The sequence below is a fragment of the Triturus cristatus genome, chromosome 6 (genome assembly GCF_964204655.1).
Source record: "Triturus cristatus chromosome 6, aTriCri1.1, whole genome shotgun sequence".
Classification (NCBI taxonomy): Eukaryota; Metazoa; Chordata; class Amphibia; order Caudata; family Salamandridae; genus Triturus; species Triturus cristatus.
This window is the reverse complement of record NC_140589.1, coordinates 960,223,292-960,800,007: the sequence shown is the minus strand read 5'-3', so window position 1 is coordinate 960,800,007 and position 576,716 is coordinate 960,223,292. Positions and strand designations below refer to the sequence as shown.

Sequence of the window (576,716 nt, the reverse complement as noted above, 5' to 3'; positions counted from 1 at the left end):
CAAAAACAGTCTCTGCCACTCACTCATTGAGCCTTAATTTTGGCATTCGGCAGGGATCAGACCAAGACAGTCGCAGCAACACCACTCTCTGTGGACTTTGGACGAAGCCCACCCAAGCCTGAGAGAGGAACCCAGGTTTAATAATATCCTTGCACCCAGCATCACATAAAACTTTCAAAGCCTCCCTCACTGCTTTTGCCTTATCAGCCATATTCTCTACCTATTATTAACACCAACCTGCCAACTGACCTTGGCCTAAATAGACTGTCAAAACCTAAGCAGCCCACCTCCAGGACCACATAGACTAACTGGGGACACTCCCAAGGTGACAAAGGACCCTAACTGACACTAAACCCCACTCGGAGCCTAAACTAACTTGTTTGGTGGCCTGGAACGCGCCTCCTGCCCGAAGAACTCCCGGGTGGACATCCTTTAGATGCCACCACTAGGACCCCCAGTGGCACAACAATAGCCCCCGTAGCCCCCATAGTGTGGGGGGCCCCAATCTCCAGGGTGCCCCCTCAGGCACTGTGCTCGGGAATGCCTGAGAGTTCCTGACTGGGTCATGGGACATGGGGGGAGGCTCTCCATGTATTTTGCAGAGAGTCCCCCTCGGGTTTTGTTACACCACTGCCTAAGAAGCGATCATCAGGTCAGGCGGCCTTGCCGAGTGAGCTGTGGTGCAGGAGGTGAGCATATCTACACTCCACTCAACACTGAAATGCTTAAGCAGGTCATTTTGGAGTAAACAAGTCACTGCATGAGCTCTTAGCTACACATAATACAGCACAATGTTGTTGAACAAAACCCAAATATTTTTTGAAGAATGGCCATTTTGAAGTGCCAAAATCAGGACTCACCAGTGAGTTCCATTTTTGTAACAAATCCATTGCATAAGCTACTTCTGCCAGACACATCAGAGATGCCACGTGTGAAATGCTGTCTCTTTCTACAAAATGACAACTGTTGTGATTTATTTACTGCTGTCTGCTACTTCTGGTCTACTGTACACCTTTATTATTATGCACTGAAGGCGCCCTCCTTGAGTGTACATCCCTGTGGTTCAAAACTATAACCATTAGACAGGTGTTAGGGGAATAAGAGAGACTAAAACACATACTGGCAGATTTATTAAATCTCCATGCAGTGCAGCAAGCCACCTTGCTGCGCTGCATGAAAGGGTCAGGGCAGGAATGCACCTCATTTACCATTATACAATGCATTTCTGTCCTTTCTTTGCGCAGGTGCCCTTTTGGCTGCCTAGCACCAATGCAGGTACCCTTGCACCATGGTGCAAGGGTGCCTGCATTGTAGGCAGGATTTCTTTGTGCAGGAAGAGGCACCATCCTGCACAAAAACAATCCTCAGAGGCATTTTCCTCTTTCTAAGCGTGCTGCATAATGCAGCACACTAAGAAAGAGAAAACAATGAGGAGAAATAAAGGTATTTCTCCAAGTTGCCATTCCCCTGGGGAGGCGTAGCATTTTGACACATTCCCAGGTTTACTAGGGTTGGGAAGTTTGGGAATGCGCCAAAAACCATGGGTGAATGCGTGGAAACACCCACGCTCCACCCATGGAATGCCTCCCTGGGGCAGAGTAATGCAACACATTGATATGCGCTGCTTGTGTTACTTCAAATTTGCTGGACTTGCGTGGCTTGATAAATCTTACTTTAGTGGTTCGTCGTTCTTGCACCTCCCCTTGCTTGGTCAAGGGAGATGCAACACATTGATAAATATGGCCCATAGTATCCCTTGAGAACACAACCCCAGTTCTAAATCTATTACTGGTTCAGCTCGGACACTTTGCATATGTTGCCTTTTGAATAGGCTAGTGATGCAGAAGGCCATACAAAGAAAGATACACAGCTATATAAAGTGTATTGTTGTTATGGAGTGCTTTAAAATGTCTACTGGTTAAATGTGTGCATTTGTAAGCCCTACTGTGAGGGAATAGTAACAAATACCAATGAACTTCAAAACCAAATTATCAGTGTTCTTTAATTGTCTTCAGTTGGCTTCATGACATGGCAAAAGGTCCAGAAACCACTGCATTTTATTAAGATAGCACTGTTACAATCTCCGTATCTCGTTTCTAACTCACACAGCAGCTGTAGAATTTCAGCCATATACAGACCATAATAAACTCTTAAGAACAACTTTGCAGCTTTCTAGTTAGGTATTATATCTCTGTCTGTGTCTTAACTCTGGAGTTAAAGTACTGCAGCATTTCCCAAACTGTGGGTTGGACCCACTGGTGGGTCAAAAAGAGATTCTTGGTAGGTTGAGAAAGTTCTGGTCTATATGTATGTAATATGTAGTGATTAGTTCTCTTTGTGCACTGGTGCAAAGATGCTGAAGAATAGACCCAAGTCCAGTTTTAAAACAAACCCTTGCAAGTATTCCCAAGCAAGACACCGGTGAACCTTCTACTATTTGTTCCTGCTGCTTTTTTACTTCCATTTCAACATAGAATGTGCTCCCTATGCATTATCATACACAACCATATGATCTGGTAATGACTTTCACATACAAACTAAGAAATCTGGATGCAGCCTAATTGCCAGAGCAGCCAACTTTGGATCTGGGGAACCAGGTTGGAGTCCAAACGTTGGCTCATCATTCTTTGATTCTGAGCAAACCATCTTCCTCTCATGTGCTTATAATAATATGAATCTGACTTTGTGGAATGCAATCTGGTGATCATGTTTGTACTCTAAAGCCCCTGGGTCATGTTTGTGCTATATAAAACTGTAAGATATATATATGGTGTCCAAAATGAACCACTAGGCCTCCCTCTAACACAAAAATGGATATGAGGCCGTATCCTCTGTTGCAGAAGGGGGTTTCTAAAACTGCTGGTATCAAAATCAAGATTTTTCAGAAGTCTTGTGATTTTAGTGAACAGATGTCACAGGCCAGCACCCCACTCTGAAAAGCGTTCTAGCTCCAGACTCCAGGTGAGTTCACCATCTTCCACTTTTATGGGCAGGGCAATATGTTTGCCACTGTCCAATTTGGAAGATTTTGGTTATTGTAGGCTTTATTTTATTCTCCAGTTCAGTACAGTTCAAGAAAGGAGGGGTCTTTGTGCCAAACTGTAATTGTCAAATCCTTCAGATTTTTCAAATACTGCACTTAAAGTACAGCTCATAAATTTATTTACAACTTCCCTCTTTTTTCTTATTGGAATTCTTCTGGAAAAGTGTAGCCTGAATGTTGTGATCTTCGCTACATTTTTAACCTCCTTCTTAAGGGACAACTTGATTGTCTTTTATAAAGAAGAATGCCCGTTTGGAGACAGTAATGGGCATTGATTACACCTTGGTCAAGGCAACCAGAATATAAAGCTGTGACACCCCTCTGACAGGAACCTGAATTCAGATCATGCTGCAGCATGAAGAAAGCTATGCTACAAATCATAGACTACACCATCATGACCACAAATTAATGGTCCCTCGCTCCAGATGTTGTGGTCCTGTCAGGCACCTTAGATACTGTTGAACATTCCACTCTCATCCACACTGAAACCTTAAATGGGATTTATTAGCAACATACTTTACTCATTCTCCTTCTACCTATCCAACTGACACCAGTTTGGTCACACGGGCACTGGCACTTCCAGGTCCCAGATCCCAATCACCTGCTGGGTCCTCCAGGGTTCTTTTGTGTACCACACCATCTTCAATCTCTATATGGAGTTCCGAGGAGCTCTACTCAACATTAATGATGATGATGATGAAATAAGATTTGTAAAGCGCACAGATACTCCACGGAGTGTCCTGGCGCTGGATTCAAGCCTACCTACAAGCAGACAGTAGTCTTACTCTTGTTTAAACAGCCAGGTTTTACATTTTTTTCTTCAAAACCGATGTCTCAGCTATTGTTCGTATCTGCAAAGGAAGTTTTTTCCAGGCTCCCGGTCTGAGATCGGAGAAAGACTTGCCTCCAATTCTCACTCAATGTATCTTGGGGATTCTGGCCAGCCGAGCAGTGGAAGATCGGAGATTTCTCGAGTGGGCATACTCTTTAATCCTTTCCCTGAGATAACCTGTCCAAGTTGAATTCAGTGCTTTATGGACAAGGACTAGTGTTTTAAAAATACTATTTTTTCATTGAAAGCCAATGCAGAGCCTTTAAGTGAGGAAGTATGAGATCTTGAGGGGAGGTTACGGAGAGTTTTGGCTGCCGAATTCTGGACTACTTGAAGTCTGTTAAGGAGGTCATCTGGGAGAACCAAGTATAAGGCATTTCTATAGTCCATTCTGGACGTTATCAACGCCTGAATAACCATTTTCTTGCGGTAAACGATATTAGAACATTGGAATGTTGGTAACTCCATTGAAAACAATGGAGTGCTCCGGGCTTATAATGGCTGGTATAAGCCCGGAGCTCCAACATTCCAATTTGTCTTTGCTCACAGCTCTGGCTGTGAACAAAGGCTTCAGGGAGCAGGAGGGGATTTCAATCCCCTCGCGCTCCCTGAAGGCTTTGTTTTATTTGTTTGAACATTCTGCCCTCTAGTGGCAGAATGTTCTAATAGCCTTATAGCCCTTCGTAGCAGGGCTATACCGGCAATTAAAGTCCCGCTGCTTTGTTAAAGTCCCTCGCCTTCGGCTCGGGCCTTTAACGCTGCAGCGGGCCTTTAATAGCCGTATAGCCCGCTACGGTGGGCTATAAGGCTATAGTAAAGGAAGAAACGTTTTCAAAGTACGTAGCACCCCAAAACAAGAGCCAACCACTGATTGAATTTGTGGTTGAAAAGAAAGGACCCTATCAAATGTAATGCACAAGTTTTTAACTGTATCCTGTTGAGGACCAGGGAGTTTGGCTGTGCTTTGGCCAGAGGGTCTGCCATAGATCTGGCGAAATAGAATCAAAATACACCAATAAGAGGATAATGCACAACTTTACTTGAACGTCTTGTTGCATCCTAATATTTTACGCTTCAAACACTGTCTGCATGTCATCTAGTCATGGATGGATTCAAACCCCAACTTCCACCCAATGCAAAGTCACTTGCATTCACCCAGGACACCAACCAGACCCTCAATTAACATACTGCCAAGAAAACTAAGATGGCCTTGGTAGAAATGTCCTGCTCCATGACCTCGCAGATTGCAGATTGGCCCTCATGAAGAGCATCCTACATGCTGCAGTACATCTCAGTCAGGACCTTAACAAATAATACCACATCACTCTCATCCTGATGGAACTCTACTGGTGCCCTTTGCTGGCCCACACCATGTTCAAAATTTCGTAATATCTATCTGGCAAGCTCACCATCTCCAGAGGCCCTAAGCACACCTGCAGCCAAAACACCATCAAACTGGAGGCAAAGAATTGTAAAAAACAAAACAAAAAATACAAGGCAATATGTTTGGCACTCAGGTATGGAACTCATGCAAACTGTTAGTTTTCCTTCAAATTGTTACATGCCACATTTTGCTCATCTCTCATGATTGGTCCCTCAGACTTTGCTCCCTCAGTTTTGAAAACACAAAACAAATTATTCCAGCAATCTGGAATTCCAGTCATCCGTTCAATGGTGGGGCTGTGATAATTCTCACAATGTAAACTCGGACATCTTTTCATAGCAGGGATGCTTGACAATGAGTACTGAATTCCAGCATAATATTAGTAATCTTGCTTATCATAATGGCTAGTTATTGTGTAGATCTTCATATGGCACCTCTGCTGTTCCTAAGCAGTGACCATTACATATGTTGCTAGTACTCAATGTATGGTGCTCAATTTACTGGCCTCTGACAGGTGGAAGACTGAGTCAGCTTTGACAGGATTTGAACTGGAATGGACATAGAAGAGAGATATTAACTAATTCACATAGACTAGGCGCCAGAAACAGGAAATGAAGGCCACGGTTGCTGCAATGGGTCCTTTAGAGCCCATCAAGAAAATGGGAAGTGGCAGACATGATAGCTCAAGAAGGTGCTCGAGATACAAGAACATGGGGAACACGGTGGCGCAGAGATCATCCCTTGGTTTAGATGCTGAAGTCAGGATTGAGATTGGAACTGATGACCTGATAATCTGGGTCGCACTAAAGTATTTTTCTATTTGGTTTAGATTGGCCTCTTATTTCAGCAGACAAAAAAGCTCATAAGAATGAATTATGGGGATAGAAGGTCAGGGGTGAGGTGTGGAGGCCAGGTAAGTAAATCAAGTTCAGTGAAGGAGAGAAAGGAATGATGAAAACATTGAAAGAAAATGATTGAGCATCATAAAAAGAGAGTGGGAGAGAGAAATGTAAGGAAGACAAAATAAGGAGAGGAAAGAGTAATGAGAAGGTAAAACTGGAAGGGAGGAATGCGAGGATGAATAACGAAATTACTAAAGGCAACATGAAAGGATGGTAGTAGAGTTAAAAGGAAGGGTGAAAAGGACACAGGAAAAAGGGTGCAGGGTTTATGGATACAATGATGAAGTGTTGGATAGACGAGTGACAGATTTAATTGGTGAGAAGATGGAAGGATGGATGGATGAATAGGTGGAAGGATGAATAGGTTTATAGAATGGATAGAACGGTGGATCGGTGCTTAGATGGATCAGTTTGTGCACAGAATATTCATTGGATGGATGGAATGCTGGAAAAATGGACGGATAGGAGGAAGGATCGAAAGGGTGAAATATGGATCTGTGAAAGCGGGAACAGATAGATGATGGAATGGTTATTGGATGGATGGAATGGTTAAAGAGTGGATAATGGGATGAAAGTATGGATGGGTGAATTGACAGAAGGGTGGAAAGGTAAAAGTGGAAGTTGGACGGGAGAATAAATGAATAGATGAGTGGATTTAAAGGTCAAGGAAACTATTCTATGAATAAACAGGCACACTTGCTTTACTCCCTCAGTGTAAAGAGAGGTATGATCCAAAGTGGGGGGAGGGGTGTAGTTTCATTTTCTGGCTACTCCTTTTTTAAAAAGGTCACATGTAGCAGTCAACTCAATCGTGTGGCCTGACAGAAGGTTGCCAGGCTGTCATAGCAGACAGAACCAGACACCAAAGTGAAAATAAAAGAGTGCGGCATTGGAAGGTGCGGCCAGAGCCACAAAGAGGACAGCCAACAAGTTTGAGATTGCGAACACTGGCAGCTGCAGAAATGGACACAAAGTGTGTGGGCCCATGGATCGAAACAGGGTCACTGGCAACAGCAGACATGCTTGCATGCGTGAATGTGCCGAGACATCATGATGCGGGGAAGAGGGCGCCTGGAGCAGCAAACAGAATAGTGCTAGTGGGCCGAGAGGCTAGACAAGGGTAAAGAAACATGAGAGGAGACTTTACCAATTCTGTTGGAAGCAGACATGCTGCACAAAGTCTATGTCAAATTACTATGTAACCGTCTACATTCGTGGAGATCCTGTGAAGTCTACTTGAACACTGTTACATCAGTGTCATTAGTCAGGGTCCTTCTAAGGCTGTGGAAACTATCAATTTCTAGAAAGACAGCAATACATTTAAAAGGAACACCAAACTACACAACCCATAGCTCCCATTTATGAATTATGTAGAACTTTAGGGCTCTGACAAGTTTATTTAAATTTTGATATAGACCTCACTGAGGTCAACAAATACAAAACTTAATGTTAAAACATTTATCATGGTACCCGTAGCATCAGCTTTAAGCATTTATAATGTAAACACATTGTTATCATGGCTTTTAAAACAGCTTCAAGAAAAGAAAACTTGTTTAAGAATTATACATCTAATAACAGATAAATTCATCCAGTGGGGATTTTTCAGAGCTTAGTTAGATCTTACGGAGAAGTGGTGGTGTATCTGAGCTTCAAGTGTTTATAATTTTAAAACATTATCATCATAGACTTTAAAACAACTTAAAAAAACTCTTTAGAAATTTATACAGTTGATAACAGGCAAATTCATCCGGTGGTCATTTACAAAGCTTTATTAGACTTTGTGTAGACGAGACGTTATATCTAATACTAATAGGCCTTAAATACCTCAGCCGGGCTTCAACTAAGGTCGGATTAGGGCAGACAGATAATACCTGAATTAGATCTTGTATTCCTCCCTTACACAGGTCACAGAGCCCTGCTGTGTTTTCAGAGTTATGCCACTTTGCTATGTAAACTTTCAAAGTGAGGATTTCTAACCTCAGTAAAAGAATACAGCGCCGTACCCTATGATCTAATGAGAGATAAGTGTATTTCTCAGGTGATTTATAGTCTATGGTTTTTGCATATTTTGTAAAGTGTTTTAAATGGAGGCAGTGTTCTATGTCTAGGTCAAAGCTTCATTTTGGGGTCAGATTCTTTAAAAAGAGCTTTAAAAGTGCCGGTGTCCAAGTTTGTAAAAGTGCTACCTTGCAGAGAGACAGGTTGAAAGCTGTATTAAGATTTATATTAAAAGTGTACCGAGACGACTCACCTCTGAAAGTTTCCAGTTTTAAAATGTTCCTTAAAGAACCAGTCAGCATGCAAACGATGATATGCCCATCTTTATATATTCGAGATAACTCTTGCATTTATACTAGCTAAGGAGAGTTTGAGGCGTAATACTTGGGCCGGAAAGATTGGTTTACTCTTACCAGTTTCCACAGAGAATTCCCTTCTCTCGTTTTTACAAATTACCAAGTTTTATTGTGTGTATACTCTAGACCATACGTTAGAATGGGAGGGATTTTTATACGGTAGACCTCTAACAAAGGTTGGAAGTGTCTGTTTCCGGAGGATGATTATAGCCTCAACAGTGCTCCTACGTGGGGATCTGCCTTTCAACCTATGTGATGTAGGTGGGAGGAGTTTTGTAAAGTTTGGGCAAAAATCGGACCTAAGAAGTGTATTCTTTGACGGTCTCTAGTGGTTTTCCCCCCAATGTCCAATGGAAAGGTCGGTATCGCTTTTTTTCCCTAAAAGGTAAAATTTTGTTTTTCGAGATGTTTGGGATTAAAAAGTTGTCTTCTGCATAGGCACTCAGTGCGTTTAAGTTTCTTTGCAGTCCTATCGGTGTAAGATCTAATATCATAATGTCATCAGCGTACATTAAGATATGTATGTTAGTCAGTGCCAATTTCGGTGGACATTTTTTTACTTGATCGAAGTACTCTGGTAGGTCGCTTAAATAAAGAGAGAATAACAAGGGGGCAAGGAGACAGCCTTGTTTTAGACCGTTTGACGTGGAAATTGGTCTAGTTAAACCCTTTTCTCCCCCCATTTGGACTCTGCACCAGGTTTCTGTATGAAGGGATATCATTATTGTAAATAAATTTTGTGGGATCCCTAGCCTCACCAGTTTTTTCTAGAGTGTTGGCCTGTCCACCCTATCAAAAGCCGTGGTAAAATCAATTAAAGCACAGTATGCAATTTGTAATTCCGACACAACATATTTGTCCAGTATCGTTTTTAAAATAGCGATATTGTCTGTTACTGAGTGCTTTGGGCGAAATCCTGCCTGGGACATAGGAATTGCTCCACTGGAAAAGGCCCAGTCCTTAAGATTGTCCAGGCAGGACACAGGCTACAAAGACCTTTCTCGTTGCGTCGAGCAGGGCAATTTGTCGATAGTTCTTTGGGTCTGCTCTAGATCCTTTTTTTGAGATAGGGACCACAATATTCCCCCGCCATGACTTTGGGATATCTCCTGTTGCAAAACAGTAGAGAAATAGGGGGGATAGAAATTTGCTCCACTCGTCCGGATTTGCTTGAAGAGCCTTAATCAAGATCTTGTCCGGTCCAATTGCTGCTGTAGATCTTGCGGCCTTTATAAAGTGAGCTATTCGTTTAGTTGTTGAGGCTACTGCGACAGCATTTAACTGATCCTTCCCTTGAGTCTGCTGATCCCATTTTTCCACCTTCTGTGAGTTTAGTTTATACAAATTATGGATATATTTTTCCCAGGCCAATGCTGACACTGGGAGTGCTTATATTGTTTTCCTGATACACATTTGTTTGGCAGCTAGGCTCCAAAATGCTTTACTTTTTTTTTACTTTTTAGAGCCAATTGAATGTTTATCCAGGTTTTGTCTTTTTCCTCTTGCTGCTTTTTTGCCTTTTTCCATTGACAGAATTTTTTCAGCTTTTTTATTTCTTCCTGTCTTATCCCCGAGTAGTTTAGAAATTGCAATCTAATCAGACTATTTCATTTTACTGATTCCTAATCTTTGTTCATTCCTTTAGAGTGGCTCCTTCTCTTTTCATGCCTGTTTGAGTGTTCCTGAAAAGATGCGACAACCAAGGACACTGTTTTTCATAATTTGTTATCGGTTTACTTCTCTACTGAGCGGGTCTGAAAGCATAGCAGAGATTACGTTGTTCATTCTCTCAATTTCTTTAGAATTGCAGATGATCCTACCGTTTTTATGATCTGCAATAGCATGACCATTCAGAGAACCTAATGTCCATGAGGTAGTAGATTGCAGTGTGAGTTCTGTTTTCAGAGACAAAGGGGCGTGATCGCTTTCATGTATATCCTGTACATTCAATGATTGCACTTTCTGAAAAAAGTCCATGCCACAGATTACATAGTCTAAGATAGATAGACTGTTAGTACCCGATCCGGTATATGCGGCCGGCATGTCCTCTTCTACTCTGCCATTTAAAATTACTCCATTCATTGCGGTAACATGAGAGAGCAGTAGTTTCCCTCGTTTATTAGCTTTTATCTCTGTTGGAAATAGTGACTTTGGAATAAAACAGGCTTCCTCTTTTTTACATTTTCCATCTTTATCCAATGAAGTATTAGAGATTTTCCCATTAAAGTCTCCAACAATTAACCTTCCCCCGGGGCAATTTCTATTACATAGACAATCTATAGCTAGCAGCCGCCCATATTGGGACCCAGCCGAAGGGGAACCACCGACGCATCCAGTAATACACACAATACTGCACATGGGAGCGGGCAGACACTTTGTCACTTGGCTGTACAAAGCCATCCGGGAACTTATGCTCAAACCATTAACCTCACTAAGACAGACATGGGGGGAGGATATAGGCCAGCCGCTGCATGACAAAGAATGGGAGCAGGCCATAGAAGATCCCCAAAAAGTATCTAGAAATGCACGATTCAAAAACATACACAACATTTTACACAGGGCGTATCTGACGCCGGAGCGTTTGCAATGCTTCTACCAAGACACGCAGTTTCTATGCCCCGATGTCAGACTCCCGATGTGGACTTTAGACACATGTTCTGGGGGTGCCCCACAATTCGGTACAAAAGGGGGTGGTGATGGACGGAGCATCAGAACCAATCAAACACTCACACCCAGTCAACAGATCTGGGTTTAATCCATCACCGTTCTTCAGCCCACTCTGCCACCCCAGTTCAGACATGGCCATATGCAAATCAGTCTGACCCTGTGCCTCATGGGAACAGTCCAGCCCGAACTGCCAAGCCATGCCTTCGACAGTACTGGGATCGCATACATGAGGTGCTTTGCGAAACAACGAATATAACAGGAGTGAACTCATGGGAAGCATTGCACTGGGTGTGTGCCGAAGACGAAAAACATGAAGGTACAGATCCGGTTCGTGTCCCTTTCTATTCTACTGGCTAAGAGAGGAATAGCCATGTACTGGAGAGACCCGCAGGGACCCCTGCTGGATGCCTGGGTGGGTGCGGTTAAAAAGGGGGCGTATGGAGGAAGTAGGGCTACGAGCCGAAGAGGTGAAAGGCACACGTAAGCACCACATCTCCATGGAATGGACACAACTGTTACATCACTTCAAACACCAAACCACACAAGAGCAACTTCCCATGGCACCCCCTCCTCAGATAGATCTCACTATTTAACTACAGCGGGCCGAGCCAAACACATATCAGAGAGAACATCACACAAGCAGGGCACTTGTCACAACCCCACGATAATTCTGGTGCAACTGTCATGTCCCCCTACACGCACAGCCAGGAACTGTCAAATGGCCATAAACCGTCAAATAGGGAATTCCCTCCTGCCTGTACACACCCCTGTTAACCCCCTAATTCTCACCCTAGTTAAATGCCAAGTTATGAGTTAAGGATACAACCCGACAGCTTTGACATCGGTTTCATCTGGTAGGAAGTGTACCGTATATCTGGGACATTACACTACGACCACAACGATAGCGGAGGCAGATATGGCTCCCAAAGCAGGGGCACATGCTCACAGGTGTACTGCAGGAAGAATATGATCAATACGGACTGAATTAATGGACATGTAACATTAGGATTGTAATATAGATTCGGAACAATGATGTACAAAGTCCAATGCTAATGCTAATCTACTAGTTGAAACAGTGCAACTATACAATTGCATGTAATTCGAAACAAGAAATACTGTTTTAATGTACCTGAAATGTCAATACTCAACAAACAAATTCAAACAAAAAAAAAAATCTCCAACAATTAATATTGGTGGGTAGCATTTATAGGCCATTGCTGTTTCAATCTTCTGAAATATTTTTGCTAGCAGACAGTCATTGCAGGGTCCCGGCGGTATGTAAACATTGAAAATTAGCAAATCCTGGATGGTATTCAAACTTTTGTTTTGATGCTTAATCTTAATGCACTGAGCATTTTTGAGATGCAAGTCAATGATTTCTTCTTTTAAGAGAATTGCAAGGCGTCCTTTTGCGTGACCCCTTTTTGTGGCCTCAGCTGCGATGTCGAACGCAAAGTAATTTTTTTGAGGGAAAGTGCCTACGGACCAGGTTTCTTGTAATAAGAGAATCGATGGGGACTTTTCTAGGATATGGGCTAGTTTTCTCGGCTTTTACCAGCGATGTTCCAGGAGATAATTATTATCAAGTTATCAAGTGTTAGTGTGTTTCCCTGTTTATTGCTGTTCAAATTTTTAGAGATCCAAGACCAGGAGTTTTCTTTAAGTTGCGGATCGATTTTTGGAGGAGCCTGGTTCCAGATTTGCTGCTCGCCTTTGCTGATCGATATTTTTAAGGAACCTTCTGGTATGCTTATTTGAGTTTTTGGAGACCAATTTGAGTGGTTATGCTGGGAGTAGATCTTACTCTCATCGTTATCTTTTAACCTGTTGTACTGTTTTGCCTTTACTTTGACTTCAGTCATGTCAAAACCATTTTTGTGAATAATGTCTCTCTCTTTTACAATGATAGATGGAATAACGTTGGACCAAAACTCCACCTTTGCCATCGTTAGATTCGATTTATTCGGGAACGCTACTAATTTTATTTCTAGTGTTGTGAGTGTGTGAAGTTGAGGAATCTTATGAAGTAAGTTTAATATTCTCCTGTGATTTAGAGCAATTATGTCACAGGGGAATATGTCTATTAATTCCAAAGTACAAGAGTCAGTTTAGTCTCCCTTTCCTTGTGTGTTTTTATTGATTTCTTTCTCTCCTGAATATATTGTCCTGACATTACTTTCTCTGTTTTGCTGAAAGATTTGGCACCAATGGGTTTAATTTTTTTCCCTGTGCCCAATTGCTTTCATTGACAGGGAATATATATCTATGTTTTGGGTTGTCTCTAGATTTTTTATGATTGGGTCATTGCTCTGAACTATTTGTTCTGGTGTTTGTGGAAGTTTTACTTTCCTAGTCGATCATCTTGAGATTTTTTGCTTTGCTCTTTTTTTTTGCTTTTCTCCCCTTTATGATGTATCTCTTTTCCTTTGTCTTTGATGTAAGTTTGGATTCTTCCATTATTGGGGATCTGTTCCTGATTCTTTTGCATTTGAGTTAGCATTCCTTGCTGATTCTTCTGTTTAAAAATGGGAAGCAAAGATATCACGGGTTGAGGGGTGCTTTCTATCTTGATTTCCTCAAATAATTTGCGAAGAGAGAAAACTTCTCCATCATTTATGAGCTTATTTTTCACTTTTTTTTAGGTGAATCCCTCTGTTTTTGTTGCCTTTTGCGTTTTCCTGGGAGATGGTCAGCGGATAGTGTATTTCGGCATTCTTCTTCCAGAGCCGCAGATTTTCCTGGGCCACTTAGCATAGTTTTGGAATTTTGATTAAATCGTTTTTTCCTTTTTTTGTCCACTAGATATTGTAAAATTCCAGATTGCGTTTCGAGAATCATGTCAGAGTTTTCTATGTTTTTTTCAAGGAGGGCCAATATAGATTCCAGAATTCTTTGTAGTGAGAAGAAGGCGTTCGATATAAGTTCTCGCCTGTTTGGGGATTGCGATACGTTAAAGAAGGGGAGTTCTGGTGGCCGTGCACAGTTTTCCGTGTAAACTGTGGCATTAGTTGGAGTACTGTTGAGTGGTTGTGGTGTCTCTTTAGGTACTGTAGGAGACAATCAATGTAGACCTAGTGAAAATTTTATATCCGGCAAAGTATAGTCGGTTTCTAGGATTGCAGGAGGAACCTCCAGGGCTATGTATGGTTTTTGATGGGGTTGTTCCTGATCCCCCCCATTGACTGCATCTTTTTCGTAGTACGTTGGCTGTTTACTTTCTAGTTTAATTGCCATTTGCTGGTCATTGCTAGCCATTGATTGCACTTGAGCACAGTCCCTTTCCTTTGCCTTGGATATTTCTTCCTGTGGCATTCCCTGCTCAACAGGGGCTGTTTGATCGTCCATTCTAGAGATGGCAGTGAAAACATTTGTAATATCTGCTGTTCCTGGGACCACTCCGATATGAGATGCTTTGTGTATACTCTTTCTCGTAGACTGGGCCGTAGCCAGTCTTTTCATATGTACTGTTCAAGATATACGTTTTTTGTAAGCCATGAAAGTATATTGATGGAATGAGCAAAGGGGTCGCCTGGTTAGATGAGCGGTGCTCTTGCTCGCTATCTTGCTTTCTTGCTCTGCTCCCAGCTTCAACTGTGACGATTTCAATGTGTTTTCCTGCTCAGTAGTGGTTTAGCCTATGCTTAACACGTGTTTTTCTGGAGGCCAGACAGCCCTGGAAACTATAGAGGATGGCCTTAAGAACAGTTTCCTCTGTATTATTACCCACCAATTTCCTGGTGTCGTGAGTAACTGCAGTTCTGGCCTCTTATGCTCAGAAAGTCATAGAGGAACACCTACATGTGTCAAATATGTCCTAGCAATGGTTTGTCTCGGAAGTGCAGATAGTCGATCACAGTGACATGGTCTCCTTATTGTGCAATCTTTGGGTCACCTCATGTCACACAGCAATGAAACAAACTGAGCAAGTGGACGAGGACATTTCAGAATGTGATGGAAGGTGAACCTTTGTGAAGTTGCACTCATATAGTGTATGACATCTCAAAGCTGATTGGTCAATGGAGCCAGCCACAGAGTTTGTATCTGTAAAGAGGTCCCTCTGACATATGTCTTTTTGTCACTTATGAAAGGAAGGTGTATGAATGTGTTCTGTAAACCGACTAAATAAGCAATTGTGCCACACCCCATACTGGATGTAGTGCCCGCTTTACACCCACTCCCCTCTATACCCACTCCCCAATCACTTAGAGAGTAAGCCTGCAAATTCATACAACTCTTCCAGCAATTGAAGTCTGATGCTTGAAAAAAAACTGCAAGATCCTGGAAGCAGAAACACATAAACCTGAGCAACACATCATAAATAAATTGTTATTTACAACACAACAACATTTAATTTCCGAATTTGGTACATCTTAGGATCTAAGTCAAGACTGTTAAATGGGAGCCGCAAGTGTGACTCTACTACGCAAATGTAATGAACTTTATATTTTTGGATGTTTTGCGATTGTTTTGGTGATAATTTATCAAATCTTCCTCATCAGGTCAGACTATACTTGTTGTGTATTTTTTATTAAACTACCCACTCACCTGGTTTGAATGGTTGACTCAGACCTGAGACTTGAGCAGCGACCTTTCACCAACTTGAAGTTTTCTGTGTGCTTCTAGAAAGGAAAGAAAGACTCATCAGACCAAAAAGTATCACATCAAGTAGCCGAGTTTAGTAATAGCAATGATATGTACTGGTTCAGAACAAAAAAGAGTAGAGGGAGAGAAATGAAGAAATGTCAAATTGAAGAGACGAAGTAGTCGACTCATTACACTGCAAGTTACTAAAATACTCTAGCAGGACATCTAGTTTTGACTTGTGGTTTAGGGAAGGCCCTCACTACAGAAATAATTCAATTTGTCAGAAAAAAGACTTGTTACAAAAATTCACAGGTAATGTCCACTCACAGTACTGATTGTGTTGCCACCATTCTTATGTTACACATTCAGGAGCCCTACTGGAAATAGAAACACAGGATATTCCAGTAGAGACAGAGGGCTTGAAGTGTGGATGTGACGTTGTGGGAGATCTGAGCCAGCAGCACAGAGCGAACTTACACTAGCATGTTTCTGCAATGTAGATATTTTGGTCCTTATTTATGAGCCCTTTGCGATGTTGTTGAGTCCCTTTTTGTGATACTGAGACGGTATAAAATATGCGCCAATCTGCGCCATATTTACAAAGTGACACATCTAGGCAGAAGCAACACTTTGTAAATACCTAGCGCTACATTATATCTGCAACAGGTATAATGTATGCAGAGTGAGCGTTCCGGCACAGAAAAGTCTCGTAGAAAGTGAAATCTATGAGATTTCACTGCAACACTTCTAGGACACCACTGTGTAAAATACTTACACGTGCCTCACAGCAGGCGTAAAGAGTTACGCAGGGCCTTCCACATGGGGCTTGCCCCATGTGAAAGGACACATTGCTGGAGTTGTCTGTTTTCTGACACTCCCCAGCAATGCACCACTTTTGAGCCTGCAGATACGTCAGGAATACTGACGTATATGTAAATCCTTGCAACATGGAGTGCCGTACAGTAAATACGAAGCATCCATGGTGTCGCAAGGTGGGGGCACTGAAAAGTGTTGCATTGCTGTTTTCACACAGCGATGCGCCACTTTTCATAAATAAGGCCCCCTGCATTTCAGTGCCAGACCTAGAACATTCAGGGTCCTGATTGTGGTGCAGAACCACAGCATGGAGCTTGATGCACAAAACACGCATCATCTACTTCAACACGGTGAGAAGGTTGCTCAAGAAGAAGGAACATAAATACAATTGGATATGAGTTAGATCTGCAAGGATAAATCCACACTATTAACTTTTACTTCATCTGGTTGGTATTAAATTAGTCGATGCTTAACAGAACAAGGGTAACAGCTAGGCATCACCACCACATATACCTGAAAAGAAAATGTGAAAGAGTGTGAAAGGACATCCATGCCCCCGCTACATATATATATGTTGGCACTGGGTAGTTAGGACCATGTTTCTATTTAAATGTTTTTTTTGTTTTCTAATACCTTTGACACTGTTTGATGACTCATCACCAAACTTTCACCCAAAAAAAGTCTCCTCTACTAAAGCTCTTCTCTGGGAATTTCGGAGGTGACCCATCATGCGAGGGCTGAGAAAAAGAAGGGCATCACAAAACCCGTTTCCCCCTGCAATATTTCATAGGAAAATTAAACAGCGATTCAGAAAAAAACAGCTTAATGGAATTACACCTAATTTGGAAGAAAGCTAAATCTATACCCAGAAGGCATGCTTTTTGTGATGTGGTGTAATTTTGCTAAGTAGTTTTTGAGAAATTAAGGTTCAAAATGTATATATATACCGGGGTATGGCCAAGCGATTTGATTAACAGGCAGAAACTTGTTTTGCTAATAACTTTGGTGCAATTTGACGAATCTTCACAAAACTTTCCAAAAAACGTTCATCCACCTCAGCTCCATCCTGGAAAGGTTTGGGGTGATCTATCAGGTGGGGGGGGCAAGAAAAAGGGGTGGACCCAAAATGCAATTCCCCGTGCAATTTCCATACGGAATTTTAGACACCCTACACCCAAAACGGCTGAACAGAATTGCACCAAAGGTGGCAGATAGCTAGCTGTTTATCCCGAAAGTATGTATTTTGTGACTTAGTGTATATCTGTCAGTGGTTATTGAGAAATTAAGGTTCAAAATCCATAGATATCTGAACAGATGGGTACGGGAGATTACCACAGGCACAAAACATTTCTTTCAGTCAGCCATCTCGCTCTTGCGGGAGCAAAGGGCTCCTGTGTGTCCTGGGAGAGTGCCCACTCTGACTGGCCGCAACAAATACAGAAATGTTGGGCCACCATTACAGGACTCAAGGTCCCTGTGTCCTGAAAATTAAAAATAATTAAGGTATAATGGGTTAGGGTAGGGATAGTCTCGCCGGGGTCCAATTTGAAAAAAATGCTTTTTAGGGTGCCAAGATCCTGCGGGAGTGCCCCTGTATCCTGCACAGCCCCTTGTGCTCCCAAGAGAGTCTCGATGGAGAACAGGCAGATGTGCTGGCTCCAGAGAGTCTCTCAAGAGAGTTCTGTGGAATTGAGAATATAATTTTTTTTAAAACAACCATGCGCAATGACACGTAGCTGTACTTGAAAATATCCTCCCGGTATGACATTATCCAGCTCATCACTATCCTGGCAAAGGTCCAAGCCTGACTAGGCCAGAACCACCTCAAACTGAACTTCCTCAAGACTGAATTCCTCATAATATCTCCCACGCATAGCTCCCCACCAGTATAGACATGGCTCAACCACTTGGACAACCTCAAATGAAAAGCTGTAAACATCTAATGTACTAAATCCTTAGGGATCATCCTGAACAAAATCTTGAGCATTCAAGCTCACATCAGCACTTGCAGTGCCCTCTTCTAACTCAGTCTCTTCAAGAAGGTCAAACCGTTTATCACTTGTCCAGATATCAAGACTGCAGCACGCGCCATCGCCTCATCTAGACAGGACTATGATATTACAACTTGAATTGTTAAAACGAAAGCTCACCTTACTCCTCTCAAGGCAACCTTCAATGCAGCAACTGATACTTGATACTTTGATCACATTACTCCCTTCCTCTTATCTCTTCGGTGGCTTCCTTTCAAAGCTAGAAGCATTCTCAGGCTAGCCTGTCTGATGCATAAAGCTCCACACCTCGACAGAGCTAAAACCAAGCATGTAGTCACGTCATCTCTGGAGACAGGTGCTCCCTACACAGTGCCAGCTCCCTTCTATTGGAACCTCAAATATTCAAGGAAAGTAGAACCTAAGCTCAAATCTTCTCCAGCTCATCCGTAGAATCTGGGACACCCTTCCAACCACAATTTGCACTAACCCATCGGCCCATTTAAGAAGGAAGCAATTTTGATTAACAGATTCTTCCCACTTTGAACATCTGTCCCCTGTGAAGTCACCCCGGTCTACTGGTCACCTGAGTAACGCAGTATTCACAAGGAAAATACTGGAAGATACTATTGATTCATTAACTGCATCCCTTCTTGCAATCTACACAACAGAAGTTTGCATGGCAATTTACACCAGCCCACTGTTATTAATCTAGATATAGATTTCTTTTTTATTCATCCTTGCTCCTACATCGACTTTTGTTTCTGAACTTACGTCTCTGTCAGCATTACACTGTAGGCAGTTGAGTATGAAATTATTAACTTTACTTTACTGTATTATTGTATTACCAACTCTATTGTTTGCAGACGACACCCTGCTGGTGTCCAAGACCCCGGCGGGACTCCAGCTTCTGCTCAATAAATTCCAATCCTTTTGCGACACCAGGGGTTTTGTCACAAATACCGCCAACACCAAATGTATGGCCTTTAACCCCCACAAGCCATTCAAAGGCAGCTTAGTGTTAGGAGGGACTTCCCTGGAAAGAGTCGGCACCTTCGACTATCTAGGCGTCCGCCTCTCAGATAGAATGTCTTGGAATCCCCACATAACCAAGATGCTACTGGACCACAAGCGTGTCACGGGGGCGCTAGGGAAGGAACACCTCGCTTCGCACAGTAGGCCTGTTGCTGCCGGCCTGCAGGTCTACGATCTGAAGGGGTTAGCGCAGCTCTGTATGGAGCTCGATATGGGTAGATGCCCTATTAGCGACAGAGTGAAGCGCCACCCCCTGCTTTATTGGGCCCGAATAACAAGGACACAGGAGCTATTGCCCTACGGGGAAGCCCTGGCAGAGGTTACCTGTCTTGATACGTGCTACAAGGTAGGGTGGATTGGTAACGTCAGGAAATTGGTGTCGGGCTTATGGGACAAGCCAGACCCCACCCTGCTTCGTAAAGAGGCATTGAAGCAATACTATTGGAAATGGGTGGAGCAACACGAGCTTATTAAGCCTAACCAGGGGAAACTCACTGAGGAATTTCTGCTCCATAAACAGGTCAGATCGCTGGAACCCTACTTAGACATTATTCAGATCCCCCAGAATAGCATATTATACATTCAATTTAGGTTCGGCACCCTTCCGGTGGGTGAGGTAACAGCCCAGTGGCACCCTAACACCCAAAGTCTGAGCAACTGCCCGGGTTGCAATGCCCCAGTGGAGTCCGTAGCCCATGTGCTGTTTGCATGCCTTGCTTATGCGCAGCCCAGGGACAAATGGCTTAAACCGATCTGTCGACAATTGGGCACACGGAACCACTGTGAAGCCTTGCGTATACTGAAGTTGGACTCCAGGCCCCTCTTTGCCTGTGTAGTGGCCAAGTTTCTAAGCCACATGTGTGGTGTTAGGAGGAAGGCACACGCGGGAGCGCTCCGGCTCCAGCAATGGCTAGGCTGATCCTCAGACCAAGTTGTTTTTGGGCCCCAGTTCTTAGACTCTTGATACTCTCAATTGCACTAGATGTACTGCACAAGCACTTTATTGTAGATTAATTGAACAACTGTATTGTCATGGGAGGGCCCCAAGGTTAATAGCCGATTGCTGTGTCTGAAGCTCTATTTCATATACCTAAATGGCTGTAAGTTGGCGCTAGCTCCTCCTGTTTATTACCACCGCTCCAAACCTTTGTTTTTAACTTATGATACTGTCTGATAGATATATTATTTTTTTTATTAGATATTTTGTATCTCAAATCAGTTTTTAACTAATGAGTTTATTTTTTAAATGCATGAACCTTTCCGTATGATGCATACCTCCTAATTGGTTGACGGTAAATGGGCATGGCGTGCCTCTATCGCCCCACATATGGACCTGTTCACAATTTCAGAAGTTGTGTGTAGTTGAATTGAGTACCTTATGTAATTTCTACACATTGGGCCAACATGTTTTAACCTTGCAGACACTTTTCCGCCAGATAATAATTTTGAGATCCGATGATCCTGCATGCCCATTGTGAGATGCACTGTAGGGACTTTTTATTTTTCTTACATTCTTATCTGTGTTTTATCGTGTATGTGCCTGTAGCTTTGATGACTAGAACAGGCGAAATAAAGCTTAATGTTGATGATGATTATTGTATTCTGTGTATACACAGTGTAATTGATTTTGCCTCGTACAGTGCTCTGATAGACTGTGTCATGTTCATACTTTAGAAAACTCTTTAAACAAATAAATAAACAAAAACCAGAGACTTTGCTCTGCATCATCTATTACTGCCACGTTGGGAAAATATTGAACCGTACAGAAGTCTAGTGAAAAGGGTGTAGGCTATCACAACTATACCATTTTGGTTGCCTGCTTTAAGACTGAAGTTGTGTTTGGCACTATTCAATGTTCCCAAGTCAGTGGGAAATATTACAGTGTTACATTGCAAGTTGTAGTTCTTGGTGCCTTTGCAGTATTTAATGCCACTGTCCCTAAGTTGGCTCTGTCGTTGCCCATTTTTGTAACTATAGAGTGTGCGCATCTGACGAAGGGAAAATGGTGCTCTCTACTTTGGTCCTAAAGGGCCCACTTCACTTTTATGCTCTGAGGGCCCAATTCTGATCTGCCTATTTGTTTTAAGTATGGTCTTAACCTTTTGATTTTGTTGAAATTGTATGCATAGAATACTTACTTATAAGGGCTTTTAGCTAGAGCTCATCATACATTGGTCTGTTATTGTGTGATTCACATTTTTCTCCCACCCTCTGCAGCTCACAGAATGGGGCAATGAGTCAGCACACTTCAGCTATTTGCTAACTTTACTGTGAATAGCGGTACAATGCCCTTTCACAAGGAGCACATCCACAAACAATGCAGTTCCCTTACGTGCCAGTGACTACCATGGCAATGTATGCTTTTTGAGACCAAAATACATTATTACATTTAGCCAATGACATTTTTAGGTCTCGCCTACGTTGCAGCGCATGCAATGCTTCGCCTTGGTGAGAACTATTGTCGTTGCTTTTGTGTCCGGCTTCTGTGGAAGCGGGGTTGGTGTCCGCCCTGTCGGCATTAGGCGCCACCCACCCGGACTGGAGATTTCGCTCGCGCACAGCGTCTCTTCCAGACACGCGTACCGGAGGCTGCTTCTCTATGTTCACTTCTGTCATTGAACAAAAGGTGAACTCTGCAGTGCACTGTGCTCCAAACGAAAGTGTATATGATCAATTTATTTCCATTTTGTTAACTGAAGTTGGAAGAAAGTGTAATAAGTCTCATGTGGTGTCTACATTATGTTTTTTAGCTATTTTTCTAAGGCTTCCCCAGTGTCTGGTGTTTTTCGATATTGACTTCATTATTTTCTAGTATATATCTACTTTAGCCTTTAATCTCACTTTCTGTATAACGTTCTTATTGCCTTTCTCACGTCCTACCACCGCTTTTCCCTATCGCTGCTTCCGCCACCGTTGTTTCCATGATTTATTTCATTTTATTTGTTGTGTTTGAATAACAGTGTCTAAGCAATAGAAGATGGTGCTATAGGGCGGGGGTGGAGGAGTCAGCTGAGGATCCGCTGAGATAGAGGCAGTGCTGATCAAATAATAGGATTTCAGGGCTGACTGTTAGCAGGACTGATAAAGTAAGTGCCTTTTCAGAGCTTTGAAGGGTGTGACCTCATGCATGAAATGCACAGCCAGTTTTGTTGTATGAGCTGGATATGAACGGTTGTCCTTAAGTGTCTGGTGGGTCAGTAAAACAGTAACCACTCAATGAGGCCGGGTCAGGCTCAGCCATGGAGGGCCTTGTGATCAGGACCAGAAGCAAGTGATGTCATCGGTGTACTGCAGGCCAAGAATGACGTCAGCGGGGCAGTTGATGATCTTTTGCACGTTGACCAATGTTTTCTTCAGGAGACACAAATCTAGTTTGTCTGCCTAATGCTATTCCTCCTTCTGGGTTCGTCTGTCTTCCTCTCGACCAGGTGTTTCCCAGATTCTTGCTTCTCGCTCCTTCTTTCTTAGTTTATTCTCCCTTCATATGTGTTGTGGCTACTTTCTCTGTCTCGCCTCTGCCTTTCTCTCCTTGTCGCCCTTCTCTGCTCCTCCTTTTCATTTCTCATGCTTTGTTGCTTCCCCTCTTTTAGTGCACTTTGGCCTGCATCGCTCTCATAGCCGCTACTGTTTCTCTGTCCATGATGTGCTCTAGTAGCCTGTACAGGCATTGCTTTTCATATTCCTCATGTCTCAATGGCTCTTTTTCCAGTGGTCATGACACTTTGTGCTTGTCACTCTGCCTATCCCAATAACACTTTAGCTATTCCATCCCAGTTGTGTTCTTGACCCTACAACGGCGTGCCGTACTCACTGTTCCTTTTAACCCCTGCAATCTAGTGCATGCAAAGGTTCTAATTTCCAGGTTTAGATCTCTTTACTGCATGTGATCACCTGAACTCGGTGCTGGGCAGGCAGCCTACACTAGGTCTCCACTTCGTGCCGTGGATGCACACGGTTGCCCAGCTCTGTACTCACCACGGAAAACATATATTCAGAGATGCACATGCACTCGGCACCGCCCTACATTTAAGCGCTGCTTCCGTCCCAGTTCCTTTTTCAATCTTCTCTCATACTTCCCCACCTTCACAGTATTGCTCTGACTTCCGCCACTCATTCTCTCACCCTCATCTCTCTGGTTCTCCACCTGCACCACTCATTCTTCCACCCACTCCAGCTTCACTAGTTCACTTTCTCACCACAAACTTTACCCCTCTCTTCCTTAACCTCGCTCTCCCCTATAGTTCCTTCTCATGCACATTTCTCAGTGACTTACTCCGCGCACAGACAACAGGGACAACAAATTGCCCATAAAATAATATAAACAGTTAACCTCCACTGCTCGCTCTCACTTTCACTCTGGCCATTACCCCTATTTCCCAGTTTCTCTCTGCTCCACTTTTATTCCCTGGTTCTCTCCCACCGCCAGTCTTCCACCGTTGCCTGCATATTTTCCACATTCCCTCATTCTCGCGCCTGGGTCTCTGCCTTCTACTTCTACATATTTCTTAACTGTTTCTCTGTCTCCCAGTTCCATTGTCCTCTCTTCCTCCTCGTCCTCCTTCGGTCACCCTTCCATGTCCACGTCCTACAGGGTCTCTCCATCATCTCCCACCTTTCTCTTACCTTCGCCTCTCCCACTCCCTTCCCCTCTAGCTACACCAGGCTCCTTACAGATTCCACCTTCCTTCTATTTTTTTGACCCCACCTTCTGCAATCGGCATCATTTCTATTTCTCACCGCTGCACCATCACCCTTCCCTTTTCCCTCTCATCTCTAGCGCTTATTCCCTCACCACTACGTGCTCCATCCCCCTTCTCTTCCCTATACAATCAGCATAATTTCACTCAATGCTCCACACTTCCACACCACACAATTCAACTCTTCACATTTCCATTCCTCACCACATAATTGAACAGCAAACCACATCATTCAACTCAACACAATTACACAATACACCACATACATTCGATCCATACTACAGAATTCCACATCATGCCACAAAAAACAACAGCACACCACATACTTAAACTCCTCTACACACCACTCCCGAACACAAAATACCATTCCAAATAATTACACTCCATAATGCACAATGCCACTCCACATAATTCCAGTGCACTCAATACCACATCTTTACTATCCACAAAAAAACACTGCACACAATACTACATAATTCCACTACACTAATCCACTCCCTACCACCCAATTCTACCTCATAGAATTCCACAACTTAGAATACCAATTCAACCCACACAATTCCATTCCACACCACCTACATCCGCTACACTCCAAACCAAAGCACATGGGTAAAAATATTATCATGTACAACGCCAATAGCTCTAACTCTCACAAATGCGAGACCTATTGCATTGCAAATGCTTGTTTTAGATTGTAGAGGCCCTAACATCGTCAAAGCAATAAAGTTTCACAAAAACCATGACAAAACACCAGACCTTTTGGCTATACCAACTATTGTATTTTCCCTGCAATTAGAAAAGTGCATGTCAACAGTGTGCAACAAATTCCATTGTCTCATGTGTAACAAGCATTTGCAAAAACAATAATTCTCACCTATTGGAGCTATTGGCAATGTTTTATAGCCATGCTGTACTGCAGCGAAGATGCTTTGTAGAGTGGCTAAAACTCATTTTAAAAAGCTCTAGGACGCATCCAAGGCGATTGTGTTTTTTTTTTCTAAAAGTGCATTACTGCTGGATGTATCATAGTCCTTTTATATTCTTTTTTTAGCCATGGTACAGAGGCCACATATATATAATACTGGCAAAGCCTCTTAAAGCCTTAGACCATGCACTGATACTTTGAATCCTCCATGGACATTGTTGACGCACTTTATTCCCCAAGAATCGCACCCAATGTGTTTATAAATGCACTCTAAGGCTATGTAAAGTAATTTAAGAACTTGTGCATACATCCAATCATTATTGAATGTACCTTTCTTCTTTTGAGGCTTTAATTTGATATGAACATTCTTAACACACTTTAAATCGCTAAGAATTGCACCAGACGTGGTTTTAAAATGCAATCTAAGGTGACGCACAGTCATTTAAGAACTTTGCATACATCCACCGTTTAATAAATGTACCTTTCTCCTTTTGGGTGTTTTTTTATTTGAAATGAATAAACAAAGATACTGTTTTAATCATGAATATTTTTACGGAACTGTAGCTTTTATCGCTTTTTCCATTATGCTTTGGTGTAACGGTTTTAATTAATTATGCACTTTGATAATAAACGAGACTTTGAATAGCCATAGTATGCAGCAGTTATGCTGCTTACAGCATGGCTACAAATCATTGCCAAAGTCGGCAATGTCCATGCTATACAACATGAAACAAAGGCAATATCAGAGCCAGTAGTCTCAAAGTCGAGGCCTATTACCTTTGCCAATGCTTGTTAGGTCTAGGCACAACTCCCCTGTGATTCTGAGCAAATCAGTTAATCTCCCCATGCATTAAAAAGATAAAATATATAATATTTTGCAAAAAAATCTATCACATATAGGAAGCAAATGCGCCTGTATGCATGTCTTATTGAAAATACATTTAGAAGGAGATAACATCTGTTGCCACAATAAAAATCCATTTCCAAGGAGAAAAGGTAATTTTTTGAAGTTCATGTGACGTAGTAAAACATAGCTACAAATGGCAACAGGTTCAACAAGGATGACAGGAAAGAAAAAAATAAAAGTAGTGCCTCAATCACAGTGCAATCAGCGGAAAGACAGCAATCCAGCTGAAGCAATCAGTACTTGGTCGATGCTCCAACCGAAAGAAGAGAAAGTGAAGCCAGCACAGGCTAGTAAATAAAAGGCAGGAAATAGGCATAACAATAAAGGTAATGAATGGTAAGCAATGATCGGGCAGCAAGCCCCTTATGTATACAATATCTCTGGTAGGCGAGAGCGCAAACAGCATTTGCGATGTCGCAGGTGAGACCTAAAAGATCTAAACCGGCAAAGGATGCTTGCAGTGATTAGACTTTATTGTTAATGTTGATCCAAGATGACAGGTAAACTTGCACTTTACAAAATGCTAAAAGTACCGTGGTTTAGACCCGAGAAGACTAGTTTTCGATTCAGCTTTCAGTGTGCGCTGAAAATATTTTCTAACGGAATTCAGTCAGAACTCATAGCATATTCAAATGGTAAAAAGGGGGAACAGCCATTACAACGCGGTTTTTACCACGCGCAGCTTTTACATCGCATGCGTTACAACGCATGCGATGTTACAACGCTATGCCATTACAACGCAAGTCTTTACATCGACTTGCGCTAGATGGCGTGCTAACATTACAAATAGTGTAGTTTACTATCCCAACACCTTCCCTACTGTTAAGTGGACTGGAGTTGGAATAGTAAATTACTCTTTTCTAATGTTAGCACGCCATCTAGCGCAAGTCGATGTAAAGACTTGCGTTGTAATGGCATAGCGTTGTAACATCGCATGCGTTGTAACGCATGTGATGTAACTGCATGCGTTGTAATAACACGCGTTGTAATGTCATACATCCAGTAAAAAGCATTCATCAATATATATTTTGAGTAATAAAGAGAATCTGTTATAAAAGTAAGTCAAATTAATTAGCCTTTCCAGATGAGGATGCAAACCACTGTAACCTTTGACCCCCCGAACCTTACCCCAATCAACAGTTTCAGACTGTAGTGACATTCCCTCTCTCCCTCTCTTTTCCCCAATCTTTCCTGCTCTCCCACACTCCCTCTTATCTGCTCTGTAAGAAAAGAAATAAAGAGCAAGCTTCATTGCTGGCTAGACAGCAAAAAAGCAGTGCCATGCCATCTGGTGCGCGACGTGCTATTCCACCACCAGGCAGCTAAGAGCTATTTTAAATGGAAGAAATTTGTGAATTTTTGGTCCTGGTTCTAGAGATGCATCACTAACTGCCTTGGCAATAGAATTTAATATGTTTTAAGGTATATTTTAGAAGTGCATGACACAACCCTGTATGAAGAAGGCCAGCACATACAAAATATAGTATGACAGCCTTTATTTTCTTTTATTCTATTTATTGTTTTTATAGTGCACTGATTTGGCAAAGCACTCTTCAGAGCGCAAGACATGCAGTAGAATTAAGGGGGAGCAAACACTTGGTGAGAGAAGTGGGCGAAGAGAAGATCTGATGTTACATTCAAGGTGAAGAGGCAGTGGAAAAGAGTTCGAGGGAGGAGCCCTGGTGATGCAGAGCCCTGCCCCAAATCATTTGAATCTAAGCAGGAACAATGTGAGAGAGTGTCGGGAGGCCACGCATGGCCCTCAGTTCTATTTTCCATAAAATATTGCCCCTGTTTTAATTATTTCCAAATGCCTAAGCGTTGCAGTATTTTCCAGACCAGTTAACAGCCCGATAGGGGGCCAAATGGCTGGGCAGACAAGTTCGACGGTGGTACTGTTAAAGACAGTGCTTAATTTGAGTCAGTAGGTTCAGGTGCTGGGCACTGGCAACACCAGCACTTATGACACTCTGCCATGTGGTGGCGCTGTTTATCTAATTTAGAGGTGGGCACAACAACAGTTATTAATTAATTCAATGAACATTAAAAATGACTAATACCTGCCGCCGAGCTGTTCTTATAGATTTGGGGGCCTGGAATAGTCTGAACTGGACACTTGTAGCAGTGTGGTGGTTAGTAGTTGTATTGGTATTGTCATTGGCAGCGCTGGCAGGGGCAATGGGCGGTGCAAGCAGGAGTGGCCTCATGACAAGGGCCCTGGCACTAATTTTGTTAAAAATTAAGCACTGGGTAAAGCCAAAGCAGAGGGTGAAACTGAAGTCTGTGGAAGAATCCTTTGCAAAGAAAATTAGTGTAGAGGAATTGATGTACAAAAGATTATAGCTGAACATAATACTGGGTGGGAACTAATTTCCGCCAGTGGGGTACGCAACGGGTAATAAAGTGGAGTACGAATGCAGTGGAAAGGTGGGAGGAGAAGACCGACTGGAAGAGGCTGCTAAGAAAGTGGAATGACCAGAGGGACGGTGTTACAGAAGTTCACAGAGGTTGGAAGAGGGCAGTCTTAGGTGTAGTCAATAGTGAAAGTGACACCATAACAATGAGAGAATAAGGACTGCTTTAGTCAACTGCCAGGGTTGGAGCTTGGAAAGTCGGGGATGTTCAATAGAAAGAATTGTGTGATAAATAAACCATGTGATAAGAGCTCCTTTAAATCTTCCCCAGAAACCTGGAGGTGAGACAATCTGTTTGTGGTTCACCCTCTCCTCCTATTGAAAGAACATGCTATTGTGGGAGAACAGGGTGTTTTTTAACACCTGATGTCTTGCACTTACTACCCGGATCACTTTTCATCCTCAGATCTAATAGCCTCCTCCATAGTTTAATATTGCTGCCTTGTTTTTAACACGTGACAGTGTTTCTGATTGGATGTATTAGTTTTGGAATACCTATAGGTCAATAATAACAAGCCATAATTGAGGAATACAGGTAGGGAACTTTCTTCAGCTGTACAGTTGGAATGGAAGGATATGGAAAAGTAATTTTGTTATTCTGCCTGAGATGGTTTATTGAATACTTCTAAGAGCTTTTGGCAACCTGATGAACCTTTTAGGCAATGATTTTAATTTTTGGATGTTGGTCCACTAACATTTTACTTTCGAAATATTGAACTCTAGGACCAGGCAAACTAGCCTATATTAACTTAATGCCCATGCAGAGCTCAGAGAGATGGCTTATTCCTTGCTCCTTTACAAAAGCCCCACTCCTGACCTCACGCCATGCATGGTAACTCACTATTATTAACTATGGGCAAATGTGGAAGGATGTGCTACCAGACCCAGGACACTGAAAGACAACTGACAAAAAAGGGGTACATTATGGCGTCTATAGTGGCTCCAAAAAGAGTCCTTATCTGGTTTGTCTCTGTCATGGGGTTTTATTTTATTTATTTGGGGGTTGTGTAAACTGCTAGATGATATCTTGCAGTAAGCTCTGAGTACTTTGGGGTTAAAGATTCATGAAGGAGGAAGGATATTCAATAGAACTGGAGCTGATGAACTGAACAACCACTCAGCGAAAGGATGGATGGACTCCCCTTATCCTTATGATTCCCAAAAATGGTGACAAATATTTGGAAAGAGAACAACAAAGTCCTGGGGAACTAGAGAGGAATCAGCAATGAGGGTCTTAGGCATCTTACCAGCTGTACAGAAGGATTTGTACACTAGAGGTACATGCGAAATGTGTCAGGGTCAACTCAGTAGAATCACTGTAGAATAGAGCAGTGATAAGAATAAAGTCAAAGGCAGAAAAAAATGTATCTTTCCTAAAGTGGAATAAAGGTAATACAGTGTGGCAATTCCATTTTAATGCAAAAACAACAGTTGATGGACAGAATGCAGAACAATGTCATACATTCACCCCAGTACAGAGATCTGGGCCTAAATCCATCGTTTTTTTGCTCACCATGCCATTCCAGTTTGAACCCAGCCATTTGTCACCCCGAGTGGGACGGGTATGCTCAGACGTGAGTCCCGTGCTCTCCATGCCACTGGAATCAAGCTATCCTGGCTGAAGAGGGGTGAAACCCCGAAACCGGTCTTAGGATGCTTGTTTCCAGTCCAGGGAGGACCTGGCTTGGCAGTTCGGGCTGGACTGTACCCATGAGGCAAAGGGTCAAGAACCATTTGCATATGGCTGGGTTCAAACTGGAACGGCGTGGTGAGCAAAAAAACGATGGATTTAGGCCCAGATCTCTGTACTGGGGTGAATGTATGACATTGTTCTGCATTCTGTCCATCAACTGTTGTTTCAGCATTTGTCACGCCGAGTGGGAAGGGTATGCCCAGACGTGGGTCCCGTGCTCTCCATGCCACTGGAATCAAGCTATCCTGGCTGAAGAGGGGTGAAACCCCGAAACCGGTCCTAGGATGCTTGTTTCCAGTCCAGGGAGGACCTGGCTTGGCAGTTTGGGCTGGACTGTACCCATGAGGCACAGGGTCAAGACTGATTTGCGTATGGCTGGGTTCAAAATGGAATGGCATGGTGAGCAAAAAACACGATGGATTTAGGCCCAGATCTCTGTACTGGGGTGACTGTATGACTGCATTCTGTCCATCAACTGTTGTTTTTGCAATTCCATTTTAAGACATGTTTGCACTACCCTTCAAAGACAGGACAGTCTATTTCCCAAACAAGGCTTTCAATTCCACTGAGACAGCCTCAAACTGAAGGTATGCTGTGTACACTGAAGTACCACAGGAGGTTACAGCACAATGACGAGGGGTATTCTTAGGCTCCGTCCTACTAATGCGCTTTTGGTACTCATGTGGGGAAGTCATATGCCAAATTCTTTTGGGACCAGAAGGATAAGGAACACAGGTGTGCCAGCTGGAATAATAAGACTTTGTGATTGGTTAAGGTGCCAGAGTGATGCTTTGAATAGTGTTTAGTTTTGATCCCTACTCTTCAAATAGAATCTGCTATTTTTATTGATTTGGTGCTGACTGCCTCGCGTGTGTTTTTTCGTGACTCCCATTCTCCGTTGTGAATGTAAACAGGCACAGGTTACTGAAAATGTTTCAAGCCCAAAACGGTAAAAGAGTGTAATACTTCATGCAATGTGCAACACAATTAGCCCAAGTATGTTTACTTGTACGAAAAACGGCAAACGAGATAAATTGAGAGGTTTACTTTACAGTAAATGTTAAATGATAGTTTGCCTTAAAAAATGAAACTTGGCAAACATTGCAAAGTGCACTTGGGGTTTCCAGATCTATCCATGTTGCTAAAGACCATGGGGCATATCAGCAACAACCGGCGATAATTATCGCTAAGCGCACTTAGCGCTAGGATAATTATCGCCGGCTAGTGTGGATTTTTATCACTGAGATAGCGCGCTATTAGCAACGCTTATCTCAAAAGCGATAAACATCCTAGTACTAACTGCCAAACTTGAGATTATCGCTGGAAACCCAACGATAATCTCACGCAATGTGGCGTTAGCTTGATGATAGGGCCTCACATACTTAGCCATGATATCCACCTTCCATAGGATATCATGGCTAAAAGTCAGTCCTGAAGCAGGCGTAAGGAAAGTAGCGATAACAGGGAAAGTAGCGATAACAGGGTTTATCGCTACTTTTTTTGCCGCTATGCTTCATAGCGTGGGGCTTGATGATAGGAGAAATGTCGCTTACCGACATTTCTCCAGTCATGTCAGGTCAGGAACGCCCACTTTGCATTTCATTAGGGATGCAAAGCTGGGCGTTAAGAATCCGGGCGCTAATGCAAGGTTTCACGCGATAGCGTCACCTTGCTAATTAGGCGATAAAATTATCGCCGCTTTTTGCCCAAAACATCCTGCAGGCCTGAGGAATTAGTAATGGCATAGAGAGACTACCAGACTCTTTTGCTCTTGACTCTTGCTGAACCCGAGCGATATCCTTTGCTTTCTCAGAACTATTCATCCCATGTGACTTTATATAGGCACTTTCTGAAATAACTTAATTGACTGTTTTTCTACAATTCCATGTGGACGGCTATAAAACGTAGTTCACTATTTATACGAAAACACTTTACAATTTTCCTCTTAAAACATTCATTTTCTGTTCCAAATTGTGTCATCCTGTTCTAGAAGTGGACAGCAAGTAATTATGACCCCTCTGATACTCTGCAAATCGCTCAATAATAAATACCATTACATGGCCTGATGTGTGCGCTTTAACTCTCAAATCCTGAGAAACTGCTTTCATCGGGCACTCATGACAGTAATCCTCCAGGCAAGCTGACATTTGCCACTACTCAATTGGTTATCCCACCGGATGTGAGCTGACTGGAGACAGGTGACACTCTAACTGTTGGGTAGCGCACTTAAGTCCCCCAGGACCTTTTTAGGTCTCATGTTCCAGACATCTTCTAGCTTTATTATAACTCTAATTTGCATGCTTGTTATTACATGGCATTTTTTGCTCTTCCTTCCCCTTTTGTTTGTTACTCCCCTGAAGCAGACCCTCTTTACCCTCCTTCTGACAATCTGATTTGTATCCTTTCACTGCTCACGTTTATGGAACTACTTTTTTCGTTTTTTATATGAATGTTAGCTCTCCATTTGAGTGCATTTGTTTTCCAGCACTCTCCTTCGTGTGCTTCTCCCGCTGTTAAATACCCGCCCCTCATGCTCCATTGCTCTCTCTTTCGGGTGCTATTTACTCTGTGTTATGTGCTTCTCCCCCACCAACTGCTGTTGCCCCACTCAGAGGATGGGATGCTCTCTCACTCGTGTGCTGCTTATCCCCCTTCTGACTTTACCTTTATTTTTATTTTTCTGCTTCATCACACCTGTTCCTCTGTTGCAGGTCTACTTCTTGCGGTCCTTTCTATTTAATACTTTCTTTAACATTTTGTGAAGGGCCAAGTAGCTCCCCTTGGCTGCGGAGCCGCTCTGCTTGTTTAAGTGGACTTTAGCACAATGCAAAGTTTGTTGTTTTTATTTACTGCGCCAATTGGCATCCACCATTGGAAAATATAAAAAAATGGCGCCCATGTCTTTCAGTAGGTGGGTGAATATGTGGTGATGAGTTCACATGCATACGTCATTACACATGCGCGTGCCTACTAAATGACATGGGCGGCAGTATCGTCATGATGCATACGTGATGAGAGCTTATCAAATCACGACAATTTTTTTAATTTTATTTTTAAGCAGTTTACTTTCCACCAATGTTGTATGGCATGACAAAAAAGCATTGGCAAAGCCAATGTGTCCCAAAGTTTGCCTTCATTTTGCTCATGTTCCCACCTTTTTTTGATAACTTTGCCTGTTGTATAAGAGGCGAGACTACCATACTCAATCACCTAACAATTAAGGAGAGACCAAGGACTGAATTGGCATTTTCATTTATTGAATTTTTCCAATCCAAATTGTATTTCCTCTTTATAAGAGCTAATGAAGTGTATATGAAACCTGCAATTCTTTGTCTGTCCATCTCCATGTCTACCCACCCGTAACCACAGTCGTCTATGTAAGCATTCTAGCATGCTCTCTTACTGTATGTGTGTATGAGAGAATGTATGTGATACAGAGATCTACCTAACATCAGAAACACAGGTCTTATTCAGTCGCGGCTTCTAGTGGGAGTGCTGCGGGGCAGTGGCGCGGGGCAGGGCAGGGTGGTGGGTAGTAAACTCCAGCATACGGCCGACCGGAGTTAAATACATAAATAAATAAATAAAACAAATTACATTGCACGCGCTGCAACGCAAATGGCGTTGCAGCGCGCGCAATGTAATTCGTTTTATTTATTTGCGTTGCAGCACGCGTAATGTAATTCGTTTTATTTATTTGTGTGCTTAACTCCAGTCGGCCGTATGCCGGAGTTTACTATCCACCACCCTGCCCCTCCCCTGCCCCGCCCCACTGCCCCGCAGCACTCCTACTAGGAGCCGCGACTCTGATTCCTGGTGGAGTAATTCAACCTTTCATCCTTCAGCCATGTTCATGAGTCTTGTCTTCTAATTCTCCTTGTCCTTTCTGCAGCCTTTGACACTGTCAATCACAACACTCTCCTTAACACTCTTCAACAGAGAATGGGCATGGAGGGCACTGTGCTTAAATGGTTTGCTTCCTTCCTCTCCGATAGAACCCAAATGATCAAAATAGCGAACAGTCTTTCATCTCCTTTGGCGGAAGGTCAAGGTGTTCCTCAAGGCTCTATACTTGCACCCACATTGTTCAATCTCTATTTAGAACCATTAGGAAATCTCCTAAGTAACTCCGTAATCCACTATCATCTCTATGCGGACGACACCCAAATCTACCTTAAAGTGGCCTCCACTCACGATCTCTCCATCCTAAGCTCTACTCTTGACTCCATTCAAAACTGGATGTTAACTCATCAACTGATTCTGAATCCCTCCAAAACTGAATTCCTCCTCCTCTCCTCCTCACTTTTTCGTCCCCCGGTTCAATCATGGATGGATCAGATGAATCTACTTAACAATAAACCCATCATTGTCGACAGCGCAAAATCCCTTGGTGTCATACTCGACAAAGAACTCAATCTACTCTCCCACATAAATTCCATTGCAAAGTCTGCTCGATACCAACTGCGCCTTCTTTGGGGGATTCGTCGCTTCTTCCCGGAGCAAGACCTTAAAACCCTGATCCAATCGCTGGTTCTCTCCAGACTGGACTACTGCAATTCTCTTCTTACTGGCCTCCCCAAATCCCACCTGTCCACCCTTAAATCTGTTCTCCATTCAGCAGCTCGCTTCATATATGGGGCCAAAAGAAGCGACCACATCACACCCATTTTATCCACCCTCCATTGGCTTCCCATCGAGGCAAGATCTATCTACAAGACTGCCTGTATCACCCACAAAGCCTTGCACTCCTCCTCACCTCGCTACCTGCCGAATAAACTGAAACTCTCTGGAGGCTCTAGACCATCACGTAATGCGGAAAATGTATTGCTTGAACCTCCAACTTTCAAGAAGGAAAGACCAATGGCCCAATCTTTTTCAGGCAACGCGGTGAGAATCTGGAACTCACTTCCGCCTTAGCTCCGGACCACCACCTCTTCCCAGGCCTTCAAAACTGACCTCAAAGTTCTCCTCCTTCAAAGACACTTCCAAATTTAATTCACACTCTCTCTATTATCTGAAGGAAGTCCTTCCATTATGGGAAGTTCTGTTCTCCATAACTATAGAAGTGCCTTCCCAGTGTGTTCTTGTGGTTTGTGTGTCTGCCATTTATTGCAGTATTATACTTCTACTTGTATTTTGTACTCTTTTGTAACATGCACACGTCACTTTTCGTCTTATAACTAATTCTTGTATTTTGTTTGCTTTTGATACATGCACAATTGCCACCATTGCCTCATGTAATGTAACGTTTGTTCTTGTGTTTTGAGTGTCTGTCATTTATATGCTCACTTGTAATTTTCTCCTCATGTAGCATTACTGTTCCTATTGTGAAGCGCTCTGACACCTTCGGGTAAAGTCCGCGCTATATAAAAACACATAAAATAAATAAATAAGTGATTAATGCTGTTGCTTTGAGTAATAGGGAGGCCTCTTGTTTACAGCAGGCCTGTAATTTCCCAAATTAACAAAACCCCATAAGTTAAAGAATAACATAATGTGTACCTGTAAATGTCATGTTCTCCCCTTGGAGTACTTTGGCGCTAAATATAAGATGTTTATTGTTACCCGACTCAATGATACTCATTTGTTCGACTTTGGAAGGATGAAAAGCTGAGTGGGCCCGTGAGATTGAAACCTGTGACCATGACGTCAACTACAAATCCCTGGAGGCGATGCATTAATCTACTAGCAACCAGACCTTGCTGGAGGCGATTAGTGTCAGGGCTAGTGATTTTACAATTTGAGTTTGGAGAAAGAAGACCTGTGCATACAGAACCTTTGTGAACAGGATTAACTTTTATTCTGTTTTAAAGTGAGACAGACCACACCTACCAAGATGGAAATGTGCAGTTACCTGCATGGACATAAAAGCATACTTTAATATTACAATCAATCAATCAATCAATAAAAAGCTTTATTCGGAATGCTTAGCAAAACCATAAAAGCATGGTACAAATACTCTGTAAAAAGTTGTCACGATTTACATAATATGGGTATAACACTCAAAATGTTAAAAAGAGACCAAAAGTTTTTCGAGAGGACTTGTTTGTTCTGTATAAGGGTGAATAAGTGCAAAAATGGCAAAAACGTTTCAGGTGCAAAATAGCAAAACTGGAATACGTAGTTCATTTGGAGTTTTGAATTTAGGTAAATGGTTATTAAAACAGATTATTGTGAAATTAATTTGCGATACAGCTAACAGTCACAGGAACAAGGTTTATAATTATAAGTTTGTTTGATGCCTAATGCAAAATTTTAAAAATTTAGCAATATTAAAAGATACCAAAAGGGAGTCCAGCATTTGCAGTGACAACAATGCCGGGCGGCATTCACGTAGAGCCATTTGTAACAGAAGAGGTTTCAGCCACCGTTTTCTGGCTCAAGATAAAATTTGCAGAAAAAAGTGACGTGTAGAAGGGATTGCGTGGAGGTATCATCACACGGACAGCAAGAGAGCTCCTTTGACCAGTCATTAGTATTTTGAAAGGTAATAAGACGGTGAAAGTTATTAAGTCTGAATCTGGTAAGTAAAAAGACGTCATAAATTGGCAAGTTTGAAATTAGATAAGGCTCGATTTTGTATGAAGTTTGAATTTGTAAAGAATGCTGCACCGCGGGTTTGTTAACTTCAGCAGCCAGGCGAAGGTCGCCTACATGTTTTAGGCACTCATCTTTTAGTAGCTTTTACAAACATAACTAGCACATTTAAACTCCCTAAAGACACATCAATGATTAACAACACTCATTCTCAGTCACATTGGAAGAAGAATTGATCCATCACTGGAACAAGAATCAATACAACAAATTAAAAAGCAGCACTAACTACAAGAGAAGATTTTTTGACAACATTTTCTTTATTAATGGTTTCTCCAGTTTGACAAAAAACGAGCTGGAGAAAAATATTTTTTGAAGAAACATTTGTTACTCCATGTTTTTTAACTGTTTAGAAAGGGTTTCATCCCTCTTTTTTAAGGTTCCCGTTAAACTTCCTTTAATACCCATACGTCTTATACCCTTCCGTTTTACTCCTTTTTAGGTCAAGTCTAGACAGTGCTTGCGCTGTTGCATAGCAACCTGTTGTATATGGTTTGTGGAGTTCAATTCCGCCTTCTGCTTGCCATTCCTTTTAATTTGTTTATGTTACTGTCCTTTAAAAATCCTTGCTTGCTAGTAGTCAATCCTGCCTCTTTGTCCCTCCTTTTTTCTTCCGTTCCTCCCACGGAGCAGGGATTAAGCACTGTATCATTTCCTTACGGTTGTTTATATGATCTCTGGGGGACTATTCTTTTTTGTTGGTTTCCTGCTCTGTTACTGTTTGTTTAAGTTCAGCTTCGGTGCCATAGCTGCTTACATTTTAATTTAGCATTCCACCCCTCCCACCTCCTCTTAATGCCACAGTTGCTTGTATTTTTTTAGCCTTTTTTTGCAATTTTCGATGTCGCCTCTCAGTTGGGCTCCCTTTGGTAAGATAGTTATTGGGTTTCGGGCTTCCTTTTAAGGGGGATTGGGGTTGTTTTAGTCTTTTTTCACCTTTGGATGTCAACTTTGTTTCTTTTTCCCGTCCCAACATCATAGTCCCATTTCTATGGGCACAGTCAAAGAGGATATTTAAGGCAAAGCAATCAATCAATCAATCAAAGCATTTGTATAGCGCGCTACTCACCCGTAGGGTCTCAAGGCGCTTGGGGGGGGGGGGGGGGTCCGCTACTGCTCGAACAGCCAGGTCTTAAGTTGCTTCCTGAAGGAGAGGTGGTCTTGGGTCAGGCGGAGGTGGATGGGGAGGGAGTTCCACGTCTTGGCAGCCAGGTAGGAGAAGGATCTTCCTCCTGTTGTGGCTCTTCGGATGCGGGGGACGGCGGCGAGGGCGTGGCTGGTTGATCGAAGCTGGCGGGTGGGGGTGTAGAAGGTCAAGCGGTCGTTGAGGTATCTTGGGCCTTGGTTGTGGAGAGCTTTGTGTGCGTGGGTGAGGAGTCTGAACGTGATTCTCTTGCTGACGGGGAGCCAGTGCAGGTCTCTCAGATGTGCGGAGATGTGGCTGTGTCGGCGGATGTCCAGGATGAGGCGTGCTGAGGCGTTCTGGATGCGCTGGAGTCGTTTCTGGAGTTTGGCTGTGGTTCCGGCGTAGAGGGAGTTGCCGTAGTCTAGTCGGCTGGTGACGAGGGCCTGGGTGACCGTCTTCCTGGTTTCGGTGGGTATCCACCAGAAGATCTTCCGTAGCATGCGTAGGATGTTGAAACATGATGCGGAGACGGCGTTGACTTGTCTGGTCATGGAGAGGGAGGAGAACAGGACGAAGCCCAGGTTGCGTGCGTGGTCTGTTGGTTTGGGTGCGCTGCCAAGGGCAGGGGGCCACCAGGAGTCGTCCCAGGCGGAGGGTGACGATCCCAGGATGAGGACTTCCGTCTTGTCTGAGTTCAGTTTCAGGCGGCTGTTCGTCATCCACTCAGCTACGTCTTTCATCCCTTCGTGTAGGTTGGTTCTGGCGGTGGCGGGGTCGTTGGTGAGGGAGAGGATCAGCTGGGTGTCGTCGGCGTAGGAGATGATGTTGAGGTTGTGTCGGCGTGCGATGGCTGCGAGGGGGCTCATGTAGACGTTGAAGAGGGTGGGGCTGAGCGATGATCCCTGTGGTACGCCGCAGATGACTTTGGTGGCCTCGGATCTGAACGGGGGAGGCGGACTCTCTGTGTTCTTCCGGCAAGGAAGGAGATGATCCATTCCAGTGCCTTCTCCTGGATGCCGATGTTGTTGAGGCGCTGCACTAGTGTGCGGTGGCAGACCGTGTCGAACGCCGCGGAGAGGTCCAGGAGGATGAGGGCCGCGGTTTCTCCGTTGTCGAGTAGAGCTCGGATGTCGTCGGTGGCTGCGATGAGGGCGGTCTCGGTGCTGTGGTTGGGCCGGAAGCCTGACTGCGAGTGGTCGAGGGATCCGTTCGTCTCGAGGAAGGCGGCCAGTTGTCTGTTGACGGTCTTCTCGATGACTTTGGCCGGAAAGGGAAGGAGCGAGATGGGGCGGTAGTTTTTGAGGTCGGTGGGGTCAGCCGATGGTTTCTTCAGTAGAGCGTTGAGTTTGGCGTGTTTCCAGCTCTCTGGGAAGGTGGCGGTGTCGAAGGAGGCGTTGATGATGTCCTGCAGGTGGGGTGCGATGACGGAGTCGGCCTTGTTGAAGATGTGGTGAGGGCAGGGGTCAGTTGGAGATCCTGAGTGGATGGAGTTCATCGTGCGGATGGTGTCTTCGGTGTTGACCGGGGTCCAGGCGTGGAGGGTGGTGGTGGGGGGCGTTGTCCCGGTCGTAGGGTGCGATGGCTGTGTGCTGAAACTGTTGTGTATGTCCGCGATCTTGCTGTGGAAGAATGAGGCAAGCGAGTTGCAGAGGTCTTGCAAGGGCGTGATGTCGTTGTTTCCGGCGCTAGGGTTTGAGAGCTCTTTGACGATGTTGAAGAGTTCCTTGCTGTTGCGGGCGTTGTTGTCCAGTCGTTCCTTGAATGCGGATTTTTTGGTGGCGTGGATCAGCTGGTGGTGCCTTCGAGTGGCGAGCTTGAGGGTGGTCATGTTGTCTGTAGTTGGGACTCTGCGCCAGGCTTTCTCGAGGGCCCGGCAGTTCTTCTTGGAGCTCTTGAGTTCGTCGGTGAACCAGGATGCTTTCTTGGTGCTGGGTCTGGCGGGGGGGGTCTTCAGAGGAGCGAGGTCGTCTGCGCAGTTGCTGATCCATCTCGTGAGGTTGTTGGCGGCTTGGTTGGGGTTCGCTGATCTGGCGGGGGGGTTCTGGCTCAGGGATGTGGTGAGCTGGTCGGCAGAGATCTTGTTCCAGCTTCTGCGGGGGACCAGTTGCGGGTGGTGGTGGGTCGTAGTCCTTCTGAAGCAGAAGTGGACGCAGCTGTGGTCTGTCCAGTGGAGTCCGGTGGTGTGGCTGAAGGCGATGTCCTTGCTGGAGGTGAAGACGGGGTCAAGCGTGTGGCCGGCGTAGTGGGTGGGGGTGGTCACCAGTTGCTTGAGTCCGAGGTTGGCGAGGTTGTCCAGCAGGGTGGTGGTGTTGCGGTCATTGTTGTTCTCCAGGTGGAAGTTGAGGTCCCCGAGGAGGATGTAGTCAGCGGAGGGGAGGGCGTGCGGGCTGATGAAGTCGGCGATATCTTCGCTGAATTGTGTGCGGGGTCCTGGGGGTCTGTAGATGAGGGTGCCTCTGAGTGTGGTCTTGGGTTCGGTGTGGATCTGGAAGTGAAGATGTTCGGCGGCTGTGAGGGTGTCGCCGGAGTTGGTCGTAATGCGGATGGTGTTCTTGTGGACGATGGCGATGCCTCCTCCTGTCTGATTGACGTGGTCCCTCCGGGTGATCTTGTATCCGTCCGGGATGGCGATGGCGATGTCGGGTGCTGAGGAGGCGTTCATCCATGTCTCTGTGAGGAAGGCGACGTCTGGAGAAGTGGTGTCGAGCAGGTTCCAGAGTTCCACGGCGTGTCTGTGGACGGAGCGGGTGTTGAGTAGGATGCACTTCAGGTGGTTGCTGCTGGTGCTTGGCGTGGTGGGGGCGGTGCGGGTCCGGAGGCAGGTGAAATTGCAGGATTGGCAGGTGAAGGGTCCATGGGTGCAGTTAGGGGCCGCTCGGTAGCAGCCGGGGATTCGGCCGGTGTTGAGTGCGATGAGGGTGGCGGCGTCGTAGGTCTGGCGGGTGGGCTGACTTCTGCGGGGGCCAGGTGTTCTGGCGCTGGGCGCGGGCCAGGCGCGGACGGGCGCAGACGGGCTTGCCTTTGGCGCGCCTCTGGCGCGCCTCTGGCGCGCCCGCTGCGCGTGGCCGCTGCGCGGCCGCTTCGCGGCCTCCATAAGAGCGGGAGAGGGAGGGAGGAGCAGCTGGGAGGTGGGAGCGGGGCGGCCAATGGGGTGCGAGGGGGCGGGGCCGGCGGGACGCAGCGGCGGGAGAACGGGCGGTGCTGGGTGAAGGCGGCGAAACCAGGGATACAGAAGGAAAATGGGGGCAGAATCAGAGCACAGAATGTACGAATACAGCTAGGAACCAAGCACTCCGGGTACAGAAGGCAACGGGGATCGCAGGCACACTCGGGGTACAGAAGGCAACGGGGGTCGCAGGCACACTCGGGGTACAGAAGGCAACGGGGATCGCAGGCACACTCGGGGTACAAAAGGCAACGGGGGTCGCAGGCACACTCGGGGTGGAGAAGGCAACGGGGCGGGGAGTCACGGAGGAGGCAGGACGCAAGGCTGAGGACTGCAGCGGAGGGCGGCAAGGATGGAATTCACACTGGAGCCGTGAGGCGGTGCGGGGAGCGACCTGCCTGGCGAGCAGGGTCAGAGGTCACTCTCTCTACCGCTTCGCGGCCTCCATAAGAGCGGGAGAGGGAGGGAGGAGCAGCTGGGAGGTGGGAGCGGGGCGGCCAATGGGGTGCGAGGGGGCGGGGCCGGCGGGACGCAGCGGCGGGAGAACGGGCGGCGCTCGGTGAAGGCGGTGAAACCAGGGATACAGAAGGAAAATGGGGGCAGAATCAGGGCACAGAATGTACGAATACAGATAGGAACCAAGCACTCGGGGTACAGAAGGCAACGGGGATCGCAGGCACACTCGGGGTACAGAAGGCAACGGGGGTCGCAGGCACACTCGGGGTACAGAAGGCAACGGGGATCGCAGGCACACTCGGGGTACAGAAGGCAACGGGGGTCGCAGGCACACTCGGGGTACAGAAGGCAACGGGGCGGGGAGTCACGGAGGAGGCAGGACGCAAGGCTGAGGACTGCAGCGGAGGGCAGCGAGGATGGAATTCACACTGGAGCCGTGAGGCGGTGCGGGGAGCGACCTGCCTGGCGAGCAGGGTCAGAGGTCCATTTTAAACGCCGTGACCCTGCCTATGCGGCTCATCCGTACTCTTTGGTGTGAGTAAACAACTTAGCAATTTCACTAACATAAATTTTGATTTTAGAATGCTTGCACACAGTCCGTTGCTTTAGCATTTGAAACATTAGTCTAAGAATTTTTTTTGTGCATTTTATGGGTGTACTATTTTTGGAGGAACTCCTTTAACCATGTTCAAATCTTCAGACACTCCAATATGGGCAGTGTGCCGAGAGATTTAAGGACGAATTGGACCCGGACATTAACTTACATGTTTAATCATTTTACTGCCACGCCCTTGTTTGTTCTAATTGCTAGTTTATAGACGAGCATCGTAGTCCCATTTCTATGGGCCCAGTCAAAGAGGATATTTCAGGGAAAGCAATATGGTAACCATTTCAAACGCCCCTTCCCATGATGCTCGTCCATACTCTTTGGGGGGCGTGAACAACTTAGCAGTTTCACTAACATAAATTTTGATTTTAGAATCAGCAGACACTCCCATATGTGCAGTGTACCGAGGGACATAAGGACGAATTGGACCTGAGCATTAACCAACGTGTTATGCCCTTTCTTTTGCGTTGAATCATTTTACTGCCACTCCCATGTTTGTTCTAATTGCTAGCAAATATTCACACAGTTTCAATATTCAAATTCGCCATAAGCGATTTCATGTGCCCTAGTGGCGTACTGACACAGACATGCGCACTTTAAGTTTTGATTTTCTTTACACATTTGCATGAACTGCTAGTGTCAAACTCCCACATTCACTATGAGTGAATATTTGTGCCCTAATGGCGTTTTCACCCACAAGTGGGCTTGATTTTATTAATACTACATCTCTGATTTAAATCACACATCACCTTCTTTCTTCTATCAGTGGGTTTAAACTGACACTGAAGCACAAGAGTTAGATGTGTGCTTTACTACCTCAGCGTAGGTTTAGCTACATGCCCACACCAATCACGAGTTTTATGGGCATGTTGTCCAAAATCTACATATTACATGGCGTTTTGACATAAATATGCATATTTCAAGTTCTGCTGTATTTACACGTTTGCATAAACTACCAGTTCCAAACCCCCGCATTCTCAATGAATGAATCAATGTGCCCGCAGACAATACCCCTTCCCCTATGCATTTCAGTAGCTCTAAATACCTCACCTTGGGGGAAATGATACATATTTGTGTTGCTTAACTACCCTAATCCCACTCGTTCGCCCTCTTACATCTTGATATACCTATATACTTTTATTTGGTGATGTTTTACCTGCCAGAGTGGCGCACTATGGAAATCCATGGCCATCCACCAGTCTACCGTGGATAACTGGATCTTCTGGCCCGAGCATCTCTTTTCTGTTAATGATGACACTAGTTGAATGTTATTGTTTTTTACGTAATACAGATGGGTTCTAGTGCCATCGTGAAGAATTGTTTCTGCGGTTTAACATAAAGGCGTGATGCAGAGGGTGGCTCCTGTCAGCCTCCTGTGTGCCTGAGATGTCAAGGCTCCTCCTTTCATCTTTCTCTATCCAGCTTTGTGCCATGTTTCTGAATTTATGCGCAATGAAAAGCCGCCTTTCTTTTTCATTATATATTTCATAATTTTTAGGTCGAGCCTGGGCAGCGCATGCCCTGCTCTACGAGACATACTGTTTTCGAGTATGAACTTGAAGTTCCGCCCACTCTTTGCCCATATTTTTCATTGGCTTGTGTCATTGTCCTTTATAAATGCTGCCTTCTCATTTGTTAATAGGCTTGTTAGTTCCTCCTTAGTACCGCCTTGTCTTCATTTGTAGCCTCCCATGAGGACTGGCCCTTTTACTTTTGTTGTTACACAGTATGTCTTATTTGGTCTGTAAGCACTATTTTCTTTAATGAGTTCCTCTTACTGCAGGCACAACATGCTTTCCTGCAACATTCAGCGCTCCATGCGCGCTTCCACTTTCTAAGCAGCCTGGGACAATGGCGGCCACTTCTTTGAGGTGAAATAGGTCTCGCATTTTCAAGAGTTTGAGCTATTGGCATTGTAAATGACAATGCCATATATTTATCTGTTAATTATCAAAACAGATAAATAAAATGCATTGTCATTTACAATGCCAATACCTTATCTCTCGCAAATGTGAGACCTATTGAATTGCAAATACTTGTTAAACTTGGCAACACAAGCCATACAAATATATTCCAGATAATTACAATCAGCATGCTTTTACTCAACCCCACACACTTTCACGCCACACAATTCAACTCTTCACATTTCCATTCCACACCACATAAATTGACAACAAACCACATAATTCAACTCAACAACACAATTACACAACATACCAAATACATCAAATACAAACCACAGAATGCTACTTCATGGCAAAAAATTCAACAGCACACCACGTAATTAAACTCATCTACATACCACTCCACAACACAAAATACCCTTGCACATAATTACACTCCAGGACACACAATCCCACTCCAAATGATTCCAGTACACTCAATACCACATAATTACTATCCACATAATTCCAGCGCATACCATGGCACATAATTCCATAACACAAAAACACTCCACACCACACACAATTCTATAACTACCAATTCCAATTCAACCCACATAATTCTACTCCACACCACATACATCCACTCCAATCCAAACCAAAACAGACGGGTAAAAGACATTGTCACTTACAACACCAATAGCTCTAACTCTAACAAATGCGAGATCTATGCTTGTTATATTTTTACTACTTCCCCCACTCCCACATTTCCCATCCTATAACCTCTTCCTCTGCTATCTTTACCCTTTCTACTTACCCTTGCTTTTTTTAAATACCTATTTGTCTAGTACCCTCCCGCTTTAATCCTTTTGAAACTTTTTCTACTTCTACTACTCACCATACACCATTTACGTTTTCACCCGCTTGATGCCTTCCCCATTAAATGTGTCTATTCTTTTATCGCCCCTTCCTTTTCTTTGATACCCATATTCCATCTGTCCTTTTATCCTTCCATTTTACTCCTTTTTTATTTTACTTTTATTATATCACTGACCGTACCTACGTTTTCCCCCATCCTATACACCCTACCGTCTTACCTCCTTGCCTTTCTCTTGATGACGTAGGCTTTTTCTATGATAACATGATATTTTCGTGGAAATGGTATTTCGTAATTTTGGCATTTCTCTAAGATGTTGTTTTGTCAGGGTGACATGCCTCATGTTGTAACATTGGCAAAATGATGGTATACCCACCAGTACTTAATTTGAGAAAAAGTAAGCGTCAGGGCCCTTCTCAGGAGGCCACTGCAGCTTGCACTACCCATTGCCCCTGCCAGCGCTGCCAATGGCAGTACCAACACAACTACTAACCATCTCACTCCTAAAAGTGTGACAATTAAAATTATTGTAGGCCACCCAAAGCTATAAGAATGGCGTGGCTCAAAGGTATTATTCATTTTTTAATGTATATTGAAATATTAAACACTGTTGTTGCGCTCATGTTAAATTAGACAGACAGTGCCATCAGGCAGTGGACTGTTGAAGGAGCCTGGGCCCATTTACACAGTAAAACTTAGTCGATGATCTTCTTGTGCTGCATGAGAGGTAAGGAAAATACTTTCAATTCAATCTCCAAATACAGTTTAGCCAATGCGGCTTCACAATATCTCAGTTCAACGCTAAATTTCAAGTTAGTAAGTTTATTCCAAATCCAAATAAAGAAACAGATTAATGTAAACTAGTCTAAGCATTATCGTATAGAAATACAATGGGAATATTGAAGCGATTCACTTTATATAATAAAAAAAAAACGAATTTGATTATGGCTATGCAAGTAATGAGGAAACAACATTTTACTTTAGATTGCGTCAATTTGTCATTGAAAATAAGCATGAATCCCCTCTCTGTCCCTACACTACTCTAAAAGTGGCATCCTAAGCTAAATCAATAATTTTAAGATAAGGTAAAATAAAAAGGCGTCAGCCGTCATAGTCCTCTGTAGAAGAAACTCCAACTTGGGTCAAGTAGCTTAAAGCCACACCAGCCAAACAGATATCTGTACCTCAAGATGTCCTAAGTCCGAATGCTAGCTATCCATCACTGTGTTGCACCATAACATCACTTACATTCAAAGTAAGTCTCACAAATTCTATCCAGAAGTTTTCTATATTACCAACAAACATAAGCTTATTTTCACCACCTTTCTGGTCACATACAGGGATTAATTTAGCCATCCTCTTCTTCTCCCATGAGAACTCTCCTCCCATCTTGCTATCGCATTTCCTTCGCTCCAGTAGCCACTTCACATTCCTTGGTGTCTGCTAAGAACAAAGACCCTTTTTCTCTCACTAATGAAGCCTTATCCATCTGCAGTGGGAACACAAAATACATTTCTACTGCAAAAATAAACTTTGAATTCAAATGTTAAACTGAAACATGAGCTTGAAACCAGATATATCTCAGGCCTACAAGTTAGGCTAAGTTAACAAATGCACAAGTCACATTTGGTGCACTTCTCTACACACATATAAATCAACATTTTCAACGTATAATTTAGTAATTGATACAGTAATATAATTATTCATTTAGTAAACATATCACTATATCACTTATCCATCAACACGTTCACATTTTTCATTATAATCCAATACGTAAGCACCACAAGTCTGTCAGTTACTTCTCTAAAATCACATATAAATTTCATTAGTTTGCAAGGATAATTTGAATGTGCAATACCCCCACTTTCATCAATAACATTAGTGACACGGAAATGATGTAAGTGCTGACTACATATGATTATAATGCACTCCTCTCGGGGAGGACTAATTTTTACACTACTCCACTGTCATTAGTGCCGCTGCTGAGATTTAAGTTCCGCTGCCAAGCGTCCAAATCCACCAGCTCAAATTACGCACACTCATTATATCTCAAATTCCCTTGAGCCATTGCCTATCTCTGTTCAAGTACTGGTGCACACCAGAGCTTCACATGGTGTCTATATTATGAGCTCATCTGGATCAGGGGGTTCCTTCCCTGATGACTAGCTGTCACAATAACTAGGTGGAGATGGGGCATCTTGACCAGAAGAAGGAACTCTGGCAGGGATACCTTCAGTGTTACTGATCTATATACAGGCCTAAAAAAACATATCATTCTAAAAGACACACTCCAGCACCTTCACACCCTTGAAAATGTAGACATAATGCCAGAACAGCAAACACGTCCCTCAAACACAACACACATAGTCGTAATGTATAACCACTGCACATGCCCACTTTGACACAGTGCTGCACACAAAGACTCTCTCAGACACAAAACACCCATCCACACATTCATAACCTAACACACCATCTATTGTTAAGGGTTGTCACGCACAAATAGTGCATGCAGTGGCACAAAACACAAATTTGCATTCATTTCTTAAAATATTTTTTGTGACACAAAGACAGAAACATATGCTGACACAAAGAGAAACCAAAGGACATACTTCATACAGACATTGTCTCTCTCTCATACACAGGGTAGCATACATAAACATCACACACACACAAACATTTCCATTCATACTCCTGTCATTAGGACAGAAAGCGGTTCGCACACATTTGCATATATACTTCCTGGCAGTTCGGACTAGACTGTTCCCATGAGGCACAGGCAGGGCCGGACTGGGAATGGAAAGCAGCCCTGGCACATTTTGGCAGACCAGCCCTCGGTAGGCGCGTAGCGAGCGAACGCGCCCGACTGCTACTAGGGGAGGTTTAGGGGGCTTCTCCCCCCAAGAAAATTTTGGGAAAAGACAGACCAAAATGGTGAATTTTACAGCACCTTTTTCATTACATATTCAATTGTATCAACTTTCAAAGCACAGTAAATAGTAGATGATGACTTTAAAGTGCACCAGGTTACCCACCTAGTCATATGTACCCATAGACATTCTTTCAGAGAGCACCAAAAAAAAGACACAAGTAGTGAATCAGAGAGAACAAAGTAAAAGTGAGACCAGCCCCCACATGGTGTGTAGTGAGCAAGCGCAGTAAGCAACCACTACTAGGGGGAGTTTGGGGGGCTGTCCCCCCAAGAAAAGTTTGGAGACATAAAGGCCAAAACAAAGCATTTTTCAACACCTTTTTCATTACATATTAGATTGTATTAACTTTTAAAGCATATTAAATGATTCCCTTATGGAGCACCAGGGTCAGACTGATTTGCATATGGCCATGTCTGAACTGGGGTGGTGGAGTGAGCTAAAGAATGATGATGGATTAAACCAAGATCAGTTGACTGGGGGTGAGGGTTTGATTTGCTCAAACGCTCCGACCATCATCCCCTTTGGTATCGCTATATACTTCCTCTCCATCGCACACAGCCTCCTTAAACAATCTGTGATACACATCAAACATATAGGCGTCATGATAACACGACAGACACTTGCTATTACCTGGACACAATCGCAAAGCTCTCTGTCACACACATACACACAAAAATACAAGCATCTTCCCAATCGGTCGCACAAACATATGCCCAAACACCAAACCACTCATATAGATCCCACGCACACACACACTCACTATAATAATACACACTAGAAGCCTCTACCTAAAATCTTTTATGCAGAAACGCAGACACACACCCCTGATCGCGCACACAGACCTAACATTTCACCTACATTTAGAAATGTCAGTGAGGCAGCAAATATGAAGCTATTCCTGAAAACACTTACAGACACACATATCCTCCGGATATGTATTTGTGTGTGTGTGTCTGCGATGTGTGTATGTGAGTGCACTGTACTTGTGTTTTTGGAAATGGTTACCTAAATACGTGTAACTAACACAGCTAAATACCTTCCAAAATAGTCAACTTTAGGCAATTCTGTCTGAATGTAGTTTTTTGGCGATGATTTCCGACGTTTGATGTGGCCTATAAAACAGGCCTCGGTGAGCACTTTTTAGGTCTCGCCTGAGACAGCGCTTTAGCGCTGCTCTGGCGAGACTTATAGTAAGCGCTTTTGGAAGTGGAAACGAGTGCATTTCAGGCCGCCAACTAGAGTGCATGTGCTCCGGGCGCGCGCACCATTTGGCAGCCTGAAAGCATTCGTTTTCTTTCACTTTCGCGGCCGCACGGCCGCCCGCGAAAAGTGCTCACCATTTGCCAGCCTGCATTGCCTCTCTCCCCTACCCCCTCCCTTATCCCACTTCCTGCGAGAGATCTACTCGATAGCCCGCCGCAGTGCTGCCCCTCTGAAGCTTTGTTCCATTCTGGAGACGGGTGTTGCTGTCTCCAGGCACACAGAGTGGTACCATTTACTTTCGTGGCGGGGGGCTTGTGTCTATGAAAGGAAGGAGCCGAGCTCCTCTGTTCACATTCCAGAGCTATTGGCCGTCTCCCTTGAAGCGGCGCCATGGCTGGCCCGCGGCCCTCTCAGCTGCTCGACACCTCCGCCCAGGCTGCCTCGCCTCCGACTCCAAGACGTGCACAGGAACTCATTCAGCACTTCTCGTTATCTCTAAGATTACATAATATATTTGAGTAATATTAACACCGTCTAACCTTCCCATGTGCATCGTAATAATACAAGAACGGTTTATGTACCTCACACTTCAGGCCCTATCGAGAAACCTAGTGAGGCCGTGCGAGAAGACGATTATGCCACGTTCTGCTTGTGCTAAAAACAGCTTTAACCAAACATATATCTATTCACACGTCGGACACTGGTCTTTGTCACCCCACTTTGTGTGCTGTGGTTTGGTGGTTTTGTGATGTATGGCTTCACTGTAGCGTGAATAACCAGATTCTAACCCTGGGTATTCATTCACTGCTGGGACGCAGTCAAAGTAGAAAACCGGAGCTGTTTCCCACTGTCGCTATATCATAAAATAATTCCGGGCAGCGCTGACGGGACTCTCTCTCTCTGACAGCCCGTCAGGACAGAGAGCACAGGTTCAGGTGGGGCGCGGGGAATGCACAGAGGGTGACTGGCGAGGGGAGCAGGAGGAGACCAGGGTATTATGTGTTTGGGACTCGAGTCCATGTCCCCGTTATTTCAACTCTAAAGGTTTCCCCTACGGAAGAAAGTATCGCTTACACTGTTGAAAGCGCCTGGAACCTCCCACCCCCACATCTTATAGGAAGGAATGTGCTGCTATCCAACCTTTCACCTTCTTGGAGATGTACGGGTTACCGGCCTCGTAAGAAACTGCCAGCAGAATGACTCAGGGCCGGTTTTAGGGTGGTGCGACCGGTGCCACCGCACCGGGTGATGGCTTCCTGGGGGCGCCGTGTATTAAATTTTTTAAAGCTTTTGAAGCACCTGCTGCAGCGTTTCTTTCCGCCTGCAATTACCAGGCCTCACATTAATGTCAAGAAAACTCGTGTGATTAGTTATCTTCCTGGAGAGAGATCACGGTTTTGTAAAGTTGAGGTTTTGACTTTGGTGAAGCTAGTGCAGAGGGTTAATATGCCTGCTGCAAAGAACGTGTACCAAGCAGATTACAGAGTGCATATGATGTAAACAGGTCAGCAGATTACTGCTTTCAAAATTGACATCTTTTTGTTACTTGCAATTTATAACTTAAAGTCCTAATATAGAATAGTGAGCTATTAACTTTCATCATAGAACTGCATACACACTGCAAAGTATACATTAGAACATTGATTAATGTTGCAAAAAGGGTTAATTTGGCTAGAAATCGATTTTTTTATTAAAGAAAACTCTCAATTATGCTGTTTCTTTTTCGACTCTGAGTTTGTTCTTCTCCACACCAAACTATACTGCCTACCGGTATGGATGACATGTGACGCCTACACTTTCAGGCCACACACTGCTGCACACGTAACACTGCTACACGCCACACACTGATGCAGGCCACACACTGCTGCATGCCGCTGCATGCCACACACTGCTGCAGGCCACACACTGCTGCATGCCGCACACTGCTGCACGCTGCACAATGCTGCACACCGCACACTGCTACATGAAACACTGCTGCAGGCCCCACACTGCAGCACGCCACACACTGCTGCACGCCACACACTGCTGCATGCCGCTGCACGCCACACACTGCTGCACGCCTCACACTGCTGCACGCCTCACACTGCTGCACGCCGCACACTGCTGCACGCCGCACACTGCTGCACGCCGCACAATGCTGCACGCCGCACAATGCTGCACGCCACACACTGCACACTGCAGCACGCCACACACTGCAGCACGCCACACACTGCTGCATGACGCTGCACGCCACACACTGCTGCACGCCGCACACTGCTGCACGCCGCACACTGCTGCACGCCGCACACTGCTGCACGCCGCACACATCTGCTGCACGCCGCACACATCTGCTGCACGCCGCACAATGCTGCACTCCACACACTGCTTTTATGCGAGTTTATGCTACTGACATTTTAAATGACAATGCCTTTTGTTTGTTTAAAGACAAAAACATAAATAAAAGGAATTGTAATTTTACAATGCCAATAGCTCAAACTCTTATAATTGCGAGACCTATTGCATTGCAAATGCTTGTTAAAAGTAGCAGAGTCGTAGCTAGGCCTTATGCGGGAGTGGCAGCCCCTGATTTTGCCACCCACAGCGGCTGAATGTACGAAGGGGTGGGTGCTGGCCATTCCTGCAGCCGCTGCCTCGTGATGGCCGCAGGTAAAAGAGGGGCCCCCAAAACTCATGCTGCCCGGGCCGCATCGCCCCGCCCCCTCCCCGCTCTTTTATAGTGTTTACATTGCTGAGTGATTGCCAGTGATGTCTAATCTGAAAAGACCATAAGGGGCCTTCAGAGACAATTCTTACCTCTTTGACGCTGGGTATGAAACATGGACAGCAGCTCTAACTCAGAACACTTGTCTTTATAGTGAAAAAAGCCATTATTTTAACAGTTAAGCAAAATGGCTGACTGGTCAGAAACCATTGTACATCATATTTAAGCTCATTATGAAGCACTATATAAATAAGTGTAAATAAATTGTCTGTGTGTAATGTATTAAACATATTAAGCTTAAATGTTTGGGCACATTACCTTCATCAAATTACAGGGACTCCTCACAAAAGTGACTTTAAAATAAATAGTTTTAGGGGTAGATGCTGTGATGCTGTCAAGTTGTCAAATGCTGCCGAAGGAAATCATGGGTTTAATCCTAATATTATCATGGTTCCCATAAATTTCAGTACTGGAAGTGATTATTACATTGGCTGAATGACAGAAAGCTTCATTTTAAAGTAATGCTGCAATGCAATACATGTGTATGTGTGTGGGCAGTACAGCTCCCACCATGGGGACAGAGGAAAATTGTTGTACTGTTAGTAAAGAATAATTGAGCCAATCAAACCCAAATGGCGTGAAAACCACAGCTCTATGAGGACTGCCCGCCAGCGGCGGCCTCTCCATTAGAGCAGAGGAGCACAGACCCCACCACCACCAGCAAATAAAACAGTAATAAAACAGGTTTGAACCTATTTTATTATTGTTTTGTTTAATCCCCTAGACCCATCCCCAGGACTCTGACGAGTCTTATGGGGTGGTTCCAGGGGCCAACACTGCTGGTGGGGGAGAGGTGGGCATTACCTTCACAGTGCATGTGGGTTTGGCCACCGTCTCAGGCTGGCCAAACCCTCATGCGCCATGAAGCTTTCTCCAGCCCCAGTTGCGTTGCTGGGGCAGGAGAGAGCAGGCACAGGCTCCCAGTCTGCCTGGGAGCACAAGTTGCCAGTGCCCAGGCCAGTCCCAATGCTGCTTTCATGCAGTGTCAGGATTAGCCGCAGTGCATTCTGGGAGCCTGTGCCCAGTAGACAGAAGAGCGCGATGCAGGGGGAGAAGGCAGTGGCACGATAAGGTAAGTTTATTTTTTATTTTTTTAAATATTTTTTGTACCCCAACCTTCCCCTCTTTCCACGTCCCTCCTCCAGCCCGGCCGGCCCAGCCAGCCCTGCCCCTTTGGCAGGGGACGGGCCGCTACTGCTGGCCGCTCTAGTGTGTTTTAGGTGCTGTCTCGTGTGCATTTGCGTTCATTAAGAGAATCATTACTGCGGTGGCTTTAATACACTAGTGGGATGAAGATGAGGTCTAATAGTTAAGTTCTCTCTTCAGTGTGTACATATAGGAATCCTGCAACTAAGCCTAACTTTAATATTTAACCAAATAGTAAGAACATGATTGTAGCTGCTTCAATTACAATATCTGTCAAAAATCGGCGTGTTGAAAAAGAAGCTTTCTGTCTTTTGTTAAGTTGCTCAAGACAGAGTACAAAGAAATATGTATAAATTCTGTCATTTGCACAATGCAAAAAAATGGCTTTATGTGACAAGTTAGAAAGGATTTGTGAATAGGCATATCCAAGCCAACAGATCTCACCAATGGCCGAGCTGTTGGTTTTGTCAACTTATTTTAGCCATGTTGTACAGCAGTGCAGCTGCTATGCAACATGGCTGAAGGTTAGAAAATTAGAGCACTTTGATGCGACCGGTGCTAACCACGAGGGGCAGTGATATATTTTCTTATATATGGGATTATTCTCTGCTATTACAAAAAAAAATATCTTGCATCAAAGCTGAAGTTCACTATATTGGCCATTCATGATGGCAGCATCAAAAAGGCCATGCAGCTCAGGGGGCGATTTGCCCTTTGGATCTCTGTAGCATCTTGATACCCGCCAGTATGACTTTTGAGCGCTATTTTTTCTGGTGGGACTGAGGGAGCAATCAGTGAAGGGGGTCAGGGATTGAGATGGAGCAAGCAACAATGTGGGAGGGATTGAGCGGACAAGTGCAACGCAGATGGAGTGTAGGGGCAGAGAAAGCAACAAGGTGAGGCTGGAATGAGCAGTGGAAGGACACTGGACCAGGGAAGCAGTACTTGGGACATGCTCCAGAGTAGGGACAAACACACAAAGAGGATGTGAAGTCAGCACTCGCTCACCAAAGAGAACAAGGACATAAGAATGATGAATGAGCCAACTAATGGCAAGAAATTAATAGGTTCTAAGCCCCCAGTAAGTAAACAAAATGTCTTGCAAGCGACCGCGCATGCGCTGTCTCAGGATAGACGTAAAGTATATGGTGTTGAGTCAGGAATGGGGGAGAAAGGGGCCAAACTGTCAAAGAGGCGAAGGATTCCACCAAACATATTGAAGGGCATAAAACAACTGACAGTGTCTCCAAAATATTTAGGGAGGCTATTGTGAAGGCAGGAGAGTGTTTAAGAAAGGGGCAGGGATGTGTCCTGCCTGAGATGAAAGAGCTTTTACCTCACAGCCTTTATCACGCAGGACCATTCCCACATAGGTATTTGAACCTATACCGGGCAGTACTTTATCATGCATGTAAGTATTTTTTTAATTAACATACTTTTTTATGTAATTTAAAAAAATTGGGTTCACAGACAGGTAGAGGTAAAGGGAGGGGAGGTTGACTTGAGGGTTTGAGGGTGCGTAGAGGTAAAGGGAGGTGTGGGTGACTCAAGGTTTCAAGGATAGTGTGAGTTAAAGGGAGGTGAGTGTGGCTTGAGGGTTAAGGGGTGGTTAAAGTTATGGGGAGGTGAGGGTGGCCTGGGGGTCAGAGGCAGGTAGAGGTAAAAGGGTGGCTACAGCTTCAAGGCCCCACCAGCAGCCACTCAGGGCTTGATTTGGTGGCCCGCAGTTTTGACTCTCCTTAACCTCACCTCACGCTGGCTCAGGGCCCAGGCAGTCAAGTTTTATCACGTACTCGGACCACCGCAGCATCTGGACCACGCCTTTCTCGTCGGCACCTGCACCTCTGCAGTCAGGCCTACCTCTCCTATCCCTGGCCCTGCTGTGCCAATCCTATTTGGGAGGCTTCCCCAGACGGCCACTGCCGCACAGAGTCGAGGCCACTCAGGGGCACAATGAGGCTGAGGATTGTGCAGGAGTGCGGCGGGGTGCTGGGAAGCTTTCCCCTAATGCGTCTTGTCAGTCATGTTGCTTGGCCAAGCCCCCGAACCTGTTAGATCTTCATTCCCAAACACACTTATTCAGGCATCCAGAAATAAACATTTTCATTTGTCTGCCTTTTGTTACAGTTCTTTAGATTTCTTGCAAAGAAAAAAAGACGTGGGCTATATTTTATGCAAAGAAAGCTTAAGAGTGGTGTTAAGTAAACACCGTACTCGAAGTAGTTGAGTAGGAAAAGCTTTATTGAATTACCAATGCAGGTATTCTCGGGTCAAGCGCTCCGGGAACACGTCCACATGCTTCACTCATCAGCTGTCAGTGTCAACATTCTAGAACGGACAGCTGATGACGATAAGATGGGAAAAGGGGACTGTGTCCCAGAGAGGACAAATGTGCAATAAACACAACAGAACACAACACATCTTACCCCTTTTGAAATGTAACAAGGGGTGAAGGTGCGTAAGGATGAGGAATGGTGAAGTGGGGAAAGGGGGAAAGGGGGAAAGGGGGAAAAGGATGCAAGAGGGGTTACAAATCCGTTTGTTAATAATAACATACTAATCACATACATAGGCAGAAAGGTTGATGGGTGGAACAACACGTCGCCCCACTCTACTGGTATAGCTCGAACAGTGCACAGAAGCGGAGTCCAGACTTGTCTCTGAGCAGGTTGGAGATTCATTCACATCAACATTGGGTTGCAACCATTCAACTTCAACCTCATTATAAGAATCACTAACGTACCCTCTTCCGGAGTTGGAAGTGTTGGTATCAATAGACCTGTGCAAATTACTAACAGAGCTGTCATGTCCTGAACTAGATACAATTGTCTTGGGTTGTTTACACAAGGACAGGGCTGAAAAATGCCAAACTCTACCATCACTGAGACGGGCTGAGTTACAAAAGATTTTGCTCACGGAGAGGGGTTTGAGGACCTGTTCTCTACTTTGTTCGTGTGACTACTCCTTTTAACCCTTACCATGTCTCCAACCATTAAATGTACTTCTTTACTGCTATGTTTCCTGCCAAAACGTTTTTTGCAATTTGCCTGTGCCTCCTCAAGCCTACACTTCACCTGGTCAGCAGACCAGTCCACTCTCCTTGCAGCCGACAACCACCCCACATTGTCCTTTGACATGGGAGTTCTGCCCCTCATGAGCTCAAATGGACTGTGACCCGTGCAACTGGAAGATGTTATGCAATAGGCCCACAATGTTTTTAGAATTTCTTGTTTCCATACCAGGTTGTTATTATTGACAAGCTGGATAATGCCCTTAATAACTCTGTTAAAGTGCTCAATTGTACCATTACCAGCAGGATGGTAAACAGACATCGTCTTAAGTCTTATCTCGTTTCTTGTTAGATACGATAGGAAGACCTCTCACGTGAATTGTTTCCCATTGTCACTAACTAGGCTTTTTGCTAATCCTTCTCTCATGAAAATGGCATATAAGAATTTGACAACACCGTGGGCGTCAGCTTTTGTTACAAAACCAATTACAGGCCATCTAGAAAAATGGTCGATAAGTACACCTGTTCAACATGATCCATAATGGGCCCCATGATTTTGACTCCCACTCTCTCCCATGCCATAGTTAGACATGAGATGGGATGTAATGGGGGTCTGTATGTAACCTGGGATTTGTCTGAATTACTAAATATAGTACAATCTCTCACTATTCTTCCTATTGCATTATTTACCCCAGGCCACAAATACCAATTCTTTACTCTAAGCTCCATCCTGATGATGCCCAGGTGACCCTCATGGCAAATGTCTAGAGTTTTTTTTTAAGTTTAGTTGGAGGGATCGCCTTTCCGCTCCTCAACAAAAACCATCCTCCTCCGACAACTCATGTTTAACCTCCCAGTAAGGGCGAATTTCTTCAGGTACGACCTTCTTTTCAGGCCAACCTCTGGCAAGCCTACCCAGAACCTCACATCACACTGCATCTTTAGATAGCTCTAACTTCCATTCATTCATTGAAATTATGTGTGATTCCACATTGATGTTTGCAACACATAACTCCTCGTACTCCTCGTCATCTACTGGGGCATCAGAATGGACAGGCTTGTGACTAAGAAAATCAGCAACAACGTTTTTGAAACCAGGCACATAGTGGACCTCATAGTTTAAATCAAACAAACATACTGACATTCATGCTAGTCTGGGTAAAGCAGAGAGACCTTTTGTTGTGAAAACCTTTGTCAAGGGTTTGTGGTTGCTACGTAAGGTGACCTTATTATCCCAGACAAACTGGCTAAAGTGTTCATGCCCCCACACACATGCTAATGCCTCCCTCTCTATTAAAGAATATTTTTCCTCCATAGGGGTAAGAGAGCGGGAAGCAAAAGCAATGGTGCATTCCACCCCACGATCATCTTTCTACGTGAGAACTGCACCAAGACCCTTGCTTCTGGCGTCTGTGGTGATGATGTTTTCAAAATCTTGCAAATGGAGCACAGAACACATCTCTTTTTTTAAAGATTCAAATGACCTCTGACAAGCATCCGCTAATAAGAACTTATTATTAAGCTTGAGTAACTGTCTTAAATCAGAGGTTTTGCTTGAAAATGTTTGATGAATTTAGAATAGAATTCAACCAGGCCTAAAAACAATCGTAATTCATCCGTGTTATCTGGCACAGGAGCATCACGTATAGCATTCAGTAATTCCTTCCTTGGCCTAATTCCTTCTCCAGTGCTCCCGTGTCCAAGATATGTTACTTCTGTGCATGCAAATTTGCATTTGCTATGCTCAGCAGTTAAACCTTTAACATCAAGGATTCTGAGAACCTGATTCATTTTATTGTCATGCTCCTCTCTGGGTTTTACCTATGACACAAATGTCATCTTGAAACATAAGTATGTCTTTCACATCTTTGAAGATTTCATGCATACGCCTCTGGAGCAAGACTGCCGCTGATGCAAGTCCGAAAGGAACTCTCCTAAACTCTCCTAAACCACAGGTGTTATAAATGTGGTAAGACTCTTGCTGTCTTAGTGCAGGGGAACCTGGTGGTAGGCCCACTTAAGGTCTATGGTTAAGAACCAATTCACCAACTTAGTATGAGATAGCAATTTGTTTATTCTAGGTAGTGGAAACTGATCAACAATGATGTTGGCATTTAAGTCACGTAAATCAACACATAACCTTAAATTTCCATTGGCCATCTTGGCAACGACCAAGGGTGCCACCCATTCAGATGCTTCTACTTGTTCAATGACACCATCCTGCAGTAGTTTCTCAAGTTGACTCTGTACATCTTCTCTAAGAGCTAAGGGGGTGTTCCTGACCTTATGGACGACAGGAATAGCACCTGCTTTAACACGTATTTTGTGCTTGAAACCACTCAACCTACTAATCTTCCCTGAAAACACTTTAAGAAACTTGTGCAATAAGCATTTGCTAAACTCCTCCTCATTCTGGACAACTAGGACAGGGTCAGAACTGTTTGGGTCTAGGATAACGCCAAGACTACCCTGGTCCATCCATCCCAACACAGAGGGCCGGACCAAGGATACATGTAGCTTTCCTATAGACCCCCTACCCTGGAAAATGAAATTTAGTCTCCTTAAACCACAAAGCTCAATGGTATCACCAGTGAATGTTTTTATGGTTCTCCAATTGTTTTCCTAGGGAAGGTACACATTTTTTCTCCCAACACTTATGTTTACGATAGTGTATGGAGAACGAGAATCTGCCACTATACTTTTATTTACACCTCCAATCGACATGTCGCACACAGGATTTCTTACCCTATTTGCCTGGCTATCTTTCACTTGCATGTCGCTGTCGTCATTAATATTTAGAACACACATATTTACATTGTTTTCATCAGATGTAATGTTAGCAGACTCATCATCAATCTCTACCATTTTGACTGAACGTGAGGATCTTTTCTGGCAAACCTTTTGAAAGTGGCCAACTACTCCACAAAGGGAACATTTAACTTTTCTTGCAGGACATTTCTTGTCGTTTTCTAAATGGATGAAGCTACCACATCTGTAACAATGTCTTTTGTTGCTTACGTGTACCCTGCCTGAAACTGGTTTACTACCACTTGATTTCTTACTCTGCTTAAACACCGGCTTAGCTTCCGTAACCCTGGAAATAGTGCTTTCTGCTTTCTTTTGTCTGTTTTCAGATAGGACTGCCTTGGCACACCTCCCAGTGAGTTCTGCTGTTCTAGCTACATCCATATTGGTCTGCAAGGGTCATTTCCCTTTAGCCCAAAGACTTTCCTGAATGTTGCTGTTTGAACCCTGCATTACAATTTGGTTCCTGATAAATTCATCATGCAATTCCCCAAAATGACAATTAATGGCTAAGTTATTCAATGCAGAAACATAGCCATCTATTGTTTCTTCCTTTCCCTGCTTTCTGTGAAAAAATGTATACCTATTCACAGCTACACAAACCGTTGGTCTGAAGTAACTGTTAAGATCTTCTATTGCGTTGACAAACATTAATTCCATTGTACACCTTTAATGCCAACTACCCCCAAACAATGCAATAGTATCTTGTATTTCTTCTCTGCTGTGAATTTCTCATTATCATCAAATGCAAAGATGTAGTTCATGAAGTGCACCCTCCATTCTTCCCATTTAAGTAAGGTTTTCTGATTGTTGAGAGAAATGTCTGAGGTAATGAAAAGTTCCATAAGTATCCGCTTGTTATGTTTATACTCCCTTTCATTTTATTTGAAAGTTGTAAGTATGCACTTTGTAAAAGTCAATGTGCTCAGATAACTGACACACACTTGTACGCAACGTAGTATTCAAAATTTGTACTTATATCGAGATATTCATAAACTATAAACATGCCATCTCAACCATGTAAAGTATAAGTACCAAGGTTCTTGTGATGAGAATCACGAGGATAAACTAAAGTTAGAGCAGTGTTCTCCTTGAAGTGGAATAAATATAGCTTATGTTATGCTGTGCCCATCAGCGATTGAGCACAAAAGTAGCATACCTTGTCTCTATGGATGTTATAATAAATTCTTATTATTCTTTATACTTCTTTTTATATCGCACTGCAAATTCTGTGTAGAGGATGCGCTGTCTGTAAAGCGTTGCAAACACACATCATGAAAATAAGATTTCTCACAGAAGTGTTTCTGTTCCCAAGATGGTGGCACGTTGTCTTCCTGCATGATGCGTAAGTGTGCCGCTCTTTAACACTGCATTGATGACTAGTGAGCTGTGTAGGTTACCAAAGATGACGCCTGGACGATATCAAATGGGGTAACCGTAGTATCCTGGTAACGGTGACGCGTCTAGAATTTTATTCAAATACCTAATGGAAGAGAGCGCGTGAACAGCTGACAGTTGATATGAGGAGATGCGGCACTTGAACTGTCAAACTGTAACTTGAAAGTCTTAGCTCCTCATTTACGCGCTTTAAGCTATCTCATTCAAACGGATTTGCATAAGCAGTAGCACACCATATTGAATATTTTGCAAAGGTGTGCACAGTAATGGATATATTTTTCTTACATGTGCAGACGATTTAAATTTCCTTTCAAACTAACTTGCACCCATTCTGCACATTTCCCTTTTTCCCTGTACGCTGACTGACCTCAGAAAATTTGCTTGAATCTGAAAGATGACCTTAAAGCGACATGAGAAGTCTTTTCTGTTGTGAAGAATTTCACATGTTTTAGTTTCACTGTAGCTTGTAACACCGTGAGTTCTCTGTGTTGGTCGCTGGTCACCATAAATTGTTAAGTAAATGCCTTACTCAAAGTAATTGAGTAGGAAATGCTTTATTGAATGACCAACACACGTATTCTCAGGTCAAGCGCTCCAGGAACACATCCACATGCTTCAGTCATCAGCTGTCAGTGTCAGCATTCTAGAACGGAAAGCTGATGACGATAAGAGGGGAAAAGGGTACGGTGTCCTGGAGAGGATAAAGGTGCAATAAACAAAACAGAACACAACAAGTGGGTATCAGTTTTGTGTAAAACCCTCCCTGGTACTTGACATCCCGGAGCTCAGGAAGTCTTCTGAATACATTTCTAGCCCATCTGTTCCCTTACCTTTTCCTGTATGCAGGAGGCATGGACCTTGTGTCAGGTTTTAGGACATTACCTTTTAAAATACAGAAATCATATTTTCAGAGATGGGGGTGTGGCTAACCAGCAAAGATGGTGGTCGCACTCTGAGGAGCCTCCGCGTCGTGGCCCGATTATCCGCCAATATACTGCAGCCACTGTTGCCTTTGAGCCATCTGACCCGACTCACCACGTAATACACGTCGGTGAGTGTCAGCGTAGAGAATCTCAGAGCACCAGGGGTAACCTAGCCGGTGCAGGTGTTTCTGCCCTGGGGCAATGCATTCGGCGAACCGCGGCCATCTTGGCAAGGAAGCACAGACTCACCGGTGAGAGCCCTTCATCCCTGAGGCCTCGGGGCGTCGAGGCTCGTGGTGGTGCAACAACAGACCAGTCACACGGACACCTGTGAGAGCGGTAACAGGCGCCTGCAACAGCAAGGGACATACGCTACAAAGACTGGCTGAGAGACACTATCAGACTCAGAGTGGGTCGCGGCCGGGGATACTCCGGAGCGGGGGTGCCTGGCTGGAGTCCCGGGGTCATACCGAGGCCAGGCTCGGTCGCAGGCAGATTGCGTGGGTGCCTGCCGGCAGATCCAGTGCGGGGAGAGGAGTGGGAATGACACTGGTAGCGGCCCCCAACCGGCGACTGGACCACTCTAGGTGTTAAGACGCTGCCTTTCATGAGCCGAGCCACCACAGAGCAGAGGCGCGCCAATGGCGCACACCATAGTGGTGCGGGGGCTATGAATTGAGCCTAAACCCGCTTGTGGAGGAGGCCGCTGGTTACACAGCAATAGACAGATGACTAGGCCCAACAACCGTTGCTGAACTCGGCACGGTAGGCCGTGGCACAGAGGAGACGTTTAGCCCACCCTGCATGAACCCGAAGGTGGGAGCAAGTCCAGACGTAGTGAGGTCCAGAGTGAGACCATATAATTGAGCACAACACATGGGAGCACGCCGAAGGCTACAGAACATGAGGGCCGAATAGAACTAGACCCGGGGGCTATATCGAGCCCAGGCCTGAACGCGGCTGCTCTCATGGACACAATCACAGGAGGATCAAGTGGGCACCCGTCAGCCTAATAAATGAAGGGCGAGGAGAAGGAGAGGTGTTAGTAGCAACTGCCCGACTGGTGACTGGACCCGTCTTGGAGGCGAGTCTCCTGGTACTGTGGCACCCGCGCCTAGCAGGATCCGCACCGCTGCGGAGCAGACGTGAGCTGGCGGCGCATGCCACAGTGGTCCAGAGGCTGCTTGTGGAGCCTGTACCCGCCCGTAGTGGACATTACCAGACACATAACCGCAGACAACCGTCAAGCCCGGCAGATCACGACTGCACTGTTGTGCTAAGACCAGTTGCTGTGTCCTGGCGCCAACCCTTTTTCTTTTATATGTTAATGATATGGTTGAGTTCTTGCAAAAATCCAATCATGATTCCCCGAAACTGGGTGGGAATCATGTTTGTGCATTAACCTTTGCCGATGACACAATACTGTTGTCGCAAACGCCAAAGGGCTTGCAATGTCTTCTTAACTCACTCCACGAATATTGCAAACTAAAAGGCCTGGAAATTAATCCTGCAAAAACTAAATACATGTCGATAAGGCCCCATAAGTGTTTTAAGAATGACATAAAGTTGGATGGAGCGAGTTTAGAGCGTGTCTCTAATTTTATTTATCTTGGAGTGTCTATTGATTCCAAACTTTCTTGGAATCCACAGATAATGAAATCAAGATCAGTTTTAATACAAAATTCGGCACCAGTTTTAAAGAAACTTTTTGCAACCACGACAAAGGCCATCACTCTAGCCCTGGAAGTTTATAAGTCCAGGGCCCAATCTGCTGCCCTATACGGCTCAGAACTCTGGGGGGGGGTTCTCTTTTGAACTTAACTGCGGGGGAAAACAAGATATTGAGAAAACTAGTTGCTCTACCCCAAAATACACCTGTGATCCCCCTAATGCTTGATATGGGCATAAAACGAATTGGCCAAAGGGCTGTTTGGATTTCCTTGTCATACTAGATAAGAATATGGACCACAGAGGAACTTCACACCTACAGACAAGCATTGAGTGAATTATTGGCCCTTGACATACATGTTACCTTTCCGTGGTTGATCCACATCCGTAAATGGCTATTGAATCTGGGCTTGAGCAGGTTCTGGGAATACCCGAAGCTGCTGACCCCCGATTCAAAACAGGAAATCAAGGCCATTTATTGGAATTTTATCAGGCACAATGTCACTTTAAATTGTTGAGTTGGCACACTCACTACTAAATTTTGAACAATTCTTAGATGAGATTGAACCCCTACTTGCTAAGGTACTGTATCTAAAATTTAGGTACGGCACTCTTCAGATCAAGTCTTTTACTTCCAAGTGGGGGACAGCTCAGAAAGGGGAAAATGATTGTAGGTGTACCCAGTGTCATACAGGATGTAAAGAGGATATTGCGCATGTATTATTTTTCTGCCCTGCATATAGACACCATAGAAATAAATGGATAAAACCTTTGGGCAGGAAATTATGTATCAGGGAATTTAATGAAGTGTTGCGCATTTTAAAAACCGACACTTCAAAGCTTATTGTATTTGGTATTAGTAGATTTTTATTGGCCGTAAATTTTACAAGGGTGAAGAAAGGGCTCAAATTTTAACCCTATGAATTTTATAATATGTTTTAACTATTTGAGATCTACATAGAAATTGAAAACGTAGAATTGTGATAGTCGACAATCGTATACAACTACATTTAGAAGAATTATGAATATACGCTGCCATGTAAATGGTACAATTTCCTACATTTTGCACTTTGCACCTCGCACTTTATGGAAATAATTAGATTCTGGCTACTTGTAAAACCTGGCTCTAAGTATTACGGAGTAACCCATGTTAAAGTATCATTAATGAAAGTATTTGCGCACTATGCACTTTGAATCCTATGGAAATAATTATGTTGCTGCTATTGATTGAACTAAATGTTATCCACTGTATTGTAAATTATTAATGGGTGGACTAAAATCTTGCACATGTATATATACTTCTCATTTTTACGTTTTTGTATTTTTGCTTTTATGATTCTGTGAATCGAATAAAGATGCTATATAAGCTAAGACCAGATAAATCCGATCCAGATTTACTGTCTGGCCCACCCGAGCCTAGATTTGACTGACCCAGACAAGGTGGGGCCCAAAGAAAGGCCAAATAACAGCACGCAGAATATGAGGGCACATTGAAGACTGAAAATCAGGGGAACCCTGTGTTAGTCGACCTGGGGGCTGTACTGAGCCTGGGCTTTAATGCAGCTGCCACACATGTGTGCATAAGTAAGGATCCCTGGTGCGACAACCACCTCCACTGGAATTCCTCGCAGAGGCAACTGCGACTAATAGTCGCGTACAGAAGTACCTCACGCTGCACAAACCCATCCGTCAGAGCAGGAGGGGAAGGCACCTCAGAGGACAGTGAGGTACAGCAGCACTGCAACTTACCCCAGCACCAGAGACACGTATAGCTGACGCACCACCGTTTTCCAAGATGGGCAGGCAACGAGCATGTGTGGGCGTGGCAGCCACACACTCGGAGACAGCCTTGAGGCAGCCTGATCAAGCTCCTGAAGCACCAGACACCTCCAGGGCTACCACATTGGAATCCAAAATAGATTCGCTGCTCCACGCTGTGGCGCAAATCGGAGTCTCTTTGACACAAACTCACACGTCTCTGGAAGGTCACATAGATAAGATTACATTGGATTTTACATTACATGGGGACCACTGCAAGCTAGCGGGGAAAGTCAATGAATTAGACGTGGAACTCGAAGAGGTCATCCCAGCCCCTAAGACTGCGACTACTGAAGTATGGGAGCTCATAATGCGGCTGTGCTTGTTGGAACACAGGATGGACGATGCTGAAGGGCTCTCCTGCCGAAATAATATCCGAGTGGTCGGATTACCTGAAGGAACGGAGGGCCGCGATGCAGTGGCATACACAGAGGAATTGCTGAAAATCCCTGACACCAGCAGGCACACTCTCCACTTTCTTCGCGGTGGAAAGAGTGCACAGGGTGGCGTTGGGTCATCCGCCGCCGGGCGCCAGTCCCTAGCTCTTTCTGCTCCGCCTTCTGAACTTTAAGGATCGAGAGGCAGTACTTAAAAAAATAAGGAAGTTGGAGGAGGTCAGAGTGGACAATTCCCCAGTCCTCTTCTTCCCGGTCTATGCCCTGGAAGTACAAAAATAGCAGAGCACATTCCTAGCAGTCAAGAGACGAATGCAGGAGTTGAACATAAAATATTCCCTCCTATTCCGAGCTCGCTTGCGAGTGGTCATAGATGGGTCCACTCATTTTTTCCACAAGGCGGAAGAAGCATGGGACTGTCTCGAAACAGCAGGTCATCATACCTTGCCTAACAAGCGACACAACAGTAACGGGGCAGACTCAGGCACCCACAAAAAACGAAGATGAAACCAACCCCGGGGCAACTTAAGGCAGTCCCCAATCTGGAGCAAGTGCTACAGGAACTGCGAGATGCCCTGCAAGCGGGGGCTACTATGCGGTGGCGCTAGGCCAACAGACAGATGCCTCATCTGAAAGATCCCTCAGTGAGGACAGTTTGACCGCAGTGTGGCCTATCAGCGAAGAATCGCAAAAGCTCCCAACAGTGGCACCCCAAACAGCAGACAATTTAGTGTAACAACTCACAAAATCTCCATGTTACGCAAGTATCTTCCGCCCATGCGCGCACACAGCGCGCCGCCTCAATATGAGCGCACTTGACATGTTGCACCATGGACTGTGGCTCTCATAGACATAAACAATGGTTGCCCCTGGTGCAAGCAAAATACAATCTACACTGGTAGGTGCACAGTCCGCACATCTATGCATGCACTTAGGGCACACACTTACCATGCAGCAACAAGTTTGCTGCCTCGCCTTCGATACACCAAACCGCTTACACACATGACTAATTTATCCGTAAGACATATGCCACCTGCAAACATAATTAGTTGGAATGTTAGGGGTATACACACGCCAAACCGACGGTATGAATTCTATGCGTATCTCAAACGGCATGCAGCCCACGTAGCACTACCACAAGAGACGCAAGTAGCACAGTCAGAGATCTGTAGGCTACAGCAGAGATGGAAGGGGCAAATACACGCCACAGGCTACTCCTCGTTTGCCTGGGGGGCTCTAATATGGGTTAGGCCAGGGACCCTATACACACCTGAGGAAACGAAAGCGGATGTATATGGCTGCTTTGTATTGACAAAAGGCCACCTGAATGGGAGACAAATAGTACTAGGCTCCATATATACCCCAAACACGGAACTGGGCGCTTTCTGGCATACATTAATGGAGCTGCCATCACTCTGGTGTGACATTCCCTGGTACTGGACACCAACCTTGACAGGTCCTTCCCGCCGTTACAACTGCTGCCACATCTAATGCTTGGGTCCGAAGGGAGTGGTTGCTCCATTGGGATCTAGTAGACGTGTGGAGAACCCTCAAGCCACAGGCACGCCTCTACACCCACTACTCTCACCCACACAGATTGCATATCCAAATTGATAGCTTTGTAGTGACCACACCATTACTGGCAGAATGCTCCAGCGCAGATTATCTTGGCCGTACTCATTCAGACCACAACCCTCATACACTACAGCTGCAAGGAGATAACATGGGACACATCACCCATCTGTGGAGGCTGCAGCCCTTGGCGCTGGACGACCCCCCATTTACACGCGGCTATAGACACCTACTTCGAAAATAACACAGGCTCAGTCGCTGATACGGGTGTGCTATAGGATGCAGGCAAAGCTGTGATCAGAGGGCAGTGCATGGGGTTGAGCTGGAGTGTCCGACGCCAGCTGGACCAAGAGGCAAAAGGATTAGAAGATGCACTGACCTGTCTAGAAACTGATCTGGCACTCAACAGGCTCTAGATACCCAGAGACAAAAACCTACTGAGGTTCTTGAACGGCTGCGCTGCTTAAACTATGCAGCACATGCAGCGCACACTCACTCAGCCGCGGGCAGGTTGCCAGCAAGATTGATCAGACGAGCACACACGGCAACCTACACTACAACTGCAGTCCATAACAGGACAGCTGCTCACTCGACAATACAACATTAACTGTGAATTCACCTCCCACTACACCAGAGTCTATCGATCAGTAATCTGCGTAACTCTGACTGCGTTGGAATCTTTTCTATCCCCACTCACCATGCCCCAGGTGATTGCAGAGCAGAGAGCGGAATTAAATGAGTCGATCACACTCTTAGAGGTACAGCAGGCAATAGAGAAATTAGCCACAGGTAAAGCACCAGGGCCCGATGGTCTGCCAGCCGAATACTACACAGCATATCAGTCAGCCCTAGCCTGATGGACTGCCAGCCGAATACTACAAAGCATATCAGTCAGCCCTAGCCCCTCAGCTACTCTCGCTATACCACAGTGTGCAGGAAGCAGCTACACTACCAGGCACACTCCGTGAATCCTTATAAGTTTTGTTACCTAAGCCCGACAGAAATGTAGAAATGATAGGCTTGTATTGTCCATTAGCGTTACTGAATACGGACTACAAGATACTAGCCAAAATACTAGCAAGCAAGCTGGCCCCATTAGAACCACAGCTAATACACGCAGACCAAAAGAGGTTCGTGCCTGCTCGCTGTACATCGCTAAATCTGAAAAAATTTTCAGGGTGGCACTCTCTTCGAATGAGTGTTAGGAACATTTGGGTGTCTGGTGTTCGACTTAGAGAAAGCATTTGACACACTAGAATGGAGCTTTTTATTTGCTGTTTTGCACAAGTACGATCTGGGCATCAACTTCCTAAGACTCGTCAAAGTTGCTATACACTCAACCTACGGCTAAAGTTAATACAGGCCCGTACATATCTCAGCTGATCCCAATCGAGCGAGGCACACGACAGGGCTGCCCGCTCTTCCCACTACTGTTTGCACTAGCCATTGAGCCACTAGCTGAATTGCTACGCAGGACGCAGGAGCAATGGGGCACCCCCTGGGAGACGGTATACATGCCGTCCCTCTAAATGCAGACGACCTGTTAATATATCTTAGAGATGTCAGGTTGCCGTGTGAATCAATAGAAAAAGTGCTGCTCGACTTCGCCTCTCTATCAGGACTCCGTGTGAAATGGGAGAAATCATGCTTGTACCCCTTCTCCTAATCACCCCCGGACCCAAGATTATCCATCAACGGCACACCGGTGCGCTGTCAGCTGACAGCGTTTCGCTACCTCAGGATCCAAATCTACCAGGACCCAGCAGACCTACTGGAGGGTAACCTCACATGCGCTACCACAGCAGTCAGGTCACAGATGACATTTTGGTGCACTCTTCCACTGGCAACTATGGGACGCATTGCGCTCCTGAAAATGGTGGTGCTCGCAAGATTTCTTTACCACTTTACAAACCTACCCTTATATGTCAAACCAGCATTTTTTCGCATGTTTGAGCGAGACATGCAGCAATTTATTTGTCATGGAACGTGTAGCAGGGTAGCACTGCCCAAGCTCTATCTCACAACTAACTGGGGTGCCCTCGCTGTGGCCAATATGGAACACTATTACCTGGCGGCGCATCTTTAATGGGTGGCCCGATGGATCGGCGCTCTGTACCTAGTGGACACTGCTACGCAGCAGCCGGGCCTTACCCATCTTCAACTAGTAATGCTATATCATCCCAGTAGGACAGGTGTGCCACCAACCCAGCTGCTTACAAAAGTGGCTTACACTTGCTTCCGCCTGTTGAGCTCCACCCCCAATGCCTTGAAGCCCTCACAGGTGAGTAGCGTGCTTACAATCCCCTGATTGATTGATTGATTGATTGACTTATATCATGATGGACAGCTGATGCCGTTCGACGCACTTACTGAAGAATTCAACCTCCCACAAGGCCACTTTTTACTACACGCTGGGATGATGCGTGCGCTGCGCACACTAAGGGGAGAGATAATGCAAGTGCCTGCAACACACTTTACAATACAGTACTTACACTAACTGGGCAAGGGCCGACACCACTAGATGGTTGGCGGACTCCTTACAGTCACACGCAGCACCTACACTGACATCCCTTCGAGCCCACTGGGACGCAGATTTACAGCGACCCAGCACAGAGCAGGAATGGGAGGTTATCTTAGAAGCTCCCACATCATCCCTTAAAAACGCTAGATTCCGTCTCATCCAATGTTTCATAACATACAGAGCATATATGACACCAGCCAAGATCAATCAATACTTCAGTCGCAATGATGCCCAATGTCCCAGATGTGGCCTGCACTGCCATAATGTCCTATTGGGGAGTGGCCACTAAACACTTAACCCAGAGCACAGCTCACACGCTGGATTGGACATGGGAGATATGCATTCGGGGGCTAAACCAGAGGCCTAGAAAGTATAATGATTATGTACCGACTCGATTAATAGACCTGGGACGTATTGTAGCCAAACGGTTACTCACCTCAGCTGCGAAGGCTTGGTTTCCGTCACTTCTCTGCTGGGCGCAGGCGGAAAGTGTAGCGCTTCACGACAAAGACACTATAGGGGTACGTAAACAGGCGCTGGCTGCAGAGTTGGATGCGATACTGACAGTCTTCGGTAAATCCTGGCAGGAGTACTCGGAAATGCTGGGCACTTACTCAGAGCTGGATGAGGTGCAAGAGCTAGCGAGCAGGGTACCTTAGAGAGGGCGTCGGGGTAGATGTGGTGGTTAATATAGGAAGTGTGCAAGGCCTCGGACACTGTGTACCTCTTACATGAATTTATTGCTTAACCTGGATTATTCAAGAAGCAAGGAAAGGCGTCATGTAAGAGTAACATGCAATAAAGGTGTAGCGGAGAAGGCGGGGGGAGGGTGGAATATAGTGGTGATAGCTAAACCCGGCATAAATCGTTGTCTCACTTAGCCGAAACAACGTGATTTTTACACCTATGTTATGTTACATTATATAACGTTCTGCTTGTCTGGGCATTTCAAGTATTCTGTGTACACAAGTCATTATTCTGCAAAGTTTAGTTGATGTCAGATGCCATGTGATTTAATGCATCAGTGTCAAAATGTGTAAACTTACTTATGTTGTCTGATTCAATGCTTGAAATTTACAAATTCTAAAGACTTAATAAACAAATTTAAACAAAAAAAACATATTTTCAGACGTATCTCTAGTCCAACCAGTCAAAAGCAATGTCTCTCTCTTACACACACTAATGGGCCCAGAGGGTTAAAAAAGGTGAATATGCTTGGCTGTGTCCCGTGTCTGAAACTGGCCAATCAAATGAAGCCTGCAACAAACTGTTATAAAATTACATTCATGCACTGTTTCTGTCTTATTACTAGTGGAGGCAAAATACCTCTACACGACTGGCAATGCTATACTCAGAACACATAGAGAACGTTTTATCCGGGGCCATCTTACTGCAATATTGCTGTATAAGAGAAAAAGCTGAGAAATGTCAGCTTTTGTAGAATTCTTGCAATAAGGCAGGAAGTAAATATTCCCTTGCCTTACCTCTACTCAGTAGTTTCAAAATCTCAGGGAACTGAGGATATCTTTGAAAGAATCTTTCAAAGTGATTTAGCTATGTTTGGTTTTGGTCTTTTTACATAGGAGAGGCCTGATTCTTCTGTGAGAAGTCTTTCTAACTCACCTCCATGAATGTTGCCTCTTTTAGGCCCTCATTATACGTGGTTAGGTGTGGTGGCTTGGTGAGCGGTGCCTCAATTATGCCAATAATTAATACCAATATTGCTGCATAAGGGAAAAAAAGGAGAAATGTCAGTTTTTGTAGAATTCTTGCAACAATGCAGAAAGTAAATATTCCCGTATGCCTGGTAGGTAGTTTCAAACTATCAGGCAACTGAAGAGGCCTTTGATAGAATCTTCCGGTGCGATTTTGCTATGTTTGGTTTTAGTCTTTTTACATAGGAGAGAGCTGATTCGTCTGTGAAAGGTCTTTCTAACCTCACCTCTATGAATGTTGCGTCTTTTAGGCCCTCAGTACATGTAGTTACGTGTGGTGGTTTGGTGTGTGCTGTCTTCATTATCACACCGATAAATTATGACACCGATGTGCTTGGAATTTATTGGGTAAGATAATTTTTGATATTACAACTTTTGCTCTAACCATGTTACGGTTTTTACAGGGCATTTTTCCCACTTTCTATTCCCAAAAATTGACCAGTTGAACAGTATTGAGCGGTGCGATCATTCCCAGGCTGATAATTACCGGGTGCAGGGATCACAAGTTATTAGGCCACATGAGAGTCTGTGTGTCTGTGAATTCCCAAAAGCTACTAATAACCAATTTTGGCGCCAACAAATTCAAGGATTCCAACTATTATATGATGCACTGTTTCCTCAATACAAGCATCTGACGCCATTACACCCCTTCTTGTCTTGTTAAATTAACCAGTTAACTGGTCCTTTTTAGGTCGAGCCTAGTGCAGAGCGCAAGCGCTGCTCTAGGAGATGACCTTTAGAAATCGGTCAGCTCTTTTCATGCACTCATTCTTGTGCTGGCATCCACCTTGCGGAAGCGAGCAGCGACGCGCCTGGGCCATCTTTTTGCAATTAGCTTGGCCGTGCGCGCGTCTGCACTTTCAAGCACTCGTGCTTCTTCATCTTCTCTGTAACCCTCTACTCTTCGAACTGCTGAAGAGATGCATTTGAAGTCTTCCACTGTCTCGCTTTCCTCTCAACAAGGCACCAATTTTTGTTGATATTTATCCATCTCCTAAATATCGCTCTTGTGAATGTGTTTACCCTCAGTTTTTCTCGTTTTCCAAGTATGATAAAACAAAATATTCTTCGGTCGCCTCTCCCTTGATGGACTCTCTTCAGCACGGCTGTCTTGTCCCCACCAATCATAGCCTGTCTCGCCTGTCCCATGCCAAGTATACCCTGTTGCCCACATGGCCTTGTGCTGTGACTGTCACTACTCCGTATTCTCCGACCACCCCGTGCCCAGCAGTCTCCGCTGCTAATCTCAAAGCCTCCACCTAACTCTTGCTCTCTCCTCCTCGTTTAAGTGCCTCATCTGCTCTTTCCTCTCATATTCAGACTCGTGCTAGGCAGTGTGCCCGCCTCTCTCTCCGGCTGGGCCCCTCTCCTCGTCGAACTTTTCTTCTCTCCCGGTACCGATGTACCCCTTTCATCTTGCGTCACAGCTACACATCTCCCTCTGTGTCAGTATCTCTTTCCCCTGTTTCCTCCCCTCAATCACTTCCTGCCCCCTCACACTCCCCTCCCTGTGTCTCTGCTGGGAAGAGGTCTCTCGGCCTCCGCTCCCCCGGGCGCCTCCCCTCCGAGACTGATGCACACATAAAGGTACGCAGAGCGGCGGGTGAAAAGTAAACATGGCCGGGGAATCCCCGCTCCAGGCCTTCGGCCATCTGTCCTCCACTGGCGACGTCCGAGGCTACCCCGACAGCACCCCACCACCCTTTAAAACTTGATCGCAGGGTGAGGGCGTCCAGTCAGCAGCGAGACCCCAACCAGTGCCCAGCACCATCAGGCGTCATCTCCGGCTCCCGCCCGGAAAGAGTAGGCACTGGGGTGGAGTCTTTGCAGAAATGGGATATTAACGTACCACAAACTACCAACAAAATAAATGAACAAAAAACACACGCGATTCCACCCGCTCCACCAGATGCTCGATCTCTAGCCACAAAAGTTAAAGTTCTGACCCATCTTTGTGGGTGAGCTCTTATCACTTACTTACATTTGACTTTTATTCCTATACTTTCTAAAAGCCTCCTAAAAAGTCCCTGTAACAGCCCAAAGTGCAGTAGTCTAGTACTGTGCTTCCAGGGTAGACAAGTTTTTCCTCTTCTCAATCATGCGGCGTACATTTGTTTTGCTTGCAATCTCCCACCCAGTGCTACACGTGGTAAAACCTGTAAATGTTAAGCGCACGGCTAAAAACTTATAAGGTCCCAAAGGCGAGACCTATTGGCTATGCCAATGCTTGTTCTGATAAGCCAAGATCAGGACATAGGGTGAAACGGTACAAAATGACCAGGCAGATTTATTGGAGAAAAAGTCAGCTTTATTAGTATAGGTATGCAGCTGTACTTTATAGTTAAATACAATATATTTTAAAAAACACCTCACACATACATTTAAACAACATATCCCCTCCCACCCTTAAACCTCTCCAAAACATGAAAAACAAACAACCAAACAATCCAAACATTCAGCACATCCCCATTTATTTTCATTCACCCTCCTTCCGCACTGAACACAATCACCTCTCCCCTGTGCTCCATGTGCCAACGTCCATCCGGCAAGGCCCCAACTCTTCTAGCCTAGTTCCTAAGCCCTGTCTTGCCTGCCAACGATGAATACCCTGATTACAGGAGTTTTTCTGCCCCCCTTTTTTGTTTTGGTTTCTACCCTATGTGTCGCTCCATAAGCCCATACCATCTGAAAAATATAGGGCTATCACTCTGACACCCAATTCGTTCAATGCTCGACACCAAAGCAGCACCGCCCATTTCTTAGCTAGCCTGTCCTGTATTTCTAGTAAGTTAAAACTCATTACCCCAAAATTACAAGTATGCCTCATCCCGCCTGATCAAAATGGAGACCTGCTACGTAATATTGCTCTGCTAAATATCTCTAAAAGCTCTATTCTGACAAAAAACGGCGTATGTCTCCATTAACTTTCCACTTAGCTTTCTCAGTAGTGATAAAACTTCACTGTGCCCCACCAAATTCATCTTTCAACCAGTGCTAAAAAAAATTGTGTTCCTGCCTAACCCTCCATATCATTGACAAATAGCCTTTACTAAACCTAAAGACGACAGCTGAACCAATAACACATCCAAATAAGGCCTAACACTCATCAAATCAGTCAGCCACAGCAACAATTGTCCTAATTCCAATCCCCCTACTTCACCAAGCAATCTTGAAATTCTGTCAAGGGCCAATAATCGGAACAATCTGCCATCCTGCCTTCAGCTACCTCCTTACATATATTTTTCCTCACAACCTGTGGCATTTCTTTGCTGAGCTTAAACTGTCCTCAAATCTCCTCTGCTTAGGGCTGTGATAACCAAGTCTAAAACCTTCGAACTCCCCAAACCAACATCACTGCCACCTCTATGTTAGGATAAAAAGACAGCCAGAAATTAACTTTTTCATTATTAATTGGTGTAAAAGCCCTTGTTTGCAGGTTGTTGTTGCACGCTTCTCCCCCTTCTATAGTAACCTGTTTAATCCTTGGCGCTTTCTCAAAACGTAGCAAAATTGGGTTCTTCCCTACAGATTTTTCACATTCATTCTTATACCAACAACGGGTTTCTGATGACATAGTCCCTGTTGAAGCCACAACATGCTCCTGAGTTGATTGTTTGCCCCCGTCCCATGATCCAACCTCCCCACCCACATGTTGTGCCTCCTGAGAAAGGGTTGATACTATATAGCCAAACCACTCGCTGTGTGAACCTATGGTGGTGGGTGCACCGGATACATCTATTGGAGCCAAAGCTTATTGTCCACATCATGCCATGGTTTATCTGGTTTCAGACCCAATCTGGCCAGAAATTCCTAATTTTAGTGCAACCTTGCCACCACCAAAGTCTAACAAGTGCTTTCTTAATGGTGTCCATGTGTTTAAAAATAGGAAGTGCTCTATCAGGGTATTTCTCACAATAAACACTCACATATATCAAAGAGGGGGATGTCCTTGTGTCAATGTTGTTGGGTAGACCTTGGTCTAAGTACCTAGTCCCATACTTCCTCTTTGGATCCTTCTTTTGTGACAGTGTAACAATTTGCAAACATCTATAAACTCCCCTTTCCAAATGTTCTCACCCAGGAGCATGGCAACCCACTAGTATCAATTCGGGAAGCCCACCATTCAATGTTACTACTCCAACCCATAGTAACTCCCAGGTCGCACTGTATCTGACTGTGGCGGCTCACCAAGCCTGGCCTCTGTCACCAGGCTTGTCCCACCACTGTCCCGTAGGCTACTCCAACCTGAGAGAGATGTGGTCTTGGTGCCTTCCTCTACATCTGCCACTTTATTACCCTCTTTAACTTTTTCAACTGAGATCCATGCCCTTGAGCTAGACTGCTCAGCCCTATGTTTCTGAATATTACCTGCCATTCAAGAACTTTTGCAGGACTCTTGGGCAAGTCCTCCCTCAGGTACAGTGATGGGACATTTTCGGGTAACACAGTGAAGCTGTGTAGGTAATCTGTGGGCAATGCAGTGATAATATGTGCAGTCTTACCTTTCTTCCTGGTACTTTCTTTCTTATGGCATTTCATCACGATTATCAAAACAAGCATTGGCATAGCCAATAGGTCTCGCCTTTGGGACCTTATAAGTGTTTAGCCAGAGCGATTGGCCTTGCCAATGTTTTTAACTATGGTGTAGAGCATTGTGGTCTGTTACAGTGGTATGGCCTGGGAAATAATACATGATGATCGAAACCTCTTCCTTATACAAGGAAAGGGAAGGAGATGGTGACTGGACCTGGCTGCCCCAAGCGCCTAGTTCCTATTATGATAATGACATTTATTGGTAGTCATTTTGTAACAGACTCTTGATTACATATCTGAAGCGGCTAAAAACGGCTTCTGGCGCCTTCAGTTGTAGAAGTGGACCTCAGCTAGGCCTACCAGTGCAAGGGGTTCGCCCTTCTCTGCACAGAGTCCTCAGACCAATAGGAAGAAGTTGGCACAGAAACTGGAATAGAAAATACAAAGTTTAATAAACCTCATGAGGTGGAACTACATTCACACAGCACCCTTCGGTATTGAATGATGTAGCACACCAAACAGAAGGAGCATGGTCCTTTTATACCCACACAGGGGCTTGAAAGAGGGCGGTACAAGTACAGCAGAAGATTTTATGTACATATAAGGTCATATAGAAATGCACAGTCGACAAGTGGGAGGAGTTAACAGTTTGCCAATGCTAGTAAACACATCCTGACAGTTACATACTACTAACAGCTGCAAGGACAGTTGAAAACTCACTGGGCATGTGCAAAGGTGGAAGATGCTAAATATAGTTCGTTTCTAGGCAGATTACAAGAGCAGTCAACACTGAGGGAGGACAAAGCACATGGTGAGCACATGGAAAACAAAATGGCTGTCAGAAATACAAAATGGATTCCGCAAAATGGACAAGATAGCCTCTAAATACAAGATGGATTCCGCTAATGCTAAGCTAATCGCTGCCAATTTACAACAGATGACCCTTTTAGCATTAGCTGAAGACATCTGTTCCTCTGGGGTAATCTAAATATGCATCCCGTTCATCTATTAGCATTATTTCGGCCACCTCTTTATTCAACATTTGTTGGGCTTCTGTTTCTGCAACATTCCTTTTGACAGGTATACAGGCAGAGATGCAAATGGAGCAAAGCATTGGACCACATTGGATACATACACAGCATGTGAAAAGTATTGTAATCATTACACACAGGATAGTCAGTAGCTTCCAGCCCCAAGCAGAAACAAGAGTCCAAAACCATCCAGCAAAAGTCCAAGTACCAGTCTCTGGATGAATTTCTGCAGCAATCTTATGCAGTTTTGATATTGCGTCGTATACAGAAGGTGAGTGATCCGGTATGAATACGCAACAGCTGCTACCGATGATGCGACATGCACCACCTCGATCAGCCAGAACCACATCTAGAACCATTCGGTTCTGGAGAGCTACAATCCTTGCAATTTGCAGCTCCTCCGTAATGTTCCCAAGTGCCATAGCTGTCTGATTGGTAACAGCTTCCACAACTCTAGTTAATCGTCTTACTTTCCTACAGTTTAATGCAACTCCCACAAAGAAGAACAAACCTAAATGAAAATAAATCGACATATTGTTGCAGAGTGGTATCAGTTTGGTCTACTTCGTCAGTACTTATTGTCCTCTTGTATCTATTTCTAGAGATATCGTTAAATAATTTAAGGTCCCGGTGATATGATGCAGGTGCCATAAACACAGGGGGCAATAGAAAGGACACATAGCACACACCTGACCACCCAGCAGGTAGTTGATAATATCCGTGGCTACCACAGACAAAATAGGTATTATGTGAGGCTATAAAACTGCTATTATTTATACCTTCAATAGTCAGAATTACAGTACATTCGTTTTTCCCCACTGGAATTCTCCCAATACTGCTTACACATAGATCTGCTTTAGCTCTAGTAACAGAAATCACAAATTGTTCATTACTGGTAAAAGTTCTCATATTTGTGAAGACATATGGTGTTGAAATATTGTCCGGTTGATACTCTTCCCATTCCCATTTGGTCCCTTTGGCTTGAGGATAACCATCTTTATCTTGGTAGCATACTTCATTAAGGCAAAAAAGAAGCCCGCCTACTGTGCGTCTTCCAGATGCAAACAAAAGCGCATACCAAGCTTGACAAGAACCATTATGAGAAAAGAGAAAAGGAATAAAAGGTGTTCCTCCTTTCTTTTGATGTGCAGGTATCATCCCACACACCCAACAGTTGGTAATATTTGTGGCATTATGAGTATGATGCAACATCTGGATAAAGGTATTATTTAAATAAGATTGTCGATGCTTCTGCTCATGGTAGGGAAGCGTAAAGTAGTGGTGTTCAACTGATACTGGAGTAGTGGCGATCAAAAGCTCTCGAGCAGGAGCCACTTTCTCAACGAACCAGGTTATTACTGCTACAGCCACCATAGCAACAACAAACCCTATAGCACAAATGATCTTTCTCTTAGCAACAGTTGATTTCATTGTGGACATGATCAGCTTGTCGTTGAAAACAATCGTTGGAGCTCTTATCCCTGGGCAGCCGTTGGTTTCTTCACCGAGGGTCAAGACGGGTGTCGCTACACTATACAAGACGGATCCTCCCCCCTTGCCACATCGGCATTCCGTTTCACTAACCCAGGGCGGTTGCTCAACAGTCTATTTCGACGATGCAGGCTCTTTCCGTTGTCTCAGTTGGTATCGGGATACTCCAGGAATCCTGTGGTCCGGGAAGACTCCCTCAAGTTCGTCAGGTGATATGGCTTGGCCTTTCTCTGTATCCAGGATGTCCCGATGGTCGATTAAGGCAGCAGGATCCACCAAGGTGGAGTGCACCCAGTTCCTCCTGTTCGTAACTCAGACCGCAGTTCTCGTTGAAAGGAGCACCTGCTCTGGGCCGCACCACCTCGGTTCCAAGCTTCTCGACCTCTGGAATGATCGGATCATCACCTGGTCTCCAGGTCGAAGTCCATGGCCTTCACCTGCAGATCTATCAGGAAGAGCTTCTCGAACCTGTTGATGAATAGAAACCAAACTGTCAGTCAATTGTGATAGGTAGTCACTCATCAACACACATGGTACATCATGTATGGGGCGTGGTTTAGGAATTCCCCAAATGTTGATAGGCCTTCCAAACACCACCTCATATGGTGTAAGACCAGATCGCGAATGTGGCACTGATCTAATGGACAACAGTGCCAAAGGTAATGCGTCTGGCCAATTCAAGGATGTGGAAGCCAGTATTTTCGCCAGTTTCAATTTAAGTGTGGCGTTAGACCTTTCCACTAGCCCTGCTGATTGTGGATGGAAAGCAGCGTGGAACTTGTGCTTAATTCCTAATCCCTTCAGGACATAGTCGACAACTTGGCTAACAAAATGGGGTCCGTTATCACTCCATAAAAGCTTACAGACACCAAATCTAGGGAAGAATTCCTTCAAAAGTACCTTTGCTGTAGTGAGAGCTGTATTGTCCTTCATAGGGTTTGCCTCTATCCATTTACTGAAGGCACATACCACTACCAAAACATACTTTAAGTTATTACAGCGCTCAAGCTGGATGTAATCCATTTGCAAAACTTCAAATGGTGCGGTTGGCGTAGCAAACCCTCCTGTAGGAGTTCGTGTCCCTTTACCAGGATTATGCTGAAGACAAATCAGACAAGACTGCATCATCTTTTTAGCTGTGCCGGCAATTTCTGGATGCTCCCAAACTTGCGTGAGCAATTTTGTGATCGAGGAGGCTCCAACATGTGCCGGCCCATGTGCCATATGAATAATAGGTTGTAAATAGGCTGTAGGCAGTCTCCACTTGCTCATCTCTTTATTCCTCCAACAGCCCTCATCGTCCAATGTTCCCTCCTTAGACCATTGCTCAATTTCTTCTGCAGAAGCAGATCTCTGCATATCTAGCACTTCCTGTCTGGTATCATGCCAACGTTCAGCCTGTGACTTCACTACGTACATAGACGTGGTGCTTCGCTGCATGACAGTTTCACGGGCTGTTTGGTCTGCAAAAGCATTGCCTTGTCCTATCTTATCAATTATTTTCTTATGTGCGCTACATTTAACAATTGCTATTCTCTTCGGGTATGTTAAAGCAGTCAAGAGATTATGTACTTATTCTCCATGCATTATTTGCATCCCGTGGGATGTAAGAAAGCCCCTCTCCTTCCAGAGTAGCCCAAAATCATGAGCCACTCCGAAAGCATAGCGGCTATCTGTATAAATGTTCACAGATAAGTCAGTACTAAGTTCACATGCTCGTGTTAAAGCTATTAGCTCAGCTGCCTGAGCTGACTTCTGTGGAATACGAGCTGTCTCAACTACCGTCTGAAGGGTTGTAATTGCATATGCAGCTGACGTTGTACCATCTGGTAACTTCAAACAGGACCCATCAACCCATAGTTCCCCATCAACACTTGAAAGGGGCGTGTCTTGCCAATCGACACGACCCTTTGTCTGTTCCTCAGTAAGGAATATACAATCATGAGACTCCTGTGACTGAGACTGAGTCACCGGGTATGGCAACAAAGTGGCTGGGTTTAGTATCGCACATCTCTTTAGTGTAATGTGAGGGGCCAACAATGTCAATTCGTATCCTGTCAGACGAGCACTAGTTAAATGCTGCGTCTTCATCTGATTTAAAAGGGCATCAACCGGGGCGTGGCCAAGATGGCGGGGTGAGCGGACGCTTCCTCCCGTAGCTCCTCCGGCCCGGCCAAGCTAAAGCCCTTTTCTTATGCTTCTCTCCCCCCGCTGAGGCTCAGCGCGGGAGAGGAGCGTGGCGGAACATCAGGGGCATACACCGGTGCTGTTTTTGTCCGGATCGCCCCGGGGGAACCCCCCCAAAAGTCCGCCCGAGATCAAGGGACGACGGCGGCGAGCCCGAGGGGCGGAGCGTATTGAAGAGCTGTCCGGGCGCCTCGGTTGGGCCTGGTGCTGAAAGTTGCGGTTTGGAGGGGATCTGGCCCGCCGCTTGACGGTGACTGAAGGAGCCTGGCAGGAAGGGGCCCAACGGTGTGGACGGCTTAGGACGGGTGCCCCGGCACTCGGGCTGGTGATGGCGACACCTTGCACTGCGGAAGCCCTGACCCCTAGCCGAGGTACGGCGGACTCTCTGATGGGGTCGGACCATCTGGCCCCCTGTGCGTGACAATCGGGGGCCGGGGGTGGAACCTATTTTACTGCGGGGTGCCTCGGGGCCCCGGAGGTGTCGCCGGGCCTAGTCGTTTTGGCTTGCTCCGACCGGCCGCCATTTTGTCCCCGAAGGAGCAGTGGTGGCGGTTTCCGCTGAAGTCCTGGCTGCTGGCGGCGGGCGACCTCCCGCTATTGCTGGACTGCCTACCGGAGGGATGAGCTGTTGGGACCCCTTCGCTGCGGCCTCCTTGGTTGTCTCACGCTAGCTCTTGCGGCTGCCGGTGACCGGACTAGGCCGCCATTTTGTCACCTGTGACGCAGCGACCTCACTTGTGGGGGATACCCGGGCCGAGTGCTAGCCGGCGGCTGAGCTTCCCTGGGGCACTTGGACCAGTGCCCGACTGCGGAGCTGGCGATGTCTGGAAAAGGAGGCCCGAAGAAAGGGGACCGTACTCTACCGGACATGCTTGGCAGGGCCCAGCACTTGCGGGACAGGGCACAGCCCTCACCGGGGCCCTCCCGGGCTCCGGCAGATGTGACTGGAGGGGAGCCACCCGTCACGAGGGCCTTTATGGAGGAACTGTTTAGCTCCCTCAGGGAGGACTTCCAGACACTGAAGCGGGAGGTGGCCAGCGAGGTCCGAGAAGTGCGCAGAGAGGTGGAGGGCCTAGGTGAGCGTGTGGAAGCGGCGGAGACGGAGGGCCAACAGCGAGCGGAGGAGATAGTCCATCTCCAGCAGGACGTTCTTCGCCTCCGGGAACAGTGTGTGGAGCTCCAGGCCCACTCTGAGGACCTTGAGAACAGATCTCGGAGGAACAACATCCGAGTGCGGGGCGTGCCGACTGCGGATGAGGGGTCCGATCTGGGGGGCTACCTGCGGGCCCTGTTCCGAGAGATCCTGGGGGAGGCCACGGACTTTCCCATCAGCATCGACAGGGCGCATAGGGTTGGCCGTCAGCGCCAGCCATCGGCACCCCCGCCGGACATTCTGGCCTTCCTGCCCGACTTTCCACTAAAGGAGCGCATCATGGCTGAAGCCCGCAGGAAACAGCCCCTGACCTTTCGGGATCGGCCAGTGGCGCTTTACCAGGACCTCTCCGCCATCACTCTGCAGAAACGCAGGTCCTTTAGGATTGCCACTGACTTTTTGCGCGAGCATGAGACGCCGTACTCTTGGGGTCACCCCTTCCGCCTGATTTTTCGGTGGAACGGAGTATTACACCAGCTACGCTCCTTGCAAGACATTTGTGGTGTCCTGGGGCTCACGGCAGCGGAGGAGGAGGGAGCTACGCCGTCGTGGAGGTCCTCGGAGGGACGGAATCGGCGGAGGTCAACGAGGCGGCGCTCAGCGACCAGTGCAGGGCGCCCGGACTCCCCTACCATTAGGGCGGACAGGGCTGACGCCCTGAGGGCGGCGGCCGGGGACTCAACCGGCTCCTCTAGCGTGGCCTTGACGGCCTAACACGCACTCCGGGGGGAGATGTCTTTAGCTTCTTAACATGCTTGGCACGGGGCGGGGGGGTTGGGGGGAGCGGGGGGAGGTGAGTGGCCGGACGTCCACTTTGCTCTTTTCTACGGACTTGCCCTTTGGGGCTTGACTGAGACTACGGGGTGTTTGAGTTTGGGGATGGCTAGTTGCCGAGGTTGGGTTTTGGGTGGGGGAGGGGGTTGTTTTGGGGTTGGGAAGGTCCCGTCCGATGTTGTCTATGCCCGTTTTGTTTTGGCTTGTCCCGCGCTGCGGCCCCGCGCGCCCCGCCCGCTGATTCCCTACCCATTGCATGGCGCTCCCGATCCCTGTGAGGAATGCCGGGCCTAAAGGTAGTGACCCTTAATGTTCAGGGTCTGAATAACCCGGTGAAGCGCAGAGCGATCCTGTCGTTGCTGGAGGGGACACAGGCGGACATTTGCCTTTTGCAGGAGACACACTTATTGCCCCGAGACTGCCATAGGATGCGCTCAGCTAAGTTCCCCACCCAGTTCTTTTCCTCGGCAGCGAACAAGACAGCGGGGGTGGCCATTCTCCTAGCGAGCTCCTTTCGGGGGGAGGTGTTGCATAAGTGTGCTGAACAGAAGGGGAGGCTCCTTGCGTATCGCATGCGCCTGGGAGGCATAGCATTTACAGTTGGCTCCGTTTATAGCCCAAACGAGCATCAGGAGCGCTTCCTAGATTCCGCGCTGGTGGATGTCACAGCTTCCCCAGACCGACACATTATCTTGGGCGGAGACCTCAACATTGTCTTTGACTCTGGGATGGACAGATCGGCCCAGCGCTTTCCGCAGACGGGGGAGCTGTCCCAGGATGGGAAGGCCCGGATTGCGGAAATGGACTTGCATGATCTCTGGCGCTCCCTGCACCCCACGGATAGGGACTACTCTTTCTTCTCGCACGCACACCGCACCTACTCACGGCTGGACTACCTTCTGGTGAGTGGACCGATGCGTGCCGCTGCCACGGCGGCGGACATCGGGGTCCTGTCCCTGTCTGACCACTCTCCAGTCACCGGCGTTTTCCGGTGGCCGGCGGCCTCCCCCTCTCGGGGGGCGTGGCGCCTCCGGGACACACTTCTACACAAAAAATCGGTGGTACAACGCGTCGGGGAGGTCATACGGGACTACCTCACTCACAACAGCAACACTGACACTTCGCAGGCGACACAGTGGGCGGCACTGAAGGCCGTCTTACGGGGGGAATTCATCTCTATCTCTGCAGCCGAGAATAAGGAGCGGCAACTGAAGAGGGATGAGTTGACAGCTCAAGTCCGGGAGCTTGAGCAGGTCCACCGCCGTACGGGAGCGCCGAGGGTATGGAGGCAGTTGCAGGCAGCGAGGAAGCTCCTTTCGGCTCTGGATCTTGATAGGGCGGAGTACGCCGCCTTACGCTTGAAACATGCCTACTACACTGGGGGGGACAGATGTGGCAAGCTCCTAGCACACCGGCTCCGGGTCGCGCAACAGCGCAGCGTGGTGAAAGAACTGGTGGGTGCGGACGGGGGGGTTGTCTCCGGGGACGCGGAGGTAGCGGAGACTTTCCGCGGCTTCTACGAGGCGCTATATGCTGAGGAGCCCTCCTCGCCACGGGATGCCGATAGCTATCTGGAGTCGGTGACCCTCCCGGTACTGGACCCGGCTCAGGCTGACCACCTGGAGCGGGACATCCATATGGAGGAGGTGATTTCGGCTATCGCGCGGCTGAAACATGGCAAGGCCCCGGGCCCGGACGGGTACACGTCGCTATTCTACAAGACTTTTTGCACGACCGTGGCCCCTGTCCTTACGCGGCTGTTTAACTCCTTCTCCGAACCGGGAGCCATCCCTCCGGATCTCCTGAGGGCGACGGTCGCGGTAATCCCGAAGCCTGGGAAGGATCGGGCCCTCTGCGGCTCGTACCGGCCCATCTCGCTCCTAAATGTCGACCTCAAGTTGTACACGGGGATTCTCGCATCCAGGCTGGGTCCACGCCTCCCCGATTTGGTGGAGGCGGACCAGGCTGGTTTTGTGCCCGGTAGACAGACGGTTGACAACACCAAGAGAGTGGTGCATGTTCTGGAGAAGGCCTCAAGGATCTCGGGGGAGCGGATGTTGTTGTCCGTTGATGCGGAGAAGGCCTTCGACAGAGTTCACTGGCCGTATCTTGAGCGGGTCCTCACAAAACTGGGAATCGGCGATAAGTTCCGCACCATGGTATTTAATTGCTATAAGCATCCTTCAGCGTCGGTGCGGGTAAACGGGTGTAGCTCTGGTGGCTTCGCCATCGAGCGCGGCACGCGGCAGGGCTGCCCTCTCTCGCCGCTCCTGTTTGCCCTCTACATGGAGCCGTTTGCTCAGAGGATCCGTAATAATCCGGATGCTGTCGGGGTCCGGATGGGCCGGTACGTCCACACCGTCAGTCTCTACGCGGATGATGTCCTGCTGACTTTGGATGACCCTAGGAGGTCGCTACCTGCTTGCCTCCGAGAGTTGGACGCCTTTGCGGGGGTGGCCGGCTTCAAAATGAATATGAGCAAGTCGATGGCATTAGACGTGTCCCTGGCTGCGGACACCAGGAGGGATCTTCAACGGCTCTTCCCCATGCAGTGGTCCTCGTCCACGGTGCCGTATCTGGGGATTTTGCTGGCGCCTACATTATCGGAGATGGTTACGGCCAATTATGCCTCCCTCAGCAGGAAGATCAAGGACGAGCTTGGCCGATGGAACAAAGGCCTGCTGTCCTGGCTGGGGAGAATCGCGGCGGTCAAAATGACGGTGCTGCCCCAGATACTATATCTTTTCCGAGCCCTTCCGCTCCAGCCCCCGGTGGGCTGGATCCGACAAATGCAGGCTGACATCTCTCGCTTTGTCTGGCAGGGCCGCAGGCCACGCATGAAGAGAGTCCTCTCCACGCTCGCTCCGGAGGCGGGGGGCCTCGGCATTCCGGACCTCCGTAAGTACTTTCAGGCGGCACAGCTTCGCTACCTGGTGGAGTGGAGCAGGTGGGAGTCCGACAAACATTGGCTTTTTCAAGACCAGGCAGTGGCGGGCCGCACCTTACAAGAGGTCCCATTCTTGCGCCGCACGCACCGCCCCCCTAATCTTTACGCCTCCTTTGTTACGCGGGTCCCCCTGCGTGTGTGGGACGCGGTCTGCGAAACCCGGGGCCTCACCACCTTCCCCTCGCCGCTCTCGCCCATTGCGGGCAACCCGGACTTCTCCCCGGGGATGGAGCCGGGGGTTTTCTCCCACTGGGTACGGGCGGGCTGCAGGGCACTCTTCCAGATCTATGGTCCGGAGGGCGTGGTTCCTTTTCAGCAACTCCGCCAGGAGTTCGGCCTGACGGAGCTGGACAGATTGCGCTACATGCAAGTTCGGCATTGGGCCCTCCAGCCTCAGGTGCGTGCCACCGCTGCCCGTCCAATTACACCGTACGAGCGGTGGTTGGCTACTCGGACCTCCGACGCTAAACTGATCACTGATCTGTATAAACACCTACAACCCCCGCCGTTTCACTACTACAACCCGGGGAGGGAGCGCTGGCACAGGGAATTGGGTAGGACACTCAGCCATAAGGAATGGGACCAAATTGCGTATCGGGCTCGGCACTCTGCATACCACACGGGCCTTACGGAGACATTCACTAAGGTGTCCACATACTGGTACTACACCCCGGAGAGACTGTATGAAATGCATAAACACACTGACAAGGGGTGCTGGCGGAGCTGCGGGCAGGAAGGTACCCTTACACACATTCTATGGGATTGCCCAGTGCTGACCGCCTACTGGAAAGAAGTCTTGGACGAGGTGGATGAGCACTTTGGGATAGAGCTGCCGCGTCTCCCGGCGTATGTCCTGCTGGGCCTCCCCAATGCCCTAATGTACCCACTGAAGTCCCGCAGGGGTAGGCAGATTGCAATAGCGCTGGGGTCTGCGGTTCAGAACATTCTAGTCCACTGGCGCACATCCACCGTCCCCTCCATCACCGGTTGGTTGCATAGGCTCTGGCACGTGCTGGGGATGGAGAAGCTGTCGCTTACGGTTGCGGGGGAGATAGACCAATTTGAAGAGCTATGGCAACCCTTTCTAGCGCTGCTGTCCACTGAATTCCGGGAGCTCACCTGCCCGAGGTACCTTAGGCTTCTCAGGCTGAGGCCGCCGGTGACCCCGGCGGACTAGCTTACATGTGAGATGGGGACCCCCGGGGAGGGGGGGGGAGTGCGGGGCTTCCTGGCTTGGGCTGCTTTGATGCGGGACCATAGGACGGGGGGGAGGGGGGAGGGTTGTTGTTTTGTTACTGGGAGGATGGGGGATGGGGGGGGGGGATGGTGTTCTGTTGAGGTGTTGATGGGGGGGATGCTCTTGCTCAGCTTTGAGGTCTCGGATACGCGCGTGGGATTCCACAGCTTGCAATTCTAGCGTTCAGTCACTGTGTTCTTCCCTCTGAGCCACCGCGCCACCTATTGCCAACCCTCTGGAGATACATCCCCTCTTCTTTGACTGTGTTCCATGTATCCTGCCTCCTATCCCCCTCCCCCATGGTTTGTTTTGTCTCAATAAAAAGTTTTAAACATAAAAGGGCATCAACCGCATGGGGTACTAGCACCAACAGCTTATGTGACAAAACTATTCCTTCACTCTGACGTATTGACACAGCTGTTGCTGCAATTGAACGGAAGCATCCAGGTAACGCACGAGCAACAGGATCAAGTACTGCTGAAAAATATGCACAGGGACGCTGTTTGTCACCGTGTGTCTGCACTAAAACTGACAATGCGCATCCATCTTTCTCATGTACATAGAGTGTAAAAGGCTTCGTGTAACCTGGAGTACCTAACACTGGTGCTGAACAAAGAGCTTGTCGTAACTGTCGGAAAGCAGTCTCACATTCATCTGTCCATGGGAGGGGCATTGGAGTATCTTTAGTCAAAAGTGCTAGCAAGGGTTTAACAATGTGTGAAAACCCTAATATCCATTGCCTACAAAAAGAAGTAAGACCAATGAATGCACTGACATCTTTCTGAGTAAGGGGCACTGGTGTGTCTAAAATAGCTTGAATGTGATCTGGTGTGAGTGCACGGCCCTCCTTAGACAGAAGGTGACCTAAGTAGGTTACCTTCGGTCTACAATATTGCAATTTCTATCGTGACACTTTGTGATGATGGGAAGCAAAAAAAGATAGCAAGGACAAAGTAAATTTTTCACACTGTTCAGGGGTATCGGCTGCCAAAAAGACGTCATCGACATATTGTATGAGAGCCACACCTTCAGGCAAAACAAAAGAATCAAGTTGTCTTTTTAATGCTTGACTGTAAATACTAGGACTCTCAGTATAGCCTTGAGGAACTCTACAAAATCTATACGATCGATTATTCAAAGTGAAACCGAACAAATATCGGCTATCAGGATGAATAGGGATCGAAAAGAAAGCATTCTTCAAGTCTATCACAGAGAATGTAGTTGCTGTCGGAGGAACCAAAGTAAGAAGTGTTGTTATGTCAGAAACCACGGGGTATTGTGGTACTGCAATCTTGTTAACTTCTCGCAAATCAATAATGAATCGGTAAATCCTAGTGTCAGTATCTTTTTTCAGAATAGGAAGAATCGGACTGTTACAAACATTGTAAGGAACTTCCTAAACAACCCCTACTTCAATGAGATCATGGACAATACGTATGAGTGCTTCTTCACCTTCCTGTGAAATTTTGTATTGAGGCAAACGTAGCAGCACAGCGCCCTCCTTGACACTAATATGTACTGGTGGAATAACCATTTGCCCTACATCAGTGTCTGAAGTAGCCCACAAATTACTAGGGAGTGAAGCTAATGCAATATCCTCTTTAACAAGACAAGCTCTCTCCTTCACAGGATGGTTGTCATTCAAGATAACACGTATACCTTCTGGAGAACATCGTATCGTAGCCCTGAAATACTTGAGCATATCAAGACCCACAATATTGTCTGGTGTATTCGGGGAAAGCAAAAATGGACACGGAGCAGTAAATTTATCCACATGGAATGCAAGTGGTTGTGACAATGGGCTAAGGGAAGGGGTTCCATCGAAACCTATCGATGTAATGGTTAAGCCAGACAGGGGAGCCCTTGGAACCAATTGTTTAGACAAGGCGCTACGAGTAGCTCCTGTATCAACCAGAAACTGATCAGTGGAACCCAAAAGATTTGCTATAACATAGGGACCCCTCAGATCTACTGGAACTTTAACTGATTCCTTACCCCATCCTAGGCAATCCTATGCATAAGCAGAATCTTGAGAATCAGACGGCACATAGTCGGACATTTGATATTGGTTTCTTCAAAAGTGTTAAACCCATTCTGCCCACGTATATTAGCATCAAACCTAGCATGATCACCTGTGCTTCCTCTAGGCCCTGAATATCCTGAACGATTTCTCATTTGTCCCCGACCACATGGACACTGCTGAGCACACAGTGCCGGACAATCAGAAGCCCAATGCCCAAATTTCTTACAGTACACGCACTGGTCAGCAGACAAATTCGAACGAGTATAAGAAGGGAAAGACGAACCATAAGATCCACGTCCACCTCTATCACTACCTCTAAAAGGCGGACCATAAGCCTGAGCCAACATAACCTTCGTTTTTAATTCTTTAGTCTTCTTATCCTCATTACCCTTTGCTTCTAATTCCTGGCGTTCATAATACTGAGCCATAGTCAAGAGAGAAACCGGAGAAGAGGTAGTCCATGAACTCTCACTGGCTTTTAAGCGACTAGCTATTCCTGGCAACAGGTTTGCGACATATTTATCGACAAACAGATGTCTGCCCGTGTCATCTGTCAATGACTGGCCACTAAAATCGTGGAATGCTTCTTCAAAGCGTGTAAAGAAATCAGAGACCGATTCATCTGCCTTTTGCTTACAAGACGCTAAAACAGTCCAATCTATCTGTTTAGGGGGAATAATCATTTTTAACTTAACTAATATAGCTGCGGGAAGATCTAAAATTAACTGACATGGCTTCTGTGCGGGTTCCCTTTCTACATCCATTTGTTCAAACTCTTTCCATAACGCCCCAAAAGCTGCACGTTCATCAATTTTACGAACAGTTCTCCACATATCAGGCGGTAATATCAATCCGAAAAATAAATCAATATCAGGCAAAGTCATAGTACAAGAGCTAATAGCACCGTCAACTTCCTCATAAAAAGCGGCTGGATTTTTCCGCGGATCAGGCAATGCAGTTTTAAGTGCCATGACATCCATCCTATTCCAAGGAGTGTAAACCCAATTATAAATAAAATAACCCTTTGCATCGATAGAGGCCTTATCATCACTTGTACCCTGTCCTTTAGGAGGAACATGCAAAGGCGCGGCCTCCCGCATAGGTTTCGCATGAACTATCATAGTCTTATCTGTTCCGGAGATAGAAGCTTGTGCCATGCCGGTCTGAGATGTCTGTGCTGCTACGTCTGCAGCCTTTTTCTCCTCTCACAAACGGACTGCATCAACACGCAGTTTAACCAAACGCCTGATTGTATCATTCACCTGGGGGAAAACAAAAAGTCCATCACGCATTTGCTTACAATTAACTGCTACATCGTCGGGCTCTAACTCCTCAGAATATTTCCTAAACAGCTCAAGGACCTCTGCGGCAAACACCTCAGTAAAATACAGCTGCTCCCTTTCCTGCCACCCTTTCATACTATCTAGAAGTTCAGAGGCGGGGGCAATGCTACGAACTGCTTTACGGGCAGCAGATCTAAGCTGGGTCGAACGCGCAGCGGTCAACATAGAACGAGTTTCTCGTGCCTTGTGTTCCTCCGAACTAGAGTCCTCATCTGACTCATGAGGGGCAGAAGGAACAGTATACGGAGGTGGAGGACGATCTAATAATAAGGAATCATCCTGTGGTTTATTAAGTATAGGATAAAGGGGCCGCCGAACAGCGTATTGGACTGTTACCTGTAAATTGAGCTCCCTATCTTCTCTCTCTTTTAACTCTTTTATTTCTTCAGCTCTAATGCTTTCACATAAATGTTCTTTTGCTGTTCTTTTTCAATCAAGGCTTGCTTACGCTTCATTCGTTCACGCACTTCTTTCTCCCACATTCGTACACAATCAAACATATCTTGCCTAGTCTTTCGCTTACACAGACATTGTTCTACATACTCAATCTTTCGTAAATCAAATGACCCATACATAGGCCAACACAACTCAGGATCCTTACGAGTGTATTTATTCCATAATGTGCTGTACATTATAGAAGAAAGACCATGCTTAATATACATATCCCTATTAGGCGTCCCCTCCGGGGGGGCCGGTTGTGCTTCATCGAGTCTCAAATTGGTACCACTACAAAAGCAACACATCCTACGAAGTGTGCTAAAAACAGGCATGCCAAAATAGTGCAGAATATGCAGTATTATAATCAAAGTAGCACTTGAGGTACCTTTAGTACAATGAGCCGTTCAAATCAATTCAGATAGAGAAAATTCTCCTCATTACCTGCCTATATAAATTGCAATTTATATATGAATCACATAGAAATCTAAGTTGGCCAACACAAATTCCAAAATACAAAAGCCGCAGTAAGTGTTACTAAACTACCTTCCCAATCCCAGGCATAAAAACCAACAGCAAGCGCCGCAGAATGACACTTACCAATCACTTGGTGTCCAGGTTCCAACTGCCAAGTTCTAAAATCGACCAAAGGGTCACTGCACGGCGAATCAACAGAAGAGATCTCGGTCGAGGACCGGCACCACCTGGATGGTCAGATCAGAAAGAAAGGAAAAACGCCGTGGTTGCCAAGACTCGGGGTCTCATCGGGCAGCGATCGCGTCCAGAGCGAGATTTCAATCCTTCGTTGCGACCAATTCTTTGGGCATCCGAGTCGCCGATGAGCCCCACTGGTTGGCCGCCAATTTGTAGAAGTGGACCTCAGCTAGGCCTACCAGTGCAAGGGGTTCGCCCTTCTCTTAACAGAGTCCTCAGACCAATAGGAAGAAGTTGGCACAGAAACTGGAATAGAAAATACAAAGTTTAATAATCCTCATGAGGTGGAACTACATTCACACAGCACTCTTCGGTATTGAATGAAGTAGCACACCAAACAGAAGGAGCATGGTCCTTTTATACCCACACAGGGGCTTGAAAGAGGGCGGTACAAGTACAGCAGAAGATTTTATGTACATATAAGGTCATATAGAAATGCACAGTCGACAAGTAGGAGGAGTTAACAGTTTGCCAATGCTAGTAAACACATCCTGACAGTTACATACTACTAACAGCTGCAAGGACAATTGAAAACTCACTGGGCATGTGCAAAGGTGGAAGATGCTAAATATAGTTCGTTTCTAGGCAGATTACAAGAGCAGTCAACACTGAGGGAGGACAAATCACATGGTGAGCACATGGCAAACAAAATGGCTGTCAGAAATACAAAATGGATTCCGCAAAATGGACAAGATAGCCTCTAAATACAAGATGGATTCCGCTAATGCTAAGCCAATCGCTGCCAATTTACAACACAGTGATCGATTATGGCATCATTTGTTGTCTTTGAATGCCCATCATCCTCAGTGCAACCGAAGATGCTCAAGCAGCTGTCTCGACTCCTTTGTTTCCACGATAAACTTCATTGTGACCTCTGTTTCACCCAACATGTCTGTTAAATAACCTAAGCGAAGGCTTAAAGCAGTAAAGAGTCCTTGGGTACCGGTGTGAGCATGCAGCATATGTCTATGGAGAAGATGTCACCACTTCTCCAAGATGCTACAGGCTGCTGCGCTGGCGAACTTTAGTTAAGGGAAGACACTGCGCCCACTCTCACCACGCGAGATTTACCCGTTGCCATGTTCCCTACTACAGGCCCGATGCCAAAAACTCCCATAGATCCCCAACGTGAAGTGAATAGGTGGTTTTGTAAAGCATCTAGCAGAGTCCTAAAAACCCGCGAATCCCAAACAGAACAAAGGCAGCATGTAGCCACGCCAGTGAAAAGAAGACGACGACCTGAAGCACGGTATCCTTGATGCGGGTGCCGTGCCGATAAAATAGGAGCTGCGCAGCCTCCCAAGTCATACTAATAAACAAAGTTTCTGAAATTCAAGCATGCTGCATGCTCTGCCTGTTCTTTAAGAGATTCCATGAATTACGAGCAGCAACAGGCGCCGACACGAGCTGGAAACGCAAAGACGGGTGGGAGGTGTTTGGGGGAAGCACTTCGATCTGAGTCAAAACAAAACAATCGAAAGCATGGCCACCCAAGGAGGCACTGCAGCTGCCGATAAAATAAGAGCGAGAGACTGCGTGAGAGACACACGCGGCCACGGTAATTAAAAACTGATGGCCCCTGCGCACCGCTGCTGGCTCCCGAGAGCAAAACGTTCTGGGAGTAAACATATCCCAAAAAGCTGGGACATCACCACACCTTTGGCCAATTGCGTGCTAAAGCCAGACGCAACGGCCAATAGCGTGTGAGCACCAAACGCACGAGCTTCTACAAAAGCTGAAGTGATTCCATGAGGCCGATTCCTAGAGCAGCGCATGCGTGCTACGCAAGGCTCGACCTAAACATTAGCCCCAGCAGTTGCTCGTTTATGCATATTTATTGTTCCTTTCTTTTTCAGTGTAAACAAGGTCATATTATCCATAATTAGCACTTTTTCTCCCATCAGCCTGAGAGTTCACTATTTAAGGGTGCCTCCTCCTGTCCCTGTCTGCTCATTGTGTTCTCAGCAGGCAGGGCTCACACAGCTCTCACCAGCCCAAGCATCATCCTCCCTACTTCTACAGTCCTGTATTAGCAGAACACAGCTCTCTTGGCGCACTACTACCCTTCCTCTGCGCTTTCACAACAGGAGCGGGCTCATCTTTGTATAACGCGTTAACTGGTAAGGCCCGTACTATGGCAGAATCCACTTGCTCCGGTTTTCTCCCTCTTCCCATACACCCGCTCTTACCTTTGGTTCTACATTTACAATTAGGCAGGCCAAATTCTTGCCCACCACCCAATTCGTAGACTCTGTCTTTGGCCTGACACGGCCTACCTGGGCTTGCGATAATACCACCAGCCTTATTAAATCAACCCTACCTGCATATCACACCGTTTCAGCTTTATCAGACAATTTCCTTCTATGCAAAACCTATACTTTCTTATAAAAGACAAGCATTGCCATAGCCAGTAGGTCTCGCCTTTAGGAACTTATAAGTGTTTAGCCATGCAACAGTTGATGTTGTTGCACCAAAGATATGGTGCTGGATAACTAAACACTTATAAGGTCCCAAAGGCGAGACGTATTGGCTATGCCAATGGTTGTTTATTTACCTAGCATCCTCTAATTAGGTCTTTCTTGGGTGTTGTGGACGCTTGGGTGTGGCACCTTCTCCTCCACTTCTGCTTGGACACTAATGGTCCCACAGTGGATTTGAGGTTTTCTTCAATAATTGAGCAGAGTGTTTAAGATGGAATGACACTCAGGGGTAGAATTTCAAACATTTCGCGCTGGGTTAGCGTCACAAAAGTGATGCTAACTAGCACAAAATGTTTTTTTAGGAATTTAATTTCCAGCGCAAAACTTGTTTTGTCTTGTAGATACAGTAAGGGAACAAAATGTGAAGAAAAATAGTGGTCCACCAAGTTGAAAGCCATAGACAGATTAAGGAGAATAAGAACAGGAGTGAAGTTATTGTGATGATCAGGAGTTAGGAAAGTAGGGGAGGCGAAGAAAATACAGCATAGATAAAATAAAATAAATTACATCAGCACAATGAAGTTGCCCCTAGACTTGCACAGGAAGAGGGTATGGGTATAGAATCAGAGTCCTGGCACAGGAATAGAGTGAGCGACTGAGCACAATGCGTACAGTATTTGAGCATAGAAAGAGTGGCTATACAGTGTCGTAAGACTGACAAAGGAAGGGAGGTGTACAGGTTTCAACTTAATAAATAAAGCTCCACTCTACAGATTCTACATTGGCAGAGGTTCACACAAAGAGCTGGAGATTGGCACAAGTACGGAGGAGGAGTATGTCTGTAAACTGACATAGGAAAGTAATGCATACGGTTTAAAGAATGACACACTTTGATGGAAAGTCAAAAGTATCAGAACAGGTCATAAAGCAAGACTATGCATACCACATAATCTAACACCTGCTGCATAATCTGCAGATTTTCCCCAAAAAATTGTTTCCATCTCAAACGGATCCCAAGTTATTAAAAGACAGCAACATGTCTTACCAAAAAGTGGAAGGCCCTTTGCAAAGGTTGACTGATCATCTTTCTGCTGCTTATTTTTGTATTTCAGTGTCAGAGTGGTACTAATGAGGTGAAACCTTTTCTCATAAAGTGTTAACGTGCAGGAATGACAAAATACTGAAGGAAAACTAATATAAAATATGTTGCATTATGCCACATAATTTTCCTTTGCTTGCCACATAATTTAGTCAACCATGTTGCATAATTTGTTCCTTACTGGTCACATAATTCCAGTGGCTAGAAGTATTTAGGAGGCTGGTTAAAAACCCACAGAAAAAGAAGGAGCAAAGGGTGAAATAAGAGATTTATGAAGTAAAAGGCTGGTACAAGTAGATAGCAAACCAAACGAGTCAGAAAACAGGAATAAAAACACAGCTTACATATATTACCAGGGAACTGGCCCAGGAATGGAACATGTATATGAGGTCAGCGACTGATATACCAAAGGAGACCAAGAAACGGAGAGATTTACAGGGTCAGAAGTCATTGCCGAAAACGGAAACGCTTTATAGGGCCAAGGAAGTAGTAAACAAAGAACAGGTTATATATAGAGGGTGAAGACTGTCACTGTTAGAGAAGATGGTGTTTGGATTTAAGTGGCCCGAACAAGAGGAAAACAAGTAGAACTAGATGATCAACACATGGGCTCTGTGTGTCCCACAGAAGGAGAGTAAGTGTATAGGGCTGAATAAAGAATACATGTTTATATTGGCCTCTTTAAACCAACCGCAGTTCGTCAAATAAAGTGAGTTGGTGTTTAGCGCCAAGAGGCTCGTAGAGGGAAAAGTATGTGTAGGGTGGTCATTTGACGGGTGGAGCCATATTGGGCCAGAGACTGGAAGAGCAAGGGTGCAAACGGTAGTCTGGAGCCTTACGAGTTGAGTAGAAAGTGTAAAGAGGAAAGCGCGTGCCACAAAAAACTAGCAGGTGTATATAGGGTAAAGAGGGGGATGAAGGTGTGCGCAGATGTATATGGTCAGTGGATAAAAACATACATGACAGAATATAGAGTAAAGGTTCAGGGGATCGGGAGAAAGGGGGATCGGAATTACGTGGCCGAGAAACGAACAGAAGAAAAGAAAAGGTATACTTACCTCCATGTCAACGCCCACCCCCGAATTGGGCCGGCCGGTTCAGATTGTGAGTCTTACCTTCGGTCAAAAGAGCTCAAAACAGATTACCAAGACTTTGCATCCAAGTTCCAACTGTAACTAACGAGAGGAAGTTCTCAGAAAAACTAGTTTTAAAACTGATTGGCAGGTTATGGGGCGGTACTAAGAGTGTCTTTGTGTTTGTACTTCCCAGTAAGCGCTATGATTGGTTAGAAAGGATATGACCTGCCCAGAAGCAGACGGGCCTCCCCTTCCTAAAGAAACCGTGCTGACCCGGAAGAAACTGTACCTGCTACCCCTCCAGAAAAGACCTTCCCTCTGCTCCGGAAAGCATGGCCCAGCCGCACGTGGTTTGGAGCCGTGGTCCAGCCAACAGTCTGTGACGACACAGGTGTATTGTTTGATAGACGGAGACCCCGACTTTGACGCGTGAGCGTTTTTGCCTACCGAGAAAGGGCAGCCCAGCCGCGTCAGGTGGACTCTATTGGGAAACAAGGAAACCCTACCCACAAGGAGCCTGGGTATTGTGTGCTGTAAGGAAACAATAGCTCATGCGGATTAATACTTATCAATATAGTATGTAATATGTGCACATAGATATACAATACAATTTTGACATTAAACAATGTCAAAATTGTATTGTATATCTATGTGCACCTTTTTGTGTAAATATTCTAGTAATATAAACGAAGATCATTCTTCACAAAAAAAGAACCAACGTGTATGGCTTTGCCTTTTCTTCTGACATCTTTTACAATCCCCGTTTCTTTTTTTATTATTATTTTTGATTACATACTATATTGATAAGTATTAATCCGCATGAGCTATTGTTTCCTTACAGCGCGTCAGGTGGACTGGCACTGGCTGTTAGTCTCTCGTTGCCAGACATGCGCGGGGACACTGTAATGCACTGGCCTCTATTTACCCGTGAGCTCGTAGGTGCTGGGAAAAATTATGCCGGAGAGCATTTCACTCAGATACGGTCCTTGCTTGGAGTGCGCCTTGGGCGAGCGGAAAAAATTCTGCCCTCACTGCTGCTGGTGTGAAAGGGGGGACGCACGGGGGCTCTTTTCACAACACAAGCTGGCTCTGATTTCATGTTTAAGACTGGCCAGGGTACTGTCAGTTCATTAAAAAAAGGAGACGGAGAGGGTGGAGCGAGTGAGTGGCTGGGACGTGTGGGCAAGGAGAGAGAGGGAGATGAGGTAGGGAGCAGGAGGTGAGCCTGCGAGTGGTGTGCGTTCGCGCACTTGGGAGAGCAGTCTTCACTTTTCAAGTACTGCACTCGTGCTTGTGGCATGCCGCTGCTCGCTCCCGCAAGGTGGATGCCTCCACAAGCACGAGTGCAGTGCTTGAAAAGTGAAGACCGATGGCTAAAGGCCCTCCTAGTGCAGCGCATGCGCGCTGCCTAGGCGAGACCTAAAAAAAGGAATCAAGTTGACCAGAAAGTTTTAACCCAGGAAAAAAGTACATCCTACACTGCCAGAGAAAATGCCACCTACATTGACTGACAGGGCATCAGTGCGCCTGAAAGTGCGCCTGTGACCCTATGAACTGTCCCTAACTATTGCTTAAGCCCCGCCCCCAAATAAGCTGACCAATCTTATTGCCCCCCTCGTCAGAACCCCTTTCAGATGTCCACAGGGTAAGCAGGAGCTACCAGGCCCAGCCATGGGGATTAAAGACTTTTACTCCTGATGTCTTGGAGCCCAACCTACTATGGTTCTTTCACAACTCAGCCAAATCACCCTTCTGCACTTGACTCTTAGTGGTTATACGGGGTCACCGACCTTGCTCCGTACAAGGGTGATGGCACAACTGGCACACCAGCAACCTTCACTTCATTGTGGCACCATCTAGCAAATAGGGTTGCAAACATCACTACACACACAGGCTATGGCCTGATTGTCATTGCAAAAATCTTCATGGTGGTCGTCTCTGGCATACGGGGTTGCCGACTTCACTCCTCACACAGGCTATAGCCCTTTTGGCACAACAGTATTCATCACGGTGGCCACCTCTGGCATACGGGGATGCCAATCAATGTCACTCTGTTTATGGGCTATGGCCCGATCGGCACCTCACTGATGTCAACTATGACTACTTCACTGCAGCGTGCTCTGGCAAAGGGAGTTGCCAGCTTTAAATTGTACACTGGTGATGACCTAATCAGTGTAGCAGCTATCTCCTCACAAATCACTACAGGGATCCACTCACCAGATTCCCCTTTAGACCTTGCTCCCTCAATAACTCTCCTTTCCCTCGCGGGGCACACTGGTCTTGGCAGGCAGGCCCTGGTGCTCCAGGGGCAGGTGGTCTTGTATTTCCCTAGGTGATGTCCCCTCACCCAGCTGGGACACTGGCTGGCCTTAGGCCCAGCCCTGGTCACAGGAAGAAGTCTTACAGAGCTTCTCCTCCTTGCACAGCCCATCTGGCTGCTTGGCAGTTGACAATTTAGGGTGCTACGAACTTGCATTCTTATAGTCAGTTTCCAGACACAAAATGTGATTGAGTGTTTAAGTCTTCGAAGTTTGTGTTGCGAGTCTGCTTCCTTTCAAAATGTCCTCTCCTCTGCCCTGCTCTTCCTCCTTAAAGCGGTCCATCACAGCAAGAGCGACTACAAATCTGATAGCCTCACAACACAGGCCATCGGAGCGGCTAGAGGTTCACACCTGGATGTCAGCCACAGCGATATATACTTCAGAAGGTAACCTCAGGGCCCCAGCCCTACTCGTTATTATTCTCTTATCAGCCCCATTTCCTTCCTGAGATGTGCCCAGGCCACTTTCCAGTGACCTCCCTCTGAATCAAAGAGCACCCTTTGAAGTATACTAGAGAGCCTGGGTCTTCTTCCTCCAGTGTATGTGTCCCTCACACGGCTCACAGGAATGCAGCAATCCTCAAATCCGTCAGATTGGATTCCTCTACTGCCAAATGTTCCTTCAGTTTGTCTCCCAAAATGGAACCCAGAGTACTCCATGTATTGCACCATTCACAGGCACACGTACACCCATGCACATGCATGCAACCACATGCACGCTGCACAGCACTACATACTAACTTCATGTAGGCCAAGAGTGATTTAAGCACACAGCTGCAGAACTTTACGAGTGAGTCTGTAGGCCTCTCTCCAGTGACACAGGTAGAAAGGCCTGTTCACTTCTACTGATCACTACACGGTATGCTGCCATCACCGCGGTAGTGTTACTTAAATACTGGTGAAGGCAGTAGTCTTTCACCATCATGAGGGTAGCACTCTGGGCGCCCTTACCAGTCCAACAAGATCTCAATCTGTGAGACATTCTTAACAACAAACCCATCAAATCCCTAGATGTTATTCTGGAATAAAAGATTCAACTTACATTCCCAAATCACACGCTACCAACAGCGCCTTCTCAGGGGAATATGGAGTTTCATTCCTGAACAAGACCTGAAAACTCTGGTCCATTCTTTGGTTCTCCCAGACTGGACTACTGCAATTCTATTCTTGCTGGCCTCCCCAAATCGCACCTATCCCCTCTAAAATCCATCCTCCATTCACGTTTCCTCTATGGGGCCAAAAGAAATGATCATATTACACCCATACTGATTACTCTACGCTGGCTTCCCATTGAAGCTAGGTCAATGTTCAAGACTGCCCGCATCACCCATAAAGCTATACACACTTTCTCCCCTTGCTACCTGCCCAACAAACTCATATCAGGCGGCCTCAGACCTTCACACAATGCTGAAAATGTATTGCTTGAACCTCCAACTTTCAAAAAGGAAGGACTTATGGCGCAATCCTTCTCAGGTAATGTGATTAGAATTTGGAATTCGATACCTCCAATATTTCGGACTACTGCCTCTTTCTAGACTTTCATAACAGATCTTAACCCCTTCAGTGCCCCGCCCTTTCCACGCCCTGTGCCGGGCGTTTCATTAGCGGGCGGGGTTCATGACGAGCTGGACTCGTCATGGGCACAGCGCAACCGCGGCCCATGACGAGTCCAGCTCGTCATGGGCACAGAAGGGGTTAATACTCTTCTCTTCCAAAGACAGTTCTATGAATAATTTGCTTCACTCCAAGTCATGACCCTGACTGCCACAAGACACTCACGAGTGCACAATGTTGTAAATATGTATTCTGTACTTGTATTTCCCTATGCGCGCCACCTTTTGCTATTTTATAATCTTGGATGTATCTGTAACTTGTAACTTTCACCATGAGTACCTATAAGTAGTTGCACCTACTTCCATGCTACTCTCATTCCTTATGCAATTTACTGTGCCCTATTGTAAAGCGCTCTGACACCTCTGGGTAAAGCTTGCGCTATATAAACATGCATAACTAAATAAATAAGACAGGCCTGTGTCATGCGCACTTGCGTGATCTGTGTTTGCCCATGGCAACAAAAATCAGCACTATGGATCCAAATTTCGTTGCAGCTGAGGCGCTCAGGGCAGGCGTGCACGTCCATGACTATGCAAGGGACTTTTCCATCCCAGCCTTGTCAGCACCATCCGTCCAAAGCACCCTGGGGTGGACGTCCTAGGAGCGGTCACCCCTTTCAGTCCCATTTGCATGCTTTGAAACGTCTTAGCAAACATCTTGGCTTTTTTGCCACCGATTTCCAAAGCCTTTGCTCATTTCACCAGTGGCATAACAAGGGACACATGGCTCCTATGTTAGTAAACAAAATGTCCCCCCCCCCCCCCCTACTCCTAAATCCTTTAGTTAGGTAGTAAAGACCACCTGGGCTCCAGTGCCGTGGCTCTATTGCTAACTAAGCCCCTGCATATCTTAAAGGTCTCCTACTGTATCCTTGTACTCGGTTTCCCATCGCCCTGCTGATACATTTATTAAATGTGTGTCCTATGAGAAAGCTCGTTATTAATAAATATGATTCCTAACTCCTTGACTGTCACTTTGCAGTCGGTTATGAAATATACTCCACTTTAGCAAGAAAAAAAGGGACACGTATTCACAGAATGCATCATTGTAATGAACATCAAATAACTTTATTTATTGACCAGCTTAAAGTGATTCTGGGTGTGGGTAGAAGTAGAACAGTGCTCAGTGAAGTGTGGAAATCACACAAAACAGTGGTGGAGGAGCAGATTTTTAAACATTTCTACTCCTGCCTTAAATGGTTCCAGATGTAAGGAACTGACTGCTGTCCCACTGCGTGCGTTGTGTGTTGAACTACAACTTTCGACTCGGTATACAGAATTGCGGAGCCGATATGGGGCACTCTCTACCTCTAGATTTCAGATTTTTCAATGTAAAAATCGTGAATGAGACTCCCACTTGCAAAGGGCAGCGTTTCGAAAAGCTTGATGTAATGTAAGTGAAAAGGGAGAGCTCCCCCGCCCCGTTCCCCGGACTCCGGGGCGGCGCCAGTTCTTTTACTAACATTTGCGACCGGAGCCAGGCTTCCTGTGCGCGTTTAGGATCCGACCGCCGCTGCCATCCTCCCTCCAGTACCGAGGGCAGCAGGGCCAGCAGCGAGGGGCATGAGTCCGCTGCCCGCTGCAGGCCCTTCCCCTCCCGCCCTCTGACCCCGCACAGGCACACAGGCATGTAGCGGCAGCAGACCCGAGCAGGAACTGCCTGTTGCGCCTACAGGAGGGAAGGGGGGAGGAGCCGTCACAACCACCCCCGACTTTCAAACCCAGCGCTAGGCGAGGGGAACCAGACCCGCACCTCCCACCCCCGGGAAATGGTGGTGCCGGAAGGGCTGCCCGACTCGGAGTCCCGCAGATCCACACCATGAGCCTGGGAGCCGCCGGGAAACTTTGTGCCGGAGATGGGTCAGACTTCTATCTCCACTCTGTCGCAGGAGCGCCCCGAAGGGAGCGGTGAGTGCAGGCCGATCTGGGCACTTGTTTATGTATTTGTGCTCCCCCAGACCTTAGTGTAGACTAGAGCCGGAGCCTGACTCTTAGAGAAGCCTGTTTGTATGCAAAGTGGGTTACAGTCGCCAATAGACTGGCAGGGGGACGATTTTGGATTGGTGATCTGCGAGGAGCACTATGTGTGAATTTTGGATTGAAGCCTGTGAGGGGGATTCGAGGTGCCTTTTATTACTTTTTTCCTGTCACTGGTGGGGTTGGTGTTTACAGGCTGTGACAGCAGGCATCGTCTGCCTCTGCTGAAAGTTTTGGGGGGTGGGAGTCTCTGGGTGTGCAACGCTACCCGGAAACCCCTTGCAAACTTCGATTTGGGACTGCACACGAAAAGTGTATCGTGGATTTTACTCAGTGAAACGTAAGCAGCGCCTTTCCGCTCTACGTGGCTTTTAGTGGCTCTTCCTTGGTGTTTTCACGTTTCTTGCTCATGGGATTTTTACATAATTGCATAAAGGGTCTTGGTTCGACCTTCTCACTTTTCTTTAATTGTATGTCGACCCACGCTTTTGTCGTTTTCAGAGACTGAAGGAAAGGTGCGTCGCGGGGTGTACAATTTTAGTATTTTGTTTTGCACCTTTAGAAAACATCCTATGCGTTTCCTGGCTTACCCTTCCTACCAATATGATTACAGGTTGCACAGTTTGTGTTAGACGTTGACTCTTCCACCCAGAGTTACATTCTGGAATATTGTGATGTAATGCAGCATAACTGTAAATCTGAGGCACGTACATATGTAATTTAGAAAATGGTCTTCTGCTGTGACCTACTAGAAGGGAGTGGCGTTGTCCCCTTAGAGAGCACAGATCTGTTTTGACAGCGTCACTGCACACTGCCGGTACTGGGCTGGGCTCCCTTGAGAGAAGAGGTGGGCGCTGCAAACCACTTAAGAGCTTTTGACAGATCACTGAAGTGCTTTCAAAGAAGAAAGTGCATTCAACACAAACGAAAGGATGTAAACAGTGGTCGCATGCGACTAATGAGCATCAATTATTTATTGGAGTGCTGGAAAGATGCTTTTTCTCCTGTTTAATCGTTTCACAAAGATATGATAGCCAGAGGACCCGGTTTCCAGTCTTGAGTTCTTATTTGTGAAACCAATGCATTCTGGTAGTTGCAGTATTAGTTCCCTTGAGCTAACCCAAATGTGCTTATAATAACAATTATGCCTTGATACAACATGCATCCATTATCCATTTTTAGTTGGGTAACGACCATTCAGACCAGAACACAAACATTGTTTATTTTTAATTACAAATTTACTACAAAATCACGACTAATCAATCTATAATCTGCCATTAAAATGTTACCCTAAATCCTCATGGTATTTTGCAATCTGACCTCACGTACAAAAGAGGTTCAGAGACTTCTAACTTCATTCTCCTGAGGACAAGCTGTAGCGGGACTGAAATTACTACAGAGCAGCATTTCGTCCGTCCCCTCAAATTTAGTCACATTGGTCAATGCTATAGATCACTTTAGCTATTCTAAAAGTTTTTCCAGTGATTATGTATTTCTCAGAGTTGTTTCTGCAATAAACAGATGGCAGTGCAATCAATTACACAGGTAAAGACAACTTAATATTTGTGAATTTGGGATTCCACTGTGATTGTATTCTTAAAGCTTGACTGCCAGGCTACATAGGCTAGCAAGCACCTCATTCTGCAGTACTATCTCTCACATTTACTGCTGTTAATTTCTTTTTGGTAATTCTTACTTTCAAAAATCTTCATAGGATCGTCATAAGTATCAGCAGGTTAATCTAACCAGACTTCATGTCCTCTTAATATGTAAAATAATTATGTGAAGATTCAATAATATCAGCAACTGGCATTAAGTTTGTATTCGTTTGTTGATTCACGCTACTTTAGGTTCTCTACACTAGTTATTCGCTTACCTAATTGTGAAGGGTCTCACCTAACAATAGGCGGGTTAATAACCAATTCAGAGCAAATCAACGGACATCATACCTTCATTTTTACAGTATATACAGAGGAGAAGTTCCAAGTCAGACTTTCAATGATGCAAACAAAATAGAGAAGGGCCTACACTGCTTTAAAAGTATGGTATTCCTTCTCACCAATAAACACAGAATGCTGTAGAAGATGGCAGCCTCTTTGTAAATGTCAAGGTACTTATAGAGCGCACTGTCACCAGACGGCCACCTTGCGGTGTCGCCTTTAGCGGTTTCCTGGCGCTGATACTCATACCGCTGTGGAACCCCTCCTGGCTTTCCCTGTGAAGTGTCCACTCCTGGGCACCCCCAGGGTGAAGCCAGGCATCCTTAGCGCTGTTGGGGCCGGTGTGGAGGCTAAGCAAGCTATTGCCCAGAGTTGCAGCGTGGGGCCCGTGATTAGAATAGGCACCGAGGCGAGAATAGACTGGTCCAAGGAAATTGAGCCCGAGCCCCGCCGAGGCGGGAATCGAACCCTGGTCCCTGGCCAGAACTCTGCTTCAGGGTCTGCCACTCTAACCATTTGCTGGACATTATTGGAAATCTGGTGTGGTGCATGGCCCCTTGAAATATATTTAATGTTTGTCAGAAATGACATCATAAGTACAGGAGCCTCTGTAGAGAGTCATCTTGAATTAGTAACTGCAAGTTAAAGCAAAATCTTGAAATCTGGGCCCATTGCTAGGTGGACCATTGCTGCAGCTCCTCAGTTATCTCAGAGCTAAGCCATTGGTCATAGTTTAATTGGCAGTTTTAAAAATGTTATATTCATTATTTAGTCTCAAGTTAAAATGTTTATTGTGGCTCTTTCCAACTATGAATTAAAAAATTAAATTAATTAGGTGCTGGCTAAGAGCAGCTGTCAATCAAAGGTGACACACTATAATTCACAGTGGCATGTCCTTTATTAGTGCAGACAATATCCTGCCTATAGTGTCAGTTAGTTCTGGTTAGGGGCCAATTGAGGTAAAAAGTATCCCTATCGACATAGCTTGCTCACACAATGAAGCAGGGCTGCACTCCCGTCCTACCTCCCGCCTCATGAGTCCTGCACCTTGAACATTAGATTGGAGGGTAGGAGATGCCTTTTATGTATACACTCCATTCTAACATGACCTTTGCTACTTTATGATCGTATGTACCAATTTAATTCTTATTTTTTCGCCTTTGCCCATTCTTCAGCATCTTTAATCCATCCCTCAATTGTTGGAGTATCTTGGCTCAGTCAGTGTAAATTTATTCTACTTGTTCTGTCTTTTAAATATGTTGTCTGACATCGCTTACCAATATGTCTGTATTCAGGTGACCCACGTCAAATGGAAGAATGTCACCCTCATCATATTATATTTTTGTTTGTGAAGGGATATATTTATTTGTTTCAGACAGATTCTAGAATTGCTGGATTGATTTCTACATGTGCAGTAGGGCTAAATCTTTGTGTTCCTCTGTGTGTTCCTATCCCAGTTTGCTTCTCACCAACATTAACATTTTTTTTAAGGCAGGTCCTTGCATAGTGTCTGATATTCTTGTAATTGATTGACCATTTGGACATTGTCAAATCTAGCATGTTGTGGGTGTGTTTGATGGCTGTGGAACCTGCGGATAAGTGTGCCACAGTCGATGAAAATCTTAGGTATTTTGCTGTGTTATAGATATTGTCCCTGTTCCACCTGAAACATCATTCTAAAAGCCTGCAGATGTCAACAAAGTGTTTATGGGTCTCCCATCATTGTGCATCCTTCTCACCACCTATCTTGACAAAGCCTTGTTTGTCTCTGACACCATTAGCAGTCTATTAGTGAAAGTCAAGTTAACCCTGTATATTCTAGGGAATTAAGACCCATTATAAGCTGAACAGGAACATCTTTGAACACATCCACTGCCAATGTTTGATGGGACATTGGAGCGCTACCTCTCAGATAATCTGTATGTTACAGGTGAAGCACCCATATGGAGCCGGGGAAGGAGTTGTCCTCGCAAATAAATGAGGCAATATGTCTCTGAAGATAAGAACGAAACAGCATTTCAAATAACAGTTAATAAATAGGGACTGACTGAAAAAGCATTGATATCAGTAAATTGGAATTATCATGAAGGTTTATTGAAATGCAATTCAGAAGGCAAAAATATAGTCAGTCTAAATAAGTTAGTCATAGGACTTGGAAATAAATTGCCATGTAGGCCCTCAGCATTTAAAATACAGACAGCATTGAGTAAAATCTGATAAACAGACTCAGTCCAAAGTGTGCAGTAAATTAATAGAGAAAGTGGTGACATTCCTAGTAGAGACTCAAAGAAGTCCGTCTCACTCCCAAAATTCTAGCCTTTTATGATACATTTTAGAATGTAGAGCAATGGAAATCGCAGTCAGCATAGGATGAGCAAATATAACAGTACATTCTCAAATCGCAGTATAGCATAATTTTTTTGGGGGGGGTGGAATATTTTAGCTTTTTCATGCCGTAACATACACAGCACACAAGGCCCACCCACCACAGTCCCTCCATTCTCGCTGTCAAGCCCGCCCCTCTTCCTCCGCCCCAAGATGATCCAGTTGGGGATTATGCTCTCTTGTGACGCCAGTGCATGGGTCGCTCGTCTTGACGTTCCAGCACCCGGTGCGTGAGGGAGTCATTGTGACGCTCCATCTGTCGTGGCATTACCTGCCTCCTCCTGCAGTCCACGATACACTCTCCATGGTCCCCACACCATGTAGATTTTTTTGGGGCAGCCATGACTTTCGTATACCACTCTCTCTGCCTCCATACACCTGTTCTTTCCCCCACGCCACATGACTGATTGGCACCTGTGCCTGGCCCCACATTCTGTCTAGATCCCTTTTGTGCCACAGCAAAACCCAGTGTACAAAACAGCAGTGTCTTTTGGGGGATGTCCACGTATTTGGGTATACACAGAATGATCAATTGGGGTGTTTTGGGCACGTCCACTCGGAGTTTCTGTGATTATTTCCTCCCATTAGGTCCTCACCTGTGGGCAGTTCAAATCGTGTGTAAGAACTAGCCGTCATTTGTCTTTCAACGAAAGCAGGTGGGGCTGTGAGCTCTTCCCACCTTATACCCCCAGGATCTATTGTAGGAGGTCCTATGGAGTATATTGAACTGAATAGGCCGCAAGCATGCTCAAATAGCAACCTCTCTGGGATGCATTAAGGATGCCTCCTAGTCTAAGTGCTCTAGGGATCCAATGTCAGCCTCCCACTTTACTCTGAGTTTCCCCAAGTCATCAGGTGTATTAAGTATGGTTTGGTACAGTTGGGATATAGCTTTGTGGGGCAGCACATCCCAGAGAAGCCACGCCGCTAGTGGGCTGTGTTCCATCCCCACTTCTCTCAACGCATGCAGTAATTGCGTGTATTTAAACTGTTGGGTGGGTGCCAGAGCATATTCCTGCTGTAGTGTCTCAAACAGCTTGATGCCCCCCCATCCAGCACATCCTCCATCTTGTCGCTACCGATCCATTCCCAACATTGAAATCCATGAACTTACTTGTCTCTGTCAGCAGAGTACCCTTGGATAGTGGGGCTGCCAGGGTGATTTTCCTTTTCCATCCCAGTGCCGCTGTGGTCTCATCCCAGGCCCTTAAGGTAACCTGAGTTGGTTCAGGCAGACATCTCCTCACCTATCTTCTGTAGGCCTAATGAAGGAATGCATGTTGTCTATTGCTGTTCTCTCGATCCTATAGAGCGGTTCGGCATAAGAGCTGTGTCCCCGCTCATTAATAACATTATAAGTGTGGCGCCCTGTGGTATGTTTGGATGACTGGCATTGCCAATCTCCCATTGTACACTGGCCTGTACAACTTCGGTAGAGCTATTCTTGGGGTACCCCATCCCAGAGAAATGTGCAGAGCGTGTTATCAAGTTGTTTGAAATATTTCATGGGCATCTGGAACGGGGTGTTCTGTGGTACATGGAGCAGCTTTGCCTATTCTCTTTAGGGGTAGTTTACAGTACAGCATGATTTAAACATCTTATATTTCCACAATCCTTCTAAATGAATACTAATAAGTACACCTCTGACCTAATGTCATCGGAGGCGTCAGAACAAATCTGGTTACATAAACAATGAAAGACTTATGAATGAATAGCCTACAGTGAGCAAGCAAGACAAGCCTTGAAAAGTATCTAAAGGCCTCCTTTGGAGTTCTTAAAGAACAGCTTGCCATCACAAAACAGTCCACATTTTGCTGTTTGCAGTGTTAATGAGTAATAAAAGCCCACATAATGAATAATGAAAGCAACCATACTAATACAAGATACAGTTGAGGTCTAGTGGAGGCCTAGTTTGGTTTATGCTAGAAAAACATAGTTCTGTACATCACAGCATTATTGTTTCAATTTGCAACAGGATTCATGTTAATTCTAATCTGAAATTAACTATAACAAGACCAGATTTGTTTTATTAAGTTTCAGTTGCAGGATACAGTAATAGGCAAATGTGGCTGTCTACACTCTGTTGCTTACAGGTAAAACACATAGGTGTCTCATTGCCATCAACAAGACATAACAGCCTCTCTGAATTCGTAGCAGGCGGACAGTGCATCGCGGACACACCTTGTAAGTCCTAACCTTGGATGGGGACATTGGATGATGACGTTACAGGCACCAGCATTAACCTCTTGAGTGCCCATGACGAGATGGTCTCGTCATGGGCCGCGGTTGCGCTGTGCCCATGACGAGACTATCTCGTCATGAACCCCGCCCGCTAATTCAACGCCCGGCACAGGGCGGGGAAAGGGCGGGGCACTCAAGGGGTTAAACCCATTAGCCTCCAAAACAGAACAAGAACCATAACCAAACCAATATTCCCTCCTACACCAAGGGCACAAAACCAAGAACACACCAAGGAGACTGAACTTCAAGTGAATCCACCCTTCCTCCGGGTGTACGATCCCATACTCAAAAAGGTTCAAATCACTGTCCTCCTAGTTCCCCTCATGCTACTTAAAATACCTCCTACTGTTGCTGGCCAGGAGATGGCTATGACTGCCGTCAGAGACAAGCTGACTGTTTGTTGAGAGCCTTAGTCCAGTCCTCTGCATCTCGGATCTCTCCTTGGTTAACTAACCAATCGAGGTCTCAAAACATCTTCTCGCACTGCAGCCTTATCATCTGGGGATGGCATGTCATTCATTCTAGGGGCGCTCATCTAATTCATGTCTTTGTCCCCATCTCTGTGGTTGGCCAGGGTCCCACATGCGGTCATCGTTCATTCCCATGAGTTGTTTGGCTTCTTGGAGAAACCTTATGATGGTCCTCTTCCCTTACCAGGGAAAGATTTAAGCAAACGGGTGACACCATTTGCCTGCGCAGAAAATCTCTGATGGATTTAAAAGCTCTTTTTTGTTCCAACATGGTGGGCATGAGGTCTTGGAACAGTGGCAATTTGGTATCACGGAACGGCTGGTTACCCTTCTATTGTGCCTAAGACATCATTTCTTCTTTTACATAATAGAATTAAACTCTCGTGAGAATGTCGGGAAGGGCCTTTCAATCTGGCCCTCCACGCCCACTCAGTGAATACAGTACAGGTGTATGGAAGCGCCTCAGGTGTGTCTCTGACATGGTATAGCTTGGCCTTGTGGCTTTTGCAACACAAGCCTCAATCATCAGATAATGTAATTACAAGATTCTGGTTATAATTGTAGCATGACAGTAGGCCTTAGCACAAAAGCTACTGCTGTTATATAGGGTATAAACAGCAGGGGCATTTTTGGGCATATGTTTTAAAATTGATGTCTACATGTTTATACACAGGAGGGTTTGGCTGCAGCTCCCAGCTTCTTGCCAAACCTTTCTCCCATCCTGCCATGTGTCCAGACTCTGCAGCTCATGATCTTTGGCCATATGCTTTGTAGCTAGGCCTGGCCTATGGTCATGCACTACACCCAACTGCTCATATGTCCAGGCATTTTTGGTCTGCTTACACGTGTCATGTGTTGAATCTGTATGAAATTAACGAAAGTGTTTACATTGCAGCATGTCAAGTTTCATGCATTTCTTTCAGAGGCACAGGTTAGCCGGGTGGTGGGGGCAGGGAGGCAAATATATACAGATTTTTAGGCAGAACTATAGTGACCAAGGGTAAGCCCACATATGGGTCCCTTGCTCACTGTGCCACTGGATCCAACATATACCTCGGGACGAGGCAGAACCAGGCTGAAACTGGTTTGAGGTGGCTTATCTTCACTCCTGGCAGTTCAGGATAGACTGTTCCCATGAGGACTAGGGTCAGTACTGATTTGCATATGCGGCCCTTTGTCTAGAATGGCACAGAGACCGAAAAACGATGCGTTGGAATGCTACCTGGAGCTATGGTGATTGATTAGCATTCCTCCCCTCACCTTTTGTGTGGATTATTCTTTTTCCATTGCAACGGGAAAATCCTCCTAAACCTTTTTTTTTTTTTCTGGTTTGCAATATGAGAAACTCTCAGTAAACCCATTATCAAATAATAGGTAATACACTCATATCGTTCTCTGCACTTCTGCGTCTCTCACCAGTTTCCTCCCTCTAAAATTATCCCACTCTCTGTTTTCTTACTTCTTCTCACTATACTCAGACATCTGGGAAGCGTAACCCTTGAATTGCTGACCGCACTGCATAGAGTGTACACGTCCATGTAGAGAAATATAGTTGGTGAAGTTTATTCGTATGATGTTTGTCATTTTGGTGAAGTCTTTGAGGCTTCCCGAGAGAGTAAAGTGTTGAAAGACAAATCCTTTTGCCAACCTGTTTTTAAGGCCCTAACTGGCTTATAATACTGGTGGACTTTTCATACACGTACTTAACTCTACTGTGTACAGGCCCTACTGCACTACATCAGTATGAGGAAACCAGGGGAAATGACTAGATCACAATTTAGGAAAAGTGTTTCAGTGGAAAATTTTATTTGGGTCCATTAAACGTTTTTTTTTGTTCAGAGTTTTATGAAGAAGGGGAAGAAACTCCAACATATTTTATGGTGTTTAACATAAATTACTTAAAGTTTGAAGACTCACAAGCAGTGCTTTATTTGTAAAATAATTAGTGCCGGGCCCAAAGTTAATTCCTGAAGCCTGCTGCCGAATTTTAGGGTTGCTGGATGCCATTGCTCAACCCTCTTTAATCCAGGTCTTCCTATTTCATCTACAGCAGTACAGACCCCCCCCCCTTATTTCACTCGTAAGTTCATTTTCTTCCATGCTTTCTCCCCTTGTAACTATTTTTCTCTCTTTATTTCCTTTCTGCCCCTTTCTCTCTTTTTGGATCAAAGTCTGTTGATGAAAAATAAATCCCAGTGTCCACCAGCTCAAATGTAGCACTGCTCACAAGTTTCTTCAAATTGTCTAATGGCCTGTTTGAATCTGTTCTTCATTTTCCAGAGTGTTTAGATTGGGACTCTGTAACAATCTCCATTGGTTGGTTTGCCTTCGGGTTCACTCTCAATTGGAAAAACTGAAAGATGTTATGCATGGAAGTATTTAATGGCGCAACACGCTAGGGACAACCACAGGCACAGATTTCAGTGGATGGCTCTTGGTTATGCCTACTGAAGCTTGAATAAATGAAACTCATATAGATGTTTGGGTACACAAGAAGGCCAAAAAATGAAGGTTCTCTATGACTGACAGGGAGAAAAGTAACATTGACACGTCTGACACGTAGCTCATGAATATACTGGGAGTAAAAGGGTTCATTACATTTTAAATTGTATGAGATTTATATATGCTCATTAAAATTGGTTCCTAAATGTGGTTTTAGATACAGTTTTTTCTAACTATTCTTATAAAAGAATGTTAAACCTGTGAACAAATGTGGCTTGGTTTTAAACTCCATTAAGTTTGGTGGATGGGAGCTAAGAATTCTTTCAAATGTATTACTATGTGTTGTTGTTTGTTGAGTTGAACGCTGTTGTAAGCACAATGATATCCAACTATATGAAACATGCAGTTTTCTGTCTTGTGTTACATTGAATTTCGTGTGATAATTCTTGTTGGGAATGCTGATGTGGAACTGTGTTATACAGTTTATATGTACTGTGCTGGGTTCACCTGTGGTGTCCGGTCTAATGTTTCTGTTCGATGCCAGATGGTTTGGTGGAAGCTTTGTAGGCAGAATTAGTTCATTGCACAGCCTTGCTTACTTGGTTACTACTTGCGCCAAGTCTTGAGTGGAATCAGTGAGTATGGTAGAAGCTACATTAGGAGGGAGGTAATGTTGGTAATGTCAACATTGGTTAGTATGTTTCAAAGTAGTAATTTTTCGTTTGATGCAATATACTACAGTAGAAAAGTTACTGTTTTAGGAACCATGTTCTGATTTATTATCTTTAAGGCAAGTTCAGCCGCCTTTATTGGAATGCCGAACATTCATGTGGTAAATTCTCCTGTTTTATTTGTGTTTTAATTGAATCCACTCCAAGTGATTAAGGTCTCTGCAATTGATATGGTTTCATGCCCATGCCGTACGGTGTTGACAAATCAGGTGCAGGGGCTGGCATGGAGGACTTTGAGGGCGTGGTGCCCAAAGTATTTTATATTGTTTGTGTTTGTACCCTTGTCTTAAATGTCTTCTACAGGTGAATATCGGCCCGGCCAGGCTCACTGGGCATTGTGCATGGAGTAGTGTCCAAGAGTGAGACATCTTTACTGACAGAGACTGCGAATAAGCAAGTTCTCCTCAAGGAAATTAATTAGTAGGTACAAGGTTGCCTGGAGTAAGACATACTCTTAGAAAATGGTTTGTAGACCTTGGTTGGGTATTCAGGTGTAACAACCCTAAGTCTGGAAGAAGACGCACTCGCAGAAAAAGCTTTCTGTCTCTGTCAGCTGAGCTGTCATGTTACTTTACGGCAGCTTCACGACAAAAGGTGTGTTTTCATATTTCTCCCTGCGAGACCGCATTCTTAGTTTAGCTTATCTTTTTGTAAGAACGTTTTTCACAATAATTATACACCGCCCTTCAAAGGAAAACATCATTATATGGGGAAGGAACAGAACGCTGGCATGTGCCCAAGGAGCCAATTGTATCCACCCGAATGTTAACCTAGAAGTGCTGTTCTGCATCTTATATTGTACCCAAATAAGACCATGGTGGGTGGAATATCAACCACAGTAAAATAACTCTGTCCGCAGTGGGTGGGGCAAAACGAATTGATTGCAAACGCGCACTATTTTTAGTGTCGTCATCACAGATAAACAAGGTTGTCTGGCTGCAGAAGCACAAGCGGGCCCTTGCTTGTCGCCCATTGTCCTTATTTGCATCTGACGCTAGACGAGCCTTAAAGAGCCAGCACACTGAATAAAGGGAGCAGGGAGTGACCTCAGACTTACAATCTGCTATAAAGCCATTGTATGCAGAAGCTGTATTGTTTTGCCTCCTTCCAACCACTGTTTTGCATCTTTGGTCTGTGGTGTTTAGGAATGGAGAGGGTGCTTTTTATGCCTGGTGTTTGCTAAGCCAATACACAAGTAGCCCGCCAATCCCACTTGCTTTAGACCAATAATTAATACATGATACGGAAGGGTAGAATGAGCAGAGCAAAAACTTTTAGTATCTTTGAATTACAAATGTGTCCTTGTACATCAACAAACTACTAAATAATATCTTAATAGTTTTTGCTTTATACCAGTCCTATTAACAGTCTGCAAAACTCATAATTTCAAGAACATCTTTTTTTAAGAAGTAAAGAATTGATACAAAATGCCTACAATCTCAAAGATAATGCAGATGAAGGTTTTGATACACTGTCTCTTCTCTTCAGGTATTTCTCCGTGGTTGAGGTGCCTTTTATCTTGCAGTCTGTCTGGTAATATGGGCACAAAAACAAACGTGACTAGTCCTTTGAGGATTTTTCTGTACATTTTGAGGATTAGATTATTTGTGGGTCAGAATGATATTAATGTTTGAGCGTGTGTGTGTGATTCCGCCTGAACATGTATGAATAGCTGGCTTTTAAAGTTGGTTTTTGGTCTGCGGGCGCTCCCATGATACATGTACGCTTTTGTTCATTCTATCATTTTGTATTATGCTTTAGTATTTCTCTAAAACAAATTGGGCTGGTGGGTTATGTGTGTATGGGTTTGGTTTCTATGCACTGCATGCCACATCAGTAATTTCAGGGGCTTCTTGTAATTTGTATTACTGACGTTAGCCAAGATCTTTTGATTGTACTAAAATGTTACATATAATAAATAAGCTTACTTACAGGGGATTTCCGCAAGCTGTCTTTATCCGTTTGTCTGTTTATTATGTCATTCACGTTTTTCTTCCTTCCACAGCGGCATACGTATTTGGGGCAACGGTTCAGCCATTGGCTAACGTCACTCTTAGTGATGGCAGTCTGCCTTCTCACGATTAGCATGTCCACACACAAAGTAGTTCTGTTAGGTGCCAGAGATCACTATGACGAGCTGTGCTTTTTAAGAACAAAAATATATGTTTTACTTTTAGCCAATGCTTGCTTTTTCTCCAATTGATGAGGGCAGAGCAGCATCCCCAGCAATAACGTTTTGCAAAAACCTTGACAAAGCAAAAGCCGCATTGACAAAGCTAAAAGTCTGGTGGCCAATGCCAGACCTGCTGGCTTTGCCTGTGCTTGTTATTAATGTGGCTCCTAGCTGGTAAGGCAAACTGCATTCATACTACAGGACTAACCTAGCTCTGTGTTGTGTTCTCCTCTCTGTCTTCATACTGTTGGGTGCATATGTTAATCAGAATATGGGCCCGCTTTTATTTTATGAACCATCGAAGGTGTAAACTGTGAGGTACCTCTAGTTCAAGGGGTTGGAGTTGGTCTTCTTTGTAAACTGCCAGTTAGTGCTGTGCAAGCCCTGGGGTTGTCTGCCCCAATGTCTTATTATGCCCTGTTGCTGTCAACAATTTATGCTGTCGCCAATAACTTTTTTATCGAGGGTGCTGCACTGCGCGTCTGATCTGCCCCGAAATCAAAAATGGAGGCCCGAGCATCTTTCATGGCGCTGGACTTTTCCTAAAGGTGCATTTGGTTAATAAATCATAATCGGTATTGTCCAATCCCTTCTAATCTTTGACTACGTGCCCCAGGCCAACTCTCCCCTCCCCCTTTCTCCCCCCACCCCATTGCCATTCCCCAACAGTCACTACCATTATCAGCACCAGTTAAACAAAATTATAACATGCCACCTTCCTGCATGGAACCCTTTATCTTGAAAATTAAATCCAAATGGTCGGGTAACACGCAGCAGTGTGCGACCATTTGGATTTAATCCTTTATCTTGAAAACCCAGGGAGTCGACATAGCTTCTGATTGTCTAGTGAATTTAAAAAGAAGGCTCCTTTCCTTCCTGTCTGATCCGGGAACCTGACCATGGCGTCAGTGGGGCGCTATTCTTCCTAGCACTTACTCATTAGCTCCACTTCTCACACCCTAGTCCTTGCTCTTTCCAGGAGACCACCTTTTCCCTTTCTGATTTACTGTGGTCCATCTGCCCGAGTATCTTGTAGCAAGAAGCTTTACAATTCTTTCGGTCCCTCCATTAATGTTTCATTTTCACTCATTTTTTCCCTTTCCCTCCTCTCTCTTTTCTTTTCTTTTCTTTTCTTCCCCATTTCTATCCCACCCCCTATTTTCCTCCATCCTTTCACCATTGTTCTTTATTCCTTCTCCTTCGCCACCTTCCTTCCCTTCTTATATCCCAAGTTTCAAACCTATGTGTATTCCCCTTTCCCGTTCTTTCTATCTTGATTCATTCCTTTCTTCTTTTTTTTTCTTTTTTATTCCCCTCTTCCCTTCTCGTTTTATCTCCCTTCTCTAGTGCCACTTGCCAGTGCCTTTCTTCTGTAACATCTATATTTTTAAATGTCTGGGGAAAATAAGAGAGGAGGAAAATTGTTTACATGTGAAATGTCAAAAACCGAGTGCAAAACATAGGAAGATAGAAAGGCCGAGGTGACGAGAGCTTGGTTAAAAACATCACGAAGGGATTTTCCTGTCGCTGCCATCGATTAGAGGCGTCTGCAGAGATGGAGACCTGGTCTCCCCCTCTCTGTTAAATGTCATGAACGCGCTGTGCCTGTGTAGGATGTGGGGGCGACACAGCCATCTGGCCCTCTCTGAACAGTGTACTTGTGACACATTTCATTTGAATCGGAAAAAATAATTCTGCGTTTGAAGACTTCCAATTTTTAAAGCTGTTGGTAAAGTGCAGACTAATAACAGATAGTTACAGATTCTTAATTTGAGATTACAACACATTTTATGCGCCCTCAACGTTGGTTAATTCATTGAGTAGTCATCCCTTTTTTGGGGGCGCTTTCTAAGAACATTAGTTTGATAAAGGTAGTCCTTGTCAAGGGCTCTGAATGTCCACTGGTGGTGCGGGCACTTATTGTTGCACACCACAGACCGTTAGTTTGTGAGAAGGACACTTGCTATGAAAAGAGAGTGTTAATTTGGTGTAGGTGCAATTAGTGTTACACTTTCTGAACATTAGTTTATAGTGAGGGTAGTCGTTTCACGTTCGGAATCTTTGCAGTAGCGGCACAAATTTTTACATTTTAGAATCTCGATTGTGGTCAGCGTACCCATTCTTATACGCTCAGAATGTTAGTGTGTAATTTTACAGCTGCGCAGACCCTCAATATTTGCTCATAGTGTTACTGTTTGTGAGGCGTGCTCATTGGTGGTACATGCATAGGGTGTCTCTTGTTCGTCGTTCGTTTGTGGTGGATAGTTATCTTAATGTGACTTGGCCAGAACTTTGATGTGTTGTAAGGGCACTCGGTGTCAGTGGTTTTTGTTTCCTTCGTTCCATTTTAGATGGTTTCTAGCTTGGTCACACTTCATCCTGCCAAATTAAGGACTTAGCAGACATAGGTTGCATCGCTTAAGGCATTACTAAGTCATGCTGCATTTACTTCCCTCAACCATAAACTGTGGCATCTCAGATTCTATCTAGTACATATTGTTTGTTTAAGGCAGGAATACGCAGTCGTTGAGCACAGAACACGCATACAGCTCCTAAGAAAGCTGTCTCGGACTCGTCAACAAACCAAGGATCTGTAGTTACTCCTCCTGAGAAGCCCTTGCACAGAAGGAAAGCAGGAGTGCATCCCACAGGCTGAGATGTCACATTTATTTATTAATAACTTTTAGAAAGTGCTGCTTGTCCTCCTTTGGTTACTTCTGGGTGCTTGACAAATGGGTGAATGGGCACGCAGAATAACAAAGTGAGGAGGGAAGGAGACCATGTTGAATGTTCTTCACCACCCCTGTTCATTGTTGAGCTCAATTGAAGACAACTTGGAGTAGATAGTTCACTTTTCAAAAGCTTTCTGTTTTTGTTCGGCTCACCAGTTCATACTGAGGGTATTCCAGAGTCTAGGCCCTTGTGTGCCTAGTGTTCTTACTCTGTGTTTCTTCCTCAATGATCATTTATTGAGCAAGTGGGTGGGCGTTGAACGTAGGCCTACACTTTGTGCATGGTGTGCTGAGGTTTTAGATATATGTAAAAAAAACAATGGTTCTGTCGGTTTTCCGTAGGCTGTCATCCCTCTTCCCCCCCACCCTTGTCCTGATGAAGACCCGCATTGACCACTTAATAGTGCATAGATTGGGTTGAAACGTCGACGATACTTCTTGGTTCAGACCAAGGCTTTGCTTGAAAAAGATTAATTTGTATAAAGCAGCAGAGTCATTGTTTTCTCCGCAATATTCTGGCCTTCCTTTCCTTGGTACTTATTTTAATCACCTTGTACATAAAACCCACCAAACGTTATCACTGAGTACAATATGTCACTTGATCACGTATCACCTTAAACTTCACCTTGTGTTGAAAGCTCTTTTACAAATGTATAAGTATATATAAATGATGCAATTTATATAAAATAACATAATACCCATCAACCTGTGTTGCTTTTATGTGTTTGTTGTGTGTTCCATATGTCAAAAACAGCTTATATATGAACATTTGAGGATTGTAGAAAATAACTTAAAAATTGATTGCTTGTATAAGAAATAGTTTTTTACACCGACAGAACCATTGTTTTTGTTTACATATCCATAACCAGGTTCTGAGGGACACCGGGTCGCCCCATTGATTTTTTTTAATTTAAGCGCGTTTTAGATATAGGCTTTTGTCCCAGTATGCTTTGTGTATGATTCACAAGACCTTAGATTACATTTTATCCTGGAATCGGCAAGCGGCGTATCTAAGATGTTGATGGAAATGCCCCAAAGGAGTTGACCCTTGAGGAACGCAGCAGGGCACAAGATGAGTGGAGAATTTAAGTGTTTAGTCCTGACTTTTTGGCTAATAGAGGAAAGAACGGACGCATTACATTGGACGTCAGGATGTGCCAGTCTACTGTTTAAGCATCTCCAGTGGTACTGTGTGATCATATTGTTGTTGGGGCACAGACAAGTCGTGGCCTACTCTGTACTCATCTAAGGTTTTCTTTAAGCTCTGGGGAGGCAAAAGGGTCAAACGTCTCCATTGAAAGAGCATGCAAGGGCAAATATTGTCAATCAGAATGCTTGCATGTGAAAATTGTGTTTTATTCTAACAATTGATGTAGGTATAAAACATTGAACATAAGTAATATACCCGGAGAACATGCAGCCACACCAGCAAGGGGGTAGTATTAATTGGATTGGGGATCCCTTTGTCCGAAATTATAGCTTTCACCTCTTCCCTACACTGGTTTGCTACGTAGACTAGTAATTGAGTACTTGGTATTAAACATGGTAGACATATTGCAGTAGGATATGGACCCTATGATGAAGCATGCTTCATATTGTAGGTGAGGGTACTAAATTTTATGATCAATTCTTTTCGAACCGCAGGCCATTGAAAGAAGCACTTAATTGGCCTGGATCTGTATCGGGACTACTGTAGGAACCAGAATACCTTTGTTGTTATGACAATACAATCAGGAGATCTCATATCATTGGTATGTGACTTTGAAGGACTCACAGGTCCTCTCAGTGGCCATTGCTGGGCCAGGCGGAGCAGTGTCTGCCTAAAACAAGAATGCGGAATATTTTTCTTTTGTTTGAGTGAACAGCACTCACTCTTAAACTGTATATTTTCCAGTATTAATGCGGTTGTAAAGCATCAAGACCACAAAATCAGCCCTTCAGAATGTATCTGTGGGCCTCAGTCATTCTTACAGAGACATTTACTTGCAATGATCTCTGGACTTGCAATGTATTTGGCACTCAGTGTCATTGTGCTTTAGCAATCCTTCTCAACAAATATTTGCATCTCCGTAGTCTGGCTCATTCTTAGACTGTGCATCTCCGCTTCCTGAAGGGCTGGGGCTTCATTTCTGTGAGGATAAGAGAGGGAAAATTGAAAAAGAGAGGGTGTTTTGGGTGTGCATGGATGCCTGCAGGAATGTGCTTTACAATACATGCTTGTGTGTTGTATAGTGTCCCTTTGTCCTGTTTGTCTCGGTGTTCATTCAATGAAAAAGCCAAACGTCTTGCTATTGTCTATGCTTGTTTGTCACATATAAAGGTGCAACAATATACTCTGAAGGTTGGCTAGGCAGCAGATACAGTCCAGGCACTCACGCAGGTCTGCCATTCTCATCCCAGTCTATATGTTCCTCTGTACTCTGACTTAAATGTGTACATGTTTACATGAGTCATATGGTTTTAACATTTTGTTATGATTTTTAGTAATCAAACAATAAAATTGTGAATGTAGAAATGGAGGGAATATTGATGTTCCTGTTGACATCATAGATACTTTAGAAATACTTCAAGAACTACACCTCTTACCAGGTGATGAGCCTTAAAAATTATAATTTGTGTTGGCACATTTGGGGCCACAGATCTCTTGTAAATTTGCCCATGTTTACAAGATTTCATGTTTTGAGTGTTTCGTATCCGTGACATACATTTTGAACCCTCGGTTGGCTACTCTGCCCTCTGGAAACTTGTCTGTTCTCTTATTTTGGATAGTTCTCACTTGTTCGCTGTGAGCAATGATCAGCAAAAAGAGTTAACTGCAAATGAGACTGTTTTTGGGCTGTGAGTACCGTGGGGGTTGAGGTGAATGAGTACAGTTTTGTGAAATGATGATCCCTGTACTTCTGCTTTTGGCGATTTAGTTTTATTCCATGGAAAGGTGCCAATGATTTATTCACACTGAAAAGTGATTCAGTCTTTAATTTGTACAGGTGTTCAGATACAAAAAATATGTCATTCTAGGTCTTGCCTAAGACTGTGTATGTGTTGTCAACTGCAAGACAAATTGCTTAGAGGCTGCCCATTGCTTACCATTGGTTTGGCTTCATTGTCACTTATTTGCTTGCTTCTTATTGGTCAGCTGCAGTAGGTTTCCTTTCGCTTTGTGTGTTTGTCCCTCTCACAGAGCATGGCTTGCAGTACTTTTGTCCTTCCACCGCTCATCTTTTTAGACAGTATTTTTTTGTGTTTAAGTACTGTACCAGAGGGCATGTTTATGAACTGGATCCCTTGTGTACCTCTCCCTGCTCCGTCCGCCGACCCTCTATTGTCAGTCATGTTGCCCCACCCCCCCGTTGAACTATTGGCTGTGTTGGCCACTTCATAGAGCTCTATTTTAAAAAAACTTTCTGTAATGCTGCACAGCAGCCGGACCGCTGTACAATATTACTAAAAACATTGACCAAGCCAATACCTTGCATACGCTAGAACTGTTGCATTTGCCAATATTTGTTTGCCTTGTATGTCACTTTGGTTTGACGGTGGAAGTGGAGCAAACTGCCTGCCAGATCAGTGCACATTTTCTCCTAGATGTATTATTGCTAATGCAGTGCTTGATAATTGTCGCTTCAGCCATGTTGACGCAGTCAGTGTGTATAGTGTATCACTGGACACGTGTTTCTGGGCAACTGTTCTTCCTCAGTGGAGAGTAACACGTCTTTTGGGGAGGGGGAGGGGTGGCTGGTAAACGCTCAGGGTTCACCCAACTTTTGGCATGCTTATGAGAATCTCACAAATGCTTTTATCCTGGTTTTGACTTATTCAAAGTGTGTTGGTAAATAGTTAGGTAAACAAAAATGTGTGAAAGAAATCATGAGGTGGTAAAAATATTGGAGACAAAATTGGGGTGGGCGAAATTATGATCAAGGTAATGTGGATCAATGGGAAATTTGCAACATTTATTTCACTAATATTGTGCTTAAACATTGTACAGCTGTACAAGAGCTTCCATTCTTTATATTTCGAAAGCCACACAAGACGCTACCAGGGACTTTTCGAGAAGAAATTGTCTGTTGACCATGATTTCCTCATTTCCACAAGACCCTTCCAGCTTGAACTAGAGTCCCGCAAGAAAATTATGCGAAATGTCACACAAGTACAATCTCGCGAAATTTTATACGCCGGGAATTTTGCAAGATTTTGCTGCATAACGAATATTTTGCCTGGGCATTGACTACAGCACAAATGAAAGATTAAAAGTAATATGAGATATGTCATGCGTTTTCTGAAGCATTACTGTTGCTGCATGTAACGATGCTGGAAAAGCCACTCCTGGGTACAAAGTTTAAACTTCTTCTATGAAGTGTCACGAAGAAATGCAGAGTTTGCTAACTTTGTTGTGCAAGAGAGGACTTGCACAAAAGTGTGTGTGTTTTTTTTTTAGTACAGTCTGGGTCAGGTCACAGACCCCAGTCTCCTAAAAACGATGATCAAATGTCCTTGGGGCCCAAGAACATCCCTTCTGGTTCTTACTCATTCACTTTCAGGCTATTCAGACACTGTCACCCAAAGGATGGCCTCTACCTGACCAGTTCAATTTGGCAAATTAATTCGTCCAGTCCAATAACACCAGGAGGGACTGGGTGTCCCGAACATATGAATGAAACTCCAGTCACTCAGCATGAATCCGATGAGATCTGGGCTAAGATAAATATTACCTAGTACGGGGGAGAGCGAAGACCCTTGTGACATTCTCTTGCTGTGAAAAAAAAGGCTCCAAACGCTTACCTTGTTGTTTCTTGGTGGTAACCCTCTAGAAACAGAGCAAGCCACGTTAATGTCGTATCTGAAGCTGCCAACACCATCCGAAGCCGTTCCAATGGAAGTGAATGGCTGACTGTTCAGAAGGCAAAACCAACATAACCAGAGTAAAATGTCTTCTTGGTCTGCAGACGTCTCCTTGGTCTGCAGTAGCCAATAGCTTTTCCCAGACTTTCGCTAACGTCATCTGCATCCCATGCCTTTGGTGAAAGCCGGAGTGTTGGATCCAGACATTTGTGTTCCTCAAGATGAGCTTGTAACTAAACACTGATTGTTTTTTCATTATGGTTTTCATATATTATTATTTCAGTTTGATATTATTTTGGAATACATATAATAGGTCCCAGCACAGTTGAGGAGCACATATTCACCCCTATGAGTGTCTCTTGGCACTATTGGCAGTTGAATGATTTAATTGATATCCTATTCATTTCATTGACCCTAGAAAGATTAAAGGCTGATGGACCCGCCGAGATTTGAACCTGTGACTGTGGGGGCAGACACATCTCCTTGCAGTGGAAGCATTACTCCACTTAGTCACCAGATCTGGCAATGCATTTGATATATTTAATTTAAAGTTTAAAATGTGCAACATCAAGGTACAAGCGTGCTTAAAGGAAATATTGGTGCCTCGCATTCAAAGAGAATCACACAAAATATAACCATAGATACGTAGGAGATCCATAATTGGCGTTGCTGATGAGCTCAAGCTCCTAACCTGGATATTGATTGGAGTGAGACTCCTATAGGGTTCCATCACACTGAAGCACTAAGATGAGAGTGCAGCAGAGCATTCATTGAAACCTAAATGGACAAGGCGTCCTTGCTGTTGCTAATAGATTCATACGTGGAACTTCCAGAGATTTGCACTGAAGGTAGGCAACCTAAGTCAAAGGCAACCTCCACTTTTCAAATACATTTCTGTCCCTTGGATCGCCTTAGGTCTCAGGAAAGCAAAAAAAAGCTGTGAATTCGTGTTGAGCTTCCACTGCTCCCTGCCGTATTATCTCTTCGGCTTCGCCAGTAACTTGCATGTTGCCTGATGCCACCATGATGTGTGGAGCCCTCAGGCTTACAGCTCTCATGATATTTAAGAGAATACCTCGTACTATCAAACACCACCGCACCCCAAAGAGTTTGTAATTTTGTAGTTTGCAAAGTTATTGTGAAATCTATAGTTGATGAAATGTCCTACAATGTTTGCAAAAGCCACTCAAAATAAAATAAAGAAGGGGATTACTTTTATTGCCTCTGTGCTGCTGATGGGCAAATGAAAGATGTGTCAACGTGAGGCAAGTGAGGTGTTTACTTCCTCAGTTACCTGCATGTAGTGACCTGGCTCCCGGTACAACTGTGTAGCCTGCCTCGTCCTCTAACAGGGGAAGTAACTGCCAGAGACCATTATCAACAAGTATGTTCTCATCCCGGTGTCCATAGGCAGCACCTCTCGGGACCCCCTTCATTTGCTCGCGGTCAGCTGTGCCCCCTTCCTCTGACATTAGCTGGTCACTTGTGCTCCCTCCATCCTCTGTCCTGTGACTCTCCTGGTACCTCTTCTCCGTAGTTAGGCCCCCTGGTCCCCTCCCTTTCCAGTGTCATCTCTTGTACCCCTGTCTCCTATGCCCCCCTCTGTCCCTCCCTCCATTTCAACTCTGGACCCCTTCCCCTGTGTCTCCTGTACCACTTTCCTCCCCCAGTTACCACCCTCATATCTCCCCTGGTACCTGCAGGCCTCAGTCAGAACTGAAGAGTGGAAATGTGTGGAGCTTCCACATTTAAATCTGCTCTCTCTGACACCAGACATCCCCTGTAGCATGGTGCGGGGCTGCTGGAAACTCCGCCAGATCAGAGTACTGAATATAAGAAGTGGTAGCTAGGTTTTAGATTCAGAAGCATCTGTGTCTTTTTATGGGACTGCAAAGAAAAGTTTGACTTTTTCCAACTACGTTCAATTAAAAGGCAACCAGTTTAAAAATGAGATTGAAGGGGAGGAGCCTAGCGCGCAACCAAGATGGCCGCGTAGGTGCGAGGCTCCCGAGGACCTCCGCGACCTCCTACGTTTATCCTGTCTTCATCCTGCATCGGTTGAGGGGACTGTGTCGGTGAGCCTGAGCCGAGGTGGTACCCGTTTCCCGTTTTCGAATCGGACCTCGGGTGCCGGAGTGAGCACCGATTGAAGTTTGCGGCCTGCTTCGCTCCTGACCCCGGACTCGCGTTTGGGGGTGACCCGGTGGCAAAGTGAACAACAACGGCGGGCTGGGCCTGGCGAGTCGCGTACCCCGCACTTTCACTTTCACTTTCGCGCCCCCTTGCCGTCTTTGCAGGTGGGATCGCGGCGCTCTTTGTGTTGGGGTGGCCTCGCTGGGTGACCCAGCCTGCCTGCCTGCTGTGGCCCGCTCCGCCGTCCTGGGGTGAACCCCCGGAGCCCGTGGCCTTGATTGCTGGCCTTTTACTGCGTGGCTGGTGAGGGTGTGAGACCCGCGACGATGGCCACGAAACAAGACGGCGATCGGTTGAAGGCCAAGTCGACCCGGCGTGGCGCCGCACATCAGGCCAACATCATGGACCGCTACACCCTCCCGAAAGGATCTCCCGGTGGACCGCACAAGTCCTCTGAGTGCCCCCCGGATGCCCCGGATTTGCCCACAGAGCTGACTCTGCAAGACGTCATGGGCGCCATTGCTGAGATGAAGGCCTCGGTGGGCCAGCGGTTTGACACCTTAGCCCATAAAATCGACGCGGTCCTAGTTGATGTCAACCTGGTGAGGGCTGATCTCTCCAAGACCAACGACCGGGTCGATTCTTTGGCCCACACCGCGTCGGGCCTCACGACTGAGGTGGCGGCCCTCCAAACGGAGGTGCACCGACTTCGTAAGGCGAGTGCGCTCATGGATCGGCGCCTGGAGGACTCCGAGAGTCGGGCCCGGAGGAATAACATCCGCATCATCGGAGTACCCGAGGGGCGGGAGGAGGCGGCGGCGGAACTCTTTGTGGAGGACCTGATCACTACCCATCTCCAGCCTCGGGGACTGAGTAAATTCTTTGCCGTGGAGAGGGCCCACAGAGTTCCCGGGGGAAGGCCGAAGGTCGGAGCCCCTCCACAGCCTCTCATTGCCCGGATTTTTAACTTTAGGGACAGGGACGCGATCTTGCAAGCCTCCAGACTGCAAGGGCCGATTAAGCTGGAAAATATGGAGGTGAACTTTTATCCTGATTTTACCCAAGCGGTCCAGAAGCAGAGACTGAGTTTCCTGGGCGTCAAGCGCCGGCTCCGGGACATGAACTTAAAATACGCCATGCTCTTCCCGGCCAAGCTGCGGGTAGAGGTGGATGGTCGCATGCACTTTTTTGATCGTCCCGAAGCGGCCGGGGACTGGCTGGACACTCTGTCTGGGGGTAGTGATCGAGATGGTGGGGGGGGGGCGGCGGGAAGAGACGGCCCACTGGATCGGGACTGAGGGGTTGATATTGGGCCTCACTCTGGACGACTATGATGCCACTTTCGACCAAGCTTCTGTCTTTGTTCTTTCCCCTCCCTTGGAGGTTGTGTGGGGTCTAGAAGGGGTACTCTTTCCTCCTCTAGGGGGTCTAGCTAGTTTCATTATATAGGGGCGACAGGCACACTGCAAGTTGGGGGGGCTGTCTGGGCTCATGCAGGGGTGCAGGGAGGGGGGAGTTTTGTTGGGGCGGGTGGGTTGGGGTGGGGCGCTGTTCGTTTACACCACAAGGCAAAACTATCGTTGTGTTATTTCTAAAGTGCTCTCTGGGGTACGAGTGATGGCTTCTGTTTATGATGGGGGGTAGGGGACTGAGTCTGTTGTCCTGGAATGTTAATGGATTGGGGGACAGGATAAAACGAGGTGTGGTCCTGCAGTTCTTGAAGCGAATTTCGCCCGATATAGTTTTTCTGCAGGAGACACACCTCATTGGCAACTCCTTTTGTGCTATGAATCGACGGGGCTATCGCCTTGTGGCCCATTCGGGCTTCACGTCTGGTTCAAGGGGTGTGGGCATTATGGTTAAGAACTCGCTCCCGTTGGAGATTGATGAGGTGCTCCATGACGACAGGGGACGTTACACGGTTTTGGTGGGTAGAATGGAGGGCAGAGTGGTCGTTTTCGTGTCTGTCTATGTCCCGCCGGGGCTGCAGATGACCACCTTTGCGGATCTGGGGCGCCTCCTCCTTGGCCTTCCGGAGGGGATTCTAGTGGTGGGGGGGGATTTTAATGCTGTGGTTTCCAGAACTGTGGATCGTCACCCCCCTAGGGATCTCCCCCGTGCCCAGGCGTGGTTGTCTGGCCTTTTGGATACCTTGGGGCTGGTGGATTGTTGGCGTCTGAAACATCCCACGCAGCTACAGTACACCTTCCATTCAGGGGCTCGTGGTAGTCTCTCACGGCTAGATTATGTCCTGGTTCCGGCGGCGCATGTGGGGAGGATAGGGGAGGTGCGCCATTTGGCATGGGGTATTTCGGACCACTCCCCGCTCTTGTTGCACTTTGATATTCTTCCGAGGGGAGAGGGTAGGGTGGTCCCGATTAATCCCTGGTACCTGCGTGACCCCACCATTCGCGCAGAGCTGGTTAAATCCCTTAAGCGCTACTTTGACGAGAATGTGGGGTCTGTGTCATCGGCGGTCTCACTGTGGGAGGCGTTCAAGACGGTACTCCGGGGAGAGGCCTTGTCCCTTATTTCCCATTCCCGGAGGCGCGAGCGGGAGGAGGTGACCCGTGTTGAAGCTGAGATAACCGAGTTGGAGGGTGATCTAGAATGTGGGGTGACGGATGACAAATTACATGTTCTCCGACTCAAGCAAGCGGCCTATAAGGCCCTCGTCACGGAGGCGGCCAGGGGCCTCAGTAGAGAGCAACAGGGGAGACTGTATGATGTGGGTGATAAGGCTGGTAAATTGATTGCGTGGCTGGACAAAAAGGAGAGAGCGAGTCGAGTTGTCCCGTTGATTGAGAAACAGAATGGTGTGTGTGTCACTGAACCAGATGAAATTGTCTCCTGCTTTGCAGACTATTTCCGTGGGGTGTATTCCCCGGTGTCCTCCCGCTCTGAAGAGGATTCCCATGCCCTGCTCAGGGATATCACGCTGCCTTCCCTTTCGGAGGAGGACAGAGTGTCGTTGGACGCCGCTCCAACTTCCGAAGAAATTGCCCTCGCCATACGCTCGGTCGCTTCCGGTAAGGCCATGGGTCCTAATGGTCTTCCCATCGAGTTGTATAAACTGCGACCGGATACGCTGGCGCCGCATCTCCGTGCTATGTTCCTCGCGGCCCACTCGGCGGGTTCCCTCCCACTAGACCAGCGTCTAGCTACTATCGTGGTTATCCATAAGGAGGGGAGGCCACGGGACCGGGTCACATCCTATCGGCCTATTTCGCTATTGAATGCGGAGCCCAAAATTCTCGCCAAGGTGTTGGCCAATCGGCTGGTCGGCGTAGTGTGTGACTTGATTCACCAGGATCAGTCCGGCTTTGTCCCTCAGCGCAACACAGCGCTTAACCTGCGGCGTTTGCATGGGGTGCTCGCACGTGTCCCGTTCATACGGGAGCCGGCCATTTTGGCGTCCTTGGACGCCACTATGGCGTTTGACACACTTGAATGGCCATATTTTTGGGCGACGCTCGCGAAGTTTGGGTTTGGCCCAGGATTCATCGGTTGGGTAAAATTGTTGTACTCTGGCCCGCTGGCGCAGGTGGTTGTGAACGGTAGAGTGTCGGCTCCGTTTGAGCTGGGCAGGGGCACGCGACAGGGCTGCCCATTATCACCGCTCCTCTTCGCGCTTGCCCTGGAGCCCCTGGCGGAGTGGCTGCGGTGGGAACCTTCTATTCGTGGTCTCCGCTGGTCCCCCGAGTATGAAGACCGGATATCTCTATACGCAGATGATATTCTCCTGTACCTGGCTTCCCCACGTAAATCACTGATAGTACTGGTCGACGTATTGCATTCATTTGGCCTTAACTCCGGCCTTGTCATCAACTGGGCTAAATCGTGCGTGTATGTTCTCTCTGGGGAGGATCCTATCCTTCCGCGGGGCTGTCCTATCCAGATCGTCCCGCGGGGATTTAGGTACCTGGGTGTCTTCATTACCCTGGACGCGGAGGCCCGATATGGTCAGAACTTGCTTGCCCCCCTCCAGCGCCTGAAGGAGGATGTCGCGCGTTGGAGGCGCTTGCCGCTCTCGCCGCTCGGCCGGGCGGCATTGTTTAAGATGATGTCGCTGCCGCGTTTCCTGTACGCTCTGCAGAACACAATGGACGTCGTCCCGGCGCGCTACTTTCGCGAGGTGGAGAGTTTGCAGCGCCGACTGTTCTGGGAAGGTAGACCGCGTATCGCCCTGGCGAAGCTGACGCTCCTGTGGTATGACGGGGGGATTGCCCTCTCGGATATCAAACGGTATTATTGGGCCTCCCAGCTGGCTGCGATTAATCACGGCCTGTACGGGCCCGCTCTAAACCCGGCCTTTGAAATGGATAAGATGTTACTGCCGGGTGGCGATTATAACCGAGCGCTTTACTCCAGCTCGCTTGACGCACGTCTGACGGGCCCCACGCGTGTCATGGTACGAGTGTGGCACGCGGCTAACGTGGCGATGGGGTGGAAAGATCGTTTGACCCGGGCGTCGCCACTATACGCATCTGAGCAGTTGGGCTCCCTGTGGACCTCGAAGGGCTTTGAGAAGTGGGACATGATAGGCATCAGCAGGGTGGGTGATCTCTGGACGAGGGGGGGATTCAAAACGTTCGAGATGCTGCAGACAGAATTCCAGTTGCAGGACAGGGAGTACTTTCGGTATATGCAGATCCGTCATGCGCTATGCTCCGTATTTCCGGACGTTGCCTCCATCCCGGAGTATTCCCCTCTGGAGGATAGAGTGCTAGATAGACATGTACCGGACAGCACGATTTCATTAATCTATAAAAAACTTATCAATGACCGCTCGGGACTGCTGACTAACCTTCGTGAGGCATGGGTTGCCGATGGATTGGAGCTGGATGACGAGGACTGGGTATCTGCGGTGGCCTCCCCGAAAGAGGTGGCCATACCGGCCCGCCTTCGCTTCGTCCAGCTCAAGATACTCCATAGGGTCTATGTTACGGGGCCAAGGCTACTGCGTATGGGCTATGCTGTGGACGGGTTGTGTAAGCGTGGGTGTGGTTCTTTGGGGACCTTTCTCCATATTTTGTGGGAATGCCCGGAGGTGGGGCGATTCTGGCGTGGTGTGCATGAGGTCCTGCGGGTGGTTACGCGTGTGTCGCTGCTGCCCGAAGCGAGGAGATGCCTTCTGAATGTGTGGGAGCCAACCGACTACTCGGTGCTGCAGACGTGGTGGGTGACTCTGGGATATATGGTGGCCAAACGCGACATTGCTCAACTGTGGGGTTCCCAGAGGTCGCCGACTGTCTCGGCATGGAAGGATAACATGGATTGGTGCATGTTTCGGGAAAAGGTAGTGTATGTTGCGAGAGGTAAGCCTGGGACATGGGTGAAAGTATGTGGCTCCTGGAACGCCTACCGCGGGGGAATCTGTACCCCGCCGTTATCGCCCGATCCGTCACCGGCCCCGTCCCCTTAGCCAGTTTATCTCCCCGGCTCCGGGCACTGAGTCCACCTAGTCCCCGTCCTGACCTTTTCCCCCCCTTGATACTCCTATGGATTGGTAGGGTCCCCCCTCTAGGTGAGCACATGCTGCTGTTTCCGATTGTGGGTTGCCTTGTGGATTTGTTTTTTGTTGTTATTTATATTAAAATGAAACCGTTATGTGGGGTCCGGATGGTGTGGCTACCACCGCTTCTAACTCCTGTGCATTTCCCTTTGCCGCGGCATGCGCGCTATTGTTTGTATCACATGCTCCTCTTGCTTGCTAGCGGCCGGCCTGAAGGTTGTAGGCCCATCTTTGTATATTTTTTTAATTTTGTAATAAACTGGTTAAAAAAAAAAAAAAAAAAAAAAAATGAGATTGAAACCTGAAGAGAAATGTGTGGATATCCAAGGAGTTTGTGGTAGCAAAACAACCATGGGCCATCTGATATTCAGCCGTGAAGTTCATGGGGAAAGCATGTGGTTCATTTGATTGACCAATAAGAAGGCCCTAAAAACCTCGGTGGGCCAAAGGGCAGTGGGTTTCTTTCAGGGCTAGCTAGACCTAGAAGTGCCCCCCGCCCCTCCCCATATACAGATACCATAATGTGTCCTGGTGCTTACCTACCGTGAACACCTCAGGAAATACACTTCCCAGCCCCTAAACAGATGAGTCTTGTGTACTTTGCCAAATTCCAGGAAGCCAGATGGCATCAAAGCTCCAAAGATAAAGAATTCCATGCAGTAATTGGATAGAGGACCGCAACCATTGCGGGGTGTCCTAATTTTAAGAAAAGCCCCAGAGGCATGGCTTATACCAAGAGAATATTTTCTCAGTGAAGAAAGGAACACTACAGTGAAGAGCTCTGAATCGAAGGTAGAGGCTTTTTAATATGATGCTCTTCTGTATGAGGAGCCAGTGCAGGGACCACAAAGTGAAGTGGTCTGTGATGGAATCACAACAAGGTAATCTGAGAAATAGGTGAGCAGCTGCAAGCTGCATCAATGGAAACTGTGCAATAGTATTTTTGAGCAGACCAAGATATGATGCATTGACATCTGTTTGAACCCCAACAATTACTTATAGAATGGGATGGTGTATGTTGTCTGGAAGCAAAAATAACATTTTCCATAAAACTTTGAGGGAGAGAAAACATGTTGAAGAATCTTTGGTGATCTGAGTTAAAAAAACTAATCTGCATCAGACATAACATTAGGTTCCCAACGCGGACGGTTGGTTGCCCATAGCGTCCAGCTTCAGCCTGAGGGCCAAACCAAGGAATGGCCCCTCGGGACTAGTATCTCAATTCTGTCTTAGTTTAGTTTCAGGCGGTTTTTGGCCATTCAATTAGGCCCCACTGTAAGACTTGACTGAACATTTTTAATATGCCACCCCGAGTTAAAATCTGAATAAGACTTCGCAATGAATAATCGGCAAAGTACATGCACGAAAGCTGCAAGAATCCAGTGAGCTCTGCGCAAATAGATTGAATAGATTACGACCCCTAAAAACCACGAAGGAATCTGCAAAATCACATGTGGCTAAGGATTGGTTCTTAGGCAATTAGGTTGAGTATGATCTTTTGGAACAATAACTAATACAACTGAGAGCCCTTCCTCTGATTCCCACCCACTGTATTCTCGGCGTATCATGACGAGGAGGGTCAAAAGTTGCAGAGCGATCCATATGGATGAGATTAGCAACTCCCTCCAGAATCAACCTTCACTCATTTTGTACTGCGACCAGCACTACTTTTGGACCATGAAATGCTGTAAATCCTGTTTGTAGCGGAACAAAGAGAAAATTATCTTCAATGAATGTGGACGATTGAGGGTTTACCATTTTCTCTGCCAATTTGGCACTTAGGGTAACAAGGAGATAGGTCTGTAAATGCTTTACACTGAGTTGGCCAAGAAGGGCGGCTGCTTCTTGTGTTTTTTGTTTTAGAAGCTGGAAAATTGAGGCCAGTTTCCAATTTGAGAGGAGACAGTTGGCATTGAAAGATAGATAAACAAATCACAGCGAACAGAAGCTACAGTAGCTGCTGCCATATGTAGTATGAGTGAGACCATGAACAATCCTAAGCACCCAACTTGATGAACTTTGTAAACGTAAGTGTAAGTGTTCGAACAGTGGTGATAGGTTGGAATTCCGACAGATGCACGTGAGTACTAGATTTTAGAATCATCAGAATTAGAGCTAGTGACTGTAGGGCAGCGGAGGCACTAGCCACATTAGTATTTAAAGGAAGAGGCTGGTGGATAGAAAGACTTGTATCTCTGTAAGGGGCAGAGAACGAACCACAGAGTGCAAGAGAATAAGTAATTGTTTGAGTACTAGGTGGAGTGGTAAATACCTTCTCAAAGCAAACCACTTCTTGAGCTGCATTTTTGCTTGTATGAAGCCGGGAGCCATAGTGGCTGGAACATGCTATTTCTGTTAAATAGATCTTCAAGGATTGATGCAAAATCGGCTTTGGCCTCTGGCATATAACAATTTGGCAAGTTTTTTCCAAATATTTACCAGCATGTTTTGAAGCCACCGGCGGTGGGGTTAACCACTGGGCCTATGGTAATTTGCAATATGAACTGACAGTTTGTAAGGAAGTGATGGAGTCAAGAACCTTAAGAATTTTTCATTATTAGAGCAGACATCCTCACCCTGAAGAAGACGGGGGAGCTTGTAGGGTTTTGTTCCGATTATGACATTGATATTGGTCAATTTGCACCTAAGAGTCTGTGACATAGGGCTCATGGCGAGGAGCCTCTTTTGAATAAACTGACGAGAAGATTAATGCAAAGTGGTCCAAGCATTGTCAAGCATGTATGATAATTCATATACAGATTCATCAGAGATGAACAGTAAGTCTAAGCTATGACATGCTCAATGAGTGGGCTCTCATTTATCAATTGTGGGACTCCTGCGATTGAGTAATGAGCTAGTAAGTTGTTATGGGCTGACATGGAGGGTATGTCTATCCTAAGTTTAAAATTACCATAGGCCAAGAACTTTGAAGCATTTACAAGTAGCTGAGAGATTAGGTTTGAAAATGTGTACCAGACTTTTGAAGCTCCCCCAGGACGGCACTACACTACAGGCCGATTTTGAAGTCTGGCGGAATTGCTTTCGCCCGACACCGATTCGTCCTGGGACCCACCGACACCCGGTCGGCGGTCCCGACCGCCTAATTAGGATGCGACGAACAGTGTTCGGTCGCATTCCTCCACTTCCCTAGGGGAGCATGCCTTATGGCCGTGAACCGGTCATAATGCATGCTCCCATAGGGAAATGAGAGGTGTGGTTCATCCCTGCACCCTGAGGCAGGCACCTCAAGGTGCCTGCCTCAGGGTGCAGGGATCCACAGGGGGGCACCATAGGTGTCCCCTCAGCCCCTAACCGGGTCCGCGCATTCAAGGAGGCCCTTCTAGGGGCTCCCAAACACACTTCCCAACATGGTTTCCATGTCGGACAGGCCGCCATGGAATCCATGGCGTAAAGCCTGCATCGTAATCCCAAGGGTGGAAAAGTCCGACCTTTGGGATTACGAGCCATTCCGAGTGGTCGATGGGCTTCTTGAGCCCGTCGGAAGCCAACTTGAATGACTGGCCAGTTTCAATTCTGACTGGCTGCATCTTTATCAGCCAGTCGGAATAAAAACTGACGATGGCGGTCGGAAAGCCTCCGACTGTCATCGTAATAGGCCCCAAAGATTCCACAGAAGGTGGTGATCACATTGTGGGAAATGGAGAACTCAAAATATTCAGCACCACAGTGGCAATCCAGTGGAATAACTTTTCCCTGTAATACAACATAAAGGTAGCGCTCCATTGTGTTCTCTGTCCACATTGTATTTATGCAGTGGTGTAAGGGAACGGCATTAAATTTGTGCTGTAATCCAGAAACAAAAGACACATAATTGGATGCTTGTTTCCGGTCCAGGGAAGACCTTGCCTGGCAGTTCGGTCTGGACTGTTCCCATGGGGCACAGGGTCAAGACTGATTTGCATATGGCTGGGTTCAAACTGGGGTGGCGTGGGCAAAAGAACGATGGATTTAACCCAGATCTTTTGACTGGGGGGAGAATGTTTGCATTGTCAGCATTTCGTCCATCATTTGTTTGCTGCAACAGTAAACCAGAAACAGGCACCAGCCTTGGAACATCACTGAGCTGAATCAAAGGAGCAAGAGGGCTCAGCAGCTCTTCAGATGATCTTGGCCCTATCAAGAGTCACATTCCGCTGTCTACTGTCCATCTGACTGGCACATCACTGATTTTTTGGGGACTTCTATTTCATCATCGGATTTAACCTAGAGCAAGAGGGAGGAAGGACACAGAGGGAGAAAGAATTAGGAGGAAAAAGAAGGGAAACCGTGACAAAGGGATGAAAAGTAACCAAAAAAGTTAGATACAGAAACAGCAAGTGTAGGGCAGTGTAATATAAGGTAATGAGATGGAATGAAAAGAACACGGCTTTAGTATTTAGTAACCCTGGCATTTGGCTGCATTGGTGGTAGGCTTCCGAGACAAACTTTGGACCTCAGCTCTTATTTTTTCAAATGAAACACTTACTGTATGCTAAGAAGTGAAATGTGGACATTTCACTCTGCAGTTCATCCTGCGAAATCTATCCATGGTCGAGCGTTGCTTGTACAAAGAAGTAGATGCAATAGAAGTCCTCTAAACCCTCCAGTGAGGAATTCACCTGAGTTCAAGTGTAGAGGCGGGAAGGTGCATGCGTGAGTGAACTCTGTTTTAGCATAACTCTTGGATTTTGGAACTGTAGCTCTTAGTTGAATAGGTTTTACCTCTGCAGCAAGAAGAAAATCTTGTTTAGTCTCTGAATTGGTCAGAATATACTTTTGCTGTCCTGGTTTTCCTTTTTCCAACCTATGTGCTAGTCTAACAAGAGCCACCTATCCAGGCCTAGGGGATTAAAAGAGCCTAAAATGTACAATTAAAAACTGTAAAAGGTCTATGTTAAAGTACCATGCTGGAAGAGTGCCCCTTGTCAATGTTTGTCACACTCCATAACAATCATATCCAGGATTGCTCTGCTGCATGACTGACCTAAGCAAAGACTGCCACAAACTGTTTGTGACGTGGAGCTTTCAGCAGAAGGTGTACAAAAGCCATGTGCTAAATTGTAATTTAGTTAAGCTAAATTGTGCAAAGTTTCACTTAGCAGTAACTTGCGTGGAAATTGAACTCAAGGGCATACCTTGCATTCAAAGGTCACCCAAGAAGCACGTAAATAAACGGACTGGGTCAGGTAGAAAATATCTCAGGCACGACTGGTTTTGCTTAAACTGGTTTCCATAAAACCGCAAAGTTCGTAGAATTTTTCTAATGTTGCAGGTATAATGAAAAGTTCAGGCCTAGCTGTATATGTCCTATGTGGACGTTAAATGGGCTTCTTTCAGGAGCAGACAGATTCTGCTCCCTACATGATGTAATACAGATCCACCATTACTTAATTATTAATCAGGTTTCCCAATTTTAAGATATTTATTTATTCGACATGTCCACCTGTATTTATCCATATTTCATTTTTGCTAATTTTTTCTGTATGTGTCCACTTATATTTTGTGTCTTCTGTAAATAAAGCTGCAACGGGTATTTATCCTCATTTATTTAACTGGCAAACGTATACTCGCATTTGAATGTGAAAAAGGTTTCAGCAGTATGCAACGCCATATAGCGTTATCTGACTTGAGTTGCGTTGTAGAATTGCATAAATAACAGAACAGTAGATTTGCACTAAATTAATCTTAATTAGGAAATCTATTGTCTTTTTTTCATCTCCCCTTCCTCTCAATCTGAACACCTGCTGGCCTGGCACTCATTATTGACAGTAGAAAAAAATCATCCAAAGAAGAGCTATTTTCTGTATTTTTCTGTATTGAAAAATAAACTTGGACAGTTCTAGTTTTCTGTCTGTATTTATCTGTAAAAATCGATAAAAACTAAAAATGGGAGCCCTAATTATAATTTCCTTTGTGCGCCCAGCACCCCAGAAAAGCACACTATGATTCCAAATGTACTGCATAATTAAATCAGTCAGTCAAATAGCTTTATTTAGATATAAAGATCATAAAAGCATCACGATTCAACAGTATTACAGAGAAGAAGAGACAATTCATTAAGATTAATAAAATGTAGCAATGCAATATTTCAAGACAATTAAAATATAAAGCTATTTTCTACATATAAAAGGATTTCATTTTGGTTAATGTGATAAAAACAGTAAAACATGATTAAAAATGGAGTGTATAATGTTCCTTGTCGGGGACAAAGTATAACATCGCAGATTACAATTGTCCGGTATACATGCTCGCAGGTATTCTGGATCAGTTTTGGGTCACCCTTCGTATAGCCCTGTGCCTGATTAACCAGGCACGGCCCAGAAACTTGGCGACTCCGCTAACAAAAAGGGTTCTCGGATCAGTTTTTAGTATGCGTAAGGTAACTCGATGATCGAGGGTGCCTAATTGTTTGCAGATTGGCGCAAGTCAACAGGACCTAGCGTTTGCATACGCAGGGCAAGCAAACATGAAATGTGTGACACTCGTTTTTCAGGTCCCACAGGAAGTGCATTTTTCAGTTGCCTGGTGAGGGGGGCGCCACTTCGCAGTGAATTCATGGACTGGAAGTGAGCCAAATCTGAATTGGGTATATAATGCCCTATCCCCTGGGATCTGAATTATGTCCAAGTAAGGTTCAAGGCCTCTAGATTGTTTGTGTTGGAAGAATTCTTCCGTATGCCTTCCTATGTTTGGGTTACAAAGGTCTCTGGCATCTATCCAGTCCCAAAGGATGGATTTGAGTTCTGCCTTATCGGTGGGTGTGAGTGTCCCAGGATTCCTCAAGACCAAGGGTTATCATTAGTGCCTTAACATTAGTGATCCATTTAATCTCCTTACAGGTGTCCATACCCATTACTTCTGCGAAAGCCTCTGCATAGTTAGCGAGTTCCAGGGTGCTCCTAAGGCGAGCCCAATAAAGCAATGGGCGAAGTTTGGCCAGGTCTTTAAAATGGCGCCTGCCCAGGTCGTATATCAAAGGTGTTAAAGGGGTGCCCTGTGGTAACATGATCAGGTCCCTAAAGAATTTATATTCTGATCTACTAATCTCGTCGTGATTGTCAAAACTCCACAGCTCGGCTCCATAGAGAGCCGAACTAACTGCCTTGGCTCCATACAGAATGAGTGCCAGGGCAATAGGTCTACTGAACAATGAGCGATGTTCTTTGCTCAGTGTCCCGGCACCACGTTTGTGGTTCAGGAGCATTTTATCAAGATGGGGTCTCCACTGCGTTTTTTCTGAGAGGCGTATCCCAAGGTAATCAAAGGTGGTGACTCTCTCAAGGTGTATCCCAGCTAAAGTAATTTTGCTCCTGAATGATTTGTGGGGATTGAATGTCATGAATTTTGTTTTAGATGTATTTATGACCAACCCCCGGGTGTTACAGAAAAGTTGGAACCTGTTCATGAGTTTTTGCAGACCTGCTGGGGTCTTTGAGATCAGCAATGTATCGTCAGCAAACCGGAGAGTCGGTACCTTGTTACCTGCCAGGGCTGGGGCATCGCCTGGTGTTTCCTGCAAAAATCTGACCACCCCGTTCACATATAATGAGAACAGGGTGGGTGCCATCACGCAGCCCTGCCGTACATAATTAAATGCCCAGATCCCTTACTGGAAGCACTATTCTTGACGAGCAGTTGCCCCCCTCTGGTTGCTTACTTGTACAGTACATGATGTTATTCTCCAAGGTCAAAAGCACATTTGTTTCTCAGCCCGTTATTACTTTAACTCTCTTGAGGGTGGGGGTTTCCTGTTTCTTGATGGAGCATCTTTCCACTGCACAAGAGGGGAATTTGCATCTCTAAGTTGAAGTGAAAGTCCTGCCCGTTCAATAAAAATTATAAGTTACATAGAAGGAAAGCTAAGGCAGATTTGCGCCGAAGGCGAAATTGAGAGAACTTCTAATTCCTCAGGAAGTCCCAACAGGTCCCATGAGTGTGACAGTTTATACCTCTGTTGAATGAGAGAAAGATAGGTACAAGTAATCTTTATTAGGTATACCAAAGATACACCATTAAAGGCAACATTCAAATGCGATTTAAAAACAAATAAAATCCATAAAAAGATTAAAACAACAAAGTATTAGTTCTCCTGGCACAATTTAGAATTGCATATGTAAACAACAAAAATGCTAAAACAAATATGACAATGCTCAGTCTTCACACCATAAAAAGGCATATACCAAGATTGACAGTCATGCAATGTGAGCATATACAACAAGCATTTGCAATGCAATAGGTCTCACACTTACGCAGGTTTGAGCTATTGGCATTGTAAATTACAATGCCTTCTATTTATCATTTACAATGCCAATAGGTCAAACTCGGGTAAATGCAAGACCTATTGCATTGCAAATGCTTGTTTTTTGAGGTGGGGGACTTTTATATAGCGCAAACTTGACCCGCAGGTATTAGAGCGCTTTACATGATAGTAAATACATTATAATAATACAGACGTATACATAGAAATACAGTTGTAGGTTAGGGTTGAGGTAAGGTGAGTAAAGAACTTTGCTTTTGGATGTGTTGTTCCTTAAAGGCGTTTTTAATCGTTTGAGCAAGAGAATGAGCGGATTTCCATCAGACGAGACTTCCAATGTAGCGCCTGCAAAAGATCAGAACCCAGATGCAGCACATTGTGGCTTAGATGTTGCTGACTCGTGTTTGTTGGCAGAGGGTAGCAGTGGGCTCCTCAATTAAAAGACCCTGCTTCTTTATCCGACCTCTGTTTCTTCGGTCAGACCTATAATAGAGAAATAAAACTACAGGACCAATGAAACAAGGGGGAAAAGGTTAACGACCTTTACATGCCGCAGCTGGAGTTGAGAGGAAGGCAGCGGGGGTAGTGCGTGGGGGTCGAGGGGGGGGGGTCGCAGTGCAAGGTCTTTTAGCCCTGAGAATCCCACAGCTGTGTGTGAGCTTGGAGAGTGGGGGGAGGGCGACGAGGGAGGGGGGAAGCCACAAACAAACAGGCAGCAACAAAAGCGAAAGTAAGGGCTGCCCTTGTAGTAATGTTTCCAGAACTTAAAGCAAGGCGTCTGTGAAGCCGTGCTGATAGACGAGGGAAAGGAAAGGAAGAATGAGCAAACTGAAGCACTTGTAATATAAGCAATATATACTGTGCGTTATGATGGTGTAGTTCGACCCGAGTGGGAGAGAAGTCACCGCAATATTGTAACAAGCTTGGCTTTGCAGAAAGTGCAGTTAAATAAGAGTAGGCGATTAGCTAAAAGTTCCACTGTCAGCCCCCCCCCGTAATTTTTTCTTAGCCCCCCCTGAAATGTGGCTCTAGTTGCACCTCTGTATAATACAGACATATACATAGAAATACAGTTGTAGGTTAGGGTTGAGGTAATATGAGTAAATAACTTTGCTTTTGGATGTGTTGTTCCTTAAAGGCGTTTTTAATCGTTTGAGCAAGAGAATGAGCGGATTTCCATCAGACGAGACTTCCAATGTAACGCCTGCAAAAGATCAGAACCCAGATGCAGCACATTGTGGCTTAGATGTTGCTGACTCGTGTTTGTTGGCAGAGGGTAGCAGTGGGCTCCTCAATTAAAAGACCCTGCTTCTTTATCCGACCTCTGTTTCTTCGGTCAGACCTATAATAGAGAAATAAAACTACAGGACCAATGAAACAAGGGGGAAAAGGTTAACGACCTTTACATGCCGCAGCTGGACTTGAGAGGAAGGCAGCGGGGGTAGTGCGTGGGGGTCGAGGGGGGGGGGGTCGCAGTGCAAGGTCTTTTAGCCCTGAGAATCCCACAGCTGTGTGTGAGCTTGGAGAGTGGGGGGAGGGCGACGAGGGAGGGGGGAAGCCACAAACAAACAGGCAGCAACAAAAGCGAAAGTAAGGGCTGCCCTTGTTGTAATGTTTCCAGAACTCAAAGCAAGGCGTCTGTGAAGCCGTGCTGATAGACGAGGGAAAGGAAAGGAAGAATGAGCAAACTGAAGCACTTGTAATATAAGCAATATATACTGTGCGTTATGATGGTGTAGTTCGACCCGAGTGGGTGAGAAGTCACCGCAATATTGTAACAAGCTTGGCTTTGCAGAAAGTGCAGTTAAATAAGAGTAGGCGATTAGCTAAAAGTTCCACTGTCACCTACAAATGCAATTCTGAAAAGAGCTGCTTCACTTCTTATGGAAGCCTACAGTAGACGGTCAGTAGGTAGCTGTGTCTCTTGGCACACAGCGTAATCTAATAACGCATCACCTTACAACAAGTTGGGAACAAACTGTGAAGACCTCTTTACGGCACTTCAGTCTTCTGAACGGTCGTCTTGGAGGGCGGCAGCACCCCCAGCGCCCCTGGAGATGGAGAAACATAAACAGGCATCAGAAAAAAAACTGATGAGCCAGAATAGACAAGAAAGACGAAAGAGAAAGTAGAACAGGAGATGGTAAACAAGTCAAGCCCGGCGGAGCGTGGTGCGCGCGCTTGGGGGCGGGGGAGCGCATTCCAGGCGGGGGAGCGGACCCTTTGAAGTGCGATGCCAAACGGATTGCATGGCGGCCCGATGCGCGTGATTGTGCGCGTGCTAGCCATGCAATCCGCTTTTTGGGAGCACTTTTAAAACCCCATTACAATAGCAAGGCGAGACCTAAAAAGAAAAATGCTGGGATGCGAATAAAAACACAAATATGCAAAAAAGTGCGTTCAAGGTCTTTTTCCGGAATTATCAGCGGTACAATGCGACATATACCAAAAAATGCTATGTGCGAAAAAAACACAAGTAGGTGAAAAGTGCTGTGTGCAAAAGACAGGAAAAGTGCCATTCCCTGGTTGGACCGCACTTGCCACGAGGTGCGGGGGCAGATGGTTATTCCCCCGAAGGATAGTTATTTTACACTGGCACCAATCTGAGCACTCACAGAGAGTTAATAGCTGGGAGGCAACCTCAAAAGCACGAAAACTGAGCTAGGTAGTGGGAGTAGCTAATTGATCTTTCTTTTGCCGTTGGAAGTGTTACAAATAATAAGGGTTTGAATGAAGCAGCGCTAATAAGTTGATAAAGTGCAGGTGGGCCTTGGTAAAAAAGGGGTGTGTAGAAGAAGACTGGGATCCTGGAGAAACGCAAGAGTAGGTATTGATGTGCTGCAGGGGGCGGTTATTTTTATACAGTGTATGACTCCTTTGAAAAATGATTGTAAGGAAAGTGTAGGGATACAGAGAGTGGGTGATCTTGTATTCTTGAATAAATAAGTAAGGCCTAAACTCTATGCAAAAAATAAATTGATTACTTTCAATTTCAAGTCAAAAAGGCGGGTCAACACTGAAATAATTCACCACCGCTATTAAGATGTTTATTCCCGGAGAATGTAGAAAAGTACATCTCAGAAGACCCCGACAGAGTGAACTGCCAGAGCCAAAGTTCCCCCAGATCCCAGCACACAATAACATGCCAAAGGATGCATATATATTCTTCTTAAAGGGAAAAAATAAGAACGTAACACATCAAAAATATTCTTTCCTTTTTTTTAAAACTAAAAATATTATATCCTAGTTAAATTATGAAAGTGAGAATACATATAGTGTAACTAAAGGCAAAAGTGTGAATATTGCACATCTACAATAAGTATTAATGATGTCACACAGCATAATAAAGCATCCACCCTGTCCATCTCCTATACTTTATAAAATGCTTCTTCCAGTCATAAACCTTCCCTTCAGAGATATCGGAATCCCCTTTCAAGCAATTCCCCCTACAATGGGTAAATCTTCTAAAATGGCATTTCTTCTCATTATCAAGCAGCTTATTATTTCCACATACTTTCAGAATCCTTCAGGGTTTGGAAATGTTTGATTCTCCCTTCACAATTCCACCCACACTCAACCCGATTCAAATCTCCCTCCTCAAAATCTTGGCTTTGGCACATCTCCGCACTATGTGTCTGCTATTATAGCACTTATGATTAGCTGCCACATGCCCATCTGTTTTAACCACATGACACTTTACCTTTCTACACCTTTTCATTCATCCTGGGCAAACCGTGGTGTCAGGCATCCTACCCTACATTAAAACAAGTGGCAGCTTGCCACTCACAGAATAATTAGCAGTTAGATAGCTCTATAGCTGCATCTTTTAATATTCATTATCAAATCCAACCCACAACTTAGAGTTACCTGAAAACAATCTTCTAATACTCTATCAAATGTTTCAAACAAGCCTTTCTCTCTTGGATGATATAGGCAATCCTGTGATGTTTTATGCTATGCTTCTTCAAAAATGTGTGAAAGAAAGAAATTGTAGATCGTTGTCGGGCACTATTTCCTCTGGTAAACCTTCCCTCATGAACACCTCACTCATCGATAAAATTATGTTCTTAGTCTTCATTCACTACCGTCACCTCTATCCATTTAGAATAGTCAACCATTGCAATTGCAAACCAAACCTCTACATCATCTCACGCCAAATGATCCGTAAATGTCCATGCACAATTTCTTCCATGGTCCCTCTGGAATCCTCACTGGAACAATAGAAAACATTTTTCCTCCCCAACATATGCTTTATCACTGCTAATATAGATCACTGTCCATGCCCCCCACCAAAAATTCATGCAAGCCTTCATCATGGCAGACATGCCTCTGTGGCCCTCATGAAGCAATATCATCACCATCCGTCATACCGACACTGGTGCAACCAAGCTATCCCATAATAAAATACTACATCTGATGAAGACCATTCTAAACAAACTAATGTATATCTCCCTAACAACACATCATCCGAAAACACCTCCCTACACCCTTGAAAAATGTGTTTTTCAGATCATGTTTCAGAAGCCAAGATTAGCCCAGAAATTATATGATCCTTACTTTAGTGTATGCCGCGATGCAAAGAGAGAACCTTTGTTGAGATGTATTCAAAATTCTTTTAGGGTGGAAAATTACAATTGCTCAGCTAATTAGAAAACTGAACCCAATTATGCCTAGGGAAAAGAACAAAAAAGGGAAGGTGCCAGAATAACGTGAAGTACAGAGGCCGATGCCAGGAGAATGGTGGAACTCTGCCTAGGAGTTTAGAAAAAAAACAAGCAGAGCTGGCTACTTCTGTTCGTCAGAGAGGTTTGTGCCAGTCCGGTTTGTTAATGAAATTAATGGGCCCTCGCGTTTCTTTACGCACATGGAACCTCTCTAAACCCCGTTTATAATGAGTAGGGAAGATGGGGAAGCAACAGTAGAAACACTATTTAGTCCCAAGAATTTATGCACAGCAGTGGCCAATTTACATACATTTATCCTTGCTCTTTTCAGAGGTGGCCTTTTTATTTTACAGCATTGTTCTCTTAGTGCTGCATCATTTTTTAATGCAACATTCTGTATGCAACATAATATGATGCATGTCTTCAGTGATATGATTTTTTTCAATACGAAGGTAGATTATTTGCCTTTTTTTGCCTTTGTCATTTAATTCCTTCCTTTCACTGCGGGGCTTACTCTGACTCACTCTCGACTCTGTGTTTGCCCTGCGGCGATTGCCCCGCGTGATTGCCGTTTTCCTGTTTTTGTTTTTTACGTCCAGCTTGGGCAGCGCATGCACTGCTCAGCGAGGCAGGCTGTATTGAGGTATGGACTTAAAGCCCCGTTCACTACCCAAACTTATTTTTCATTGGTTTGTATCATTGTCCATTGTAAACTGTGGCTTTTCATTGGTCAGTGGGCTTAGTAGTCCCTCCTTAGTACCGCCTTGTCTCATTTTGTAACCTCCTATGAGGGCACACCATGTTACCTGTGTTGTTGCTCAGTAGGCTTTAATTACAACCTCCGAGAACTATTTTCTGAAATAACTTTGTCCTCCCTGCTCTTGCAGGCAGGACACCCTCTCTCCAAACACAATACAATAGGTCTCGCATTTGCGAGAGTTTGAGCTATAGGCATTGTAAATTACAATGCCTTTTATTTATCTGTTTTTACAACAACACATAAATAAACAGGCATTTTGGTACCTAGAAACAGCAGCACAGTGTAATTAGGCGCTGCACTGCAGGCTGTGAAATGCAGTTTGCAAGAATGATGCGGCATAGAGTTCACTCCCCTCCGCCCCACACCCCTCACTCACAGAAACAAGTTCAAGGCGCAATTTACACTGGACCCTTAGTTTCAACACTGCTGTGGCATAGAGCAAGGAGAATTGGAGCGCACACCATGACAGGTGAAAGAGAAGAGCTAGTGTGAAGCCTCGACTATGGTAGGCGATAAAATTCACATATCACTACCACCTACCTGAGCGGTGATTAAAAATGATTGGGAGAAAGTGTGCCAGCAGTTAAGAGACCTGGGGACCATTGGTATGGAGCCAAATGAAGCAGGAGCAGTGGAGCAAAATGTTATTTTTTCCAGCATGCCTGTTGTCAGCAGAAGATAGCCGCTGACTGGTTTGCTAAACATGGACACTGCAAAGATGAAGAGCCAGACGTGAAAGCTCAATTGGTAAAAAGACAGTGTTGAAGTGGATATGAAGAAAAGGAGAGCAATACAAGCAACCCCTCCATATGATAAAAGTTCCACCACTGAAACACTACAGTGGAATCTGCCAAAATATTAAAACTTAACATCCGAGAAAAACTGTGAATAACCCCCCAAAAATGGAGAAGGAGCCCTCCACAAAAAGCCGTTTAGAAAGGCCAGAGAAGAGGGTAAAATATCAATAGTAACTCAAATAATGGCAGAAGAGAATAACCGCTGCAGAAGAAGTATTCTTGCTGTTTTAAACACAGATATGGTGCACAAGAAAAGCAGCAGTTATGTAATGTTGGAGGACAATCACAAAAATAAAAACTCCGGTATGGGACTCGATTGAAAGCACATTCCAGCAAAAAAAGAAAAAAAAAGATCTTTCAGGTAGTTCTTTGGAAACCACTACTGGAATCCTTCCAGTTCAGGAAAAGCAAAGAAGTTCCAGAGTGGGGCAGCAGAAATCGAACTTCTTCACATGAGCTTTAGACCTATGGGATGGGGCACAATAGAGGTCGCATTATTACTCTAGAGAATGGTCAGCCTTGGGCGAGCACACATCTAAAAGGAAAGGGGTGGAAGAAGTAAGAATTGTGAAGCACAGCCAGAAGTGTGGGTGAAAGCATTAGCTTTAGAAATCTGTTTGAATCAGATTTAAAATTGTGACCTTGAAATAGAACAGCACTTTCCAAGTAAGGTGGCTACCCCTTGACAAATAGTGTTTAACCTACAGATTGCGTTCATTTAATGGAGATGAAAAGTGTTCAGACTGTAGATGATAATGTGCCTTGAAACTCATTAATGCTACATAACTGTTTGACTTCTGGGTTTAAAAATTGGATTAATTAAGCTGTAGGGAAAACACAACCTAGCCCTTGCACATCTCCAGTTTGAACAATAGTTAGACCTCTCTGACACAGTCTTATCAATTAAAAACTATCAGTATCTTCTCTGTGTTAGCTCATTTCCAGAGATAATTAATAAGTCCAAATAGATCCGATACCTATCCTTGTGATTGCCTTAGCTTTTGCTTCGTGGGTCTCCGCACTAGGATTGCATAGTAGATCTTTGGCGAGTGAGATTTCCAATGTGGCCCTGTCTAGGGAATGAGTTCTAGATGTCAGCTTAAAGAGAATAAGAATCTTTTGAGCAAACGCTTTTCTCCACAATCAAGATCTCCCTTTCTTAACGAATCAATATTTTCATCGAACGGACGCTGCTTGCCGTGGATGTGCACTAGTTGGGGCTGACCTGCTCCACATGTTATGGCACTGCCTTGCCTTACACGCCTATTGGCACGATATCACGACCTGATTATCCTCCTGCACGGGACGTCCTGTATTACACACTGTGGCACGGTCTATTCCCTAGAACTAAAAACACAAGATCACTTCCTGATTCCGTGACCTGGGCTTTATAACTGCTAAGAGGCTTATTACTCGCTGATGGAAGTCCCCAGACCCTCCCCCAATTAAGGCCTGGATACAATCATTTCTTGTGTGGGTACAGGAGGAAAGTACAGCACTACACAGGGAGAACGCCCTTGGGCTGCGCAAATACCCAGTTGCTCAAAACTGGGATGCAATACTGGTAGACATCTAATCATCAACACAGGTCCCAGAGGAGGAGACACTCAAGTGAAGATGTAGAGACTTTCCCACAATAGCAGAGAGACGTTAGTGGACTGACACACCTCTTCATTGGTGCCAGACGCGCGGGCGGCGCCGCTCTAACATCCATGATCATAAACACGTTCCGGTGCTGGTGGTGGGTGGGGAGAACGTCACAGTTGCATATCACAGTACTTGTAGACTCAAGTTGGTCTCCTTGGTTGAATTTTCTTCTTAGCATGAACTAGAATCTTGCAATGTGCGTTAAGTCAGAACGTTGTTTTGATGCCTACGCAATATAAATGTAAACTGCCATGATAATATAGGTGGGAAGGGGGTAATTGCCTTTGGTCATCCTAGCTTCATCTTGAAACTGTCATTTGCTGAATTCAACATACCAGGTATGCGCCTGTTTTAACCGGAAGCAGATGATATGTCGCTTACTGTAATGTCATTAGAGCAGTTACTGTACAATATAACTACCAAAATGCAACTAAGAGATTCAAACAAAAACAAAATCATGATTTCCCTTTCTTCAACGTTAAAGTTTGTTTTCCAACCCTGGCCAGGTTGTTTATATCTACTTTATGAGCTTTTCTGCTTATTACAACTTTGTCTTGTAACCTGCTGTTTTTACTGATTCATAAATGCCAATATTCGATTGTAGTAATGAGCCTTCTATTCCTTGAGTTTGAATCCGTGTTCTTGTATTACTCGGAAAAAAAAGATTTCAGTCCTTTTCCATGTCTATGTACAGGAAAATATTTTCATTTTTTTTTCAAAATGTTTCTCAGAAGAGAAATATTTTTGAGGGTGGAAATATTCGATTGTTTAGTCAAAGGGGAAAATGCCTCATGAGATGGAAAAAGGTGGTAAAACGGTGCTCTTTTCATATTTGTTTACCACCGTTTCATTCGTTCCCTACTTTTTATGGACTTTTCTGATTTTATTTTTTGGCTGTTTATCTGGATTAAAAAAATGAATGCTACTTTCCATGGAAGTTGAAAACCAATGAGCTAAGTTTGGTTCTTCCTCTAGCCACACACTTTCATCCTATATAGCAATCTCTGGGAACACGTATGTGCACTTAATGCTATTTTTCGCTAATATGTCTGGCTAGTAGTGATTTACCATCGCCTGAAAAAATCTGATAGCTTGCATGGATTTTCCTTGGCTTTGTGGGTGCATTAGCGCAAAAATGATTCAAAAGCCGAATATTTTAGAGTACTGTAACTCTCCCGGGAGTGAATGTCTCCAATCAAAACATTACCTCTTGCCAAAAATGTAAGTTGTTGTAAAAGTGCGGACAGTTACCATTGCAGGACAAATAACGTGTTATACGTGTAGCTCTTTATAGCATATGTGTGCCATTTCTAAGAGTTATAAAGAATATGCGTTAGTGTTACCTAATATAGTGGTGCTCATGGCCACAGAATGGGGATTCAATGAGTGACCTGTCAGACTTTACATGAGTTTGTTGCTCTTCAGGCTTAGCTGGCTAATGCTGCAACTACAGCGTTTAGGTGGTCTTTGTTGAGGATCGCCTATCAAACAGAGCAGGCTGTCTGTAGGTGAAAATAACTATTGTGCGCGTGCAGTAGGTTTAGAGCCCACCCATTACGTATCATTGGTTGGCATTATTGTCACTCCATTTGCATGCTTCAAATTTACTTCCTTATCTTGTGTGTGTTCCTCCCCTGGAGTCTGGACTCATTACCTGTGTCCTTCCACTGCTGATTTTTCAGACGCTTTTTTTTTTTTTTAATATTCCATTAGAGTACATATCTTACCAAGTTGTCTCCCTTGTGTGTTTCTCTCCCCCATTCCCACCATTTCACTGTATTTGGGTTGGTTTCTCTTGCCGGTGTGCTTCTCCCCTGCCTCGGTCAGTGATCGGCTCGGCCTTGCGTGCTGCTTCCCCGCCCCCCGCATTGCTTTTCTAGCATGTTTCTTCCCCCAGCCCCACGTTGCGCTCCCGCTCCCTCTCTCCTCACAAACAAACACACACATACACACCTGTTTGTTTTTCTTCCCATTCTCAGTGCTCCCTTCTCCCTTTTCTGCCCTCCTTGTTGCTTCTCAGCCACCCGCCCCCCGTGTTGCTTCCCCCACTCCTACTTAACATGATTCCATGGCTTCCGCTCTCTGTGTTGTTTCGGCGTACTCCAAGATGCATACTCCACACATGTTATTTTTCTTTAAAATTATAATTTGCCAATCGGGGAACAAAACAAGTGCCTGTGTTATTTTATAGGCATGCGCATACTTGATGCATGTGCCTACAAAATGACATAGAGGACTACGTCATAGGCCTTTTTTCTGTTTTCGCCATGCTTCACAGAATTCGGGATGCTGTGTAGCATGGCTGAAAACAATTGGCAAAGCCATCAGGTCTAAAGGTGAGAACTGTTAGCTTTGCCGATGCTTGTTTATTTCTTCAAGGAGGGTGTGGTTTCTGCCAGGGTTGAATATGGATTTCCTAGAGCCTCGCAGAAGGGATAATTACTTGGGGTCTGTGCACTGTCATAACAAATATGCTAAATATTCAGAGGAATATGTTGTCAGATTGTATGTAGTCTAGAGCATCATTTTTCAACAAACATTGGCAAAGTCAATAGATCGTGGCATTGCTGGAACTATTGGCATTGTCAATGTCTTTTAGCCATGTTGTATAGCAGCACAGCTGCATTTCAGCATGGCTTAAAGTAATGGGAAAAAGCACTATGACTCAGCAGTGGTGGCATCATATCGCTTTTTTGTCTGGCAGGAAAGGCAGGACAAACAACGCAACATGGGGGGAGGGACAGATGGGGAGAAGGTAAAAAAGCACTATGACGTGGCCGGTGGTGTCCTCGTCATAGTGATTTGTTTTATTTTGGTGGGTGGAGTGCCAACACGACAACGGAACAGAGCAGATGGACAGGGATCTGCCTCTGCATGTAGGAACCTTTGCATGTAGGAGCAGCTGCTATCCACACAGAAGCCAAGCAACAAGAAAACAGACAATACCAATGTGGGGGAGAGGAGGGGATGAAACATTGGTGGGTGGGGGTGGGAAAGAAATAGGCTGGGCAGAGGGGTGAAAGGAGAAGAAAATAGCAACATGGACGGGTGGGTAGGAGTGTAAAAACATGGTCAGGGATATGGAAGACGGTGTGAAAATACAAGCACTCATATAGAGTGCTTGAACACAAATAAAAAATATCTCCAAAAATGGGACAGGGGTGGGTCAAACACAAGAACAGGACATGATACATGAATGTCATGATGAACGGGAGCTAAGCAAATGAGAGCGACGCGGAAGCTAACCAGTGGTATGCTATGGGCGGGCTGCAAGCCCACTGATTGGAAACGTCTTAAAGAGACAGCGCATGTGCTGTCTAGCCGAGATCTAAAATATGCCCAAGAGTTTGTCTCTGGAGAAAGTAGGACCCATAGATTCCACTGGCTACGTTTGTAGTGGTCCATTTTTTCACAACCATGTTCTAATTGCACATTGTTTTTCCTGTAAAAATGTTGAATCCTGATGTTAAACTTAAAGCATGTATTGCTAGAAGACCATTAGAATATGTATTTCAACTACTCCACATGGATTTTGTTCGCAATTTTTTTCCGTGAATCCAGATGAGGATTTGCTGTTCAGCTATATCCAGCTCCTAATTATCAAACTTTATTTAGTGAGCGGAAACTATTCGTTTCTAAGAGGAGCAAGCTTAAATGCTTTTTTCCATCAAGTGAGCACATAGCTAAATCAGTTTTATAAGCACTCTTGTTTTGATGTTAATCCGTTATAATCCATCATAATCCATCATTTTGAAGAAAACAGGCTGATGAAACTTCATTTTGGGCAAAAGTTAAATTGAGAAATACCTTTTCCACGAAAATATGTTTTCATGGAAAAGGTACAGATAAAGAAGAGGATGGTGTTCCAAAGGGTTACGAAGGGAAAAGGTGAAGTATACGGACACGGGTAGTGTAGATTAGCAATAAAGGGTTTGTTATAAATATATAAAAATAATACAAAAAGAAATGAAAAGGAATAAAGTGCAAGTGAGGGAATTGAAAAATAAATGGGAGTAAAGCAGAAGAGGGAATACGTTTTTTTTTTAAAGTACAGCCGTATGGGTGAGTAAAGTGGTTTAAAAAAGCAAGTGGGGCAGGAGTTGTGGGAGTTGGGGGGCTTGTTAAAAAAAAGTAGAATGAGAAAGGGAGTAAGGAGTGAAAAAAAGGTTTAAAGTTGGATGGGTAGTATTACACAGGCAGGTAAGAGGCTCTTTAAAAAGTATTGAGGGTTTATGACTCTTCCCCCACCCCACCCCCCCAAGAAAATAACAAAATGAAAATCAAACGTGAAAAAGCGATTTTTTTTTTTTTTCTTTTTCAAGAATGTCTTTCAACTGGTTGATGGCTTTCAGCCATTTGGTTTTGTCAGCCTGGCGAAAGCCATTTATAAAGAAAACTTCGTCAACAATGTTTTGAATAAATTTGTCAGAACCATTTTCTGCACTTTGGGTTTTCATGGAGATTACATACAACTGTTTTATCTAATACTGTATGTATCCAAGGTATTGGAAAACCCTAAAGGAGCTAAAATGCAGGTTAATTTGCTGTGCAGATTTTATAAGTATCAAAAGGAATCACAAAATCTGTGACTTGGCGCATTTCTATCACATGGGCAATAATGAACGAAAGTGGATAATGAGTAAATATATTACAAGATTACTTAGGGATCTGAAGTGAGTACGATGGGAGGGCTTTTCTTTGCTATAGGGTTCAATTAAGTATCTGCCCACTCTTACGTTTTTGGCCTTCACTTTCAAAAAATGTTTTTGATAAAGATAAATATAACAGTTCTTGTAGTTTTGAAGTTCCATTATGCTCCATCTCTCTGACCATTATGGGTTTGGTCAGCTCTGTTCTGATTGTGCCTGGAAACTGTTGAAAATCTGTAGCTTGTGATGGGCTTTTAGGCATGAAATCCCATTCTGACATGATCCTGAGAAATTTCAAGTTTTGGTTCCCTTTACGTAAGACCATAATTCAAACGTGAGTCTTTGTAAACGAAGAGTAAGCTTTGTGTAGTATCCTGCATATATATTGTAAGGTAATTTACCACCCCTGCTCTGCCAGTGTTTGTGCTCTGACTCATTAGAATGTTTGAGTCTGATGATGCCTCGGAATGTTGGGACACACAGAGGTGAAGCAACAGTTGGTCATGGGCTGAGCAGCTGACAGGCAGCTCCTGGTGGGGCTCTGATCTACTACATACCTACTTGATGTCCTGAACCTTACTACTTGTTATCTTCATGAATAAAACATCCTGAATTACAACCTCCTGTGTGGACCTTCATCACTACATATTTTGGCGACGAGTTGGTGACGAACCTACAGCTACAAGCCGATCTCCGGTACATGATGTACAAGTGGACCTGGAGATGGCGAAATTTACTAAGACCACAGCAACTGCAGTGGCAACTACCACAATTTTCAGAAAAGGAGATATCCACAAGATGGTAATAATTACGAACAAGAAACATGCGTTTTGTACACAGAACAACAAAGATGACTACAAGGAAGAAACAAGCTTTTCACAGAAAACGATAGAAGACAACATAAAACAAGTAAGAATTATGCACTACGCCTTTCTGCCCCACCAGTGTCCTCCCCATCGGACAGCCCTAGCCCAGGCGTGCTGTGCTCATCCAGTTTACTTTCTTTGGACTTTGAATTTTAATTCTACTCATCTAGCACTCCTACATACAGCTTGTCTATAAAGATGGGAATAGCGTTTTTTTTAAAAGCAATCTTCAACATCTTGTGACGATGCACTAATGATTTCTGTCTTTTAACCTACAGCGCTCTTTCTGTATGCACCGGAGTACTTCAGAAATGAAAAAATTGTGGAATTTGCTACACATTCCTGTCTACATTTGCGCTTGTGCCTTGGAAAGCAAAGTTCAATCACCTTTTGGTTACTTCAGACATCTCAGGGCAAGCTATGATAAGCTGGTAATTCGATCCACATTGACATTTCTGCCTTTTGCCTGAACTGGCCTATACGGTGTTTCAACTTCTGAGGAGATGTTTAACCCCTTCGCCGCGGCGCAAATTCCGCCGCGGCGCTGGGGGGGTGCGGGGTGAACGCGGCGCCGCCATGCTTGTGACGAAATCACGGGCGAGCTGTGCTCATGACGGCGTGGTTCCGTCACGACTCCGCCCACTCTTTATTTCGCACGCACAGGCGGGGGAATCAGCGACACGTGGGCGGAGCGGCCGCAGAATGACGGAACCACGCCGTCATGAGCACATGCCGCCCGTGGCTCATGACGGCGTGGTTCCGTCATGAGCACGCAAGGGGTTAACTACACTAAGCTTATGTGTACACAGCTTTATCATCTCTAGTGGTACATCGCGTTGTTTGAGACAAGCTGTAAAAGAAAGCGATGTGTTTCACACTTTTCCAATGTTGTGGCGCTGAGTAAGTCATTGTGTCCAATGTTTTCACTGACTTTGTGCCTCTCTGTATGGAATTTAAGGCGTTTTATTGCCTGCCTACAATGGGTTTATTTCGACAAGTAACCTTACTCTATTTCTGGGACTTTTATTATTTGGCCGTTAAACCGTTGCTCTGCGTTTATAAAAAAAAAAAACGAAGCCTCAAGACAGTTACAGCGCGCGCATTAACCTCATCCACGAAGACGTGCAGATTCTCTTCTGGGCCCTTGGTGACGAAATTCCTGTCTTTTCTGGGGGATATTGTTTGCCGCTTATGCGTGCTGTGAGCCCTCCGTTGCTGCGCATCTTACGTGCTGCCATACTGTGATTAAATGCAGCACTCAAGCTTCTGGGCAAATGCTCATGGTGGGATATTAGTGTTCTGTTTTCGCACTGTATTCCTCTTCATCCATGAGATCGACAAGCTTTGGGAGTGTTCTCTATCTTCGCTTATGAACGCAGGCATTTTCCGTAGTGCTGCTATTAAACAAACAGATGGTGGATATCGTGAGTACTTCTTATTACAGTGCCTTCCTTAGCCAACTACAGTCTCTGTGTACTGCTTCTCTTCATTTTCTGCGGTTGCCACAATACCCGTTTGACTCTCACTATCATCTGCCAGTGCCCATGGGAGTTTCAAGTCATTGACAGCCTTTTGCTATCTATGCAAATCCGGTTTTATTACGAGTTCCAGTGGGTGTCACAGGACTACGGTGATACGCACACTTATTAACTTTAAATGTTTTATAAATGCAAAGGTGATGGTGATTATCTATGCCTAATCCTTTATGCCTATTGTGTTGCTTAGCTATGATTATGCTATTTCACTCATGTTTTGGCTCTTTGTACATTTCATACAATTACGTTTTTTGTTTCACATGTATCTTTCATGGGTTGTTCAGTGAAATATGGTGGCACATTATCTTACATTGGCACATTAACTTTCATTTCTGACCTATGGTACTCATCTTCATAGATCCTTTCGCATGTGTTCACCATATACTTTATGCTTCCCTACTTAGGGGCAGCAATGGGTTCTTACCCCACATTTCTCACATAGTACACTTGCCTACATGGGTTCATTGTGCTTTGCACGCGTGTACGTTTTACACAATTTTCTTCCCTACACAGGGATGGGTATGGGTACAAGCCCCATTTGCCCACATACTCTTGCCTTCATAGGCCACTCACGGTTTCCACTCTTACAAAGGGCACCGTTACATAGGTTCATGTCCCATCTACGCTCACATCACTACCCTCACACAAGGTGCGTCTTATGGGTCTTTGTCCCATTCTTATTCTACATGTGACCTCTACACGGGGGTTATCCTTTCACACTTTGGGTCACAGTCCCTTTACAGTGCTCCTCACACTCTTGCATAGGAGTAGAGGACGGTCATGGGTCTTAGTCCCATCGGCTGATATTGTCTTCCTACATTAAGTCACACTGCTGTCTTTACAACACAATGTTACACTTTTATCTCATTGTTATTGCTTTTTGTAATACGCTAATTTTCAATATTACATTATTCAATTATCCATTTGGAAATGGGGAGGAGTATAGTGATACTGTCTGTGTCTCTTCGCTTCCTCTCTGTTTTCTCCAGTTCAGATTTCCTATCGATGTTCTCTCCCTCTTCATCTTTGGAATCTGTCCCATACGCATTTCTCTGCCTGGCCAGTGGCTGTGCGTAGGGGTTGTTGTTAGTACGTCTGTCTCTCTATTTCGTATTTTCTCTCATTTCTATTTCCTCACTGTCCCAGTCTTTTCATTTCATTTTTATAGAGGTTGGGTTTTTCCTTTCGCTAACCTTCACTTTACCTTCTCCTCCTTGTCTTCTCATTTCTATTCCCTCGCTCTGCTTTGTTTGCTCTTTTAATGGATGTTCTCTCTATCACTTCAGTGTTCCTTCCTCAGTATTTCCCCCTTGTTCACTCTTGTTATATTTTTATCTTATATTGCATTTGTTCTTCTGTTGGAAGGAAAAGGGATATATGTAGTATCCTGCATATATATTGTAAGGTAATTTAACACCCCTGCTCTGCCAGTGTTTGTGCTCTGACTCATTAGAATGTTGGAGTCTGATGATGCCTCGGAATGTTGGGACTCACAGAGGTGAAGCGACAGTTGGTCATGGGCTGAGCAGCTGACAGGCAGCTCCTGGTGGGGCTTTGATCTACTACATACCTACTTGATGTCCTGAACCTTACTACTTGTTATCTTCATGAATAAAACATCCTGAATTACAACCTCCTGTGTGGACCTTCATCACTACACTTTGTTTACCCCATTAAGCCCTGTATGACATATCCATCCTTTGAATAATGCACCGAACATGAGCAAGACAACTATGTTTTATCAGCCAAGTCTTGTCTGCATTTTCCCAAATGTAGTGGCCATTTCAGTGGATATTGTCTATCCGTTGGTGACAGTGTGCTTGCTCCCAGGCCAACCTTTAGTAGTAGATTTGCGACAGTGTGCTCATAAATACACTACCAGCCACTTACTGCTCCCCGACATCTCTACTGCTGAATGAGCGGAGCTCATTTGCTGCAACTGTCCTGTGTGAGACACTTTGATATTTCACAATCCCTACGGGTACGATGATATCATGGCCGGAATGGCCAGCGGGGCAAGCCGGCAATCCCCCGGGAGGCTGGAGCCCCAGGAGGCCTGTTTTGAGACTTGGAGGCTGGTTTCAGCTTCGAGGAGTGGTGGTGCACCTTACACGATGCCATCGGCAGCTTGAAAGAGCTGCTCTGGTTCTAGCGCGCATTAGCAAATCTGCACATGGGGGCTGAGTTTATCATTTTTGCCAGGGCTGTTTTAAGTTCCCAGTCCATCCCTGGATGATATAATATCGATGGCAGCACCCCCAGTCAGGAAATTGTTCCAACTCCTCACTGTTGCTGCATTCGTGTTCTTGTTTTGATGAAAAACTGAGTAGGACGATGCACGCACGACATGCCACTCCAGTTTGTCAGGCTGTGGCTCACCACATGGCAGCATTCCTACTAGCAGAGGTTTCTGGGCTCGTTATCCAAGCAGCCTTTAAAATTCACCGAGTAATCCTGCTCAGAATGCTATGTGGGTGGCTGTGACGCAGCAAAACTCTTGCTGCCTTTCTGTGGCCCAAGATGTTCAGCTTTATGCACACAGTGGAAGCGGCTTTCACCCTGGTGTTTTATTCATAACGCACGCTTGTCGTGCGGCACGTTTTGCACTGTTCCCATGTAAGCCGGACTGCTCTTCGCATAGACTGCCCGTATGGATTACAAATGTATTTCTGCTTTTAAAATTTATATTAAGTGGACAGACTTCAGTCGTGCCGGTGTGTGTGTCTGTCTGTCTTCTCACTAGTGGGTATGAAGCTGGAATGCGATTACCTTTTGGCCAAGTCTTTCTTTTGTTAGAACCACAAGAGGTGTGCCTTCGGGCACAAGCTTGGAATGTAAAATCTTATTTCAAATAAAAACAAGAGATTCTGCACCAATGCGAGAAGAATTAGCGTTCAATTCAATTTCAAAGAGCTTTATTCGACAGTATGTCTTAAAAGCACAATAGTACATAAAATACAACACAATAAATATCATAGACTATATACAGACTTTAAAAAACCATTAAATCATTAAATCCAATTAGTTACTGTTGAATATGTACTTAAAACAATAATATCAGCTAAAAGAGTCACTGGGTATAAAAGTGTCTTAGCTCATGAAAAATACTAGCTAGCAGCAGGTTTAATGAGTGTTCGACTACGTATTATCCAGGACCAACCTAAAAACTTTGCCACCGCTATATAAGGTGAACAATCGCAACTCAATATCCTTAATGCTTCTTTATACTTTCGGGTTGCCAATCTGAGACAAATGGGTCTTAGCCACCTACGACGGGGGGCAGCATAGAGAGGGCATACAAAAAACAGATGTGCTACGGATTCGGGCATATCTGAGCAGTTATGGCATCCAGCATCCTTAGTTTGGGACCAATTACTTGTGAATGCCTTAACTGGAAGGGTGCCTACTCTAAATTGAAAGTATAATTTCCGGTCTTGCGGCCTCTCAATAATGTCCCAGTAAGATTCACATTTTGGGCATGTTTTATGATCCAGAAACCTACCAGTTAAATTCGATGTCGAATTAATTCTATAAAATTCTGTCTGGACCATCTCCCAGTATTTTCCTTTTATGTCTTTCTTTGTTGGGAAAGCTGATACGTCCGGCTTATTCCATAAAATATTCAGGTCTTACTTTAGCAAAAGAGACCTGATTTCTTTTAACCACTGGATTTTATGGAATGGATCAGCCTGGATCACATCCTTCAGACCCCGGGCGTAGTGCATTAATTCTGGAGTCGTCCAGATGCGTCTCCAGTACAGCAATGGGCGCAATCTGGCTAGGTCTGATATGTTCTTTCTGCCCAAGTCCATCAAGAGCGGAGCAGTTGGAGTACTTTGGGGCACACATACTAATTTATGCAAAAAAGTATTCTCTGCTTTTGCCAGACTATTCAGATTGGTAAAGCCCCAAAGTTCAGAACCATAAAGAGCTGTATTAACAACTTTCATATTATACACCTCAAGCGCAGGAGTAATTGGCCTAGTTAAAGAGGACCTATGTTTAAGGGATAGGGCACCTGCAAGCTGGTGGAATTTTAACAGGGCCATGTCCAAATGTCGGTTCCATCCCACATTCGTTTGTAGCATAAGTCCAAGATAAACAAAGGAATCAACCTGCTCAAGAGGTGTACCGTTGAGCAAGATTTTACCCTTGAAGGATTTGGCCTGATTCAATGACATAAACTTCGTCTTTGGGATGTTAATCTCAAGGCCTCGCTGACAGCAGAACTCCCCAAATGCGTTAACGGCTTTCTGTAAGCCGCTCGGAGATCGCGAGACAATTAAGGTGTCGTCCGCGAACATGAGAACAGGCACTCGGGCTCCTGCCAGTATAGGAGCATCAGTGGGGGAGCTACTGAGGTGTTCCACTATTCCATTTATATATAGGGAGAACAAAGTAGGGGCCAGGACATACCCCTGGCGAACACCACGCTCAACGGGGAATGGCTCTGTGACCTCGCCCTGGGCCCCCCATCTGATTCTCGCATAGTTGTTCTCATGGAGGCGGACAAGCAAGGTCAAGAGATCTGACGGCATCCCCTGGCTGGCAAGAACAGATCAAAGTTTACAACGTGGGACTAGGTCAAAGGCCGTCTTTAAGTCCACAAACACTGCATAAAGTGTCCCCTTAGAAATCAGCACATTTCTCCAATATAACAAAATGAAGAAGAAAACTTGGTCGATCGAACTAGTGCATGGACGAAATCCAGCCTGAAAGGGGGATTAGCATTCACAATGGAGTAGTTGCAGTTGAAAGTGTTTGGGCCTTTTAATAATCTGACCGGGTTAGATTCATTCTTAAGGGTTAGATGCTGAATAACATGTGACCAGCCAGCATGTTTACCTCAATAGCCATGCTTTTAACTCTGATGGGGAAAGCCCCTTGTTAACCATCCAAAAATGACAGTGGGCGTAGAATCCGCCCATTGCTTACTGTGGGTTGGCATTATTTTCACTCTCATTTGCTTGCTTCTTATTCGGTGACTTCCTCTTCAGGTATTTGCCCATCTCATGCAGAATTATCCCTTAGCCATCATTTGGATTGGGTGGCTTTTATTCTTTCACCGCTCTCATTCAAGGAGCTACTTTTTTTTTACTTTCAGCACTCCATGGGAGAGCATGTGTGTTATTGAGCTCTCTCCCTTGTGTGCTGCTACCTTCCCCCCAAAAACCCGCACCCAATGTGCGTTTCGTGTTGCTCCCCCATCTTGCCCACCTAAGCTCATCCATTGCTCTCTGACTTTTTTTTGGACTGTTTTCTTTTAACCCCCCACCCCTGATCCCCTTAGCCTCAAGCGCCTGTCTTGCGCCCTCGTCCCGTCCGACCACTCTCTGTTGCTTTCCCAACAGATTACAGAATGGTACCCCCATCTGTTTGGCAAAAGTGTATTTCCACAGCAACTTTGGCTGATATAGCAGCTTGATAGTATAATATAGCAGCCATATTGTATAGGACAGTAAAAAAGACATTGCACTAACCATACACTGCTCAGCAGTTTTATGAGTAACATTACTCTTCGGTGAGACAGCCTTCAACCCATAACTCTCACACTACCCCAGGGCCTAGTACACAAACCTCTATGCCCATAAAGAAAAACTTTAAAAACAAATTCTACAATGTTTATTGCTCCAATACAAGGTATTGTGGGATACCGCAAATGGGAGTTAAGCTATAAAATATAGTGTTTTCGAGGAGCCTGTGATTAGTCAAATGTATAACCACTACAACACCCCTCTTTTTATTTAAATCCATTACCCTGTTGAGTTCAGGCTTGCAAACCATCTGGGTGACAGTCCAGCTGTGAGCTTTTGGAGTTCAACATTCTGCAGAGGCATTGTTCAAGCACACTTGACCCCTGCACTCCCTGCTTTCTTGTAAACCCACCTTTAGCCCATTATATCACCTGGAGTCACCTTTGCAGGGTGTGTATTGCCCTCATTCTTTTGTCCTGTGCGCTCTGATTTCCCCTCAGAGCCCGACTGATGAGTCGACACACTGAGAGCATCCCAACCATTGATCACCCTCTGCAGTTCTTGTTGCGCAGTTGCAATTTGGCCTGGGGATGGCCATCAACCGTAGTCTTCTAGATTTGTTGCTCCGATTCTAAAGAGTCCTGTGTGGCTGGGTTGGGGGCAGGTAGAGTCCTGCCATTAATTGTAGCCCACTTCCGTAGCCACTCCCAAGCCTCCTCTGGTTCTGTAAAAAAGCAGAAATTGCACTGGATCATCCACAATGTTTTTCTGTGTTGCTGGTAGTAATAATGAATACTGTAAGTCCACTTGTTGTAGCCCCCTTTTGCCTTCTAAAAACAACTGCCTTATATATTGGACTGGAGTTGTGAGATCCAGGAACAGGAAAATGTTATTATCTACTATGACCAGTCTGCCTTCTCTGGATTTTTTTGAGGAGGGTATCTTTGTCTTTAATCAGTCAGAAGTCTCGCCATTATGGGCCGTGTAGGTAGCCCTGAAGATGGAGTTCACAACAACGCTCTTTAATAGGCCACACTTCATGATGTAGAACTAGAAGAGGTTTTGAAGTCTACTTTTTCCTTAAGCCATTTTTCCAAAAACTGAGACATGCCTGAACCTAAGGTATTTTTAGGTAGGCCTACGGTATTGACGAAGTTGTTGTGCGGCATGCCCTCATCATCCTCCTCTCGTCTCTCCAGCACACTACTCTTCCAATACCACCCTCCACTTTTACTAACAACCAGGTGGAGTTAAGGAATTGTCACAGGAAGTTGCAATACTCCACTGTAGGTTGCTAACTGCTTAACCTGCCAAAGCCATGATAGTAACTGGAGAAACTTTTGTTGAACTTGCAAGCTCATCTTCCTTTACCTCTTTCTGTTGGTCACATAAACATACCTGGAGTAGCAAAGGGAATCTTCTGCTGTTGAATCCAAGTTCTAACAGATCCACTTGTTGGAGTCAAATCACACAAAAGATTGCCTCAGCCATGAGTAATTATTCCCAGTTTTGCAAAGCTAACCTCCTTACCTCTAGGAGAATTACCATACCCCATAATATATCCCCTCTAAAACCCAACCCTCCAGCTTTTATTGGGAGGCTGGAAGTAGTAGGACTTCATATCTTTACAAGACATGTCTTTATACATAGGTTTAAGAAAAGTTTTGTCTGTGTCACATTTTGTGTATGGCTTCCCTTAGCGCCCATCAGTATCCATATTTGCAAGAGTTAAGCATGTGAAAGGTTGCTACCATGCTATGGAGGCCAACAGAAATTGGAGATATAGATAATGTCCCATGCGTTTGTTTCCCTTGGTTAAGACACCAATAGGCACATGCATCAATGTAAAAACCGGTCGCAAATGGGCAATTCTCAGAGTCTGCCCCTTTGCGACCAGTATTTTTGCATTTGGGATGCATCATCCCAAATGCAAAAATCGCAATTTAAGGAATCTCTAAATTGCGATTCCTTAAATTGCGATTGCATTTAAGGAATCCCAAATTGAGATTCCTTAAATGCAATGCATTAAAGTAAAATAATTAGCGATTTCGCTAATAGGGGGAGCAAATTACCATGAAGTTGAACTTCATGGAAATTTGCAAAAACTTTGAAAAATGCACTTTTGTGCATTTTTCAAAGTTTCATGTTGCGCACACACATGCCCTTAGAGCATGTGTGTGTGCAACATATGTGCACAGATCAATTTCAGGGGTGCAATAGGGTGTCATTTTGACACCCTTGCCCCCTTGAAATTGCATGAGCAATTTGCGAGTACCTACTGGTACTCGCAAATTGCTCATGCAATCTCCAATTAATTCCTATGTGCCTGGAGGCCCATAGGAATGAATGGGACGGCATTCCTTAATTTCGACTCGCAATTTGCGAGTCGCAATTAAGGAATTTGTAGGAATCGCTATTTTTATAGCGATTCCTACATGCATAGGCTTTTGCAATTCCTTAACTGCGAATCCTTAAAAATCGCAATTAAGGAATCGCAAAAGTCTTTGTTGATGCATGTGCCAGTAAGGATCACAATCTGAGCTGATTCTCTCATAGTAGCCTTATTTTTCACCAACAATTTGCGACTGTCTTAGTTGTGGTGATTTTTTGCTTTGATGGTGTAGGGGACAGTCAGTCCTGATGCAGGCCCACAAGCAGAGTAGGTTTTGTGCAAGGACAGAAACATTCTGATAGAAGAACTTATATAGACAGTTTCCTAATAGCCTCCTAGTCCTCCCTTCTTTCGCCTTGTGCGAGGGATGTACAGTTAAAATGTAAAATACTTTTACCTATCAACACAATTTTAACTCTATCCCCAACCCCAAATGTAGATAAGAAACACAGCATCACACCTAACCCGATGACGTATTAGGTGATTTGTGACCCAGCAGGCATGCGTTGGTCCTATTCTGTCTCACTATGGTAATTGAAGCACGGTTGGAAGCGAACTCTATATCGGACCATGCCACTATGCTTGATAAAGAACTGCTCTGTGTCCTTTGTAAGGATACCCAAGTTAGGTTACATGGTCCTTTACAAGGAAATTGATCCAAGGTAGGAATTGCAAACAATGCAACTCCATTTACCAAGGTGCAAGGTTCCTTTGTGTTAGTCTAAGCATGGAGAATAGGCCCTATGCTACCTCAGTCCTGCTTGTGAAAGAGCCACGCGGCGCTTTGCATTAGTCAGGATATGTACAGGAAGAATACTACAGCTTGACATTTACACTATGGCCTGGTACACTCTGCACAGACAGTCTCTGCACAGTTTAAGCACGTGCAGGCCTTGTTCCTGTTAAGGATGCCCAATTAAGGTCAAACTGCTAGTCTTCTGCAGAAAGCCAATAAGACACATGTCCAGTCACGTGATGAATGATGTGCAGCTGAAAATAAAATACTGAGTCATCTTTTTTAATATTGTTCTCCATAGAAGAGGTTTTGAGAAGTAAAATGTCAACCATGTTTTTATTCGACTGGATTTGATGCTTCAAAAGATTCTAGGTTTAAGCGGGTAAACGGCATATTAAATATTTTTGGATTCCTCCAAACTATTGGAATGCAATACTCAGAAAAGCAGTGGATGATTTGAATGACACTTGCCAGTCCATACCCATGGGGGATAAAAAAAAAACTATAGGAAGCGTCTACAGTGGTTCTACATTCCTTTTTGATGACTCATGTAGCCTCAGACGTATTCCTTTGATAAATAGCTTCTGTTAATAGTTTTTAAAAGTTCTTCCGTTTCGATTTGTTTATTTAAAATAAGACAGCAAAACTCCTGTGAAGTAGAATCACTTATATTTCCTGTTAGCGTTTATTTCGCTTAAGTAGATTTATTTTGCATTATTTGTCGTACAGCTTTTAGGGTTTCTAGTAGTCCATAGAGAAACCTTGGACCCCAGAACATGTTGGCAACCCAGATGCAGCTGACAAACAATATCTCTTCGACCCTTCTGATTGTGCAGACTCCTGCAGTCTGTAAGGGAAAAAAGTAAGTTCTGCCCAGAGTTTTGTTTAGGAACACTAGCAGCCCCTTCTGTTCTTGTGAATGTCTCTTCATCGTCACCTCACCCCTATTTGTGGCACATTCATAACCACCACTAACATCAGCAGCTCACTACTAACCACTCACTTTGCCATAACCAAAATTGGTTAGCATGGGACTGCGACACCTGTGGATGAGCCAGAGAGCCAACAATTTCCCCCTAAAAAAGAGATGAAAAGACTCTACTGGTCCATGGTGGCAAACAATGATATAACTACCTCAGTCATCATCACTGACGGGAAAATTCCTAGAGTTTAAGCCGTTCCCACAATATGAACAGTATTGGGATGTCATCAGTAAACCTAGGGATAGACGTCTATACTTCCAATTTTGGATAGGCACATTACCTGTAAATGTATTCACACACAAATGGCACAGGGAAAACGACAGTATGTGTAAGCTGTGTTTGGAACATGAGGAAACTTGGCAGCACATTGTATTTGTTTTTTCGGCATACCAGGAACCACGAAAAAAATGGTTGCCCCCATTATGTAAGAATATGGGCGTTAGGAGCAGTGTTGTTGCCTTGAGAATATTGCTGACCGACACTGGTGCACAATGTGTAATAGCTGTTGCCAAAAGTTTGAGTTGGACGTGGTCAATTCGGGAAAGAAATACAGCAAAAGCTGGTTTGACCACCCAAGATTACCCAAACCTTAATTTGTAATAAAAATAAATGGGTATGCGGGTATTATACAGGAATGTGGTTGTCATCCCAAAGTTGGGTGGTCCTTCCTTTTGCTGCTTTTAAACCCCCTCTCTGTATGAAATCTGTGTTCTTTTGACAAATATAGTATTTATTTTTAGTGTATTTTAACGCTAGTGTTATTTATGGTTATGGGTTCCAGGACCATCTGTCTTGCTAAGAAATGCCAATTGTTTTACTGAATCATTTATGCCTTTTTTATTAATAGGAATTTTAAGGTATTTTATCAATCAATTAAAACTTTTTAGTGTTTGGAATTTTGTCAGTCAAAAAAGTCTTTATTCGATTCGCATCATAAAAGACATACTACACATATTAAAACAATTCAACTACAATGCAATTCATTTTACAATACAAAATCAGACTTATAAAAACCTTTAAAATATTACATAAAATAGTAGATTAAAATAATCACAACATGATAAAAATACAATAAAGTGCAAATAGGGACACGCCATTTAACCCAAGGACCATAATGTGATGCTAGTTAATGACAGCTAACAACACAGATCACGACTTGAGTTTCCTAGCCCTAAGGATCCATGCCCAACTAATAAATTTGGCAACACCAATTACTACAGGTTTTGAAGTATCTGTTTTCAATATTCTACTAGCAACATGTGCAGAATGAGTGCTCATTAGTCTGCAGACCGGTCGAAGCCAAACACGTCTAGGGAGTTGGTAGATTGGGCAACAAAAAAGAAAATGATCCATAGTTTCAATCTTGTCTGCACAAAAGGGGCATTTATCACTACCAAGAGGACTCCAACTTTTGGTGAGTCCTCGCAGTGGTAGGGCGCCCACTCTAAACTGGTGATACAGTTTACGATCAAAAAACTTCAAAATGGTATCCCAGTAGCTTTCATAAACAGACTCGTCCTTAAAAACTAGGAAGGTGACAGTCATCGTGGAGCCTATGAGGGAAGCACATCTCCTGTTCTTAATGAAACTCCAGTACGCATCCTTGAGGACCTTTTTTGGCGGGAAGACCTCTGTATCTGGGTTAGCCCATAGGTCACGCATCCCGAGATCAATCAGCAGGGTTTTGATACTAGACAGCCAGGGTATCCTGTGCGACCCCTCCAACCCTTTGATCTCCAAAAGGGCTTTTGCATAGATAGTTAGTTCAGGAGTAGTCCACAGACGACGCCAAAACGCCAGGGGTCTGTACCCTGCCCAGTCCTCTATAGGCTGGATTCCCAGATCGTACAATAGGGGGATGCGCGGAGTAGATTGGGGGAGCCCAATAGCTGACCGGAGGAATTTATTCTGGGCGGTCATCAACTTAGACAAGTTATTAAAACCCCAGATCTCAGCTCCATATAAAATGGCAGGTAAAATCTTGGAGCCATAGATCTTCATGAGTGGAGCTATTGGTTTTGTTAAAGAGTGTTTATGCTCTTTCAGCAAAGCTCCTCCCAATTGAGCATGCTTGAGAGCGAGGAGATCCAGCTGATGGGACCAGCTGCATGTCTCGCTAAAGGTGACCCCAAGATAAGTAAACACTGCCGTTTGGGATAAGTTGACACCACCCAGACACACCTCCGCCTTAATGCGCCGGGGACCACGAAAAACCATAAACTTGGTCCTCCCAACATTTATCTCCAGCTCATGCTCGCGGCAGAAGATCTCGAAGCGAGACAGGGCTAACTGCAAACCCTGTCTCGTCTTCGAGATCAAAAGGGTGTCATCCGCGAACATGAGTAGGAGAATCTTCATTCCAGCCAGGGTAGGTGCATCAGTAGGGCTGTTTGAAAAATAATTTACAACCCCGTTGATGAATAGTGAAAACAAAGTGGGAGCGAGCACACACCCTTGTCGAACACCTTTGGACACTTTAAATCTATCTGTCAACTCCCCGGGTTTACCCCAACGGACACGGGCAAACGTATTTTCATGAATGGTGACCAAAAAAGAAACCAGTTCTTTTGGCATGCCCATATCCAAGAGTACTTTCCATAACTTGTCCCTCGGCACAAGGTCAAACGCAGACCTTAGGTCCACGAATGCCGCATACAACTTGCCACCCCCCAGAAAAACAACCTTCCAATAAAGAAGTACTACCCTGAATACTTGGTCCAGGGTCCCAGTATGTGATCGAAACCCTGCCTGAAGAGGGGACAACACATCAAAGTCGGACATCCAAATTTGGATACGACCCAGAACGAGGCGAGCTATAGTTTTTTGTACTGTTTCAATTAGACTAATAGGTCTATAATTGCCCGGGGCAGAGCGATCGCCTTTCTTTTAGATCGGCAATATCTCTGCCCCGAGCCATGAATCAGGGACAGCAGCACCACCCGCAAGGGCGTTAGCCAGCAAGGTCAGGTATGGGATCCATACATCTTGCTCCTGAATGAATAAATCAGCGGGGATACAGTCTCGTCCCGGGGCTTTACCACTCTTAATCGATCTTAACACTAGCTTGACTTCACCGGGGGAAAATTCTATAGGGTTTTCAACACCTGGAGGACGAAAGATCTGCTTATCCATCAAATCACCAACCTTAAACTGTTCCTCGAAATACGCTACCCACTGTTGTGGTTCAACTTGATTAGAGGGGCGTATATCCGAGGGGGAGTTGCCCCATTTAAGGAGATGCCAGAATTGGACCATATTGCGGTCGTGGCAAGCCTGATATAAATCCCTCCAGCGATCCTCATCCCAGTTTTGCTTAGCCTTAGATTGGGCAGTTTTGTAAACAAGTCTACATTTTTGGATGGTAGAAGGAGAGCCAGATTTAATGGCCTCTTTCAGAGCACTTTGGGCCAATCTACAGTCCTTGTTGTACCACGTACAAGGTCTCAACTCTTTACCCCTACCAATGGCAGGAAGACTTTTCACACAAAAAAGGATTTAAGCTCGGCAAAGAGCTTGTTGTGGGTATCCCGGATATTATCCTTGATCAGGTTTTGAGATTTCATCAGGTTAAGTGAGGCCATGGTATTATTAATAAATTTTCTGATGGCTACCCGTGAGGTTTCACAAGTGGCGATTTTCGGCCATCTCACCCTTCTAAGATCATTAGTAAGGATGACATCCGTAGGGGAACGGCCATCGGAAAGAGTGGGGGAGACTGCAAAACTATTATCCTTGATACACAATGCAAGGGGGTTGTGGTCGCTCTCGACTCTACTTACTACCACCATGTCGTCTATGAGCGGCCACAAATCCAAATTGACTAATATATAGTCAATTCGGCTCCCTGATCTACCATTATCAAATGTCATCTTCCCCATCCTATCAGATTTTGTTCGCCCATTAACTGCTCTCATGCCTTGATTTAAACACAAGCCCTTCATAAAAAGAGCTGCATGAGACCATTTACTTACTGGTTCCAACTCCAGCATGGGAACACCCCAGGTTGAGTCTTCTTCCTCAGTGAAGTCCCCACAGTCGACCCCCAAGGGCTCAAAACAAACGTTAAAGTCTCCAGCCACAATCTTATTAGTGAACATTGGAACGGTCTCTAAATAATTCTCCAAAAGATGGCAAGTGGGAGAACATTTGCCTCCCGGGAGACCTCTTACATAGATGTTAATTATAAGGAAATTGAGGCCGCTACTGGATTTAACCCTGATGATCAGTATATCAGAACTATCAATTGGAACCTCTATCACGGTGACACCTTCACATTGACGGACCCAGGTGGTTAAGCCACCCATGGGTCTGCCTCTATGACCCTTAACAGCAGGTTTGTGAAAATTCAGGAACCCTGTACGAAAGTGGGGAGACAGTGCCCAGGTCTCCTGAAATGCCCATATCTCAAACTCATCAACAAAATTAGCCCAATCAGGAATATCTAGCCTTGACCCCAGCCCTGCAATGTTCCAAGAGCCCATTTTTAATGTAAAGTTTACGACCCTGGTATCCACTGCTTGATCTGAGACAGTCTGGGGGTCAATCGTTACGACAGATGACAGCGTTTTAAAACCAGATGAATTAACCATACAGGAGCGATCTTTGAGGGGAGATGTCTTAATGATAATATCCGGGCTCAGATGACAAATAGGACCCTCAAGCCCTGGAGCAACCATTGGGGAGTATGAAGAACCGACCATATGTCAATCATTATCCTCCATTGAAGAAAGGATTTCAAAGCGATTAAAGGTCGCAATGGGCATATCAGACCTGACGGGAATTGTTGGAAAGACACGATTATCCCGTGTGGGTTGTATGAAGCCTGGCCTATAAAAGAAGCCCAATGGGAGGATTTTGATTGAATTAGGAGCTGGGGGAAGGTGGTGGGCTACTTCCAACTTCTTTGCGCGTCTCGCGCTGCGGTGAGCGTCCTGGGTTTAAGAGGGATTCCCCTCAGCTGATGATGATCGCGCTGCGTGCGCTAGGCCTTCTGGGGGTTGTGGTCTGGATAGTGCAGCCAGCCGATACTGTTCCCTTTGTGTCCCTGGAAACACCAACACGTGCAGACCAAGAACAGGGGCAGCAACTCAGAACAGAACCGTTCCCCTCACGGTGAGCCTGGAATACTTCTTTGCGCGTCCCGCGCTGCGGTGAGCGTCCTGGGTTTAAGAGGGATTCCCCTCAGCTGATGATGATCGCCCCTGGGTTTAAGAGGGATTCCCCTCAGCTGATGATGATCGATGGAATTTTAATATGACCGCATTTTAATACGTTATACTTTAATAAGATTTGTATCTTTTAATGGAGGGAAAAGCGCCTTCTTTTTGTAAATTGTGATTTATGATCTTAATTGATCGAAATAAAGATTGACTGACTTTGCCATAAGCCGCAGAGAATGTAGACCCTGAAAGGTGCACATTATGTATATCATACTTGTTTGTGCTCAGTGGCAGCGATTGCCAAAATTAAAAGAAGCATCTTGCACCATCTTCCTTGTTGGCAATATCCCTTCTCCCACACCTCTTACAAAAAGATGGGTGGACCATGCGTCGTCTTATGCTTCCAGTGCCACTTACCGATGGATATTCCAGGTTTAAAATATGAGATATGGGAAAGGCGTGGTAAATCTGAACAGAAGTAGAGCGTGGTCTCGGGGTTCCTGTCCCCTGGGACCACACTCTTCTTCTGCTGTAGTGTCTGCACACTTTGCTGGTCTTCCGAATGCCTGACTAAGAAATCTAAAGAGTCTATCTCTGCAAATCAGGATAAGAATTTTCCAGTTTCAGGAAAGGCTCGATATATTAGCCCCAGAAAGTTTAAAAATATGCCAGTAATAGCTTCATCCTTTCACACTTTGTGATGATTTATTTTGTATGAACTTTGTTGTGTGTAACTTTCAGCTTAGGTGCACCTAGGATCAACATTTTCAGGAAGAGCAAATCTAGGACACAACGCTGATACACCAAAAGATGTAAAAAGAAATTCCAGACGGCCTATTAGAGAAATTAATCCAGCTAAATTGACTAAGAATAACTTAAACAAATAGTCTTAAAGCCGTTTTGTATTACTGAATTGTCCCTCATGTTTCAGAATGCAGTAGGCATCCATGACTGGGTAAGGAGAACTGTGCTACTGCCCAAAGAGGACCGTCCAGTGCTGTCGCTGACTAACAACGCAGTTATGCTTTCTAAATTTTTCCTTGTGCATGCTAGGGCGTGAATGAATGAATGAATGAATGACTGAATAAATGAAGAGGTGAAGATTGCAAGGTATGAAGCCCTGCCTTCAAGCATCAGCTCAGGAAAGGTTCAGACACATGCTGCAGTCCTACACCTCCATAATCTCACCACAGCTGGAAACCTTCAGATTTTAGTCATCCTGTGATGCGCCATTGAGAAGGACCTTCAAAAATGCATTTAGTGTGTGTGTTTTTATATTTATACATGTTCGCTTCCTGGACTAATTGATGGGTATAGTAATCTCACCCACCTGAAAATGTTAACCTGTCTGTCTTTTTGGATCATTGTGTGATTTTCTGTGCAGATAGACGTGACACTCGGAAACACCTTCAAGGATTTATCGTTTAGTGTGTGTTGTTACATGCGTTTGCGGCTGGTCTGGCGATGGTGTGATGCATCATATAGTTTGTTCATTGTTTGATTTATTTGTGCCGATATTTATTATGGCACACAGGTGATGGATGGAATGCAGAGCAAATCAAACATTCACCTCCAGTCAACATCTGGGTTAAATCTATCTTTCTCTTGCTCACCATGCCACCCTAGTTTAGACCCAGCCATATGCAAATCAGTCTTGACCCTGTTCCTCATGGAAACAGTCTAGCCGAACTGCCAAGCCAAGTCCTCCCTGGGCCGGAAACAAGCATCTTGGGACCCGTTTCGGGGCATCACCCCTCATAAGCCAAGCTAGCTTGAGTCCAATTGCACCGTGAGCCTGGGACCCAAACTATGTATTTAGGCCCAGATCTCTGTACTGGGGTTGTTTCCAGTCCAGAGTGGACATGGTCTGGTAGTTCGGGCAGGACATTTCCCATTGGGAACAGGGTCAGGATTGATTTGCATATGGCTGGGTTCAGACTGGAATGGCACGGGGAGCTAACCAACGATGGATGTAGGCTCAGCTCTCTGTACTGGGATGAATGCTTGATATTTGTCACCATTCTGTCCATCAATTGTTCTTTCTGCATTTGATATGTATTATGAAACACATTATTTTTGTATTACAAAACTGAAGTAGGCAAAATTACATGTTGTTGCAAGATTTGAGCCACGTGTGTAAAATAACTCGTAATATCATACCAAACCAGACAGCGCAGGTATGGATTTAACCACTGCAGCGCCATCTTGGGCCGAAGTCCATTGATTTTGCCCACACCATTGGACCCTGTTTCAGCAACAGCCAGCGCTGTAAACCATCTCTATTTCCATTGTAAGAGTACGCTGACAGTGTTATAGTGAAACACTTCGTCACGGAGCCTTCTGATTGGATGAGCAGGACGTCCTGCTCTATAAACCAACCTATTTATATCCGGCCCAGCTGCGGAAACAGCGCCCCCGATACCTCACGTCTCACAGCGGCTGTGGCGCAGAGACATGAAATAAGGCGCGCCGGCTGCAGGGAGATTTATTTCAAGTACCGAGTGGGAGGACTTGATGAACTGTAAGGCTGCCCGGGGGGGGGGTTGCGCAGCGGCCCGCCCCTTTGAGGGCGGCCGCCTTAGTGCCACAGGAAGGCACAGGGGTGGGAGGTCGTGTCCCTGGGTTTGACCAAGGGAGACCCCAGACAGGTAGCTGCTTCCGGCGGGGAGGAGCAAAGGGGGGTACATATGCTGTCCCCGCCTCCTCCTCGCCCTCTTGTCCGCTCGTTCGCCTTGAAGGGCTTGCGTCGTCTCGTCGCTGGTATCTCCGGGCCTGGTCGTGACTCGCGCGCCTTGGCAAGGCTCGTCGTCCATCGTTTGCTGGCGAGGTGCCACGGGGTGGCCCGCTGGTCTGGCTGGTGCGCCTCTTCTGTGTGCGGTGAGTCGTGGAGCTTGTAGCTCGGAGGTTGTGTTATTGGTATGGTCGTCTCGCATGCACTGCCCCTGCTGGGGAATTTGGTGGCGGGGTGTAGCAGTTCAGCACAGTCTGCGTATCTTCCGCGACAATTACCGGGCCTCACATTAACGTCAGATCATTCGTGTGATTCTTTATCCTTCTGGAGAGCGAGCGGGATGTTGTATAGTTGAGGTTTTGACTTCCGTGAGGTTCGTGCAGAGGGTTGGTGTGCCTGCTGCAAAGAACGTGTGCCAAGAGGATTACAGAGTGCGTAGGGTGTAGGTGGGTCAGCTGGTAGCTAATTTCAAAAGAGGCATCCTTTTGTTACTTGCAACTTAAAACTATACGGCCTACCAGTAAGGATGTCCTGAGATGTCCGCACTTATCTCCGGGGATGGGCGCCCCCCGTATATTACGTTATACTGATGTCGGCTGAAATAGGCTTTCACTTATCTCACCGGACTTTATCGGTACCGATCATAAAGGCCTCACAGCCTCTACGCGCCATGCACAATTCAGGTTCTCGTCCCCAGCGTTATTTGTCCAACCAACCGCGTGAATCTTATAAAGCCCGCAAAGGCAGTGCTTTAGTACAAGGCCCCTCCAAGGGCGCACCATTACCCCTTTCATGGAAGGTAATATGGCCCCCTTCTTTCTGGTTCCTGGTTGCTGTGGTCCGGGAGGCGGACTCCTTCTCACCGAATATTCTAGGGAGTGATGCCATAATATTACGGTATAACACCGGACCTAACTCGCACAATTACACAAGTGCTTGTACGCTGTGAGTTTATTTGGTTACACAGGTAGAATACCCAATAACGCTTCGATTGCGTGTGGGAGCAATATCCGGGGGTTTTCGAGCCTCGGGGACGCGTTCACATCCTGTGATTCTGGGCGAATCAATTAATCCTTTCCTCCCCTACGAGCTAATGTGCGTCATTTATGACGAGGAAATAAGTGTTTTAAACGGTAATTTGGAGCGCGTGCATGCTAAAAGACTCACGCAGCCACGGAAGTTGCCGATTCTGGTGCAGGATACCGGGGGTTCGAGCCTCGGGGACGCGTTCCCATCCTGTGATTCTGGGCGATTCACTTAATCTTTTCCTCCCCTAAGAGCTAATGTGCTTCATTTATGACCGGGGAAATAAGTGTTTTTAACGGTAATTTTGTGCTCACAAGACCTGCTCTCACGGGACTTGCTGCATACCGAGGGACGATGGAGCGGGCAACCCGTTTTAAAACTAAACCCAAGCTGTTTCCCGGGTTCGACAAAAACGATGGGCTGCATCATCCTCCTTCTGTGTATGTGGAATTTTGCTTTGGAATAATTGCGTGCGCCTTGATGCCCGAGATGTGGCTGGTGCGGGCCTCTAGCCCAGCCTGGGCGTGGTCCCAGGCCTGACGGCATTCCACCAGACTCGTTAGTTGGGTGTATTGTTTCTTTGTCGATATAGGTGCGTTAGGGCCTGTCTGGCGCGAGTTGGCTGGCGCGTGGTCGCTTCGCCAGTTTGCGACATGTGGAATTTCACCCCCCCTCCTGACTTTCTTTGGCCGTCGCGTCCGGGGCGTTTTCACGCACGCGGGGGGGTTTATTTGGGCGCGCGCGCCATCCCCACTCACCAACGGGGACCCGGAGCTCCTGTCAGTTCGCATAGGTGTATTTATCTGAACAGGCTCGTCAACGGCCTCGAGCCAGTGCGTTACTTTAGGAAGGGAATTTGCTCAAATGGTAGAGCGCTCGCTTAGCATGCGAGAGGTAGCGGGATCGGTGCCCGCATTATCCTACCTTCTTTGTTACATCAGCGAGGGAGCGGATGTGGTCTGGGGAACCGGGAGACAAACTCGAGCTTGCTGATAATGCCGAACAGCCTATATTCTGCGCAATCCTTTAGCTCCATTTCCCAAAAAAAAAAAAAAAAAAAAAAAAAGTGTTGTCATTGCCCGGCGGGGTTTCTCCCCTCCCCCAGTCTCGTGGTGTGATAGGCCTTGCGTCTTTAAGGCAGATTGCGTGAGGCGGCTTGTACTGCATGCATGGGACAGTGCTGCTCTTCAGGGATGGGGCGCTAGCTTCAAAGGTGTCTTCAACTGCCGCTTGTCTCGCCCTGGTTGTCTGGCGTCGGATTCATCGCTGTGCATCAGACATCGTCGCGTTGGTGGGTGCCGGCTTGGTTTTCGTGGTGAGTCCCCCCGCAATTTTTGCCACTCTGCCAGTTTGCGCAAGTTCAATTGACCCCCTTTCCGCCCCTTGGGGCACGCCATCCAGCAAGCTGAAGCCGCGTGTCGTTTTCATGGCGGTGGGGGCACAGTAGGCGTGAGGGTGTAGGTCGAAGACAGTGGGGGGAATCTTCCGGGAATGTCGGTGACATTACCGATCATAGGTGCGGGGTGTCGCTTTCATTAGGAGCTTCGGAGAGAAAGGGGACGCGTTGTGGGAGCATAGCGTGATGCCTATGGCGTTGTATGGGGTGTAGCACTGCAATCTATGGCGATTTTAGTGCAGACAAGAAGGGTGTCGAAACAAAACAACTTTTGATGCTTGCATTTAGTGACCTTGATGTGTGGGTGCGATCGGCGCTTGTGTGCCGCAGGAGGTAGTGTACAGCAAAGCTTTTGTAATAGAGGCATTACGTAATTAGTTGCAACTGATTTCCCTTGCAACTTCGTTCATATAACGAATTACTCCAATGGTTTAGCGCACGGCACGGAAGTCTCGCCGCTGGGGTATGGTATTCAGTCCCCTATTGGGTCAGGCACGCTTAACGTCACGGGGTAGCACCAGCCCTGTAGGCGGGGGTAGCGGTATGGGCGGCACGGATTGCTGGCATGGTGCGATCAATGAGGTGTGTGTGTGTGCTATCCGCGCGGAAGTACCCTGGGAGGATTTATTTCAACGGTTTCGTGCCCAGCTAATTGAGGCCGCTCCAGCAGGCGTGTGCAGCGATTTAGATTGTAGGCGTACTGAGGACGCCCCCACAGATGGTGGTCCGCGGCAATGGCAGTCAGTTTTGGTTTTCAGGCAGTTACACGGCCATGGGGCCACGCTGAAATGAATCCGCTTTAGTATAAGGGGGGGAGTATGCAATTAGAACTTCCGGCATTAGGAGGCCGCTCCCATAGGTGGGTACGACAGGCATGGGGCACGGTCGGGGTAAGGTTGGCTCCACCGTTGGCCTAGTAACTGAGTGCTTATGATAAAGCAGGAATGTTTGGTTAATGTAGTACACGCCGAGATGGGGGTGGAACGCTCCGGTGAAGTCAGCCGGCGTTTCCGGAGTGGGGAGCTGGCCAGACCGTAGCGGGAGGCATGGCGGCATTAGGGAATACCCACGATTATACAAAGCGCTCCGTTGTCATCCCTGCTTAGTGATACGGTTATTACGGCCAGCTTCAATTTATATTTGCACCGCCTTACTAAGCCAAAGATAATGGAGTAATTGCCCAACAATATCTAGGAGTGTAGTGCTGCTGGGCGGTGCTGGAGTTTCCCTTGGGTGGCACACTGTTTGGGGGGAAATTCGCCAGTTGCCACAGCTTATGAGGCAATCTTTCTATAGACCCTGGACTCTGAAGGCTCTTGTCTTTAATAGGTTTGCCCTTGATACAAATTAGGTAGGCCGCCAGGGAAAGGGTGTGGCATAACGGCCCGGCTGCTAAATTCATGGCTAGGGGTATCATGGTAATATTGAAGTGCAACCTATGCCCAGAAAGTATACCAAGTTTTTAATAATATGTGGAAAGAATGAATTACACCATTACTAGATGGCCGTATGGTGCCACATGGTTTGCCTTTTCTTGGTGCGGTTTTACTCGACCCAGCTGCATTATTGTCCCTCACAGCCACATCCTCCAGGGGTAGCAGAGGGCCTGAAGCAAACAGATAATGATGTAAGCGCATGCTAGCACCGGGCGACCAGGACTGGGGATTGAACGTGCGAAGATGTGGGGCCGGCAGCGAGGTTGCGCCGCTCTCCTCTCGTGCAAAGGTGATGAGGTATGTTCGATAGACCTTACATCTTCAAGTTTCCGAGTACATTGGTCCGAGTCCCCTGTTGTCACTTAGTTTCAGCTAGGAATACCTTTGCAGCTGCTCATGTTTAAACGAGGCTCTACGCACTTGGGGTAACACAATCGTGCAGTGGCAAGTGTTTTCCCATACCCATCTGGGTGATGGCTGTGGGGGGTCGGCGTGCCACTGTAATTACAGAATGGTTACTGCTTGAAAAGTGCTGCGAGGGGAATACCAGGCGTGTAGCGAAGGACTGGTGATTTGGTTCTTAGGCCCCTCTGTTATGTTTTCGTAAGCAGGGAGGTAGCATCGGTTCTAATATCGGTGTAATTTTCAGGCACAGCACTGGTTCAGGTGCAGTGCTTTCAGGCTCCTCCTGTTTCTTGGTAGTAATTGGTCTTCTGACGGCCCGCCCGGCAACTCTGGGTAGCTGTATTGCTGTGGCCGCACATCCAGTTTGGGCCGGGCCCCATTGAAGAGAGAGAGAGAGAGACTCAGAGGAGTCCACTAACACTCCGAGCATTAGTGAGTAATGTAAGTTTGCCATGTAAGCGCGGCGCTCGGACGTGGCAAGTCCGCTAGAGCTATTATGGTTTAATACATGGCGTGTCGAGCTCCAGCTCGCGGAGTCGCCCTCCCTCGCCATGATCCTTCAGCACATGAACAGCACTATTTCTGTCTCCTTTCCCGTGGGTCGAGCATAGGACTGGTGCCTCAGGTTGTAGGTGACCGAGAGGTAGCGCTCTCTATCTGGCTGTTATTAACTGCTGGTGTGGTGCACTGGCAACATTATTTATGATTGGCCTTCGAGTGCTCCTCTGGGTAGTGTCCTTTGGTAGTACGTAGCGTGAGGCAGTGAGAGGCCGCATTTGGCCGCACATTGGCATTATTTTCGGAGTAGGAGGTACGGCAAGGAACAGCTAGGGTGGTTTGTGGGTGCTTCAGCGATCATGGAGAAAGTATGCATCACAGGCCATGGCTTACACGGAAGTGGGCAATGATCACAGACACCACGGGGGCCGAGGCCTGCACTGATGCCTGGCATTGGGGTCCCAGTTTACTTCTGAAATGGCTAGCCCTTCAGATGCTGAAAGAATGTCCGTTGTTAGTTACTCGATTTTTAACCGATTGGTTACTTCCTGGGTCATCCGCGGGTGTAGAGCGTTAGGCTCTTGTTGTCGTTCCAGCGGGTCTGTTTGATGCAGGATGGTGTTTTTGGGCACACCAGCCACGTGGTGGGTCTTTCTGTGTCTGTCTGGGCTTAGCCTTCCTTAATCTCCCTGCTTTTCGAAGTCGGGGGGCTCTTGAGTTGTTACTACTGTATTAGTACTAAACGCGTCAGGTACTAGAGGTACTCTCATTTCACCTAACAATAGGTACCCCAGGACGCATGTCCTCCTTTACTCACATCTCCAGTCAGGACTGCCCGTCCTCCCCCTCCAATCCTTGGAGCTTAGGGGTCCAATATACGGCTCCCACACCATTCGGTAGGAGGATTTCGTAGAGTTGTGGGGCAGGTCACAGGCTGCTTCCTCTCGCTGTGTTTGTTCTTCCAGGTGTGGTCGGGTCAGGGACGGAGGAGAGCAATCATCGCGTGGTATATCTGGGCATGAAGGAACGCCAGGCAAGATTGTAGCGTAGGCAGATAGTGGTACTTAGCGGGGACTGGATGTTGGTCTCAATGGCATGCAGCCAGGAAAGGGGATCATGTTCCTAGGTCACGTACATCAGGCAGTGACAGGTGAACAGGGAACATTGTACTAGAATTACAGGAGTGGGTCCCACCACGGTCGGTCAGATGGGAAGCTGTCATCTTGATTCTCACTGGATACCCTACTCCAGCACGCCGATTGTAAGCTGAGGATGCCTGTTGACGCTGTTAGACCTGCTATTAGCTAGTACACTCACTGTCGTGCCTTGGCTCGGTTTGTCTCGCATCAGGGCCAGTTTGGGGTTACTGGCGAGTTGTTTGCTCTACGGCGGAAGCGGGTGCTTCTAGAACAGGACAAGATTGATTAGGCCAGGCAGCATGACAAAGGTCTTTTAGGCACTGGCAGAAGGGTGCAGGCAGCGAAGTAGTGCCATTACAGAACATGGATTTGTCAACATTCAGCTAGGAAATGATTAGCAGCAGGAAGGTATTGAACCATGGTGAGCAATTGCTTCTGGGTTCGTGCTCAACAGGAGCAAGGGAATTGCATTTTGTTCCATCAGGGTACGGGGACAGTCTATAGCACCGGAAACTAGGGCGGAGCATGGTTGCTCACTTAGTAGCCCGCCCTTGAGTTTGACGAAACATGCACCTTGATGCGAGTATCGTTTCCGGTTAACTTCTCCCGCCCTCCGGCACTGGCTGGCAGCTATGCAGGTTGTGGAAGTGGCCTTCCAACAGGGGCGTGTGGTCCATATGATCGAGGGAAACACCGGGGTAACACCTTTGGGCTCTATTCCGCAGGAGAACATTTGGCTTTCCCAGTATTCAATTAGAGAAGCATTTTACAAGTTTTTCTCCTCTGTGGTCACCCTGACCTGTCCCTCCCTGGTATACTAGCAATTTTCGGGAGGGCAAGGCCTACAGTTGATGGTGACTGATGGAATGCGATGGGCGTACTCCAACGGAGCGAAAGAGGAAGCAAGGCGGGCTTGTCATCTCTTACCACCTCCCGCATGGGCACTGCCAGGCAGGAGTGTCTTGTCAAAGGGATTGTTCTGTAGCCATGCAAAGGGAACCTTGGACCATCGCTCATTTTGGTGTAGGTCATTACAGTCAAATCCATGGGAGAGTTTAAAAGGACGGGGGAATTCGTCCTGTTGGTACACGCTGGCCGCCGGCCCGGTTGAGCGTAGTCTTGTTTGGCTGGACCTGGGAGAAGCCCGGTACCGGTATGCTGTAGGTATAAAGGCCTACCGGGAGCCATGCGCAGTGGCGCAGAGCAAAGAGGTCTTGGCTTCATCAGGCATGGTCTTATACACGCCAAGTCCACAGGGTGCCTGGAGGGAGATGAAGGGCACCCCTCTAGTTTAGGTATGGATGTTCTCCGACTAGACCTAGGGGAAGCTTTGGCTGCAGCAGGTTGTAAGTACATAGGTCTACCTTGGTGGGGGGCCCTGGTAGTGACGGTGGCCACTCCCAAGGCTGTGGAGGAGTTACAGGGCGATCCAGGGTCTGCACATACCAAGGGGTATAGCATGCAGCAGCACCGTGTGGTGCTAAGCCAGGATACCCAGGGATCTTTAGCGTGTCCACTGGAAGACCTACGGCGCCCCGCTAACCGACAGGCGGTTGTGGGTCTGAGCAACCGGGGGCTGCCATGTATGCTCCGCCCACCCATCACGGGGGGGCGTGTGAAGCATGTGGACTGGAGGTCCACGGATGGGAGGGGGGGACCCTCCCAACATTTGGTAGACACCAATTGGCGTTGCCATGGTGACTCTAGGCTTATCAGACGGGCAGGCGGCATGGGGCTGGCCTGCCCTGGGATCGCCCGTAAGATAACCCACCGTGTTTGCATATTTATTATGCTAATAAACCTGCAGCAATATTTCTCCACTTACATTCAGTGTCGTGTGTTTTATTTATGTACTTATGTGTGTTGTGATAACTGTTGCCGATATTGGCACTATGTAAGGCTGCCCGGGGGTGGGGTTGCGCAGCGGCCCGCCCCTTTGAGGGCGGCCGCCTTAGTGCCACAGGAAGGCACAGGGGTGGGAGGTCGTGTCCCTGGGTTTGACCAAGGGAGACCCCAGACAGGTAGCTGCTTCCGACGGGGAGGAGCAAAGGGGGGTACATATGCTGTCCCCGCCTCCTCCTCGCCCTCTTGTCCGCTCGTTCGCCTTGCCCGCCCATCCGCTTACCCGGCATCCGGAGGGACAAAGGGGGGGGCAGGTTTTTCTAACAATTTTCACTTTGTGTTGCAGGAGGAGTTACAGGGCGATCCAGGGTCTGCACATACCAAGGGGTATAGCATGCAGCAGCACCGTGTGGTGCTAAGCCAGGATACCCAGGGATCTTTAGCGTGTCCACTGGAAGACCTACGGCGCCCCGCTAACCGACAGGCGGTTGTGGGTCTGAGCAACCGGGGGCTGCCATGTATGCTCCGCCCACCCATCACGGGGGGGCGTGTGAAGCATGTGGACTGGAGGTCCACGGATGGGAGGGGGGGACCCTCCCAACATTTGGTAGACACCAATTGGCGTTGCCATGGTGACTCTAGGCTTATCAGACGGGCAGGCGGCATGGGGCTGGCCTGCCCTGGGATCGCCCGTAAGATAACCCACCGTGTTTGCATATTTATTATGCTAATAAACCTGCAGCAATATTTCTCCACTTACATTCAGTGTCGTGTGTTTTATTTATGTACTTATGTGTGTTGTGATAACTGTTGCCGATATTGGCACTAAGCTGCACTGCCAGCCTCCCGGCGAGGATGAGCTCTGGAGGGGAAAATGATCCCCACGCAGGGGTTTGCTTGAAGTGCGCAAGAATGAAATTACTCTGCAAACTAAAAGACATTTTTACAAAATCAATACGACTCGGGCGGACCAGGCACCGCCAGAGCAACATTGTTTGGAAAGTAATGCCAAGTGGAGGCAGACAGAAATCGAGAGAGGGGCATAATTCAAGAAGAAACAAACTGTTAACACGAAGATAACGCAAAAAAAAACACAGAGGTAAAGAATCTTGGCAACTGTGAACGATGCAGTATCACAGCGATCAAATTATTTGATTATGGCATGCACAATATTTTTCCACTGGAAGAAATATCCATTTAGTTAAGCCACTACTTGCAGCTGGTTTCTAATGTAAGGCTTTTTTTAAAGGTTTATTTCAAACGTTTCGTTTGCGTTTTTGCCATATTTAAGTAACAGATTTTGTCGTATTTGGTCAATTGGCCATATGTGGTCTCTCGTTCTAAATCCCATATGGAATTTCCGATAGGATGTGGCTCACAATAATGTTGGCCACCTATACTTTGTTTCCCTTTTTAGACTCGCCCCCTCTTTCGTGATGTGTGGTAAATACGAGTATATTCCCTTGTTGTGGCAGGACACCACAGCAGGTGTGAAATCCAAAATTAAAAACCTGAAAAATATTGTTCTTGCTACCATTTCCCTGTAGGGGCCACACTTTCTAAGAACCGTCATGCCCCACCGAAGGTTCCTCCTTCCCATTAGCATGTGTGGGCATCAAAACCCTCTGTTCACCAGTCTGCTCTGGTGCCTATTGGTTGTGCTTTTGGAGCACACAGTAAACATTTGTCGCTGACGTTTTTCTCTCATTCTTTCTAGTATTTTTTTGCAATGCTGGAACAGTATTTGGTTTCCCAAATCGCTAGTTGTGTCCTTTGAGCCATCAGATACCCCCCTCAGGGCGTATACGTATGATGGACTATTTTATCTTAACCTGGTCAGGAGTGCTATCATGCCAACGCCTATGTACTGAAACACACAGGAACATATGTAGTGCTTCCATGCTCGTCAGTGATCAAGGAAACCCCCCACATTAGTGTCTCGCTGCTGAAGAAATGTTTCTTCTCTTCTTCATCTCTAGGGCACCTCCGCTCCCTGGTGATGTCTATCCAGAAACCGGATTTTATTGCGATAATTGGTGAGACATCGACTGGTACACAGAAGCAGGTGTTAGATGGGTCTATCTAAGTGACCGGGTTTGCTTGAAATTACTAACTGGAGAGTGCAAGGCTTGTGTCCGTGCCTGTGGCCAAAGTCTTTCAATACATCTAGTTCCCAGCGGCGGACCCTCCATTAGGGTGGAGGAGCGCCGCGCCTCCCCCCTGCTACCACCCTCAGATAAAACGATAATAAAACAGGCTTTAAACCTGTTTTATTTTAAACCCCTGGACCCACCGCCAGGTCTCTGACGAGTCTTGAAGGTGGGTCCAGGGGATGACAGTGTTGGTGGGGAAGTGGTATTGCACTCCCCTCAGTACACATGATGGTTTTGCCAGCCGTCTCAGGCTGGCCAAACCGTCATGCGCAGTGAAGCTCTCTCCAGCCCCAGCTGCGTTGCTGGGGCTGGAGAGAGCTAGCACAGGCTCCCACTCTGCCTGGAGCACAAAGTCCATGCGCTCAGGCCAGCCGTGGTGCTGCTTTCTTGCAGCGTCAGGATTGGCCGCTGTGCAGTCTGGCAGCATGTCCCAAAACCAGGAAAAACACGATGCTGGAGACGGCGGCGTCGGTAAGTTTTCAAATTTTTTATTTTTCTATTCCTTAACACCCCCCACCTCCCTCCTCGGCTCGCCGCCACTTTGGCAGGGGATGGCCCGCTCCTGCTAGTTCCCCTTTGTTTGAGCTGAAATGAGATTTCATCTGACGCCCTTAACTTAAACATGGGGTTGACAGCCTTTAGTGGTGATTCACTGTATGTCGCAGACCTCGATCTCTCCGTCAGCAGGTTCAACAATTCCTCTCCATCCTCTGCACCTCACTAGGGTAGACTGCTGACACTCCGGGAATTTTCACGCTGGATGCGCAACGTGGACCTCAAAATATCTCCACACTTGTTGTGCAAGAACGCCTAGTGTCTGTCTGACCAACCCTCCAGTCTCCTCATGTTCATTCATTCCTCCGGTACCAGCTAGGTTTGTCCATGCCAGGAGTGATACCTGTGTTCTACCACCATGCCAAGGATGTTGGAAGAACTTCGACATTTTATATCTTGGACAGAAATAGCATTAATAGGCGTCTTATCCAAACTTTCTGCTTAGATAGGGCATGTTCCAGCATCAGGCTATGAGGGTTTCTTCTTCAGGCTTTCACGTCCGTGCCCGTTCCACCAGAGCCAGGACCGCTTCAGCCCTGCCCACTTCCTAGAGTCCGATGGCTGCACTTGCAGTCGATATAGTATGTGTTTGTGCGTCATCTGATAACATTGATAGGTCAGGGGGCCTTTTATTCTTTGAAACTTTATCCTAAACTGGGAACGGAGAGGGCAGAAAAAGTTATTCTCTTGTGTAATTACTTCTGCACTTTTCCTTTGGAACCTTTGGAAGGTGTATTTTAAAACAAACCATTACCCTTCCTCGCATCTTTGGCTCAGCTGACATGAGATGTGGGTCCAGTGATAAACAGAAACTGACTTAAGTCCTGTATGGGAAAAACGCACCGCGCAGGGATGAGCCTTCATACGCACTCTACAATGGGGGATGTCTCTTGAGAAATCTTTCTGAGGAAAGGGGTCTGTGGTCCCTAAAGCCAGCAGATACAACGTGAACGCGTTAGTTTCTTTTCCCGTCTTGAGTGTCATTTTCCACAAGAACGTCGGTCGCCAAGAAATCTACAGAATGGATTTGTTAGCTAACTCGCATTCATATAATCCGTGCTGTAAAGGGCAAGTAACACTCCAAGTCATTTTTTTCCCACGTAAGAAAAAAGATGCCGTGTGTATGCACGTTAAAAAAAATCGTTACACTATTTTTCTGCTGGTTTTCAGTCAGACATATTACTTGTTTGAAACCGTATCCCTGTGCCCGAGGACGCGCTCTCCCACGCCCTTTGATGTTTTCGGTTGGAATTACGTCGCACGTCCTTAAAAGAGCATGCGAACACAAGAGGCTGAAGTCGAGTCTACCATTGCCTTTGAACTCTAAAGCGCATTATTGGGCACCGACAGTGAATGCTTTTCCAAACGTACTTATTAAACCACACCTGTTATGTCTACGTGCTTTGAAAGTCTGGAAAGACCTTCTTTTCCCACTACCTTCACGGTGCTTAATTTGTAAAAGAAAAGTGTTTGGGTCCAAATTTTTCTAAGAAGGCCGCCGGTGCCAATGCTCAATGTCAGAGTTGCTAAATAACAAGGTGGTCTAGTCTTTATTTCACCCCATGCCTCTTTCACTCGCCAATATCCTCTACCTCCCTTTTTATATCAGACTTACAGGTTCTTTTTCATCTCTGCTTTCTCCATATGTCAGTTTTTTCAGTCTTTCTCTTCCTCCTACTTTGCATTTTTTCTCTTTTGCTCTGGTTCAAAATAAGCCTTGTCCAGCAAAAACGAGCTACAGTGGGCCCCACCTGCAACCCCTGTTCAAATTAAGCACTGTGCCTTCAGAAGAGTGAAGGGAATAAAAAATCTTACATGAGGAAGTTTTCCAGTCAGTGCTTCACCGCACTGTTTTGATGTCCAAGTGTTCCATAGGCAAGAAGTGCATCACCCATAGGTTGTGGTCCAGAAGAGGTCCAGATCCAGGGTGAGCCTCACTAAAAGAGAAAAAAGATCAACCAAACGGAACAGGGCAACGGTCTCTGATTGGACCCTCATTTCAACGTGTCCCTTGCCATCACCAGGAAAGCTGAGAGCCCCGGATTCTCCTAGTGTAAATGGCTAAAATATAGTTTCATCATCATAACTTTATTTCGATCACAAAGATCTTAAAAGTAATATAGCTTCAAAAGAGGTTCAAGGGGCAGTTCGCGGGCACTAGCCACTGTTAAAATGAGTTGGGTATGTTTCCATTTGCTGCAAGGCTAAAGAAAATCTAGTGATGAGTACACAGCATGCAAGTGCATATTGGGACATTCTTTGCATAAAGCATTGAAGCCTGGCCAGGTAAATATAGTCGATAGTGCCATGTAAGAAGCACCTGTGATGCACTTTTTGTGTAGGAAGTCATACAGCCACATTCACAAGACACTAGCTCAACCTAGCATCGCATTATCCATTGTGGAGAAGGCTAATGGAAATAAGAGTTGAAAGAACACCAAATCCTTTTGGTTTTTTCCATCACGCACCCTACAATTATGAAGCGTGGGAATATGCAGAACACTACGGGCTGGCACGGAGGCATGCACTTAGAGTTCCTGCTGGCACATGTGTGCTCATACTCTGACAAAGGGCTCATCGTCCTATAAATTGGCTGGAGTGATCACGCACACTGACCGGCTTTGTCACCTAAAAGAAGCAGTAACTCAAGTCCATGTTTCCAGATGAAAGCCTTATTGGTTGCGTGCCCCTTGTTGCCTTGAAGAAGAACATTTGAAAACAAGTGAAGAATGTTTAGATCATCTGATGCTGTGACTGTCTTCATTTGCCTCTGTGTAGCTCGATTAGGTGGCTTTAGGTGGGATCTTCATGATTATTTCTCAACTGTTCAATAATGCCCATCTGTTAACTAGAATGTGGCCTTGCTCTTACAAGTTCTCAAATCAGTTTTACCGAATTGCAGGGAATTTAGTAGATTTAATGAACATATGGCGGGATCATGGAGTTTTCTATTCCTGGTTTGCAGAAATCCCTGTACCTCTTGTGAGATCAGACAGTTTAGACTCCAGCTTTTACTCTTGTGAACATTCACTTTTTCAAGCCTGACAAAGATCCGAAGCAGGCCATTCAATTCCTTGTGTAATCAAGATTGGACTGTGGCAACTCTCTACTCAGGAATTCCCAAGCTCCACCCAACCCCTCTGAAAGCCTCTTCGTGCCGCTGTCAAGCTGGCCACGAAGTGAGAAAATTCAACCACATCACTCCAGTTTTGATCACTAGTAAATTGCTCTATCAAGACGAGAAGTATTTTCAAACTAGTTTGCAGTACCCTAAAGGCTACACAGCGGAACAACAAACATCGTAAAAAAAGAATTTTTAAGGAAGTGAGCTCAAGATCTGCTACTCTATTTCACTGGCTAGGTGGACAATCCCTTCATGCAAAATTGTCAAAGCTAAATCTGCAATTTCTTTCTGTAAAAGTCTCTTGACTGAGATTAATGTAACCCATCTACACTGAACTAACAGTTTAATTTCTTTATTTTTGGATATATGTATGTTGGTAGCTTACACTGTGGTATTTGTGAATGTGTGTGTTTTCTCTATATGCAGTATTAGCACTTCCCCTTATGTTAACTGATCCTTTATAAAGTACAGTCATCTGCTAGGTCTGGTACACAGGATATAAATCTCCCAATATGAAAAAATTAAAATTTTAGCTCAGCAGCTGATCAGTTAGAAAAAGTAGGGCAACAATACTCGATTTGTTGGGCAGTGTTATGTCCTGTACAGTTAATCTGTTATCTACTAATCCCATTTTCACTTGCAAGTGGGAAATTACTTTTGTGGCTTTGAGATTCCAACATGTGTGGCATTGTTAGATAAGGGACAGCGATCGCTAGTGAAGTTTGCAACTGCGGTTTTTCAAGAATTGGAACTGAAATGGCAACTCTTTGCTATCTTTTCCCGTGAGCTGTCAAGGCAGTGAGTGAAGGTTTAGTTTTGATTGGTTTTTGAGTCATGTGACTAACCACGAATGGGTGATTCACAAACATGTTTGCACACTCAAGTTATTTTTTGGTGCTCCAAAAGGTAATCTGCAGATGCAGAGATTTTGATATTTAAGTCCAGAGATGGAGTTTAAAACTGTGTCGAATCCTGCAGTACAGGAGATTTTCAGCAGTACTAAATTCAGAGATTTGGACAGAAAATAGTATTTGACTGGGTGCAGCAGGTGGTGGCTAGGCATGGAGCATAAAAAAGCTTATAAGTTTGTAGGTTTTAATGAAACATTTGCAGACCATTTCTGGACCTGGATAGGCATATAAAATAAATATTGAAAAAGAAAAGAGTATGTGCAGCTCTGTGGGGAGGGGGCTATATTAATAGGCCATATTTCTGGACTGTGTACGGGAATAGGTTTCTTCGCAAAGAAAACATATTTTTCATATGCACAAATCTGCAAATGAAGGAGGCATGTGCATGAACATCTATGATGTACATATATTTATATGCATACTCTTGGTTACGATTGTGAATCCCCAACAAGAGGGAAATCTGTACAGATGTTGTCCTAAATCTACAATGTGTGCGTGACTCGTTAGAAGCGTTTTGTGAATCAGGGCCTTCTTGCTCTTGGGGAACATTTTGCCTAAATCCACGTGAGTGTAGTCAGGCGGCGTTGGAGAGGGGGGGGGGGGGGATTACAGATGAGTTTAGATCCAACCATAATAAGGACTCTAGCACAATATTTACAAACATATACATTCCTCCTTTAACTTTACTCTTATTATGTGGTAGGATGGGGCTCATTGTCTTTATACGACAGTGACACCAAACCTCTTGACCACTCTCCATCCAAAAAGCACCATATATGTTTCTGCACCGCAATAAAACAAATTTGCTAGTAGCAGCTGTTATGTTTCGAAAAAGCAATGTCATCACCTACTGTGCACCATAGCTTCTTGTTATGAGCTAGATTATTTTTGCATTTTTGTGTGATGCTTTAGCATCACTGATCTCATCCATGCTAGAGGCGAGGCGGGTACTGAGGACCTGAAGTAACGAGCATCTCACAAACCACAGAAGCAATTTCCTCCCACGAGTTCCAGTGCCAATGGCACCTGATACCCTCCCCCCCCCCTCCAACCCCCAAACCACTGACGTCAAACTTGGACACTGTCTTGTACAGATACTTAACCCTACACTCTCTGTGTTAGAGATTCCCACAACAAGCTAGGCATTTGGTGGCTGGATACATGTAAATGTATTTTTACTTATATAGCGCACTTCTACCCAGAGGTCTCGTAGCACTGTATTCATACCGCTGTGGAACCCTTCCTGGTTTTCCTGTGAAATGTCCACTCCTGGGCACCCCCAAGGTGAAGCCAGGCATCCTAGCGCTCTGGGGGCCGTTGTGGAGATTAAGCAAGCTATTGCCCAGAGTTGCACAGTGGGACCCATGATTAGAATAGGCACCGAGGCGAGAATTATCAGGTCTGGCTTAGTGTTTCTCTGACCAGTTGCTTATACGAGGAATAGACGAAAATGTTTGCGGTCTAGTTTTCGTCTAGCTTGTCACAGCTTATTGGTCAGTTCAGCTGCACAATTGATTCCTACAGCTCTGTCGGACCCTAAAGGGAGAGAGAGGGATGTCACCAGCCACCGTATTCTGGCTTAGCTTATTGACGAGGCAAAAGCCAAATAGTCCCCCCCCCCCCCCCCAATGTGCAGAGCAGGGTTTTGGTGGTTTTAAAGAATGTATGAATGCTTGTAATAAAACCAAACACACACTAGGAAAAATGCCAGTTTTATGTTTTTTTCCTCCTATTCTTCAGAAGTAGGTTGCTATACCAATGGTTCTTAAACTGTGGTCCTCGACCCATGGATGTCTGCGATGTTTGAGAATATTGAGCTAAATAACTGTATAAAGTTGGTTCCTTCGACGAGGACAAAAGTTTCACCAAGTAACAATGATACTAACTTGAGGTCTTCCCAATGCATTTTATATATGAATTAATAAAGAAATATAATGGATACAAACATGCTCTGATCTGAACTAGCAATCTGTTTCTGACTAAACACTTTCGACTTGCTAATGATTTTGTAGTGACAATACCTATCTACACAGTTAGCCAGTGTTGTAGCTGCTTGGTGATCCAAGCATGTATACACAGGTAGATTTGTGGAAGCGTACCTTCTGGCAGACACACTGGTGCATGGTCACCCTTTGTCCACGGGTTCAAACAAGAAGGAGAATCGACACTGGAGTGAAGTAAAAATCAAGCAATTTATTAACACTCATGAGCGGGGGCCTCGTCCAACAAGCACCAAGAGATACTCAAGGAGGAAGCACGCGAGCAATGATTACATGGGTTTTTATAGACAAAGATCACAAACAGGGGACGCCCCATGGTGTAAATAGAGCTTTGCTAAAACACACACAAATGAGGTAATGGTGAGAATCGACAGGCTTGGTGTTTTGAGCAATCTTTGCGTCTTGAGGCTGCACAACAAGATATGTTATCTGTGTAAACTTTATTCAGGACTTAACCACTGTCTGAGAACTCTGGGATGCACGAAGCTGTTGATATGCATTTTGACATTCAGATGACCATGGTAGAGGAAATGGGGTGTCTTTGGTAACAAGGGACAAAAGGGGTTTGATAATGAGTAAAAAGTTGGGTATCCAATTGTCTACAGTAAGATGTAATGCCAGTAAGTGCTCTGACTTCTTTTTGTGTACGGGGAATGGTAGTGTTTATGATAGTTTGAATCCTATCCTTGGTGAGAGTGCGTCCCTCCTTCGACAAGAGGTGACCTAGATAGGTGACCTCTGGTCGACAATATTGCAATTTATTCTTAGAGACCTTATGTCCTTTAGCAGCAAGATGGTGCAATAAGGAGAGGTTGGCTTCTGTGCAATGTTCAGCTGTGTCAGCCGCGAGCAGGATATCATCGACATATTGGACGAGTGTGACTCCAGTTGGTAAGGGAAGTTCATCCAACTGTCGTTTGAGTGCCTGGCTGTAGATGCTAGGGCTTTTTGTATAGCCTTGAGGGGCTCTACAAAATCTAAATGAACGACCTTTAAGTGAAAATCCAAAAAGATATCTACTATCCTGATGTATAGGGATAGAGAAAAAGGCGTTCTTAAGATCATTGATGGAGAACACAGTGGCTGTGGGTGGGACCAAAGTCAACAGGGTGGTAATGTCAAACAACAGGATATTGAGGAACTACTATTTTGTTAATTTCTCTCAAATCCATCACAAATCGATAAACTTTATCCTGTATTCCATCCCCTCTTTTAAGGACAGGAAGAATAGGGTTATTACACACATTAGAGGAGATTTCCTCAATGATCCTGGTAAGTATCATGTCACCAATGATGTGTATTAGCGCATGTTCACCGTCTTTTGATATTTTGTATTGCGGAGCACGTGGTAAAAGAGCACCTTCTCGAATTTGTATGTGTACTGGGGGAATGTCCATTCTCCCTACATCTGTGTCTGCAGTAGCCCAGACAAATGGGGGAACGGAATCGAGGTCCGAGCATGGGGAAATATTACATTGTTTAGGTGATGTCTTCCTTCCAAAGGTGACACGCACTCCCAGATGGAGAGCAATGTATGGAAGCATGAAAATATTTCCGAAGGTCAAGTTCCAGCAAATTATCAGGGGCATGCGGGGGAAGCAAAAAGGGTGCAGAAGTACTCAAATTGTTAACCCGTAAAGGTATTTTTCAGGACACAGGGCTAGGGGTTGGTGTTCCATCGAACATCACCGATGTTATTATCCGGCCAGACAAGGGTGTCCCAGAGACCAGTTGTTGAGATATTGCGCTACGTGTCACCCCTGTATCTACTAGGAATTTCTGATCCCGCCCAAGTATGGTAGCTGTTATATAGGGTCCTGACTGATCTACAGGAATCTCAACTGGTCCTACTTGTCCTACGCTGTCCTAGGCAAAGTGCATTCCTATGGCTGGTTCGTAGTCATCCAAAGAATATTGAGTGTTCCTTTGATCGAAATAATTATCTGACCTATTTCTGCCTGAATTTTGTTGTGGGTGTCGGGGGCCTTGAGCTCCCCGGCTACCACTTGCTTGCCCCCTTCCTCTCCCGCCAGAAGCTAAAATGGGGCATTCAGAACGCCAGTGGCCATTTTCTTTGCAATAAGCACACTCATCCAGTCCCAGCGGTGTCTGTCTACGGGGTGGTCCTAATGGAGGTGTTTGTCTAAAATGTAGACCACGGCCCGACCCTGGGGTCCATAAGCCTGAACCATCATTACCTTAGTCTTTAATTCCTTTATTTTGCCTTCTCTTCTGTCATGCTCAGTTGTCACCTGGTTCTGGTAATACTGAGCTATATCTAATATGGCCTTAGGGGATACTGAGGCCCATGTACTTTCAGACCCCTTTAAACGAACAGATATTTCGGGAAGTAAGTTGCCAACAAATCGGTCCACAAATAAATGGGAGCCAGTGGGTGTAGATGTGTCTTGGCCACTAAAGTCATGGAAAACTTCCTTGAAGCGAGTAAATAAATCAGGGACAGACTCGTCCTGTTTTTGTTTACAAGCAGTAAGGAGCGTCCAATCTATTTTCTGTGCTGGAATCATCGTTTTTATATAAGTGAGTATGTTACCAGGGAGTTCCAGTATGAGCTGATTAGGTTTTTCACCCGGCTTCTTATCAGCTTCAGCTGCTATTATTGCTGTCCAATCTCCTCCTAACTCAACAGCATGATCCTGTTTCCGGGTGAATTGACACATATCCGGCAGTAAGATCATGCCGAAAAACATATCAATGTCAGCTAGCGTCATAACACAAGAGTCAATAGCTGCCTGTACTTCATCATAAAAACCTCTGGGGTTCTTTCAAATATCAGGTAAAGAGGCTTTAAGAGTGAGAACATCAGTCCTACATTATACATGAAATGGGCTCTAGCATCGGGGCTGTTAGGATCATCATTGTTTGCGTTCCCTCTCCTGGGGATAAACTGGGGCGCGGCTCCCCTCATAGGTCTTATCCGGGGAGAGGCAAAAAGTTCATCACGGTGCCACATTATTGTTGCTATGGCTGTATTAACCCTTGCTATAGGGAAGGCCCTTACCTGGCACTGCCGGTTAATGGCTCTAGCATAATCTGGACCATTTTCTCCTGTAATCATCTCCCATTGGGCTAAAAACTGGTAAGAAAGTTTGTTTATGAGACAAAGGAGCTCGCCTGCAGACAAATCTTGTATCTGGTCTATCATTTCTCCGGCCTCCATTTCGGAATCGTTTAACCACTTCAATACTATCTGTTTTATTAGATCTTGGCATGGCTGAGGTATGGCAGAGCGGAGAATTCGGGGGGCTGGGATTGGTACAGGTCCATCTGTCAATTCATGAGCGTTGGCTTGGGATTGGGGGGATACAGGATGGACCAGCACAGGTTGAAAAGTAGGGGGTTGGACAATCCTTGGTGGAGGAGGAGGGGCCGGTGGCACAGGAAGTACAGGATTTGGTGGTCCAGGGGGAAGGGATGCCAAAGGTGCATATGGGGGTGGGGGTCATTCAATCAATAATCTGTCGGTTTCTGAGTCAACATCATCATGGTGGACTTGGGCCGTTACTGTTGGCCTAACAACATATTCTTTAGATGTTGTCAATCTATGTTCTCGATCTAAACATTCTGTATTGTCCTGAACTTCTTCATTCTTTAATTCCTTAAACTTTTGATAAACTGTCTCCCTTTCCTGTTTCCTTCTCACTTTCTCTGCCTTGAGCTGCCGCTCCATCACTTCCTACCTCTACATACGCAAACTGTCAAACATAGCTGGTCTAACTTTCCTAGCAAACAATTCTTTCTCTAAGTACTCAAGTTTATGAGGGTCCATCGTCCCCTCTATTGACCACTGAAATTGGAGATCCCCTTTTGTATATTTGTTCCACAATGCATTATACATGATGGGACAAATACCATGTTTAACATGCATTTCAAAATTCGGCGTACCTTCTGGTGGCGCAGGCTGACTTTTTTCTAAAATGGGCTGCTTATCACAGCAGCAACAACAAAACTTCCATAACTTACTAAACACAGGCATGGTTATAATATATAAATACGAATTCTTCAGACAGAAATTAGAGAGAAGTCTCTCACATTACCTGTGGTACTAACATTTGCAAATGTTAAGAAAAAAAATACCAAACAAACAAAAACCGGTTCAATGCAATCCTACCTATTCGTAGTCTTCAACTCCTACCTGTCGATCCTCCGTGATCAAATGATCAATTCCAAATAGCCGTCCAGAAGCCCCAGCCAAGGTCAGCAGCCGCCGGGAAGATCAGAGTCGGGAAGCCAAAAGAATCACCTTGGCCACGAGAACTAGATTCCTCCGGTGGTGCGCTCCTCTCACCAACACGATCTCCTTCCCTGGTCCAACTGCAGGCCTTTGATGGGGCCCCACGTTCGGGCACCAATTTGTGGAAGCGTGCCTTCTGGCAGACACACTGTTGCAGGGTCACTCTTTGTCCACGGGTTCAAACAGGGAGAATCGACACTGGAGTGATGTAAGAATCAAGCAATTAACACTCATGAGCGGGGGCCTCGTCCAACAAGCACCAAGAGATACTCGAGGAGGAAGCACACAAAGCAATGAGTATATGGGTTTTTATAGAAACAGATCACACAAACAGGGGACGCCCCATGGTGTAAATAGAGCTTTGCTAAAAACACACAAATGAGGTAATGGTGAGAATCGACTGCCTTGGTGTTTTGAGCAATCTTTGCGTCTTGATACTGCACAGCAAGATATGTTATCTGTGTAAACTTTATTCAGGACTTAACCATTGTCTGGAAACTCCGAGCAGACGCCAGCTGTTCTTTTGCCCTGGGTCTGTATGTATACACAGCCTGCAAAACCCCAATCTAGATTCTTTACAAATGTGTGTGCAGGTGAGTTGTCGAGGGTAGAGCCGGGGCTGGAAAGGAAGGCAGAGGTAAAATGGATGACACATTGCTAAATCCAAAAACGAGAAGGATCAGATTTTATATTTCAACAGATTTCCCAAAAGGCTCGTCCAGGCTGCACGTTCTCCCATTTGCTGCTTTAGATGGTCTGTCACTTACAGACTCCCAGTACCTACACTCTTTGGATTTGAAACGGGGCTTGCCTGTACTTTTCAGAAGAGCTCCCCTCCGCTCTTACTTGCGGCTTTTAAGGCAAACTAAGAAGACTTCCCAACCCCCCCCCCCCTCCAAATCCCCCCTCCTCCTCCTCCAAGTCCAACTTTTCACACATTTGGATGCTTAAAGAATGTCATTATTTATGCTCCCAGTTTTCAGGATGATTGACTACACAGCACATCAAAGCAACACAGATATGGAAGAAAACTAATACTGTTGGAACAATACATGTTTTATTCTCGTAGCCAAGAGGAAGGCAAATGTTTTCACTGTAAAGGATGTTGGCTTCTATGTTTGACTTTAAAGATATTACCTACGAAAAGGTAATAAGAGACCAGATCTTAATGGTCTCAGTAAAAAAGGTTTATGCCATTAGTAATATATTTAGAGGTAAAGACATGTTGGAGTTGTATGCTGAAGACATGCATGTGAAAAGTTATATTAAAGGGAGCACCAATCATATAAAAAAGAAACAAACCACCAGGTAACAGTACAGTGGCGTGGCAAGGGGGGGTGAGGCAAGTGTGGTCCGGACGGCACGAGTTTTGGGGGTGCCCCTTCGCTGTTACCTGCGGCGTTGCGGAGTGGCAGACCCAGCGACTGCCACGGGCAGCAAAAGGCCTAGCTACGCCACTGGCTCAAATTCTACCACTGTCAGAGTCCCGCAGCATATACTCTGGCGTAATGAGCACCTGGTCTTCTAACTTTTATGCAGTAGCTGTCTGAGTCGCCTTTTGACTCCCCTGCATGGTCTCCAGCTTTGTTCGTGCCATGCTTGATTGCTGTTCTGTATCTGTTCGAGACCAGTGTCAATCCAGTTGCTGTATCTGCCCCATCACTTCAGCTGACAGAAATGATTTCACATGATTACCTATAAATTTGTGAATATGACCGTGGTCTAATAACCGCGTGTAGTCACCATTATATTTAAGTAATTACAGAGGAAGAAAGTGCTGAGTTTATATAGTGTGTAATTGTTTGTGTATGTCTTGTGTGTTGATAATGTTAGGCCAGAAGATCCCTGGCTCCCACCTATGATTCAGGTATGCAGAAGTCAAAGGCTTAAGAACCACTGTGCTAGATAGGTCAGTTGGTGTGAACCTCGTGCAGGGAAATGTGTTTAACCTTCAAAGCGGAGGGTTAAATCCCTCCGTGGATACACAGGTTTTTATACCAAGATCATAAGTATTTTTTGAGCCAGAGCCACATGTAGGTAAAAGATATTCTGAATACTCAGTCCCTGACCTGGCGGTCAGATGTGGCAAAGTAGGACTGAAACAGGATCATGACTAATTGGACTGTCAGAGTTGAATCCTCTAAACAAGGTGATATTAGTGGGTGTCTACCGTGACAACAGGGCTTTGAGAACGTTATGGGATGTTAGTTTCTAAACAACAAACGCAAATAAGATGCACTTGAACCCAATTTTCAGCAAAGTAGAGATCTCTGTTTTTGAGCCACTCAGTTGGTGAAATCATGTAGCACCTGCCAGGGCCCTTCAGGATTTGTGTCTCTTATGGAGAAAACATGCCAGGTACATCAGACAATGATGCAATGAGAAGGGTGTCCCGATCCACTGTGGTTCCTGTAGATTCGAGTGAAGCACAAGGGTTCCACCTCCAGACGTCCCCGACTCTGGATTACATAAACACAGAGTACAAGGGCAATCGGGCGAGGGAAAAGGAATTAGGATGGGGACAGCGGGGATTGGGATTCCTGTAATAGAAAGGAAAGGAAAAAAGAACATAGAGAAAAGACCTCAAGTCAGCCTACTCTCATTTAGGTATCACTAAATATACCTAACAAATGTGTCACCTCAGTCACACTACCGCACCTGCAGCCTTGTTTCAAAATATAGCGTTACTCTAAAGAGAGAACCCCTCCCTTCAACACCAGCAGGACAGTTTAGACCTTTCACACTCTTATCTCCCCTTTCTGCTTCCCCAGAACTCATTCGCACTGATGTGCGTTTCTCTGAATCGCTCAATGTCTTGGAAACCCACAGCTTCTACTCTAACATTATCGACATGTATGGGTTTGTGGTTTCCGATCCCATGTAAGCGCTAGAGCGGAGATGGAACTCAAAAGTCACGCAAGCTCCAGCACCCTATACGCTTTGATTCGTTTTGCAAAGTTATACAGTCCCGCACAGGGCAGCCCCTCCCTTGTTCCGGTGGTACCTGGACGTTGCGAGGGCTGCGATTCCTTCCGAGAGTCCCAACGATTCTGTCTCTTACTCCGTTTAGGATGTGGACGCTCCTAAACTTCCGACAGTCCTCAGCACTGAGAACGCGGCGACGCTTACGTCAGCGTCCCGCGGTGGAGTTCCTTAGATACGGAACCAAAATATTCCCAAAGCCGTGTACTTCATGGCGGTTTCCTGGAACGACGGGTTAATTGCTCACAGCAATCTCTTAGACGCTAGCGCCCGCGTCTCCTCGCTCCTCAAGTGGCGTCTTCTCCAACCTGACTCCAATTGCCAGTATTACGCGCCCCGATTGGTTCTTGTCCCGCGTATTTACCAGCCTTGGTCACCCCTTCGTACAGCCGGGATTTCTGGGTGATGTAGTCCATGGCCTGCTTCACCCTCGGTAGGCGCATTTGATTAGCGCCTGACAGTATACCCCCCTCCCATGCGCCTCCTAGAACCAGGCTTATCCGGGAAACGGGCGTGGATCAAGCGCACAGCTGCCGGGGCGTGCACGTCCGATGACGGGACCCGGGAATCCTCCTCCGCCGAGTAACCCTTCCAGGCCAGGAGATACCACAGCCGACCCCTCCGAAACCGTGAATCCAACACCTTCCGCACTTCGTCCTCCAAATGGCCGTCGCGGTATACCGGCGGGGCTGCCACCCTCCTAGCCCCCGCCGCCGGTTTCAGCAAACTGCAGTGGAACACCGGATGGATGCGCAAAGAGGCGGGCAAGGCCAAGCTATACGCCACAGCGCCCACGCGGCGCAGCACAGGATACGGACCGATGAATCGAGGATGGAAGATGCTGCACAACTTGAAGCGGATGTATTTCGTGGACAACCACACTCGGTCGCCCGGTTGATACGAGGGTCCTTCCTGACGGCGACGGTCCGCCCAGGCCTTGTAGAGGTCCTTAGCCCGCTCCAGATTCGTCTTTAGTCGCTTGTGCATAGTCCCCAGGACCCGCAACTGGTCTGCACTTCCGTGGTGAATGCTAATGGGAGTACCTTGGCATGATATCTGTAGTTAGCCCGAAAGGACGATTCCTTGATGGAGCTGTGCCACGCGTTGTTGTAGGAGATTTCGGCCAACCATAGAAGCGACACCCACGAAGCGCTTGCTTCATTAGAGTAGCATCGGAGGTATGTCTTGAGCGTTTGATTAAGACGTTCGGTCTGGCCATCCGTCTGCGGGTGGAAGCTGGTGGACGTGGCCACCTCCACTTGCAAGGCTGTACACCATGTTTTCCAGAACCGCGCAATGAACTGCGGGCCTCTGTCAGATACGATCACTCCTGGAAATCCATGCAGTCGCACCACATGAGACAGCAACAGCTGGGCGGTCCGACTGGCCGAGGGAAGGTTTTTGCATGGTACAAAATGACCCATTTTGGTGAGGCTGTCCACCACGACCATGATCGCATTGCATCCCTGGTCCAGTGGTAGACCCACCACGAAGTCAATGCTTATATTTTGCCAGGGCCCTGTGGGAGTCGGCATCGGGACCAACTTGCCTTTTGCTTTCGAGTGGTCTCCTTTGGCTCGGGCGCATACGTCGCACTGTTGTATACATCGACGGATATCCTTGCTCATGTGTTCCCACCAAAAGTGACGTTGTATAATTTGAAGAGTTTTTTTGCAACCGGGGTGACCCGCGATCAGCGACTCATGGCACCACACGAAAGCCTGGTGCTGCAGCATCACTGATGGCACAAAACAAACGGTCTCGGAAAAAAGGCAATCCCCCTTTAACATGCCGATCCGCCTCCTGTTTCGCCCATTGAAGCCATTGCACCATGGTGCGGTGTGTTCTTACAGAGTCCAAAAACGTGTCTACCCTGACAATACATATCACCTTCTCCGGGGGATGATGGCCTCTGTGACTTCTAGGCGAGACTCCTGCCCTCCGTCTTGTCGAGATAGTGAATCCGCTTTCTTGTTCTCCGAACCCGGTCGGAAAGTGATGATAAAGTCAAAGCCCGCAAAAAACAGCATCCAGCGCATCTGCCGTTGCGTGAGATGCCGGGCTGTTTTTAGGTACTGCAAATTTCTGTGGTCGGTGTATACAGTTACCGGATGTTTGGCCCCCCACAGGTAGTGCCTCCATTCCTGAAACGCCTTTCTGACGGCCAGCAACTCCTTTTCAGCGATTGTGTAGTTTGCTTCTGCCGGGGTCAATTTCCTGGACAGAAAGGCTATGGGATGCAATTGTCCCGACAGAGCCTCACGTTGCGATAGTACTGCCCCCACGGCTATGTCTGAAGCGTCTGCCTCTACTATGAATGGCACTTCTGATTGGGGATGTTGTAGGATTGGGGCGGTAGTGAACGCCTCTTTTAACTCGCAAAACGCCTGCATGGCCTCCTGAGTCCATGCAAACGGATGTCCTTTGCGTAGCAAACGGGTAAGAGGAGAGACGAGTTGTGAAAAGTGAGAGATAAATCTTCTATAATAATTGAAAAAGCTCAAAAACACTGTACGTCTCTCACTGTCTTTGGGATAGGCCACTCCTGTACAGCAGCCACTTTTCTCTCAGCCATACTCAACCCTGAAGGACTTAGAACCACTCCCAGGAATTCCACCCTCTCTACGTGAAATTCGCACTTTCTCAACTTGCAAAACAAATTGTTCTCTCTCAGTTTGTGTAAGATTTGTGACACATGCTTGATGTGTGCTCCAGGATCCGTGGAATAAATCAGTATATCATCTATGTATACCACAGCTGTTTTATCTATATATTCCTTGTGGACATCATCGAGGAAGTATTGGAAAGCTGCCGGGGCGTTGCACAGCCCGAAAGGCATTACCCTATACTCAAAAAGACCATATCGCGTTTTGAACGCCGTCTTCCACTCATCACCCTCCCTTATACGGACCAGGTGATAGGCCCCCCTCAAGTCCAATCTAGTGTAAATGGTTGCCTCCTTCACCTGGTCCAGCAAGACAGGGATGAGTGGAAGAGGGTAGCGGTTACGAACCGTATTTTATTCAAAACGCGATAATCGATGCATGTCCTTAATTCGCCATTAGCTTTCTTGATAAAGAAAAGGGGCGAAGCTGCAGGAGAACGGGACGGCCTGATAAACCCGATGTTTACGTAGTGTTCTAAGTAGTGTCGCAGATGTTCTGTCTCCGGCTCTGATAAGGCGTATACTCTGCAACAAGGCATGATCGCCCCAGGGATCAGGTCTATTTGGCAGTCATAAACGCGGTGCGGTGGTAGATTTTCCACCTTACTCTCGCTAAACACTTCCCTGTACCTGTCATATGCTGCGGGGAGGACCGTCTCTTTCTCCGCTGCGGTAAGGAGGTGATACCCCTGAGTGAGGGCAAGAAGATGTGAGTGGTGAGCGTTAGCGCACTCCTCTCTACAATATTCGGTTTCAAATTCCACAGTCTTCCGCTTCCAATCTATCGTGGGATTATGGGTTGTCAACCAAGGCATACCTAGTATCACCTCGTACTGTGGAGCCTCAATGATATTTAAGGCTACCTCTTCCACATGATCCCAACAAGGTCCGGGTTTGGTCAGGGTCAATGTTTCAGTGACTTCCGTGATGGGCCCTGATTTAAGAGGCTTCCCATCTACCGCCAATACAGTTTCTGGACTGGTTCTCGGGATGCGCCTTAACCCTAGCCGCTGCACCAACCCGCTATCAACGAAATTCCCTGTGGCACCGGAGTCAACCATCACACTCTTATCTCCCCTTTCTGCTTCCCCAGAACTCATTCGCACTGATGTGCGTTTCTCTGAATCGCTCAATGTCTTGGAAACCCACAGCTTCTACTCTAACATTATCGACATGTATGGGTTTGTGGTTTCCGATCCCATGTAAGAGCTAGAGCGGAGATGGAACTCAAAAGTCACGCAAGCTCCAGCACCCTATACGCTTTGATTCGTTTTGCAAAGTTATACAGTCCCGCACAGGGCAGCCCCTCCCTTGTTCCGGTGGTACCTGGACGTTGCGAGGGCTGCGATTCCTTCCGAGAGTCCCAACGATTCTGTCTCTTATTCCGTTTAGGATGTGGACGCTCCTAAACTTCCGACAGTCCTCAGCACTGAGAACGCGGCGACGCTTACGTCAGCGTCCCGCGGTGGAGTTCCTTAGATACGGAACCAAAATATTCCCTAAGCCGTGCACTTCATGGCGGTTTCCTGGAACGACGGGTTAATTGCTCACAGCAATCTCTTAGACGCTAGCGCCCGCGTCTCCTCGCTCCTCAAGTGGCGTCTTCTCCAACCTGACTCCAATTGCCAGTATTACGCGCCCCGATTGGTTCTTGTCCCGCGTATTTACCAGCCTTGGTCACGCCTTCGTACAGCCGGGATTTCTGGGTGATGTAGTCCATGGCCTGCTTCACCCTCGGTAGGCGCATTTGATTAGCGCCTGACATAGGGGGCAGCACAGTATGGTTACACCAGGGACTTTAGACCCTAAGATTTCTCTCTTAAAAAGAAAATGATAGTTGTTATTCTGAATAAGTTGTAGGGGTAGAGATGAGAAGAAACTCAAAAATTCATACCTATGTTTTGGAAGACAAGCCTTTTCAAGGATATGTTGTTTCCCAGTTAATGATATACTGACATATCTTCATCCTCGACAGAGACAGAGAAGCAGCTTTAGTATACATTTCCCATCCATCTTTGTGAGCTGTCGTACTTATGAGATGCCTATAGAAATAGCCACGGTTAGTCTTGCCTACAAACTTGGTAGTATCCCTAACCATTACTTGAGCATTAGGGCAAGAGTGTTTAACGTAAGTCCAGGAGGGGCTACATCTTTGCCAGATTTTCACTTTAACCACTGCTTATGTAAGTACTTTCCATTTAGATTCAATGTGTGTAAATTCATATTAGGGTGGAAATACTGTAAAATTTGAGATGGATCCTACCCATCTGAAACTACATTGGACGCCACTGAGTTCAAGACATTAGATTTATATCCTAAGTTCGTGGACAGTCCCTTTGCATTTTGCACATTCATTGGCTTTATTGAAATGTGGTTGGTGGATAAAATAGTCTTGACTTCAGCACACAAGACAGAGTTAATACTCTGTTGGCCACTGACACTGTGCAGCAATATAGTCATCAACTCCAGTATAGCCTACCTACTAAGCTTTACAAAGACTGCAAGGAGCAAGTGTGATAAAGACACTGATGTTGATTGTAAAACTTTGTTGAAATATTGTATACACACCGTTTAGAAAACTTAACCCTGTCTCAAGTCACAACTTCTCCATCCAGTGCCAAAGACCTTTTCAGTTGACTCTATCAAGCTCTGCATCGAAATGGACCAAGGGCACATTGGTACCCCGCGACCCTTCTTTCAAGAGATAGACTCCTTATTGATCTCGCTGATCTGGGGGAAGGGCTGCCACAGAGTGGCTTTGACGACACTACAGCTGCCACGAGTCAAGGGAGGACTGGTAGCCCAGTCCTTCAAGGCGTACTTCCTTGCAGCGCAGCTGCAGTGGCTCTCGCACTAGACGGCAGGCCATCACCTAGAGGAAACGGAAGCACAGGAGGGAACTCTGGCAATTTCGGAAATATCCTGTATGCTCCTTCCAGGTTCCAAACCCAACCCGGCACACCCTCTGCTGGTGAAGGTGGCCAGATCCTGCGTACTACGAACCCATTGCCTCTCCAGAGCAGCACCCGTGTACTCCCCATAGTTGCCACTAGCTGGTCTCCCTAAGGGTAAAGGTCACTACACAACGGGAGAATTGCGAGTGTGGACGGAGCACGCGCTCACTGAGATAGAAGCCCTGTTTACCGATGGTCAGCTGACCTCATTCGCGGGGTTGACGGAAGAGAGTGGGCTCCCTGCTGGACACTTCTTATTACACAGGCAATTGGTAGCCGACTGCAGGAAGACGTGGGATCTCAAGAACGGGGAACCTAAAACACACCTGGTACTACATACGATCTTCAATATGGGAACAGGGAAACACCTCATCACATGGATATCCAAATCGATCACGGACCTAACATGCACGCCACTAATGCGGCTGCGACTCCAATGGGAGGAGGAATTCGGTCAGGAACTACATGATAAGGAATGGCTCACAGCACTAGAACACCACAAAAAAGTGTCATGCAATCAGCGATTCAAAAATATCCAATTCAGCATACTACACCGCGCATATCTCACACCGCGCGGCTCAAGCACTTCTTTACTGCGACACTATTTAACTGCCCCCGTTGCCACACGCCTGACGCCACATTCATCCATATGTTATGGACATGCTCCACACTGCAAGCCTTTTGGGCGAGAGTGCACGCCACACTGTTGACAGTCACGGGCCTGATAGGACTTACCACTTGGGAGGCTATGTGACCTAGGAATATTTAAACGACACAAACCGAGAAAGGTGGAGACCCGATTTGCATTACTAGCCATACTCCTTGCAAAGCGAAGCATTACAATGCACTGGCGATCGCCAGACGGTCCCCAATAGCTGCATGGTCAAGAAATGGGGTGCTACGGAGGAAGACCCCATCGGACAGGAGGAAGCGCGTGGCACAAGACGAAAACCCATATCCATGGAGTGGTCGATGCTCCTCCACACCGTTACACAAGCACAAGACACCCCCACAGGCCACCCAGGCGGCGCCAGACCCAGACACACCTCGAACCCCACAAGGCTACCATGAACGAGGCCACCCCCCTACTGCCCCGAGTGGAACGCTACACTCGCCCTGATGAGGAATCACCTTTTGATGATATCGGACCAGCGAAGAGCAATGCCCTTATTCCCTGCCCCGTCTCCCTGAGTTTTGTCTCCCCAGTTCGGTTACACAAATGGATTGTGCCTTCCCACCATCATACATGGCAACAAGGGCACAATGGTTACACCCGGAAACTAGACACTCCCATATGTTACCCGATATTCCTGAACAGGCACGCGTCTAAGCATACCCCATGCGAGAAGATAGGTGACTACTCGGTAGACACAAAGTTATTAGCCATATTACTGTGAACAATGAATGTTATGCAATGATTAAAGCTATCGACTGAATTACACCCTGTATGGTAATTGTAAAATCCAATAAAAAGGTTCCCCAAAAAAATGAACCAAGGGCACATAGCGATCTTGGTGATGGCATGATCTATGGCTACTGTCACAATGCTAGTGTAGTTGTATCGCATTCAGGAATAAACCCATGCTGTGATGAGTCGTATGTGGTGGAGAATGGCAGAGAAATACCAGGAGCTCATGAGCTGTGTCGCAGTATCCTTGTTGATGGTAGGAGTGAAATTAGGCAACATGAGTATTTTTAGGTAGGGCCTAAAAAGACCTGCTGTCAATTTTCCCCAAAAGTTACAATGGGCTTAAATCCCGACCATTTCTTACGATTGGCTGGCCTTATTATCACTCATTTGCCTGCTTATTCAATGGCTTGCTATGTGCCTCCTGTGTCTCCCCCTTTCCCGGAGAACAGCTGCTTTACTTGTGTCCGTCTGTTGCTCAGTGTTCGGGAACTGCTTTTTTTCTTTTTGCTTAACCACTTCATGAGAGTGCATGGATTTTCAAGTTGTCTCCCATGTAAGCATCTTCCACACAGTACACCATGTTACTTTCTCTCACCCATGTGCTTCCCTTTTACTCCTCATCTGCACTCCGTGCTGCTCTTGCTTGCTTGTGTACTTCTCACCCTCCCGGTGCTTGTGTTCCTCTCCTTCTTGTGCTGCTTTCCTCTACCCTGCCCATTCCCGGTTGCTTTCCATTACCATAGCCCCCACCCAATACTCCTATTTTGTAATGCATTTTACGTTTTTTATACTTAAAAAAAGTTTTCCCATTATTAAAAAAAAAAATTGTTTACTGTCCATTTCAGATTGGTAAAATAAAAAAAAGACACTTGCATCATTTTGTGTTAGCTTTACACGCTTGCTTAATAACACATACATCATCCCACTTTCACGCATATAATATGACACGTCCATTACATTGTAACTTTCTTTTCGCTTTTCTTAGTGCTGTCTGGTATACAGCGTGAACAAATGTCGTTGGCAGAGCAAATAGGTCTCAAAGGTGAGACCTTGTGGCTTTCCCAATGCTTATTTGACATTTTTGCTTTGGAAAGGTGGCTGGAGCATTAATCTCTTTTCTTCACTTGTGAGACAAGCTTGTTTTTTCTTAAATTATGGAATCAAAATACCTTTGATTGGCAGCAGCTGGTTTTTATGGTCTGGATTGACAACACAGCTGTTGCCAGACAATTATGTGACCTCCCCTAGAAAGGGCCTTTGGCTCCGCCCACATTTTAGCAGTCCTAGTACATGTTTTTATTGGGCAAAAGTTGTGTGTGTCCACAAAAAAGTGCTTGGCCTCCACACAGCTGTAACCAGTTTGTTTATTTATTCAGCTGCCGGAGGTTGAATTCTCAGGGGCACACATGGCATTGTAATGCTACCAAAGTGCCTTAGGAAACTAGATAATTTATGGTGTTTTTCGCTGGCAGCAGAACAGATGGGAGGAGGGCAGTCATTCACCTGCATAGATGTTTAGGTCTGGCATGACAGTGCAGTCATAAGCTTTACCTACTGGCATTTTCAATGCTTGTTAAACTTCTTACAGCGGTCTGGTCGGTTTGCACCCTTCCTCTGTATTTTATGGTTGTGGTGATTGCAAATTACAGTCTTGATTTCCTTGTCCATGAGCTAGTCAAAGAATAATGGTTTGCTTCAGCTTAATTTTAGATGCCGTACCATTTATGTACTCATCATTGTTAACTTAGGATAGATACCATCTCACTTAAGAGAAGGATTTCTTCTCACTGGTTTGTTCAGTCTTGTGCGATTTTCTTCTTGGCCACCATCTCATTGGTTCCTTGAATCTTTGCTGTTAAGGACTGTTATATATACTCCACTTCCATTGCAGGCAGATTGCCAAGGATAACATTTTTGGTGAATTCCCCTCAAGCAGTCTGTAGGCTTAGTCACAAAAGCGGTTATCAAGGGCAAATGTTTTGCATTGTATATACATTCTTTGAAGCATTAAAAAAAGCACATACCAAGTGTTTTTTCCCCAAAACATGATTTACTTGACATGCAGGTTTCTTTCTGTTGGAATGTGTATCATCTCTATTCTTTTCAGCAGTTATTTTCAGTCTGTTCTATATAATATTTCTAATTTAAGAAATTCAGGTCATTGTTCTTTTCTTTTAATTAATATCTCAAGTTCTTACCATTTTTTGGGATTTACCAATTTTTCAAGAACATTTTGAACAGTTTGCTTTCGTCTCAAGGCAACAGTCATTCAAGCCCATTACTTGTTTATTTCTTATATAGAAATACTTTTTTAACTCCTTGGCTCATCGTTTACTATTCTTCTTTTCATCGATATTTCACATTTATTTTGTGTGGTGTCATTCCCACTGCTGGTTTGGAATTCGTTTTTGAATCACTTGGCCCTTACCTATCTTAAGAACAGAATCCATGCTTCTGTGCCCCATCAGAGGTTTATGGGGTAGTGACTGGGACCATCTAACAATCCTTCAGGTTAAATTCTCCAAAGTAGGGCTTTCCTCTGTCAACTTCCCAGCTTCTGGAGCTCACTTCCTATTGAAATACTACTACACTCTCTGTCACTCCAATTTTTGAAGAAGACTTTAAAAACATATTTGTTTTTAATTTGCCGCTACCACCTGCTCCAGTGAGTCCTCACCCAAGCTGTACTGTGCGCATTATAAGTGTAGTCACTTCAGTTCATAACTACAGGCAAACATGTGATGCATATTTTTAATGTAAAATCCAGCCAGTGAGTTTTAGTGTACATTCAACGTCACAAGAGGGCTCCTATCCAGGTGACAAAAATAACGAGCATTGGCATAGCCAATAGATCTCGCCTTTGGGACCTTATAAGTGTTTAGCCATGCAACAGTTCCATAACTAAATACTTATAAGGTCCGAAAAGCGAGACCTATTGGCTATGCTAAGCGGTCGTGCGGCCGCGAAAGTGATCGCGATCAAACATCAAAGAGGGCGGCCGCGAAAGTGAAAGTAATCGCGGTCAAGCGCACCCGCGCACATGCACTGTAGCTCTAGGCTGGCCTGGTAGCACTTTTTGGAGCCCTCTCAATAAGTCTCGCCAGACCAGCGCATGCGCTGGGTCAGGCGAGTCCTAAAAACAGCAGCAAAAATAAATAAGAGGGTCGCCTCTTCTTGTGGTGGTATTGACTTTACCAAAGTTTATATTATTGTGGCACAAGCATTGCCAAAGTTAATAGTGCTGTGAGTTACTATGTTGAATGATATTGTGTACTTTAATATTGTTGTGCCGCTCCACGATGACTGACACATTATGTCTAAACTGGAAGTATATATGCAACACAACAGATGTCTTGGCATGGTAGAACAATATTAAAGTATTAACATTAAAGTACAAGTTACCATCCAAGATGGCTGCCCTTTGCCAATGTTTGCGCAGCAATCAAACAAGCATTGGCCAAGTCAATAATGGCAAGCGGCGGTTGGGCTTTGTTGTGTCCAGGCTCTGACGAGGAGCCTAGACACAAGCGACTAGAGGAGGGGCGAGAGAGCACTTGTATGCAGCTTCAAGCTATAGAGAGGAAGAGAGCTTCGGAGTGAGTGGAAAAAGAGCAAGGAAGGAAGCAACATGAAGTGAAGTCCTATGGTGGGCAGGTGGTACAGGAAGCAAATCAGGAAAGAAGGGTAGCAAGGGATGGAGCGGAGCAATGAGGACCTATTAGCAAGGGCAAGCAGTTGGGGGGGGGGGGCAGCAAGCAATACAAGCAATATAGCATACTAGGGAGATGCATAATATGTTTATAATAATCCACCTTGTACTGCAATGTAAGCAGTCCATAGGAGACAGAAGGATTCTGTAAAAGCCAATAGCATGAGTTGAGAGAGAGTTGGCGGGACTGAATGTGAATTGGTCAAAGTCAGGGCTTTTCCCCACTTCCAAGATGGCTGAGGGGCCTCGCAGTGAGGAGGGGGTACAGTGGGACTACATCTGCATGCCCTATCTGGGGACGCGAATCTACCACGACCAAAAAAATTTGGTAGAAGGGAACATCGGCAGGGCGATACGGGGTCTCCAGGGCAGTATGGATTTTTGGAAGACGTTGCCGTTGTCCTTGATGGGGAGAGTGGCGCTCCTCAAGATGGTGGCACTCCCCCGATTGCTATATTATTTTCGGACGCTTCCGGTGTGGATCCATGCGGCGACATTTAAGAGACTCCAGCAGTTGATGACAGGGTTCCTGTGGCTTGCTGGTAGGCGTAGGGTAGCCTTACCCACGTTGATGAGACCACGGGAGGAGGGGCAGTCCCGGACTTGTAGACCTACTATTTAGCCGCTCAGTTACAGTGGTTGACCCAGGCGGTGGCTAGGGAGTTTCGGGGGGTAGGGGCATGCCTGCTGTCCGGGATTGTCCTGCAACAACCGATGCACCTCGGGGGTCTCTCTAGTGAGGTGCGGACCTTCCGGTTATGTTGGAATAGGAGTCACCAGAGGGCGCGGATCACGCGTCCGTATGCGCCAGAGATTCCATTGTTGATGTGTCAGCAGTTGCAACTGGTCGGCACTGGCGCGGTGGAACGATTCTGGATTGACGACTGTGGGGGATCTATATGAAGACAATGCACTGTTGCCCTACGAGACACTCCGCGACCGGTTCGCTCTCCCTCGCGGGGATTACCAACTGCACGCGGTGCTGGTGTCGGCTATTCAGCAACAGTGGAGGGGAGGGTTGTCTGAGCCTGGAACATCCATGGCCTGCCAATACGTGGTACTAGCGGCTGGCACCATCAAAGCGGTCACGTGTTTATACCAACGGATGACCTGTGAAAGGTTGGTCCCGCTCGTTCGGTTGAAGCAGCAATGGGAGCAGGATATTGAGGGCGAAATACCTGATAAAATATGGGCTGAGTTGTTGGGGAGGCCCTGGAAATGTTCTAGAAACGTCCGATTCCAGCAGATCCAACTTTTCATATTGCAGAGGGCTTACCTCACACCTGTTAAAATCCAACAGTATTTTCACACGCTTACGGCGAGTTGTCCTAGGTGTCATGCAGAGGGGGCCGACTTTAGCCATATGCTGTGGAGTTGCCCACGGATAGGGGGCTATTGGCAGGAAATTTGGTCCTTACTGTGTGAAGTCACTGACAGGGAGATTGAATTTGGTATTGCTCCTTGTTTGTTGCACTGGTTTCCCCACACCTCGGATACTAAAATAACTAGTAAATTTATAGATTTGGGGTTGGTACTGGCCAAGCGGGAGATTACAATTAATTGGCAGGCACAGCGAGGGCCGCATTGCAGAAATGGAGGGCGGAATTCATCCGGTGGGCGGAATGTGAAACGGCTCTTAGGCTACAGGCGGCTACTCGCGCTCATAGCGATAAGGCGATGGACTCGGCCCGGGCCTGGAGAGCTTTAGCAGACCTTCTGAAACCCATGGAGTCTGATAGTGAGGTAGGATCGGAGATTAGTGACCAGCAAAACATACCCTCCTCTGGGCCTGGTTAGAGTGATTCTGGGAGAATGGATGGTTGTTCTAGTCAGCTTATTAGTAGTCCTGAACTGGGGAAGTTTGAAGTGCACCTTACAATTGTAAAAGATGCAAGTATGAGCAAAACCGAAGACCTTACGCTGTATCCGCTCAACAAGTCAGCCAGGGGAGTTGTGGGAAGGGGAAGTAAGAGGGAGGGAGGGGAGTTAACATGGGGTAGGTTTTAGGATTTTATGTACTTTTCTCTTCTTGAGGTATGGAACTTCCGAGTGGACTCACTGTTATTAGCGCTGTTACGTTGCATCTTGCAATGAAAAGAAGATGGTACAGTTAGTGGGCGGTATTTTGCAGGATGTTATAATGTGGACAACATTGACTGTAAACCATGGATCACAAACAGACTTGAGTGTACAAGGAGTATTGTATATATGGGTACTGATATGTGAGCGGAAGCTCCTGACTGAAGTATTCCGGAAGTATTGTACAAGGTTAATCAATAAACATATTTTACAAAAAAAAAATGAGGTGAGAGAGCTGATTAGTTTTATGTTTAAAACGTTTTTATTGAAACAAAACAAACCATGGGGGAGGGGGATAGGAGGTTAGGGTACACTTAATACAATCAAAGAAAAAAGGTGCAACTCAAGAGGGTTAGCGATGGATAGCTCGATGGGCCAGGGGAAAAGCACAATAAATGAAAGGCTAGAAATGCAAACTGTGGAATCCCTGCGTGCATATCCAACACCCCAAATCTGAGCAATGAAAGCCAGCAGCAACTCGACAAGGCACAATCCACCCCCCCCCATCCCCCATCCCCCCAGTAAAGAAAGGAAGGAAGAAAAAACAATACCCCACCCCCCCGTCCTATGGTCCCGCGTCAGATTAGTCCTCACCAAGAAGCCCCGCAAACCCTCCCCCCCCCCCCCTCCCCCCCCCCGGAGGCCCCTGTCTCACATGTAATCTAGTCCGCCGGGATCACCGGCGGCGTCAGCCTGAGAAGCCTAAGATACCTCGGACAGGTGAGCTCCCGGAATTCGGTGGACAGCAGCGCTAGAAAGGGTTGCCACAGCTCTTCAAATTGGTCTATTTCCCCCGCCACCGTGAGCGACAGCTTCTCCATTCCCAGCACATGCCAAAGCCTATGCAACCAACCCGTGATGGAGGGGACAGTGTCGGTGCGCCAGTGGATAAGGATGTTCTGGACCGCAGACCCCAGCGCAATCGCGATCTGCCTGCCCCTGCGGGACTTCAGTGGGTACATTAGGTCATTGGGGAGGCCCAGCAGGACATACGCTGGGAAGCGCGGCAGCTCTATCCCAAAGTGCTTATCCACCTCATCCAAAACTTCCTTCCAGTAAGCGGTCAGCACGGGGCAATCCAAAGAATGTGTGAGAGGGTACCCTCCTGCCCGCAGCCCCGCCAGCACCCCTTGTCAGTGTGTTTATGCATTTCATACAGTCGCTCCGGGGTGTAATACCAATAAGTGGACACCTTAGTGAAGGTCTCCGTAAGGCCCGTGTGATATGCAGAGTGCCGCGCCCGATACGCAATTTTGTCCCATTCCTTGTGGCTGAGTGTCCTACCCAATTCCCTGTGCCAGCGATCCCTCCCCGGATTGTAATAGTGAAACGGCGGGGGTTGTAGGTACTTGTACAGATCGGTAATTAGCTTAGCGTCGGAGGTCCGGGTAGCCAGCCACCTCTCATACGGTGTGATTTGACGAGCAGCGGTGTCACGCACCTGGGGCTGGAGGGCCCAATGCCGAACCTGCATGTAGCGCAATCTGTCCAGCTCCGTCAGGCCGAACTCCTGGCGGAGTTGCTGAAACGGAATCACTCCCTCCGGGCCATAGATCTGGAAGAGCGCCCTGCAGCCCACCTGCACCCAATGGGAGAAAACTCCCGGCTCCATCCCTGGGGAGAATTCCGGGTTGCCCGCTATGGGTGTGAACGGCGAAGGGAAGGTGGTGAGGCCCCGAGTCTCACAGACTGCGTCCCACACCCGCAGGGGGACCCGCGTAATAAAAGAAGCGTAAAGGTTAGGGGGGCGGTGCGCGCGACGCAAGAATGGAACCTCTTGTAAAGTGCGGCCCGCCACTGCCTGGTCTTGAAAGAGCCAGTGTTTGTCGGACTCCCACCTGCTCCACTCCACCAAATATTGCAGCTGTGCCGCCTGAAAGTACTTACGGAGGTCTAGAATGCCGAGGCCCCCCGCCTCCGGAGCAAGCGTGGAGAGGACCCTCTTCATTCGTGGCTTGCGGCCCTGCCAGACAAAGCGGGAGATGTCAGCCTGCATTTGTCGTATCCAGCCCACCGGGGGCTGGAGAGGGAGGGCCCGGAAAAGATACAGTATCTGGGGCAACACCGTCATCTTAACCGCCGCGATTCGCCCCAACCAGGACAGTAGGCCTTTGCTCCAGCGACCAAGCTCCTCCTTGATCTTCCTGCTGAGGAAGGCATAGTTAGCCGTAACCATCTCCGGTAATGTGGGCGCCAGCAGAATCCCCAGGTATGGCACCGTGGAGGAGGACCACTGCATGGGGAAGAGTCGCTGAAGGTCCCTCCTGGTGTCCGCAGCCAGGGACACGTCTAACGCCACCGACTTGCTCATATTAATTTTGAAGCCGGCCACACAGGCAAAGGCGTCTAGTTCCTGGAGGCAAGCAGGCAGCGACCTCCTAGGGTCGTCCAAGGTCAACAGGACATCGTCCGCGTAGAGACTGACAGTGTGGACATACTGGCCCATCCGGACCCCGACCGCATCCGGGTTATCGCGAATCCTCTGAGCAAACGGCTCCATGTAGAGGGCAAACAAGAGCGGCGAGAGGGGGCAGCCCTGCCTCGTGCCGCGTTCGATGGCAAATCCACCGGAGCTGCACCCGTTGACCCGCACCGACGCTGAAGGATGCTTATAACAGTTGAATACCATGGTGCGGAACTTATCCCCGATTCCCAATTTCTTGAGAACCAGCTCGAGATACGGCCAGTGAACTCTGTCGAAGGCCTTCTCCGCGTCGACAGACAGCAACATCCGCTCCCCCGGGATCCGCGAGGCCTTCTCCAGAACATGCGCCACCCGCTTGGTATTGTCAACCGTCTGTCTCCCGGGTACAAAGCCTGCCTGGTCCGCCTCCACCAATCCGGGGAGGTGTGGACCCAGCCTGGACGCTAGAATCCCTGTGTACAACTTGAGGTCGACATTTAAGAGCGAGATGGGTCGATACGAACCGCAGAGGGCCCGGTCCTTCCCAGGTTTCGGAATTACCGCGACCGTCGCCCTCAGGAGATCCGGTGGGATGGCTCCCGATTCGGAAAAGGAATTAAATAGCCGAGTAAGGACAGGGGCCACAGCCGTGCAAAAAGTCTTATAAAACAAAGACGTGTACCCGTCCGGGCCCGGGGCCTTACCATGCTTCAGCCGCGCGATAGCGGAAATCACCTCCTCAACATGGATATCCCGCTCCAGGTGGTCCGCCTGAGCCGGATCCAGCACCGGAAGGGTCACCGACTCCAAGTAGCCTTCGGCGTCCCGTGGCGAGGAGGGCTCCTCCGCATACAGCGCCTCGTAGAAGCCGCGGAAAGATTCCACTACCGCTGAGTCCCCGGAGACTACCACCCCATCCGCGCCCACCAGTTCCCTCACGACGCCACGCTGCTGCGTGACCCGGAGCCGGTGTGCTAGAAGCTTGCCACATTTGTCCCCCCCAGTGTAGAAGGCATGTTTCAAGCGCAAGGCGGCATACTCCGCCCTATCAAGATCCAATGCCGACAGGAGCTTCCTCGCAGCCTTCAACTGCCTCCACACCCTTGGCGCCCCCGTGCGGCGGTGGACCTGCTCAAGCTCCCGGACCTGAACGGTCAGCTCGTCCCTCTTCCGTTGCCGCTCCCTATTTTCGGCTGCGGAGATAGAGATAAATTCCCCCCGGTGGACTGCCTTCAGTGCCGCCCACTGTGTCGCCTGCGAAGTGTCGGTGTTGCTGTTGTGAGTTAGGTAGTCCTGTATGACCTCCCCAATACGCTGCACGACAGACTTTTGGTGTAAAAGGGTATCCCGGAGGCGCCACACCCCCCGAGAGGGGGAGGCCGCCGGCCACTGGAAAACGCCGGTGACTGGTGAATGGTCAGACAAGGTCAGGACCCCGATGTCCGCCGCCGTGGCAGCGGCATGCATCGGTCCACTCACCAGAAGGTAGTCCAGCCGTGAGTAGGTTCGATGTGCGTGTGAAAAGTAAGAGTAGTCCCTATCCGTGGGGTGCATGGAACGCCAAAGGTCGTGTAAGTCCATTTCCGCAATCCGGGCCTTCACAGCCTGGGACAGTTCCCCCGTCTGCGGGAAGCGCTGCGCCGATCTGTCCATCACAGAATCGAAGACAATATTAAGGTCTCCCCCCAAAATGACGTGGCGGTCGGGGGAAGCAGTGACATCCACCAACACGGAGTCTAGGAAACGCTCTTGGTGGTCGTTTGGGCTATAAACGGAGCCGACCGTAAACGCTATGCCCCCTAAGCGCATGCGATACGCAAGAAGCCTCCCCTTCTGTTCAGCACATTTATACAAAACCTCCCCCCTAAAGGAGCTCGCTAGAAGAATGGCTACCCCCGCCGTCTTGTTCGCTGCCGAGGAGAAGAACTGGGTAGGGTACTTAGCAGAGCGCAGCCTATGGCAATCCCAGGACAATAAGTGGGTCTCCTGTAAAAGGCAAATGTCCGCCTGCGTCCCCTCCAGCAAAGATAAGATCGCTCTGCGCTTCACGGGGTTATTCAGACCCTGAACATTAAGGGTCACTACCTTTTGGGCCGACATTCCTCTCGGGGATCGGGAGCGCCGTGCAATGGGCAGGGGATCAGCGGGTGGGGCGCGCGGGGCAGCCGCACAGGACAAGCCATAACATACCAAGCGTGGGCATGGACAACATCGGACGGGACCTCCCCAACCCCAGAACTACCCCTACACCCCCCCAAAACACAACCCTGGCAACTAGCCAAACGCAAACTCAAACACCCCATTGTCCCAGTCAAGCCCCAAAATGGGCAAGTCCGTAGAAAGGAACGAAGTGGACGTCCAGCCACTCACCTCCAGCCGCTCCCCCCCAACCCCCCCGCCCCGCACCCAGCATTTAAAGAAGCTAAAGGCATCTCCCCCCGGAGTGAGTATTAGGCCGTCAAGGCCACGCCGGTGGAGCCGGCCGAGTCCCTGGCCGCCGCCCTCAAAGCGTCGGCCATGTCCGCCCTGATGGTAGGGGAATCAGGACGCCCTGCGCTGGCCGCTGATCGTCGCCTCGCCGACCTCCGCCGGCTCCGTCTCTCCGAGGCCCTCCACGACGGTGTAGCTCCTTCCTCCTCCGCCGCCGTAAGCCCCAAGACTCCACAAATGTCCTGCAAGGAGCGTAGCTGGTGTAGCACCCCGTTCCATCGAAAGATCAGGCGGAAGGGATGACCCCAAGAGTACGGCGTCTCGTGTTCTCGCAAAAAGTCAGTGGCAATCCTGAAGGACCTGCGTTTCTGCAGCGTGATGGCGGAGAGGTCCTGGTAGAGCGCCACCGGCCGTTCCCGGAAAGTCAGGGGCTGTTTCCTGCGGGCCTCAGTCATGATGCGTTCCTTCAGCGGGAAATCGGGCAGGAAGGCCAGAATGTCCGGTGGAGGTGCCGATGATTGGCGCTGCCGGTCAACCCTATGTGCCCTATCAATGCGAATGGGGAAGTCCGCAGCTTCCCCCAGGATCTCTCGGAACAGGTCCCGCAGGTAGCTCCCCAGATCGGACCCCTCGTCTGCAGTCGGCACACCACGCACTCGAATGTTGTTCCTCCGTGATCTGTTCTCAAGGTCCTCAGAGTGGGCCTGGAGCTCAACACACTGCTCCCGGAGGCGGAGAACGTCCTGTTGAAGGTGGACTATCTCCTCCTCCCGGCGTTGGGCCTCCGTCTCCACCGTTTCAACGCGCTCGCCAAGGCCCTCCACTTCCCTGCGCACTTCCCGGACCTCGCTGGCCACCTCCCGCTTCAGTGTCTGGAAGTCCTCCCTGAGGGAGCTAAACAGTTCCTCCATAAAGGTCCTCGTGACGGGTGGTTCCCCCCCAGTCACGTCCGCCGAGGCCTGGGAGGTCCCCGGCGAAGGCTGTGTTCTGTCCCGCAGTTGCTGGGCCCTGCCAAGCATGTCCGGCAGGGTGCGGTCCCCCTTCTTCGAGCCTCCTCTTCCAGACATTGCAAGCACTACGGTCGGGCACTGGTCCAGCCGCCCCAGGGATGCCCAGCTGCTGGCAAGCACTCGACGTGGGTGTCCCCCCACAAGCAGGGTCGCTGCGTCACAGGTGACAAAATGGCGGTCCAGCCCGGTCACCGCCAGCCGCGGGTGCCCATCCGAGACAGGAATGGAAGCTACAGTGGGGGGCTCCTCATCAGCACATCCCCCAAAAAGTCAACCCGGCAGCAGCGGCGGTCACATACATCCGCCAGCAAGGGCTCCGGCGAAGGCCAACACCACTGATCCCACGGGGACAAGATGGCGGCAGGGCGAGGCAGGGCAGAGCGACCAGGCCCGACGACACCACCGGGGCCCCCAAAACGCACAGCAATCAAATAGGTTCCACCGCCGGTTTCAGTCTGTCACACGCAGGGGCCCAGATGGTCCGACCCCAACAGAGAGTCCGCCGTACTTCGGCCAAGGGACAGGGGCCTACACAGTGCGAAGTGTCGCCGACACAGGTCCGAGTGCCAAAGCACCCGTCCTAAGTCTTCCACACCGTCGGGTCCCCTCCCGCAGGGCTCCTTCACCCTCCGTCGAGCGACGGGCCAGATTCCCTCCAGATCGCAACTTTCAGCACCAGGCCCAGCCGAGGCGCCCGGACAACACTCCGATGCGCTCCGCCTCTCAGGCCCTCCTTCGCTCCTCGAGCTCGATCGGACTTTTTGGGGGCTTCCCCCGAGGCGATCAGAACCAAAACGGCAACAACGTGCGCACCAGGTGCTCCGCCACGCTCCTCTTCCACGCTGAGCCTCAGCGGGGCGGAGAAAAGCATAAGAAAAGGGCTCAAGCTTGGCCGGGCCGGAGGAGCTACGGGAGGAAGCGTCCGCTCACCCCGCCATCTTGGCCACGCCAGCTGATTAGTTTTGAGCTGATCTTATATGTGATTAACACTGTCTCCTACCAACGGTTGAAAGAGTCTGAACACAATAGTCCAGTTGCTGAAGTGGGCAACCCAAAACCCATTATATATATATATATATATATATATATATATATATATATATCTGGAAACAATATGTCTATCGGCAAAAAACAGCTTAGGATGTCTGTATTTAGATCACTTTTACATAGTATATAAGGCACATATTTCACTGGATTTCTTGTTTGCTTCTGTCTTCCTCCCCCATAACAGTTAATCCTTTATCCCCATTTTGATATTTTAAGTGATACTTTCACTACTAACTACAAGGTGTGGGCACATAGGTTTACTGGCAAGGCTTGTTGCTCTGCAGGCTCTCTGTGGGGATGAGCCTTTTACTTGTTTTCACCTTAACAAAGTGCTTGGCCCTCTGCGTACATGCTTGTTTAGAGTCCAAAGCAATTCAAGACTAGCATGCCAGTCAGGAAGCCTTTTCCTGATGTTCCTTGTCCTACACATGCAGTGAGCAAGCCCCCCCCCCCTTCCACAAGTAACGCACAGGAATTGAAAGTTGCCAGGTTCATTGAGGGCTCAGCATTTGTTTATAGTGATGGTCAGTTGCCTTGCAGTGTATGTTACTAAAGATATACAGTCTGTTAGGTAACATTCCTTCTACTTGGGTTAAAATAACTTTTGGTTGGACATTGTAGTAGAACTTCATTATTTAGTGACCTGTTTTTCTTTCTCATTTCTTTTCTTTGGGTTAAAGTTAGGCATTCTGTTAAAAACCGTAGATTTGTGGATTTTCTCTTGAAAGAAGCAATGGATTCGATGTACTCAATTTATACTTAATCTTTGGATAGTTTAATACCTTGATTCACATGATTCGTCACAAGTTTAATGGATTTAACTGTCTAAAAATACCTGTGCTCTGAGTGTGGCCATACAGTGTCATGATGTGGAACTCCTTGTAGTGCCGGCATATTTGATACTTGTTTGTGACTCCGTTTGTCAAAGTGATCAAAGGTTCCTGAAACCACAGAACTGCATACAATGAGTGTAGTCATTGAGCACACTACTTGTTTAAGAACTCTCGATAATGAGCATGTTACCATATAAGGAGATATAGGTGGGTAGCTGTGAATAACGGACATGTTTTCCACAAAGGGTTTCTGAGAGTCCCCAAATGGATTATAAAAGTGAAGCTCAAGTTGTCTGTGATGTCACTCAGAAGCAGAAGGCGAAAAACATACCCCTTTTCACAGGTACACATCAACAATTTTATTCTATATATTCCCCTTAGTCCAAAACCTCTTTACTAGCTCAGGTCAGCAGCACAGGGGTAGAGGAGTGACTGTGGAGCTATATATCACATAGCACGACCTTCATGAGACCCCGTTTGCCCCCTCCTGTATATTCATACACAATTACTATTACCTGGTGTCCTAGCACCCAGCCTACCACACTCTGCCAACCTTCCCCATCCTCTACCCAATTAAAAACCAAATTATTTGATACGAAAGGGGTAACAGTGGTACAACAGTCGCACATCTCAATTTTTAGAGCACAACAGAATAAATAAATAAAAACATACTTGTTATAAGTGGATGACGTCCTGTTTTTATGACGGACCCGTGGCTCTCGGGGCCTCGTATATTGCAAATCCTTAGAGTGTTTGGGAAAACTACTGGCCTCCACACTAACCCTGCAAAATCTGTCCTTTTTCCAGTTTGCGGTCACCAGGGACGGGGTACCTGGGCGTCTCAGCTGTCGCATGCGACGGATGGCTTTAAGTATCTGGGCATCTTCGTAATGCCATGCACCAAGGTCTCATGGACTCATAATATCAATCCTTTGCTCATGAGTCTGAATGGTGAAACGACAATCTGGTCCTCCCTTCCACTATCACTTTATGGACGATCAGCCATCTTTAAGATGGTATCCCTGCCCCAAATCTTATACCACTTACAAAACTACCCCTATAACATCCCACGAACATGGTTCGCACAAGTGAATGCCATACAAAATAAATTTCTCTGGAATGGTGGAGCAATTAGGGTTGCACTCCGCACCTGCGTGCAGTCTACATATTGTGGAGGTATTGCAGCAGCGGACATATATTCCTATTTTGTAGCGTCTCACATATTAATAATCAATTAATGGTGGTATAACTCCCTAACCGACCCGGCCTTTGAGATTCAGCATGCAGCAATGGAAGGGACCCCTCTCCTTCAGCTCCTATCAGCGCCACCCGCCTACATTTTCTGCCCCCGACGAGTAGAGTAGTGATATAGTTATGGTGCAACTTGGTCCAACAGGTGGGGTGGTGCGGGACACTAACCCAAACAACTCCCTTATGGCAGGGCACATACCTCCGCCCGGTTGCAGCCCTGACAGGTTTCTGCGGGTGGGACCTGGTGGGAATATCGACTCTGGGTGACGTGATGTGGGGTACCACACTGAAATCCTTTCAGCAATTACAGGCAGAGTATCAACTACACAAGACACAATTCTACAAATATCTCCAACCCCGCCATGCTTTGACCCCCCGATCCATGCTCTTGAGACCCTTCTGGAGTTCCACCCCCTAGAGGGCCGGCTGCTGTTGGGAGATCTGGGCCTGCACAAAATCAAGGCAAATATACCAGACATTGATGATTCACACACAGACGACGCTAGACGCAACGGGGCGAGCATGGCAAGCGGACATCCCTGACTTGACAGACGACGACTGGGCCGAAGCCATTGGCAGCCCCCAAGGCACTGCAGTGTCCACACGATACCGCCTTATACAGTTCAAATATCTACACCGCGCATACTACTTACACGTCCAACTCTGGAAGATGGGTGTCATCCAGTCCCCTATATGTTTACAATGTGGGAGGGAGGATGGGACGTTGTTGCAGCAACACCTATTGTTTCTAGCCCTTACTATTGCCAAGCTCGATATCGCCCAGATGTGTAAAGGGACCTCTCCCCCCGACTACAGGTAAATGGAAAACCAAACTTGACAGATGCATGGGGGTGGAAATTGCTGTGTTTCTAACCCGTGGCTGCTTCAAAAAACACACAAAAATATGGACCTGATGGGCGACGTATTGTGGGATAGATCTTCCTCCTCTTCCATCCACGGACTCCTCCTGACAGGAGACATTGCTTATCCATATGGTTACCGATCTGACCTTTCCATATTGTATGATAACCCGCCACTCTTCTAATATATCATACGCACAAATACCGAGGTCTAGTACAGTCTGCGTTTTGTTAAAGTTATGTACCCTATCTGTTTTGCAGGTCTTGCAATTGTTTGTAAAAAAAAATGTCAGTACTCCTGCTATGTCCTACAGGTCTTTGTAGGGCTGCTGCCCAAATTTCATTGGAATAACCGAATAAAATTTGTTGTTAAAAAAAATATATATATACTTGCATCTTGCCACTTTCCCACACAACCCTCTGCATTATCTTGCCTTTTTCCTCCAATATTTACAAATATCATGTATTGGTGTACTTCCACTAACCCCGTCTTCTTGTCATCCACTGCCCAAATATATTGAGTGTCATACCACTCATCCCACCTCCCTCTGTGCCTCTCTCTCCCTTCCCAGGCGAAACTGAGAGCCACATAAGTGCGGTCTGGAACCCCCCGTCGGCCATTGCACACCCATGGCTGACGGAGAAGATGGGTGCCAAGCGCCATCTTGTGCCCTCCACCTCCCTCTTGTCTAACCCTGAGAAAGGCTGGAGATGATGAGTGAGACTAAAGACCACCTGCTGCCATTTCTTTTTTTCTTTTTTTTGTCCTCATTCTGCCAACACTCTTGTTAGGATTCCTCCTATCTCTCTATACCAACCTGTACCAAAGCTCGTGGGAAATAGAGAGAACAGAGCTTCCTCGCAAAGATAATACTGTTTCCATTTCCATCTCCTGTTCACTTTGGGGGTCCTGGAATGTTACTAAGGAGGCCAGGACCATCAGCATGCTTGGCTTAATCATAGGACTCACTTGCCTTCTCCCTCCAATCCGTCAATGCAGATTAAATCCTAACTTTACTTCTTCGATCACACACCATGTCTGATTCACTCGTGTAAATGATGTTTTTTAAACATTCAGCAAAAGATGGGGGAGTTTCTGATTTCCACAGCCTACATATCTCTCGTCTCGCTAAAATTATCACATAAAATGTAAACTTTGAACTAGGTGCATTCAACTGATAGTCATTCGTAAGTCCAAAGAATATCAAACTGGTACTTACTTCCATTGGTATCCCCAGCACTTCTTCCAAAAAATTACATACCCCCATCCAGTAGGGTTTAATTCTTGGACACGCCATAAACGTATGTATGTCATCCGCTATGGGATACTTACACCTTGGGCAGTTATACGTATTACCTGTGACTTTAGATAACTTTTGTGGAGACCAGTAGACTCTGTAGGCTGTGTACAAGTGATTCCTCTTGAGCGATACTGGTTTTACTAAAGCCTGTACCATAGCAAATAAATCAAACCCGAGTTTATTGATATCTTTGTGAGAATTTGGCCTGGTATATGCTGCCCACTAGTAATAGTGGGCACCTTGCACCAGTCCAAACAACCCCTTATTGATGATAGGTAAAAGACAACCTTATTTGAAAGCTATCCTAGTGGTAGCTATGGAGAGCATTCAGGCTAAGTCTTGAAGTCAGGTAAAGCAGCTAGTTTTACCCGTCTATAATCTCTTGCATGGACAAATGAAAGAGAACCACACCAGGTATATATATAAAATATATGTATTTATTTCTAAACACACCTTACTAGTCTCTTTATGAGGCTAGAGGTCAAAGCACATATGCTACACTTTAAATATCACAGTAAATTAGCACAATATACGATAGGCCCTAGGGACGAACCAAACCATATATTAAGAAAGTGGTATAAGAACCACGACTTGACTAGACACAAGGCCTAGAGCCTTTAGAATCGCTGGGACCCCAAGGAACCACCCAAGGTAGTGACACAGGGGACCCACGGGGGACGTGTGCAGTGTGAGAACACAGCCGCGAGCTCCCGTTAGCTTCTATGGGGAAAGTCGCGGTTAGAATTTTAAAGTTTAAGGACACTTAGGAGTGGACTAGGAACAAACCCTTTTGGACTTAGATGGTTCTAGGGCTAACACCCACAGGAGCACCGGAGTACTCGTGTTACCTCACCCAGGGAAGCCGGGTGCATAGGTGTCAAATGGTGTTGGGTCGCGTCATCGTTTTCAATGGCAGGAGACTAAAAAGTGCTGCTGCCGGGAAGAGGAGAAGTTTCTGAATAGATCCAAGCTTGCATCGAAGATGTGAAGAACCTGAAAGCAGAGGGGACAGAGTCTGGGTCACTTGCCAGTGACCAGGGGCACGATAGACGAATGCCCACCGATGTTGGGTGCTTCAGGTGCTAAGAGGGGAAGCTTGACTCTTCACCCATGAGGACCAGGAGGGGTTGAGGACGACCAGGAGCTGGATTCGAGCTGTCCCACAAAGCATGTCGAGTGCTGCAGTGTCGGTGCCCGGATTGGACACAACAAGCCTTGGCAACAGCAACCCACGCAGGAAGAGGAAAGCTGCTTCGGTGTGAACCAGCAAAGTCCTGGGGACTCCCCAAGCGATGGAGAGTCAGGGCACGTCTGGAGCAACCAGGGAAGCCCAATTGAAGTAAAAGTTGCCTTCACGGGGACCCACCAGGCAACGGACCGGGGATCACGAAGGTATCTCGACCGAAAACACAAAGGGCCGGTTCACGGAACACTCGTGGAGTGTAGGCCAGCAATCTTTGGTGCAAAAGGTGCTTGGGGTCTGGGCTACAAGTAACTCAATGCACAGCCTCAAAGGACGTCGAGAAGCTGATGCACCTGCAAATGTGCACAGTGTCCAGAGGTTCCGGTTCCACGGTACCCAGGAGAGCTATGGGTCTCAGCTTTGCTGGGGACTCGGGTCAGCCTCTGGGAAGACTGGAAACCAACCTCCTGTGTTGCAAATACTTCGGAGTCCGGCTGGAGCTTCGGAGATGCAAACTGGGCAGATGCGTCTTTGGTGCCTGCCAAGCAGGGGAGTAACTCCTTTACTCCAAGAGAGATTCTTCAGTCATCTAGTCGTGTGGATCGTCGAATTTCGGGAATTTCTGTATCAGAGTTTCGTCCAGGTGTAATCTAAAGTCCTATAGCCAGGGGTTCCTTTCTTATACCCAAGGAAGGGGTTGGACATACTCTGGGGACCCACCTATGGGAGGGTCAGGAAAGAGGGGTGGCTACACCCATTTCCTTTGTCCAGTTTAGCGCCAGAGCAGGGGCTGGTAGCCCCTGCAACCGGTTTGAGCTGGACTATGTACAGGGACACCAAATGTGCCCCCAGTGCAGACTTCAAAGCACTCCTGGAGTGCACCCACCCAGTGCTAATCCACTAAGGCCTGTCTGGGAGGTGATAACACCTCCCTGTGACAGGAAACCTATTGTCCAGGCCTCCCCTGCAAGAGTTTCGGTCAGCAGCAGGAGGCCAGCCCTGTGTCTGTGGCTGGCAGCATCCGTTTTGTGATGCCAGGACTCTGTTAGCTGGTAACGGGTATACCTGTGCTGTCAAGTCTCTCCCTCTAGAAGGGTGGGATCATACTCCCATACCAGTTATTGGTGTGGGGGTATGATTCCAAGGTGTTTGACACCAAACACGACATGTTTCCGTGCAGCCATCCCAAAGTTAGCATTTACCGCAAGGTTATAATGCACTTAAGAGTATATGGTCTGGCTGCATCACAGACAACCCCGGAGAATAGATTCCGAAGGCTGCAGAGGGGCTCTGCTCATGCATTGGCACCCTCTCACATAAAACCAAGCACCCTGCCTTCAGGATTGATAAGGCCTGCCATAGGGGTGACTGATAGGTTTATACGTGCAGTGATAGGGTGAGATATAGTGAACCTATATCTCTGTAAGGAGTGCATACACCACCTTACTCAGGCTGCTGTAGCAGACCTGTGGTGTCATTTTGGAGGGCTTCCCAGGGGGTGCATAATATATGCGGCAGCCCCTGGTAGTCCTCTGGGGTACGTATGCCCGGAGTACATAGTATACCATATACTAGGGACTTATAAGGGCACCACAGAATCCAATCTGTGGTGTACCAAAGGTACATGGAATCAATTTAGAGAGGAAGCAGCTAGGCTGGGGTCCTGAATAGCAGGGCCCCAGCCAGATTAAAGTCGAAAAACAGTGAAACATCAGCAAAAAGTGGGGGTAACCATAAGAAGCAGATCCTACTCTCCTACAATCTTCATCTCTGTATTCTCTACCCCAAAGATTTATAATTTCAGTTTCTACATTGTCCTCTGTGTCCAAAAGGGCCCAATACCAGACAGATATTTCTTTCTTCCACTTATCTATTCTGGTTACTTGATCCAGTTGCGGATTTTCATCCTCCTGAGGCCAGCTTTGAGTTGCCCACCAAGACGACATTTGATAATATTTAAACCTCGTCAATATCCCTCTTGTTAGGTTATTGAGCACTTCCCAACTTACTAAGTTGGATTCCTTTTTTAGATCTCCCCAGTAATTTATACCTCCCGTTCGCAACGGCTGACTGAGTTGGTCTCAAGCATTCAGGGTTGCCTGGGAAGTCCCAAATTGGGGCCCGTGCTGCATAGTACGGAGTCTTTATTCTCTTTCTTATATAGACCCAGGTCTCTAAAGCCGCCCGTAAAACCTTCAGCCTTACTTTCTTGTAAAACTTCGGATCTCCATAGCTGTAAAGAAAATGTTGCTGACCTTGCACCACATCTTTTAACATAGCCTCAAATAATAATCCTATTGATGAGCTATCAGTCTTACTAGCCAACATTCAACATTTTTTAATGTGGAAGGCATAACAATAGGTTAGTAAATCCGGTAGCGCCAGCCCATCCGCGGCGAGCCCTCTTCCAAGCTTTTTCCAAGCTATTCTTGGGCCTTTCGTCGACCGAATAAAGGTACCTATTTTTCCTTGCAGCTTAGTGATATCTTCTTTCCTGAAGGACAATGGAATAGAATTATAGAGGAAAGTAATTTTTGGTTAGATAATCATTTTCACGAGGTTAACCCTCCCGTAAATATTTAAAAGGAGGTTAAGCCTCCCGTAAATATTTAAAGGGAGGTTTGCCCATCGTAGACGTGAACTCATTACCTCCTTACTGACTCTCTTCCAGTTAACTATAGGAATATCCTCCAGTTTCTGAGTTAGCTGTACCCCTAAATATCTCATTTGGTTTTTAACCCCCTGACTTCTCACCCGCTGATTCCATTCCATAATTTCATTTTTTCCCTATTGATCTTGTACCCCGAGATCTCTCCGCCTTCTCCATTAAACTAGGAATTGCTTCTTGAGGATTTGTCATGTACAAAAGCAAGTCATCTGCATATAAGGCAAGTTTAAATTCTAACTCGCCAAAACAAAAAGCAAAGATTGAGGTGTCTGCCCTGAGCCAGTTGGCAAAAGGCTCAATGTACAAATCAAACAAGAGCGGGGACATGGGACACCCCTGCCTTGTGCCTCTTGTAATGCCAAACCAATCTGTTAGGTCCCCATTCACCAGCACCTTTACCTTGGGACTAATGTATAGATTCTTCACCGTCTTAACTAGCTTGTTCGGGAAGCCAAAGCTTTTTAGGGTCTCCCACAAGTATGCCCAGTTCACTTGGTCGAATGCTTTGGCAGCATCTATTGTCACTACAGTTAGTGGAACCTTTCTTACTTCTGCCATATCTATAGCCCCCATTATCTGGAAAGTTAGTTCGTTCAACTGCCTCCCTGGTATGAAGCCCCTCTGATCTGTGTGAACTATCCCCTTTATTACCTTTGCAACCCGTGATGCCACTATGCCAGAAAATATTTTGTAATCTGTATTTAGTAGGGATATAGGTCTATAGGAGTCAATCGTCTGGGGGTCTTTATTAGGTTTTGAGATTAGCGTAACTGTAGCTTTTGCCCATGAACTAGGTATATTTTCCCCTTCTATATATATTTTATTAATCAAGTTTTTTTTAAGTTGGCACCACTTTATCCAAAATGCATAAATACAGTTCTACTGGCAGACCATCTGGGCCTGCGGCTTTTCCCCTTGCCATTTTTTTGCACTGTACCCTTACTTCTTCTTTAGTAATGCCTCCTTCTGTGCTGCCATTTCAACGCGCAGCTCTAGTCTTCAGATACCTGGCGAAGCAGGGGAGCACTGAGCACCTTCTTTTTGCGTTACACCAGTGGACAAAACAACATTTATCTTTCCACTGTTACGTCCTTGCAGTGGAAAGAGAGTGATACTGATTGTCATACATGGTTTGTAAAGTAAATGCACTGGGGAGAGTGGCTTGGATAGACCTGTGGAACTCTCCAATGTGATATGAAGATATTTCAGTTCTTAGAAATTCATATGTTCAAAACGGTTATTAAAGAAGTATTTTGCATGTGCATATGATTGTATCAATCTAGTTTCATACACCTTAGTACAAGAAGATTTCAAATTGTCGTGCTGTCTCCCCGCTGAAGATTTAGGAAAACAAGCATTGTGTTCTTCTTTCACACAACACAGGTATAACGTGGCTGCAGCAGGGCACGTTTTCTTTAGCAGCAGAACAGACACACTGGAACCAGTGATGCTACAAGCTTCCCTGGCATATTGATATGCCAAGAACTACAAAACACAGAACCAACAGGGCATAGTTAACAGTAGTGCAGTGGAGCTTTCCAGGGTAAAAAGTAAATCACAGATATTTGCAGTAAAAGTTTAAGTTTCACTTTCACACACAGGAGAGATCAGCACGGCAGCAGAAGCAAAGCTCCCTTACGTGCTGTTGCACAAACACACTCCAGAGGCCTACTCACGTGACAAATACACTATTGGCAACAGCTGCTAAAGCATCCCTCTTACTGAGGAGACACCGCATTACTGGGACAACTCAGGCTTCTCTCACCCAGGCAGAACAGGTTCAGCGCGGTAGCTGCAGTGCAAGATTAATTCATTGTGTTGGATTGCAACATTTATAAAGTGCTTACTACCCCTATGTGGGGCATTTCAGCGCTTTCCTAAATTGGTAGCACGGTACACAATGCTGGAGCCCAAAAGGACTATCCTTAATGGTTCAGACCCTTACATAGCACCCACTTGCAAATAGCACAATGTGAATTCTCCAGGCTCCGGAGAAGTTGTTGGACCTTTTTCACCGCACAGAGAATCAGAGCTGCCTGCGGTATAAACATCATGGTTGTGTATAATTTACGGTGTGTCAATAACATTTATCCATATATGGTTAGAATCTCCAATATCTTTATTTAGTTTAGTAATTTACAGAAATAAGAGAAGAGATTAGAAATCAGAAACCAAGACTTGTTTCATAATAAATCCCAAGAGCTAAGTGACCTATTCTAAATAAGAACCCTCAAAGAGTTCCGTTGGAAAAGATCAGTAAATGAGGGTCGAACCTCTCATGAAGAGTAGTTCTGGATAACTCAGCCGAGTATCCCACAATTGCAGTAGCAACTGTTTAAGAATAGCAACCTGTATATAAATTGAATTCAATACAATACAGTACTGTAGCATCAATCTCAAATGAATAGAGGAATCATCTCAAGAGATCTAAAGCAATCAACTCTCCTGGGCGCAGAAAGAGTCTCTTGCAGAGGAGAAATCCAGCAGCAAGATTACCGAACGGGTATAGGGAAAGAAGAGGTGTGGTGGCTAACTAGCTAGGGAACACTTGTTATTATAACTTTCTAATACATGTATCAATCTTTGAAGACGCCTCAACTCGATGTCCAATCAGAACAGCTTGTAAGGTGGTGTGGTCAGTCATATGATGCATCTTCTTCCGATTCCCACAGTCTGCCTCTCGTCATCTGGATTGATACAGTTCTCCAGCATAATTGTTACATGAGGGAAGGTTCCCATGAGAACCCTCTTAGCTAAGCTAAAGACACACTGGGTTTCAGCACAGAAACAAAGGCTAGTCAGCAAATGTCAAGTTGAAGTGAAACTAAATGAATTATGAAATATATCAAGTTAATTTTAAGCAACATTTATAAGTCTGCATCACCATTTGTTTTTTACAGTTTTAATAAGTCTATTATTCTTTTGTGGAAATGATCTAATATGGGGTGAGAGGAACTAAATTAATATATTAAAGTCTGCACATTTCTAGGATGCCACCAATGTTAGGCTGTTGCACAGAATACTTTCCTATGAGCACGGGTTGAAAGAAAGCCTCGGGCCTGGTCGCTGCACAAGCTGTAGTTGCTCGGTGCACATTTTGAAAATTTGCAATTATAAATTAAGCATTTCTACGTTTGTCACGCTACAATATATTTTGGTTTTATTTATCTGTTCTACTAAAAGGCATTCACACATTTTATGAGTCATTTCTAAAATGGGAGTTTTCATTTGTATTTAAATATGCTCTAAATTGCATTTCTATTATGCTAAAATATGTTGATTTCTGAATATGTGGTCATTGCTCCCAAACAGTGTAGGGTGTGTGGTTCAAAGACTTGGCTTTGTTTTGATCCCATGTGGGAAGTGTTTCTATGTTGTGCATGATGACCGCCGAGGGGCTGTTATCGTGTTATGGGATGCAGCGCTTAGCAGTGTGATGGTTGTAGAAGTGTGAGAGATAGGTACGCAGTTTATGGTTTTCAGTAAGCTGGCAGCTTTGAGCAGCTCTGCACATCCCTTTTTGGTATTTCTCATGTTCATGGTCCACTTAGCTGGTTACTGTACTGGGTTGTCCATTCCGAGATGTTGTGTTAAAGGTTTATGGTCCTGAGCAGGCATAGGTTAAAGGGAGAAGTTGTGGAGTAGTCTGCTGGGATAGACTTTGTACATTTCATCCCAAATCTGAGTGCCTGTAGTATGTTGTTAGTCGTGACCTGCAGTGTTTGACTAAATTAGAGTCCTCTATTGGCCCGTGGTATATGGCAGATTTCTTGAGTTATTCTGTGAATGTTCAGGTGGTGATGGGTGGTTTATTGCTGTGGACTGGTATAGTACTGGGTGATGGATATGACCATTAGCGGGTTTGTCTTATATGAGTGTAACGGTTTTGGGAAGTAAAAGGGAATAATTGAGCAGCTTGTATGAACTTCAACTGTATGGCTGCTGAGTGTCATAGTATTAGAGTGGGTTATATAATTGCATTACATAGCACTTACTCCCCCTGAAGAGGCATAGTTGTGCTTTTACGCTGGGCAGTATGCTCTTCCAGTACCCAGGGTTAGTTTTTTTTTTGTGTTTTTTTTTTTTTGTGGTAGATTTGTTAGGATGTTGGGATAAGTCTGGTACTCTTCAGGAACCATTCCATGCATTTACTCCAGTTTCTATGTTCATGCACAGGTAGTACCACTTGGTGAGAAGAAATGTAGGGGACACACACATACCACCACTGCCGTCAGGAGGACCAGGGAAAAGGATCACAGGTAGGAAAGACGCAAGCAAAGAGATAGCACTGAGAGAGGAAGGGCACTGGCAGAGGTGAGCATGTCTTGAGACAGGAACGCCCACTTGGAGGACAGTGACGAAGAATTAAGAGACAACACCAGCTAGAGGAAAAAGGAGGAGTAAAAGTCAGAGGGGAGAGTTTGGAATAGCTGTGCTATGAAAGCTCTGCGTACACGAGCAGGTGAAGCTGTTTACATCATCATGGCCCTTCTGAGAACTGCGGTAGGGGAGCCTGCTCGAGTGGAGTCTTTCACAAGGTGTTGGGGTTAAGAGTGCCATGCAGCACCCACAAATGGCAGTCCCAGAAGCCCAGAACATGAAGCCACTGTGGGGAGAGGTAGGAGGAACATGTTGCAGAGTGCAGCCAGGACGACGGAAGAGGTGGGCTATGTGCACAGTCCAGAGAAGTTTGGGGTTTGTAGGCATTCCGACTTGGACATTTCATCACAGCATACACTGAGAGCTAACTGGACTGAAGCCAGTAACAGCAGAAGATGTGACTTGAGAAATGTCTGCTGGTGATTGAGCGCTTTCTTGTGTCTATGTAAGACCTGAATAGCTAGATGATGCTGACAGCAGTAGCTGAGACACTGTTTAGGAGGGATTGGACTTCTCTGAGAAGGTGGAGCCATGTTGTACGAAAGGGATTACTGTGCTATGCTTATGCCACAATCTTGGACTCGTCTGGCCTATTGTTCTCCGCCTCATACTCAACCGCTATTCTGATTTCCCTTGTGCAATGTCGGTTTTAAGGCCAGAATACTGGGAATTAGAGCCTGCAAGCCTATTACATGTTAATGTATGGATCCAATTCTCCCCAGTCTCACCCAGCGATCTGAGAGATGCTTGATCAGCTTAAAGCACGAATTCCCACAGTGGCCAACGGGCATGCATATCATTGAGCATAGAAGAATGGGTGCTGCATGCATACTCAACTGCAGGCTGTGCTGTGACACTTGAAACGAGTACTTAAACCCTAACAGAATTTGGTCTACTTTACAGAAATGTTAGTTTTCTGGGTTCATCTATAGGCTTTACACTTGTTTCTATCACAATCTGGCAGTAGGTAGAAACCACACAAAAATTCACTATCCCTTGGGGGGCGCTAGAGGTCACACAATGGAATGGCTGCACAGTAGTGTCACTCCGCTGGTTGGGACCAATATCCTTGATTTAACTAGCGATTTTGCCGACGCCTGACAACCATAGTTCGTCACATAATGCAGCGAAATATGGCAGCTACCCGATGATGCTATCCTGAAGACACAAGCTCCAGTGGATCCTGCTGAAATCAGAGCTGTAAGCAGAAGACTACCGGAGATCTGGAGCGGCATAAAATGGCGGCGACCTGCGCTGTTGCCGACTGACTGTGAGTATCTGCTAACTCGCCACACAGCGCCGCTGAAATATCACAGCGGGATCGCTAGCATACTGCGTGGGCTTCTGTCCGCCACCAGCTCGCCCAACGTCCCCTAAACAAACTGACTGAAACTTGGCGGGGGGAAGTAGCTTCATGCGGCGCAGTGGGATCTTCCGCAAGTTCATTAAGTGATATGCCCCGGCCCGAGTAGTCCCTGCACGTCAACTAGAATGCATCCCTCGGTGCACGCTATACTGCAAGCACACGTATTCACAAATCCTGCTGCACTCTGAGACGACAGCAAGAGCCCGCCGGAGATTCAGAGCGGCATAAAATGGCGGCGACCCGCTTTGATGCTCGGCTTGGCCGGCGCCCGCTGTGATTGTCCCCGGCGAGTGAATACCTGCTCACCGGTCACCCTGCGATCTCACGCCCCGATCGCCATCATTCTGCGGGGGCTGCTGTCCAGTGCCGACTATAGCTCGCTTATGACTGTGTCTTAGCGGGGGGCGGTGGAGTGCTTCGCGCGGCATGACGAACGCTCCTGTGGGTCCATTAAGTAATCTACACGCCTGCGTGTGAGCAGCGCGCCGCCTAAATTGACTCCCTCGGGGCACACGGGCGGGGGACAAAGCGTGCTGGCGTGAAATGTGTTGTGCTGTGGGCTGTGTGGGACTGTCTGCCCACGTGTAGATATTTGGGAGTACGGCGTGGTGAAGCACATCCTGAGGTTAACCCATCGAATATATCCTGCATCTCTTTGCCTGCTATTTACCAACTGCAACGCCTGGGTAAGATACTTAGCCCTTTTACCCTGTTGAGACTCCCACACATGTGCCATCTGCTGTAGACTGTGCAATTGTACTGCTGGCCGCCAATTTCTCATTTTGCTGTAGTTGCAGCCTGTACGGTTTGGCACTAAAACTGTAGGTGCTCCTTAGCCGAGTCTGTAGCTGAGCTGCCATTAGGTTCTTGGTGACAAACCCAAGGAATCCGCCCTTGCACTTCGGCCTGAACAGTGTTCATCCCCAGTAATCTTTTAGTCATGCCACTAATCTGGGCAATATCAACTATCCGCCATTTGCCAGCTATATTACGATCACATGCAGAGCGCTGAACTTCCCTGCTACCTGTTTGGATACTGCATAACACTCAGCAGTGTACGCGTCCGCACTTTGAGAAACATATGCGATCGATGCCAGCACTTACCCCCACGTCAGACACTGCAGATCTCTTTATTGGCTAATACTTCCTGTTACAACTAATACTCCCCTCCCTGCTAACTATGGACAAACTTGATAAACAACAGACTAAGTTGTCCTTTGACACCCGACGCACGCCCAGGGAGACGTCGACCCACTCTGACACGGAACTAGATGCCGACCATGCCAAAAAATCCAAACTAGAAGACACATTACAGGCTTTCCAACAGGGTTTGCAGTTTATAGCTAACAAGATTGACACCCTAACAATACGGATGGATAATATGGCAACCAAAATCGACAAGCATGGCGAACGTCTGGATGATGCAGAACTGCGTATCTCAGCAGTTGAAGATGAATCCACCTCCACTACTAGAAAATGCTTAGAGATGGACAAACTACTAGAAGTTATCAAGAACAAAAATGAAGATTTGGAGGCAAGATTGCGGCGCTACAACATTCGCATCGCAGGAATTCCAGAAAGTACAAACACCAGCTGCATGGAGACATTTGTGGAAGACATGGTGCGCGAGGTCTTTGGAGTGGAGGCATTCTCCCCTGTATTTATTGTTGAACGGGCGCATAGAACTCTCGTATCCAAACCAGTTCCCGGTGCGCCACCGAGACCTATTATTGCCCGGATCCTTAATTACAGGGACAGGGACGCGATCTTGCGTTTAGCTCGAGAAAAGTAACAAATCAACTATAAGGGCAATACAGTAGCATTCTACCCTGACTTTACGTTGTCCATACAATCAGCTCGCAAAGAATTCACGCCCATGAAGAAGAAGCTGCGTGATATGGGAGTGGAATATGCCATGCTATATCCAGCAAGACTACGGGTGTCTTATGAAGGACAAACTAAAATACTGACCACGCCTAAAGCTGCACAAGACTTCATAAAAACACTTGCTACAAAACGTAAAACGCCAGACAGGTCCACTGCAGCATCGGACTCGGATTGATGTGGCATGAATCCCTGGTAATGTAACTACCGAGTTCCAATCTTACATTGTATTGCCTGCAGCATGGTGTTTGACTAGGTGGGTCTTCTGTCTTTATTTTCTGCAAGAAACTCATCTAGCAAAGCCACCAATCATCACTTAGGACGCAGATGGGCTGAAACCATTTTCACATCGTCATAATCCTCTTACTCCAGGGGAGTTATGATCCTAGTGAAAAAGGGAGTCAACTTTACTGTAACTCCCACACAGACCGACGATGTGGGCTGGTATATCATTGTATCTGGTCAACTTAGGAGTCACCATTTGCGATTAGTGAATGTCTATTGTCCCAACATAGATGACCTTTACTTTTTCACTCATATCCGGGAACGGTTGAGAGAGTTACCCGAGATGGAAACACTATGGGGAGGGGACTTTAACCTGGCAATAAATGATGACCTTAATAGATCTGGCACCACTAAAAAAAAACACACTCGAGCCGTAAGAATGCTACATGAAGGAATAGTGGAACTAAATTTAGTAGATGTATGGAGACTAAGAAATCCTCTCGCCATGAAAGCCACACACAGTGCCACATATACATAACAGCTGGTCGCGTATAGATGATTGGCTCACAACCACAGCAGCAAGCACTTGCATAGGCGAAATACGCCATTTCCCAAAGACATTATCGGATCATAACCCAGTATTGCTTTCCATTGACCAGCCCAACTATATTTCGCCACCATATATATGGCGGTTTAATGTCAAAGCGTTATTGGATGAATCGTATAGAGTGGCCATTCAACATGCCATAGAGGAATATTTCCAATTCAACGAAAAATCTGTAGACGACGCCAGCTTAGTGTGGGAAGCATTCAAAGCCACTATACGAAGAGTATGTATTAATACCACTGCGGGCATTCTAAAGGACATTCGTAACCAAATCACTAAATGCGAAAACTTAGAGCGGGAATACGAGCACACTCACAACACTGCTTTATTGGGCGCTATCCGTGAAACTCTTATCTGAATACCAGAACTTTGCAGATAGCGAACTTAAATATGTGACGAAAAGACCAATAGCAAGAACATACGGGGAGGGTGGCAGATCAGGGAGTGTGCTAGCATATAAAGTCTGTCATGAACGTACACCACAAGCGGTAACAAAAGTTAGAGATTCACAAGGTAACCTAACATATGATATTCAAGGTATATTGCAAGCCTTCATGTCTACATATGGGGACCTATATGCCACACGCAACACAGCTCAGCAGCCTGAAATTTTAGCATACCTTGAAGACATTGCCATAGCTTGGTTGTCAGATAACGAACGTGAATATCTAGCACAGCCAATTACAGCTGAAGAGGTCACGGAAATAATAAAAACTCTGCCTAATGTGAAAAGCACCTGGCCCAGATGGGTTCAGTGTGAATTTTACAAGACATATGTTGATCTTTTGGCACCTCCCCTTCTTGCAATGTATGGTGATGCACACGAAAAACAAATCCTCCCACCCACACTTCGAGAGGCAATGATTATAGCCCTCCTAAAGCCCGATAAGGACCCCGAGAACTGTGAGTCTTACCGCCCACTTTCCTTAATAAATACAGATACAAAGATACTGGCCAAACGTATAGCTACACGTCTGCAACCACTCATGACCAACATTATACTCCCAGATCAATCGGGATTTATACCAACCCGTTTTACGGCACACAATATACGCACCCTCTTCGCACTTTCCCATCAACTTAACCCGGAACTCGAGGCGGCGGCAGTCCTGTTAGATGCCGCCAAGGCATTTGACTCTGTAGAATGGACCTACTTATTCACAGTAATACAAAAAATGGGTTTACCCCCAATCCTGTTGCAATGGCTTCACATCCTATACGGGAAACCCATTGCACGTATTAAAATAAATCAATATGTTTCCGATGCGATACCAATTACACAGGGAACTAGGCAGGGGTGCACCTTGTCACCCCTCCTTTTTAGGTCTAGTCTGACCCAGCGCATGCGCTGGTCTGGCGAGACTTATTGAGAGGGCTCCAAAAAGTGCTACCAGGCCAGCCTAGAGCTACAGTGCATGTGCGCGGGTGCGCGTGCCGCGCTTTAGCGTGATTACTTTCACTTTTGCGGCCGCTTGGTATAGCCAATAGGTCTCGCTTTTGGGACCTTATAAGTATTTAGTTATGCAACTGTTGCTTTGCTAAACACTTATAAGGTCCCAAAGGCGAGACCTATTGGCTATGCCAATGCTTGTTTCCTTGTGGTTAATTTTTGCTCCAAAGACCTTTGGATCACTCTTCAACTTCTCCAAACTCAGGGGTGGCAACCGGGAATTAATTTTTTTTTTTTTTTCCTAGCACTTGTATGCCTTCTCATCTGTGGTGACGTATGTGTATGTATTCATCATCACGGTGGGCCGCCACAGCGCCATGAACACTAATCTTGCATGGGTCATGATATGCATCCATGTACACATCATCATCCTTGTTAATTATTTTTACACGGCTGTTTCACATCAGCAAAAAAAGCTTTAGCTAAGCCAACAGCTCCGCATTTCTTTTAAAAGTCTAAACTGCTTTGACCGTGCTTGTTCTCTGTGCGCCTGCATCTACATTTTTTCCTTTCCTTAAAGAGGCTTCCAGCAGTTTTATCTTCATTTTTCCCCGCACCTGTGCAGTTATAAAATCGCTTTTAATGTGCTTCCCTCTGAGCTGAGCTCTCACTGGCTTTTTAGAAACCCGTGTGGTGCCCTGAGGGCCGGCTTTTGGAACGGCGAGATGGGCCCAGGCAGCAAAACAACTGTCTTCATAAAGGCCGTGCGCCCTGAGTCTGTTTAAAGTGCATCTAATTGTTTTAAACGTGCTGCAGTTGCTGTTTTAGCATCCTATCAGCCTCCCATCTATCCCTCACCCCCTGCTGCCACACATCAGCACCTCCTCCCCAGCAAACAACTTGAAACCAGTACGAGGAAGCTAAGTTGTGGGGTATTCCGATGAGTGGGGAGATGTGTTCAGAGATAAATCGCTGCCCTGGTGTAGTAAGTAGCAACGGAACTACCTTCGAAAAGCGACCGCTACTTCATCTATTCACCGGCACTAGCTAGGGCGCACATTTTTTCCGCCCAGGGCGCTATTGGAGCAATGGCTGGCCCGGGGCGCCCTCACAACAGGATCTGCACGTTATACAATGTATTGCCGTAGGAGGAGTGTTGCTTCCGGATCGAAGCTGTGTCAAGATGCTCTCTTAATGCCTTACTGTTTGCATGACGTTTAAAGAACCATAGTCTGTGGTTATGTTGCATAGATTGAATTATTTATGCATTGTTAATCTTAGAGTAATGTATTTTATCGGGAAACTTGTTTAAAATATTCTCAGTGTCCTCTGAGCTGTAGAAAGCACTTTGAGTGCTTCAGTTCAGGAATGCGCACCTCTCCGTGTTCCGTTATCTTTTTCCTGGTGTGTCGCGCGCCTCGAAGTCACGCCAGATTTTGCTCTACGCTACATAGCACTTATCTGTGCTCCGTTTGACTGTTTTTAAAGCCTCGTCCAAAGCACGCTGGCTTCAGATAATAAAGCCTAAAGGAAGGCACTGTTTGCATAGTTAATGAGGTACGTGAAAAGCTCTGTGGTTTGGACATGCTCACTACCCCTGGGATTTAATCAGCCATGTGTACAGTACAGCCTCTTCTGCGCTTTGCGTTCTATGCACTCACCTACAAGTCCTTTAACAGCTACTTGGTTTTTGCTCTATGTTTAGGAGATGGGAACAAGCGGTGGTGTTTGTTTGTTTACCCAGCTACACACCCTCCTCCGTCGCAAAAATATATATATTTTATGTAATTGCCTAAATCTCTGCATACGTCGTTTTGACAGATAAGGAGATTTCTGAGACACCCTCTACGCATGCTCAGTCACTAACAACATGTAGAAAGAACGCTGGAATGTTGAGAGCTCCATTGAAGACCATGACGAGGCTCCGGGCCAGCAACGGCTGGTACAGACCTTCTGCTCTAACATTCCAACACTTTGCTTGGTGTTTCTCCATATTTATTTTAGAAAATTCCAATCTGAGTGGGTGGACTATTGAAATAACATTATAGAACTTCTGACTTGGGCTGTTCCGGTTGTTAAAATCCCTGTTCGTGGTCATGAGGCACGTGCTATAACTTTGGAGGAGGGGCTTTAACAATTTTTATCGCCCTTAATAGCGAACTTCCATCTTAGTCCTCTTTCTTCCACCACCATACACGTCCTGTCTTTCTCATAGTTGCAGGTTACATTACATCCCTATATTTCCTACTGTTATTGTACAGGGATGTGGAATTCCTATAGCCCAACGCCCAGGACATATTGTTTGGGGTCAAGGGCAACAAGTTTTAATGTGCCTTTTGTCCTTGGGACAAGCAGGCCCAACCCCCTGCAGTACAAACCCTCTGGCTGCCAGTTTGCAGTACCCCATTAAGGATCAGGGAAGGGCACTGGCTGCAGTTAAGTTAATATTTGTGTGCATATGTTAATGCTGTTCAAACTTGTATTTGAGTTTCATTAATTGAAAGCATTTATTATTAGGGTGAGCGCTCTCAGTAAATGTAAGTTCTGACTGCACGACAGTTTTTCCAGTATAAAAATGTGTACTAATGGTTTCAAAGTTTAGCAATATGAGGCTATGCGTAATGCTCCCAGAATGCTCTCCGATTTGATGTACATTTTTGCAGAAGCTCGAAAGCAAGATTAGTGATTTTTTGCTTTCAATATAAAATGTTCCTAAAAATGAAAGTAGGCAACTTTTTTTTTTGCTAAACTACTGTAAAATTTCAGGTACCATTTCTTTGCAGCATCATTTAGTAAAATGTGTTGATGCATGCTAGTATTTCCCCAAAATATTCATTTTAGAAAATTAGTGTAACCAGTTTCAATAACATTTTGGGAAACATAAAAAAAAACAAGCATTGGCAGAGCCAATAGGTCTGAAATGATGGTCAGCTTTTTAGTTTTGGCAATGTGTGACTTGTTTTTGCATGATTTTTGTAAAACCTTATGATGTGGGAGCTGCCGGACCCTCACCATTATAACTAACATTGTCTAAAGCAAAAATAGTTTTTGGTCTCAAAAAAGCACACACTGCCACATTAGTTACTGGCACTGAACAAAACTAATTTGTGTGCCGATATGCTCCTTGTGAAAGAGCAGAATGCTGTCGCTCACCGTGAAGCCAGCCGATACAGAGAGAGAGAGAGAATTTTAATAAACACAAAAGGTCATGGTTAACGCAAGACCAAATTAGGGGCCCAATTATTAAAGAAAGTCTCAAAAGTGCACCCTTGTATATGTCCTTGCATTAAGGGCAGCAATATGGCTTTCGTGAATTCACAAGAATTTACAGCAGTAGGGCAAGAGATAGTACTCCTAGAAAATATTTGTGAACTGCATTTTAGCATGAGCATATATGCATGTGTAGATTTGCTAATGCGAAAACCTGAGTGTTTGCAACTTTATTTTCCCTTCAACCACTTTTTTCCCCAACTCTGGAAGAAGGTTTACTTCTGCCATTGTCAGGAGTAAATGTACAACATTTCTCAGTATTGGAAAAGATTAGAGAAGAGTTGTTGAAAACCCTTAAAACATGCAAGTTAGTAGGTTTGCAGACTCAAAAGGACATTCCAACCCTGGAACTATTGTTTACCACTACTTTCAGTCCCAGTATGTAGATCTGCGGAAACGTAGCAACATAAAGGGATTGCTAGTATTCAAACACTACTATGGTATGAGCCCTGGCATAATCAGAGAGGCTATATAAGAGCTCTTATATAATGAGATTGCTGCCATTATCTGTCGCCGCACAACATGGCACCAAAGGGACAAGTGGATTTTGTTACAGGACAAGTAGATTTATGAAGCAACCTGCCCGATGGACAAGTAGATATTTTAATAAATTCCACACCCCTGTATTGTATCTTTCTCTTCCTTTCTTAATTTTCGGCGTTACTCTTTTTCTTAAGGGGTCAAAGTCTAATGGTTAAAAGTAAATCTCAGCCGCCAAAAATTAGTGCTCGTACCCAACACCGGAAAACACGGACACAAATTAAGCACTTCTTTTGCCACCTGTCTGTCAGTTGGCAAAACAAGACTTACCTTCACCAATTTTCTCACTTTATCTTCAGACAGCATATGATAGCCTGGAAATGTGATGACTGCTCTGACTGGCCACGGGCAAGTCTCTCCAGTTAAGGGCATGTAGGATAGCTCTGAGATCCCAGGACCCAGGGCTTAATTTTGGCCGATGGGTTCCACCAACACTTGTTTAAGGGCCCAGCGATTCTCTCTGCCCGGCCCCCCTGGACACAGTCCATATTGTTATCTGAAACGGCCGCATCCTGTTCACCTGCCATCACCAAGGACCTGGCATGGATGGCACATGCTGCTTTGTGGTGCATGTGTTACATTTTTTTGTCTTCCTGAATCAGAGATTAGCATTGCAGGTGCCAAGTGCCTGCTGGAATGAGGAGGGGTGTGAGTGCGCTCACTTGCCCGGTCTGTGGCCACTCTCTCTGGGTGTTTTAAGATGGCCACTCCAGAAGCAAAGGCCAGAGAGCACCAGAACCTTGATCGCAGTCCTTGGTCCGTCTATGCCGAGGTTGTGCACAGGTCTCGGAGGCAGCATATCCTCCCAAGTTCTCGAAGTAACCACCAACTGTGCAGCTAAAGGCAGATGGACTCAGAAGAGGCCACTCTTCACCAGAGTGACCTTGATGGTATCCCTGGTGTTGGGTCTGGAGCAAGGACATGAATCTGGCAAAGGAGTGACCTCACTAGTCTAGGATGGAAGTAATGGTTTGCCCAGGGCCCATTGCCTGCAGCCCAGCAACAAGTGCCTGCCTGGTGCCCATCGCCACAGATCGGGACCCAGGCCATGCTGCCACACCCGCTTCGTCTGCTGCTGCTCTGCAAGTGGGACAATGGCAGAGCTTAGGCCTCCTCAGCCCTAGTTGGGGCCTGCAGTGCTGTCTGAGTTGGTACTGTTGGCCTCTTTGCTGTTTTCCTCCAGGGAACAGTGGGACTCTTGCCATGGCAGTCCATGCCAGAGCTTTTCTTGCCTGCGCATGCTGCCCGCCTCTTATGGAAATTTGATCTCCAGTGAGAACGTAAGTAACAGAAAGTGTACACAGAAGGTGGGAGGAAGGGAAGGGAAAAGGGGTAACGGGCTAAAAATGAAGGAATGTAGGTAAAAGAAGAATGGAAGTGAGATTAAGGACAACAAGGTAGATTTGTAGAAGAATGGCAAGGAAAAGGGCAGAGAAACAAAGCATGGTTGAAGGGAAAGGGCAGAGGTAGAAATTAATGAGAAAGTGAGAGAAGAGTGGGTGAAATAAAAATTAAAAAAATGGAGGATTGAAGAAAAATTACGACACCTCAAGGAAGGACAGGAGGTACACATAGAAGGAGAAACGAAGTCAACCAGGAAGGAAGTGTGAACGGTGATTTAAAAAAATTGGAACAGGGAAAGACTGAGTAAACCGCACTAGAATTGAAAATATGAATACATGAAATCAATAAGTGCAGGAGGGGGTGTAGTGAACAGCAGAGATCATCAAGTGATAAACGGAAGTTTACAGCTGCTGGGGTCAGTAAAGGGGCATTGGAGGGATGGGCATAGTAGGCCTGCACCAATGGTAGAGGTGAGTGCTGGCTGCTTAAGAATCATTTTTTAAACAAAAATAAGCGCTCCTGGGCCCAACACAAATTCTGGATTTTGCCAATGATATTGATTTATCCTGGCTACAAAGTCACAAATGGTTGCATGACAAAATCTCTGTGCCAGTTGGAGATTGGACGATGCCGAAAATTACTATCTTGCAGCAATCTCAAAACTCTTCCAGCATCCGGTGATCCCAAAAAATCATTAAAACTCAATTTAACAATGTTAATTTGTGAGAGATGACTAAGGTGTTCGGCCTATGTGGGACACTCCCTATTTAAAGAACCAAGGCGCTAAAGGTTAGTCAGTTCCATGGCTTGCATTGATTTTTGGGGAACATGATGTATGGATATGAAATCTGCGATCCGTTTGGGAACCGCGATTTCTCCTTGAGAAACCCAACTTTCCTGAAGGTGCGTAGATTTGCAACCACTCAATTCAAGGTAAGCTGTATTAGGAAAGCGGGGCAGGTGCTTGGGTCACTTCTTTCTGCTATTGGAGGGGAGGTGAGCTCACTTTTCAAGACCACTTTTTTTTAAGCACAATCAGCTGTGCAGCCCTTTAATTAATATTTTTTCTGTGCCTGCATTGGCGACATATTGAATGGCATTCAGGCAGTGCTTCAGTAAGGGACACATCACACGAGCTTATGACACTTGTAGCATAACTAAGATCATTCGTAAACTTCCAGCAAGTGCTATTCTAATGAGTATCCCATATTATTTTGTATACCGACTATATAATACTACAGAGAGGTTGAATACGTGTTTGAATGCATTTTGAGATAGGGGTGTCCACTCCCAAACATGAATCCATTCCTAAGCACATGTGATGTAGCAGTAACCTGTGCTGGAAGAATTCTGGTGTTTTTATCTTTTCAAGATGGGTGAATTTATTCTATGCTAGCTCTGACTTGTGGTCTGACTTTGGCGGGGACATTGCTGGACCTTGCGTGTTCTTTGGTAGAAGTTTGTTACAAACACTAATTGTCTAGTATTTGGGTCACTGTTGCTGCTAGGGTGGCAGAAATGGAGTTGATTCTGCAACTGTAACAAACATAAATGATGAGACCAATTGAAAAAGTGTGGAGAGAACTTTTGTGCCCAGTGACTGACAATGTAATATGGTCTGGTCGGTGTTTGTGTGGTAGTCACAACTACCGTTCCCTACCCTGTTTAAAGTTTTATATGGGTTTTTAAAACCAATTTGGTTTTCCTCTTTCCTCCTCTTTCGATGCATGTGAGTATATTGGCACAGTATATAATTGTGTATGTGTGTTTACTTGTGCTTGTATTATTTAATATTTATGTAGATTTTCTACTCTTCATTAAAAGTAATAAAAACTCTCCAGTCATATTGCAAACAGCACTCGACAGCCAGGACCTCTGCCAATGACCCCTCCAAGCAATGCCCCCACATCTCCAATACAAAAATGAGACCTTTCAGAGTCACCAAGTTCAAGTCTTCTCAACGTCCACTGGAGGCCTGGACATGCTCTCCACGCAGGCCGTAATGCAGCCTGCATGGAGAAGATGTGAAGTGCGCATGAATGATTGTCCGGCGAGACGGCACTTTGGAGTGGGCAAACCACACCTCCCCTGCTCCTCTATTGTCGGAGCAGCCCGCCCCAAATGCAAAGCTGCAGCAGAAGGAACCATAAAATGATAATGCGAGTTAATATGATTTTGTTTCCTTTACTTCACTGCTGAGAAGCAGTGGGGCGACACGCCTCGCCTTAGTACAGGAGCTGCCACTGACGATAACCCTGCCTACCGCTTCTAGCCATGAATTCACCCCAAAACATTTTTCTGTTACTTCAAAACCTCCAAACAGACATTATCCTGCCTAGTTCCAAGATTGTGGAACTCTAGCCTGGACTATTTCTCACTAAACCCAAGTCTCCTTGTACTCCGGAAGGATTTAAAAACGCAACTCTTCAGACTACCTCTTGGACTAATCCACTACTTGGATTCCCTACCTTCTCTAAACCCGTGTTTGTCTCGTTTACAGAAGGCTTTTAGCTGTCTGTTGTCGAAGGCCTCTTGTCTACATTACAATGATACATAGAGTGGGCTTTGTGTCCGCCCTTTCCTCATTATTGGCTAGCTTTTGTCTGTTTTACTTCCCTTCTTATTCAGTTGCTTCCCCCCATTCTTGCGCTAATACCACGTCTGGAGCATTTCTTCTTTTCTCTGTTTCAGAATAAGTGAGATTTTTTTTCTTTCTTCTGCTCATGTATTGTGTCCTAGTTCGAAGTTGGATTCTTAACATGATTTTTCAAAATGTTCGAAAACATTCCTGTCAAACCGTTTCTGAGCCACTGTGGAAGGATTGTAATTGCCTCTTGTGCACAAAATTATAAATGTATCTTTTATTTGGTGCTCACACATTGATTGTATGCCATATTGGACCGTCCTTGTAAAAGTGAGCTTGCTATAGTATCACCAGTGACAATTGGCTTCATGGTACAAGGAACTTTGAGAAAAAGAATGACACCTAGGTGGTCTGAGGAATGACTTGCAGTAATGGCTGCTTTGCTTTTCATCCAGAAGTACTTGCTGAACAGTGGTCGAAGTGGGCGGGATCTAAGGGGCACGATGTGACCATACTTTTTTACTTAAGGTAAACAGTTTCCATAATTTTTCTGGAAAGACAACCGTCCCATTACAATTAATTCTGACAGTTGAAGATGCTTCAGCAAAAGTGTAAGTAGCAGAGAGTCTCCTGTGCTGTGAAATCGAGGAAGGGGCAGACAGCTAAACAAGCCTTCCTGCCGGGGAGCCTGCTTGCCTGAAAGAAATGTAAATGTAGGCAACAGGTGAATTGGAAATGTAAAAGGTGCTTGGAAGCCAGTATTGGCTTTAATTGTTCACACAAAGCTTCCTGATGACATTGATTTAGTTTTTTTGAGTGGTATTGCAAGGGAGTTACCAGTGTGTGCTTTTGAAAAACAATTGTAAAAAAAAATGGCACTACAAACTGTCTGGATATTAATAAACCTAAATTTTAGAAGCACTTTTTTTTATCTAAAACTTTTCTGCACATTTTGTAGCAGCCTATCTTATACTGTGTGGAATGCAAATTTAAAATAATGACTTACATATTCACAGTACTTTCTGTCACAGACTGGGACCTTGTAGAGCTAATCATACACAAGCCACTATTCTCCACTGCACTAACCAGGTTTCAAGTCTGTTGGGACTCTGGAGGCAGACAGACAGACACGACAGACAGACTGACACACACAGACACACACTGCATTAACGAATTGAGATGTCATAATGTACAATAGTGCATTTCCCACTGATTAACTTAACTTGCATTTATGTTTTCATTTAAGCTGCACGTTATTTTATATGTTGAATGTGAAAGACCGAAAAAAGTTACAGAATAGTTTGTTTTTTTAGCCACATCTTTGACCCCGCCCCAACGCTCACTCACACCGCCTTCACTGCCCACAGCATCACAGTTCCTATACTTTTTAAAATTCAGTTAGACTGCTGTTGCGGAATGATATGGCGATGCGGCTTCTCTCATTCTTCCTGAGACAACTGCCCCTAGTGGCAGTAATGTGATTCAACCTGCCAGAACGAGCACATAATCGGAGAGAACACTGTGGCTAAAGATCAGTTGTGGCATTTTAACATTTCTCACGGACTTAAACGAGCACACGTTATCACAAGCACTGCGGGCAGTTGTGCAACACGTTTTATTTGAATTCCATTGTGTTGAAACTAAATTCTGTGATGAAGCAACTATTTCATTCCCTATGCAGACCTGAGAAAGTTTAAAAAGGTTCATCATGTAAGTAGGGGAGAGGACCTTGGAGGGGGCAGGACTTGGTGTCTAGAGCTACATAATAATACTAGGATCCACAGCTTCACCAGTAGACTGCAACACCTTCCAGACCTATTTTCTGCACAAGGTCGTGGACATCCTAGCTGAGATTGAGAGCACCCCGACCCAGTAGGCCCCCCTAGAACAGCACCCCACGCCCCTTACGCTGACTAACCAGCTCCCCTCTTTCCCCAATTTAGACCCAGCCTCCCGGTCATGCCTGATGAGCCATATCAAATCAGGCTCACCAGCAGACCTCTGTCCTCCAAGGTTTTTTCGCATGGCCCTCCCAGGTCTTGAAAGACAGATCCTCGCCCTACTTAATCGCTCCCTAGAGACAGGCTACCTTCCCTCCGGCCTGAAGAAAGCCATGGTCTCCCCCCTGTTGACAAAACCTGGGGCTGATGTTGCCACTCTTAAAAACTACAGACCAATTAACCAGCTCCCCTTCCTGGCGAAAGTCTTAGAGCAGCACACCCTAAAAACAATCATGGTCTTCCTGGAGGAACACCACCTACTCCAAGGGCGGCAGGCGGGCTTCAGGCCCCATCACAGCACAGAGCTGGTAATGCTATCGGTACTTGACGAGCTCAGAGTCATGGCCGACAATAAGAAACCGTGCACCCTGGTGCTGTTAGACCTGTCGGCAGCATTCGACACAGTCAATCATGCGCAGCTTCTAGCCCGCATTTCCGAGCTGGGCATCTGCGGGGTGGCCTACCAGTGGCTTGAATCCTTTCTTTCCGGGCGGTCGCAGAGGGTTCAGCTTGGGGAGCAGGTGTCTGACAGGGGCGCCATCACGTGTGGCGTCCCCCAGGGCTCAGCACTGTCCCTGCTCCTCTTCAACATTTACCTCCAGCCGCTAATAGCTGCCTTGGCGCGCATGAACTGCCAAGTCTTTAACTATGCGGACGACAAGCAGCTCATCCTCCAGATTGACAACTCCCAGCAGGCCCCCTCATTGGTTCAAAATATTCTTAGATACACCGTGAACTGGATGACGACCAACTGTCTGAAGGTCAACCCAGACAAAACTGAGGTCCTAGGCATCCCCTGGAAGACAAACCGCTGGAGTGACCGTTTCTGGCCCCAAGAGCTGGGCACAACCCCTACGCCGGTCACGACCGTAAAAAGCTCAGGCATCAAGATAGATGCGGACCTCTCTATGTCCAACCAAGTTGCGTCCGTGACTGGTACATGCACTGGCCTCTTGAGACAGATGTGGAGACTTGCCCCCCTCCTTTCGACGGCAGCTCTACAGATGATAGTATCAGCCACCATCCTGTCCACATTAGATTACGGGAACGCACTATATATCGGCCTACCGGGAGAACTAACCAACAAATTACAGGTGACCATGAATGATGCAGCTAGGCTGATCTTCAGGCTCCCCAGAAGGGCACATGCGACCCCTCTCTTGCGCAAGCTTCACTGGCTCCCCATCAAGCAGGGGGCCAAATTCAAGGGCCTTTGTATTGCCCACAAAGCAATCTACGGCCAGACCCGACCTACATTAAAGGGCGTCTTCAAAACTATGTGCCAGGCCATAAACTCCGGTGGGCCGAGAGCTGCCTGCTGGCAGTTCCCCGGTTTAATACAATATCCAAGGGAGGCAGAGCCCTCTCTGTCCTGCTCCCACAACTCTGGAATAAACTACCCGATGGCCTCCGTCAGGAATGCGCTCTCCTCCCTTTCAAGAAACACCTTAAAACGCTCCTGTGAACATCTATTACGCATGTTCCTGGGGACTGCAGTAGGTATTGGACCCCTCTCTCAAAGTGCTAAGAGACCTGATGGTGATTATGCGCTATAGAAGCAGCAGTTAACATAACATAAGAAGCACTCTGCCCACCACTAATCTCCCCACACTTCCTCCCCCGCCCAGAAAAAATAGTTACAGCCAGGGCTTTAAGTGGGACGGGGCAGAGGACCGGCAGTTTTTATTTAAAGGAGGACTCGAAACGGGTCTCTATCGGGCTCTGTTTTGTGCCCTGGCACAGGCGGTCCTTTTTTTCTGAACTGCAGTGACCGCAGGCACATCAATGTGCCTGTGTTCACACTGCTCACTTCTCACTAGTGGAGAAGTTACGGCATGATGTCATGCCAGGTGAGCGTTGTAGGGGAAGGGAAATCCTTAAAGAAAGTCATTTTCTCTCTGGATTTCCTTTTCTTTTTGAAACTCGGGAGCAGCAACATTGTCGTGGTGTCAACAGGGCTGTAAGTGAAAGTTTTTTAGATAATATATACAAGCAATAGTTGCTGCTTATTTATCTTATGCAACCAACAACCATTGACAAAGCCAATAGTCCTGACTTGTTGTGGGTATGATGTTACTTGTTGAATCATATATCTGGATGCAGTGACAGAAGCAGCAAAATTCAAGGCGGGCGGCACACTATGCTAAGCACAGACTTTTAGCTTACATGTTTTAAGCCACGCCCTTATTTACATTGGCCACGCCCCTCTGAGAGCCTCCCCCCCCCTCCCCCCCCCCCCCCCCCCCCCCCCCCCCCCTCAGTTTTTTCATCCCACTTAAAACCCTGGTTGCAGCCTCAAAAGGCAAGCTGGAAAGCCACTGAATGTTGTGGTTTCCATCTCGTCTTCCCTTCCACGGTGTGATTTGGGCTCCTCTTAGTTAACCGAGTGAAGGGAGCCGAAACTGTGTGACACGGTGGCACTGAGAGTGTTGGCAGGTCTTCCCATGCACTTGTCCGCAACTCTTGGTTGACAGAAGAAAAGAGACACCGCAGCTGATATTGGAAACTGGGTTTTACAAAATGATAAAATACGAATTTTTAGCTCCTGAGCCTCTGCCTCGGAAATATGCAGGAAGTAGCCAACCTGTACTGAATTACATTTTGTAGCAAAATGACCTAGTATAAATGCTATGGACCAATGTGCTTGGATTTCATTTTTAGAAAGACTTACCGTGCTTGAACTTGTCACAAAGAGGTCACGTTTCTTAAGGGCTTAAGAACAAAGAGCAGTGAGCACAAGAAGCCAGGCTTTCCTATCCTTTTTTCAAAAAGGGATTTACGGTTATTCATGTGTAGTATGATTTTACTAAATTGTGGAGCTTTAGGAAAGTTACCGTCTTAAGAGAACAAAGTAATGGAATGCTGGCACAAATATGTGGATTTGCCAGGTCGGCGTAGTGCGTGTTAGAAGAATAAGCTATTTCGTTGTATTAATTACTCGCATTCCAACGTGGCTTGAGTTGCCCACAAACTTTTTGCTATCAAGGTGCAATAAATATATACCCTCCTCCCCAGCCTCACAAACGCCTTCAGTAGGTACTAATTCCATGTGGCATCTCACTGAAATATTAGCCTGCAATTTAGATAGCCTGTTTATTTTTCTGCGACTTAATATTTTAATTAATTCCATATTCTCTCTTTCCATGCCCCTTATTTTAAATTAAGGGTCATTTGTGTCTGCGGTCTCTTTTGCCCTGCCTTTTTGTTTTTTGCAGATTTTTCTCTCTTCATTCTGTTGCACCTTTTTAATGCTACCCCTTTTGTTTTACATTCTGACTCCCTCCATAAGTCAATATTTCTTTCATGCAGGTTTACTTTTTGCATTCCTCTCGTTTTCTTACATTTTCTATCTGTCCCTTTTCTGCAGTTTATTTTAATCTAATTACCATACCCTTTACTTGTTTTTTGCCAATGCTGCTCTTATGCTTATATCATTCTTGCTCAGTCAGCTTTGACTAGTTTTCCCTTCCTTCCATTGTCCTCTGCTCTTCTTTCTTCCTCTTGTGTCTGTTTCCCTAGTGTAGTGACCAGCGCAGATAAATTACCTTCATGGCGATGCTGGTTTTGAGCTTGTAAAAATTGCTGTGTTGAGTGCACGGATCCTCAGTAGTATATGAGAGTCCAGGGGGAACTAGGAAGGCCCCCCCACTCCCCGGAGGCACTGCAACCGCCAAGCCCGGTGGCTTAGGCTAATCTCATCCAATGGAAAGCTGCCTTTGATGCACTTTGTTTCATTTAAGAGCGCCTGGTTCCACTTGCACAGAAAATTCTGGGCAATCGATACTTACCTTCTATGAGATGTTCAAGATATGCATAAGCATGTAGAACACTCAGGCATGCAGCATGAAACATTATTGTCAAATTTACGGTAGTATTGATTTTTAACATTATGGGAAAAAATCACCTTCTGATTGCATTATATTTGGTTTCGTTTGATGGTCAGATATATTCAGGAGCAGCAAAGAAAATTGTCGTTTAGACTAATTTCATCAATGACTGTTGCATTTGTGTTTTGGGCATGTCTAGAATCAGGAGACTGGAAGTTGTATGTAACAAAATGAACTATTTATTGAAGCTCTTTTCTGTTATTAGAGCTTTTCCATGACTGTGATATGTTCAGCCATGTATATTAGTTTGAAACTGCATTTTTGGTTTCTTGTTGCAATGTGGTGTAGCTTCAGATACATGCATCATACATTCAAACATTCTTAAAGTTTATATCTAATAAACATGTCCATGGCACTTTCAATTTTTTCCCCAAACAACATTTTTTGTTCCTACTATTTTCACTTTTTCACTTCTGAATATTTTTTGATTGGTTCCCATTTTAATCAAAATCCCTCCATCTATTTTTTCCTCACCTTCATTATAAGCATTTTTAGGTCTCGTCTGACCCAGCGCATGCGCTGGTCTGGGGAGACTTTTTGAGAGGGCTCCAAAAAGTGCTACCAGGCCAGCCTAGAGATACAGTGCATGTGCGCGGGGCGCGTGCCGCGCTTGACCGCGATTACTTTCACTTTCGCGGCCGCACAGCCGCGTTGATGTTTGATCGCGATCACTTTCGCGGCCGCTTGGCATAGCCAATAGGTCTCGCTTTTGGGACCTTATAAGTATTTAGTTATGCAACTGTTGCATGGCTAAACACTTGTAAGGTCCCAAAGGCGAGACCTATTGGCTATGCCAATGCTTGTTCTTTCTGAGGAGTTGATCAACCCATCAGCCAGATATTAGCCACTGCACTTTTTGTGATCTTCTATAGTATCATGAGTCAAAAGTTCAAGGTTGATCATAACAGGGAGAGCAGTCTAAATAAATCATGCTTGCAAAAAATAAAATATGATAGCATTTTGATTGTTAAATCTGATGGACTTAAACAAAAGTAGGCCAAATATTGTATTTTTAAAAAATTTCATTTCAAATATTTTTTATTATATAAATGTATTTCATTATATTACAGTAAAATGATAATGGTTTAAACAATAAAAAAGGTTGATCCACTAAATTTTCCACATGACAAAAAGTTCATCAATTCAGGTACTGGGTAGATATTTAAAATGTCGCATCCTAATATATATATATAATCATTTTTTGTTTAAATCTTTTTATTGACATTTATATTTTAACATTACAGTACAACAATATTCAAATGATCACAATTGCCAAGGTAGTATTTTGCAGCACACAATACAAAAAGTAATGGAGGGTCAAAGGTATGAAATTCACAAGATACGACTATGCAATAGAGCTAGTGATATTGGTTCGTTAGACAGGGTACATCATTCATAGTTTTTGAAAAGTACCCATCAGTAGCTCTTCCTGGGCGCCCTTTTCATCATGTGGGTTCCTTCTAACCATGAAGGATAGGAAAAGAGTTTAGTCATGAATGACAACATAGGAACCAGTGATGGTATAACTGGGTCGCAGGGGGCTACTGAAAAGCAGTGCGAGAAAAAGTGAAATAGTGCAAAAGTGCAAAATAGTGATATTAAAATTAGATGGCTCTGAGGAAAGTACTTATTTATTTGAGACCTCAAAGTCTCTAAAGCTTAAAAAGAGCGAAATTGGTAGTTTTAACTAATAGCTACCAACAGGTTGGTCGACATGTTTCAGCAGGAATTACGGATCACACTGGTATCCACTGCATTCTTCAGGACCTGTGTCGCTACTGCTAGTGTTGTGTGAAGAAAATATGAAAAAGGAAAAGGTATCACCTGGGTATTAGTGAAGGATCATTCTCCCAGCTATGAAGTCCGAAGGAGAACAAACATAGTCGAAAACAAGGGAAAAACATATAATTAGTATATCTACGGTATCCAAAACATTTACATGGTATACCATATCTATAAAGAGAATTTATGAAGCAATCCTCTTGGTAGTGCTTTAATTACTACATGGAACTACAATACCTACATATGATATGTAGTAGGGCTCCCACTTACCATATTGTGCAGGAGAGTACTGCCTCACCTCACCTGGCAAACGGCTCAGGTAATTGAAGCACCGCTCTAGTGGAAAGAGAGAGACACATACAGAGACACGTCAGCAAACAGCTGACTTCACACATAATCACAAATTGTACTGGTGTTAATAGTAGGTCAAAAAAGCCAAAAAACCCTGGCTAAGGCAATGGCCGCAGTTGAACAAATGGCAGAGATCAGACCCTCGATGGCCTGAAAATGTGTTTAATGACAATTAAGCCAGTGCAAAGAACAAGCATATCTGTTCCTAAACATTGAGGTATGGGGTCCGCCTGCACCTCATTTTATGATTACTTATGCAAGTATCACTTAGTCATTAGAGAACTGCCACTAGTACACATCGTGACAGGATCCCTGCTTGTGAGGTTATATTTTAGCAGGTTATATTTTAGCATCAACACTCCAGCTATTATATTAGAGCGCATTTCGTTAGTAATACCATCATCTGGGCGGTATCTGGTTAAACTGTAAACACATAGGCAGAGCGCCAGTACACAACACCCGCAATGACGCTTTTTGAACATTTGCTGAACACTGCTCGCGTGTGGGTCATAACCAGCAGCCCAACGCGAGAGAACAAACAGAGCTCTAATGCGCCGTGAGTCAAATGTCAATTACCGCGCTGAGGGTTTAAACTCCACAAAGGCAGCAGAGCTCGATAGTTAATGCAGAGCTCTGGTCCTCCGTAAAACAATTAGCTCTTACCGCGCTCTGGGATTGAACTCTACACTGGCAGCAGCGCTCAATGGACTCTGGATAAACAATGCGCACACTGGTGGCGAGCGCGCACAATGGCATCCTGCTACTAGGATTGCTGACAGGCAAGAAGAGCGTGTCTCTCACCTGTCCGTCGGTACTTCCAGCGTCCCTCTGACTGTAAGGGGAGGTAACGCGCGGAGTCAAACACTACAGTTTTACTTCCTCAACTGGGCGTGTCAATTGTCATCACATGACCACTAAGGATTCTGGGATATGTAGTCCTATTGAGAGAAAGGACGCTCACAGGTAGATTAGAGCTTATGAAAGCTCACAAATTTATTAATTTATTTATTAATACTCAGTCTCCAGAAACATTGATATTTGCATGTATGTTTAAAGCAGGGGCATCCAAAAGAAATGGTTTTTTTGGAGGTACTGTTGTTTGTAAAAGCTCAGGTACAGCGCACTAGCAGCTCTACATGTTACTATGGCTACCAATGTTGTAAGGCTCTATTTTAAGCCAAGCAATACCGCACTGACAAGTGGAACGGTAAAAAATAAATAACAAATAAAGATCCACTGAAATTTTCTTTATTATTTATTTTAATTTTAGACAGGTGAGCACTTGTTGATCAGGCAGAGGGGCTCCAATATGTGTAAGATATAAGTTGACGAAGGCAACGGGGTGTTTATGCCCGACAAAGGCCTAGAAAACACGTGTGAGGCTACACCATCACAAGGAATGGAAGATTATGGTGAATCATACATTGAACCTCACAAGAAATGGCGAAGTATGGAGAAAAGCAACCGTAGCCTGTAAACTGGTCAGGATCAGTGCCAGACCCCATATAAATGTTGAGATGACTAATACGCTAGAGGAGTGCATCTCACAGAGACATCCACGGGATGTCATCATTCAACCCGTCCTTGTCTGAGTTCAGAGTGTACACCCATTTTTGTTCTTTCCTGAACAGAAACTTGCTAATGTCTGTCACATGGTTGGGTATCAGGGGCTGTTCTAGAATGGTCCATCGAAATTCATCAGGGCCATGTCCCACCTCCAAAAAGTGATTGATCATTTTGGTGGACTGTTTACGACAGCGGATGGTGCTCCTGTGCTCGGAAATGCGCGTCTTGACCTTCCTGGTCGTCATACCCACGTATTTGTATTCACAGGGGCAGACTATCAAATAGATGACATTGAGGCTGTTACAATTTGTGAAGCGCTTTTGTTCCCATAGACGGCGGCCTCCAATGTCAATAGTGGTAGATTTGACGGTCTGGGGGCAGGCGGCGCAATTCCCACAGGGATGGTGACCTGTCACAGCTGTCATACCCCAAAGTGTTCCTACTGCTCTCGGAGTCGCTACTCTGGGTCTTGTGTGGACAAGTTGGTCTTTGAGGTTCCTACCCCTTTTGAAGGCAAATAGAGGCGGGGGCAGATTATCATTCCCCGTGTTCAAGATACCCCAATGTCTCTTGATGATCTTCTGGATCTGATTGGAACGAGTGCCAAACGTGTTGACACAGGTGATCCGAGATTCTTTGGCTTTTGGGAATGTAGGCTCCAGAAGGCTTTCACGGTTATTATTGAACGCCCTCTTTTTTGACCGGCGTATTAATTGCTTCGGGTACTTTTTTTCAAGCAAGTTGTTCTCTAGCAATTTGGCATGATGAAAGAAGCCCTCCCTGGTGGAGCAGTTCCTCTGAATTCTCAGGAATTGCCCATAGGGCAGGTTGTCCCTTAGAGCTTTCGGATGGCAACTCTCGTAGCTCAACAGGGAGTTCCTTGCCATAGGTTTCCGAAAGAGCTCAGATTGAAGACCAGTTGGAGTTACATTAATTTTAAGGTCTAAGAAGGCCAGATGTGTATTACTGTACTCGACAGTGAAACGGAGGAATGCATTCCTGCTATTCAGCCAATTGTGGAAAGTGTGAAGCTCATCCACAGTCCCTCGCCACACCACAAGGACGTCATCGATGTAACGTTTCCAGAGGCGAAGCGAGGCGAGAAAGGGGTTGGTATCGGTGAGGATGGTTTCTTCTTCGAACCGATGGACGTAAAGGTTCGCCAGGCTAGGGGCAAAAACGCTGCCCATGCTGGTCCCAGAGACCTGTAGGTACATGGACTCCTCGAATTGGAAATAATTCTCCGTCATAGCCAAATTCGCCAAAGTCATAATGAAAGAGACCGGGGTGATGGAATCTAAATCATGTGCTCTTAGTAGGGTCTCGATCACATCAAGAGTCTCTCTTTGTGGAATTGACGTATAGAGAGATTCTACGTCGAAGGATACCAGTAGATCTATGTTGGCATCAAACTCGACGTCAGGTAGAATCTTCAGGACATCCTTAGTATCTTGTAAATATGTGGGCATCTTGTGCACCATCGGTCTCAAAAAGTAGTCTACAAAAGTTGAGAGGGGTTCAAGAAGAGACCCAATGCCTGATATTATTGGGCGTCCAGGGGGTGGCCGCTGTGGTTTGTGCACTTTAGGAAGCACGTAAAAGTAAGGGACAATGGGGTGTGCCAGTTGTAAATACAATGCCTCCTTTGATGTTATCCATCCCTCAGATAAAGCCTCTTCAACGTGTTGTTTGATGGCCAATAATAATCTCTCTGTAGGGTCCTCAGTGAGTTTACAATATGACTTTACATCACTGAGTTGTCGAATGCATTCCTCGCGGTATGTAGTTGTATCTAGGACCACTATAGCACCGCCTTTATCGGCAGGTTTGATCACTACCGAAGGGTCCTCTGCTAGTTTTTTCAAAGCTATCCGTTCTCTCTTAGGGAAATTGATGAATGGCTTGCTGGTTTGTTGTAAAAGATTCGTGATATCGCAGTCCACCGCCTCCTCAAAGGCCAAAACCTTCGCTGGCAATCCGGTGGTAGGTGGATTGAAGGAAGAAGGTCGTTTCAGACCTGTATTCTGGTCACTCAGAGTCAGATCACTTCCACCTTCATTCTCTTTTGCAAAAAGGAAGTGCAAGCGGATTTTCCTGAAAAATTTCCCCATCTCAATGTTAGTCTGGAACGGATCACCCATGTTAGTAGCCACAAAACCCAAGCCTCTATTGAGCATTTTCAGTTCTATCTCTGAGAGTGTTCTAGAACTCAAGTTAATCACGAGGTCGTCCCTGGTGTTGACGCTGTTATTTGGTCCTGAGGTATCTGTTTGCCACTCCGTAGGCCCATCGACTGCGGCGCCAAGTTCCACTGTACTTGGTTCTGCTGTTGGCCTCTCCTCCGCCCCCTCTGTCTCCCCCTGCCCTGTCCTAAAAAAGCCGGGGAGTTAAAGTCAGGGTAGAATTGATGAGGACCGAAGGGCATCATCTGTTGAGGAAAAGGGGCAGCAAACATATTTCAGCTGGCATTACGCTTCAGTTGGTCTGGCGTTTTTTGTGTGAACTGCTCATAGCAGATTTTAATCTTGAATTTTGCTTATTTGCACTGCTGATTTGCACTTTGCCCTCATACCCGCATCTTAAAAAACAAATCTGTTTTATCACACGCTATCCCCCAAGCTGTATTTTGTAATCTGTGTAATAGTGGTTGTGTGTGTTTACCTACTTCCTGGTCCCTCGCTGTGCCGCCGAGTGCCGCCATCTTGGGTCTCAGGCGTTCTAGCCTCGCGCACACGGGGCGTCCATTTAATGCGCACCGGATGGTCGCGCGGCGCTCCGAGTTCAGCTGGCATTACGCTTCAGTTGGTCTGGCGTTTTTTGTGTGAACTGCTCATAGCAGATTTTAATCTTGAATTTTGCTTATTTGCACTGCTGATTTGCACTTTGCCCTCATACCCGCATCTTAAAAAACAAATCTATTTTATCACACGCTATCCCCCAAGCTGTATTTTGTAATCTGTGTAATAGTGGTTGTGTGTGTTTACCTACTTCCTGGTCCCTCGCTGTGCCGCCGAGTGCCGCCATCTTGGGTCTCAGGCGTTCTAGCCTCGCGCACACGGGGCGTCCATTTAATGCGCACCGGATGGTCGCGCGGCGCTCCGAGTTCAGCTGGCATTACGCTTCAGTTGGTCTGGCGTTTTTTGTGTGAACTGCTCATAGCAGATTTTAATCTTGAATTTTGTTTATTTGCACTGCTGATTTGCACTTTGCCCTCATACCCGCATCTTAAAAAACAAATCTGTTTTATCACACGCTATCCCCCAAGCTGTATTTTGTAATCTGTGTAATAGTGGTTGTGTGTGTTTACCTACTTCCTGGTCCCTCGCTGTGCCGCCGAGTGCCGCCATCTTGGGTCTCAGGCGTTCTAGCCTCGCGCACACGGGGCGTCCATTTAATGCGCACCGGATGGTCGCGCGGCGCTCCGAGTTCAGCTGGCATTACGCTTCAGTTGGTCTGGCGTTTTTTGTGTGAACTGCTCATAGCAGATTTTAATCTTGAATTTTGCTTATTTGCACTGCTGATTTGCACTTTGCCCTCATACCCGCATCTTAAAAAACAAATCTGTTTTATCACACGCTATCCCCCAAGCTGTATTTTGTAATCTGTGTAATAGTGGTTGTGTGTGTTTACCTACTTCCTGGTCCCTCGCTGTGCCGCCGAGTGCCGCCATCTTGGGTCTCAGGCGTTCTAGCCTCGCGCACACGGGGCGTCCATTTAATGCGCACCGGATGGTCGCGCGGCGCTCCGAGTTCAGCTGGCATTACGCTTCAGTTGGTCTGGCGTTTTTTGTGTGAACTGCTCATAGCAGATTTTAATCTTGAATTTTGCTTATTTGCACTGCTGATTTGCACTTTGCCCTCATACCCGCATCTTAAAAAACAAATCTGTTTTATCACACGCTATCCCCCAAGCTGTATTTTGTAATCTGTGTAATAGTGGTTGTGTGTGTTTACCTACTTCCTGGTCCCTCGCTGTGCCGCCGAGTGCCGCCATCTTGGGTCTCAGGCGTTCTAGCCTCGCGCACACGGGGCGTCCATTTAATGCGCACCGGATGGTCGCGCGGCGCTCCGAGTTCAGCTGGCATTACGCTTCAGTTGGTCTGGCGTTTTTTGTGTGAACTGCTCATAGCAGATTTTAATCTTGAATTTTGCTTATTTGCACTGCTGATTTGCACTTTGCCCTCATACCCGCATCTTAAAAAACAAATCTGTTTTATCACACGCTATCCCCCAAGCTGTATTTTGTAATCTGTGTAATAGTGGTTGTGTGTGTTTACCTACTTCCTGGTCCCTCGCTGTGCCGCCGAGTGCCGCCATCTTGGGTCTCAGGCGTTCTAGCCACGCGCACACGGGGCGTCCATTTAATGCACGCCAGTCGGACGCGCAGCGGACGCGCGCAGCGGGCGCACCGCGGGCGCGCCGAAGGCGCGCACAAGGCAAGCCCGTCTGCGCCCGTCCGCGTCCCTGGAGCGTCCAGCGCAAGCAATGCTGTCCGTCCCCCTTGGCCTGTGGAAACCCCGCCGATATATAGCCGTTTCGATCTTTTGGCACTCAGACCCGCTATCTGCACGCCTTGCATGACTTGGGATGTAAGTGGTAATCGTCCTCTTTTATGCTCTAAATGTCATTTTCAGTTGAGCCAGGTTTATAGAGGTATACACCCCCCTATTAGAAGGACAGTTAGCCCGATTACCCGCCCTAGTATTAAAGCGGGTCTGATTAACAGTCGCTCTTTAGTCAAACATCATCAGGATATTTTTGACCTGATCTTGGACTTCCAGCTTGATTTACTGTTCGTCACTGAGACCTGGATGAACGACTCATCGAACCCTATAGTTCAAATGGCCATTCCAGCGGGCTATTCGATCTGCCGTGATGACTGCCGGTGTGGCAGGGGTGGTGGTGTTGCTATTATCTATAGAAATGTCTGGCAGGTGACACTGAGCAATAATAACTCGCTTGATCAGTGCGAACTCCTCGACTTTACCATCATTTTCTCGCCGCACTCCACACTAGCCGGCACTTTAGTTTACAGACCGCCTGGCTACGCTGGCCCTTTTCTCAATGGTCTTGGAGAGCTGCTTGTCTCTCATGCATTACGCTTTTCACAATACCTCTTTCTTGGTGACTGTAATATTCACCTTGATCAACAGGATCTTAGCAACTCCAAAGCATTTCTTGAGGCGGTTGATCTTGCGCAGCTTACCCAATGGGTTAACTCTCCTACCCATGGTGGTGGCCATATCCTGGACCCAATTTGCTCTAACTTTCCTATTTCTCTGGACGACCCTAAGCCTGTTTCGTGGTCTGACCATTTTCTCTCATGTTTTACTTGGTCTGTAAACATTGGATCCTCTGACCTACAGGGCAATTCCTGCCCTCCCTCAGCTAAAATCGATCCCATAGCCTTTCGGCTCTGTCTCGACAACTCTAGGGTCACTCTTCCGACTGACCTGAGAGGGGCCCTTGCATGCTTCCTGAGCTGGATTGGACGAGCTGTAGACAGTTTGTCTCCCCTGTCTTGCCGCCGTCGCCATAGGGAGTCTCCTTCACATCCTTGGTTTACTCCCAATTTGAAGCTGCTCAAACGGCATTGTAAAAAGCTTGAACGGATCTGGCGTTCGGCCTTTTGCCCAATAGCCAAGAAGATGCTGAGAGATGCCCAGAAAATCTATTACCAGGCTATTCGTGAAGCAAAAAGCCGTTACTATTCTATGCGGATCGAGTCCGCCAGTAATAATTCTAAAGAAATCTTTTCCATTGTTCAGAGTTTTATGGCTCCCAAAGCAATGGCCACGAAACTTCCAGTTTCTGCATCTTGGTGCGATAAGCTCTCGGATTTCTTTATGTCTAAAATTCGGACTATTCAGGCGACATTCACTTCTAATGAGAGACCTTCGGTGGGCTGCTCCGCCCCGGAGACATCATTTTCTGCGTTTTCCCCTGTGACACCTCTTGATTCCCTCAAAATACTACAGTCCTTAAAGTCAGGGTCTCCGTCTGACCCCTGCCCGGCCAGGCTCTTGGCTTCTATTGCCGAGACAGTTAATCTTGAGGTGAATACTCTTGTTAATTTGTCCCTCACTGAGGCTGTTGTTCCACAGGAATGGAAACAAGCTAAAGTTATTCCGCTTCTAAAAAAACCAACTCTTGATGCCAGCAATCCTGCCAATTATAGACCGATCTCTCTACTGCCCTGCTTGGCCAAAATATGTGAAAAGGTAGCCAATAAACAACTGTCTGCTTTTGTTGAGAATGAGAGGCTTCTTCATCCGGCTCAATCAGGCTTTAGAGCTTCTCATAGTACAGAGTCTGCCTTAGTCGAAGTGTCGGAGGCGATCCGTGATTGTTTGGATTCAGGGGGGAGTGCAGCCCTTATCCTTTTAGATCTGTCGGCGGCATTTGACACCGTCCCCCACGCTTTGCTTCTGTCTCGGCTAGCTGCTATTGGCATTACCGGCTCGGCCTGGAAGTGGCTGGAATCTTTTCTTACCTTCCGGTCTCAACAGGTCTGGCTTCCTCCTTTTTCTTCTCCTCCCCAGCCTGTTTCCACTGGAGTTCCTCAAGGCTCTTCGTTAAGCCCCCTGCTTTTTAATATTTACGTCACGCCTCTAGTTCAATTGGCAGAGGAAGGTGGGGCCAAGGTGGTTGCATATGCTGACGACACTCAGCTCCTGTTTACTTGGGATAGAACTGACTTTTCTACCTCCAGAGTACAGAGCTGCCTAGCTGCCGTCTTTCATTGGCTATCTGCCGCCCAACTGAAATGTAATGAGGAAAAGACGGAAATTCTACTTTTTGGTACATTTCCGCCTCATTTTAGGGCCTCTCTCTGGCCCTCAGCTTTCCCCTCTCCCTCCTGTACGGGTATCCCTGTTAAAAACTTGGGTATCTGGTTTGACGAGCAGCTGTCTTTTACGACTCAAATAAAAAAGCTTACAGGCTGCTGCTTTGGTATTCTTAGATCTCTGAAAAAATTTCTTCCTCTGTTACCCAAATCAGCAAAGGAGACAGTGGTTCGGGCTCTTATCCTTTCCCGCCTCGATTATGCCAATGGTCTTTACGTTGGTCTGCCCGACTACCTGCTGAGTAAACTGCAGGTGATTCAGAATGCCGCAGCCCGGCTGGTGGTTAACCTCCCCATCAGAGATTCTATTTCGTCCTCGCTTCGTTTACTCCACTGGCTCCCTGTTAGGAAACGCCTTGAATTTAAAGCGTTGGTCCTTGCTCATCGGGCCCTCTATGATGGTGGCCCTTCATACCTCAAGAAGCGTTTTTCCTTCTATCAACCTCCTAGGGTTCTGAGATCTTCTTCGCAGCTGCTTGCCTCTATCCCCATTTTCCGTCTTCAACGCATGGGGGGTAGATCGCTCACGCTTAAGGCCTCCAGGATGTGGAATGCATTGCCACTATCTTTGCGTGCTATTCAGGATGATCGCTTGTTCAGGAAACACCTCAAAACCCATCTGTTTTAAATCTGTGTTTTGTTTGCTGCTCTCATAGCTCGCGCCGGGACACTCCTAGGAGTAGCTGAGCGCGTTATAAATTCCAGTAACATAACATAACATAACATGTCCTTAGCAACCGTGACATGAATGCACTATGTTGGATATGTATAGTGAGGTTATCCACAACATCGGATCATTTGAAAGGAAGTGTGAGCAAGTGCACAACCCAAACGCTGCATATTGTGATGCTATACTATGCGTGATATTGCGTAGTAATGAACGGTGGGAGGAGGGTACAACATAATGAGGACAAAATAACTTGACTAAGGGAAAGGGGGTAACTGTCCGTGACCCAAGACCCTGATGTGTAGCAACGGCTAAGTAACTGCATGTGGAGCGCATGAAGACCTCGTACTTTAGCATGCAAGGATTGCGTGAGACAGCGCCGTTTATGATGTCTCTTCAGTGGGAGTGGAGTAACCCTTGGCGCTGATGAGACCTACGCCTCCTCCTGCATGTCTGCTGTGGGTGTGACTGACTTCTGCAATTCAATCACCATAGCCCCCCAAACTACAGCAAGAGGGAACCTGCGATGTCTCAGTAAGTACTCCCTCTGCAGTGCATGCCCTCTAATATATATAATATAATCATGTGTGAAGTAAAGAAGGTGAATGTAAGAAAGAAGTGAGGAAGAAAAAAGAAAGGAGGGGAGAGGAAAGAAGAGAGGAAGAAGCAAACCTTGATGAATTAATTTTTCGCACTAGCACTTTTTTGAGACTGATAACACGCGCACGTAAAATGATGGAAAACCCATGAAAATTGATTGATGAGAGCTGTATTGGTTTTTAATAACTATGAAATTGTATTTTGATTAATTGCGAAAATGAATTGTTCTTATTGTTGTACTTTTATGGATTTTATGAAATTCGAATAAAGGTCTTTTGAACTTGAACTTGAGTGCTATTGAAACTCAGTGCTTTGTACGCTCAGGGAGGGTTGATGTTTTGCAAATAAAGGTCCATTTTGGACCATAGAAGGCGAGAGGATTTGTTCCTGAAAGTATCATTGTGTAATATATTATTTGCACTTCTGATAAAGCAGACTTGCGCCCACCATGTGTGATATGAAAAAGTATTTTAATTCTTCCTGTTGGAAAGTATGGTTTTAATGCCTATAGCTAGCAGAATGTCCATAAGAAAGCAGTCCCATATAGTTAAGGAATTTAACAAGTGTGTATCAAAACAAGCGTGTATGCCGAAAGAGACTAAAACATGAGTGAAAGACAAATTAACATTAAAAATACTAGATAATGTGGTTTTGATATCTTTCCAGAAAGGACACATTTACTGGCAATAAAACAATAAATGCTGTAGGTCACCGGAGGTTGATCACAATGCCAACAAGCAGCTGAGGGTAAAAGTCCCTTTTTGTGTAAACGTTCAGGTGTCCAGTATGATCTATAGGCAGTCTAAAGTTTACATTGTAATATAAGAGGGAGATGTTATACCGCAGCAAAGAGCTCCATATACTGTCCCATTTATTGCGGGGGGAATGGATTCAGGATTATATTAAGAGCACAAATTTCCACATGCTCGTTGGATCATATTGGTTTCTGGTTTGGAAATTTTCTGTAAGTTTTTATAAATTATTGACACCAAATAGGTCTTAACACACGTTTCTGGAGAAAGAGTAAACAGTCAGCCTTCTGTGGACTTTTCATGCCCCTTAGTGCAGCTTTTAGTGTCAAGAAGTAAAAGAAGTTCAAAGGTTGAAGATTGAACCTTTCAGATAACATAGCAAAATATATGGGGTTGTCGGGTTGAATAATATCTCTAATATAGAACATACCCACAGAAGACCAATGTTTCCAGAAAGAAAAGACAGGGTCTAATTTAATAGCCGTATTAAACCATAAAGAGACCAGCTCTGACCTCTTGATTTTATGAAGAAAAAATATTTCTATATTTTTTATAGATGAAATTGAATTCTTAATGATTTGTAAGGAATGGGGTATTTTAATTTGTTTAATTGTCACAGTGTTGATAAGTGAAGGATGGTGAACCAAATCTGATTCAATATCAACCCAAGCTGGGCGATTGGCTGCTGTTGAGTGAAGCCACCATATTGATGTCTGGCCAAAAAGGCTATTTGATAGTTTTTTAAGTTAGGAAAATTTAAACCACTTTGAGATTTGTCTGTCTGTAGTTTTTGGAGCGATAATCTCACTCTCTTACCCCATCCATGTAAAAGATGATAACACGCCAATGATTGAGTTATGAAATGAAATGGAAAGGCTGGCCGGAAACATACTTAGGAAAAAATTGATTTGTGGTGCAAGCATCATCCTAACCATTTCAACCCGCCCTCACCATATAATACATTTTGGAGACCATGCCTCAGTTAGCTTCTTTTTCTAAAAAAAACCAAAATGTATTGCACATGTGCTTCAGACATAATGCAATACGATACATACACTTTGTGTGATTGAATATACGTCAGTTGGCAGGTCCCCACGTTTCCCAAACCCTTTACAGCATACCATTGTGATCAAAGGAGTCTGGCTCTCTGTCTTCTCCTTCAGCTCCCTTTCTTATCCGTGACCCCCCCCCCCCCCCCCCCCCCCCCTCCCAACTAGGTGTGCTGCTCTGCCTCAACTGCTCGGAAGAAGGCCTCTGGTATCTGATGTGGTTTGTTCTGTAGGGCATATATTAGGGGGAGAGCCATCATCTTAAACAGCACTGCTCTACCCATGAGGGAGACCGGTAAATGCCGCCAATGAGCCACTTCCCCCCGAAGCCTCTCCAATTGGGCATATACATTTCGCTGCAAGAAATCCTTCTCAGATTTAGTGATCCAGATGCCTAAATATTAAAAAACTTCTTTATGGACTAGCGCCTTACATGCCGACTCAGGGATGAAGTCTCGCCTGTCAGGGAGAACACCTAGGACTTATTCCAGTTCATTTGATGCCCCTGTAGGCGCCAAACATTTGAAATATGTGGATGAGTCTGTGAAACGTTTGTCGTGGTTTGTAGGCGTAAAGGAGGATGTCATCCGCATATAGTGATATGCGTTCCTCCTAACCCCTTCTACATTAATACCTCTCACGAGTGGTACCCACGCACCCAAGCTGCCAATGGCTGGAGCTCCAGCGCAAAGAGTATCGTGAGAGAGGGCAGCCCCTCTGTGTACCCCTGTGCAGTCGGAATATTCTGGAAACGCCTCAGTTGGTTTCTTAATTTTGACAACTAGGTTTTCGTCAACATGAGCCCCGGTGTCAAAGACGGAGACTGCAAATTCAAGACCAAAATATTTTAATCTACTAGGTTGCCATTTTGACTGCTATATGAGGAAGACCAAAGACATTCAGGGGGAAAATTTCAGTTTTCTCCTTATTCAGAGTGTAACCTGAAATATTTGCGAAGATTGCAATAACCCTAAGTATTTCCAGAATGACTTTGTCCGCATCTGTAGAAAAGATCAGCACATCATCAGCATTTGCTGCCAATTTTTGAGTACCACTTTTAAAAGGAATGGCTTTGATAGTATCATTCATCCGAATGGAGTGTAAGAACGGTGCAGTTGAAAGTAGAAAAAGGAGAGGGGACAGTGGACAACTGTATCTAATGACAAACTGAACTTTTCTGATAGTTGGCTGTCAAGTTTTATTCGTGCTGAAGTCTTCTGCTAAACCACCATGGCCATTCATATGAATCGAGTGCCCATATTACATTTTCTAGTGCTGGTCTTAAAAAGGTCCAAGAGACCTTATCAAAGGCCTTCTCTGCATCTAAGGCCATAGCCATAGTGGGAGAAGGGATCTGTTTAGATTTCTCAATTATGTGACAGAAAGTTCTGTTATTATCAGCTGCCAAGCGTCCCTTGCCAAAACCAGTTTGTGTGGGGTGGATGAGAGATGGAAGTATCTTTTCAAGTTTAAGAGCCAAAAGCTTAATATATAATTTCTAATCAGTATTAAGTAAAGAAATAGAGCGGAAATTCTTAATTTCTAATGAGTCTTTACCTTCCTTTGATGTTACCACCATATAGGCCTTAGAGGTAGAGCCTGGGAGTTCACCTCACAAGTGTTAAAAAAAGCCGAAAGGTTGGATAATAATATATGTTGAAAACTCTAATAAAAAGATGCAGGTAATCCATCTGGTCCTGGGGCCTTTTTTTGGTTTAAGAGAGTTATTTACTTTAACAATTTCGTCTTGTGAGATTGGTTTATTAAGAGAGCTTATATCTTTTTCGGAGAGTGTGAACATCTGGAGAGGACTCAGGAAAACTTTACATGCCTCTACATTAGGCATATTCCCGGTCTGAAAAGGGGTATATAACTCAGAAAAGTTCTGAAAGGCTTCTACTATTTTAGCTTGATCTGTTTGTAAACAACCATTACAACCTTTGATGGCTGGTATATAAATTGATTGTTTTGTGTCTTTAATGGTCAATGCAAGAAGCCTACCCACTTTGTTAGGTTCTTAAATACATTTAGTTTTGATTTAGTAGCACGTTTGGGTCCTATCCCATAGGACGGTATTATATTCATATTTAAGATGTTTAATCCTAGATGTGGTTGAAGGATCAAGGTTTAATAGCCTATCTTTTTCCAGAGAAGTAATTTGTTTCCCTTAAAGATTTAGTTTTTCATTCAGATGCTTGTTCTTATTTGACAGTATACTATTCATCGTACCAATAGCAGTGACTTTCTTGGCGCACCTTATTGTTTCAAGATCCATCACCGAAGTGACATTATCTTAAAAAAAATAAAAAAGGGCAACTTGATCTTTTGCAGTGAGATCAGCTACTAAATCGTCATTCATTCTCCATGAGCAAGGTTTAGATTGTTGTATAGGTTTACGGTTAGTGTGAAAGTGTAAAGGCAGACAGAAAGGGACTTTGGGGGCTTGTAGAGAGGGCCCTGTTCCCTGTGGGCTTCCACTGTGGCGCCAGGGGGGGCACATTTGGTGCCCCCCAAATACCCATGTGCCAGGCACCAGATGGTGCCTGGCACACAGTGCATGCATTTTCAAAATTACTTTTTTCATTGCAGCTTGTGCTGCGGTCCTTTTTTGGGCCGCAGCACAAGCCACAATGGAAAAAGGCATTTTTCCGACCGCCTAAACTGCAGTCCCATCGTAATTTGGTGGGTGGAACTCCCGACTACATGTCAGGCGGTCCAATCCCGCTGCTGCCGGAGTCCTGTGTGTGCCATTACACATTAGGATAGGTGGTGAAAGCACCTGCCCAAAAACCTACATGAAGTTTAAAAAACAATGTAAAACAAAACAGTTTCTTAAACAAAGTAGATACAGTGTGGTAAAAGCTGAAATAATCTCTAGTTACCTCTCTGGGTAAGAGTCTTTAAAACTGACTCACCCTTGACTGGCAATGTTCAGGGCTTATAGCTTGGAGATCAAGAATGAGACAGCCAAGTGGGCACGCGTGGCTATACTAATCTTGTGAGACTAGTGGCAGCAGAGAGCTGGGCGAGTCGAAATAAACGCCGTTCTGTATTTATTCGAAATATAGATCCGCCTCCGTGATATGTTTGTCGAGCTGTGTTTGCAGAAGGCCAAGACGTCAGTTTGAAAAGTGCCAAAGACCAGTGTCCTACTACCATATTTTATTTGACTATTTTTGTACTATTTTGTTGATTTAATCTATGGATTAGATAAAATATATTAAATACGTAAAAAAATGCACAGTGAGATATAAAGATTTCGCACCAAAGATGAGGAAGTATTGGTTTTCTGCTTGTGGCTCTGACTTGAGTCTGCTGATGGTACACCTTATCTCTGTCTGCCACTTGTTTGATGAAATGTCCTTTTCTACTGTTGTCTCACTAGCCGCCTAATTTTATTGCGACAAATAAATTAAAAAATACTTTTCTGCTATGATTATTATCCACAACTTTTATTTTTATCTCTGAAAGCCTTAATTTTATTCCGGAATTGTATGTAGAATCGAATAAAGCTGCACAGGATTTAAAAATGGCACCTAACTGGCAAAAAGTACTGAAAGCCAGCAATAACTGCCCCAAGTTGACTACATCTTAGTCGTGTATTTTCATACCTGTGCTAAGCTCTGCTTTCACTACTCATGTGCAGTGTAGCGTGAGCACATTTGTAAACCTATGTTCGCCTCATTTATGATTCATGAGGTATAATATCACCTGTCCGCAGTTTAGTGTTGCAGCATTATTATTTTACTAGGTACAAAGCTGAGAATGCACCTCTCAGGATTACTGTACAGAAACATCCACAGGGCATTGAGACGCATTCTATAAAGACAATTAAGGGATTATAATGTTTTTGCCTTTGATATTTTCATTTTGTAATTCCTATATTTGATTAAACCTTTTGAAACTATTCCAGAATTGTGTCAAAGCCACTATATAATACCTAAAGATATTCTTTTTAAGTAACCGCTGCCACTTTCAACAGCATCACACGTGCTTGCTTTCAACTTTGAAATAGTTGCTGACACACAACATGTCACAACAATTGTGCGCTCCTGGAATCACTTGTCCTATGCCTGCAGGCCGCAGCTGCTGGTGAGTGCACCTGGAAGGTGCCACCGTTTGCACACAAACATGGGCCGAGCCAATGGGCGTGGCTTGGAATTCACAATGTTAGCCAGACCTGTTGACTTTGCCAATGCATGTTTTATTAACTCTTGGTGCTCATCTGTGTACTGAACATGGCTGGCTGTCTGAGCCGCTGGCAACCTGTTATCCCAGGCATTCAGATTCAGAGGTATCATGAGTCTCTCATGGATGGTTCCATGTGTCTGAACCAGCTTCTCTTCTGCCATCCAGGATCTCAAGCACGCAAAACTGATTTTATCCCTATTCATTTTATTGCTTGAAGCATTTTATTTATTTTGGAAGAAAAACATCAGCATATCGAAAGGGGATGATAACACACCCCCAAACCGGCCCCCACTAACTGATCATTTGGCCTTACTATTGGAGCTCTCCATGCAGCCTCACACCTGCCAAAATCCTCTCTTGATCTCTCTAATCTGTCGCCCAGAATTTGTCCTCCCATTCCCTTCTTCGGAAGATACCCTTCCACTTGATTTAATCCAGAGCATTTATCCATATTTGGCAGATCTTGCTTCCTGACATGGTCCTTAGTGTTCGACATCCTATTTCTGTTAAATAACTTTGGGTTCTTCAGCACCTATTGGAAGTCCCAGCTCCACCATTAAAAGCTGGTTTATTGGATTTTCCATGATTCCTTTCTTTTGTGCTAGGGCTTTGTTTTCCTTGATGAATCTAGCTCTTTCTTGTACTGGACAGTTCTGAATGCTCTCCCGCTTGTTGCCTGACCTCCTCTTCCACTTTGCCCTGAATGTCAACACCCTCCTCGCTTGCCGAATTACCCATTCCTTTAGTTTATTGAACATTGCCATTTAGTCTGGATGTACACTTTTTGATTTTTCGTACGGCCATTGGAACTGGCTTAGAGATTGGTGACGTGGGGCTCTCGGTGGACTTAAATATTATTTTAATGATAGCATTAACGTATTACTGAGGAAACTATTGCTGAGCCATGGTTGCTGATGTCAGCGGTAGACTTACACGAACGTATGTTTAATAAATGGCATATTTGGCAGCAAAATGGACAGAAATAATAAAGAAAAGACATACTGCTCAGATGTGTTCCCTACCTATTGCATTCACATAGTCTTAAAAACGGACTTAATCTTATGTATTGAGGTCTTTAAGTGTCAGAGCTATTAAATGCCAAAATAAAGAAACTTGGAAAATCTGAAAGGAACACATAGTACACTCAACAGAGGAACCATAAATCCATCATAGTTGGCTAATTAAAAATCAATAACAATGAAAACTTCTTGCCTGGAATATTCAGCGACTGGATATTCATGTTAAACATTATAGAGTACATTCTTATTTAAAGCCTTTCAGTGTTGGGGTTGCAATGCTATAGGAAACGCACATTTGTGGTGACACTATTGCAAAAACTCGTAAACATTGGAGGGAGCAGTTGCATGCTACTTATTGTGCCTTTTCTAGAGGGTTCCTTACAGGCGTTAGCATCCGGAGTGCCTTTCCAGCACAAAGATACAGTGTTGCTTTCAGCGTGCCACAGTCTAGTTGTGTTGGGTGCCATTGATTCTTGTGACATTTGCTTATTCAATTTATATACTCCAAATGTGGATGATGGATAGTTCTTTGTGTGACTCCTTAGGGTATAAACTCCCTGCTAGTAATCGGACATTATTTGGGCTGGTGACCTAAATTGTGTGCTGGATGGGGCACGTGGGGCACATCCCCCAAAATTAAATACTGAACCTAACATGATGAATAGTCTTAAAGACTTTAAGAGGGACTCAAACTTGTTGATGTTTGGCGTTTGCTACACTCTACAGAAAAACAATACTTCTTTTACAAGCTTCAATCTCATGACATTTTTAGAGCACGGGAGGTTTCATGTTTGGCAAGATATGGCGCTATACCATAAACCTTATACCTATGTATATTTCCGTTACTAGATGTCTAGAACACTAGATGTGCAGTGCCAAGGATTCCCCTGTAGAGGCTAAGGATTGAGGAGTTAATTGGCAATGGCTGTGGGAGAGACTGTTGTCCTATGTTGATACTAATGGGGTAATGGCTAGAACCCGATACATGGAATGGAAGGTCATGAAAGTAGTACTAAGTGGGAAAATGTCTGTCCAAGTCCTATGGCATTAAAATGCAGCTAAAAAAAATCCTCTCTTTCCTGGAAAAGCAGTTAGAAAAGGTGTAGGTGGGCCTCCGAAAGAAATGCCGGAGTGGACCTACCTTAAAATATCACTGGCTGACATTTAGGACATATTAGATCACCATACTCATCTTACCCATCGCCAGAGACTACATCAAGTGGGGGATAAGTCGGATAGGCTTCTGTCACGACTTCTAAAAAGAAAGATACAACATCGTCAGATACCCAAAATTATAGACAGTCAGAGTGGTGAGATCCTGAAGCAATTGGGTGTAAAATATGCATTTTCCACCCACCTACTACAGTTATATAGACAGCCTCAGGGATGCGATTTGAAGCAAATGAAGCTCCCCAGAAGGTGCTCAGCACTACATTGACAAGAGGAAATATGGACAAAAACAGCTGGAGTGGAAGGGTTGCTTTAAGAATTTTATCAGGCTGACAAGGGCCTTTTAGCAGACAAGTTGGAGCGGACGTTCTAGAGGCATATGAATCTGACATACTCCCCGAAATAAAGCAGAAAGTGCTAATAGCACTCATGCATAAGCCAGAAAGGAACCTATCAGATCTCTCTGCATATCACGTCTATTGTTGTTGAATGTTGATGGGAAAGTGCTTAGTAAAGTGTTGGCAATGAGACTGATTGAGGTAGTCCCCTGACTGCTACACAGAGACCAGTGCAGATGTATCCCTAGAAGAAACACAATTGTAATCTGCCAACTGAATTATGTGATGAGTGTACCAAAACTGGAAGAGGGTGAGTTTGTCCTTGCCTTCCTTTACACTGAACCGGCATTCAGTACTGTAAACTGTAAGTATATGGCGAGGTCCTAACATGGGTGGGACTACCTTGCAGAAACGTTAGATAGGTTAAATTGTTGTATGCATAGCCCTTGGCTGGGGTGATGCAGGTCAAGAGGTTTCAGTGTGGTGTGCATTGGAGTGGATGACGCAGCAGGGATGGCCTCTCTCTACTCTGCACTTTGCTCTTGCCATGGAGCTGCTGGCTCAATAATGTATTGCAGCTATGGGGAATTTACGTAGGAGAGTCTACTCATATGGGGTCCATTTATGTGGGTGTTACACTAATTTCTCTTCAACAGTAATTACTTGATCCATTACTTGTGGCTGGACTTCACTCCTCTATACGCTTTTGAAATACACTGCAGCTATCCGTCCTGGGCAGAGTAGCACTAGCCAAAATGGTTTAGTTATGGTGGTGCCTTTGTTTTTCAAGGTGACTTGCCTGTGATGCCACAAGTGTTTATGGAATTAGATTTGCTGGTGGTGGTACTGGTACTGATATGGTGAGAAAAATAAAGCAGAGTTGAATTGTCTAATCTAAAGAGAAATTTGGCCGGTGTTGGCAGAGGATACAAGAGATGTAACTGTATTATATGGCCGCCCAGCTTCAGCATGCTGTGCATTGGTTAGCAGAGGATGATAATTGGGAAAAGAGACTGCTGCAGGGAACATATGGAGACAACAAATGACATGGTTTATTTATGCAGGGCAGCAGAAAATCCCCGCACCACTGTTATATCATAAGTTAGGTTTCCAGGGTAGGACAAAGCTACAGAAAGAAATATTAAAAATTCTTCGATCGTGCAGGATATGCACCTCAGAAGTATATATCAGTTTGCCCGAATTGCTCACAGCATGTGATTGGAATGTTGGAAGCAAGGGGGTTGTCAGACTCTGGCAGATTTGTACTCAAGGAATAGATTTTTTACCTATACCAATGCACAAGAGACTTTTCATACAGAGACAGGTCATTTTCTGCAATATGCAAAATAGTGCATACAGGTAGGAAAATATGGCCTACAGCCCCAGAGCCCCCCCTACATCCTTGTGTGATGCTTGAGATGTTCACTCTGGCAAACTGTAAAAAGCTGATTACTTACTTATATGAGACTCACTGAGTTCACAGAACTCTACAGAGTTTGAGAATCTGTGATAGAAGGCAAGATGCCGCTGTAGACTTTGCTATGCATGCAAATTGGGACAAGGTGTGCATGGGAGTGAGGCAGGTGTCTAGTAATGCCCGCTTTAAACATATCCGACACAGTTATGCTTATGTCACCTCTAACCCCTGTCAAGCTCAGTAAGATTTACCAGAGACGCTCTTTCAGATATCCGCATTGGCCTGAAGAAGAGACGAGCTTCTTACACCTCGCCTGGAGATGTCGGGAAATGGGAAGCTCTTGGACGGATGTACTTAACTAAACTAATACATTGTACAGGTCATGAACTACGGCCTACAATCCGACACTGCCTTTTGGGGGTGCTGTCTGAGAAAAGGGGAAACTGGATAGAAAATGTCAGTTATGGGCCGGGGGCGGGGCGTAGTGCTTGTGAAGAGGAGATTAGCAATTTACTGGCTTTGTGTGCATCCACAAAAAACATAGCTAAATGGATACAGGTCATGGTAGAATGGCCCATGATGGAAGAACTACTTATGAGGTACACTCAGCACGATGAAAGATTAGTAGAGAACCTAATGTGGTCTGACATGATTAGATTATTGAACGATCTTCTGAACGGAAGGCTAACATGATGCCTCCGAAAATTAGTATTGGTGGGTTGAGGAGCAGGGATAGGATGACTAAAAAGGGATGACAGTCTGAGGGGTATGTACTGTGGTGTACTACCACATTGATGCATATTAAAGACAACATATTGCTTATGACTTGAGAGAAATAGCTATTGATAAGTGGAATGTTAGCTTGATCCCCCCTTTATGATGAATGGACAATTACAGCTAGACGTGTAAGTAGTGGTGTGTTTCCCACAGCCCATACCGCATGCATGATTGTCTGATGAAAAAATATTGAAATAAATTATAAACATACGAAAGAGCACAGAGTGGCAAGTTATTATTCTGTGGTTAGCGAAGCTGAAAACTGAATGTATGGAGGAGCACTAGTTATAACAATGTGAAGGTGGTGCATAAAGTATAAATTTAAGGTATAACTAACTTACATTTTATATTGATTATGTACGTTAAGTTAGATTTGTATAGAAAGAAGAAATAAAGTTCGAGTAATTTAAATGTGGTGCGTACATTACAGAATTACGTTATAATTATAACTTTAGAATTTTTTATGTTTGCATCATTTAAATGTGCTTTGTATATAGAGAATAAATAAAGTTCTCCTAACTATAACTAAGTTTTAACCTTTGGTGTTTTCATTAAAATTTAAATGTAGAGTGGTGTGGCATAGTGTAGAATTGAGTAAAGTGTCATAAATTGTAGCGGGGTCTTGTTTAATATAATGGAGTGCTGTGTTGTGATGTGTTGGAAAGTCTTGTAGAGTGGAGTGGAGTAGAGTATTGTACATTGGAATGTCCCGGGATAGAGTGGAGTACAGAGTTCTACTGTGGAGTATAAAGGGATAGAGAGGAATAGAGTCTTGTTGAGTGGGAAAGATTGTAGTACATTTTTATAGAGTGAGGCAAGTGCTGTAGAGTGGAGTGTCGAACAATAGTGTAGAGTTGGGTGATGCATTGTATAGAGAAGCTGAGTCGTGTAGGATAGAGTGAAGTTACGTGTTTTAGAGTGGAGTGTTATGTTGTAGAGTTAGGGTGATGTAGATTGGATTTGAGTGACCTTGTGTAGTATACAATGGAGTAAAGTGTCATAGAGTGGAGTGTAATACAATGTATTGGTCTGGCATGTTGTACAGCCTTAAAGTGTTGTGGAGTGGACTACAGTGGAGTGCCACAGTGTGGATTATAGACTGATAGTGTGAAGTTGAGTGCAGTACAGTGTAGGAGAGTGGAGTGACATAGAGTGGAGTTGAGTTAAGTGGCGTAGGTTAGCGTAGAGTGGAGTAGTGTACAGTAGAGTAGTGTAGTACATTACAGTAGAGTAGAGTGGAGTAGTGTGTCCTAGTCAAGTGCAGTTAAGTGGGATGGAGTGGCATTGAGGGAGTTGCGTAGAGTGTTTTAAAGTAGAGTGTCATGCAGTTCCATACATTAAACTAGAGATCTGTAGAATGGTATTGACAGGAGAACATTGTTGTACAGTGGAGTGCTATAGAGTGGAGTATAGTGTGGTAGAGTAGGGCAACGTAGACTCGTTAAGTGGAGTACAGTGGAGTGGTGTGCGGTGGAGTTGGGTGGTGTGGAGTGGGGCACACTGTAATAGCATAGAGGGGAGTAGCGTACACTGGAGTGACATAGAGTATAGTGGCGTAGAGAATAGTGGAGTAGTGTGGCATTTAGTGGAGTAGCATACAGTGGATTTGCGTACGCAAGAGTTGCATAGATGGTGTCCATTTTACCACCTATAGAAACCATATCTTCCTTTCAAACCTGAAATATTGGCTTATCCAACATATCTAAGTTTATTTTATTTTCCAAACAACCAAAGGGTCTTGTAAAAGTCACCCTATATTATGTATAATATGATTTAATATTGTGAAATAATTTTTTGCAATTTTACTGGCACTGCTGTAGTTCACAGAAATTTCCGTGGTACTTCAACGATAGTCCGTAACTAAAAAGCACCACAAAATACACACATTAAATGACATATCCCTACCACTACTACGTTATGTGGGCTTTCAGAAGCCTACTAACAGTACATTTATAACCTCTCTCTCTCTCTATTTTTGATATTAATATACAGCACACAGCCAAACCTCTCTTGTTAATTCTTGGCTGCCTTTCCACTGTGAACTAACTGCCTGTGGCCAATCCTATTTTGTAATGTCATTAATATGTACCGCGAAACTACTGCAACAACCGATACCTCTAAGTTGTTTTGGCTTATCAGTTAACAATCACTCAACCAATTTAGTTGCCATGTGAAAAAGGATCATCTACATAGTATACAGGTGAAATGTAATTCTATATTTCCGTTTTGGTACTATGTCCAATACAAAATGTCTATGTAAAACCCATGGGGGTCCAAATCTATTTTTGGATCCCTCTTTTTAGGTCTCGCCTGGCATTGCAGCGCGAGGGCTTCTTGGAATCAATACGGTTTTAGAAGTCGTGTCTCTGCTCCGCCTGCAATTTTCATTGGTGCGCGTCATTTGACGTAATGGATTATGCTGAACGTAGTGTAATGATTGCACCGGAGGCTCTTTAGTTCCTCCTGGTTGCCACCCTGTCCACTTTTGGCCCCGCCCACCTGGACTGGATCTTTTAGTGGCGGCTTTACATGCTCTCCTTTAAAAGACAGTGAGCACTCTTTTCTTTTCATTGTCGGTGCCGTCCACTTTGGCCGCTTTCAGCGCCATCCTCTTTGGCTGTGATTGTTTGTTTACGGCGACGCTTTCAGTGATTTTTCATTGATGCTTCCTGCCTTGACCATTGTTTGTGGGACTTTAATTTTCAGCTAGTCATGCTCGCTTTCAGTTTCATTTTTATTTCAATTAATGCTTGTTTAAATGGTTGCTTTGCTCCGGTCATTGCTTCCGCTCTCCCACCATCCTCCAACACAAATTCAGGCTCCGCCGAAACTTGAGAGGCGAGCAGCGGGGGTTTAAGGTTGGTGGCTGCACTACAGAGCTCAGTGTGCTGACTTTTATTTATTAAATGGCTTTGCTCCCGACTTTGCTTCTGTCCTTTAACTCAAATGCAGCATTTCCTTTAAACAAAGGGTGTGCCCGCCGCTGCTTCTGCTATCTCCCCCCAAACACACACATACAGCGAGTGATAACATCACAGAGAGCATCTGGGAGGGAAATAGTCGATGCACGTCTGTTGTGCCCCCAACGTCATCACCCCTACCGCCACCCACCCTCGGTGTCGCCCACCGCCCCTCCTCCTTGTTTTTCATTGATGCTTGACCTCCTCCCCCCGGCCCCCGCTTCCCCCACAATTTCTGTTTTCTTTGGACGTAGCTAATACTGACAGGGATTTGGAGCCGAGACTGCCATGCCAATCGAAGAATGCATGGCAAGAGGAGCAGGCCAACTGAATAATGCCCTGCCCGACCCTCTGCCTGGCCCAAGCTCCCAGCCTGAGGAAGAGCGCACTCACCCCGATAGAACGGGTGGACCCGCATTACCATAGTATCCACAAACATCCCAAAGCTACCACCATCACTCTGTCTCCCCAATCCATTCTCCTACTAAAACTGTTCTCCCATCCGCCATGTCACCTCCACACCGAGCAGGATTCCCCTTCCCCATCCCTACACGCCACTCTGGGGTCAGGGGCACCCCTAACGCCCACCACACTCCTCGGTCTGAATGAATCTCCCATCGCCATGTCTCTCCCTACACCCGACAGCGAGCCAGATCCCCCACTGCCCTTCTCTCATCCCCACACACCCCACAGGTAGCAGAGTGCACCCCGTCTCCCCAAAGCCACCCGCGATCTTAATCCCTCCGAATCCCCACACACCCTGCAGAGAGCAGGGATCACTCTTTCTCTCCATGCAAGTCGATGCCTAATGCTCAATTATGTACACAAACCCCAGCGGATGTCGCGTAACAACAGGAGCTGCCGACTTTGGTCCTGGACAAAGGGTATGAGTCTCGGCGCTGGTTCAACATCCTGTGAATCTTGTGGTAAATCACTAATCTCCCCATCTTCCAAAAAAGTGAATGTGTTTTTTGTGCAATTTAACTAGTGCTCATGTAGTACGCTGCAATACATTCGGTCGAGTTCGTGCTATATAAAAGTGCAAGAAAAAAAACTTTAGGTTGCAGCTGACAAATGCCCTTGTGCAAGTAATTGTTTCTTCACTAAGTTACGTCCCACAAGTGACCTATGTTATAGAGAAGAAATACTTATGATGCGTTTTCGAAACGTTTTCCAGTTCTGACTAATGTAGTAACGCACCCGGAAGCTGCTTTAGTCCCCCCTTTTTGCGTTTTTCAAACAGCCAAGCTGCCTTTGCACGTTGCACCAGAATGGTACACACAGAGTGTGCGGCTTTGGGGGACGCTTTTATGGATGCATGTCTGTGTGTAAAGAATAAAGAGTGAACTTTTCCTAGAGAAAACGCACGGGCACGCGCCGAACGCTATAGGTGAACAAATGTTGACTAAATATTGGTCAGGCCCAACAACCATTGTACTCTTAACTTAGCCTTATTGCTTCTACAGATTGTACTGCGATTAGTTGTTCTTTGCCCAGATTATTCTAGGACCTTTAGCAGTAGCTCCACTCACCTCAATGTACACAATCGAACAGCCTGGCTCCAGTGTTTGCCACGTGCCGAGGCAACACGTAGCCACTCAATACCTATTTTTGCTTTGACTTCCTATGTGGAAGAGGAAATCCTTAGGCCCAGTTTGTTTCCGAAATATCCCTCTCATGTGGGAGCTACACAGTGACCCCCAAAATAAAGGTAGACCGCATCAATCACAGGCTAAAAAACATATTAATGATTGGCTGCAGGCTCTGTGTTTACCCTGTATTAAACACAACAAATAGTTAGACAATCATAGATGACAAACGTAGTAAGGACTGCCCCACAGCTGGTCTTTTGCCAAATACATTGTATCAATGTATTCCCCCTCCTTACATTGATAGAATAAGTCAGGCGGTACTTTTAAATGTCTGCAGATTATTCACAGGAGTGCCTGTGCGTAGCGCCTTCCCAAAACCAGATGTAGAAACTCCCTCGATGTTATAGTTCCACAGAAGCTTAACGGAACCCAGCAAACACAGATGACAAAGCAGACCCGTTCACATGTAACATCAAACACTTCATGATGAGTTTCTTTTACAGTACATACGACAGTCGTGCAGCCAGGGAGGGCCCTGAATGCTGTGATTACAGCGACATAGCAATGGTGCTATGGGTTCCAAAGCAAGCATGAACAAGCATTGGCATAGCCAATAGGTCTCGCCTTTGGGACCTCATAAGTGTTTAGCCATGCAACAGTTGATGTTGTTGCACCAAGGATATTGTGCTGGATAACTAAACACTTATAAGGTCCCAAAGGCGAGACCTATTGGCTATGCCAATGCTTTTTTCTTTGTGCTCCCTTGACCAAACGCCACAAAACTTTCCATCATCCGCCAATGTACAATGAGGATTAGTTCTGGAAAGCTTCGGAGAGATTCATCAAACTTGTGCAAAGGTGGTATGGGACAAAAATCCGAGGAATTCCTATCTCTGGCAACCACCACTTTGAGATATATATATGTTTACATAACATAATGGGTCTGTCCCAGTGCATTACCTAAAACGTAAAAGTATTTTCTTTATCTTTATGTGTGCCTTTAATGGGAAGGGCTATATATATTTATGTGTATTTGGCGCCAATTAGATTGACGAAGGCTTCTGCGAAGCCGAAACGCGTCTTTCCTGTCGCGAGGTCGAGGGAGACCCGAGAAAATAAAAAGGCCATATTCCTGCAGCCTTGAGTGCGTGCCTTCTTCTTTGTTGAAGCAGGATTGTAACTTTGATATATATATTGATATATATATATATATATAAGTCGCCAGTAGGTAGTTATAGTTAGGACCGAGTTTCCATAGGAAAAGTATTTTTGCCTTGCCTAAACTTTGGCGTTTTTCGTGTAACTTACGGCGGTGCCCCCAAACAGGCAACATCGCAGTCAGTGAGACCAGGGAGGCAGTGTGAAACTAGGGGGTGCAGAGTGTGGTGACCACCGGTGGCAGTGCAAGCAGCGGCTCAGTGGTGTTAATGGGCGGTGTCGTGAGACCAGGGTTAAGGTGCAAAATGCAGCGGTGCCCTCTGCAGTGCCATCAGATCACGGAGCCGGCAGCGGCGTCGTTGACTGCGTCGGATTGCTTTTTCCCTCTTAGGCAGCTGAAACACACAGTTGCATATTCAGGTACCCACAGGAAGATTAAGTCATTGCGGTTCCTGAGACTTCCTGAACAGGGGTCAAGCTCTACCTCAAGCCCATGGAGATACTGAGAAGAAAAAGTTTTAGAAAGTTCAGTCCAATCCGGTCACTGCCCACACAGAAGCAGCCACTGCAGGCAACCACAGCACAGCACAGCACACAGCAAAGTGGTAGTCCCTCCTCACAGCTTCTCCAGCTTTTCTTCTTGGCAGGTTCCTTAATCCTAACGAGTTCTAAAGTCCTGGTGTCGGGCCCCAATGTTTATACCACTTTTCCCTTTAAAGTTGCCACACACAAAGTACCTCTGGCATACATAAACCAGTTCCGCCTGGCTCAGGCCAGGTTCACTACAGGAGGAGGAGACCGCTTTGTGAGAGGCAGCCACAGCCCATTCAGGTGTAAGCGACAACTCCTCCCACTACTCTAAATGCAGCCAGGTCTATTCAGCCTGGCTATGAATCGCCCAGGAATGGCAGGACACACTTCAACCTCCCCCTTGTGTCTGTCTAGTGTGAATGCACATCCCCAGCTCCCGTCACTCTCAACCCAGATGGTGAAACCCAAACAGGCAGAGGCACACGGGACGGTTAAGCAAGAAAAAATGTGTCATTTTCAAACACACAATATAAAAGTCATCTTTACTGAAAGATGTATTTTTGAATTCTGAGTTCAGGAAGCCTAAACTCAATTTATCTATATTGTCCCAGTGGAAAGTTACGCTTGTAAAATGTTACAGTGCAGCTACCATGATAACCTTTGGGACAGGCAGCCTTGCAATAGTGAAAAACGGTTTTGTGATGTAATCACGCATGCACTTAACACCTATGCTGGTTCCACGCAGTCTGCACAACTCAAGTCTTAACAACGAATATGTCTTTACAATGCTTGCCTTTGCAACAAATTATGCTTTGTTGAGGCATGTATGGTAAAGAGATATTCGTGGTAAAGATTTCACAGGTAAGTCTGAACTCCCCCGAGGCCTGCCCGAGTCCTAAACTACCCCTTCCCTCCTGAAAAAAACCACCTCCCCCCGAGATCTAAAAATTTCCCTGCCCCTTAGTCCTAAAAACGACCCTTACCTCCCCCAAGTCCTAAAAGCTACCTGAGCTCTAAAAACTACCCTGCCCCCCTAAACCCTAAAAAGTATTGCAATCCCTGCCTCCTGCTCTGAGCCCTAAAACACCCCTGCCCTGACACCTAAAACTACTCCCTCCCTCCTAAATAAAACCCCTCCCCAGCCCTGAAAACTACCCCGACCCCAGCCCTAAAACCTACCCTGACCCCCCCCCAGCCCTGAAAAGCCCCCCACCCCCCCAGCACTGAAAACTACCCCGACACCCCCCACCCCCTTCTAAACCATACAAACTCTGATCCCGAAACCAGGCCCAGCCCCACTTACCTAACCTCATCGGTCCTCTCCTGATCCTCTCTGCTTCCGCCAGCCAGCAGCTGGTTAAGGCATATGCGTTGTAGCTCTTGCGAAGTTGGAACACGTGTGGCTCTGCCCGCGTTGTTCCGACTGTTTCCCATGTAAAGCGAAATGTACAGTATTTCACTATCAGGACATGTAAAACACTCCAGTACATGAACTACCTTTCACATACACTGCACCCTGCTCGTGGGCGTACTTTGGACTTACCCGAGGGGTGCCTTACACGTAAGAAAAGGGAAGGGTTATGGCCTGGCAAGTGGGTCCACTTGCCAGGTCGACTTGGCAGTAAAAACTGTGCACTGACACTGCAGTGGCAGGTCTGAGACACCTTTGAAAGGCTAATTGTGTGGGTGGCTCAAACAGCGCTGTAAGCCCACTAGTAGCACATGATTTACAGGTCCTGGGCACACTCAGTGCACTGTACTAGGGATTTACTAGTAAATCAAATATCCCAATCATGGAAAACTAAACCTAACATAATTTAAAGTAGGAGCACTTGCACTTTAGTACTTAATAGCAGTGAAAAAGTGTGCATTGACACTAAACCAGCAAAAACAAAAGTCCAGCATACCATCAAAAATAGGAGGTCAAGAGGCAAAAAGACAGGGAAACTCGCCAAAAGATGGCAGGTCTAACACCACTGCTGTTTAGAACCCTCCGAGATGGCAGAAGTGCATGATGAAGTGCTACATGATAATACGTTTTAATAATATTGTGTTCGTTTGGGATGGTAGATTGTGCTTGTTAAGTTCATAGTACATTAGAGCCCCATTCAGCACGTTAGTGGAACCCATGTAGGTTGTGGGCTATTCCACATTCATTAATATATTTTAGCACCATACACTTCCAGATGTCAAAGGTAGTTAAACTTTTCCAAGTGCATGAACGCTGGGATTAGGAAAGCTACAATATGAAGTGCACTTCACCAGTACGTACCAACACAGCATACCTACAACTGGTCGACAAATCTCCCACCTTCGTCAGAAGGAAACGCGTTTTGCACTTCAAACCCAACTCACTTATTTGAAATCGGGAAAAAACTGGCTATAACGTGTTGACGATTTGCTTTTGCCTTCCTTTGAACTTTGCGCTTCCATTGTGTGGCCAGAGAGGAGCATTCCCTATTTAAATATCTTATTTTAAATTTAAATATCTTTTTTTAATGTTTTCTCTTTCGTGTCCCCTTCTCCCTATGAATATGGATGTGACCTAAAGAACTCGACCAATTTAACATGCAGAAAAAAGCTAAGGGACACAATCAGTGAACAGACGGGAAACCAGCTGCGCTTAAAGAAACATTTTATGTAATTTCACCCGGGCCTGTAAGTGGAAAACTTGAGTAATCCTGTGACATGGTCTCATCCTGTCCAACTAAACCCGGAAAAGGAATGTTTTCATTATAACATCACAATTGACAACTATGAAGGGAATTTATGGTTTTTATCAAACTTTTATCTGGATGTATAACAAAAGAATATCCAATGAAAACCGCCTTAGACAGGAAGGTGTCATCCTGACGAAGTGCAGCTCTTAGATAAAGTTTGTGAATAAATACAGTCACCGAATCATTCTGTCTTCTCTACTCGAACTCTCGCTAGACTTTATTTTTGTTGATAAATGAGCATGTTTTGTGACGCATCATATTCTAGCCTTATTTGTAGTTTCCAGGGGAACTCTTGGTACCTAAGGAAAGCCTTTAATATGCTCAGAATTCCTAATGCAATATTGTCCCGCTTCCGCATACTGTGCTGTAATTTAAAACACTGTTTTTGTTTCATATATTTCATTAAAGTCTCCGACATTCCTGTCCATAGAATATGTGCACTAGATGGCTGTTTTAGTATACGGTCAAGTTTCTCCTACAGCCTTCATACTACAGCACAACATCTGCCATCACAAATTCCTCCTACCACCAACAGCTAGTGGGTTTCTCTATTCTGTACCACTAAAAAGTACAAGGACGTGGAGAACTTTAGGATTGGCCACTTTTTGCAGAAACAGCGCACATTTTTGCTGTAGGGCGTGGCTATTAAAGATTGTTAAGTGACAGGAGCTTATACTGTCAGTGTGGCAGGCAAGGGTTGTGCAAGTAATTTGCTGGCTGTTGTGTGTCATACAATACGTCACATTAGATGCAATGGAGGTAGATTTTTAATGTATTTGCTCTAGGTCAGCAGGGTCAAAGAAAAGTGTGTTCTTGAGTCTTGACAAGCAGTGGTGGAGACCATTTTCTTTCATGTGTCAGAGTGTTGTCCTATAGAAGTAGTCCAAGGCGGAAGGATGGTGAAACATTGACTCAGATGTGGGGTTTAGCTGTAGGCGTTTGTCAATCATGTGGTTGGTGGCTTGGTGGTGTTTGTCAGAGTGATCCAAGAGAAAAATGCCTAGTGTGTGGTACTTCTTCAGGTTGAGTTTTAGGTGATTAAGGTTAACGAGGGTAGTGGAGATGAGAGGTGGTGCAGACTGTGGTAAGTCTTTAAAGAATGTTTCAGTAACCATAGGGGGCAGAATATTGACATAATGAGTGTGTTAAATGGACCAGTGATGATTATTCTAAGCCATGGTCCTCTTTGATTGGCAGTAGATGACAATTGATGGAAGGATATGACACATGACCCTTTAACATTTTGGCAGCAAGTTGTGGATTTGTCGTCCTCTAACATTGCAGCACAAGTGAAATAATGAACTAATACATTTTCTCCAGTATGTGCTGGTGTATTTCATCATTTGTTGCATTGTGCTTTGTAGAAGTAGATTTCAAACACTAGTGTAAAGACAAATACAATCCATTTTCACCTTCTCGAATGCCTCCTATTTCTGAGAATATTTATTGAGAATTACTGTTTTTATTAAAACAAAGAAAAACTGAGAAAGCAGTGAAAACACAGTCCGACTAGTGCTTTTATACTTTTGCTTGTTTTGGTTCATTTTCTAATCGTGTATATTTTCTTTTTCTGCAGTTGATGGACCAGACAAACCCCACATTGCCACTTCAGATGGACCAAATCCAGGAAGTCCGTCGCCACCTCTCAAAAGAAAAGGCAAACTCTCGACCATCGGGAAGATCTTCAAGCCTTGGAAATGGCGAAAGAAGAAAGCCAGTGAGCAATTTAGGGAAACATCAGCAGGTAAAATACTAATATACATTTTTTTAAAAAAATCGAAGTTAACCAAGTTGCATCACTCCAAAATAAAGCCATATTAGCCATGTGGACCGTTCCAAAGTAAAAAAGCAGGGACCTTTAGTGGTAGTGATCCTTGGTCTTCTACCAAACATGCTTTCTTGATTAAAATGTACTAATACAAGAAGATCTGGTCAGAAGTTTGGTTAAAATTCTAATAATAGAAGGGAAGCTGTTGAGCTGCATTGGAGGTGGATGTCAAAGATGACATTTTTGTTAACAATGTACATCCATATCACATTTTATAAAATAAGCTTCTCGTCTTTGGGAAGGAGGCAATCCGGCATTTGCTGGTACTTTTAGAACTGCTAGAACTTAGAATTTCGAAAGGGGCTGCAGGCTTGGGTTTCTCCAACCCCCCTTTTAGTTGTAGGAAGAAATGATATGGCTGTGGGGACTGGGTCTCACTGGGGAGCTTTGCTCGCTCTGTCCGCAGGAGTGTTAAGAAGGGCAAAAAGGAGGCCCCATTGGAGAGGAACCGAATCTCTAGCCTGGTTTCAGACCATAAGCAATATGATTAGCTCTCTGTCTCCCCAGGACAGCAAGATGATCGGTTGACACCTGCACCTGAAGCAGGCGAGTGAACTGTTTCCTTCACACAAATGCAAAGATTGGCCCATTTTTACCCTAGTGCAGAGATCCACCGTGAGAGATGGAGTTGGTTCTTCCTACCATTATCCTTATTGTGGACGTTAGGAATGACCAAGAGGACAGCTTCTCAAGCAAGCCCCAAAATAGAACAACGGAGAAGGAAGAGTGAGTGAGTGAGTGCGTGTGTGTGTGTGTCAGACTGTATCACTTATGCTCCCGCTGGTTAGTTCTTACAAATGTGATAATTATACTCCAGCAATAGGGCAATGAGCTCTGTTTGACTTTGTCATGTTGAAATAAGTTTTCAGGAGGGGTGGCAGCTGTTCCATAGTGCCAGTGGTAAAGTACCTTGAGGCATGAATGTACTCGCCAGTTGCGGGGATATGCATTGCAGCTCAGAGGCAGGCTGAGACTGGATTTAGTACCCATCAAGGAAAGAATTGCGAATGACCAGGCACTGTGAATATATTGGAGGAGGTATATTTGGCCAGTTCTCTAGGACCAACAAGCTTTGGCATAGCCAATAGGTCTCGCCTTTGGAACTTTATAAGTATTTAGTTATGCAGCACAATATCCTTGGTGCAACAACATCAACTGTTGCATGCCTAAACACTTATAAGGTCCCAAAGGCGAGACCTATTGGCTATGCCAATGCTTGTTTCATTTTCTTTTCCAACTTTTATGTAGCGCGAATTCCACCCGAAGGCATGGGGGTGCTTTTAAATGAGCACCAGTTAAAGATTCTGGTGCATTTTTCTTAGCTCGATAGCCTAGTCTACAGTTTCTGAATAATTCTCCATTGAAATTGAAGAAGAAACTCCAGTGACGGGAGACTCTAGTGTCCACTGCACCGCCAACTTCTGACTCATTTTGAACGCACACGGATGAGAAACTGCTCTTTAACCTTGTACTTCACCCTTCTGAGCTCTCTGTTGAATGAATAAAGGAACAGGAGTCCTGGGCCCTTTCATTATTCCGGCCAATCAACGCCTGTTTAGTCAAACCAAGAGCTCTTTCTACCCTCTCGATCGGCTCGACCGAAAGACGCAGATTTGTATCTCTTAAGGTTTGGGTCGGTTCTCGTGCATGCCCAGTGACTGTACGACGAGCTTGTAGACTGACTCTTGGGAATGTGAACTGGCAACTGGCTGCTCTGCCGTTTGGGAAGCGGCAGGAGAGACGTTACATCACTAAACAGGGTGTTTTGTATGTGTAGGATCGCGATCCTGGTAGGGGAGACTCTAAGTAACGTCACAGGAGAGTACGTGCACGGCCCCAGGGAGGTGTTGGAATCTCTTATGCACAGAACTGTCCCGTGTATCCCGCCGAAAGTACTTGCAAGCGGTACAGGTCTCCCGAGCGTTACTTTTTGAAGCGGACTGTCTGCTCTGCTGCTGAGCGAAGGTAAGTGTAGATGTGAGTTAGGTGATGGGTCTTTCATGTGCACAACAGGGTCACTGGGGCATGGTACGCTGGCAGCTGGCAACACTTGTGTAGCGCTATGTCTTTCGGAGGGTCAATCGATGTCACTCGCTAAATCTACTTAGACGTTAACGGAGTCAGGCAAATGAGCAATTGTTCCCACTTCGATTCATCTGCTCAAGATACCTGCGATTTCAGTGGCTGCGAAGACCCTTTGTACAGCAGAAATTCCCTGCCCCACTACTACTGACCGGCCACTCAGACACCATGCATCCCATGGCTCCTAATGAGGTTTTTGAAGTGGGAGTATTTATTTGTTTAATGTAAACAATAACACCTCAGTCGTGAGGTGAGCTTTTTTAAAGGGGCGGGGGGAGTGAGCATGAAATAAACAATTCGTTTTTAAAAGATTGTTTATATTCAAGCTTTTTGTAGTTTTAAATTCGGAAAAATGAAAAGATGCAAGTTACCTTTTTAGTCACTTTTTGAGGCAGGCAACAACAACAGTAGATTGAGTACTTTCCTTCAGCCATTAACATTTTTGTCATTGATTTTATTTTTGTGATTTTATATAGTGTGGACAGGGCCTGGAGGCATCAGAGCGCTTTACAAGAAAACAGTCCCTAAACAGTCATATGAGTACAATAGAGATACAACCTAGTAAGGATTAAAAGCATCTACAGTACATGGGTTATTGGCGGTATGCGACTACAGTTCCAAACAATCCATGCAGGAGTACATTTGAGATATAATAATGGAAAAAATGGAAGGAATACATTTTAGAGCTACTGAGCGAGTTCCAAAATCTTGTGGCGGTTCCAGAAAATGACTGGTACATTTATTTATCCATCTCGGTTGAAGGTGGGGGCACCAGGAGAAGGGATTGAGCATTTCTTGAGATCAGTTTTACGCGCACATATTTCCATTTAGGTTTGCAGGCAAAGGGGAGTGGAGGACCTTGGGTATGGTGCAGGCAGATTTACATTGGACTCTAGCCTCTACTGGCAGCTACTGGAGGGACATCAGGATAGGAGCGATATCAAATTTCTTGTGACCAGTAACACGTAAAAGTAACAGCCGCGCGGCCGTGAAAGTGATCGCGTTCAAAGCGAAAGTGATCGCGAGGACGCGCTGTGTGGTAGGCACGCGAGTGGTGCGCGCGCAGCAGTGTTTGCGCTGGAAGGGAAGCCGATGGCTGCTGCGTGCAGGCAGGCTCGCGTGAACGCAAGTGTTAGGCCACCGAGGTCTGGTAGCACTTTGAAAACCCGTATTCTAAATGTCTTGCAGCGCATGCGCTGGCTCAGGCGAGACCTAAAAAACCCAAGAGAAACGGGACTCCTTGTAACATGCACTGCCGTTTTGCTGAAAACTCTCTAAGTAAGAGATTCTACTGGAAGTTCTCTTATTGTCAAAATAGTATCTTTGCTGCTTAATTATTTGGGGTTTGTGAGGCCTACTATTGAAACAGGGTGTCTGGTGCAACTCTTACATTCAGTTAACACTAGAATGGTGCACAATAACATATTATTTCCATGCTTTTATACGACAATAAAGGTTCTGTACGATAATAGTAGAATGCCACTTACCCCAAAGGCTTGCTACGTTCCCCACAGGTAAATGCATACTGTTTAAATCTCTCAAGTGATCACATGAACTATCTAGCCTGCAGCAGTTTAGAAACCTTTGTGAATATTTGAAAAGCGTCTTCCTGTTCAGTTGAATGTGCATCTCCTGTTGGCTGTAAAAGCAGGGCTCAGAATTTGGTTGGAGTCATGTGTGGGCTGTGCTGAAGTGACACACAATGGGTTAAATAATGTCTACAGTCCTAGGATTTTGGAACACGTGACTGCTCTTTTAGCAGACTTGCAGGTGGGCGCTACATCAATGGAATGGTAGGAAATCACTGCAAGGTGGGAACCATGCAAATGTTGTGGAAAGTTCAGTATCCTGGTCAGTACTTGCAGGGACATTTTAGGGTCAAGAGGAGGAAGGGTACATGGGGCAGTTTTCACAAAGGTGTTTGAGCTCTTCACTTTCACTCATGGCAGAATGCACAAGTTATCTTCTCTTCTGCCCCTGCAAAAGTCAGATGAGTGATGTGCTCCCTGCAAACTTGTACTTTGAGTCTTGTTGGGCAGTGGTGCGGTTCTCTGGTGTCCCAGGATTCAAGCAGGAAGCCTAATGGCAGCTTTGGGTAGCGGGTCCTTGAGCTGGTTATGCAGATCTGAGCAAGCATGGCAGTCTATCAGCTTTCTCTTCAGTTTACAGCAACAGAAGCAGTTCAGTCAGTCTGTTGAGTCTTCTCAAGACTTATGAGAGGTCAAACAATTTTCCTATCACTGGTGCGATATTTCCTATGTGCAGAGCTTCGACTGCAGAGGAATGGCCCACGATTTTCCTAGATCAGTAAGCCACTATATATCTTCATACGATGATAGCTGTGCGGCCCAACCAGCTGTTCAAAATGGTCTTGCCTCAGAATTTTCGTTGCAATCAATTTGGGTAGGGTAATGAACTTCCAATTTGTTTCTAAGAGTTCTGATCCCATGGCGATGGCAGGCAAATTGAAAACTGAGCTTGTGTTACTCTGGAGTGGCCATTTTCCTGTAGTTGGTGTATTTGATCTGAACACGTATTTGCTAAGTGCTGCAGAGGAGAAACAAAAGTATTATCACCTACCTATGGATATTTTTGAGAATGCTGCTCTGTATGAATACACACATTATTTGAAGAAGGTAATGATAGGAGCAGCAAGACATATTTGTAGAGGGGAATGTGAGGAGAATGCCCAAATGTTTGCCAGAATTTAAAAGGCCTATAACTGAGCATGAGCATTTTAAATTATAATAGGTGCAAAGATCTCTGTATCAAGGGATATAATATCAAGATTCAAAATGTTCATGATGTCCAGTTCTAAACCTACCTAGTGGGATACCTTGAGTTGTCTGTATCAAACCCTACTTTGGGCACATGAGACTGCAATAAAAAAAACAAGCATTTTCAATGCAATGGTCTCGGCATTGTTAAAGTTAGAGCTATTGGCATTGCTCATGACATTATTTTTGTTTATGTTGTTGTTTTTAAAAGATTTAAAGAAACGGCATTGTTATTTACAATGTCAATAGCTTAATCACTTTCAAATGCTCCTGCAAGGGAAACGCTTTGTGTGCTCTTGCACTCCTCCCCCACCCCTCCCACTTGTACCGCGAGGTGCGCGCTTCTTTAAACTAACGATGTGTATATTCACAAAGCGCTTACAGGCTGTGAAGTCAAAGAGCTATGAACACCCACCTCTGCGGCCCCCTTCTCTTCCTAAATCCATTGTTTATTTTTTTGCAGGTTGATATAGCGCAACCTCTACCCGAAGGTATTGGAGCGCTTTAAATGACCACCAGTTACCTTACACAAGACACATTCATTTTTTATAAACACGGGAAGATTAAGATATCACAGGATGATGAACCAAGGCCGACACTCGAACCCTGTGCGTCAGCTCCAAAGTCGGCTGCTCTAGCCCTAAGTCTACGTCCTCTGTTTGAATTATAGGACCCACTGACCTGCCTCTTGACCTCGACCACTTAGGAGACTTTGAAGGCGAATTTGTTTAAGTTCTCGTGTGCCCTGATCCATGCGTGAGCAGCTCGCCGAGTTCATGTTTTTCGCTGTGCCTTCTAAGACTTGTAGCCCTACTTTTAACTCTTTCTTACAGGAGAATTATAAATCCGAACCTGTAACAAAAATACAATCTGGGTAGGATTAACTACCCTCGCAAGGACCAAGGAAACTACACGACCCATCATGCATCTGAGCTCACACTCATCATGTAAGCAGAACGCGTTGCCCCGAACAGTCAGAGGTTGTTAACTTTAATCTCCCCCCTCACAAGTACTCCCAAACGTTCCCTTCCCACCACAGCCGCACCACAATCACTATGTCTGCCAACTTCAGTGCTGAAAGGAGGTGCAGTAAAGGGGTAAGCTCAAAGATGCTAGATCTGCCGGAGAGAAAAGAACCAATGTATAGTGTATGCTAACATTGTGAATACAATCCTCGAGACAAATAAAAGCTAAGATAATACAATTATAGAGCATTTATTTCCCCCCTCCCCCGCCCCTTTCATGGTATCATCTAGATTGCTGTTGAACAGTGGAGGGAGTGAGTAGAATGTCCTTCACATTAGCAGCCTCAGAAGGATTAAAGGCTGTGTCACCTGCAGGACTATTTTTATCGACCTCGGAAAGATGACATGCCTAATTTGAATTATGATATTATCTCCTAGGCCACTCGAATGACGCAGAAAGGGAGGACCAAACTAGGAGGCAAAAAAGGCAACTATGCAGTATAATGAGGCACTTTTTTATAGTATTGCTTCATTATTTTGTGGTTTTTGATACTTGCCAACACTTTCTGGCCAAAGATTTGACCTCATTGGTACCAGTTTAACAACCAAATACGGTCATAAACAACTGAAGGATGGATAACCAGTCAACCTTTGCGGGTGGCATTCTATTGTGCGGAAACAGGGGTCGCCACATATTTAGTAACGTTTGATGCGATTCAGCTAGACGCATTGTTTGGTTAAAATCTGCAGATACAGCAGTGGATGGATCAAGTGGCAAATGGGGCAAATCTATAATTATGTGGAAAACGCTGCGGCTGCAGAATCGCGTAATTCAAGTGGCCCTGATTATATAGATCTCCGAAGGATAACAGGTTGAGTTTCACATATGGCTGTAAATATATCGACCTCGTAAGGATTGCGGCCTATATCTGCCCAATCATGACAGCCTGGGTTTAACGGTACTCTTTGCAGTAGGGTCCCAACACACTGAGCTGCCTTTAGAGGGGTGACCTATAGCGCCTTGCCCATCACACGAGGGCACTGTGGGAGGTGCCAAGACTTGAAGGTTCGCCACCGCAGCGCCTCATAAATAAGGCACATCCTCCCGGCCTGGCAGAGTCTGGCGGCTCTTAAATTGCATCAGAAGCTTGTTAGCAAACAATAGAGCGCACAAGGGGGCGGGAGGGGCAGCGGGGGGTGGAAATAGCGCTGTAATTGGATAGGGCGGATGCACTGTACTTAAAGGTAGGGGGGAGGATCCGTGTCAAGCACCGGTACTGTGCCATAGCTGAGAGCTCCGCAAGGCTAACTGCAGGGGAAGAAGAGTGCACCTGTGGCACCCCACACACTCACCTCGCACTCCCAGCTGGACCCGTGCGGACCCAGGGGTGCCAGGGCACCGCGCCCACTCTTCAGCGGATCCTTCGTTCTCCACCCGCTGCAGCTGAGGGTGCAGTGCACAGAGGAGCCAAGGGCGCATAAGGAGCGGCGCGGCAGGGATGGACCCTTGGACCTCCTTTCTGCAGCTCTGCCAGCACCGAGGACATCCTGGGGTACGGGGGACCCCAACAGTGCGGCTCCAGTGCAGGAGGATGCAGTCTTCCAAGATAAGGCTTAATATTGGAGCTTAGACCGTTCCCAGGGAATCCGGAAGTTTGCACCGGGAGTTAAAGTGGTTTGCGCAAGATCACACGGTTGGTGTCAAGTGGAGAAACCAGGATTTAAACGTGTTATGGTTTGTGACCTGAGTTGGAAACGTAAACATCAGAGCACACCTCACCACAAGCTCCAGGTTGCGAGGATAGGGCAGTGAGAGCCATGAACACCGCCACCTTTCTCCGAGGCAAAGCAGAAATGCCTCGGAGAAACGCAGCGGCGGTTTCGGATTCGGGGGCGTGTTTTTCTTTTCTCTCCTCTTGCCATTGGCTGGAGGAGAGAAAAACACGCCCAGCGAAAAGTAGCGAAAAAACACGCCCCCGAATCCGAAAAGGACGGGGCTTGTTTTGCGAGGCAAAGACTCTTCTCCAATGGCTGGCCAGCATTTAAGAGGCCAGCCAATGGAGAAGAGGAGAGAAGAGGGGCGGGTTCAAGCCCCTCTTCTCCAAAACATTAAATCTCGGAGCGAGACTGCGCAAGCGCAGCCTTCGAGCCGAGACCTAAAAAGGGCGTGGCTAAAAAGTGGAAAGAAGAGCACGGAACACGCCCCCAAATCTGAAAAAGACGGAGCCTATTTGGAGGGACGGCTCTCTCCTCCAATGACTGGCCTCCATTTAGGAAGCCAGCCAATGGAGGAGAGCCAAAAAGAGAGGCGGGCTAAATAGCCACTCTAAGCATCATAAGATCTCCGGGACTTCCGGTTCTGCCTTCGGCAGACCGGACGGTCCCTCGACCTAAAAAGGTTAAGCTGACAGATCTGCTTTGTATTGAAACACATATGCAAGGGAACTAGTAAGAGCTTACGGTATGGCTACCCTACCTTTTAATTCAAGTTCTGATCGACCACCATAGATTAATTTTTAATTGTAGATCGATACCCAGAATGGTAAGCCTCTAGCCCGAAGTACAATCAAATAAGGGCAGTGGGGAAGTACGTATTTCTACATGACCTGCTTGAATCAGAGCAACATTTGGTAGTATCAGTTTTGGGGAAGTAGAGTTAGTAAAGGCTGTAGATAAAAGTAATACTAGTAAACTTGACCGCGAGTGAAGAAATAAGGATTAGAGTTGGTTCAAAGGAATGAATGTTTGTGTGTGTGTGTTACCCCCAAACTCCTTCCTTTTTGGTCTGTTTTCGGGGTAACCCTCCTACGTTCCCTTTTTTTAATGAACCCCTTGCCTCCCTTCAGCTGCATGCCCCTGTACCTAGAAAACCCTTGCCCCATTACCACCACCCACCCCTTTATCCTAAAATCACCCTTACATCCCTGTACCTCTACCCGCTACTTAACCTTAAAACAGCTGTTTCCTCCCTTTACCTCTACCCACCCCTTAACCCTAAGATCACTTGCCTCCCTCTTTTCTGTACCCACCCCTTAACCCAAAAATGACTATTACACCATTATCTACACCCTCCCGGTTACCCTAAAAACACTGGTATCCTCCTTTTCCTGTACCCACTCCGCAACCCTAAAATTATCCTTGCATTCCTTTAACAACTACACTACACACCTTAATTGTTTTTTTATTTTAAAAAGGCTAACATATTATTATTATTAAAACAATATATATTTACTTACCTGTGGAGTAAGGTACCACGCGGTAAAATATGCTGGTAAAAGCTAATTAAAATTAGTTACCTGCGTGATAAAGACTGCAGGGGAAAAGTCAAGCGGGGTAAAGGTTACGTGCCACCTATATGCCTAAGCTCCACATTGTGCTCTTTTTGTTCAACCCACTCCACAGGAAATAGGCTAAATTCAACCGCTTATATTTATAAAACAAATAGTACAGTGGTTGAATAATTCAGCGGTGCTTCATATTCTGTAAGCAGTATGGTTTTTATTATATTGAATAATTATAAGCTTTTTTAAATACCTCCTCTGCTGTTTCTAAGCACTGTCAGTAGCAGTTGTTACTGTTACCTAATTGAATGACATTCAGTTTACTGACTATGAAAGGACTGGAAGGATTGAGTACTAAGGTGGGTTTGCCAGGATTCTCCAGTGGCTCAGTACTCGCACATGTTGATATGGTGTGCTCTTGGATAAATGAGACATTACAATCAGATACTCCATTGTTGCAAGATTTCAATTTGGTTTTTGTTTGTTCAAGTTTGAGTGGTTAGGCTATTACTATGTGCACCTATAGTGCAAAGTACATGCAGTTTCTTGACTGTATTTTAGTGTTTGTGTTAAATACTTTAAGAAATTGGATTATTAGTTGTGAAGAATGAGTCCTGCACAATTAATAAATCCTTTTTACAGGGAACCAAGTACCCCATTGTAGCACTTGACTCTCTCAGGGTAGTGAAGCAGAGCAGGCTAAGGCCTATTTGGGGGAGTTGGTGCGGCTGGCAATCCCATTTTGCTGGCACGCAACAACAGCACTCAATAAACGATTGTCCCGTCAATGCTTCTTCTTTTGAAAAGGAAAAGATGTTGAAAGTTGAATTTTTAATAGATTAATCATTGGCAGTTACCAGAAGTGTGGTTCAAGTAAGCGAAAGATTGCCGAAATAGAGAAAAGAAAGAGAGCAGGATGAAGAGTCTGAGCTACTAACGTGGACAGTAAGAAGGGATAATAAAAAGTAGCCAGAAACATCTTGAATGTGAGAGAAACAGTAACAAGTGAGGAAAACAAATAAAATTACAGGATTAATAGACCGGCACATAGAAGAGAAGTATATCTAGTAATGCTAGGCCGGAATCAGAGAAGAATGTGTTGGGTGGATCAAGGAGTGGCGGTCATGCTGTTGGTAAGGAGAGCAGCTGTAGGTTCGAATGCGACCAAGAAAAGTAACTGTGAGTGGGCAAAAAAGGAACACGGGTGTGATGGATATTAAAACATATTCATAAAACATATTGAGCTGCAGAGGTTGAAGTGGGCAAGATCTGAGGGGCACGACGTGCCCATACTTTAATCATTTGACAAGAACTCTTCTACTACTTTATGTTCAAAGGCAATCGTCCCAGGATGTTTAATTTTGACATTTGACAAGCCTCGACTGAAGTGGGGGGTGATCTGTAGTGCTGTGAAGTCTAGTGAGCGACTGACAGATAAACAAGAAACAGGACTCCTTTCCTGGGTGCCTGCTGCCTGAAAGGAATTTATATGTGCGCATTTGGTTAATATGCAAAGGTAAAGGCTGCTCGGGAGCTAGTATTGGCTTTAATTGATGTATTCATTTGCAGAGTATTCTTTTTGAGAGGAATTGTAAGTTGACCAGCTGAGCTGTGAAGTATGCGCTTTTAATGGATAGAAGTACAAAATGTTTGCACTAGATGCAGTCTGTATATTACTGAGATTTATATTTTGAAGGACTTTTTTTTTTTTAAATCTTAAACCTAAATCTTTTTTTGCACTGTGTGGCAGCCTATCTTTTGCTGTGTGTAATGCTGTACATAGTGACAGTGCTTGCTGTCATAGGTTGAGACCTCATAACACAACAAATGCACGTCCCTATTCCCTCCTATGCCAATCAGAATCCAATTCTGTGGCTCTCTAGTTACAAACACAAGTATCTCCAGCGATAGCATTAACCAATAGAGGTTTCACAATGTTAAAAAGTGCATCTCTTGCCGATTAGTTTAACTTGGATTTATAATTCTTTTAAGATGTGTGTTATTTTATATGCAGTTACTTCAAGGTGAAATGCTAACAAAATAGCTACAGAATATATTGTTCTTTTTATCCTGGCCTTGGATCCCACCTCCACCTCCACGTCCACTGCCATTGAACTCAGGATCACAGTTCCCATCCTTTTTTAACGCACTTCAACCCCTGTTAAGCATGTACATTATATGGCTAAATTATTAACAAAGCCCCAGCCAGTCCATCTGAAAAACTTCAAAGCGCTTCCAAGAGCCTGCAGTCTGGCTCTTTGTACTCTGATGTCCTGGTACTTACTCCTCAGTGAAGTTTGACAGCCTTTGAACAGTCGGGAAATCTTGTATTGCACTCTCATACATGGACACCTCTTGGGATTTGGCATTACAAGCAGTTGCATGTAATACAACAATACACAGACTGAAAATCACCTGAAAACGCAAACACATAAAAACATCTGCAGTTTCTTAAGAAAATCTCATCGCTTTGTTTTTAACTCCCTATACAGTCTTCCTGAACGTATACTTGTTTGACAGTATATATATGACGAAATGAACAGACATTTTCTGTCTGCATCTGTGTAAAATCAGTAAAAACTGAAAACTTGTTGATGTAATGCTTGTTCGAACAATCCGTTCGAAAGGCAAGGCTGGTTATTATGCTGTCCTGATTTTGTAGGTCTGATTAATAAATACAGTCACCTGCCCCTTATCCAGAGGGTGCATTTATTTGAGACAGGAAACAGTCAGATAGAAAGTGTGGTAAGTTAGTGATGGTGGAAAACAAGCCAGTGGTCCTGAAACCGATGCTGCTTTCATTTCTTTCGTGCTCTGGTGCAGTGAGAGTGCGTGACAGGAATGGAAAGAACAAAGTTGTAGAAACGAGCCATTTTTATCTCAGAATCCGTTGGGATTCATTTTGCGGGTGGGGTTGGGCTGTACTAAATAAGAGCCACATGGTGAAACTTTTAAACCTGGATTAAGGGAACGAAATTGAATATCATCCAAGGGCAAGGAGGGGGCAGGGAGGGGGCATGGGTTGCTTAATTTACTCTAAAGAGTTTTTAGTGATTCTACAATGGCAAGTCCTGGCAGAGCACTGCCAGGCAAGGGTGGATAGCTTTCTTTAAAATGGCAGGAGTCCCGATGATAAATATATTCCTTCCACGTAAAAGTAATTACCAACGCGGGTATCCCCTCATTCGATGGAGTTGGTAAGAGCTGTTACCGGCCCCATTAGAATTAAGAGGCCACTCGCAATGAGGGCAGTAGAAGTTTATTTTGACAGGAGTATTTCACACATTGAACATATAACACTTGTCCTCACAGTTCAATCAATTCATTTTACTCAGATTTTGAACATGTTCCTAGTCAAATACACAGGGAAGATGTGCAATGCATCAGAAATCATAGGAAATTACAGAAAGAAAAAATTAAAAGATCAAGGAGAAAATTATCTACTTCTTGTCATAGTTCTGAACCTTAAAAGCACTACTGCAACTCTCCTTTTCACACCCTTAGGGTGCACACCATCCCAAGGCTTTTATTGTGCCAGTTTTTATGGATGACGTTTAAGTTCCTTACAAAGGTCCTTTGGGAGAGAGGTCACAGCCATGACACAGGCCACTTGATATGTGTGAAAACGGCTACTTTATAGAAACAGATGCACATTACAAACCAATTATTCTGACAACTGCCGTACAAAACTAAAACCTCACTATACATCTGTTAAAACTACTACCTGACCCCACACCTAAATCCCCCAACCTACCCCACCCTGCAATTAACACATTACAATTAATTGCATTTAAAATTACCAAATTCTATTAGCCTCACATCCTACGCCTGCAAGTATGAAATTGTAAATAACCAAACATCCTAAAGTGAACCTTGAACTCCCTGCCTACCCTTACCCTGCACATGGTTCACTAACTTTCACGCCAACCAAACTTCTGCCAACCCCTGAAAACTTTGCATGCCACCGCCACCCAGAAAAAGGGGGTGGCTAACAACCTTATTCTGCTCCTCCCCCCGCTGATGCTAACTTCCGATATTTTGATGTCTACTGCCGTACATTCAAGGTTCTAGCTAAAACCTCTCTGATTTCCAACAAGTTATAGCTCCATACCCATTCTAGAGGTGTACTCTGTCGCCCGGAAAAAACTCCTCTGTGTCAAACTGAGTATCTGAATAACAGATCCTGCCAAACCCAAGACCCCTACAAAATCGAGCCATTTTGCTATTTAAGTTTCTACGTGCTCTATCCACTGCTACTGGCTTAACCGCACCTATCCAAGCCTTCTTGGACACAAATTCCATCCAGTGGACAAAACCCTGACCACTGTTATTTAAAGAGGGCTAAATCCTTCTTTATGCTACGCATGAGCACCACCCCGTCCTCCTTGCAAAGATTATCCTCCCCCCAAGTGCAGAACTAATATATCCGGGAACCGTCCGCTCACATACTATTCAAACAAGGGACCAAATCTCTTCAGCACATGCCTCCTTTCCCTTTCCATGTGATCTTAAACAAACAGTCGTTGGAGCGTAACGTGTGACCAAAATAACTCTGCCGCGCTTGCACTTGAGCCAATTTAACAAACGAGTGTCCAACCACCCAAATGGCCATCTCCTCTGCCTCTGGGCCGGACACTGAACTTGCAAAAAACAAAAGGCCTCCACTTCCTATAAAAGAACTCATCTACCCACGCCCGGTTGGTCAGTTTTTGATTAACTCTGCCATATTTGAAAATTCCCTTAGAGCGTGACCACATCCTCCCAAGACACCTCCTTGCCTTTTTTTTCCTCAACAATTCATGCACCAAAAAACATCCACACCATCAAAGTAGAAGAAAGGCACACTTCCTCCTCGTCCCGGCACACTTCCGGCAATACGGATACCAGGCTGCCCAAAAACTGCCGCCCCGCTGATTGAGCATAACCCTATAACAATTTACCCATAAAGGCAATCCCTGCTAACTTCCTGGCAGTGGTAACCCTCCTCAGACCCCTCTCCATCATGCCTAGTATATATTGAATGACGTCTTCCTTCTGCAACCACAATTCGTCCTGCTGCTGAGCATCTGAATGCAAAAACTCCTTCCGGGCCAGGATATATGTAACCCTTGTGGATTTGGCGAGCAACCCTACCACCTATTGAAACATCCGGCGTTGCCTACATACCACAGATGCAGAGGCATGGGCATTGGGATTCTGTTGGCGTCCTTGGCCAGCCCACGGAATCTCCCCCACTGTGAACGAGACAAAGCATCTGCGATGTCACTGTCCACGCCCGGTACATGCAAAGCTTTAAAAGCAATGTCATAAAGCAAACAACCGAGCACAAATACTCTCATCAGCTTCAGAATGTGCTCATCCCTGGCGGACTGGCAATTTACTATCTGCACTACAGCCATGTTATACACCTGGAACAGCACCCTTTTGTGTGCCAGTTCCTCCCCCCCAGAGCATTATTGCAGCCACCAGGGTCAAGAGCTCCAAAAACGCGATACTCCTGACGCCGTTGAGCCTGTTGGCCGTCCAGTGCTCAGCCCACCACCTTTTTAGCTTGTAGAGACTGAAACCTAGGCTACCTGCCGCATCACAAAAAATGTAACATCACACTCCATGTCTCTATCGCGCGCCAATGGCACCCCGTTGAAAGACTGCAAAAACACACCCTACATCCTCAAGTCCTCTTTGAACCTGGCTGATAGCTGGACGCGATGGTGAGGTAACTGCTTTCCCGCCAACGTTTGACCCAATCTCCTGCAGAACGTCCTCCGTGTCCTAATTACTCTACACGCAAAGTTAAGGTGCCCTAAAATAACCTGCATATCCTTCACCTTGGCTTTCTTGTGTGACGGCATGTCCCTCAACCAACAATGCCAGCATCTTCACCTTCTTATCCTGAGGCAGTCGCACTTCAATTTTTACAGAGTCAATCTCAATCCCCATAAATGACAGCTCTGTAGTAGGGCCCATTGTCGTCTTCTGTGAAAATGGCACCCCAAGATCTCCCATCAGCTCTTGGAAACTTTCCAGTTCTTCCTGGCAGCCCGTGGTGCCGGGTAGACCCACAAGGAAGAAATGGTCCTAGTAATGCATGACCATCTGGTGCCCTGCGCACCAAGAAAAAAACCACTGCAGAAATGTGCTGAAACATTCAATAAGTGCACACCAGATAGAGCACCCAATTGCAGTGCTTTGTCCACGTACCACTTCCCTTCAAAGAGGAAGCCCAAGAGCTGCAAATCGTCTGGGTGGACTGGAAGCAGCCGAAACTCAAATTTCACGTCCCATTTTGCCAATGGTGCCCCTGCACCTACCGTCACCACTAGTGACATGGCCACGTCAACTAAGGAAAAGACACTGTTCCCGCATCCTCTGTAATGAAATCATTAACTGATCCTCCTTCTGGCCAATACAAGTGCTGCATCTGTCTGAATTGGCCCTCTTCTTTCTTAGGGACTACGCCAATTGGAGACACTATCAAATTCTCCATGGGCCAGTCATAGAAGGGGCCCGCCATTCTCCCTTCCCTCACCTCCTTGTCAAGTTTGTCTTGCACTGCCTGTTTGTGTTCTCTAGCTGAGCTTGAGTTGTCTGCCCACCTCCTGCCCCACGGCCCGTGTAACCCAACTGGAACCCCTCCCAAAACCCCTCACGAAAACCCTTGCATCTTCCTGACGCCCGTAGCGCTCCAGCCAAGACTCCAACCTGTCTAACTTAACTGGAGTATGAGCCCTTTGGCCCAACCCCTTGCGGTCCCTTGCCCCCTCGGGTGACTGTAACCTGCTGCACAACCCCTTATAAAAGTCCCAGCAATTCCCCAAACACTTTGTTGACTTTTCCCTGTTTCACCCACCCCTCCCCAGGTGGGTCGCCCTTGAAAGGGCCGGTAAACAATGGGTAACCCGCTGGCAGTGAACATTGTCTTACCACTCTTCGCTGCCCCCATCGTGTGCTGCCACAAGTAGCTATCAAGCTCTCCCCATTTGGCTTCAGGGTCCCATGCCAGCCGCAATCTAAATTCCTCAATATTGTTTTTTTTAATCTGTTTATTGTCATTTTTAACAGAGATATACAATTTAATGGTAAATGCTACCAGTTACATGGTACACGTACATGAGGCAACGGTACCCAGGATTATCAGAAAGCCATATTCCAACAAGTAATTACATTCAGTGAACTTATTATCATCCTACATATTCTCATCAAGTTTGCATTGTATTCTGTTTTCCTCACAGCTTACCCAGGGATCTTGACATTTCCCCATATGCAGTTTTAAGATCGGTATATATACTATATTAACAACCTAAACATTCTCAGGATACAACAAGGCTCAAGACAACTCCCCCTTAGCAGAAATTGTATATAACCATAAAGTCATGTACTTTTTACATCCCCAGTGAAAAACCGTGTCTCGTGTATATGTTCTGTCACAGGAGTCCCTGTGGTCAACCCATCATATCAACGACAATTTCCTATCCCTAGACGTGACCAAATGTAGGTTCTGTTTGTTGTTAGGTTAGTATATCTAATTTAGACTGTAGATTGAGCCGCAATGTTGCGAGGGTTGTGTTCCAACTATCCGAGAGTGGGAACTTCAGTAAACCCAGTGTGTCCTCCCTCTTGAGGGACACTCCCTCAGCCTTTTCCCAGTTTAAAACAGAACGGGCCCAGGCCAGGAACAAGGGGGAATTTACCAGACTTCCAACGTGTTGTAATGAGTCTCTTTGCCACTGCAAAGCCCAACTCTAGGAACCTACCCGTAGCCCTATGTGCCCTGCCCCAAGGAAATAGTTTTAATAAGCATGATTCCCAAGAGTGTAGGAGCTGTCTATCTGTGCATTCAGATAGATGATCTACAAATTTGTCCCAGAGCTGCCGAAGCATGTGGCATGCTCATAACATGTGTGCAATGTCCGCATCTAAGTGGTTGCAGCGAGGACAGTGAGGGTCAGTTCTGTGAAAGTACTGATTGATTTTCTCCGGGGTGAAATACGCTCGGTGTACTATATAAAATTGTACTAATTTAAACCTTGCATTACGGGAAACTTGTGCGAGATTCTTTAGTACCAAATTCCATTCTGTATCTGTATATGAGCGACCCATATCAGACTCCTATTTCACACGCTAAATTACTCATCATATTGTGCCCACACATAACGTCCCTGTGAATTGAGCCCTCCTTATAATATCCATATATTTAAAAAGAGCTACGCAGCTCTCCGGGTATTTCTCGCTATACACGCTTGCGTAAGTCAGGAAGGGACCCTGTCTTCCCCTCGAACCTCCTCTCCCCAGGATTCAAAACTGTCTAAACCCTCCCAGGCTCTGTGGTCTCCAGCCGGTTCTAAATCCTCAGGCATGTCCGCTTCCCCCCCTCCTCCACTCATTCCGTCTCCTGAAGCCCCTGGCATGCCTGTCATTAATTCAGGTCCCCCCTCCACCTAATTTTCGTGCTCCCACCCCCACCACTCTTCCCCTCCCGGCATTCCACCTTATGTGCTGCTTGCCTCCCCAGGCAGCCCAAACCACGCCGGTTCGCATCCTCTTTTCCTCCCAACTCCCCCCTCCCCCATCCTATCTCCCTTTCCTTATCTTTATTAGCGAGCCCTCCGTCAAGGCGGCTCGCTGTGCTTGACCCCACCCCTAATTTGAGCCCTAGTGGGTCAGCATTACAGCTGCCGGCTCTCCTTCCTCTCTTCCTCGTCACCCTCCCTCCTGCCAGCCTCTCTTCTTTTCTTTATAATTTTTCCTCGATAGCCCCTCCGTTGATGCAGCTCGCAGTCCTTGGCCCTGCCCATACTTAGGCCAGAGCGGGTCAGCGTTGCAGCCAATGCCGCTCTGTGCCCTCCTTTTTAGGTCTCGCCTGACTCAGCGCATGCGCTGGTCTGGCGAGACATTTTGTGAGGGCTCCAAAAAGTGCTACCAGGCCAGCCTAGAGCTACAGTGCATGTGCGCGGGCGCACGCGTCGCGCTTTACCGCGATTACTTTCACTTTCGCAGCCGCACGGCCACTTTGATGTTCTCCGTGAGGCTTCAATAGATTGCAGCAGTTAAAACAAGCATTGGCATAGCCAATAGGTCTCGCTTTTGGGACCTTATAAGTGTTTAGTTATGCAACTGTTGCATGGCTAAACACTTATAAGGTCCCAAAGGCGAGACCTATTGGCTGTGCCAATGCTTGTTTTTCCTTGTGTGGCCGCATACCCAAGCGTCCTGAGGTTTGAGGCACCTTCACCGCCCAGCCATGCCCTCTGCCTCCAGACTCAAAGATGGAGACTCAGAACGCGACCCGCCCTCTACCCCCCCATTCGCCGAGGGGGCGCTCTCTTTCTATACGAGAGGCCCCTCTCATTTACCCCTACCTGGCGGCTACCCGCCACTTTCACTTTCTTTGGCAAGGAGTACTCCGCAGTGTCCACCCCCGCCGATGCCTTCCGCACTGGGCGTGCCGGCCCCACGGCTTCTTCCACTAGTAAGTCCACGCGGCCCGCCTAACGAAGGAGGCGCAGCTCCTCACGAACCCTCTTGTCCTCCTTCACAGGTAAGCGCCACTAAATTAATCGACGCTAGGTGCAATCACCAACTCCCTACAATCCTTCGGTAAACACACACAAATTCTTGAAAAATTATGATAAATGCAGCTCCCTGCCACCAAGTTCTTCAGAAGCTAAAATGGTGGCAGGGAGTCTAAAATCCAAACCCTATATAGCCATGGGCTATTTTTGGGCTACACCTATGAAGCCCAAACAAAACACAAAATGGCAGTCCCATGGACTGAACCACCCTCCCAATCTGCCCAGGGGACAGACATCCCTCCTGTTGGCTTCCCCCTAAATCCCCATTGTCGTAAACATTCGGAACAGTGCAGTTAGGCTATATTACTTTACTGTCATTTTTTTGAGCAGTAGGTTTCGTAACATCAGCTTAGGCACTGTGCCTATTGTTTGATATTATTTTGTGGATAGTTATAATGCTGTAAATCAACACTACAATGGCCATTTCGATATCTCTTTAGTGTGAACTCAGCTATAAACATGCAGAGCTTTACTCCACTGAATTTGTGGTCTGAATGCCTCATTTAGAGGTGTGGGAAACTCGCAGCTTGCTCCGCCAACAGGAAATCTTTACCAAGCTGTCCGTCAGCCACCCTTGCAACAGGACTCCTTCCACTGATTCTCGTTTTCCATGCCTGCCGACAAACAACGAAGCCGATGAGCTGGGAGAAAACGTCCTGCGCGTAAACAACATTTTCTTTTTAAAATGTCCATTACTCGAAAAAACTCACTCTTTGTATATTTGTAGGTAATCCAATATTGAGAAATGCAGAGCGGCTTAAAAAAGCAAAGGACAAAGGGAATGTTTAAATATGGGGGCACATTCCTCGATTAGGGTGCAGAGATAAAGGCTGCTGTCGATCTGGCGGATTGGCTGGAATCCACCAAGATCTAAATGACGCCCTATGTTTTTCTGTTTGACTTTTTCAGAAGTGGGTTTTAACTCGTAATACCTACTCGTGTCTGTTGACTGCTTTTTTAAATGAATTAACTATGTACGCAAAAAAATAATTATGACAAAAGTTTAATGTTTCATCTTGTCATTCACAAAGATTCAAAAGGTAAGTGCCTGCACATTAAGTTCTGACACTGAATATAAATAGCACTTGTTGTAGTTTTTAGACTGCTGAATCTATATATGGCACCTTTAGTGCAAGAGTGGCACATTGAAGATTGCTTTAAAGTGAATTCCATTGCTCTTCCTTGGAAAGACCCTGTTAATCAACTAAGGATAATTTAGTTTGAAGGACACTCCCTCCCTTATCCTGTAGAGGGCTGCAGTCTATTGGCCTCGCCAGTACTCCCCATACAAAAGTTGCTCTTCGCCTGGCTTCTCAGAAGGTTAAAAGAGGTCAAGGATGCTCTCTGTCCTCTGTGGTAAAAGATTGCAGCACTGTGCCAAACGATGAGTAAAGGACATATTAAACTATGTATATGTGTGTGTATATGTACATGTATGTATGTGTGTATATATATATATATATTCACTGAAAAAAACCATAGGTTTCACACATGTTATAGTTAGCTGGACATTTTACTGATAAAAAACCAATGAAATTCCCCCGTTATAGTTAGTGCAGGCAACTATAACTCACGCGACCGCAATCCTCTGCTGATGACATATGTGTCTTTATGAAAAAAAAATATTTGTAATATATGTATAGCTAAAATTTAATGGAAGAAGACATGGGCAAATAAGTGTCTAAATACAGTATTAGCATCAGCAGAGGATTGCGGTCGCGTGAGTTATAGTTGCCTGCACTAACTATAACGGGGGAATTTCATTGGTTTTTTATCAGTAAAATGTCCAGCTAACTATAACATGTGTGAAACCTATGGTTTTTTCAGTGAATTTGCAAGGTTTTTTAAATGCTAATTCCTAACTATAACGTGTGTGAAACCTATGGTTTTTTCAGTGAATTTGTACGGTTTTTTAAATGCTAAGTTACTTTACGCCATTCGTGGCGTGCGCGCCCACTTAACGCAGTTCGTTCCGTGCGCGCACGGTGAGCACGCGGTGCGCTTCGCGCACCGCGCGCCCACTTTACGCAGTTAGCCCACGTTACGCTGGATGGGCCATGTACGCACGATGCGCTTCGCGCACCGTGCGCACATGGAGGACATATTATGCGCATCGTTGTCAAAGGTAATGTTTGATTTTTTACATAATTTCGTATGCCGTGCACAAATGGTGCCCTTCGGTCACCATTGGCGCACGGGGTGTGGAGAGTGTGGATACATTTTTTTTTATATATATTTTTTTACCGTACGCGTACGGTAAGCGTAATCGGCGATTTTTCAAAAAAAATTTAAATTGAATTTTTTTCCTTGGGGGTTCATAGGGGACACCTTCATCATGGCTAGGTGGTTGGGAGCAGTCTTAACAGCCCCTTTATATGTTTTTTGCCTTTGTTTTTCCTCCTCCCCCTCAGAGTGCGAGATAGAAAACGGCGGCCGCCGCTTCCTGGTTTCGACCGATTCGAATGTTTACTAAGATGTAACAGCCAATCAGAATCGCGCTCGCGCACGTCACCGTACGCGTATGGTAAGCTTACCGTAAGCGCACGGTAAGCGCACCGTAAGCTGCCACAGATATATATATTGATTTAAAGGCTATTTTCTCAGGATCTACTGAACAGATTTACACCAAACCTACAAAAGGCACTTCCTTGACCTGTAGACTACCTCTCTGCCAAATTTCAAGTAACTCTGTTCAGCCGTTCGGTCTGTAGCTGTGTCTAAAGGTCCTATGGAAAAATGCATGGGAAAAACGCGTTTTGGGACCCCCCTTTTTTCTCAGCCCCCGCTTGACGAATCCCCCCGAGACTTTCAGGGTAGGAGCGGAGCATAGCGCCACACCTATTTTGAAAATTTCGCGAGGATTCGTCGACCGGCGCCAAAGTTATTCCAAATAGAATGTTGCGGATTTCCTATGGAAACGTAGTCCTAATTATAACTATATATATATATATATATATATATATATATATATATATATATATATATATATATATATATATATATTGTTTTACTGAAAAAACAAAGGTTATAGGGACGTTATAATTGGGCTTAGATTTCACTCATACAAAACCATAGAAATTCAGCAGTCACCTGAGCTACTATAACTTAAGTCCCCGCAGTGCACTGCTTATGACCTCACATATTACATCACTCATGACATCTCAAATGACACTGACACCACTGATAACATTATCCAGTGATTGTGAGTCTTTTATGAAAGTTTCTGAGTGTTAAATATATATGGCAAGATACTACAAATGTTAAATTAGTAAACTTCGTGTACTACTAATGAGTGATACTATTTGTAACACACATTATGTAAGTGGCTGTGTGAGAGTGTTTAGCCATGTGTAAGTAGGTGTCTGAGTGGCTCCGTGGGTGTGTGGTTGTGTGTGTGTGTGTGGTTGAATGAGTGGCTGTATTGGTGTGTGAGTGAATGTGTGTGGCTGCATGGGTGAGTGAGTGGGTGTGTCAGTGGTGTATGAGTGAGTCAGTGGGTATGTGAGATGATGTATATGTGAGTGGCTGTATGAGTGAGTGGGTACCTAAGTGTTGTATGGGTGAGTGAGTGGGTGTGTGGGTATGAGAGTGGTTGCATGAATGAGTGTGTGCTTGTGTTAGTGACTGTATAGATGAGTGAGTACATGTGTTAGTAGATGTATGAGTAAGTAAATACTTGTGTCATTTTATGGGTGAGTGAGTGGCTGTATGGGTGACTGTGGGTGGCTAAATGGGTGAGTGAGTGGGTGCATGAGTTGGCCCTATGGGTGAGTTAGTGGTTGTGTGAATGGTTTGTTGAGTGGCAAATCACTTTGATGCATCCCTGTTTGGCCCCACCCACCTTAGTAGTATCCAAAGGTCTTCCTGCCTTTTGCCAGAATGATGGGCAGCTTAACAAGCACCACCCGTGCGTTACCCGCAGATTTTGGTGGCGTGTTTGTGATGCAGCGGAATGTAAAGACATTTCCACCAAACAAAGAAGCACTTACTTCATATGTTAAGAAAGGATCCTTGTTTGGTGGAGATTTGTCTTTGTAGTCTCGTTGTCTTTTCTATAGGAGGATTCACGTTATGACATATTTCTGAATAAAGAAGCACCTGGAACAATCACATTGCAAATCACACTGGTGACATTTCCTTGTTCTTCATTACACAGCTGTAGTGTAGAATACGTACTGGGCATTTAACCAAGGATGTAGAACCTAGTAATTAACCAGTAGAAATAACTCCACTTAAGTAGATATTTTGTGCAAAACTGTGGACTCTTGTTGGATAAAAGGGCAGTTGTAGTTCCTTTGTTGCTGAGTTCACACAGCTACTGTCACACCCACACAGACACTCACACACCTACTCACAGAATCATACAGTTATTCATACAGTCACTCACAGACCAAATCAGACACTCGTGAACTCACTCACAGACTGACTCACACATTTATAGAGGCACTCAAACCCACTCAGATACTCTCACACCTACTCACAGACCCTCCAAGACACTCAGACACTCGTGCACCCATTCAGACACCCATGCATCTACTTACAGACCCCTCCCAGACACACACACACAGTGAGACACACATACAGCCACTCTTGGACCCATAGAGACACTCACATAGCCACTCACTCACACACCCATTGAGACACTCATGCACTGCCTCACACACTCATGCACTTACTCACACACTCAGTCAAAGGTTCTGGGTTACAGTTAGGAAATGACATTTTAAAACCTTCACTTAAAAACTAAAGGTTAAAGGGACGTTATAGTTAGGAAATAGAATTATCAAAAACTTAGAAATTTACTAAAAAAACAAGGTTGCAGGGATGTTATAGTTAGGCTCACATTTCACTCATACAAAATCAGTGACATTGAGAAATTATAGTTAGCTTTGCTAACTATAACTTATGCCCCCGCCATGCCCTGCTTATGACCTTCCATTTTACATCACTCATGACATGGTCAGTGACAGCACTGATGACATCTCAAATTACCTTATCCATAGCAGCACTCACACCCCCATAGAATGTCCCATACACTCACTCCCAAACAACCACTCACATACCCATTCACAGACCCATACAAACACTCTCATACAGCCACTCATAAAACCAATCACTTTCCCATATTGCCACTCACACAGCCACACACTAACCCATACAGCTAATCACACACTCACATATTAACCTTTACAGCCACTCATATACCCACACACTCACCCATACAGCCTCTCAACACATCCACTCACTCACCCATATGAGCACTAACACACTCACTCACACACCTACTTACATACTCATTCATACCTCCATACAAGCACTCACACATCTGCTTACTCACCCGTACATTCACACAGACTTTTACTCTATAATACAGCCACACATACCAACTCACTTAACCAAACACCCACTCAAAAAGCTACTACTCACCCATACACTCACTTACACATCCACTCACTCATACAGCCATTCAGACACTGACGCACCCTCCCATATAGACACTGACTCACCCACTCATTCACCAATTGCCACTCACACAGCCCCTAACTCACCCACACAACAACTCATATACCTACGTTTACACTCATACAGCCACTTGCACACACCCACTCACACATCCATACTGGCACTCAAGACACCCACTCACACATGGATACGCACAGTCACACAGCCACTCACATATTATATACTAGAAATAGCATCACTCATTAATAGTACACGAAGTATACTATTTTAACATTTGTAGAACCTTACTATATATTTTTGACACTCATAAACTTTTAGAAAACACTTTCACTCACTGCATGGTGTCATAAGTGATGTCATAAGTGAGGTCGTCAGGGATGTCTCCGATCATGTCATGAGTAATGTAATATGTGAGGTTATAAAAAGTGCATTGCAGGGGCGTAAGTTCTAGATAGCTCAGCTAACTAAAACTGATGAATTTCAGTGGTTTTGTATGAGTGAAATGTGAGCCTAACTATATCGCCCTAAATGGCACCAGGGCACTCGCCTTTTATTCATGTGAGTCCCGGGACCAAAATAGGCTCATGGAAGGGCGCAACATCCCCTTTTATACATTGTATTTTTTTAAAGGCCCTTAGGGAATGTGGTCTGCAGAACCTAATGAGTCCATGGCTCTCCATTGTAATTGCTGCTGAGTATGCTAAGGTGCCAAATCACCTTCAAGATCCACCAGTTTGGCCCCGCCTGTTCCATGTTAGTAGTAGGCATCGGTATTCCCTTCAGTTTCCAGGCTGATGGACAGTGTATTTTCTTAACAACTGCACGTTGAAAAACAATCTGAAATCCTTAATGGAGGTGAATGCATTTTTGATTTATTGGAGCGCAATCTCTTCTGTAGTGACTGCCCAAGACAAGTGGGTTCTTTCTTGTCTTATCCTGGTCTGCGAGCAGAGTCCAAGGTTCTCCTTTTTGATTGCTACTGAGTATGCAAATGCAACAAATCACCTACAATCTCCACCCATCTAGCCCACCCCTCCCTCTTTAGTAAGTAACGGTGCTAGCTCTGGGTGAGTTGGCCCCTGGGCCTGATTGCAAGCCAGGACTTGTGATCAACCCCTTCTGTGCATGGCCAAAGGCCACAGTGGCCCGCCAACCATATTGCGGCCTCAAGACCGCTGCACCACCGACAGTGATCTTTGATCGCTGGATGTTGCGTTGCTCCCAGGGAGGCCAGACCACCCTGGTCGTAATGGGGAGGTCGGAAGATTGCCACCGTCTCGTAATAAGTCTCTTAATCTCCAATTTCGTTATATTTACCTCAATATTGAGGGCCAAAAAATTTAGTCGAATTTTTATCCATGTGACTTGTGAAATTCAGATTCAGAACATGGTTATTTAATGTTTTCACAAACTCTGTAGCAAGTTATTTTGATCCTCTCCAAATGACGAAAATTTGGACAATATAAAAAACCCAAAGCACTATATGCTCATCATAGAGATGCATGTTACTGATGACCTGTTCCTCATATCAGTCCATGTACAAATCAGCATTGCTGAGGGCGAAACAGGTCCCCATCGCAGTGCCCTGGGTTTGTTTGTAATAAAGTTTGTCAAAAGTGAAGAAAATAGTTGTTAAGACACTACCAGATTATATCAAGTAACATTTCTGTGTGGAGAAAAAAAAAAAGATAGCAATCTTGCCCTAAAGAAATTGAGACGGGCTTGTATGCCTAATTCATGCAAAATGCAGGTGTAAAGGCTGTTTACAGCTAAACCTAATAAGAGATAGTCGTGCTCCCAGCAAATTCTATATTTCTGAGAATTACTTCAATGTCTTTGACATAAGAGGGTAAAGTTTCAACAAAGGCTCGTAAAAAATAATCTACATAGCAGGAAGTGTTCTCCAACAAGCATCCAATTGATTTCACTATGTTCCTACTTGAGGGATTGCTGGGATTTTGATGCAGTTTGGGTAGGAAATAAAGAACAAGAATTTAGGGATAATCACACCCATTCCTCTCATTTGTTCTCACCAATCAATTTCTCCCAGTATGTTTTGCTGGCCTGTTGTATTATCAGTTAGTTCATAGCTAGGCACATCATCTAACTGTAACCTTCTGCTAAAGATTTTTCTTTTGAAAGAATTGCTGTATTTCCTCCTTTGATTGCCTAACAACAATGTAAAAGTTCAATCCATCTATCTATGTAGTTTGTTTGAAGTAGGGCAAAATGAAAGTTCTAAAGAGAGTACCTCTATTTGTGCTTCACTTAAAGTAATGTTCGATGAATTTGCACATTCTTGCATCGCTCCATTACTTGGCTGAGGTGTGGCTCCTTGTTTTCATTTCCATAGAGCCTGCATGTTTTCTGATTTTCCTATAGCTCCCTTGTTTGAGCCTCTTCCTTCAAAATAATTGATTTTTATTCAGTTGAATCTGAACTCAGAGATGCATCACTGTCGTTGATGCAGCTATCCTCAGTTTGTTCTTTGTCTTAACTGGTCTTTTCTGGTTGTTGTTTCTCCTGTTGATTCACAGATTGCTGGTCAACTTCAACATCCTGTTAGTACTCTTTCTTTAATGGCTTACGTTTCTTCCCAAATGTTTGTGCTCAGCCATTTTGATTATCATTACAATCCTAATAAAATGTTTTTTATTTCTTATTTTTGATTTCTTCCTCCGGTTTTTTGAACTTGGAGTTAAGTTTTTCCATTTCTTCCTCAAAATCCAGTTTGTTCATTATTTTTAATAGTTCCGTGGACACAGACTCAATTTCCAGTAATGTCTTGTCCCTATCCTTTCATACATATTTGACCAAAACGCAAAGAATGACCAATACGCATTTTGGTGAATTTACCTCCCATTATTCAAGCATGGCTGGATCTAGGACTTGATATGTGGGTACCTTGAAAATTCTTTGTCCTCTGGGACTTCTTCCACTGCCTATATATTTTTGTAAGGATTCCCACTGCTTGCCCCTCCTTCTTTGAGTCCCAGATCAAATTCTTGTGGGGAAAACAGTTTCTACGCTGCTTCCCTACATTTGTTCTCTCTTACTGCTGCCAGTTTGTGTCCATAGGCCTTCGCCACATAGTACATAACGTTACGTATCGCCAAATACCAACACTAGTATATCCTTGGTTGTTCGTGTGGCTCTCCGTACCCCTATTGTGCTAAGTAAAATGCTGTTGGAAATAGTTAAACCACTTACTCGTTCGGAGAGGTCCAGCCGCGCGTCCTCCAGTCAGTTAGCTGTTTCCTCCTTTTAACTAGCGGGTGTTTAAATTGGTGTCAGTCCACATGGCATGAAGGTGGTCTTGGTAAAGGAACGGGTGAGCCAGGTGAACACTGAATTGCAGAAAAGTTATTTTTCCTCACAGTTCCCTGTCCTCCAAAACAGCGGCACTTACTCTGGTGTGTGTCCTGAAAATCTTATGGAAGTATTCTCCAGGCAATATAAAATATCCATGATCTGACCAACAGAATATGTATTGTCAAATACTGCCCTAGTGGGCTAAATATCATGCATATCACACACATATGGTCTCAAGTAACTGTAACTCGTGTCCTAAAGTAACTATAACTAGCCATTGTCATCAATGATGCCATTTCAGATGTTTCAGTGATTTTATCAATGATGTCACAGGACAGCAGTGCATGGCAAAGGTACGAGTTATAGTTACTTTAGGGCACAAGTTACAGTTACTTGATCTATAACTGATGAATTTCAGTAATTCAGTGGCTTTGTTGGTTTAAAACTGTAGGTTTTAACTGATATTTCGACCTAACTAGAACATACCTTTGATTTTCTGTGAAAATCTTTTTTATATATATATGTGTGTGTTAAAGGTATGTATAGTTAGGTTATGGTACTCTTATTTTCTGTTTTCTTTCAATTCTTTTTTTAATGCAAAGTAAGATATTAACTTACCTAACTATAACTTAATTTGAACCTTTGTTTTTTTCCTGAGGATTTATATATATATATTTTTTTATTAAAGTAAAGTAGTATTTTATTACAAAACGTACCACCGACCCCACTCCGTGCACAGCCACCAACTGGGTGCTGCATGGAGTTGTTCGCAGGGCTTGGCCACATACCACACATTCCCTTTGACTGTATACATTGTGAGATTGTCCACAGGTACTATCCACACGCCAGGCCCTTCCTCTAACCCCTCGTGGGCAAGCAACACTGCACATGGTCTTCAACAGTACCCGACGTGAGGTTGGGCGCAGATAGCAAAACCCACCCCGCACATGGCCTTTGACCATGTGCGGCGTGGGGTTAGTGATGGACGAGGCCCTGCAACGAAGTCCAGCTGTTACCCCCCTTGTTGTGCACAGTCCATGCCCAGTGGGTGGTTGGGTGCAGGGCCTGGCGCCCAAACTCACACGTTCGCGCATGGCTGTTTATAAGGGGTAGCATTTTCTGTAAGGCAGAGCTACTGATGTCTCAAAAGTTCAGAACTCCAAAATGTGAAAATGATCCTATTGTCTTTATAAAGGGGTCAGAATATCAACATATGTAAAGCACATGTTCTATATTTGTCAAACAATTACCAATAATGAAATGTATATTTAATTAATCACACAGTCCAATGTTCAATAAAAGTAATTATCATTTAAAAATTGAGTAAAGCTTTATAAAAAAAATTAAAATAAACATGTCTTTGAGTCTTTTAAAAACAAAACATATTTTTCAAGCTACAAAGAAGCGACAATAAGGGGGGCTCCGCACTCCAGCTGAACAGCATAAAGTTCCAGCATGAGTGCTTAAGAAAATTATGGTAAGCTCTCCTGGGGTATGTATTTAAAGACCCATGAGACTTGCTGTTTTTTGTTTGTTAATGTTGCTGGGGGGCTACTGCACATCCTGCAGCCCCACGCAACATTTAAAAAAATGCATGGTGGCAACTGTGCTAGGGACACCACCAGGCAGACACAATATGTTTTAGCATGGATTTTCAGATCCACCGCAAATTCACAACAAAATGAAAGAAAAACATTTTTGTAGTTTAAAAAAAAAAAACTTTATTTCAGGACTATGTCCCAAGTCCTAGAATGGCTGCCACCACATCTTTGTTTTGCCAGCTAATCAGATCTCATCTTGAGAACTCTCGACTCTGCGTATCATCCGCGGCGTGAAACATACAACGTTTTTGAGCCTCAATATCTCCCAAACTACTTAACAAATGTGCACCAAATCACAAAAGCATACTTTTGGGACCAAGATCTAGCCTTTTGCCAAATTTTTTGTAATTCCGTTCAGCAGTTTCTGGAGTATCACACACTGTTTAATTTTCCTATGGAAAAATGAATGGGCAAAATGTGTTTTAGGAACCCCCACCCCCTTTTTTTTATTCTTAGCCCCCCACCTAATGGATCACCCCACAACTTTCCAGGAAGGAGCTGAGAAGGATGAACATTTTTGGGGAAATTTCTTGAAGATTCATCAGATGGTGCCAAAGTTAGTAGCAAACCGAAAAATGCGTTTCCTATGGAAAGGATGTCCTAACTAGAGTAACCCAGTGACTAACGCCACTGGGTAACATTTATATATGTCCGATATAGTGTTAAGTTAATCCCTTGCTTTCTGTATCGCTGCCATTTTTAAAGCAATAGTACAGCAATCACTTCTTTAGGTCTTACCAAAAGCCTTCTCATTAAACATTATTCATAGCTTAATTTCTGTGATGCAGGATATATTTGTATCTATTGCTGTGTCAGGCCAACAGACTAGTGTGATATGCTTTCACAGCAAGTTAGTCTGGCCCTCAGGGAGTGTGACTGGACTGCTTAGGTGAAAATAAAAGTGGAACAAAAAATATACAGATGATTAAGAAATCTGTCGTTGCGTTGAAACTTGGAGCAATGATTTGACTTCTATTTTGATAAAAATAGAAATACCATCAATTTGCAACATGGCTCAATTTTGTTAATATTACGGTGCTGTTTGAGTACCTTTGTGTCGTGGCCATGAGCACTGTTCGCATTTGAATAATTTATATTGCAATTCAGCTAATTATATAGTTCTTTTTTAAATCTAAATGTATTGAGTGACTGTAGCGAAGCATGTAAACATTTGTAATAACTTTTCTCCATGCCTGCCATGAAAATGTCTTGGGGCGAAGGCACAAGAAATATGAAATATTCATATGTGCAGCTAAATTAAATTCAAGTACACATTCTAATCAGAAAAGATGGGTAGAGGATGTGACAAATATTTCTGGATATTGCCTTTCTGTATCAGTGTATTTCCTCAATCTTCTAAGGATTAATGTTTTGCAACAAGCTGAATGCCTGGAAAAAATATTTACACCATCCCACTGCTTGAAACGTTTGCATGACAGTACATTATTCATTTTCAAATAGACCCAGAAAGGCGTAGTTTATATGTAGACAATGCACCTCACATGCATATTATCAAATAGATTACTCTTCAAAATAAAAGGCATGCATCAAAAAGAATACCTGAACCAAACCGTGTGTAACTTAAATACTTGCATATACAAACCAGCCGTCCTCTATTTATATATTCATTTTTAAGGTGCTGCTGCAAACATAGATTTGTTTCATACCCCTGACTCTCTATGTGTGGTTGCCATTTTGTAATGGAGTCCTCTTGCTTGCATTTGAATTTGAAGGTAGAGTGATCTCTTTTGGTAGCCTCTTTCCCAGACATTGAAGAGACACAAACCTGGAGAGTGTCCCTGTGGAGAATTTGTCTAACAACGAGGAAAAAGCTGTTGGCACAAAAATCTTCCAGGCAGAGAAGCAGAAGATCAAGAAGCTTCCAATTCCCATTTATTACCAAATTTCTGACCCAATCAAGTGGGCGTCAAATGCATGGTCTACTATGATCAAGAGAAGTGATTCTCTTTCTTTGGTTCTTAAATTGTATAAAAACAAATATAGAAAGTTGAAATTGTTTCAAATACATTCAACCTCTTCCTTATAATATCGTTTTAACTTGTAATAACATGCAACAGGTGCAAGAGAAGGGTTTGTTAACCTGTACCAGGGACTAGACCTGCAGCTGAGATCCACAACAAAAGGAAAGTCTGCTTACTTTTCTTCCATGATGTTAACTTCTGTAATCTCTACATGGTGGAGAGGCTGAATTTGTCTTCCAGAGAAGAGACGTCTCAGAGAGACACCTCAGAGAGATACCCCAGGAGTACTGGTAATGTTTGCTCTAGAAATTATACTGTACATCTTTATAGGTTTTCAGCAGTGTCTAGATTGTTCACAGCCAAAGCAAGGGACTCAGAAATAGACAGATCACTATGCTCATATGTATTCAAAAGGGGTAGAACTTAGGTAAGGTATGCAAAGTGCTATTTTAAACCCATTCTGCCAGCCAGATTGCATGCATGTGCTGTTCTAGATTCTGGTTCACTTTCTGTGTGTTATCTCACTGGAAAAGGAGAAATTGTAAGGTAGTCCTATGAAAATCATATTATACTTACATAGTGACTCTGTATCTCAAACCCTGCATTTGCAGGTACCAAGGATACGTGGAACTCTAGGGAGGGAAAGTTAGCAGGGAATTACAAGTGGTATCACGAGAGTTCCCTTAGTAATGAGGAATAAGCAATGCAATTGATAAATATGGAGCAGATTCCACCAGCTGTTCCTCATTTTGTCCCAGAGTTTCACCTGGAGATGTCAGCTGCTTTCAGCAGGAAACATCTCTGGATTAAATGAAAAAGATGCACAGTTTTTGCTCATAATCTGGCCCATAGTCATAAACAGCTAGAATGAATTAGGTTTGAATAATGCAGGATAATTGTGTGATATAATTTCTTCTAGAATGTTGTTATAGAACCCGTGGGGGGTAATTCATGAAGCCGACTCTAGGTTTGTCATGGCCAGTCTATTCACAGATCGATTTAAGTTGGAAAACTTAAATGTTACCACATATGGGGGAGTCACCGAAATATAAATAAATCAAGTCCTATGTCTTCCTCGTACTACTGTCACTGGCTTGCTGACCTATTGTGAATGGTTTACAGCCTTCTTTCTGGGATTCTAAACTGGTCATAGTCATTGTTTCACAAGCATGTAAACTCTCTCTGGTAGATCTTTCCTGCAGTGCATTGTCTTAGTATGTATGCCTCTTTGTATCTGATTTGTTGACTTATGTTATGTTTTCTTTTTATCAAGTGTTGGAGAGGAAGATCTCAACGAGGCAGAGTAGAGAAGAGCTGATCAGAAGAGGACTTCTCAAAGAAATACCTGACCATGGTGAGACCCTGCCAAATTTTAATCAGAAATTCGCCTTTTATCCTAGGCATATTGTTAGATTCTTCATAGGATTTAAATAGTCTAGATTGAAAGTCATTCTCTGTGATTTCTATGTCACAAACTTATGAATTGTGTATGAATGCTTATTGTTCTATATTGCTAGAACGCTGACGTGTTCCTGCCTCAAAATACTTCCTTGCTGACTATGACAACGAGTGCTTCCTTAATTAGAAAGCATACAGAATAAAAAGGATAGAAAAAAGCCAAATTTTATAAATTTCTATCTAAGAGTTATCAGCAGTGACCTCTCTTTTATGTTCTTAGTGGGCGTAGGCATGGCACTCTGTAGACTTGTATCACTCACCGTTAGCACCATTTCCAAATTTTCATCAAAATCTTTAAAATTATCAGATGATTGTCTGTGGTGGATCTTAAATATGTTTTTGAAACTTAATTAAATATGTTGCTTCACAGGAAGATTAATCATGTATCCTGTTTGTAATTGTTCTATGTATAAGTCATTTCTATAGCGCAAACCTAGTCAAAAGGCAGCAGGGTACTGAACATGGTCGAAAGCTTCCTTAAACTCAGGCAGCAATAGAAAAGGTAGCTGACTTGTGGAAGGTTAATGCATTGTGATGTTACAATCAAAAGCTTTTGAAATAGGATTACTATTTTCTGTTCCTAATGGATAGACCGTGAGAGCTCTCCGGCCTAATGGAGATGTCTTTCCTTTGCCGCCTCTTCATATTTGAAATGCCTAATAGCCTGAAGTTGAGAGACTGAGTGGAGATCTGGATAGTGCCAAGTATTGAAAGTAGCAATAAATGAGGCTTGTGGCGATAGTTGCTTGGACTATTTGAATATTTACTGAAAAAGCAAGAGTTTGCCAATAAAAGCATAACACAGTTCACTTGAAGTGTTATTGGCAGGTCCTTCATTAATGGGGCATATTAAACAAACACTAGGTTTTTTACAGAGCCTTGGTTTGGTCTTACGCCCCTCACATAAAGAAATGCTAAGGCTTTCCATGTCTCGAAGGTGGAGGGTCACTCAGAAGATGTTTGATTTACCATAATGAAATCTAATCTATTTCCATGTATAAATACCACTGGATACAGGTCAATAATCTGCAGTGTATTGCTGAAAGAAATGCCCATCAGCATGCAGTGAGTATCTAAAACAATTTGTAAATATATTTGAAAGGACAGGAGACAGTCTTGATTCCATTGTGTGACACATGTCAACATTTATTTGAGCAGGGATTTCCCCCATCACCATCCTTTTGTTCATACAGGCCGTCAAAAAGCACCCCACTTATTTGCATGTCTTCAAAGACATTGCTGAAAACTAACTGGGTTTTACCTTGAGCCCTTTGCTTTTCAACATCTACCTTGCCCAGTTAGTCAAGTCCTGCCTGCAGATTTGAAATACTTTCTTATGCAGATGATACCCAACTGGTCATTTTATTTGGGCAGGAAGACATTGAGAACGTCAAGCGGCGATTTGTCGCCTGCATGCGAAAAATTACCTTCTGGATGTCCCTCAAATGCCTCCAATTGAATGGGAGAAAAACAGAGATCTTCTGTTTGCCAAAACTCTGACCTACTGGACTGATGACTGGTGGCCGGCTGACCTTGGCTTTGTCCCTTTGCCCAGAAGAACAGGCAGAAATCTGGGCATACTTTTAGACTACACTCTATCTATGAAAGACCAGATTACCTCCACCTGCTGTACTTTCTTCAGCATACTGTACCTTCTTGGAAGAAAAAAAATCAGTCGTTTCCTTTGAGCTCCTGGAAGACACTTACCCAGGCTTTAATCATCAGTTGTCTGGATTAGGGCAATGCCCTAATCCTTGCTTCAAATAAGTCCCTTGTATCCAAAATGAAGGTGGTTCAAAACACCGCTTCACGCTTGGTTAACAACTTGCCTCCATGGACCCCGTCAGCCCCCACACTGAGAACCCTTCATTGCCTCCCCATTAGAAAGAGAGCACTGTTCAAATTGCTCTAGCTGATCTACAAATCTGTGTATGGCTCAGATCCAAAATACTTACAGGACAGACTCATTCCATACCACCTGATAGAAACCGAAGATCTAAAAACCAACTTCTCCTACGTCCTCGGCGTATTCGTACATCATAATATGGTGGCCGAGCTTTCCCCTGTCTTGTCCCGCACCACTGGAACAGGCTCCCTCTGTTCATCTGTGCATGCTCCAGTTTTTCTGATTTTAAAAACATCTCAATACTTGGCTGTTTTAATTAGCTGCCTTTTCACCTACCTGCCAGTCAGAGCGCCGAATGTCCCTTCAGGGACAAGTCATAGCGCTATATCAAGAATGAATTAAACATAAAGCTATGTACCTGATAACTGTGCATAAGGGGTACTGTACCATTGAACTGATGTGGATCTGGAAACATAAGAAAGAACCATTCTTACTCAGTGAACAGAAAGTCTGGATTTTTAGTAAGTAAATGGCACACAGTCACCACCTATTGTCGAGTCTATGCCGCAATGGACATGTTTTAAATTGCTTAAATTAAGCTCGAAGCAGTAGCCATGTTATCTAGGTGGGGGTTCTCAATATCTTGCGTCCACTCCTTGGCCCAAGGAAAATGACCCAAGATTAACTTGCCACACGTGGTTCCAACTATATGCACATCCTTGGAACCATTTTGCTGATGCAATACTTTTCATGACATATGTTACTGCAGCCTCATGTAGCCTTGCTTCATTGTAAGAAAAGGCTGAGCATGCTTGTCTGTTACGAGAGTGGGGCCAGTAGTCCTTCAGTACCCATCTTGTGATGGTTGACCAGAGCAGGATGTGGTCCAGTTGCTTGAGAATATGACTGACTAGTTTCATGTTAGTTTTGATTTCAAAATTGATCCGGTTGAGTATGCAGTGGGTATCTCTTAAGCTCTGTTGTCGAGGACCATAGGTCTATGCAATGAGATCATGTGGGTTAAAACCAGTTTAGATGGTGTGGCAAGGGGGTCTGACAGTGTTTTAGGCATGTTTAGATGACCCTAAAAAACACGCATAAATAATTTTTATTTTGAAATCTAGGCTTGGACATCCTCTGCCTTGACTATCTTTTGTCTATATTAGTCTCTCCTTGGCGTTCCTGCATGAATGCTGTCATTATTCTTGATACTCGAGTATTAGTAGCGAGTGTCAGCCAGTGTTGTAATTTCGATGGCCACTTTCATCTCAGTGAGGACTTATGAACAAGGCATTCCTGTGTTGTTAGAAAACAATAATACAACCATTGCTAAATGACTGACTGATCGGCAGCACTCAGTTTGATCTTGTTTGGCTTTCTGCTTGAGTTTGAATGTGAGACTTTGAACACAGAAACAACTTTTGTGGAACAGCTTGGTTTAGGTGCTTTGTAACAACAATTGTGTGCTATGTTTTATTTTTGATCCGATTGTAGCACACGTTCTGCCAATATACCACGTCCTTAACTGCTGCTTTCCCTCTAGGGTCCTCTTTTCCTTTCATCCGTGCATACACTGCCACGGCCAGACATGGGGGTGTGTGTACAGTTTTTTTTATCCCTTTGTAAGTGCCTTCTCTGTGCCAGTTTTTCTACTTGTCCACTCAGTGATGCGCAGATGAGCCCAATGTGAGTGTTGGTTGGCCCTGACTGAGGAGGTGCTGAGCCTGGTTTAAGGTACATAGAGATCAAATGTAAAGGTATTTTGTTTTTGATGCTCTTGTTGGTAATTATTAACCATGGGGCTAGTCACGGGCGGAAGTCGCTCATAGCCAGCAGCAGGATAAATGCTTGACATGTGAGATTGCATGTACAGTAAGGCTGTACAGAGACAGTCAGGGCAGCAACTATGTGAGTGCATGCACTCTGTAGTGAGCTGGTACAGTGAGGAAGTAAAGACACTGTTGAGCCAATGTCCTAAGGATTTGATCTTTTCTAGACCTTGGCTCTGGGCGTACAGGCATTGGCTGAGGGTGCAGAAATTTAAGGGGGTGGTCGCGGTCTTTTAGTGAGTAGCTGCTGGCTTGTGTTTTGTGGTGACAGGGACAGTTGCTTAGTGCAGTGGGAGGTTGGGCCATAAGGAGCAGCACAGACCACATACTCGTTCCTTGTGTGAAAAAGGCCGCTTTATTGAAGACCGGTGCACATCACATACATTTTCCCCTAGGCCTTCGCCTCACAACACTAGACCTCACTATACATTTCTTCACCTAATTCCCCGTACCCCATACCCCTAAATTTACCACCCACTTTAATATCCTGATCTTGCAACTGTAATTCATACCCCGGCATTGGACTGTCAACCTTTAAACACTTTGACCTACATCTGTTATCATCTGAGTATCTAAGTATCATAACTCTGAACTTTTCCTTCCTCCAGGTTTAACTTTATTACCACCATCCCCCCATTGTCCTGCTTCTCCTATGTTCACAACTGTCATCTTAATGTATAACCATGGCAACTGAAATGCCTACCTCCTGCACGTGCTTCAAGCGACAACCAATTACAAAAAAACTGTTTTTGTGCACCCATGCTCCAAGAAAACCACCAGCAATCGTTCTAATGTCAAAATAAACCCCTCTTTCACTTAACAAAAAGCCCATAAACTCTTCCATCTAGAGAAGGGTGGTTGGGAAAATTGTCCTAACTGCTATTGATGGCCACTTTGTCACCACAAATTGATGACAGAAATTATAAAATGGTCGTATATTAGCACAACACAACACTGCCAGCCCAAAAGAAGGCCGATGCAGCCTGGGCTGCACCATTTCCCTGATTCCCCGGGGGCACTCCTCCCTGCGGTCAGCTGACCCACAAAGTCCATTGCAAGCACGTAGAAGGTGGCTTCGAGGTGAGTGTTAAAATGTGTAGCCACAAGGAACGTGGTGGACTGCAAAAAAACCTTAATTTCTAATCATGAGAATAGATTTGCTCCCTGTAGTTGAGTAGCAAAATATACTCTTATTTATTTAAACATAAAAAATGCACAGTGCCTAATACCAAGGAGTAACAAGGCCTGATATAAAAGCTATAACAATTCACAATGTTTTTTAAGAGCAAGTTAAAATCAGTGAACAAAATAAAATTACTAAAATAAAAAAAGTGGATGGGCAGAAGATAATCAAAAATAAATAATAAAATGGAAAGTCAGAGACATATTGTTAATTTAGTTGGATAACCATTATACAGATAAGAATGGAAGTGATGTGTCTCGCCATCCTTACCAAAGATCAAAGGGCGAGGAAGAAAATGGACAGGCTCAGTATAGGAGCAGAGGGGTCATCGAGCAGGCGTTGTACATGAGTAGAGAGGTTCTAATTTTAGAATTTTCGTACCGAAATATTTAAATGTCAAGTTTCAAATTAGCTTGGGTCCGAGTGGATGTCAAAACACTGGGAGGCCTGGTACTTTGCAGAATAGTTTAAAGTGAAAAGGATGCACGTGAAAACTGATGTGCTTAAACTTTCCAACAAAAATTATTTTAATTGGCAAATTGGGTGAAATTCAGCTTTAAATAAGGCACTAATAAAAGAATGAAGGCCAACAATCCCAAATATTGCATTTATTTTGATCCCTGTGGAAGTGCTCTCTTTGTTACAATACATTTGGTGAGCATTCCAGCTATCATCACACTCTCACATCATTGCTAGAATGTAAACAATTTTTAAAAAAAAGGCGTAGTCAGTAATGCTTGTTCTATTATTAAAGGGTTAAAGAATATTATTCAGTATCCACAGTTCTCTCCTTGACAGAAGGGTATTAATTGTTGGCACCAACTGTTGATGCTTCCTGAATATATTGTAGTATGTGATAAAGTCACAAAAGCAGATGTGTTACTTACATACTATACTGTCTTCTTGGAGCTTGTGACTTACTGCTTTGCTGTTGGTACCCGTTATGGACCGCAGTTGGTGGTTAGTATAGTAGTAATGGTGGGTAACTGGGGTCAGCACTCATTGTAATGTTCCCGAATTGTACCAAAGTTTAGGGGCCTCTATGTCCTATGGATCAGTTGTGACCCATGGATCAGTTGTGTCCCATATTTTACAGCATTCATGGAACTGGGGTCACCCACTGGAGAAAATGGCTCAATAAGATGATGAATTTAAACCACAAAACTATTGAGCCATAAAAGCTAGGAAGATGATTCAAATGTTGCGGGAATCTGCACATTCTCTGGTGCCATGGGCACAAGTTCAGTGGAAGGGGGATAAATGAAAGAATGGTATGTCCCCCTGGCCGGGAAAGGGACATACAGGCACCGTAAGTGTACTTGCTGGATTGAGAACTGTGCTACCTAAGATAGAAGAGCCGGAAAGTCTTTGTAGTTCCATGACCCGTGCTATTAGACTGGATTCACCGGAGTTGGTAATAATAGGACCACGTAACTCTCAAACATGAGATTCAGTGCAGTGCCCCAACAAACAACACTCCAGGTACACAGTCCTAGACAGAGTGGGGATTTCTTGAGAATCCTTAACTCGGAGTAGAGATGGGTGAACAGCCCAAACCTTAATCGAAGGGAGCTCTTGTATGTGTATCTAGGTGCAGTGCGACACACATCAAAGCTGCAAAAACAGTCCTGCCTATAGTTGTGTGTGGCCAATGCTGTTATTAATAATTCAGCTACACATAGATATTTACAGTATAAATAGGATTTAGGGAATTAAAGCTGAGAAACACAATTCAATTCAATGTGGAACAGTATGGATGCACTCAGCCAGTACCCTCAGTATGAGAATGGATGTGTGAAGGGAGGTCACTGAACCTAATCAAAATAGATAAATCACAACACTTCATAAAACCAGTGCCCCTCACTTAACACTCTAGCCTAAACTTATGTGCTTTTAATGCCCGCAAACCCAAGGTCGAATTTATAATAACATGACACAGGAAATCACAGTTGTCCACTTCTGTCCCATGGTAAGAGGTACAGCTGGCTTGGGTCTTCTTCAGGAGCTTTGTAGGTGCAAGACTCCTTGAGGGTGAACTTGTGACCTTCACACTGGCTAAAGATAACCGCAGCAAAGCGGCTAAGCCGAGCTTTCACTTTGCTTCGGCTTAATACAGCCAGGAGAAAGGAGGCAGCTCCTGTGCTACACACTCTGAGGACAGATCAGCAAGGAATCTTTAGTACGTTGTAGGTCAGATCCAGTTTATTAGCACAGACTTGGGCTGTTGGCAACAGGCCAATTTCCTGTCACTACAAATGTATATTTGCAGTTCCAAAGTGGCAGAGAGGTAAATGGACCAGTTATCTTCCTCCGAGAGTACTGTGGATAACTCCTGAGTTAGGGGTCCTAGTGAACTCTCCAGTGAATAGCAAGAAGTGTAGAATAGAGTTGTCCTCTGTTGGCAGCACTTCTATTCCAGCTTAAAAACTTCATATGTTATGGCAAATATTAATGAACACCCATGGGCAACCCTAACGTAAGCATATGAGTGATATTCATGATCCCTTTTCATAATTCAAGCTTGCTTATGTCTGCGAAAGATTAATCCAGCCATGGTTGCCAGTGTCCGCAAATTTTATCCTTACTATAGTATTCTTTTTTGGGGGGGAATTTATTTTTTTATTTTCCAACTGAACAATCCGCACAAGGCAATTCTTACATGATACATCTGTAAAGTTCGATCTCAAACAGTTACAAATATTGTCGTCATCAACAATTGATTTTGCTCCCTGTAGTTGAGTAGAAAAATATACTCTTATTTATTTAAACATAAAAGATGTACAGTGCCTAATACCAAGGAGTAACATGGCCTGATATAAAAGCTATAAAATTTCACAAAGTTTTTTAAGAGCAAGTTAAAATCAGTGATTAAAATAAAATTACTAAAATAAAAAAGTGGGTGGGCAGAAGATAATCAAAAATAAATAAATAAAACAGTTACAAATATGGTCGTCATCAACAAAGCCACCTTCCCCCTCTCTTCTCCATCGATTTGTGAGAATCAGTGCATGCCACCAGTGTCTTTTGGTCATTGTTATGTGGTTTAGTTTTGAACAAGGGAACGGCCTCGAATAAGCTTCAAGGATAATCGTTAGGGCGTTATGCTCTCGGGCCCCTATGTCTGAGTCCGCTGTGTAATATGCATGGCAGACTGTTGCGTGTCATCCCCCATTTCAAGTCCAACGTTCCGTCTCCATGGGTCCCAGATCTTGTGGAAATTTTTGGGGCACCCTCTCCTACAATATGTGGTCTGCTCGACCGTCGTATATATGTCCATTCCTCTCATCCACTCCTGAATGGTTGGTCTGTCGGCCACTCCCCATCCCCTAGCTATTTCTCTTTTGGCTACTACCAACCCCAGGGAGGCAAAAATTAACTGTGTTCTGGTGATGTCCACTTCACTTGGAATCCCTAGTATCACAAATCTTGGCTCCATCGGCAACATTACCCCCAGGACCGTTCCTATTAGTCCAATTTCCTGCATCCAGTATGGTTGAAGTACAGGGCACGCCCAAACTGTGTGGAAAAAAATCGCTTTTAGCAGCGGTGCAAACCAGGCGAAGTGGTGATTCAGCCCTTCCCATCTTATGTAGCCTATCCCTATCATAGTTTGTTCGGTGTAATATTTTAAGTTGGATGAGCCAGAGCCTTGACTTTATTGCAACTTCTCTGGGGTGCATTAACGCCGCCTCCCAATCAGTATGTTCCATGGACCCCACGTCCTTCTCCCATCATGCTCGGAGCCCTATTAGCCCGTCTGGGATATTGTTGTTGATGGTTTTATATGTGAAGGAGACTGCCTTACGGGTGAGCTCTTCCTGTAAGAGCCTGCCCTCTAAGGGTGCGTATTCAGCGAGTTGTTCGCTGGGGATATTTTCCGCCCGCCAGACTTGACGCAATTGTGTGTATTTAAGAAATTGGGAGTGGTTCATATCATATTCCAACTTGAGCTTTGCCCATGTTTTAAGCTCCCCTTTTTCAACTATGTCCCTTATCGTAGAGATCCCCAGGAGATCCCTGGTCTCAAACCCCGTAAGCTTATGTAGTTCCCTGAACCAGGCCCCCTCCCAGAGCGGTGTGTTCCACGTGATCCGTCCCGTCTAACCCAAGGTCTTGCTAGCCCTTGGGTTGGACAGGACAGTGACTCGAGAGTGAGCGCGAAAAGGAGGGTTGAAAGGGGGCAGGCCTGCTGCGTCCCTCTCTCAAAGGGGAAGGGCACCGAGCACCGACCATTGACGCGCACCGCGGCCATCGGTTAATTGTACAGGAGTGCCACCCAGTTGTGGAATTTAGCCCTAATTTAGCCAAAGTGGAGCAGAGAAATTGCCAATTGACAGCGTCGAATGCTGTTTCCCGCATCCAGGGATATGAACACCTGTGGGCTTGTCCGGTTTCGTAATTTTATAAGCCATTTGTGGGTTCTCCTAAGGTTCAGGTGAGTAGATCTGCCTGGCATAAATCCAGACCGGTCTTCGTGTATGACCACAATAGTAGCCATCTGCAGGTCCGGTAGGAGAGCACCCGCTTCCTGGGCATCTGTGAAAAGTCAGAGAAGGTGGGGACATAGGATATCCGTGAATCGCCTATTAAATTCCGCAGGTAGCCCGTTGGTGCCAGGGGTCTTCCCAGGGTGAAGCTTCGCCACTGCCTCCTGAACTTCTGTCAGTGACAGATCCTCTTCCAGTTCCTGAGCTTCCACTTCTCCTAATACTGGGGTGGGAATTGCCGCCAGGTAATCTTGTATTTCGGCCTGCGATTTTAGTGGTCGAGCCCGATATAGGTCCCTGTAGTACTCGGCAAATGCCTTGGCCACCTCTTCGTCGGTGGACTGCTTGTTCCCCTGGGGGACTTACACCTCTCTCACCCATCTGTCTTGGACCTCCCGCCTGATAAGCCAGGCGAGGAGCTTCCCGGCCTTGTCTCCCACCTCATAGAGGCAGTGTAATGCTGCCAAGTGCAGTTTCTTGGCATTGTCTGTGGCCAGTTCCTTATATTCCAGTCTTGGGGTTTTGAGTCTACAGGATATTTCAGGGTCGCTGCTCTGGGCGACCTGCATATCTAACTCACTTATTTTTTGTTCCAACTCTATCAAGCGTTTACCCTTCTCCTTCTTTTCCTACGCTATTCGGTTTTGGGCTCTATCCCGCAACACGGTCTTGTAGGCTTCCCAACCATCACCCTGTAGGGGACAAAGTCTTTGTTTTCCAAGAAATAGATTTTGTTGCCTGGCCTAATCCCACTCGCGATTTTGGGGTTGTTCATGTCCCATGGGCTCAGTCTCCAATTGCGAGCCCTGATCCGTTCCCTCAAACTCATCTCGACCAAGAGCGGGGAATGGTCCGAGAGGCCTCTGCCTGTATAGTCAGCGTGACCTGCGTCACGTAATTCCCCCTTAGAGATAAATATGTAGTCCAGCCAGGAGTGTGTATTGTGAGCCCCGTAATAAAAGAGAACTGTCTAACTAAAAAGTGTGTATCCCTTCAGATATCTGTCAAGCCCATTGTTGTGGAGAAACGCCGTAGTGGTGTGGTAGATATAGATCTCAACCTTCTGCCCCCCCATCTCTGGAAGTGGCCCTTGGCCAGTGAGAATAGGTCGGTCTGTCGTCCCCTCCACCCGATTATAAACCCCAAACCCCAACTTTTACAGTTTGCTGCTCAATTGTCCAAGCTGTCCGCAGTTCAAGGCTCAACGCACTTCAAAGTAGGAAAGAGAGCGGGAAAAGAAGGGCAGAAAGAGAAAGAGAAAAAAAATAAGAAGGGGGTAAGGACTGGTCCTTGAGGCTTTCCCACCGGCGTTCAGCTTGCAGCACCCAGTTATTTCGGGTCACTTTCTGTGGGTGGAGCTCCATCTTTTGGCCTCTCGTCTTCCTCGCTTTGCTCAAGTGCCAGGATTGCCTTCTCTAATGGATGTCTTGATTCTGGACCGAAGGACATATCAGTATCTTCTGAGTCCGATTGCTGGTTGGGGGATTCAGTTCTTTGCGCCGTTACAGTTTCGGATCGGGAGCGCTTGCCTTTGCGGTGGCCCTGACTCCCCTTGTCCTGCGTAAGTTTTCTCCTGGTATACGGCGTTCCTTTGCGTATTCTCTGCGGTCGGCCCTCAGTTGTGCGACTCCTTCATCGGGGAGACACCCCCCCCCCCCCCCCGTTGATAACGATCCGCGGCACGCAACTGCCCAGAGATGGTCCCACCGGGGGTCGAGACACCGGTCTTTCCCTCACCCAGGCCCACGCCTCTTCTGGTGTCTGGAAGAAGAGGGCTTTCCCGTGGAATAGGCCGTTTAGTTACGCCAGGAACAGGAGCATGTACTGAATTTGAAGGGCCTGGAGCTTGACTGTGACCGAGTCGAAGGTGCGGCGTTGCTTCTGTATTTCTCGACTGCAATCTGGGAATGTCATGATCTTTAAATTTTCATAGTGGACTTCCTCCTTTCAACTCATTTCTCGAAGTATCATGTCCTTATCTAAGAAGCTCAGCAATTTCGCAATAATGGGCCTCGGTGGGGCCTCGCAAGAAGGTTTAGCGCTCAGTGGGCGATGTGCGCGTTCTATGATGAAGTATTGGGAAAATTGTTCCGCCGGGATGAGATCTGTTAGCCCGTTTGTTAAGAATGCTACTACGTTGTTGCCCTCCGCTCCTTCCAGGAACCCCACGAAGCGGAGGTTATTCCTTCGGGCCCAGTTTTCTGCTTCGTCATTCCTCCACAACATATCTGCAGTAGTGCTGCACATTGCTCTCCTTTTGGAGGTCCTTGACTGCATCTTCCACCTCTGACACTCGGTCTCAGCCTCCGTTACCCTCTCGGACACCTTGCAGAGGACCTGTCCGAGCAACGACACCTCCGGGGAGACCTCTCCAATTTACTCTTCCAACGCTTCTCTGGGGCTTTGAATGGCGTGGAGGAGCAGAGCATTGTTTGAAGGAGGCTGGGTTGCCGCCGCCACCTTGGCCTACGTAGGGAGCACCTTGGTGTACTTGTCCATTTTGTCCTGCCTCAGGGGTTTTGGATCTTTATCTTTGGCCATGACCCTGTGTTACGTCACTCAATATGGACAATGGGGTTACTGCTCGTGTTCTCCCCCGTGTCTGGTCTGGAGGGTGGCATTCCCCAGCCCCCCCAGATCAGTGGAACCATACAGGGACAGCGCAGTGGACCACCGCTTCCCACTTCAGGACTGTGGGTGAGAGAGGGTATCTTATCGGGAATGTGCTTCAGTGTATCCCACTCAACGTTAAGGGCGCTGCTTCTAGTTCTCGCCCCCAGTCACAGGCTCCCCGGTTGTGAAATCTCCATTGTCCCTCTGCGTGGAGAATCTGTGCGGCTCTGTGCACTCGAGTATCTCCCTCCAGTAGACCCGCGAGACAGGGCATGGGCGTGTTACGGGATTTCTGACACTAACCGCCGACACAGCAGTAGGCCTCCTCCTTCCCCTCTAGGATCAGGTGTGTCGCCCAGTTGGGGTCTGCTGTGGCAAGTCTGTCCCAGCTGTCTGTTGGGGGGCTCCAGGTCCTTTCCACTTGGCACGTAGCAGCGCGTTCAAACCATACATGGCCTTAGTTTCTATCCCCTCCAGTATGGGTGGGGGTCTCTCCTCACTCCCCCACCCAAGCCGCCGTTTCGCAGGGTCTGTAGTGTCTTTAGGCCCCGCCCGGGGCACCACTTAAGCCTGCCATCTCAACACCCAGGGGGGGGTTGGGAGGGAGGGGGTCGCCTCGCCCCCAGCTCCTTGGCCGTCCATCAGGGGCAGGATCCGGCCAGGCCGCTCCGGCTCTCTCCCCGCACCACTTAGTGTCTCTAAGAGGGGTCCGGGATCATACGGGCACCGCCCCAACAGGCTCTCACCTCTCACCCAGGCAGCGGTCGAGGAGCATCCGCTTGGCCGCCGTACAGGATGGGCGCATTCAGGCAACGCCTTCTTGGCCTCTGCTCGAGATGGGTGTGGGCAGTAAGGAGCCGCTCAAGTCGGCCCAGAGCGCTGGTTAATTCTCTGCCTTCAGTCCTCCGTCTTGGGCAGGACCCAGCCAGGCCACCCCGGCTCTCACTCTGGAACCGCTCAGCCCCATCCGGCAGGGGGCACCGGATCTTACGGCCACAGCCCTCCCGGACTCTCACCTCAAATTCAGTCCTCAGTCGGCCCGCTTCCTCTCGGCCTCCGCTCCGGATGGCTGCAGTCAGGCGATGTCATCCTGGCCTCCACTCGGGGTGGGCGTGAGGGCGGGAAGGAGTCACTTGTGTCGCCGTGTTCCGGCACTGCGGCCCTGGTTGCTGATTAATTCTCTGCCTTTGGTTATTCGGGTCCCAAGATCATGCTGCCCCTCCTTCGATCTCAGCACCACTCCACAGCGTCGTTCGGGGAGGGGGCCCACACCGCCTTGACTATCCTGTCGCCCCCCAGGAGACGGCCACAGACAATCAGCCTCCACTCACTCTACGCCTAGTTCAGCGGCGCCAGGAGGCCTCCACGAGCTGCCATCTTGGTTTTATCTTCCCCAATCGGCCCAGACGTCGGAGACGTCGTGCCACTCCATTTCAGGCGCTTACATGGCCCCCACTGATCCTCGATGAGGATAAGCCCCTCAGGGCTGCAATCTGAGGGTGAAATTGAAACAGGAGGCTGCAGGATTATGCTCAGGATTAAGAGCTCCGGCGGGAGCTCGTGCTCAGTGAGTCTTAACCAGCCATGAGCATAGGCTACGCCCCCCTTACTAAACTTATACAAAGGGACTTTAATCGCCCTGAATCTCTGGCCAAGGGGAGTCCAGTATGCTGTTTCCACAGGTGCCCCTTGAAAGCCCCAAAACTGTATATAAGCAGCCCAGCCATGTCTGTGTTTAGGGGGCTAAGTAGTCCACCCACTTAGATAAAAGCAAGGAGAGACCAGTGGGTATCTCGCTACTCTGAGGCACCAAACCTGCAACCTGGGGGATTCCCTTTGGATTAGGGGCCCCCCTCAGATGATTGCCAACAAGCAAAGGAGCTCTTTAGGGGATTCCAGCTGCACAGGGTTCTCGGGGACTTCTGTCCTTAAGCAGACAATGAAATGTCTATTGGCCTTTCTCTCAACCCAGGCTAGCTGGGCTGCTGGGCTCTCATGGCTCCAGACAAGCTCAGTTTCTCACGTTTAGGCGCACGTAGATTGGGTCAGACAAACATGTCAGAGAATCTTTACCTCTCCAGATGATATTGCAAAGGTCACCTTAAACCCAGATATTACTAAACACATGAATATTTGTAAATTGTAGTGTTGTAGCATTTATTATATGAGATTCTGGGTTACATTGTGTGAGCACAAATTACCATCATAATTATGAACATCGCAGTAATTCAAAATGAAAGCAAGCTGAAAGCTAGATGCACTCCAGACATTGTTGACCATACATCATTATCTTTTTAGTATAATTATTTAAGTGTATTATGTTTAGCTGGTTCACCGCTAGTTGTAATAATTAGCAGAATATATGCCAACTCATGTAATGCTCTATTCATATAATTGCCAGTAAGCCTCGAGTCGGAGTCTGATTTTCATTATCCAGTCAGTCTGCTTGCCCTGTCCCACTTGATAATGACTTTTATATCCGTTTCATGAATTAAAGCCTGTGGAGCAAGGGAGGTCTCCTGGTGCTTCAAGTCCTGCACTTATCATATGCCAGAAAACAGTGCAAAGCAATGTATCTTTCTGTTCCATTATCACACAGCATGTGCAGATCAAGCAGCAAGATGAATTTTAGACACCATGTAGTGAGAATAGAAAAATCCTTCATTGGCATTCATAAAACGAGTAGCAAGTAGGATGGAGAAATAATATAACATAACTAAGCACGTACAACCTTGCTATCCAGCATCAGTTACAACGCTAAAAATGTTGCATTAGTAGACCCCTGCATCAGGCCTAGCAAACCCCAAATTATCGCTTGCAAAATGATCTGGTTTTGCGAGGGAGTCACATGCGTTTATGGTCCCGGGCTTGGCAGCCATCTAGGGAAACCTACCAAACCCAGACATTTCTGAGAACTAGACACCCAGGGGAGTCTAGGGAGGTGTGGCTTGCATGGATCTCCCAACATTTTCCTACTCCGAATCCCCTGCAAAGCTCAAATTTAGCTAAACATAATCACTTTTTCCTCACATTTCTGTGTGGGATTACCACACTGCCACAAATTTCCTACCACCCAGCATTCTCCTCAGTTTCCCGAATAAAATGATTTGTCACTTGTGTGGGTGGGCCAAGAGCCTGTGACTGAGAAAGGCCAAAAACGTAGAGATTGAGGGGATAGCAGAGCAACCACTAAGCGCTATTGGTACGTTTTGGGGTGTTTCCTGTATCGGGCACAAGGCCTACCCACACAAGTCAGGTACCATTTTTATCGGGAGACATGGGGTTTTCTGCGTAAGAAAACGCTGGGGGATCCATGCAAACCACACCGCCTGCCAAGAGTCAGTACACGCACACCACCATCCACGTACACTGCCAACCAAGCACTATCCACACACACTGCCAGCCAAGCGCCACCCACGTACTCCGCCAGCCAAGCTTCATCCCCATACTCCGCCAGCCAAGCACCATCCATGCACTCCATCAGCCAAGCGCCAGTCCACGTACACCGCCAGCCAAGCACCACCCCATGCACACCACCAGGCTAGCAGCAAGCTACACACACTATCATCAAACACGAGTCCACACACATCATTAGCCAGGTGCAGGTACACACACTTCCAGCAAAATGTCAGCCAAAGGTCAGTACGTGCAGACCGTCGGCCAATCTCCAGTTCACCCACAAACTCTCCCTCGTTTCTAGTGCTTTTCTTCCACCACTTGGGGACAGGTGAGGCTTAAAATATCACTGAAACAGCCAAACTGTGTGACTAAAAAAAAGGGGAGCGACCCTTGCCTTTGGGGCTTCCCCTTGACGCGGCCATAAACATATCCCTGGTGCATAATGTGCTGTCTGCCTCGCCAGGGGAGCAGATAAGGGTTTTTTGCCCCGATCTGTCTTTCGGGGGGCAGAAAGACTTATTATTTGGGGTGGGGGCATTAGCATGCCCATTCTGGGGAGCCCCCACCCCTACATACCTACATATGAAAAAAGACCTAATCCCTGGTGCCTAGTGGGCTTGCTGCCCCCCTCCCCAGGAGCAAATCAGGACCTATTGCCCTCATCTACTTCACGGGGGATGCAGAAAGACTGTGGCTATTTGTTTTTGGGGGGTGGGGGCATTGGCATGCTCATTTTGGGCAGCGCCTACCCCTGCGTGTAAAAAAAACAATCCCTGGTGCCTAGTGTACTTTCTGCCCTCACAGGGGCAGTCAGACAGGAACTTTTTTTTGGGGGGGGGGGGGGGGGGGGGGGGGCATTGGCATGCCCATTTTGGGCAGCCCCCAACCTATAGACATAAAAAAAGCCTGGTGCCTAGTGTGCTTTCTGCTGGGGGGGGGGGCAGATAATGAGATATTGCCCCCTCTGCCTCCAGGGGGTTGGAAAGACTGAATTTTAAGCAAACATTGGGGGTAAGAAAAAGCCCTTGCCCAGCAAGCCCCCTGAGCACCGAAGCAGTGAAACTGAAACGATCGACTCATTTCAGTTTCTCTGAAATGACGTCAGCGCGACCTGCGCACTGATCGTCATTTCAGAGAAACAAACAGGACAGCCTCAGGAGCTAGGGAAGTTCTTCCCCAGCTCCCAAAGATGTTTTGATTAAAATTTCCTGTGCCATGTGCGAGGACGGCGGGGAGCCATCATACGCACATGAACACTGTTGCATTTGACGGCTCCCGGCCGTCTGATGTACACAAAGTGTTAACAGAAGCTGCGCTGAAGTCAATTCAGTGCATAAACAAGACTATGTTAACATAAATCAGGGCCTGTGACAGATGGAACACTGTCAAACCTATTTTAAAAAAGTGCGTGCATCATGTTCCTTGATTGGGGCCCCAAATAAGATGGAGTAGCAGACATTTGGATGTGGTGAGCCAATACGATGTCTCTCCACAGGGATGTCGGTTATTAAATTTGGCTGCCGCTCCTTGAAAATAGTATTTTTTTTAATGGGGATAGTAGATACCCTCATACTATTAGGGACCAACTTTGGGGATACCCCATCATACTGAACTGTGGAGCACCACCAGTGATTGGACTTGCAGGTTGAGTACAAGAAAAGAAGAACATTTACTTTTCGTCTGGACTGGCGCCATAAGAAAGACTCAGTTGACTTGTCTGGCATGTGGAACTTCCTGAGACTGTGGTACATATGTATTTCTTTTGCCCAGCATACAAGTCGGTGAGGGCTAAATGCTGATTCCTATATGCTGTAATTTGGGAAAGGGGCGCCACCAGGAAGCTTTTAGAATTATACAATCTGGCATAAACTGGCTCATAGTTTTTGCTGTCTCTAGATTGCTATATTGTATGTGGCGCTTCAGGTATAAATTTTGTCCCAAAACATCCAAATTAAAATTGCCTAGCCTTATCCATTATCATGTAATGTGTGAGTTGCTTTTTACTTTTCATGCTGTTTTCTACTCAACCTTGAATTGTGACCATAATTGTTTTGAATGGTACCAATGTTTAGCACATGCTAATACATTTCATATTTATACTTTATATTATGGATACTGATCACTGTATATTTATTTGTTTTAAATTATGGTCTTTTATTATGTATTTAACCATTTTTGAAAGTTTTTTGTAATTGGATATTTTAAACTGTTCTTTTGTGGCTGATATGCTGAAATAAAGATTACATTGATAAAAAACATAGACCACATTCTCCAGAAAAAACATAAACGTAGCAGTGCGGCACTGATAAGGAGAGGGCACCTGTCCTAATCTCCATCCGGAAAGAGTTTGGTAATTCCTAGACTCAACCAACAGGCCTTACTCTGAGGATCAAAGAGCACATTGTAACCACCACTAGCTCGGCCAGTCTTGCAAAGATTTAGTTGCAATAGTTGCAAGATGGTGAAGTGTTCAGTTGTAAAACCGGAGTATGGTTATGAAGCCATTTTATAACTAAGTTTCCATTTGCGGAGAACAGTCCCACGCGGTGTCTTCAGCCATTCTTTGTAAAGCTTTTCCATCATGACAATGAACTTTATGTCGGTCTTTGTTGTATGTTGTCCCCGGAAATTATATTCAGCTTGAAATATTTTTGTTGACCTGATTGTTTTTTTCTATTTACTAAAATAGCTTTTGTTGGTAGTAACTGTAAATAACCCCTGGCATTCTTTGCTCTACGTTGTCTGTGCGAATTTTGTTCTCAATATGTCAGTGGACTAATGTATGTATCACATTCACAGCAAGGAGTCTTACTGCCCCATGAAAGTATTACAGCTGGGCTTTGGTTGATGTATGATGCCCCATAAATAGACCATTCTAAATTATATGGAAGTGACCTGGTCAGGCTGTCTCTGCTTTCTGCATTACTTAGTAAGATCCAAAAGATAAATTGGGTCGGATGGTGACTATTTTTAGCTGCTTTTCACTCCACATTTTATCCTTTATAGGTGGGATGCAGTAAGTGTTCGTTTTCCTCACCAGCGCAGGGCCCCCGTGCCATGCCCACTGGTAGCCACAAAACATTCATATATACTTCTGTGGTAAATGAGATCCTTAAAAGCGTCTCTGGTGCTTGGCAGTTTCAATAAAGGGGTGAGGATGCTTTCATGAAAAAGTAGTGAAACAGGTAACCCCAGAACAAACTCATTTGAGACCAGCCCAGTACTGTTTGTTCGAAAATGTCTTGCTGCTCCGAGTCCTGCAGAATATTTTGTTACAAAAGAATGTTCTCCCATGTTGGATGGCTAAACATGATCCTTTCACTGTGCTCGGTGAATAACAGTGACGGCTGCCCTGTACCCGGGGGGAGGGCGGGAGGCTCTCCAAAAAAAAAAACCAGTTACCTTGAGGTGCAATGCAACATTCTCCTCCACCGGTCGTTTCTCTTCCGCGGGACCCAGCTAACTCCCCTAACCAATCCTGGCGCTGCTCTCACCAGCATGAGAGCAGTACCAGGATTGTTTGGAGCGACCTCAGTGCTCTCAAGAGCACTGGAGGCATGCGCTTTCTCTAATCCAGCTGTCTGAGACTGCTGGGTTAGAGAAGTTTAAAATGTGCAGGTCTGGTTGGCCGTCCCAAGACAGCTGGCCAAAGAGACATGCGCATTTTAAAGCTTTCAGCTGCCACTCAGCAGCACTGGTCCCACTTCGTCCTGTCACTAAGTTCAGGATGGGTCGGTTGCTGAAAAATCAAATGGTACTAAATAAACTTTATTACCATTTTATTTTTCAGCTCTGGCTTTTGGGGCGACGCTCCTCTGCTGAAACGGAGATGCCGTCCCTGGTAAAGATTCATTTGTGAGGAGTTTGGGAATGACTTTTGGTTTGACGGTGCATGTCCATGCGAGAGTAGTAATCTCAGATCCCACAATGCTTTACCCCATACAAGCATGTAGATTGACCGATCGGCTGAGTAGCTCTTCACCCCACTGAATGAACCCTTAAACTTTGTTGATTATCTGAGATGAAGTATGATCTTTGCTTTGAAAAACATTCAAGCCATCTTTGGAATTCTTCTGAACTGGAGCTACATATTAGTATGTACGAATCTCAACAGCAAACTGGTCTTTCCTGCTATTATTCCCAAGTTAAAATGTACTGATTTATGCACCTATTCAAAAAGTTTTGCTCAGTATTTTGCATTACAGTCTGAGTTATTTTAAAAAATATATATTAACTGTTTTAAAAGACAGTTGCAAGTCTATTACTGATTGCTGATCCTAGGCATCCTTTTTGTAAGCCTGAGCAAGTGTTATCCAGCTCTGTATCAGCCCCCCAAAAAATCATGACTTGTGCTAATTACAATAACCACAACGATCTGCTAAGTAGTTACACTATGTCCCTAGTAAACCACCCTATATTCACTTACTACTTGAAAGACTTTTTTCTGTACCACGTTTAGATATGAACTGATGTTCATGTTGAAGTTTTTTCTATTAGTACTTTTTTTCTCGTGCTCATTTTCTTCAATGTTGAAATCTGTGTTTTTTGTACATTTAATGCCAATAAAAATTGTTTATTAGCAGGTACATAAAGAGACTAAATCATGTTTTTGGGCTTTGATACATTTTCAGGAAAATGCTGCAAGTTTTGTCAATTGCTTATACGAGTACTCCTCCGCCTGGGGAGTTTAAACATCATCCTCAGGCTCAGCTCTTAACAGGTTTGCTCACCAGGTGAATTCGCTTCTAGCTTTACGTTGAAGGATAGGCTGTTATAGGAGCTCCTCTTCAGAGTGAAGCCCTGAAGTTCCTTGGAGCAGTTATGTTGACTTTGTTTGTTAGATGAAGACACACATTCTGGGACATTTGGATGGCACATAGAAGGCGACTGATGTTTTAAAGTCTTTCAATTTAGGGGCAGTGGGTATTTAGGATTTGCCTCCTTCGAGTTCCCTGTAAGGGAACTGTGAAGAAGCTAATGGGCCGGACTTTTCAACAAGCTAATTAACCCTGAATGTACCCCCATACATGTGGAAAACTGACTGCACCAATAGCTGTGACGCTAGTTTTGAAACTGCAATTATGAGATTGGATTTGGCACCCCCTCCCCCGCTGCCAGTGTGTTCTGACGAGCCAGGAGGTTGAAACGGATCACCAGCCTATTTAAATACATGGGGGAAACATAAAAGAGTGACTTCTGGTCTTCATAAAACCTTCACGTTTCACCTCTTTTCACAATCCCTCTCTCATAATCTTCACCTTAAATGGCAATCTCATTTATCAAACTTTTATACAGATGATGAGTGGGAACAGCTATTGGAGAATCTGCAAAAAGGAACCCGTGAAGCAAGGCTTAAATTGTGTTTATTTAAAATACTCCATGATTGGCATTGGTCTCCAGTCAAATTGCATAAAGCTGGCCTACTTTCACATACTAATTGTTGGAGATGCTCCAATTCTGGCTGCGACACAACTCGCATCATCTGTGAATTCCCAAATATACAGCCTTTTTGGAACTATGTTGGTAACATTTTACACTCCATAATGCCCTTACATTTACCACTCACACCAGCCAATATTCTTTTACATGATCTATGTCATTCCCCAAAGCTCTCTAAACCACTACACCGTCTTTTCCACACTGCATTGGCTACAGCTAAAATATGTATTCTACGTAATTGGAAATCATCCTCTCCACCCTCACAGGAAGAATGGTTAGTAGCCATGATACAAACGGCTTCACATGAACGAACGATCTATAACCTTCAGGATCAAACTGAAATATTTCTCCATACCTGGTCACCTTTCTTAACAACGAAAGTTGCTGAGACTACTAATTCTCCTGTTACTCTCACTGCATCCAACCGAGGAAACTAACTCATTGTTCTACATCTTTGTTTATTATGTCTTTCCTATTATTAATTGCCTTTTTTTTTTTTTTTTTGCTCCCAGCTCTCCGTACCCTGGCTCCAACTCTCCACATTATCCTTCATATTTTATTCCTCTCTCCTTTTTTCTTTCACAATTTTACTATTCTCTCCCAAATCTACTTTGTCTTAAACTTTTTGCAAGGTGAGTTTTTTTCCTATGATAACACCTTTCTCTATCATTATTATGATGATTTCATATACAGTCACTTACTCATATTTATATTTGATCTATTTATATTTAACCAATTAATAATATATGCTTTTTCAATTTCTTATTCATGACATTCACATATCCATTAATTACTACCCTTCTTGCATTCTGCTCCCATCCCCTTATTTTTATCTTCTCCTTCTCTGCTTTTTCACTATTTTTCTATTTATCTATTCAATTATTTAACTATTTATTCACAACATGTCTATTTATATGCTCCATGTTTATTTGCTTTTATTCATCAACAAATGTCATGTATTTATCGTTACTTTTTATTTTTGTAGAATTTCTCATTTATTTATTCACAATTTATTACTGCCTCCTTATCATTATTCTCTTGATGTATTTTCATTGTAAAATTCAATGAAAAAGTTCAACACAAAAAAAAAAAAGAATCACCAGGAGATTTGTGTGTAGAGCTATAAACTATGTGATGTTTAGTAGAGTGCATAGTATACAAGATCCTCTCTTGGCGATTGTGTTCAAAGTATGATTGGGCGCTTCACCTGCTGGCTGCAAAATTTGAGCATTGAGATTGAATTCAGTTTCAGTATATACGGAAGGGAATTGTGACACAGCAAGTTGGTAAACCACTGCAAAGTGTCACTGATTCGGACTATGAGCCAATACCTGAGTAACTCAAGAGAGTAAAGTGGTCCAAAAATAGGGAGAGTTGGGAATGGGGTAGGGTGAAATGAGTCTTCCTCTCTGTATCCAGCTCTTCCACTTGGTTATCCCTCAAACTTTCTGCACGCTTTCTTCCAAACTAGTCACTCTTATGTTACCTTTGTCCAATCTACAATCTGGTGCACTCACCTCACCCCATCATGACACTCCATTTGCCTCTCTTCGAGAGGAGCAAGTGGCCATTTGGCCATAATTAGGTCTAACTAGTAGAGGTTAGGGTGCTTCAAAAATAATGTTTAATTATCTTACTAAAATGTGTTTCTGAAGGCTACTACTTTTAACCGCATAGTCCTCGCCTTTGGAATTCCCATTTGCACTAGACTGGATACGAATTGTTTTATGCAATAGCTCCGGTATGTTAACATGTGGGACCCTTGGACTCCACAGCGGCTCTGCCCCACCTCCCTAAATAATGATGCAGCGTCTCATAGGCGTCACTCTTGCGTGCTAACATTGGTTCTTTTCTCTACACCCTCCGAAGGGGGATCCAGAACTCCGCTCCCAAATTTTTCTATGTTGTTCCCTGATTTCCAAATTCATCTTACAATTCATCTTGGAGTCATGTTTTGAACAGAAGCATCGAAATCTGCCTTTGATGCTTAGGTTCAAAACATGACTCCAAGTTCTGCAACAAGTGTTCCATAATGCCCCTGAAAGCTATGTCACCAGATACTTGAACAGAGGTTTGTCACGTTCAAAGTCCAGGGCTCGCTCCCAATTCAAAACTCTGTGCCGTTGCAGGTCTCTTTCTTCTGATAATTAAAGACTAAAACGAAAGACATGTCTTGGAGCTAGCACCAAAAAGCTAAGCAAGAGTCCGCCATTTCTTACTGCTCCAGCTCCAAGGAGAGGTTATACAGTCTTTGTTCCAAGCACCCTGTGCTGCCACCATCATCCACTCTGATCCTATTCCACAGTTGGAGCCAAGGCATGCCAAATTCACACAGCTGGAGCCGAGGTGCCCCAAATTCCTCAGGCCATTGTCAACTCTGGAGTGGGTTGGTGCCTTCAAGGGGGAAATGCTGCAGGCTTTTCAGATGATTGTGAGCCACCCTGAGGTGCCTATGGACACAGTAGATCCACCACGCCCTGTGGCAGTGCACAACTTTCCCCCTTTGCCGAAGGCCATGATGGTTCCAGATCTGATCCGATGCCAGTTTCGGGTTTGGCGCCAAGTTTGACTAGATTCCGGTCAATGGAAGACTCACTTATGATATCATGCCTCAACACCAGTATTGCAGATCTTTAGAGGCTTTTTTAATCTGATTCAGATAATTCTCAGGGCATTGAGAATGTTCTCATGGCAAAGAAGACAAGAAGTAAGCAAACAATTTACTCCACCCTCACCACCCTGATACTGGTCTGTATTTAGACGTTCAAAATACTAGTGCCTTTACTCTACTGAAACTGAATTGTACTTGCCATTGGCAGCTCCCCGAAATGACCCACCACCCTAAGGAAGAGAGGGTCTCTTTTACAGTGGTGGTTCACAAAGCTGCAGAAATGCAAGAAATGCAATTGTCAGTTGGTAAAAACTAAAGCAAACTTCATGTAGCAATTTTGCCTCCAGGATACTCAACTTCTGAACCGTTACTGCCCTACAATGCGGCACGGAAAAAGGCTTAGATTGTAGAGTGGTCCAATCCTTGGACAGTGCAGCCAGTTAGAAACCCTATTTCTACCTGTCATAGACGTGCATTGGGAACCCAGCCTTGCTAACACAGCATCTTAACACCTAAAGTCTAGTAGCACAAACTGCTTCTAGCAAAGTAAACCTGATTCCTTTGCCCATGGGTCTGTTTAATAAGGGAGTCCAAGCATTTTAATGCGCTGGGAGACATTGTCTTCTCCTCTGCTGAACTGGCTCCGAGGTTCATTAGTACTGTTTGGCATTTGGGGTAGTGTACATATATCGTCTGGGATATTGCGAACAGAATCTTGCCCACTTCAAAAGAGAAGTTTTTAAACTAATGCTCTCAGATGGTCCAGAACGAACAATATCTGGCCAAGTACATTTTAAGGATCTGCCTGAACTTAACAGAATGTGTTGGCCATATTATGGGCACCAGTGTGGTGGTCCAACGCCATGCATGGTTTGACGCCACAGGTTTCTCTGGAGACTTGCAAACATCCATGATGGCGCCAGGCTGTTCGGAAAAACGCAGACTTGGACTATGAGCATTTTTAAAGATAGCCATGCTATAGCTGGCTTCTTTGGCTTATTGTCTTTGGCCCACCAGTTTCACTAGCAGCACAGTAAATCCCAAGACTACTCTCAGGCCTTGCTTATTGGCAAAGCCAACCCCCCAATCTTTACAACAATCTTTTTAGCCTTTTCTTGGCTCTAGGGGATGAGGTGGTGGCAGAGGCCGTGGCCACCAATTAGGGCTGCAGTCTGCGTCTACTTATTTTCTTTCTGTCACATTTATTGTTTCCATTTATTTTATCAACCGTCTAATAATCTACTATTGATTGAGTCCCTGGTGAACAGTTTTTTTGGATAGGGTTATACTGATGTGCCCACTAGCAAAACGGGTCGCTTTTCTGTGTTTGAAGGTTACAGAGAGAGGTTGCTTGGCCACAAGAGATTCTAAGTAGAAAATGATTCCGCTTCAGTACAGGGATAATTTACTTTACCATTTGAGTGCTTCTCTACATACAATGGCTAATAGGGAAGCTCCAACATATATAGATCAATACATAGCAAAATTATAAGTGCTTTCTCACCGTTGGGTCCTACAAAACCCAAAGCAATAGACTTGATACAGGCTACTTGAGAAATGCAAGAAGAAATATGTACATACAGAAGCACACACAATCATGCTAAAAGAATATTTCAAAGCAGAAATTATACCCTTAGAGCCCTTAAAGGTGTGCAATGTACCAGGTATCTCTAGGAAGTGACGTAGCTAGGCCATTTGTTGCCCATGGCGGTACCAGCTTTTGCCGCCCCACGTGGCTGCAGGTAAGAGCGGGGCGAGGCCACCATCCACTTAACTAGTGTCAAATTATTAATTTATAATGCGCCTAAGGGTATTTAAGCGCTAAGCCATGTAATGGAGCTCATAAACCACTATAATGTCCACATAGCTTAGGATGAGATAAGCCAGGTTTTCAATGATTTTTGTAATAGTCAAGTCTAGCAATGTGGGTCGGCTGGGTGTTCAGTAATCTGGCTTCAGCCCCGTAAATAGACCCACCGCCCTATCTGACTTTCCAAAAGCTGGAAATTATGACTTTCCTACCTGAAGAAGATCTGAGTGACCTGTCTTTAATATATGAGTTAAAGAGGGCAGAGATATGTTTTCGCCCTTTGTGATGGAGGGCTAGGAAGACCAGACAGACAGCCTTAAAGAAGATGCGCTTCCTAACATGAAGCCAGTGCAAAGCGCAAATGCCTTTTCTGACAGACGCTCGTTTGGGGATATTAAGAATGGTACGAGGAGCCGCGTTTTGCACCACTTGCAGCTTATTCAGTGAGGGGGCATTTATGTAAAGGTAGAGGGCATTGTAATAGTCGAGTCCGAAGGAAACTAATGCAGTGACATCCAAGTGACGCAGTTCAACTGGGATAAATGTAAAGATCTTTCTAAGAGTCCTGATTATGTGAAAGCAAGTGATCGTGGTGTGTTTTACCTGTGACTCGAAATTCAGAGAGGTATTGAAGACGACTCCAAGATTAATGCCTGCTTTAACAGCAGTAGGTAAAGGGCCACATTTCTCAGGCCATCAACTATTGGATCAAATGGATTCTTGTGCACCTAACACCAACACCTCAGTTTTCTCCGTATTAAGTTTAAGAACATTTTCTTTCATCCAGGTATTAATCCTAGCAATGTAAAGATAAAACTTGTTAGATACTGAGGACAAGTTGTCATAGATGGATACAATAATCTGTGTGTCATCAGCATATGGAAGTGCTTGAAAGCCGGAAGGGCGTATCAGTTCGGCGTGAGGGGTGACATATAGATTTAGAAGAGTCTGGCTCGACGAAGAGCCCTGAGCGACCCCGCATGGGAGACTAAATGCCTCAGCTTTAAAGCCACCACAGTTTACAACTTGCACCTTCTTAATGAGTTAGGAATGGCAGAGATTAAGAGGTTTCTTGCTGACACCTGCCTGATGAAAATGCCGTACCAGGCTCTAGGTTGAGTCAGTGTCAAAGGCTGCTAACAGATCCAGGAGAACCAGGACAGCTGCCCCGCCCTGATCCACCTGGTGCCTGATACTATCAGTGGCGGCAACAAGTGCTGTTTTCTGTGCTATGGCCAGTTCTAAAACCATTCTGCGATGTGTCAAGAATGTCACATGTGTCAATGAGCGTCACTAGTTCCTGATTAAGATATTTTTCCAAGATTTTGTCAGGTGTGGGCAGAAGTGAAATAGTACAAACGTTTTTCATGTCAGGGTCAACATTGGGCTTTTTTGAAGTGAAGTCACATTCGCTTCCTTTCAAAGTTGAGGAAAAATTCATGAATCTAGGGCATGATTGAGTACTTCTTGTAGAGTTTTAGAAATGCAGTCAGGAGCCAACTGCAAAAGTTTGTGCTTATAGGGACCCACAGGTGATCCTGACTTAAGGCTAATTAGAAGATCCTTGGTTTTCTGCTCAGAAATAGGAGGGAAGATAGAGAGCCTAGATGACTCAGTAGACCATTGATTCCATCGAAAAACTGTGTTTCATAGAAGAGGGAAATTCAGAGTAGATCTTAAAAAGTTTGTCTCTGGAATAGACTGCCAGTCTATCACAAAATTCTTATGAAGGGTCAGTGAGGCTGGAAATAGATGGCTGAGGAAGTTCCTTGCTGACTCTAAAAAGTTCCTTAAAGGAGTTATGTGCAATTCTAATGTCATCTGTATAGAAGGTGGATTTGGCAAGGTTGATAGCTCCTTTATATTGCTGTAATAGAACTTTGTGGTTCATTTTATCAAATAGGGTCACGATGCGATTGCCATTTCCGGTCTTGTATACTGCAAGTTTGCCGCAATTTTTTAAGATACTCTGTGAACCCGGGCATCAAAGGTTTGGATCTGGTGCAGCACTTACTTGTCAAAGGTGCGATGATATCAAGGGTGGGTCCTATCCAGTTCTGAAATCCTTCAGCCAAAAGAACAGGCCAGGTACCTGCAGGACAGTGAGCCGAAATAAACGCCTGTTCAAGGCCTTCCGAAGTGATTTTACTCCAGTTCCTACCAATAACTTTTTTAGGCTTGAATAGTCCCACGTCCACAGCCTTAGACATCAGTACTGGTCAGCTAACTTTAAAAGCGACTACATGATGATCCACCCAGCTGAGTGGTGTGGCTTCATTTAACTTTAGGACGGAAGAAGTAGAAAAAATGCCATCTAAAATATGACCCACTATATGAGTAGGGGCTTTCGTCACCTTAGAGAAGCCAAAGTTCTGCATAGATTCTATTAAAGATCGAGAGTTCCTGCTAGATAGATCTTCTAAATGAGAATTGAAGTCGCCGATTACTGTGAAGTTCTGATACACTATAAAGGGCTCAAGCACTTGGAACCAAAATCAGCATGTGGGCCTGGAGGGCGATAAACTAGAAGACCAGTGAATATGGTTTTGGCGGCAATTTTTAACCTAAAGGAAGTCATCTTGTGACTTTTGAAGCATGCAGTGTAACAGCTTCTAAAGTGCAGTTAAACGAGTCCTTGAAAATAATCGCGAGGCGCCACATTTGCGACCAGGGTGGTCTTGACACGATGTGACATAGCTTGGTGAAATAGTGGCTACTAGATCAGGGCCCGAAGCCCAAGTTTCAGTGACAAAAAGACAGTCAAGATGGAGAAATAGAGATGTGATGAGCTCATGAATTTCAGTGTAATGTTTACAAAGGTAGCATGCATTAAGTAACACACTGTTAATGTGGAGGCAGATAATGGTGTTAACATCCCTACCTTTGAAGTTCCCATAGTGCAGGGGCAAGTAGAGATGTCTACCAATAGGTTAAACTTAAAGTTACAACAGCGGTAGCTAAAGGGTTTTTCAATACGTTGGCCCTAGTGTAATCCGTATCCATCCCTCAATGACGAGCTGAAGAAGCTGCATCCTTGATAAACTCACAAAGGTGATATTGAGGAGATCTGGGCTAGAACAGGCAGCATCCCTGACGCTGTCTAGGCACAGATGGATGCAGACAGGGTTGCCTTTGGTGGGCCAGCGGCACCTCTGCCCTCGCTTGAGCCTGAAACAAGCATAGACGGCCAGAGAAAACTAGACCACCAACATTGCGAAGGGAGACAGGAAGCAACAAGGGAGTGGGACAGCAGAGACTATCGGAATACAATCACTGAAGCCCTCTCTTCAGACTCGGCCAAAGCTTTGGTGGACCGAAAGCCACAACAGTACAAAATACAGCACAACTAAAGAATAAGTAAGAGCCCCCCCCCCCCCCCCCCCAGCCAGCACAGTCTCACTAAGTATAAAATGCTCTGGCAACATGGGTTGGGTATGATGCATAAACAGATGGGTTCTGTTGGATGAGTGGGACAGAAGACCTCATAGCTCTTTGCGCAGATGATGTGCTGCTGTTCCTTTCCAGACTAGAGATGTCTGGTCCACTCATACTACAAATGCTTGAGCAGGCATTGGGCCTACAATTAAACTGGGCCAAATCCTTAGGGGTATCTGTCACTGGAGCAATGGGAACAACGAGCTGGCAGCACCCGATCCTCTTGCGCAGAACGAGCTTCAAGTATGGTGGTGTGTATGCAACATTGCTGTCAGATCTGGCCTGGTCCCTGAACTTTAACACCTAGTAAATTGGCTGTAATCACATCTCAAAAGTTGGTCAAAGCTCTCCCTCAATATCCTTGGCAGGGCAGCGCTCTTTAACAAGTTAGCTGTGCCCAGATTTTATATGTGCTGCAGAACTACCCATATGCAAGCCCCCAGCTATAGTTCGACATACTCTAATCTAAAATAAGAGCATTCCTAAGGGCCAACTGTACCCGACACATCGCGTTCGGGAATGCACCCATTCCACATTTCATTGTGGCATGGCAGCTAAAGACTTATGGGTGTACTATTTGGCCTCCCAGCTTGTCGTGCTCAATGACTGGCCCCATGGAGAGTGGGACAGTCCGGCCTTTAGAACATATCTGATGCACATTGGTGTTGACAATGTGCTGCATATGCTTTATAGGGCAGCGCTTCTGGCCTCCCCCTAGCTGGAGCTGTCAAAAGTGGCAGTCCAGACATGTAGGTTAGCACTGCGCTGATTTAGTTGGACGGGAAGGTTACCCTACAGACCATATTACAGACATGGAAGTGGTTGGGCCATGTCACGCAGGTGGAAGGTTTTTTTAAGTGGGACCTGACTTTCATCTCTCGACTCTAAGATTTCTGGCAAGGCTCTCACATGAAATCTTTTAAAAACGTATGGCCGGAGTACAACTTGCATCAGTTCCAATTTTACAAATACCTTCACCTCCCACACACAATACTCGCCCAGGGGATAGCTTATCAGGCAGTCCTATGGAGGCCCAGCTAATAATGGTGCAGTTGGAGCAGGGTCATATATCTAGAGTATACCGATCACTAATTATTAACTTACCAGACCTATTCTCAACACTGAGGGCCAAATGGGAATCGTGGGTGGGAGCCCTGGACGACAGTGAGTAGAGAGAGGCGCTAATGGCTCCAAGGGAGCTAGCAATATCTTCCAGGCCCCGTTTGATTCAGTTGAATTATTTGCATGCTACATATTGTATGCTGATGACGCTCTGGCAGGCTAGAAAGCGACCAACACATGCCTGCGTGCGATGTGGGGAGGGGGAAGCTCACTTTTTCCACATGGTATGGTCATGTCCCGTAATGAAATCGTGGAACTCTGTTTTTCGAACCCTAATGTAAGTTTAGGGACGTGCTGTTGAGAGTTCAGCTCGATTTGCGCTCCTGGGTCTGCTGGAGGACCTAGGAGTGAAACGGAGAGAGTGAGCATTGGTGGGAATGGGCTCACCAGTAACAAAAAGAGACATTGCTCGGGTTGGAATTCGACCAACCCTTTGTTCATAGCCAGCAAGCACAAGGAGATGGACTGGTGAACCAAAATAGAGAAGCCATTATATATGGCAAGGAGCTGCCCTCATAAACATAGAAGAATCGGGGGCAAATGATGTGACTCCTATGGGCTGGATTGAGGGGGTCTTTGTGCTTGTATGTGAAATCGAGACTAATGAAAAAAATGATGTATTTGAGTCCAGACGCTGTACAAGTTGCCGTTTTTGCTGATCATAAAATCTTGGTTATTAAAAAAAACGGAGTGGTAATATTCTCAGTCACCACGCAGTCTCTGACGTTTCCAACCCATTGGAAGGCACAAGTGGCAGTAATATTGTATTGGCTAAATAATTTTTCTGCCATAGGACAGAGAGGAAACCAAGGCAGAGGCAGATTCCAGAATCAAAATCCAGAAGACAGACAGACTAGGAGGAAATACTACAGTTGGGAACCGTAAGAATTATTGAAGTGAGTCAACTTTTTGAAATGACACTACGAACCAGATCAGACATCCTCATTTTCAATCTCTCGAAACATTACATCATCCAATGAAATCTCCTTCATTGGTAGAAGTCCATCTTTTGTGATCACTGATAGGACACGTTTTTTCCAGCTTCAGACTGATGTACTAAAATTTCCTTGTAACTTAAGATTGGAATTCCATTTTTCCTCTTGTGAGTATGCTCTGCAGAATTACATTACCAATATGAGACCCCAAGTCTATGTCCACCACCCAATGTAGCGATGTTATATGAAATACTTTCGAAAATCTGATGTTCACAGATTTATTCATTCTTACATATACTTCTGCCTTCACCCCATTTAATATTATTCTCCAGGAACAACAAGCCCTCTATAGCCTTAAAGGAAATACAAACTTAATAATTAAGCTTACCTGCTAAAGCCGAAGTATTGTTATCCAAGACATGTATAACTACAAAAAGGAAGTTTACAGACAACTAATGTAGATTCGGTCAATGATTTCAGAGGTCGCAATTAAGGTGAGAGGGGATTGGTGTCTGACCATAGCAAGTTTAATTACTTTAGTAAAAAGGCTTTAATGACACCTGTCCTCTACACATTTCGCAAAGTCCATGAATATGTTGATAACCGCCAAGGCAGTCCAATACTGTCCGGATGTGGTTCAGTGTTAGAACTCTTTATCAAATATGTAGATTTCTTTACTAGAGACTTTGTCCCTGAAAAAATACTTATGTAAGGGAAAACACCCATATGATCAATCTGATTGAGAATATTGAGTTTGATTGCCTCACAGAATTCTTGGTGAATCTAGACAGTCATTATTCACAATTATACCTCAAGTATAAAGTATTTTGGTAACAAATCAGGTTCTTAATACCAGACCCTCTCCAGTAAGGTTTCCAGTTAACCTTAAATTAAAACCACTAGAAGTTATTCTTACTATGAATAACTTCATTTTGATGGCCAGTAATGTTGGCAGTGCAAGATTATGTCAATGGGAGCAGTTTTTTCACCAAATCTAGGGAATCTGTATGTAGATTCCCTAGGGTTTCTAAGTGTGTTTTTCAACACTAACCTTTTTTGATCATTTGTTAGGTATTGACAACACTACATTGACAATATTTTCATCATTTCGACAAAGATATCTGAAACACTGTTTCATTTTATGCAGTATCTGAATATGAATCAAAGTAGCCTAAAATTAATGAGCAGCAATGATGTGGCAAACACCTTCCTTAGGTTTAATTGTCAAAAATTACTTTAGGCAGATTGCTCACAATTTTGTAGTGGAAACCAAGGGCAAAAAACTGTAGCAAATCCACCTTTTCGGTGTGGTGACCCCATATTTTTTGGCTTTTGCTGGACCTTATATTTTTGATGGCTTTAGACCACTGTTCACTTTAACCCTCCTAACCAGTGGTAAAGTGCCCGTGCTCCCCCTTTAATCATCATCAAATTGCCATATGCCTATTTGGCAATTTAAATTACATATAAGTCCATAGTACATGTCCTTATGATTATTAGTGCACAAATGACATTTTTCACTGTGGCTAGCCATCCTGTGTAGAGTACAGATTAAGAATCCTTATACTATATCTCGGGAATGGGGCTTGCTAGAAAAAAATTGAACAATTATTATGTTTAATAGTTATTAAAACCCAGTTCAGTGGTGAAATAAATATTAATGAAAGTAACTTTTAGAAAGTTACTTTTTCCTTGCCTGAAGTTCCTGGAGAATACATTTGCATTTGCTCTCCCACATCTGCCAGCCGTTTATAAGTATTATTATCACAGATGTGAAAAATATGCGAAATGCCTCCCAGGGATGTCTCCTCTGAACCAAACAGAATACTCAGGCTGTGAATATTTGTTTTCACATTATAGTGTCAAATCCTTCTTGATTGTCAAATCCTGATGAACCGATCAATGTATTTTACATATAACACTGAGGTCACACTTGAAAAGAAGGGAAACAGGGTGCCAGACCAATTTTTGTTTCTCCACTGTCTGTTTGCTGAATTCCCTACTTTTGTTCTCCCAGACTTCTGTCTCTGGGATTCTTGGTACTGTGATGGCCCCAAACTGGATTTCAGTGATGGATGTGGAAGGACACTAGGATTACCTTGCTATACTCTCCACAACCCCAGCCCTGACCCAAGTGTAGTGTGGTAGAAGACTTTCACCATCTTGAAATTGCCCAAATTTGGTAGGGTTTGTCCCAGGTTCTTTTACCTCATTGGTTAGGGAATGCCCAGGAGTCATTCTCACCCACTAACTTGTGGCAGGCATAAATGTGACTCCTCAAAGCACCCACTTCAGAACACTCCTGGACCCGAGGAATATCACAAGAGGTTCTGCTGTCTGCAACAAGAGAAGAGCCCAAGACTAAAAAAGGGGACTTCAAATGTCATAAGGCTGACCTCCTGTTAAAGCTACAGGGACACAACAAGCTACAAGAGGCCTTTCCCTGAAACCAAATAGCTGACTACTGGCAGCTGGACAGGAACCTGCTGTTTGGCCTCTATCTGACACCCTGTGAATCTCTTCTAAGTTCATCCCTTCAGTTTCTGGGGGGCTTTTGAAATGTTCTCCGGCGCTGGATTGGGACTTAAAGCACTAAAGCCAAAAGGTAAAATATTAGACATAGGGTGAACCTGGTTGGTGCATCTGTCCTGTGCTCCATCGTGGTCAGCATCCTTTACTCCCAATTCAAACAAAATTCAGAAAATAGTGAAAAAATACTGGAAAATACTGAAGACGGGCTCCTTTGACCCAGGCCCTCCTTCTTTGTTTGTGTTTAAATGTACACAAAATTTCAAAGATATCTTGGTACGCACCCGTCCCAAAAACATCATCAGACCACAACTGACATTATGGACACTACCCCCAGTAACGGGTCATTTCCCATGTGGCTCATGCATAGCCTGTCCACAAACCAAAGTGTCCAAGGAGCTAGATTTGGGGCTCACGAGACCTTGGCAGCAAAGACGCCATACCAACTGCAACTCAAAAAACTGTATATACCTGATCACATGCCCCTGCGGATACAAATATATAGGAATGACAGCAAGATCAGTGAAAATCCGCATTGGAGAGCACAAGAGCACGATTCGTTGCAAAAGAACGACGACCCACTTACAAACCCACTTTCTAGAGAATAATCACCCACCAGAAAGCCTTCAATGGACTGTTATAGAACAGAACCCACTATGGACACCCACAGCCCTGTTCAAGACCGAACAATGCTGGGTGTTTAGACTAAAAAGTAACATCCACGGTCTGAACGACGATATACCATGGAATGATCTTTCATCTTAAACGCAACGTCCACTCTGTATTAAGAATATCAGTCTGAGTACCCTCACCCCAGACACCTCCCGGTCCATGAATTACCTGATTTTTAATTATTCAGTGGACAACCCCCAGTAAGACCTGTTATTCACTACTGCACAGCTGTTTACCATGAATCGTGCACACATACTCTACCCTAACCCATACACTGAGATAGTACAGAGTACGCACTCCTTTGGTGTCTCTCCGGATATCCAAACGTGCGCATGGCGATATATGCCCACACAAGGGGCTCTTATACTGCGATCCTATAGGCATTTTTTAGATTAGCTCTGGGAGTAATATACAACATCACTGATCTTTCCCTCTGAGTACACTGGGCCTCAGCGTTCTTTAATATACACTACAAAACCATACCGGTCAATGGCCACAACCGCCCCATAACCTCTTGATATCTCCAGACTTGACCAATGCACACACGTCAGTTAGGAGGAGAACGTTATTCTTCCCATATCTAGGAGTTGTCAGAAGCAGTTAGACATTTACTACAATTCAACTCTATCGTCATGCCCACTTTTCCTTCCCCGGCACTTTCGTTTTGCCGTCTCAGCCCCATTCCAAGATGGCTGCCACTGAACCCGGGCGGCCACCGTACCTGCTCTCATTGTTCACGCCCCGCCCCTTCCCTCCGGGACTTGGCGCAATTAGGATCGGCTCTTTAAAAACAGCTCTCCTCCCGCATACACTTCTCCGGCGACCCTGGAGGAAGAACAGGTTTCCAGACTGAACAAGGTGGACACGTAAGTCTTTTCGTCCCGCTGCTGCCAACAAAGGTAACTCGCCATAACCGCGGCTCCCCCCGGGCATGTACTAATTGTTTTCTGTTCCTCTTCTTTTCCCTTTCGTTTTTGCTCTGTGTACGTTGTGCACGTTTGCTTTCCCATGCAGTTGACCCTTCACACCAGGCGATCGACGCCGGCACAGCCTTTCTCAATAACAGAGAGGGTATGACTGTTTGCTCTTTGTCCTGTATTACAGATTACACTACTTTTTGTAATATCACCTCTACTACGGGGAATGACACCTACTCCCAAATGGCTTTAGAACTCCATTACAATGAGGCTTATTAACCTGCATCTTTCTTTTTCAAGGTTCCACACCACTCTGTTAACAATTTGTACCTAGTAACGGTGGACACGCAATATACGTGTTTTGTTTGTCGCTTTCTCCAACACTAGCCATTGCATTTGTTTAGTTTAAGCAACACGCCACCACGGTAGCTGACCACGTGGCATTTTTAGATTTTTAAATTCTAAGCAAGGTTATTAACGCTACCACCATCGCTTATCCCCTGAGTTTTCATGACCCCATTTTTATCCCTATCTACTATGACCACCTGGTAATGTGATCACTATCCGATCCTTACCTGCATCGGTCTCCTCTGCATGCTCATGTCCCTAGAATACATGGATTGACACGTGCTGTGTTAATGATGCTACACCTATGTCACATGACCAATATCATGCTGTTTTTTTCCCTTCTGTCCTTTCCTCCCCCCTTGCTCTCCCTGTCTCTACCAGGTTTCGAGCATGGGACACGAATAAGACGTGCCCAATTACTAATATCTACGACACATCTGTCATATGGAAATAAGGGAATATAGGGTGTCTTCCTCCCTGATTCCCCTCTCTTTCCTCTCTTTTACGAAGGTCCTGATGAAGCGCTAAGGGATCCATTAGGGACCACGGGAAGCGCGAAACATGTTGACCACCCACTATTCACCCACTATCTCACTTTAGATTCACACACGGGTTGAGAGCAGCAGGAGAATAATTTTACCTCCTCCTACTCATTTAAGCGCAATCTGCGCCTCCATCCCCGATCTATTTTTAAACCTGACCCTGAGGACTCGTGAATAAAACTACAAGGGCACCAACGGGTCATTTTATCTCACCACTTCCCACCCAACCCATATGCACAACTGCGGCTACTCCTAAAAAGATCTCCAACAGAGCGCCCTTCGAAGAGGGCCCGTGAGGGACTGCAGCGCCACCCCCACGAGGAGCTTTGCCCAATGATGATGCTTTGCACCCGCAAGGGTGTGTGAGGGCACAACTATCACCCGCATAGGAGTACCATTACCTTACTCTACACACACTCTCTAACCTGTCTTTTGAGACACCCACTCCCAGAAGCAGATCCGACCTGGACTTCCAGATTTCATACTCTCCTTTCCCTTTATGAACTGATACCACTCTTTGTGTTTATGCTTAGCCTTTGGAGCATCGGTACAGGACCGCTCTTCAATAACTGCTCCATGTCCCCCTCTTATATTGTGTTTACAGCATCTAATTGTGCCTAGATTCCGGACTTATGTGAACATTCACTATCATTGGCACTTTATTCTTCTTGATGCTATTCCTACTTGCTTATTTATTTAAGAGGTTTTACATAGCGCTGGCCAGACGCAAAGGTATTGAAGCGCTTTACAGCAGATAGGAGAGAAATCACATAAAAGAGACAAAGGTAAACATAAGTGTTCAAAAGTTCCAGTGTGCTGTGCGTCCGAGGTGCGTCATTGAGGTAGAGAGGTCCAGAGGTAGACTCGATGCGTGCACAAAGTCTTGGGCTAAATCTTCCTCCGAGAGGCGGTGCACAAGGAGGGGGTTAGGGAGTGGGGATGAGATAGGGAGTGGAGAAGCATTGCCTGGTGACTGCAGAGTGGAGGCTTGTGTTTTTTGGATTTCAGTTTGGGAAGGCACGGTTGAGGTAGAGGTCTTTTAGGAGTCTTTTGAATTTTATAAAGGAGGGGATAGTCCTGATATCAACTAGGACTTTAATAATTAATGTCGCTGGTACCCCTTGTTGGGTTTTTGTCATTTTGGTGTCATTTTGTACATTTTAATTTTACTCTGTTTTTCTAATTCTGTTTCGGATTTTTATTGTTTTGCATTTCACCTTTTATACTGTTTTATAGTGCATACATACTATATGTAATGGCCTGAGTTAAGCCAGTCTGCTCTGTGACATAGCTTCTAGGCTGTTAAGCTCAGGTAAATTTAGTGATTTTGAAGGTCCACCCTGACAAGGGTTGTGATTATTCCTTGAGGTAAGTAGTCACCCAGCAAACAATAATCCAATTTCTTACAAAAATATTCTACTAAAATTCCAGAGTTTCCATCTAATAGTGTGGAACGATAGCCTCCCTTTCGGTCAATTTCTACAGCTGAGGCAAAATTACACACACAAGCTAGACAATTTCACCAAAGCTTAGGTCTTGCTAGCTCTATTAATAGAAAAAAGGTACCCTAGTAAACTGGTCAGAGCATCTAAAAAGCAAGCATGGTTCTCACCTAGAGAACACACATTATGACCACAACCCAAGGAAACTTAACAAAAAGCTTGTGTGTGTTACCACCTTGTGCCCCCCCACTAGCCAGCTCGTGAAAAACTGACAAATTATATAGAGAGTAAACCTCTATTGATCTTCCATTATTTGCCTATAAAAAAGGCTGCAATACAAACCATGTTGCCCAATCAGCAGGTAGACAAAATCTAAGTTAAGACACACCATTGAAATCTTTGTGTCTTCCACCCATTTTGAGACACTAGCAGTGTTTTGGCTCTGCAGTTTGCCAATTTACATTGAATACCAAAACATGTATACATGACCAGATAAAACATGTCAAGTAATTCACATAATACTGCCACCAATTATGTATATTGTATATGTTCTTCAGGTAATATGAATGAGGGGGGTGGCCTAGTATGAATATGACTAGGACTGCAATATGCACTGCTATATAGTTATTTCAAACATTTAATTCTTTTTTCATCAATTGACAGTGATCATATACATTTTTTTAAATATGAATTTCAATGGTTACAGGATATACATGATCATTCAATATATATACATTTGTACACAATTGTTAAACAATAATAGCAAATCAAATTACAATACATGCACCCAATGCATTTCGGGACATTCATGGTCCCTTCATCAGGGGTAAACTGTAAGAAGAAAAGGAGAAGGTATCAGAATCTTGCACATTGCGTGATCAGTGGATAGTAGTTTGAACTTAAAATTAGGTATACGATACCTTTTTTGGTGTTCGCTAGTGAGCGTGTTCATTTTCTAAAAAATAGCATGAAAGTGGAAGTTGAGGAGAACTTATCTCTCTAATTGTTTGATTCAATTCAAAGCGCATTAAAATGCCCAAATTCATACCTGGTCGGTTGTATGTGGTTCTGTATTGCATGGTGTGGCACAATATCAGGTCTGCGGAAATAATAACTAAGTTTTAGCCATACTGTGTAGAAAGTCACAGGTGGTAAACGCTATAAATAAAGCGAAGCTCACCTTGATTAAAAAAGTGCGAATGGCGCGAGAACCGTTTGACTTCGAAGGAACCAAGGCCAGAAATAAATGTGGACCGTTGCCTATAAAGTGTCTGAAATAAAAAGAAAGAGCCGTACGTTTCAACTAAGGTCAAGGATTAGACCCGTTTCAAAAAATAGAAGTAAACGGGGAGATTTGCTTACCGAGTCAACGGAACAGAATAACGTTGTAAGCTTCCACGAGTACTCTCAGCCGCGGTGTGCTAACTGATCAGTTTCCAGGAAGTTTAACGTCACGCCGTAGGCGTAGACATTGAAGAAAGACTCAGGGCTCGTCAACAGTGAGATGTGAAATCATAATCAGTGTTGTAAAATCGGTAATCTACGATAGTAAACTTTTTTAGAAAAGATTAAAGCGTATGAATATTCCGAGTTTATGCTAGGAATTTAAAAAGATGTAGAACATAACGAGATGATCCAATGTAAATGGAAGCTTCTCAATAAAGTTGTATGCCGAAAAAAAGATTCTCATAATAGGAAACTAAGTGAGATAGATGAATGTTATTCTGTGCTGTGGTATCCACTATATGGGTTCTAACCTGTTATTAAAGGATTTTTGCACATTATTCCAACATCATTCAATAAAATACATAGGTGATTTTCATGTTTACATGATTCCGACATCTTTAACTGAGCACATAATTAATTTTCATGTGAACATATGAATACTAATTTATCTAAAACAAAGCTCATGGTACCATAACCATAACCGTTAGATGTGGTAATGTATGGAATATCGGGTATGGGATGAATGTGGGTTGAATGCGTTTTGAATGGGGGTAATTTCAAAATGAGTTGGGATCCCAAGGCGTATGAATATTCCGAGTTTATGCTAGGAAAAAAAAGAAAAAAAAAGGGTGCATGTATTGTAATTTGATTTGCTATTATTGTTTAACAATTGTGTACAAATGTATATACATTGAATGATCATGTATATCCTGTAACCATTGAAATTCATATTTAAAAAAATGTATATGATCACTGTCAATTGATGAAAAAATAATTAAATGTTTGAAATAACTATATAGCAGTGCATATTGCAGTCCTAGTCATATTCATACTAGGCCACCCCCCTCATTCATTTCACGTGCTACGCAAGCACATGGCAATTTTGCACGCTTACCGCTACAAAATCAGCTTTATAATTTAAAACGAGTGCGCTCACCACCCATTTCCACGTTTTCACACTTTTGCGCTCTTTGGTGAACTGCACCACGACAAAATGTCTTTCGAATCCATTGCCAACATAACTGAAAACAGAGCCACAACCAAAGTCTATACAACTGAAGATGCAAACGAAATCTACAACTTAATAAAGGAGACAAAATCATTTGACGCACAAAGCGGATCAGTTACACAGCAATTACGTCAGTTGGAATATCTTACCAGAAGAGAGCTAAATCAACGCTTACATGCCTCTACATTAATCCAATACCATCGAGTTAAACGGATCCCACGTGGCTTAAGATTATCAATACGTCCTATGCTGTTTAGGCTACAAAACAACTCACAATTCATGGAGAAATGGTTTTCCATTTTAAATAAATGTTCACTGGATCTGATCTTGCTGATAATTGAGGAACTGTCCAAAACAATTCATGACTTAGAAGAAGAAATAAACACACTAAAAACTGATTTATCCACAAGAATGGAAGCTGAACCTTGGGGACAATTTTTAGAAAATCTCAATTTAAAATTAGACAAATACGGCAAAGAGCTACAAGAAACAAAACTGAGAAAATTTAAAAGAGACACAATTGATTATAAGCTGAATGAAGCTTACACTTGGGCCGAGGTTTACGCACAACGTAGATTTACTACCAAAAAGACTACCCAAGCATCCTCAGAGGAAAGCGTAGTCTCGGATTCAGATATTGACACTCAGAGAGCATCCCTTAAAACCACTACCAGTTCGAAAGCCACTAAAAAATCACCAGAAGAAAGTTCTTCAACAGCTATACCAAGTACTTCTGGTTCATCTTCTTTTTTGGACCCCAGTACAGAACATGGGAGACCACCAGACAAGAGCCAAACCAAAACAACCAGCGGCACCGACAAACAAGGAGAGGAAAAGGACAGAGAAAAAAGCAAAAAGGGACTGAGAAGTCAAACGAAAATCTCATAATAAACATCTCTTCTCTCAAACTGACTCCATTCGAAGAAAACGTACTCAACAAAGGCATGTCCTTTGTGAGTACTTATCACAGCACAGAACTGGAGACAGAAGTAGCACTTTACAAATTCATGAGGATACTGAGATTGCGGAATTTTTTTACTAACATTTGTCCTCAAGACTCAACTGACAATTCAAGCACAGCACCAACATTTCCAACCTTCAAACCTAAGAGTACCTTTGTTGCTCCAGCGTCCCACAAAACGCTGGACACATTCGAATTATTGGTACAACAAGATCTTAAAAAGATCCAATATTCCAGCAAAACAAACAACCTGAGTAGGGCTGAAAAAAGTGTACTCACTAGACTAGCCAGAAATCCAACAATTGTGATATCGAAAGCGGACAAAGGAGGAGGACTGGTATTCATGAACTCCGAACATTATCAAAGGAAAGTCCTTGAACACATTATGAATGAAGCAATTTACGGAAAACTGGAAAAAGATCCCACAAAGGAAATTTCCAAAAACCTCAATCTAATACTAGAGAAAGCAGAAGAGCTTAATTGGATCGATTCTTCTACTATAAAATACCTTATGGCGGACTTTCCACGGAGACCCAAAATCTACCTACTACCAAAGATTCATAAAAATCTGATGGATCCTCCTTTCAGACCTATCGTCTCAGGATGCGATTCTATATTTGAAAGACCTGGCCGCTATATTGATACTTTTCTGCAGTCATTCGTCCAAAATTGGAACACATACATTGAAGACACCACGGATTTCTTGAGAAACATACAAATGTTGAAAGATCAAAACACAGAAAACTGGATTTTATGTACCATAGATGTGGTAGCACTATACACTTCGATACCACATGCGAACGGAATTGAAGCAGTGGAATGGGCTTTATTACAACAAGAAAACACACAAATACCCAAATATTTCATCCTATAATTACTAGAGTTTTGCTTGCAAAACAGCTATTTTTGCTGGGATGAACAGTTCTACATTCAACTTAATGGTACATCCATGGGCTTTCCAGGAGCACCAGTATACGCTAATACGTACATGGCCAAGTTCGAACACGATTACATTCTTCAGGATCTCACATGGAAGGAAGGTTTGATATTTTTTAAACGCTCCATAGATGACATCTTCCTCATTTGGAACCAGTCAGAACCAGCACTCATCAACAACATACGAACACTCAACTTGATTGATCCTCGAGTACAATTCACCTACACCATAAGCCGCAAATCAATTTCATTTTTAGATGTCTGGATAGACGTTGAACAGGGTGAAATCCACACGAGTGTGTACAAAAAACCTACAGACAGAAATAATGCTCTACTTTTCAGTAGTTTTCATCCTCCTTCATTGATTCGGAATTTACCAGTTTCCCAATTTTTGAGAACCAAAAGAATTTCTTCCACTGACACGGCATGCGAATCTACGTGGCAACAGCAGTTAAAGAATTACACAGAAAGAGGGTACCCTGAGAACATATTGAGAGAGCAATTAAACAAAGTTAAAACTCGATCACGTGATGAACTATTGAAGAAAACTCCTAAAAAGACCGGCACACGAACTGTCTTTGTTTCTAAATATTCCACGGCATCCAGGAAGATCAAACAAATCATACACAAACATTGGAGCTTACTTCAACTTGAAACAGATTTCAAAGAACTGTTCAAAGACAAACCACTGTTTGCCTATACAAGAGCTCAAAATCTAAAAGAAATGTTAACTAAAAGACAGAAACCAACACGGACTCTTGAACCAAGTAAAGGTACCCAAAAATGTTGGAACTGCACTCATTGCAACAACGCGATCACAGGAGATATCTTACTGCATCCATCTACAGGCCAAAAGATTAAGATACATAGCAGTACAACATGTAATTCTGAAAACGTAATCTACACCATTAAATGCCCATGCGGATTACTATACGTCGGCAAAACTGAGAGAAAAATGAAAATTCGACTAACAGAACACAAAAGCAAAATACGCACCAAAAGCACGACTTCAAGCATAGCAACACATTGGGAGGAATCACGACATCAAATTGCCCAACTGAAATTCCAAATCATTGAAGAAGTACCAAAGCGCATAGATCGCGACAACTCTAAGTATCTACTACAAAGAGAAGCATTTTGGATCAAGAAACTTAAAACCCTTACTCCGCATGGACTCAATGATAAATTCGAGATGGCTTGCTTTCTCTAGACAAACACTACTACTTGATAATCAGACCCCACCTTGGGATCCCAACTCATTTTGAAATTACCCCCATTCAAAACGCATTTAACCCACATTCATCCCATACCCGATATTCCATACATTACCACATCTAACGGTTATGGTTATGGTACCATGAGCTTTGTTTTAGATAAATTAGTATTCATATGTTCACATGAAAATTAATTATGTGCTCAGTTAAAGATGTCGGAATCATGTAAACATGAAAATCACCTATGTATTTTATTGAATGATGTTGGAATAATGTGCAAAAATCCTTTAATAACAGGTTAGAACCCATATAGTGGATACCACAGCACAGAATAACATTCATCTATCTCACTTAGTTTCCTATTATGAGAATCTTTTTTTCGGCATACAACTTTATTGAGAAGCTTCCATTTACATTGGATCATCTCGTTATGTTCTACATCTTTTTAAATTCCTAGCATAAACTCGGAATATTCATACGCTTTAATCTTTTCTAAAAAAGTTTACTATCGTAGATTACCGATTTTACAACACTGATTATGATTTCACATCTCACTGTTGACGAGCCCCGAGTCTTTCTTTAATGTCTACGCCTACGGCGTGACGTTAAACTTCCTGGAAACTGATCAGTTAGCACACCGCGGCTGAGAGTACTCGTGGAAGCTTACAACGTTATTCTGTTCCGTTGACTCGGTAAGCAAATCTCCCCGTTTACTTCTATTTTTTGAAACGGGTCTAATCCTTGACCTTAGTTGAAACGTACGGCTCTTTCTTTTTATTTCAGACACTTTATAGGCAACGGTCCACATTTATTTCTGGCCTTGGTTCCTTCGAAGTCAAACGGTTCTCGCGCCATTCGCACTTTTTTAATCAAGGTGAGCTTCGCTTTATTTATAGCGTTTACCACCTGTGACTTTCTACACAGTATGGCTAAAACTTAGTTATTATTTCCGCAGACCTGATATTGTGCCACACCATGCAATACAGAACCACATACAACCGACCAGGTATGAATTTGGGCATTTTAATGCGCTTTGAATTGAATCAAACAATTAGAGAGATAAGTTCTCCTCAACTTCCACTTTCATGCTATTTTTTAGAAAATGAACACGCTCACTAGCGAACACCAAAAAAGGTATCGTATACCTAATTTTAAGTTCAAACTACTATCCACTGATCACGCAATGTGCAAGATTCTGATACCTTCTCCTTTTCTTCTTACAGTTTACCCCTGATGAAGGGACCATGAATGTCCCGAAATGCATTGGGTGCATGTATTGTAATTTGATTTGCTATTATTGTTTAACAATTGTGTACAAATGTATATATATTGAATGATCATGTATATCCTGTAACCATTGAAATTCATATTTAAAAAAATGTATATGATCACTGTCAATTGATGAAAAAAGAATTAAATGTTTGAAATAACTATATAGCAGTGCAAAAAAAAAAAAAAAAGGGTGCATGTATTGTAATTTGATTTGCTATTATTGTTTAACAATTGTGTACAAATGTATATACATTGAATGATCATGTATATCCTGTAACCATTGAAATTCATATTTAAAAAAATGTATATGATCACTGTCAATTGATGAAAAAAGAATTAAATGTTTGAAATAACTATATAGCAGTGCATATTGCAGTCCTAGTCATATTCATACTAGGCCACCCCCCTCATTCATTTCACGTGCTACGCAAGCACATGGCAATTTTGCACGCTTACCGCTACAAAATCAGCTTTATAATTTAAAACGAGTGCGCTCACCACCCATTTCCACGTCTTCAGGTAATATGATCCATATAGGAAAGATTACACAACAAGCGAAAATGAGAATAGGACAATTCAGAAACCTGATAAGGTTCAAAGTAGCAAAAGTTCCTTTTGTTAAATCCTTCCATTAAAGGACCCCACAGCAGATGACCTAAAAGGGCAAGTCGCCGATGTTCCAACTGACGTGTTTTTTTTATCCATCAGCTGGGCCCAAAACTTTACTTTTATCATTAATACTCCTTTCTACTGGTTCTTACAAACTAACTACATCCAAAGAGATTTTGGTCCTCTGATGGACCTTACTCGCCCCACTGAGGGGTGAAGGATTAGGATGTCATCAGCCACCCCAATAATTGGTAGCCGACTTCACAAATTGGGAAGTAGGTTTAGATAAATCACCCTCACAACCATACTATAGATATATAGAATGACGACAGGCAGACCGAACCTCCTAAATTTTGTTTGGACCAAGATCTTAAACTCTAAAAGTTCTGTCATTGCTATGCAGAACAATAGTAGGAGAATCTGATGTTCTGAAAATAATATACGGTTGTCTCCATTATGCATTGATAATTAAATATTGTATGCATGATCCCTGTGGAAAGAACATTTGAAATACAGTTATAAGACTCTAACCGTTTTAGTTGAATTCATTATTGTATTGAGCAAGTTTAACATTTGAAGCGCTAATCAATATTTTAGGTAATTCAGTCATGAGTGTCAGTAAGTAGTTATAGAATGTAGTATAAAGCCTTACATTTAGCAAAGTACAGACAAACTTAAACTTACAAAGGATTTAGAAATCTAAAATTCATCCAAGGAGTCCATGAAATGTTTAAGCAGTGGGGTGCCCACAACTAGCAAGGGCAAGAGGGTCAGTTCAGTAAAGTTCTCAACATAGACATTAAGTCCAATTAGTTGGATTTAGGAATGGGCAAGGACTAGGGGTGGGCGGAATTTGCGAAATTCACTTTCTCAAATTATCGCGAAAATGTTAAAAATCTCCACAAACACGCGGAAATATCGCGAAGATGCAGAAGTTTTTTCCCCGCCCGTTCGCGGTATTTTCTGCGTGGTCGCGGCTCGCCAACTTACCCATGCGGTTGCTCACGGGTGCGGCCATCTTGTTTTCACTTGTCTCGTGGTGCATGATCGCGAGAAGAAAGAAGTGATCACGCTACGAATGAAGTTACTGCAGGCGCGAACTGTCGCGAGACAGCGCAAATGGCTACCAACAATCCAACATCTCGTGGAGAATGCGACCGGATCGGGAAAACTTGTCGGCGAACGCGGGGATTCAGGTAAGGCGATTGCGCGCACGCGAGAATGTATTATTTTACAGCGCGAGCAAGCAAAAAATTTCCGGTAAAATGCAGATTGTGGAAATTTTGACATTTTCGCGCTCTCTGCGGAACGCGAAAATGTCAAATTATCACAATTCCCGCGAGCGGAACGGAATTTTAGCCCAGGCCTAGCAATGACTGGTGAAACAGGAGTGTCATCAAGCTCACCTACTTGAGCCAGGTGTCAGCAGAAATAAATAAATCTCCACTGCAGAAGGGATATCAGTCTGCATAGGAAGAGGGACAGGTGCTTCCCTGGTGAAGGCAAGTGGGCACACATCAGTCTGCGGAAAGGAAGTCTGCGGAAAGGAAGAAGCACCTTCCACTACATCCGAACAAGAAAACAGCACCCCACCGAAGAAGGAGCAGCACTCTGCTGTACACCAGAAGCTTTTGCGAATATACCTTGTCAAGTCCAGAGGTGACATCAGTTGTCACACCACCATTGTTTGATGAACATGGGATCATCATCCGCTCACATGATAAACGATCGTCCGTTCCAGTCACACAGGATTGTTTACAAAGGATCTTTTTCAAAAGTACTGTTCCATGTGCTGAGGTTAGACGTTGAGCTTCTCATGTTAGTGTCCATATAGATGTAGCAAGAAAAGTATCAATTGTCTCAGGAATGTCATGTGAGAGTACAAGAAGAGTTCAGTAAGTGGAAAACTTAGCAATATTCTTTCTCATCAGTCCATAGAAAGTTGAAGTAAAAAGAAAAAAGCCAACTGAATGGATTAAAAGCAATGATTCTTAATTAAATGAATATGCAATTACACTCAAGCATGGTTAAATTCAATTAAGCCTTCATGTCACATAATCAAATATCATGTATTATCATTGACTGTTGCACAGAAATGTTCAGTGCTAAATATAGCCTACTGTGTAATTTTCAAAGTATATACATGTAAAGTATTTGTATAAAACATTTAATAAAACTTGTTGTAGGAAAGCTCAGACTCTATTAGTATAAAGTATATGCACAAAGAGTTTCACTCGTCTAAACACAGGCCTTTCGGAATTGCACCAACTTTTTGATCTCTATGGTGCATTACAATGGAAGCAATAGAAGATGGCTTATTTCACTATAAGTGTTAGCACAATTTAAATTTGAGACTCATTTAAACATGTGTACATAACTTGTCATCTTTAGTTCTGTTAATTTGCATTTAAACGAAAACATTCTATAAGTGTTTGTATCAATATTATTTGAGCCATAATTTGAGTATTAGATATGTTAAGCACAAAAATTGAGAAAACTCTTCTATTTCTGCAACTCTATGCACTCTTTTACCGTGCTTTTCTGTTTTTCTATTTGAATCATCGTCTTTCACTTAATGTGAGCCATGTGCACCTTCATTTTCGTGTGTGGTTTTGTTGTCATATCCAGTTCTTATTGTCATAAAACCAGGTAACCGTATTTACACTGGAGCATCGATATGATGAGCTGACTGGAAAGGGGAAGGGGGGGGGGGGGGTGGTCTTGGGGAGCAATGTTACAAATACTGGAATGCAAGTGGATTCATTGTTGTAGTCTATTGGCAATTGACTGAATTTAGTTGAAGAGAGGCAGTTTTCATTGTAACGTGTATCTTAGAACGCTACTCTACTGCAGGACTGACATACATTGGCAACATTGTCCCTTTGCCCTTATAGGTTAGGACATGAACTTTAGAGATTCAAGACCAGAGATTGGCCCTTGAAATACTTTCCTTCAATTTTACGGTGTCGTGACTTAAAAATCAATGAGTTGTTACCGACAAATACGTTTTTTTAGTTAACAATTCCTTGTCCTTGTTATATGCACTTATATTACAAATCTAATTTTACTGTTTATTAAATGTTTCTTTACCCTCTGAAGTTATATAAAACTGACTATGCTGAATGCAACTCTGCCTGATTTGAACCTCAGTTGATCATACATACTGCTCCTAATCAAATATCCATTCTTACTGGAAATGTTACCTTGAAGTATAGCATGATACATATAGCGTGTATTTCTTTGTAGCATGTTTTCTATGCCTCTTCTATTTTTCTTTCTACTCCATCTATTCTCGTCTGCAAGACAGATTTGTTTGTTATGTTATTTTATTTTTCAACTTGATTGGTAGTTCTAGACTGCTTATTGTGGCACCGTTATCCGTGTCCTAGACTGGTGCATTCCTTGGCCATTTGTTAGTGCTTTTCCCGCCGTGCGAGGGTCGAGATTAACTGCTTCACAGGCAGTGACGACGCGCTAGTTTGCTGCTCGTCCCCGACCGATTTGCGGTGTGTCCACAAAGGGCTTCTCCCCATACACTAGTAGTGCCTTTACAGTGTGGGCAACTTTTCAACTTTTCTCATCCGGTTCTTTGAAATCCGTGCTTGTTTAAAGCCCAATTTAGATTCTCTGGTAACGTCAGACATATGAGAATTAAACCGGGGGCAGTGGCCCTTTGCCACTTCTAGTTTACTTCCGAGTGCTTGCACAGTTTGAAACCGCTTTATGGCGGTGGTTTTCCTGTTATGCGTTTGACTTTGAGAACAGTCATTCTGTAATACTCATTATTGGTCGTTATACAACAGGTCCTTATTCTCAGATTGAGTGAGTACAATTTTGTTGATGAGAGCTTTGTGTCTCCCTTTATCCTTGATACGTTTAGTTCTTTTGAGCATTCTGATACAGTAGTAAGCCCACAAATTACTATATAGCACGTAAGCTCTTAGTGACACTATGACTAAACACTAACTTTTCTTTGGGTATTTTGTAGGTATTTTTAGTTGTCAATCAACCCTTACCACATCTATTTGATACTGTTTTTAGCCGTGTCTGGTAGCTAAGTAGACTAATGCATCCACTGTAGTGGCCTGTGTTCCACCTCATGATCACAGGTTTAAATCCCGGTGGGCCCACTCAGCTTTTCATCCTTTCTGAGGTCGACAAAATGAGTACCATTGAGTTGGGTAAGAATAAACATTGGTTATGTAGTGCCAAGATGCCCCTTTTGGGGGTGAATGTGTGCTTTACAAATACTTGTTACGTTATGTTATGATCATTCAACAGGTATTTCATTCATGTGTGATAGCCTAGCTGCTGTTAACTATTATTTTAGTTTAGTGCATCCTTGGCCTTATTATCATTGTTCCCCTTTTTTTCTAGATGTCCCACATTTGTTTATATTGATGAGACATCTACATTTCAAAAGGGGTTAAAACGCTGTCAACAATATGACACACAGACTTTGCTAAATACATGTCTCCTATAGGATTCCAGGCTAACATTATTTAAAAAAAAGCCTTGTTGAACAAATACATTTGTCATGCGTCTTTTGTAGGTAAATGCTTCTCTGCTTTAGACCCTGGGGACTAGATGGTGGCCTGCAAGACGTCTATATTTCGTGCCCATCCAGCATTCCCATGTGCATTATTTTAGCTTCATGGAGGGGTTGGAACCCTTCCTGCCTAGTATTCTGACCTTCAGCCTCGCCTCTTATCTGTGTTTTTGAAGTTGATGACAGGGGGCGGAGTCCATCTTTGCATGTCAGGTCTATATGTAATTCTGTGTCTCAGTGGCTGGTCATTGAAGACAGGTTTGCCACAGTCATTCGCAGATGCCCAGCAGACAGCAGTCTCACTACTGTCATGTTTGGGCACTACAGAGGTTTCTCATTACATGGGCTGTTTTGGACACTGGGGGTTTCAAAGTGTTTCCACCGCTGCATCTAGTCTGGGACATTCAGGATGTGATCCTGATTTTCGAGGTTCTTTCAGCGTTCAAGCTCAGGCGGTTTTGAGGCCACTAGTCTTGTGAATCTTGTTGGTGTCACATGGCTGTGAACTCTGCAGTGGAACCTTCACTGGGTGCAGCACTGGCAGTGCCTCTCTGTTAGCATCTGTATTTCAGATGAGACAACCAAGGACCTTCAAACATGCTGATGTGGCGTGCGTCAGACCGTCCGTCCCCCTCATGAAGAGCTCACAGTAGTGACAGATTTGTTATCTTTGGATTGGGGGTGGGAGGGTCAACTGGCGAAAATGGAAATCAGAGGCCTGTGGTCTCCGATTGAGCGGAAGTACAATTTCTAGCTGCAGGCCCTTTCTGAATATCGGCCTTCTGGAGCTATATGCCATCTAGCTATCCCTCAAGTCTTTTATTTCTTCTCTCAAGGGTAGCCCTGTTAAGGTTCTGATGCACAACATGACCACCAGCTATCAGGGAGGAGTGCATTAGTTTGATTTGTGTCAGGAGGCACTGAGACTATGGTGATAAATGGACCTTCTGATGAGTCCCCTGATGGTTTGTCACCTGGAGTATAAGCTCAGCAGATGTCTTCAGGCCAACCGTGAGTGGTGTCTGCACCCAGAGGTGGCTCAAGGTGTAATGGCCAAGTGGAACATGCCTTGGGAGGATCTTTTTACCACTACTGAACGATCAGTGGCACATCATTTTCACCCTTAAATTTACACCTCCGAGGTCCTGGCAGATTCATTCCACTTTCATGTGACTCTGGTCTCTTGTGTCCTCTATGCATTTCTGCCTCTTCTGCTGCTTCCCTGAGTTCTGAAGAAGGTCTGGATGGTCTGGGCTCAACTCATCCTTGTAGCCCTCGACTGGGCTTGGAAAGTCCGTTTTTCTGAGCTGTGGAGGCTCTGCATCTGTGTTTCACTACATCTGCCTTTTTGGGAGGACTTGTTCTCCAAACAAAAGGGTTGGCCTATATCTCCATGCTTGGAGATTGAGCAGTACCAGCTGGGTGGTTTTGATGTGAATTTGAATGTAGTGGATGTGATTTTGAATGTTGGTCATCCTTGATCCAAGTCGATCTGTTCTTGTCACATGGAAAACTTGTGTTCTGTTGCAAGGACCATCGGATAAATGTGCTCCAGGCAAAACTTTCTGATGTACGTTTATTTGCTTTGTTCTTGACCTGGCAGGGTTGTGCTTTTGGTACTTTTAAAATCTATTTCCTGGTCCTTTTGGCCTTTTTACATGTTTTTGATCAGCACTCTTTAAGTCACCGGTTGTGATGTTTTTTCTTTTGTTACAGGGCTTATATATATGTTTACTCCTGCGCCTTTTTTATGCCGCTGTGGGACTTTAATTTGGTCCTTATATTCTAGAAGTGTACACCGTTTGAACCCATACATAATTTGTCTTTGAGACTGCTAAACTTCTGCATGCCAAGTCAGTGACTTGTAGGTCCTGCCAATGCAGCTGCTGTATTCGACTCTTTCTGGATAAGTTTTTGCTCTAACATCCTTTCTTCTTAAAGTGGTGCTGCATCCATGTGGGGGCAGCTACATCCTTATAAAGAGGAGAAGAGGCTTAATGGTTTTCATCCAAAGAGTAGCATTTGTTTTTATTTCTATTGAAATAAGGAGCCATGAAAAAGTGGGGTGGAGGAGGGGGCAAACTGTTTGTCGGCTTCACCTGTTCAAAGATGGCAATGGCAATTCAGAAAGTGACTTTGTTGAGCTGCATCAACCTCTGTATAAAGATTTGCTGTGCCTTGCCCAGAAAGGTTTGTCCAGGGAAGATACTCCTGATGGCCATTGGGCTCATTCCACTAGAGTCCGCATCCCTACTGTGGCTTTGGCTAGGAGTGTTGCCTTGCTGGACATCTGCCAGGCTGTGTTCATCCACACCTCCAGCAGCCACTGTTGTATTGATTCTCAGGTCTTCAGGGAGGGCTGTTTTGCCAGTTTAATCCTGCAGGTCTACCTGATGTAAAGTCCAATTCTCAGATCCAATATCTTTGGAGGGGGATACTGCATTGGAATCTAATGTAAAAGTGAATTATTTTCTTCAGTTCGAAATATCCATCAGAAGGACAAGGCACTTACATTTGGTAATGGTCTTTCTGGTGGATAATCTAACAGACCACTGATTCCTCACTGATCCACCCTCTGCCCTGTTGTGTGGTGCAGACTACTGATAGGTCATATGGTCTCATTTTAGATTCAGCACACTGATTACCGATTCACCTGTTAATATACGTCTCGGGCCGTGGAAGTTATTTTTGGGTTGGCACCTATATATGATTCTGCATTGTCATTTCCAGATTCCAGGCGAAGCCACTGTAGAGCCCAAAAGCGCCAACTTTTGGTGTGCAAGAGCTATTGCAGAAAAAACGTCCAGAATTGTTTCCTGTTGAAATTTAAAAGGTGAAGAGGCTGTGGTAACATAGAGTTTCACCAGAAGGAGCATTTAAAGAAGGCAGTTAACTTGTTTGTTTTTCATTCGTACTGATCAAACTGAATAGAGTTTTATGGCTGAGTAGCCTGTAATCCAGGAGTTGGTGGGCTTACACAAAAGGCACTAATGGTTTCTGTCCACGGCCCTTTGGGTCCTCTTGCGAACTTCTTAGTTGTCTCTCAAAACCGATTTGAAAGGCAATGTTTCAAAATCATTACTTACAAATGTAGACTTCTCTATGTACGGTTAATATCTGTGATGCCAGGACACCGTTCCAACTCTTCAGTTTATTTAGAATTACCTATTTTCAAATCCATTGATCTAAAAACATTTCTTGTGGATAGATTAAAAAGTGAGCTTTAATTCCGTTTCGTAGGCAAAGCAGTCTGTCTACTTAGTCGAGAGAGATTTTGGAGAAACATTTGGCAGAACCAGGACAGTGAAAAGTGTTTGCAAGGCTAGGGAACCCTGTCTCTTCCTCTGTTCATCCTCCTGATGATTTCGCAAACACTTCTCCGTTCCAGCAGTTATGAAAGCACAGGTGTATATCTCCACACCGCAGACTTTGAAAAGGAGTGTTTACCTCATAACAAAGTGGAATGTATCTGGGAACAGCATTAAACAAACCAGTTTTTTTTCTTAGAACTTTTTCCACTCTTGGCAAAACCACAAAGCTGTATACCAGTGTCTAATTAAGGCACTGAGCGGTCTCCAAGCCTACCCGTTTTCAGAATGAGGATGTAAAGAGAGTATGTGTGATGTCTGAACTTTGTTTTCTAGCTGCAGGCCTTTAGTCAATATATCATTCTTGAGCACAGTAGGGACTGCGACACTGTGAGAACCAAAATTAAGGAAACCAGGACCTCTTGTGTTTTGTAAGCCAGCAAGTGGATGAAGGTTCCATTTTGTGTTCACTGACGGGCCCTTTCCGAGCCTCCTAAAAAGAAATTGAAGCTATAGGCCTCCTGGCGACGTGGGCACATAAGCTGGAGTAAACGCATACTGAATTTCTACTCTGTACCAAATATTGCCTTCGCAACTTTTATCTCGCAGCAAATGTCTTCAGACTTTCTAGTACTGTCCCTCCAATGTACTCATGAAAAAACCTTCCAGAATCTCGCCATAACACTCTGAATATATTTAACAATTCAATCATGGCAGTTATGTTTAGTTATCTTTTAAAAATGCCATATGATGTACGATTTGCAGCATTCTGATGGCAGCCGAGTCGCCCTAAAAGTGTAAAACTATCCACAGGAAATTCAAGGGATATTTGGATCTCTCACCTGCCAGCCCTATCTGAAAGAAACATGTTAGTTATATATTCCTTACTTTAGAATTACCCCCAGGCGTCAGATTGGATCTGGAAAGTTTTTTCGTAAGCAGTACCTCTGCGCGTCGGAAGGTGGCGACAGCCGGCTCAGAGTCCGTCGTTAGCGTCGTGGCCGCCGGGATGACATCGCGGTAACTACTTAGATGCCGCCCTCGTGCGCTGACGTCAGTTCTTTCTTTTTCCGTGCCAGCCAGCGCAGATCCGGGAAGAGCGGTACCTCCAGTCACTTTTTGACTGACTTTTTCTCTACTTTTGTTGACTTCTTTTTCGAGTCTTCGACTCCTAAGGTGCACGAGGGATGCCCAGCTTCAAGCCATGCAGTTCCTGTCATCGGATGATGTCGGTGACGGATCCGCACCACGTGTCTCTTGCCTGGAGCGCGACCACGACCCCAAGTCGTGCTCCGACTGCCGGTCAATGGTGCGAAGGCCAGGGAGGTTGAGGGACCGGTCACGGAGCCACCACCATTCGTCCAAGTCGGGTAAGTCGAGGCATAAGAAGAAGTCGAAGAAGCATAGTCGCTCTTCGACTTCTCCTTGTCGGTCGGCCGCCCCGACGAGAGACGCGGGTGGTGCCCATCCCGCAGCTCTGCTCACAGAGGCCGAAGAGTCGACTCCGCGTTTCCCTCCCTTTCCGGGACCCGGAGCGACTCCTGCAGAGCTTTGTACGTTCTATGAGGTGATGCATGCCATCTTTGGGTGGCCCGAACCCGCCGGCGTGCCTTCGGGCCCCGCGGACTCGGTTGGGGGACATAGGCCTGCTCTGGTGCCGCAGGCCCCCCTTGGATCCAGGCCTGGATCCGGACCTGCGCTGGTTGACCTGATTACGCCTCCACCGGCGCCATTAGCACCGGCACCACTAACGCGTTCGACGCCGGTCGGCCCCCCGACCGGTGTCGACCCTGGCCTCCATCCCGACGTGGACCCAGAGTCGGACCGGCATCGCATGACGCCGGACCCGGCGCCGAGTGGGGTTTCTGTGCCCCTGTTCACTCCTGGGGTACCTTTTCGACCAAAATGGTACCCAGAGGATGAGGAGGAGGACTGGGAGGGGTCAGGTGACCCTCTGATTGACCAGTTGGACAGTGAACAGGACTGGAGAGAGGAACTGGGGGATGCCAGTGGTTTGGACACCTCCCCTGACCTTGGCATGTTGTCTCCTCCTACCATGGCTACGGAGAAGGGAGCGTCATACGCAGTGGTGTTGCGTAGGGCGGCCGAGGCTCTCAACCTCGGGTTTCCTGCGGTGGCAGACTCCTGACAGAGGTGCTTCAGCAGGCTTCGAGCTCTTCGGAGCCTTTGCTGCCGTTTAAAGAGGCCCCCACGGACGTCCTTTTGGGCACGTGGTCCACGCCAACACGGGGGCTCCCATGGACAGGATGGTTGCCCGACGCCACCGCCCGCCTCCGGACGACACTACTTTCCTCTCCAAATACCCCACCCTGGAGAGCTTGGTGGACCAAGCCTCCACTTCCAAAAGCCCATTCCCTACCGCACCACCGGAACGGGAATCCTAGAAGCTGGACCACCTTGGAAAGAAGATTTTCCCTTCCGCCAGCTTAGGACTGCGGTTGGTAAACACTGCATGTCTCTTGGGCCGTTATTCCCACTCGGTGTGGGATACGGTTGCGCAGGTGCTGCCTCAGTGTCCAGAGGAGGCCCTGGCAGTGCTCTCCCAGGCTGTCGCCGCCAAGAGGGATGCATCAAAGTTTACAATCCGTTGTGGGCTGGACACCGCCGACTCTCTGGGCAGGACTATTTCAACATCGGTAGCGATTAGTCGCTACACCTGGATGAGATCGACTGGCTTTTCAGGGGATGTCGGGAAACCTTGATGAACTTGCCTTTTGATGGCCGTCGCCTTTTTGGCGACAAAGCAGACAACGCTCTAGAGCATCTCAAGGACTCACGGGCTACGGCCAAGTCCTTGGGTCTCTCCATCCGCCCTGCGCAGTCTGCTTTTGTGCCCCATACGTCCCGCCCAAAGCCACAGGCCGCAGCAAGATACCCAACCTTCGCGCAGCCGGGGACGTGGGAACAACCGGCGTAGTTCCGAGGGCCAGCATGCGGGCCAGTCCACCAACCCCATCTCTTGAGCAGCCTCCAAACCCTCCTAGTCCGACTTTTCAGGCCCATCAAACGCCAGTGGGTGGCAGGATTCGCCATCACCTCCCCCACTGGCGCACTATCACGTCGGACAGGTGGGTTTTGCAAATAGTCCGAAAGGGCTACTCCCTCCCCTTCTAGACTACCCCTTCAGCCATGCCACTGAGATACAACCGCATGTCGGAGGATCATCTGAGTCTTCTCTGGCAGGAAGTTACGGCTCTCTTGGCCAAGGGAGCCATCGAGCGCGTTTCTGTCCCAGAAGTAGGTCGTGGTTGTTACTCCCACTACTTTCTGGTCCCCAAGAAAGACAAGGGCCTGTGTCCTATCTTGGATCTCAGGGACGTCAATCAAGAAGTTCAAGATGTTGACGCTTGGTCAGATCTTGTCTGCCCTCGACCCGGAAGACTGGATGGTAGCGTTGAACTTGCAGGACGCTTATTTTCACATCCCCGTCCTGCCGACCCACCGGCGTTACCTACCCTTCACGGTAGGCCACAAGCATTTTCTGTTCACCGTGCTCCCCTTTGGCCTTACCAGCGCCTCTCGAGTGTTCACGAAAGTGATGTCAGTGGTCGCAGCTCATCTGTGCAGATCAGGGGTTTCGGTCTTCCCCTATCTCGACAACTGGCTGTTGAAGGCGGGCTCACCCAAGGCAGTCGTCTCCCACCTCCAGACTATGGCCAACCTCCTGCTTTCGCTGGGGTTCTCCATCAATGTGCCAAAGTCACACCTGATTCCCTCTCAGAAGCTCTTTATCATCGGAGCGGTTCTGGACACAACGCGGTTTTGAGTCTATCCTACCGAGCAGCGAGTCTGGGATATTCGGGCTATGATTCCGATCTTTCAACCTCTATCCCGGGTTTCGGTCAGAATGACTCTGAGGCTGCTGGGCCCCATGGTGTCCTGCATCCTGCTGGTCGATCATGCCAGGTGGCTTATGCGGGCTCTGCAGGGGGACCTGAAGTTCCAGTGGGCGCAGCATCAGCAGAATCTGTCCGATTGCGTTCAGATCTGAGAGGGCACTGCACGACAACTGCAGTGGTGGCTTACGAGCCAGGATTGGGTCAATGGCAGATCCCTTCCCTTCCCCAACCAGACCACTCCGTGGTGACGGACGCATCCCTTCTGGGATGGGGTTGCCACATGGGAGAGGTGGGATCAGAGGCCTCTGATCTCTGGTGGAGTCCGGGCTCCACATCAACCTTCTGGAGCTCCGGGCAATTTGTCTTGTACTGAAAGCATTCCTTCTCTCTGTCCGGGGAAGAGTAGTGCAGGTGTTCACGAACAACACCACCACCATGTGGTACTGCAACAAACAGGGCGAGGTGGGGTCTTGGACTCAATGTCAAGAGGCGCACCGCCTGTGGACATGACTGGAACATCAGGGCATATCCCTGGTGGTTCAACACCTGGCAGGTTCTCTGAACGCTAGGGCGGACAAACTCAGCCGCAGGTGCATGATGGATCACGAATGGCATCTTCACTCGGAGGTGGTGCAAGGTCTCTTACAACAGTGGGGAGAGCCTTGGTTAGATCTATTCGCCACCGAAGAGAACGCACAATGTCAGCAAGTCGTCGCGTTGGAATTTCCAAGGCGGCACTCGCTAGGCGCCGCTTTTCGTCGCGAGTAGATTTGCGGTCTGTTGTACGCCTTTCCGCCTATACCACTTCTGCCCAGAGTGCTGAGGAAGATCATGCGCGACCGGGACCAAGTCATTCTTGTGGCTCCAGATTGGGCACGAAGAGTCTGGTATCCCGAGCTGCTCAACATGGCCATCGATCCTCCGATCAGACTGCCTCTTCGGGAGGATCTTCTGTCGCAGCAGCAGGGGACGGTCCTTCACCCGAACCTGTCCAGCCTCCACCTCCTTGCATGGAGATTGAGCGGCGGCAGTTGACGTCTTTCGACCTGCCTCCTGAAGTCTGTGATATAATCTTGGCAGCCAGGCGTCCCTCTACTAAGACGGTGTACGCCTGCCGGTGGAACAAGTTTGTGGCATGCTGCACAGCAAAGGCTGTGGATCCCCTTTCTGCCCCTCTATCTGAAGTTCTCTTGTTTCTTCTTTCTCTAGCCCAGCAGGGCTCTGCTCTGGGCACTAGCAAGGGCTATCTTTCGGCCATCTCTGACTTCCTTCGGCTTCCAGATCATCCTTCCCTTTTCAAGTACCCAGTTGTAAATCGCTTCTTAAAAGGCATGACTCATCTCTTTCCTCCTATTCCCTTCGTTATGCCTCAGTGGGACTTGAACCTGGTTTTAACTGATCTAATGTGCGCTCCCTTAGAGCCGCTTCACAACTGTCCGTTAAGGCTCTTAACTCTCCAAACTTCATTCCTGGTGGCCATCACCTCTGCCAGACGAATGAGTGAGCTCCAGGCGTTTTCTTCTAAGCCTCCTTTTCCGTCTGTACATCCAGACAAAGTTGTCCTTAGGACTCGTCCGTCCTTCCTGCCCAAAGTTGTCACTGCCTTCCACATCGGGCAGACTATTACTTTGCCCACCTTCTTTCCGCCTCACCATCCTTCGAAAGAGGAAGAGAGGCTCCACTGTCTGGACCCAAAACGTGCGCTTTCTTTCTATCTGGATCGCACAAAACAGTTCCGGGTGGTTGACCAACTCTTTGTTGGCTACGTGGGTGCCAAGAAAGCTCGGGCCATACCCAAGCGAACCATTTCTTGATGGGTCGTTTTGTGTATAAAAGCATGCTATTCTCTGGCTAAAAAGGAGCCGCCAGTGGGGCTAGGCGCCCATTCCAACAGGGTGACAGCAGCATCTACTGCTTTGGGAAGAGGAGTTCCTCTACATGACAACTGTCAGGCAGCAACGTGGGCATCGCTGCACACGTTTACGAAACACTACTGTCTGGACAGACAAGTCCGGAGAGACAGCTTCTTTGGCCGTTCTTTTCTCCTGGACTTTCTGGTGTGATCTTGGTTCGCAGACCCACCACCGGGGTTGGTATTGCTGGGGTATCTATTCTAAGGTAAAGAATCTATAAATAATGTATTTCTTTCAGATGAACAAGTTACTTACCTTCAGTAACGATATATCTGTAAGAAATATTAGTTCGTTATAGATTCCTTACCGCCCCACCCATCCTCCCCGTTCTGCGAACTGATTTCTAGGGTTAATGATATCCTTTCAGGGCCCTAGTTTTGTACACCAGTGGTCAGTGTCTTGCATGGCTCTGCGTTTCTGACGCGGAAAGACGTGTACAGAACTGACGTCAGCGCGCGAGGGCGGCGTAGCTACCGCAATGTCATCCCGGTAAGAAGGATGCTTAGTTATGTGATTCTTGATCTCAGTTATAGGTAGGATAATTATATACCTACAAACTCAATTACTGTCACAGTTTGTATTTTTAAATAAAATCAATTTGTCAAGTTATGCATCAATCGTATACGTATATATCATCAAATTCAACATAAATGAAGAAAAAGAATAAAGAAAAAGAGGAGAAAGATGGGTGTATATATAAAAATCAAGTTTATCATCAAATTTTCAAAAAAGGGTACTTAAGATAAGAATAATTGTAGGTATGCTGGAAGGAAATGCTTTAATTATTCATGCCTTCACTTTGAAATTACTCAAACACTTTTTCACATGATGAGGTCAATTTTAAATTTCTTTGGGCAATGAATAGTCGCATATAATAATATTTCAGCTTCTTGCATATAGGAAGGGGAGGCGTCGGTTCCTGACCGGAGAGGAGGTGACGTCACAATGGCGCCGAAACCACGGTTCCGTACGATGTTGATGGATTCTTGACCACCCACGTCGACGAACGGCTTCGCGATGATATCGGCTTCAGAGTCGATGCGGCACAGCAGCAGGCGTCGGGCCGGCATCACAAGTCAGAGCAGCGCTCACAGCTATGGCAGCCTTACGATGTCGTTCGTTGGCGTCGATGTGGCACGGCGGCCGGTGTCGAGTCTGCGTTGCAAGTCAGAGCAGCGCTCACGGCTTCGATGCAGAAGACGGCGTCGCTACCCGGCGTTGGTGTTGCACAATTCCTTCTGTAGCAGCTAGAACAGCAAGTTCTAGATGCAGGCAAACAGAAGGGGTGAAGTCTGGTATCCCTTAGACTTTGGTCAGGAGGCAAGTTCAAATCAAGCCCTTGGAGTAATATTCTGCAAGATGATGAAAGTTCTTTAAAGGTTCCTTCTCCTCTCCTTGGCACCGAAGACACCACAGTAGGCCAACCCAGCAACACAGCACACTGGCAGAGGGGCAGTCCAACTCCTACAGCTTCATTTGGCGCTTCTCCTTGGCAGAGGTTCGTCTTGTTGTTCCAGAAGTGATCTAAAGTCTTGGGGTCAGGGCCCCAGTATTGCTACCCATAAATCCTTTGTCCTCTGAAGGCAGAGGGGCCTTTGCCTGGTCCAAACCAGTTCTGTGCAGTCCTGGAGCACTTTGTTTACAGGACTCCTTCTTTCCTTTGACAGTGTGGGCCAGGGACATCAGACGCACCACAGGAGGTGGAGCCAGCATTGTGCAAGGCAGGCACAGCCCTATTCAGGCCCAGGTGCAACTCCTCCCACCACTCTACATGTAGATAGGTCTATTCAGCCCTGTGCTGACTCACCCTTTCTCCTGGAATCCCCCAGCCCCTGTCACTCACAAAACCAGACACACAGTACACAACCTAGCAGAGGCAGGCTTGGACAGTTAGGCAAAAAAATGCCTACTTTCTAAAAGTGGTATTTTCAAACACAGAATGTTAAAACCAACTTCACTAAAAGATGTATTTTATCATTCTGAGTTCAGGCATACTAAACTCGAATTACTACCATGTTCCCTGGGTCAGTTAGGATTATAGGATGTTTTAATCAAACTGCCCATTCTGGCCTATGGGGGAACAGGTAGCCTGCAATAGTGAAAAACGAAAATGGCTGTAATTCGCTATTAGGACATGCCACACACACCAGGGCATGCCCTACCCTATACTTACAATGCACCCTGCCCTTGGGCCTACCTTAGGGGTGTGTGATATGAAGAAAAGGGAAGGTTTAGGGACTGGCAAGTGGGTGCACTTGCCAAGTCGACATGCAGTCACAGACTGCACACAGGCTCTGCAATGGCAGGCCTGAGCCACATTTTACAAGCTGCTCCTGTGGGTGGCACTATCAGTGCTGCAAGCCAACCAGCAGCATTTGATTTACAAGCCCTAGGCACACATGGTGCACTATACTAGGGTCTGACAAGTAAGTCAAATAACCCAATCATGGAGTCACTAATCAATATATCAATTTAACATAGCGAGCACTTGCACTGTGGCACTGATTAGCAGTGGCACAGTGCCCAAAGCATCTAAAACCAGCAAGCAGATCAAAAACAGAGGAGGCAATCAGAAAAAAGTGGAAGGGAGACTCACGCCAATGGTCCCAGGTCTAACAAATATCTTATAATATTTGGTAATACAAAAAAAATCCTTATTTGTTAAAAACTCGAATTTATAATGGAATAAACTAGCTCCCTAACCATGCATCTTATTTCTAATAACCAAAGTTTCAGGAAGCATTGTAAGACTTCGCTCTTTTCTTCCAGTCTGATAAGTTGTGGCCCTGGTTTACTTGAGTAGTAGTGTAAAGAAGTCTCTCTAGGTCACCATGAGCGCCTTACAATAGATTACCCTAACCTAATTTAATCTAGATTTACTAATGTTCAAGAATAATTGTGACTGCTTTTAAGATACACTAAAGTTACATTTCTAAAATTAATGTTTTAGTTTCCTAGCTGTTTTGGTAAAATTTGTGTTTGTGTCGAGAATGATGGCAATACATACACATTGTATGTTCTGTTTTCTGTCAGCAAGAAAACAAATGACTCTTTTGTTGAGCATATTCACGACTTTTACACAACAGGATGCACCCAGATTTTCCTGGAGATAAGTAACAGGCAAGGGCAGCAGGATTTTCAGCCTGTTTCCTGTCCTTCCAGTACCAAACACTAATGGCATTCAAAGCATGTGCAATCTTGAGAAAAGAAGTAAAACTGCTACTAGCCAAGTTTCCTCTCACACTGAGGTCACACCTTCCGCCCCTCAATTGCAGCGCCTACCTGCCTGGGTGACGTTCTGTTTTTCCACGCCTCTGTCCACATCATCGAGTTCCAAGCTGTTTCTCATCTTCTAACCTACATGCATCGTCCTGACAACTATCAGACTCCGTCCATGCCAGTATTTAGGAACAATTAAGGGTGCCTCTCTTCTGCTTGCTTATGTATCCATACCAAACATTTATTTTTATGTATATCATTTTTCGTTTGTACAATAACTACCTCTTGTTATGATTGTAAAACGTTCTGTCACCCGTAAGGGTCATGTTTGCGCTATTTAAAACTCTGAAAATAAAATACAATAAATGTAATGTCAAAAAGACACATTCCACATGCTAACCAACAAGTCACAGGGCCATGTGTCCCTTTGTCTTCTCCCCCGAATATTCCATAATGAAAGTTTGCATGAGGACAGATTTCGCTTCTACCTTGTTTCTGGAATATGTTGCGGTATGCCAAAGTGCAATGTCGCAGTCACTTTCCCAAAACCCCGCAAATAATAAAGTGCACATTGGTTACCTACTGGTGTGTCCCGGCACTATTTTAGTTGTAACTGACAACTCCAGGAATCAGTGCTCTGATGGCTCCTCCCTGAGGGACACGGGTAAAGCGTTCCAGCTTTTTGCTGCCAGGTAGCTGAAAGATCTCGCTGCCATGCGTGCTTTTTTTATCCTTGGGACTTGGCTTGTTATAGTTAGGAAAACCTATACAAACCAAGATTGAACTACAAAAGCATTAATATTTCTAAATTTATAGTTAAAACTTTCATGAACAATTTATCCACTACCTTTAAATTATTATAAGTAGTGGACCTTGTTACACACGCTTTTTAGCTCTCTAACCAGACAATACTAACTATAACTTGAAATGCACTGTGTTCTCAAAAATAATGATACTGCAATGTAGAACACTACACTGTCCGAGACTTCCCACCACGACAATGTTTGTGTAGTTCAAGCGTGGTTTGTGTAGGGAAAATACATTTTTCTGACCATAACTAAGCTTTGGTCTTTGTTTTTGTCATATCATACAGTGGCAGAGAGTGGATGGGCATAGAGTGGAGGAGAATGGCATATAGTGTAGTACAGTGTTGAACAATGGTGCAGAGTATAGTTCAGTGGCGTGGAGTGGGATTAAGTGTAGTAGAGTGAAGTACACTGGAGTGGGATAGTGTTAAGTGTCATAGAGTGGACTAGCATGTCGTAGACTATAGTGGTGTGCAGTACAGTGTAATGACTTAGCATACAGTAGAATAAAGTGTCACAAATTGGAGTACCGTGTTATACAGTAGAGTGTAGTGGGGTGGAAAGTGATGTTGACTAAAGTGATGTAGTACAGTGTTGTAGAGGGTGGTACAGTGGATTGTCATACATTGTTATAGAGTAAAATGGCACTGAGTGGCATAGAGTGGAGTGGAATACTGTGGAGTAGTGGAGTACTGTGTCAGAGTGGACTAAAGTGGAGTGCGGTGGCATACAAAAAGTTGCGTACAGTGTTGTATAGTGGACTTGAGTATTATAGAGTAGAGTAGAGTGTTGTACAACATCATACAGTATAGTACAATTTTGTACAGTGGAGTGAAGGGGTATAGATAGGAGTATATTGTCTGAGAGTGGCATATAGTTTAGTAGATTATTGTAGAGTGGAATTGCATAGAGTAGTGTAGTGTGTGGAACCGTGGAGCTGCGTAGGGTGGATTGTTGTATAGTACCGCAGAATGTGGTAAAGTCTCATACAGTGGAGTATAGTTGAGTGGAGTGGTGTATCATAGTATGGAGACAAGTACAATAGAATGTAATGGTGTGTCGTAGAATAGAGTGGCAGGGAATGGAGCATACTCGCGTAGTTGTTCGTAATAAACTGTGTAATATAGTGGAATAGAGTGATGTATATTGGAGTGTACGGGCATAGAGTGGAGTATATAGTTGGACAGTGGAGTGTACAGATTGGAGTAGAATGTTGTAGAGTGTCATGAAGTGATACAGACTTTTATAAAGTAGCATTATTTAGAGTGGAGTAGAGTGTCGTACAATGGTGAGGCTTAGACAGAAGTGGCGGATACTATAGTGGCATAGAGTGGATTACCGTCAAGAGAAGTAGCATACAGTGAAATACTGTACAGTGTAGTGTAGAAGAGTGGAGTGGCATAGACTGTACTAGCGTAGGGTACAGTGGATTAGCATAGAGTGGGGTGGCCTATATTGAACTGGAATAATACAGGGCAACAAAACTTCTAAATTGGAGTGTACGGGCATAGAGTCGGGTGCATATTTGGACAGTGGAGTGTACAGGGATGGAGTGGAGTCTAGTAGAGTGGCAAAGAGTGTAGTAGAGTTTTGTAGAGTGGAGTTATGAGGAGTGGAGGAGAGTACACGAGTGGCGTACAGTGGAGTAACACGCAGTGGAATGGCATATAGTGGAACAAGATTGAGTGGAGTAGCATAGACTCAAGTGGTGTACAGTGGAGTGGCAAGTGTAATGGTGTAAAGTGTAATAGCGTACAGTAGAGTGGTGTACAGTGAAGTGGTTTAGACTGGAGTTATGTATTGCAGGATGGGATAACATGTAATATCGTGTAGTCGTGTAGAATGGAATAGCATATAGTGGAGTAACGTACCGTTCAGTGGGGTACAGTGTAGTGGCGTACACTGGAATGGGGTGGACCATAATTGCTGGAGTGGCGTCAATGGAATGTGTAGAATGGAGCGGGGTAGAGTGAAGTGGCATACAATGGAATGGTGTCAAGTGGAATAGCATATACTTGAGTAGCGTATAGGCATGCAGTGTAGTGGCGTACACTGAAGAGGCACAGTGTGGAGTTGCATACAGTGTAATAGCGTAGAGTGGAGTTGTGTACAGTGTAATAGCATAGAGTGAAGTGGCGTAGAGCGGAGTGATATACAGTAGAGTGGCGTAGAGTGTAATAGTGTATAGTGGAGTGGCATAAACTGGAACAGAGTGAGTGGAGTAGCGTAGACTGGAGTGACGTACAGTGGAGTGTTATAGAGAGTAATAGCATATAGTGTAGTAGCGTATAGTGGAGTGGCATAAAGTGTAATAGTGTATAGTATAGTAGCGTTCAGCGGAGTGGTGTACTGAGAAGTGGTTTAGACTAGAGTAGTGTATTGTAGGATGGAGTAGAGTGCAATAGCATACCAGTAGTGGCGTACAGTGAAGTGGGGTAGAGTGGAATACCATACAGTAGAGGGGCAAAGATTGAGTTGTGTACAGTGTAATAGCGTAGAATGGGGTGGCGTACAGTGGAATAGCATAGACCAGAGTGACATACAGTGGAGTGGTGTAGACTGGAGTAGTGGACAGTGAAGTGGGGTAGAGTGACTTAAAGTAGAATAGAGTAGTGGAGTGGTGTGAACTGGAAAAGCATACAGTGGAGTAGCGTCCAGTGAAGTGGTCTAGACTGGAGTGGCTTACACTGGAAAGGGGTAGAGTGTAAATGCAATCAGTGGAGTGGCTTCCGGTTGAATAGCATAGAATGGAGTGGCATACACTGGAGTGGCATGGAGTGGAGCAGCATACAGTGGAGAGGCATACAGTGGAATAGAATAGAGTGTAGTGGCATACAATGGAATGGTGTAGAGTGGAATAACATACACTGGAGTAACGTGAAGCGGAGTGGCATACAGTGGAGAGGCGTACACTGAAGTGGTGTAGAGTGGAGTTGCATACAGTGTAACAACGTAGATTGGAGTGGCATAGAGTGGAGTGTTGTACAGTGAAGTGGTGTAGAATGTAATAGTGTATAGTGAAGTGGCTTATAATGAAGTGGTGTATACTGGATTGGCATATGGTTGCGTGTAATAGCTTACAGTGGAGTTGCATACATTGGATTTTGGGATAATTGAATAGCGTAGAGTGGGGTGCCATATACTGGAATGGCGTAGAATAGAGTAGCATACAGTGGAGTGGCATACAGTGAAATAGCACAGTGTGGAGTGGCATACAGTGGAATGACCATATACTGGAATACCATACAGTGGAGTGTTGTACACTAAAGGGGCGTAGAGTGGAGTTGCATACAGTGTAATAGCATAAAGTGGAGTTGTGTACAGTGTAATAGCTTAGAGCGGAGTGGCGTTGGGTGGAGTGTTGCACAGTGGTGTGCTGTGGAGTGGCATATAATGGAGTGGTGTAGGCTGAAGTGGCATATAGTGACCTCTGGTAGAGTGTAATAGCATAGAGTGGAGTGGCACCCCATTAGAGTGGGGTCCTATTGAATAACGTAGAATGAAGTGGTGTAGAGTGGAGTGCCATACACTGGAGTGGCATAGAGTAATGTAGCGTAGAGTGGAGTTGTATACAGTGTAGCAGTGTCTAGTGGAGTGGCATAAAGTGTAGTGACTTTGACTGAAATGGTGTACAGTGGCGTTGCGTACAGTGTAATAGCGTAGAATGGAGTGGTGTAGAGTGGAGTCTCGTACAGTGGAGAGGCATGGAGTTGCAGAAAGTGGAATAGCTTGTAGTGAAGTGGCTGTGGTGGCCTGGTGTACAGATGTATGTGAAATTTAGTAGCAGTCTGGATCATGGTGTGCAGAGTAATACAAAACAGTGAATTGCATTGCCTAGTTTCCTCCAGATTTACCAATCAACGCAGGGCCAAGTATGGGGGCCTGGCTTTCCTTTGTAAATTTGACTTAAGTATTACATTACCCAGTTACACCATTAGTGACGCAAGGGTACCACAATCCATTAAAACAGCTAGGCATTAGTTATGTATTAGGCCATGGTATACTGTGATAGCTGTGCAGTATACCATGGTACATGGTGTTTACAAGCTAGTATATAATTGATAAAATGGCTGTTTCTAGATAGTGAAAAGGCAGCCATGTTGTTTTTACTACACTTTGGCTGTGTTCAGTGTTAGATATAGGTAAGTAATAGGTCCCTACGTATTGTCACTTTTTTTGAAGCAGTAATAGGTAGGGAAATGTATTTATATTTTTTACATGTTTTTAAATACGTTTACGGCCATGCACTGCAGTGGTTTCACAACATTTTTGAAAATTCCGCTTAAGTACCACATTGACAGATGTCGCTAACTTTAAATAGCTTTTAACTTAAAAAAAAAATACCTTCCCTACCTAACTACAGTACCCAAAAAGCATAATCTCTGCACCGTAATGTATAATCCTGCCAAATTTCATGTAAATCTGTTCATCTGTTTTTGCTCTACATCAAATATAACAGTCTGTGGAAAATGCATTGGGGGAAAACTTGTTTTTGGACCCCCCTTTTATCTTTGCACCCCCTTAACGATCCACCACAAAAATGTGCATCATTTCCAAATGTAGAAAAATGCTATATGTCTTGAAAGTTTTGTGGTGATTCATCAAACAAGTGGAAAGTTATAAGGGGGATAATATGCAAGGAATTCCTATCTTTGGGAATACTAACTATAATTAAGGCTCCCTGTTTTCTGTTTTTACTAGATTTTTACAGATAAATACAGTCAGAAAACCGTTTATTTTCTTGTTTGTATTTATTTTTAAATGTGGATAAAAACTGAAATTTGGTGTTTGAGTGATTCTAAATACACTTTGCCATGACTGCCAGGCCAATAACTATGTGGATTGATAGCTAATGGGGTAAAAAAGAAAGGAATTTTAGTAAAGAGGCTTAAACAGTAGTGGATGTGCACAAGGCTGATACTAAAATGTGCATATTTTCATATAAGTGCATTGATCTATCTTCTGCGGGTGTTCATATCACTGAACCTGGCAGGCATTCAAGCATGACCGCATATTTATTAGTTAAATAAATGAAGAAATATAGCAGTTTCAGCTTTATTTTTTTCACAAAACCCATAATAAATATAGATAAATACAGATAAAGATGACAAAAAATAAATACCATAAAACTGGGAGCCTTTTTGTCTATTGTATTTGTTTATAATCATGTGACCATAAATGTGTTTTTCATTTGTTTATGTAATAATTCTTAAACTTTACACAAGCAGCCTAGTTTATTATTTAGGCTTCTTTGCTACTATTAGTAGCTTTCTGCTACACATGAAGCCCAAAGTGAATGAAAGCCAATCATTGCTGTTATAAAAATTAAGATTATTATTTTGTTTCCTAGTGGCCAATTATCATGGCCACCATATAATAGTCTGTGTAACTCACTGCTAGATCACTTTTCTATTTTGTTGCACAGGAGTACATAAGGAAGATGGTTTTTGTTTGCCCTGTTGGGCACCGTTTTATTTTATGAGATCGAGAGCATGCAAAGAAAATGTATGTAGATTAAGATGTTATGTATTTGTTTATAGGTTCTCTTACCATGTGACTATAAACAAGCCTTTCAGTTTTCACGCAGGAAATCTGAAACTTTAATTGTACAGTCTAGTTTATTTTTTGGGCTTCCTTGCTATTTTCAGAAGGATTGTGCTCCATATGAAGGCAAAAGTGAATTAACAGTAGTCATTGTTATTCTTAGAAAAATTGAGATTTTTTTTTTCCTAGTGACCAGTTTTTCATTTTGTTGCACAGGGGTACATAAGAAAAAATGTTTTTATTTGGCTTGTTGAGCCAGTTATGTTTTGTGAACAAGAGAGCATGCAAAGAAAATGTATGTAGATTAAGATGTATTCTATTTGTTATGTATTTGTGTATAGGTTTCCATTAGCATGTGAGCATGTCTAGGTCTTTCAGTTGTTCATGTAGTACATCTTAACATTTACATATGCAAACTAGTTTATTTTTTGGGCTTCCTTGCTACTTTTAGTACTATTGTGCTACAAGATATCACTAAGTTGAAAAACCTTATAACATAAAAAAGATGTACTCTATTTACCTGCAGTGGCAGACAGAATCATGTGTGCACCCTTGTATCTAATGCTGCCAAATTAAATCTAGATCCGAGTGGCTGTTTTCCCGCTACGCGAAATATAAAGGTCTATGTAAAATGCATTGGATTTCACTCCTGTTTTGGGACCTTCCTTATGTCTTTGCACCCCCTTGAACAAATGCTGCAAAATTTTCAATCCTCTGGCTAGCTAGGGCAGTGGATCTTCGGTGGGAGTACTATGAAATAATAAAGCGTTCTGACCATGACTGACTCACTGTAACCTGAGGAGAACTGTTACATCTGTCATTATAGGACTTGGGAACTCGGTCACCAAATCCTGCAAAATAAAAATACAGATAACAGGGCAGTGTAGGGGTCCCTGGCCACCTCTGCCTAATGGGAGGGCCGAAAAGAAAGCACCCCACCCCTGGACAAAAACAAAAAAATCTAAGGGATTATGGTCCCGCAGGTCCCCTGCGGGAGCCCTCGTAGCTCATGTGTAATCCTGCAGGAGTAGCTCAAGACCCAAAAAAATAAAAGAAAAAATACAAATGTGGGGTAGGTATATGTGGGGTGCTCACTTGTTGTGGGTTGGCTACCCATGGGGGAGTCTGATTTCAGGGCCTGGTCGCAGACCAGGTCGGATGACCATCTGCGTGCCGTGCACAGCCAAAGGCTATGTGTGGTGTATAGTTGGTTGCCTGTGTGGAGTTTGGTATGGCTATGAGATATTACTTTATGTTTACAAAAAAGATGTATATGAAATTCAGTGAAAAAAGGTTAAAGAGACACTATAGTTTTGTGAAAATGTCAGTAATAGCTCCACATTTTAAGCGCAAAGAACACTGAAGTTCACCATTTTACTGAGCTATTACTTGTACCCCACCATGCTCTGTTGATGACCTCACATAGCACATCACTCATGACATGTTCAATGACATCATTGATGACTCAACTGATATCACTCATGATATCATCAAATCTACTGCTGTTCAAATAATTTAAAACCAGTAAAGGGCGTACTAAATGGGCAATCATGTATATTATAATTAGGGCTTCCGGTGTTATGGTACTTATTTTTTTAGCTTTTACGTCTGTATTTATCCATATTTATTTTTTGCCTACTTTATCTGTATTTATTCATATTTATTTTGTGTTTTGGGACAAATGAAGTTGTAAAACTGTACATTTCCATATTTATGTAATTGATAGACTCGTACTCATAAATTGATGTCTGTTTGTTTTAGCTGTTTAAGATGCCAAATATTATATAACAAAACATCCACTGGTAAATATTAGCATTATAGCACAAATGTATATTGACACATGGCATTATTTAATGAAATTGCATCCTGTTTTTTAAATTTCCCATGCTGTCTATCTGCTCAGGTGTTGGCCTATAATTCATGAAAGACAGCACAGTCACTAAAAAGAAACCCAATTTTCTGTATTTATCCACTTTTAAAAATAAATGCAGACAGAAAACACATTGTTTTCTGTCTGTATTTATCTGTAAAAATCCGTAAAAACAGAAAACCGGGAGCCTTAATTATAATTTACCATTCACACACTCAAGCTCACCTTTGGTGAACCAAGTTCCTCCTACGCACCGCCTTCGTCCTGTACCGAACTTTATGGATAGCCAAACTCATGCTGGCATTCAACCACACGGATGGAAATTTAACTATTGCCAACAGTTCTTGCTCTATACAAAACCACTCCATGAAGTGCCAACTTTCTCTACAAATCCAAGGACCCTTATGTGGTGAAGGCTTTATACCCTGTCCGGAATACTTTGCAGATAGCTGACCTTTAGTGGGTGATCAAGCACACGTTGATGGGCTACTACCTACTGCATACAGTCTTTACTTCTGTGTACGACTTTTCATGCAGAGAGCACTGCCTCCATAGACTTAAAGCCCCTTAAAGGAATAAGCACCTACTATGTACAGCTTTTGTCCGGTAGCAGAGCTTTTACAGATAGCAAATGTCATGTGGGTAATACGCAAGACTCAAGTCTGCATGTCATAAGTGATGTCAACGATGATGTGATTGAATATATCATGAGTAATGTGATATGTAACATCATAAGCAGGACATGGCCGGCAGTCAGGTTATGCTTAGCTCAGTAAACTATAAGTGGTGAATTTCAGTGTTTTTTTGCATTGAAAACTTGACATTACGACATTTACACCTAACTATAGCATCACTTTAACCTTTTTTTAAGTGAACTTCTAGGCTTTTATTTTAACATGGAGTTGGATATTATCATACTTTAAAAAAAACTTTATTTGTAGTTTTAACATATAGCATGACAATGTGCAACAATGCATTGTACAGTGAATCACAATATAGCCACAATAGTCTCTCCAGCCAAGTGCCATAATTACAACATATTTGATGAAACAATCCTTTTGATCATACAGTAATGACAGAGGGTATACAGGATACAGAGAAATGTAGTGCTGTACGTGGACCAGGAGGGATGTGCCAGTTATGAATCACTAAGGATAGGCAGTCTGATCTACCTTTGACAACATTCGATACCTATGCGGCCGTCAGATCTGGCAGTCTTGGTGGGCCAGTACTATCGATGACAGAGCAACTAATGAACCGTACCCGACATTGTTTATGTAGCTGCAATTGGAGTAGAAGGCGTGTCTGCGGAGTTTTGTGATAGTAGGTATCCCTGGAGAGGTTTCAGTACATCTTTGGGCTTGAAGGTATGTGGTACTGTCCCAGCATAGATGGTAGTCTGTTCTTGACAATATGTTAGGTCTGTCAACCATTCTTTGAATTTCGGGGCTCAGCCCCTTCCCCATCGACACGCCAATCTCCACTTGGCTAATAACAATGATATAGCAAGGAATTTCCTACGAGCGTTGGGTATCTGTGCTGTGTATCCTAGGAGTGTAAGCAAAGGGTCTCTTTCTATTACGCTGTCAGTCATCTTTTTGAGTGCCACTAACACCTGTTCCCAGTACTCTTGCATTTTCGGGCATTCCCACGCTAGATGTAAGAACCACGCCCCTGATTGTTTGCATCGCTCACATCTATCAGTTTCTACTAACTTGAATTTGTATTTCTTGATCGGTGTATAGTATAAGCGATGCAGGTATTTATAATGTATCACTCGCAGCCTACAACTTGCTGAGATCTGTGCTGTTTGTAGACAGCAGTATTTCCACTGGTCGTCAGTTACTTCTCGCCCTAGATCTTCCCCCCCATTGCACACAAGCCGGGCTATTGATTCCTTCCCTGTGTGATCGTATATTGGTGTATAATGCTGATACTAGATGTTTTCCATCAGTGGATCCCAGCATGTGGTGCAACGGGATGAGACATAATGGTTCTTGCGGGAAATCTAGAATAATTGATCGTATTCCCTGTCTTAGCCGTGCATAAAGGAATACGTCCAATGGTGTATATTGTATATTCTGTAGAAATTGCTCTAGAGTGCGGAACTTCCCAGCATTAAACAGATCTCCCCACGTGTGAATGTGAGATCGTTGGCATCGCCCCAAAAATCCCTTTTCTTGCAGCAAAGATAGATTAGGGTGATATGTCAGTGGGAGTCAAGGGGAGTTAAGGACAGGCAAGACCAACAAAGACGTTATCTGGTTCCACGCATCAACCGTGCCGGTGATAGTAGTGGGTGGTGTCGTGCGTGTGCGTGTAGACCCATATATCAGGCCATTCAGTGGTATTGGGTCTGCAAGCCAGTCCTCTACAGCTATTTGTGGCATGTACCGAGGGGGATGTATCCAATAGTAGGCATAGTGCGCCTGTACGCTTAAAAATAAAGTTCGAAGTCAGGAACATCAAAGCCCCCTTGATCATAAGGTCGTGTTAAAGTCGACCATTTAAGTCTTTGTTGTTTCCCTCTCCAAAATAATCTGATCAATTCAGAACGTAATGTATGAAAAAAATGCCGTCCGGGATGGTATGAGATATTAAGAAACAGATAAAGAAATTGCGGAAGTATAATCATCTCTATGAGGGAAGCCCTCCCCGCTAACGAAAGTGGTAATGAGATCCAACGTGTAATGTTGGTGTTAAGCCGTGTGATAGCCGTACAATAGTTTGCCCTTATTGTTTCTTCATTGTCTCTGGTGATCTGTATTCCGCGATATCGTAGGTCGGTGTCGCACCAGTCCAGTGGGAAATCAAGTGGAAATCTAGGTACTGCCGGTGTAAGAGGAAAAACTTGTGATTTCCCCCAGTTAATATTAATTCCTGACAACCTGCAGAATCTAATAAATTCTCGTAATATAGGGTTCATGTTTTGTATGGGGTCTCTGATGTATAGCATCATATCATCCCGCATATAGTGAGATTAATATTTGGCGCAGGCAACAGCGAAATGCCTTGTCTTTGTGAACCTGACGTAATCTTGAAGCTAAAGGTTCTACAGCTATGGCAAACAATAGTGGGGATAACGGACACCCCTGACGGGTGCCTCTCGAGATTGTTATCGGCTGGGATAGGTGCCCATTAATCAAGATCTTGGCGGTACGGTGATGGTATAGTAATTTAATCCAGGACAGATACAGAAGCGGGAAGCCCATTCATTGTAAAACACCAAACAGATAATCCCACTCCACTGAATCAAACGCCTTGGTGGCATCTAGAAATACTGCAGCGAGTGGGAATTCAGGGGCTACTGTCTGAATTAGGGAGAATAAAGTTCTGAGGTTGTGGGACATGTTCCGGCCCGGTACAAACCCTGATTGGTCGGGAAGTATTAGTTTGTCCATTAAGCGAGTTAATCGATTAGCCAATGTTTTTGCTAAGATTTTTGTGTCGCAATTTATCAGTGATAACGGACGATATGAGTCGCAGGACTCAGGGCGTTTTCCGGGCTTCAACAGTGATGTAACTATTGCTTCCCTCATCGAGGGGGGGAGTATGCCTACCTCTAGGGATTCTTCGTATACCTCTTTTAACACTGGTGCCATGATGTCGATGTAACTTTTATAAAATTCTGCCGGTAGGCCGTCGGAGCCTGGAGCCTTCCCATTCTTTAATTGCATAATTGCATCTCTAATTTCATCGACCTCCAAGGGGTGCATTAGGAATTCCCTTTGTGCATCACTGAGCCACCCAAGCGCTATATCTCCCATAAAATCATCTAATTCTGGAGTTTCTTGTCTCTGGGATGTATATAATGTCCTGTAATGTGCGATGAACGTGTCTAGGATGGTCAGTGTGTCCCGCTGCGATAATTCCCCAGTTCCTTGTATCTCTAAAATGTAAGCATTAAAGCGTGGGCATCGTGTCACTTCAGCAAGCGCACTACCCGGCCTCTCTCCTTCCCCGTATTTGCGGGCTACCCAGTACTGGCCCCTGAATTTTGATTCTCTGAGTGCCGTGTCTTCATAGTCAGATAATTTCCCCCGGAACTCTGTTTGCACTTGCCCTGTTTCTCCTCTCCCCATATGCCTCTCCAGTTCTTTTAATTCTCGTTCTAATTTGTGTAATGTGTTCTGTAAGTCTTTCAACACCCCAAACCTTTTGACATACTAAAGCCCCTTATCGTCACTTTAAAAGCTTCCCATATCACTTCAACGCTATCCACAGTCCCCTTGTTTCTGGTAAAAAAGTCCTTGATTTACTCTCCTAGTTCTGCCTGAAAGACTAAATCCAACAAGCCTGTGGGTTGCAGTCTCCAGCTCGGCCTGGGTCTATCATAGCCCGGAGGAGTGAGCGACACTTTCACCGGACAATGATCTGAAAACGTCCGAGCTAAATGCGACACATTGCATATGGCTGGACCTAACCCCTTAGAAAGAAGGCGATAGTCTATCCGTGCCCATGTCCCTGTATGAGACGTAAAGTGTGTGCCTTCCTGTTTCTGTGGGTGGATGTACCTCCAGCTATCTATCAGTCCACCTTCTTCAATGATACCCCGCAGTGCTGTAATGATGTGTAGCCACATTAGATCTGTCCTGGCGTGGGTTCTGGGCGACATTGAAGTCACCACTCCAAATAATATGAGTGGAGCCGATGATCAGTATTTTGCCCCATATATTAGTGAAAAATTCGGGGCTGTCCGTATTCGGCCCATAACAATTCGCAAGCGTGAACTGATTCCCTGCCAAGCCGCCCCCATGTAATGACAAAGCGACCCTGTGGATCTACTATCACTCCCGCCATTTCAAAAGAAGTTTATTTTTTAAACAGAATTGCAGTGCCACGAGCATAAGATGAATAGGATGAAAATAGGCGACAGCTGGCCCATTTGCTGGCGAAGGTGTGAAAGTTTTTGGATTAATATGGGTTTCTTGCAGCAAAGCTACGTGTATCTGCTGTCGATCCAGATAGGCCAGGACTTTTTCTACGCTTCCTTGGGTCTCCGAGACCCCTGACATTCCACGACATCACTCTCAGTATGGTTCTATCCTCCTATGTCATTGCTCCACTGTGTTACCATGTGACTAATAAATTGAGTATTCACATATATTGGCATTCTTGTACATGAAGAGACAGGTTTGCCACCAGTAAATCGTGCAATTGTTTCACTGTGAATGTTAATCTCCCCTCCCCATACCACCCCCTCCCACTGAAACATCCCAAACATGTCAGTCATAGTTAACCCTCCCCCTCCCCAACACCCATTTGCTCCTTCATCGTGACAACTAGGTCCATGTCTTCCCATTTAGAACTTGAGAAGTGATTTGGAAGAAGCAAAAACATTACGAAAAGCAGTAGGGGGGATCTCCCAACTGGGGAATGCACCTGGGTGACCCACGAATACCTCTTATCAGTCCAGGTGTACTATAGCGTGTTGCTAGTCCCTGGATAGATTTCGAGGGTGTCCGGCTTCAGAGTGATTGTGTACTCCCTTCAGAATATGTTACGTCGCTAGAGTGTCATTTCTCCTGTGTACTATATCTTATCTCATGGTCATGTTGAAGTATCCATCGATCGTGACCATGTCAGTCAAGCATGATACATGCCTTGTCAGTGACTACTGGCGATCATCAGCGGCAGTCAATTTATTTCCGGTGAATGAGATCGGGGGAGCCGTCCGGCGTCCCTGTATGTCTTCTTGGTTTTTTAAGTTGCTTCAGAAAATCTTCGACTTGTTGAGGCTTTGTGAAAAAAGTTTGGGTTCCCTGATGGGTGATGCGAAGGCGAGCTGGGTATAATAGGGCATAGTCGATCTGGGCTTGCCTTAGTTTTTGTTTCACTGCCAGGAACTTGCGGCGTTCTTCCTGCACATGCAGCGTTAAGTCAGGATACATGGTGAATGATAGTCCATCATAGGTCAACTGTTTTTTCTCCCTGGACACCCTTAGTGCACTATCCCTGTCTCTATAATTTAACAGACGGGCAATTATGGGTCTGGGTGTGCTACCAGGGGGCGACCGCGGCCCGAGGGATCGATGGGCCCTTTCCACTATGAAATGGGGAGACAGTAGTTCAGTTCCCACCACTGCCACCAGCAACTTCTCGATATATTCTTGCCCGTATTTGTACTCTCTGGTATACCCAAAACGTGTATGTTGTTCCGTCTGCTTCGCGCTTCTATGTCCTCATTCTTGGCCGCTATGACCTTGAGCAACTTATCCATTTGCGCCTTCGTTTTTTAGGTCTCGCTGAGTCTGTGCGCATGCGCTGCTCGGAGAGACTTTAGTAAGGACTTTAAAAAATGCTACCGCCGGCTACTGCTTGCAGTGCATGTGCGCGGGCAAGCGCTTCAGCAGAGGCGCCATATGGCGTGATTACTGCTGCGCGCGCACCACTCGCGCACATGCACTGCAAGCTGTGGCCGGCGGTAGCATTTTTAGCTTGCTAATCGCGGCACCGGTGCTTTACTTTTAACATTAAAAGTAAAGCGCCTGTGCCGCGTTTATAGCAAAAGTAAAGAAATAGAAACAAACATCTATTTCTTTACTTTTGCTATAATCGCGGCGCCCCCGCTCTTTACTTTTAATGTTAAAAGTATAGCACCGGTGCCGCGATTAGAAAGAAAACAAGCATTGGCATAGCCAATAGGTTTCGCCTTTGGGACCTTTTAAGTGTTTAGCCATGCAACAGTTGCATAACTAAATACTTATAAGGTCCCAAAAGCGAGACCTATTGGCTATGCCAATACTTGTTGTACCTGGGCTGCGGTATCCTCAACATCCGAAATGCGTTGTTCCGCTTCCTTTAGGCGCGTTTCGTGTCCTTCTATCTTGCGGGCTATCGCATCCATTCGCGTGCTCATCGTGTCCATTTTGTCCGCGATGGTTGCAAATCATTGCCACACTTCCAATGGAATCGAGTGTAGGTCCTCTCCCGATGATGGCTGGTGTTACTGCTGCGGGATTTCTGCTGCATTGTCCAGTGTCGTTGACTGCTGTCTCGTGGACTTCTTACCTTCGAATGTCAGTCGCGGTTGGCTGGCATCTGGTTTCCCCATCGTGGCTTTGTTTTTATTGGTGTCTTATCTGCACTGGGCTGGGCACTATGCCTGCGTTATGAAGTAATTATGTTGTGCCCAGCGTCTCAACTTCCACTCCACTTCAGCAATGTGCAGAACTGCTCACCCCTGCTCCACAGCTGTGATATAAGGGCCTTGCTGAGGGCGTATTCCCAGATTGAGCAAGTTGAATGTATGTGTTTGTAATGGGGGGGGGGGTGAGGGGAGGAGGCAGTTGCTTGCTATGGTAACAGTCCGGGCACTTAGCAAAATTGCCGCCTTTCAGTCCGTGCTTTTCAGACCTGTTTCCCACTTGCTAATGGTCAAGGAATGGTGTCTTCCAGCAGCCCCACAATGCGCTTATTACAGTGCGCGCTACCAACTTATTTATTTATTCCCTCTGCCGACAGCCTTGGAAGACAGTTGGAGTCTGTTTTCAGGTGTGGTGCACATATGGGCATCCTGGGGCAGTCTTTAAATGTTCTTCCACAGCGGGATCGTTGCACCGCCCTGTCTGATTTTTGCTGCACATCGTACCATTTATCTCCTCCCCCAACTCATGCCTCGCGCTGGCTGCGTTTAAGGTCTGTGTAGCTTTACAGATGATCGGGCGCCGGGTGATTTAGTATGGGGAATTTGTTAGTGCGGGGGCCACTTAGCCGCTCCTGCACTCGGGCCTTATTGCCATACGGGGATGGCAGCTCTCACGCACCGCGTCTTTCCAGGCAGTGCGCGTCTCCACAGCTCTCCCTCACATTCACATTTATGTCTGCTATCTGAACCCCGGACCCACAGCGGCTCGCTGCTCTTACTTGAGTGATATGGCGTTTAGCGGCGGCAGCCAGTAACAGATGTCTTGCCGTGGGAGACTGTCACTATGCGATTCCCCTCTCCACCATCACATGTAGGCCTTTCCGCCTCGTGGGAACCACGACCCTCCCGCAGTCGCCACCCAGGGCAGCGCCTTCTCTCTGCAATTCTGAGCGCCAGACGGCTCCTCCGTCCCCGATCTCAGCACCGCTGAATGCCTGGATGGTTAAGTGGCATATCTCCTATGTCTTCCAGTATTTCACCGCATTGGGAGCAGGATTATTGACGGATTATGAAACCGGACTGCGGGAGCCTCACAGAGTGTCGGCCATTCCGCTCGTGCGCCACCTAGCGCCCCGGATATTATGAAACTTAACTATAACGTCACTGTAAACGTTGCATTTTTCAGTGTGTGTGTGTGTGTGTGGGTGTGTGTGTGTGTTTATATATCCACTCCACTTCTCCCAAGTGCTTCCTTGCACAAACAGGAACACAGACACTTCGATAAGCTGATGCCAGAATATTTTTATTTTATTTTTGCTGTGAACAAACGGTGCTGCCTCAGACGCGTTTCGGACACTGGGCTGTGTCCTTGATCACTTAACAAACGGGAAGCTAGGACATAAATTTAAAGGCACCGACATGACGCTTCCTAATGACGTCGATCGGCATTAAGCTGGACATAGACAAAATACTAAATGTAAGTCACTCGTCCCCCTGAAACCACAGATTGTAATAACAAAAATATTGTGTGTTAAAAGCTTTGCAGAGCTGATCTAAAATACAGAGACGGCTACGTTTATCTTCGCTGTCTTAATTGGTGTTTGTTTGTACTGTCGTTTACAATTAACTAGCTTGCACACAGAGCTAATATATCCTGCTCTATTCTATAAACGTCCACTTGTAATTATCCCCAAAAAAATTTAAGCTAAAAAGAATATGGAATACAGGGCACAATAAAAATTCCATCCTATGAACATGACATATTACAAATGGATGAAAACATAACACATAAAAACCTAGTTTTAAAAAAGGTAAGTACTTATGTGCAAAGGGCGCTTGTGTGCAAAGAACGCAAGGAATGTGCAAATTCAGCATTGGTTACGTTGAAACCGGTTCAAATACCTAGTTATGTGCAAAACATCGCTATACATTTGTGCAAATACAGCTATATTATAGTGCAAATAGAGAAATGCGAAATGAGATGTTATAACAGGTTCAAATACCAAGTTATGTGCAAAACATCGCTATACAAATGTGCAAATACAGCTATATTGATGTGCGAATAGGTTGAAACAGGCACTCTATGTAAGAATGACCAGTACCCATACCCATATTTATGCAAAGCTAAGCATATATTCAATGTTCACACACTGTTCTATTGATTGTAATTGATGATATTATGTCCAGAGGGTGGTTGTCATACAGCCAGAACAACGCTTATAGAAGCACTGAACGTGCCTGTAGTGTGGAACAGTGCAATAATGGTGCTTAAGTGCTCAAAAAAAGGAGTTAAAAAAGTTGCTAACTTGTGCTACTAACAGGATATATGGCGGCCATACTCCCTAAAGAAAAAAGGAAATTACACCTAGGAGTATCCATAGGTACGGCCTCAATAATCTAAAGTGGTAAATCGAAAATCATACTTTGGATAAATCCTTATACTAGCTACACCTAGATAAGAGACTGTCCTAAAAGACCCCCTACGGTCTACCAGAAGGCTAGAGATCATGGAATATCAAATTATTCAAGTAAAATGAAGTTTCTCTATCCATATATTATTTCATGATGAATAAAGGGCAAAGAATGTATCACACAATTTATGAAAAAGAACAAGAAAAAAAGAGAAAAAAATACTACAGAAAAAAAACACTACAGAAAAAATGCAGGAACAGAGCGAGAAAACTATCTAGGAAAAACAGCTTGGAAAATTTACAAATGGATCTCCCGGAGAAAAATACCTCCATAGCTGTTATAAAATGTTGCCTAGAGTGGAATCTACAGATGCCACATAGGATGAAATGGCTTGAATAATAGCCCACACCTATAGAAAGTTGTATAGGTCTTCACCTATGTTCAGACCTATCGGACTTGCTGTCAAGCTCCACTATATAGCGTGACTCGAGCTGACGCAGTGCTTTCTCCCTATTTCCACCCCTCTTTCATGGTGCCACGGCATCAATAACAAAATACTGCAAACAGTTCAAATTGTTGTTGTGTATGGCTTTAAAATGCCGGGCCACTGGGTAAGCCTGGTCAGAGGTCACTATCGCTCTGAGATGTTGAAGGATCCGCACATGCACCTGTAGTTTAGTGCTGCCTACGTAGCAAAGGTTACTACTGCATTTGAGGGCGTACACAGCAAACTCCGTTCCACAAGTGTAGTGGGCCTTCAGAGCGATAGGTACGTCTGAAAAAGGTTTCAAGTAAATGGCAGTATTGGTGCCAAACTTACAAGCTCAGCATGAGCTGCACCTAAAAAATCCCTTACGGGGTGACAGCCAGCTTGCTGTTACATTGGTTTCTGGGCTATTTTTCAATAGCTCATTGCGCATAGAGTACGCACGTCTAAAGGTTACTGTTGGAGGGGTGGGAACAACCTCTTTTAAGGTAAGATCAGTGAGAACAATTGGCCATTCTTTCTTGATAATAGTTTTTAATGCATTTGGCTTGCCTGCTGTAACCTGTGACTAGCCTAATTTCAGAATTTTCACCAGCCTCCTTATCACATAGATAATCATCTTCTTGCTGAAAATTCCTATTGGGGTCTAGAAGAGCTGTAAGATTGAGGGCATTTTCCTTCCTCATGGCCATTTCTAGCCTTCCTGATGTATAACCTCTGGCTTCCAATCTCTTCTTAGCCTCCAACTGGTGATATTGTCTGGCTTCTGGATTGCTACATGCTCTGTGTATGCGAATGAACTCGCCATACGGGATACTAGCTATAGTGTGTGGTGGATGAAAACTCCCTGCATGTAACACCATGTTACCCGATGTAGGCTTTCTGTATAGACAGGTTTCAATCCTACCATCTGCTATTCGTACTTGAATGTCAAGAGAATTCGTGACAACACAGTCAATATTGGCAGTAAAATGTAGGTTTAACACATTGTCATTGATGTTATCAACAAATTGCTTAACTTGATCTTCTGTTCCTCGCCATACAATGAACACATCGTCTATGTATCGCCAGTATTTGACAATATGTTTAGACCATGCAGTGGCATGCTGTACCTTGAGGACATGCTCCTCCCACCAGCCAACGTGGAGCCCCGCATAGCTGGGGGAGAAGCGTGCCCCCGTAGCCATTCCTCTTAGTTGTTGAAAGACTGTGTTATCAAACATAAAAACATTGTTGTGAAGACATCAATGAACCATTCTAATCAACATTTTACTATGGCGGTACATTTCAATAGGTCTCTTGCCCAAATAAATTTCCACTGCTCTCACTCCATCAGGGTGGACAATACTCGTGTACAAAGCTGATATGTCCATTGTTAAAAAAAGATATTCTTTAGACCATTCACAGTTATTAAGTTGATACAAGAAATCTGTAGTGTCTTTAATGTATGCCGGTAAACTCGTGACAAATTCTTGGAGATAAAAATCAATATATTTCGATGTATTCTCGAAGGTACTATTAATGGATGATGCAATAGGTCTCCCCGGAACAGGTATTTCCTTTTTATGAACTTTTGGTATGAAATAAATGTTTGGTAAGGTTGGAAAATCTTTATTGAGAAACATAAATTTGTCTCTAGAGATGAGACCTACCCTTCTCCATTCGTTTAGTTCATCCTTATAGTTTCTGTGAATCATTTTTGCCAATGCCATGTTGATTTTCTTGTAGCAAGCCTCATCATTTAGGTGGCGATATGCCTCTTTAATGTATTCTTTCTTGTCCCTGAGCACAATATTCCCACCTTTATCCGATTTATTAATTACGATGGTGTTGTTTTTCTTGAGTTTGTTCATCAGTGTCGAATATTGCTTCATTTGCTCATTAGGTGGCCTTTGTTGTGTTTTGGTTTTGTGCTGTAATCTTTTCAGTTCCTCAATGACCCGGTCACGATAAATATCAATGGCATCGCGTGACATGTTGGGAAAAAACGTGGAGACAGGCTTGAAGGGGCTTTGTCATGGTTTGGATATGTTAATACCCTCTGCCCTTGCTAACTCTTGCGTATTACTAGTTGGATGTCTTCATTGTTAAGATCATGTAAAGTAAGGACCAAAGACATATCCTTGACTTGTAACCCTTGTTGGGTAGTGTTGGTCTTACTTTCTAAGTTCTTCTTTTTTTCCAAATTGTTTTTAATAGTGAAATATTTTCTTAACTTGATCTTCCTAATAAACTTGAAGACATCAATGTGAGTGCTGCAATATCCGAAATTGCTCTCGGGACAGAAGGACAAACCTAATGATAGCAATTGTTTCTCAGCCTGGTCCAAATCAATGTTGGTAAGGTTGACAATGGTGTTGTCGTCTATTGTTTGTTCTTTTTCCATTACCGATTTTGCTGCCGCCTTCCCCTTGTTTCTGAAACATTTCCGTCGTTCACGCCTCCTTGTATTTCGCCTTTGTTTGTTGAGGCGTTTTGTTTGCGTGGGCATAACGATTGTTTGCGCTCCATCCTGATATAATCCAGTTCCTCTACCAGTGTCAATTGCCCTAAATCCCCTCGCTTTGCACCAGGGTCATCATCTGATGCTTCCTCACTTGAGACTAAGCTGGCATCCGAGGTGGATATGTTGGAGTCGCTAGTAGCCAGATCAGGTTTTTTGAGATTTGTCGCTGTTTTGTTAATGCCACGGCCCTTCTGTTTGCGTAAGTTGTCAAATTTGCGTGCAAATGTAAAAATTTGCCCCAACTCATAGTCCTGCTTGTCGTGGGCAAACTTAAACGCCTTCCTGGTTTTGATCACTTCTTCTTGTTTCCTCAGGCGGTCATTCATCTCTTTCATACTTTTATCAATATCTTCCTTACTATCCAAAAACTCTGGTTTGCTCAACTCATTATTGATCCTTGAGATTTCTTCCATGTTTTTGTCACGGTCAGTCCTGGCGTATTTCACCAGCAGACACACCAAGCGCATGGATGCCTCCAGATTACCCTCAGCCCACTCCTTCAGAAGGAGTGGGTTAGGGCTGTCAAAACTCGGCGCCAGCATTTTCCTGAGGCCTCTGGGAATTCTTCCCACTAAGTGGTATTTTTCTAGTGATTTTATCTCCCACCATTTGGTGAGCTCGCTCCGACTATTTTTTTCTAGTGCCTTCAAAAGACTCTTAACATTGTTGTTATTGCTTATATCGATAGTTTTGCTACCTCCTCCTCCTTGTGGAACCTTAGGCAGGTTAAGAAAAATTTCCTCTGCCGCCATCTCCCGTTCCCGTTCATTAGACATTGCACCAGATATATTATTCAAGTTATTAGCAATGGGCTGTTTAATCACTAAACTGAAGCCCGTACTGGCATATTCAGCACCTCAATATACAAAAAATACTGTGGGTCTGAGGTTCAGAATGTGTACACACACTGATAGGGCAGAGAAAGTAGGAGGGAACCAAAGTAATTGTATGAAACCTCCAATGAGGTTTAAGTTCCCATCACCCACCGAAAGTGGCTAATCATCATCTGGGAACTATGGACATTACCAAGAGTACCAACCACTATGGTGATTGTGATGGTACCCTGGTTGTCCCAGGCATCCGTGCAAAATTATTACAAACGGTAGGGTGATGGTTGCAGTGCAAAAAGGTGTAGTAAAGCAAAATGTGATATTAAAAATGGCTACCAAGACACTATATATTTTATTCTGGCGCTATCTTGGTGCCACTTAAAAACAATGTATATACAGCATAAACAAATAACTGTCAGGTCTTTGGTCTACATGTTTCGGCTACTGGACAAAGAAGTCCAAGCTCTCGTCAGGACCATGTAAACGCTACTACAAAAATGTGTAAGAAAGTATATATATCGTATAAATTGATTACACGGTTGGTACCCAATACAACCTGATAAGGTCCTGTATGTCACGTTGGAACAGTTACAGGCAATGTCTGGTAATAGAACTCCGAATGATTGTGGGTACGCACCTCGCCTCACCTGGCATCCGCTCAGGAATTGAGGCACCGCTCTCTCCGTCGGTGAGACTCCTTTGTCCAGTAGCCGAAACATGTAGACCAAAGACCTGACAGTTATTTGTTCATGCTGTCTATACATTGTTTTTAAGTGGCACCAAGATAGCGCCAGAATAAAATATATAGTGTCTTGGTAGCCATTTTTAATATCACATTTTGCTTTACTACACTGTAACTGCAACCATCACCCTACCGTTTGTAATAATTTTGCACGGATGCCTGGGACAACCAGGGTACCATCACAATCACCATAGTGGTTGGTACTCTTGGTAATGTCCATAGTTCCGAGATGATGATTAGCCACCTTCGGTGGGTGATGGGAACTTAAACCTCATTGGAGGTTTCATACAATTACTTTGGTTCCCTCCTACTTTCTCTGCCCTATCAGTGTGTGTACACATTCTGAACCTCAGACCCACAGTATTTTTTGTATATTGTAGTTTGACTTGGGGATTTCATACTGTGCAGGTCTCTAAACATATCCCTTGGACCCTCCTTTGCATGGTTTTTTTGTTTGTCATCATATTCAGCACCTCCCCACCTGCGATATAACGTAACTATAGCCTGCCGCGTACAGATGGCAATTGTGCGAGTCCTCCGACTTTCACTAATTACCTCCGATTCCGTGCTGCTGTAGTCTTGAATCCGTTCACAGGGGGCCGGCCGCCATTGCTTGTTGCCGAACACGAAGTTCCAACTGGTTTGACAAACGGTCAGCCTGCTTTCCGGGTGAGGAGTCCGTGAATTCAGGAACAAACCAACTTCCTGTGACAAATCCTCTCCACTTCTCCCAAGTGCTTCCTTGCATAAACAGGAACACGGACACTTCGATAAGCTGATGCCAGAATTATATATATATATTTTTTGCTGTGAACAAACGGTGCTGCCTCAGACGCGTTTCGGACACTGGGCTGTGTCCTTGATCACTTAACAAACGGGAAGCTAGGACATAAATTTAAAGGCGCAGACATGACGCTACCTAATGACGTCGATCGGCATTAAGCTGGACATAGAAAAAATACTAAATGTAAGTCACTCGTCCCCCTGAAACCACAGATTTTAATAACAAAAATACAGTGTGTTAAAAGCTTTGCAGAGCTGATATATATATATATATATATATAATTTTTTTTGACAAAGGCCGTCCTGGCCGAAACACGTTTGTCTGCCGATAGGAGCAGAATAAAATAATTGGCTATATACATCGAGTGTGCACCACGTTTTGTTTCGCTCATAGTGCTTGGAAAAAAATATATCTATATATGTGTGTGTTAATGTATTTGTATATATAGTCACCAGTAGGTAGTTATAGATAGGACCTAGTTTGATGAATCTTCACGAAATTTTCCCCAAAAAGTGTCTGTGTCCAGTGCATGGAAAGTTTTGGGTTGATGCGAGTCCAAGCGAGAGGCGAGAAAAAGGGGATGGGGTAAAAAAAAAGTGTTTCCTATAGAGATTTTGAACATGGCTAGATCCCGAACTGCTGGACAAAATTACACCAAATTTGGTAGAAAGTTAGCTCTTGGCCCAGAAAGAGCAGTGTTTGTTATTTGGTGTAAATCCGTTCAGTAGATTTGTACATATTCAAGGAAAAACTAATTTGTATATCTAGAGGTGTGGACACTACACAGATCTTACCGATCTTGGCAGAGATCTGATTGGATGGCAACAGTTCAACCAGTAAGTGTTAAAAGATATTTTGGGACTTGGACTCTGCTGAGTCGCAAACAAAAATGTGAAAAAAGAGAAGGGGGCAGGGTAGGAATACCCTGAACCCCTAGGCCTGGGGTGGGCATACCACAGCGCCCTTCTCCAGGGCCAAAAATAATGTTTTGTTTAATTTTGGCTGTGTAAATCACGAAAAGGCGCGAATCTCCGCAAAGATGTAAAAGTAAAAAAATAAAGCACAATCTCCTGTGCTTGTTTACATTTCAGCCCCAGGTGGGCCAGGTCTCAGGGGCATTGATATGTAATACATGTGGAAATTCTAAGAGCCCTGGAGACCATCACCTCCCTGGGGCTTGATTTTTAAATTGGAGGGGGGGCTGCACGGACCCCCCTCCTAAGGCTGTAAAGAGCCCCAGGGACTACCACCTCCCAGGGGCTTCAACAGTAAATTGGAAGGGGGCCGCGCGGACAAACCTACTGACCCAGCAGGGCCTCAGGGACCACCACCTCCCTGGGGCCAGAAATACAAAATAAAGGGGGAGGGGCCCCTTCCTGGGCCATACTTGGCCCTGGGGACCAACACCTCCCCGGGGTAGACCCTTCAGATTAAATGGTGGGGGCAGGGTGACCCCCCTCCTGGACCCATTAAAGGCCCTGGGGATCACCACCCCCCAGGGCCATCTTCCTATTTCCCCGAGGTGTCCACTCTTGGGAGATGGCAGTTTAATTTTGCTTGGCTGGAGCTTGGACAGGTCCCGCCAAGCCAAGTTAGGGCAAACTGTAACTTTACTTCCACTGCTCCCACCCACTGGGAGCAGACATTTTATATTTTTGTCTGCAAGCTGTCAAGCGGGCAGGAAAACAGATAAAAAAATTGCTCCCTCTCATAGGGAGCAGCGATTTTGGCTGCTCCCTGCATGCAGGAGCAATGCCGGCTCCCTCTGTTGGTGGAGAACCAGCTAGGACTGCAAGAGCATCAAGGCTCCCCCCCAACGGTTCCCTTCGCTTCAGACTGGATTTCCTGGATTTGACTCCAGGGCACCCAGCATCAAGAGGCAGGGCCCTCGGGCATGGGGCCCCTGAGGCTGCAATTGACCCTGGCAGGGGGCCGCATGGCCCTCCTCCCCATGCAAATCTTAAAGAAGGTGAATACATTGTTTATCTGTTGGAGCGTAATCTAATCTAGAGTGACTGTGACGAGTGGTTTCTTTCTTGTCTCCTGGTGAAAGCAGAGTCCATGATTCTCCCTTTTAATTATCCTGAGTATGCAAATGCCCAGAATCATCTGCAAGGTCCAGCTGTTTGGCCCCATCTATTTTTCTTAGTATTATGCAAAGGTCTTCCCACCTTTTCACAGACTGGTGGATAGTGTACCAAAAGGCCCCCAAGGCATGTTCCAGGCAGATTGTTGGTGACGCGTTCTTGATACAGAGGAATATGAGAAGATCTCCACCAAGAAAAGAAGCACTTATTTCATATAGTTAAGAGGGAATACCCTTGTTTGGTGGAGATTCACCTCTTTGTAGACTTGTCCTTTTCTCTATACAGGGATTCATGTTATCACTGATTTGTGGTTCAAGACCTCGAGGAACAATCACATTTCCGAAATTACATGTACATAAGGTCACTGGAGACATTTCCTCCTGGTCCATTACGCACCTGCAGTTTAGAATATGCACTAGACATTTAACCAACGCTTACTAATTAGCCAGTACAAAGTACTTCAGTTGGGCAGACATTTTGTGCAAAACTGCGGACTCTTGTTGGATAAAGGGGCAGGTGTATGAGTGAGTGACTGCATGTGTGAGTGGGTGTGTGAGTGACTGTATGGATGAGTGAGTGGGTGCATGAGTGGCTGTAAGGATGAGTCACTGGTTGTATGAGTAGCTTTATGGGTGAGTGAGTGATTGTGTGAGTGGCTGTATAAGTGCGTAAGTGGGTGTGTGAGTGGCTAAATGGTGAGGGAGTGGTTGTGTGAGTACTTGTATGGGTCTGTGAATGTGTATGTGAGTGGTTGTGTGGGTGAATGATGGGTTGTGTAGGGTTGTGAATGGGCATGTCAGTGATTCTGTGGATGATGCCATCAGTGAATTCAGTTAATTTCTAAGGTTTTTTTTCAATTCTATTTCCTATTTATGATGTCCCTGTAAACTGTAATTAACCTTCAACAGTTAGTGTCTGAATAAGTGCCTCAGTGGGTGTGTGAGTGGGTGCATGAGTGCCTGACGGGGTGTGAGAGTGTCTGAGTGGGTTTGCGAGTGCCTCCATGAGTGGGTCAGTCAATCTGTGAGTGAGGCTCTGGGTGGGTCTGTGAGCCTCTGAGTGGGTCTGTGAGTCGGCTCGTGAGTCTGAGTAGGTCTGTGAGTGGGTGAGAGAGAGTATGAGTGATTCGTCAAGTGGGTGTGTGAGTTTGACTGGGTCTGTGAGTGGGTACATGACTGTTTGAATGTGTCTGTGAGTGGCTATGATAGTGTCTGAGTTGTAACTGGGTGCATGAGTTTCCCGAGTGTGTTTTGCTCTTTTTCTGCTCGATTTAGAAATAGTTTTCTCCTTACTTCTGACCTCTATTTTGCCTCTTGCTGCTCGTTTCTGACCTCTTTTTTGCCTCTTTCTGCTCGTTGCTGACTTTTATTTACCTTCTTTCTGCTTGTTTCTCACCTTTATCTTGCCTCTTTCTGCTCGTCGCAGACCTTTATTCATCCTCTTTCTCCTCATTTCTGACCTTTATTCTTTTTCTTTCTGCTTGTTTTTGACCTTGTTGTGCCTCTTTCTGCATGTTTTTCACCTTTATTTTGCCTCTTTCTGCTTGTTGTGGACCTTTATTTTGCATCTTTCTGCTCATTTCTCACGTTTATTTCGCCTCTTTCTCCTCTTTCCCTGGGGATGGTGGTGGGAGCATCAAGACCCCCGCAGACGCAGACGGCTCACCGCCTCCTGTGGGAGCAGGCATTGCTCTTGCACGAAGGGAGCTGTTGGAAATGCGGCTCCTTGCGTGCAGGAGCAATCTATTTCATCTCTTTCCCTGCCTGCTTGTCTGCAGACAGGAAATTAGATTACATCTCTGCTTCCAGTGAGCAGGAGCACTTTGACAGCTCTTGCCAGAGTGTTTGCTTTTGCTTAGTAGTAGTTGTCAAAGAATGGTGAGTCGCACATTCAGAAAAGGAAGATGATGCTTCTGTTTAGTATTTTTGCTGGTGAATTGGATGGGAGGATGGATACTGTTAATATAAGCTGTAAATTGTTTCAGTGTTCTACTTCCTGCATTATATATTATAAATATGTCTTCAGTGTATCATAGCCATACCGGTGGTTTGATGCTAGAAGTAGCAAGTATATAGTTCTCAAGTTTGCCCATGAAGATATTTCCATAGCATGGAGCCATCTGAGTGCTCATGGAAGTCCCTTGTATCTGCAGATAGTGTTTACCATTGACAGTAAAATTGTTGGATTTAAGAGTAACTCTTGCAAAGTTGGTAAGCACGTTGATGGCTTTTTCCTGATTCTTTTATTAAGAGCGTCAGATAACACCATAAACCCATTCTCGCGTGGTATTTTGATGTATAATGATGTAACATCAAATGTAGCCAGAAGAGTGTCATCATCAAATGTGTAGGTTTGGTTATATTTTTCAATAGTTTGAAGGAAGTGACTGGTATCCTTAAAAAGTGTTGGATGTCCCTGTACAATGGGCTGAAGGTGCAGGTCGACAAATAAAGATAGACTCTTCGTTACTGAATCATTGCCACAGATGATGGGATCGAGAACCAAAAACAAGGGAACCCTACTCACTAGGAACCAGGGTAATTGAAATATTAACAGAAAATAATGGCTCTTATGGACTAATGGCAACTTATTATAAGTATAGAGATGCGCAATGGGAAGGGTTAATTAGATGTCAAAAAGAGAGCAAGTCGAACACACCTTGGATTTGTATTCAGTAAACCAATATTATACAGTATTTTTTAAGTGAACAATACATACATAGTATTGAAATAATAATTGAACATTAGTGAGTGGTGTCCCATTGAAAAAAATGGAACCTAAAATAGTGGTGACATATTGGTGACATATGTACAAGGTTTCCTTTATAACATGAGAATGACAGTTAGAAGTTATACATTGTGTAAACCGCGCTATATACAGTGATAAGTGCTGTTTTTTTAATGGTTCGCTTTTTAAACAGTCGACGGCGTTTCGACCATGTGTGCAATGTAGGGTCCCTTCAGGACCTGGGGGTATGTAGGGACACCTAAAAAAAGAAGGTTATTGTCAGTGTGTAGCTGCGGTGTAGCAGTAGCGCTTGAAATTGGAAAGAGCAGTGTGTATAAGGTATAATACCTGAAGTTGGGTCTGCACAGCCTAGTTAGAAAGAGTGCCACCGCGAGTATAGTGAAGAAAAACAGTACTCATATGGGACCCAGCCGGGCGCTATATGTGTGAGAGAATGAAGCGTATTATCAGATTAAGGCGTAATAATGCTTACATTTCTTCACTGGGGTGGCACAATGAACTTACCCCAATGTGAGGGTAGAGGTAGGCTGGCAAATAAATGAATAGCACTTCTGAAATATTCCTATTTGTGGGGTTTTTAGAGTATGTTTTCCTGGCGTGTACTCAAGGGAGAAAAGGGTGGAGCACATTTAATGGCTAGCTGCTCACAAGCAGCTGTGAGAACGTCCACAATTTGTGGATGCCTGAAAAAGATCTTATAGACTTACCCGCATGGGTGTTTTTGCGCGCTGGAGGTGCAGGCTTTTAGTGCGTGTATTGGAACTTGGTCATTCCTAGTGGCACGAGGGGCTGCTGCTCGTTCTCAATATATATTTAAGTTGCTTGCATCCATTGTAGGGGGTCTAAAACAATAGGGAGCATATTGTGAGCAGATCGCTGGGCATGTCATATCTTGGTAACTGACGCTGTGTGAGTCAATGGCAAGGCAGTTCTAAAAAGGACATCTCTTACCTTACACGATCGTAAGTCTGTGTGCGCCTGCACCTGGACTGCTTCAGAGCAGAACAGCGATAGTCTGTCTGCTGGGTTCAATGACAATGCGCTAGTGGTAGGCTATGGGTATTTAGGGACTATGTTCCCGCCAAAAGCCGATCGGATGTGCTAGCAGACATGACTATGGAGAGTCATCTGCCGATGCGAGCAAGCGCTCTGTGATCGTTAATGGAAACAAAACAAAGGACCAGAGATGGTGTCCCAGGAAAACTGAAGTCTGCCTCAAACGTGAAGTATGATGGGATGGCCAGTACTGTCCATTTTGTGAAGTTTGGGAATCATATAAAATCTACCAGGTCTTTATTTAGGATGAACAAGTATATACGCTGTTGTTTCATCAATGAACGTTTAAGGTCCTGTACCTTAAAACCGAGTCTTCTGTGGAATCAGTTTCTAAAGGTTTGTAAGTGTTGGTATCCATTAGTTGTCTCATTGCCTACTCAATATAGGGCCATATGTATCATTCCAAATTGCGATTGCATTTATGCAGCAATGTTTCTGTTCTATGATTACCTTTACCTTTGGTTTTATATATGTATATATTCATTATAGTACAACATGTTCTATGAAGGCCGACCCCGATTTGACATCTATGTGGATAGCTACGTGCAATGCCAGTCTTTTATGTCCTTGTTGAATTCACTTTAAAATACTGCTGTCAACAAAGCTGACCCACCCATCAGCAAGGCGTGGAAGACTCCGAAACTAGTTGGATTTATTCGACATTGCTGATTAAACACTTCATATGAATTGACTTGAAGGGGCTTTGAACTTGTTTCGTGCCAGACAAAAGTGTGCGCCTAAGCTAAAATGGGAAAATATTTTTTTATCTTCCTCACCACCACTTCATGAATTCATGAACAAAACTTTTAAATGCAAAAGTGCAAGTGGCTACATTGTGTGCACATCCATCCAGGAAAATGGGATGCAAAAAGAGTTGGGTTTTTAATTCCTTTAAGCTTTTTGGTCTCCACTATGGCACAATTATCTTATCATATTAGCACTAAACTTGGCATGAAACTGTAACTTTATTCAGACATTTTGGTTTGATCTACATCTAGTGCTCAGTTTTTGAGACATTTTAATTTGAAAAGGGTGTTAGGTAGAGTTCTGAAGACTAAGTAGAAAAGAACATTTGTGTATCTTGACACTTTTCCCTGGACGGTTCATGCATCCATTTCATCTTAGGGTAACAAATTTGAAAAATGAACAAATCCTTTTGGAAGAGAGAGTATTGTTTCCTCCGTCCAGTGCAGAATCCATGAATCCTCAGAGGAGCATTGTATGGTTCATCAGGAAAGGTTTTTGCACCCAATTTTTAATGTATGGTTACTTTGAGACAAATGTGAAGTAACTGTTATATCATTTGTACTAGAAACTTATCTGTTGCCTAGGACACTCCGAATTGCTCTCGGGCCAATTGCTGTAAGTGGCTTGTTACAAGTTAATCTATTAAACAAATTTGACAAAGCTAAGATTGAAATTTGTTGTAGGGTCTGGGGGAAGTGGTTGGGGGAAATGGTCTGATCTCGATGGGGATGTTCCAATATCCATCCTTTTGCATTTGTATGTCTTTGGCCTTTGGGTTGTCCGGATTAATGCAAATAATCCTTTGTTATCATGGTATCTTGGTGAATGGCTGGTACTTTCTGTGAAATTAATAAAAATTTGTTTATCAAAAAAAGATTGAAATTTGTCATGGTCATAGGAGAACTGCATACTGAAGTAATAGTTGCTTTTGCATTTTTCAGATGGGAATGTGCCAGCCAATGTGGAAACCTCCAATGGGCACATGATAATCGCCGGCGACGAACCCCCAAGTGAAGGCAAGGTTTTAAATATTATTGAAGCTGGCAATGGATCCGTGCCTTCGAAAGCAGCGAGTGGTGAAGAGAAGACAGAAGGTAGGAATGGTAAAATTACAACCTGCACCCTCATTTGGCATGTGGAGAGCTAGCCTGCAGTTAGCACAGCAAATATAGATTTTGGAGATAATGGAGCTGAGTATAAATTCCTTCCACTTCGCTGTTTTCTCAGCAGTCTCCTTTATTCCTTTAAAGTCAAAAGAAAAAACCCACCAAAATAAGCCTTCTCCTTTCTAGCCACCAGATGTTGGCTCATGATCCCAGATCGCATTAGACTGAATTCAGATCTCTGCATTCAGAAAGGATCTAAAATCACTTTTATTCAGACTGTACCTTCCCGTTTATCCGGCTTTGTTACGGCTTCAGCCCTACTTCCGTACCTTTCGTTCATTGTTGCAAGGGTTAATTCTAAATCGTTCCACTCTCTCTAGGGCTAGATGAGCACTATAAAACGTATTCAAATAAATATCTTAGTCCCTAATTACCTTCACACTTTTGTAGGTATGGTCCCTACACTAGCCAAGAATGATGCCCGATCAGGACCGTAGAACTGTTTAGTGTACTTTTTCACATGCCTGCTATTGACACTCATGATCTCCAAATGTTACAAGCACCTATGCAGTACTTTAGTTTCCCTCTTTTCTGAATGAGGTCTCTGGTCTCCACTGCTTTGGGTGGTCTCAAAGAAGAGCACATTTTAAACTTTGCAGCTCTGATGCTGCGTCTCGTTTGAAAAACGCACAAACTGTAGTCACTTATCCTAACTTCAGCGTTCTTTCCACTGTATATTACTAAGTTCATAAAGTACCCTATACCTTTTGCTCGAATTAATATGGATCCAAAAGTGCCCTGTTGAGGGTGTTACTACATACAGCCTATTTTTAGAATTAAGCCCTCCATGGCTGTCATCCAACATAATGAGCATTTTAATTTTTAAAAATCCACATTATGAACCTTTTAAAAATAGATCACTGGGTAGTTTTATGGCACTCTCTTTTTGTGTGAAACAAGCAACTTTTGTATGCAAATCCAATGGATTTCTTTGGTTAGTTTCAGAAATGTTTAAATGTTGGATGAGGGTACAATGGCTGTGATGTGGTGGAGTTATGTGGCTCTTATGTCAGCGTGAGGTAACTTCAAAGCAATAAATGTCACTTCTAATAGTTAGAATTTGGTGAGGACGAGCCTTAATTGCCATGCTGAGTTTGTGCAATCCCAGCACAGCACCCAGGGTGTTTAAAGGCTCAATAGCTAGCTAGCAAGGAGAGTAAATTGAATATGTACAAGGGGGGTTTCTGACAAATTAATTGTTACTTAACAACTTGTTGCTCAGCATCTCGAGGTGTACCCTAATTGAGTACCAATAACATCTACAAATGCAGCGAATGCTTGTGATGCAGTGCACACAAAGGGGTGCGTAGAGTAATCACTTACTCTAAAATTACTTGTGGTTGGAACCACTGGCCTTCCTGTTGGACCATTTTGCTATATAGTTAATGGCTATGCTCTGTCCAAATCATTGACTTTTTAAGTGTAGGAAGAAACTGAGAGAATCTTCGTTGTTACCTGTTTCTTTATAAAATATTCACATGCATATGTTGGAATATGCTCAGAATTAAACAGGTTTATGGTGCAGTGTTTTCCATTCTCGAAGTTGAATCTCTTCCGCCCCAATTCCCTGTGCACCGTCACACTAAATGTTCTCATTTGCACATTTTTGATCTTTTTGCTTGTCCACTCTAAAAGGCAGATATCGACCTCCCTATTACTCCTTTCCTCGGGCCATGGGTGTGTTGTGGGACTTATGTTCGTACTTCATACTATAAATTATCCTTTACCCAAGATTGCACAAAAGTTAATGCTTGTTGATGCTGGTATCCTGCTTCATGCGTCATTCTGTCAGTCTCAGTGTGTACTGCATAGGTAAGCCTCTGCATACAATTCATCTATTACCCGTGTGGAACAGAAAATGGCTTGTGCTTTTAGCAGTGCAAGAAACATATAACAACTTTTGGATTGGTAAAGTACCACTGATTGCGATTGAGAGTAATAAATATTCCCTATGCAATCTGTGGACTATTATTGCATCGGCTGAACGGCCCTTCGGTGTATATGCCTTATATGTTCTTTGTGCAAAAAGAACAACTGATGGACGGAATGCGGAATAAATCAAACATTCACCCCCAGTCACATATCTGAGTTAAATCCGTTGTTTTTTTGCACATCACGTCATTCCAGTTTAGAGCCAGTCCAGCCCGAGCTGCCAGGCCATGTCCTCCGTGGGCCAGAAGCAAGCATCCTGGAACCGGTTTCAGGGTATCACCCCTCATCAGTTTGGCTAGCTTGCATCTGGTGGTGTAGCGAGCACGGGACCCACGTCTGGGCATACACTTCCCACTACGGGCAACAAATGGAAAAAGAACAGATGATGGACTGAATGCTGAACAAATCAAACATTCGCCCCCAGTCACAGAACTGGGTAAAACCATTGTTGTTTTGCACCCCATGCCATTCGAGTTTAGACCTGAGCCATATGCAAATCATTCTTGACCCTGTCCCCTATGGGAACAGTCCAAGCCGAACTGACAGGCCAAGTCCTTCCTGGACCAGAAACAAGCATACTGGGACCGGTTTCGGGGTGCCACTCCTCATCAGCCAGTCTAGCATCAATCTTGTGTGTCTTTTGCTTTCTTGACATAAGTGCGCTGAGTATGCCCCAATGTGGGTCTCGGGTTCACTGTGCCACTGGATTCAAGCTAGCCTGGCTTACGTGGGGTGATACCCCAAAACCAGTCTCAGGGTGCTTGTTTCTGGTCCAAGGAAGACTGGACTTGGCAATTCAGGCTGGGCTGTTCCCTTGAGGAACAGGGTCAAGACTGGTTTGCATATGGCTGGGTCTAATCTGGGGTGGCATGGTGAGCAAAAGAACAATGGATTTAACCAGGATCTCTTGGCTGGAGCTGAATGTTTGTTTTGTTTCTCATTCCGTCCTTCATTTGTGTTTCTTTAGATACGTCCTTTGTAGCACAAGTGCTTGTAGCTCCTGGGTTTGCATTCCAGTTGTCGAATACTTTTCTATCCTATACCAACGTAGAGGAGTGAGAAGTATTACAAGGGGCCCGCTCACCATCCCAAAGTCAAGCAAATCAATCCATAAGATGGAAACCCTCAGTTCTTTCTTTTCTCTTCTCTATCTAAGTCCCTCACCCACTATGGTTACTAGTTACTTGGTTCAAAAATTGAAATTCCACACAGGTAGTTTACCTTATCACCCGTAAATGCCGCCTTAAGTATGTAGGAATGAGAATGGTTAAGACATGAATTTGCGAACATCGCAAAATCTGAGATGTGGGAAAACCTAAATGGTGGTAAAAGAACAGCTGAATCACTAAGACACTAAAGACACGGAAAGAGTACTATTCGAGAAGAAACAGAGATGAATATACTGATTGTCAACCCACAATCTTTAAATAAATAGTGAAATCCTTTGGGGGTCCCTACAGACATAGTACATAGCAACTCGGACACAATACCATTTAGTTCCAATACTGTGTCAGTCTCCTGCCAGTAACTGTTGGTAATTTATATTACCAGAAGAGAAGCATAAGAGGCTGGTCCCTATCTTTGCAACCGAATATCATGTTGTTAAGTTCCTCACATTTCACAGATTCTACTCCATTTGTGTACAGGATGGGACTTTTTGTCTCTTTAATATACATATCAGTAAATGATTTGACAAATACCATCATGATGGGGCGGCCAATTAAAGTGTGGTTAATACATCCTCACAAAAAACTCTGATCATAAGTTAAACTGGAGAATGAAGTAACACCAAAGGGTCTATCTTGCCTATGTGCACAAATCTAGCCCTCTGACGTTGTTATAAGAGCATAGACAATAATTCCGAGAAGATTAGGGTGGTTTCCTGATCACATGAGGGAGACAGTCATGCAGAAATTTTAACCCTTCAGATCACGATCTTCCATCACACGGTGACGTACGATGGTCACTTGTGAAGGAATGGGAAGGCGTTCGATAAATAATTCTGGCAAACAGTCTTCCGCTAAGATACGGGGAGCAGAGGAACTGATTATGTCCAAAGTTGGTCGTAGACTGTCAAAGTAAATGGGGGAAGGAGGTATGCTTTTGATTCCACGAACACCTCACAACATGCTTACTATGAAGACTGCCTCTCAAATTTCCCACTGCTCTAGCTTGATGAGAAGGTCCGCCCATCCTCTCAGCCCCATAGAACAGTGAAGTACACATGCCTAAGTAGGACAAATACTTTCTAGGATGATGTAAAAGTGCATAGTATGTGAAAAGCACAATTCATTCATTTTAAACCTAAGGCTACAAGACTCACACTACACATCGCTCGCTTGCATGCACTATGAAAACACAGTTGATTGCAGACACACCTGCTGTTTTGAGTCACATATTTGTCTTCTCCTGTGTGCAGTGATCACAGAAGACACGAAGATGTACAATGGCGATTTTGTTTTGTGCGCACCTGCTGTTTTGAGTCACATTTTTGTCTTCCCTGTGTGCAGTGATCACAGAAGACACAAAGATGTGCAACGGCGATTTATTTTCTGCTAAGCACATCTCTCTCTTATACCCACAGATGAACACAAATGTAGGCACCATACTAGATCGGTGTGTATGGCACGCTAAAAAGAATTTTTGATGAACATCATGTTCTCACAAATAGTAAAAAAGGATTAAGCGATAGGATTCTGTGGCGGATCCTTGATAGGTCCTGACAAAAGCCAGATTCTTTGTTGAGGTGTAGGTGTGCTGGCTGAATCATGCTGAGTCTGGGGTACCGGAGATAACAACACTCTCACTTAGTGTCCCCATCTGCTTAACCTCGCCAGGGTGTCCTTGAAATTTAATAATTTTCTGCAAATTCTCTAGAACAACCAAAGAGCTCCTTGGGTTTCAAGGTTTAGCCCATCCATATTCTTTGGACGAGGACTCTATGATAAAGCAAGCAACTAGTAACCGTAGTGGGTGAGGGTTCTAACAAGAACATAGGGTGGTTTCTGTTAGAGGGATTTAGAGAGAGAAAAAGAGAATATTTTCTATACCAGAGACATTTTTAGTTTAAACAACTGTTAGTTATTATTTACGCTGTTCACGGTTTTCGTTCAGTCTAAAAAGCTTCACTAGCGATTGGTTTAAAGACAAATGGCCCCTTTGGTCACAGTGCCAGCCATAGTGGCCTTTTGAGCCCGCCCTTTTGGTATTGTCCCTTTGCCACATAGAAGCCTGTGTGTTAATCTCTGCTTTCAAAGTGATCTGTATAACCCACGGCAGGAGCTGTCTGAAGGAAAACTACTCCACACAGACAAATATCTGATATTATAAGCCAAGTTTCTCACCCCTCCAAAAGCGCTCCCACGCAGCACGCCTCCTCTCCACCATAGTACAAGTGCATCGAGAGGTAAGCGTTGGTTGAATTATTTTCGGCTTCCTAACACGGAAAAAACGTCTGTGGCTTTTAAAGTGGCTGAAATGATGGGGGTATATCTTAAGCATGGAACTGTGGAGAAAAATAAACCACGGTCTATTACATAAACATTGTTAAGAATAGTGGCCACATATAGTCTTTGCTCGCTGCTGGGGCTGGACGAGGACAAGCACACACTAGCGGGTGCTCTATAAATGAATGGTACATTCCACATGGGGTGTCAATTGCGACTGGTCTAAGGCGTGCCCCTGTATTCACCAGGCCCCTTTCATGCAAAAGTACTTTCTGAAGTTCATTGTGAACGGAGGAAACCCCGTCATCTTCTCATAGCGTGACCTCTTCTACTGGGAAAAGCTATGGCCAAAGGGGACGATTTCGGGATTCCAGATGTTTAGTTATTTTTCTTGTGTCAAGCTTTGCTGTTGATCGAGCGTAGTGTTTACATAGTGACCTAAGAAGCAGAGCGAGTCACGCAGGGCTTTTAGCTGGCATTCAGTAATTGTTCATTCGAGCGTAGGTGTATGGTGCTTGTGGAGGGATACCGTTTATGAAGCGCCATCTTGAAGTGGTATACAGTCACTGTGGTTAAGCATAGTGGGGATAATTAATCTCTGCAACTCTTCAAGTTAAGGCATTAACTCCACAATTCAGGGATACATACCTGTCAACCTCTTGAATAACAAATGTGTGTGGAGTTTGGCGTTCAAAAATGTTAATTCGATGATGTGACTGGCAAATAAACATGACAAAAAATCAGGAGACACCTGCCAAATACAGATGAGCTAACATGTATAGGGGATAGGGGGAGTCTGCTGATAAAGCGTGTTGAGGCATAGACCATGTGCCAGTCATAGCGCAAAACAGAAATGGAGTCAAGTGCTGGGAACAGGAAATATACATGATTGACTGCGCAGTGCATTTTAAATCACGAAGGAGGATAATCTAGCCATGTATCTATATAATTTCTCCTTTGTACTGCTGTTTATACCTGCTGACCCATCTAGAGAAACAAAAAGTGAAAGGTGGAATGCTTAAATTCATCTAGCTACTCTGAGTACTATTCAATTACATAGTTGTTTTGCTAACTGTACCACTACATATGGTTCAACCACATGCAACTCAGTTTTTTCTCCCCCCTCAAGAGAGACAGCACAGCTGAAAATTTTGAGGCCACTCAATCTCTGCATTGGAACATGAGCACCTTCAATTTAAAGTTGTTAAACCTTGCAAATTGGTATTGATCCATTAAAGTGTTACATCTAAATTCAAGAAGATGCTAAGACTAAACCTAGAAACAGAAACTCCTAGCTAGAACTAGCCATCCTTTTAGAAGAAAAATAGTGCACGCCCGAAGAAATATACCGTCTGAGTAACTTAGGTGAACAGATTCATACTTTTTAGCTTAGATAATTGATGATGGTTGCATACATAGTACAATATCTACAGGAAAATGTGAAACTGAAACTTTACTAATATAGGTAAAACTTTTCTAGTGACTGTAAATTGTATCCTAATAATGGGCCTACTTCTGCATGGGTGTTAATGTTTATTTATTTATTCTTATAGTGATACACGCAGCCAACAGCTATCTCTGTGCACTTGGCATTTAGGCTTGGTGGCTTTACTGGGAGTGTTTGGATCGGGGGAGTGTGACAGGAAGGGAAGTATTTAGGGTACTGTGTTAAAGTTCAGTCCCATTAGCACAGGCTTGCTTCTATAGTAAGTAGGGTCTTAAGGGATCCCCTCAGGCAGTTAAGCTGTAACATTTTCTTTATAGGAGGGGTTTATATCTTTTCCTGAATTTATTCAAATCAAATATGTTCTTGCGACCAGTGTCACTACTTCAGAGCTCAGTGAAGGATCTCCAAAGTTGCAGTATTGGCATAGATTGGAAGGGTCATTTGTCTGGAAGTCTGTGTTTAAAATGCAGAGTAGTTTGAATCTGCTTTTATTACCATATGTAGCCACTATATGTGAGCCAAAAGGGGTTGATGTGGCTTGGAATGTTGGATGGTGAATAAATACTGCAGTTGATTCTGGATAAGATGCAGAATTTTTAAAATTGTTTTATTGATTATAAAGAAATCAAACAACCACGACCAGACATCATACATAAAAGAGTAATCCAGCATCTTGAAAAATGACAATGGACAGTACCCAGCCACCCGGCAGCCTTGACTTTCCTCTTGTAAACCCCCTCTAACCCCTCACTTCTACTTCATCCTTCACTCTCTACCCAATGAAGCTGGTCTTTTATCGGGTGGAGTAGAGGAGGCATTTCAGTTTGCACCCAGCACCTCAAGCATCACCACAGAAATCATTCCCGGAGCTCCAAACCTTCTCAAATGTCTGCGGGCATCCATGTGACTTATGCAAGGTTTCTGCAGCCGGCTCGCCTCAGTCCATATACTTGCCCCTCTGTATGAGGGACAGAATGCTCCTGGATCCCTAGACTTTCACCACGTCCGGTCTGGCCGCCATCATTGCCAGACTGCAAAATATCTGAGTACGGTCAGATTTTGCCACATTCCAAATAGCGCTAGCTTTGAGGGTCCAATGTCAATCTTCTCACCCATTACTCTTGCCGCCATTCGGTGGCCGGCATCCAATAAAAGGCCAGGATTCGTGGACATTCCCACTGTGTATGAATGAGTGTAAACACAGTCTCTGTGACATCTAACATTATCAAGTTTCACCATTTTCAACAATAAAGTTCCCACGTGGCAAGCCCTTAACCTGACCAGTCTAAACCCAGCCCTAACTTGCCGCCTCCCTAGTAGGCCTGCATTCCTCCACCCAGCATACATCAACCTGCCCCACAAGGCCTTGGTGTAAAAGTGTTGAGTGACCTCTTTGAGTTGAAGAATTTCATCATTCATGTCCCTGACAGCTGTAGAGTGGTCATGCATTGTGAGCTCCATTGGATTCACTCTCTCTGAAATTTTGGTCCAGGGCCATCAGGGTCTTCTTCCCCACCTGCCCCCGGGGTGGCTGTCATCTCATTACCTTCCGTTGAGCTGGTGAAACAAAATGAGTATCCAGTCTGTGGGACTTTGTTGACTTATTGCCCTTCTCTAACAGGCAAGGCTGTACGCAGGCCCAGTCGACTGCCTTTTTTGGTACCTCTTATTTCTTTTATCCGTGAGCTATATGTTCAGGCGCTCCTTTCTATGCACCAATTCATCTGCTCTAGTTCTTGTGCCCCCTTCAGTATGCTTTGCGCCCATTGGGGGTTTTAGTGGGCCGTGCAGGTGGTTGCCTTCCTTTCTGACTTTTTGTGTTTGTCCTGTCCTCTGGTGCATAGCTTCCATGCCATCCTTTTGATCTGATAACTTGTATAATTCCCCTTCAAGGAAATACTTTTTTATTTTGCCTTACCTCTCTATGGGGATGCCTCGGCTTTTTCTTCATCCCCTATATGCTGATTCCTTATTCACACCCAAGCCCTGCCCCATACTCTCTGCCACCCTCGTTTTAAGGTCTTGCCTGAGCCAGCGTGCATGCGCTGCTCTGCAAGACATTTAGTAAGGGCTTTAAACTTTGGAACACACACTCGTGCGTGTGCTTTTGTTTTCTTCACCCGCTATTGGCCTTTGCATGCGTCTTTCTAAGAAAGACAGCACGCAATTGGCCAAAGGCGGGTGCATGTCCCGCCTTCTCTCTGCCCTGGCCTAGGGTCCGCGGGAGCGAGCCCGGCTTTCCTCTCTTGTCATGGTTCATTAAGCACAGCGTGCACTTTCAGCTGCAAACGCGGTCGCTTTCACTTTCGCGTACCGCGCTGGTTTTATTGATTTATTTATTTATTTACTAGAGCGCCGTAATGCCTTTCTTCACAGAACACCCCTCACACCGCCCAAACATCAACCAGAGCGATGCCGTGGCTTGTTTCTTTGTGAGCCACTCTCACTGCAGGCACGACGTATTTTTTTCAATTAACGGAGCATTGTGCTTTAATGCGCTTTAAATTTTAAATGGAGTACTGGGCTGTACAGAGCCCTCATTGCTGTGTGTGCGCTACATGAACGGATATAATAGGCTCTTGCTCTACAAGGTCTGCTGGCTGTTTGTTTTGCAAATTCATACAGCGCAAACTGAACTCAAGAGTAGTAGAGACCTTTACAAGACACCCAGTTACATTACACAAGAGCACATTCACACAGGAACACATTGCCTTTTAGAAGGCATGGGAGATTAACTAATTTGCCCAGAATCACACATTGGTAAGCCAACGCCATGACTTGAACACCACCAGCTTCCGCACGCGATCATCATGCGCGATTAATCAATTAATCGCAAGCGATCATGCGTGATTAATCAATTAATCTCCCCATGGTCCCCCTGTTTACTAAAAACGGGGTGCTAAGAAACATTCACATGCGCTATAAGAAGGGACCACCCCGTTAAATCTTTTTTGTGTTCTATCTACTCGCTGTTTTTTGTATTTAATATTCGGCCTCTTTCTGTTCTCCCATGTGCCCCCTTCAAGATCCTCCTCTCCATCCGCATTTTGCCAGCACCCTCCTACCCAATAGTCATCCACCACGTCAACCACCACCACCACATCAACCACCACCACGTCCACGACTAACACGTCCACCACCATGTCCACCTCCACGTCCACCACCACAGCGTCCACCACTACCACCACCACGTCCAACGCCACCACCACCACCACGTCCACCACCACGTCCACCACCACCACCACGTCCACCACCACCACGTCCACCACCTCCGCGCCTACCACCAACACGCCCACTACCACCACCACGTCCACCACCACCACATCCACCACCACGTACACCGCCAACACCACCACCACGTCCACCACCACCATATCCTCCACCATGCCTACCACCACCACGCCCACTACCACCACCATGTCCACCACCACCAGATCCACCACCACCACATCCACCATCACCACGTCCACCAAGTCCACCATCACCACTTCCACCACCAACACGTCCAGCACTACCACCACATCCACCACCACCACGTCCTCCACCATGTCCACCACCACCTTGTCCACCACCATTACGTCCACCACCATGTCCACCACCACGACCACCACCATTATGTCCACCACCACCACATCCACCACCACCATGTCCACCACTACATCCACCACCACGTCCACCACCATGTCCACCACCATTATGTCCACGTCCACCACCACCATGTCCACCACCACATCCTCCACCACCACATCCACCACCACCAAGTCCACCACCACGTCCACCACCACCATGTCCACCACCACGTCCAACACCAGCACCCGTGACAGGTAAAGTGTCACTGGAGGGCAGGGGTAATAGGAGTGTCAACCCCGGCTGTACATGGGACATTTAAGGATGCATTGTTATGTTATGTTATGTTATGTTACTGGGTACTTGTAAAGCGCACTGCTACTCCATGGAGTGTCCCGGCGCTGAGAAAGAAAACCAGTGACAGAACCGTACAGGCATCCCCGGGACAACTGATTTATTGTGAGAAAAGCCAGGTTTTTAATCCTCGCCTAAAACTGAGGAGATCCTGTTACTGACTTAAGGCTGGCGGCAGGCTATTCCAGAGCTGAGAGGCTATCACCTGAAAGGAACGACCACCAATGCAAAAGTGGGAGAACCTAAGAATCAGCGAGAGCTGCTGGCTAGAAGACCTCAAACATCTGGATGGAACATAGTGCTGGCATCCGATTCTCAGATACAAAGCCCCTATATTATGGAAGGCCTTATAAGCCAGCACCAGGGCTTTGAAATGTGTCCTCTTTTGTACCGAAAGCCAGTGCAAGGACTTCAGGTGAGGGGTCATGTGTATCATGAGGCCCGACATGAGTATTTCTCTTGCCGCAGCGTTTTGCACCACCTGTAGACGGCCCAAGGGATAGTCAGGAAGGCCATCATACAGAACATTAACATAATCGACGCGGGATAAAATCAATGCTTGGACTACTGTTTTCCTATGGAAAACCGGGAGCAGTGGGAGGAAGTTTCTCAACATTTTCAGTAGGCCAAAGCTTGTGCCCGCCACAGCTTTGACCTGGGACTTCATGGACATGTCCACGTCCATTTTCACCCCAAGGTTCTTAACAGTTGTGGCTAAGTTTGCGGGAGGGGGACATATTCTGTGGCCACCAGTTGGGCCATTCCTCCCCCGGGTTGTGACCAAAAAAGATAATTTCAGATTGTTCGGAATTACACAACAATTGATTCTGTTTAAACCACTCGATTACTGCTGACAGGCAGATGTTTATCTCGTTCCCATTCAGGGCCTCATCCTTACTGCATGTGAATAGTAATTGTGTATCATCGGCGTAAGATATAACTGTAGCGCCGTGTTGTTCTGCCAGAGATGCCAGGGGGGCTATAAACACATTAAACAGAGTGGGGCTTAAGCCACATCCTTGTGGAATACCTATGTTAAGCAGCGGGATAGAGGCCGAAAAAGGGGGAGACCAAACTGTTTGCTTACGGTTTTCCAGGAAAGATGTAAGCCACTGGAGGGCCGTGCCCCCTATACTACAGCCGTGAAGTCTGTTCAAAAGAAGAGCATGAGGCACGGTATCGAAAGGCGCGGAGAGGTCAAAACAGCCTTGCCTCCACTGTCAAGTGTGGTTTTAATAGATTCAGAGATTTCCAGTAGGGCTGTTTCTCTACTGAAATTAGCTCGGAACTCTGATTGGCTAGGATGCAATACATGGTTGGCCTCAACAAAGTACGCGACGACCCTATTTACATATTTCTCCAGAACCCTTACAGAAAAAAGGCAACAACGAGATTGGCATGTAATTGCTGGCTACAGAAGGGTTGGCTGATGATTTTTTTTTAGAAGCGGAAGGATTCTCCTGTGCTTCCAGTTGTCCGGCATCACACCTTCTGACAGAGAGAGGTTCAGAAACCTGTTGGCAGCCGGATTTATCACCTCTGCAACAGATGCCAGAATTTTTGCGGGGCAGGGGTCAGAGGGGGAGCCAGATTCCAGCGTTTTCATTATCTTCAGCGAGTCGGCCAGCGTGATTGGAGGAAAATGTAAAAGGCTTCCACCAGCGTTGGGTAAAGCAAGGTGGAGCCTACCAGTAGTGCCTTCCGTAGCAGGGGGAGATTCCCCAAGCGAGGCTTGAATGGTGGTAATCTTTGTATAAAAATAGTGTGCAGTAAGGATCGTCTATTCATTATTGGGGGTAAAAAGACTGTTTGAGGCGCAGGGGGAGGAAAAATCTTTAACAATTTTGAACAGTTCCTCACTTCTGTTCCCTGCTTTCTCAATTTGTGAGGACGAAAAGTTATTTTTTTCGTCACGGACTGTAGCGTAGTAGGCTTTTAATGCCACTTTATACGTCAATTTATCCGAGGAGTTAAAATTCTTGCTCCAAACTCTCTCAAGACGTTTGCAGGTACTTCTGCTTTTCCTATGCACCTCAGTGAACCATGGGGCCGAAGCTCTACAGCCGTTTACTGCTCGGATCTTAGAGGGGGTGAGCTCATTTGCGCGAGTCTCGAGCCAACTTTCTAATGCACACACGTCGCTCATTAGGTGGCCACTAAAAGAGATAGTGTGTGTTTTAAGTGCTCTAGCTAGTGCCTCCGAAGTCATCTGATTGAAAGGCCTATAACTCATGGCACTTGGCTTACATTGAGTTTGAGGCTGAGGAGATTTCTTGCATAATCTAAAAGTAAGTAGCAAGTGGTCTTACCAGATAATAGGGGAAGGTGGATTCATTTCAATCCTATCCATTGAAAAAATCTGATCTAGGATATGGCCCCTTTCATGTGTAGGGGAAAGAACATAAGGGGTCAAATTTAGCATGCTGAGAGATTCATACAGTTTTAAGGGCTCAGGGGTCAGTGAGTTGATCCATATGGATGTTAAAATCTACAAGTACCAAACATTGTTTATATTTTGCAACAATAGATGCAATGACATTGCCTAATGATTCCAGGAACCGGGCAGCCGGCCCTGGTGGACGATAAATTACAGCGCCTGCAATTTACTGATGGGCGGATACCAGCAGCAAGAAGCCGAGACTATCGGCACCTTTCAACTCTAGAGTGGTTAGTACTGTGCAAGAGAAAGTGTTTTTGTAGATAATAGCTACTCCCCCACCCCGAGCACCCGGCCTATCCTTCCTTACTAACATATAGCCAGGGGGAATGGCGTTCGCAATAGTGGGGTTGGAGTCTTTGTTTAGCCATGTCTTGGTCAGAAATATAACATCAGGTTTAAGCTCATTAAGGACATCAAAAATTTGGAACTCATGCTTATGCATAGAGCGTGTATTCAAGAGCATAGCCTTTAGAACGTTTTTGGTCCCAGAGTTCTGAAACGGGGGGGGCAGGTGTGACCCAAGTTCCTGACCTCGCTAAGCATCCTATGTCTGGGGAGGGGAGAGCTGCCCATTTACAATCACTACATTTAAGGCCCTCCATGTCGGCAGCAAGAGAGAAGTGGGAGCCAACAGACTTTCCCTGCTATAACATAATCGAGAATCCCTTGGGTGCAGGTTCCCTGAAGTGAAAGCGGCAGCGTTTCTGGCACCGGACGCCTCCAGGACGCTGACGGGTGCAGACGGGCTTGCTCTAGGCGCGCTCGTGCAGCGTCCCGTATTAAAGGCCCCAGGGTTAACAACTATTCCGCGCCTTGACCAAAATGGCGGGTATTTCAATTTCACCCCGATTCCTCCCTCTCAGGGTTCGATTCCCACCACCCACCACACATCAAATTCAAAGTCAGATGAAAGTAAAGTGCAATACGTTTCTTAAAATTGATTCTAAAAGCGCAAGAGAAGTTAAAATATATCAGCTCACAGGATTAATAACAAAGGTGCAAAGAAGCAATAATTCGGTATCAAAGCTGACTGCACAACCAAGGGTTCCAGTGCGAGAAGACGGGAATAGGGGCTAGAAGTATTACACCGGACCCAAGATAAATTTTGAAGAGGCGATATGTCACAGGGGCTCCTGTAAAAGCACTCGCAGCATCTCTACCTCACAGTGGCATACCTGCACGAGCCACTCACTCAAAACAAGCATTGGCATAGCCGATAGGTCTCGCCTTTGGGACCTTATAAGTGTTTAGCCATGCAACACTTGATGTTGTTGCACCAAGGATATTGTGCTGGATAACTAAACACTTATGAGGTCCCAAAGGCGAGAACTATTGGCTATGCCAATGCTTGTTCTCTATTGCTCCCACACCCCACCCCTCTGCATCTCGTTTTTCTTCTAATTGAATTGTTAAAAACTTTTCAGGAGGGCCCAACAGCTGCACTCTCCCACCATGCTGCTTCTTTGTAAAACTGTGCTTCTGTGCACATTTTATTTATTTTAATGCAAATTAAAAAAGCGAAGTGACAACAGTGCCAGGACATTTGTGCCCATATTTGGTGATTCACACATGTGTATATGTCCTCAGGCCAGGCCACTGTAGTTAGAATACATACACCCTCAAAAATGATGGCACACATATGCATCATCGTTTTTTTCTTTATCCTTTTCACTAATGGGTGCAGCATCGTCAAAGAACATAGGCAAAGCCAATAAATCTGAATTGTCAAAGCCCGAAGGCGAAACCTGTTGGCTTTGCCATTGTTTGTTTTAATAAATTCATGCGTATTGAAGTCTTGCACTTGCTTTGTAAATGATCTGCTCTGACTTGTGAAAACAGTGAAGGTTGTATAGTGGTGCATAGTCCAGTATAATTCTACTATGTCAATTTTCGCTTTTTTTTAAGAACTGGAATGATTTTCACTTGCTTGAAGGCAGTCAAAGATAAACCTATGAGATTTTCAAAGTATTTATTCCAACTTTTTTTATGTGACATTCAATCCATACAGAGAAGTAGGCAGAATCATCGAGTGGAACTGTATTTCTTTCTTCATAACCTGAGTCAGTTTTATATGCAGGAGGTTAATCATTAACAATTGTGCCTTAGTAGGACTAGGTGGAGCAGCATACCAAGAAAGTGTCTCTAGGTGTGGACCAAATATCGAAATGTTTCCCTTGTATAAAATGCGTTATTCTATTTTTCGAAACATGTTTCCGAACCTGCATGTATTATGCGAATTGCAGCTGAGTACTACCTTCCTTGAAATTTTAATGTGAGGGCATGCCTCATATAGAAAAGTCATTTAGGATTCCCCTGGGAGCCTTGTTTGGGCTCTCATCTTCACCACACATCCGTTTAATAGTTCCTGCAACTCATTTTCTACTCAAACTGAGGGTCTCCTGCGAGAGAAAATAAAACTCAAGATTATATCCGCCCTCCCCCCACCAGAATAAGAATGCTTAATAAAAACAAATCGAATTATGCAAAATTGAGCTTCAACAATCAAGAAATCATCAGGGACTAGCCTCAATGAGGGCTTGGAGAAAAGCGTGTTGTGTTCTGTGGTATCTGTCTCATGGCAGGTTAATTATTATTTTCTCTAAATATAGTGAAAGACTGAAAATAATTAAGTGTTACAAGAGTTTACCCCTGATGCCACAGTTTGTTCCAGCAAATATGCAAGTCTGTAGAAGTTACATCAACTGGCGAATTATTGCTAGACAGATATGCGCATGGTATTATGGTGTTATTATTTCCAAAGGCGAGGTGTGAAAACTTGAAATTCATAGAAATTAACATTCAAAGATCATTGGGGCATATGTATCAAATACCGTTATTGCGATTCTCACATAGCGATTGTTAGGGAATCGCTACTTGAGAATCGCAAAACGGGATGTAAAAAAAAATGTGCAAATGTTTTGCGATTCCTTGGCATTCCTTAATTGCGATTAGCAAATTGTGTAATCGCAATTAAGGAATACCTTCCCATTCATTCCTATGGGCTAGGAGGCCCATAGGAATGAATGGGAAGACATTCTCTATTTGCGATTCGCAATTTGAGAATCGCAAAATGAGAATGCAATTTCAAGGGTGCCAGGGTGTCAAAAGCAAACCCTGTTGCACCCCTTAAATATGTATGTGTGCACATGTGGCGCACATATATGCCCTGAGGGCATGTAGGTGCGCCATATGGCACTTTGAAAAATGCAAAAAAGTTAATTTTTCAAAGAAATCGCAAATTACCACCAACTTGAAGGTGGTGGTAATTTGCGATTCCTTACGGCCAGATCGCAATTTTTCTGTGCTTCATACATTGCATTTAAGGAATCGCAATTTGCGATTCCTTAAATTCAATCGCAAAATAGAGAATCGCATATTTTGCAATTCTCTAATATGCGATGCCCTTTTGGGATGATAAAGGCCTTTTCCCGTTCGCTAACGGGACGATTCTGGGTCCCTTGTTCACTATGCCACTGGAGTCAAGCTATCCTGGCTGAAGAGGGGTGAAGAGGGGTGAAACCCCGAAACCGGTCCTAGGATGCTTGATTCCGGTCCAGGGAAGACATGGCTTGGCAGTTCGGGCTGGACTGTTCCCATGAGGCACAGGGTCAAGACTGATTTGCATATGGCCATGTCTGAACGTGGTGAGCAAAATAACGATGGATTAAACCCAGATCTGTGACTGGGGGTGAATGTTTTGCCAATGTGCAACATTCCGTCCATCATCTTGTGTGTTTTGCATCTGTGATTAAGCCCAGGTTTTTCCTCTGACCACAAACATATATATATATATTTTCTTACGCCTGTGTTTTTGAGGGAATCGTGGACCATTTGCTGATCCCTATTATTCTGTGACCCTCATGGCTGGGAAAAGCCTAAACCTGCCCCACTCCGACACCCTGTGAGGGCGAGACAGTGGACTGTCATATACTGTAGGATCCAAACTTGATCAACTTGGAGCTCAGCCGCAGCCCACTGATGCCATTGTGAAAGGGTCCCCATTGGACATCTGTTAGAAATTGGGTTTCTGGTTGGCAGAGGTATGTGCCCTGCCCTGTCCCAAGCAGGAACCTCGGTCCTAGTCAGGGTGAGTGTAGTACACTCAAAGTTTACCTGTGCTGCCCCTCTGGTAGCTTGGCACAGAGCAGTCAGGCTAAACTAAAGAGACCATGTGTAAAGTATTTGTGTACAGTAACACAGTGAAACCACCACAAACCGACTCCATACCAGTTTAGAAAAATAGCCAATATTTATCTGAGTAAAACAAGACCAAAATGATACAAATCCAACATAAACAAGTCAAGTTATGAACTCTGCAAGATGAAATTAAAATGCAGTGCTTAAAACGTAGTAGCTCCAACTGGGGCTATCTGGTCGTGCTTGACCGGGGCAAATCCAAATGTTCAGTCCGACTGCGATGGAGCACAGGCTTGACAACTTTGCTCTGAGACTCATGCAGCAGCTCTTCTTCCCCATGAGACTCTCAGCTACTCTTAAAGCTCTGTAGTGATAAGGTGGTTAGCAGCCTGTCCTGGATCAGCAGGGTTAGGTAAGCCAGAGCCTGGTAATTAGTTAACTGTCCAGAGCCGCATCAGCTCACCCCAGCCCTCTTTGTGGGCGAGTATTCGTCTGGAGCTGCGTATGTATAGGTTAGGATTCAGCCAGTTGATCCATGAATTTCTCTCACATTATCAGTCATACTAACAATGAGAGTCATTCATGTGACTTGGAGATTAAAGACAGTAATTCAGATTTAATTGTGTGACCAACCTGGATCGCTTCGGTGATATAAGGGAGATCATTAAATATTTTCTTATAAAAATTGATGTGCAACTCTTGCACATTTTTATTCTAGTTTTTGAGACATAAGCACGTCTTTGTGTTGTGCATGCAATAAATCATCTATTGTATTTTTATTCAAGCAATGTATTTAAGAAACACAGACTAAATAGAAACACAATGCGAAAGATTTAGTCCAAACACTAAACTTCAGATAAAGGGACATCTTCCGATCGACATTCCTGCCTTAAAAGATGGAAAGGAGAGACTTTTTACCGCTTCAGCATGTGAATTACTGCAGTTTTAACTATCCAATGAGCTGCACAGAACTCCCTTTCCAGAGAACAGCACCATGTTATTCCGAAGCCAGTGAGACTTTTTTTAGTCTGCCTGAACAGCCCACTTATGTTCTAAAAATTGTTTGCTTGCAAACATATAGTGTCCATGGAAACTGTTATAAGCCTGCTTTAGTCCTGTGTGACTCGTTGCGTCCTGTGAGTCAACTGTTCTGTCAGAAAAACAATTGCTTCTGATTTCAGGATTTTTAGAGTCCAAGGACTTTATTATTGGGGGAAAAGAGCTTGCCACATAACTTAAACCTGTTTAGTTTGAAAGTGAAATAAAAAAAGTTCATGAAACAGCTCAAATTGAAAGAAGGTGGTAGGGCAGACTGGGCCCTAAAAATGTTTGTGTTGACATTAATTTGCCATCATGCGGGGTTAAGCTCCGTTTTCTGCGCTAAATCTTTCTTCTTCATCTCGGTGATGGACCTTGCAATGTCATATTAGGAGACACAGAGCAAAACAGACATCTCAAATCAAATATCATTAACACTTTAAGTTTGTGACATTTAAGAGTAATATATTGCTTATGAAAATAATACACTTGTTAAACCGGAATATTCTGCAATTATGACAACATCACTATGCAGGTCACTCTACGGTCAAGTTTCGAAATCACGTGGTGCACGTTTCAGCAATATTAAGTTCATTTCTGGTTAAAGAAAGCTTGCTTCATAACCTTTCTATGGCTTACTTGGATAGCAATCACTGCCTGTCAAGAATCATCACATTTCAAATGGGTGTCAGTTGAATGTTAAGTTTTACACTCTTCATTGCACATTTAGCTTATTGAGTGAATACATTTTTTCGTTCTAATTATAGATAATGTTAAAGGCATGTTTTAGATAAAAAAAATTCACAAAAAGGCCGTCATTGCAACCGCTGTACTTTACGTAAAGCTATCCCAGGTGTGTATTAACCACAGAGACAGAGTACGATACTTGAACTTGTAAAGCCAAAACAGATGCATGTGGAACTGTGCAATACTTTCACCATTCGGATCAAACTGAATCATTGTAACAATACTTAATGAAGGGGTAAAGAACAAAATACAATAAATAGGAAAAATAAAAATAGCAGGTAAAGTGATGACATACCAGTGAAACAAAAAAATATTTATTTTTCAAGAGTCCAAAATACGTTTACTGTACAAAACCTACTGCTTACCTCAGTTTCAGTAGGTATATGTAAACAGAACCACATACAGAGGAATCAAACATTGGCAATGCCAAACAGGTCTGACTATAAAGAAATGTATGGTAATATGAAGCTTTATAAGTAAATAGTATGGGAATGGATATCTATTTGTGTGGAAGCAAAGAACTTTAGAAGAACTATTAGTGTAGGTTAGAAGATCAGGTGACAATTTCACTTTCAAACTAGACCTAAACACCCATGTAGGGTTAATGGCTGCTCTCCTCCTATCTGTGCTGTGCCAGAGAAAAACACCATAAATTATCTTGTTATCCAGGACCAGGGCTTAATATGTTTTGGAAACCAAAGCGTGGGATTCATTACTCATTGCCTTGCCAGCACTGCCAATGACAGCACCAACACAATTACTAACCATCGCCCTCCTACACGTGCCAAATTCGGACTATTCTAGGCCACCCAGAGCTCCAAGAATGAGGTGGGCTGCAGGAATTATTCATTTTAATGTGTATTAATTGTTAAATACTCTGTGGTTGTGCTCGTCTCAAAATTAGACAGACAGCGCCATAATGTGGTGACCTGTCATAATTGCTGATGCTGAGAATTAGGTGCCAGTGCCGGGCACCAGAAACCATCGGCCCAAATTAAGCACTATCTAAGACACTTTAATGGCATTACTGTGTCATGTGTGTGCTCCTGAAAGTTACAGCTCTGGTAGCTGCATAAATAAGCAAAACGGTCATAGCTTTGTGGAGAGCAAGCACTTTTTTTGTGGAAACATACGTCTACCCAATCAAAACATGTACTCCTGGCTTCCAACTTATGGGCGGAGCTAAATCCCTACTTTTGTGATGCTCATATAATTGCCAGTCAACAGGTGCGTTGTCAAGCCAGACCACAAAAAGCAGACCCACAGTTTAACAACCTCACCTCAGCCCCAACCACCCTAGAGCTCCCCCAAACCATAACACAACCCCTAGTTTAACCATAAAAATAACCCAACAAATAGATAACTCACTGAAACATTTGCATAGTGATCAAAACAAGTTTAAAAAAACATGTTTTTAACAGTTTGCTGAGAAAAAAACCCAATAGACTGGTTCCTCCAACATGACTATGTCCAAGTTTTGCTGGCGAGTGCATTTTGAGGTTGTGTTATAGCAGCACTCTTTCTTCACTTTCTTCCTCTTAGAGAACGCTGAAAAACGTGCAGGACCATTGGCAACCTCTACCGCCCCTCACCCCAAACCAAAGAAGGTCCCAATACCTTCTAAAAATGCTGCTGCTGCCGGCAGTCAAAAGAAATCTGATGCCGCCTCAAAAAAGCCTGTCAAGGGTTCTGGCAAGCAGCCTCCCGCCCCTCCTCCTAAGCCAGTGAATCGAGGTGTCTTTCGGGAAGCTTGTGAGTATTTGCCAGTTTGCCCTTACTGCATGAGCACAATTTGCTAGACCGGTGTTGCTGCATGATTCCGTGTTGCATGTGTTCCGTGTTTCCCTCTGACGGTAACATATCCTAGCACGCAGTAACCTCTGTCTAACTTGATGCTGGTGACGTTATGCGATATGTGAGTTAGTAGGCCTTTCTCTTCACTTTCTTCTCTCTAGCGAACAGTGACAGCGGCCCTGGAGCGCAGGTGCCCCACTCTAAGCCCAAAAAAGCAGGGACCTCTTCTAAAAATGTTGCCGCTTCTGCCAGCCATAAGAAAGAGGATAACCCTACTAAAAAAACTGCCAAGGCTGCCGGCAAACAGCCGCCTGTCCCTCCACCCAAGCCAACCGGCAGAGGCGTGACGCGGGAGACCGGTGAGTATTTTCCAGGCTGCAAGCGCTACTGCATGCTCAAGTGCACTCACTTCTGGCCTGTTTGTGCATCACTTCAAGGCTGTGTCAGAAAATGTCACTATTATCAACCATGTCAGGCAACACAAGTTAGGGGAATGATTTAAGGTGCATCATAACTGAGAATCACTTGTACCAGCTTTGTGGAGTACTCGCCCATAATTCGTTTTTATATGAAATAGTTGAATATGTTTCAGGGGAATTGAGAGTACTCATTAGGCGGTGAAGTGATTTTATGTAATAACGTTTATTTCAGGGAAGCTTACTGGCTATCTCCATCAGGGCAAGTTACGGGTACCCTCTTCAATAAAGGGAGGCTTGGGGTATCTGAAACGTGCAGCCTTGGTCAGTGGGTTGTACTTTTTGGGTAATGATGAATGGAAAATGAAGTTCCTTTTTTTGCAGATGGCAAAATGCTCTTGTTTTTCTTGATACTGATAAGAGAGCTGTTAAACTTTTTCACAAAATATTTCTGCTATGTTCAGTCGGCATATTTCGTGACTCAATTGTTGATAGTTTGCAAATAATGTTCAAATTGTGCCATCGAATTATCAAGCACTTAACACAGAGCTTTCCAAACTTTGTGTCCCGACACAGTACTGTGTCGCCTGCAAATGGTGGGTATGTCGCGGGATGACACTGGTATTAACGGGCACTTAGCACATAACTGCTGCTAATTAAGAGGCATTCCTTTGAAAGCTTTGTTCTCACTATGCCTCCTCTATTGCATAACGTCTCCCGGTAAATGGTCTTATAAAGACCTGGGAAGTACTCTGGTGCGGTTGTGTGTGTGCCCGGGAAGCTGGGATGATGTGACAGAGGGTGACCGACAGAGGGAGACAGACTGAGAGACAGAGAGAGAGGGAGACAGAGGGAGACAGATAGAGGGAGGGAGACAGAGGGAGACAGATAGAGGGAGGGAGACAGATAGAGGGAGGGAGACAGATAGAGGGAGGGAGACAGATAGAGGGAGACAGATAGAGGGAGACAGATAGAGGGAGGGAGACAGGTAGAGGGAGACAGGTAGAGGGAGACAGGTAGAGGGAGACAGGTAGAGGGAGACAGGTAGAGGGAGACAGGTAGAGGGAGACAGGTAGAGGGAGACAGGTAGAGGGAGACAGGTAGAGGGAGACAGATAGAGGGAGACAGATAGAGGGAGACAGATAGAGGGAGACTGAGGGAGGGAGACTGAGGGAGGGAGACTGAGGGAGGGAGACTGAGGGAGGGAGACTGAGGGAGGGAGACTGAGGGAGGGAGACTGAGGGAGGGAGACAGACACAGAGAGAGAGAGAGAGAGAGAGAGAGAGGCAGAGAGAGGGAGGGAGACGGAGAGGGAGGGAGACAGAGAGAGGAAGGGAGACAGAGGGCGGGGAGGGAGACAGAGAGAGGAAGGGAGACAGAGGGCGGGGAGGGAGACAAACAGAGGGAGGGAGACGGAGGGAGACAGACAGAGGGAGGGAGACAGACAGACAAGAGGGAGACAGACAAGACGGAGACAGACAAAGGAGGGAGACAAAGGGAAAGAGAGGGAGGGAGACAGAGAGAGAGAGGAGGGGAGACAGAGAGGGAGACGGACAAGACGGAGACAGACAAAAGAGGGAGACAAAGGGAAAGAGAGGGAGGGAGACAGAGGGGGACAGAGAGAGACAGCGGGAGAGGGAGGGAGACAGAGAGAGGGGGAGGGAGACAGAGAGAGACAGCGGGAGGGAGACAGACAGATATAGACATACAGAGACAGACTGAGACAGGGACAGACAGAGATAGATAGAGGCAGGGACAGGGGCAGGCAGAGATGGACAGACAGAGACGGAGATGGAGACCGAGGGAGGGAGACAGCGACATACAGGGAGAGACAGGGACAGACAGACAGACAGACAGACAGAGGCAGAGACAGGGACAGACAGATAGAGGCAGAGACAGGGACAGACAGAAAGAGGCAGAGACTGAGACAGAGAGGCAGAGAGACCGAGAGGGAGACAGAGGGAGGGAGAAGGAGGGATACAGAGAGAGAGGGATACAGAGAGAGAGGGAGACAGAGGGAGGGAGGCAGAGGGAGACAGAGAGAGGGAGTCAGGTGGAGACAGAGGGAAGGTGAGGGAGACAGATGGAGGGAGACAGAGAAAGAAGGAGACACAGAGAGGGGGAGACACAGAGAGGGGGAGACACAGAGGGGGGAGACGGAGAGAAAGAGGGAGATAGGGAGGGAGACACAGAGGGAGGGAGACAGGGAGAGCGTGAGGGAGACAGAGGGAGAGGGAGGGAGACAGAAGGATGGAGACAGAGGGACGGAAACAGAGGGAGACAGAGGGCGACAGACAGAGGGCGACAGACAGAGGGCGACAGACAGAGGGAGGAGGGCGACATAGGGAGCGAGACAGATAGAGGGAGACAGGGAGGGAGAGAGACAGAAGGAGACAGAGAGAGAGGGGGAGGGAGAGAGAGAGAGGAGGGAGGGAGGGAGGGAGACAGAGAGGGAGGGAGACATAGAGGGAGGGAGAGAGAGAGAGAGAGAGAGAGATGTGGGTATGTCGGGTCTGGTGGTTCAGAGGACGAAGGCTTCCGCTGCGGGGACTGTGTTCGACCTCACGGTCTCAAATTTGCTTGAAAATGCACGATTTGCCCACTTTTATTTCAAAATGTTCTTCCAGGGGGTAGAACCCCCCCTTAAGTGGTTCGGACTCGCTTGCTACACTCGCTCGCTACACTGCTTTACTCTGTCCCAAAATGATGCATCTCCAAAAAGTGTGTCACCAACATGAAAAGTTTGGAAAGCTGAGACTTAACAGATGGCCCTTTCCCAAGAATAGTGTTTCCCTTGCTCCATTTTCAGTGAACGATTGAAGTACTTAACTCGATGCCTCATTTGATACTCAAAGGTTTTTTTGTGAAAGGAAATACATTTTCTCAAGAGAAGTACAGTTTGCAACAGGGGTACAACCAGACCCGACCTTGGGTGATGGTGGGGTGAAGGGTTCTAGTACTTCATGCCCGAGTTGTGTGGCTACCACTTCACGTAATGGGGCTGAGACCTCCTCCGAGCCAGTATCAAAACGCACATTGCCAATATGTCTGCTTTACATGTGCTAACTCATGCAACCAGCATTCATGCATGCCTGTATTTTGATGCTTTAGCACGTTAAAGCCTGGTCTATTGTCTTTGCCAATCCATTCCTCTGAAACACTAATCACTGCTGGAGCTCCGAGAGTATCCGCCAGACCTGTGATCATCAGATGTCTGCAAGATAGTTGGTACTGAGAGAACTTTGGGCCTGCGTGCATGTCTGACACAGAAAGGAAAGCACCAACGCCTTATTGGAAAGGTGTCTTTTCTTACTAAAAGCAATATAAGCTGTATCATAAATAAATGCCTAAAGGAACAAGAAAATATTTGTGAGACGATCTCCCAATGAGCACAAGAAATTGCTCCCACAGACGGATTTATATGAACCCTATCGAAGGTGTGGCATGTGTGCTGAGATAAAGAAGATTATGGCGGCTCCAATCTGGATTTCTCAAAATGAGAGGGGTTCACAGAGAGCTCAAAAGAAAGGGACATTTATGGAGTGGAATAAGTGGGATAACTGTTCACACTGTAAAACATGTAGATGTCTGTCTTTATACATCACAGACTTAGCTGAGGAGCAACGAAGCATTGTACATTATTGGGAGTGATGGAAGACAAAGCAAGACTGTATACATCAAGTGCGGGCTGAGATCTTTGAATTACATACATTTACACCATCATGACCCATCTTCCTTAGCCGATGTAAAAAAAAAAAAAAAAAAAAAGGTTAAGAGTTCAGTATGTAGGCAAATTGCTCTAGAAAGTCACCTTTACCAATCCTTGGAAATCCTTTATATTCTTCAGATATTTTCCCATAGGCATTATGCTGTGTTCCCCATGCTGTCTGATTTGACCAAATGCAAATTATTCTCAATTATGTAATGATTTATTAATAGTGCTATATCTCCATTATACCCATCAAAGTGGAACAGAGATCATCGTCTAGATAAGTCTATTTTTTTACTGTGGTATTTTCTATCTTTTAAGTAATTGTGCAAAGGGTTGATCAGGTTTTTTTTACAGTCTTTTCTTGAAATGGCTAAGCACTGCTGTGAGAGGAAAGTTGCAATATCTCAAATTACAACTATAAAGACAATTTGTATTTTGTGAGCTGTAGGTAAATTTTCTTTTAAAAATATAGACACCTGCCTTGGTCAAACTTGCACTCAGATAAAAAAAAAGTCTTTCAATGAAAGAGGGTTGGCTAAAGATGACAAGATTTAAATGTGCACGTGCTGCACAAGACATTCATCATGGTAAATAATGTTGGCAGCAATGTTTATGCAGACAAAACAAGACATGGGCAACCCAATAGACCCTTGGAGGCATGGCTAATATACAAGATCAGGTAAAGATGCCTTCAAGGAATTCTCTTTAGTATCTGAGTCTTCATAAGTTTCAAAACGTGAATTATTTTAAGCCCTAAATAGTGGCCTATTACAATCGAATGTCAAAATGAATTTTTTAATTATACAACGAATCAAACAAAAAACTGAACAAAGCTCAACAGAAATAAGCAATTATATACTGGTGTTTACTTAATAAAGTTCAAATTTATGTAAAAGATTGTATTATAAATAAGGGTACAGATTACAAATCGCATGAGAGCAAAAGCGACTGAGCTTGCCACTCTTTCCTACAGATCTCTTATCATGAAACACTTTTGCCATAACCCATTTCACATACTAATTAACAGGAAGAACATCATTGGCATTACAATGAACAACGCTTGAAAGAATGGTAACAAAGAAAATGGGTCAGATTGTCGACGTTTCGGTCTTTGGTGTGAAGGCATGTATAAGACCATCTTCAGGAGATAAATCCTTGTGTGTACTGATGACACTGAATCATTAGGCACCTAGGCATATGTTTCAGAACCATGCAAAGCAGCAACCACAATTAATGGTGCTCCAAAAGTCAAGAATCAAATGGTAGTCACTATATTGGGGCAAGCGCTCATCACAAAATTCTGTTTGTCTCTAGCTGTAGTGATTAATTTCGATCAAGACAGAAATTGCTGCAAAATCGACAATTTTCGCTTTACTCGTGAGTTGCAAGAATCTTCCTTATCGTCCTAACTTATCCGATCAAAATGAATCCATGTTTACGAAGAAGCTCAAGCTGTGGAAAAATTAGATTGGAGCTTGGTGAGCATCAAGAGCACAAGCCACAGATGCACAATTAGATTGAGGCTCATGACAATTGCTATGTGGCGAACTGGGAATAGACCCATGCATGTGGGAAGGTGTGAGCATGCCCATTAACCAGTGGCACTCATCACACTGGGCTCCTGTACCAGCACCTGGTGGACATCTGCACCACCAGCCAGTGGGGAACTCATGTTCCACCTGTATAGATGCCTGATTATCTTTCACAGGAAGATGGAAGCAATAGCTAGCCATTTAGGGGAGCGCTTAGACCTTCCGTTCTGTCTGCTCAGGGAACCATGACAAACTCTATAAGATCAGGTGTATTCTGGATTTGGCTCTAATAATTTCCCCAAGGAAGGATAGTGGAGCACCTGTGTGCAAGAGGGCTCAATTTGAGCCCAACAGCTACTATATCTTTGCTTCCGACGAGTGTTTCTTTAGCACTGGGGGTGAATTGGTAGATGGTACTAGTGCCAGGGGACCAGGATATGGCATGGTTGTGCAGGTCCATCTTCCAAACGGTGCCAGGGCATCCAGTTTTTCTGGCATGGTTTAGGTCCAACTCAGTGGTAGTCCAAACATCCAAACTCAATGACGATGGGTTCCTCGTCTGTGTGAAATGAGAACTCTTGGCTCTTGCTGCAAGCTTGGGCTTTTTTTTTTAAAAAGGACATTGAAAAGAGGGGAGGCATCTGAACTATGTCTAAGCAGCAGGTGCTTTAACCTAGAGGAATATACTTGCCAGTATGAAGTTGGCATGGGCTAGTAGAAGGCAGGATGCTAACTGCTAAGTGCAAAAGTGAGTCAGCTGGAGGGACAGCGAGGACCAGAGGTAGCGCAGCCGGGATGTGTTTCAGTTGACTCTTTTGAAATATGTAAGTGTCTTGGATTTGGATGTAGGAAACCCTTTTCTCCATGCTTTCAAATCACTAACTGTCACTCGCAGAGAAGCTAAAGAAGAACAAGGGCACAGTGTTCTGGAGCACACCATGCTGCTGTGGCAAAAAGCTTTGGTGGGCAGATTGCCAGGTGCTGTCCATGCACACGGACATGCTGATCCACTAATCAGCCTATTACATGTTCAGCTACCAAGTAGTCATGGAAAGAGGCACACACTGTGTTCTGTGGGGTGGATTGTAAGAGGTCAGCACCTAGCAGCACTCGTCAGGCGCAGTGGAATATTGCACCGTGGCAGGCTGCTCTCTGCCTCTGCCTTTGTACGGCTGTTAAAGTTTCTATGTGGCTGTTAAAGTAACTGCATGGCGGTGTGTTATTGTCAAGCCATCACCCTGCTACAAATACTGCCTAAAAGAGTCGCAGCCAACATCAAAGCTTGGGCCTTAGCTGGCCTTCCCTCTGGGACATAACAGACAGCCAGGTATATTTTACTCGGTCAGCTTTGTGACCATCTTTTAAAAGATCCTGTCTCCACTAATAGGTGCTGGTGCCACCCAACATCAACCACTGAAAGAACTGGTGCCCAGACCATAATGTGCAATATTACTTAGCACATTCTTATATTTGATCATTTTTATAAACTTTGAATTTGAAGCAAAACCACAAACATTCTCCTGACACCCCACGTCCCCCAAGACTGCAAGGTGCAATTGGTTACGCATTCTAGTCTATCTGATGGACAATGAATCACTGCAAAGCCATTTAAAAAATGGATTAACTCTTTATCCATTGTCTGCCTTTATATAGCGTTTGCTACCTTTTGCTATGGATTGAACATACAATATAATTTGTCATTTTATGCCTTCTTGGCATGGAAGGACTCCGGTTCACCGTCAAGTGGGTAGAGATCGCCTTCCAAGTGCAGAAGCTGCTTTAGCCATTGCAGCGTTAATAAGCAATCATTGTCTCTATTGAGTCTCTATGAGTGCTAAAGCAGATTGCCCAGGAAAGCGAGAGCCTCACCATGAGGTCTGTGAACCAGCATCTTAAAACTCACCAGTGACCTCCAACTCCTCCTTTAAAGACACTTTGCAACAGCACCAGAAGCTGGATGTGTCACTGCTAAGCAGAGACTCTACCCAGAGGGCCTATCCCGAGGCCTTAGCACTTGCGACAAACATTAAAAAGGCATTCAATTCCCTCCAAGGGCTTAATCTGTGAAGTCGTGACCAGCGTGGTTTTGGGTAGCATTTTCTTTTTTTTAAAGACGCAGTTTTTATACACTGGACCCAGTGGTCCACACATTAAGACTGGGAGGGACATATTGAGCGCTCCCAAAAGGATTGCCCACTTTTCTCTGTATAATTTTCAGTTGCAATTGAACCGCTCGCCTTAACAATCAGATTGTTCATTAGTGGTACACTATGTTATATTTGGTTATATCCATACGAGATGCTTTTATATTTACGTAGGGAGAGGTCAGATGTTGAAGGGACTTGCAAACCATTAGGTCGTTTTGATAGCTTAACTGGTGAACTGGGCATATCTAATACTTATTTGTCGCATGTTCCAATTAATGATTCCAAACCGCCCGAAATTGGGGATGAAATCTGTTGGGAACTTTGTGCCTTTGGGTATTTAGGGTAGAAGTCCATTGTACTGAAAATTGGTTGTTTTACGGAAATGTCAGGACAGCCATATCCTCACTACGCCAATCCATTGTCTTCTGGCTCATGCTTCCATTATCTATGATGGACAGGATAGCCCTTTTGAAGATGGTGGTTCTCCTGCAACAATTTTTTGTGGGCATGCTTTCTATATGACTACTTAGAGTCCTGTTCCCCAAAGTAGATGGATTACTTTTGTAATTATTTTGGGTATGAAACGGTGCAGAATTGCAGTGGCTAAACTTAGGCTTCTCTCAAATGAAGGGGGGATGACAGTTCCTGATACTGAACTATATTACTTGGCGGTGCAGCTAGAATGTGCGGTGAGATGGAGAGCTATACGGTGGGGTGCCCAAAAGGTGAATGACTTTGGGGTACCCTCACAGGATTTATTACTGCAGGTATTACTTAATCCTTTTCATAAGGTCCACGCTCAGGCGGACAAGCTTCTGATTAGTACGCCTCCGATATGCTTGGTCTAGAGCTCTGCACAGAACACCCAGTAGATTTCTATGTGCGCGCAAGCTCCCGATTAAGGCATTATTCACATTAGAGCATGAGGGTGGCTGGAGAGGATTGCAAGACTGGGGGACGAAGGGATTGGATATGGTGGGAGCGTTATTTTTCAGAACGATGCCTTTAGGGAGACTCACCAGCTAGTCCATGAACTTGACCTCCTGCCGCAAACCTTTTTGCTATGTAGACTGATAAAGGCTACAGCCCTGGCCAGATGGAAGATTGGCATTCAGAACCCCTATTGCACAACTGCTTACAAGTTATTTGTACTTCCACCAGCAGAAATCGGCTGATCTCTTTGCTTTACAGTGCACTATTACAACAGTCTAAAGGTGGTCTGCTGGGTTTGCGGCACCGCTGGTTCGCAGGCATTGGCACACCAATATCTGACATGAATTGGGGTAACAGTCTAGATTCTACTCCTCATACCTCGAGGAACTCTAGGTGTAAGTTGATGCAATACTATCATCTCCATAAAGCGTACACATACCTGCCAATTCACACGGTGCCACAGTGTGATGAACGATATCGGCTCCTGGCACCCAGTCACCTGGTGAGCAGCTGATAATTCACTGTGCCAGGGAAAACGAGCTGAAAACCTCAATAAATAGTCGTTTTTCAGATGGCTTTCGAGAGGCTTTGAGCTGCCGACGTCCATTAAGGGGTGTGAAGACACCCCAAGACATCGGCACCAGCCTCCGCAAGCTTTTTGTTTTTTTTAGAGGAGGGAGCTTGGGGGCTGGGTGGGGTTAAAAAGTACCTGCTAGGTACTTCTCTGCACGAGGCTCCGCCCCCTCCTCACACTGAGATTGTTATTCAAGTTGGCAGGTATGGGTACATTTCTCCTATAAGAATTACTCTCAGGCTCGCTGATGTAAACGCAGTTTGCCCACATTGCGGTGCAGAGGAGGTGGCTTGCTACCATGTGGTGTGGGACGGCCCTTCACTCACTCCTCAAATGGAAACGTTAGTATAAGTTTTATTTCCGAACCCACTGATGCCATATCCTGAATACTGCATCGTTCATTTTATCATGGGCTTCCTGGTCTTGCTTTCCTCTTTTTTTGTGCAAGTACTTTCTGCTCTCAGTCTGTTTAGTAGAAGCAAACAACGGAGTGCCTTTTGGCATCCACATGTCCTCAAATAGTTGAATACATGAGCTCTTTTGTGGAATGTTTGCTCCTTGTGATGGTACACTTAATGTTCATTCTCAAAGCAAACTTTGCACAAGATTTGTCATGTCAGCTATACAGTCATTTCCTTTATTATTTCAAAGCAGTCAAGACAGCCTTCTTTGGAGGTGACAGCAACCAAGTTGTTATGATCGCTACTGCCTGCGTTCCTTTAAACCACGATTGACAGTTTGTGTTCAGTAAACTGCAGTGAACCTTGTCCTAATGCACAACAAACTACTCTTATGTATGAGTGACCCTAAATAAGCGTGGGAGGTGCCAGTATTTTCTCGGTTGTCCAGTTGCAAGGTTTTGTCAATCAGAAACCGTGTGGGTTGCAGCCAAGCAGAATGAATGAATGAATGCACCCTTTATAAAGCGCGTACTTAGCCAAGGGGCATCAAGGTGCTGCGGAGAGGGATCAGGATCGGAGATGTCCATAGGCAAAAGGCAGACAGTTTGAGGGTACGGACTGGGAGATGGGGTGCAGGTTGTCCGGAGACATCCGGTGAAATTCTTCAGGCTCTTTTGTTAACCACCATTTCTATGGAGCCAAATTAGGAAGTAGCCCCAGATTTCTGTTTTGCAAAATGTCTGGCAAATTGCTGGACATCTGAGAGAGCGAGGAATGGTTTGTACTCATGACCACGGTCACTCCGTCCAACGGTGTTCCAGCGGGACCACAGTGACTGAGTGATTAAAACAAAAGCACCATCCACAGTGCTTTCATGCAAAGTTTTAGAAATATGTCTCATCATGGTAGGCTATAACAGTGTTTTTGTTGTTAGGCAAACCGTAACTGACAACATTCAAGTAAGCAAGTGGAGATCATATTATGGTCAACACGCAGAATCTGTGAAACATAGCAGGTTTTTGCCATCTTCATTTGCTTGCTGCATGTGCTCACTCGGTAAATTCAAGAGTGATTTTAGGACTCATTTACTATTTATTGCTGTGGTATGCTAGTACCATGCCTTGGTAAACTGGGCAAGCAGCATCCTTATGCCCAGCATTTTTGAGTTCTGTGCTGATGGGCAACATTCACAAAAGTGGTGGGCGGCACTGCTCTGGGGAATCTGGATATGATTCTCCGGTACAGGAAGACATACATGGTCCATCAGAAATTAGGAAATTAGACATAGGGTAATACCAGTCCGCTGCGCTAGGAACATTCAGCCGTCTCCAGGGACTTTTGAGCACATTGAAAACTGCCCAGAGAGTGCACAGACTGAAAACTCAAGCCTGTGTAAACTGGATGTAGGCAATGGTGCCCAAAGTGGGGATTTGCAAGAAGGTCCAAGCTTGGAACAGATAAGTATGTGCTAAAGGAAATGTTAAGTTGGGCCACCTTGGAACTGGCAGCGGTGTGAAAACCGAGCACCAATAAACAGGGTCTAGCAAGAGTCTACACACTGAAACCTGCCAATAATGTGCGAGGTGGAAACTATCAAGGGTGTGCAGATATAAAAAAAAACTAGCTTAAGTGTTTCAAAAACGCTCAACTGCCCTTAGCTTGCAGACTAGGAATCCGCAATGAAAAGGGTTTGCAGCTGTTAAAATGTCAAGGGAACCTAGAACTTTACAAGGTGGTGGAAGCTGACGTGGTGTGCAGAGTCAGAACTGGAAACATGTACAAGATCGAAAGGCACAGTTTGCAAGCTGACATGCAAGTGTGTGTAAATGGGGGGCTGAAAGGTGGATGCGAAATGTTAACTTCCTGAGGTGATTTACTCTGGGAACGGACAACTTTGTGAAAAGTTATAAATATCCAATATAAGTAGGCTTTCTGGAAAGAAATAAAGATGTGTTTCAACTGGAAACGGCAAATGATGTGCTGTCATTGAATATTAGAGATCAAGTGCTTCATATTGGGAGGACCTAGGAGAGGATTGTGGGTGAGCATGGTCATGTGCTAGAAACATTATGAATTGTAGGCAGCTATCGCTCCCTGCTTATACAACTTGAGATAGGAACAGCATGCAGGAATGAGAAGAAGAGAAGCTTGGCTAGATGAAAGATTGTTTGTCCAGGTACCAGAATCAGGGATTGTGAAGATCTGTGAACTGATGTAGGGCAAGTGTGTTGAGCATCAACAGTGGATAGAAGAGCCAGACAGAACAAGTGAATTAGTTTGATTAATTTGAAAAAATAGAGAACTGTTAAGCAGAATGCTGAGGAGAAAATATTAAGTTATCTATAACATTTTTCACATTTACATGATTTTATTTGAGTCTGAGGTTTAACTTCTGGACTTCCCTCACCTGGTCCCCGATGGAAAGGGTCAATGGTATTTGTTCAGTAGTATTTATTTGGAATTGGACATATATATCCCTAAGCCAGTGCTATGAACTAAATCATATTATGCCATTTTGAACTATTCGCAGAGGATAAGTCGCAGAAAGGAACCACTCCACTTAGATGAGGCTTTTCAGAGATTTCAGTGTCATTCAAAATTGGGAACTTAACTAAAGTTTGCAGTGAACTTCACAATTGAAAGAATACAGTTTACAGTATTCTTTGATAGCCAATAGCTCTTGCTATAGTGACTGTGTTGTTTGTCCTCTCTACCCTCCATGCAGACGTTGCATCTGGTGGCAGAGACGTGTAGTATGCTCTGACACAACCTAATTTCTTCCTCCATTTCTGTTTCTTCCATCAGTGCCATTAAAGGTTCTTTGATCATTGCTCGTCACAGCTACTCAGGGAGACTCTGTGGCGTTCCATGTGCGGACTAAGTGAACCCTAAATTTAAATACCCCAAAATTTATCTCAACAACGCACTCATGGTGCGATGAATCGGAGACTAATACAATTCTATTTCATGAGGCAACGTGTTCCCAGTTAAGGCACCCCACAGGATATCAAATACAAACTAGGAATGAAGTTTTAAAGATTCATTACAAAACTTCCAACAGTGAGATACAAAAATCATAAATGCAAAAAGCATACATATGGCTCTCAGAATAAGACATACAGAGTAAGTGCAAAATAATTCTAAGTACCAAGAGAGCAGCAAAAACAATAGAGAAATGGGCAGCATGGAAGGCTCAGGAAAGTTCTGACTCGCCCCCAAAATCAGAGGCATATTTACCATTTTCTGCATATTAAATCATTTAAAACTAAAATCCACCTGGTGTGAGTAAAGGTGTTACATTCCCAGCAAATCAGAGCACAGTTTATTAAATGTCATATTGCCTTATCACCTGATCACTAACCTGCTACAAGATTATTGATTCTGAGCACTCTATGCTAATGTCATGAACAAACTAATTACATGAACAGCAGCAAACTATTTTGAATGAATAGGGTACAGTGCGCTATCAGAAAGTCCTTGAGGAAAGAAACATTATTGTGCCCACACTGGATGGTTTTCTTCGAGAACAGCAAGAACAACATCAATGAAAGCAAACAAACATGACTCTGCTTGAGTGTGTGCTGCAGAAATAAAGAACAGTAACGTCTGCTGGGTAAGGCATCCATTTTGAACAAGCTGGTGTTGGAGCATAAATTGAGGCCTAGTTAACAAGAGTCGAGAAAATCACACTTTTACAAATGAAAACATTGTTTCAAATAAATTAGCACTAAGTAAATGTGTACGTATGAAATTGAGAGTAAATCCACATTTTGCATGTTATTATTAATGCACAAAAATAAAAAAATGCAAAAGCTCCAATTCATGTATTATCTACTGAGTGAGATATGTTGCAAAGCTAGCCATTCTGTTAGTTTCTTCAGATATAGGTGGAGGAACGCACAAATCCAAAAGCGATTCAATAATTTCACTAATTGTTTTCCGATTCTATAATTGGTAAAAATCATTTCAAATTCCTAACATCATTCCCCCCCCATCCCCAAAGAGAATAGTTTATAGTTTGTACCAGTGCGATTAAAGACCATCTAGGACTACCGCCCTCTTCCACATGGACACACACTCCAGAGCTATGTCATTTTTCTTCCTCTCTTAAAGCCATTCATCAACACATTGCTGCCCAACATTCCAGTCGAAAAACCTTCTTAATGATCTCTTCTCCTTTTCTGTCTTTTGAGTATGAATGGACGCTGTCTGTACCCTACCTGTAACCATTTTCCATGTTTTCCATGTGTTTAATCAGCAGGGAACATTGAGGGAAGCAGTATTTCAAGTTTGTAACATTATCAATGGAAGCAGGTTGCACTCCCACTTTAAGCTTGTAAGCCTGCAGTCCTCTTACATGCCTGCTTTCTGCTTGAGGTTTTCTTAAATGTCCTGCTAGTTGTGTGAATATGTGGGGTCTGCAGATCATAACAGTGGATTGTTCCCTTATACTACTGACCGCTCATTGGTAGCCGCTTTTCATACGAGCCTGCTGATCTGTGAAATTACCTTATTTGTGAAATTTACTTTTCTCCTGTTATCTCATTCCCTTATCTCACTACATACATATCTCCCGTTCATTCCATTCCAGCTCCAGAAAACAGTTGTTACTTTGCTCGTGCTGTCCAGGATTGATTACTGTAATGGCCTGTATCTCAATGCACACGAACATGTTCTCAACAAATTACAAACTTTGCAAAATGAGGCTAAACGTCTGCTTCTTAGAATCCCTAAATACCAATCGGTTTCTAAGCCTATTATTATTATTATTATTATTATTTATAAAACTTATAATGCGCAACAGCTACCCGCAGTGGGTTTCCCGGCGCCAGGGATAGACTAGAGAAGAAAAGGAGAACACAGTAACCATGACAACACCAAATTAAATAACAGGAAGAAATTAAAAAATTAAAAAAGCAGAGTCTTTAATTTTTTGCGGAAGTTCAATAAGTTGGCTTCCAACTTAAGGGCAGTAGGCAAAGTGTTCCAGAATTTGGGTCCTAAATAAGAAAAGGACCGTCCACCCATTCTGACAAGTTTAAATCTTGGAACAACAAAGTCGCCGTTTGCCGAAGATCTTAACAAGCGAGAGGGTTTGTATGCTTGAACAAGGCATTTTAGGTATTTTGGGGCCACACCATTCTTAATCTTAAAAAGATAACACAGGGCTTTGAATTTTATGCGACTAGCAATTCTCAGCCAATGCAGGTCGCGGAGGGCCTGTGTTGCCGAGGATCTCCGTGGTAGATTACATAAAAGTCGAGCGGCTGAGTTTTGTACTACCTGGAGTTTATTTAAGGTAAAAACATCAGCGCCAAGATAGAGAACATTGCCGTAATCAAGACGAGATGTAACTAACGCTTGTACGACAGTTCTCCGAGTAGAGTGGGGAAGCATCCACAGAATTTTCTGCAGCCACCTTAAGATGGCAAAGCAGGTGGAGGCAACCTTGGTAACTTGCTGTCTCATTGATAGCTTATCATCAATAAGAAAACCAAGATTGCGGACCACAGAAACCGGTTGTGGAAGGGGTCCCATATTACTTGGCCAGTGCTGAGGGCCCCATAACTCTTTGTTTTTACCTAAAATAACGACCTCCGTCTTGTCGCCATTCAACTTTAAAAGATGTGTTTGCATCCATTCGGCGACACGGGAAAGTCCATCTCTTAGAACAGAGTCACAGTTGCCTTCACTACTGGAAAGGGAAAAGACAATCTGTGTGTCATCGGCATATGAAAAGATGGTCAGCCCAGCGTCCTCAGCGATGGCAGCCAGGGGTCTAACATAAATGTTGAATAATAAGGGGCTGAGTATAGACCCCTGGGGGACGCCATATGCCGATGAACAAATAGCTGAGGAGGCCTTTGTCGAAAAGACCTGAAAGGTGCGCTCACACAAAAAGGAGGCAATCCAGGCGAGTGCGGGGCCATCCACTCCAAGGGACCGGAGGGAATTTAAAAGAATGGTATGGGACACGGTATCAAAGGCCGCACTCAAATCCAATAGGATGAGTGCAGATGTTTCCCCTCGATCAATACCGTGTCGCCTATGAGGAAACATCATTGGCTAGCAACCAGACAAAAAATAATCTTTAAAGCTCTTTGTTTTGCTTACAGAGCCTTATTTGAGGAGTGACCTATGTTCTTGCGAAATAGTTTCAAATGGTACATTCCCAATAGGCCACTCAGATCAGCAAATGCCAAATTGGTGATCTTGCCCAAATTTAAACGCATGACCTGGGGAGGTCGCATCTTTGTTTTGGGCGCTTCTACTGCTTGGAATAAACTTCCTCTTAATATTAAAACCTCGCCAAATCTCCTTTTCTTTAGAAAATCTTTGAAGACCTGGTTATTCAACTCTGTTTAATCTGTTCCTTGGTCCCAACAGCACATGGTAGCTAGCACTAAGATGGCTTTGGGTATTCGTGCGTTCAACAAATTCTGTCAACATGACATAACTACATCTCATCTACACTCACTAGAGTCGTGCAACCCCTGCAGAGCTATGCCAATGGCTGGCAAGGCCACTGCTCTGCTGGCTCATGGGCTGTTATGTGCTTAAACTTTTGGCCAATGTCTCATGGTCGACTACGAGCTTCACTTGGACATATGTCCTGCGCCATTAGCTCTTTGGTCTGATTTTATTTTTCTGTGGCGCCTTGCTTTTCCTTGGAAGAAGCTGTGTTATGTCTGTTTTTTTATTAAGACTATAACTAAAATTTACTCCGTGGAGGTCTTAAAAACTGTATTCCCAGATATATTCCTTAGAGAAAAACACAATTATTTTATTAAGGAATTCAAAAGTTAGGCCAAATAATGTTTTGCAAAAATATTCAGACTTTTATTTATAAATCGTAAAAAAAAGTAGGATTTAAAAACAAGGACAACAAAACATTAATACGTTAATCAAGGAAAACAGCAAGCATATTTTTCAACCTTGTACATTGAATTATAACAGACTGAAACAACTCAATCAGTCCATTTATGTCTACGTTTTCGTATTCAAAATAATTCAAACCAGAAATCATCAGAGCCGGTGTGCCTACGTAGAGCATTGATGCCTCCATACTACGAGGTGTATCAAACTATAAATTAGAGTCTCTTCACATATAATTGTAAGATAAAAGTCATCTTATACATTACACTTTAGATAAAGGCTTATTATCCCAAACCACATTCAAAGTATTTCTAATTTATTACCTAAGCAATAAGTTTACTGATAATAAAATTCCACAACTGATGTAAAGGCATAGCTTCTCCTCAATCAAAATAATCTTAATAATCCACTTCAACTCAGATTTGTTTTTATTAACCATATGTTGAAGAAAAACTGTAATATAGGCAAGCCTACTACTTCAAAACTTTTTAAGGCCATTTAAACAAAATAAATTATGTAGCCATTTCTCTTCCTACTTACGGAGAATGTCATCATTCTAGGTTAATAAATTGTTATTTTTATTGACCCGGTGTATAAATCTGAGAATACATTTTATAGGTTTTTGATTTATTGTATAACACTGTAAACAGAAGTAACCCCTGTGGAAGTAATTTTGTAGTTATTGTTGATTACCCAGACTCCTGGGGGGATTATGGGTTCACCGGTTATGTTGAGGTTATTTTTAGTAAGAGCAGTGTCTTTATAGCAAGTTTATCCAAGATGATTGTGTAGTACCATCGCAATGTACAGTAGTTGGAGTCTCACTTACTAAGTGCTGACATTGCCATTCATGTCATCTTTAACCATAAAGTGATCCAAGCCCAAAAAGCTAAGTTTTTCATTACTGAACTCCAAGGGAAGTCGTGGAAGCAGTCTCAATACTGGTTGAAGTCAAAAGCACTATTACTCTTGCACTTCTAAGGTCGTTCCTGACACAACTCCACATTGAGGTCCAGTAGTGCAGAGAAGTCATGTAAATCACACAAATCCCATAAAAAACACAAGAAGTCCAGGAATGGCTCTCCATTGTCCTGACACGTGCTCTGTTCAAAGTCATGTAACACCGTGGGTACTACTATGCTGCGGAGTCTCTCCACGTAACCAACTTTTGCAGTGTTTCCACTCTGACTTCCCGTCGAGTGGACTGCTAGTGTGGACGAACTCCACCAGCTGAGAGGGATTGCTGAGAGAGAATTTTGAGTGCCCCAGTGATCATGGTGGAGCGCCTTTGGGCCCCAATGGTCAGAGGTGGAAGCCTGTCGATGGATTCATCCTCGATATTGACTGTGCCACTCTTCCTCCATCTGAAGTTGGCTTCCTAATCGAACATGGTGCCATCGGGTCCCATCTCGGCGCAATGGCCGAACGCCTCTCATGGGCCCCAGACCGATGCCAAAGGGCCAAGCCCCGAAGCAGTCACTAATCCTAAAGTTTTATTGGATACAAAGGCTCAGTTGATTCCAGAACAACAACTTTTCTGAACATGACTGTGAGGATGATGCCAATTGATTTGATAGTGGGCATGAAGGAAGCTAAAACCAATGTTTTAACTGAAGTCCTCATCCTAGCAGCACAAGCCAAGTACCTCTGCTACTTTTTAACGAGGCTCCTACAGGCATACTGGTGGGCACCTGGCCTGGATGGAGTCCACATCTGATAACATGGACGGAGATCAGAAAGAAACTGACACCAGCTGGTAGAGGTAGTAGCGACACCGTTGTTGCCCCCGGAACCGACGCAGAGCTGTACGATGCTATCTGTTGACGTTTGTGGGAATTGCTATTAAACTTTCCAGTTCCATTTCTGACGCCTGGGTTAAATTCACAAAGTTAGGAATCTGCAGTTATATAGAGTGTTTGCCAGAAATGGCTCTACCGAAGATAAGTAACTTGTTCTTCTGGGAGGAGTAGGGATCAGCGTATGTGAATTATGGCTGATAATTCTCCCTTCGGTTTCTTGGATTCCCACTTTTATGTGCTCTTGTCTTCACTCTTTTGGGTGTAACCTGTGTGAAGCAAGGTGAAGCGGGCAGGAGTTGCAAGGATGAGCCATCATTTTACTGCCGTTCATCAGTTATATTTCCTATCCAGCAGCCACTTTTCCTGTCCCGCTTGTAGCCTGTGACTACTTTGCTCTGCTCTCAGTGCTCCATCAACTGAATTCTGGCTGACTGAGAAGCTCAAACAGTAAGCACAGGACCCATAGCTGGTCAAGGTCATACCCATTGCACTTAGGGCATAAACCTCAACAAGGTGATGGTTGGAAGTGTCTAGAGTGGTATGGTGGGTGAAAAACGATGGACTGGAATTCGCCCTCAAATGATTGCCAGTAGCTGAGATTAATTTACACACTCCATCCATCACCATTTTATTGTTGCCGATTGTATCGTGAGTGCGACAGATATGCCTGGTTGTGTGTCCTGTGCTCACTGTACCACAGGACTCAAGCTACATTCTACTGATAAGCCCCAAGTTGGACGATAACGGTCGGGGGTTGCTTGTGGTCCTTTCAGGAGGGGGCTGTGTTTGATAGTTTGAGAATGACTAAACAGTCTGCACGAATTTGCATAAGGCCCTTGTCTGGAGTGGCATGGTGGGCGAAAAACTATGGACTAGAATGTGGCCTTGAGCGATTGCCAGTGGTTAAGATTAATTCAAGCCTTCCATCCTTCACCTTGTTGTTGTTGCAGTCTAACCCCCACCATGCTGACAATGACACGAATGAACTAAGAGGCAAATTAATTGTCTTGGTTACCCTCTATGTGGCCTAGAAACCGTTTATACAAAGAGCGAAATTATAGACTATTGAATGAAACACAAGAGTTTTTTACAGGGCACATCCTGATTTCATGTATTAGAAGGTACTTATTATATGTGACAATGAAGAAAAAGAATGCTTGATATTTGCCTAGAATAACACAATTTGGTCAAGCGGAGGAGCCAGGATTGATCACTAGGCTACTGATTTTGCAGTGTGCAGTTCAACCACTATATGCATATCTCTTTCTCTCTCATATTTTACATCAAAGGTCACTGCTATGTCTTTAATTCTTTGTGCGTGATGTTAGAACATGGGTGATAGCAGATGCCACAGCTGGCTCGAGATTTCTGTGGCTTGTCCACCTCTAGTGGGTTGACCATGCAGCACCAACAAGGTTCTGCATCTACTTGTCCAGGTTACTAGAAAGGCATTGTTGTTCAGGTACCTCTATGGAATGTTTCACAAACATGGTGTGTAGCGAAGCATTGCTGCCCATCGTAGGTCTGAAAATTACGCAATGAAACATGGTGCTGGATTGACATTCAAAAGTGCAACACAAACCCAACTTCACTGCAGAAAGCATACTGATCACATTACGAATGTTGCATAGGTACTTAGAGTTAAATATTTTTTATTTGATTTTCAGTATATATTTACAACACTCAAGTGAAACCTCGTGACACTCTATCTAAATAATTGCCTCTACTATTTTTTTTGTTTAAATATCTTTATTGACATTTTATTTTTTAAACATGGCTGATAAAATGTATCCATACAGAAGCTTTAGATGTGAACATCAGAAATGCAATTACCATGTGCAGAATAGCTTTAACCATCGCCATAATATAAAAAGAACACATTCACGCTATTCCACAATACTGACATTTATATCATACTTGAACATATGCACTTGCCCACAGTCGAGCTACATTGTAGATTACCATTTAATGTCATTGCTATATTTCATGTACTCATAGCAAATTTTATCAAAACCGTCTTAACAGGAGCTCCTGTATGTGCACCAGGTGCATCCACCGCCTACCCGTTCGGGTCGTATCGGCAAATCACTGTTTAATAGAAGAAAGGACTTAGATAACTGCAGAACGCATATATTGATCACTGATGAGTACCAATAAAGCATATTTTCCAAAATATTCTAAACAGAACTAAAAACTTAAAACATCAAAAGAACATCTGCCATCCATGAAACCCTATTAATGTTAACCATGCATGACTGTATCTAAACAGTTACCATTAGAGCACTACCACACAATCGCACACACAATGGATAACTGTCACATCGCACATATCAAGGCAGAGCAACCATCAACGGGGATAGCCCCCGTGTCCGAGGGGGGAGGCGTGTGGGGGGCCATCCGTAACAGACCATGGGGAGCGACATAAACCAGTTCCAACACTAAGTTGTGCCAACTCTCCTTAGCTGAGTAGTGGGGAGGAGGGCTGGTGAGCTTATTACTGGTTGGCTAACGGGGCGGCATCGATGTCTGTCTGATTGTTAGTCTGGAAGTCGGCTAGCAGTACGTCCCAGTCTTGTGCAATGGGGAACTTAGGAAGCCCAGCTATCTCCTCTCTATGTAATGCTGTACTCTCCGCCTGAGCCCATACTATGAATGAACGCCTCCAAATAAGTATCTCCGGGGGGACTGCATTTTTTAATTTCTTGGTTATGAGACGTTTTGCAGTGATGAGACCCAGGTCCCGAAATTTCGAGGTAACTTTATTCTTTTTTGATCTGACGTACAGCCCAAGAAAGCACACCTTCCACGACAGTGGCATGTCCGTGTTTGTGCATGAAGCCAGACTTGTGACCACCTCAGTAATGCTGAAGGGATGTACAGGTCCACAGCATGTGGAGCAGATCTGCATCCACATGTTGACAACATGGACATGCAGAAGCGGTGATGTGGAAGTACCTATTGATCATGTCAGGCGAGAGATATGTCCTTTGTGTAATGTACGTTTGGATGAGCTTAAACCTCGAGTTTCTGGGTATGTTCCTAGCACCCTCCAATATAGCTTTCCATTCCTTGTCCTTCCAAGGCCGACCTCTATCTGCCTCCCATCTGTCCTTAAGTTGTGTCATTAGTCTCAGCATGTGTGTGAGAAGTGCCTCCACTAACCAGTGCACTACATGTGACCCTGTGCCCATCATGTGCAAATATTGCACTAACAGGTGCGTCAATGGCTCAGTAGCCAGATCCCCCCAGGCAGTTGATAGAGCTTTCAGGAGGGAGGTGTGCAACAAAAATTGTCCCGCTGGGAGTTCATTGTCCTCAACTAGCGTCTCGAATGTTAGTAGTGCGCCGTCCCTAAATAGGTCGCCCAGTGTCTTAAGCCCTGCCGCGTGCCAGGCTGCGAGAGCTGCCCCTGTGGTACCCAACCTCCCCCGTGGTGTCCCCAGCAAGTAGGATTGAAGCATATGGAGGCCTTGTGCGGGTGAGATATAAGCTTCTTTTATAGCATTTAAGGGCTAGATAATTGCCTCTACTATTCTGTTACTTTTTAGATCTTGTCTACCAGCTAGCACGTGCACTGCCTGTTGTGAAATGTATTGTTAGCTTCCCGTGGGCTTAGAGCTTGCGCTTTGCTTACTATTGGTTGGCGTCATTGTCACTCTCATTTGTTTGCTTCTTATTTGTTAGTGTGCATGGGCTTTCTTTCGTTTTCCTCTGCTTGTCCCTCCCCTGGAGCAGGTCCTCAACTCGCTTTTGAGACGCTACTTTTTCTTTGTGTTTTAGCACTCTACAAGGGGCTGTCTCCCTAGTGTGCGTCTGTTCCCTCTCAGCCGTGTGCTTCTCCCTGTCTCCCTCTGTGATGTGCTCACCTGCATGTGCTCTCTGGCTCGAGTTGCTTTCTCTCCTGTGAGCTTCTCCCCTTTCTCAGCTCCACATTGTTCTCGTTCTTTCTATTTCTTGCCCGTATGCTTTTCTCCCCCACCCCTGCGCTCCACGTTGTTCTCTCTTTTGATCATTTGCCCCCCCCCTCCACACCCTCCATGTTGGTCCCTCCTACCCCCACATCTTCCTTGCTGCTTCCAGCCCGTGTTGCTTTAGTCCCATTAGCCCCTTCTGTTGCTTATGCAAGCCCACCCCTCTTGTAATACTTCCCCTACCCGATTTTGCCACAAAAATGTTTTTGCAGGTTTCTTCTTTTTATTCGGATTTGTAAGCAAAAAGGGAAAAAAACAGCTTCACCATTTCGTAGGCACCTGGGCATGTGGTTTACCCGCCTGCAAAATGATGCACTAGTTTTTTTTTATTTTAGTCATGCTGCACAGCTTCAACGATTCTGTTCAGCAAGGCAAAAGGTATTGGCAAAGACAGCAGGTCCCAAAGGCAAGACCTATTGACTTTACCAATGCTTGTTTTGGATTCACGCTAGGTATTTCTCTCTTCAGGAGCCCCTGTACTCTTAAGGCTCTTGGGACAAGTCAGACCTTTGTAGTATTTATTTAAATAGATAATTACTGGTTTCCACATTTTTCAGAACTTGCATTTTGTGTTGAAGGTAGCTGATATAATGAAGACGCCTTATAAGGTATGACAGAGTTTATTAGTCACCACCATCTAAGTCCTAACCTTTCTCACAGAAACACCTCGTAAGGAGGCTCACTTAGAACGTTGCCATAACAAGGGTAAAACCATTATGGAGGAAAAGAAAGGGGGGGGGCGGGACAAACCAAGATTACAACACATCTCCCTGGGCAAAAGAAAACAACATCCCACAGGAATGTAAATGTAACAGGTATTTTACCAAATTAAGTAATAATATAGTCTTTGTGCCAAACCGGACTAGTGGTGTTTCTTGTGGAACTGCGGACACTGTCCTGGTTAGTAGGCAAGGGTGCATCCCTACCACCACCATTGCGTGGAGGGTTATATTTGACCACTCTGTCCATTCCCCATGTTTGTCCATTATCCAAATGGACAACATTCCTTCCAACACTTGCAATCTTGATAGGCTCTGAAAACCTGGAAGAACTCCTTCTAGCCGGTGGTAAGTCTATAAGGACCCAGTCACCTGATTCCATTGAGGGCACCTTGACGCTCTTTTTCTGGTCATACCTCCACTTATACTTCTCCTGCTGCTTCCCAATTTTCCTCGCAATGTCCATCCTGTCTACGTTGCAGCTATAGGTATTACCCAGCCACCCTGCTGTGAGACTGGTTTTAGGTTTCCTTCCCTTCAAAGATACAAATGGTGATATATGGGTGACTGTGTTGGGTGCCGTTCTGTACGACCATATCATTTCTTGTAGTGCCTGTTTGGCAGCAATCCCAGTGGCTTCTGCTCTTTGTATGCACTCTTTAATAACTCTGTTCATACGTTCCACTAGTCCATTGGCTCTCGGACAATACAACGCTGTTTTCAAATGGCTGATGCGTAGGTCTGACAAAAGCTTTTTCATCAATTCTGAAGTAAACTGGACTCCATTGTCCGTCACAATGGCATCCGGTATTCCTTCTTCATAAAAGTTTTCCCTTAAGAACTGAATTAAGGTCTTGGTATTAATCATATTCACCCATTTAGTTACCACCCATCTAGAATGGTAGTCTATAAGGACCAGGATAAAACGGTCTGTGGCTTGTTTTATATTCAACGGCCCAATAATGTCTAATGCCAGTTTGGACCATGGACGGTCAGGAACCTCAACTGGTGATAGAGGAGGTTTCCTCGTGGACATAGTCTTGTCACTCTTGGCACATTCCACACAGTTTTTTACTACTTCCTCTACCATTCTATCCATGCTAGGCCACCAGTAACTTTCTCTTACTTTGTTTTTTGTTAAGCTCCGCCCTAAATGACCCACATGTGTCAGAGTTATGATTTTGTTCCTCATACCTTCAGGGGGTACAATCTTCTCCCCCTATATATAGTTCCATTGATTTCAACCATTTCATGCCTAACCTCCCAGAATTTCGCAATCAGGTCAGTTAACATGCCCTTTTTCTCTGGCCAACCCTCACGTATGAGTTCTTTAACTGTTTTTAAGGTGTTATCAAGTTCTTGTTGTTCTTCCCACTCTTCCTTAATCAAACCTGTTACTTCTAGCACTATTACATCACTCACTTTATCTTTCACCTCATCACTCACCTTTAAAGGAGAACGAGAAAGGAAATCAGCAATTACATTGGTTCTCCCTGGTACATATTCTACTTTGAAATTGAACCCTTCTAACCCTATCATCCATTTAGCTATCCTGGGAGTTAACCTAGCTGACCCTTTGGTCGTGAATACGTATGTGAGGGGTTTGTGATCCGTCTTGATGGTAAACGGTATCCCCCAAAGAAAGAATTTAAAATGGTTAGCAGCCCATAAACAAGCCAACGCTTCCTTTTCGATGACCGAGTAGTTTTGTTCAGCACCTTTTAGAGTTCTAGATGCAAATGCTATCACTTGCTCAGTGTTACCAACTTTTTGCGTGAGACTGGCTCCTAACCCTTTATTGCTGGCGTCCGTGGAAAGGTAAGTGGTTTTCGTGGGATCAAACCTTCCCAGGAAAGGAGCTTGGGTAATGCAATTTTTTATGTTTGCAAAAGCTCCCTTGCAGTCTTCATTCCACCCAAATGGTGTTTTATGTTTAAGAAGATTTCTTAGCGGTTCTACTCTACTTGCATAATTTTGAATAAATTTAGCATAATATTCGGTTAACCCTAGAAAGGATTTCAATTCCTCTACATTGGTAGGAGCAGCTGCTTCTAGTATTGCTTCCACCAAGTTCATTTTAGGTTTGATACCTTCACTGGAAATGGTGTGTCCTAAATACTCTACAGACTTTACCCCTATTTGGCACTTGTCTCTTTTTAAGGTAAGACCTGCTTGACTCAATTTTTCCAGGGTACCTCTCAACCTGTCATTGTGTTCCACCTCATTCTTGCCAAAAATCAAAATATCGTCCTGGAAGCACATTGTGCCAGGTACATTCTTGAGTACGTGCTGCATGATTCTTTGAAATGCAGCTGCCGCTGAGGCTAACCCAAAAGGCATACGGAGATACTGAAACGCCCCTAGCGGTGTAACAAAAGAGGTAAGATGTCTGCACTCTGGATGTAACTCTACTTGGTGGTAGGCTGATAAGTCAAGAACACTAAAAAAACTGGCATCTTTAATTAATGTAAGAACTTCATGTATTCTGGGTAGCGGGTGCCTGTCTACCCAAATTTCTTTATTTAAGTCTCTAAGATCAATGCAAAGCCTAATGTCTTTGCTGGCAGCCTTGGACGTGATTGCAATGGGAGACAACCATTGGGAACACTCAATGGGTTCTATGACCCCTAACTCCAGCAGTCTGTCTAGTTCTTTTTGTAACGGTTCATGCATTAAATGAGGAATAGGCCTCACTTTATGTGCAATGGCCTTAGCCTTGTCTTTTAGTTTTATACAATGCTGGTAGTTCTTAAGTAGGCCTAATTTATTTGTGAAAACCTCCGGGAATTCTTCACAGATAGTTTGTCCACACACTGATCTGTCCACTAAAAGAACTTGGTCAGTGCTGTTGGGATCTAGCTTCATACCCAGGTCTTTTTGATGTCTCCAACCAATTAAATTGGATCCTTTCTCTGACACATAGATTTTCCCAACTGTGCTTCTGCCTTTATACTCAATTCTCATGGTAGTCATCCCCAACAACGAGATGGAATCTCCCCCATACCCTCTGGGTTTTATATCAGCTTCTTCAAGAGTTCCTAATTTGTTAGGAAATAACTCTTCGAATACTTTGCCATCTAACAAAGTGTATGGGGAGCATGAATCAGCAAAGACTTTTACCAACTTGTTGTCTACCATGATGGTGCATTCCGGAAACTTAACTGTACTGTCCTTGTCTTCGACCTGAAAAATAAACTTATTATCAGCTGGTACATTTTCTGAATCAACCAAGGAAACTGTCATAGAATTATTATTACATACCCTGGCTATGTGTCCTTTCTTGCCACAATTATGGCATGTAGCACTCCTAGCAGGGCAAGAGGGACTATTAGGCAAATGTGCAGGATTACCACATCTGTAACATTTAATTTTGACACTTGAAGTACTCACATTTTTTAGTTTAACCTCCTTTTCCTTTGATCTGTCTTGCTTGACAATAGCATTCACTTCATGACATTTAGTATCATCCCCCACATTAATCTCTTTTATGCACTCCGCTGTGTGTTCAACACTTAACGCTATATCCACTGCTTGTTTAAGATCAGGATTTCCGGTCAACAGTTTCTCTTGAATTTTATGGTTGTTCGTACACCTGACCAACTGGTCTCTGATGAGAGAATCAGTTAACCCTTCGAAATCACAAGTATTAGACAACCCCTTAAGAGCTGCAATGTATGATTTGACTTTTTCACTCTTGCCTTGAACCCTTGAGAAAAATGTATGTCTTTCCAATACAACATTTATCGCTTTACCAAACTGTTTCTCTAACTTATTCATCGTAGCCAAATACACATTGAAATCACCGTCACTACCTCCTTCATCCTCTGTATCAGGTCCTTCCAAATTATTATAAATTTTCCTACCCTCTACTCCTAGATTATGTAGCAAAATATGTTGTTTCCTGAAATTAGAAAATGTGTCTCCTCCTATCGCAATCAAATACGATTCAAATATGACTCTCCAATCTTTCCAACAAATGGCAGGATCCCCCTCTTCATTGAGAAAAGATGGAGGTAACGCCATATTTAACGCTGCCATGCTGGGTGACCCTGACTAGAACAGTCACCTACAATAATCAAGAAAGTGGAAATTGGTGACAAAACTATAACCAAAGCAATTACTCAGTATTACCATACAAGGATGGAAGACAAATTTAAGGGATAAAAGGTCTTAAAATGCTACCACATGTGAGAAAGTCTCGTTGGTCACATACAATATGATAGGATAGCCCACCAAATTCGTATAACCTCACAGCATTGATAGGCAAAAGACAGCTGTGCCTATCAGCGTGTAGAAGAAGGTCACTGTCAAACTAGGAACTAGAATTTCCGCTATATAAAAAGAAAAAGCTGTGCCCATCAGCGTAGAGAAAATCTGTGGAAACTGAGAAATGAAATGGAACTGTATTTACTTGGCAGCTGATGGAACGATGAATCTGCTGAAGAGAAATTTGAGCCACACGGGGCGCTCTGTGCGATGAAATCTCCTCAGAGGTGCACCTCGCTGAAGTGAATACGGACACCACACAGAAGAAATCTCCGCCGCTACACCCCCACAAGTAGTCTCACATCAGCAGCACATCCAGCAACACCCCGAATCTGCCCTTCGCTTACAGGTGTAGAAACCGATGAACTGCCGCTTACCGCAATGGTTGGAACCGCAACACCAACTTGTACAGGAATCCGGTGAGGGGAAAGCGCCACAGAAAAAGCGATAATTTACAGCTTCGCTCACAGGTACTGTGGGGCATTTGACACCATTACCCTCTCCCGTTGTGGTGGACGGAGCAGCGCCACGGAAATGACAGCCGGCAGGGAGCACTGCACAGTAGAATCAATCTCACGGCCACAGCGCTGTACACACTGACTAGGCTGGACCGAGTACCAGGAACCATGAGGGTATTGAAAGATAAGCGATGAAGGAAGGAGACGCTGAAGAACTGGAACAAGATCCCGAAAGGATGGACAAGATTTGCTGATCAGCTGGGGATGGTGGTGAACTGCCCCCACGCAGTGTTCGTCGCCAGTGATATAATGAAGACGCCTTATAAGGTATGACAGAGTTTATTAGTCACCACCATCTAAGTCCTAACCTTTCTCTCAGAAACACCTCGTAAGGAGGCTCACTTAGAACGTTGCCATAACAAGGGTAAAACCATTATGGAGGAAAAGAAAGGGGGGGGCGGGACAAACCAAGATTACAACAGTAGCGTATGCCAGATTTCCATAGGTAGCTACAGTCCTTGTGGCAGCTACAGTCCTTGTACCCGCAGGTCCGTAAATGGATGCTGATCCTTTCCCAACAGTGTAAAAGTCAGATATTTTGCACCAGTAGCATGTGGAAAACACTCTTCCCTCTCTTGCAATGCATATGAATACTATTCAGCGATGTCTAAGCCAACAAGACCACCTCTGGACAGTGTTCTACCTCACCCCCTTTTGCCGGTGTAATACAGTCTAGATCCTCAGACTAGAAACCGGGTAACCTCAGACAGCTCCATTAAATATGTGAGACTCTACCCGTGCCAATGCTGCCTCCCCAGCATGTTCCTTGTTCATTGCATGTACCCTGACAGGAGTACAGTGTAACCTGAACATGAGTTTGTATTTTGGCTGTCACCGTTGCTGGTGCCTAGCATGTGTTAGCCCTGAGCGGGATGCCCTCCCACATTTTCACACCCAGTGTGATCAACAGCTCCTTATCCCAATAAAGCTTAAAGTGACACTTGAGGCCATTGTGCTCAGAGTTCAAATTTCGATGCAGCTAAGAAACTAAATGTTAAAGTAAGTGATGGGGATAGTTTCTCAAATTGTGTGGGTTCCCTTGTTTCCCTCACTTTCACCCTGGGCTCCAGGGCCCAACGTCTCAGTTGGAGATAATTAAATCTTTCGGACTCAGAGAGTGAAACCTCTCTTTTCATTACTTAAAAGGATTTATCATTCCACCTTCCCCCAGATCTAGTCTCTCAGCTTGAAACTCCTGTCTTCTATCCAGACTTTGATCGGTGCTCCCTTTAAGCCTGAGGGGATAGTCGAATTTCTGAAGTTGAAGCGAGAGGGGTCGAAGGAAGATAGTCCTCAATCCCTTTTTCATGCATACATTGCCCCACATACTAAAGGCAGTTCAGGTATTGGTGAGCGATATAGGTTCTGATTTGTGCGGCCTTATTACCCACTGTATCTCCCCTAGGGGGCTAGTGGCCAGATTTTGAGCAGTAAAGCACCATAGTTTCTCGTTTCACCATCCAACCCGGTACCACTCAATTAAGAACTGGAGCTGTGCGGACTAATGAGGTACCAGCATTCCACACTGTCTGGTATGGTCAGTGCATTGTCAATGGCTCATTCTGGGTCTTTCCATCACCACACAAAGAGGTACAGAGGTCCTGTATAGTCTTGATGTCGCTAATTTAGGAGCTTCATTTTCAGAACCGCTGTCAGCCGACCCATGATATGGTGCGATTGTGCCATGATAATAGATTGACCTTGACTGCTCTTAGTAAGCCCGATAGGTTCTCAGTAGCGCATCTGCATCGGTTGAGGGTGGGGTAAACCTAATTCCCAGGTAACATATCCCAGAGGTCAACTATCTATATATTGTTTTTTTTTATGGACTATGAAATAGGTTGGTGCCCCCTCAATCAACACGATCACTCGCATTTACACAAACTAATGATAGTAAGATTATGTTCTCCCCCTTCCGTCATGCAGAGTCGATGAAGCTAAAAGGGCTTTTTCATGTCATTGCTCATGCCACGTCCCTGAATGAGCCAAGTCAGATTGACATGGATCAAGAAAGGCAATGCTGGATCTGGTCATTTAGCCAAAATTTTCTTTAAAATCTTGCTCAGTTTAACCATCGGCCATATTGCTCTATCCATAGAGGGGGGTTATTCCTGGGGCTCTCCAAATTAATTGAAGATCTTCGTAAGGAGAGTCAGCAGTAAAATAGGGGGGAATGTCATCTGGAAGGCGACCGTCCAGCCCTGGGCGTCAGTCACTTTAAGACTTCTGATAGCACAGAGCACCCCTGCCTTGACTACGGGCTCCTCTAAGTCGGACTCATTAAACTTGCTAAGTTTGGGAATGCTAATGGATCTTAGACTTACTACCTTACAGGCCATCTGCTGCCTCTGCCTTGTAGAAAAACTGGTTGAATATTCTGAAGCATTCCAGCTTTGCAGCCTCCTCTGCAGACCCCATGCTTGCCTTTTATTTCTAGTGTGTGGGCATGGCCTGCTGAGCACGCAATTTGTGAGCGAGGCATTTACATACTTTATTCCTTCCTCTTGATAACGTATGCCCAAACTTGATAGAATATGATTTACTCTATTGCTCACAGTAATTTGGCCCAGCAGCATTGTCCATTTACGCCAGCTCACCCTCGTATGTTATATCTGTTGAACTTTAATTTCCAGAGGTACATGCGTGAGCTTAGCTAGTAGGGCTTCCCTTCGTTTCTTGAGCTGGGCCACCTCTTCACATACGTGTGTGGTAAGAATGCTTTGAGTATGTCCCACACCACCTCTTCCTTAACCTCTTTTGTATGATTATGTGTTGGGAATTCTTTAATCATTGTTTCAACCGCATCAAGGGGCTATTCAGCAGAGCGCTGCCTAATTTTCAACATCTATTGCGAGGTTCTCACTATGAGGTACACGAGTCACTGGTGCCCATCACCGTGCCTAGGCCGGACATCATCCTGGGTTGCTGCTCTCCTGACTCTAGCAAGACTATCAGTCTCTTGTCTAAGAGGTGGAGGTCAGTTGTAGCATACTTGGGGTGCACCGTAGAGAAGGCTGAGTAGTCAGTTCCTAAGGCATACCTATTACGCTAGACCAGGCTTCTCCAACGAGTAACTCTCCAGCAACCTGCTAATAGCTCTCCTATGTGCAGCCTGGCAACTAAATTTGAAGATTTTTGATTGGTTGAATTAATATATGTATACCAAAATTAAAACTTGTGTATCTGAGGCAAAAATGTGTGCATTTTCACAGCTCAGAAGAAGTTTGGCGAAAAATGGTTGAATTTCCAAAACGTATTTAAAACTCATATTTCAGGGAGAAATCGTGTGGCTTTTGGGAGAAATATTATTACCTTGATGCTTCGGGAATTGCAGCTATGGCTGTTATGTATTACCCATTTAAAAGCACCACTCCATCCCCTCCTCTTTCATACTTCTTCACAGTACATATTTTGGAAATAGTATCAACTGTTAATTACAACCGTTCGAAAGAGGAACATTTGTGGTAGCAGTCTGTATTTTAAAAACAGTGTTATTAGCTGTTCTTTTCTACGTGCTTACACTCCTTCATCATTGGTTTTCACCCTACAACATAGGTAAGGTAGGAGGGTTGGGAATTTAAATATTGACGAGACACACCCACTTTTTAGCTTCCCACATGTGTGTTTTTTTAAACTTCTTCGAAATATACTTGCCTGTATCTTACAACGTAAAGCTCAACGTAGTATTGGCGTTAGATTGTGACATGATTCTATCTTTTGGTGGAGCCAGTGTTAAATATGCGTGGGTTGGGTGTGGGATGTTTGCATACTCTCAGTTTCTACTTGTGGCCCTAATAGAATTTGAAGCCCTTCAATAAAGAGTAGCAATTAGATGTAGTAGGTTTTACAGTGGACATGCTTTATCCCATTATATTTTTAAACTTGTTGTAAGATTCTGACATAACATATATGAAAGGAAAAGCTCAAGTTGTGAGCTTTCCTAGTTCAAAGACCTTTTGCTCAAATTAATGGATTAAGCGGGAAATTTGCATTTCTTATTTGCTGATATAGCTCAATGTTAAAATGGGTTACCTTCTTGGTCTGACTAGCCTGTTAACATTTGCATTACACACATTGTAATCAGTTTTGTCATGTTCATCCATTTTAGCCAATTCTACCCATGCCAAGAAAACTCCATTGGGCAAGACCTCGTCATCCTCTCCATCGTCTTCAACTCGGACAAAAGCTTCCAAGGATCACACCTCGACGAAAGCAGGCACCTCAGGGACTCCAAAGTCACACAAAAAACCTGCAAAGCAACTTTCTCTTCCAGCAGAGGACGCCAACCTGCCTGCGCCCTCGGCCACCGTGACACCCACAGTGGTAGTAGTCGTAGAAACGCCAACAGACAATCCTGCTATACACGCTGAGGAGAATAAACCAGAGGATCTTCATTTGAATTCGAACTCGCACGCTACTGACGAGCAGCAGACTCTGTCTCTAGTGGATCATCCTGGGTTGGAAGATGATCAACCTCATCCTTTGATAGACAATCACCTCAGTGCTTTGTCAGATGCACAGGACAATCCACAGACTAGTAATCCTGCATTCCTTCTCACGCCGGCTCTGGATTCAGGTCAGCTCCTTCTGTCTGAGCCGGAAACTGATACCCACAAAATTAATTTGCACCAAGAGAGTTATCTGACTGTCAATGGAGAAATCACAATATGGTAAGAATCCGTTAAACAGTTTTTCCTGTTCCAATTCAATTCTTTTTTACAACTTTGCTCCACAATGTAATTCATCCTGGGGATTGTTCCTTTGCAGAGAGTTCCTCTGCAGTTGGTTTGGTGGGGCTCTGATGGTATGATTACATTGAAGAAACAATCCCAAGGGTAAGATAAAGGGAGAAAAGGAATGGGTTTTTGTTGTCTGTTTTTGTTGTATCTACAGGATGTGAGACTGGATTTATCTGTAACTTGTATAACAGGAGAGACACACCGCAAGAAAAAAGTCCCATATGAATCTGAGGGTTTCTGAATGTGCCATTGTTTTCCTGGAGAAAAAAACATTTTTCTTAGGCTTTCCATGTTGATCTAGTATCAGGAGGTGACCTGTAGAGGCTGGCAGGGAACGGCGGTGGAGGGCGGAGGTGGCCGGGGAGGAGGGGAGATGTTTGGGGGGGATGACGCTTACCTTTCATTGGCCGCTGTCTCTCCTCCATCTGCTTCCTTCTTCCTGCAGTCCCGGCAGCAGGAAGCAACCAGCTCCCTGAGCCAATAACAAAGCTGCAATGCTGCTTTGTGATTCGTCTGAGCGCCATGGTTTGGCTCTCAGACGGGACAGGGAAGCTTTGCATAATCCTCACCAGGCTGCATTGCACATGCAAAGTGTGCATGACTGTTTGGTCGGCCCATGGGGGCCGGCCAAACAGTCATGCGCATTAGGGAGAGTGCAAACCACTCCTCTCCCTGTGCCATCAGCCCCGCCTGCCCTAAACCAGCCCTGCAGCTACAAAAAATAAAATGATAATAACGACACTGTCATAATTTTATTTTTGCTGCTCTGCGAGCAGTGGGGCGACGCTCCTCCACCTTAGCAGAGGAGCCGCCCCTAGAGGTGACCTCTGCAGTGGGTGTAAATACATCAGTTACCAGAATTTCAATTGGAAGATTATACCAATGCATTCAGTCGCACCGTATTGGTGAATTTAGAGCAAGTAGGCTGTGGAGCGTAACCCTTCTCTCCTTTTTCAGGAATGTTTAGAGAAGGCACTCTGATGCTTAGTTTGAAATCAAGAATCCAATACGACGAGCAGTTGAAATAAATAAGGAAATCCCTGGGTCGTCCTTTGGGGCTGGCAGAGGTGTAGAGTGCCCTAGCATTGAGCCCCCGTGTGATCTCTGGAGGTTTGCCGTCCTCTGGCGGCTTCTAGGGTTATGAATATTTTTTCCCTCTACCTCACGTATCTTGGGAAATGTGTTTTGCCATTCTCTCCTTTACCCCTTCCTGATGAGGTGAAAGGAACACATTCGCAGGAAGATTGGGAGGAGAGGTGAGAGGAGCTAAGAGTCCAGAGGAGCATAAATAAAGAAGATGAGGGCAGCGAGAGGAAAGAGGACAGGGACACCAACGGAGGGGACGGAAGGCACAAGACGTTGGAGAGGAGAAGTGACCCAAATGATATAGCGGCAATACAGGAATTGCTGTTTTTCTCATAGAGGTGGAAGGAGCAGAACTCGTCGAACATGTTCAAGCTGCCCTTGTATTTATTTCCTTGGTTGCATGATTCCTTTCAGTCAAGTCTGGTTAACAAAGTGTAAAGCGCAACTTTGAGAGAAGGGCCAATCAGTGCAGCTCTTGTGCGGAAAGGGCAACAGTTTTGTGAGTGAGATTCCCATCGACCTCGTAAGCTGTAGGGTGCGGCCATCCTGATCTGCAGTCACAGGCTTTATTATTGCAATGACATGTATTGGTTAGGTGGCAATGTAAACACAGTGATGGAGATTATGGTCCTTGTGTAAGCCGGGGGGCTGTTTCTAAACTGTGTCCAGCTTTCATAAATTACTTTGCTTACCCCAGTGAGGACAGATCGGCTTAAATTGCTTTTGCAAGGGAAGACCAAATGGTTCATTGGAGGCTTGAGAGTGAAGACCCCTACAATAGCCTTCACTCGAATAATGAATTTAAAATGAAATTCTGAAAATAAAAGGGATTCTAGGACAGTAGAGCACCAAAAGCTGGCACCATGGACCATTTTTTGATGGCGGCAAAGCCCATTTCCTCATTCTCTGAGAATATTCATGACCGCGCATTGGATTCGAGTGGGCTCTGGCTTTAATCCACCAAATTTTCCCAAAGCCCACTGACACTTTGCTAGAGAAGCAGACCCACCACCCTCTTTTCCTTGCCCAGCACATGCCTATGACTTTGCTGACTGTTGATGCTGGCACAAAGAGGCATCTTGTACCCCAACCAACATGTCATAACGGCTAATAGCTGCTGAAAGAGAATGGAATTCACCACCCTCAGGCGGTTCCTGGCTGGCGGCCATAGAGCATGCCAGCACCGATATACTGTGTCCACTTGTTCAGTCATCTGTTGAGTCCTGTCCCAGGAGCCATCCATCACTCTCATGCTATGTACAACTATTATTATGGGGTTGCCAACTGAATGTACGATTAATAAATGTTGACACTGATGGCAGTTGGCTGCTAGCCTGGTATTACGTAGCGTGAAACGTGCACTGGCATACTAGAACAAGCTGGATGCTTGAGCCTCTGTGAGGAGGGTATTCATTGCATTTCGCTCAAATGGTACTCAGCTGAGCTACTGGAAGTAAAATGTGAAAATACTTCTAGTGAAGGGTTAAAGTAGCCAAAATGGATATGGGACATTCCTGTCAGGATTTCTTTGGCAGTAGCCCTTATGCTGAGCTGAGCGTCTCTGCCAGCCTGCTAAATTTAGGCGGATGAACCCTATGACCAACCCAGCATTGCTAGAAACTTAAAAAGAGAGACGCCACAGTGATAATTGTTTTTGTTATGTTCAGCACTTCATACTGCACTTCTGATTTTTGTACGTGCTGTAAATAGCATATTGTTCCCCAATTTTATGATAATCAATTTAGTGACCTTAGGATGGTCGCGGGCTGTGTCTGCATTCCTAGGATTTTACCTTGTGACTTGCAGCCAACGCAGATATAAGCAATAAGCATTCACTAATTCAGCCACCTTGCCAAGAATATCCATGAACCTTTGAATGGGTGGCACAGAACCTCTGCTTGGTGCACATCACAAGCTAGATGATCATGAGTAAGAGATTTAGGTAGGGGAAATGAATTGCTTTTCCATTTCTCTGTACCATGGGCAATAGTAGCCTTTCAGATCATGGCAATGTTTCTCTTTGCAAGGTTACTATCAAATTAATAAACCTAGTGCCTATTTCTTTCTAATTCAGTTGTGGCGTTGCGCCCAGTAAGCCTACCTCTGGTTCCATTACTTCAACCCTCCTGAGATCTCAGTTACCGTTCTTACTATATCACTCTAGTATGCGGTCGGACAATCCCATACCAGGTAGTAAAAGCCAGCCTCTGTATGATTACATCTCTGACATGCTGTGTTTGAATGCATTTAGATTTTTGCCAGTTTTCTAGGTGTCAGCTATGCCCTGTGGAGGTAATTAACTCTCATTTATTTCAGCTCTGCATTTTATAGATACCTTAGCCATGTTCCTCAAAGTTGTGTCACAGTCATGGTCTTCGATATCTATCTGCAGGTCTTCTTCCCACTTTTCTTTAATCTATGTTATAAGTTGTTCACTGCTGTTCGAAATTCATGATATAGGCGATTCTGTGCTTTTCTCCACAAACTCATATTGAGGATGTCGATCATAACCTGACATGCGAGAGGCATTGCGAGAGAAATTGACCCATCATCAGGCGAGCTTTGTCTACGAGAACCTCAAATGGCCTAAGTGCCCCATTCATTCACCTGCCCATGGTTGAGTTACGCAGTTGTTACTCCAAATTTCCAAGACTCGCTTCCGTTTATAGTTACATGTTCATTCCTCTCAGTCTCACTATTGTCGTACTGCAGCCATGAAATGTCAAAACTTTACCTTATTCTTTTCCACAGTGTAGTGGCTTGCTTTCTTGGCTCTTTGCAAAATCACACCTCTGTCTCTAAAACTTTAAGTGCTTGCTGCCACTTTTCTGGGGGGTGTTTTGAAAGAAGAGGGTCTTGCAGTGACTCTATAAGCTCTCTCCGCTGCATATTGTTTTGGTAATTCTTGAGTCGCTGCTGCCTGTCCTAAACCATTAGTCTATGTCATTTCTGAGTTGGGGTTGGTTTTTGGGAAACCTATTATTCATACATTGTATTTCTGGATCACCTTAGAAATCTTCACAAATTCCATGAATCTGAACTGTTCAGTCAGTTTATCATAGTTTGCATTTTACCGATTTGCGGTTATAGAAGTGAGATGGAAGGATCAGCGTTTTTGATTCTGTCAGCTATTAACAAGGATCATCTCTGAGTAAATTCACATCAATGACTACAGAGCCAATTTTGCTTTCGAGGGCCTCCCTAGTATCCTAAATTGCCTCTAGTATTTGTAGACCCCTCAAACACCTATTGTGTTTGGGGTGTCTCCATATCTGATATAGTTGTTTGTTCTTCTGAGGCTTTCCCTGCGTCTGGATATTTGGTCATCTTCATTCTCCCCATACCCAAGGTGCTACTGAATTTGTAATGCTCAGTTTCTCTCCAGCATTAGGATAATCCTCGCACCCCAGTGACTAGTGGCCACCGATTTCCTGTAGTCTGGAAACCTCTTTAGCACTTATTCTGATTCTGCTTCTGAGCCCAAAAGATCATGTATAGTTTGGATACGCGTCTTCTGTCGAAGGAGCTCATTTATTCCTCCTGGTACTGATATCACCAGCACAGCCCTGCATTCCATCTAGGATACCATAGATCCGACTGGGATGCTTGAACTTGCCACGTGCCTCCCCTTTTTTTCTAACACAAATGTAACATATATTGCTGGTTTTAATAATTAATTACTTTGAAAGCACTTAATTGTACATATAGTACTTCTCTTGGGATTCACGTGTTTTATTGTAAACTTCGATCAAGTTACCTACGTAACTGGTCTGCAACGATGTATTTTTTTGTTGATGCATTTTTTTCTCCGCGTCCACTTATGGGAATATTGCTGATGGTGTCTTTTCAGTTATCTAGTTCAGTGAAGTGCTATTACTCCAAGGAGATAAGCCATCCATATAAATACATTAATAAATGATATGACAAATTAATAAATCGCAATAAATTAATAACATAACAGAATATACATGAATAGATAACGTTAGCTTCTATATTCTGTTAAAACTCATCACAACATGTACAAATGTGTATTCTGTTAAGGTTCATCAATAACTGTACAAAAGCCTTAAAACTATTTTTCTAAACGTGTTTCTTTAGCTCATGGAAGACTGGAGTATAATCCCCACAACCTAAATCAGCATGGAACTCAAGCCATTAAAATTTGAATCAAAAGACTGGGAACAGTCTTCTGAGTGCACGTGCATACACTAGCATGCTGGTTTGACCGCTGAGCGCTCTTATTACCGGAGACTACTAAAGCCGTTACCCACATCCTGCCTGTCAAGAGCGACTTTGTTCTATTTCTCTGGCATCCATAATCAACCAAATGGACAGTTTTTGATAGGTTCAGTGGGGGGTAAATTGGGAAGAGGAGGGAACCATGTAGTTCCTAAGACCTATGATTGTGAGAGAAGCCGGAAACAATATTGATAAATGAAATGACGTATATAACCAAAATCTTCTGGTGTGGAAGGTTCTACTCAGCCCTCATTATGCAAACTTGAGTCATTAACTATGCATGACAGCCCACAGTTTAGTGGCCGCAGTTAATTTGTTGTACCACAGTTTTGCCCTGAGGCAGCAAGATATGGCAAAGCTCCAGTGAAATACCACAGAAGTGGAAAGAGTCTCTTCAGGCAAGGGCCCTCTGATGACCAATAATATTAACCTAAAGAAACCATATCTAAACAAGTCTTTATTACCATGGTAACTTGAGTGAACTGAAAGATAGATCATAGTAGTGTTAATCTGTTGGGGGTTGTAAGTTAGAATATAGTTATCAAAAGTATTGTCTTTCCGAAATATAGTGTCCTAAATATAGTTTACAAAAACATCATCCCCTTGGGTGTAGATTTTCTAATATTAACTCTAGTGTGGTAATATGTTTCTAGATATTTAAGGACAAAATACGATACTGGTTACAATATTCTGGTCCCATGCACTATTGGGCTTGTCAGAGTGCTCGGAGCAGGCACCATGAGACTTTTGTTGACAATGTTATACCAATGTATTCATTTATCATGACTCTATGCAGTGGCGTAGGTTGATTACCATGGGCCCTAGTGCAAGAAAAGTAACTGGGTGCCATCACTAGAGTGGCATCTCAGTCTGTCAGCTGTCCCTGACACTCCTCACCCTCCTTCAACACAGTGTACATCTCTCACATCAAAACTCAGTACCATTCTTGTTCACATACTATTGTATTTCCATTCCCTGCACTGCATTTCTGCTAGTTAAGGCCATAACACTTAAAAGCATTACCAAAGCCAATAGATTTGGCCCTTGTAAAGTGCATGCTGATAAAGACATAATATACAGGGACCTCACTCACACTGCTGTCCTCACATGGGCATATCCCTCACGTCGCACTCACACAGTCATATGCCTCACTGCACTCACACGGCACAATTTTCAACCTGTAGACCACTTACCCTCCACTCACAAAATGCACTATTAATCCTTCATTCACACAGGCACATCTCACAATGCACTCACAGAACATGGCGCCTATCCTACACTCACGTAAGCACACTGCTCACACACAGGTGCACCACTTATTAGGAAGCAGCTGGGTTTGAACAGGGGGTGGCGTTGGAGCCACAGGTTGAGGATCTGGTGCTTTGGCCAACTAGTGTAATTCAAAGCTCTTGATGTGTGCTACACTGAAATTTTAATGCTCACTGTGGGCATCTAATCTCCCATCAGCTCCACTTGGACCACCACTGCAGTCTATGTGAGCCTGATCTATGTGGACTCTTGCGGTGAAGAGGGTTGCCCTAAAAATAAAATCCCACTTTCATTCTAAAAAAAAGGTGGGGGGGTTTCTTTGTTTTCCAATTATATATGCTAAAATAAAGAAAAAAAAGAGAACGTGTCATCTAAATGTGGAGGGCATGTTTGTTTTTTTTTTTTGTTTTTTTTTTTGGGTATATGTTTATTGAGAAGTACATGTCAGTTTATAAACAATACATGAAAAAAAAGAGTTTAAACAAATCAAATTATGGCCACACAATAAATTACTATGAAATGTTACCTTCTAAGATTTTTAAATATAAATAGGATAATACAGATATCAAAAGATACAATAGTTGAGGTACTCATAAAACCTGGAAAGGAAGAAATAGGAAAGGTGGACTAGGGAGGAGATGATAAAGATAGTATACAATATGTAGTAAACCATGTATTATAGATAGTTGGAAGATAGTAGCGATAATATCATACAAATATAATATTTCAAGTGCAGATATTCCCACTAACTCAACAATTTCAAATAGGTGAACAGTAAGTCCTAATTCAAATAACAGTGTTACTGGCTACAGCAACAACAGTCCTAATGATAACATCAACAGCATGAATATAAATAATGATGGTAATGAATTAATAAGGAAATGAAAACAGAAGTAATTCACTTATTGTAGTTCTTAAATAGAAGAAAAATCTGAAATATTACCAGAAATAGAACGTTTATTAGCTAGAAAGGGGTTCCAAATTTGGATGAAAGTTCCAACATTGTCCTGCAATCTATAAATGAGTTTTTCATATGATGCTATTTTATACATTTCAATAAGCCATTCATCATGTGTAGAGGGGGCATGTGTTTCAATATAAAATAAGTAAAGCTTTTCACTGGTCTGCCATCTTGGAACTGGAAAAAATGATAGAATATGCAGAATACCATTTAAAGGTGGTGGAATGGTTCTGAAGATTGCAGCAGTGATGCCAGTTGCTGCTCATAAGAACGTTGTTTCCAGTAGCAATGGCAGGGGAGCTGCTTGTATTCTCATCACCCCATTAGAACCAGTCTGCATTTGCAGGTGAACTGCTGGGTTATGGTCTAAAGGAAATATCTCCTGAGGTCGGACTTCTCTGGATGCAAAGTAGCACAGACTAAGCAGGCAAAGTACTATTAATCAGACTACCTGACTTCCTAAAGGAGCCAGCTGTTGTTTACTAGGCAGACCCAAACATTGGTAACAAAGCCAGTGACTGAAGAAGGCTGCTCCACTGCCCATGTATATGTGTGCTGGTCTTGAGGGCTGAACCAATATGTCAGTGACACTCGGCTGAATAACTAAAGTGGGCTTACATAAAGACCATTTTTTCTAAGCAAAATTATTATTTTGTTGGAAAACATGCGGCTGGTGAGGCATCTACAACAGTCTTTTGGTCAGACTGAAAACACACACAAATAGATTGAGCACAGGGAGCAGGAGCGCAGGGGGTCCTTCGCTCACTCGCAAAAGAAATACAGCACTGGTACATCACAATCTTCCCTGAAAGACATGGAACACATGCAGTACTGCAGGACCAGTGCACAATTCCTTTGAAGACATGGGACAGGTATGCTACTACTGGGCCAGCCAGTACCAGTTTCATCCAAAGAGGTGGAACAAGTGTGGCAATGGAGGGCAAGTGCAGGCTGCCCTCAAAGACATAGAAAAAGTGTGGTACTCGGGGCCAGTGCAAGTTTCATCCAAAAAGATGAAACAAGTGTGGCACTGCAGGGCCATTGCAATCTTCCTACGTAAACATGGAGAAAGTGTGGCACTTGAGAGCCAGCCATCACAGCCTTTCTTCAAAGATATGGAACAAATGAGGTATTGCAGGGCCACTGCAAGCTTCCTTCATGGACATGGAACAAGTGTGGCATCGGTCAGCATCATTTAACACCTATCTGAGATACAGCAAACAAGCAGCATATCATAGTTGGTACAAGTGTGAGGAACAGCACTGGGGTGTATGAGTGCAGGCTTGACTCCCAGGCACAGCAAGATTTCCACGCACATGTAGAGTACTACGCTAGAGTACATGCTTGTCTCACACCCATAGAACACTTACCGATTTGGTCAGAAACGATGTAAACTCCCCTTGAATGCATAGGAGATCGACACAATCTGCAACAGCAGTCCAAAACTGTGAGCATTGTTTGTTTTTCTTATAACTTTGGCGTCATTTGATGAATCTTCAGGAAATTTTCCAAACTAATTATTTGTTCATATCAGCTCCTATGTTGGAAGTTGGGGGTGATTTGTCAAGGGTGGGCCGAGAAAAAAGGGGGTTCCAAAACGTGTTTTCTCCATGTTAATTTCCAATAGGAAACTTTAGACAAGGCTACAGGTTGAACGGGTGAACGGAATTACCCCAAATTTGGCAGGGAGAAGGGTCTTGGTCTAGAAAGCACGCTTTTGTTTATTTGGTGTAGATCCGTTCAGTAGTTTTGGAGAAATATTGAAATTTGCAGATATCGATATTTGGGAATTCTGCCATCTGATTGGCTGAGGCGTTACGAGCACGAGCTTGCTGCTTATTGGCTGCGAGCTGTTGCAAATAGGAAGTGTTGGCAGCCATTTTGTGATTCCGTTGAAACGAGTAAGGGGAAAAAAGGGCGAAAAGAGTAGGAAACAGGAGGATAGGAGCACTGTAACCTCTGTGGGGAGTGCGAAGCGAAGTAGTCACTCTGAAAGTGCGGTGTTGCTCAGAGTGACATGGTGCTGAGATGAGATGCTGCTACACTCTGGTATGAAACCGAGAGCCTAAACCGTGAGCTCATTGCTGTAAAGTGATGTGCTCTGGTCTTTGTAGCATACCTGTGCAAGTAGTGTTGGTAGGCGTTTATACCATACAGGGAGTGGGAAGCAAACTACTGACCGCTACCGTGCGTTTATACTATACCGGAAGTGGGAAGCGAAGTACTCACGCCTACCGGTGTGAAGACTCGGGGATCAAACCGAGCTGATTGCTGTAAAGTGATGGGCTCTGGGCGCTGTAGCATACTGGCCGCTGGAGTATAACTGTGTAAGTAGTGTAAGTATGCGTTTATACTATACAGGGAGTGGGAAGCGAACTACTCAACCCTACTGGTCTTAAGACTCGGGGATTAAACCGTGAGCTTATTGCTGAAAAGTGATGTGCTCTGGACGCTGTAGTATACCTATGGAAGTAGTGTTAGTTTCCGTTTATACAATACAGGGAGTGGGAAGCAAACTACTCTCCCCTACCGGTCTCGAGACTCGTGGATGAAACCATGAGCTCATTGCTGTAAAGTCATGTGCTCTGTGTAGTATTCCAATGTAAGTCATGGTAGAATGTTAGTATGTAATGCTACTAGAACGTAAGTATGTAATGTTAGAATGTAGGGCTGTCATGAGGGGAATATTGGGGAGTTTGTACACGGTGCTGGAGAAGACGGTTGCCTTGCTGTCTGCTCCTGTTGGTGGCTGTTTAAGCTGCCTTCTTTTCCTGTAATAAATCTACATATCGGATCCACTGCTGTCTGCCTCGTCACTACATAAATTTGGCGGCGAGCGGGGAGAAGGTAAAAAGAAGGCAGCACTCACCAATATTTCGAGCTTCCTTGCGTTCTGCTGAAGTCCCCTTTTCTTCGTGAAGCTGTTTCTACTCATCCCAGGGTCGTCGGCTCATCGAACTATGTCATCTGACCTCTGGTAGGATTTCTGTTTTTTGATCTTGGGCTTCCTCTGCCTCTTCACTACACTCTGGTCACTGTACTACACGTGTGCAAGTAGTGTTAGTATGCGTTTATACTAATTCTGTAGTTATGCAGTAACCAATGCATCATGGCCCTATGGAGCACCACCTCCCAGGCGTAGCTCATACAATGTCCCGGGGTGTGCATCCGCGGGACATTTATGTTTGCTATTACAGGGCGGGAGCATGGCTTCCATCCTGTGATAGCAAATCCTTGTTTGCGTCGTTGAAGCGAGAAGAGGAAAACCTTGTTTCGCTTCAATAAAGCGGATCCGGATGGTAAAAATGGAGAAAAACAAAGAAGCAGGGTCTCACCCGTTCATTTAAATGAGCCCCCTGGTGGGTAATGTTCCGGGCCAATCCTATCATTATATTGCCGGGTCTCTCCAGCACTGGTGACCTTAATCTCACATGTAAATTAGGCACGGGAGGGCACAGAGACGTTTCGCATCCTGGGGGATCGCCACCTCCCCGGGTATTGTTTACTAATTGTTCGGGGGGCTTCGAGGCCAACTCAAGTCCGGGGATTGCCACCCTCCGGGCCTTTACTTAAATATGCAGGGTGGGCCTCGCCAGTCCCTGAAGCCTCGGTGGCCCTAGGCAGTGCCTTATTGGTTCTGTAATCACACAGGCAGTACTCATGGTGTTATAAAGTGATACACTTATAGAACCCTTGCAGTTGTAGAATTACCCAGGCTTCATTTATGTAATATGAGAAAAAGTATTCTCTTGGGTATCTATAAAGACCACCTTTTATTCAAATATACAATATCATATTGTGCATATACCAATCACTTTAATTCCCAATCAAAGGTACAAACATCCCATTATTCAACCTGACTCAGACTTCAGTGTGGATCCCAAAAAACAACCGCATAGGACTAAATGATAAAGAACTGGGTTAATCAAACGAATAATTTTCACAATTTATTAAAAATTACGTAATCACATCAATAATAATTAACAAATTCATATAGTACTCATTGGGTAAAATACATAGAAAAAATACGTATTAAAAATGAAAATAGAAAGAAAGACTTAGAGAGCAAAAATGTAACGTGAAATCGATATATTCATCAAAGAAAGGTTATTTCCAGTAGGAATCAATATATAAGAATCATCAGTCTATTATTTTCACAATAGATCTTGACATGAAGTAGTTCCTGGATTTTAACCAAATCTTAAAAACACAAGCGTCGACGCGTTTCAGTGGTAGGTGCTTATTTGAATTCCACCTTCATCAGGACAAGGCTAATAAAATCTCTCCGACTTTCATAAAGATATAAAAACCTAATAGAACAAAAAAACATTTTTATATAAAAAAACAACAACAAATCTAGACATCTCTTCATGTTCATTTATGTAATAGTCTGTTGGTTTATTCTTTGGTAGGTGCACCGCAAAATTACAAATGTTTTCCTTCATAACCTCCTATCAACCGCCGATTTTCACAATAAACTACAGACAAGTGTTGTCAGAAAAAGAAGACCCATACACTCACTTATTTATTGGTAAAAAAAATAACCTTTATTAAAACAACACAAATAAATGGAAACACAACTTTATTCGAACAAACAACAGTATTACAGGAAATAAGTGGGTGGGACTCCTCCGGAAGCAGCGTGCAAAACCTGCAAGACAAAAAAGAAACATAAGTATGTGTGCCAGTTCCAAGAGACAAAGAAAGGTAGTCAGAATGAAAGGAAGAAAGTGAGAATGGGACAGAGAGCGAGTGGGTGGAAGGGAGAAGGGGAGGGAGAGTCAAAAGAACAGAGGGAGGAGGAGACAGAGCGTCGGCCTACTGCATCCAGCCCTCACTGTTCACCTCCCGTCACCCGTGTGTCTGGGATGCTGGGGTCCGCGAGAAAGAGTGCGGTCCAGCAAGTCTTTAAAATGAGACAGAGATATGAATGAGGCCAGAGATTACATTATTATCTACGGCAACATCGCTTGCCTGCACCTGTGCACCCAGGCTGCTGCACCCCAGCCCCTTCCCCCGCAGTGTGCTCAATTGCAGCTCCTGCGCACCGAGGCTTCACTGCTCACCTGCCACAACCGGTGTGTCCAACGACGTGCCAGAGCGAGCTCCAACTCCGGGGTGCCTCTCTCAGGGTGGCACAGCAGACCTCCGTTCGGGGACGATGTCTTGATGCCACAATGCGCAGGGCCTCATCTGGTGCCACTAACTCAGTGTCTGAAAAGGTAGAAATAATATAATGGTGGAAACGTCTTGAAGTAAATGAAGGTTTATTTCAAGCTTAATAGAGAACACCAGTTGAGTGTAACCTTCCTTCTTGAAGTACAATCTACCGACTGTAAGTGGTAATCGTGGTTCAAAGAGGAGTTGGAGTGCACGAGAATACACAAGGTTAAATAATATGTTATGCCAATGTTCACATACGAAGGAACAGAGCGCATGCCAGAAGCATAATGTGCGCATGCAATGCAGTGGCGCAAGCCTGTGTGCATCTACACTTAGTAGTCAGCTCACTACAGTGCATCAAAAGCCAACACCACGTGTCTGTAGGGCAGCGCTGCCCGCTGGCTCAGGCCTACAGTACGGTCCAGCAGGTCCTTAAAATGAGACAGAAATGTGACTGAATGAGGTCAGAGATCACATCATTACGACTGGATGTGTGAGTAGACCTAGGAAATAGTGGGTGGTATGTAGTATCCGGCACTGTTGTGTGTATGGTTTCAAAAATAGTAGTCTGTATTTTAGAGTGCGTGAATCAAAGTTTATATTAGGGCATCAGTATGTGCATCAGATTATCACGTGGATGATGTCATCCGTGATGTCATTTGAGAAGTCATCAGTGATGTCACTGACCATGTCATGAGTGATGTAATATGTGACGTCATCACCAGTGCATTGCGGGCGCGCAGGTTATAGTTAGCTCAACTAACTATAACGTGCGAATTTCTCTGGTTTTATGAGTCAAATGTCCAACTAACTATAACGTCCCTGAAACCTATGGTTTTTTCAGTGAAAATATATATATATATATATATATATATATATGAATGTAAATTCGTCTCTAATGCTGCTGCCTTGATTAGACGAAAGAACGGACCCAAAACTTCGGTGCCAATCACTGAGATTTTATTTCAAATTGCTTTGTACCAGTCCGCCATGACGCGTTTCAGCCCCCACTCGGGCCTTGATCACATGACACGTTTTAGTGGGGAATATCAGTTTTTAAAGGGGAAACAAACCCGGAAATGACCTTATCATAGACATTAAAGAGTTACTACATATCCAAAGTTACAATCTTACTGTATAAATACGGGAATACTCGTGCGCCTATGTGGATGATTCACAATTCATACTTATATTTACAAATAAATAGTTATATAAATATACTATGTACATATATACAACATAGAAAAATATTTTATATACAATTTCATATCAAAAATAAATTCATGACATAAATAAAATATGCATAAAAAAGTTTTTCTCTAATACATCCACTGCTACTGTTTGAATGTCTTAGTAGCGTAAAATAAATCTGTGCTTCAAACAAGATTTAATTAGGTGATTCCTTGCGCACTACGATAGTTTGTAGTCTCTTAACTTGATTGCGCCCCAGTGGGCCAATGGGTCTTAGATTTCATTTCTATCTTTGTAACATCTTCTCAGTTCGTCCCCTAAAAAATTGCTGGCAAATCAAACGGATGTTAATGTATAAATACTTGTATTTCCATTTAATCACTGAAGGACAGGTAGTATCTACCCTATCCAATCATCTGCCCCCCACTTTACACTTTTGCAGAGACTGTCAGTTAATACCTTAACATTTAAGATTGGGATTTTTTGTTACCTAATATTATTATTTTTTCCTTCATGCATATAGTTATACGCCCTATTAAAAAGATGTACCGCTCATTATTTTCTATATTTACATCAAGCTAATTTCACTAATTTCTCCCTTTTCCCTTGTTGGGATTATACCTCTGTCTACTATTTTCCATCTCCACATGGGAATGGAAAAACAAAGGGAAAAGCGAGAAAATAACAAAAAAACTCCTATTAAAAACATGTTGCTGCATGCTTCCTACGGGTACACACTATGAGCCCATAATGTGTCCCATCATAGAGTACAAAATAGGAGAGATTCGAAATGGAAAATTGATATTATGCAGGCTGTAGGAGGTAAAAGATACATACATTATCCTTGTGGAGACTAAAGGCATGTAAAAAAGTCCTCACTAGAGTTAATACCTTAACATTTAAGATTGGGATTTTTTGTTACCTAATATTATTATTTTTTCCTTCATGCATATATTTATACGCCCTATTAAAAAGATGTACCGCTCATTATTTTCTATATTTACATCAAGCTAATTTCACTAATTTCTCCCTTTTCCCTTGTTGGGATTATACCTCTGTCTACTATTTTCCATCTCCACATGGGAATGGAAAAACAAAGGGAAAAGCGAGAAAATAACAAAAAAACTCCTATTAAAAACATGTTGCTGCATGCTTCCTACGGGTACACACTATGAGCCCATAATGTGTCCCATCATAGAGTACAAAATAGGAGAGATTCGAAATGGAAAATTGATATTATGCAGGCTGTAGGAGGTAAAAGATACATACATTATCCTTGTGGAGACTAAAGGCATGTAAAAAAGTCCTCACTAGAGTTAAGACCGTTCGGGTTCTTCGTATCTAACTCTATAATGTATCTAGTTTCAAGTAGCCTAAGCTTGGCCTCCCGGTTGCCACCACGTTTCAGTGGTAAGACTGTATCAATGACATAGTATTGGAGGAGGCCTGGATTACTGCTGTACTTCCCTTCAAAATGCCTCGCCACGGGATAGGCCTGATCTTTATTGGAAATCACCCTAATATGCTGTAGAATCCTTTTGTGGACTGGTAGCTTGGTGCTACCGACATATTTAAGTCCACAGGGACATTCCAGAATATAGATTGCAAATTCTGTTTTGCATGACAGTCTTTTGCCAATTTCCATGGGCATGGTTTTAAAAGGACTTAAAAAATGCGTTTTGCTGCATCCGAATTTACACGCTTTGCAGTTCGCACACTTCTTAAAACCTTTCACCTGTGACAACCACGTATTTGCTGGGGCCGATTCTGGACTGCTACTTACCAAGCCATCTTTTAAGGAAAATGCTTTCCTAAAAGTTATGGCCGGTTTGGGGTTAATGGTGCTGCCGATAACTGGATCGCCCTGTATCAAATTCCAATTGCGGCTAAAGATTCTCCTCAATTCCTGATGTTGTCTATTGTAGGTAAGGATAATTCTTGACTGAAATATGGGTGATTTCTCCACTAATTTTTCACTTCTCGATTTCGGTAGCAGCGCATTTACTCTAGGTATGGCTAGTGTTTTCTGAATGGCATCTTTAATCAGTTTGAGGGGGTAGCCTCTGGCTAGGAACCTCTGTTTACTGGCCTCCTGTGCACTTTCACAGTCAGAGTCAGAGCTGCATATGCGCCTAATTCGAAGCATCTCCCCATAGGGGATGCTCCGAATGAGGTGTGAAGGATGATGGCTTGAGGCATGCAGAATAGTATTGCCTGCGGTCAGCTTTCTAAACAGTTTAGAGGACAGTGTATTATTGTTATTACTAATTTCCACATCCAAAAAACAAACTGTCTTATCACTGATTGATGATGTAAATTCGAGATTGAGACAATTAACATTTAGTGTCTCCACAAAATCCTTTGCGCTTTGCTCAGTTCCCCTCCAAACAAAAAATAAATCATCAATATACCTTAGATATAGTACAACATGCTCTTTTGTGATGGTCATGTGTTCACCATAGAGGACCTGCTCCTCCCATAAGCCCATATGCAAACATGCATAGCTAGGAGAGAAGCAGGCCCCCATCGCGACACCCCTGATCTGTTGATATATTTGGTTATCGAACAAAAAGAAATTTTGCTCTAAACATACAGAAATCATCATCTTTAGCATTTTGTTGTGCGCCGCAAATGCCATAGGCCTCAAGTTCAAATAATGCTCTATTGCCTTGAGACCGTCACAATGCTTTATCGAGGTGTATAAGGATTTCACATCCATAGTCATCAATAACATATCCTCACCCCAAGATACAGTCTCAATTTTGCGTAAAAAATCTGAAGTGTCCTGTACATAAGATGGCAGATTGCGGACCCACTCCTGTAGAAAAAAGTCTATGTACTTGGAGGTGTTTTCCATTAGGCTGTTGATTGCGGAAATTATCGGTCTCCCTGGTGGAGTCGTTGTACTTTTATGTACCTTTGGGATTAAATAAAAAGTTGGAATAACTGGAAATTCCTTCTTCATTAACCGATATTCCGCCTCAGTAATTAAACCCCCACTCTTCCATGCCAACAATTTCAGATAATGTTCTTGCCAGGATGATTTCACCACGTTAATATTGCTTTTACGATAACACGCTATATCATCCAGTTGGGATTTTGCCTCCTCCATGTAGAGTTGGCGTGGCCATAGGACTATATTTCCACCCTTGTCTGCCTGTCTCACAATAATATTTTTGTCAGCTCCCAGTTTGTTAATGAGATTCCAGTAGACAAGGTTCTGTTTGTTCCTATTACGGAATGTCCTATTAGTTATGGTGTATAGCTTTTTTAAGTCTTGAGTTACCAACTCGTGGTATACATCCAGATTATCATGTAAAAAAATTGGCTGGAAGTTTGATTTCGGTTTAAATGGAGTTTCACAGGTCCTTCTGTCATCAATAAGTGCTGGCTCCCCTATTGTGTTACCCTCTGCTTGTTCTTCAATGAGGGACCACTCATCCTGAAATAGGGATGCATCCCCCGCTGTGAGTAGGGGAGGGTTAGTGGATTCCGAGATGTTCGGGATTGTGGCTTTTTCAGGTTGTAGGAGGTGAAATTTATGTAGTTTTAGTTTCCTAACGAAGCGGTAAGTGTCCAATCTGGTATCTACAAAGTTAAAATCACACGGTGGGCAAAATGACAGGCCCAATCCCAGAATCTTCTCTTCAGTTGGAGATAGTTGCATATCAGTCAAATTAATTACTGCATTTGGATAGGTACTACCACTCAGTTCTTGTTCTGAAACCGGTTCCATCTTCCCCTCGGCGCTTTCCTGCCTGCGTTTTTGTTTTTGGTTTCTTTTAACGCATTTCCTTCTCTGACTTCGCTTGAAGTTGCGTCTTTGTTCTTTGCTGCTTGCGGTCCACGGGGGCGTAAAGTTTCCCGTCTGTCCTGGCAGAGGCAGTCTACCTCCTCCGCGAGGGAGAATTTTGTAAACCCCAATGGCTGACTTCTATTTTCTCCTTCCAAATCACTCTCAGCAGCCGAACTTAACTCCGAGGTCGATGTAGATGGCACCGTTATCTCCCCTCCATTCCTCCTGGTTAGTTTTTTGCCCCTTGCTTTGACTACATCGTATTTGCGAGCATACGTAAAGATTTGACCATTTTGGTAGTCCACACGATCCCTTTCGAATTTGTACGTTTTTCTTCGTTTGATCACCTCTTCATCCTTATTTAGGCGAGCCAACATATCATCTCTCATTTTCTTTGTGTGTTCACCTTTTTCCATCTTGTCTATCTCTCCTTCCAAAATGTCAATTTGCGCTTGTAACTTGGCTCTATCGCTCTCCGCATACTTAATTAGTATCATCATTAATTTGCTCGAGGATGCCAAGTTAGTTTCCGCCCATTCAGCTAACATCGCTGGGTCCGGATTCTCGTAGCTGGGCGCTAGGGTAATTCTCAGGCCCCTAGGAACTCTTCCTACGTCCAAGTAGCGGGAAAGAGATCTGTGTTCCCACCACTTGGACTGCTCTGCGCACATTAGTTTTTCAAGTTTTTTGTACTGTTCTCTGATGGGAGCACCCTCCGGTTGGCTCACAGAGCTTTCACCCCGTACCGACACACCAGCCGGTGTGTCTAGGAACATGGAGCTCGCAGCCTCCTCCCGGTGTCTCAACGTGTCAGCGGACATTTTGGTTTTCGAGTTTAATCTTGGTATTCCAGTGATTGTGGTCGTGGATTCTTGGTATAGTACCTCAATCCCACGCCGTGCACTCCCCCCACTGGGAATTCTGCCGTCTCCTACCTTCGCTCAACACCAGGTACACTCCTCCGGTCAGCCGACCTCGGACGTCCCGGCTTCCGTAGCAGAGGTAGGTAATGGATGCAGTTCCCAGGGGCTATGGTGGCTTCCTCCTCTTCGGAGTATCCAAAGAAAGATCCCGGAAACCGGAATCAGCTGCTTCTTGCCGCTCTGCCCTGGAAAACGGGGAGGGGTTCCGTTCGTACCGTTGAAGCTGTTCGGTAAATTAGATGAATGTAAATTCGTCTCTAATGCTGCTGCCTTGATTAGACGAAAGAACGGACCCAAAACTTCGGTGCCAATCACTGAGATTTTATTTCAAATTGCTCTGTACCAGTCCGCCATGACGCGTTTCAGCCCCCACTCGGGCCTTGATCACATGACACGTTTTAGTGGGGAATAGCAGTTTTTAAAGGGGAAACAAACCCGGAAATGACCTTATCATAGACATTAAAGAGTTACTACATATCCAAAGTTACAATATTACTGTATAAATACGGGAATACTCGTGCGCCTATGTGGATGATTCACAATTCATACTTATATTTACAAATAAATAGTTATATAAATATACTATGTACATATATACAACATAGAAAAATATTTTATATACAATTTCATATCAAAAATAAATTCATGACATAAATAAAATATGCATAAAAAAGTTTTTCTCTAATACATCCACTGCTACTGTTTGAATGTCTTAGTAGCGTAAAATAAATCTGTGCTTCAAACAAGATTTAATTAGGTGATTCCTTGCGCACTACGATAGTTTGTAGTCTCTTAACATGATTGCGTGAGTGCTTGCAAATATATATATATATATATATATATATATATATATATATATATATTCTCCATCTGTTGTTGGCGATTCGCCGCGCAATGTTTTCAATAAAGTTTTATGGATTCCTCAACTCCCCATGGACTCCACAGCACTCCGTTTCAGGTTTGCATGAATTTGCATGTGATCAAGTCCCCTAGCAGGGATGAAACGCGTAATGGCTGCTACTCTGTGGATGTAACCTAAGGACATTAAAAAACTATCGATCTTAAAGGATTGTGGTCCGTGCTCTTTTTCCGTGGCTGGTGGCAGAATCGCGGAGTGTAAGAGTGCTTGCAATATATATATATATATATATATATATATATATATATATATATATATATATATATATATATTCAGCATCTGTTGTTGGCGATTCGCCGCGCAATGTTTTCAATAAAGTTTTATGGATTCCTCAACTCCCCATGGACTCCACGGCACTCCGTTTCAGGTTTGCATGAATTTATTTCACATTGCAGGCAAAAGAGATTATGCGCCAACGCGTTTTGGTAATCAAACACACCATGGCTTAAGCAGCATACTATCCTGTCCTATTGCTATTTCCATTACTTTTTCTTTTCTGTCAAAAAGGAATGAATTTGACATGGTCAGCGTCGTGACCAAGGTGCGTTTGAGCACCGAAACGCGTTGGCGCATTGCCTTTTGCCTGCAATGTGAAATAAATTAATGCAAACCTGAACCGTGGAGTCCTTGGGGAGTTGAGGAATCCGTAAAACTTTATATATACACGTGTGTGTGTGTGTGTGTGTGTAAAAAATGTAATGTCATTATAAGTATTTAAAATTTAATTTCTATGCAACATATGTACATTTCCAAATGATGTACAGCTCTGTTGCTACCCAGCTATGCACTGTATTGATTCAATTATATACACATTTCCATACCTAACCACTCCTTTCATTACTCAGGTGTGCTGATCGGCTTGAACATGGGCGAAATATTTTCATGGAATTTCTTGTCGAAGGGACACAAAATGGCCATTTCTGTACAACAATTGAGGCCTTTTTTTATTTTATATGTGACAATTTTTGTAACATACACATACACGAAACACTTCAGTAAGATGGTGAAAATAGCAATGTCTATGATGAACCTCTGTTACGAGCCCCCTCCCCTATCTACTGTGATGGTGCCAATACCAAACTCTCTCTTTAAGAGGCTAGACTGACTCCTGTAATAGTTATATTGGATGGGAAGGGGTACCAAGGCTAGCTCTTTTCACACTGCCAGTTAGAATGTGGATGATAGTGGCCACAGATTTCAGGTGACACTACATAACTGATCAGTCTTTTTATTTTCTAGTGGTTTCTTGAAAGCACAAGGCACCTAAGGGCATCCGGGCACTTTTATGAAGTGATATTAAGGCATGGGAATATTTTGCAACAGTGGAAGCCCAAGAGTAGAAGGACATCTTTAAAATATATATATAGAAGGAGAAAGGTGAAGGACCTTACAGTTTAGTGATGTGATGACATATTACACATGGGTGGTTTGTACAATAGATGTACAGAGCAAACAAATACCAGTTATTAAAATGCCTTGTAATCAGTGTATATGTGAAAACATTGGGATGCATACCAAAATTACCTATGGAATAGTGAAGCGGAATTGTAAAATGGAGGCAAAGCCACATTAAGATTTGAGTGCATAAAATAATTCAACACGCAATTTACAGGAAAAGATGTGGGACGTTCAGCCAGGAACTTATGTATGCATATCATTTCTATAGTGCAAACCTAGTCATAAGGCAGTAGAGTATTGTACAGGGTCAACGACAAGCATAGAGTCAACAAGTTATTGGCTAGGTAGAAGGTTTGTGGACACTTAATGCATAGTGATATAGTGTTCTTTAATGAGGTGAGTCTTCAACTCTTTCGTAAGTTGGAGCAGCCTTTAGTGATGAATCCAGGGATGTTGTTCCAGATCATGATTACATAGATGGAAAAGGCATGTGGCCTTGTTTTTCTTTTTTACACTTAGTCTCTTGTCAGATGGTACCCTGGCTGAGACAAGAACCATCAGTGATGAGGAGCTTGTCTGCAAGGCACGTGGGGGTGTTGGTCGTGATGGTCATGACCCACAGTGAAAAACAGAGATAAAGTACCTCTAACTGGTTCATGCATAATATTTTGTAGTGTCATAAGTCTTTTGCAGTGAGGGGATATATCGAGTTTAAGCGATACCGTCCTTAATTTCTTTAAAAGCATTTGGGTTGCTGATAGTACAGCAGAGAGAGCAGGAACGGCTATGTAATTCCAATTAAACATACATTTTAGTTCCAGCTCAAAAACAAGAAAGGATTTTTTCTTTGGGCCTCTGGTGGGAAAGAGTTACACATTTGAAGTACAGAGTATAGAGCTGGAGAAGAATTGACTAGTAGCGTGTTGTTTTGAAAGCTGGACAAACTGGAGCGTGTCAGAGCTCTGAGGAGAATGGGGACCTCCAGTCTAGATTGGGGAAGCCCACAGCCATTAGTAGGCCATCGGAAATGGCAGTTAATGGGTTTCTTCAAAGGTACTTGGAATTATACTGGGGTTTGGAAGAATCAGTCAGAATATCTGCTAATCCCAATCAGAAAATTGATACATGTCCAAGAGAGATATAACGGTGAGTGGAGTAAAAGCCCATTTGTTACTCTGTGATTATTCAAAGCTTCTCTGCTAAACGTCGAAGAGAATGCCAAGGCAGGGGGAAACTATAAAAACAATATATTAATCAATGGCTCTGTACTTTGTATGTCATGGGCTCTTGGGAGAAGCTACTTTCTTACTAATGCTGCATAACCTAGAATAATCAGCAAATCATGGATTGGATTTGCTGAAAGAAGTCCATGAAACCAGTCGAAGAATCGATGAGTGCTATGAGGAAATTAGGGGAAAAGATTAGTGCACTATACAAAGCTGCTTTGTAGGAGACGGGTAGGAATTATAACTTGACAAACAGTGCAGCAAAACAGATCTCTGCATGCTGCTGAAAACCACCATTTATGTCACTAATGTAATACAGACACCAGATTTAACTTCCCAAGGTTTAAATACTTATACCAGGGGCTCCCTTGGTTCCACACTTCCTGTGTAAATTCTAGCCTGAAATGGAGCCATGCTACCCTCGACATGGAGTGCAAGGAGATTAGATTTCCAAATATTTAAAATAATAGTTGAAATCAATTGGAAAGCTATGATTGCTCCTACAATGGCAGCTTGCAAAAAATATGATGAAATGAGCTACAGTACATCAGGATATTAAACTTGAGACAATAGGGATAAGTGAAAATTATTGTAATCAATGTATGATAAATTAATTGAAGAAACTCGTTACCCCTGTGCCCTGGTGCCCCATGAAATGTTTACAATGGACGTGGATGGTGTGTTTCTTTGCTTTGTTTAACCCTATAACGCGAGCCCTCATGTATTGTCTATACACCACACTCTAGCAACAGCTTGTGGAATCGATAGGAATACTATGATCTTGAGTACCCGAACATGTGTATATATTTTTGTTTTGCAACAAATTTTATAAATTGATTAGTTTGTACTTGTACCTTAAGTAAAACTTAAGAATACAGGGAGGCCTGGCCTGGCAGTTCGGGCTGCACTGCACCCATTGGAGCAGGGTCAAGACTAATTTGCATATGGCTGGGTCCAAACTGAGGTGGCTTGGCGTGCAAAATAACGATCGACTGGGATGCAGCCCTAAGTAATTACCAGTGGTTGAGATTAATTCAAGCATTCCATCCATCGCCTTTTTGTATATTTCGGAGCAACACCTTAAGTGGGACGTGTTTGGCCAAATGTGAGTCCCGTGCTCTCTGTGCCGATGGAACTAAGCTATACCAGACTGATGAGCCCAAATAATGGCAAAACTGGTCTAGGGTTGCTTGTGTTCTGGTTCATAGGAGTTCCTGGTCCGGCAGTTCAGGCTGGACTGTGACTATCTGAGCAGGGTCAAGATTGATTTGCATATGGCTAGGTTCAAACTGAGGTGGTCTGGTGTGCATAATAACGATCGGCTGGGATGCGACTGAGATTAACTCAGGTGTTCCATCCATCATTTTTTTTGTATACTTCAAGTCAAACCTAAAGCATTCTTTTAAAATAATGAATTAAGAAACTTCTGGGTCAAGAACTCCATAAGGTAAACATCATTAGCATAGAAGGCTTGCAAATCTTGGGCTAAATCAATTAATAGCACTAGTTTTCCTGACATTTATCAGATATACAGAAATATGATATCTACTTCACTAAAGATAAGCAGTTCAAGTATAATATGGTTGTGGTCACTCAGGTCATTTACCACTCTCAGACGATAGGTGTAAATACTATTTATTGGAACAAAGTAATCAGGAGTCCGTTTAACGTGGGGTGGAATAGTCTTTACACAAAAGGGGACTCTTAGCGGGGGTCAGTTTCCTCACTGAGGCCCGGGCTTTATCCTTGTCTCTCAGGCTCCCGTCCCTGGGGTTCCTGCTCCTTGCCGGTCCAGACGAAGAGGAGAGGTAATCTACGTCCCTCAAAATAAACAAATAGGAAATATGGTCAGGCGTCTGTGAGGTTGGTTCATCTAATAGTGTAACCCTCCACCATCACCCAGGGTGCTCTCAAGTTCTTCAGTGTCGCAGGCTCTTTACCAGGGGCAGCAGATACTCACTTAGTGCCTCAGGCAGTCCACACCTCCTTAGTGCTCTAGGTGTTCTGCACTTGCATTGAGTGCCCAATACCCTATGGGTGCCCCTTCCTCCACCTTTCTAGTGAAAATAGGCTTAGAAAATGATACTTGCCTGGGACCACGGCCCTCCAGGGTCGTGGCGGAAGGAGTCACACCGCCCTGCTTTCTTTCTGGCTGGTTTGACTCTATCACAGTGTCTCCTGGCTTTAATTTGCTGCTTTCCGCTGAGTTGTCCGATTCGGGGCTCCTGCTCTGGTGCTCAACGTCTCCGGTCTTCACCTCTGATGGCTGCGTTCCTCGTTCTCCCTCATGGCTTGCCCCGGCGTCCTCGTTGTGTCCCTCGTTCCTCCAATCTCCCCACCTGTCATTTTTCTCCTCCGGCCATCCGCTTCCACACTCCTTGTCACGTCCGCCCATGAGTCTGGAGTGCTGACCTCTTGCTTTGGATGTCCGGACCCCGCCGCCATCTTGGAAATCCCGCCGGCAGACAGCGTGGGATTACAATGGTTAATACAGTAAAATTGATACTGCATCTCATGTACCATAGATACAGTTTTAAGAACCTAATTGTTTTGACAATTGTAGTACATTCGCAGTAGTAAATCCAAATATTAATTCAATAAGATAGGTATAATCACATTAATAAAATGTCCAAGTTTGTCATAAATTATCCTAGTGTATGTGTCAATATTACATCGGTTTCTTAATTTAAACCTCTCATTCTTCCTCCTAGTTCTCGCATTTTCTTAATTATTGTGTCTTCTGCCCTCTGGTTTCTTATTTCATTAAACATCTGATTAATGCTCCTTTTCAAATAGTTTATGCTTTTTCATTGAACAATTTGTGCTTTTTTAATTTGTTGGTACATTGCTGGTATTTCTGTTGTAAATCCATTGAAAACTTTTACATTTCATTTAATAAAGTAAAAAATACATAGATGACTCAGAACCTTAGTTTAGACAGCCATTCTAAAATCTGCTTGTGGTAAGAAGATTTTCACTTTGAACTATAGAAAGTTGATGTTGGCTGTCCCTGGTCCTCCGGGAAGTCACTTCATGAAGCTGAGGTGAAGCACTGCCGGTGAGATGAGACATGAAGCCATGCTACTCGGTGTTTAAATGTTTTTCATATATTAATGGCTTTTATAGTTTGCTGCCATAGTATCGGAGGCAGCAGTGAGCTTTACTTAAAACTTTTCAATGCAAAGAACATCTATAACACCAGTATGACTGTCAATAGCAATCATCATACTTTTGTGTAGTTGAGAGGGAAACCCACAGTAGAAAAAGCATGAAATGTTGTGTTTTTTGGCATTTTAAAGAATATCAGGAGATTTGATATTGTTTTTATGGCTTTAGGAGTCCGCTTGCACAGTTTTGTGGCTAGGCAGGAGAATCCCTGTTTAGTCTGGTCTTCTTCGTCTTGGCGATCTCCAGAGTTAGTCTTTTTTCCCCCCTTGTTAGTTTGTCTCGCTGTGACATGTAAATTCTCTTGCCGATAACCTGATATCCCCAAGTGTATCTCTTCCTATTTTATGCAGGTGATCATGGAATTGATGCACGCTTCCTATGGCAGTCAGTGCAGTTTCTTCAGGTTTGGGGTTATATAATCTGCTTTTGTTACAGTTGCTGCTAACCGTGGTCCAGCATGTATGGTAGCCTTCAGGGGTGTGATTGTGGATTTGGGTAGTCATGCTAAGCTGACATTGCTGCTTTCAATATGGGAGCGGACCTGAGCATGTATAGTTGATCTAAAGTGTTCTGACTTAATCAAGTTCTTTATTTCCTTTACGTTGTACAGAAGGATGGTGTCTAGCTGTTTTCATTCAGTTTATTGATGCTTTTTGAAATTCAGGTTTTTGTCTATTGCAGAGGTATTCAAACTCTTTCGTTCGAAGCCTCTCAAAATAAAATGTTTTGAAGTCAGGGCCCCCCTCCAAACCTTTAGGATACAGATTGGGGGAGGAGCAGGGCTAAGCAAAGGGAGCAGGACTAAAGAGATCATTTAAGGAAGACATTTTTCTATGCTGTATAATCCACAATAAATGTGAGACTCATAAAAGAGCAAATTCATCAAACAAAAGCATAAATTACCCCAAAAACCTCTGCTCCCCACATGTGTGGTGCTGTGAGCCTGTCACACATCTTGGCTCCAATGCAGCTGCTGCAGTAATGATAACCGTGGCCCTGAGTTGCAAGAAATCTTCTCCATTTCACAAGCTCAGATTTCTTTTTAAAGGTCAGGAAAATTACCAGGAATCATAGGAAGTTGAGCTAATGCTGGGACTTAAACCTAGTTCCCTTAGTTCCAAATGTGAGAAGCTCTCACCATTAGACCACATTTCCTCCATTTCAGAAAAAACGGAGCTCCCATGTGTTGCCACCTTTTTGCAGCAAGGGTGCTTTCGGTCCTAATGCTAGCTAGGAAAATGAGCCTCATACCCTCTTTTTTTAAAAAGAAAGACATAATTATGTGGTGGGCCCCTCAGACACCTGGACCCCAGTGCCACTGCACCTGCTTCATTGATGATCGCTACGGCCTTACCTAGTGGAATTTCTCCTCTGCCCTTAATTATAAACATGAGCTTGGATTTTTGCCCCATCCCCATCACTGTCATCTCTCAGAATGCCCAAAATAAGGTGTCTCATCCGCTTCAATTTTGCCCACCCCTGGACCATTGCTCAGAGGCCCTAATGCGAATTAGGAAGAATAGTAAAACAGACATGGGTTTGGCTGGCCTCCCATAGGACTGGGGCCTGGTGACACAGCACCGGCCACACCAGTCATACCTACTGCTCTGTGAAGCAGTAATTACCTAATTGGGTGTTTGTGAGGTATCATGCGCTCATATAGGTATCGCATATGAGTATGAAAAACCAGGGTCTAACCCGCGGTGCGTTCAAAGATAGGAAGATACACGCTGCTCCCCTTTGTACAATCCTAGGATTGGATAGCAATGCCAAACTTCTTGAAGCACACGCAAAAACAAGTTAATCAACACATTCTGGAAAAGTGGTACAATAAACATGAGTGGATTCTTGCCTTGTCTTCTATTTAACATTGCTGTATTTGCTTCGGTAGGCCTTCCTTTAGCCAACATGTGTTTCATCGTCTTGGAAGGTATCCCTACGACTTCGTCAGGGCTCGTAACATTGATAAGCTTCAGGGGTCAGGCCTCCTCTATGGTATGAATAGACCGATGTGGAAGGTCAATAGTGCTTGATAAGTGTACGTTCTAGTGGTTTATAATCCAGTGTGACTGCTCGTGTCAAAATGCGGGATGGCAGCAGTATGCACCACCAATGGTGTATGTATGTGCAGGTGGGAGTAGTTGCCAGTGGTACAGAGTTCCATAGGGCAGCTCTGCAAACTTTGTGGTACTGGCAACTATATCCACTGCCAATGGAGTTGTGAGATAAATCTGGATGTTGTCCCATAAGGATGAATTCTCCGTCTTTGGACGTGAGTCTATGCCTGTGTGAAGAACCCTGTGAAGCAGGCTGACTACTCTGCCAAATCCACTGGGCTATCACTCCTAGACTTGAGACACAAAGCAGACTTCCTGCCTCTTTGTGTAAAACAAAACATTTAATCTCTGCTCCCTGAATGGTAAATGTTTACAATTGCTTGGGAGTCAGTATAGACTTTAACTGGTGGAGTCACTTGGAGCCCCACTGTAACAAATATTTATTCTTCTTGAGAGGTAATGTGACGGTGTTACTAGGTGAGTTCTGCAGTGTGTTCTTTTAACGGACAATTATAAAAATGGAGTGCAGTATAGTGTGATTGCCAGGTTGCTGGATGACACCGCCGTGCAACCGTGCGGATCCGCTGTGGTCTGCGATGTTCGTGGACTGCAGTATGCGGAACAGACGGCGATTGTTGGCACTGGGGTAGGTGGCTGGTGCTGAGCCCGTTAAACTTTGAATTAGCCTTGAGATGAACTGCAACCCACTTGGGTGTAATTTGGACTTCCAGTCCCACAATACTATGTAAAATACTCACCCGAGTTTGATTTGGACCGGTGAATAAAAGAGGGGAAAGTATTGGAGGCCTCCTTGTGTTCATTTCATGCAATCCACCTTTGGAAAAAGGGCGGTGGCCCGAAACGCGTCAGGTGGGGCTCAGTGCTGGACCTTCCTCGATTTCTTCGGACGTCTGTGAGTGGGTCCCACCTAGTGGCAAACTTTTTCTTTAATATGTATATATATATTCTTGCTTTGTACCATTTTTTTTAGTCGCTCTGTGTATACGTTAAAGAGGTGAGGGTAGATCTAAGGTCCTTCTGGCTTTCTGGAGCTTATGGAGTGTGTTGACAACTTAAAAGTGTAGAGCATTGCGAATTGCGATCTGGTTGTCTAAAATGATTAGAACCAGTTTAAGACCACTCCATCAATGCCCATTCGGGCTGATAGGATAGTCAACATGAATGGTTGATGGTGTTGAACTCTGCAGTTAGATCCAAAAGTAGCAGCAGGCAAGAACCTCCATCTAGTATACGACGTGTCACTGATTGCATACTATATTTCGATCTGAAGTCCGATTGTGTTTTTTTGAGGAGTTTACTGAGGATAGGCTGTTACAGAATTGCTCCCTAAATTAACATTTTTCCTTAATTTTCTTTTCTAGTTTCAAGGATTGTATACATTTCTAGATGAATTTATGGTTCTCTGCTAGATTTTTCTTACCAAATTCGAGCATATAGAAATCTTTACAAGAATATAAACAAGCATTGGCATAGCCAATAGGTCTCGCCTTTGGGACCTTATAAGTGTTTAGCCATGCAACAGTTGCATAACTAAACACTTATAATGTCCCAAAAGCGAGACCTATTGGCTATGCCAATGCTTGTTGTAACTGCTGCAATCTATTGAAGCCTCACGGAGAACATCAAAGTGGCCGTGCGGCCGCAAAAGTGATCGCGATCAAACATCAAAGCGGCCGCGCGGCCGCGAAAGTGAAAGTAATCGCGGTAAAGTGTGACGCGCGCGCCCGCGCACATGCACTGTAGCTCTAGGCTGGCCTGGTAGCACTTTTTGGAGCCCTCACAAAATGTCTTGCCAGACCAGCGCATGCGCTGGGTCAGGCGAGACCTAAAAATGTGACCACCTGTTAATATTCTGTCCTACTAAAACAAAGACCATAGTATATTCAGCACTACAAATCTTTTGCTGTTCATTCACAGTAAAAAAAACTATTGTTAAGCATTTTATTGACCTTTTAAAAAAAAAAAATGTCATTTCGGTCCATTTTTAAAAATCATGCAAAGAAAATTGCACATAAATGCATTATTCAATTTGTGCTGCTAAATTTAACGCAAACCAGGACGAAACTGGCAGGACTTCAGCCCCAAGGTTCTAACGAGGGCAACGTCACTTGCCGCTGCTACATATCTGCAGCCAGTACTCTTGCTGCGCGGGACACGAACCAGGACGAGCCGGGCAGGACTTCAGCCCCCAGGCTCCAACAAGGGCAACGTCACTTCCTGCTGCCACATATCTGCAGCCCAGTACTCCCGCTGTGCAGGCCCGTCATTGCCAGGAAGAGGCAGGGCCATCCCCCTTCGTTTCTGGGCACAGCACTAAAACTAGTACACAACTGCATTCCGTGTTTGCTTATGGCGTCCGTCGACAATAAATACAAGCACAGGGGGAGGACTATATCACCCAGGAAGCGGCAGTATTTGACGATGCCCTGATCGCGCTCAGAAGCACGTAATTAAGCAGCAGTCGGGCCCGTCTTAGCCTGTCACAGACTGGGCTGGGGCATTCCCCTTTTTTTCTGGAAGATGGACTCTTGAACTGCCCAAGTTGGTTAGTGGACCCTCCTGTCATTTATAGTTTTTATAGTTTTCTGAGATCTTTTAGATGCTAGACTCTTACATGCGAGACTCTCTAGCTCTGGCCATTTGGATTGTAGTACAGCTACTTTTAGTTAGAGGCGGTACCGGAACAGCTTGTGGAGCGCACTGAATCCTGTGTCGGGTATTCTGTGACAAGAGGAAGCACACAGTAACACCAGGAAGGAAGAACGGGTGGATCTGTTTGTTGCTTTTGGCTCTCTGCCCCACCATTATTCACAAGACATTATTGTGGAATATAAGGAGGCCAAAGGATTATTGGGGGGTCTGCCATTGTGTGGATTGATTTATATGGTTAAGGCCCCTGTGTGTTTCACTGTTACTGACTGTCATAACGACGTTACCATCTCTTGCAGCTGAGGGTGTGGTTAAAGACCTGAGGAGAGCGTTGGGAGTGGGAGCTGTTCCTTAATGCCAGTGAATGTTTTCACTGGACTTCGTTATTACATTCTCTCGGCCTGTGATCTTGGGACTTTATGATAAATCCCGGATAACCTTTATCTTTGCAGAACTATAAAAGTCAAACGCTTATTATATCAGTGTATTTTCTTCCCACTCCTTGATTGGCAACATTACCCCATCTGATGAATCATGGCAAAATGGAAAACTATGCCTGTTCCAAAACCTACTGGTACCACATTGGATGGCTTCCTTCAAAAAGCTGTGGGGCCACTTACCAAGGAAATTGAGCAAGCAGAACGTAGACTTCCGCTAACCCCTGCCGCTAACGCTGCCCTACCGCCAATAGCCCATGTAGATGCTAATATTAACCTTGACGGTATTGACAGTGAACAGAGGTCTCGTGTACCCATCTCACCCGTTGTGATAATTAGGAATAATGACCAAACCCGAGCCAAAGAGGCCCGAAAGGTGCCTGTTTTAAACACAATTTTGGTGGAGAACATATCCCCTCAAGTAATAGGGGGGAAACGGAAGAGAATTGAAGGGGGAGGCTTAGCACAGAAACAAAAGGGCACCTCACCAGTGACTAAAATAACAATTGGACTTCAAAGCGTGGCTAGGTTACATTTGCGCAAAATCAATTTTTTGTATTTAAGACAGACAGAAGAATGCTCAAGGGAACAGAAAGGGAAACAGCCACCAATGTCCCAATAATCCTCCGTTACATTAGGTACACAGAAGATAAATGCAAAAACAAGATATTGTTCCCGAGCATAAACAAATGAGTGTTCAGGCAGAAGGTATTAATATTTCAGAGAGAAGGTCCAGTCCATGTGTTTCAAAAAGATAATCTTCTTTATTATCTTAATTTTCAGGATCTCCCCTTATGGATATGACATAGTGGTTCATGATGACAGGAAGACAGAAATGTTTGCAGCCAACACGTGGTTCGTCTTGGGTGAATGGCCCAACGACTTCCTCAGGGCATAAAGAATCTCAAAGTAAGCAACACTCCACAAATTAGATAAATCTATATGTGGTACCCATACCAAGTAGGGTAAGTATTATAGCCGGTATTCGTCATAAACAGCGCAGTATGGGTGAGTATCTCGAAACTACACGGAGAATAAATGTTCCGGTCAGCAAGTCGTGTAGTTGGAGCAGTAATTAATCGAATAAGTGGAGAGTACTCCGTTTGTAATTTAAAGCTTTCTTGAAGTATACTGCGCTGTTTGACGGATACCGGCTATAATACTTACCCTACTTGGTAAGATTATCTTTTTGAAACCCATGGACGGGACCTTCTCTCTGAAATATTAATACCTTCTGCCTGAACACTCCTTTGTTTATGCTCGGGAACGATATCTTGTTTTTGACTAAAATAACAAGGCAGGATCCTGTAATAGGCAACAAGACTAAAAGGAGCTTGGATAAGGGCAGAGGGTCCACAAAAGAGGGGGTAGAAGTCCCCCTTTGTAAAGTCTTTGAATTATTATCAGAGGCATTAGCTCCCATTCGGGAGTGTCTAGATTGTATTGAAGAACAGCTTGCCCTTATGGTAAGGGATCTAACGAAGTTATCAGCTCATGTTACCCAAAGGGATAAGGTTAATGAAATAAATAAAATGGCTGCTCCAACCAATCCTGAGAAGGCCCATAGGGCTATTACTTACCTTACCCCCATGGAAGAAGCCCCAAGGGAGGATCAACCCGCAGATCACTCCACAGAATCTCCAGATCGTCCTCCTTGGGAAACAGTACCATCTAGAAACAGTCAAAGGGTGGGGGGGCAAGGGTCTTCGAACTACTTTACACAAATCTTCTAACTGGGGTCAGCCACCATCACTTGAATCCAAATAAAAAACATGTAGCAAACACATCACTTGGCGGGGGGGAGCTAAGGACATACTTAACTTACCACCAGATTGCACCCCCAATACCCTGGTACTTACTGGAGTTGCCCATCTTCCCATTGGCTGTCAAGAAAATTGCCAAAGCCTTATTAACAAATCAGCCTACTGGTGTAGTAGTAAAATATCTCCACAGGCAAATTTATTAGACAATATTATCATGGCTAGGCGGGTGAGTTGGCTGGGACACACGGCTAAATCTGTTGAGGGCGATTGTCTGGGTCTCAATTTTAGGGACCCCTGGTACGTGCATTTCCTCCTGATGCGCCTCAAGGATATACTTGGGGAGAATGATCGCAAAAGGACCTATCCGTTGGGTGTTTTCTATCCACCTCATAAGGGAAGTTGTTTGAGCCCAGGGTTCCCTGCCGTAGGTGTAAGAACTCTTCCTCATTCACAGCCAATGTTGTTTTCTCACCCGAATCGCTTTGAAACTCTCTCAGGCCTCATTATAAATAACTGACTGCGGGTTTATCATAGAGATTAAACGGAGGTGGGAGTTGAGGAACAGGCATGTAACAGCAGAGCGAAGGCCCTGGATGATGTTGACCCCGCACCAGAAGGGCCAGCATCTTCAGCACTTTTAGCACCCACTATATTTTATGCACCCACTAATACACTTGGGGAATCACCAAGTCAGGGAAATGTTACCCCTTCTTTTAAAGTCATCTCTTGGAACATTGCAGGCATTCGCTCGAAAACAATGAACGAGGACTGGCTAGGATTCGTTAGAGGTTTTGACGTCATTTGCCTTCAAGAAACCTGGTCTAGAGCTGATATTGCTATATCGCTTTTTCTGTGTCCTTGCTTTTGCCTCGGCTGCAGCAAAGGCAAAGGGAGGGATTGCGGTACTCATAGCGGTAAAATATGGATCTATAAAGGTCAATTGTTTAAGTTCGTCACCTTGGTACCAATTGATTATGATCTCCAATTTAATTAAGGTAAAAGTCCTATTGGTAAACTGGTACCATAATATTTTGACCAAAATAACTGGCAGGTGATTGAATCTTTACTAAATGAGATTACACAAGTCACTGGGAAGTGGCAACCGTTATGCATCCATTGAGTGGGGGATTTTAATTGTACAATTTGCAAACATAGCTCCCATTGTGTGTGTGGGCTGTTAGATACTGAGGGTTAACCCCAGCCCCATTTTGTTCATTCGCACCAGGGTGAACCCTTAAATTCTGTTCTTATAGGGAACAATTTGGATTATATGAATAGGGTGTCACTGACTCTTTACTGCAGTGTCCCACTTATACTGGCTGTGGCTGGGACAGTTTTATAGATTTTTTGCTGGTATCTAGGAATTGTATTTTATTTGTTCATGATTGTAGGGTGGTACCCAATTGTGCAAGTGACCATAATCGCCTCCCAAAAGGTACATATCCAGGCTAGAGAGGGTAATGAACGCCCTATTTACTATCATGCAAACGAGTATCATAATAAATTGGGGTAAGATTAACCCACAAAGGTTTGAGGAAGATACCATCAGAGGAAACTACCACACAATAATGGGGTGTCTGCGGTTAGACTCTCCCCCAGGGAATGTTGTCCGAGAGTTTGGCACAATGTGCAATGATGTCGCTAAACGACTGACCGGGAGAGCACAGCATAGAGAACCTCAGGAGACCGGATGGTTCAACTCTGGATGCAAACACAACTGAAACTTTTCAGACACTCTCCCCCCCACCCCCTCCCGTCACAGATCTGGGTTGAATCCATCATCGTACTTTAGCTCAGTTCGCCACCTCAGTTCAGACCCAGCTGTATGCAAATCAGTCTTGACCCTGTGCCTCATGGGAACAGTCCAGCCCGAACTGCCAAGCCAGGTCTTCCCTGAACCAGAAACAAGCATCCTGGGACCGATTATGGGGTAACAATCAGTTGAATTGGGATGCACTTGTTACAACAAGAGTCCATCTTACAAACAGGGCCGTGGATGGGCTCCTAATTTTTGCGGAGGCACAATAAGTATTTTTTTGAACACCATTTATATATATCGTATATTATGTGGCAGTGTCTCTTTAAGCACAGGTAGTGCTTGCAAGCATCATTTTGATTGATGTATCTTTAAAACAGCTGCCTCACACTATTGTGATATGTTTTAATCGAAGTTTGCAAAACTCTGATATTTTGGTTTGACATTAGCACAAATTGAAATATGCTGATTGTTTCATCCAATCTAAATGGTGGCCTGTATGTTTTTCTGATTGTTGTGAACAGTTGGGCCCACGAGGGCAGGGGCTTCACCCAGAGTGAGTTTTTTGTTGAATATTATCCAACATTGGAATGCGTCTGATTTGTTGCACCAAATTTAAGTTGTAGCGCTTGTATGTTTCTGTGGGAGGTCTGATTGAGCCCAGCTGGGCAAGAGCGTTTCCCAAACCAAGTTTCTATACAGTGTTCATTGTGATATTTGCAGCCAATAATGTTTGGAATATTTGGGTTGGGTGTAAGAACACACAAGCGTCGACTGTGTACATGGACAATTACCTCTGTTTATTTTCTTCATAAATAATTATCCATGGGTATTTATAGACCTGCTCAGCCCTGGCACATGCACACTGGATAATCAGTTTTACTTACCAACACAAAAAGGCTCCACAAAAATTCACCAAATCAAAATGGCACTGAAAGCCGGCAAGTATTATGTACTGTAAACATAGAATATCACATTGTAACTTACCCTAATGTTTTATCTTGCATTTTGTGGCAGGAAAAACGTGGAAGAACTATCTGACAGGACCAGAGGATGAATTCCCAGAGAGGGGGATAGTGTTGCAAGGATAAGGCTAGTATAGGCAGAAGGCACAAGAGGAGAAATTAGTTTGAAAGGTAGCACGAGGAATGAAAAGAACAAATATTGAAAGATGTGTACGCTGAGGAGTAGGGGCCAAGGGAACATATGGAAAAGAGAAGTAGATAGGTGCGGCTTTGTAATGAAGCAACTTCAGGAATGGAATCGGTCAGGCAAGAGTCAGGAACAGCAAACACAAATTTTAACAAGCATCTGCAATGCAATAGGCCTCGCATTTACGCAAGTTTGAGCCGTTAGCATTGTAAACGACAGTGCCTCTTATTTATGTTTTGGTTTTTAAAACATAAATAAAAGGCATTGTCATTTACAATGCCAATAGCTTAAACTCACGCAAATGCGAGACCTATTGCATTCTAAATGCTTGAAGGCATCGCTGAGTTGCTCCTTTCTGTCTCCCATGGCCCTTGAAGAGCTCCCCGTTTGCTACAAGTTAAATAAACAAGCCGGTGGTCACAACTGTGAACGAGAAACCCTCCTGCAGTAAGAGAAACACTTTAAAGAAAATATTGCTTACAGACTAAAGAAGACATACCATGTAACAACCGAAGTAAAAGGGCCAGTTCTCATGGGGTGGTTTCAAATGAAGGTAAGGCGGTACTAAGGAGGGACTAACGAGCCTAATAACAAATCAGAAGCCAGCATTTAAGAAGACAGTGTCACAAGCCAATGACAAATATGGGTGGAGAGTGGGAGGGGATTAAAGTACATACACCAATACTGCATGGCTCGCAGAGCAGCGCATGCTCTGCCCATGCTCGACCTAGAAATTTAATGTAGAGTGAGATGAGAGTTAAAAAATAGTTGTTTGCATGTAGTAACTATTGCAAGTTAGAACATGAAGAGGTTGTAAATGTGAATGATTGTCCGTTAGCATTATATACCAACAGATCACACCATTCATTGTTTGCTAGTGTGACTAACTCAACAAATTTCCACATTCAGATGAATGGTCATTTTATTTTGCTGCCCCAGCATTTCGTTTTTTATGTTGCAGAAAGCTGTTGGGTTTGTTCCGATTGAGGGTGGTATCATGTGTAATAGTTCTCCTTACAGAAATATGTGTTTTGAGATTGATTGCTGTTTAATTTGCACTTGCTTCTTGTGCAACATCACTGTCTTTTGAAGAATGAGGAGATGGTTTTGTCAGGCCCTTGTGGCACTATGGGTATCCGTGCGGTCGTAGCCCAGCCTAATGAGATCTGCCTTGCAACACAGTGGCAAGATGGAGGCAACCTAGATGCACCTGCTTGCCAGTATGTTGATGAGTGTTTTAGATGGTTAATTTAAGTGACTGAAGTATCTGCATGACTGCTTGGAAGTGGTTGAGTTGGTGTTAGGACCAGAGGTGCCCACATCCCACACAGGCTGTGTATTCCTAGTAGGGAAGGGGGTGGGGTCCCAGGTCCTGAGTGAAGCTCCAGGGCCACCAAAGACCCATATGGCCTCCTCTTTAGGGGTTAGAGGGGATATTGCTGCAAGGATGCTCAGATTCCTGTACCTCATACCCAGCCTAGTTTCTTCTCCCTAAGCTGGTCCCCATCTCTTTGTAAGGCGTGAGGGATTGCTTACCTAGAGATGAGGTAAGCTGCTCATGTGGTGGAAAAGGAGAGCGCCCCACCGACTCTATGCATATGACAGTGAGCCCCTGTAAGTGTGCCGGACAGATTCTATCCATTATGACAGCGAGCCACTGGAAGTGTGCCGCTAGGTCATGTTTGAGTGGGCTTGCGAGTGAGTCCTCAGCAATTGACTCCAAGCATTCGCATACGTTAATAGTGATAGAAAATGTTCTTCTGTACAAGCTTGTGTTACATCTGGAGAATCATAGCCTGTTCCATGTAATGTTAGGCTTTGATTGTATTTCTTCTATTAGTGTTTTAACCAATAGACTTGTTTTTTCTAGAGTTTCTTTGTTGTATCTGGGACCGAGTCAGTGTTCTGTTAAGCTTTGCACAGTAAAGATGGAGACTGGGTTGAGAGCCATTACCTCTGTGGGTGGGAAACCCATTTGCACCTTACTTAAGCACCTGCCATCCAGCACTTCAGTGTATTGAATGAAATGGATGCATATTATAGACCGGCACACATTCAGTGGCTCAGTGCAGGAAATTCTCGCTAAGTTTCCACTCGAGCAAGGCCAACTTTGCCTATCAAACACAGATAAAATGAGTACCATTAAGTTGTGCATTAGTCCCATCTGATATTTAGTGTGCTTAGAAATGGCAAAAATGCGTCTTGAAGTACTACAAAAAAAAAGAATCATATACATCAAAAGCAATTGTGTTAACTTGATGACATACAACCCAGTGGTGAGAAACACAAGGATATGCAGTGCCTGAAGGTGCAGGGGAAAGGGAGGTCTTTCTAAAAAGTGCCCTCCACACCCCAAAGGATGCCATGCTTCATCATTGGGCCTGCTCCTCGTCGGGCCGGTACTGCAATGCCCGACAGGCACACATGAAGGGGCTCTTTGGCGGAGATCTTTTGGTGATGAAGCCGTAGGGCGAGTGCGGTGTGTGGGCTTGGTAGTACTATGAGTGTGATGATAAAATAGGTCTAGAGCATCCCTAACAAATTTATTTTATTCACAGGGAGCACGAGCCTAGCTAAAAATAGTGAGCCCCAGCTGGATATAATGATCCTATAGGGCTAGTGTGGTGCATAGGGTCGACCTCTTTCATGCCAAAGTAGCCTGTAACGGGTCTGGTGGCACTTCATCAGGACCAAAAAGGGAATTGTAGTACTCTAGCACTACCGCAGTGCTGGTTCATAAATTGGTGTAGTTAACTAGTAACTAGATGCAGTGAAGTGAACCGGGTCCAATTGACCCTGCGGAAGAAGACCTAAAACGGGGAAGAGGAGGAGATAAAAAAGGAACAAGAACCCAAGGTCTGGTTAGGAGTCATTAAAAACAAGAATGTATTATGCTTACAGTGATCATTAATGTGGAGGTAGGTAGAAATCGCTATAACGATAGTGGCTGTACAATGAGTAGTGTGCAGCTGTAGCGACTCTATTCATCAAGTGATAGCTGATGCTTGTGGTGGTAACAAGGTAAGCTACCTCGAATAATCAATAGGTGGTGTTCACCATGGTCTAAAGTTATGACTGTAAAGGTGAAGAGGGTAAATGATATTACCTTCAAACAATGTACCATATTTGCATTACGTAATTATGGCAGGGACATAACCATCTACAGGAGTAATGTATGTCGTGATCAAGAGCGAGTCAACTCTGCCCAAGGTATGTCATCATTGAGACCCAGTGTGTGTGAGGAAAGTTTAAAAACCCAGTTCTCTTCTTTCCTAAACAACGTCTCTTTCGATATTAGTGGGTGTGCTTCCAAAATTGTCCAGTTTAAATCATTGGTAGTATGGTTATGTTCAGCAAAATGAGCACACATCTTTGTGTTGCTCATTGATTCTGGTTTTGGCAGGGCGGGTAGTCATGCCTATGTATTGTAACTAGCAAGGGCAGGTAATAAGATAGATGCAATTACGTGTGTTGCAGTTTGTGAATTTGTTTTGTAGCCAAGTCAAGGTATTGGTTAGTGTAATTTCTTTGGTTGTTTTTGTCAAGGGACAAACTACACATTGTCCACAGGGTAAATGGCCCGTTATAGGTGACAAGTTCCACAGGGTGTTCTGTGGTGGAGGCGTCTTTTTTCCGGGCTTGGTACTGATCAGCAGGTCTTTCAGAGTTGCTGTACGTTTAAATGCAAACCTAGGTGTACTGGGGGATAGTCACCTACATGGTGAATATTCCAGTGTTTTTTTATAATTCGCCTGGTCATGTTAAATTCTGGTGGAAAGGTGGTTACACATGTTAAATGATCAGTTTTGTCTCTTGGTTGGGTCTCAAGTAATTCCTCTCTGTTAGTGTTGTGTGCTCTCTTCTGAGCAAATCTTATTTTGGCTACTGGGTATTTATTGTCATGGCTAAATGATTGGTCAATTCTGATGCCTGTGATTTAAAATCCTGCAGGTTGCTATAGTTGCATCTTATTCGCAGGTACTGCCCGTAAGGGAGGTTTTCTCTTAGAGCTTTTGGGTAGAAGCTACTGAATAGTGAAGGGCTGTGACTATCTGTTGTTTTATTTTTAAAGTGATTGTTTCCAGTCTGTTGTTGTTCCGTCTGATCATTAGATCCAAAAACAGTAATTCATGGTCAGAGGTGTTAGCCGTGAACCTGAGGTAGGGATTCAGGTTGTTGATCCTGGAAATAAATGCAGGGTTCAGATTTGTGTCGCCTTTCCAAAACACCAGTATGTTGTCAATATAAAGACGCCACAGGGAGACATTATTCATGTACGGGTTGGTGTCAATGAGCACATATGTCTCCTCGAAGTCTGACATGTAAAGAAATGCCAGGTGTGGGGCGAAGGTGCTGCCTATTGAAGTTCCCTGGGTCTGGTGGTAAAGATGGTCCTCAAATTGGAAAAAATTATCTGTCAAGGCAATGTGTGTGCATTACATAATGAAACTTATGGGGGTGGGAGAAGTCCACGTGGTATTTCTTAGGGTCTCCTCTACGACCTCAAGTGTAATTAATTGTGGAATATTCGTATAGAGGGCTTCGGCGTCAAGAGTGACTAAGACGTCCGTCTGGGTGCCCTCCAGGTTGGTTGTCTAAATCAAGTTCAGGACATCCCTAGTGTCTTGAAGGAATGTGGGGGTTGTTATGACCAACGGTTGGAAAAAATGGTCCTCAACATTTTGAAAGAGGTTCTAAGATTGACCGTATCCCCGAAACAATGGGCCTTCCAGGAGGTAGGGGTACCCCCTTTTGTGTCTTAGGGAGAGTGTAGAAATAGGGTAGTGTGGGATTGTCATTAATGAGGCATTCAGTGGCTCAGTGCATGAAAGTCTCGCTAAGTTTCAACTCGAGCAAGGCCAACTCTGCCTATCAAACACAGATAAAATGAGTACCATTAAGTTGTGCAGTAGTCCCATCTGATATTTAGTGTGCTTAGAAATGGCAAAAATGTGTCTTGAAGCATTACAAAAAAACAGTATTGTACACATCAAAAAAATTGTGTTAGCTTGATGACATACAATCCAGTGGTCTCATCATTCGGTTATGTGCCTGCTCAGCATGAGAACTCATTCCAAATAAAAACTTGATTAGTAGACATAAAAACTAGAATACAGAAATGTTGGCAGCACTAAGGGGTGCATTGCTCAGGGTCGATTGCTATAGGAATGATTGCGCTCCCTCCTCATATGGTTTTCTGAGATGGACCATTCACTCTGCAGAAGTATGCAGTATCCCCCTTATTTTGGTTTTGAAACATTCACAAATGTTTTATTTATAAGTCTGGTATCACTCGACCTTCTGATTTTACTAAACGTATATCTATAATATACTTCTAGTAGCTTTCAGCCAGCCCTCTTCGTACATTGGACCGTTTTTGTGTGACTCCGTTTTTTTCTGCCCACTACAGCATACAGCATGGGTGAGGTGGGTCAGCACACGTCTCTGTGTGTAAATAACATACTGCCCTTTCACAAAGGACAGAGCAACATACAAAGTAGTTGCATTAAGTGCGATGGACTACTATGCCAGTGTGTGCTTTTGAAACCAAAAGAAAATATATATTTTTGTTTTGTTAGCCAACGAGTGTTTATTCAGATTGATGAGTGCCTGGCAGCTTCCCCAATTTTTGCAAACATCCTAACAATTCAAACATTGACAAACCCAAAAAGCTGGCAGTCAATGACATACCTATTGGCCTTGCCAACGCTTGTTTTGGGTCATGTTACTTTTTTTTTTTGTGGTTTTTTTATCTCTCAAAATTTTCTGAATTATTTTTTGGTTTCTTTATGTGATCAGACTAAGATAAAGTACAGTGGCCTTTCCCAGTGCTGCATCGTGATGCTGAATATAAGTGGGTAAGGAACTCGGTCCCTCGTGCCGGGTTAGTATGGCTGGCTTGGCTCGGAGGCTGAGCTTGTTCCATACCCTACTGCTTGATAACTTCCTAATGAATTATTTTTCTTTTTAATAGGTGTTATATTTTATAAAGTTCACTGTAAACCCTTTGAATTTTCTTGATGCTGAAAGAATGAATAATTCTAAAGGTTTTGCTGTCCATTATGGTTTAGTTTTATTTTAGCGGTCTTCATGAATTTGAGTAAAACTCTATTGTTTACATCTGTACCATGTTTGTATCAAAGCATTTTTGGTGGCACCTCATGCAGTGATGTCACAGCCTACTGTTCCTCTGTGTTCCCACTTCAGTTGCTCCAGCGCCACAGATGAGGAGAGCCTAATGGAGGCCGAAGGCCTGGTGAGCCAGGAGACCACCGATGAATCTTCTGACGCGTCCTTGCCACCAGACAGTGAAAGCGAAAGTAGGGAGAATGTGACCACCGACTCGGACTCTGACGGGCCCATCCTGTACACGGATGACGATGACGACGACGATGATGATGATGGAAGTGCACAAAGTAAGAGATTGTTGGTGGGATAGGAATTCCATTAAGTCTTATGAAAGATCAAAAGGTTAAAGTCCCTGAATAATAACAATGGAAACATTATTCAATCTTGAGCAAAATAACATAATGTGGAAACAATGCACTGGTGCAATAAGTAGAGCAAAACCATTTCTCTCTGTTTTTACTGTTGTATGATTAAAGTCAGTAAGGGGGTTTTACGCTAACTCTTCCAGAGGTGGAGATGATAGATTGTTTGTTAGGTTTTACTATTCTTTGCATTCTCTAACAGTTTGACTGGTTTGATCCCTACCAATTAAAAAACATTGATGCTCAACATATGGCCCAAATCCTAAATTATTCGTATCAAATGTGCAAGTGGTGAAAGTGCATACCAATCCTGTTTGTATATACCATGGTCATCGTCTATTAAGCCCATAGTGAAATTCACAATTACAAAAATGAAAATATACAATATATTATCGAGGGGACTGCTCCTTGTCAGCCTCTGTCCTCTGCAAAAGCAGATACAGTTCAACAAGACAAATGCCAATCCTCTTTTTGCTTGCTACACTGGCGCCACAGAGGTGGGTGACGAAGAAAAACATGGTTGGGTAGGCAAGAGATTGGTTAAACAACATTTAATGGGTGAAAGAAAAAGTCGTGTGGATTTGGATTAGGGTTCCAGGTTTTCATTTAGTCATGAAGTAAGCAAAACTTAGTGGGGGGGAAAAATCGTTTCTCCAAAGCAAAATGTTGAGAAAAATCAGCATAAAGTGTGGTTTAAACAATTCCGTCGTAAGATAGAACCCACCACTTAAGTTCTGCATCAAGTGGGTTGTATGTAGACTGTACCTACTAGCGAAAAGGTTCTGCTTTCTGACCAATACAGATTTCCTTCTGTTTTGTGCACAAACACCTATTTTCTATCTCCATATCTTGTTATTCAAGTAATGCTTTCCATCTGGGCTTCTGGGGCTGCCGGATTCATGGGGTACAGGTTTGAATTGTATAAGTGAATGCTCTGTTCTCTGAGTCAAATGAGGACTATTGGTGCCAGCCCAGAAATCCCACTCCAACCTTCCTATCGTGCCTGCCCTAGATTTGCATGGACGTTTTACATGGAGGAAGATGCAGATGTGTATGACCAGTATCTCCATCCTTTAAACGTAGTGGGCAAGCAGCAGATATGAAGTCATAATAATTCCTGAAAGGCGCACCATCGGAGGATAAGTCCCTAAAGGAAGAAATGATGAACCATATGTTGTGTAAATATTTTCTTTACTTTTAAGTACAAAATGTTCTTAGTGTAAAAAAATAATTCACTGACAACCTGTGCGGCCGTGCCACTTCCATGAGTTTTTCAGAGTCCCTGAAAGCTGCCTTGTCATTTTCGTTTTTGGCATTGGTTTATGGGATCCCTGATGGTCTCCTTGGTGTTCCTCTAGGACATTTCATTGGTGTTCTCTGAGATGTAAGGCCTTCCAATTATCTTTCCATCCTGTATTGTGGGCCTCTTGTCTCCTGCACAAACCATCAGTGGTCACAAGAGTGTCTCATATTTTTGGTATACAGTGGCCTGCCTGCTAGGAGCCCCGCGTAGAATAGGTGTATAAGCTTGTGAGAAAAGGGACCCCTATGTAATTACTTTTTTGTGTATTTAAAATATTCACAAACATTGAGCGCATGATTTGCAATTCTGATAGAGGTCAGTTAAGCACAATAAATACTGTGCAAACCATTTGCTCATAGGGTTGTCTATAGCCCTTTGCAAGCATGTATTTTTATAAGAATAATGGTTGCAATATTACAATCATATCTTCCTCTTCGTCGATTTTGTCCTTGATAGGTATGTTCATAGGGATTTTGGCAGCAGTGCGCAAGTTTCTCCACCAGAGCACCACACTGGAATGTGCAACTGGTCATCTGCACGTAAGCAGTGACAATGGCGATGCATTATCGAAAGAGGACCTTTTTAGAAACCTCCTTACGGAAGGAAAGTTTTGCTCAGCCTTATTGACGGGAACTTTTTTATTGTTATTATCAACACCAAACCGGTAGCAGTGACTGAAAGCACAAGGTTTGTCTACAGCATCTGTCTTTCTGCCAATCTCCCATTCAACAGATATGTATGAGCCTTAAAAAGCACAGGTTATGCTATCCCATTATCAGTGACCAATTGTATTGGGGAAGAGAATAGTGCACAGGCATTTGTGAGGGAGAGCAACACTCATCTCCTCCTATTTCTTGGTTATTTGTATCCTTTGGTATTACACTGTTTCTCTGCCAATAATTTCTCTGTCTTATTCAGGGTCTCTAGAGGTTCTTGTGTGTCATTGGGCAGCTTCTACTCTTTTTCAGCAAATCTTCACCAAATCAGATTGGATTTATAGCATGCCAGGTTCGGGATCTCTGGACTTCTTTATAGTATAGCTGTGTCTCGATGAGTGATCATAAATCCCAAATTATATAGCATCCTATCCTATTTAAATAGTATGTCATCCCCCATATTGCCAGTGATGCAGGTTTGGTGTTTGGGGTAACATGACCTGCAGTGTTTAAGATCCTGTGTATTTCATCAGAGAAAATCTTAAGTCGGTGAAAGCCATATAAATGCTGAAAATATCCCATCTGATGATATCCCAGCAGCAAAGATTTCATTTTCGTCCTAGTCCATGTATAATAGATGTGGTGATTGGTAGCACTAGCCTCAAGACTACTTGAATAGCATATTCTCACGGGTACTGTTGTGTCTCCTCCTAATCCAAGTCTTACATCCCTCAATTCTCTTGTCCCTTTGCCCCTCAATCATTTTAGATTTACTTGGATGTTACTGATCATCCCTATCTTTACAGTGGTTCTTATGTTGGCCAGCCTTGTTTCACGCATTTAGGACCAGAAATACGAAGAGCATCTAAGACACTAATTTAGCCTACTTTAATGAGTTCATAAATCACCGGTAACTTTGAGGGATCTGCCAATTGAGGGCTTTGTCCATAAAGGAGTACCTTTTGGAGTTTACCTGCATTTTGTCCTGATTGCCCAGGACATCTGCATAGTGAACAAAATGAAGCAACATGTTAAACATATCCAATTGTCATATCGTGTGCTTTACACTTCAGATCAAGTCTTCTAAACTGCTTCTGGAGCTCCAGAAGTTGCCGGCTCTCTGTACAAACAGAAGCATCCCATAGACTAAGGGCTGAAGTATGAATCCCAGTGCTCAATCCAGCCAAAGAAAACTGGCAGGTCTACCCTGATCCACTAAAGTTGAACCTGTGTCTTTTACTTGAAAGTTCAAGATGGTGGCAAATATTGCCTCCAGCTATAAAGACTCATCCTTCCAACACCATTTTTGAAAGAGAAATTAAAAGTTATGATTTGGAGTGGAGTGCTGGTGAGGAGCCAGGCACATCAGTCCAAAACTCTATCTTTTGCCTGAATGCCACCCCCGGTTTCTCTAGCTTCCTCGCCTTGATTGTAGCAAATATGTATGAAGAGCATCCCGAGATACTGCAGGAGGTCCCCGCTGACATCTAGACCACTGTAGGCAACCTTTACATTCTGGCTAGGGGTCTTTCACAGAGTCTGCTTGATGCTCAGTTCAACAGACACCTAGCAGAATGAATGGTAGTCAAGGTTCTATATTGTGCATACGTGCTTACCATGCAACTTCGCATTTCCGTTTAAAATGGGCCAGAACGGAACAGTCTTGCTCATGCAGGGTGGTATGTGAGCCAGAGTCAACCTGATGGAAATGCAGATGAAAGTTTCCGCTCAGTTTGTTCAGATGAGGTGGTTTATGTTAAATGATGCCCATGTTTGCAGCACTCGTTTCAGGGCACAAGAAACATACATAAAGCCCTCAATAGTGTCTCATTCCTTGTTCCAGTCATTCATGAAAATATTCCTTACAATATTTAGCTGGATGCAATTGCATTTGTTCTTGTTCACTCATCCTTTATCCAGCTATTTTACAACAGCCTGAAATGGCAAGTGCAGTCTATATTTGTGTTTATGAGGACTCTCAGTTAAAGCAATGAAACAACACATTTCCTGCAAATCTGTGGCTTTTCAGGTTTTCTATTCTTCTGCTAAGAAAATGCAAGGGCTGCTTTTAAACTTAGAGTGTTTGAGCTCTGTGCCGCTGGCAGTCCAGCATTCACATAAAGACCAAGCCTTGATAGAAAGCTCCCCGCTTTCGCTGTTGGTAGTTAAGAAAATAGTTTTGGCTAGATTTTACTTAAAGTATCCAATACCAGGAAGGGGTAGGGAGGGGGGTAGATTAAGTTTGGGAATAACAGTACAAATCCCAGCCAAGATAACTTGGAGATGTTCGAAATGCACATATGATCCTGCATGCTACATTCATAGCGTTATTATTTCCGTAATGTGGAACTGAGGGATATAAGGGTTGAAATGTGCATATTTTCTTATGAAAACAGATGAGTCAATATTACACCTAAAATAAAATGAAAAATGCCAGAGATATTTGTTATATTGTAATGCGCACTGAATAATGGCTCAATAAAGTTTGTTAAAAAAAAAAAGTATCCAATACCATACTTCGCTCTCTGGTGACTACCATTTGCAAGACGGAATCACAACATATCCTGTTTCTGAAGTGGCTTATCAGAAGACTCTCCTCTTCCAGCACCTTTGTGATGTTCAGAGAGTGTGAACTCCTCTACCTACCTGGTTCACAGGAGCAGCCACCTTCCCACTCTTAAATGCCCTTTTTTAGATCTCTCCTGAGAAAGTGCAAGCAATGTCGTTTGCAGTGATCTATTGTTTCCTTAAAAAACATTCTACAAAGGAGCTGCTAGTCCACCCAATACTTACCATTGGTTGACTTCATTGCCAATCATATTTTCTTCCTTTTCATTGGTGAGCACATGTCACCCCCATTATGCTACACTTTGCCCCTGTGTTTTCTTTTCTGGAACATGGACCAAATGCTGGTTGGTTTCTTGATTAATGTTCCTTTGCACTTGTATTGTGGTCTTCATTTATTTAGTTATTTATTTTTGCTTTTCTTGTAAGACAACTTGAAACCATCAGAGTTGAAGCCCGGTATTTCCAAGAACTTAACGCAAACAGCTAGCAATAACAAAACTTTGTGGCATGTGACCAATTTCTGAAGCATACATTTTGACCACCTGTCACTTTTATATATGAAGAAATTTTATAGCTTCGTTTAAGACTGTTGCAATACAGTATGTGTTTTTATCTGAATAAATGTTTGTCACGATCTCACATTTATTTATTTGTTGGTTACCTCTTTTATACATTAGAGGAAGTTTTATTCATCATCAAACAGTGATTTCAAATGGTTTGTTTCACCTACACTTTTACCCACCCTTAACCCCTAAAATGATACCACCCTTTAACTCTTCCCACTCCAAACCCTAATATCACCCTAACCACCCTTTACCTCTACCCACCCCAAACCTTAAATTCAGTCTTACTGCCCTTTACCTATACCCACCCGAATACTAAATTTGCCCTTATTTCCAACCCTCAAACCCTAAAATCACTATTAAATCCCTTCACATCTACCCATCCCTAAAGCCTAAAATAACTTTTTTTAAATAACATAAAACGTTTTTTTAGAAAAAGTACTTTGCTTCCTGGTAAAGACTGCATGTAAAGGTTCTATGTGGCAAAGACAGTTTACCCTCATGTGGGACACATCCCTGTCCTTCCTTAAATAATCTCCTACCTGCTTCCTAGTTTACCCAAGTGTTTTGGGGATACTGTTGGTTGTTTCATGCCCGTCAGTATGTTTCGCAGGCACATTCGCCTCTTTCCAAGTTCCCCCTCTGACCTGAATCCACCCCCTCTACATTTTAAGTCTTTCCTAAGACGGCGTATTCGCTGTTGTTTGCAAGACATTTTGTTTACTTACAGGGGCTTAGCCGCCTATTGCTTAGTTTCATTGTCACTCTCATTTCATTGCTTCTCTTTGGTCATCGAGTGCCTGCTCTGCTTCCTCTTTGTGTCTTTGTTCCTACCCTGGAGCATGGCCCAAGTAGGGCTTCCCTTGTCCAGTGTCCTTCCACTGCTCACCACTTTGAGGCACTTTGTTTTCTTTTATTACTGGCACCCCCTTCCATCCTTTCCCCTCCCTCATTCTTGTTTGCCCTGCCCTCCCTGTTGTTGCTTGTCAGGTCTGCCCCACCCCTCCCCATTTATTGCTTGCCCCTCCACCCTCTCTACCTAGTTGCCTGCTCCCTCTCGCCCCACCAGGAAAAGAAAGCGCCCAAAAGTCGCGCCAACGCATTTCAAGATACTACTGCGATGCAGATAATGCTGTGCACCTTGCTCTGCATGGCCCTTTTGGCTCTGTCTTCATGCGGAGCCAACACAATTATCTTCAGCTCAGACGCAAGATTAAAAAAGAATAGTGTGAATGCAGAGCATGATCTCCTATTAGGAAAATTTAGATTTTTCACAGCCTGCTGGGCAGAAAATCTGGATTTTATTAAAGACACGGAGGCTAATATTATGCAAATTCTCTTTTATTGCCACAGCTCAGCAGTAACAATGAAGAGAATATAGAACTTGTGAAGATTCTAGAAACAGTATAAGGTCCATGAGCACACAGGCATCATCCTTCTTTGTCCGATGCTGCGAACCGAAAGAATAAAGTCAGTAAATCCAAACTTATAAAATATGACGTTGAAGGAGTCATTTCCATTAACCAATGAAGATATTCTTAATCTGAAAAAGAAGAAATATAAAAAAGGTTAAACAAGAAACCCTCAGGGAGGGATAATTAGAGGAGGGATAATATTAGCCTCCGTGTCTTTAATAAAATCCAGATTTTCTGCCCAGCAGGCTGTGAAAAATCAAAATTTTATGGCATGACACGGAGGCCAACATTATGCAAGTTTAAAGTGAATTGAGAAGAACATTATCAATCACATTATTGATTGGTCTAAAATAACACTTTTTAAACATACTCTCATTAGACCAGTCAGCGGCTCTTAGAATATCTTGGAGCCCACCACCAAGCATAAAAGCTTTAGAGGCTGATGCACCTCTAAGAGAATGCGCTCCAAATATTGAAATGTCGACGCCACATTCATTCATCACTTCCTTCACCCATCTCGCAAGAGAGGGGGAAGAAACTGGTTTATGAGGAGATCTATAGGAGATCAGAAGTTGTGTTTCAGTTCCTCTCAAGGTAATAGTTCTTTTTTCATATTCTTTAAGACATTTGACAACACACAGACTTTCATTCTCAGCAAAGAAAGGATAGAAGATAGAAGAAGACATGGTTTTAGTCCTTTTCTTAATATAAAAGCAAACTCCCTCTGGTTGATAGGCTCTGCTAGAAACATCTAAAGCTTTGACATCTGACGTACGTCTGAAGGAGACCAAACAAAGTAAAACAGTAAGTTTATAAGAAATCCGTTTGAGAGAGAGAGAGGAATTATCTCCCCAAGAGGAGATAAGATGTAAAATGTCTCTCACATCCCATAAGGCTGTGTATTTTGAAGTAGGAGGGTTGAGGACCCGCATGCTTCTCATAATCTTTATGGTTAAGAGAGATTGACCAACGGATACACCATCGATTAGGGAATGGCCTGCAGCTATTGCTGATCTATAGACATTAACGTTTCTATAAGAAAGACCAGAAGCAAATTTCTCTGAAAGGAAATTGAGCACGTGAACTAAATCAGCTGAAACGGGATCAAAACGTCGTTGAAGACACCAGCGAACCCATTTGTTCCATGCCAATAGATATGCCTTCCTTGTTCCAGGTGCCCAAGATTCAGATATGAGTCGGAAAGCATCGATCGAAAGGCCAGGGATCTCCCACTGTCGCCTGAAATCTTCCATGCCGTGAGGACTAGAGTTCCTTGATCTAAAAGGGGATGAGATTCGCCTTGAGGACCCAGGAGAAGATGACTGAAAGATGGAATTAGAATTGGGAAGTCTATGGTCATCTCCAAGATGACCGGGAACCATGCCTGAGACCTCCATAGGGGGGTTATTACCACCATACTCTGAAGGTATCGGCGAGCGTGTAAGAGGGCTCGCGGAAGCATTACAAAGGGCGGGAAGGCATATGGTCTTAAGCCCTGCCAATTCTGGAGGAAGGCATCCACCCCTGATGCCTGAGGGTCTGGCCTCCAACTGAAAAAACTTGGTACCTGATAATTTAATCTGTCTGCGAAGAGGTCCGTCCCAAAGGGGCCCCAATGGTCTTGAATGATCAAGAATATTTCCCTGTTCAACCTCCAGTTGCTGGAATCCCTGAAATTCCTGGAAAACCAATCTGCTACTCCGTTGCTCAAACCCGGGATGTGTTCCGCCGTGACAGACAGTCCCCTGTTCAAACAATAGTCCCAGAAAACTTTCGCTATTTCGCTCAGACCTTTCGAACGAGGTCCCCCCATCTTGTTTACATATTTTACCGCAGAGACATTGTCCATACGGAGCATTATGGAACACTTCATCGAATTCTGGGTAAAGCTTCGAACCGCAAAGGCACCAGCTAGAAGTTCCAGGCAATTGATGTGCAGATTCTTCTCCTTGTGTGTCCATCGCCCCCCTGTGGAAAGGTTGGCGCAAGTTGCGCCCCAACCCTCTAGGCTCGCATCTGACTCTATTATCAAATCTGGTCTTTCCCCGAAGATGGCTTTCCCATTCCAGGCTTCTGCATTTTTTAGCCACCAAGAGAGTTCTTTCCTCGAATCTAGGTCCAAGGAAGTTATCTGGGAATAAGAGAGATTCGATTTCAGGGCTTTCGCTTTGAGCCTCTGAAGGGCCCTGTAGTGGAGAGGGCCCGGAAATATTGCCTGAATTGTTGAGGAGAGGAGACCTAGAATTCTCGCCAAAAGTCTCAAGGGAAAGGATTCCAGGGAAAGAATCTTTTTTAACTCTTTCCTGAGTTTCTTTATCTTTTCCTTTGGTAACTTTAATTCTCCTGAAATTGTGTTCACCATAAACCCCAGGAATTGGGTTTCTTGAGAAGGGATAGTGCAAGATTTCTTTGTATTTATGACGAAACCCAGATGTTCCAGGAGATGGATAGTGAGTTCCGTGTGGTAAGAAATTATCGACTTGGACTGTGCCATGATAAGGATGTCGTCTAGGTATATTATTAGTCTTACACCCCTTTCCCTTAGCCACGCTACTACAGGGCGTAGGACCTTGGTGAAGCACCAAGGGGCCGAAGATAGACCGAACGGAAGACTGCAGAATTCCCAGAGTTTTTTCTCCCATGTGAATTGGAGAAACTTCCTGTGTGGGGGCCAGATGGGAATTGTTAGGTAGGCGTCTTTTAAGTCTAGGCGTGTTAGCCAGTCGCCTTTCTTCAATACGTCTCTTAAGAGATGTATTCCTTCCATCTTGAAGTGACGGTAAGAAACCCAACCGTTCAGACTTTTTAAATTTATGACGGGTCTCTGTGTCTTGTCTTTCTTTTCGACCAAGAAAATATTGCTGATGAAACCTATCTCGTAGCTTTCTCTTATAGCACCTTTTGCGAGGAGATCGTTGACTTCGTGAGATACGAGTTTTTTCTGTTCTTGGGAGAGGAACATTTCGTGGGGTGTTTGTGTTTGGAAGGGGAGGTCTATAAAGTCTATCTTGTAACCTTTTACTGTTTGTAAGACCCACGGATCTTGGGTTATCAATGTCCAGTTGCCAGAGAAAAGGGCTAGTCTCCCTCCCACCCTTATAGGGGTATCTGAAGGGTCTGTTGGAACACTTACCTGAAGAGAAGGCTCTGGTCCTCCTTTCGCCTCTAAATGATCTTCCTCTATTGCGTTGTCTCTGAGTATAGAAGGTTTCGTTCCCATAGAAGGATGTTTGATGGAATCTAGTTCCTCGTGCCAGGAAGGGTCTTGAGGTAGATTGTCCACGGCCGGGGAATCGACCCCGCATTCTCCCGGCCCGTCCAAAAACTCTGTCCTGGAATACTTTTTTAATTTCGCGTTGGGATTTTTGAATCGAGCTGAAAGCTCCGACATATTTGGCCATCTTGCGGATGAAATCTTCCCCGAATAGGAGTCCTTGAGAGGTGGGACCTCCTTCTTTGTTGGCCAATTCTATTAGTTTGGGATCAATTTTAAGGAGTATCCCTTTTCTTCGTTCATTGGATATGGCAGTGTTCGCATTGCCCAGAAGGCAGATGGATCTTTGCACCCATTCTCGTAGTTCCTTGGGGTCAATCGGAATACCACCAACGTAAGCGTTTTCCGCCATGTCAAATATTTTAGTCAGTGTGCCAATTAAATCAAGAAGACGATCTTGACAAGACCTAAGGCTTTTGTCTATGCCCTTTCTTGGGTCCTTTGCACCTTTAGCGATAAATGCGACCACCTTGGGGTCGAGTTCGGGTGTAAAGGCGATTTTGTCAGGAAGGGAAGGGCGGGGGCATTCCGATCTTAGTCTGGATCTGACTTCCTTAGGGATCTCCTTTCTTAGCCAGAAGCTAATATAGTCTGCTACATGTTGTGATGGTAGCCATTCTGGAGATAGGGGGTGTTTAATTAGCAGGGGATCAAACATATTTTCTCCAAAAGGGTCAGTTATACCCATTTTAGATCCTGAGGCCTTGTTTGCCTCGTCAGAATTTTCAATTGAATTGTCTTTTTGGATTTCAATGTCCGAATCAAAATCGGACGAGCAGGAGAGATCTATCTCCACCTCGTTTTCTTCATCGCTATCAATATGAACAGCAGTATCATGGCCTATTTCTTGCCTGTCTGTGATGCCCTCGGCATCTTTCTGGTCTCTGCCTTCGTAGCGAGATCGAGCCGATTTGGATGACACCTTAGATCTTTTTGAGTTTAAAGCAGAATGTTCTGCTCCGGCTCTTTTCTTTGGGACCCTAACTGTCCCTTCTTTGGCGTTTAAATTATATGCACCGCTAGTAGAGGGCCCGCTAGTAGAGGGCCATCCCTTCGTAAAAGTATCAAACTTTTTGTTGATGGTGTCATAACATTTTTTATTAATAATTTCATTGAATGAATCCATGGCTTTGTCCATGGCTTTTGAAACCATTAAGTCTAATTTGGTTTCCAGTGAGGATTCAGGGTTGGAAGACATAATTAAAATAAATAATTACTTGACATAAATTGATAATGATCGAAATGTAAGTCTAACCAGCCCTGGCTTCTAGTAAGAAGATTCCTCTTCTTATCTCTCTTTTTTTTTTTTATACTGTAGGGAAAGATTTCCAATTAAAATATATCGAGTTCGTATAAGCGTTGGCTTGATCCGGTCGTGTTACAGCAGCAACTGTCGGTTTCGCTGCTGTAACCCGGACGACCACGCATTGTTTAGAAAGCGTGGTCGTTCCGAGGGATCTTTTCTCTAATATTGTCTTCCCTTCGCGCTACGTGATCCGACGTAGACCGCGAAGGGAAAAGCAAGAGCATCTAATTATTTCCGGGACGGAGTGGCGAACTCCGATGGTAGCAGAAGTCCGGTAAGCGGTGGCGGGGGGAAGTTACGAAGGGTAAGATATATAGTACGCGTCCGGGATGAGCTCCGGTACGCGTTGAGGTGTTGCCAGGCAACCCGTGATTGCCGCGCGAGCGCCCGTATGCAGGCGCAAAGATATTAAAGTCGGGTACGCGTTGAAGCCTTGTCCCGTTTGCCGCGCGAGCGCCCGTATGCAGGTCAAATCGAAAGGTGCTGTCCTACAAATACGGAATCTAACAAGCGGCGTATTAATAAGATACAAAGATGAGCGTTGTAAGATGCAAAGTAGAGACACAAGGTTGTGAACAACGTTGTAAGCCCGTGAGTAAGGGCGAAAAACATATAAAGACACATATGGAAGATAAGGGATATCACATAGTAGGGTCAATAGGACCCAGTCATGTGATAGGGGAGAGAAAAACCAACATAAGGCGTGGAAAACATACAATTGAATAAGCGCGAGTCAAAGAGAGTACTTATCTTGGTGAGCAGCAGCAACAAAGAAGGACACAATTATCTTCAGCTCAGACGTAAGATTAAAAAAGAATAGTGTGAATGCAGAGCATGATCTCCTATTAGGAAAATGGATCATTGTCCGTCGCGGTCAGTGCTGGCCCCATCTTGACATTTTTTTTTCTAACTTTCAGCTATGCTAAAAGAAAATTAACACATCCACTAGCTAGGGTGACCAGACGTCCCGGATTTGTCTGGACGGTCACGGTTTTTCACCTGCTGCCCCGGCAGATTTCATGAAAAGTAGCTTCTGTCCTGGTTTTTAGAGAGGGGCGACTGAAATACTGTGGGAGGTGCTTTTTTATATTTTACAAAGCAGGGATAGTTAGCAATTGTTTCAAGAAAGCAGCTTAGTTAACAGGCAAGCTACAGGGTTTAAAAATTGCATTTTATGTATGCTCTAACTGCCTGTTCTTTAATTCTCTGCTGAGGAGCGCTGTCATTCTGTGCGCCCGCTTGAAGTAAAACTGTAGTCCTTCTTCTATTTTCGTGAAATGTCCCGGTTTTTGGCTTTAAAATTCTGGTCTCCCTACCACTAGCTCTCATAAGCGCGACCTATTGTAATTGCCAGTGCTTGTTCCATTTCCATGTAATTTATTTTATCCAAATGCAACATTGAAAAGCCTTTGCTTGCTGTTTGAGTTCCAGATATTTATATAGTAAGCAGTTTGCCTTCATGGGCAGGGTCTCTAGTGCTCTGTGCCGAGTTGTTCTAAATGGATGAACTTTTTATCAGCTTTTCACCGAACAAAACCTACTATAAGTCTCTAAATGCTTTAAGTACAGTTAGGGGAAATTAAAGAGAACATTTCCACTATCGATCTTACTGTCGATCTAGCAACATTGGCATTGTCTGTTTTCAGTGCGCTAATATCTACAGACAAATTTAACTCGTGCTACCACCTGTGAAACCTAACAATTCAAAACCCTGAGTATCCAGTGACTGAAGAAAGTACAGATGGTGGAATTTTCATGAAGGCAGCTCTATTATTGGACTAACAGGTACACTTTTCTTGAGCGAAGGTAGGTTTCTTTTTAAGTACACATTCCATATGCACACTCCACCAAGAGTGGATGTTGCCTATTGGTGAGATCAGTATAAACTGAAGCCTCAACTGATTGACGCCTGGCAGATGTCTATATGTCAGCAGCCCAGCATTCTGCTGCATCACACACATTGCAGTGACACTTCACAGAACAGATCTCCTGATGATCTCAAGAGACCGAAGTCCCTCTGCGCAACGCACAGACAGCTCATCAGATCAGCCAAAGCAAAGTGCTATATCAGTACCACCAAAGAAGTCACCAACAGAAGCAGAGCACTCTTCCAGACAATCAAGCACTGCACCAAAACCCTGCTTGACCACATTATCCCACAGACGAGTGCAATGCCATCAACCTCTTCAGTGGAAAAATACAGAAGATCTGACAGCACTTTGACAACACCAAGCCACCTTCTCCTTTACATCCATACCCTCTAGCAGAATCCACAATAGTTTTCCTTTTAAGCCTAATCTCTTGCACATCTCTGGAAATAGTTAAATTCATGAAAGCCATCTGACATACTCTACTCAATGGAAGCCACTTCCTATGAAGATGATCTCTTACACTTGTCCAAAATCTCTGGTGAACCTCTCTCACCCCGCAAGCCATCTTCCTAAAGGATTCCAAGACAGGCCAAATCTTCGCTCTCCTAAAGAAACCTACATTAGACCCTTTTGACCTCGCCAACTACCAGCCCAGCACTCGTGTAACCTTCAAGTTCATAGAAAAAAAACAGTCCACGCTCAACTCCAAAATCACATTAAGGGTAGCCATTTCCTGCACAACTACCACTCTAGCTTAAAATCATGTTGTAGCATGCAAACCACTACCCCACTCATTGTAGATGATGCCCTCCATATAGCTTTGTCTCCTGATATTGCAGGGCCTCTCGGGTGCCTTTGACACAGTAGACCAACCTACCCTCATCCGCACCATGGATTACTGAATGGCATTCACTGGCAATTTCCTTCACTGGTTCTCCTCCTACCTTTCCAATCAAAACCAGTAAGTTCACACGAGCACCAGCAGGGCCCAAAAGAGTCCTATCAACTGTGCAGTCTCCCGGCCTTCAATGCTCTTTTCTCTGTCATTTCCTAGCTCTATAAGGAGTCCCTTGGGGCTGTACTCTCAGATAAGGCTATTCAAAATTCACCAATATGCCGATGATACATAACCCTACTTGAAATTTTGTTTCACTGCAGACATCCAGCACCTCAAACACTGCTTGCCCCTCATCCATACCTGAATGTCCAGTGCCTACCTGAAGCCAAGAAGAACAAGCAAGAAATAGTATAAACTTTCCTCAGTAATATTAACGTTGATTGCTTCGAAGCCCACCTGTCACTAAATGTGAGGTTGATTGGATTTTTCTTGCACACCAACATTACCATCATGGAACGCATTGTCAAGAAATCCAAAGACCGCCTAATACCAGCTCTTTCTTCTAAAGAAAGTGAAGCCATTTCTTTTTAAAACTGACTTGGGAACTGCTGTTCAAGCCCACAGACTTAGTCATCTAGATGGTGGTCCTAGCATCCTCCGTGGCCTCCTTTAAGAGCATCCTACACTCTGCAGCATGTACAGTTAATATTCTCACCCAAGCTCTAAAGAAATATGATCATATCATACCCATCCTGATTGAACTCCATTGGCTCCCCTTGCTGGACTGCACCATTTTCACAACTAGCTGCATCAGTTACAAAACCATCACAACCAGCATCCCTTTTTATCATGAAGACAAGCTCAACATTTCTGATGATTCCTGGCACACCCGCAGCTTAACATCATCAGACTGAAGGCTATGAAATGCAAAAAAGAAAAATACATGCCAACTTGTCTTTGCCATCGTTTCACCCATGATCTGGAACAACATCATCTTCTCTAGCAAGACTGCCCTAGCTCTGCTTCTATGTAGGAAATAGTTCAAGATGCATCTCTTTAAAAAAAAACCACTGCATCACAGTGCAATATAAGTACACTTCTGCTCTCAGAACCCAGCTATTTCTCCTATGACTCATTCACTGTATGATTGCCTTTGAGGCTGTGCAAAGCTTAGCTACATGTTGGCTAGGCTTGTACTAAACACATTCCACGTACATATACTATATATATGCTTCTGGGGACTCGATTCTCGTCCCTCTTTTCAGCATCTGGACTGAGCACTTCCCCTTTTTAAAACAACATCAGAATCAAATTGGACACCTGAAAACAGAACAGTGAGTAATCAACCAGACCATGTTCATGCTACATTGAGCATGAGACCTCCTTTGCAATTAGTCTAAAATAGATCCCAACGTGGAAGGTTACCTGCAAAAGATAACCTGCTATGATGCCAGGAAAGACGCATTGAATTTACTAGTTGTAGGGTCTCAGTAGCATGCTTCTCAACCACAATAAACATAATTATTTGTTTTATACCAATACAGAGGTCTTCTTTTCTCCTGCATAGACACTGATTGCAGATGTTTGTGAAGTCTTCTGTCATCTGGTGAAATTATGAAGGGACTATCAGAGAAGAGGCGATGGAAGATTTCTTTTAAAAAGGGGGGTTTTGGCCAAAGTGACCACTTTGAAGCAATATGTTACCTTTCTTTGATGGTCAGTATTATGGTTAGTAGTATCGTATAATGGATTGCTGACTATCAAATGCCTTTAACAGAAGGCGGAGATTGGGCAGTTTTTGAGTATCGGTGTCTTAAAATAGTTCCTTCCCTGTCCCTTTTCTAGGTCTCCATGGAAACCAGATAATATTGTCTGTGGTAGCAGGGCTGAACATATACATGGAAAAAGGCCCAGGAGACAGTTGTGCAAGTGCAATTTTAATGTATTAAATGTTTTCCCAAGTTTAGTACTCAGGTTACATACCGCTAGTTTTCACTGGGAACAGGTGTTCTGTGTTGCTGCTAGTAACCTCAGACATAACAGAAAATGGTTAAATAAAAACACTTCTGTCTTCAACCCCTTAAACTGTATTGCTTCTATCTGTGTATAAGTCTGCTTTCTTGCATATTCTTAATTAATCAAACAGCATTTGTAGAGTGTGGCACTGTCACCCCTGGGGTATCACTTGGGTTCGGGCCTCCATCGAAAAGCCACGTCTTGAGGAAACGTCAGGAATACGGAAGAAACAAGCAGAAAATGGTAAAACAGTTTGCAGAAGAACGAGCGAGCAGAAAAGGCAAAACAGGGCAGAAACACGAGCAAAGAGGGCAAAACAGAGGGCAGAAAAACAAGCTGCAAAGGCCAACCACAGGGCAGAAAAAACGAGCTGAAAAGGCCAAACAGAGGGCAGAAAAATTAGCAGAAAAGGTACAATAGAGGGCAGGAAAATGAGCAGGAAAGGCAAAACCGAGCAAAAGAGGGCAAAACAGAGGGCAGAAAACCGTCAGGAAAGGCAAAATGGAGGGCAGAAGAAGGCAAAACGGAGAGCAGAATAGGCAAAACAGGGCAGAAAAACCAGTAGGAAATGCAAAACAGAGGGCAGAAAAGGCAAAACAGAGCAAGAAACGAGCAAAGGAGGCACAAACAGGGGGCAGCAGATAGACAAGCAGCAGACGGTAGCAGACTGCAGGCAAGTTGGACAAGAGAACTGTCACAGGCGGAGCTGACACAAGGACCTGCTCAACAGGGTAGCACTGCGGCCTCCATTAAGTACATCCAGTTAATTATACGTGGATAGACTATTCTGCAATAGCAGCAGGTTAACTCATTTGAGGTCCTTGCTTGAAAGACGAGGGACTATTTCCCTTTGACTGCAATTTTTTAATTTCAAAATACTTTATTGAAATTTTTTAGGGAAGGAAATACATATACAAAATAATACTGTCTCAGGGTTAGCAAACAATATAATATAAGTGTGAGGCAAAGTTATCACATGACAGTCGCATAGTGGTGTTAATACGCCTACATGGATAACAATAATCTAACCCAAGTGAATGCTAATAGAAAAGGGAAAGGAAAAAAAGAGAAAGGCAAGCAAATTGATGGGAAAGGAGAGAAAGAGAAGAGAAAGAAGGAAGAGCGGGCTACGGTATTTCAAGCAGTAACATATATTTCCACAGTTTTACATATGCTGGTGCGGAGGCAGACCCTTCTGGTAAGTCTTGCCTATACCCGCCTGGTGAAAGTAATAACAAATGCATACTGATAAACAAGTGACACAAAGTAAGTCACAGGTTATGATATAAGGGCATATGTTGGGATTCATGGAGGTTCATAAGAGTCAAGGTAAGTGTGATAAAGCCCTACTTGACCTGTTACTAACATCTGCGGTCTAAATGGTTCTTGCCAATTGGAAGGACACTAGCAAAACTTCCTTTAAAGGCTGGATAAACTGGATCACCCACCTCCGAGGGGCAGATAACATTGCATTACAAAACTCGCCGTGGAAACCCTCAACCAGGATGATGTGGAGCACTTTAAGCTTCCCCATACATTTTTATAAATGGGAGCAGCACATTAGAGCTTATTAAAGAGGAAGATAAGGCCAAATGTATTGGTTTATGAACATGTAACATTTTTGGCTGTGTCAAAATGACCAAGACCTTACATTTTCAAATAATGGGTGGTTTGGAAAGAGGAAGTGTCAGTTTAAGTGATTATGAAGAGAACACTAATTTTGGAATTACTTTCGAGTATCAGAAGAGATGGCCCGCGTAGAATACTTAATCTGTGGTTTGATGAATATGTGCAGACTGGAATGAAAGAAGTTCAGGAGCGCTTTGGGACACCTCTTATATAAAGATGATGGAGCTACCTATGCTTGATTTAAGAATTTGCTGAACGAAATTAAAGCCTTCATTAAAATAAAGAAGGAGAAGGCCAAGGAAGATGGTTCCTCATGATTGTTTGACAGCCTGTAAGACGCCAGCAACACCGATATCCAAGAGTGCATAGAGACAGTCTATCCGGAGGCTCAATCCCCAGCTTGATTTTGAATTTGGGAGATTAGTTAGGTAGGACCAGCTACTTGGAAGCAGGCTGTAATATGGAAACGGAAACAAGAGATATGAGAAGGAAGAAATGCATATAGTAGTGAAAATTTGACTATATGAATCTGAAAAAGGTTTCATCACATACATTTGTTTTTTCCTTTAATAAAAAATCATAATTTAAAGAGCACTAACAGTTGTGTTCTAGTCAGTGAATGATGATTATGAAGGAAGTATTTGCTTTAACAGGAAATTTGGAAGCTTCACAGCAAAGCCAGTGTCATAAGCTTATTGGGTGAAGGTTCCATCACCTAAATGTTAAACTGTCTGAAAGTAGATCCTTCAGGAAGACTCTTTTGTTTGCCCAAAGCTAATGGATTGGCAGGCTTACAGCAAGACCTGTTTCTACAATCGATTGCTTCAGAAAGTGATATTTTAAGTATTACATTTTCAACTCTTTTAACAAGGCAAAAGTCAAAATCAGTGGACTTGGAATGTTATAAAGATTTGTCTCGTTGAAAACTCAATTAGCTAAAGGAACAAAGGGTAAAGGCACTAACCTTATGCAAGCGTGGCTGGAATTTGACCATGAAATAATAATAGGAGCAATATGCATATTGCACTAAGAGTAAAAAAGGACCTTCGAGAAAAAGCAGTCGAGCGGGTGTTTAAACCATGTATAGATTTTGTTAAGAGAAAATTATCTTTGATATAGTTTTAAAGGAGTAAAGGATCATTTAGAACCCTACACTATCAGGCCCTTGTGTAGAAATATTTTGCTATTGCGAACGGGGCAAAAAATCAACACATAGAATTCAATATGTGAAAAACTTGACTTATGTCCAAGTGTTTGCAAAGAGGGTCTGTAAATCTCTTTCGTATTTTGATGCTGTGTCCTGATGTTCTTGTGAGGACGTGATATTTAAAGACAATATTAGTGAGGTAGACAGATGGCGCTTGAGGTGTTTATCTGTTCTCTCTGTTTTTAAAAGCAGTCAATTATGGTTACCTTATGTATGAATCAATTAGTGCAAAGGAAATGCTCCATAGCTTATGTATTTATTATGATATAATTTGTTTTGAGTAGTAGTATTTTCGTTGTAAATGGGATATTAATGCTGGATGTTTCCCTTATTTGTAATTTGTAATGGACTTGGGGAGGCTAAATAAATTATATTCAGTAATACTAATATTATTTCAGATTCCTAGTGGCCTGTTCCTTATTAAAGAGAAAATCTTTTGTAATCTTATTCATTGCAGTCCTAACTTCGACTTTTGAGTTTTTTTTTTTATTATTGTAGGCTGCTGATGAAAATATGTACATTCATTCATTTTTTATATTTTATTTTATATTTAGATGCAGTATTTCATAAGTTAAATGTCCTATTTTCGCAAACGTTTTATTATCTGAAATTCATTGGTTTAGAGCTTAGAATTACTTTATCTGTTAAAAATTCTTAGGTATATTCCTGGATTAAAACAAGAGAAAATCTCAGTTTTGCCTAAGGAGTAATGCCGAAATCCTTTGTTGCTGCCGCTGCTCCTGTGAAGGGACTCCAAGTCCCACCAGCCAGCTGCACGAGGGAAGAGCCGCCCGCGCGCTCAAAAGCACTGTTGAAACCCCGCGTTGCGGTACGCGCGCGGGCCAAGGGTGAGCCCGTCCTGCGCCCGTCATCGACAGGAAGAGGCAGGGCAGGGCCATTCCCCTTGGCTTTCCTGCTCCGTTATTGAGCCCGTGAGACTGCGAGGGACGCAGACCTTGAATGCCGCTGTAGCCCACTCAATTTGTAAGTTCATAATCTGACATAAGATCTGTTGTGTGAAAGTCTGTAACTGTACACCAGTATTGAGAGACGCCGGTGCACCACCCCTTTTGATCTGCAACATAAGTGTCCCTTCAGGAAGCTATGGGAAATCGCAAGGCCCTTACTGTTACCGCAGGTCCTCAAATCACAACAATGGACGTGTTCTTAACAAGGGCTGCTGGGATCATTGATAAGGAAATTGAGTTGGTAGCCCGCCGACTTTCCTGTTCCCCCTGTACCCCTTCCTGCTCCTAGCCCTCCTCGTATATCTGGGGGCAGCTGTTCACAGTTTTCCCATGATAGCCGGTCCGACCTACCTCTTGTATCTGCCCCAGGATCGCCGGCAAAGCTAGATGGGGTTCATAATCCCATGGAAGGAGTAGCTAGTACCTCCGGTCCAGAGCTCATTGTTCCATTTGTTCCATCTGTTTTAAACAAGGCTCTGGGGAGCACAGACCAGCAAGAGGGAGTGAGGACAAGGGCAGGGCTGGCAATGAAGAGGATAGGTCTACCGACAGGAGCTAAACCAAAACGTTCAAGGGCAGAGGGGCCAGGAATATGCATCAGCAAACTGCAACCGCTGTCTAATGAAGATATGGAGGCTGTGATGGCAGATTGAATGGGCTCTTTAATGACCAACATAGACCGTAAACTAGATCCCATTCGGCTGCATCTAGAATCTTTGGCGCAGGAATTGTTGAGTCTTCGCAACTTATCCCAGTAGGACATTTTGACTCTCGAAACACCGCTGGAGGGATTCCCCCAGGAAGAAGGCAGGCATTTAGCATTACATGTGAGCAAGGTCAGAAGGGGGAGAAGTTATTATCCACATCTGCGCGTAGTAGCGTCATCCTCCCGCCCCAGCCTGTGGTGGATGGGAGCCCACAGGAAGTGGGCGTGTCGGGCGGAGTTGTTGCTTCGAAACCATCGCGCCCATCTTAGCGCACTACAGTTTGTCCAGCTAGACCACCAGAAGGGGGGCCACCGAGAAGTGAGGTAGTAGTACCAGAGGCCAATGCAGTAGATCCAACGGGAGTGAGACGGAGGCAGAAGTTACCCACCATTCACCTCCCGCCCGATTCTACACCTTATGTTATAGTGCTTGGTAACGTTCCTATGCTCTCTGAGGGGGCAGTAGAAGACTTTGAGCAACTGCATTGGCTGAACCGCAATACATCTCTTGGCCTAAGGTTGGAGAAATGTATTAATATGGTGCGTAGTGTTTCTTGGGTTGGGGGCTCTACCAAAGATATGAGTGGAGACTGTGTAATTATTAACTTCAATCGACCCCACCTGGCGGAGAGAATTCTATACGCAGCCTCTCAGATCATTCTAGGAGGGGTTAGCTCTGTGGCTGGGACACTTTTACAGATCCCTCAGCAGAACACTGATGTCAGACTGGGCAGGCCCCTGGAGGTCCCCGGCCAATCCTGGTCGTCTCATGCTGGATCAACGGAAGTCAGCTTTTGATTTACCTCTTTATTACTCCTTTGGAATCAATGGACTCTTGTGATTGACTTCCGGGTATTGAATCAACGGAGCCTGTACAAACTCATAATGTGGTATTGGGCTCTTTATCTACAGTCCAAGGGGAAGGCAAAGCCTGCAAATTCATTTCATGGAATATAGTGGGACTCGCAAGCAAGTTCACTGATCCTAGCTGGATTGTCTACATAAAAGGATTTAATGTGATCCGCCTACAGGAGACATGGACGATCACCAATAATTTTTTCCTGGAGGGTTTTAAGTTATTTAGCGTTCCAGCAACTTCTTCTCGTTCAGGAAGATGTAAGGATGGGTTGGTAATTTATGTATCACTGGCAGTTTCTTGCAGGATGAGAGTGGTAGGTACCGACAATCCGTGCCTGCAGGCCTTATCCTTTTGTCAGGGTTCTGTCAACTTGTTGCTGTTGAACTTTTATGACTCCCTGGCTTCTGATCCAGATGGTAGTAATATATCTAGAGTGGGCTCTTTTCTAAGGAAAGTGACAGTTGATGCCTGCCATAACGGCTATCTAATGATTTCAGGGGACTTTAACATTCACTTATGTGGGGACCCACCAGTAGGAACTATAATGGAAACAGGATGCCCACGTTCTCTGGACATGCATGTTGAACACACCCCGCAGGAACATTTGCTTAGTTCCCTGGTAGATGAGTTCAATTTAAGCCTGACCATGGGTAGGTTGGCCAAAGGAAGGAGCTCTCTCAATCCCACATTTAAATGAAGTGGAAGATCAACATTTATTGACTTTATCTTTGTTTCAAACCCTTTTGATCATCTTGTTTCGGATTTTACCATTGAAAACAGTATCTTCAGTGATCACAATCCATTGTGCATACTGTCTGCATGGCCAAGCTTTGGTAAACCGCAAAGGTTAGTCTCCAGGGGAACTATAAGGGCAGTAGATCGAGGCATAAGCTTAAGGTGGTATCACATAACCCCGGACTCCTTCTATGAGTCTCTTACAACAATCTGTCAGAGGGAACTTAACATTTGTACCTCCGGACAGGACAAGGCGGGCTGTGTTAGAAGCCTTTTCGGCCATCTCGCTAGTCATTGGAGACTTTTTGAAGGCACCGACAGTGAATTCGATATGTCACGAAATGAGATGGTTTGACCACAATTGCTCCCGGCGGCTAGGAAACTGAGAGGGGCTTTGGGGTCTAGACCTAGGGATCGTGCCCTGGTAAAAGTGTATAGAGGCTTATATAAAGCAGAACTTGCACGGCACAAGGCCGAGCTTAAGGATGAGGCATGGAATAGGTTAATGAAAGCCTGCACCATGAAAAATAGTACCCAGTTTAGGAGCACGATTAACTGCCCTTTTCTGGCAGGGGAGCATGCACAGGTGCTTGATGCTCACATCACGGAAGAGGAACGGGTGAATCATTTTCAGGAAATGTTTAGTAGCCCATCTGAAAGTAGCAGACCCAGAGGTGGAGAGAGGTCCGCTCTGGTCATCACAGCAGAGGAAATTAGTAAAGGTATTATAGGCCTATCAGGAACAAGGCCCCAGGCTCCCTGGAATCCCCCCGGACCTTTATATATCTAACCCGCAATTATGGGTACCAATACTCACTACTGTCATAAATGCAGCAATCAGGGATGTTCCACCTAGTACATGGGCCTTATCTACGATAGTCCCAGTGTTTAAAAAGGGAAACAGGGACAGTACCATCTGTTATAGGCCCATATCACTGCTTGATTCTTCCATAAAGGTGGTGGGATGCATCCTGTTGGATAGGTTGTCAAGCTGGGCAAACGATAATAATATTCTATCGGATATCCAATTTGGTTTTCGCCCGGGGATGTCAACAGTAGACCAATGCCTGAATTTATACATGATGGTCAGTAAATATTCTATTGCTCGATCGGGCAGAATGTATTTGGCGTTCATGGATTTATCCTCCGCCTTTGACCATGTAAATAGAAATAAGTTATGGGAGACTTTGTTGCTTATGGGCGCAGATAATATTATTTTATTATTACGAGAGCTGCATAGGGACACTAGACCAGAGGTGCGGTACATGAGAGACTGTAAGGTTAGCTGACAGTTTCCCATTCAGAGAAGGGTTCGACAGGAATGCATCTTGGCCCAGTTTCTATTTAATTTACTCATAAATAGCTTGGAGAAAGTGTTAGTTGACACTCAGGCAGTCTTCCCCCAGGTGGGACGGAGGGGTCTGCCTGTACTATTGTATTCAGATGACGCGTCCTTATGGCTCGGACCGCGAGGGGGCTGCAAACTTTACTTAATTCCTTTGTAGAGTTTATGGAGGATTGGGATATGCTGGTCAACAACTCCAAGTCTTACGTGATGCAGATGGGGCCATGCTCTAAAAAGCATTTCAACTTTAGGGGCGGGTATACCACTGTCCCTAAGACTAGTGCTTTCTTGTACTTGGGGGTTATGATGGATGCTAAACTTAACTGGGATCCCTTGAGAAATAAAAAAGGGAGATTTTTTAAGGAGTAACGCAGCAATTATTAATTGTGCCTCACGGTTAGGCAGTAAACCTGTATGTGCACTTTTGGAGATTTATAGGGCTAAATTTCTAACTCAGGTCTCTTATGGAAGTGAAATTTGGGGCTATACCTCGCACGAGGAGCTACAAAGAGTAGAAAATGGGTTCATGTGACGCCTCCTATGTGTTCCACAGGGGGACCCCCTCTTTTATTGTACATGAGGAATTGGGTATGCCTTATGTGACTGATATGTTGGCGTTCCGCCACCTTTCTTATTGGCTCAAGGTCTGGACGAACAAGGGGTCTGCCCTAAACAGAGAGATCCTTAGGGATTGCATGGCTTTGGACCATGCTCATCACATTCCCTGGTTAAAATATATTAGGGAGGAATTTAGAAGCCTTGGTAGGGTAGACCTCTATAGTAACCCGGACTCAATAGCGAGAAAAGATCTTCTCTGGGCCAAGGAGACTTTCTTTAGACAGCGGTTGGTGAACAGGGTGTACGCAAATATGTGATCCTTAAAACCTTATACACAACAAAACCGTATCTTTTAGGGCTCCGCAACACGTATGATCGTTTTTTTATTAACCAGATTGCGTTTTGATTCCTTTCATCTTCTCCTTGCCCACCTGCAGGGTTGCAGAAAAGGTAAGTCTCTGCTACCATGTAGTTGCGATGGCAAATCACCACAGGACATGATTCATTTTTTTAATGTTTTGTAACTTCTATGAGGTGCCGAGAATTTTTTTTATAATCCCTGTTTTAAAGCAAGCTAATTTTACGCAAGTGCGTCCTGCTATTATGTTTTTTAGCTATGCTTTCAGGGTCCACTTTATGGCACGTTTTTAGATTTTTAAAGGTTGCAATCAGGCTTCGATCAAGCTGTGATTAATTTTTATGTATGATGTTGGCCAGACAGTGTGATTATTGTCGACCTAGATATTATGTGGACATGTTTTTATGGGCTTTTTTGTGAATGTATTTTATTATAAAGTTACCTGGACGGGAGTTCCTATTTTATTGTAACTTAGACTTTTATGGTTTTTAATACCAAAGCCGAATAAAGTTGTTTTTACTTGATTTGATTTAAGGAGTAAATACAGTTACTCTAAGTTCCAATTAGTTGAAACACCCAACCTGAAGTTGTGCATGCTTCATTTTTCTCTAGGTTCGCTAGCAAGCAAAATTCGGCGGAAAGACAGTCTTGCAATCAAACTTGGCAACAGACCCTCCAAGAAGGAACTAGAAGATAAAAACATTTTGCAGCGGACTTCAGAAGAAGAACGACAAGAGAAGTGGCAACAAATTGGAACAAAGCTAGTGAGGTATAAGGTTCTGTACAAGATCATGTTAGAATGCTTGATCACACCCAAGTTGTTTTCAAGCTCTAAGCTAGGGAGGGTTCAGACGTTTTGGTGCTTAAGATGGATGGCAATGTCATGTCCCAGCAAGAGTGCAGAAATATGGCACATGAAATCCACTTTATCTATGCTATAACTACTGTACTTGGGATCTCCAATGCCTGCACCAACTTGCTCCCAAAGGGAGTGATGAAAAATCCCTAGCAGTGCCACTGAGAACTTTGAGTGCCTTAACAGTGCTAAGAATAAGGCAAATCAGGCAGCAGTATATGCCTTGCAAACACAGAATGCACTTCTGTTGGAAACACTAACTCCTGACAAACTCAGGTGTTGCAGATATAGGTCTCTTTGTGGGCCAGGTTCTTGAACAGTCGTTCGTCCTTCAAATACTTTCAGGAAGAGTGGTCATTGGAGGTGCAGGACTGCCTAAATGCATGTGAAAGTACTCTGGTCCAGCATCTGGAACAAGATTTAAATGTTTGTATATATGTACTCTAGTGTAATGGGCAAGTGAATCCAGAATGAGAGGCCAATGACTTTCCACCAATGCTTGTCACCTACATGCTTGAGACTTTGACTCAGATAACTCGGGTATTTTCTTGGCTCTGCACTTGCTTTTGAGGGGCATTATAGAGACATACATTTCCCATACACTACTGTCTTTATTGCCAACCGGGCCACCTTTACAGTAAAGCTAGACCTGGATTATGATGTTCCAATAAGACTATGAAAACAGTCTTTGCAGAATTCAGTGGCTTAACGCACCAACCACAGATTGGCATTTAAATGACAGTCCTTTACCTCTTCTATAACTAGTCCTCTGACTTCAGGTCAGGATTCCCAATTCATAAATGACTTCTGAAACCCCAAAATAAAAATATTGTATTATTTACAAACATATTGCCCTATTGAAGGTAATAATATGAGTCTACACCCATTGGGATATACAAACCGGATTCTGAACACCAGTCGCACAAGAAGCATGTGACCCAAGTGTCAGTTTTCCACTCGCAAAATTTAAAATCAAAACATTTACTATGAACTTTAAGAAAGTAAACAATGACTTACCGAAGAAGTTAACCCCTTGCCTGCTCATGATGGAACCACTCCGTCATGAGCCACAGGCGCCGTGTGCTCATGACGGAGTGGTTCCGTCATGCTGCGGCCGTTGGCGGCCGCTCCGCCCACGCGGCACTGATTCCCCGCCTGTGCGGGCGAACAATGCAAGTGGGCAGAGTCGTGACGGAACCACTCCGTCATGAGCACAGCGCGCCCGTGGCTCATGACAGAGTGGTTCCGTCACGAGCATGGCGGCGCCGCGCTGACCCCGAACCCCCCCAGCTCCGCGGCGGAATTCGTGCCGCGGCAAAGGGGTTAAAGGTATTAACAAAGCCAGAAACAATATACACTTGCAGACTCCGATGCTTCTCAGCTCTGCCCCTGTTATATCTGTAGAGTGATTAACCGTGATTATTAGTAGACGCCCTTTGGCTTTTCCTTAGATCTGTGCCCACCCAACCCACATTTTTGAAGGAATTCTCCTAATCAGTTTAGTTAAGGACTGGCTTCTGAGTCATTTCTTTAATGACTGGAAATAGTCTTCCAGAATTCAAAACTGCTGTGGTTGTCTACTAAACAAAACATTAGGTAGACCATTTTAGACCTGCCCAGTTATCTTCGTCATTGGAAGAAGAGAGAGAGTAGTTACAAAGCAGCTGCACCTTCAGGATAGTAATGTCCCTTGTATACATAGGGCAGGTTTCCATCCAGCTCAGGGAATTGAGACTGCATTACTACTCTGTTGGATCACGTTGGATTGAAGGCAGACAGGGCGAGTTACATGGCAATGATGCAATTAGACCTATCGATGGTGTTTCATAAAGTCGACCATGGCACCCGGATAAAGAAGTTACAAAAGTGCCGGGATAAATCAGGCTTGTAATAAATGGCTGAACTTTTTTGGGAAGGATAGATACCAAGTACTTTCCCTGCATCTGTTTGCATGGAAGCATTAGGCAGTTACCTTTGGAGTATCACTTGATTCACTCCTAATCTCAGTGCTACTCCTTTGATTGAGTTATTACAACATCTTGGTATTTTTTGTTTTACAGTTATGTCGATAACACTTATGTTGATCAAAATTCAAACTTTATCTGATGAAGATAACTGGCACTTCTCTGTTTCTTTAGTCTTGATTCAAAAATGGACGCGTGATCATTTTTTTAACTAAGTCCAAGTAGTACAGATTTGTGGGGGGGGTTCAAATGAGCTCTCTTGACAGAGATTTGGTATCAACAGCTTGCTTCTTTCCACCACTAGTTTCTGGGGATAGAAATGTTGGTGCAAAGTGAAGAATGGCTCTCTAAAATCTCCCAACCTAGTCAAAACAGGATTTTTCATCTGTTCATTCAGAGTTTAATTTCTGTAATAAAATTACACAACAAATAATAGCTGATGCGGCAATTGTTGTGTCATGGATTGATTATGTAAAAAGCATATAATCTTGCTGTCCCAGACTGAACTGCAAGGTTTTTTTTTATTTTAATTGATGGTTTGAGTTGGGCCATTTGTGGGTCTGGGTCCATTTTGTGTGTGGTGCAAATACTTGAGGAAAATGTGCAGCGATGCAGAAAAGCTAACATTCTGTGAATCGCTAGATTTGCTATTTGAAGTAGAATCGGATCTTAGCCGAAAGGTAAAAATAATTACAAGAACCAAAGAAAACCGGGCCCATCTTTTTTTTTTTTATTTAAGACAAGGCAATTTGATGTGGTGCCTGCACAATGAAGCAACCTGTTCGTGTTTTCTGTGCCTGGTATATTATGTGATAGATATACACTGTGACCACTCTTTCTTTTCTTTTTTTCTTAAACCACAGGAGACTCAGCCAAAGGCCCACAACTGAAGAGCTAGAGCAAAGAAATATCCTGAAACGTAAGTTCATATTGTTTGTAAATCTTTTTACGCAATAGTGATCACTTTCACATAACCTCTTGTCTCTTCGTTTTGCCCAATGTAAGCCCAAGTGACCACGACATTGCCCCTGTTTCTCTCTTCCTATCTACCCTTGCTTTGCCTCTCACCATCTTAGGGTGGTTGTACCTCTCCTCTCACTGTAGGCGTATACAGCTTTAACTTGTTCCGCCAATAAAGTGGCCTGTTTCCAAAAAGGGACTTGTGAATAAGACCGAGAAGTTTGAAGAGGGAGCGCTTTTTTATCAGAAGCCAAAGAAGAGATTTAAGTTTGGGCTCAGATGGAGAGTGGGGAAGCAGATTGCAGATCTAGCGGGCAGCTGTGTTTGTACCACCTGAAGTGTAGCAAATAAAGCTTTGTTTGCAGCAGTCATAAGGACATTTCCATAATCTAGGTGACTTATAATAAGTGCCCTACTTGGTGCATTTTCAGGACTGCAAAGGCAGCCATTGGGAAGCTCTCCTTAGAATGTGCATAATTCCAAAGCAAGGCCCAAAGATGGAATTTACCTGATCTTTCATAGAGAGGGTCATCATCAATTAGTATGCCCAGATTTCCCCCCGGTTATGATAAGTTGCATGTTGTCCGCATTATGGCCTTGTGGACCTTGCGCAAAGAAGCAGTATTGTAATGTATCTGAAAGAAACACGTTAGTTAGATTCCTCACCTTAGAACATCCCCAGGCGTCAGACTGGATCCGGAAGATTTTTCGTCAGCAATACCCCTTGCGCGTCGCTAGGCGTCCTCTGCGGCTCCGCGTCCGTCGTCGGCGTCGTGCGCCGGAATGACGTCGTCGGAGTACTTAGACGCCGCCCTCGCACGCTGACGTCAGTTCTTCTTTTTTCCGCGCCAGTAAGCGCAGATCCAGGAGAGCTACCCCTTTAGTCACTTTTTGACTAACTTTTTTCGATCCTTTTTGATCTTGTCTCGACTCCGGTGCCGGTAGGATGCCTGGTTTTAAAGCCTGTGCTGACTGCAGCCGCTTGATGTCGGTTACGGACCATCACCGCCGGTGCCTTTACTGCTTGGGCCTCGACCACGACGCGGAGTCGTGTTCGGACTGCAAGGCCCTGACCTCGAAGGCTAGACGGGAGCGGTCCCGTAAGCTTCTCGAGCTTCGCCACTCGGCTCCGCGCCCCTCTCGATCCCGGTCCAGGAGGAGGTCCAAGGATCGGTCGCGGAGCCGCAGCCGACGTCATCATCGATCGTCTGACTCCAAGTCTTCGGGTAAGTCGAAGCACTCCAAGAAGTCCAAGAGGTGACACCGCTCTTCGGACTCCCCTCGCCGGTCGCGCTACTCGGTCGAGGGTCAGGGTGGTTCCACCCCCACGGCTCCAGCGGAGCCGCAGGCGCCGCGCAAGTCCCCATACCCGCCGGTCCCTGGGACTGATGCGACGCCGGCGGAAGTCAGTGCCTTCCTCTCGGCCATGAGGAACCTGGCTCCGCCGTCGACGCCCGCTGGCGCGCCTTCGGGCCCCGCGGACCCGACTGGGCAACCTTGCCTGCCGGCGGCTCCGGCCCCAGCGCCGTCGACGGCTCCGACCTCGACGCCGCAAGCGCCCGAGGGACCCGTTCCCGAGTCCCCGCTGACGCCGGTCGACCTCGTCACGCCTCCTCCGCCGGCGTCGACACCGGTACCACCTCCGACGCCGGCTCCGCTCGGCGTCGATCCCCAGTTCAGTCCCGCTCCGGGCCCGGCGCCGTTACGGCGTCGATGGACGCTGCGTTTGGCGCCGCTGGAGACACATTTTGTCTATCGCCCGGCTCCGATCCTTCCTCCTGCATACCAGGAATCGGATGATGGGGGCGAATGGGAGGGATCCGAGGATCCTATGGCCGTCAACTGTCACAGGACTGGGCAGATGAACTGGGTGAGGCCAGTGGTCTGGATACCTCTCCAGACACTGGATTCATCTCTCCTCCGACTGTGGCTTCGGAGGAGGGTGCTGCTTTCTCTGTGGTGCTGCGCAAGGCGGCCGCAGCCCTTGGGCTCGAGCTACCTGCCGTGGCTGTGAGGACTAATGTCCTCACTGAGGTGCTTCAGTCTGCAGCAAGCTCCACTGAGCCTCTGCTGCCATTCAATGAGGCCCTCACTGACGTTCTGCAGGGCACCTGGTCCAAGCCCTCCACAGTTCCTCCTGTGGACAGGAACGTCGCCAGGCGCCACCGCCCTGCTCCGGGCAACCCCAGTTTTCTGTCCCAACACCCTACCCCCGAGAGCCTGGTTATCCAGGCCTCTACCTCCCAATCCTCCTTCCCGACCGCTCCGCCGGACCGGGATTCCAAGAGACTGGAACAGTTCAGCAAAAAGCTGTTCTCCTCCCTTAGTTTGGGCCTGCGGTCTTTGAACACCGCCTGTCTCTTGGACCGTTATTCCCACTCTCTGTGGGATACGGTGGAGGACGTGCTGCCCCTGTGTTCGGAGGAGGTCCAGACACGACTTACCCAGGCTCTGGCCAATGGGAGGGATGCAGCGCGACATGCTATCCGATGTGGGCTTGACACTACGGACTCGCTGGGTAGGGCGATTTCTACCTCAGTGGCGCTTAGACGTCACGCCTGGCTGCGGTCCACGTCTTTTTCGGGCGATGTCCAGAGCACCCTCATGGACATGCCCTTTGATGGCACTCGCCTTTTCGGCGAGAAAGCGGACAGTGCGCTGAATCGCTTTAAGGACTCCCGGGCTACGGCCAAGTCCTTGGGCCTCTCGGCCCCGCGGTCGCAAACTTCCGCCTTTCGCCCCTTTCGTGGCCAAGGAAGGGGTGCCTCCTCACGTGCGCCTAGCCACCAGCCGCAGAACCAACCTGCGCGCGGTCGCGGACGTGGTTTCCGCCGAGGCGGTTCTGGAGGACGACGCGGTCAGCCCACATCCACCCCGGCAGCATCCGCCTCAAAGCCTTCCTAGTCCGAGCTTTCAGGCCCATTCCACGCCAGTGGGCGGCAGAGTTCGCCATCACCTGCTCCACTGGCGGTCCATCACATCGGACAGGTGGGTGCTGCAAATCGTCCGAAGGGGCTACTCCCTCCCCTTCGAGACGACCCCTCCAGCCATGCCACCGCAGCACCACCGTATCTCGGGGGATCATTTGAATCTTCTCCACGAGGAAGTTTCGGCCCTCTTGGCCAAGGGGGCCGTCGAGCGCATTCCGAGCCCAGAAGTAGGTCGTGGTTGTTATTCCCACTACTATGTGGTTCCCAAGAAGGGCAAAGGGGGCCTACGCCCTATCTTGGTCCTCCGGAACGTCAATGCCTTCCTCCGGAAGGAAAGGTTCAAGATGTTAACTTTGGCTCAGGTTCTAGCTGCCCTAGACCCTGGAGACTGGATGGTAGCGTTGGACTTGCAGGACGCATATTTCCACATCCCCGTCCTGCCGGCCCACCGGCGTTACCTGCGGTTCACGGTGGGCCTAGAGCACTTTCAGTTTACCGTGCTCCCCTTTGGCCTCACCAGTGCCCCTCGGGTGTTCACGAAAGTGATGGCGGTGGTCGCAGCTCATCTGCGCAGATCAGGGGTTCCAGTCTTCCCCTATCTCGACGACTGGTTGTTAAAGGCGGGCTCGCCCCAGACAGTCGTCTCCCACCTCCAGACTACGGCGGATCTCCTGCATTTGCTGGGATTTTCCATCAACGTGCCGAAGTCACACCTGAGTCCCTCTCAGAAGCTCCTCTTCATCGGAGCGGTTCTCGATTCGGCGCAGTTCCGGGTCTATCCGCCGGAACAGCGGGTCCGGGATATTCAGGCCCTGATTCCCATCTTTCGGCCTCTATCCTGGGTTTCGGTCAGGCTGGTGTTGCGGCTTCTGGGGCTGATGGCCTCCTGCATCCTACTAGGGCATCACGCCAGGTGGCGCATGCGGGCTCTGCAGTGGGACCTGAAGTTTCAGTGGGCCCAGCATCACGGCAACCTGTCCGACCATGTCTTGATCTCGGAGGGCACTGCACAGCAGTTGCAGTGGTGGCTCACGGACCGCGATTGGGTCATGGGCAAGAGCCTCTCCCTTCCCCAACCGGAGCATGTCGTAGTGACGGATGCGTCCCTCCTGGGATGGGGTGGCCATATGGGAGAGGCGGAGATCAGAGGCCTCTGGTCTCCGGCGGAGTCTCGCCTCCACATCAACCTGTTGGAGTTGAGAGCGATCCGACTTGCACTGAAAGCCTTCCTTCCCTCTGTCAGGGGAAGTGTGGTGCAGGTGTTCACGGACAACACCACCGCCATGTGGTATTGCAACAAGCAGGGCGGGGTGGGGTCGTGGACCCTTTGTCAGGAGGCTCTGCGCCTCTGGACGTGGCTGGAACACCAGGGCGTCACCCTGGTGGTTCAACATCTGGTGGGCTCTCTGAACGCCAGAGCAGACGAACTCAGCCGCCGGTGCATGATGGATCACGAATGGCGTCGGAACTCCGAGGTGGCGCAAGGTCTCTTTCAGCAGTGGGGAGAGCCTTGGTTAGATCTGTTCGCCACCGAAGAGAACGCGCAATGTCAGCAGTTCTGCGCGTTGGAATTTCCAAGGCGGCACTCGCTCGGCGACGCTTTTCGTCACGAGTGGAGTTGCGGTCTGTTGTACGCCTTTCCGCCTATACCACTTCTGCCCAGAGTGCTGAAGAAGATCAGGCACGGCCGGGCCCAAGTCATCTTGGTGGCCCCGGATTGGGCACGAAGGTACTGGTATCCCGAGCTACTCAGTATGTTGACCGATCCTCCGATACGTCTGCCCCTTCGGGAGGATCTTCTGTCGCAGCAGCAGGGGACGGTCCTACACCCGAACCTGTCCAGCCTCCACCTCCATGCGTGGAGATTGAGCGGCGGCAGTTGATGCCATTTGACTTGCCTCCTGAAGTCTGTGATATCATTCTGGCAGCCAGGCGTCCCTCCACAAAGACGGTATACGCCTGCCGGTGGAACAAATTTGTGGCATGGTGCACAGAAAAGGCTGTGGATCCCCTTTCCGCCCCTCTTTCTGAGGTTCTCCTCTTTCTTCTTTCTTTGGCCCGGCAGAGCTCTGCCCTGGGCACCTTGAAAGGTTATCTTGCTGCCATCTCTGCCTTCTTGCGGCTTCCTGATCAGCCTTCTCTTTTCAAGTCCCCTGTAGTTACACGCTTTCTAAAAGGCATTACTCACACGTTCCCTCCTGTCCCTTTTGTAATGCCTCAGTGGGACTTGAATCTTGTTCTCACATTTCTAATGTGCGCTCCCTTTGAGCCTCTTCATAATTGTCCTCTTCGTCTGCTGACGCTTAAGACTGCTTTTCTGGTAGCCATCACCTCGGCTAGACGGGTGAGTGAGCTCCAGGCTTTATCATCGAAGCCTCCCTTTCTCTCTGTTCATCCGGACAAGGTTGTCCTTCGGCCTCGTCCCTCCTTTCTTCCGAAAGTGGTGACCCCCTTTCATCTTGGGCAGTCTGTCACCTTGCCCACCTTCTTTCCGCCTCCGCATCCTTCCAAAGAGGAAGAGAGGCTCCACCGTCTGGACCCAAAACGTGCGCTCTCCTTTTATCTGGACCGCACAAAGCAGTTCCGGGTGGACGACCAACTTTTCGTTGGATACGTGGGTGCTAAGAAGGGGAAAGCTGTGCACAAACGGACCATCTCTCGGTGGGTCGTTTTGTGCATCAAAATTTGTTATTCCTTGTCAAAAAAGGACCCTCCTGTTGGGCTGCGCGCCCATTCCACTCGGGCCACAGCGGCTACTACTGCTTTGGGACGGGGTGTCCCTTTGCAGGACATCTGTCAGGCGGCGACGTGGGCTTCGCTACACACGTTTGCCAGGCATTATTGCCTTGACAGCCAAGTCCGGAGGGATGGCTTCTTTGGCCATTCTGTCCTCCAGGACTTTCTGGTGTGATCTTGGTTCGCAGACCCACCACCGGGGATGGTATTGCTTGGGTATCTATTCTAAGGTGAGGAATCTAACTAACGTGTTTCTTTCAGATGAACAAGTTACTTACCTTCGGTAACGATATATCTGCAAGAAACATTAGTTAGTTAGATTCCTCACCGACCCACCCATCCTCCCCGTTCTGCGAACTGACATCTAGGGTTAAGGTTATCCTTTTCAGGCCCCTAGATTTTATTTTTGGCACCAGTGTCGGTCTTTGCATGGCTCTGCGTTCCTGGCGCGGAAAGCTATGTACAAGAACTGACGTCAGCGCGCGAGGGCGGCGTCTAAGTACTCCGACGACGTCATTCCGGCGCACGACGCCGACGACGGACGCGGAGCCGCAGACGACGCCTAGCGACGCGCAAGGGGTATTGCTGACGAAAAATCTTCCGGATCCAGTCTGACGCCTGGGGATATTCTAAGGTGAGGAATCTAACTAACTAATGTTTCTTACAGATACATCGTTACCGAAGGTAAGTAACTTGTTCTTTAGCAAGAGGTGTGAACAATGAGGAAAGGGGCTGCGGTGGTCAATTATTAACCCCTTGTTAATGTTAGATGAGCGATATGACTTGTATGGCAAGTGAGCTATGTTACAATTTGTATGAGCTTCTTGTGGTGAAATTCATATAAGGACTTACCCAAGTCATGGTTTTTGGTGGTCTGCCTAAATGTTAGTCTTGGGGGAAATAAGTTGTTAGATGTAATTTCCCTACTTGCAAGGTTGGAATTTACATCTGGTTTGAGCCTGGCGAGATATGACATAGCAAGAAGGGATTTAGTAGAATGTGGAAAGAGATTGCACTTCAGTAGTCAAGCCCATATGGAATGTATTGGCTTTTCAATTTTACATGTAGATGCCCTAGTGAAACAGCTATGCCTGTATAAATGATATCATCATTTGATGCAAAGCAAGAAGAATTTGATGTACGAGTTCCAGTGAGTAGAATGTGGATGGGACAGCTGTACTGCTGCTGAACTTACATTCAGGAGAGCTCAGTTGATACTTGGCGCATTAGTAAAGTGTGACAGGAAAGACTGTGAGCAAGAGGTCTTTTTAATCTAATGTAGTTGTAGGCGTTAGATGACTGGGAGAGGAGCCGGTTTTTTTGTGTGGAGTGCTGAAGATGTAGCTCTGTGTTGCATGCACCGCAACTGGTAGGGGGGAAGAAGTGAAAGAGCATGGCCAATTACCAGTGGCGGCTGCTCGCGGAAAGCATCAGCAGGGACGGGAGTGGTATTTAAAAATTAAAAATAAACACTCAACGTGCCTCCGTCCCCTCCATCCTCTTCCTGGGTTCTTCACACCTCAAGCAGGAAGCACCTGGGCTTCCAGGCTCCCCATAGCCAATCACATCGCTGCAATGCAGCTTTGTGATTGGTCTTAGCGCCGTGGTTCAGTGCTCAGCAAGGAAATGGAAGCCCTGGGCATGTTCTCCTTCCAGGCTGTAATGCAGCACGGGTGGAGAACATTCATGCGCACTTACATAGTGCCCACCACTCCTCCCCCTGCTCTGAAAGCAGAGCAGATCCGCCCGCCCTGCCAAGACGCCGCAGCAGGAACAAATAAAATGATAATAACGTCCAGTTATTTTCATTTTAGATTTCCTTTCTTTTTTTCACTGCCAAAAGCAGTGAGGCAGCGCTCCTCCGCCTTAGCGGAGGAGCCGCCACTGGAATTTACTTAAAAAGTGGAGGTTCCTTGCAGCCCTTGATCGTTCGCCGAAGGATGTGTGTAGACATTGCAGACTGTTCCCTCAGACCTGTTAGTAGGCACTCCAACATGGCCAGGTGCCAGTGAACTCTGTCACCTATCATTTTTTATCTTCTTCACTGCTCAGAACAAAATGTCCTCATCAAAAATGGCGGGCATGCTTGGTGGATTAAGTGGAATGCGTTTGTGAACTGTCATGAATGGTAAAGCAGCAAACATCGAACATGTTACTAATAAAATGGGTGTCTAGCACAAGAAATGTGCTTGCTTGTGTAAGATTTACATTGCAGTGCCTTAAGTTAACATATTAAGCTTTGGGTGAAAAAATGTGTGTATGCATTATACTGTCACACCGCGCCAAGCCGGCAACCTCGACTGGTCCATGGACTTGGAAAGGCAGTGCTGAAAAGAGCCGCCATCTCCTGCTGGCATTGAGCTCGAATACACCGTGCCCAAAGTTTACAGGACTGCGGCGTTGTATTACAGTGAGGCTATCCGAAGGCCTCCTCATCTGTCAGAATACTTCAGATTTACCGCGTTTTGTGTGGTGTAAACGGAGACTCCCTGTCTGTCCTCCTCGACCAGGGCTTTGTTTGAGGCGGCTGCAGCGCCTGGCGGCTTTGGAGGCCGGTAACGTCCTCGTAGCATTGCTGCAAACTGAGCGGTACTTCCGTTTTCCACGAGAGCCCGGAATCTCAGCTCTTTGTCACCCTTTCCTGTTCATTTCCCTCGCAGGGTTAGAACGTAATCTAAACACAGGTCTCCCTCGAGGGACGCAGAGAAACAATTCTTGTGTCTCTTGGAGAGGGGGAGACTCTTCGGCCGCGAGCTGCGTTATATAGTTGCAAAACTAACCCGTTTCCACAGTCCTGATTCTGCATTATAGCAAGGTTGTTGTTTTAACTCCTTTAAATGCGAGATCAGGTGCATTGGCAGTTGCTTTCACATCACTGCACCCACGGTTATCTTGCAAATTTATGAAAAATAGAATCTCTACTCTTCCTTTTAAAAATGCTTTCGCGTTCTGTTGCTGGGTAAATCAATACAATTTTTTTTTAATTGCGAAGCAGTGGGACATCACAAATGTAACAAAATGTACTTTAAAATGTTCTAGTCGCCCCTCTACAGGCCCTCACTTACTCAGATTTCGAGTCACGCTGGAATCCACTGTGGGGTACAAATGGGAGTTTAAGCCTGAAATGGTGTGCGGGTTTTGAGATAATCACGTTACACCTGCAATTTTCTCTAAACACATTTCATCACGAAAAATTAGGTAAAATGTGTCAGATTTAAAACAAATGGTTGGAAATGGCTGCATGTTTGTCCGCATGTACACTGACCATGCCAAATTTAGGAAATGATCGAAAGCCACAGTGTTCTCATTTGGAACTTTACAACCCCGTTATCCCCAACCTGTTTACGCCGATATACCCCCTCTCGGCGTGATTCGTGCGCCATTATAAATTAAATGAACATAAGAATTACCAAAACGTTGAATTTGGACCTCAGTTGCTGATGCCCATCTTATGCCACATTGTGACCTGTTAAACTAGAAAGGTGCAGTGATGTACAGCATTCAAACGCTGTATCCTCGATGCTAGTATTTACTGGAAACGTTATTATTGCACAAAATAACACATTACTTAAAACCCGGCTTGGAGCAGCTGTAACTGGTTCAGAAGCAGGTTCTCACGGGGCCTGTAAATAATGTGTTGATTGGAACGTGCTTTTTTAGTGCGCGCAAGGTTTGGTCGAAACCCGTGCTGTGTTACACAATCTTTTTATTTTTCTTCCTGTTATTTTCCTTCCAGTTCTCCTTGCTTGAACAGGCTTTGCTGAAGTGCACTGGTTTCAAGCTGTGTGTGAAGTGCCACAAGCTGGTTTGTAGTGGCTGACCCACAGCCCTGATGTGTGTGCCCTCTGATGATTAACCATCCAGTAGAAGCATGCACGCTCTGTGCAAATGTTGTGTTCGTTTCTTTCGAGTACCTTGTGGTCTACTCACAGAGCACAGCTGAACTCATCCTCCAGGAAACACTTGACTTTATTTTCACGATTAAAAGAGTATTGAGGGAGTAAAGATAGTCAGGAATCCAGTGTCGTATCGAGCATCTCAACTGTGGGTGGCGAATAGAAGCTCACTATGCAATGGCCCTCTCACCTCCGCATGGACACATTGGTTGCTGCAATCCCTGTGGGAATGTGAAGGCAATGGATAGAGCTACCACACTCTGGAATTAGTTGCATATCGTGAATAAAATTGGTCCCCAGTGACTCCTACTGTCTGTATTTGGTTGCCCAGAACCAGGGAAAGGCTCGTACTGGCTTAGATGGATAAGGCACTGTCCTCATCTACTCAAACATGTTACATCATCACGTCGAGTTTCTGTCCATCTGAGCTTGGAGATCCCAGGCAGCCTTTTCACTATAGGATTGAGATTGATGCTGCCTTTCCCCCTCGGTGCAGTGACACAGGCATGATTGTAGTCAAACATCTTATTTCTCCCTTGGTGTTTTACAGTCGACCAAGTTTCTTGACACTCCAGTGGCACGGGGATTACACTAAATAACCAAACTAGCCTCCTCCTGTGGGTGCCAACTCGTTGAGTGAAGCTTGGCTTGCCCTGTCCTGCTCATGAATCCTCCGCCCCATTGGGTACATCCCACACTATCTTGATGCAAAAGACTCAGAGGGAGGAGGCTGCCAAGTGAGGGCCTGTACCATAAGAAAGTGGAAGACGCAGACTTCTTTCAGGTTTCCAACAAAGTTCGCTCATCAATCAGCTGGCCACGCCATTTTGAGATCTCAATTTTCTCGGACCACATTCTCAGACTTAGAAGTACATGACCCTACTTACCTCTCCTTCATCTGATTCTCTTGGTTGAATTTGATGCCTTAAAGCTGGCCTTCCTCCTTCAGCCACTCTTCAGGACCTGTGGTCCACTATTATCGGACAACTTCAGTACAGGTTTTCCCACTAGATGTCCCTCTCTTAGTAAAGATGGATTCCCTTCAAATTGTGTTGTAGTTCTCTAATGATTCGGAGTAGTGAGACAGAGAATATAGTTGGAACAGGTTGCAGCTATACCACATTTTTTGTTCCTTCCCAATGTCATATTTTGTCTTCTGTCCCTTGAATTCCATTTAAAGGGGAAGTGTCAGTGGCAGCATCTCCAGGGTCAGGCCTTCCTCAGTCTTAGGCGGCACCAGTCTCATGGTCTGCGCTGACTGCTTTTTTTAGGTCAAGCATTTTAGAAGTTTCTACAACCATTGTTTTCAACATCAACCTTGGTTCTGATGCTCTCAACACTGACCCCCAGGCTCAGTCTTTTGGCCCAATGTTTGTCCAGGATGATTCATCTTCTCAGCCACCTTCTCGCCGTAGACCATGGTTGGCTGGTCATTATATTGGCTGGGACACTGATGATCAAGGTACTGATGACCACAAGGATTCACACAACTCTTAGACAGTTTGCATGCTAGAATCAGCACTTGATGGTCTGTCTAGTCATGTGCTGAAAGCTACCATGGCACCTCTTCAAACCAGTCTTGTGGTATAAGGCCCTTAAACCGGAAGAGAGATTGAAAAAAAGGCCTCTAGTAGCTAGTAATGTGTAAATCTCTGGACAGAAAGTATAGATCCCACAAGTATAATACCATCTTTGTCTCTTTAGTCCCACCATCTTATGCTTGAACTAGAGAGATGGCAACCTCCTTAAATGGTGAGGCTTTTCCCTCCTACATGGACAACGCTGTGATGCCAGCAAAAGCCAGTTCAGAAATGGCGAGCTGTGCTATGTAACTTTGGCATAGTTTTGAATATTATGCCTCTTTCCTCTCCATACATAGAAGTATATCTTTATGCCCAGTTTGCGGTACTGCAGACAACTCAACACTGAAGTCCTGCAGCTTATAGTCTAGAAAGAGCAGGCCCTGAGGAAACATGGGAACCTTTCCTGCTCTAGCTTTCTAGGAGCTCAGAGTTTGAAGGCCTCAGAACTAAGAGGATGCCCAGATTATAATTGTAGTTTACCTTTCTGTAGGAATAATGTATTTGATCATGCAATGGAAGAGATGCTACAGTAGGGAAAGATAGTAAGTAGCTGCCACATGACTGAATTTCATCCAGTCAGTACACATCAGACAACCTTCCAGTTAGGCAAGGCTTTCCAGTCTTCTAAGGCTAGGGCCTTCTTCAAAAGCAAGCTCTTACCAGGGCCTTCTTCAATCTCAATTTGGGAGATATGTTTCAAGGGGACGCTTAAGACTACTGAGGCTACACGCAGTGACTTCCCGGGCAGTTCAGTCACTAGTTCCTACTTCATTTCTGGTGATGCAGACATTCAAATAGAGGGTGATGTGTCAGGCATACAGACTGTCTTTGATGCCAGGATGCAAATGTTGCAGTTTCTCCTTGCTGAACTCTGAGATTATAGTCTGGACGTGCCTGAATATTGATTTATGCAACACAGCATTGCAAAGGTCCAGTATTGCTATGAGGGAAGCTCGTCCTGAACTGGACAGAAAAGATGTCTGCGCCTATTCCTACTCCCTTTCTACCAAGAGTCCTTAAAAGAAATAAGGAATGTTTGATAAATAGCAAATATGAGTGTCCAACAGTCCACCAACAAGAACAAGATCCAATCTTCCAAAGAGGCAAATCAGTAGTCCGTGCAATTTGATTGTGGTCAAAAGTTCATTTTATTCTTTTATTCTTTCAAGGAATTTTCATAAAAAACACTTCACGCTATGGACAAGCCTGCCAACGCGTTTCGTCCCCTTGGGACTTCTTCAGGGCTTAGCGGATAGTGCATATATGACAAGTGTTCTTGTGCAATGTTAACAGTCCAAGTTTATGCGAATGCAAGGGGATGAAACGCGTCGGGAGTCTTGTCCATAGCGTGAAGTGTTTTTTATAAAAATTCCTTGAAAGAATAAAAGAATAAAATGAACTTTTGACCACAATCAAATTGCACGGACTACTGATTTGCCTCTTTGGAAGATTGGATCTTGTTCTTGTTTGTGGACTGTTGGACACTCATATTTGCTATTTATCATACATTCCTTATATCTAGAGTGCAAAACCGACCTGTTGGAGTTTCATGTTTGATGGGTTAGACCCATCTTTTACAGGACGTAGGAAGGTCACGTCTTGGGTTTTCTGCACCTAGGTCACTACAATTTGTAGACATAGTACCTCATTGTAAATGGTGCTGGATTTGCTGCCTTGACCTTCTTTCTTTTGAGTATCCTTAAAAGAAATGAATGATAGCCCAGGGTGCTCATTTATCCTGCTGGTCTTGGCCTTGACTTGCCTTAGACATCTTGCATTTTCTTCACAAAGGGGCCATTTTGAGGCATAACTGGTTGACCCCGATTGAACCAAGGATCCTCCACTTCTCCCTCCCGTCGCTCATTTTGAGTGGCTGGTTCTCTGTGGTCTAGACTTCACTCACTATGGCTCCTCTAGATGTTCTGGGGAGAAATCCAGCACATGGCCCCACTGCAAGAGGTTGTGGCTTTGGTATTGGGCTTTGCACAGCTGCATTAAACCCCATTTCTACTAATTTGGTCAGCCGACGCCATTTGATTTGCTTCTTACATCTGTTCTGCCGACTCCCGTTGGTTGCTCTTCTGTGAAAAGGGACCTGAACATTCTTCAGTCCTCGTTTACATGCAAATCTTAATAACTCTTGGCTTTCTGCTTTATAAAAGGTATGTTTGCAAGTACAAGGTTCTTCTGAAACATACCTTGTTTTCCAGCAAACAAGGCAGTGCTTAGCACAAACCCATCCTTCATCCCAAAGCTGCCGAATTTAATCTAAAAGGGGAGATTTTTCTTTCTGTGCCCAAACGCCTTTTTTGGCTGAAGAGATGCTGCACAGCATTGATTTGGGCGCATTTTTCAATCCACCTCATCTAGCCAGAATGAGCGATTTATGATCTGGGCATCAGTTCTTTGTGGCCCAAGGTGACAGAGGTGCAGACAAGCCTGCTTTGAAGGCCACTGTTGCCAGATCACCACCCGCATCGCCCATAGTTATACTCTACAGGGCCAGCATCTTTCATCCGATTGTCTTGACGGGCATCATCCCTGGCATTCTCCTGCTACGTTCCTGTTGAAGAGGTTTGCAAGGCTTCTACCATACCCACTATGCAAGTTCTGCGTTCTGCATGCATTTTCAGGAGCTAATGCATAGTTCGGCAGTAAATTGATTCTTTTTTCTTTCTTTTGCCTTTTCCTTTGCTGTTGAATCTACCCATGGGTTGGAAATAGTAGGGATCCAGGAGCTAGAAAGAGCATAGACCTTTGCTCCAAAATTGTAGGGTCCAGCATCATCCTGCTTATCTATGTCATTGTTCAAATCATCCTCAATATCAGAATATGTCTCCAAGAAGGCAGTGGTGAGAAAACACATCTGTGCAGGGTATCCATCTTCTTCGAGGAACAACATTTATCCCATCAGGCGGGTCAGCACCCTATGACAGGAGACGTCCTGCAATGTCATTGAATACGCTAAGTAGTACTTTTTTGTTGTTGAAAACTTGACATTTCTGTCCTAACCTTGTTTCTCGTTTCATTGGCTGGCCTAAAGCGTTTTTGCGGTGTCACTGAATTGATTTGTTTCTTTGGTGGACCTGATTTTAGCACAGTATTCGTGCTCATGGATTACTGTTTTCAAGTTGCTGCATGCTAGTTGTTGGCAGCGTCCTGAGAAAAATTGTCAACATATTTTGTGCATCTTCCTGAATTGTGTGACACTTAGATTTGAGTGCTACTAGCACCTTCCTTGTTCGGTTTTCAGAAGAAGTTTGCATGCAGGACACCATAGAAGAGGCGAGGCCTGGTATTGAGCCCGATTGTGCCCTTAAGACAAGTGCTCCGCACTGCTCCGCCCTCTCAGTCAGTCTTGACGTCATTCTTCATTGCCTTATCCGGGAGTTGGATATACCATGTCCAATGTGTGCAGCTCCCCTTACCTATGGCTACTTCCTTCAAATTTCCAGGGTGCTTCGAGCTTCTGAGCTCTCTGAGAGTTTACTGCTGTAGATATGGGAGCCACTGGTAAAATATTTCTTCTCTTATCACAGAAAAGAACGAGGAGGAGGAACAAGAAGCCAGGAGAGAACTGAAACGCCGGCTCACGAGAAAGGTAACTGCCTCATGTTTTTTAGTAACGCGTGTTCGACTCCTTTATTTTTCAAAGAAGATATCATTTTTATTTTCTGATAGTCTTTAGCATCTGCGATTGTCAGAGTCACTTAGATGGTATTTGCACAATTAATTGTAGTATTTGATAGAGCGGAAATTACATCTACACTTTAAAAGACGAGCAAAAACTAAACATGACACTTTTTGAGAGAAAAATAAATGAATGTGTGAAAACTTCACGTTATAGAAAATTATGAAAACAAAGAATTTTAGGTACTGCATTGTAAAATCATGCAGAAAAAGAGTAGTTTAAATAATATCATGCGTCCAGTCGGTTTAAATGTCCTCCTCATTGTTTTGTTGAGTCATATGATTAAGACGCCCACTCCCTCATCACCTGGGTATGGTTGACTTTAATCCAGACTGTCGGTATTCATTATGTGAAGTGGTCGATGCCATTAAATGAGTAACCTGTTTAATCTGTATTGTCACCGAATGAGAGCACACATACCCTTGTTTCGTTTGGGATATTGAGATGATTTATTTCATTGATTTATATTTCATTGTGTGATGTTTTTAAACTATGAAATTGTAGTCGAAAGAGTCTTTTCTGCACAAGACATTGATAGTGTGCTCAATAAATGCAAATCGCTGATCTTCACTCATACACAAGACTGACTACATGGCAGACAATAGACTTTATGAGGGTGGGTGTAGAAAGGGTCCTGTTAGCTCACGGCACTTTCTCTTCTTTTTTAAAAAGGTACTCTGGGACGCTTTTTTATTCGATGGTGTTGTGTGGACATACATTTTGAAATATTTTGTGGAGTCTTTAATAGCTATTTTTTTGGTGGGGGGAACTCACAACAGGGTTGATTCTGGAAGTAGGAGAATCTTATATGGTAAGTGATCTAATAAAGAAGTGGGAGGCGCAGAGAAAGGATATGATCCAATGATAGTGAAGAATAATCATAGTGGGTACATGCTGGGGGGGGAAGGGTGGATCTCTTGATGCCACATCAGTTGTGATAGGAATAGAGGTACCAGTTCTGCAGTGGCAGAGTGTTCAGCAGCCCTGCGGACTCAGCTTTAATTTTCAAAGTTGTTTAGATAGGTATTGTGAGACAGGTGCTTAAACCAAGCCCCTGCACACCTTCCGGGCCCGCGCCCCTCCCCCCCCTTCCCATTCAGGTCATAAATATCTAAGGTATGGCAGACTCAGTGGCCAGGCCGCTCCCTACATTCTGCCGGGGGGGGGGGGAGAATCATTTTGTATTGCGCTACTGTTTTGAGAAGTTCTCATTTAATCATCTGTATGCATTTTTAGTGTCAACCTTGTTTATAAACGCCGTATGGCCATCTCATAAAAACCGTACCCTGGGTTAGGCGTTATGTTAACTTTAAGTTTGAGAGTACTCCTGGCCCATGCTGGAAATATCAAAGCCGCCCCTTATTGCCCTCTCCACATTTCCTTAAGGAAATCTTCAACATCCAAATCTATGAACAGTGCATTTGACACCTGTCTTTAGTTATATTTTTTATACCTTAACCGGTTTTCTGCGTTTTGTTCAGAAAGGTACTCTACAGTTCCTACATGTTTACTGTTATAAACTTGAAAGATATTATTTGCTTCAGAGCGAGTACGCAGAACGGACCGATTGGCGATTCATTGCACACAAGAAGAGTAGTTTGGGTGCTCAAAATCAGCACCTTGCAAACGTAAATTCCTAATTAAGATTCACAAAATAAACATCGGTGAAATGTTACCTTCCTGAGGTGCACTTCCTGTTACCTACCTGAGGTGAATTAGGCGATTACCCACAAATTTGTTATTCACATACCGCTTGCTGATAGATGCTGACCCCAGAGCGGTTATGCATGTTTTTCGGCTACACCAGCAGAATTTTTCACCTGGTGGAAGTTCTACCATCTCAAATTTTTTTTGCATTACAGCGATCTTGGAAAACTATGAACGGCTAAAAAGTTATAAATCTGCTCCAAAGTTAGGAGAAACCGAATTGAACAGATTTCCAACATTTAAGCTTGGCTTTTTGTAAATCCAGTCCACAGCACAGCTGTCTATCTTCTTCACTGGTGACCTTCATCTTTTTCCCTTCCATCTGCTCACAGCTCAGCCTGAGACCTTCAGTGGCAGAACTGGTGGCCAGAAGAATCTTAAGGTTCAATGAATACGTGGAGGTGACTGATTCCCTGGATTATGATCGCCGCGCAGACAAGCCCTGGGCAAGACTGACTCCGGCAGATAAGGCAAGGACCTATGTACAGTTTAACATATTGTGTTGTTTTTTGGTTTTATATTTATTTTCTAATCAGGACTGCATTATGGTTCCCAAAACCTACGATTGTCTTTGTTATTAAATTGATCTTTTTTTGTGTTTTTTAATGAGCATGTAAATTTAGGATTTTCTAATTGAATGGTGTAATTTGTAAAGAATTAAAAAATGATCCAAACTTTCCAGTCTCTTTTTTTTCCTAAATCAAGGGCATGCAACTAACACCTTTGGCTTCTGGCAGTGTCATAAAGGGTTTAAGTATATTGGTCTGGAAAATAAAGTATCCTTCTCTTCACTTGACTCGCCTTCCAGGTCATCATGGCAGACCTGCACACTAATCACATAATTATACCTCAAATTGATATCCTCACAAGATGTCCTGCGTTTCCAGAACTGACTGGGGTACCGGAGTGATAGTTGTCGAGGCATTACCGTAGACTCAACCTCTGAACGAATTTATTTATTTAGTTTCCTTCCAGCTGCATATTGATAAGTGGGCAACAGCACCAGCAGAAAAGAGCCATTCCCTTGCACTCAGCACCAGGGCAAACTTCTTTGGCTCCCCGTGGAAGCTGATCAGAAATAAACTCAATGCCCAGTACCCAACTGGCGTGGGACGCAATAACGAAGCGCTCTTCATGTCCCATACTATATACTCCAGAACAATTGTTGGAACATTATCCCATTAACCAGCTCATAAGTGAACAAACCTCTCTCCTTCCTGCCTGAGCTGTGATCACAATTTATTCCCTGAAGGACATTTCCTTGAATATGCTGCAAATGTGGATAGGATTGCTACCTTCGCTATGGACATGTTCACATATCATTGACTTAGGGCATTATGTAAAGCTAAGTACTGCTGTGGCTAGATTCGAATGCTATCCCCAAAACGCAGACTGAGACTAGTTTGCATCAAGTTGCTCTACCATAGTTGTAGAACAGCCGTTAGATCAGCTAAATTCAACTTGTCAACGAATGCAAGTTGTGTACACTGTCTGGACGAGGATGCCGACTTCCTACATCTTGCTGTGATATGTCCCAAGATTGCCGAATATTGGACTAAAGCGTTTGGTATTGTTTCTATTATAATTGCAAATGACTAAATGCTATCTCCTGAGACAGCTTTCCTGGGTTATACTGCCCACTTCTCCCCATCAAGCTGCACATTTACATCTATAGCCCTTCAACCACCCAAAAGAAGGGTGGCGTGTCTGGTGGAGAAATGGAGTTCCCATGATTTAAACTTAGTTATCTGTCCTCATATACTGCAACAAACGGTTAGAGACGTACTTCTCTACATTACTCCCCAACAGCAAACCAAAAGACGCATGGTAACCATCGCAGGCCTACCTTATCACTGCTGACCCCCTCTTGAGAGGTCAGTACTTTGGTCTGGGCATGTGTACGGAGGAAGGTTGATGATAGACCACGTTGCAGTGATAGTACACACATTCTAAGCGAACAGTATTAACTGAAAGTAGCTCGATCGCCCAGATCCGGTCTGTATCGTTATCTAACCGTAGACATTGATGCAATGCTTGGAAGTACTGTAAGTAGCGGAGCGTGCTCAATGCCATGAATCAGTCAATTTTTTCCATGTGGCTTGTTTCTGATACATACATCGCAGTAACAACTTTGTTATACATGATGCTTGTAGATGAATGTATCATTCTCATTGCCTGGTATCTTGCCGTTTTGTTGAAATTGATTCATAAATTAGAGAAACAACATAAAGGCCCATTGATCTCTACATGATACATTTATTGTGATAAAATAGGGCCTGATGTCTTGCTGCCTTGATCTCCCTCAATGTGTCTCCTCCCTAGAGATCTATTAATCTATACCTGGCATGCTGCTATAATGCCGCACGTCTCTCTGCACCAACCACGCCATCTTCCTAGGTGCTTTTAGACCTTAGGAGATGGTGCATCGCTAAAGTCTAAGAAGGCACAAGACAGTCAGGTGAAGTAATTAAGATGATGGTCCGTCCTCTACCAATTCACTGCCACCTCCAGGTCTCTGGAGACCCAGTGGGGGTGGTGGGTCACCTGCCCGTCCCCCTCTTTTTTGAGTCTGTGGAGATTGACGAAAAATGGGGGAAGGTAGTGGGTGAACTATTTCATTGGATTGGGTCAATTTAGTGAAAACACTTTCACTGCTGTGACATACAAGAAATGAATAAATGGACTTCAGATTTGGAATTCCTGAAAAATGCTTCCTATGCCAGTCGTAAACAATGCAGGACTTTGTCCCTTGCTGTAGTGCAAGCAATATTTTTATCCACAATATAGGAACTTCTGATGATCCGAAATGTATGCATTCTGGAACTTTAAAGGCCGACCTTTTAAAGTAAATCTTTTTTCACTCATTCGGCTTCCGGCGGAAACACAATCTGTTTTCAAGGCAGTTTGCCTGATTTTTAGAATGATTCAGCGCAGCATACTACGTGATCAGGCTGAAAAACTGAATCTTGAATGCTGCAAGAAGATACTTTGTCGAAGCCCAAAAAGTCAGGTAGGACCAAACGCTCAAACAGTTGTTCTCCGGTTGTACCCCAACAAATGTGACACTGCTTGGCTGTTGAGCTCTTCTTAGTGTCTGACCTCACACTTTCGAACAAAACCCTCAAACTCTTTCTCCTTAGAAATAATCTTACAAATTTAGCCTGCAAACTCCAGTGACTGTGTTTTATGCAACTACACATATTTACAATTGCAGTAGATCTATTTCACTGAAGAGTGCTAATGGTCATACATGGCACACAGTATGGGGTGAACCCTCTATACCTGGAGCTGTGCAGGTAATGTGGTGCTACCAACCTTACGTGTTTGCCTACTAGTTAGGCGCTGAACCGTCCACTGTTGGGGCATAACCTTTTCAAAGAATGCTTAAGTGGAACATGTCCAGCATTTTCTTTCATTCCAGATAATAAAAACAAGTAGATGAGTTTAAAGAAGGTTTACAGGAATTTTAGTCAATCATCACTATTAAGATCAATTCATAATGGCTCCTGATTCCTCATTTTGAGAAATAATCAGGCAAATATAACCTGTGGTTTAACCAAATGGTTTCTTGTCAGCAGTGATGCTGCCACATATGTGGTCGAATTCATTATTTTTAGGGACACCTTGGCACTTAAAGTGTGGGGATTCTAATGAATAGATGTTTTTCCCTCCAAGAAAGAATGCCACTGGTGACTGTGATAAGAACATGATTACACCAGTTTAGGTAAATATTGAAGGCCAGAAGCAGTAAACGCTAAGGAGCCAATCACGGCAAAAAGAAATGGAACCCATGTAGCAGAAGACCATTAAGTGAAGACCACCATGATTGCCTCAAAGGGATGGAAGAAAGTGTAGCCATGGAAACTAGAAAATCTGTTTTAGTGGGGTCTGTTTGAGTGTGTGACCGCATATCTTTAGAGTCAATGACACCTTTTAAGTCGGTGTACACAGCAAAAATTCAACACCTTAAGATAAAGTTGGGTGTTGTTAATGTACTATTAATGGAAATGCCCCTGTTGGGCTCCAGCTCCCCATCATACCAAGCCTGTGGCTCCATCTAGGCATCAAGAAGCATGAATGCCAGGACCACCTTCAGGGGGATCCAGCAAGTCATAGGATAGGGCCTGATCTGATGGAAAGTGTCTGGATGAATGGACGACACCCAGTATTGTAGACCAGGATTCCCGAGCGCGACTACCACAGCTCATAAATAGCGACTGAGTAGAGGTGCCAGGAGTATGACAAAGAGGTACTCCTCCATTAGGCACACTCATAAGGTCTTCCAAAACCGGAGTAGTATCCTAATTGCTGCTGTCGGGGTTTTCCACAAATGGTGACGGACAGGCCTGGAAAGGATTGTGTGGCATGAGATGGTCTTTTAACTGATGTGCTTCACAATCTCCAAAACCCCTTCCTGAAAAACAAAGGCGAGACATTGGAGGAAAAGTTGGCAACAAGAAAAAGGTGTAGGGCGGACCTTTGTTTTTTTTAGGTGATCAAGATGCCTCAATTTAGATGTTGTGAAAAAAAATCCCTGCGATAAGGACTCATATCACATAGGAAGCCATAATGGCGCAGTCAGTGTGTAAATAGTTTTAAAGTCCGCTGCCGAAGTGCGATCAGGACAAAAATCATTCCAGGTTGGAAAGCGATAAACAGCTGTTGAGGGAATAGAAGACAATGACACAGGAGATTTAGAGACCACATAAGGACAAACTGTATACCTTTTCTATAAGTAGTACAGATTGCTCAGCCCCTGAAAATAGTAGAAATAAAGTATTAAGCTACCATTTCAATGTGGCCAGTGCTTTAAATGGGCCGGTATTGTCCGGTACGGAGTACCAACACTTTTTTATTTAGAGAGTGAGAGTACCGGCACATCTCAGAAACAAGCAGGTGCTTTGGTACAGAGTACCAGCACTTCAATTTTTCCATTTAAAGTACTGACTGTGGCAGAAAGTCCATAATCGAGTTCTGTGGCAGAAAGTCCATAATCGAGTTAAGTGGCCGAACTGTATCCAGAAGATGGTCAGCTGTATCACTTCTAGTATGGTCGTGTCACCTGCATTTTAAATCCTCGATCTCCACCAAGGTATTACTGAGACATTAGGAAATGGGCATTCGATTTGGGAAGCGGTAGTTCTGAAAATGATTAATCCAAAGTTAAGGGGAAGAATCAACAAATTTTGCAAATTGACGCCATATTTTACAATTTGAGTGCTCATTGTATGTAAGGATCTGATACCATAGTTGTAGTATGAGGAGTTATTTGCTCTGCAGTAATGAGTGTGGGGGTGGGTCTACGACCAGAGCTGCCGACTTTGGAACTTGGGAACAAAGCGCGAGTCTTGGTTTCGGCTCACCATCCTTTAAAAAGTCTGTCCTTGTGAAACGCAATCTTGGATAACGAGCCAATCAATGCCTTTGAGCCAAGTTTGCGCTGTATAAAACTGTAAATTTAGAAAAAACTAGATTCTCAAAAAGCTGGATAATAATGGCCTACTGGTTCACGTGACATTTTACACAGTATCCCGGAGATCCGGTTTGTGCAACAACAACAAAACACACCACAGAAACCCATCTTTGAGTATCTTAACACTGAATTACTGGGAGTGCCCTAACCATTACTTTCTGATTCTCTTCTTTAGGCCGCCATACGGAAAGAACTGAATGAATTTAAAAGCACAGAAATGGAAGTACACGAAGAAAGTCGACACTTTACAAGGTACTGTACATGGCTTATCCGTTGACCTGAAAGGCATGCGAGTAGAAAGCTGCTTAGATGCTCTGCACACCGACTACTCCACTCAGCCTGCTCCGTGTCATTGTTCCTCTTGTTACCTAAAGACTCTGTATGTTGTCTAGCGACAAGTAAGAATGTGCAGACTCAAGATTTTCCAATTAGGGCCTGTAATTTACATTTTAGCAGCTTATCCGGGGACTGTCTCAAATCTACCTTTGTCCACATAAGATCTGGCCATTGGAACAGGACACACCACTTTAACAACAATTTTACACTGATATCAGAATCTCCCTTTCACTGTCTCCCATTGGACTCTTCTGCTCGGCCTACACGGTCATCAAATTAAAATTCAAAAATTGTTTATGCATAATTGAGAATATTTTTTCATAATATATTTTATATAAAATCAAGCAGACAAGTTCCATTCAAATAAAGGAGGTTTCGTATTAACAAAATCTGGTACACCATTCATCATAACCACTATTGCTTTGTATCAGGTTCTAAACGCTTACTGCAACAGGTACAATCATGATTCGAAAGAAGATGGCGAGAAACACAAAGTATGCCTCCTGTGTTGTGCGAAAAGAATTCTTGTTAAACATTGGTTTTAAAATTAAAAACTTTTCTACGCAATTTATTCACTCCAGGGTAAAGATATAAAAAAATCTTTAAAAGACTCTTCTATCATTCCAAACAACCTACAGATGGGTTTGAATACAACCAAACCCTCCTATTACACTTTTGTCAACATAGTGAAAACCAAAATGTGTTTATTGGTTACGAATTTGTGTGAGGTGAGGTAGAGCACCAGTTAAGTACCTTTGGTCGAAAGATCTATGATAAGTAGGAGCTAAGATGAATCATAACTTAGTCCTCAACGACGAATGTTAATCTTATTAAAACATTATTATTTTATGTTTGCTTTAATATTACTTTTAAACTCATTGAAAGATACTTGTAATTTGTAACGTCAGCATTTGTAACATTAGCATCGGAACCCTAAATTGTCACTCATGTTCACTGGCCTTAAATATCTCCACTCTTCTCATGTTCTGTTGTTATGCTTTACTGTGCCTCCGTGACTGCTTTTCCATGTGGTTGTATGGGCTCTCCGTTCCCACAAGCTCTTTGTATTTAAGCCATTCCTCATGTTTCCACTAGGCCTGGGCGTGACATTCTGCTCCGCTCACAGAGTTTGTGAGTTTTTCCCACTCCCCGCTCCGTGTAGCAAGCGGAGTTCCGAAAAACTCCGCTCTGTTGAGCGGAGTTTATTCTTCACTTGCGCTCGCCAACGTTAGGTTGACGAGCACGAGCGGGGAAAATCTTATCCCAGACCACCTCCCGACGATATTTCTCAACACTGGCGGTCGTAGATGACTGCTCGCATTAAGAAACCTTCCGTTCGTGTTGAAGAAGCTGTCACTCAAGTAGAACATCTGATTGAGAAGCAGAAAGAAGCTTCGCCCTCTCGTGCAGTGCATGGGGCTGTTTACGCTGATTTTCCAGTGCAGGACAAACACCCGGTGCAAAAACACGGCGCAACCTAACTCACTCTGCCACTCCGCGTATCACTTTGCAGAGTTCCGCGTAGCTGAACTCCGCCCAGGCCTAGTTTCTACTTGCTTCTCAATTGTCATCTGTAAACTTTAAACTCCAGTTCTTGTTCAAGGCCACTTGTGATCCCACTGATCACATCAGAGGATTCACAAAGGGACAGTGTAATCACTGCTCACTGTAGATTACATGACCAGCTATAGGCACGCCAGATGTCTGTAAATGAAGGCTTTTCAACCCCCATTAACATTCTTAATCACATACCTGTCAGGGCAGTTGAGTCAGTGCTGTGTCGATAACTCTCTTGACCCTCAAAAATGTCCTCAAGAATTATTAGCTACCAAAATGCATTCCATAGTCCTTGTTTATATTCGTCTGCCAAGAAAGGTAAATGAAGGAGTAGTCAGAATGCTGCATACTGCCTTGAAAAGGATTCAACATATGGTGTAAAAACAGGAGCTGTATTCTCTTTCCTCTCAATTAAAATGCAGTCCCTGGAGATTTCACAGATTCACCCATTTCCTAGTTTAGGGATCGTTTCCCTAAGATGAGACTGTATCTGGACACAAGATCTCCATCTGTGTGCAATATTGAGAGTGTCCTGTTGGGATCAGTGGGCGCCGGGGAACCTACCCGCTAGTGACTCTTCCCTGCAACGCAGCACAATGTTTTCCAGCCTGATAAACCGTCCTGAACCAGAGTATGATTATAGCCTTATAGCCCGCCGTAGCTGGCTATATCGGCTATTAAAGGCCCGCTGCAGTGTTAAAGGCCCGAGCCGAAGGCGAGGGACTTTAACAAGGCAGTGGGACTTTAATAGCCGGTATAGCCCTGCTACGAAGGGCTATAAGGCTATTAGAACATTCTGCCACTAGAGGGCAGAATGTTCTCACAAATAAAATGAAGCCTTCAGGGAGCGCGAGGGGATTCAAATATAAAACGAAGCCTTCAGGGAGCACGAGGGGATTCAAATCCCCTCAGGCTCCCTGAAGCCTTTGTTCACAGCCAGAGCTGTGAACAAAGAAACATTGGAATGTTGGAGCTCCGGGCTTATACCTGCCATTATAAGCCCGGAGCACTCCATTCTTTTCAATGGAGCTCCCAGCATTCCAATGTTCTAATATAGCCTTATAGCCCGCCGTAGCGGGCTATACCGGCTGTTAAAGGCCCGCTGCAGCGTTAAAGGCCCGAGCCGAAGGCGAGGGACTTTAACAAAGCAGCGGGACTTTAATTGCCGGTATAGCCCTGCTACGAAGGGCTATAAGGCTATTAGAACATTCTGCCACTAGAGGGCAGAATGTTCTAACAAATAAAGCCTTCAGGGAGCGCGAGGGGATTGGAATCCCCTCAGGCTCCCTGAAGCCTTTGTTCACAGCCAGAGCTGTGAACAAAGAAACATTGGAATGTTGGAGCTCCGGGCTTATACCAGCCATTATAAGCCCAGAGCACTCCATTGTTTTCAATGGAGCTACCAACATTCCAATGTTCTAATTATTTTTAAAGGTATTGCCATTAACTGGATTTGACAGTAACCATTATCAAGATATACAGACTACATTTTTAGACAATAAATATTTAGATGAGATGTGTTTTATAATTTCTGTATATGAGGCTCTCATAGCGATTTTGAAGCCAGTGCACTTTCATTGAATGAGATTCAAAAGAAAGGTACTGAAGATAGAAATGAGAGGCAAAAAGACAAAAATGAATTGTTCTAACGGCAACTACTTTGCAGAGATTGACGGCCTATTTGTGCAGAAAAACGTTCGTTTTAAACATGAAACCTGTGGATAAAAATCTATTCCCGAGTGTAAAGTTCGCTCCCCACCATGAACTGTAAATAAGTTCAGCCGATTACGACAATTGACAAAGTAGAGAGGGCGCGTGGAGAGGTGCCCGAGTTATCATAACTTAAAACAAGTGAGAGCATGGGTGGGAAGTTCCAATTCAGAGCAGGATTCCATAATGTTTTTGGGATTTTTAAAATAGGGGCTTTACGTGATCTCATGTGCTAAAGTTAGAGGCCATTATAGATTCTTCTAAGTAGACAAATCATTTTAGAAATCTAGTTATAAAAGTAAAAAGAACAATTGTCTTGCTAGTGGCGTCACTACACGTTTATAAAATCAAGTGTAATATGTATTCTTTTTTTTGCAGGTTTCACCGCCCATAACGTCTTGCAGAATTGTAATCAAGTACTGCCCAGCATGGTCTGGAAATCATATTTCCTAAAGTCATGAGGTTGCACTGGATCTTAAACAACAACTTGTGTGTATATACTACGTCTTAATCTGTAATTAATAGGGAATCTGATGCCGTTGACCTTACTTGAAGAGGAGATCCTCCGGAATCGAAGGGCAGATGATTATTTTCCGGATAAAAAGGAGCGGCTTGTCCATCATGATCTTGGTGCTTCCACCCCTGCCGCTTGATCACTTGGAAAGATCACGCTGAATGTAAAATGGACAAGACGCAAGGCTGTGGAGCTGGGAGCAGACCCTGGACTGTCCGGTAGGCTTCATCTTGTAGGCCTGGGGATGAAGATGGCGGCCTGCACCAGTCAAAGGACCTCTCAAACAGTTGGGCCAAATTAGAGGCAGCAGCCTCTGGATGAAAATTGCTCAATGGAAGCATTTTATGTTTTAAGGAGGCATTTAAATGTGTGTAACATAAAACTGCAGACAATCAAGGAGTTTAAGTAGTGCAATATATGTGCATCAAACGGCTGTTGTTTATTGCTCGTGACACAGTACTACTGCTTGTTTGTGGCCTCAGTACGTTAGTAGAATTGTTGAGTATCCCTGCGTGGTGCCAGTGAACACAGTGCCAGTACTGGGTGTTGTTGCCTCAACTTTTTGCTTTTAATTCCTAAGCACGAGGTCTCACATGAGTGGATCGCCAGAATCCTCATTATGAATCTTACAAGACTGGCTGCGCCATATCCGCCGAGTGCCACTGCGCCACACGCTATTACTGTCATATGAAGAAGGTTGCACTTGGAGCAAGCCACGAAGGACACTTCGCGACAACAGAACAATTCGGTGTGTATCGCAATCATGGAGGTGGTCCACGTTTGATATGTTGGATTGTTTTTCATGGCATGCACAGCTCAGAGCTAAGACTAACCGCATTGACAATCTGACTTTTATCTGTGTCTAAACATAACAAACAAGCCGGTGGTCCTGTCCTTCGAACCTTTCCTTAGCTACACTTAAAGTATTACAGAAGGCCAACAATTGTTCATAGAAAGCCTTGGAATAATTGCAGAATGTCTGCCATGTTTGATATTCTTGAAACAACAGTAAGTTGGTAGTGAGTAATAGTGGATTATTGCTTAAATGCATGTGCAAAGTTATTATAAAGGGCGCTATGGGCCTCGTAGAAACATGCAGCACTGGACCGATCAACGAATGTGCTCTGTTAAGGGAACAAATGGCCTTCTGTTAAAGCACTTATTGATAAACAGGTATCGAAATCAGTCTCAAGCCGCAGTGTGCATCAATGCCGCCTGCATCGGGCCGCAGGCTCAAAAAAGGGCTATGCACTGTGGAATGGAAGCAGGTTGATTTTTCGGGGGTCCCAATATTAAGTGTGTCGTTAGCAAAAAGATGTCAAGGTCTATAAAAAGAATTTGCGATCAAAGGTTTATGTACTGTGCTTGCGCATTTTGCTCTTAGAACTCCAAAATGTATTTTAGGTTACATTTCCAAGTCCTTCACTACTTGTACAGTTTATAGCTCCTATGAGCATGGAACAAAATTGAAACCACATGTAAGAAAGCAGTGCGCATGCCCATACAGTCACTTTGTTTACAATTCTGTCATTACTGTGTGAAGCTACTGTGCACACTTTTTGCGTTTTGTAGGGAACACGCAACTGCACCATAGTCTATCTGTGATCTTGTTCCTACCTGGATCCCAGCTGTTTTCTCCTGTGGCAAAGATTCCACCAGAGATCTGAGCTGGCAGAGCTTGGAGAGCCTGCAAGGTCACTGCTAGCCACATGTGCTCTGGCCGCCTTCTGAAGCACGAGAGCTTTGGATGTAAAATGGCCCTTCTTCCTACATGCCCGTGCTTTGCAGCCATTGGGTAGATGACTGCGAGCACATGCTCGAAAGCAAATAATGCAACCGGATGCTCTTTACGGGATGGGTAGTTCTGTGGTGAAATCATTCCTGTTGAAAACAAAGCCTCAGTTTCCCCCCTACTCACGCCCCATCGTTTCCAGTGGGTGGTGCAATGAAAGGAACCCCTACTTGTCCCGCAGTTGCAAAGCTAGATTGGATGGATTGCACCTTTCAGTTAAAAATGCCTTTGGTATGAAAATACTTCATACTGAATTTGCAACCTTTTTCTTTCGAGGGAGACTATCCTCTCCAGTCCCAACCTGTTGCAATGGCGTGGATTATAGAGGACTGTACCAATGGTGGTAGTTTCATTGGAGCATGAAAGTGGAGGATATTAAAGGTATGATTGCTGGTGGTGAGGCCGAAAACACATGCCAAAACCTGGGTCAGACTGCTGTTGGTGATGATAAAATGGAGGCTCAGGTGAGAGCGGTATCTCGCAGTACATGACGTAAAGGTCAGGTTAGTGCGGAGATGCGCGAAAGTATCCGCAGGCGTCGAAAAGTTATCATTCTCCCAAGCAGATGGTTCCGGGGGGCGAATACAAGCACAGGTAAGCGCTTAGAAACGAGTTCATGATTTTCCAAAAACTCCCAACCTTTCACCTTCCTCCACAGATGTTCTAGTGGTGCCCACGCGCAGCACGGCAAGGTTCGCATCTTAAAGATACTTCAACAACTTTACACCTGTAAAAGAGGGAGATGGCTGTTAGGGCTGGATTCTGTTGAGGTGACCTCTGTATCCACATGTCCACTGCAGGCTGTTCCTCTGTTGATAGAACCACTGCCACATGATCAGGACATGAGATTCATTGTCCATGTCTTCTCTGTGTCCTGAATGCAAAGTGTTAAAAGCCCAACAGTTGTGAACCAGGGTCTGCACCAAGTTGACCAAAACATTGGATTGGTTGAGTGAACTGCAACAAATGTCCTCCTGGTGTTATTAGGGCGCAAGTCCTGCTTTGTTTCCGCCACATACTAAGGTCACTTCTGACGTCCATAAGGATTTTTGCAAACTCCCCAGGACATTAGCAGCAGCTTCGAAACGTTTAGAGTTGGGGTTAGTTATGGCATAAAGCCCCGCGCCCGTCCTCTCGCGCCACATTTAAGCACCAGCCTTACAGGCTCGCCGCTTTACTCCCCCACCTCCTCTCACACGGTGAAATGTATCTGAAAGATTGCTTTAATGTAGTAATTTTTGCTCGCCATTAATTGTGATGTTATTTAAGTAAATAGAATATATACTAGTATCGTCAGGAACTAAAGAGGACAAATGTGGAATTTAAAATGGTGGCATAAGTAGTGAATTGCAAACATTACTGAATGCTTGGCATGGGGCATGGTTTATGAAAGTGGATTTACAGGTTGAAGGGTTGAAACCATGGCAGAAGGAGGTGGGTATTTTAACAGGCTGCTCGAGGGAACCGGAAGTAAAGCATGCATCAGTGACTAGTCTGGTCATCAGCTTGCATATCGATAAAATACACAGCTCCGTGTAGCAGTTCAGATTTGCCATATAAGTAAGCGTCTGCATTTCTCCCTAATATATTGGTTGGAGAAGTAGAGTTTTGGGTTGTAAATTAAACCCTTCCAAAATGTTCTAGAGAAAAATATGTTAATTTGCCGTGTGGACTGAGCTTTTGGAAGAGCGTCTTAGTTCGCGTTGCACAATCTTAAAAGCGGGCACTGGGTTTAAAAAGCAATTGTCGTGAGTTATTTATTTTGTCAATGTTGTGTTAAAATAATGCATTTCACACACTGTACAACGCCGAGGCTGTTCCAGGGTGTAGGACTCTGCACTTCGTTTCCTACTAGATACAGGGGAGGGAACCAGGTGCGGACAATGTATTTATCGTTCTTGTATAGATGCAATTCTCTTCCTTGCCAATGTTTTCTCAGTGTACCGGTTCTTTGCTGCTGCTCTTGCGCCCTCTTGTGGTTGGCACTGTTCTTTACAGAAAATAGGGTCAGCTACTAGTAGTTTCCGCATTCAGGCTGCAAATATTTTGTTTGCGGATACGCCTGTACACGTTGGGGCCAAGGTGTGTGTAAACAGGGTGAATTATTTGTGGTGTGTGTTTTAAACATATGTTCAAGTGCTTTAAAGAAAAGTATAAAAAAAAAGCTACCTAATTTCATGCACCTGGAAAAATGAATAACTGTAAGCATAGAGAAGTCTTTGGTGCTCGGTAAGCCGAAGAATCTAGTTTGTGTGGCGTTGTGCACGCATTGTCACAACATAAAACCCCTCCAGTTGAGAGGGGGCCGAGTCGTGGCTGGTTAAGAGAAGGAGGGCCGAGCATCAAAGAATACATAGTGGAAAAACACGCTTAAGTCTGGATTTTGACAGGGTATATTACATGTAGTTTCTTAAGCCTCTGGCAAAAGGGCCAGAGGTTACAGACCCTCCCAGTCATCACCTATGTGAACACAGGTTTCAAGTTTTACTTAGCTGCCTCCCTAAACGTGCAGATTTCTTTAGTTACGTGGCTGACAGTGGCTCGTAGACAGGCACAGTAGTTATTTAAGAAAAGAACCAAAAGAAAAAAATGTGACTTCTCGCAGGGGAGGGTCCACCTTGTGACGCAGCGCCCTTGAAACTAGCTGCTCATTCGTCATTTTACACGTCATCGAAAGTGCAACAGTCTTGTTGCCAATTGCTGCTTTATGTAACTAGTGTCTGATTGTCGCTAGTGGGCACTTAGAGGATTATATGAGTTTATTTTGCGACAGTTTTGAATGTTCAGTGATTAGGTTTTCCCAAAGGAACTAATACTTAAAATAGGATCCCGCTCCAATGGCTTTCCCGTTAGCAGATCATGCTGACGCACAGCCGATGACATCATGACTTGTTTCAAGTGTTTTCAATGTGCAGCGTCATCAACGTGCGACAGTTGAACCTGTTTTCATGTCTTGCTCTTAGCTGTGCAGTATGGTTTGACATAGAACATGTTGTTCTACAAATGTCCGAGAGGACAGGGAAGTGAAATCGGCTTTGTTTAGGAACATATTGATACTTTTTTTTTGTACAACTATAGAAGCATTTATGTGCTTGATGGACTGAGTAGACGTTCTGTACTTGCACCCCTGATGTAAAATAAAGAAATATTCTTTGTCGGGCAAAGAAAATGTCAGCTGAAGTCACAAAATCTAAGACTCAACTATCAGGCTACAAACTGTAAAACGTTTCTATAATGCTGATTAGTTCCCCAGAGCAGAATGCCGAGAACGAACAAGGACATAATGACTTGTATTGTTGTTGTAGACTTTGACGGCATAACCGATACCGAATCCAAATGCATGACTAACAGGACATGTCACGTATAGCATTATGGCCAGTTTAAAAGCAAAATAAATAAAAAAAGTTTTATTTTTCTAAAGAAGGTGGACACTAAATGTTCGAGTAGTCGAATTTGGACCTAAAAAGGGCTAATGTACACATAATCAACTTTGGTCATAGAATTGTGATCAGTTTGCCTAAAGAATAAGTGTCATTTTAATATAAATTAAACCCTTTGGTTATCGTGGGCATATCCTTTGTTAGTTGTTCCAGCTTTTCCCTCTTTTGAAGATTTCGTTTTGTGTTTCCGAATTCAGTGAGCATCGTTTTTTATTTTTCCCAATGCCAACACATTTCTTATGTGCCACATTTTTGTCTCTTTTAATTGGTGCATTCTGATGAGCTTTTATCGACATTCCCAAGTAAGTGGAGTGCCAGTATTCAGTGTCATATCTTGGGTTTGGGTGAAGAAACAACCTATGCAGATGGCAGTGAGTCACTGCTGCTCACCACCGTCTCTCGTCATGTACCATGGTAATGGTGCCTGAAATTAGCTTTTTTTTTCCAAATAAAAGTTAAATGCGCATTTACTCATTCATGTGCACGTTAAATGGCAATCAACAAAGCAAAACAGGGAGATGGACATGCAAGGGTAGTTTAAGTTATTTAATTTGTGTGCATTTTATTGTTTTAAAAAAAAAATGTTTTGAGAAGGTTTGCTTATGCTCACAAGGTAAATATTAGAGATGTTCTGAACATTCCAGTCGGTCTTCTTTTTCAAATTCTAAAAATGTTTCGTTGTGCTGTACTGTTGGAGGGGCAAACATTAGAAAGCAAAAGAGGACTGGAGATAACAGGGCCCTGTAGACCAAACGTTTGAGAAAGCCAACGTTCATGTGCCACATGTCTATTTAGTTTGAAGTATTTTTATTTCATGTATCAAGAATGTTTTTTTTTTTTGCTCTAGCATTGTATATCGTGAATGCCAGTAGAATCATTTTCTAGACAAGCAAGAGAAGCCTTACATGTTGGGATTCTGAGTTTCTGGTTATTGAGAAATGCCTTTCAGTTCCCTGCTGCATTAGTAATAGTAAACAGAAATTAAATCAGAGCCTTCTCAGGATGAAGCAAACATGGCATCCTACAAAGCAATGGCTGATGGGAAATAACCACCACACTGCAGCGGCTCTGTCTTTCAAAAACACAAAGTACTTCAGGAATGGTGCAAACTCTGACCATGCGGGCTTATTCTGCGTTAAAATTTTTAGTTGGGTTGGAAAACAGTGGCACAGTTGAGATTCACATTCTCACCGTACATTCTGCGCACATGATGTTCAAAGCAGCAAATTCAGTTGAAATTCACTTTTAAATATTTGATTGTGCAGCTGTAGTAAGCAATGTAGGCCACGCCTCTCTTTCTTCAGCGGGTAATGAGAGTGGCATCTTCGATGAAAAGGGGACATGATGCCTTGATCTGTGATTCTTGCCATCTAATGCTGTAGGTATTTCACAGAAAGGTGAGTGCTTGCAAAGTGTAAATAACTCCCACCGTTAGTGTACATTGGTAAATATAGGACAATATCTTTTGCTCTACATCTGTACTGCAACTTACCGTGTGTGTATATGTATATTGGTACACATAAACTGTATATAGTTTTCCCACTGTTATCTAAAAGAAAATCGGTATTATCTTTTTTACAATGTAACTGTGTTTTATTAATGTGTATGTTGTGTTAACCTTATTTAATAAACAACAAATGTGATATGAATAGTAATACATATATTAAGATACTTTTTGCTGTGCACAATTCTAAAAGTGCCTTAGAAAATGTTTAGGTATTTTAACTGTATGTTGAAAAACAATTACCTCAATAAAACTGTTGGGAAAATATGCATAATTATTTCTTTCCACAAATCTCTGTCAGTGGCTCTCTGATGGTCTGTACATGTGCGCCTGAGGCATTAACAGCCCAGTGAATCTCCAGTGTTGACTACTGGGAGATGGGTCAGCCCTAGCGAGGAGAACAACCACGATTCTTTTGTGATAACGGCCTATGTGTCACACAAGGTACATTTAATTTGCTTCTTCAGCAATTAAATAAGGGGTTACTCAAGGATTCGCTTGAGGTCTGGAACTGTTTAACATCTAATTAAATCCACTCTAACATTATTATTATTTTGAGTTTTATATAGGGCTAGCTAGACCCGAAGGTATCAGAGCGCTCTACATGTTATGTGATAACGTTTACAGGAGGTACAAAAGGAAGCACAAATTAAAGTTTCAGTTGTAGTCTGATGGGCATGTTTTGTCTAAGGTGGAGGGGAATAGGCCACAATCCAAAATACTACTCCTGTAGTGGACCAAATTAATTTCCGGAAGAATTATAACACTTTTACTCAGTCGGAGCCATCCTTTATGGTTATCTTGACTGTTTGGCTTGTTCATTTTATGTAAAGATAACGTTGAAAAACGTTGGATATGGCAAGATGACAACCTTTCTGCGCAGGCCAAAGTAGAATACACAGGCTTTCTGACGGAGACTTATACCTGCAGATTCCTGGCCTCTTGACTCTCGTCCAGGTGCCAGTCCGAGTCTTGAAAAGTTGCAACGCCTTTCCTGTTCCAGAAGGTGGTGCTCAGCTCCATCCCAACACTGTGTTCCACCATGCATATGATATAACCAGAGCCACCCAACTCCCACGATTCTCATTGAAACATTAAAATATATATATATATATATATACCTGTTCCTGTCAGGCTATCTTTAGGTAAAAATTCAGGTTTTAAACCCTGTTGTTCCTTTCATGGAACTATATCTGTTTTGAATCCTCAGGAGTTCTGCCTGTGGGGCTTGGGGCCTCAGCATTACTTGGGCAGTCAGTGCAGCCACGTTCACTCGTAAGGCTGCTAAGGAGCAGGAGGCAAAACTCTTTTTGGCACGGATGTGGGTCTGCCACTGGACTCGGTGTCATTCTTACTCAAGGTCCCTCTCCAGTACCTGCTCTACATCCCAGTCTACACCCTCAACAAGAAGTCTTTGAAGCAGGAGAAATTGTAGTTGAGGATAAGACGTAAAGGAGAGCCGGAAGTCCCATAAGGCAGATTACAAGGTGTCCAGACACAGATTCCGCTTCAGTAGTAGGTCTCCTGGTCTGCAACGTCGTTCCCCGACTCCAGCTCTTGATTCCTCAGCAGAATCTAAATTAGTGAATATTACCCTGGCATTGCCTGCACCGCTGAACCTCGCTCCAGCACCAGGCACATGATCGCTCTTGGCATCCCATGAGTTTCTGGTGCTTTGCACCAATCGTTTCTCAAGCCATGTTTACGCTCTTCCACCTTGCTCCAGTTGTCACTGGCACAGCCTTTGGGCCCTATGAAATCCTTGGGGCCTTTGACTAGACTTCTGCTGGGGGACCCTCCCTCAGTTCCTGTTTACCCCGTCCTTCGGATGTCAATCTGGCCTGGGTAGCACAACCCCACCATTGGTGCCCCCACCGATCTCAGCCCCGGGGCTATCTTCAAACTTGTGCCTGCTTCAGAGCCAAATCCAAAGACCAAGGCTATTCTTTTGCACTCTAGGAGACGGGCGCAGAGCCTTAAAGAAAAATCCCAGTACAGAGAGGAGTCTCATTGCAGGCCATTGCCTAAAGCAGGGTATTTTATCAAAGTGGGCTACCTTTTTGGCCCTGATGCAGATCACATGCAAATGCAGGAGATCATTAGTCAGGATAACAATGACAATAGTGAAGTGGCCAATTTTCTCCCTCCTTCTTGGGCAGATGCTTTCCCTCCAGAATACTTGTGGGCTCAATGCCTGGCCTTTAGGACTTTTGTCAGAGGAGGATGTGGCGCTTTTTGCACAAGTCTTAAAAAAGCTGCAGAGGTTCTTGAGTTGTGCCTCCTCTTGGAGGACTAGAAGGCAAACCCCTTTTCAGAGATCCTCCTGCCGGCCTCTTCAGCTTCCGAGGCGTTGCTTCCATTTGATTTGGCACTCATTCAGAATATGCTTGTTGCATGGGGCAATCCATATGTTGCTATGCATTAACCTGTCAGGTGCCACCATCCATCGCTGAGATGCCCCAAATTTCTATCTGCTTACACCTCAATAGAGAGTAGCATAGTGCAGGCTTCATTCTGCTCTAAGCAGATCCAAAGGTCCCTCGCCACTGCTCCTCCTCACCGGTGGTCAAAACAGATTGGAGCCATTTGGAAAACTTTTTTTCCCCTGAGAGTCTTTCCCTCGAATCCACCAATGCGACCTTCCTTTTGGCAAAGAATTCTGATGCATTCTGGGAGATGGAACAGATTGCTGTGCAGAGCCAAGCAGACTACCTCTAGGACCACTATGCTAAGGTTGTTTTCAGCAAACAGGATGTGGCGAAGCAGATCCTACACTCAGGCAGGACTCTGTAGACTGGGGCTCAGTCATTTGGGCCATAGTTGACTATCTGCCACTATGCCTGGCTTTGTTCTACAGACTTTTCATTGAATGTCCAGGCAAATTTGATGGAAAGGCCTTTTAATGGCTCCTGTGTGTTTGGGGAAAAAGCTGACTCCGCGGTGGAATACTTTAAGCTGGGGCAAGCAACAGCTGGTTCCCTGTTTCATTGGCACTACAGCAAATTTAGAGGCTACTGCAATTTCTCCAATGTCAATCCTACCATTCAGTCCAAACTTATGCTTACCAATTTTGCCACCAATATATAGGACGTGATGAACTCAAGTACTGACTCAGCTAGCCCTAGCCCTCTTCTTCCCCTTCACCATCCACAAAACCGGGGGAGGGGAGGTATCAAACCATCTGGGAGCATGTAAAGCCATTACCATGGACCAGTGGATCCTACAGATAACTGAGAAGGGATTGCCCTCCCTTTCCAGGAGCTTACACCCCCATCTCTCTTGTCCTCTATGTTGCTTCTGATGACCACACTAGCATCCTCCAATAGAAAGTCTGGTCCTTCTAAGAAAGGGGCAGTGGAGCTGGTTCCAGATCATGAGATCTGGCAGGGATGTTACTCCTTCAGTTTTCTTGTGGCGGGCTTTGTCCCATTTTCGGTCATTGGCCTTTCAATGCTTTCCTTTGCATAGGGTAATTCAAGATACTGTTGCTTGCCCAGGTCCTTTTGGTTGTGATACTGGGAGACTGGATGGTGTGCTTCGAATTGTGGGACACCTATTTTCCACATGCTAATCTTGGAGTCGCACAGGAGGTACCTGCTCTTGTGATGCTTCCACCTACCTCCAGTTTGTGTACTTTCTGCTCAGGTTGATATCAGCCCCTCGAGCCTTTGCCTAAGTCAATGCAGTGCTCGTGGCACATCTTTGCAAGGTGAGCATGCCTGCATTCTCATGCCTGGATGATTGGCTGCTGAAAGCAGAATCACCACAGCTGATTTTGGGGCACCTGAGGGCCACGGTCGCCCTCCCATTCAGCTTATAGTAATCAGTCAGCCTGCCTGTCTTGCATATACAAGCAGCACAATGCCTCCTCTGCATCGGAACAGTGTTCCATGGTCTTCCCACCTCCCCATAGGTTTCAAGGCATTCAGGATATGATCCTAATGTTTCAAGAGGAACAGTCCCTTGTCTATTGGGCCTCCTAGCGTTCTGCATTTTGTTTGTCCCTCATGCCTGATGGCACATATGTGCCCTCCAGGGGAGTCTCCATTCCCACTGGGTTCAGCATTAAGGTGAACAGGCAAACGTTCACATTTCCCCAGAGGCTACAAAAGATCTTCGTTGGCAGTCAGTGGGCAGGGATTCTCTTCAGTAGGAGATCCTTCTGCCATCCATCAGCAGTGGCCACAGTGGAGATAGATGCCTTCACTCTAGTGTGGGGCTTACATCTGGAGGATTTGGAGATAAGAGTACTCCGATCTCCAGTGGAGCTAAGGTTTCATATCAATTTGCTGAAACTTCAGGCAATCCACTAAACTGACCGACCCTTTGTGATCAGTCAGTTCATGTCCTCACAAACAACATGACTGAGATATGGTACGTCAGCAGACAGGGCGGCATGAGCTCATGCTCTCTGGGTCAAGAAACATTGAAGCTTGGACTCAGATTCACGAAATCACGTTGGTGGTCATTTATCTAGCAGGCTCCATAAAAATGGGGGCTGATGAGCAAAATCGGCATCACAAGGGCAGCCACATGTATTGTCTATCCATAAGTGGGTCAATCTACCTTTGCCTTTTGCGGCACATCTCTGTGGCCTTCTTTTCCACCCCAGGGGATGCTCATTGCCCACCATTTTGAGCTCTGCAATTTTCACTGCAGGGAGCTCTGGAGGACGCATTTAGTTTGAAATCAGAATTTCCTCTCCATTACACGTTTCCTCTCAGCCCTCTGATTCCTCAGCTTCTAAGGAAATTGCACCGGGCCTGAATGCAGATGATTTTCATGGTGCCAGAGTGGCATCTGAGGGTATGGCACACATCTGCTGTGCTTGCATCTGTGTCCTCCTCTTCCACTCAGAGCGGACCTCTGACAGTCGGAAGGGCAGGTTTGCACCTCAACCTCCGGAGCCTCCACTTTCATGCCTAGAAATTTGGAGGGATAACTTGAGTTAGTTTTATTTGCCTGCATAGTTGGTGTAGTCCATCCTACCAGCTTGTCACCCTTCCACAAAATTGTCTATTCTGGTCATTTGTTCAGTTGTGCAGGGGAGAATATTGATTCCCTCTTGCGGGTCATCTGACTGATGCGTTGCCCTTTGCACATTCTCCTTTTTAGCAAAGTTTTGCAGTGGGAACTGTGAAAGTTTATTTTGAGCCCTTTCAGCCTTTCTTTTTTTACCCATCGTGAGGGGGTTCTCAAACAGTCAACTTGCCTGTTTCTTTCATCACCATTCATAAAGCCTCAGGGGGACCTTGAGTTGGTTCTCGCTTTCCTGATGGGGTCCCTATTCGAGCCCATCCATAGGTTCCTGTTGTGGCTGTCAACTATTAAAACAGTGTTTTCTGATTACTTTCATTTCCTCTGAGCATGTTAGCAAGCTCCTGGCTTTGTCTCTTTGATCCACTTTAACTTTTTTCTTTCCAGACAAGCAGTTTCTCAAACGGAAGGCTCTGATCCTGCCAAAGGTCTTTAGTCTGTCACCTTCCACCAAGGAGGAGGAGAGGTTTCTCTCTTTGGGTTCTCATGGGGCTCTCAGCTTTTACGCAGGCTGTACCTGGGATTTCTGGGCAGATGACCAGCTGATAGTTGGTTAAGTTGCTTCCAGTAAGGGCAAGACTGCCCAAAAAAGAACGCTTTCCAGTTAAGTTGTACTGCACATTAAGATCTGTAATCTGCTTGCCAAGAAGGATCCCCCCGAGGGTAAATGCCACTTCTATGACTTTGTCCAGGACGCCCCCATTCCGGACATTTATGGAGCAGTGACATGAGTATCAGTCCACATCTTCACGGCTTGACTCTGAATACATAGAGATGTCCATTTAGCCAAATCTGTGCTACAGGATGTGACCATCTCCTCAGACCACCCACTTGTGCATTGCTTGAGCAGTGATTTAAGAGGCGAGGAATCTATAGGTGTAATGGTCTGTTAGTAGGGCAAATTAATGATTTTTCTGGTGAATAGTCTATGTACCTGCAGATTCCTCACTAATCCTGCGTGCCTTCCTGTCCTCAAGAGGGCGTTGGGTAGAATAATAAGATCCCAATCTCGATTTTGGCACACTGTCTAACGTTTTGTCAGTATTGTTGACATAGTGTCCATCTCTGTGAGTGTGAAACAAATGGATGAGGAATTGCCGTCAAGGTGCCATGGTTGCGCCTATAACACCGGCTGTGTCATGTTCCTGGTGTAACCTGGCAATAAGATGGAGCCACCTCTTGGCGCAAAAGAACAGTTTCAACTTTTCTGGGTCCAGTCCAGTCTGGCACGTGCAGGAGATTTCATGAGTGAGGAATCTGCAGGTCTGTAACTATACCCACCAGAAAGATCCTTAACAAAGGAAAGGAAAGTAACTTGTTCTTTTCAGAGATTTTGTTGAAAATAATATAAAATGTTCCACTAAGGCTTAAAGCCATTCTTAGAGGAATGGCCGTCAATTCAAGGATAGACTAGACTAAGTGGTGGTCGTTTATATGTTATTTTTGCTGATCTTTGGTCAGCATTTGACCTTGTCAAATGCTGATCTTTGAGCTTGTCCCTAGGCAGGCACTATGGGAAGTTCTGACCAACATGGGCGTCCCGAAATATCTTGTGGATGTTCTAAGAAGGTTGCATATAAACAGCAATGCCCAGGCCAGATGGACTTCTGGGGAATTAACTGATCCTATCCCAATCTCTCTGGTGTGAGACAAGGATGTGTTATAGCCCCAACACTTTTTTTTACTTTTTATTAATGATCTAGTGATTTATTTTGAACAGTGTAAGCATGATCCACCGACCCTGGCTAATAGAAAGAGCCCAGCACTCCTGTTTGCGGACCATATGTTTCAGATCTCTAATTCTCCCATGGGCATACAAAACCTACTTGATCGGTTCAGTGTCTTCTGCAGGCAGAGGGGGCTGGAGATCAATATTGGTAAAACCAAGTATGTGGCTTTAAATCCTTGCCCCACCACTAGGTCACTCCCAATTTACATCTGTGTTCCCTTGGAGAGAGTTCACACTTTTGATTACTTCGGCTTTACTCTCAATGATTCCTTTGTTTGGTCGTCTTAGATTTAGAAGTGTCCAGGGCTCTAGCTTTTGTCCTGTTACTCCTGCTCTCCAGATTTATAACTTACATGCATTGTGAGGGTCGCTATAAGGTGGTGAACTCTAGGGACATGAGAATGTAAACAATTTGGTAATGGTGGAGAACCAGCTTTTATGTGTCCTCACCAATTTGTCAGTGAGTACCTCCCTTGCACCACTGTGGTTAAATCTGGGTATTATATCTCTTGTACATAGGGTCAGACTAAGACCGCTGATCTACTGGAGGAGGATTTGGTCCACTGCTGAATTGGCACTTCATAGGCTGGGTAAATGCCGTGGGCTAGGCAAGATTGCTTGGTTAGAATATATAAAATGCAGCCTAGTTGAGTTCAGTTATGAGACCCTTTGGGCACATCCTGAAACTGTTGGTAGGATGCTTAAGTCCATGTTAAAAGCAATCTATTGGAGACATAGATAAAGGGTTTCAAAGGCTAGGGAATATGGCCCCCCTTACTGCAGCATTCTTGTAATTCAAAGATTTCCATTTTTTGGAAAAGTATATGGATGACATCAAGCCTCTGGCTTCTAGAACATTGTACATTAAATTCCGGTATCGGACCCTGCCTCTTCTCCCATTTATGGTGAGATGGCAGCGCTCCTTCAATGAGCAGTAGAGGAGTTGTCCCTTTTGTGTTGATAGTATTTTTTTTTTTTTGCCCCAGTACTATTTTTATAGGAGTGCCTGGATTGTTCTGCTTTGCCGTAATCTGGGGGTTAGGGAGCACAATTCTGCCTTAAGAATTTTAAAATCCAATACCGCTATACAAATATTCATCGCAGTCTCCCGGTTTCTCTTACATATGTGGTGGTGCAGACTGAAGTGGGCTACCGTTCTATCTATAGACAGGCTGTGTGATTTGTTTTTAATATCTGCTATTACTGCTAATGTAATATTATGTCTACTCAATGGGATTATTTGATTGTAATCTATTGATATATTTTTTTAAATATTTATTGTCCTTGTATGAATGATAGTTGCTTATTTGTAGATTTATCTTATTATTATTTTGAATGTTTTAACTGTGTTTTACGATATGTACTTTTATGGCTATCAGTCAAAATAAAGTAAAATAAAGTAAAGATAGACTACAGAAACGACCTACAACCAGGTAATAAGGAGCAAAGAGTGCTGATTATAAGAAATCACAAAATGAGGACGTCTGATTGGCAGCGTGCCTTCTCAAGAAGGAACCATGTATTCTCAGCCAGAGAGGCATTTAAATGTTTGCCTCATGGATATTAGGGTAGGTTTGATGCCTTTGTCTGCTGTTTAAGTGCAAGGAATGTCTGGTCCCACACAGTGGTGGCTGGTGACATTTGAAAGTGGTGGGGCGTTAAAAAAAGGGTCTACATGTGTTTTTTGTCGTAGCGAGCCTGATTGACTAAAGGGGAACTGCAGGACCCTCACGCCAAGGAATGCAGGTTAAACCACATTTCAGAAAGCAAGAATATTTATAAAAGTAGGTAGGATATGTAGACTTGAAATAATTAAAACACATTTAAAACTGTCCCATATCGTGCTTCATTCCTGCTTGCACCTGTGCCATCCATTTAGCCTGACTGCATTATTTTAAAAGAATAGGGAACATTGCCGTTAGCCACCTGACCTTATTGCCAAAGAAGGATGAACTATATGTCACCTCAGGTCTCCATTAGGGCCAAAGATTGGGTGGCGAAAACCTCTAAGGCGAAAAACCAAACCAAATCACCTCACAGCCCAGTCTCTCCCTCCTCACCAGGGTAGGCCTCTGGGTCCTTCTGAGTCCCGCACCTCAGGGATTACAGGCTGTGGCGAAAGTCAAGGTTAGTAGTCACTGGGCATTCAGGACATTGTGCTGTCTATGAATATTTTAGACAAGAAATATCCCTGAAAGCTTCCTGATGGATTAATACTGGAAAAGGGGGACTTTGTTCTACTTTTATAGCTGTTTGCAAAGGCATGATTGTCATTAGAGCTCTTCCAAGAGAGACTGCCTATTTCAACATAAAAACGGAGCCCAGCTGAATATCTTTAGTTCCCTTTATTACAAACTCCTTGGAAAGTAATGATATTTATTGTATGAATATTGCATGAAGTAAGACAGTGGAAAATGGAATGCCATATTAAGTTTCTGAACTTTTAAACTTTTCAATAATTAGGGAAAGGGAATAAAGCCGAGAACAGAGCACCGTAACAGGTTTAATTAAAGAATATAAGGTGCGGGCCGTCACACCGGCATCAGGCCCGGCTTTAGCGCTGGTGGCACCCTGTGCGACAATGTTTGATGGCGTCCCCTCAATGACCACCTCCACCACGGATTCTCTCACTAGCACCCTTTAACAGTGACCAAGTCTCCATAACCACACTCTCTCAGATGCATTGAATTAGTTATATAGCGCCACTCATACCAGTGTCGGGTGTCTGAGCACTTTGCATCACACGCACATAACACACAGACATTCAATCATACGTGTGTAAATCAGTGTGTAGGAAATGTTACGTAAACCAAAGGACTAAAAGTGTAGGAGTCACATGTCATCCATACTGGTAGGCAGTATAGTTTAAGAGTGCTTGGTGTGGAGAAGCACAAACTCAGAGTCGAAAAAGAAACAGCATAGTTGGGAGTTTTCTTTAATAATAAGAATCGATTTCTAGCCAAATTAACCCTTTTTGCAACATTGATCAATGTTCTGTACTTTGCAGAGTGTATGCAGTTCTAGGATGAAAGTTAATAGCTCACTATTCTATATTAGGACTTTAAATTATACATTAAATTAACCTGCTGATCTGTTTACATCTGTAATCTACATGGTACACGTTCTTTGCAGCAGGCATATTAACCCTCAGCACTAACTTCACCTAAGTCAAAACCACAACTATACAAAATGCTGATCTCTCTCCAGGAAGATAATTAATCACACGAGATATCTTGACATTTATGTGAGGCCTGGTAATTGCGGGGGGAAAGAAACGCTGCAGCAGGTGCTTCAAAGGCATAATAAACTTTCAAACACGGCGCCCTAAAGCCGACCCTGACTGGCATTAATACGGCACCGGAGGGTCTAAAATAGTAATGAATGTACATAACTATTTTAGGCCTAAGGAGGGCCTAAAATAGTTTTGTACATTCATAACTTCACAGTAACGGCCGGCATGGTGGGGGTCGTCACGGGGGGGGGGGGGGTGGAGGAGGGAGGAGTTTAATTAAAGAATATTATAAAACTTACCGTCCTCGTCCTGCAACATCTTCTGGATGCGTCCCAACTCCCGCTCCGTCCTGCAACACCGCAGCTTCTGGATGCGTCCCAACTGCCGCTCCCGCCGTCCTGAAGCTCTCGTCGTCATCCATGAAAGGCAGCCTCCCTCCCTCCGCTCTGCCAATCACAACGCTGAGGCGCAGTGGAGAGCGCCCCAGCCGGGACCATTTTCTCTATGTAGGCTAAGGAGAGTGGGCGGTCCTGCTCGAGGGCATGGGGGGAGTGGCTTGCCCACTGTTGTGTGCATACGGACTGTTTGATCGGCCCCAGGGGCGACCAAACAGTCCCTATGCACAACAGTGGGCAAGCCACTCCCCCCCTGCCCTCAAGCAGGACCGCCCACCCCCGATCAGGCACTTCTGCTTTCTCGCAGTGCGAGAAGGCAGAAACATAAATGGTAGTTATTACCATTTATGTTTCTGCCTTCTCGCACTGCGAGAAACAGGGGGGCGGCGCCCAAACGCTCCTATGGAGGAGCCGCCACTGGTCCCACAAAATATAATAAACGAAAATGAGCCAGATAAAGTTGGTGACTGCATTGCACTGCAAAGGCAATTATCCTAAGTGCCTTGTAAACACTCCACCACAGAAGGCTAGAGATCAGGGTCTGTTTCTGGCTAACACAACAAGTTGATGGACGGAGTGCTGAAACTTTTCAACCACTCACCCGCAGTCGCAGATCTGGGTTTAATGTACGAGTTACTTACCTTCGGTAACAATGTATCTGGTAGAGACACAGTCTAACTGCAGATTCCTTAACTTAGAATATCCCCAGGCGTCAGACTGGATCCGGCAATTTTTTGCAGCAGCACCTTTGCGCGCCGAGGGACGGCGCCGCATGGCTCCGCCCAGACGTCGTCCGCGGACATGACATCAGCGAAGCCATATAAGTCCCTCCCGGCGCGCTGACGTCAGTTTTCTTCGGAGAAACTTTTCCGTGCCACAACGCAGAGCCATCACCAAAAACTGTGAGAGTATGGGAACAGTGTGTGAAAAAATGATGAAAATCAGTGAAAGAATGGGATGGTGAAAAACACCACCACAAGGGACAGTAACAAGCACTGTACACGGAAAGAAATTGAAGAGAAAGACCCAAGCAGCACTCTAAAAAGCAGCCCTGCAAAAACGAAGGCAATGCTCTCCCCTGAGGCAAACTAAATATGCCAAGGCAGATGACAGAAAACCTGCAATCACAAGATCCAACAGTGACAGGCAACAAGACCTAAACCATAGAATTAAAAACGATCCACCAAAGGTCGGCAACACTAGGCATGCCTTAACCTTTGTAAGAGAACTATTGGCGAAGGGCCCAGAGAGGGAGACCCCAAGCCAATGGACCGTAGTAGAATCAAAGAGAAGAGACCCTAAAACAACGAAAAAGGGTGGGATGGAGTGAAGAAGAACGCTAGAAGACCCCACACTGGAAGAACCACGGTCAGGGTGTAGGAATGTAGGAAGAGATATAAACCCTCTGCCCCATCACTAGATGGGAGGAGCAAAACAGGGAAACCAGAAAGTACCATCCTCCCGAGGAGGAAAGATGAAAGATGTCACCCCGCAGGAAGGCAAAGCCACCCAAAGGGAGGCGCGAGCATAAACTCAACCTGAAAAGGTCCTCACCACCCAAAGGGAGGCGCGAGCATAGGTCTCAACCTGAAATGGTCCTCGTAGAACGGGGAGAATGGGCAGGCGTTAAGGAATCTGCGGCTAGATTGTGTCTCTACCAGATACATTGTTACCGGAGGTAAGTAACTCGTACATCTGAGAGAGACATCTAGTCGCAGATTCCTTAACTTAGAATAGATACCAAAGCCATACCCCACAGGAGGCGGGTCTGCGACTGAACCCCACCAAGTTCCAAAGGAACCCAGCCGTCAACAAGTTGATGAAACACAGTCGGGCCATCAATGCGACAGTGGCCAATCCCAGACCAGAAGCTCTGCAAGGAGCTACAAACATTGGGAGGCAAAGGATCACAAGCCGCCAAGGGACGGCATGAAAGACCATCAGAGTACACAGTGTAGAAAGGTTGCACAGAACCAGAAGGGCAGTGCGGAACGAGAGAGCCCAAAACCTCAGGAAACGAAGGGCCCAGAGAGAGGGCAAGACGGTATGACCGAGTCTAAGCATACAGGTTGAATATGGCTAACAGTGGAAGAAGCACTGTGGAAGCGCACCAACAAGGACACCGGGGACAGCAGCGGAAGGGTGCTGACCATGCCCAGGAAGATGCAATCTCAGTGGAGACACCAGACTTGATAGTGCGCAATCTCCCTTTCCCAAAGAGACATTGGAAAGGGTGGGCATGAAAAACATAAAAGCATGACTACAAAAAGCACATGCGGACGGCAGAAGTACACAGGGTAGACCGTGTGTACAGCCAGAACCACACCACATAAAAGGAAAGGCACAAGGAAGTGCCGCGAGAATAGTCCAGATGTGAGAGATGCCTCACTAGGCACGTAACCTGTGAAAGGGATCTGTGAAGCGAACACACACAGAGTGAAGGACTGCACCTACAGAAGTCCATGGCGAGCCCACAGACACCGCAGCAAGAACCTAGTGTGCGTGACCCCTGGGTGTGTGTAGACGCCAGACAGAACAAACATCAGGAGAAGACTCAGCCATAAGGATGAATGGCATACAAAAAACAAGAGTGCACCATAGGTAGCAACAGCCATCTTGCAGCAGAACCGGACAGATAAAGTCCAGATCTATAAGTGACACCAGCCACTCGGCAAGGAGGAGCCACAGTCCCACGCGAAGCAAACTGGAAGGGAGACAAGTACAGGAAGCACCAGTTCAAAGCGCACATAGCGTAATAGGATTTGTATAGAGATGTGCACACAAGAACAAAGAGGACAGTGAACGTCCTGAGGAGAGCACCTCTACAGGGAGCAGCAGCAGCAGCATCCCAAAGTAGAAGTATGCCAAAACTCCTGCTCGAATGGCAGCAGGGAAAGAGGAAAACCCGTGCTGGGGCAGTACCCAGGAAAGCAAGGCACAAGGCAATGTACATGAGCGGAGCAAGTGCCACCATGCAAGAACAAAGTACGAAAAGCACTACCCACCACAGAAGAGGAGGGGAGAACCAGGAATTGGAAAGCGTCAGCCCTCCGTAACCGCGAATACAGTAGAGAGCAACCACAGGACGCACATACAACATAGGAGAAGTGTGCCGTGGCAACCCTGCGCGCCTTAGTACAGCGACAGGGCACTGACCAAGGCCTTCCACTGGTAGGACATCCGCAACGGCAGAACTATGCAGAACTGAAACAGACAAAGAAGGGAGACTGAAAGGACCCTGCTGGAAGAAACGAACGAGGCAGAAACCCCAGGGAGGAAGTGAGCATCTACACTTGCAAAGGAGTACCATTGATGAACTGCAGACTCCAATGAGTAGGCCATAGAGCGATGCCAACTGGTGGACCGCATAAATGTGAAAAAGACCACAGTCAGATCCGCAGGGCAACGCCCTCAGAAAAAGACTCCACAGGAGACTACCAAGTCTTATGTGTAAGGGAGGCAGCTACACAGTAGCCAACAAATACCCCACATAGGGTAAGCCTCAACCCCAGCCAGGGGCACCTCTTGAGCCGGGGTTCATAGACAGATGATCAACAGAACAGAAGCAGCCGATCAGCTGCAATAAAGGGAAGCAAAAACGGTGGCAAGCCGACCAGACCACCTGGGTATTACAGCATAAACCCAGGGCTCAGAACAACACTGCACAGGGAAGTAACAGACCGTAAAAGGATGTCAAAAACTTTATATTATGGCAGGCTAGACAGGAGGCGGTTGACTGCTGAGTCCGCATGACTGTCAAAAAGGGATATGCCATCAAACGTCAAATCCCGTAAACTATCCCAGATATTTTCAGGGAAACCACAGCTAAGCATGGCGACGCAGAGCGACAGACCTGGCCATCGCCCGACTCACAAAGTCGGTAGAATCCATGGCTGATCTAATGGTAAACTGTGCCTTGGCCAGGTCATGATGAAGGAGACAAGCCAGGTCAGTACGAGGACCCTCTGGAAGAGAGGGAAGAAGACCTTCAACCAAGTCCCAAAGGGCAAAAGTAGCCGGTGCGAACACGCAAGTTGTGTTCAAAGCACGGATTCCCAAACTAGTGGACGCAAAAATATGACGACCTCAGGTATCCAACCAACGAGACTCCCTCGTGGGAGGCAGTAACGAGAGAGGAGAGGAAAGCTGCGTGGCGAAAGCCACCTGGACGACCCGGCCCTGAGCCCTAGGATGAAGCACTAGCCTCTGTAGCCATTCTAGGGAGCGATAACAGATCACCTGTAGGGGACGGTTGAAGGCTAACTCGTCCAATAGAAAAGAGTCGCTGCAGGCGGATGAACAGGGGGCCACTGGCCAGGGGACAGCGGAGCCAAAGGGCAAGGAGACACCCCTGGGTGTTCTGGAGCTGTGCCCTCCTCAAACAGAGGAACAAAAGGGTCCGACGCCCGCTTCGGCGTCGGGACGGCGTTGTATCGACAGCGACAATAAGCAGAGGCGACTCAGCCCTGTTTGAGACCGGTGTCGACTCACCCTCCACCGAGACATGTGGAGACGAAGGATGTCGACAAGGAGTTGATACCCACGGTGCGGCCATTGCCGACGTCGGCACACAAAGCAGCAAAGGGCTATGCGGAGACATGGCCGATTGGCTCAACGTCTGACTGGGATGCCCGTCCAGGCCATGTCCCGACGTCACACCGATTTCAGAACCGGAGTCAAGGGACTCGGCCGGCGCCGAGGGCGAACCCGCTGGCGAAGATCCAACCTGAGTCCCTACCTCCACTGTGGGGCCCGAAGGCGCGCCAGGGAAAGGAGGTGACCCAAAAATGGAGTGCAGAGCCTGGAAATAGGCTTCCATTTGGGTCCGAGTCGCCCCATCACCCGGAAAGGGTGGGTACAAGGGGGTCGATTCCTGGGGGCCGGCGTCCGGCAAAGACCGGGAGCCGTGAGTCTTGCTGTCACGGTGAAGTGAGGTCGACGACCTCCGTGACTTGTGCTTCCGCTTACCTGTGTGAGGCGGATGACGTCTGCGCAAACGACTGCGCGACCAGACTCGAGCAGAAGCCCCAGCCCGAGATGGGGAGCGGCGCGGAGGCGCCGAGCGGGACATCCGGGCGGCCAATAGCCTTATCTGGCGCTCCCGTAGGGACTTAGACCTCATCTGCTGGCAAGCGTCGCACTCCTCGGAGTCGTGGTGCGCTCCTAAACACCACATGCAGATCGTGTGCGGATCGGTCGTCGACATCTGGCGCACGCACGTCTCACACGCCTTAAAGCCTGAAGGCATCACACTGTTTCCGGATGCCCGAAGGCGTCCAAGAAGACCTGGGCAACAGGCCAGGCCAAAGGAACCGCTTACTCCTGGATCTGCGTCGGGACACGGAGAAGAAGGAAAATGACATCAGCGCGTCGGGAGGGACTAATATGGCTTCGCTGGCGTTGTGTCCGCGGACGACGTCGGGGCGGAGCCATGCAGCGCCGGCACGCAGAGGTGCTGCTGCAAAACATTTCCGGATCCAGTCTGGCGCCTGGGGATATTCTAAGTTGAGGAATCTGTGGCTAGATGTCTCTATCAGATCTATTGTACTTTTGCTCACTTTGCCACCCCGGTTTGGACCCAGCCATATGCAAATCACTTTTGACCCTGTTCCTCATTGGACCAGTCCAGCCCGAACTGCCAGGCTAGACTCCTAAAAGTATTTAAGCAAGAATCAAATCTGGTTACATTTGAAAGCAAATTATAAACTCAACATTTCTAGGTCCCTTTGTGTCTTCATCAGGCAGCATTACCGATGACCAGGGCTTAGTGACGATTTAACTGTAGGTAGCACTTCACATATTGCCATATAACATTAAGTCGGAACTGCAGACTAGCTGATTAACTATAGGTCATTAATCCTATGTATGTTAAAATTAAAGGCTTGGGTGGAGGAACTGGACACCCTACACTGATTGTTTTAATGTTCCATTTTAAGTAAACTCTTTGCTTACCAGACTAACCTATAACAAATTTAAAGGAGATGCCATGCTTACTATAGATTGTGTGCTATTTATAGTTTGGCATAATAATGCATATTAGTAGGCCTGTGTTGTATTCCTGGCCTGGGTTCATATTAATGAATTTTTTTTTCATTGTGTAGATTTAGAAGTATCTGAAATAGACAAACTTGTGTCAATACCTTTCAGATCCCAGCACAAACGCACACACAGTCTTGTAGCTACGACGTACTACAAGTCATGATCTGACTTTCTGGTGTAGAAGATTGGAACGGTGAAGCCTGAATGTGGTGTAGACTTTTATCCAAACATAGAATCGCTCCTCGTCTGGCTCATTTTCTTCAGTATGAGGAGATTACAAAACCATTTTTGTTTGACTTTTGCATTTCTTTCTTGTTGCTTGTAAAACAAATATAATATACTACAGGAAACCATTAATGCAAAGAATTCCTTAGTTCAGAACTCTCCATCTATAATTCTTTTTTGTAACGAATTTGGAAATCTCAAGCTGCTTTTCTGAATTTGCAGGTCCGTTTTTTTAATAGTCTGGCTTGACTGTACAGCTGTCACGAGACAATTATGTGAGTATCACTAGATAGGGGCTTAGTCTTCACCCACATGTTGGGAATGAGGAGTACATGTTTTGATTAGGCAGAAGTTGTGTGCTTCCCCCCCAAAAAGTGCTTACCCTCCATACAGTTGTGATCATTTTGTTTATTAATCCAGCGGCCGGAGCTTTCAGGAACAAAACATGCCATGTAATGCTGTTGAAGTGTCTTAGCTAACTACATAATTTGAGGTATTTTTCTCTGGCAGCAGCACTGATGGAAGGTGGACAGTCATTACCCTACATGGGTGTTTAGATCTGGCTTGACAATGCAACTCTCACCTGACCTTTTAACCTACACCAATATTATTCTATAGTTCTTTGCTTCATCACAGATACATGTTTACTCCCATGCTATTTACTTGCAATGCTTCATATCACCATAAAATATTCCTTTAAAGCCAGACCTATTGGCATTGCCAATACTTATAACACCTTTGAGGTGCTGTGTGCTTATATTTATACCTGTAGAGGACATGTACTAGTGTTTTTTGTTTTAAGGGTTGTACAGCCAGGGCATAATCATTTCAGTCACACCCTATTTTGTTCTACAAATTTTCGAACTCTTTTAAAGTTCAGCAACATCTCTTTTGAAATCTCAAGCTCAGTGCAGGGCAAATAGCTGTTACATCCACCTTTTCATTCAGACTGTATTCCTGCATTCTAAGTCTTCCTTTAAAAAAACACCCAAGGACAGGCACCTCAAGCCCACATTCTGGGCGAACAGAATATAAGGAACTTGATTCTGGTTAAGGTGTTAGTGTTCATATTTGCCTGAACGTTAGGATACTTAACTGACTTGGATCTACAATTGCCATACTTGCTGCTTGGAGATATCTGCCATAAAAACCTACTATAAATTTACTCTCCCATGATTCATTAATGCATTTTTGGATTTGATACCCCCAGGAGAGTCACTGTTCTGCAAGGATCAGTTTGTTTGTCTGATTACTTTCTTGAACTCATACGGCAATCGCTTCCAACATCTCCATCAAAGCCTGCTCTTCTACACCCAGAGAAAAAAACAAGGTTTCAATTGAGACCTATTGTCTACAGGAGGTCAGCTGCCTGCTTTGATTGACATGCAGTCCCTCTGCATTCTGTAATATAGTGGTCACTGAGGAGAAAGAGAGTAAGCGTACACACCTGATGGAAATTGATGCTATGGGTACAAGCTTTCAAAT

General features: G+C 44.7%; 1 protein-coding gene across 4 annotated transcripts; it reads left to right on the top strand.

Annotated features, from left to right (window-relative positions):
* The first annotated feature begins 100,657 nt into the window (after positions 1 to 100,657).
* On the top strand, positions 100,658 to 558,841 carry PHACTR2 (phosphatase and actin regulator 2). 4 transcript variants are annotated; one of them, XM_085611660.1, is made up of 14 exons: positions 100,658 to 101,119; positions 277,509 to 277,676; positions 310,069 to 310,149; positions 402,356 to 402,517; positions 423,231 to 423,440; positions 423,644 to 423,841; positions 455,455 to 456,016; positions 497,467 to 497,675; positions 522,538 to 522,694; positions 525,609 to 525,664; positions 540,390 to 540,451; positions 542,581 to 542,718; positions 547,897 to 547,973; positions 551,703 to 558,841. In XM_085611660.1, the coding sequence occupies exons 1-14, from the start codon at positions 101,068 to 101,070 to the stop codon at positions 551,716 to 551,718; spliced, it is 2,148 nt and encodes a 715-aa protein (XP_085467786.1). In that variant the 5' UTR covers positions 100,658 to 101,067; the 3' UTR covers positions 551,719 to 558,841. The 4 variants fall into 4 exon arrangements, with proteins under 4 accessions (XP_085467786.1, XP_085467787.1, XP_085467788.1 ...); XM_085611661.1 differs by having other exon boundaries at positions 100,659 to 101,119; positions 402,356 to 402,508; XM_085611662.1 differs by lacking the exon at positions 423,644 to 423,841 and having other exon boundaries at positions 100,659 to 101,119.
* Positions 558,842 to 576,716: the final 17,875 nt, after the last annotated feature.

Excerpts from the sequence above, each read along its gene's own strand:
- PHACTR2 (XM_085611660.1), top strand. The coding sequence starts at position 101,068 with ATGGGTCAGACTTCTATCTCCACTCTGTCGCAGGAGCGCCCCGAAGGG. Across the intron at positions 423,842-455,454 it reads AGGCGTGACGCGGGAGACCG|CCAATTCTACCCATGCCAAG; the intron begins GTGAGTATTTTC and ends CATCCATTTTAG. Across the intron at positions 456,017-497,466 it reads AATGGAGAAATCACAATATG|TTGCTCCAGCGCCACAGATG; the intron begins GTAAGAATCCGT and ends TTCCCACTTCAG.